The following is a 576,716-nucleotide window of genomic DNA, read 5'->3' as shown; positions in this document are numbered from 1 at the left end:
AGATCCACCTGCCTCTGCCTCCCGAGTGCTAGGGTTCTTGACAAAACAATCATGACTGTATTAGCTGCTTGCCTCAGTAATATGGCCAAACTGACTGACAAAAGCAGCTTAAGGAAGGAAATGTTTGCCTTTGTTCGGAGTTTGAGGCGTCACTGTAGGGAAGGTGTGTGGCAGGAGCCTGAGGCAGCTGGCCTCAGCATGCACAGCCAGAAGAAAAAGGCAATGAACTGACTGTACTCACCTGACTTCACACATCAGTTGACCTTTAACCCCCACAGCTGCACCCAGAGGTTTGTCTCACAGGTGGTGCTGGGTCCTTCAGGCTGACGCCCAACGTTAACCATCCAGTAACCTTCAGACGTAAGGCCCCACCTCCTCTCTGGACCGTTTGCCTATCTGCTCGGTGACAGTTGAGTAAGACTCACTAAGAGATAAGCCTCTGGGCGTGTCTGTGACGTCATTTCTACAGAGGTTTAACGGGAAGGAAAGAATCACGCTGAATGTGGGTGACACCATCCCATAATCTGGCGTCCTGAGCTGAACAAAGGGAGGGGAGGAGGTGGAGAAGGCAGAGGTGCGTACCCACATTCACCACTCCCGTTTCCTGACGGCACAGGCAACGTGGCCATCTGCCTCACACTGCTGCCACCGCCTCCTCCATGATAGGCTACGTTCTCAAATCAAACAAAACAACAAATTCTGGAGGAGAGCTTGTGGGAGGGATCAAGGGATTCTGTGCCTTCTCTTCTCTTCAATCCGGGTGGCCTCGGCCTTTTATTCTCTGTGGCCCTCCTTTAAGATGGACCACTGAAGCTGAGGCATTTCGTAGGCCATCACTGGACTCTTGAGTACCGATGACAGCTCCGTCGCTTCCTTCTGATGTCAGAAGCAGCTTAAGGACCTGTCCCTGAGAAGGCTTCCTCGTGGGGCTCTCAGAAGGCTTTGTGCCGGGCCCCTGATGGAAAGTTTCCAGCCTATAGCCATTGTCCCCTGACATCTAATTGAAGGTGTTTGGCTTACATTCCTTGTAGCCAAGTTAATGTCTTCCTTTCTAAGGTTAGGGGATCAAATGCATGCCAGTTATGAAGGGTGTATTTGACAGGTAAGTTAGTAAGAATCAAAGTGGAATTTGAATGATTGGGGGAGGGGGTCCCTCATTTGTTTAAGAGCCTGAGAATTGGGATTATCAAGTCGTACCCCATTCTAAAACCTCGGTCAGTGAAAGCCAAGTTTCCTGGATCATAAGGACCAAGGTCCAAACCCTGGCCTCCTCCCCGTGTGTGTGTATGTGTGTGTGTGTGTGTGTTCACCTGCACTTACACACATGTGTGCTGGTATGTGTGTACACATGTATGTGAAGGTCAGAGGTCAACCTCAGGTATGACCTGCAGCTCACCAAATAGGCTAGGGTGGCTGACCAGCAAGCCAAGTATTTACCTGAATCCACCTCCCCAGCTCAGAGAACACATGTGCACGCCACCATGCTAAGCTTTTCTATGTGGCTCTGGTGGGGGGGGGGGCGGTGAAGCAGGAGGGGTTGGGGGGGGCACGGATGCTGTCAAACTTGCATCCTCCTGCTTGCCCAGCCAGCACTTTACCAACTGACCCATCTCCCTAAGCCCCAACCGTCTCCCTGTGAAGTACTGCACTTAATACCTATGGTCCACATATCTTTTGATGGGCCCCAGCTCTGCTTCATACTGAGTTGTCCTGACATTTGTGCTGAAGCTGTGGGGGGTGAGGGGTGGGGGGAAGTCCTGGTTTTGCCCAAATAGAGGGCCACAAGGAAGAAGGGAACTCTTCAGGCTTCTGCAGGAAGGGGAGTGGAGCAGTGCCCTTACCCCTGCTGCCACAGATGACACCATCTGATGCCAGGGCTCTAATCAGCAGCAGCAGCAGCAGCAGCAGCTGTGGGGATAGGCACGCCCACCTGCAAGAAGTGAAGCCAAACAAACAAGCACCTCTGCTCTGTCCTTGGCTGTGACTACGCTGTTGCCAGAGTGTTGGCTCAGTTTATTAACAATTAAACTTTATTATACAACCCAACTAGCATATACAAGAAGGAAAAAAAAGGTTAAAGGGACAGAAGATTAAAACCTCCTGGAATCCGTTTGGCAGGACGGGTCCTTAGGTGTCTCAGTCCCACGAGCTGGTCCGGTCCCTTCCTCTCTCCGCGCCCTGCTCCTTCTCCCTCTCTACCTCTTGTTTTTCTCTCCCCCACCTTCCCAGTCATATGCAAAGGGCGGTCCCTTCTCCCTTCGAGGGTCAATTAGGAAAACAATAGCCACGGTGGGGTTCCTAGGTAGGCTTCCTGAATTCCAAGCCCAGGAAGGCTCCAAACAGTCTCTCACAAGGTATTCATGGTGTGCCCCAAGGGTAAAGCCCGCCAAGACTGCTTCCACCTGAGACAAAGCTTAATCTTTCCTACACCAGAGCATGCCTCCCACTCCTGGAGAGACTTCCCCTTCAGTAAACCTTTCCTGATATGTCCTCACTGACCAGACTGGCCCAGACGTATTATCTCTTAGTTAATAGCAGATTCAGCCAAGTTGAGCATCAGGATTAACTGTCATACATGGTCACTGCTCTCTTCCTTTCAGAAGATGAGCCTAAGTTTTACATTTGTTCATTTCTCACATTTGAAGTACTCTTTGATGACACCCTTGGCCTTAGGCTGCCACAGTCCTGAACTGCTATGCGAACTACAGACAACCATTTCACGGAGGGTCCTCACAGACAACCACTACACAGGGGCGGAGGGGGGGGGGTTCCTCACAGACAACCACTACACAGGGGGGGTCCTCACAGACAACCACTACACAGGGGGGTTCCTCACAGACAACCACTACACAGGGGGTCCTCACAGACAACCACTACACAGGGGGTCCTCACAGACAACCACTACACAGGGGGTCCTCACAGACAACCACTACACAGGGGGTCCTCACAGACAACCACTACACAGGGGGTCCTCACAGACAACCACTACACAGGGGGTCCTCACAGACAACCACTACACAGGGGGTCCTCACAGACAACCACTACACAGGGGGGTCTTCACAGACAACCACTACACAGGGGGTCCTCACAGACAACCACTACACAGGGGGGGTCTTCACAGACAACCACTACACAGGGGGGTCCTCACAGACAACCACTACACAGGGGGTCCTCACAGACAACCACTACACAGGGGGGGTCCTCACAGACAACCACTACACAGGGGGGGTCCTCACAGACAACCACTACACAGGGGGGTCCTCACAGACAACCACTACACAGGGGGTCCTCACAGACAACCACTACACAGGGGGTCCTCACAGACAACCACTACACAGGGGGTCCTCACAGACAACCACTACACAGGGGGGTCCTCACAGACAACCACTACACAGGGGGTCCTCACAGACAACCACTACACAGGGGGTCCTCACAGACAACCACTACACAGGGGGGGTCCTCACAGACAACCACTACACAGGGGGTCCTCACAGACAACCACTACACAGGGGGGGTCCTCACAGACAACCACTACACAGGGGGGGTCCTCACAGACAACCACTACACAGGGGGGTCCTCACAGACAACCACTACACAGGGGGTCCTCACAGACAACCACTACACAGGGGGTCCTCACAGACAACCACTACACAGGGGGTCCTCACAGACAACCACTACACAGGGGGGTCCTCACAGACAACCACTACACAGGGGGGTCCTCACAGACAACCACTACACAGGGGGTCCTCACAGACAACCACTACACAAGGGGTCCTCACAGACAACCACTACACAGGGGGCGTCTTCACAGACAACCACTACACAAGGGGTCCTCACAGACAACCACTACACAGGGGGTCCTCACAGACAACCACTACACAGGGGGTCCTCACAGACAACCACTACACAGGGGGTCCTCACAGACAACCACTACACAGGGGGTCCTCACAGACAACCACTACACAGGGGGTCCTCACAGACAACCACTACACAGGGGGGTCCTCACAGACAACCACTACACAGGGGGCGTCTTCACAGACAACCACTACACAGGGGGTCCTCACAGACAACCACTACACAGGGGGGGTCCTCACAGACAACCACTACACAGGGGGGGTCCTCACAGACAACCACTACACAGGGGGGTCCTCACAGACAACCACTACACAGGGGGTCCTCACAGACAACCACTACACAGGGGGTCCTCACAGACAACCACTACACAGGGGGCGTCTTCACAGACAACCACTACACAAGGGGTCCTCACAGACAACCACTACACAGGGGGTCCTCACAGACAACCACTACACAGGGGGCGTCTTCACAGACAACCACTACACAGGGGGTCCTCACAGACAACCACTACATAGGGGGTCCTCACAGACAACCACTACACAGGGGGTCCTCACAGACAACCACTACACAGGGAGTCCTCACAGACAACCACTACACAGGGGGTCCTCACAGACAACCACTACACAGGGGGTCCTCACAGACAACCACTACACAGGGGGTCCTCACAGACAACCACTACACAGGGGGTCCTCACAGACAACCACTACACAGGGGGCGTCTTCACAGACAACCACTACACAGGGGGCTTCTTCACAGACAACCACTACACAGGGGGTCCTCACAGACAACCACTACACAGGGCGTCCTCACAGACAACCACTACACAGGGGGTCCCCACAGACAACCACTTCATGGGGGGTCCTCTCTTGATCAGCTTTGCAGAGGCCTAGCCATTTCTTGGGGTTCTTGTTGTCATCAACCTTAATACAGATGTTCAGTACAAAGCACCCCACAAATGACATATGCAGTTGGATGCCACACAAAGGTAGGCTTGTGTTGTGAGGTGTTCACCTGACAAGACTGCTCAGACATTGGTTAAAACCAATAGAAATTCATTTTCTTTCTTTTTTAGTTTATTTAATTTATGTATATGAGTGCTCTGCTTTCATGCATACCAAAAGAGAGCGTCAGATTCCATTACAGAGGGTTGTGAGCCAACCAACCAACATGTGGTTGCTGGAAATTGAACTCAGGACCTCTGAAAGAGCAGCCAGTGCTCTTAACTGCTGAGCCATCTCTCCAGCCCAGAAAGTCTTTATGAGCTAGCTGGTGTTTGGGATCCTTGTGCAGCACTGGGCCTTTCTCAGGGTGAGCTTTTAAGCCCCAAAATCCATATTTTGGGCTGACATTCGTCAGTTAACAAGAACAGTTCGTCAGAAGCAGCACTACAGAAGCTAAAAGCAAGGTTAGTACATTTAGAGACTCTCTCAGAACTATGGACTTGGATGGATTAGGCCTTTGTTTTCGTTTTGGCTGGTGGTGCTGTCTACATGCTGAGTTTTCCAGCCTGAATGGTACGTCCATCAGGAAGTCAGCTGTGCTGAGGTTTGAGGGCCTGCTGAAGTTTCGGGCTCTGTTACAGAAGGCCTCGGCAACTCATAAATTGCATTACCAGGCCATCATGGATGCTAGCTTCTTTTGAAACAGCAGTAATAGCTATGACTGGTCCTGCAGCAGAGCCCCCCACCTGTCCTGCAGCAGAGCCCCCACCTGTCCTGCAGCAGAGCCCCCCACCTGTCCTGCAGCAGAGCCCCCACCTGTCCTGCAGCAGAGCCCCCCCCACTTGTCCTGCAGCAGAGCCCCCCCCACTTGTCCTGCAGCAGAGCCCCCCCCCACCTGTCCTGCAGCAGAGCCCCTCCCCACCTGTCCTGCAGCAGAGCCCCCCCACTGTCCTGCAGCAGAGCCCCCCCCCCATACACAATGGTGTGGGTTCTATGGGATGCATGGAGATCAACACCTCTCCTGAAGGGTAACACCGGCTTCTCCTCCTTCAGAGACGCCCCCTTCTGTCCTGGCAGTGAATTACAGGAAAAGCCGCATCCAGCCTCTGCCTCTGTGCAGCTTGACAGCAGCAGCAAAGTGCTAGTTTACTTTTTTTTTTTCTTAATTTCCTTCTGTAAATGGAGTCGTGAGGTGGCCCTATTGGGGTCTGTCCTTTAGATTTAACGATGACAGGAGTGTGCTAATTATGGTGAAAAGTCAAGGATATAAACATTCTAGCCCCCAAGAATATTTAAAAAAAAAAAAGGAATAAAGAATTAAAAGAACAAAATAACAAAAACGAATCTATTAAAAAGCAATAGCTCACAGAAGGACATGACCTTCTCTCCAGGAGACTCAGCAAAGCCCTGCTGCCTTCGCCTTCCTCCTGTTTGCCTAGCACAGCTTTCTTGTCACGCTGTAGTTTAAATCCTAAGGATGGACGGTTGTGATGTTTCCCCCTTCTTCTATATGGTGTTTCAGATGCCAAAGACAGACAATCGTTCGAGTGCATTTGTTTTAGTCTGCGGGGGTGGGGTTGGATTTGGAGAGGTGTTGTTGAGAGATAGTCTCACGTCTAAGGTATGAGTCACCTAAGATCCGCCCACATCCAGAACCAGGTCCTTCCCTGCCTTCGGTGACTCAGCACAGATGCCCCATCGCTACCGCCAATTTGACACTTCCTACTGTACTTGCCCTACACACATGCCCCCGCCGACTTATAAAGCCCACCATCACAACCTGGTCTCAGAGGCAACCTTTTTTTTTTTTTTTTTTTTTGGTCCTCTCTCTCCCCATCAAATCTCTTGCATGAGGCCTGTTGTGCAGTGAGATTGTTGTGACACTCCTCGGCCCCAATTGCTAAGATAGAACTCATTTACTGCAAAACTCTTTTGTTACTGCCAGGACTCAGATAAGCTCGCCTGATGTTTGCGCCACACCAGGACGCCCCCTCCTCTGCTCCACCAGCAACAGACTTAACTGACTGCTCCGCCCTCTGTCCATCACCAGCAATTGGTAAAGTGATCCCTCTAGACCAGTGTAACACTTGCCTGAGGGCAAGGAAGGAGCCGTTAAGCATCTAAGCATCGATCACCCCTTCTGGTAGTCTGGGAAATGGAGGTACCCCTAGCCACAGTCTTTTAAGGCCACGTGACCCTCCTCAACTGACCCCTTTTTCCCTTGGGTGAGGCTTTGTTCATGAGTTCCGTTTTTTCACCTTTTGGCTTCACTCAACAGTCTTGGTACCAGGCACCAAGCCTCCCCCGCTGCATGTGGTGACGACCCACTGAAAGGCTTTTCTTGGTTCACCCTGAGTCCTGGGAACCCCCACAGCTATAGGCCTAGGATGTTCCTCTCTTCCTCACCCATATCTCCTGGCTTCCCTCATCCTTGGGATGCCTTTTAGAAAATGGCCAGCCTCTCCACCTGGCCTGAAGGACCTCAGACTTACTCACTTTTCAAGTCAAATCTGGCCTTAAATAATCCCTTAAGTAACCAAGCCAAATTGCTATGGCACCTTACATCCCAATATTAGTCAGAGCCTTTATAAATACGGCAAGCAATCATAGAAGGCGACTCTCCAGTCCCTTTCTTTTTTTCTCAGCTCCAAGCCCTGTTTGTTTTTGTCTGGCCTTGCTCTGACACTGTATAAATGTCCTGTCTTTCAGTTCTCGTTGATGGATCTGTAAGTTTGTTGCAAAGTAGGAGCCAGAAGCCAAAGCAAACAGGAGCAGAGCTGGAGAAAAGCAAAGGACTAGGAGGCGGCAGTGCGCACCCTCCCCCACATACAAACCCTCCTCACTGTCCCAGCGACATCCTTCTGTCTGCTCTTCCTGTCCCCCTAGATGCTCTTCCCTATATAATCCAGATATTTTGGTTACCTGGCTCTTTTTCTGAATACCCTTTACTCTCCTGGCGCTCCGCCCACCCGCACCCTACGCCACCCCCCCCACCCCACCCCCCACCCCCCCCACCCCACCCCCCACCCCCACCCCACCCCACCCCCCGCCACACACACACCCTGACCCCCTCCCATGGCCTAGCTCAGGGTCATGTTCACTCTGGACTTTCCCCGGCTCTCCCTCCTCTGACTATGCTCGCCTTTTTATCTACAATAAAGCTTCTCCTCCACCTCACCTAGGAGCAGTCACATCCATCCTTTTTATTTCTTCCCCCCCACCACCATAGCATTGACAACCTGTGAGTTCCCTTCCAAGGAACCCTGCCCATCTGAACCGCGACCTGCTGCTGACTCACCTCTTCTAAGGTTTGCACGGACTACTCGCTGCTGCCAGCCATCAACTTTGACCCCGACTTCTAGAAGCCACTATCTCATCTGTCTCTCCCCACCACCCGCTCTAGCCATTCCTTTTCTTGTCTATGCCACATGGGTCTCTCCAGCTCCTAGTGCCTTCCACAGCCTCCTAACGCACCCGCCTGGGCGCTAGGCATCTCTTGGCGGCTCTCCGTGGCTCTCGGCTCCGCTACCTGTGACTGGATCTCTCCACTAAAGGCTCCTTCCTTCCCTGCTGTTCTCTAACGTGCAGTCCAACAGCTTCCTTAAGCCTGGCCCAGCCTGTGCAGCCCTGCTCGCTGTCTCTAGGCTCCTGCCTCCAATCCCTAAGCCTCTGCTCTCAGCTCCCTCTTGGAGCTTATAAAAATTCCCTCCAGCAGAGTCGTGTCCCCGCCCCCCTCCTCCTTGGACTACAAACAGCTTGCACTCAGTACAGATCAATGGCCCAAAATTGGCACACTTGATTTCCAAATTCTCTCACAAAGCGTAACAACTGCCATTGTACATGTTTTGTTTTGTTTTTCGAGATGGGGTTTCTCTGTGTAGCCCCGGCTGTCCAGGACTCCCTTTGTAGACCAGGTTGGCCTCAAACTCACAGAGATCGGCTTGCCTCTGCCTCCCCGAGTGCTGGGATTACAGGTGTGTGCCACAACTCCCGGCTTCAATTTCCCAATCTTAAAAATCATTTATCTCGCTGGGTGTGGTGGCACACGCCTTTAATCCCAGCACTCAGGAGGCAGAGGCAGTGGAATCACTGTGACTTTGAGGCCAGCAAGTCCAGGACAGCCAAGGCTACACAGAGAGTCCCTGGCTGGAAAAACTGAAAAAGAAAAACTTTTAAAAAATAATTTCTCTCTAGAATTTCTCTACACTCTACTCTAAAAAAAACTCTTAAAATTATGTTGTAAACTCTGTCTCAAGATTTGTAAGTTTTGGGCTGGAGAGATGGCTCAGTGGTTAAAAGCACCACCCATTCTTCCAGAGGTCCTGAGTACAATTCCCAGCAACTACATGGTGGCTCACAACCATCTATAATGAGATCTGGTGCCCTCTTCTGCAGATAAAGCACTCATATGCAATAAATAAAATAAATAAATCTTTTTTTTAAAAGATTCGTAAGTTCATTGGGTACAACTTAAAAATTTGGCACACACCTTTAATCCCAGCACTCGGGAGGCAGAGGCAGGCAGATCTCTGTGAATTCGAGGCCAGCTGGGTCGACAAAGAGAGTCCAGACCAACCAAAGCTATACAGAGAAACCCTGTCTCAAAAAAAAAAAAGAAAAGAAAAGAAAAGAAAAGAAAAAAGAAAAAATATAAATATAATCTGCAGCAAAATTTAGCTTGAATTTGTAACCAAAGGTTGATAGTTTAATATCTATGCATATATATGCAACAGCATACTATATATGTGATTCAGCTCTTGTTTAGAATGTACTGTATATGTCACTCTTATTTTTAAAAAGATCTAAAAAAAATAAATATTTTAACTAGCAACCACATGATTGGCAGCCATCTTTACTAAAGAGTACACGCCACGTGACTGCAGCATCTTAAGATGACCATGTTAGTATAAAGCAAAACTTATAAACCTTCTCAGTCCTGCTCAGCCTGTAGCTTATCACCGTATCTCTTTTTAGACTAAGGAAGCAACAAGTCTCCGAAATATTTTGAATTGGGATGGATTTTTGTACAATAAGGTTATAGAGCTACCCTCAGGTCAGCAGAACGTAACTGAGAGGTATTTGTCTAACTACTTATTGCTCATTGTTTAACAGCAAGCTCCTAAAAAACAAAACAAAGCCCTTAACCTTAAATAAGCAACAACGGAGGTTTGATGAACAAGGTTTATAAATTCCTAAGGTCTACTCAAATCAGCAGTAACTGCTTTAAGCATTAGCTATTTGGATAAACTGAGTCATATAAGAAGAGGTGATGCCAGGCAGTGGTGGCGCAGGACTGTGATCCCAGCACTGAGGAGGCAGAGGCAGGCGGAGATCTGTGAGTTCGAGGCCAGCCTGGTCTACAAAGAGAGCCCAGGACAGCCAAGGCGACCCAGAGAAGCCATGTCTTTAAATAAATAAATAAATAAATAAATAAATAATACTAAGAAGAAGAACAGGAGGAGGAGGAGAGGAAAAGGAAGAAGGAGGAGGGAAGGGAGGGAGAGAGGGAGGGAAGGAGAGAGAGAGAGAAAGAGAGAGAGAGTGATTCTGTAATGGTGAACTATACAAAGGATCAGGAAAGTTCCCAGTCTCCCCATGGATTGTATTTATGGCTTAAAGAATCCTTTCCAAGAGAAAAGGGGACGTGGCCTCAGGCTGTCCCCATTATCTGTTACAGAGGCAGGTTTGTTCTTTGTTTTGGGGGGGGGTGGTTCTAAATTTTAAGTTGTATGTATGTGTATGTCTGTGTGTGGGTATGTGCACTTGAATAGGGGTGCCTTGGAGGGAAGACAAGGGTGTCAGCTCCCCTGGAACCGGAGTCACAGGCGCTGGTGAGCTACTCAGTGAGTACTGGGGGCCACACTCGCGCCCTGAGCACACGCAGTCCGTGCTCTCAGCCTCTGAGCCTTCTCTCCAGCCCCCACAGGCAGTTCTGTTCTCAGTCCCAGCTGAGGAAACTGAGGTGTTACAGATCCCACCTTTGGAACAAGATAAGAACAGGTTCTGTGGGATCTACCACTTCCATGCATTCAGAGGCCGGGTGGAGTCTTGGTCCACTCCTCTGATGGGTGTTGCGTGCCGTCTCTGGAATCTTTTCTTTGCGGGTCAGCCTCAGCTCCCACGCCCGCGTTCCTGCTCAGGCTGCCCGCTGATTTGGAAGGGACAGAACCCCCATAATCTGATAGTCAAAAGAAGAGACGCAGTGTCTCTGCAGAATGTTTTCTCTGGCTAGAGCTTCAGGATGGCGTCACGTTACTGTATTCGTGCTCCACACAATTCGTCCGCTTAAAGTGCACAGTGACATTTTTTTTTTTACTGATTTTTTTTTTTAAACAGAGTGTTACATGACGCAGGCTGGCCTGATTACGTAGCCGTGGGTGACTTTGAGCTCCTGGCTCTCCTGCCTCACCTTTCAAGTGCAGAGATTGTAAGCAGGCACCAGCGTGTCCAGACAACCTCAATGGGTTTTGAAGACCGTTACGTATCTTTTCACTCATCTAAACTGTTTGGGATCAGAAGTGTTTGGGATCTGAAATATTCTGGACTTGGTAGTGGGATATCTTGGGGATGATACCCAGGTCCAAACATAAGATTCACGTATGTTTCCTTTACAGCTTACACAGTAGCCGAGAGGTAATCTTATCCAATATTTCCACCCGTGCCAGTGTTTAGACTGTGATGCATCACATTAAGTCACATCGGCTGCTGTGTGACCTTTCACCCTATAACCATATTGAGAGGAATGATGATATTCTAAAGAGACATTTGTCCTCCCCCTTTTGGCCATCAGACTATTGAAATGAACCCCCAAGAACTTGGAATTTCCCCCTAAGAGTCTCGAGCTGGGAGAAGAAAAGGGCTGAAGCGTGGTTCCAGCCTTACGGGGAGCATCTCTTCCTGAAAGAGATTTCACACAGCTCTGACATGTCAGCCCACCAGCAGGAGAGGCCGCAGCCCAAACAGTGACGACAGGCAGGACTGAGCTTACCTAGGATACCTTAAACCTTACACTAGGACCACAGCATGGGCTATTGGGAGGTGGGCTTGGTCACTGATTCTCTCTCTTCCTTTTTTCAGCATTGCCACATTGAATGTGCGTACATATGTGTGCACGTGTGTGCATGTGCGTGTGTGCATGTGCGTGTGTGCATGGGTGTGCATGGGTGTGCATGGGTGTGCATGGGTGTGTGTGTGTGTGTGTGTGCGCGCACATGTGTGTATTGCTTTGTACTATTTGTTAATTTTTCTGGTCTATTGAGGACAAGTCGCTGAGCTTGGTTTGTTAGGGGCTCTTCCAGGGTCAAGGCTGTGACCTCAGCAACTCAACAGTACCAGACAGAGAACACGGACAGACAAACAGGAGATTTCATCCAAATCTAGCTTTCAGTCATATAGGTTTACTGGGGATACTTACCGGAGCATGCCATTCGGAGGTTGCACAACTGGGAAGGTCTGACGGTTGACTCATAAGCAGATGCACACGGAGGAATCCCACCCTCTTGCTGTGAGCTTGAATCCTCCCTGGTACCCAAGCGCATGTACAGCTGAGGCAGGAGGTAGTGACTGGAATCTCACGTGAGGCTCTTACAACTGTCCTTCCAGGAGGGAGATGCTAGCACGCGCATTCCCGTTGCCATAAATTAGCTACCAGCAATAGCCTTCGGCTCATTTCCCCACTGTGACTGAGGCCAAGGTCAAGCAATTCTGCTTTGTGACAGCGATGGTCAAGCCATGCATGAAGGAAATAGTTACATCACATCAGCATCCAGAAGATTGGTTTTGGACCATTTTGCAGTTGGGATGCTCAATCTGTTCACTTAGCTTTCCAACCTTCGTCACAATCAATTTTAGAGCATTCTTAGTACCTGTAAAGGCATGCCACACCCATTAAATTCGTTAGCACTTAATTCCTATGTGCCCGAAGCCCTGTGCAACTGCTCATGTGTTTTTTGTCTTATTTAGTTGTCTACTGCAAACATATAATATAAACAGAGCATTTCCCATGTCATTTATCTGCATACGTTTTGGTTGGTCTTAATTTTCTTTTCTTTATTCCCATTGCATTTGTTTATTTGTGGGGTGTATTAACATGTATGGGGGACACACATGACTTGTGGGTGTCAGAGGGGGTCACACATGACTTGTGGGGTGCTCCCTGACAGCACGGCTGGGAAAGGGTGGGACTGTTCCTTACACAGGCTCAAGGCTCTAAATGCAAGGTCCAGAGGAAGCAGAGAAGGAAGACAGTAAAATTATAGTCATGTGGGAAGGAAAATGGCTCCTCACCCCGGAGCCTGGTTGAAACTTCTCACCAGCTAAGCAAGACTTGGACCACAATTTACATTAGCAATGAAGGTTGTTGCCATAGAGATGATAGTCCTTTACGTGCAGGTGGTTTATGATACAATAGCAAAGAACCAGGCTTAAGGCATGAATGTGTGTGACCTTGGGTCAGGCCTCACTCCCCTCACAGACACATTTTCTTAGGAATCTTAATCAAGACTATGTGTTACCAGTGAAGCCACTTTCCTGCCCTGTGTTCTGGGCTGTCACTTACCAACCATCATCCTGCCAAGCTTCACTTAGGGACCACCCTGTGATGTCACTCATTTCCCTAGCATCCTTTAAAGAGGAGAGTGCCTAAATATGAATTCAGCATATTCATGTGTGGGCAGCAATTCCTGCATTTGGACACCATCCAGCACGTGTGGTTCATGTGGGGCAGTGGTTGTGAAGGTCAGCTGTTGGAGTAATAGGAAGCAGGCAGGGTGAGCCACGGCACCTATGGCATACACGTGTACATAGGCATGTTGGTCTAGTTAGAAAAATGTGAATTTATAAATCTTGTTCTGAGGAGAGGACTTCTGTAACAGTGAATATTTTTTTTTCTTTCTTCTTCTGTTTAAAACTATATCAAGGGCCGGGCAGTGGTGGCGCACGCCTTTAATCCCAGCACTCGGGAGGCAGAGGCAGGAGGATCGCTGTGAGTTCGAGGCCAGCCTGGTCTACAAAGTGAGTCCAGGACAGCCAAGGCTACACAGAGAGACTCTGTCTCGAAAAACCAAAAAAAAAAAAAAAAAAAAAAAAACTATATCAAGTCTGTCAGGCATGGTGGCACACACCTTTGATCCCAGCGCTCAGGAGGCAGAGGCAGGGGGATCGCTGTGAGCTCAAGGCCAGCCTCATCTACAAAGTGAGTCCAGGACAGCCAAGGTTACCACAGAGACAGCCTATCTCAAGAAACAAACAAAAAAACAAACAACAGCAAAACTACATCAAGTCATTCTAGAACAGTGTTATTTAACATATAAATCGCATTGCTATACATAAAATGAAGTATGGTTTTTGAAATACTGCATAAAGATAATAGTTTCAAACAAGATGGTATCATGGTGACATTCTTAGTGATGCCCACACTGTGCTCTTGGTGACACACTTTCTTCTAGTTCTTCCTTGTATCCCTGATGCAGAAAAATGTATATTAAAAACGTGTTTTAAAACTGAGTAAAGTGGCACTTTGCCTTTTAATCCCAGCAGTCAGAAGGTGGAGGCCGGTGAGCACCAGGCCATCCAACTCTGCACAGTGAGTTCCTGCAGCCAGGGCTACAGGGTGAGAGCCTGGCTCAGTAAGTAAATTCAAAGAGTAAATTCTACCTCAGCTTCATATTAGATTCTCCAAAACTTGTGTTCTGTGTCTGTTTTCACCTGAGTTGAAATCGCTAAGAGATTAAGGGAACCCCTCGGGCAGCCAAGTGACAGCACATGTCTCCACCTCTGCTGCCACTGACACAGACCACCAGGGACGGTCGGTGTGCCTTAGGCTGGAGAGTTGCGGAGCATGGCTTCTGGCATAATCCAGCTGGTCAACTAGTCGATTTGATCTTGCCCAGCTTCTAAGAATGAAGCCACAAGCCGGGCGTGGTGGCGCACGCCTTTAATCCCAGCACTCAGGAGGCAGAGGCAGGCAGATCGCTGTGAGTTCGAGGCCAGCCTGGTCTTCAAAGTGAGTCTAGGACAGCCAAGGCTACACAGAGAAACCCTGTCTCGAAAAAAAACAAAAAAAGAAGAAGAAAAGGAATGAAGCCACAAAATTCTCCTCTTCATGGGAGAATGTTCAAGGAAGTGGCAGAAATATTTTTAAATTGCCTCTACCTCTGCTGACGGCATTCATTGGTACATGTGATTATTACTCTGTTGTAGACATCTTTCTCCCTCTCCTTGCCTCCTTATTTCTTCCCACTCCCGTGATCCCCTTTTCATGTTTGAGGATATAAGATTTCAGCTGTAAGTGCTTCATTTGGTTCTTAGGTATTCTCACACTAGGCCTAAATGTTTCGGGCTGTTCTGTGCTGCTCTGCCTTACTTCCTGTTTGGTTAACTTTTATTTCCTGTACTCTGTCAAAAGGCTTGGTCAAAGTGGTAAACTTCCATTATGACGTAGGAACTTTGTTCTATATTCAAATCTTCCAGAGTCTTGGGCAAAAGTAGGAGTATAGTAACCGTTAAACGTAATACAGGAAATGAAATTTTAAATTCTGTCCTTTTGTTGGCATTGCTTTGTTTTGCTTTGCTTTTTGGTTTGGTTTTGTTGACACTTGGTCTCACTCTGTAGGTCAGATTGCCCTGGAGTATCATGTAACCCATCCTAGCCTTGAACTCACAGCAATTCTCCTGCTTCAGCCTCCCAAGTTCTGGAATTACAGGTGTTAGACACCACACTGGGTCTGTCTTCATACTGATAGGATTTGTCATGTATGGTGGATGGCATGTGCCTACAGTCCCAGCCCTTGGGATGTGGAGGCATGGGACTCAGGAGTTCAAGGCTAGTCTTAGCTACATAGCAAGTCTGAACCAGCTTGTGCTGAGATTCTTTTGTTGTTGTTGTTGTTGTTTTTGTTTTTTCAAGACAGGGTTTCTCTGTGTAGCCCTGGCTGTCCTGGAACTCACTTTGTAGACGAGGCTGGCCTTGAACTCACAGAGATCTGCCTGCCTTTGCCTCCTGAGTGCTGGGCCGCCACCACCTGACCCTGAGATTCTACTTTAAAAAAATAATAATTTAATCGGCAGTTTAAAGAAATACAAGCTTTAGAGAAGACCACTTCCTGAAAGTGCAGGCCTCAGTCAGTTCACCTGCTGAGCAAGACCACTGAAGAGCCAGCCCAAAGGCTGTTCTTCGACCTCCACACATGCCAACACACACACATATGTGCAAAACATAATAAACTAAATTTAAATATAAAACCCCTCAGGGTCCTCCCAGACTTTTTCTCTTCCAAAGTCTCAGGCATGTTGGTTTTATTTTCAACTAGTGATCTTAGGATGATGTTTACAGTTTGTCATATCAAGTATAGTAAAGTCTAATGAATTACTCAGTGTCAGTTTTTTTAGGAGTGGAAAAAAAAATAAACAACCTCTTAGTCTATGCTGTTATAACAGAATATATGATGGTAGAAATTTTTTAAAAAGAACAAAAGCTTGTTTTCTCCCAGATCTGTCCTCTGTGGAGGGTCGTGCCGCTGTGTCATCACACGATGCAGAAAGTGGAACAGAGCCTAAGAGAACCCACACGTTACCCTCCAGCATCCTGAAAGGGCCTCAACCCCACCTTTCAAGACCTCAACTTGTCTTATTTTCACTGCTGTGCCATGGGATGGGAAAGAGCCACTCAGGCCAGGAAGAGGAATGCTGAAATTCCGCATGGAAAGGAAGTGGCCCAGATGGAAAACATAAGCAAGTATTTGGGGATTATGGATGGGAAATAGCCCAGATGGAAGTGATTAAAGCAGCCTGGTGTGGTGGCACATGCCCTTAGTCCCAGCACTCGGAAGGCAGAGGCAGGTGGATCTCTGTGAGTTTGAGGCCAGCCTGGTCTACAGAGTGAGTCCAGGACAGTGAAGGCTACACAGAGAAATCTTGTCTCAGAAAAGCAAAAATAAAATAAAATAAAGCAAATCTGGTATGATGGTGCACGCCTGTAATTCCAGCACTCAGGAGGCAGAGGCAGGTGGATCGCTGTGAGTTCAGGGCCAGCCTGGTCTACAAGTGAGTCCAGGACAGCCAAGGCTGCACAGAGAAACCCTGTTTCAAAAAGAAACAAAAAGAAAAAAGAAAAGAAAAGAGGCAGAGAAGAACGGATGGATAGACAAGAGTCTTCTCATCTTTGGATTTCATTCCAATACGCAGGCAGAGCTTTCCCTCTCCCAGGATTCCCAGAGAGCACCACAGTCAATAAAATTTCTCAAAGAAACCCAGAAGTTCTCTTTACCACGTCTCTAAACAACAATCTTAGCTCAAGAGCTTAGCATCCCTCCCCTCTGCTGTTCACTTCCTTTTCTAGTTGCACTGCCTCCGGCCTTACAGTCTCTGGTCCACACTAAACATGGCTGGAAAAGAGGAGCTTCTTTCAGGACTCATCAGAGCGCTTTCCCTGGAGTCAGAGCCTGAACACATGACTTGTATGCCACCAGTGCTGCCCACTTCCTCCAGCATGGTGGACTCCGCCTACAGCCCTGTCCAGGAGCTCTGGTACTAAGAGGCACAAAGGGAAGGCGAGAACACTAGGAGAGACGCAGTGGTGTGTGTACAAGCAGCAGCCTGATGCTCTGAGCTGCAGTGGCGGAAGGTGAGCCACAGTCTCCAGCAACTGAAGTCATGGAGGATTTAGGAAGACTGAGCACAAACAGTGTCATACACTGTTCAACCAAGGGGAGACCTTCCATGCTAAAGAAAGCAGCCGAGATGACTCCATGCTCTGCAGCCTTGTGTCCTTTTCAGTACTCCCCATCTTAATTGGAACGACATATCTGTAATCCTACTAGACACTGAGACACTTAATTATGCTGGAATGTAATTTCTCTTCATGCTTAGCATGGTGTTTGGCATGCAGGGTGTACTCAGTCATGGGTTAATTCAACAAGCATTTATGTTTATTGTGAAAACACTATCTGTAACAGGAAAAATAATTTTATTGTTTGAAAGTTATGCTTGTCTTCAATTTTAGTTACATTAGATATCTAAATACAAGCTTTTCTCTTTTAGCCAATAATTTAGAATGCCCAACCTCCAGTCTGTAATTTTCCATTCTTCCGATCTTTTATTTCATGGTCGTTCAAAATCTTTAACCTGAGAGGACACTGCAGCCTCAGAATATTTGCAATTTCCTAGAAAAGCTGCTTTCCATCCAACCTCCCACCTAGAGCTCAGGGTGAATTCTCCGCAGCAAAATGCAAAACATAAAAGCGGTATACACAGCACATTCGTGATATGATTCTATAGAATAAAAACTGGGTACATACCACATTCACGGTTGTGGTTCTACAGAATATGCAAGTGAAATTATGTTAGAATGCATTATAATTATTGCTCTGAAAACTGTGACACAGGAGCGGGAGTGAGGTTGCCTCATTTTCTCTGCTTTAATGTTTGACTTGGATCTGGGATCTGAGTTGTATCCGTGGCCCTGGGTGGAAACAGGACATTTAGCACTGCCCAAAAGATGATTACAAAGAGATAAATACACTAGTGTACCCTCTTCTCATTGTCTCTTTATTTTCTTTTTATTTATGTGTGTTACTGTTTTGTCTGATTGCATCTGTGTATGAGCACCATGAGGCCAGAAGACGCTGCCAGATACCCTGAACTGGAGGTACAGATGTGAGGCACCACGTGGGCGTTAAGGATGGAACCCAGATCCTTTGGGAAAGCAGCCAGTGTTCTAACTGCTGAACCATCTCTCAGGACCACTGCCACCACCGCCTTTTCTTCTGTTTGTTATACAGCCTTGGCTGACCTAGGATATCACCACGTAGATCAGGCTTGCCTCGCCTTGTAATAATAAACCTGTCTCAGCCTCCCACGTGCTGAGATTATACGCTACCAAGCCAGGCTGTTTGCTCCCTCCCTTAGGAGTCAATCCAAACGGGACTAGCAGTCATCTGGAAGGAAAAAGCTCCTAAAACAGCTGTCTGGGTCACTGAGATGCCTCGGCGGGTGAAAGGGCATGGGGTTTACCCTGATGGTCTGAGCTCCATCCACGCTGTAGGAGAGCTGGCTCCCGAAAGCTGTCCTCTGGCCTCTGCACGCAAGCTGCAGCATTCGTGTGCAACTCCCCGCTACTCCCCCCCCATGCCTACAAAACAAATGAACGCAATAAAATATTTTTACGTTGTCTGCTCTAGAAACTTCAAGAAGCGTGACACTAAGGCTTGAGAGATGGCTTCATATACAAAAACTAAGTAAATCTTAAAAAATAAATAAATAAATGTGACACACCCTACATGTTAGGAAAATAGAAATAACTATCCCCTCAATGAGATACATACGTATATGCCCAGAAACCCCCTTGCTTGATGCTCCAAATCCCCGCTGCTAAGGTTGTAAGCTTTATGAATGCTCAGAAAGTACAAACCCTTTCCCTGTACACTGGAGGTCCCATAAAAAAAGAAAAGCCAAATTTGTGTTAATGATTCTATGTCCAGTTAGGGTGTTACAGAAAAGAGCCAAGTTATCTTGGTCTATTTTTGGTCATCTTAAAATATATATATATTAGTCTCCTTAAAAACACATTAAAATGCCAGGTATGGTGGCACACGCTTTTAATCCCAGCACTTGGGAGGCAGAGGCAGGCAGATCTCTGTGAGTTCGAGGCCAGCCTGGTCTACAGAGGGAGTCCAGGACAGCCAAGGATACACAGAGAAATCCTGTCTCAAAACTAATAATAATAATAATAATAATAATAATAATAATAATAACAATAATAATATACATAATTCATTTTCCTCACCTGTGTCCAACCTAAGACCATTGCAACTTTCAAAAACTTTAAAATGCATTGTTAGCAGACTTCTAGCTTCTGTCAATCCAAAAGCTAAACACTTCTTCAGATGGTCCCTGAGACCTGCAGCTCCCACTCTGCAATCAATGGACAAAATAAATGCTTAAGGAACATCACGCAGCCTCACTGGTGAAACAAGAGCTGGGCTGACGGGAGCAGGCATTCGGGTGTGGTGGCACATCCTGCACCACAAGTTCAAGGTCAGCTTGGGCCACAGCGAGTTCAACGCTGGTGGTGACAGCAACACCCTGTCCAGGGAGGGGTTGTGGGGAGAGAGCCTCAGTGACTAAATGTTATTTCCAACCTTCACATTCAATTCTCCTCTGTTGACAAATACCAGAGACATCGTTTGACTTTATTGCCACCAGTTCTGAAAACTCTGAATTCTAAATGTGGACAGGTGACTGGATTTCCTGCTACCTCAGATGTTTTCCTGCTACAGGGATCAGGTTAGCAGCCCATGTCATACTTGCGGGCAGTACTAAATACACAAAACTGGCGTAATCCTTAGGCTCACCTAAGGTAAACATACAGACTGAGACTGTACAAGTTTCTGGATGGCTTATGACTGCGTTTAGGAGTCTCGTGTACTCAAATTTCATTTCTCTGGGACTTCACTAACCCAGTGTTTCAGTTCCTTTTAACTTGGGTAGTGGGGGAGCTTCCTCAGAGCTGTCTCTTACCTTGGGGGACTGTTCCCCCTCCATTCCTCCTCCCAACAAATTACTTTACAATGGTACTGGGCAGGAGAAATCACAGACAGAATTGGCATCGGGGTTTGAGTGATGCTGCCCTCTGAGTTATCCATTAAATTTTTTGAAGCAATCGTACATATTTCCTGCTGCACCCAAAAATGTTCCAGACTAGAAACCCTGTGCTTGTGTTCAGTTCCTGCTCCCTAATCTCTAAATCCATCTGGTCACCAAGGTAGACAACTTCTCCTTAGAACCTTTTTCAGATGTTTTCATTCCATTTAACTTTGACTTGATCCCTGGGCTGCCTGAGTCGCACTTTGTTTTACTACAGTCATGTCTAATGAAAGCACTATCTGCTGCCAATCCGGCTTTCCTCAGACACAGACTCCGTTCCACCAGTCCCCAGTTTAAGAACTTGTCACACAACTTGAACTGCGGGGCCTCGGTCCCATAAAACTAAAGGGATGGGTCACATAAATTTGGCACCAGTAAAACGTTTCTGAACGTGCAACTCCATAAAATTAATTCAAAACAAAACTCACAGAGACTGCTATGTTCCTGGGCCACCTGATCTCGCAGCAGCCTTGTCCCTGGAACATGTGTGTGCTGGTTCACTGTGCTGTCCTCTCTCACCACATCAGGCCGATGTGTGAACCCCGAAAATGACCAGCTCAGGCCTGAGATGATTGTATTTTATAAATTGTGTGATTTTAACTGTATGAATGAGCTTCGCTGTCTTTATAGAAACATAACAGAATCAAGGACTTTTCATATCTCTCTGATAACATGCCTCAGTGTCTGTGTCGAGTTAGTATATATTTGGATTTTATCGTGCTAGAATGTTTGATTTTTTTTTCCCTCTTTTTTAGGTTCTGCTGCTAGATTCTCGATGTTGAGGGACGCAGCTGACCTGTAGGCGGAAGGGGGGTGGGAGAGGGGAGCATCTGAAACGTACATGCCTCCTTTGATCAAGGGAATTTGTCACTGTACAAAGAATGTTTGACTTTTAAGAACCATTGCTTAGCTAGATACGCTGGCATGTGCCTGTAACTGCAGTCTCTTTAAGAGGTGGAGGCAGGAAGATCAGTCGTTAAGGTCACTTTCTGCTTGTTTGAGTCTGAGGCTAGCCTGGGGTACACAAAACTCTCTTGGCTTTTTTTTTTTTTGCAGGGGGGGGCTACATGAAACTCTGTTATTTTATTTATTTGTTTATTGACTGATTGATTGATGTCTGAGCTGCTAACTTGAGTTTCGTTTGGAAAAGACTGAGCTCTGGCCAGCTCACTTCAGTTACATATGCAAACATACACAAGGTTAACTGAGGCCGGGAAGAGGCTCCAACTACCAACGTTACTGTGCCCTTGCTGCCCATGAGCGCTGACAACCCATGCGAATCTCAGTGCCTTTGGCCATGGTAAGAACTCCGGGTTTGCCAGGAGTGTCTTAGGATCACGGTTAGTGCAGCGGCAAGCTCTCGCGCAGCACCAAGTGCAGATTCTCCAGGAAGACAACGTCCCTTCAAGGTTCAAACTGCCTAGAACAGTTTCTCAGCCTCTACTGATTGACCCGCACATAGCGAACGCTTTGCTGAAACACTTCACTCAAAGCCAGACACAAAGGCGTCCCTGTCCATTTCACTACATCTCCCCCCTTTTTGGTTTAAGCGGATTTGATAGCGATAACAATTATGCTGGAGATTAAGACGTTGTACAGCAACTACGGCCTTTTGTCGATCTAGCTGTCTGGCAGTTTTATGCAAATACATCAGCATATGTTTCAAAGCCAGTAAAGCTGTCATGACAAATAGAATTATAAAAAAAAATCACAAGAGCAAGAAAATGAAACCGCAGCATCTATAACATCCACCCATTACACCCGGCAGCTTCTTTGAAAATGTTTTTTTTTTATAACTTCTTGCTGCAGACCACAAGTCACTTGAGAAGAATCAGGATGACCCAAGAAACGCGTCTTAGCTTTTCCCGACCATCTGTGCTGTCGCTGAGTCTTCAAGGCACACTGCAGTAGGAAGCAGCACTCCATCAGAGCTCAGTTACGTTTCCTCTCTCAGCAGTTCTCACTGGTCTCCACCGAGCGCTACAGCTTGCCCCAATTCAGCTAGTTCACCAACTTTCCCGATCCATCTTATTTTGTGTTTTGAGAAAAAGCTCTTGTCGTTTTATTTCATTCAGAGACAGAGTCTAACACTGCAGCGGAGATGGTACAGAATTCACTATGTGGCCTCAAATTTGTGGCAACCCTGTCTCAGGCTCTGCAGTGCTGGGATTACACCTGGGAGCCACCACACTTGGATAAGACAGAGTTTTACGAGGCACATACTGACCTCCCTGTGTAGACAAGGATGACTTTCAACTCCTGACTGCCCCCACCTCCCACCCCACCCCCGCCTTTACCTCCCAAAGGCTGAGTATGTGACACCACAACAAGCCTCAAGCTTTGACTTCTTATGTAAAATTTTATCTGATATCTCAATAGTATGCAAATTTATTTTAATCTTTAATAAATGGTAAATTTACATGCATACCAAAAATTGGTTTATTTGTTTTAGTTTTCTAAAGACAAGATCTTATGTAGCCCAAAAAATTTCAAATTCTTCTCTTTTTTTTGTTTTTGTTTTTGTTTTTGTTTTTTTTTTTTTTTTGAGATAGACTTTCTCTATGTAGCCTTGGCTGTCCTGGAACTCGCTCTCTAGACCAGGCTGGCCTTGAACTCACAGAGATCCGCCTGCCTCAGCCTCCCGAGTGCTGGGACTAAATACAGGCACCACCAATGCCCAGCTTCAAATTCTTTAAGTAGCCAAGGATGACCTTGGACTCCTGAATCTCCTGCCTCTAACCTCAACCTCCCAACAGATAAGATTACAGGCTCCGGCCAACACAGCATTAAGCATTATTTTAAAACAAGTTTGACTTGTTAACTCCTTTGTATACCAATACACAATAAGATCTTGTCTCAAAAAAAAAAAAAAGCAGCTCTCTCCCCGACAAGACAAAGTACTCTATTGTTTTGTTTTGTTTTTTGTTTTTTCGAGACAGGGTTTCTCTGTGTAGCCTTGACTATCCTGGACTCGCTTTGTAGACTAGGCTGGCCTCGAACTCACAGCGATCTGTCTGCCTCTGCCTCCCGAGTGCTGGGATTAAAGGCGTGCGCCACCACGCCTGGCCAAAGTACTCTATTGTTTATGGATTTTATTCTTATTTCCCTCTTTTTCCTAATATATACCTGTATTAGTCAATATCAGCTACTTTGTCAACTGTGGCAGTTCACAAAAGGTAGGAATGTATTTTGAATCGTGTGCTCTGTGCAATCACTTAGGCTCCTTCTATCCAGTTGCTTAACCGTCCGCCCCAGAACCCAGCCTCCGCAGAGGAGTTGGAGCTACAATTTAGCAGCTCTACATCTGTCCATCCACAACTGCAGCAGGACGTACAGCTTAGCTTAGTGGAAGGCAACACAGAAGCCCCTGCCTGAGCACAGGGGAAACACACCGCTGCTGAAGGAAAGTTGGGTGTTTACCTGGCAGAAGAGAGACTGTGATGGCCAAGGTAGCTTTCCCAGCGTGGGGCTTAACCATCGCACCCCAGAGGTGCTGATCCTGTGACTGCCCCAGACTGTCATAGTGAGCAACTGGATCCAAACTCTCCCCCTGCTAAATAAAACCAAAAGAAAAGAAGAAGAAGAAGAAGAAGAAGAAGAAGAAGAAGAAGAAGAAGAAGAAGAAGAAGAAGAAGAAGAAGAAAAGGCGAGAGACAGAATACAGCAGAGCACCTATCTATCAAGTCACAAGTAGAAATTTGGGAGGACACAGGGATTGAGAGCAGGTGACACTCACTGTGTAGCCCCATCTGACCTCAGTCAGTGCTGCCTCACAGACATGTGCCACCGCGTCTGGCTTTGAAAACGCACAACACCCCCACCCCCAGCGTGCCGAGCACATTACATTAGAGCTCTCATTCAGGTCTTATGGTGAGCCTGTGGAGCAGCCATTGCATTGGAGCCCACTTTACAGATGAGCAAGCGGAGGTAAAGTGCCACCCTTACTGGCCCACAGTGAATTTCTCTCAATCTCAGGCTGATTCAAAGCCAGGTCTGTGTGCTTGCAAAGCCCAGGCCTTCAGTAGAAGACAAAGGGGACTCAACAGACTCTTCCGCACATACACACAGTGCCCATTGTGTGAATTAAAGATGCTCACTTTGCCTGACTTCTCACTCACTCAGGGGTCTTGCAACTTCCTTGGAAAACAACCAGGGCCCAGGAAGGAGTGACCGGGGCAGGAACTGCCACCATGCCCGGCTAGATATATATATATATATATATTTTTTTTTTTTTTTCAAGACAGGGTTTCTCTGTGTAGCCTTGGCTGTCCTAGAACTGGCTTTGTAGACCAGGCTGGCCTTGAACTCACAGAGATCTGCCTGCCTCTGCCTCCCAGAGTACTGAGATTATAGGCATGCACCATCTCACCTGGCTTTGAATAGAATTTTAAAGGAGACAGAAGTTAAAAACACATAGAACATGCCAGTAGTTCAGAAGACATACAACAAACACTTCCCAACGACAGTGGCAGTTAAATTGGAGAAGAGGGCTACTGGCCCAGCCAGCTCAGTGACAGACTTAGCATGCTTAGCGTGTTTCCAGGTGGGTCTGACCTGCAGTGCACATGCCATATGGCCCGACCCATCACAAAATCATGAACTCTTAAAGCAGCATAAGATATTTTTGCAAGTTTTTTTTCCCCCAACTTAACTATGATCTTCTCAAGTGTGAACTTTATAGGTGACAATGTATCGTAACAATGTTCAAGGACAGGACATTCTTCCAAGCCTTAAATTTAATCCCTAGCAACAGAATAAGAAAAATATCCCTCATAATAGGCTATATGGAGAACAGGTGCTACAGGGCAGGCTGGAGGTCACAGGAGAATCAAACATGGCTCCTAGGCTGGAGCACCATCTCAGTCAGTAAGGTGCTTGCCATAGACGTACAAGGAGCTGAGTTCAGACACCAAGAAGTCACGTGAAAGCCAGATGCAGTGATGCAAGTCTGTAATCCCAGCGCTCCTGAGTGACTCATCCCTGTGCCTTCAGCCAGAGGAAAGACCCTAAGAGGCAGGTCTTCAGCCTATCTTAGCAGTGGTTCTCAGCCTGTGGGTCGCGACCCCAAGGGGGGGTCAAATGACCTGTTCACAAGGGATCGCACATCAGATACCAGCTATTTACATTATGACTCATAACTAGCAAACTACAGTTATAAAGTAGCAATGAAAATAATTCTATGGTTGCGGGGGAGGGGGTCACTACAATACTAGGAACTGTATTAAGGGGCTGCAGTTTTAGGAAGGTTGAAAACCACCTCTTTAAAAGTCTTGTAGAATCAAGTAAGTAGTCAATGGTTTTTAGCACTCTCTGTGCTCTAAAGGCACCCCTCCCCCCATCATCATCAACCTCCCTTGCCGCCTAGTCTCCCCTTTATACGTTGGTCACCTGGGAACAAAATATGTCCATGCCAGAGACTGGCAGTGCTTACTCACGTTTGTTTGTTTGTCACCCCCCCACCACCTTCAGTCTTACTCTGCAGCCCAGGTTGGCCTGAAACTCATAACAATCCTGCTTCAGTCTCCTGAGTGACTACAGCTATGAGCCAATATGCCTGGTTATCATCTTCCTCTAACCGGTTTCTATTTCCTGATCTCTTTGGAAACTAAGGCAGTGTGTGCTGTCCTACTGTGCACTGACAGGAAGTCAGACTGTGTCTGGCCCGCATAAACCGTTCAGTTGTCATCCTTTTCTCTCCCCTGGTGAGGCAGCCTTGAAGGCGTTATATATCTGTCATGTGCATGTATGTCATAAACATGGATCGTCATGTTTGTGGTCTTTAATGTCAGAATGTACTGAGTAAAAATAAATTCACAATATACTTCAGTTTTGCTGGCTACAGTTTCCCAAGTCTCCAGCTGTCCGTTGGACATCGGAAATTCTTTTCATCTTAGTTATCAGCATTGAATCTCAGCTAACACAGTGCATACATGTATGTGTGCTGCTTCTGATGGCCATGTGATAGATTTAGTTCTTGGCCTGCGTCTCATGGTGTGCTGGCAGATAGTGGTTGCTGACCTGGGTGAGCAAGATGTAGACTCATTCTTTCTTGGCATTTATACTCAAAACACAGTAAGGTCATGGTTGTTGCTTTATAAAATGAAATAAATTCAAGACTGGTGTGTAGTGGTTTCCCATAGGTTGCCATAGGCTCCTATATTTTAACTTGGTCCAAAGTTGATGAAACTATTTGGGAAGGATTAGGAGGTGTGTCACTGAGGGGCGGGGGTGTGGGCACTGCCAGAGAGGTCAAAGTCTGGCGTGTCCAGATAGCCAACTGAGCTCAGTCTATTACGACTGACTCCCTTTCTCTGCAGGGCTTTCTCTTTGCCCGATCTGGGCATCCCCAGACCCTCTAAGGAACATCACGTAGCCCTCAGGGAAGATCACAGGCCCAAACCTTTCCTGATAGAATCTGTTCAGCAAGCACCTGGGGATCCCTGGAAGCACCTGACCCTAGCTAAGGAGATCCTAGCCTTCAGCAAACGACCTTTAATCGTACCTGGAAGTTCTTCCCCCACCCATAGGATAATTAAGTGCTGTGTTTTCCTTCTTGTGATAGGACCCCGCCGCACTGTAAATGAGGTACTGTACTACTGCATGTAAATCAAGTATCCTAGCAACCCTAGCCCAGTGAATCGGAAACATTCACCCTCAAACCCCTGCGTACTGCCCAAGGTTAATGAAAATAAAGGTTGTTGGCTGGCTTGCCCTCTCACTCCATGCCTCTATCATGACCATCTGAGCCTCATCATTTATTCTGGGGGAAGAACCGCTGCCGGCCAAGGCAGTCAAGGAAGTGATGGCAGAGCTGCCTTGACAGCCACCGGAGCCTGTTCCATCACCTACAGCTCGGTGATGACTGCTGGTGAAGTGCTGCCTGGCCTGCATCTCACCAGACCTGCCTGCCTGCTGGGAGGTTTCATGCATCCTCAGCACAGCAGCTTAACCAAGGGGCTGTGACACTTTTGGTACCATCACTAGATTGTGGAGCTTCTGAGTCTCCAACCGCCATCTGACGCCAGCAATTTCATTCTGAAAGAGCTAAACAGTAACGCCGTGGAAAACTCCTTCCACACCACAGCCTAGCACATGGGCCTCGCCCTAAAGCATTCTAGCAGTTCCCAAGAGAAATGGGACCTTAGATCTTGAGGTCAGTCTGCTCTCGTCCAGAGGCAAGCACCATCTGGACCAGCGCGCTAGAAACAGAACCCAGGCCTCACCAGATGCTGAACAACAGGGCAGCGGTTTGATGTGTTTCAAAAGCCCACACCATTCCCAGTTAGCTCTTTCTCTCTGTCCCATCGTTGTAGTCTCAAGACCCAAGCTCTCAGCTACTGCTCCAGCGCCATAGCTTTCACGTTTCCTACCATAACACCCACGGACTCTAACCCTCTGAAACCAGGAGCCCTCAGAGTAAGTCCTTTCTTCTACAGATTGCCTTGGACGTTCCTCTGTTTCGTCACTGTGGTAGAAAAGCAACTGAGGTAACCAGGCATAGCCTGAAAGGCGATGTTCCACATCACAGAGTAAGTCAGAGCAGGCCAACCCTGTTCTCTCAGTATTAGTACTGAGATACGGAGGGCACCCGGGTCAGTCCTGGAGGAGACCCACTCTGCTGGAGGGGCACTGTGCTAACTTGTTGAGACTGAGGTTGTTAGTGAGAGCCCTGAGCATAGCATGAGTCCCCACTGTGCACCAGCTCTCTCGTCAACGTGGTGCTGGTCACTGTCTCTACAGCACAGGTCTCCAGTCACAAGTGACCTCCGAGAGAGGGTTATCCCAATATAGCCTAGGCTAGCCCTGAACTTCATATTCTCTGACATCAGCCCACCCTGTCCTGGGATTACCCAGTTTAATTGCCTCCATTTTGCCAAACTAAGGTTCATTAAAATTAAAAAAAAAAAATGCTCAGCGGTTTCAGCTTTACCAGCTGGCCCTGCCGTCAAACTCCTGACCCCCGTTCGCCATCTCCTCCTCACAAACGCTAGTCCAAATCTCGGCTCTCAGTCCCATCACTGTCACAGTTTAACTGCCCCGCCTTCGCTGCTAGGTAGCATATGCTAACAGTGTGGTGTACCAGCCAGGCAACGCCTCGGAATGTACTCATACCTCAATGGCACAGCTAAAGGTTTCCAGTAGCCATCACCGACCCAGCTCAAACATCGCCTCCACAGAGTATCCCTTCTAGAGAACCCAGTCAGTTTTCTGCTACTCCCACCATTTTCTTTATAGAAAACAGTAACAAGGCCGGGCAGTGGTGGCGCACGCTTTTAATCCCAGCACTCGGGAGGCAGAGGCAGGTGGATCCCTGTGAGTTGGAGGCCAGCCTGGTCTACAATGTGAGTCCAGGATAGCCGAGGCTACACAGAGAAACCCTGTCTCGAAAAAAAACAAAAAAACAAAAAATAAAAATAAAAAATAAATCAGTAACAAAAATATTTATGTACGCTTGGCTTTTGAGACAGGCTCTCCCATGGCACAGGCTGGCTTTGTAAACTCATTAAATACTGGAGTAGGACCTTGAGCCCCTGATGCTCCTACCTCCAACCAGTAAATGTGGGGCTACAGACATGCCACCCTGTACTAAAACTACCACTCGCTAGTCTCCGTAAGCCCCAGTAACTAGCAGCCTTATCAGCTGTAGAATGGCATCTTCCGAACAGCACAAGGTCTAAAACTCCCCCTTGAGAATTTAAATCTCTCTAGGCTTCAAGATGTAGCTTCTTACTTACTTTTTATTTGGGGTAAAGACAGTACATAGAAAATATATCATATGAATCAGGCTACACTAAAGGCTGGTGTGTGTGTGTGTGTGTGTGTGTGTGTGTGTGTGTGTGTCCGTGTCCTTTCAAGTGCATGCATTTTGGCATATGTAGAAGAGGACTTTTGGAAGTTGGTTCTCTCCTTCCATGGATTAAACTCAGGTTGTCAGGCTTGGTGACAAGCGCAGTTACCAAACCATCTTGTTGGCCCTACAGGATAATATTCTTTCCCTCCCCCCCCCCCCTTATGTTGCTGTTTTGTGAGATACAAGCCCTGGTTGTCCTGGAACTTGCTCTGACTGGCCTGGAACTCAGAGATCCACCTGCCTCTGCCTCTCCAGTGCTGGGATTAAAGTGTGCGCCACCACGCCCCGGCAAGGATGATATTCTTGATTTCCCTTCCATTACTTGTTTTAGTCATTAAGCGATAGGAGAAGGCAGGAGGCGGAGCTAGATAACTCGGGGTTATTTTTCTTGTTGAGACAGTCCTCAGTCTCTCCCGTGCTGGGAGTGCGTTAAACTGGGCTGGGCAACCTGAAACTTAACTCCCGCTTTTCCTTACTAGAGCTTATGTACCGACAAGCTACTAAACTGCTCCAAACCCCAGTCAACTCGAGTATACAATGAAGATGATTATTCACCACGGACCAAGAGAACAGGTGCGTATTAATAACTAAGGGGAAACAGGATTCTGCCAGCCCCGTCAAGCCACTCAAAGTTCTGTCCTTGCCTTAGGGCTGGGCTATCTCGGTCAAATCTCTGGACGTCGCGTTCACTTAAGACAGCTTGGGGCAGCGGCCTCGCAGCGCAGCCGAAAGCGTTTGTTAAGTAAAAGACGTAATGTCGAATTTAGGGGGAAAAAAAATCAGACTGCGGGGGTCCCCGTATGCAAATCCGCGCCTCCCAGCCGAACGCGGGCGCCGGCGCTTCCGCACTTCCCCTCGAGAGCGCCCGCACGGCCGCGCGCTCCAGCGCGGGGGCGGAGATTTGCATGTGCGAAATCGGGAAGACGGGGAACCACCGCTCGAAAACCCCGGGCGGGCCTCCCGCGGCGGAGGTGCGCGCCCGCCGCACCGCCCCGGCCCGGCCCGCCCCCGGCCGCTCGGCGACGTCACGGGCACGCCCCTCGGCTCCCCGGCTCGAAGCCGCGTCCCGAGGACACCGGAGGAGGGGGATTTCTCCGGCGCCGGCGGCTTCGCACGCGCCGAGCCGTCACCGCGCGCCCCAGGGAGTTTGCCCGCGCGATCTCACGACGGAGCGCGCGGGCCGCTTGCAGCTCCCGTGGGACGGCGGCCGGCGCGCGCCCGCCGCGAGGCTCCGCCCTCTCCCCCGCCCCGGGTGGGCGGTGGCGCGAGTGACGTAAGCAGCGGGAAATCCCCGTTCCGCCGGGCGGTCCGCCCCGCCCCCTGCCCCTGCAGCGGCATCCTGGCAGGGCGACGCCAGGGACACTAGTGGCCCGCGCGTGAAGATTCAGGGGTGGGAAGGTGTGAGCCGCAAACCCGGAGAGGCCGGGAAAGAAGAGGAGGCCCGGGGGTGGTCAGAGCACTGGGGTCCCGGCTGCAGCGGCTGCTCGGCCTCCCGGCTGCCTGGCTGCCTGGCTGACGGACTGGCGGCGGACGGACAGACGGACGGACGGACGGACGGACTGGCTGGCTTTGCCGCCTCTGGCCGATGCTGGAAGCTGCAGCAGGCGGCGCGCGGAGCCGAGCCATGGCCTCCGGTGAGTACCCGGGTGAGCACCTGCGGGTCCCGGGAAGGAGCTGTCTGTCGGGGAGTCGGTTTGGGGTTGGGACATTTCTGCCTTTCAAGTCGTCTCACCTGGCAAATTGTCAGCCGTTTAAAAAGTTAACCCGCTTCGGGGTTTGCGTGTGAAATCAAAGCGGCGCACTGTAATCTGATCTCCTCCTCCTAATAGCCAGAACCTTCGAACTTCCCGACAGCATGATTTTAGGATTTGAGGGGGGTAATCTCAATAAAGGAGAGCTGAGACGGCTCGCGGTTAAAGACTCAGTGGTATTGAGACGCTTTTTACATTTTCGAGCAAAAAAAAAAAAAGAGGAACCTCAGGCGAACTTTCTTTTTTAAAAGTCCAACGGTGCCAGTAACTAATGGCTCTGGGGCTGACAGAGTACAGAATGTGGCGTGGCTGTAAAAATCCTCGGTGGCGTTTTAACTAGTTCCAAGTGAAAACGCTAGCTTTCCCCCCCACCCTGCGAGTTAAAGGGGTTACTTGTCTAGATTACCGTGTAGAGACGTCATCGACTTTCAACCCTCAACCCTGTACGAACATTTTGTTAGCAGCAAGAGGGCGAGGCGGGTTTTTTTTTTTGTTTTTGTTTTTTTTGTTTTGTTTTGGGGACTGCTTTAAAGTAGTTGGTAGGAATAAAATGTGATCACTTAATGTCAGTGTTTATTTGCCACTAGTAACTACTAGATCACCTGCTTTGAGGGGAACACAGCAGTTAAGAAACCGTTTACAGGACGGGGAGGGAGTCTAGCGTGACAGCCCTGCTCTGTTGTAAAGCAAGCGAGTACACCTAGCCGCCCCAGGCGGTGGTGAGCGCTTTCCTGGCCCTGGGAAGCTAAAAAAAAAAAAAAAAAAAAAAGACACCTTCAGTCTGTAGCAGGATGCTGACCCTGATCTTCCCAATGACCCTCAGTAAAAGGCGTCTAGCCGAGAAGAGGAAGTGTAGAAAGCTTAATGAACTCCTTTAAGAGTTGAGCAGAACAATAACCATAACTCCCGCTGTAGGCCCTCAAAGAAACTGGGGTGTTTCACATGACACTTGACTTCAGTTTGTCTGTGGTTTTTCATGAGAAAACAAGTGTAGTTTAAAATATTTCAGCTTTCTCTTTACCCGTTTGAGTGAACCCAGACTTTCAGATAATCTAGTAAACTGGTAAATTTACTCTATGTTCAGATTAAAAGGCACAAAGAGACTTGACATATTTAATTAATTCACTGGTAATCAGAAAGAGATTTTGTATGAAAGTTGTAAAGAGTGGCAAGCTTTGTTAAATAAAACAGTTCTGCCTTGTGTACTTAATTGTATTTTATATCAATATGAATGTAATACTTGAAGATTTTTCGAGAAAAAAATTATTTATTACATAAGGTACTGTAAGACAGCTGATTTTAAAATGTGATACAATTGTAGTTTGTCTAACGACACATATTTTGTGCTGTTATAGAAAGGATTCCCCAAAATTAAAGAGGGGGAATTTATAAAAGAAATGGCAAGTTTTAAGGATTTAGAAGTCCGGTTGGGTTTGTAGCTCTTGGGTTGCTCAGTACTGTCAGGGAAAAAAACCCTAACAAACAAAAGAAAATAAACCTTGTAAGTTGTAATGTCAGTATTCTTGCATTTTGATCTTTTATCAAGGGTTGTACCAAATGATACCATTTAAAATACATTGTGTCATTTAAATTGTAATTCAGTAATTTCTTCTAGGCAAAAATATAGTTTAAAGGAGTCTGTGGGTACACTGTCAGTTATAAAGACCATAGAGAGAAAAAATTATGAAATACATTTAAAATACCTTTCCATTTGAAATAGTAATTTAAGAGTAACAAAAATTGCTTAATTTATCACTATATAATTTAGATTCTTTTTTGTAATATGGTATTGAAACCTTGAAAAGAATTCCTATTGATTACCAAGCATTGAAGATCATTTGTTCATTTCTCTCCGGATGTCGTATGTAAATAAGTATGTGTAATTGAATAGGTGGTGCCTATGTAAATATCACAGATCATAATCTCCTGAGCAGAATTATATAAATGCCACGAGTAGACAGGATTTTATATGGTGATTTCTAATTATTGTTCAGGTAAATTAGCAAATTATGTCTTCCTAGGTAGCCATTAAGCTGTTTTTCATTGCCTTTTAAAAAGTACTGAGCTTTGATTCTAGACTTTTGATAAGATTAATTACAACAGGCAAAGTGGAGGAAAATGTTCCCAATTCAAAGGTCTGCATATCCAGACAGTCACTGTGCATGGGGTTTTGCCATTTGTTCTAAGTTAGACACGTTATGTCCATAGTTAAAACTTTTCTTTTCTTTTCTTTTCTTTTTTTTTAACTTTTCATTATTTCCTAAAAAGAACAAAGGGAGCCACAATTGCTTTGTGAGGCACATACGGTGGCTTTGGTGAAATGCGCTTTAAAATGTAGAAAGTTTGCATTCAATCACATTCTTCCCTTCAGTATGATTCCTCTGTGCCACATGACAGGAAGTACAGGAAGAAATTATTTTTGTAGCCCATACTACTCACCAACTTTTTCTATGTGAATTTCAAGATAACCCTTTTTTCCCCCCTAATAAAAGTGAATATAACTGTGAGACAGCTTACCTAAACTTTAATAATAGAGCTGGAAGTTAGGAGTGGTTAGCTAAAGCAAATGACTTCCTTTTTTTTTTTTTTTTTTAAGTAAGACTGCTCACAAATGCAGATATATTTCAGAAACAAAACACATGGAAAAGAGATAGAAGTGTTATAAAATTAGTAATGTGTAATAAAGAGAAAGAGTGGAGGAAATGGCGGTGGGTAGGGTCATAATTAGGAACACAGGGTACCTTAAGGAACTCAGCATAGGTTGCTTGTTTCAGTTTTCTCCCATCTGTGTTCTCTTCATGATGGTGTTTATGAGAACGTGACCTGAGTGTTGAGGAGGATGTATTTATCCAAAACAAAAGTTTTGTGTGAAAATTGTATTTAACTGGATCTCTTGTGTTTTTAAGACAGATTTGTTTTGTTTGGTTTTTGGTTTATGGTTTTGGTTTTTCCAAGACAGGGTTTTTCTGTGTAGCCGTGGCTGTCCTGGACTTGCTTTGTAGACCAGGCTGGCCTCCAACTCACAGTGATCCACCTGCCTCTGCCTCCCAGAGTGCTGAGATCAAAGGGGCGCACCACCATGCCTGGCTGTTTGAAATCTTAGTAGAGATGATTTGGCCCTGCCCTGCATTTTTTATTCTAGGAAAGGCTTTGAACATTACTTTCTCATTCTAGCGGATAAAAATCTCCTTAGGACTTGGTTTTGGTTTTTGTTTTTCCCCCCCTGTGCCCACAGCAGTGAAATCTTACTGCAAAGCATTTACATCTCTTTGATTTACCTGTGGTCCATACATCAGTTGAATACTCGTTTGAAAATTCTGTTACTTAGGTTTTTTTCTTCTGTTTGAAAGTCAGCTGGTTATACTGACATTTTAATATATATGTGTACAAAATACACACACAGAGAGAGATACACAGACACACACACACAGACACACACACACAGACACACACACACACACACACACTTTGGCTTTGTTTTTTCATATAGGGTCTCATGTAACCCGAGGCTGTGAAGCTGTGATGAGCTTAAACTCCTGATTCTCCTGCCTCAGCCTCCTGGAGTGCTAGCATTTCAGGTGTGAGTGACAGGCTCTGGCTTGACTTAGGCTTTGATAGACCTGTCTGTTGGAAGAAGATTAGCTCTTTATTATTTCTTCTCCAGAGTGGATAGAGATGATGGTTGGGAGCGTGTGGTTATTGGCTGCTTGCTCGTTGGTTACCTAGGATTTCTGAGGGAAAGATGCTCTAGTCAGCTGATCTCAACTGCGGTTAGTATGATGCTCATTGTATTGTAAATAATAAGGCACCGAGAGGTTCAAAATCATATTTTATATAAAAAAATCAAAGGCTGTATTTTCTTTGTTCAGTTGAATAAGGCATCTTTCTTCCTTCTTTTTCTTTCTCTCTTTGGTGGGCGGGAGAATGACGCTGGCCAGAGTGCTTTTTGGGTGGCTTCCCTGAATGATTTGCATTGTTGTTTTTACTTCTTCACGTTTTGGGCCAGTTGGTCCACAGGGTATTTAGACTAATTTGGAAGCTTCTTCAGAAATCTATGTGGGCTTTTTTTCTTGAAGAGTTATATTTCTCCTTAGATCTCTTTGAGGTTAGGATATGGTTTTGGAAAGCTACCTACATCGTTTCTGATGTACAGCCTCAGAACAAACTTCCTTCTTGGGACTAGTTTGAATGTAAACATTTGCCTTGTATTCTTAAGATATTTGCATTTATTTTAGATTATAGTTATTGCCATATCTGTTGAGGTTTTGTGCTTAACTGCTTTTTTTCTTGTTACATAAATAAAATACAAATGAAACAACTGATTTTATTTCAAAATTTGGTTGTAATTACATCTCTCCAGTTTGATGACACCTGTGACTTTTGTTCTTTCAGCAAAAAAAAAAAAAAAAAAAAAAAAATCTCATGGAACACTATCTTTTGTTTATGTTATAGAGGAGTTTATTAAATGAGCATGGGGGAGAAGGAAAGTGGGGAGGGGTACCCCAGAGAGATAGAGACAGACAGAGAAAGAGATGGGCAGAGAGGAGGGGGGGAGAGAAAGGGGGAATAGAGAGGTCATTCTTTTCCTATCTCTTCTGTGTTCATAGACCCAGAAGATATCCATTTGGTAATCAGATTTGTTAGTTTCTTGGATTATAAGTTCCTCACTGCTATATTACTTAAAATTGTTAGTGTGTGTGTATGTGTGTCTATGACATACATAGAAGTGTATACCTTTAATCCCAGCACTCAGAGGCAGAGGTGAGTGGTGGATCTCTGAATTCAAGGCTAATCTGATCTATAAAGCAAGTTGCAGGCCAGCCAGACTACACAGTGAGACAGCCTCAAAAAAAAAAAATCATCATCGTCGTCAACTTTTTCCTCAAATTTTCATGTTATTTTGATATTTAGTTTTATCATCTTTAAGATGAGATAACACCAATTCTCTTTATGAAAATTAAAGAGAACCAGTGAGAAATACCTGTGTGTGTGTTCTAATTGGTATTATAATTAATATTTGTAGTTAACAAATTCTCATTGTCCACTTACTTATGGCTTCTAGTTCTAGCAATTGTATTTTAGTAGGTATGCCTATTTTATACATAATTCCAAAAATTTATCTATTTCTAATATTTCAGTGTAATTTCCTCTTAATCTTAAAATCCCATACTTGAGATTTTAAATAGGCTCAATGTTTTCAAAGAACAGCTTTTTTACCTAGTGCACATGAGATCATAAGTATTTCACAAACATTTTAGTTATAATCCAAAGGTTATTCTAGTCAATATTAGCATTTTACGGTGCAACTCAAACTGTAGGGACCGGTCCTTACCTTACACTTGTCCTGGTTAAAGAAAAATACTGTAATTAAATTGTTTAGAAAGAATTTTGAAAACATGTCTGTGCTTTTAAAAACAACAGTGATTTTAAGTAAATTTAGTTAAGAGTATTTATTTTCCCTAAGTTTCCCTGATTTATAATTTTCTCTTCTTGCTCTCCGTAGAGGGCACAGTTTTTCATTGTTCATCTTCAAGAGGAATGGCATTGCAAACAGCACCAGGAGGAAGATGATTGGCCCGTTGTGCTGACTCATGGTGCAGACAATTGCATAGCCAGGAGGGTCTTAAAAGTCACAGATGAGGCTGGAGAGATGGCTCAGAGGTTAAGAGCACTTGGCTGCTCTTCCAAAGGTCCTGAATTCAATCCCCAGCAACCACACGGTGGCTCACAACCATCTATAATGAGATCTGGTGTGCAGGTGTACATGCAGGCAGAGCACTGTATACATAATAATAAATAAATCTTTTTTTAAGTCACAGATATAGTTAAATAAAAATATGAACAGACACAAGGAAGCAATACTACAAAGCAGTATTTTTCCATTACAAAGGAATCCAATAAGGAGGAATTGATTGGTCATTAATCTAGTCCTTCAAATTTTGAATAACTGACACAAAAGAGCTTTGGAACTTTAATTTCCCCACAGGTGCTAATTTAAGGCATTAATGAGTAATAAAATTTCTGTCGTTCAGTAGCTTGAAGAAGTAAAACACATGGCTTTATTTAACAACAAAGCTAAGTGGTGGCAGAAGTCTTAACCCTGATACTTGGAAGGTAGAGTCTGGAAGATCAGAAGTTCAAGGACAGCCTCCAGCTGCGCAGTGAGGGGGAGGCCAGCCTAGGCTACTGGAGACCCTGTCTCAAGAAGAGAAAGATGTACATCAATTGGTAGAGTAGCTGCCCAGCTCAATGAAGAATTTCTACAAGAGGAAAAGTAATATAAATGCATGGCATTACGCGACAATACTCAGGCAATTCTTACTACTTTGAATTTTTAAAAAAATAATCTTATTAACAATTTTATGTACTTCATAATTTCATAAATACACTTAACTTGTTTAAAGAACTATGCAACTTGCTTTAAATGACCCTACCATGTTTTTTTTTAACTTCTTCAAAAAGTTAACCAGCTACCATTAATGATGTCATCCTCTATCAGTTTCCCACCAGAACACTCTTAAGTAGCAGGCTGGGTTTTATTGACCTTTTCATCCAACCACATAAATTCTTTAAGATGCCACTGGAAAATACCACGCTGAGTTTAACACAATTGAAAAAAGAATGTACATTGTCTTAAAGAGTCCTACAAGAACACACAGGCTGTGAAATACTTAAAATTGAGATGTAAATTCCACATATACAATGATACATAAATTGTGAAATGGTCGTTTGCTTTACATTTTCAGTCATTATTATGAACTTGGTTGGATTAAAATTGTTTCCTCTCTCTTTTTGTGTTTTTGTTTGTTTGTTTGGGTTCTTTTGCTTAGTTTTTGGTGAGACTAAGATTGAACCCGGGAGGTCCTTGGGCCTGCTTTCTGTCCTTTGAAAAAGCAAATGAGTAATAGATTCAAATCAAGAGAGTTCTGGATCAAAATGAATAAAATTAAAGGTAGCAACAGTAAGTTATTGAGCAACTTAAAGTAGAAACCACATGTCCTGTGTGTGTGTGTGTGTGTGTGTGTGTGTGTGTGTGTGTGTGTGTCTGTCTGTCTGTCTGTCTGTCTGTCTGTCTGTCTGTCTGTCTCACTGGGACCTAGTTCCTACCCATCGGGCTATGCTCCTCCAAGCTTCCTGTGTATGCTCTCTCTCCAGCACTGGGCTTCCAGGCTGTGGATGTTGGGGACCGAACTCAGGATCATGTACTTGAATGAAAACCACTTTTCTGACTCAGCTGTCTCCCTAGCCCCTAGACACCAGTGATTAACTTGTCTTTGATGGTTAGGTACCAAAATACTGTCAGGTTGTTTTGGGGGAGGGGAGGGTTTCGAGACAGGTTCCTCTGTGAAGCCTTGGCTGTCCTGGACTCATTTCCCTCAGTTCATTTAGTTATAATCAACTGGTAGTACAAAAATATTAAAAAAGAAAATTTCATAAAGTTTTAAGTAACTTGTTATAATAGTTTGTTATAGTTGTGTTAGTTTATTGTTGTTGCTAATTTCTTCTATGTATATGTTTATAGGAGAAAAATCAGATACGTGTGTGTGTAAGTAATCTTTAAACTGAGTATTTTCTTTCTTTCTTCAGTCTTCAGAATTATTACTCTAGAATGCTAGTCTCATCTTGTGATATCCCTGAATAAAAGCATTGATTTTTTTCACATACAGAAAGAAATCCATATTACTGAATGTGCTTGGACTTTTGGTTCTAAGAGTGCGATTGTACTCCGTACATAGATGGCTAATGTACCTTATATGGACAATTACTTCCCTTTTTCTAGAATGTCTTTTCACTCTTGTTTTGTTACATTTTCCCTCTCTTAAGCCCTTAGATTCCGCTTTTGTTCTTATTATAATTTTCTGCAGAATTTTGTTAGTACTTCCCCCCTTTTCGTACACTAATAATTGCAATGTATACTAATAACTGTGATGTACACTAATATTTCCCTCACGGTTGGATGTGAGGTCCTTTAGGATAGCAGTTGTGATAGTGATGGTGTCACTGTGCCATTGTCTTCAAGAAAGCATCTGAAGTAATATACCATTTACTGACTACCTCTTGTATGTGTGGTACTTGGTAAGAATTTAATGCATATGTTTTACAGAGGATATTAATAATAAGATATAATTAGCACAGGGTCTTGCGTTTCATCATTTCTGAAGATTGATCACATCCTAACAGGATAAGCCTTAGTGAAATGGATTTGTGGTTTGGGGAATTTACACTCTTAAAGTAAGCCCTATGGTTACCTGCCCTAACTTGAAAGCGGAGTTGTCCTTATTGAACTTTTATTTCCATGACTCGACTAATTAAAAAAAGGTGAAGATGCTTATGTTTTTAAAGTTGTGTTGACATATAATTAATGAATTCTAATAAGTATACATAAACTTTACAATTTTTAAAAAGTTTTTTATGAAGTGTACAGTGTTTTGCCTGCAGGCCAAAAGAGGGCACCAGATCTCACTACAAATGGTTGTGAGCCACCATGTGGTTGCTGGGAATTGAACTCAGGACCTTTGGAAGAGCAGTCAGTACTCTTAACCTCTGAGCCATCTCTCCAGCCCTTGTTTTTTAGTTTTTAAGGCAGGATCTCATTATGTAGCCCTGACTGGCCTGAAACTTCCTATGCACATCAGGCTGGCCTTGAGTCACAGAGATCAGCCAAACTCTGCTTTTGAGACTGCTAAGATTAAAGGCCTGGCCTACCGCCCTTGGAAATACAGCATAATATACAAATACATGTATTTATACATATATGTGTGTGTGCTTACATATACATTTTTTTCTTGGTCTTTCAAGACAGGGTTTCTCTGTGTAGCCTTGGCTGTCCTGGACTAACTTTGTAGACCAGGCTGACCTTGAACTCACAGTGATCCACCTGCCTCTGCCTCCTGAGTGCTGAGATTGCAGATGTGCGCCACCACACCCGGCCATGTATGTATGTGTGTGTGTGTGTGTATCTACTAGTTTTAGACAAATAGTGATCACCTTTCTTTCACTTACATGTCCTAGAGTTTCATGTAAATGGATCATGTAGTATGTACTTGTTTTAGATTAGCTTATTTCACTCATCACACTTACTTTGATATTTGTATTAACGCTATTTTATCCTAAGGGTACATATTTTGAATTGCATTTGTTACGAAAAGTAAATTATTTTATTGTCTCCATAGTATGCATTACATTCTGGAGGAGGTTTAAGTAGAACTGATTTGAAATTTTAGTTGAGCCTAAAGTCAATATACTGTTTTTAGTATTTTTTTTTTTTGATATTCCATACTTGTATCTGCAAGGACAAAGTGCATTTTACATTTCAGTGGGTGTCCCTTCACGCAGCGAGGGTCTGATTTAAAGCAGCTAAGTACATTTGACTCAGTTTCGGAGTATAATGCACTCCTGAATACTATTTTCTTCACCCTTCTTGGGAAATAGTGGGAGAAAACCCCTTCGACGTGGCCGTATGCAGACAGGTAACTTTAACGGAGTTATCTCAGAACTCAGTGCTGTGGCTCTTAAGCAATAAAGCACCAATCGGTTGTGTGTTCGTTGTACTGCGTAGGAGCTGAGTTTGAGTGAGGGAAAAGGTATCTTCCCCATCAGATCTTTTTTATGATTACATTATAACTGTGTTCTTTGATGTTGGGAAGGGAAAAGATCTTAGTGTTGGTGTATTGTTTTTTTTTTTTAAGCTGCGTCATTAAAACTGATCATATTGCTAGTCTAATCTCATTGCCCTGTCTCTTTTAAAAATTTCAGGTGGATATAATCCTTATGTAGAAATAATTGAGCAGCCAAGGCAGAGGGGAATGCGGTTTAGATACAAATGTGAAGGGCGCTCAGCCGGCAGCATTCCGGGGGAGCACAGCACAGACAACAACCGAACGTACCCGTCCATCCAGGTAACGGGCCTCTCCCCAGGGTCTGGCTTTTAGTGCTTCATAATTCACTGTGGCGATTATGGTAAAGGCTCCACTTCCTTCCCTCCCTCCCTCCCACCCCCCTAAACCCTTGTGTATCCTTGACTGTCCTGGGCTCACTTTGTAGACCAGGCTGACCTCAAACTCAGAGATCCACCTGCCTCTGCCTCCCGAGTGCTGGGATTCCAGGCGTGGCCACCACGCCCAGCAAAAGGCTCTGTGTCTTAACCGTCTTTTGCCCCCTCCTCTGTTTTCTTTTCCTTTTCTTTTCTTTTCTTTTCTTTTCTGTGCACTTGCTCTGCACTAGCCAGATGTATAGGGGCATCTCTTAGACTGTGGAGTCTTTCCTGCTCTGTGGTCCATGTAGTAATGTAACTGCAGAGACTCACAGTGCTTATGTACATGACAGCGTTGGATCTGATCCCTTTTGTCACTACAAAGCATTTAATGAGGAAAGGGCATTCTCTCCAGGCAGTGCTGAGGGGAACTGTTGTGTATGGTAAACATAGGCTTGGAAACTAATTTTTTTCAATCTTTTCCTCTATTTTGGGGTTTTGGTTTGGTTTGGTTTGGTTTTTCAAGACAGTGTTTCTCTGTGTATCCTTGGCTGTCCTGGAACTCTCTTAGTAGACCAGGATGGCCTCGAACTCACAGAGATCCCCCTGCCTCTGCCTCCAGTGCTGGAATTAAGGCTGTGTAACACATGCCTGGCTATAGGGGATACTGATAGGAACTTTTCCCCTCCGTTTTTCATCCTTTTCTTGCTTATCTCTAATACTCTGAGGTTTTTTTTTTTTACAGCATTTAAAGCACCCCCCCCCTCTCTCTCTCTCTGTGTGTGTGTGTGTGTGTGTGTGTGTGTGTGTGTGTGTATGCAGACACTCATGTGCCTCAGTGCTCATGTGCAAATCAGGACAGCCTTGGGTGAGTTGCTGTTTCTTTTTGAGACAGGGTATCTTTGTTGTTTTCCTACGTCATACACCAGCCTCCCTGGTCCACCAGCTTCCAGAGGTCTCTTGTCTCTGCTTCCCCTCTCCCGAGAGGAGTGCTGCCGTTACAGATGCTTAAGCTACTGGTCTCTTTATCTGTGTTGACGGACAGTACTGGGGATTGAACCTAGAATCTTCGGAATGCTAGGCAAGGGTTCCCCCACTGAGATCTTATCCCTGGCCTGTGAAGATAGTTTCTGATTGAGAATGAATTTAGCAAATGTACATTTATATTTTATATTTATAAATTATATCTACTTGGCTCTTAATTTTTATAACTTAATTTTTCATTTACTCACATGTGGTGTTTTGAAACAAAATTTCACTAGACTAGGCTAACCCCAAACTTGTAGTGACCCTGCCTTGTGCCCCTGCTTCCTTCATAAGGAATTACAGACATGTGCAGTCATGCCTCATTAGTTTTTATCGTTTAAATGCCAATTTAAAAGCTTAATAGTGAGTTGCTGTGGTGGCACATGACTGTAATCCAAGCCTTTGGGAGGCAAAAGGGGTAGATCTTGAGTTTGAGGACTACCTGGGCTACATAAGAAGTTCTAGGCCAATCTGTACTGTTTAAGCAAGACCTTGTCTCTACAAACAAAGACAAAGTTAATAACCAGTCAGGAGGCTGTGGTAGGAAGAGTACCAGGATCTAGAGACTGGATGGATAAAAGTAAGATACCATCTCAAGATGGATTTTGAAAAATGGTTCTTCCTATGGCATCAATAGATCTGAAATCATTGTTTTATAACTAGCTTACTTATAGTTTATATCATTGAACCTAAGGAGAATTACAAGATAAAAAAAAATTAGTCAATTGTCAAGTTATATATTGGCTTCCAAGTTTGTTTTTATACAGTTTTAACTGATAGGTAGATGCTTAAATTATACATTTTAATTGGGTGCCATGTAATACTTGATACATATATATACATCATGTAATGCTTCAAGCAGGTTAACATACTTAGCTCCTCAAACATGTGTTACTCCTTGTGGAAACATTCAAAGTCCTTCTAGTTTTTTTATTTGTACATAGTCACCATATTGTACCATAGTGTGCCTGAAACTTTTTGTCCTGTGGATTGTACAAATTTATTTTTTTAATGTATATATATATATGTATCTGTGAATATACGGGTGAACAGAATGTGTGTCTGTCTGTCTGTCTGTCTGTCTGTGTGTGTGTGTGTGTGTGTGTCTGTCTGTCTGTCTGTGTCTGTCTGTGTGTGTGTGTGTGTGTGTCTGTCCGTCTGTCTGTGTGTGTGTGTCTGTCTGTCTGTGTGTGTCTGTGTGTGTGTGTGTCTATCTGTCTGTCCATCTGTGTGTCTGTCTGTCTGTGTGTGTCTGTCTGTGTGTGTGTGTGTCTGTCTGTCTGTCTGTCTGTGTGTCTGAAGAGGGTGTCAGGTCCCTTGAAGCTGTGGTTCCAGGCAATTGTGAACTGCCTGACGTGGGAGCTGGGTTGTGAACTCTGGTTCTATAGAAGATTAGTAAGCGCTTTTAGCCTGATAACTTCATGTTTTTAAATCACATTTTTGTGATTTTTCTTCCAATTTTGTGAATCAATTTTGGCTCCTCTTTTTAAAAAAAAAACGTGTTCCTAAATTGTACTTATGAATCCATTCGAAGCATTTCAGACCAATGTGTTTTAATCCTCACTCCCTGCTCCCCTCATCCTGGTTAACCTGGAAGGAGCACAGGCAGCTCAAGCTCAATCTCATGGTGTCCTGTCAACCTGCCACAGTCTCAGAGATTCCCTCTTCAGGTAGTCTTTGAGGAGACATTCCCAGTACCTTTTGGAAGAAGGTGCCTCGGAAGAGGCAGTAATTTGCTCTTGCTCCTTTTGGTGGTCACAGCCCCTCCACCAGGACGCCCAGCTTTCTCCTTCACCTTGGATCGCCCTGAAGGAACTGCTCAAAACTAGTAGCATCCACAGATCTGTCTTGTATAGTGTGGGTGCAGTCAACGGTAGATTTCAAACCCTCCTTTTTCTCTCCTTCTGTCTCGGTCTCTCAGTCTCTCCCTCTCTCTCTCTCTCTCTCTCTCTCTCTCTCTCTCTCTCTCTCTCTGTGTGTGTGTGTGTGTGTGTGTGTGTGTGTGTGTGTGTGTGTGTGTACACATGTGTACAGGTCAGAGGACAACTCGCAGGACAGTTCTCTCTCCTTGTGCTATGTGGGATCCTGAGTTTGAAGCTGGTGGCAGGTGCCTTTACCTGCAGCACTGTCTCACCACCCTTTGTTCTTCTTAAATCATCCTACTTTATGCATCAAAATTATATGTAAGATTTGTATCTTTTCGGTTCCAACAGGTCCTAAACACTTTATATCTTGAATTCTTTCTCCATCAGCCTATTTTGTAGTCTTGAAAAATTATCTTCTCTTTCATCTAGAAAGGCAGTAAATATTTTTTGGTTATATTCTGTTTTTAAAAAGAGGGAATTAGTGATGGATGGATATGCTCAGTATAGACTATATAATTAACTATAGTCTATAGTCTATAGTCAGTATAGACTATATATGAAAAATTCAAAGAATAGAAAATAAAATGTTCAGGCACAATGGCACATGTCTTTAATCCTAAAACTTGGGAGGCAAAGGCATAAATATGCCTCAAAAATATATTCAAGCCACACTGGAAATAACAGCAAACAAATATAATCATCTTATTTAATATATAATATTTTCACAAAAATATTAATTAGCAAATAAGTATATCCCCAGCATTCACTGTATAGAGAGCAGTAAATCAAGTTAAGTTTAACAAGATGAAATTTTACACAGAATGTATATCTATGGTGGGGCACCCCTTTAATCCTAAAAAGTCAGGAGCCAGTGGCAAGTAGATCTCTTGTGAGTTTGAGATCAGTTTGGTCTACATATCTAGTTCCAGGACAGTCAGGGCTACATAATCAGATCTCATCTCAAAAAACAAAAAAACAAATGATTCTTTTAAAGAAAGTACATCTAATTTAGGATGAGAAAGGAGGGGAGATACTCCCAGACAGGAAATATTAATGTTTATTTTTTAAGTTGGCAAATTTGCAAGAATAAACAGAATATGAAGCCTCCTTGCATAACACAAAGGAAGAGTTGTTTACTAGGTAGAGAGCATTAAAATGCCTATTTTTGTTTTATTTTCATGTTTGTTTGTTTGTTTTGGATTTTTGAGACAGGGTCTCCTATGTAGCCCTGGCTGTACTGGAACTCACTATGTAGACCAGGCTGGCCTTGAACTCACAGACTTCCTCTTGCCTCTGCCTCAAGTCCTGGGATTAAAGGTGTGCACCACAATGCCTGACCTGCCTACCTGTTTTAAAGGGAAATAAACAGTCAGATGATAAAGCTAGATAAAATTAAGGCAGAAAGAAACATTTCATAAGTTGAAAGATAAATTTTCCCTGTTGGTATATTCTATGGAAACTTTAATCTCAAGTAAGCAGCTGAATATTTGAACATTATTCCTCGTCAACTACATTATATAAATTGAACTTAAATTAGTGGATCAGTTCATTATATTTGTTTGCTTTTAAAATAGAGTATTATTGGGGCTGGAGAGATGGCTCAGAGGTTAAGAGCACTGACTGCTCTTCCATGGGTCCTGAGTTCAATTCCCAGCAACCACATGGTACTCACAACCATCTATAGTGAGATTTGGTGCCCTCTTCTGGCCTGCTGGCTCACCTGCAGGCAAAACATTGTCTACACAATAAATAAATAAATAAATGTTTGTTTGTTTGTTTGTTAAAGAGTATTATTGCATGTAGCCGTGGCTGGACTTGAACTTGTGCCAGTCCTGCTTCAGTCTTCCAAGTGCTGGGGTTACAGGTCTGTGCCACAGTACCCATATAGTAGATCTGTTCTTAACAAGATACACTTACACACTGTATATTGAATCTCCCTTTTCAGATTATGAACTACTATGGAAAAGGAAAAGTAAGAATTACTTTAGTGACCAAGAACGACCCATACAAGCCTCATCCCCATGATTTAGTGGGAAAAGACTGCAGAGACGGCTACTATGAAGCAGAATTCGGACCAGAGCGCAGGCCTTTGTTGTAAGTATACAGCTGTAGGGAGAAGTCTGGAGTTTTGTTTTCTTTTTAAAAAAACACAGAAATGGCTGTGTGCAGTGGCTGGGTGTGGTGGCACACATCTGTAATTCCAGCGCTCAGGAAGCAGAGGCAGGTGGATCTCTGTGAGTTTGAGGCCAGCGTGGTCTACAAAGTGAGCCCAGGATAGCCAGGGCTACACAGAGAAACCCTATCTGAAAACAAAAAAACAAAAACAAAATAAAACACAGTAATAGTATAAGAGTATGTTTCCGTTTTAACCCCAGGTGTGGGCTATGGGGCTGCTTCTCAGCATCTGACTGTGATTTGCCTCGGGCTCTAGCAGAGGCGTGGTTTTGCCAGCTGCAGATAGTTTCTGTGATTATGTGACATTTGGAATTCTGGGAAGTTTTCGGAGGGTATATAAATGCTAGAGTCCCAATAGATCATGCATGGGGGTTAGCTGTGGTTTGTTAGTAGTCATGCTCAAATAGGGTCAGGTCTCTCTCTCTCTCTCTCTCTCTCTCTCTCTCTCTCTCTCTTTCTGTCCTTTATCCTTCTCTCTCTCCTATGTAGTGATAGACAGTGAAACAGGGAGGGGAAAAGAAAAACCCACAAAGTAGCAAAGACAAACTACATTCAGCAACAGTAAGATTACATTTTATTTTTCATCTAGGGGCACACCTGTGCTACAGGGTGCATGTGGCGGTCAGAGTTGGTTCAGCTTGTGGCATTGTTTCTTCCTTCACCATGTGGTCCCCGAGGATTGAGCTCAGGTCACCTGCTGTGGTGGCAGTGCCTTTACCCACTGAGCCATCTCACCAACCTAATACTAAAACTTTTGCTTTCATCATTTGCATTAGAACTTCTCCTTCGTTCTTTGTTAGTAGACATGATAGTGAATGGAAGTGCTTCCTTGAGAGTTGAAGGTCTGAACAGACACGTAGCCGAGCCGAGGCTGCCATCAAACTTGCTGCGTAGAACGGCTTTGAACTTATCTTCTGCCTCTACCTCCCGAGCCCTGAGGTTACAAGTACCACTACCCTATCTGGACCAGCAGGATTTTTTTTTTATGTTATTACTTTTGTTTTCTTTTCCTTTTTTGTATTGTTTTTCAAGACAGAGTTTCTCTGTGTAGCTGTCCTGGAACTCAGTCTGTACACCAGGCTGGCCTCAATCTCAGAGACCTGCCTGCCTCTGCCTCCCTGGGCTGGAGCTAAGGGCGTGCGCCATAACCACCTGACTATTATTTTTTTCTTAAGACAGAGTTTCACGAAGGCTAGGGAGGTCCTCCCGAGAACTCAGACACTGAAATTACAGGTTGAGATTATAGCCATAAGGCACCCCCGCCAGTTTATGCAGCGTGAACTCAGACCGCATATTAGGCTAGCAGCCTGCCAACTGAGCTACCTTATTTTTAAAGTTTTGCCTGTTTTGAGACAGAGTCTCACTGTATAGCTCAGGCTAGCTTCCAACTTGTAGCGATTCTCTTTCCCCTTCCTCCAGAGTCCTGGGATTATAAGTAAGCAGACATTTCCACAGTTGAGGCCAGCCTAGCGTACACAGTAAGGCAGTTGTCTCCAGAGAAGTTCTTATCAATAGCAGTGACACAAAACACAAAAAGCCCTAGGAATGCACTATTTTAGGAAATATCAAGCCAGGCGGTGGTGGCTCACGCCTTTAATCCCAGCACTTGGGAGGTAGAGGCAGGCAGATCTCTTTGAGTTGGGGGCCAGCCTAGTCTACAAAGTGAGTCTAGGACAGCCAGGGCTGTTACACAGAGAAACCCTGTCTCGAAAAACCAAAAGCCAACAACAATAAAAATAAAACAAAAAAAACTTTTTTGTTGTTGGAGGTGGAGGAAGGAAAGGCAGGGCTATTTTAGGTGTTAATGAGGTCACAGGTGTGAGGGCCAGGCACGAACATGGACTTAGCGCCGCATGAACATGGGTAAGGTGAGCCAGGTAACCTCTGGCCACAAGTGCCCAGTGGGATGTGAACAAATGATGATGTTCTTATCGATGAGTTTTGCTTCCTTATTCACACCCACCCATCTCAAATGATGTCATGGTTTTTCCATGTGGGAACAAGTATGACTGGGTGGTGGAAGGGGAGTTCCCCGCCATCATCTGATCACACATATGCAAATGAGTAATATTTGTAGCTATTGAGAAGTTTTCCATAAATGACCTTTTGAAGCTGTTGCTAAATAGTGTTAGTATTAAACTTCTCTAATAAAAAACACTTCACTCCTCTTATTGTAATCCTATAACGTGGCATAAAGTGTATCCTGTGGTCTGTGAAAAGTTTGAGGCCAGCCCCAAATACAGCTGTACAAGACGCTGTATGGCTGCTAGCTGTGTTTCGTGTATTTGATGACACATGTTTCAGTGATGAGCAAGGCAGGCAGCATAAATGAGCAGAGGGAGTGAATATAAGAAAGCTCACCAGAGGCCGGGCGTGGTGGCGCGCGCCTTTAATCCCAGCACTCGGGAGGTAGAGGCAGGTGGATCGCTGTGAGTTCGAGGCCAGCCTGGCCTACAAAGCGAGTCTAGGACAGCCAGGGCTGTTACACAGAGAAACCCTGTATCAAAAAAACCTAAAGGGGAAAAAAAGAGAAAAGAAAAGTTAGCCAGGTCTGTCATAGAAGTAGAGAATTGTACATAAATGGGGCCACAGGCACTTAGCTCTGACCAATCGTCTCTGGGCCCAAGTAGTGCTCTCAAGCCTCCAAAATGTTCATGAAGCCAGAAATATTGATGCTCATCTTTAATTACTTGACTTTTAAGTTTGGTAATGTATACAGATATGTTTTCATACAGTAACCACTTGTATACAATTTTTTTTAATACATAGGTTAACATTGCTACAGGTTCAGTAAAACATGCTGCATATTTCAGGGTCTTTGCATCTCAGTCTTGTTGTTGTTCTGTTTTTCAACAACAGGGTTTCTCTGTGTAGCCTTGGCTGTCCTGGACTCTTTTTGTGGACCAGGCTTGGCCTCGAACCCACAGAGATCCGCCTGCTTCTGCCTCCCGAGTGCTGGGGTTACAGACGTGCATCGCTGCACCCGGCTTTCTTTGCATCTCTTGATACACCAATTTTACTAAATCGATCATGAATTTGTTTGGAAGGTGAAGTTTTACTTTTTGGTGTGTTTGTTTGCTTGTTTTTCTTGTATTGTTAATCTACCTTGGTATATTTGACTAAGCATGTTGGCAAAATGTAACTATAAAATAGTATCTTTGAAAGCTATATAATACTGTCTGTACTTTTTTAGTTTGGTCTTTTGAGACACGGTTTCCCGTAGTCCAGGCTAGCCTCAAACTCTCGAGGTGACTGAGGTGATCCATGCGCTGGCCTCCCCCTCCGCAGTGCTGGGGTCAAAGGCGCGTCAGCACGCGCTGCTTTTGTGTTCACAGGTCTCAGAGACTGTTGTCACCCCTGCATGCTGTGATCACAGTCAGAAACAGGGTCCATGACCTGGCAGCAGGGTGTGAGAGGAAAGTGACTTCTCAGGCTTGGATAGGCTTGATTTCTGTCATATTTTTGTTTAGCTATGATGTAATTTTGAAAGTTTCGTTTTTTGCTTTTAGTTTTCAAAATTTGGGTATTCGATGTGTAAAGAAAAAAGAAGTGAAAGAAGCTATTATTTTAAGAATAAGTGCAGGAATCAATCCTTTCAATGGTAAGTAATTTGTTGTAATTTCTACTGTTTGCGTATCAAGGGACTGTGACTTCTATTGATATTGTAATTCTACTTGTAGATTAAGTGGACAGTGTTTTCTTTGAGGATGCCTCCGCATCCCCTTCCTTATTGTTTACTTTGACATAAGGTCTTTATACATAGTTCTAGCTGGTCTGTTACTACATATCCCAGGCTGGCCTTGAACTCCCAGCAGCTCTGCCTTAGCAGCTCCCCCAGTGCTGAGATTGTAGGTGTGAGCCGCCATGCTTAGCTAGAACAAACAAACAGCTAAAACCTCGCGGTGTTTCGATTCTTCCTTCCGAACATATTCTTCCTTGTGCCTCTCCTCCTCTTTCCGAGAGCTGGGTAGGCGCTGTGGTACAGAAGCTACATCGTTGTTGTTGTTGTTGTTGTTCCTGGCTTTGCTTTTGAGACGGGGTCTCATGTATTCAGGACTGGTTTCAAACTCACTCTGTAGCCAAGAATGACCTTGAATTTTCCGGCCCCTCAGTACTGGGTCATTCATACCCATTATAAGAGTTGGTTTATGCATTCCTGGAGAGTGAACTCAGGGTTCTGTGTGCTAGCCAGCCCCCGCTTCTCTGGCCCTAAGCAGTTCTCCTTACAACATTATTTGGTACCGCTTCTGGTGTCTTTTAGCATTCTGCATTGTCAAATAGATAAGTGAAGTGGACACAGTTATGCTATACTTAAAAAGTCCTACATAGCTACTTAAATAGTCTTGTTTGTCTAGCATGGTAGAGTACACATGTAATTAAAGCTATCCGAGATCGCATCCTCAGACTCACTGTGTAGCTGAGGGCAACCTCGAATTCCTTTTGAGCCTTTAGTCACTCATTAACTGAAGAAGTGTCATAAATACCTCTTCTATGTAAACCTCTGTCTTCAATGTTTAGTGAAAACACAGGGGCTCAACACACACGTTCTGAGTTCACAAACCTTGGCTTAGTAGGACAGAAGCGACTCTTGTAGGTGATGATCCTGTGAGATAAGAAACTAAGTGCAGATCTAGTGCTGCACTGATTCAGAGAGACGGGTGTCTCTTGTAGTCCAACTCGGTCCAGGGCTGGGATGCGGCTCAGCAGGTAATGTGCATGATACTGGCTGCAGTCCCAGCACCGGTCTGCAGAGAGCTGGCTGTTCCCAGCACTGGGGAGGGGACGCAGGAGGGCTTCTGCGGCTGGCAAGGTTCAGTGAGAGCCCCTGTCTCAAAAATAAGGTGAGGGCAAATACGCCAGACATGCAGCACTGATCCCTGCCCTCACGTGCGCGCTTAGCCATACACGCCTGCGCACTCACAACCTAGTTATTACATGGGTTTCCAGTCTTTACTCTGAATCCAGGTACCACTCACGATTCCTGGTTGTCAGTAGTTTTAACCGTGTTGTACAGAGACGGGAGTAATACTTATGCAGGGAAAACTGTTTTTCCACATACTGAGAAAATTCAAAGTAGAATCCCTCAAACAACAATCTTTTGTGAAAAAAAAATATATGTTTTGCCTTCGATAGAATCATGTGGCTAAATACATTTATATTATAGTTTATTGGCTATTTTATATTTATATATTATTTTAATAAATTAAACTCTAATTGGCAAATAAATCCACCCGGACACAATCTTTCATGTAACCTCAAGGCAAAGAAACATTCCCCACCCCCAGGACCCCTTCAGTCTCCCTCAGTCCGTTGGCCCCTTCCCTCTCTTCCCCTAGTCAACACCTCATCTCCTTTCCGTCACCACATCTAGTATTTTCTAGGATTTGATGTAAATGGAAGGATATCCTTTTATATTCTGTAGTCTTTCCTGTCTGGCTCCATTTGGTCATAGTGTTTGTATTTTTTTTTTTTCAGTGTATCATGTTGGAGTGTACAGCCATAGCTTGCAATTTGTTCTTTATGCTGAGTTTTAGTCCATTGCATGACTAAACCACAGTTTGTTACCACTAATATAAATTTATTTGTAAACTGTCAGGAGCACCTAGCTATTTGTTACTTTGTCTGTTTTTGTTCTGTTTCATCTTAATATCCATTACTCACCTTTGAAATGAAGACATTGGAATCCTGAACTCTTAAGTTTACAGTGCTATCAGTGTGACTTTCAGGAGTCACGCCCTCTTCCTGCCTCTGTAACGGCTCCAGGAGAGTGTTGCTAGGACACAGGTGTGGGCATCTTAGCATTTTGAACCCCACTTTTTTTTTTCTTAAACATGGTTTGAGGGTGCACGGATATCAAGGCTAGATGGTGCTCCTCAGGCACTGTCTGCCTTCCTCGCACTGAGGATATAAGCCTCGCTGCTGCTCCTGGCTTTATGGCATGGATTTGGGGCGTTGAACTTGTGCTTGCAGAGCAAGCACTTTATCACCTGAGTCATCTCGTTAGCCCCACTTTGACCTTCCTAGCTGAACAGGTATGTTTTTGTAGACTCAAATGGTAGGCTTAAGACTACTGATAACTGCAACAAATGTCAATCTCAGATAACTCCTGAGACTGTTTGACTGCACTAAAATGTGATGTTTTACTTCCTGTAAGACTAGGGAATGTGGCTAATTGTTTTTCATATTTAGTATTTTAATTTTAATACTAATGTACTTTTCAAGTAAACTTTTCATGCAATGAATTTCATGCTTTTAAAATATGACATATATTAGTAACAAGTGATTGCTTGCTATAGGCTTAAAATATCATTTCAAAAGGCAGCAATATTTTGTTTTTGAAATGGGTTTCTTTTCAAACATCAGTGTAAACAGACTGCCCTTGTACTATTTTCTATGGCAAGCTTTTTTTTTTCCCCAGAGCTATAAAAATGCCCTGATGTGCAGTTTGTTTTTAAAGCAAACCTGACTTACACATAAAGTCACACCATCTGGTACCTTCCTCGCCTTTCCTCTCTAAAATGTTCATGTACATAATGACCCTCTGGTTCAAATTTCCATTTTACCATTTTAGCTGGGAAACTTTGGACAAATAATTTCATGCCCTTAAAACCAGTGTCTTATCTGTAAAGCCAGGGATGGCGGTGATTCCTGGGAAGTTTGGAAGGTGACTGCAGACTGGCCCAACCACTGTGTTAAATGAAGGATGCCCATCTCCTTTTGTGTGAAACGTGTATTCACATTTCCTGGGTTTGATCTGTGGTTGTCAGTTTGTGGTTCTACCCTTATGCTCCAGGTCCCTGGTATAGCTCCTCCCGGAACGTGGCTACTGTAGTTTATCATCCGCTGAGAGGTGGTGCCTCTGCGATATAAAAACCGTTCTTGAGACCGTACACTCTCTCAGTTGTGTGCAGACCTGGGTGCTATGTGACTGGCTGCCACAGGCAGAGAGAAAGGCCGCAGGGCTTTAGTATTCTCAGCTATTCGGACTGTGTTCTACGCTCTAAAACTCGCCTTGTACTGTTCAGTCCCCGAGCAGCAGCTGCTGGACTTTGACGACTGTGACCTAAATGTGGTGAGGCTGTGCTTCCAAGTTTTCCTTCTTGATGAGCATGGAAACCTGACGACTGCCCTTCCTCCCATTGTCTCTAACCCAATTTATGACAACCGTAAGTCCTTTGATTTTTTTATCTCTGTACTCTTAGTTTCTTTTATTTCCTTAATGGTTAAACCATTTAAAGTATTTTCATAATTAGAAAAGAAGCGTGCTAAGCGGGCTTGGTGGCTCATGCATGTAATTCTAGCAACCAGAAGGCTGAGGCGGGCGGATAAAGTTTGAAGGCATTATGGGCTACACGTTGAGACCTTGTCTCAAGAAACAAAAAGAAGCCGTGTGTGGCGGCGCGCGCCTTTAATCCCAGCACTCAGAAGGCAGAGAGAGGCGGCTCTCTGTGAGTTTGAGGCCGGCCTGGTCTACATTGTGAGTTCCAGGGCTACATAGAGAGACCCTGGCTCAAGCAAACAATAACAAAGTGCAGTGTTCATTACAGAACAAATTCAGGCTTATGTGCATACATAACTAATAAGAGCAAAACACTGCTGATCTCCCAAAACGGCCATTGTCCCCAAGCCCGCACTGCAGTTCCCTTGTACTAACACACACCCCATCTTTCTCATCACCACCGTTCATGCGCTAATTTTGGCAACTTGGGGGGAAAAAAGGGTTCAATGATCTTTTTAAAAATCCAGTAGTGCTAGTGCATGCCTATAAAAATCATGGCACTTGGGAAGGAGAGGCAGGAAGCTCAGGAGTTCAAAGTTATCCTTAGCTGTGTTTAAGAACAGTGAGTTCAAGACCACTGTGTTTTATGACAAAGGAAAAAAAAATCCCCAAACTTTGCTCTCACTAATGTACCTTGAACTTTTTTCGATCACATTTTTCTTTTCCTTTTAAACAGTGCTGGCATTGGACCCAGCGCATTGTACGTGAGCTACACCACCGAGCCCCACTGCGGTTTCCAGTGGCTGCTTATTTTCTTTTTTCCTCCTCCTCCTCTTCTTCTTTGTTTGTTTTTTTAAGACAAGGTTTCTCTGTGTATCAGTCCTGGTTGTCTTAAATTCACTTTGTAGACCAGGCTGGCCTTGAACTCACAGAGATCCCTCTGCCTCTGCCTCTGCCTCTCAAGCACTAGGATTAAAGCTCTGTACCACCTTGCCTGACAGCATATTTTTATACAGCTATATATTAATTTTAAAAAGTGATTATGCAATTAAAGGATATTGGGTTGGTTTCTTTTTGGAAACAAATTATACTGAGATAAATATATTTATGTGTCTGTTTTAAAGACGTGTGTGTGTGTGTGTGTGTGTGTGTGTGTGTGTGTGTGTTCGTGTGTATGTGGAGGGAGAAGACAACTTACAGGGCTTGGTTCTGTCCTTCCACCGTGTGTTTCCCTGGGATCAAACTCAAGTCATCAATCAGGCTTGCAGCAGGCACCGTTATCTACTTAACTATCTCGCTGGCTCCTGGATGTTCAGATCTTATGCAAATATTTCTGGCATTTATTTTCAGAAGCATACATTTTGACAAATAATACATCAGAGGATATAGAAGTTCATTTGAAAAGATTGTAAAACTTTCCTCCAAATTATTTTGCATGCGCGCGCGCGCGCGCGCGCACACACACACACACACACACACACACACACTCAGCAGTGCTGTACCTGTTTTGCATGTAGAATCCTGAGCCCTAGGCATTTAGAGGTAGGTTATTCTCATCAGAGGGCCTTGGGTCCTTGGTGAAGCATCATAGTAAATGCGAACTGCACTGCCCTGGGGTTCAGGCAATGGTATAAAGTGACTAATGCGCTCCGTGCGCCCTTACCAAGAAATAGAGGGAAGAGACAGGAGGATGCTCAGAGTCAAAGGCCAGCTCACCTGGTGCGCGTAGCTGCACACACCAGGGACTCTGTCTCGAAAGAGGAGGAAATCAAGGATTAGCAAGCAACCAACATTGTCCTCTGACTTCTACATACGTGCGATGGCACACGCTCACCTGTACTCACACATACCTACACTCAGACACACCTCAACACACATAAAGTACACACAAAAACATTTCGTTTCCTTTATCTGTACATTAAAATTGCTATCTGTTCTCTAAATTAGTTTCCTCAAATTCTTCCCCTCGTTACATAATAAAATACAATATTTGTGCTGGCTAGTTTTATGTCAGCTTGAGACAAGCTAGAGTCGTCAGCGAGGGAGCCTCCATTGAGAAACTGTCTCTGTAAGAGCTGGCCCTAGGCAAGCCTGTGTGCTCTGGATTGCTGATTCCTGGGGGAGGGTCAAGGCCATTGTGGGTGAGGCCAACCCTAGGTAGTTCTGGGTTCTACAGGAAAGCAGGCTGGGCACCCCGCTAAGCAGCACCCCTCCATGGCCTCTGCATCAGCTCCTGCCTGCTGGTTCCTGCCCTCACGCGCTGGATGGTGAACTGTTTGTATGGACTGTGAGTGACAGCAACCCTCTCCTCCGCAAGCTGCTTTTGGCCACGGCAACAGTATTCATTACAGCAATACTGAGACCTATTTTTTTTTTAATCCTTTATATTTAGGCGCCCCAAATACTGCAGAATTAAGGATTTGTCGTGTGAACAAGAACTGTGGAAGTGTCAGAGGAGGAGATGAAATATTTCTACTTTGTGACAAAGTACAGAAAGGTATCTATCAGTTCTGCTTAATTGAATTAGTAATATATATATTTGATTAATATATGTATTTTACTTTATTGCCTCGTTCTTATTATTCCTTGGCATCTTATTCACTAGACGATATAGAAGTTCGTTTTGTGTTGAATGACTGGGAAGCCAAAGGTATTTTTTCCCAAGCGGACGTACACCGCCAAGTAGCCATTGTTTTCAAGACTCCTCCGTATTGCAAAGCTATCTTGGAGCCCGTGACAGTGAAAATGCAGCTGCGGAGGCCTTCTGACCAGGAAGTCAGTGAATCCATGGATTTCAGATACCTGCCAGATGAAAAAGGTGTGACAGATTGGTAGTAATGTATATACAAACATACATAAGTGTGTGTGTGTGTGTGTGTGTGTGTGTGTGTGACAGAGAGAGAGAGAGAGAGAGAGAGAGAGAGAGAGAGAGAGAGAGAGAGAAAGAGAGAGAAAGAGAGAGAGAGAGAGAGAGAGAGAATTGGAAGCAGACTCTCATGTATCCCTTGCTGTCTTTGAGCTCCTGTGCAGCTAAGGGTGAGCGATCTTCCTCTTCCACCTTCTGAGTGTTGGGATTTCAGCAGTGTGTCACTGTGCTGCCCCTGCTGCCTTCTCACATGCCGTGCTAGGAACTGACCTCGGGGCTCTGTGCACATTAGCAAGGGCTGACCCAACTGAGCAACATGCTCAGCTCAAGCAAAGATCACTTTCTTAGGCTGGTCAGTGCAAGTAATATTGTAAAATAAACATTTGAGTACAGCTTTATATATTCAGATTCTATATTTCTTTTCCTAGAAGTTTTCAGTTGTGTGTCTTTTGTTTTTTGGCTTTTTGTTTCAAGACAGGGTTTCTCTGTGTAGCCTTGGCTGCCCTGGACTCGCTTTGTAGACCAGGCTGGCCTCGAACTCACAGTGATCCGCCTGCCTCTGCCTCTCTGAGTGCTGGGGTCACAGATGTGCACCACTGCTCCCGGCTTGTTTTTTGCTTTTGTTTTTCATGCTCCTTGCATGTCTTAGGAGGGTCTGAATAATTTCAGAGTTCTTGAACTTTTAGATCATATTTTATTTCTATATATGCATTTTTAATTTATTTTTTGTACTTATCGTGCCCTTTTATAGGTAGGAAATTTGTTAATCAGAAAGTGATATCTGCTTTGGTCTATATCTTATCAGACTTATTTCATCAGTTTATTTTGACTTATAGGTGTTCTTAGGGTGAAAAAAATGATATTTTAAACTTTTTTTAAACTTAAAAGTCTGAGAAGTCCTTTATAACTGATGTAGGATATATTGCACAATAATGTGCTTACCAGTCTGTGCTACTCACATGTGTTTGCAGTGTTTCTGCATGTTGATAAAGCATCTGTCCATGGTGGAGGGAGGCAGAATCAATCCCATGATTCACTGCTCTCCTGCTTTCTTTTTTAATCAGATGCATATGGCAATAAGTCAAAGAAACAAAAAACAACTCTACTTTTTCAGAAATTGCTGCAGGATTGCGGTAAGAATATTTTAAATTGATTCATATGTAAATAAATTTGTTTTCTTTATTGTTTTTAAACTTTTTAAAATGATAAACTATTTTTCAAGTTATATTTAATAATACAAAAACTTTATCATAGCAGCTAACTTTCCTGAGAGACCAAGAACTGTCCCTTCCGGGTCAATTGGAGAAGGAAGATTCATCAAAAAAGGTATTTTATCCCTGAAAAAATACTGTTATTCTACTTTTTAGGAATAAATGCTTTTAAAATATTTTTCTTTCCTTCAGATTTTCTCATACTTTCAATATTGAATTGAGCTGTACTGAGCCTCTGAAGGTTGTATAGGAAACTGATTATATTTGGAGGATTTTATTGTTCAAGAAATTACATTTTATTTAAACACTGGTAATTTTACAATTCCACTGTGTATATGGCAGGCATCTATTTATAGCAATTTTTACTTGATCACAGTTATGTGCCTTTGGTTGCTTAGGGTCTCTCACTGTGTTTTAAAATGGTGCTAGGGTAGGTAGGACCTTGGGCATTCTGAGTCCTTGCTGTCATACCCAGCCCCGGGCCATACCTAGGTTCCCTTTTTACTTCCACTACAATAAAGTTGAATAGTTCCAACAGAGGTTATTGCCCCAGAAATCTAAAACTATCTGACCTTTTATAGAAGATATTTCCTGAGCTCCTAACAAGTTCCCCATCTTGTGTCCTTAAATTGGTACTTTATCTTGGTTTGTACAGTACTTGTGTAATATGTAAATAAATATAGAAAATTTACCTCAAGTTTTTTGTGATGGGGAATTTTGTAGGACCTTAGGGTCATATCTTAATGAGTCGTAAAAACTGTCTGTAGGGCCAGGCGTGGTGGCGCACACCTTTAGTCCCAGCACTCGGGAGCCACAGACAGGGGATCATGTGAGTTCAAGGCCAGCCTGGTCTACAAAGAGAGTCCAGGACAGCCAAGGCTACACAGAGAAACCCTGTCTTGAAAAAAACCAAAATCAAAATAAAAACAAAAAAAAACTATCTCTAGTTTTCAGTCTTCCTGAATGGATGTCTTTTCCATTTTCTCCCAAAAGTGGAAACCATAGGATGATTCTGGCTCTTGTACATCTGTTAATTGAAATTCTAGTATTTATCTTGTACATTTTTAAAATGTACCTATCTGAAAAGGCCGGGCATGGTGGCGCACGCCTTTAATCCCAGCACTCAGGAGCAGAGGCAGGCGATCACTGTGAGTTCGAGGCCAGCCTGGTCTACAAAGTGAGTCGAGGACAGTAAAGGCTACACAGAGAGACCCTGTCTTGAAACACCGAAACACCCCCCCAAAAATAAAAATAAAGTAAAAATGTACCTATCTGGAACAAGAAGCTGGATTTTCATATTTAACTGGAAGAAACTTACATATGCCAAAATAACTTAAAAAATCATTTTTATGTATTTATGAAGCAGTTTACATGTTATAGAATTTAGCTTCGAATTCATGTAATGTTTTTTGTGTTTTAATTTTTTTATTTGACATATATCAGTATCCTGGAAATTTTTTAGTATGTTTTTATAATTTCAATTCAGAGATAATGCTTTATACCAATGTGTTCATCTTACTCTGTACATTTTTCTTCTACAGAATCAAACTTGTTTTCTCATGGTGCTGTTTTACCAGAAATGACCAGGTCTTCAGGAGTCCCGAGTCAAGGCGAACCCTACTACTCTACATCGGCTTCCATCTCAAGTGGATTGGCGCATCACCCTGCAGCCATACCCTCAGTGGTCCATCAGCCTACAAGCTGGTCCTCAGTGACCCAGCCCACCTCACGCCCAGTCAGTACAAACACACTGGGTAGTTTCCCCACGGGGCCACTTTCCTCTAACTCGCAAGGTATGCTTCCGTTCCTCGAAGGGCCCGGTGTGAGCGATCTCAGTGCTGCCAATGCGTGCCTCTACAGTGCCGATGACATAGCTAGGATGGAGACGCCGTCCATGGCTCCAGTTGACTTATACGGTATTTCCGATGTCAACATGCTATCTAATCGCTCTGTGAATGTGATGGCGTCCAGCAGTGATAGCATGGGGGACACTGATAACCCAAGGCTTGTGAGCATCAACTTCGAAAACTCCTCATGCAACTCAAGGTTAGACCCGAGAGACCTGAGGCAGCTGCACCCGCTGTCGTCCGCCAGTGTGCCCGCAGGCACCAGTTCCAACTCTGCTTTTGTTTCACAGTCAGATGCGTTTGATAGATCAGACTTCAGTTGTGTAGACAATGGCCTGGTAAGCGAGCCCGAGCCACCGAATGACGCGAGCAGTCATAACTTTGTCCAGAGTATTCAGTATGCAGGGATTGACACTCTACAGAGTGAGCAGCTGAGCGATTCCTTTGCTTATGGTTTCTTTAAAATATAAATTGTAGGACTTAAGTCTAGAGAACTGTAAAACTTTAGGTGTATAGAGTATAAAGAGAAATCTCAGGAGCAGGAACTTTAAAGGCTCCGCTGTTCCTTACTTTGAAAGATAAGCCTGAAGCACATGTGTTGGGTGTGAATTGTTTTCCCGTGTTTCCACAAGCCAAGCTGTGTGTCTTTCATAGTATATTAATGTATTAGTTAAATGAACTGATATTTGCTTTCAAGCAGATTTAAGGTAAAACATGTAATGGCTATGCCATTGGAAAATAAATTCATTATTACTGTTGAGGCCCATAGGCCAAAGTGACCCCTAAGGGGCTTTCTGAGATTTCTTTTTTTGGTATTTTAGGGTGTGTGTGTGTGTGTATGTGTGTGTGTGTGTATGTTTCTGTGTGTGTGTATGCGTGTGCAGAAATGAGCTTTCAGGGCATAGAAGGTTTTATTTTTTCCATTTTATACTATTTAGACACTTATCTTTAAAGTTACTTACGAAATTAGCTTTATGTCCGTATTTTCAAGAAAAAGTTTTCTTGAGTCTTTTCTTAATTAGATGCCCTCACTCCTTTGACCTCATAAAGCCTGCCTGATTCTCTGTAAGAATTAGTCAGATATTCTGGCTCATGTCTGTCATCTCCCTACTTGAGGCTGAAAATTCAAGGCCTTGCCTGGACTATGACGCAGTAAGTTCAGTACCAACCTGGGCAGCTATGGAAATTTTGCCTCCAAAAAGGAAAGGCTTAGGGTGTGACTCAGTGGTAGGGCTTGCCTAGCACTCACAAGACCCTGTGCTCAGCACACACACGCCCCCCAGCAGAAGAGCAAGGAAACATAACACCTGAGTTTCAGCTCAGTACATCCATACCTGAGTTCTGGACGTTTCTCCAAGACTTGCTTCCCCTTCAGCCTTTGCTCTCTGTAGATCACCATGCCACGCTTCCATTTGCTAAGGCAAAAAGCCTTGGTGTCACCTTGGATTCTTCTTTGATCTCCTAAATCTTTCCAATAAGGAAACCCAGCCAGCCATTTCCCCAGCATACATCCAAAGCTGCTGCCGCTTCTAAACTTTTGTTTGCGACAGGCTGGCCTCACACCTGCTCGGTAGCCGAAAGTGGCCTTGCCTTTCGGATCCTCCTGCTCTGCCTGGGAGTGCTGGGATTACCTGTGTGCTCAGCCACACCACGTTCATGGTGCTGGGGATACAGGGCAGGGCTTTGCTGGGAGGTGAGGATGTGCCCAGCTCAGGGTAATTACAGTCGTTTTGAATGAGCTGGCACCCATGACCTCAGACACAGCTACTAGAGCTCAGCAGATGTCGCTCGCACAGTGACTTGTCAGAGTTTCTCTCGGTTGAGTGAAGAAACTTTTTGTCTGGTTAGAGTGTTTTCGTTGTTTGGGTTTTGGTTTTTTCGTTTTTTCGTTTTTTTCAAGACAGGGTTTCTCTCTGTGGCCTTGGCTGTCCTGGACTCACACTTGTAGACCAGGCTGGCCTCAAACTCACAGTGTTCCACCAGCCTCTGCCTCCTGAGTGCTGGGATTAAAGGTGTGCACCACGCCGGGCTTGTTTAGTGTTTTCAGTTGATGGTTTCCTCTCAGGGGCTACTTGCTGATCACAGAGCTCATCTTACGACTTACAGAGCATTTACTACGTGTTTCTCCCTTCTCCCTAGCTGCATTTGTAATTTTACCTGGTTTTGAGGGCATGGGCCTTCTTTTCCCAGTTCTCCTTGTGCACTGCGTCTTTCCTCCTGTCCCCCCCAAATCCTCATGTCACCATTTAGTTCTTGTTTTCTTTGTATAAATATCTTCTTGAGCTTAAAAGGAAAGGCTGAAAAATAATGCCCCAAAGTACCAAAAAGCCACATTGTGCCCTCCCTTCCACGTTTTTTTTCCTTTTACCAGAGACTGCCTCTGCCTCCCCAGTGGTGGGATTAAAGGCGTGCGCTACCACATCTTAACCTTTAAAGTGCTGTGCCTCCTTCGCCTGTCCATCTGTCTTTGGTTCACCCCATTCCTCATCAAATCCCAATTCTTCTTTCAGCTGTTACCCTCCTCATGTGTCCTGTCCTGTTGCTGGACAGGCTCCCCTGGGGGTGCTCTCCTGTGCACTCTCATCACCCGCACCTTCAGCTCGCTCTCCTGCTGTCTGATGCTCGTGGGAACTGCCTTCTCTTACACTGTACTTTCCCAGTGGCATTACTGGTGTACCAGAAATATTTAACACATTGTCCTCAATTCATACATAGCCCTTTCCAGTCTTCCTACTTGATAGCCGTTGCCCACCAACCTTCCATTCCTGGAAAAGGCTTCGTTCTTTTTCTCTAATGAGTATCTTTCCCACGAGTTTAAGTTTGTTTGTTTGTTTGTCTTAATTTGTTTGTTTTTTAAACACCCTATTCCTCTTATACTTTGTAATTGGAACATGGTGGGTTTTCTGCAGTCTCCTCTGTATATGCCGCCTGTTCTGCCTCTGTTCCTGTTGCCTTTTAACACAAGGCTTCTCTGCGAGGCTGGGTCCTGCTGCCACAGCTGAGGTGCATTTATGCACTGTGCTCCCGTATTACAGACCTTCAGTTAGGTGTGTGCCTTGCTCATTTCTGGGACTCAGGCACTTGACACCGACTCTGGCATAATTGGTGCTGAGTAAATGGTAACTAGTTGTTAGACGGGGGAGGATGATTATAAAATAATATTTGAGGATATGGTTTTTTTTTTGAAGATTTATTTATTTATTATATATAGTGTTCTGCCTGCACACCAGAAAAGGGCATCAGATCTCATTAGAGATGGTTGGGAGCCACCATGTGGTTGCTGGGAATTGAACTCAGGACCTCTGGAAGAGCAGCCAGTGCTCTTAACCTCTGAGCCATCTCTCCAGCCTGAGGTTTTTAATGGGAAAAGTACTTCACCCTGCATGGAAGAGACATACCTTCTCTGCTGGCCAACTGCCTTCCTCTTCTTAAAACAAATATGCAAAGACTGGTACATATAGCTTCACGGTAGAGCATGGCTGTGTGTTTGCTACCTAGAGTTACAACAACAAAAGTATAAAACTACCCTGAGCCAGAGTGGATGTGCATGCCTGTGATCCCAGCACTCTGGGAGGCAGAGGCAGGCAGGTATCTGCTCTACAGAGTCCAGGACTGCCAAGGCTACACAGAGAAACCTGGTCTCCAAAAACCAAAACCAACCAACCAACCAAAGGGTTTCTTGGTAGAAACCCTGCTTGTATGTGAAAGGTTATATCTCAAGTACCCATGAAGTACCCCTCATGACCATGCATGAGCATGTCAGTGGCCAGTATTCATATAATAAGTCATATGACATTTTTATAACTGTGTATTTTACAGTGTAATATACTTGTGTAGAAAATAAGAGGTGAAGGACATTCTCAAAGAATATTTCTTCTTAGGAGGAATCACACATAAGCATCGAAAACTTTAAGGTGTAGTTTGAAGACTTTTTGCTTATGTAAAAACAATGTAGCCACCATGTTTGGGTGGTTGACCCAGAGGTTGACATCAGCACCTGTGAGCTATTGTTCTGATGCCTGCCATTTAAAAACCTGAGTGTAGAGTGACTGGCTTGCTAATTTGTCTCACAGTGCTCTGGTGTGTTTCCACAGCCTCAGAAAAACTGTATCTTCCATGGTGAGACCTAGAATTGGTGATTCAAGCTGTCTAATTGTACCATATCATTTTAATCATAAACGATATACTGAAAAATTACCATAAGCTATCAGGCAGCATGAAAAAATATAAAGAGAGGCTGGTTTTAGGCTCTTAGCCTAGATGGGCCTGCTGGTATTGGCCTGTGATCCTGATGCTCAGGCAGAAAGATCACAAGTTCAAGGCCAGACTGTAGAGTGAGTTCAAGGGAACAACTTTGTGAGCTCCTATCTCCAAATTTAAAGTGAAAAAAAAAGGGGCCTTTTCTGAGGTATAGTTCAGTGGTATAGCACGGGCAGGAAGAGCCCTAGATTCCCTGCTCACTCCCAGGAAAACAAAACCCTGGCCTTCGAGCTTTCCAAGGTATACTTTGTAGTAAGTTATGTCTGAAAAGAAACATTGTAAGTTACAAGGTATGAGTCAGAGATAGCAAACCAACAGCTGTGTTTCTCCTGTGGTCCGGATTAGTCGACTGTCCAAACACTGGAGTCACTCAGTAGCTGGGAGAGAGACATCACAGGGAGTAAACACTTCCTGAGAACTGTGATGCCTGCTTCTCTCAGGCGAGTGCGTCAGTTGCTGGGTGTGTGTGGAGCTTTGGGGGCCTTACTCCTCCAGAGTATGCTTCCTTCTTAAGGGAAGCATCAGTCAAGAGTTTGTGACTGGATTTCTTTGTAAAAGTTGAGTTTTTCATTGGGAGTACTTTGACATCTATGAAGCTGCCACTGCGAGGTTTCAGGTTTGTTTTCAGAGGGTGCATGTGCAAAGAGGCTAAAATGCTTTGGTACCTTCTGTGTAGAAAGCCCAGCAGTGGGCTGTGAGGGATGGATGAAGGCTTCACTCAAGTTTATCCAATTTCACCCCTTTACATAAATATGTTAACTAAACTTTGTGGCAGAATTTAAAGTGTGGCGTCAACAGCAGATAACATCAAATCTCAAAAGTAATCACAGCTAATATTTTCATGTACGCAAAAAGACCAAAAACCCACTCATGTCCTCACCATGGTTGGTTTTGTGTGGGAGTGGGAGGTGGGGGTAGGGAGTTGTTTTGTTTTGCAAACAGGATTTCTCTGTGTTGCCCTGGCTGTCCTGGGCTCACTCTCTACATCAGGCTGGCCTTGACCTCAGAAGTGCGCCTGCCTCAGCCTCCCCAGTCTGAGATGGATGGTACTCTGCATTGTGCCCCACCATCTTTTTTAATAGACAAGATACAGCATTTTAACAAGTAAACACACTTTTCAAGCATGGCTCTAGGGCAGTTATTTAAGTGAATCAGCTTGTTTCTATGGCTGCACATGGTCTTTTGTTTGTTTGAGGCAGGGTTCCCTGTTGTACCCCTGATAGGCCTGGAACTCACAGAAGTCTGCCTCGCAACAACTTCATGCATTTTTGTTGTTGTTATTCTTTTTTAAGTTTTTGGAACTTTAAAGAATGGAGGCTGGACGTCCCCTTGATGGGGAGGCCCGATGGCACTCGGGGGAAGGATAGCAGACTACCAAGAAGAAACTTGATACCCTAGCATCATATTCAAGGGGAGGAGGTCCCCATCAGTCACAGTCATAGGGAAGGGGAATGGGGTGAAAGTGGGAGGGAGGGAGGAATGGGAGGATGCACGGGATGGGATAGCAATTGAGATGTAATATGAATGATTTTATTTTTCAATTAAAAAATGTGAGGAAAAAAAAAAAAGAACGGAGGCTGGAGAGATGGCTCAAAGTATAAGAGCACTGCCTGCTCTTCCAGAGGTCATGAGTTCAATTCCCAGCTCACAACCATCTATAATGAGATCTGGTGCCCTCTTCTAGCATGCAGGCAGAACACTGTATACATAACAAATAACTACATCTTTTTTTTTTTAAGCCAAAAAAACCAGAATTATAAACAAGCCAGGTGGTGGTGGCGCCGACACCTTTAATCCCAGCACTCTCAAAGCAGAGGCAGGTAGATTTCTGAGTTCAAGGGCCAGCCTGGTCCTCAAAGCGAGTTCCAGAATTAGCCAGGGCTGCATGGAGCAACTTTGTCTTGGGGGGGGGAGGGGGAGTCACAAACAAAATTAATTGAATACTTTTGAGTTCACAATATTTTAAAAAATGATGATTCGCCAGGCATGGTGGTACACACCTTTAATCCCAACACTCGGGAGGCAAAGGCAGGTGGATCTCTATGAGTTTGAGGCCAGCCTGGTCTACAAAACAAGTCCAGGACAGCCAAGGCTACACAGAGAAACGCTGTCTGGAAAAACAAACAAAAAAAATATTCTTCAACAAATTGACTTTTTAGGGCTATTAGCAGATATATAATTTTTTTGGTAAAATACCAAATTCATTTTGTGTAATTTTCTTTTTAAATTTTTTTAACCAAAATGTAACATCCCATGAGATGGCGTAAGATAGGCTGGGGGCAGTTAGCTTGGGATGGTTGTGTGCCCTTCGGTCTTCACTGGACTTCACCATGGTGACACATGCCTGTAGTTTCAGCGCTTAGAAGGCTGAGGAGGAGGGACAAGATGCAATAAGAATTTAGCTTCAGCCTGGGCAACCCTGGAGACCTCAGTCAGTCATCAGTCAAGGAATCTTAAAGTATCGTTGGCCATGCTTAACAGGTCACACAAAACAGTGCAATCTTTTGTTGTTGTTTTGACCTTAAATTCAATACCTCCTATGTCTCCCTCCTGGGCACTGGGATTGTAGGCATATGTCACCACACTGCACCTGGTTCTGAGCACTGAGACTGTAGGCGTATGTCACCACAGTGCACCTGGTTTAAAATATTTAGATTTTGGAGAGAAAGAGAGGCGAGCACCATACTGGAGTTGACCCCAGCGTCTCACACGTGTTAGGTTAGTGCTCTACCACTGAGCTGTCTGCACTGATTTTATATGCTTGATGAATGAATTTAAGTTCTCAGATACTGTTACCTAAGAATTTATCCTTTGTATCAAGATGAAATGTTTTTTTAAGTGTCAAGGTACCTTTTGTTATATTGAATATTGTTACTTTTATAATATCTTTGTATAGTGATTTTTTTCTTGTGATGTAACAAATAAACCATTTTCTAAAAATGTTTGCTATTTGCTTACAAAATGTCAATGAAATTTTTGTTATTTCATTGTTGTATTGTTGTATTAACATTTTGTTAATAAGGGGTAGCTGTTTGAGGTTGTTTGGAAACATTAGGCATTTTTATAAAGTGTTCTTAGGATGTGCTTCTGTCCATAACTATACTTTGCAATGGTAGTCTCAGAAGAGACCAAGAAATGCCTTTTTCAAAGATTTTTGTTTGTTTGTTTGAGACAGGGCCTCACTATGTAGCTCAGCCTGTCCTGGAACTCACTATGTAGACCAGGCTAGCCTCAGACTCACGGACAAGTGCTTCTACTTCCTGAGTGCTGAGATTAAAGTCATACTTCAGCACAGCTGTGCCCCTCCCCTACCCCAGCTCCTACAGACTCATGTCCACAGACTAAGAGGTGGCAGTGTGGTCAGTTTCTTTGAGACTTCTCTTCATGGCTTGCAGGTGACTGCCTCAGTGTCCTCACATGGGGTGAGGAGGGCGAGGACATGAAAGACAGCAGAGGCTGAGAGCGAGCACCACGTTGTGTGTTCTCTCTCTCACACAGTTTTATTTAAAATGTTTTCATTAAATTTTACTCACGTGCCGAGCACATCGGTGGAAGGCAGCCAACAACTTGCAAGGGTTAGTTTTCTCCTTCCGTCATGTGGGTTCCATGAGTCAAACTCAGATCGTTGGATTTGAGGCCGGTCCCTCTACTCACTGGGCCACCAAGCCAGTCCCAATGTATTTCTTTAAAGATGACTTCCCCCCCCCCAATTGTGTCCCTTGACTAGTCACTTCCCCAATTCCTCTCAAGTACATCCCAATCTTCCATTCTATGACTGCAGCAGTTTTAGGTGTCATGTAGACATTGTCTTTCTGTGCCTCATGTATTTTATTCTATGTTTATCTACTTTGTTATGATACAATTTCATTGTTTATTTATACTATATTTTCTTAATTCATCCATTGATGGACGCCCAGATTGACTTACCTTGGTTATTATAAATAATGTCATGGGCATGAGAGCGTAGGTATTAACATACTGATTTCTTTTACTTGGGCTATAGATACAGACCCAGTCATGGGACGGCTAGATTACATAGTAGTTCTGTTTGTTTTGGTTTGTTTTTTTGAGGAGCTCCCATAATAGCTGAACCAACACACACTCTGACCAGCACTGCCGGTTTCTCCTTACTCCGTCTTCTTACCAGCTTGTTATCCGTGCGCGTGGATGCTGGGACCTGAAGTGGGGTCCTCTGCAAGATCAGCAGGTGTCCTCACCGCTGAGCCACACCTCTCCGGCCCCTCTCACCCCTCCCATTGATAACAGCCATTCTCCTGAGTATGGGGTGGCATCTCACATGATTTCCTTCATGGTTATCAGGATCTTTTTCATCCGCTTGTTGGCCCTTTTTCTTTTGAAAATGTTTGTAGTGGTTCTTGGCCCACTTTACCAACTACGTCAGTTTGTTTTGTTTTGTTAAACATGGTGTTACTACTTCTTAAGTAGATCAAGCTGGCCTCGAACTCAGAGCTCTGCCTGCTCCTGCTCCCACAGTGCTGGGATTAACGGTGTGTCACCACACCAATGCAGCCTTTGTTTTCTTGCTATTGGATTGGGTTTTGGATAGCAACCTGTTCCAGATGTATACTTTTAAAATATTTTCTCCCATTCTACAAGCTGTTTTTCCACTTTTTCTTTTTTTTTCCTTTCCTTAGCTGTGCCAATGGAGCCTTTTGTTTTAGTAATCCTATTTGCCTAGTTTTGCTTTTGGTGGCAAGTACAAAAGCAGAATTGCCTAGACCACAGTCAGGGTGCTTTTCCCTCCCCATACATTTTTTTTTTCTAGTTTTAGTTTCAACTCTGAAAATTTGAGGTGATTTTCGGGTGACCTATAACATGGTGTGACTCAAGGAGCTCATGGCGTGTACATATGCAGGTAGACCCAGTTCCCAACACCTTTTACTGTTCTTTCCCTGGTGTGTGTTCATACTACTTCTGTCACTATCAGCTGTATCACTTCTGGACTGGAGTATGTGGTAGCCTTGGGCAAATGCACACTGCTTTTTTAGGTGTATTTGAAGCTGAATATTGTAGTCTAGGCCAGCTTCAATTTTCCCGTGTCACTGAGGATGAACTTGAACTTTTGGTTACCGCCCTCCTACCCTGCAAGTGCTAGGGTTCCAGGCATGAACCACCACAGACCAGTTTAACAAGGTCCTGAGCATGGCGTCCAGAGCCCGCATCCCCAGGCCTTGCTCTTCATGACTGCGAAGCGGGGCCAGGCTGGCCTGGACCTTGCTGCATCCCGCAAGCGCATGCTCTTCCCAACCCTGCCACCTGAGTCACCTTTCCTCTCGCCAACTTTGGTCTTTGATTGCTTGATGTCTCTTGTGGCTTCATACATATCTTAGGGCGACTCTGCTAAAAATGACAGTGGAATTATGACCGCTTTTGTCATGCTGAGCCATCCTTGAGGCAATCCCACACGGTCAGAGTGAGCTAGCTAGCTTGTGAGTATGCTGTAGAATTTGTCTTGCTAGCATCTTACTTTTTCGTGGATGCTCATCAGGGATACTGGCCTTAGTGGTATCTTTGTTGGGTTTTGCCATGAGAGTCAGGAAGCATTTCCTGACTTGCTGGCAAACCTGATGACCCAAGTGCGATCCCCAGGACCCACATGGTAGCCAAGAACTGAACTGACCCATAGCCACAGGTGTGCTGTATCATACATGGGCATACATATAATAAATGAATGTATGAAACTTATTTAGAAAAATGCCGTTTTCCACAAGTGGAACCAGTTCTTCTTAGAGGAATTGCCTGTTACGTGGCTAGTGCAGAGGAAATACAGAGATAAGCATGGAGTAGCTTTGCTTTATAGTAAGAATATGTTCATGACAGAGATAATGTCGAAAGGACGTAGAGACAAACTTGACACCTCCCACTGTCACACCAATACGTAGAAATAGTAACAAATTACCACCTCATGGGAAAAAAACGAGAATCTACAAATGGGGCTTTCAGCCTAGTGACCGAGCGCTGCTTTGTCTTGGTTCAATCCCCAACACCACAAAAAACAAAGCCAAGGCTGCCACCCACACTGATGCAGTGGATGATGACACGGGAGAAGGCGAGGCCCTGCCTTCCAGTGGGATGACAGAATCTGGCAGCTAGTACTTAGCTGAGTCAAGTGGAGCTAGCTCCTCGGGGGATGCAAAAGCTACAAGGCACGGACTGCAGCGGGACAGCGGGGAACTCTGCCACTGGAATGCTGTGACATACACGACCTTCCCAGTTGCCAACACCCGCCCATCCGGAACTGAGAAACTTGGAACTGAGAGTTGGGAAGATACAGGAAGAAAGCGTTTCTTCACACGCCTAAACCTAGCACCAGGCACACCAGGGCTGAGGGAGTGGCCTACTAAGTAACTCTTAAAACTACCTCACGAGTGTCAACAAACCCACTGGCTACAAAGGTGATGACTCCATCATGAAGCCTGTGACAGATGGCCACCTGAGTGAGCCTTCGCGGTGGATGATGGTAGTCTGTCAGGGCTAACTTCCTGTGTGCTGGCTATCCCGAGATTGACCTGGTATCTTCTTGGAATTAGACACTAATGTATTTGACATGGTGAAGTGCTGCTAGCTCATCAATCCAGCGGAAAAGTTCCTTTGTACTTTCCTTAGTACTTTTAGGAATTACTTTGAAATGAAAAAAATTAAAGATATGAAAGTAATTATTTTTTTCATAATAAAAAAAAGAGGTACTCCGCTAGCTAATTTTTATGTTAACTGCATATGCTAGGCTATCTGAGAAGAGGGAATCTCAGATAAGAAAATGCTTCCACAGGATCGGCCGTGGGCAAGCCTGTGGTACAATCCTGATTCCTGACAGTGGGGAGAGCCACCCAGAGCTTGTGGTCCCGTGCTATACAGAAGCCGACTGAGCGCACCAAAGAGCATGCTGGGAAACGCTGGCCCTCCTTGGTTTCCGCTTCACTTCCTGTCCTGCCTCGAGTGTCTGCCCTGACTTCCGCTAATGATGGAAGTGTAAGGGAAATAAACCCTTTCTTCCCTTACTTGCTTTTGGTCATGGTGTTTCAACACAGCAACAGAGCCCCTAACTAGGCCAGTACCGTTTTAAAACTGGTTCGGAAAATCTTACCCCTGGACTTGGGGGTTGTGGCTCAGGAGTATAATCCAAACGCTCTGAGACGCAGAGGAAGGAGGGTCATCCGTTCAAGCCCAGTCCAAGCTCGAAATGGAGGCCCTATCTCCAGTGACCTCCCTCACAAAGCTTACCTCGCCCAGTCTGCTCTCCCGTGTGGACTAAGGAGAAGGAATAGTAGATGAGCTGGCTGAGGAATGCTGAGGCAGTGTTGACAAGGTAATGTAATGGTAGCGATCCTGAGCTTGCACCTGCAGACGCCTGCATGGGCTGGGGCGTGGGTCCTGGGTCCGGTCCCTCCCCGAGGAACTGTGACTGCTGAGGGATGCTTGAAGGGGCACTGTCTTAGATGGTGCAGCTATGTACGAGTGCGCTGTCTTCCACATCCATGCCAGTGAGTTAATCCCACTGGGTCAGAAACAAAAACATGAAGCAGGAAGCGTCTTGGAGGGAGGAGGGTTTGCTGGGGTGGGGCGGGGTCATTCCAGCACCCTGCGGGGAGAGGCAGGCAGGAACCTGTGAGTTCCAGGACAGCCAGGGCTACACAGAGAAAAGCAAAACACAAAAGAAAGGCTGGGGATAAGTGTGACCACTGGGTATTATGTTCATGCCTGCAACTGTCCAAGAATATACTTGATTTTAAAAACAAAGAATAAAGCTCCAAATTGGAAAAAAAAAAATGTTCTGTTTTTCTCTTAGGAATGGAAGTATTAAGTTGCTTGATTTAACTCGCATAGGTAACCGTTGGTGACCTTATTAGGAAAATTCTCACTTACTGGTTCTGCTTTATTCCTGAGTTCTCCAGTTCTTCAGAGTTGATTTTTTCCCTAAAATAAACTACAGATTACATATGCAACAGAGATAAGAACAAAGAGCTCATCCCACAAATGCCATAAACATTGCTTCTAGTTTAAACCTACAAGACCCTGCGTCCCCGAGCCCCTGCGCCCGTGCGCCCCCGAGCCCCTGCGCCAGAGCCCCAAGGACGTTTGCAATAAATATCTGTAGCTCCTGCTTATCCTTCGACAGGAAACACTTAAACAGTTTTCTGGAAGTTCCTGACTCCTCCCATGTTTTGGGTCCACTGGGTTGGAACTGAGCTTAAAAGGAGTACCTAAATTATTTAAATTTCTTGTAGCAACATTTCATCAGAAGCTGAGAAATATTCACCAAATGTTTTTCACTTTTAACTTTGTCTTAGTTGAGTTCTGTTATCCCCTTTGCAGTTTTCTGACAATGAAATGATCCTTCACTGTTAATTCGCATAGATGAGAAATGGTTAGAGGAGCAGGCTTATCTTTTCATCGCAATCAGAAACATTTCCTGATATCTAAAATATACTTAAGGATCTGTGAATTATGTGCAGAGATGAGAAACATGAATAATCAAATACTACTCAAATCAATGTATCAACAAAATAAGTCAAGAAGTTGTACTAGCTGATGAAAATTATACTTAAAATCTCCATTTTATTGAGCTTCCCTTCTGGACATTTTCATCATCTTCTGGTTCAATATGTTTAAGATTTCTCTTCATTACGCCATTACAAATGGTAGTTATATGGTATCATAGAAAACATACATTAGCCATTTCTTGGGGAGTACTTGATACCCAAATTTCACGAGTCCACCTCCCTGGCTCTGGTGTCCTGGAGGGCACTGTCATCCACACGAGCGACAGGTGCACGTGACAAGGGTTTACAGGCAGGACCCTGGGAACACAACTTTAATCCACACCTAGTTACAAGAGTAACTAATACTTTAGGGGTCGTTTAACTTTTGTTTCCTTGTTTATGAAATTAGATGGAATTCTAGATATCTTATTAAAAATGTTTGGAGTTACAAAGGAACTGAAACACTGAAATAACAGTCTCACTGTGTAGCAATCTTCAGTGTTCAAACCTGTGAGCGGGCAAAGAAGCTGCTGAAGGCACTTGTTTCTATTAAAGGGTGCAGGAAGTGTCCAGGCATGCCTCCAGTGTCACTTACCTTCTACAAAGGACACGTACTGACAATTTTAGACTGTCAAACTAGTACCTTGAGGTCACGGGGACTATGACCAATCACACCTTAAAGTACTTCCACTGATGGCAGCGTGTGTGAGGGGAGCTGGGAGAAATATCACCATCGAATTTGCGTCTGGCATATCAGAATGTCACGAGACACTCCGACATGAGTCTAGCTGTAGCATTTGTTCAGATGATCGAGGATTAGCGCCTGACTTTAAAGGTATCGTCTCCTATAGGAGAGGGCGCTGGAAGAAGTCACAGCTCCCCAGATCGACAGTACCTCAAACTGCACACCTCTCTGAGGAGCAGAATTTATAAGGAAAAGGGTTTGAGTCTTCCTACTTTGGTTTTGTGGTCATGAGACAGGAAGGAGAAAACACAGGATGTTCTCAGAACAACAGAACACAAAGCACACACACATGTAGACCCTGAGATGGCACAGTGAACTTCAGGAGCAGATCACATGATCCAAGTGGCTCTGAAGACGCCGCTGTGGTGTAAACAGCCATTCGCCGGGATACGCCGCCTGTGTGTCCACATCATGCTAGGAAAAGCCTCTGTTCAGATGTGACAGCTAGTCCTCCAAAGCGGGTGGCCAGTCAACATCCACAGACTAAAAGGAAGAAGACAGGTTATTGAAACACAACTTCTGGCAAGCATTTCTGGGGACACTTTTACTGTCATGCAAAACAAAAACAAAAACAAAAATAAACCAAAACTACATCTGATAAGAGCAGTGACACTGATGGTCCATTTCTGAACTAATGGAGACACAATTACTATTTCCTCTCTTGACTCCTAAGAGAAAAAACTGAAAAATTGTAATGTCAGTATAAAAATATAAAGTATAAAAAATATTCAAATTTGAGTAGCTATTTCCGCCCAGAAGTCTCAAGAATTGTTGTCCTGGTCATCTTTCATTCTATCATTTTATATTTAATAAAATGTAGTTATGTATCACACTCTGAGAAATGTGTCATTAGGCGACTCCATCACTGGGCAAACACTGTAGTAGCGTGCTTACTGACACTACGGTATGGTGTCACGAGGTGAGATGGGCTAGTGGGACCACTGTGGACTAGAACGGCACATGGCTCAAGCAGTCTGTAACTAAATGTGAGGGGAATTAATACCCAAGATCACTGGAACCACAAAAGCATCAAGAATCTTCTCATTTCAGAATTTGTGTTTCTTTTACAATCCAGTTCAAGCCAGGTGTCATGAGACAATGCCTATAATCTTAGCACGTCAGAGGTGGAGGCAGAGGATAAGAGCTCATAGCCTACCTGGGCTACATAAGACCCCATCCCACAACACCGAAAATAACTAAATAAATCCAATTAGTCGCTATTGCTACCCAGCCTTCACTGACGTGCTCTTCTAGATCAAAACCACAGTAAGCAATCCATTCCAGGCCACACGGTCACACTCCAGACACAGCAGGACACACCTTATCTTGGCTTCTCTGTGGGGCCTGAGAGAAAGCATAGCCTGGTGCAGTGGTGACCCTCTGGAGTGACAGTGGCCAGGAGCCTGCCTGCGTTAGCACAGAGCAGTAGATACTATCCTGCACCCGAGGCAAGTTCCAAGCCAGCCTGGGCCACAGTAAAGGACCAAACCCAACCCAAAGCTTGCAGCAGCTTACTGAAACTATGCATTCCTTAGCCTACGGGTCACAAAAAATACCCACCGCACAGGTACACACTGCTCAAAGGTTTTTTATGAATCCCACGATGGTATTGTGATAGTGTTTTAGATACAGCCATGTGCCAAATAATCATATTTAAGTTAATGAGCAGTTTCTCAGGCTAAGAGATAAAACACAAGGGTTGCAGCTGTGTGTGCGGAGGGCAGGGAAGGGGGCATCTTACTGTGGGCCAGGCTGACCTGGGGCAGGCTCTCCTAAGCTGTCTAAGAATGTGGACTCGGGAGTATGGCTCCTGTAGAGTCTTGCCTAACATTCTAGAAGAAAGTGCTTTAAATTATTTGTGATTATAATTACATCATTTTCCCCCACCTTTCCTCTTTCCAAATCTTCCCACATACATTCCTTGCTCTCTTTTGTCATTAACTGTTGTTACATCTACACACACACACACACACACACACACACACACACACACACACACACACCTATATACATATATAATTATTAAATACAACCTTGCTCAATCTGTGTAATGTTATTTGTATGTATGTTTTCAGGGCTGACTAATTGGTATTGGAGAGTATTATATTATATTAAATATATATATAAAGCAAGTGTGGTCAGCATCTTCTCTAACACTATGTTGGCTCCTTGCAGTGGCCTCATTAGGCTCCTGCAGTCTGGACAGTAGATCCTGGCACCCCACAGGAGCCATATACCATCTAATGGCTTGAGAAACGACAGCACATGAAGTCGATGTGATTATGTGACTGCCATGGCTGTTCCCGCATCAGGCACATGTGCACTTCGTGGACCTTTGTAGAATGCTGGCCTTCTTTAGGATCTCTGGTGAGGTTATGCAGGAACTCAATTTCTGGTCACATTTCCCTTAAGGAGCACCATTTGTGACACAGCCTGGAAAAGACATTCTTCTTTAGAATGTTTTGCTTTGCTTTTCAAGACCGGGTCTCTCTGTGTAGCCTTGGCTGTCCTGAATGCTCTGTAGACCAGGCTGGCCTCGAACTCAGAGATCTGCCTGCCTCTGCCTCCCAAATGCTGGGATTAAAGATGTGCACCGCCACCACCAGGTGTCTTCTTTTGAGTTTAACCCTGTTTCTGTTCACTACAAGAGCAGAGCAACGCATGGCAGGGCTCCGTGGCTGCTCTGGATCTTTTTTTTTTTTTAATGATTTATTTATACAAATTTCATTATAGATGGTTTTGAGCCACCATGTGGTTGCTGGGAATTGAACTCATGACCTCTGGAAGAGCAGTCAGTGCTCTTACCCTCTGAGCCATCTCTCTAGCCCTGCTCTGGATCTTTGTAGGGATCCCAGAGACAATCGAATCGTGTGTTCTGCTGTGTCTGAGTCAGGGTCTCACTGGACTCTGCCTCCTGAGGGCTGGGATTACAGATGTGCCACTATGCCTGGCTTGAGAAACCCAATTTACTTTATCCAATGTTCTGCCCATAGCAATCTTAAATCCCTTTTTAAACACTTACTTATTCTGCAGCATGTGTGCACACACTCATACATGTATATATGTGCCCATGCCAGAACACATGATGGGACGACAGTGGGTTCTCTGCTTCTGGGTGGAGCCCAGGGACTGAACTTAGTGGTGCCCGGCAGCAGCTGCCATTACTGAGATGAGCCAAGCCCAGCCCTAAAATCCACCACCCCACTCCCTTTTTGAGAGAGGGTATCTCTGTATTGCCCTGGGTGTCCTGGAACTATGTTGACCAGGGTGGCATTGGGCTCTACTTTCTACCGGCCCCTGCTTCTCAAGTGTTGGGATTAAAGGTGTGCAGCCAGGGCCAGGTTTTATAAACAAAATGCCACCATTCAGAAGGATGCATGACGCACGGTTACAAATTTATTTCCTTGTTTTCTTTAAGGATTTAATCTGATACCATAAGTAAATTAGTAAATGACAGTACCTGATGCCAATCAGTGAATGAACTATATATGAACCATATAACCCGCAAGTGTCACGAATAGGATCCTGGTTACTGCTAGGGCTTTTGGTTTTTGTGTTAATAAGAATTCCAAAGATAATTCTTCCTGTGGAGGGCTGGAGAGATGCTCAATGGTTAAGAATATCAGCTGCTCTTCCAGAGGACCTGGGTTCCATTCCCAGGGGACCCAGTACCCTCTTCTCAACTCCAGGAGCAACCAGGTACATATGTGGCACACAGACACATGCAGGCAAAATACAGACATAAAATAAGTCTTAAAAGCAAAACAAAAAACCCTTCACATAAAAAATGCCCACGAGACCTAATTTGACTGAACGTGGCCTGCAGGTGTGTACTCCCCATCTGCAGGTGTGCACTCCCCATCTGCAGGTGTGCACACCCCATCTGCAGGTATGAACTCCCCGTCTGCAGGTGTGTACTCCCCATCTGCAAGTGTATACTCCCCATCTGCAGGTGTGCACACCCCATCTGCAGGTATGAACTCCCCATCTGCAGGTGTGTACTCCCCATCTGCAAGTGTATACTCCCCATCTGCAGGTGTGCACTCCCCATCTGCAGGTATGAACTCCCCGTCTGCAGGTGTGCACTCCCCATCTGCAGGTGTGCACTCCCCATCTGCAGGTGTGCACTCCCCATCTGCAGGTGTGCACTCCCCATCTGCAGGTATGAACTCCCCGTCTGCAGGTGTGCACTCCCCATCTGCAGGTGTGCACTCCCCATCTGCAGGTATGAACTCCCCATCTGCAGGTGTGCACTCCCCATGAAATACTTTACCTCCACATCTAGCTCAAGAATGTCTGCCGTCACATTCATCAGAGAGCCAATGTTCGGCTTGGTTCTCCCAAAGTCTCCGTGTACAAATTCTTTAATGTAGCTAAGTCTCTTTAAGGAAAAGATCATGCAATACCAACGACTTTGTCAAGTAGAAGGGAAAAATAAATAGAATAAAGATGTTACCAAAGAGAGGCCGTTTCCTAACTCTGACTTGAGATGTACACCTCAGAAAATAAGCTATGGCAAACTGTGCATTAGCTCAGATACCAATATCGGAACCAGGCCCTTGTTTACAGCAGACTCACCAAAGGCCATGGCTTGGCTTTGTTTGAGTCAGGGCACCATGTAGCCCAGGCTACATGAACGTGACCTGGACCCTGGACGAGACTGGAGGCTTTGGCAGTCCCGCACCCCACCCCAGGTGACAAGACTGGAGGCTTTGGCAGTCCCGCACCCCACCCCAGGCATCTCAAAATGCCAACGTTTAGTACACATTAAATCAGCTATACAGTTCCATTTTCTTTTGTTTGTTTGTTTTGTTTTGGGTTTTTTTTTTTTTTTTTTTTGACATCTCACTATGTAGACCAGGCTCACCTCAAACTCCAGAGATTCGCCTGCCTCTGCCTCCTGAATGCTAGGGTTAAAGGTGTGAACTACCATGACCAACCCAATGTTTTCCTTTTTAACCTTTTTTTTTTTTTGTCATCACCATTTCTATTTTGTTATCTGGTCTCATTTTTCAATAATGGTAATTGACATCTACAAAATGGTAAGTTTCCACAGGACTACACAAAACGTGATTTCAGTGATGGGGTTCATTATAATATATTAGCACTAAGATGGAAGAGAAAATTAAAATATTCATTTAGTCTTCTTTAAAAATAATTTTGTTGAGCCACGCGCGGTGGCACATGCCTTTAATCCCAGCACTCGGGAGGCAAAGGCAGGCGGATCACTGTGAGTTCAAGGCCAGCCTGGCCTACAAAATGAGTCCAGGACAGCCAAGGCTACACAGAGAAACCCTGTTTCAAAAAAAGAAAGAAAGAAAGAAAGAAGATTAACATCCCACAGGACTCTACTGTACCCCTATCTGAAAAAGACATAGTACCCGTTGTTCACTAAAAAACAGTAACTGAAAAGCAGCATTGCAATGCTTTGGTAAAAGCACAGTGCAGTGGGAAGTAGTAATGTTAGCTACTAGTTAACCCAGGGAAGTGGATGCGCCCTCAGGGACAGCTAAGAAGCAGCATTACAAGTTTCCTCACCGCCCCCACACTGCATGTCTTGACTCAAACAGAAGACATACACTGACCTAATAGCTCTTTTCCCCTGAATTCCTCATTTTTCCTCAGCTGCCATTCTTTTTCTCTGATTTTCGTTAGAAGAAGCTAGTATCAATACAGAAAGAAGCAGAGCAAAAGGCCCCAGAGAACACAATGGAAAGGTCTGGAGCTCATTCGTGCGGGAGCGTAACGCTGAAGGCACATGGCCCTGGCGCAGGGCGCTCAGCCACGAGCCTGAGCCGGCACAGGTGAGCGCAGCAGACTCCAGACTCTAGACCTCTGTGGCATCACCACGAGGCAGCCATAGCTTACCAGCTTTTCTTGGCTAACATATTAAGTACATGTATGTGGCTGCTTCCAAGCATGTCTTAACAGGGTTGAAAAGGTATTGGTTTCCTCCAAAGACACAGCAGTTCTTCTTGGCATGGTAAAGTAAAGACAGGATTGACTTACTGTGGCTTGTAATTGGAGGTAGGACGTGAAGACGTTAGGTGGGTACGTACTCAGTGTGAGGAGTCCTGGGCTCAACCCCAATGGCAAAATCAAAATAAATTTCAACTTATGATTTCTTTGAATTCCATCCACAATAGCCAGATATGCTCCAAACAGTAAAAATAAAACAACCCGCTCACCAGAATCTACACAACCCATTCTTGATTCAAACTGCACAATTTAAAAGCTGTCTGGAGCAGATAAGTACATGTCCAGTTCAGCTAGGTCAATCCAGGCCACTCTAGGGTAGTACAAAGGAAGGGGAGCAGGAGTTTATGAGGCGGAGAGGCACATTAGTGGGCTCAGGATGGAGATAAGATCATCTGGCGACTAGCCCTGACTCCTCCCACTTTGGAGAGGCTTGTGTTGTATACAGAATTATGTCATTACCTCCATACCAATTAGAAGAGATTTATCATTTCATGCTACTGGGTCTCTGTCTCTCTCTCTGTCTCTCTGTCTGTCTCCCCCCGCCCCACACACACACACACACACATACACACACTCAGACTCGCACCCCTCCCCCACTGGCAACGTTGAGAGGGGCACTAGGAGACCCAGGCATGGTGAGACATGCCTATAATCCCACCGCTTGGAAGGCAGACTCTTGAGATCAGGGTCAGCCCAGGACTCACAGTGAGATGCAGTCTTGTGAGAAAGTAAATATTAAACTCCGCCTAAGATGACAGGAGCTTCCTGACATACTTGAGTTGGAACCCTCTGACCCCAGGTCACAGTATCAGCTTTGGCACATAGCCATTTAGAACCTCCAGTGCTGATCTTTTCTACTTAAAATACAGTCAAATGCTGGAGTTTTGGAATGCTGTCTTCACACAGATATTTTATTGCTTAAGTGATATATAGTGTGGTGGTTTTGTCCACACAAGGCCTATAGGCCAAGAAGCACTGGACACGGTCATGTGTTTGGTTTTCTAGGAGGCAGAGAGAGACAGCTTAAATGTCTATGATGAGCCTGCCCAGGCAACATGGGGAGCTTGTCTCAAACTTTAAAGAAAGTAACATACCACGGTTTCCTTTTATCACCTGCTTAACCAGTTGAGCAAACACTTGGAATACTCAGAGGACCAAACAGGGCTATGAACATGTGACTTGTAAAACATGTAAGGACAGCAAGTGAATCAACTGAAAGTACTTCAGGGTATTAAATGCTAACCGCTGGGTAAGGCGCTGTGACAGAACTGTACACTTTAAAGCTGGCATGGAACTGATAGACACTTCATGGTTCAAAACACTGTTTTGAAACACAAATGAGAAAACAGACGTCAAACAAAAAAAGTATTGATTCTACTCCTAAATACTGAATTAATACATTCAAGTCCTTTTCAAAACATCCCAGACCATCTGAGGTAGCACAGGCCTGTAATCCCAGCACTTGGGAAGTGGAGGCAGGAGAATCAGGAGTTCACGGCCAGCCCGGAGTATATGAGCTCTGGGTACGTGAGAACACGTTTCAAATAAGTAAGCAAGTAAATAAGTAAGTAAACAGACCTCCCACATCAATTGACCCTGTTTGTTTTCTAGGGCAGCATTAGCTATCGTGATCCCGCTCTGATTAGCGCTCTGAGGTGCAGAGGCAGAAGGATACGTTCCTGCCTGGGTCTTCAAATGCAGACGAAAATGATGCTCATCCAGGTAGTGCGTCTCCATGCAGTGAATGGCGCGAGTCCTCACGGCCAACGGCCTCCGGTGAAGCACCCGGAGAGGGGTTTTCTGGTCAATCTTTAGGTCCTAGAGAAGGGTAGGATGCAATCAGAGTCTGAGGTGGCCCTGAGCTCGCCTCAGCTCACCACACACGCTGCCCGTTGCTGCCAGGGCAGGACGGGGGCATCTGACGTCAGAACAGCAGTGCCTCCTGAGGTTCTGCCTCACTGGGGCTTCTCATAGCCTAGTTCAGAATTACTTGTTTTTTTCTGAATACTACAACTACCCCTGCCTGCCACAAGAGGGGCATTCAGAAGGAAATGTCCCAAGGGCGTGACCCATCAGTCAGGGTTCTGGCACAGAACTTTGTTAGAAGACAGCATCGGTGCGTTTATTTTCTACAGCCACAAAGCGGCTGACATGAAAGTGGGGACTTCAGGCTGGGAGGGAGGCGGGAGGCAGGAGGAGGGACCCGAGTGTCGCTTGTGCATATGACAAGTGTGCACATGTATACTCCTATTTGGGGGGTTGTTGTACAACAGACCGTATCTGGAAAGGTGCACCCTTGTTTAGCAAAATGTTTCAGTTCAGAGAGAAGAGATATGTCTGTACGGTGACTCCGAGTCTTCCAGTACTTCTCAGCACATATTTATAAATACAACATCTGCATATATTTTAATGATTCAGTGACACAGGCTACTTTTTTTTCTTTCTGGTGGTTTTTTTTTTTTTTTTTTTTTTTTTTTTTTTTTGGCTTTTTGAGACAGGGTTTTTCTATATTAGCCTTGGCTGTCCTGGACTCACTTTGTAGACCAGGCTAACCTCCAACTCACAGAGATCCTCCTGCCTCTGCCTCCCAAGTGCTGGGATCACAGGTGTGTGCCACTGCATCTGGCTCTGCTTTTTCAGTCAAATTAGAGTTTTCCCCTTATGCTAGAAGATATAAATTAAGAAATAGGGATTAATACTATAACAAGTCAATGACCTCAAACTTTTAAAAATAGATTCTAGGCAAACCAGAAAAGTCGGTTCTCAGGAACTCTGAAGTCTGTGCAGTTTCCTGCTGGAACAGCTCCTCCTGATTTGCATGAGGAGTGAGCAATGCTGCTGTGCTAAGAAAGGAAAGCCTTCCCGACACCCAGGAGGATGAAGAGCAGGTTCCAGCAAAGCCCACACTGCAAGGGCACGGCGATCCACAGCAGCAGGAGCCAGCAGCCCCTCCCCACTGTGCCTTTCAGGGCTGTAATTCTTGTGAGATGAGCTGTCTCTGTAAGGCTTGACTCTTCTCTAGCCAAAAGGCCAATGTGCCCGAGACTGAGCTGTGCCACAGTTAGAAGGATGTATATCCCAATATTCAGAGAGCAGACACAGCCAGCCTTTACATTAGCAACTACTGCGCGGCACATCCTTTAATCATGGCACCCTGGAGGCAGTGGATAGATCTCTGGGAGTTTTGTCAGCCTGGTCTGTACTATGAGCTCTGGGACAGCTAGGGCTACATGGTGAGACCCTGTCCAAAAACTAATAATAATGATAAATAAAAATTTAAAAAATATAAGCAACTATGTAGTGAGAACTCCTCTCCCGCCTTCTCCTACTTCAAGGCAGGGCTGACTGAGCTGGCCACCAGAGCCACCAGAGCCACCAGAGCCACCAGAGCTGTTCCCAACAGCACTCACTCATCAGTGCGCAGGCCCGGCCCTGTGCCCTTTTTAGTCTGCTTTTTAGACCACAAAAGGAAACCATTACACCTACTTTTAGCACTGTTCTGTTATCCCACACTGAATTTTCAGATACACACACCACGACACACATGCGCGCACGCGCGTGTGCACACACACACACACACACACACACACACACAGTGTGGTTTTTCCTTAGAAGTAGGCTACCCTTTAAAAAGAGGAGACCAGCAGTGAACCTGCAGTGTTGCAGTGGTCCTTTTCTCAGAATAGAGAACTAGCTCAGCTTTATCTTTACCCCAATGGGAATTTTATAAATCTTAAAAGTGTTACTAGAAACCAGTCATGCCCAGCAGTGTACCTGGGAGTGGCCTCTGACTACTTACAATGTCTCTATAAAATCACCGTTCTGTGTTGTTTTTTAATTAGATCTATGGTAACGCTCAAAATACTCTTTTTTTTGTTTTGTTTTTTTTCACAGTGCTGGGAATCATCTCCAGGGCCTTGCACCAAATAGGCAAACTGTCACTGAGCTTTAATCTATTTTTAATGGATTTATTTTTCAGTGAGCCTCAATGCCAGCCCCTAAATCTGTTGTTTTTAATGATTTAAAAAAAAAAACAGCATTCTAAATGATTCATACATCTACATTTTTTGGTGGGTTTTTGGTTTGGTTATTTTGTTTTGTTTTTGATTTTGTTTTATACACTTTGTTTTTGTTTTATACACAGGAACTCACTCTATAAAGCAGGCTGGCCTAGAACTCAGAGATCTGTCTGCCTCTGCCTCCTGAGTGCTGTGATTAAAGGTGTGCCCCATTATACCCATGTGGTTTATAGTCTATGAAGGACTATATGACTTTATGTCTGTATTGTATCTACTTATCTGGAGCCACGGCTCATTTAACACAGTGCTTGCAAAGCATGTGTGATGCCCCTGGGCTCAATCTCCAACACAGCATAAAAACCAGGCATGGTGACACAGACCTGTAAGCCAGCACCCGGGAGGTGGATGTAGGAAGATTGAGAAGTTCAGCACCCGTGTTGGCTACACAGTCAGTCTGGGCAATGAGACAACCTGGCTCAGTTATAAAGGAACAAAAACAAAAAGTCCCCATCTCTCTGACAGCCTAGGCGGCAAGAGCCAAGCACAAAGCCTGTGAAGGCGGCAGGCGGCTCTAGGTGGACAAAGGCTGTGTGCTTTCCCTGGAGCACTTAAGGCCGTCGCTTTGCTTTTGTCTCATGAGTCGGACTCAGACACCATATGTTTTTCTCCAGCATTTTTGATATGTACAGACACACAGCAACCCACAGTAAGTGAAATCATACCTTGCTTCTCATTTTCTTTTTTTTCTTTTTCTTTCTTTTTTTTTTTTTTTTTTTTTTTTGGTTTTTCGAGACAGGGTTTCTCTGTGTAGCCTTGGCTGTCCTGGACTCACTTTATAGACCATGCTGGCCTCAAACTCACAACGATCCACCTGCCTCTGCCTCCCAAGTGCTGGGATTAAAGGTGTGCGCCACCATGGCTGGCCTGATTTTATTTTTAACAGCTACAAGATGCTTGTTCACTCTGCCACTAGTTTTTGTTTGCTTGCTTCGTCTCTGTAGCCCAGATTGGTCCTGAACCCACACCCTTTATGTGCTGTCCAGCGAATGTCACTTTCTCTCCAGCCTTGATGCTGTTGATCATGCCACTGTGAGCAAAGCCAGTAAGCCATCTCCCATGCACATCGTACACAGGAGTCCTGCCCTGCCCTGCCCTGTCACAGAGGGTGCACTGGGCACGCCAGTGCGGCTCTTCCTGCTTACAGTCACTGCCCTGTTGCCTTCCAAGTCTGAAGCCCTCAATATCTGCTGCCAGTGCCCGTCACCCCCTCCTCCTCCAGCTAGACCCACTGTCTGCTCTGCTGGCTTAAGAGGGTAGAGTGAGGTCATATATTACTTTGTCCTGAAGGTGGAGAAGCATTCCAAGTGATTCTTGGACATTTGGAGTTGTTCTTTTTTCAGACAACTCTTCAGACCCTTTATCCATTTTTTAAAATCTATTGGATATTACACTTTTCATGACTAACTATAAATCCTATTTATGGAAACTTTTGCCATATGATTTCTTTTCTCCATAGTCCCCCCCACACACACACACGTATGTGCGCACAGTACATCTAAATGTGCTGAAATCACAAGGTGTCACCCTCTAGTTATTCTTCCTGCTTTCCCCTTAGCACTTAGGACAACATTTTCCCTATGCCGGTAAATATCACTCTAAATATTTTGGCTCTTTGAGATAGGGTTTTGCTGTACAGCCTAGGCTGCCTCACACTTGTGATCTTCTTGCCTTGATCTTCTGAGCCACCAAACCCAGCTCTGCCACAAAACTGGAAAAGTATGGGTAGTAAAACTCCATTATACAGGTAAACCCTCTCTCTCTCCCTCTCCTTCCCTCTCTCCCCCCCCCCCTTCTCTCTGTGTATGAAACTAGTGTCCTTTGGTAGGCCAGCTGCACTGCTACAAAATCCTGCCCATTTAAATAGCATCAATAACTTACATACATTTTTGTGTTCATTTATGCTCATTCAATCCTTGCATTTGAAGTAAATTCGCATTCTCTCCCTCTTCCCCCTCTCTCACTCTCTTCCCCCCTAAACCCCCATCTCTCTCCCTCTACCCGCTTCTCCCTCCCTCCATCCCCACCCCGTATGCACAGGACAATAGGACAGAAGGTGCACGGGTGTCCTGCTCTAGCGCTCTCTGACTCACTCCCTTCAGACAGGGCAGCCAGCAAGTCTCAGTGCTCCTCCGCCGCCGCTGCCGCCGCCTCCCACAGCCCTAGGGTTACAGGCATGCATGCCCATGCCTCATTCTAACATGGGAGCTGAGATCAGACTCAGGCTCTCATGGTGCACAGTAAAGGTGCTCTCACCCACTGTGACTATCTTTACAGCAGAGAGATGAGGCCTATTCTACAGAACAGGCAGGTCCTCTACAGAGCCATGCTCACAAAGTACATTTGCTTCATACCATTATTGCATTTTACCAATTCATATATGTAATCTTAGTATCAACTCTGTTAAATGTTTGATTTTATATTTAAGTTTTACAGATAACTAACTGTAAGAGCATTACTGAGTATTTTCTATGTAGTTGATAACATCAGAAATGCTTTGTATAACTGAACTAATTTAGTCTTTCTAAACTAATTTTACAGATGAAGCACACAGAAGTTAAGGAACTTGTCCAAAGTTGCACAATTAAGAAGTGCAGACCCAAAGCCGGGCATGGTGGCACACGCCTGTAATCCCAGCACTCGGGAGGCAGAGACAGGTGGATTGCTGTGAGTTCAAGGCCAGCCTGGTCTACAAAGTGACTCCAGGACAGCCAAGGCTAATACAGAGAGAGCTTGTCTCAAAAACAAAAACAAAAACAAAAAATAAAAAAATAAGAAGTGCAGACCCCAGGCGTCTGTTTTCAGAGCCAGCAATACTGGTTCTCCAGAGCTGGACAGACATCCAATCACTGGGCTAGTGAGCAGGAAAGCCCGGATTTGAACACAGGTCACACCGACCTCAAAGCCTAGGCTCTACGGCTTGCCGGGAATAAACTAGAAGACAAAGAGCTTTTCCACATGCAGAAGAAAAGTGAAACAACCCAAAAGCCGCATGAGAAGCACCTTCAGGTCGTTGAGGAAGCCAATGTCTTCCTTCTGTATGGCTTTATTGGTCCATATCAAGGCACTGTAGGTCTTGGTCTTTTCTTCTTCACCTTCCTTCATGTGCCCTATTGCCTCTCTAAACGAAAGTAACCAAAGAGAGGTTGAGTGAACACATAAAATACACATGAACCCTGCCCCAAATCTGATGCTTACAACAGCTCGGCTGAGGTCTAGCCTGCATACACTTCCCCATTTAAAGGGCACACCCTGTGACTTTCACTGCTTACGGAGCTGCGCATCTGGCATAGTCTACCCCATGGCACTCCTCCTGCCCCAGGAAGGCTCTCCATGCCTTCCCCCAAGCCCACGCCGATCTGTCACTATTTGACTTTCTGTCATTACCATTTCCCTCAACAGTCAGGTCCAGCCACACGCCAGGAACCGAACCCGTGTCCTCTGCAAGAGCAGCAGGTGCTCTCTTGGTTTTTTAACCTGTGCTCTTTTTTTTTTTTAGTCAAACTTTTTTCATACTATTTATAGAATTCACTACTATTTGCAGTCTCAGGTGTCCACTACAAGTCCTGCGACACCCAAAGATAGGAAGGGACAACGATTTCACACAGTGATTTTCTACAGACAGACAAGTAGCATCTACCACTTCCTGTCTTGGCCCAGCAGCTAGTAGAATTACAGGGCTGCGCTACCACTGGCTACTTCTGCTTTGTGAAAGCACTGCTCTGTCCATACACGTGTGACCTTCGGTTGATGTATCCGTTCATTTCTATTGTTATGTCATATCTGGAAGTAGAAGTGCGAGGTCACTGGTCGTCTCACACGTGAGTTTTTGAGAGACCGTCACTGTGCCATTCAAAGCGGCCATGCCGAGGCGGTTCCTCAGTGTCCTCGCCAGCACTTGTGACTTCCTTTTTCTGCTAACAGCCATCCAGAAAGGGCTCGCTGTGGCTCTCTGACTTGCACAGTCCTAGTGTAAGGTGCTGGGCTCTGTTTCGTGTTCATGGACTACTCACGCCTGCATCCTCCTTGGAGAATGCCTGCTTAATCGTTTCCTGTTTTATTAGTTGTTAGATATTTTTTTCTTTTTAATGTAACTCTGTATGCAATTCCCTTACCAAATACATGATCTATGGCGACTTCCCTTTTGAAATCTCTCCAGCACATCCATCCTTACCTGGTAACAAGCTGCAAGTCCCGTACTTGGATTTTGTCCGACGATTTATTAATTTTCTGCAGTAACAGAGAAAGAAAAACAATGATCAACTCTAGCGCAGTCATGGTGCTGCAGGAACACAACACTTCTGTGCCACAGGCGTGGCGGGGCTGTGTCGCGGGTGTGGTGGGGCTGTGGCACGGGCGTGGCGGGGCTGTGTCGCGGGCGTGGTGGGGCTGTGGCACGGGCGTGACGGGGCTGTGGCGCGGGCATGGCGGGGCTGTGGCGCGGGCGTGGCGGGGCTGTGTCGCGGGCGTGGCGGGGCTGTGGCACGGGCGTGGTGGGGCTGTGTCGCGGGCGTGGCGGGGCTGTGGCACGGGCGTGGTGGGGCTGTGGCGCGGGCGTGGCGGGGCTGTGGCGCGGGCGTGGCGGGGCTGTGGCGCGGGCGTGGCTGTGCCACAGGCGTGGCGGGGCTGTGGCGCGGGCGTGGTGGGACTGTGTCGCGGGCGTGGCGGGGCTGTGTCGCGGGCGTGGCGGGGCTGTGTCGCGGGCGTGGCGGGGCTGTGTCGCGGGCGTGGCGGGGCTGTGGCGCGGGCGTGGTGGGGCTGTGGCGCGGGCGTGGCTGTGGCGTGGGCGTGGCAGGGCTGTGGCGCGGGCGTGGTGGGGCTGTGGCGCGGGCGTGGCGTGGCTGTGGCGCGGGCGTGGCGGGGCTGTGGCGCCGTTACCTGCTGGAGCTCCTTGATTTCTTGCGGAGTGAACCGCACTCTGTGAGGATTCAGCAGCTCCACCGCAAAGGGCCTTCCTAGCAGCGCGCGCCCCGTCAGGAAACAGACGAGTTGAGAGAGTTAGCATTTGGGCTTAGGAGGTGTGAGACACCGGGTGAACTCTAGAGGGCTGACGGTTTACTGACATGACTACATCGGGCGGGGAGGGACGAACGTGCGAAAAGAATAAAGGGGCTTCTGGGGGCCTAGAGCAGGAAGGCTGCTGAGCCCCATATCGGCAGTGTGTGAAAAAGACTGCGATCCCAGAGGTCCTCGCACAGGCCTGTGCTAATTACAAATAAAACTTAAATAGCCACTAAGTTGGTTACACTAATGGACCTGTCACCGTGAGCAGTGGCCAGACATAATGAAGGTGAGATGCACTCTCCCAGTTAATCTTCTAGTGACATGGAAAAACTGTGACCCACAGGAGGAACCAGGAACATCTGACAGCTCAGGACTAACTTTCCTCCTCCTCCTCCCTATACCTCAACAACATAAAATAAGAGAGCGATGAAGGCTAAACGAGCAGAATCACTTTCAAATAAAGAAACCGGTAACCTCTGCGATGCTCTTTGTTTGTTTTCTGAAACAGGCTCCATCTCCACTGCCCTGGCCATCCCGGGACGCACAGAGATCCGCCTGCCTCTGCCTCCCTCGTCCACTGCCCTGCCCGGCCCTGAGAAGCTCTTAAATGGAGTGACTAATAAACCTGGAGGGGTGCACATACAAGACATCACAACTTGCAGGCTGTGGTAAGGAAGCCTTGGAGGAAGGGGCCCTGTTCACACAACTCATAGTCTGCAAAGGCAGCTGCGTACTGCACAAGGCGCCCTCCGGGGCGGGAGGAGCCTGGTCCTCCCTTGCCTCTAAGTGGCTGCGGTAAGCAAGCCGGTTCTCATCAGCTGGTGCCGACGCCGTCTTACCATTCCCTAATGTTCTCACATCGACATCTTCTCTTCCAGAGGATGAGAAATTAAAACCTGCAAGGAACGGAACAAGAGAAAAAGATGAAAGACAGCAGCCTGGTGTTCTTTGTTCCAATCCCTGACAGAAACCCCACTGAAGGCCTGCATCACGGGAGGGGCCTCACTGGCTAACAAGCACCACATCTCTAATCACCATCTTGGCTAAAAGTAGTAACGGTGGTAATAAATACTACCCATTATTATCACGTGCTGGGGTAAAACTATATACACATCACTAATTCTTATTATAGGTTCATGAAGCATTAAATATGAACATTAAGCTCTATAAATCTAAGTAATATTCTGAGGGTCAAACAATCCAATAGCAGAGCTATGTATTTCTGACATGAAAGCCAAGTTTATGCAGCATCTGTATTCCATCTCATGGAAAGCCAAGGCTGGAAGGAAGGCCCCACCTCCCTGGCCACTGGCTTAGGGAAAACTTTGTCTTTTTTTCCTTCAAGAAAGCAAGCACAGCCAGGTGAGGTGGTGCACACCTTTAATCTCAGCACTCGAGAGGCACAGGCAGGTGGATCACTGTGATTTTGAGGCCAGCCTGAGCTACAAAGAGAGTTCCAGGACAGCCAGGGCAATTACACAGAGAACCCCTGTCTCAAAAAACCAAAACAACAACAACCCTTCCCCCCCCCACACAAAAAAAAACAAAAAAGAAAGCAAGCACAATACCAAGAGCCATCATGTTAAAATTAAACTCTATGGAGAAAACATGACCTTGAAATAGCAAATTAATTATGTAACCAAACCCGATATGGAGCCATGTTAAAACCAATGAACAATCCAAAATGAGTTTATTATCACAGACCAAACGCTGGAAATGTGAGACAGGGAAAAGGGTTTAACAGGTCTATATAATACGGCTCATAGGTACAGATCAAATGGAAAACTTCATCACCACAGCCAACACCACCTCGGCAGGCGTTACTCCAGATTGCCACTGGCACTATCTCCACTTTCCTTGTAAGGAAGGTGAGACAGGCAGGATGAATGCCTTGCCAAAAGTCACATCAGATTAAGAAACACATCTGGTAGTAAGGCGCTCTGACACCGGAACCAATTTCACTTAACCACCAGGCTACACTGGAGCACTGAGACACACAAGCACAGGGGCTCCGCCAGGCTGAGAAGGGCTGGCAGGCCTTGGGAAGCCTCAGCAGTCTCTACAATGATGAAATTTAAGGGCTCTGAACAAAGGGGTGGAAGACCAGCTGAGACTGGTTCACACAGGCACTGGCATAGTCATTCGGGATGTCTACCACAGCACCGCACCGCAGCGCACCACACCGTGCTTGACGTTAGAGACAAAGGCAACCTCACCCTCAGTTACCACTTATGGAGAATTACACACTGTAATGTAGACACAGGGCAGGAAACAAATGCAAGAACATCCTTGCACACATATTCCCACGAGCAATATTTACTATTGTGTTCCTGCGTATATGTGTGTGCTGCGTGCGTGCGTATGGGTATGTGCCATGGTGTACGTGCGGAGGTCAGAGGACAATCTGTAGAGTCTTCTCCTTCTACCGTGTGGAACCTGGGAATTAAACTCAGGCCGTCAATCTTAGCAGCAAATGCCTTTAGCCTCTGAGCTGTGTCATCAACTCCTTTTTAGAAAATGTTTCAAACCTGAAATCTCAGAAAACAGCTTGAACCCTAGAGTAAATCATTTATAGGAAAAAAAATAAACCTTAAAACTTTAAACCTTTCTTAAGTATATAATAAAGAATAAATAGCTGGGCGGGGGGATTCTTTAGTACTAGAAATATATACTTAAAACCTACTTTTCTAAACTTGAATTGTGCCTTGCCTTGTCCCCTAAATCTATAGGTTTTTAAAGCATCTCCTCAAAGGACAGGATATGTCAAAAACAAAATGAAGAGCAAGGGTCGTCAGCTATGCAGTAGCTCGCAGACCCAGGTCAGACGCAGATCATTGAAGGCTTGAATGGCCCCAGGATGCCACAACCCATGGCTTGGACTCTACCCTGAACCTGATCATGCTCACAGGGAACTGGCGCAACAAACACTCTATTCAGTAAATAAAGTAGTAAATGTAGTATTAGGGGGAAACTTCTAAAATTCATTGATCTTGAGAGTGCGTCAAAACCTACTAGTCATGAATTACAGAACTAGCTAATACGTAGCAGGGTGGGCCAGTTCAAAGCAACTGAGAGACAAGTTTTCTCTTTCTTCCCTAGGAGGTAGAACAGCTGGGTTTGAAACAAGGCCGCTCCCATCCAACACTGGTTTGTTTCATACAGCTGGCAACCTCATCTTCCCAGAGCCCTCAGATATGAACGACTGGTGGGAAACAACAAGTCGCCCCCTGAGAAACACGGCTGGAAAATGATGCTATCAGTCAGGGATTCTGAACAAGCTTGCATTCCCCCTCCCGCCTCCCTCCCCTACCTTCCTCCCACACTCCCCCCACTTCCTCACCCCCCAACCTCCCAAACACACACACACACACACACACACACACACACACACACACATACACACACACAGGAACAGGACTGCTGTTTCTCAGCTAGCTTTTAATCAATTTCTCAGTGAGCACATTGAACATAAATGTTTTTTTGTTGTTTTGAGACCGGGTCTCACTGTGTAGCTCTGGCTGTCGTGGAACTTGCTATGTCGACCGGGCTGTCCTGGAACGCGTAGAGATCGGACTGCCGTTGCCTCCTGAGTATTGGGGTGAAGTTATGTGCCACCCACCACATTTGGCCAGTTTTTGTTTGTTTGTTTGTTTGTTTGTTTGTTTGTTCTTTGAGACAGAGCCCAGACTGGCCTCAAACTCATTATTTAGTAAAAGTGATCTTAAACTTCTGGGTCTCCTGTCTCCACCATCCAAGTACTGGGGTTGCAGGCCTGTGCCGCCATGCACAACTTACTGGTGCCGGAATTGATCCCAAGGCAACTGAGCTACAGCCTCAACCTCACGGTTCAATTTCTTTTCAGCTAAGGGACAATATTGTCCTTGTCAAGTGGAAAATGACAAAATAAATAAATTACCTTTATGAAAACCTTAAGGGGGAGTTTCTGAGCCTCCAACAACCATGGAACCCTGAAGAAGCTAGGGGCTTCTTTGGGACCTAAACAGTCCAAAACGAAGATCCCAGAATCCCTATAGAAAGGAAGTCAGGCTCTACCCCCTCCCAAATTTTTGAGCAAGACTTCTTTACTTTTTTTGCTGTTGTTGATGCAGCGCTGTGAACCAAAGCCAGAACCTAGTGTACAGAGTGACATCATTAGTCCAAGAGATGTTTTTATGCTGAGCTTATTTTCAAGTCTTCAGAACCCATGTCTTATGAAAAAAATAGCAGTTTGTAAATATTAAGTAAGTAAAAGTTCATAACAATACCACAAAGTCTTTTTTCCAAAAAAAGAAAGAAAGAAAAGGAAAATACTAGTGTTCTAGATTCCTTTTTTCTCCATTCAGAAATAATCTATGGCCTCTAGGGAAACAGCTGAGTCACCAAGTGTCTCCTGCGTAAATAAGCAGGAGGCCCCTACTTCCCAGACTCAGCACCTCTGGGAGTACCAGGAGCCCAGGCGGGAGTTTGGTTGCTAGCACTCACATCAGGTGGCTCACCAACACCCAGAACTCCAGCTCCAGGAGACCCAACACTCCTCAGCTATGGTCACAGTGCTCATGTGCACATACCCACACTCACACACACACACACACACACATATACACACACACAAACGTGTGTATATATATACACATATACACATATATAATACACACACACATATACACACACACATATATATACACAGACACACACTCACATACATACATACACACATATATATAACCACACACACACACACATACATAATTTTAAAAATGAAAGTGTGACAACAGACACCTGTAATCTCATACTTGGTAGGTATGGTGAGTGTGGGCAGATGCCTGGAGTTCACTAGCCAATCTGGTGAGCACCAGGTTCACCAGATTTGCCAGTCTCAAAGTGAGGTGTAAAGCAATTGAGGGAGACGCCTGTACTGGCTGTTTTTGTGTGTCATCTTGACACAGGCTAGAGTCATCAGAGAGGAAGAAGCCTCGGTTGAGGTCCAGATGTAAGGCATTTTCTCAATTAGTGATCAATGGGGGAAGGCCCGGCCCACTGTGTGTGGTGCCACACCTGAGCTGGTGTCCTGGGTTCCATAAGAAAGCAGGCTGATAGCCAGGCGTGGTGGCGCACGCCTTTAATCCCAGCACTCAGGAGGCAGAGGCAGGCGGATCATTGTGAGTTCAAGGCCAGCCTGGTCTATACATCGAGTCCAGGACAGCCAAGACTACACAGAGAAACCCTGTCTGGGGTGGAAAAAAGCCAAAAAAAAAAGATTTACTAGCCGGGTGGTGGTGGTACACGCCTTCAATCCCAGCACTTGGGAAGCAGAGGCAGGCGGATTGATGTGAGTTCGAGGCCAGCCTGGTCTACAGGGAGTTCAGGACAGCCAAGGCTAAACAGAGAAACCCTGTCTCAAAAAACCAGAAAAAGAAAGAAGAAGAAGGAGGAGGAGGAGGAGGAGGAGGAGGAGGAGGAGGAGGAGGGGGAAAAGAAAAGAAGAAAGCAGGCTGTGCAAGCCAGTGAGCAGCACCCTCCGTGGCCTCTGCATCAGCTCCTGCCTCCAGGTTCCTGCCCTGTTTGAGTTCCTGTCCTGACTTCCTCCAGTGGTGGATATGAAGTTGTTTTGGTCATGACGTTTTCATTGCAGCAATAGAATCCCTAACTAGGACAACACCCAACACTGACCTCTGGCCTCTACATGCACACATACACAGAAGAAAACCATCTGTATAAGCTTTAAAGAGCAGGCGGGGTACTGAAGAGCGGGGTGCACTGCTCTTGCAGAGGACCTGAGCCCAGTTCTCAGCACCCACAGCCCTGTGACTCAGCCCCAGGGGAGCCACTGCCACCTACACGCATGTGCAAGTGCCAACACGTAAGAGCAAAGATACTAGAACACATAATAAAGGCGGAGCCTACCCATACGGCAGGCAATCATCATGAGAGAGATGTGGTCCCAAGTGTTTCTTCCTAAGAAGTCAGAGGGCTAGAAGGACAGCCATTGCTCACCTAGACCTCCACCTGACTTTGCAGCATGTCCCCAAAGCTTCTCAGAGGGAAAGGCGGTGCCTGGCTGATCCACAAGCGGACCCCACTCCCAACACTGCATTGCCCACCACCTTCGTTTTTTCTTTACGGTTGAGGCCTTTCCTTCGTATCTATTCCTATGTAAAATCACAAGACTGTCCACTGCCTTCGACTTACAGGCCTGCTGAGACCAGGGAAACATACGCTTCCCCAGACCTGACTCATCCCACAAGCCTGCCTCATTAGCGCCTGGAAAATGAAACCGCAGCACACTCCAAAAACCTCCGTAAGGTGGCTGCTCTTGGCCTCCTTTCTCTAGACCTGAGCTTCATCCCGCGGCACTCTGTAGCTTCAGTGGCTAACTAGCCCTGAGCAAGCACTGACAGAAGAGCTCCCCAAGATGCTTAGCCGAGGCTTGCCAAGGGTAGGGCTTAGTGCAGCCTTGGTTGTTTCTGAGTTTCCCAGGAAAGCAGTCACTGAGAAAGCGGCCATGCTTCGCTATTGCACTGCAATCTAGCCCTCTGCATGCTATCAGTGCCTGTTCTGGGGAAGCCAGGAGCCAAGGAGCCCAGGCTGGGTGTGACTAACAGAAGAGAGAAATGGTCCCAGAGCCTCTAGGAGTCTGCTCCTCAGACATGCGGTTTGTGAAACACTTACTCTCTGCTTGGAATTCTGCCAACAGATGATCCGAAATCAACTCCTCCACTGAAGAGTCCATCTTCCTCTCTCCATCAATTATCCAAGGAGTTTGGGGGAGGTTTCTGGAGTACTTATTGTATCTGCCTGCCAAGGGAATATCAGGTAGGTGGATGGCTGCTGTGCTCAGTGTATGAGGATAGGAGGGAAGTAACAACTACTTAGTACGTTTGATAGTCTATTGGGTAGAAAAGGAGGCCTAGCCTTTAACTGAGAAACAGTCTAACTGGGGAAGCCATCACATAAACATGGAGACAATTAAGTAAGATTTAAAGTTACAATAGAATAGACAGCTTAGAAACAGTGTATCAGGTGACTGGAATGATTTGATCATTTGACTTACAGGATATTGTGAAACAAAACAAAGGTCATTTTTTAAAAAACTTGTTTTTACAGATAATTAATAATAACTTAAATATAATGGTCATTAGTGATGATGTATCATTATAGAGAACTAAATTTGTGAGAATTTGTAAGTTAAAATAACAAACACCCCCTGCCTTATGAATAAAGCTTCCAAAAAGAAAAAGAAAAAAGAAAGAAAGAAAGAAAGAAAGAAAGAAAGAAAAAGGAAAAAGAAAAAAGCAGCTGCTGACACCTGAGGAGTCAAGACTAAAGAGCAACTTCATTTAAGCTTTTACTATGAAGCAACTACAACTTTTTTTAAAAAGATTTATTTATTTGTGTACGTATATGAGTGCTCTATCTTCATGTACACCTGCAGGCCAGAAGAGGGCATCAGATCTCATTATAGATGGTTGTGAGCCACATGTGGTTGCTGGGAATTGAACTCAGGACCTCTGCAAGAGCAGGCAATGCTCTTAACCTCTGAGACATCTCTCCAGCCCCCACAACTACAACTTTTAAAACAAAACAAAAACCTGCTGGCTCTATGCCAATTAGGGAAGCCAGTACAACATTTTCTTTTTCTCTGGATAAATAAAGCCGAGTGTTTAGTCACAGAGAGGACAGTGAAATTAGTTTTTAACTTTGTTCTCCATGTTACTGAACACCCTCTGCATCACGGGCTTTCTCTTGCTCAGCTTCAGGCCTCCTTACACCTGCCCACAGGAAGAGAGGGAAGTTCAGGAAGGGTCCCTGTGTGTATGTTCTGGAGGAGATATTTACCAGCAACGAAAACAGCACCATGAGTACATTCGATTTCAGAGACAGTGCATACAGTCTTCGGTGAGTTTGGAGGACAAGGAAATAGCCTGCAAATCAAAAAGGATGCTATGGACACTAATATTTGAGACAGGTATTGCACAGCTTAGCTGAGTCACCACTGCCTGACAACTCAGAACTCGAGCCTCAAGGACTATACTTGAAGTTCTGCAGCAAAAGGGTTCTTCCGGCCATTACTATTCAAATTTTACTGTTTTGTTTTAAAGGTTTACTTATTCTTATTTTATGTGAATGGATATTTTGCCTGCATGTGTGCAATGCCTATGAAGGCCCGAAATGGTCACGGGGTCTTGGGAATTGAACCTGGGTCCTCTGAAAGGTCAGCCTGTGCTGCTAATCACGAAGCCATCTCTCAGTCCCTATGTTCTGCTTATTTTGAGTCCCACCTGCATCCCAGGTTGGTCTGGAACTCACTATGTTGCACAGTCTGGCCATAATGCATTTACCCCAGCCTCTCGGGGACTAGGATTACAGGCCTAAACTACCATATCTATCAGCTGGAGAGCACCACTTCTCTTTAAGATTTACTTTTATTTTTATTAGTTTATGTGTATACCTCTTTTGCCTGCAAGTACATCTGTGCACCAGATGTGTGCCTGCTGCTGAGGAGGCAGTGAATTTCCAACATAGGTGCTGGGAATCGAACCCACATCCTCTGCAACAACATGTACTCTTAACCACTGAGACAACACTCCAGCCCTAAACACTTCTAACACAGAGAAATGGCACTAAGCCAAGTGGGGCTTTGATGTTGCCCTTCACAGTCAGGGGACCTGTCTTGCCCAGTGCTAACTTCTAACAGCCTTCAGGTTTCTGGGGGAAACCCACAGACACAAAGCAGAAGCCCCTCCGGGCTCTTCAGCCATTTTGCTGTACCTGGTCACTTGCTGCTGGCTTCATTACCCCTAAGTTGCTTGAATAAAACTGTAGTGGGTAACTGCTCCCGCTAAGTTACTTACTTACTTATCTGGAAGTAAGTAAAATCTGTAAGTGGCCAGGGGCCACTTATCTGTAAGTAAGTAAATTCTGATTTAACCCCACACAGGTGGCTTGGAATTTTTCTATGATTTCCTAAGATGCCTTAACAATGAAACCATTTAGAAACCTGGGAACTGGTATGTATCTGAAGTATCCTTTTTAGCTCTAACTTTCTGTGTATGAGCGTCTCACCTGCATGTACCTGCCTAGTGTCTGCAAAGGCCAGAAGAGAGCATCAGATTCCCTGGGTTAGAGCTGGTTTGTGAACTGCTGTGTGGGTGCTGGAACCGGGCACAGTCCACTTCTCAAGCCTCTAGATAAAGTACTCTTTACTTTTTAAAGTATAATGAAAATATATCCAACATGAGACTCTTTTTTTTTTTAGTCCACAAACAATAAGAAACCCTCATTATAATATCTGTTTGATATTTAGTCAAGGATCTTCTAGAAGTAAAACTACGGTAATTAGGTTTTTTTTTAAAGCACTGATAATTAAAATTAAAGTTTATTGCATTTCTACATATTTTAACAATTTATATTTTTGAAAATAGCACTGATGCCAAAAGAAACTAATACAGCTAAGATCCCAACCGTGGACTAGAGAACAGCTATGAAGCCAGGCTCCCTTGCTCCCTAGCCAGTGCTTTTTCTGTCCTAGTGAGGGCACCCCCAAGACACCCCCAAGCCTCCTGGTTTCTTTAGAGATGGCCACACTAGAAAGTATCAGGTTTGGAGTGTAACAGGAATAGCGCTAGGGCCAGGGGCCACTAAATTTCTCAGTTGAGAACTTAATTCCTTTTTTGGAAATCAATATCCTCTTCTCAAAATCAAAAGTTTGGGTTTTGACCGTAGAGACTGAACCCAGGCCTCAACTCCACCAGGTAAAAGCTATACCATGGAGTCACACTCCGGCCCCCTCTTCTATAAGGCTGGGAAGTTAGTCGACTCAGATGTTAATTTGATAAATGTTTCTAAATGCTACACATGTCAAGTCCTGTACCAGGGACAGGTTAGGAGAGGGACTAAGATGCGTACAGCCTGAGCGAGAGCCAGGCTAGCACCTCCAACCGCCTCATGTTTCTAAACATGCACTTCGCCTCCTTACCTCTATACTTACGTAAGGAAATCTTCTTCTTTTATTTTATTCAAAGCTTTCAAAACTGCCATTCTGGTGAAAACTGACTAGATAGGGTGAAATGAAAAGACATTTTATCAAGACAAGAACTGAAACACAGTTCATTAGAGGAATGGTATCATCCCACATATTTAATATCAAGAAATACTTCATAGTCCCAAGAAAGCAAGTCAAGCTGAAGTGCTCCTGGTCAGTGTGTGACTGGCGTGCCTCTCCAGGCCTTCCCTTCAGGCTGTCCTTAATGAAAGCAGCGGGGCAGGTCAGGGCGTGAGGAAGGCAGAAGCCATAGTGCCTGTGTTCACCTCACTCTCTCCCTTGTACAAGACGCCACGCCAGATCTTCCTTCCCAAAATCTTTTGTTAGGGTCTGTTTTCCCAGCACGGGGGGAAGTGACCAAGGTATCACCAAGAAGCTGGACCACTGCTGTGATGGGCCTCGTCACGTGGTTAATTGTGGGCTGGGCCACTGCTGTGATGGGCCTCGTCACGTGGTTAATTGTGGGCTGGGCCACTGCTGTGATGGGCCTCGTCACGTGGTTAATTGTGGGCGGAAGGCAGAAGTTTAGGGGTTAGAGCGCTTTTGACTGATGGGCCATTCCCATGGAAGCTTAAAGGGCAAGACTGCTGAGGAAATGTGGTAAGTACAGGCCGGGCTCGGGAGGTGTCGGGGTCCCAGGGCAGCAACGCTGACTGTGGGCCACTCGGGATAATTCCTCAAGAGAGATAGACAAGCTTCCTGCCTAGCACTGGGACAACAGGAAAGGCATCTTGAGGGCAAAATCCCACCCACTGGAGGTTCCATCAAATTCTGAAGGAAGTAAGCCTAAATCAATGGGGTTCTTGGCTCCTTGAAAGTAACTGCCAACGGAAGTGCTTCCCCAGGGTCGGCACACAGAAGCTGATACAAGCGTGGGCTGCGGAGCCAGGCTGCACCCTGGGCTAGCAGCACATCCACAGGGTACTGTTTTTGTGGGTACCGAAGATGCACGGTTAGAGGTCATGGAGGGCTGCTGGGCAGAGGCTGGGCAATGTGTGGCAGTATTGGAATCCCACAGAGGACCCTGGTGGCTACAAGCTCCAGGCCATCTCAGAAACCCAGAAGGCAAAAATAAATACATAAGATAACAATACATTGACCAAATGGAAATATTTAAAGATCATCTCTTGCCACATTCCCAGTGTATATTCACTTTGTTGATAATGTCAGAAGTAAATATACTTGCCTGTTTGTTTTTGGCAGGTTTGAAACAATCTGGGCAAACTTCACCTCTGAAATAAAATTCAAGTTAAGATAATAGTTTAGCCAGGCGGTGGCACACACCTTTAATCCCAGCACTTGGGAGGCAGAGGCAAGTGGATCACTGAGTTCAAGGCCAGCCTAGTCTACATAGTGAGTTCTGGCTAAAGAGTGAGACCTTGTCTCAAAATAAAAAGAAGAAGAAAAATGTTAAATTAGTTTATATTAGGTGAACATAATTCAAATATATTTTATATACTTATATTTACACATCTTATATATTATATATAAGTGTGTGTACATTTGTGAGCTGTATAAATTCCCCTCAGGAGTCTCTATAAAAGAACACCTTTTAAATCTAAGACATGACAACTTCTAAAATAGTTACAAGAAAGAGAAAATACTATCTTCATGAAAAAGAAAAGCACTAAAAAATTTACATGATTGACACTTTGTTACCAGGCGACTTACAGGAAGTGGCAGTCCTCAACTGTTTCCGGGTGGGCAAAAACCACACTCACTTCAAACAAGCTCTAAAAAGGACAAAGACAGTTTTTAAATGAGCAAGAAGAAACTAACAGCTAGGAGCTTATGATGGAAACAGGTCAACTCCCGAAGGCTGGCTCAGAAAAGCTGCAAGGACACTAGGAATTCCAGGGCTCTGAGACCTGCCTGTCTGCTCCGGAAGAGACGAGCTTCTTCCATAGTAACCAATGAGACCACGGAACTCTTAAAATAAGGGTGTTGGGGTTTTTGTTTTTTTGTTTTGTTTTGTTTTCTTATAAGATTGTAATGTAATTCAACATTTTTAAAAAAATCTTATTTTTCTTCCATCCAAACCTCCCCAGATACCCCTCCCCTAAAATAAGTTTTAAATCAACTTGTGTCAGTGCTGGACCAATGCACACATTAGAAAGAAAGTGAATAAGAAATCAGGAAGCTGGAAACAGATAACTCAAAGGCCAAAGAACTTTGTGCCCCTATTGACCAATTATTAGCAGGACAAAAACATTTTGTTCAAATCTTTAAGAATTCTGGATGAAGCTCTCTTCAACCCCCCCCCCCCCCGTGTGTGTGTGTGTGTGTGTGTGTGTGTGTGTGTGTGTGTGTGTGTGTGATTGTGTACATGCGGGTGCATGTACATGTGTGGATGTGTACGTGGAGGCTAGAGGGTAACCTCGGATATCTTTTTCAGTTCCTCACCACCTTACTTTCTGAGATGGGGACCTCTCACTGAAACAGTCCCTCAGCAGTTAGCCGAGGTTGGCCAGCCAGCCAGCTCTGGAGAGGGGCCTCTGCTTGGCTCTTCTGTGCTATTGGCCATCCTCACTCAGATGCAAACGTTTGTGCAGCAAACACCAAATGCACCATGTCCCCAGCTTTCAAACTTCATCATAAAGTATCCAAATTTAAAATTTTTAAAAAAACGTTCTTAAATTTTTGTTTTTCAAAAGTGATACTTCCAAATTATGAAATAAATCAAATACAAGACGGTTTTCCAATCCCATCCCACCAGCGTGGAGCCATAAGCTGTTCAGTATGTTTCTCACTCGCCATTTCTATTAGAACTTTTGGAAAGCTGTCTTGTTACACTTACTTCACGTGGACATTAAGTTATAGAAAATAGTCCTGTTATTTAAAAAATGGCTGCAACAAGCATTTTTGTATGTGACTAATTCCATGCTCTCCATATCCACCACTAGCCTCTGCAGAGAATATCCAAGATTTGATCCTGAGGAAAAAGTTACAGCTGCCACATGCCACCTGTCCTTTCAGAGTTCTCACTACACTAAGCTCACCAGGTCTTTACCAAGCGCAGTTTGCGAAAGTCACAGTAACAAATGGCTTCAGTTCTGCTCCATCCTAATCTACATTATAAAAATAAAATGAACCAAGTATTTTCTATTAAAGAAAACCCGCTGAAATCTACTCACATCATTAGGTCTTTTGTTTCTCACTTTCTGTTCTCTGACTCAGTATGTAAATTTTAAACTTCAAAACTGAACTCTGAGTTAAGAACCATTTACATTAATGACTTCTCTAAATTCCAAAGTACTTTCATTACCTCGTTTCCTTTTCAGGCCATCTGTGAGGTAGTTTTATTCTACCTCACAGCAGTCTCAGTGTTCAGTTTAGAGGGCTTACCCTGCGGTTGTAGCACTTAGGAGAGGGGCAAACCACACTACACATAAGTTAATTTAAAGGGCCTGTTTTTTACCGGAATATAGAGTATGTGATTTAGAATTATTTAAAAACCTAATTAGCTTTAGAAGATAGAGCTGGGATTTTACTTGTAGGGATGTATCTAACTCTCGGGGACCCTCCCTCAGGCAATAAGCCATGAGCCTACATTACTGAAGTCTAGTTTCTGATAAGCTGGGTGCCTGCCCTGTGTTTACTCAGGGACACTGGGTGAGCTCTCCCCGGATATTCAGCCCACTCCCAGGACTGAGGCCAGATCATCTCTAGAATTGGAAAAGTGTCCAGATGCCCCAGTTTCAAAAGCAGTCTCTGCCTAGAAACAGACCTCAAATACTTCCAGAATTAAGTCAATTTTCTGTCTATGTATGTGGCTTTTTTTATTAATTTTTTTATTTTTTACATATGTCTATGTATTTGAAAGCAAGATTAACCACAGATAAAGCAAAATTAAATAGCCCAGTGTTGAATCAATACTTGCTTAACTTAAAAAAAAAAAAGTAAGTGAGTTAGAGAGATGGCTCAGCGGTTAAAAGCACTGACTGCTCTTCTAGAGGTACTGAGTTGATGCCCTCTTTTGGCCTGCAGGTGTACATGCAGGCAGAGCTCTGTATACATAATAAATACATAAATCTAAAAAAAAAAGTATGTGTGTCTGTGTGCCTATGTGTTTGTGTGTCTGTGTCTGTGTGTGTGTGTGTGTGTGTGTGTGTGTGTAAGAGAGAGAGAGAGAGAGAGAGAGAGAGAGAGAGAGAGAGAGAGAGAGATGGAGGGAGGGAGAGTGGGGACAACCAGTGCTAACAGGTGGGTGTCAATGATTAAACTCAAGTGATGAGGTTTTGTGACAAGCACCTTTATCACTGAGCCATCTTGCTGGCTCCTTGCCCAGTTTTTAATACACTGCTTTGTCTTTCCAGCTAAACTACAAATACATCAGGTAGAGTTACTTCTAGCCTTTTAAGAGCAATATGGTCACATTATTTCTTATCTTCCTCAGTGTCTTGGATCACAAAGGAAAAAACAAACACATAAAAGGCCTTAACATCAATGTAGATCCAATGAACATTTAAAACCTTCAGAGGCCCGCATAAACGGGGTGCTTTTGGCTAACCACGTCTCAAGCATAGAACCAAGTGAAACTGGTGCTAACCCGGAGATCAAGAGTGCGTTGTCTGATACCTTTCCATCAGTGGGAACTCCCAGTTCCTCTGAAAATAGGGGCTGAGTTATCCACTTGTAGGCTTCTTTCAGCTGGATGACATCACTTCTTCCTAGAGACAGGCTCTGCTTCCTGAATAACACAAGAACTAACTCAGGGACATGAAAGACTTTACTGTTCATGTCCAAGAAAAGAATGTATGCAATTATTTTAACACAACGAGTGCCTACTATGTGTCAGGCACTATTTTAACACAGTGAGTGCCCACTATGTGTCAGGGGCTATTTTAACACAATGAGTGCCCACTATGTGTCAGGGGCTATTTTAACACAGTGAGTGCCCACTATGTGTCAGGCTCTATTTTATATAGTGGACAGAGCATCAGATAACCCAGACAAAAATCTCTCACCTATATTCTAGACCTATATTCTACTGAGCAAAGAACTAGCGTTTTTAGTGGCATGTGAGCCGATTTTTGAAGATTCGATGACAAAAGCACATTAATTTATTTCCCTGAGTTGGAACAGCCAGATTACAAGATTCATACATTCTGGAAAAGTCAAGAAAGATGAAGGTTTATTGCTTGGAAATGACAAAACTCTCTATTACAGTATTGTATCCATGTTACAAATGTTTCTATCTCTTCTCTTGCTGAAAGTGGGGCTTACTGATAGGAAATCAAAGTAAAAGCTGTACTCTCCCCGCCCCCTTACTGCTTAAGAGGAAACATTAAGTCCTGAACTATCAACATCCTAAATTGTTCACTTGTGTGCTATTAGTTAAATAAAAACCTCACATTCCCCTAAACCCCACTCATGAGCCAACATACTGGTCTTGATAAATGTCCATTATGAGAGCTAGCTTTACCATGTAGCCTACAATTGTAGTAAAAGGAACTGAGGAAATAATGCATAGCACAGTGTTACAAAAATCTGTTCTACTTTGCTGAGAATTCCTCCAAGATATTACTATAAAACTAACAGTCTGCATCATCCAAGTAATTAAAATAGCAAACACCCTGACGGCAGTTATAGGGCTGCTTGAAACAACAAACAGACAAATCCAATCTTGAGTCATCCCTTCTGTTTGTTTTTATTGTTGGTTTTCTGAGGCAGGGTTTCTCTGTGTAGCCCTGGCTGTCCTGGAACTCATCGTGAAGACCAGGCTAGCCTCGAACTCAGAGATCTGCCGGCCTCTGCCTCCCCGGGGGCTGGGATTCAAGGGGAGCACTACCACTGCCCAGCTCTGAGTGATTTCTCTTAATGTCTAATTTTCACCGATAGAGTTATTACCTACAAACAATATTCCTTATAATCTGCAGACCAATAGAAACTATCTACTGCAGGCAAGAAACAAAAAGTCATTTAGTTAATAGTTACAATTAACTGATCTGGGAGAGAAAAAATAAAAACTGCTGTTTTGGCATAGCCACCGCTAAGTTGCCCATGATCTGAGAAGTAAACCCACACCCCTGCAAAAGAAAAAAATATTTAGAAACAGTGTCTAATAAATATTATATATAAAACTACTGTTCCTCTAAAATGCAAATTTTAAAACCTAGTTATCTATGAATTCTATATCCAGTTGAGACCATGACTTCTATAGTTAAAGATGCTGTGGGGTTACAGTTTAACAAGGAAATACAGATACATTTATATTCGATAGATTAGCACATTAACTTGACTACATTCAAGAGCTTATTCAAACATTAAGTTTCATGAACTGTTTCTACTTCTGTGAATATCAGAAACATTTAGATATATATTAGATTTATTTACTTTATGTGTATGGGTGTTTTTGCTTGGAAACTGCGAAACTCTATGTCACTGGGCCTTGGCAATCTGCGCCTTTAATCCCAGCACTCAGGAGGCAGAGGCAGGCGATCTCTCTGAGTTCAAGGGCAGCTTAGCCTACATCTCGAGTTGCGGGACAGCCAGTACTACAAAGAGAGACCCTGTCCCAAAGTACAAAACAAAACTGCATGTCTGCGCACCATGTGCACGCCTGGTGCCCAAGGTCAGAAGAGGGTACCACGTGCCCGGAGACTGGCGCCACTGACGGCTGTGAGCCTCAGTGTGGGCGCTCAGAACGAGTGTTCTTAACCGCGGGATCAACTCTTCCGCTCACATTCAGATACTGTAGAAGACTATTAAGATACTGTGTCAACAGTGTAATGACACTTGCATAAACCAGCCTCAGAGTGGAAAGTGTATAATAAGATGTGAGAGGATGCGCTGCTCTCGCAGAGTCCAAGTTCCGCTCCTCCCCCCCCCCCCCGCCCCGCCCCTGTATTAGGGGGATCACAACTGCCTGCAGGGGATCTGATGCTCTCTTCTGGCCTCCAAGGCTACCTGCATTCATGTGTACATGCGCATGCACACACACACACACACACACACACACACACACACACACACTGAATCTTTTAAAAATGCATTAAACAGTATTTATGTGTGTATTTTGTCTGCATGCATGTATGTGCACATATGAGTGCCAGTGCCCGAGTAGGCCATAAGTGGAGTTATAGATGATCATGAATTGCTGTGCAGGTGCTGGAAAGCAAACTTGGATCCTCTGGAAGAGCAGCAAGTGTTCTTAACTGCTGAACCATCTCTCCAGCCCCAAGAAAATATATTTTAAAGGATAAATAGTAGAAACAGAAAAATAGACTATTTTAAAATTGTTTATAGACCCTAGAATCTAAAGAGCTACAGCAAAAGCTAATCCTGGGTTTTTTTTAATTGTTCATTATACATTAAAAAAAAAAGTCAGGCGGTGGTGGCTCACACCTCTAATCCCAGCACTCGGGAGGCAGAGGCAGGTGGTTCGCTGCGAGTTCAAGGCCAGCCTGGTCTACAAAGTAAGTCCAGGACACCCAAGGCTACACAGAGAAACCCTGTCTCAAACAAACAAACAAACCAAAATAGCCCTGCCAGCCATGACAATGCATGCCTTTAATCCCAGCAAAGGCAGAAGGATCTCTGTGATTGAGTTCCAGCCAGAGCTATACCGTGAGACCTTAGCTCAAACATTTTAAAAAGCCAGAAAAGAAAACTGGCTTATATAACGGATTTAGAAATTGGCAATTCAGCCAAAGACTTCCAACTGAAGGTACTTTCTCCTCCAGATTACAAAGACAGAGTACAGGGTTGAAGGATGACTTGAAAACCGAATTCACACATAGTCACAGAAATAGACTATTTAAGGTGAATCCTAACATGTGAATGTGGCTAATAGCGTTTCCAGGATGATTTTGGATGTGCATCCCCACAGAGGCCCTCGGCCTGTATCCGACTGTCCCCCTCGGAGGGATTAGTGCTTATGAAGGGGAAGGCAGCCAGCCCTTGGCACCCTAACTGCACTTCCCTCCGCTGTCAGGTACCCCTGATGACAATGCACACTAGTCAGCTCCCCCAGACACAGCACAGCCAGCATTCTAAAGAGCAGGGCGACCAAAATGGCCAAGCAATTATTTTGAGTTCAATTCCCTCGGTCAGTTCCCCAGTGGAATTCGCTGTGATGTGCTCCACATGAAAAGCACTGAGGACGCTGAAGGGCAAGCTGCACACGGAGCTGCTGCCCAGGACTCCCATCTGGAAACACAGCATGCTGCAGAACCTTCTGATGGGGCTGGAGAGATAGCGCAGGGGTTAAGGGCACTGACTGCTCCTCCAGAGGTCCTGAGTTCAAGTCCCAGCAACCACATGGTGGCTCACAGCATCTATAATGTGATCTGATGCCCTCTTCTGGCCTGCAGGTGTATGTGTAGGCAGAACAATGTATACATAATAATAAATAAATAAATCTTAAAAAAAAAAACTTCTGATGGGGAACGAAAGCAGTAACTCGCCAGCACATGCACATGGAAAATAAAAGCATTTAGAAAGTTGTCCTTTTTGCATTCGTTTTCTAAAAATATCAGACGAAAATCTGTTACACCTAAATCTTAAGGCTTTGAGACTGAGAAACCAAAACCTCCCTGAGCCTGCAACCTCTGATAAGCATGTGGTTAGTTCTCCTTTGAAAAGGGAAGGTGCAGACATAAAATACAAAACAAACAAAAACCAACATAACTATTTTTCTATAAATCTTAGAACCTCAGATGAGCTTCTAATATAGAAAGGTATGGTTTTTTTCTGGGTTTTTCTCACCATAGTACATAGGAACCTCCAATAATCACATGACCCCCTTTTAAAAATAAAATAAATATAACTGAAGATTTAACAGTTTAAAATAAAAAATGCTGTTGGCATCAAGCCCTGATTTGCACACATGAAACTGTTTACCTAACTGATGCGCCTGTTTTCTTCAGTACAGAAACAGCTCACTTCACTACACAGTGCCGCCCAAGAGAAAGGTGCACATTATGTGTGGTATTTAATACCACATTACATTGCTAAAAGCCAACGATCTAAATGCCAAACCTACTTCTCTTCAAGAGACTCAGGTAAGATATTGCCAACTTTTGTTTGCAGGTGTTACCTGTAAACTCACCGGTGCTGTGATTTAACTAGAACTTCACTTTTCATGGCTTATCATCTAGTTTTGTAATATTTTTTATAATTAGTACAAATCTAAAATTTATTATCTTAAGTTGACTTCCAAAACTACATTCAATAAATGCATAATGTTTGTAAATATCTACAATCATGTTAAACGGGTCCATCTTAGCAGGCTGAAAGCAAACTGGACATGGTACACAATAAGAATTTGCTGTGCCAACTTCTCTAGTAGCTACTGAATTTACTCTAAAAAAGGAGGTAGCGGGAGTGAGCGGGGGTCAGGCAGCTTGTATTGAAATGATGGCAAAAACTCCCTCTCCCATCACTTACCCCATTTCCTGCTTTACCAGCAACCATGCAGCATGCTGTAGGTAATTTAGTCACGCCCAGAAAAAAGAAAAAAAAAAAAGGAAAAGTGTTCAGTAAAATGACATCATTATCAAAGTACTTCAGTAATTTGCTGGTCAGACGCCTCTGATTAGAAGTCAGTATTCAACGCAGTGACCACAGGCTCCTTTACGATGAAACAGGGGGAGAGTTCATGTTGCAGTACTACTTGCTGTGGTCCAAGAAATCAAAGTGGCAAGGTCCTTGGTATACACTAACAAACCTAGCACTTGGGAGGGAGAGGCAGGAAGATCAGGGGTTCAAGGCCAGCCCTGGCTATCTAGGAAGTTTGAGGCCAACTTTGGCGACATAAGACCCTGTCTCAAAAACAAACAGCCCGAAGTGATTGAGTGAACACACAGCTTCTAAAATATAGAACTGAAAGCTCTGGGTTTTTGTTTGTCTGTTTTATTTGGTTCGGTTCTATAGCCCTGGCTGTCCTGGACTCACTTTGTAGACCAGGAATCAACAGGTGGCGGCCTCCGCCTCCTGAGTGCTGGAATTAAAGGTGTGCGTCACCAGACATAGCTGGTTAATATTGCACTTCTTCCTGCTCCTCTCTGAAACACAACGAAACCAAGATAGATTGCTGAATGGGTAAATGAAAGAATAATTATATAATAAGACTAATATAGTAAAATGGTAATAACTACAGAATCTAATGTAAGTTGACATTTCTTTCAACTTTTTTGAGTATTTAAAGATCCTATGTTAGGGAAAACATTCTGGGAAAGAATAGTAAACTTGCAAACCATTGGGGGCTGAAGAGGTGGCCCAGAGACTGAGCACAGGCTGCTCTTGCAGAGGACCCGAGTTCGGATCCCAGCACCCACACGGTGGCTCACAACCTCACTTACTCCAGTCCCAAGGGATCCCAAGCCCTCCAGGCATGCACATACATACACACGCATGCAGGCAAACACTCATATACATAAAAACTTTTTAAATCTTTTTTAAATTCAAAATTCCTAAAGCAGAGATAACATTCTGTTATGAGGAGTAAATGATAGTAATGTAAAATGCTTTGCATTGTAAATGCGTGACACAACACAACACACTTCTCCAGCTTATAAACAATGAATGCCCTGTCCTGCCACAGCACATGACATCTTGTGACCATGACAAGAACATATGTGGATCACAAAGACACCTCCAGTCTCTGCTCTTACCAGGTACAAAAATGGCCCGTCGTGACCATTCACATCCTCTTCAGACAGTTACACCTGCGCCATGTATGCAGAGCGCTGCCCTTCCTAAAAAGACACTAGAGACTTCTAAAACTCAGGACCACTCAGACACATTACATGCTCCAACTTAGCCAAGTGCCCTAAAGCCATCACTAGCTAAGAGAAGTGCTCAGCTTGCCGGCTCCATCTCCTAGTACCATCTGAGGGACTATACGACTCCTCCTCCATTTCTTCCACCTATCCAAACCCTATTCCACAGTGGACAGGCACGGGTCTAACAGGTGAAGGGAGAGAACGCACTAGGAGTATTGCAGTTTAGACTGCAGGACTTCCAGATTATAGAAATAATGATGATTTCCCAAAGCTGAAATGTCCTTGGTTACAGTGCTGTCCTACCCTTTTTTTTCTTTTTTTTAAACACATTTTTATTGAAAAATAAAACAATTCATATCCCATCTCATTTGCTATCCCATCCCGTGCATCCTCCCATTCCTCCCTCCCTCCCACTTTCACCCCATTCCCCTTCCCTATGACTGTGACTGAGGGGGACCTCCTCCCCCTGAATATGGTGCTAGCGTATCAAGTCTCTTCTGCTATCCTTCCTCTGAGTGCCACCAGGCCTCCCTATTCAGGGGACATGGCCAAAATGGGACACAAGAGATCGTGTGAAAGTCAGTCCCCAGGCTCCACTTAACTGTGGAGAATGTTCTGTCCCTTGGCTAGGTCTGGGTAGGGGTTTGATGCTGACTGCACGTATTGTCCTTGGTTGGTGCCTTAGATTGAGCAGAACCCCTGGGCTCAGATCCGCCCATCATAGTGTTCTTCTTTGTCCTACCCTTCTTTAGACTATAAGAGACCAATGCTCTTACTTATGTATATAGCATGTTCATATTTACCCTGCAGGAATATTGTGAGAATTTATGAAAAATACATATATGAACCAGGTAAGACTCCTGGCATATACTTGGTAAGTATTAGGTATTACTATTATGCTGGGAGTGCTGAATTCTAAGTGGCTACTGAGGAGAGGTGGGTGTTGTCCCCTGGAGAGCTCATCTGCCTTTTACAAACAATACAACCGAGAGTCCCCTTACACCTGCAGGGTCTGATCTGTTCCTCACGTCCCCAGACTGCTGCTATGGTAACTCTGGAGTCCCCCTCACTGGTCGAATCTGAGCTATAGAAAACTGCATCTGACACAACCTGAGACTCCTTACTCTGCGCTTGCGTCACTTTGAGACAGGTTCTAGCTCTCATCTCTACCCGGTCTGGAGCCACGTAGGCGAGGCCAGCCTTGAACTCAATAGATCTGTCCGCTTCTTCCTCCACAGTGCTGGCACTAAGGGTGTGCGCCACCATGCCTGGCTCCTCTGGACTTTTTAGTGATCTTGTTTGCTCTTCTTTTGGGTCACTTCCAGGTGATGTCACAGGTGGAAAAGTATCCTTCCGTACTGCGATGATAAAGCAGAAAACCGGAGGTCGCCAGGGGAAAGCAGATAACTATGTGCAAAGTAAATCACAAGTCCTCAGCACTGGCGAGTTGCTAACGGGCTTTCCTTCCTAATCCTCTGCAGGCTTCCTGCTCAAGCATGCTGCGGGTTATACATAGCAAGAGATAAAAGGTGGATGGAACCCAAAGAAGTCAATATTGCTCAATTTTCCATTTTTCACCATGTACTAACAATGCCCTGAACTTGATCCTGACTAGGAAAAAGAAGCGCATCTCTCCCTTTCAGGTCACCAAGATAACTTTAATAAATGTTCTGGTCTTTAGTCAGGGGGAAATCCATCCTCTAGATAATCAATAAGCTTATCAAATGGCATTGAAGTTAACAAGTTTAATCAAACTTGACACCAGAGGCAACGTGCCCCCTCCTGAAAGTTCAGGAGCCGCACAATTTACTCCTAGACTCAGTTAAAACCTTTAGCTGGGTTGGAGAGATGGCTCAGTGGTTAAGAGCACTGTCTGCTCTTCCAGAGGTCCTGAGTTCAATTCCCAGCAACCACATGGTGGCTCACAACCATCTATAATATGACCTGATGTGCACTGTTAATAAACAAATCTTAAAAAAAAAAAAAAAAAACTTTAGCTGAAGCCAGGTGTGATGGCACACGCCTGTAATCCCCACACTCAGGGAGGCAGAGGCAGGCCTGTGAGTTCAAGGCCAGCCTGGTCTACAAGGTGAGTCCGGGACAGCCAAAGCTAATACAGACAAACCCTATCTCGAAAAACCAAAACGCCTATAGCTGAGAATTCTAGCTAGGCAAATCCTACCTAGGGAAGTTGAGCAACAGCGTGCTGAGGGGTCGTGTTCTCTGGCAACACGCCCTACGTGGCACTGAGCATTCCAAAGCAGAGTGGGTTGGGCGCCAGCACCTCTGCCAGCCTCCTGACTGGTGCCACATTACCGCACCTGCTGTGCCTGCTCCCGCATCCTGCTGGCCCTGCCCCTCCTGGGACTCTGGGACAAAACACACTCTTCCTCTTTTGAGTTGCTTTTGTCACTTATTCTTCTGTGCCAGCACCAAGACCAGTGACTAAGAAAAAGTAGAATGTTCCGAGTGTCGGGTCAGACCGTGAAGCCCTGGGCTAAAACAACCATAACAAGAGAACTTCCGCATTTACACACGGTCCACCTCACAAAAATGCACAGGAGGTATGCTTGAGCCCTGAGGCCATTTTCATACCGTCACTTTTCTTAGGTGGTAGTGTAGGAAGGAGCTGAAGAATTGCTTGTTCTAGAACATTTATCACACGTGGGGAAATTCAGCACAAAAAAAAGTCCTAAGTTCCAGGGGTCTTGGGACGTGGAATGGGAGGTTTGGCTCGGATATATGTCAAGATACACTGTAGACGGGTATGACATTGACAAGGAACAAATAAAAATATTCTAAAAAAGAAAGTCATATACCCCAGAAAAATGAAGAGAGTATGACCAGCCCACCTTCGTTTCTTCCTTCCTATCGTCAGTAACTGCGGGCAGAGAAGGAGGCAGGCGCATAAGGCAGGCCCTGCACCTCCAGGCTACGGCTTGCAAGGTGGCTGACGTCATTGTCCCTGGGTATCTCAGCCATCAGTAAAGGAGTTCACCACTTCATTACTCCTGTGTAGTAAACTCTCACTGATGCAGAAAGAAAGACGAGGCTCTGTCCATGAGCAAACCCTGACATTAAAGGGAACAGAGGGCAAGTGAGGAAGTGCCATTTGCATGTCCTGTTAGCGTGTCCTGTTACATATCCTGCAGCGTCAAAATAACAGCCAAGAACACACTTTTTGAAAGCCGGAAAGTACAATACTTACGTGTCATCCCAACCACTTTCTTTACTCCAGGTTCCCCACTACATTGGCAATAAAAACAGAGTGGTAGAAGAAGGCTAGGCTCTGTCTATGTTGGACAAGGCAAGGACAGACCAGACCAGACAGATTAAGTCTGCAGGATCAAATTAGGTTACAGGCTTATTTACCCAGCTCCCAGAATGGCTATTTTACACTGAGTTTTAAGGCTTTCCTTTGTGCCTTCCATAACTGCTGGTTCCTTAGCTCTAAAAGACTTGACTGGGAACAACACCACTAAGAAACGCCAGGAATGAAGTGGGAGAAGAGGCAGGGAAGGCACCTGGCACACGCACCTGTGAAGAGGTAGGGAAGGCACCTGGCACACGCACCTGTGAAGAGGCAGGGAAGGCACCTGGCACACGCCCCTGTGAAGAGGCAGGGAAGGCACCTGGCACACGCACCTGTGAAGAGGCAGGGAAGGCACCTGGCACACGCACCTGTGAAGAGGCAGGGAAGGCACCTGGCTCAGGCACCTGTGAAGAAGGCTGCTGGTGAGCTGTACCTGGCAACTGGATTCAGGGAATTCTGCAGTTAAGGCCCTAAGTGAAGTGAGGAACATCTGCTGCCAACAGGTGTGGCCGGGACGTACAAATGCATTTCCCTTTGAATCTGAGGCTGGAACACTCCCCTACAAAGCACAGCAACTAAAACTTTGTCTAGAGGCCTCTGGGTCCCTTCCCAGGGCACAGGACTACTTGAAGAACCCTCACACGACCAAAGACAGACTGCAACTTCCATGGAGTTGCCTGTCATCCAAACACATAAACAAGGATGACACCAGCGGGCATGCCAACAACATGGAAGGAGAAATCTCATGGGCCCCCAGCCCTAGACGTAGAACTACAGGTCACCAAGGAGGGCTGAGAGCAGGAGAAAATTGTCTTCCCAGGGAAGAGCCTCCCAATTGGTTAACCTAATACCACGTTAGTGGTCCACCCTAAATCGCATGCACATAAACCATATTCTACATACAGGTTAACAACTAGAGAAAGGGGCCAGAGGCTGTGAACGGAGAGATAGCAAGGTGGGGAGGGGGGATGTGAGGGAAGAGTTGGAGAAGGGAAGGGACCGTGATATGATCATATGTCCAGTGAATACTGGCTCATTTAAAGCACCTCTGCAACAGGACTAAACCAGCCACAGGAAGGAAGCAAGCCATGTCGGCCAGGACTTCCAACTGCAGCTCAGCTCACGAGCATGCATGGCCACACAATAAATGAGTAAAAATAAAGATGACTGTATTCGCATATGCAAATGAAAGCAAGGTACAATAGGACACTCTGTTAAAAGAAGACTGAAAGACATCAGAAGATGAATATGTGCACCTGCAAAAAAGTTAGGATGTTCCACTGTCCTTTCTAATTTTACGTCCACTTGACACAAGCAAAAGTCATCAGAAAGGAGGGAACCTCAGTTGAGAGAAATGCCTCATAAGATCCAGCTTTAGCAGCTGTCAGTGGTGGCACACACCTTTACTCCCAAGCACTTGGGAGACAGGCAGGATCTCTCTGAGTTCGAGGCCAACCTGGTCTACACACAAACATACACACAACTTTCCTAATACCCAGATAAAAAACATTACAGCCAAGATTTAAAATATATACATTCACAATTACCTAAGATCAAATTTTACATAATTGAGATGTAAACAAATTGAAAAATATATAAATTTTTCCTAGACAAAAGTTTTATAAAAACTATAATCTCACACTTGTTGAATTAACCATAAACAAAAAAAAAATGGCAAATAATAGACTAGAAGAAATAAAACAGGCAAAACCTTAATAGCCATTACATCCCAGACAACTTTTTTTATTTTTTAAAAGATTTACTTCTTTAGTATTTATACAGTGCTCTGCCTGCATATACACCTGCAGGCTAGAAGAGGGCATCATATCCCATTATAGATGGTTGTGAGCCACCATGTGGCTGCTGGCACTTGAACTTGGGACCTCTAGAAGAGCAGCCAGTGCTATTAACCTCTGAGCCATCACTCTAGCCCCCAGACAACTGTTCTTACTCATATTTTTAAAAATCAGATGAAAAGATTAAAATGTGAGAAAACAAAACCAAATAGTTCTGTGTACTTGGGAGGGAGAGTGAGACAGATCAGGAGTTCAAGGCCAGTCTTGGCTGTGTAACAAGTTCAAGGGTAGCATGGGTTACATGAGAACCTGTCTAAAAAATTAAAACTGGCTCAGCAGTCAAGAGCAATTGTTTGTTCTTACAAAGGCTTAATTCCCAGAACCCACATAGTAGCTCACAACCATTAGAAACTCCACTCCCAGGGGACCCAAAGCCCTTTTTCTACCTTCTCAGGCACACACAAACATTTGGTGTACAGAAACACATAAGGGCAAGGCATTCACTCACATACAACACTAAAATAAATATGATTTTTTTTTTTTTGGTTTTTTGAGACAGGGTTTCTCTGTATAACAGCTCTGGCTGTCCTGGAACTCCCTCTGTAGTCCAGGCTGGCCTTGAACTCACAGAGATCCACCTGCCTCTGCCTCCCAAGTGCTGGGATTAAAGGCGTGCGCCACCACCACCCGGCCATAAATACGATTTTAAAGATAAAATAAAATAGCTGGTAAAAATACAAAAAGATTTTGGTTGAAAATCAAGTAAAAATAAATTAAAAGAAGATAACTTCTACAAGCTGGTTATAAAGTATTTTACACTATGACACTCCCAGGTTGGTGAAGGTGTAAGGCCGCAACATACAGTTGTAAACCGTTCCCCCTTCTTGGGAGATCAGTTTGTAAGCATTTACCATAGTGTAAAATGTCTGTTTCCTTTCATCCAACATTTCTCCATGTAAAAAAATTTTCAGACAAAAACAGAGATACATTAGCTCTTTGTGATGTTCACTGAAATATTCATTTGAGACAAAAACTGACGGCAATCTAACTACTAGTTAGTTTGGTTAAATAAACTGACTTAAGGCGGTATAATTTAACCATACATGAGCTCTGTATTGAAGAGTATCAGTTACATGTTATTGTTGCACTTTTAAAGAGCATGAATGTTCCATTAGAACCTGACCGAAAAGACAGCACATGCATTTGCTTTATGCAGACAGCTGCCGCACTAGCAGTGTAGGCAGTACACTGAGCTGCCGCACTAGCAGTGCAGGCAACACACTGAGCTGCCGCACTAGCACTGCCGCACTAGCACTGTAGGCAATACACTGAGCTGCCGCACTAGCACTGCAGGCAGTACACTGAGCTGCCGCACTAGCACTGCAGGCAGTACACTGAGCTGCCGCACTAGCAGTGCAGGCAATACACTGAGCTGCCGCACTAGCACTGCCGCACTAGCACTGCCGCACTAGCACTGTAGGCAATACACTGAGCTGCCGCACTAGCACTGCAGGCAGTACACTGAGCTGCCGCACTAGCACTGCAGGCAGTACACTGAGCTGCCGCACTAGCACTGCAGGCAACACACTGAGCTGCCGCGCTAGCACTGCAGGCAATACACTGAGCTGCCGCACTAGCACTGTAGGCAATACACTGAGCTGCCGCACTAGCACTGCAGGCAGTACACTGAGCTGCCGCACTAGCACTGCAGGCAGTACACTGAGCTGCCGCACTAGCACTGCAGGCAGTACACTGAGCTGCCGCACTAGCACTGCAGGCAGTACACTGAGCTGCCGCACTAGCACTGCAGGCAGTACACTGAGCTGCCGCACTAGCACTGCAGGCAGTACACTGAGCTGCCGCACTAGCACTGCAGGCAACACACTGAGCTGCCGCACTAGCACTGCAGGCAACACACTGAGCTGCCGCACTAGCACTGCCGCACTAGCACTGTAGGCAATACACTGAGCTGCCGCACTAGCACTGCAGGCAGTACACTGAGCTGCCGCACTAGCACTGCAGGCAGTACACTGAGCTGCCGCACTAGCACTGCAGGCAATACACTGAGCTGCCGCACTAGCACTGCCGCACTAGCACTGTAGGCAGTACACTGAGCTGCCGCACTAGCACTGCAGGCAACACACTGAGCTGCCGCGCTAGCACTGCAGGCAATACACTGAGCTGCCGCACTAGCACTGCCGCACTAGCACTGTAGGCAATACACTGAGCTGCCGCACTAGCAGTGCAGGCAGTACACTGAGCTGCCGCACTAGCACTGCAGGCAATACACTGAGCTGCCGCACTAGCACTGCAGGCAGTACACTGAGCTGCCGCACTAGCACTGCAGGCAGTACACTGAGCTGCCGCACTAGCACTGCAGGCAGTACACTGAGCTGCCGCACTAGCACTGCCGCACTAGCACTGTAGGCAATACACTGAGCTGCCGCACTAGCAGTGCAGGCAGTACACTGAGCTGCCGCACTAGCACTGCCGCACTAGCACTGTAGGCAATACACTGAGCTGCCGCACTAGCAGTGCAGGCAGTACACTGAGCTGCCGCACTAGCACTGCAGGCAATACACTGAGCTGCCGCACTAGCACTGCAGGCAGTACACTGAGCTGCCGCACTAGCACTGCAGGCAGTACACTGAGCTGCCGCACTAGCACTGCAGGCAACACACTGAGCTGCCGCGCTAGCACTGCAGGCAACACACTGAGCTGCCGCACTAGCACTGCCGCACTAGCACTGTAGGCAATACACTGAGCTGCCGCACTAGCAGTGCAGGCAGTACACTGAGCTGCCGCACTAGCACTGCAGGCAATACACTGAGCTGCCGCACTAGCACTGCAGGCAGTACACTGAGCTGCCGCACTAGCACTGCAGGCAGTACACTGAGCTGCCGCACTAGCACTGCAGGCAGTACACTGAGCTGCCGCACTAGCACTGCCGCACTAGCACTGTAGGCAATACACTGAGCTGCCGCACTAGCAGTGCAGGCAGTACACTGAGCTGCCGCACTAGCACTGCAGGCAATACACTGAGCTGCCGCACTAGCACTGCAGGCAGTACACTGAGCTGCCGCACTAGCACTGCAGGCAGTACACTGAGCTGCCGCACTAGCACTGCAGGCAGTACACTGAGCTGCCGCACTAGCACTGCAGGCAGTACACTGAGCTGCCGCACTAGCACTGCAGGCAGTACACTGAGCTGCCGCACTAGCACTGCAGGCAGTACACTGAGCTGCCGCACTAGCACTGCAGGCAGTACACTGAGCTGCCGCACTAGCACTGCAGGCAGTACACTGAGCTGCCGCACTAGCACTGCAGGCAACACACTGAGCTGCCGCACTAGCACTGCCGCACTAGCACTGTAGGCAGTACACTGAGCTGCCGCACTAGCACTGCCGCACTAGCACTGCAGGCAGTACACTGAGCTGCCGCACTAGCACTGCAGGCAATACACTGAGCTGCCGCACTAGCAGTGCAGGCAGTACACTGAGCTGCCGCACTAGCACTGCAGGCAATACACTGAGCTGCCGCACTAGAAGTCGGGAGGTAGGAAGGCAGAGCTGACCTCACACATGTGTGTGTCATTTCACTTTCCCAACAAGCCTGTGCTACCTCCTTGACCTTACAAAGAAAAAAAACTTCATGTCATCTTGTGAATCGTTTTAGAAACTTAAGTAATTTCATGAACTCATAATAATTTGTTATCTTGTACAACAGCAAATTTCAGCTCACCATCAAATTCATTTATTAAACAGAGATTAAACATACTAGATCATAACACTATACAGTATATTTGCTAGCATACTACTAAAAGAACCCTAATACTGATTTGACTAAAGCAGAAAGAATATTTGCTTTACTTTTCTTTTTAAAAATTTATTACAGGTGGCTCACACGTGTAATCTAAGTACTTGGGGAGGCAGAGGCAGGTGGATCTCTGTGAGTTTGAGGCCAGCCTGGTCTACAAAGCGAGTCCAGGACAGCCAAGGCTACACAGAGAAACCTGTCTCAAACAAAACAGACCAAAAAGCTTTAGTGTGTATTCATTGTACAAAGTGATGTCTCATAAGTTTTGTTCAACTATTAGAAGAATCTTTACTTATCTATTTGTTTATGTATTTATGTATTTATTTATAGACAGGGTCTCTCTCTGTAACCATGGCTGTCCTAGAACTTGTTATACAAACCAAGCTGGTCCTTTCACGTCTTCTACCCTCTGCCAAAGTTGTTTAGCTCTCTTTAGCATATCTTCTCTTTCAAGAAACAAACTAGATTCAGAGGAAGGTTTTACATGTTAAAAAAAAAAAGGGGGTGGTGGGCGCTGGAGAGAAGGCTCGGGTGGGTGAGAGTGCACCTGCTCTTCCAGAGGTCCTGAGTTCAATTCCCAACAACCACATGGTGGTTGACAACTAACTATAACGTGATCTCATGCCCACTTCTGTCATGCAGGTATACATGCAGCTAAAATACTCATATTCACTAAGTAAATAAATACCTTTTTTTAATGGAGTTGAGAGTTGGGTGGGAATATAGCGTGCTGATTGTTTGCGTAGCTTGCAGGAGCTCTGGGTTAAATCAGGCATGGTAGCACATGTCTGTGCACCTGTAATCCCAGCACCTGGGAGGTGGAGGAAAACAGGAGCATCAGTGGTTCTAGGCTATCCTCGGCTACCTAACATGCTCAAGGTCAACCTGGGCTACAAAAGACCCTGACTCTAAAGAAATACATCAGCAGCTTTAAGAGGACTCTCAAAAACAACAGGCTCTCAAGATACACACACACACACACACACACACACACACACACACACACACACAGTTATTGTTTTGTTTTTCAAAACAGGGTTTCTCTGTGTAGCCCTGGCTATCCTGGACTTGCTTTGTAGGCCAGGCTGGCCTTGAACTCACAGAGATCCACCTGCCTCTGCCTCCTGAGTGCTGGGATTAACAGTGTACACTACCACACCCAGCTACAAGATATTTTTTAAAAATTAGTTTATTTATTTTTATTTTATGTGCATTGTTGGTTTGTCTGTGTGTATGTCTGTGTGAGGATGTCCAATCTTGGAGTTCCAGACAGTTGTGAGCTGCCATGTGGGTGCTGAGACTTGCACTCGGGTCCTTTGGAAGAGCAGTCAGTGCTTCTGCCCGCTGAGCCATCTCTCCAGCCTCCCCTCAATATATTAAGGATCATACAATTAACATGTTAAGTACAAATTTGTTTTTATCTGTTCATTAAAAGATACCGCCAATCACACTTTCAAGGCAAAATTTGAATAAAAAAATGGAGTAAGGCAATGCATGAACTTATTACATGTATTTAAAGACAGTAAGTTCTACTATTTAAAAATAATCTGTTTTACCTTCTTCAGTTCAAAAGAGAACAATTCCCCAATCCTTTGTAAACCTCATCCCCATCTGCACTGGTCCTGACTGGCCTGAAACTTGCTACATAGGCCTGGCTGGCAGGTAACTTGCTGGGCATCGATCTCTGTAGGGACAAGCCTCCTGATAAGTTATCCAGTTTCAAGTGGTCAGGCCTAAACACATGTACATATGAAAAACACAGATGGGCTCTTTCCCGTTCCCTCTCCCCACTCCCCATCCGGGGTGGTATGTGTGTGTGTGTGTGTGTGTGTGTGTGTGTGTGTGTGTGTGTAAGTTAGTTCTCTCCTTCCACCATAGACTCTGGGAAATCATACATGAATGGAAGAGGAGGAGGAAGAGGAGGGGGAGGAGGGGGAGGGGGGAGGGGGAGGAGGGGGAGGAGGAGGAGGGGGAGGGGGAGGGGGAGGAGGGGGAGGGGGAGGGGGAGGAGGAGGAAATCATAATTTGAAAAAGAGGCAGAGAAGAAGCTGAAAGGGTAGAAGGGAGAACAGAAATGATATAACTACTGTACATATGTATGAAATTCTCAAAAAAAAAAAAAACCCTTTTTAAGTGATGCTAGAGAGAAAAGGCAGGACTCTCAAGTTCTCTTCAATATCTTTATTAGGACACTTTGACATAACATGTGCAAAAAAGTAAAAGGAGGCAGGGAAGGGAGAAGCAGACAGAATTCCAAAAACAAGCGAGAAAAGGAAGAAGAAAAACGCCCCACAGATTGCTAAGAATAACGAGGTGAAGATCTGTCCAAAAGCTGAGTCTACTGAAGGAGTGTGCTGTGCGGGAAATTGCCCTCGAGTTTCTGAAGAACGGCCATGTGATGAGGTGTTCATATGTCAGCGTTACTTTGTGTAATATGATGTAAGAATAGAAAGCAAAATAATTAAACAAAAACATCTAGGGGGTACAGAAAAGATGACTCAGAGGTTAAGAGTTTTTGCTGCTCTTGCAAAGGGCCTGAGTTCAACTCCCAGCACCCACAAGGTGCCTCACATCACCTGTAACTCCAGCTCCAGGGAACCTGGCGCCCTCTTCTGACTGCTGCAGGCACTGCACACAGGTGGTGCATATGCACACAGTCTCAGGCACATACACACAAAACCAAATATTTTTTAGCAATCTGTAAGACTTTAGGACTGTAGTGGCCAGTGGGTGAAGGCGCCTGCCATACAAACCCAGGACCTGAGCTCAGGCTCTGAAACCCGCACAGAGCTGGAAGGGAAGAGTCAACTCCACAGAGCTGTCTTTTCTTTTCACATCACGCCAGGGCACACATGTTCGAACATTCTTTCTCCCACATACAAAACAAATAAAAACTTCAAACTCTTAAATTTTTGTTTGTTTGTTTTTGGAGACAGGGTTTCTCTGTGTAGCCTTGGCTGTCCTTGACTCACATTGTAAACCAGGCTGGCCTCGAACTCACAGGGATCCGCCTGCCTCTGCCTCCCGCGTGCTGGGATTAAAGGTGTGCGCCACCACAACCTGGCTCAAACTCTTATTTTTAAAGGGGAAATGAGGAAAGAAGAAAGAGTAGCAAAGATGAGCAAAAATACAATGATGCATGTATGACAACACACCCAATTAGTCTGTATCCTGGCATAGTGAAAAAGGCCTGTTCTTTGGGGTTTCAAAACTGACCGTTCAGGGGCCGGGAGTGCAGCTGAAGTGTAAAGTGCTTGCCTAGCATACGTGAGGCACGCAGGAGGCGGAAGCAGACGACCAGGAGGTGAAGGCCATCGTGGGCTGTAGACATGGTTTGAGGCTAGCCTCAGCTACATGAGACTGTCTCAGAAAAAAATTTTGTGAGTCTAATTGATAATGAATTTTCCCCTCACTTTTCTTCTACCTAGCACTTTTCCATTATATAACCTTAATATACATTAACATTCTAAGCATCTAGATTGGACATAAATTCCTTTAACTCTAACCCCCCCAAAAAGAAAAATAAACTCTAAATATTAATTTGTCACACCTTTTTAAATATTACTCATAAGGTTAACTGTAAAACAAACAAACAAAAAGAACCAACTAGAGTTGATGCAACAGTACAGAATAAGACAGTGGTTGACAGAGGTAGGGAAGGCTGGTGGCAGAAGGGCCCAGGGAGGCTGGTCAGTGGGTACCAAGTCTCTGTCAGTAGGAATGGTTCTGAACCATCTGACAATGGGACAACTATGGTTAAAAATATATATATATATTCAAAATAGCTAAGCAGGGACATTTTAAACATGTTTGTACCACAAATAAGTAATAAATATTTGAAGCTATATACTAATTATCCTGATTTGATTATTATACAATGTAGACACACATAAAAAAATCACATTCTGCCCCATAAGTATATATAAGTATGTGTCAAATAAAGATAAATTTAAACAAGGAAATTTATAACCACAGCAACTCATATCAATATTCTTAGAAAGAAAAGATTGTATCTGTCGAACAAGACAACAGTCTTATTTTCCTAAAACATATACTCAAAAGTGGGCAAAAAATAGAAAAAAAATTAAGCACTATCTATTTTTAAAAGGCTCTGAAAATTATGTTAAGTGAAAGACATGCACGTGTGGTGTTATGGCCAAGTTTTATACAAAGCTTAGATCAAGCTCCAAATGCTAACCAGCCTCCCAGCACCCACGAGGGCAGTGCAGGCAGCTGCTGCAGCAAATACAACCTGTGCAGCAGGCTGCAACTAAAGGGCTCGCATCAAGCAGCCCGTGTTTTCTTCCTACACGGCGATCACTTAAAATGGAAGGAAAATGAGAGGACTCAGTGGCTAAGCGACTGCTTGTGCAGAGCACCCAAATTTGATTCCTGGCTCCCAGTACCCACCTCAGACAGACCATAACTGCTGGTAACTCCAGCTCCAGGGGACCTGACCTCTACAGAGACCTTGTGTGCACATATGCGTGATTAACAAAATAAGAAGCGGGCCGATCATAGTGGCGTAGGCCTTTAATCCCAGGAAGCAAGAGGCAGTTCCAGGCCAGCCAGGGCTACAAAGTGAGGCCCTGTGTCAAGATCATAAACATGTGAGCAAAGGGCCTGAAGAGAAGACTCAGTGGTCAAGAGCACTGGATGCTCTTCCAGAGACCCTGCCATCAATTCCCAGTGGTGGCTCACAACAGTCTGCAGCCTGGGTCTCAGTGGGTCTGACGCCCTCTTCTGGCTTCCAGGGGCATTGCACATGATACACGTACATGGAGGCAAAACAACCACACACGTGAAACTTTTCAAATTCTTTTAAGAACTTTCTTTTAATGTGGGGGGTCTAGCCAGTAGGAGCAGAGTTTACCTTGTAAGCTATCCAAGAGTCAGACTAAACCAAATCTCTGATGGATATGCGCTACTAGAGAGCTGCTTGGGAGCTGAACACAGGCCCTCGCTAGTACATGTAAAGACAAGCATTCTACCAACCCAGCTATCCCCAGGCACCTGCACTGTGTATCGGACACTCGAGCCCATGGTAGTGTCCACAGGAGAGGTATTTAAACCTCTCCAGCAGTGTACCTGGCGCATCTATTTGCAAAACAATCTGAGCTACATCACAAGGTAAGATGGTACCAAAGACAAGATCCTTTGGATACATCATTGCACTAGAACCTTCTAGGATGTCAAGTTAGCATTCATAGCTGGCTACTGCTTTGTGTGCTCACGGCTCAAATGTGCACGCCTATTTATTTAAGTAAGTGATGATTTCTGTGATACTTTCAAAAATGAAAGTCGCAGAAAATCACCAAGTTGTGGCTCCTAATATGAATTTTTAGTAGCTACCCGAAAGGAAAATCATATAATAGCCGGGCGTGGTGGCGCACGCCTTTAATCCCAGCACTCGGGAGGCAGAGTTGGGCGGATCGCTGTGAGTTCGAGGCCAGCCTGGTCTACAAAGTGAGTCCAGAACAGCCAAGGCTACAAAGAGACCCTGACTCGAAAAACCAAAAAAAAAAAAAAAGAAAATCATATAATAAACAGTATATCTATGCTAGCTTTCCAGGAAAGTTAAACGCTGATGTGAACTCAGTTCTAACTGAAACTCACTTCACATGAGCACACGTGTAGCAATTAGAACGCTATCCATGCCGGCCTTCAGATCCACTTCATTTTATTTTCTTTTGTACACTACATGACCATATTCAAATTTAAAATGGTTCTTTTCCCCCACCCAATTGATAAAAGTGCCCCTCATGTCTCTGCCCAGCTGCTCACAATAATACTTAGCCCTCACTTCAGAAATAAACTGAAATTTCACCTTGGTAAAGCACTAAGGGAATTAAGGCTTTCAACTCTGCTCAACACTGCACCAGTTACTAACTTGGATAACGTTAAAAACCATGATTTGACGAAAATACTGTTTAATATTTACTAAATGCACACATTTAAAGTTGTTCTCTCCCTCAGCATCTGCTCTGGCTGTCCCTGGGAAGACCGCTACCCCCGCAGCTCAGCTCTCACCACGGACCATTCAACCGCCACTTCCAAGCAGTGACAAGGACAGAAGCACGCATGCCTGCACTCCTGCGCTCGGCTTCGGAAGCTCCAGCAAGGAGGAGCCAAAGTTGGAGACAAGCTGCGGCTTCAGAGCCAGGGCTCGGGAAGCTGGGGTTAGAGCCGAACACAGACTGACTGTAAAATGAAAGGTGCAGGCAGCGTTGGACTACGGTCCCGCCGGCTAAACTTTCTATTTGGGGCTCTGAACGGTGCCAACATAGAAAACGCACACTAGTGCAGATCTTCCGTCAGTATTAGCCAGGGGTGCTAAATGTTAAAGGAGTTAGACACGGCAAGTCGTCAGCACTTCCTGACAAACCTGCCTGAAGCTGGCTGGCTGGCTGGCCCTCCTCCTCCTCCTAGGGAAAGAGGTGGCGCCCAGCAGTGAGAGAGCCTCGACAGTCACACAGTGGGTGCGCCCCACTTGCCTCCAGCCCCTTTTCTTGGACATACAGACATATTAGTGACAAAAAGCTATGACTGAAGCTTTATTGGCACTGCTAACCCCAATGAAGAGAGTTGACGTCATAATTCCTCATCACAGACATGCACCAATCAAAAAGCAAAGGAAAATCAAAAGCAGCACATCAAAGAAATGACTAGAGGTTTTTTATGCAAAAGTTATGTGCTAGGTAGGAGCCAGCAAGCTGAGAGGGCTCAGCAGGTAGAAGGCATGGAAGTCTAAAAGCCTGACTCTATCCCCAGAACCCACTCCCATGACCGCCACAAACACACCACAGCATGTGTGTACGTACACATGTACACACTCGGTTACATACCATGCATACATACATATACACGCATGCACACACACAATAGCACTACATAAAGAATTTAATATATCTCCTCTGAAAATCTCTTTGTACAAATTCTAGTCATCTATTAACAAAACTTGAGCTCTTTTTTTTAAAGCTTTATTTATTATGTATACAATGTTGTATCTTCATGTACACCTGCTCACCAGAAGAGGGCACCAGATCTTATTATAGATGCCTGTGAGCCACCAAGTGGTTGCTGGGAATTTAAGAGCATCCAGTTTTCTTAACCTCTGAGCCATCTCTCCAGCCCCGGCTTTTCAAGAGAGGGTTTCTCTGTGTAGCCTTGGCTGTCCTGAACTTGCTTTGTAGACCAGGCTGGCCTCAAACTCACAGAGATCCACCTGCCTCTGCCTCCTGAGTGCTGGAATCAAAGGCATGTGCCACCATGCTCGGCTAAAGCTTGAGTTCTTAATGTTTATCTTTTTACAAAACTTGAGTTATTAAGAACTGGTAACTTATTGCTCACTATAGCATCTGTTGGTGTGCTGGTGCTGCAGGTGTATGCGTGCACACATGCGTGTCAAAAGTCAGATGGGGGTGCTGCTCCTCAGAAGTTCCCCACCATGGTTGTCTGAGACAAGATATTCCATAGGGGGCCTGGGCCTCACTAATTGGCCCACATTGACTGGCCACCTCCCCAGTGTGGGGACCAAAGACACACTTCATCCACTGGGTACAAGGGTGTGGGGACTGAACTCGTGTCCTCAAGCTTGTGTGGTGAGACCAAGCCATCTCCCTCCACCTTCAAATTATTTCTCTTGTTGAAATATTCCAAGAACGCTAGCAGTATTTAAAGCAAAAACAAATACAAAAATAAAGGATTCTAGCTCTAACTTTGAAGCTCTCACAGCAACTGGAGAAAATACCAAAGAAGCTTCGAAAATGCAAGCTGTGTTTGGAGTCACAGTGTAGGCAGTATCGCAAGCAATAAGTAAAAGCATTCTCTTTGGAGCTGGCAAGCTCAAAGTTCAAATCCTACCTCTGCTATTTATCAGCAATGTCACCTTGAGCTTCGATTTCATCACAGTAAAATAGATAAGAACACCAGCCTTCTTCAGGGGGCTGTGATGATGGCAGAAGACTGCACTATATACTCAATAAATGGTGGTGCTTATTTTAAGAAAGGAGTTTTATCTTGCTGCTCCTAAAAAAATACAGCGCTCATATAACTGTTTTATATGTGACCTATCACTTTATAAACTCATATAAGTATAAATGATATGGAATTTACTATCATTATTATACATGACTTTTCAGAAGCAATCATAAAAGAATTACTAAATCTAAATCAAAGTGATTTTATCAATCAAAATAAAATAAGATAAAATAATTAAAAGATGGCTGACATGACTTCTCTGTGTGATGTGAAAACTGAAACCAAAAATAGGAAGAGCCCAAATTAGAAGTTCCCTTTTTGAAACTCAGTGCACTAGGTCACAGTCCTAAAAATGTATGCACCCAAAAAAGCATCTCATCGGGATCTCCACAGCTGTAAGTGGTCACTCAGAGAGAAACACTTTTAAGTGATTTGCTTTATCCTGTTTTCTGCTCTACTGCCAATCTTACTATAAACTCTAAAAGTGCTGTGATAATTCACACGTATAGGAGCATGCAAATTAAAACAGGAAACGTCACATGTTGAAGGGCTGTCCATGTTCTTAAGCCAGCCTGCACATCCACATGGGAGAAACCATAGCAACCTCATCCTTATTGCTCTTCCTCCACCTATCCTAGCTGGCAACAGGCCAAGAGTAAAAGGCAAAACTATAAAGTAAATACATGCCTTTAAGCATTTAAAACACATGCTTGGCTATGCTCTCAATTGCATTCCCGGATCCAGTACATTTCCATGGTGGTCCAGCACTACTTGACCACGGCTGGGACTAGACAAAAGACCATGAAGACACCTTGATGAAGCCTATTATTTTGTGTATTTAAATAATAAAAACAACATGAGTAGTTTTTTCAAAAGGTCTTTTCGTGAAGCCAAGATGATCAGGTAAAATAAAATACGCATAAATTCACAAGACAAAGAGATAATGTGGCTTTTAAAAATGTCTTTAAAGGAACAGGAAAACACATTCAAACTCCAACAAACATGACACAGGCTGTCACATGAATACATTAAGCTTGAAGAGGGCCATGAGATGGCGCCACAAGAAGGGTACCTGCCTCCACCAAGGATGACCAGAATTTCATCCCCACAGCCCATCTGACTCCCACAAGCTGCCTTCTGACCAGCACAATGCACTGTGCCATGCACACATGCACACACACACACGTACACTCGTAGCCAACTACTACTAATGGCATACTATTTTGCAACAATTGGCAAGATAGCCTGGCAGGCAAAGGTGCCTGCTGTGCAAGTGCAGCCAAGGGAGATGGGTCTCCCACATAAAGGGGAAGAAAACGCATTTACAAGGTGTCCTCAGACCTCAACACACCCACTGTGGCGTGGGCGCCCTCCCTCAGACCTCCACACATCCACTGTGGCGTGGGTGCCTCCCTCAGACCTCCACACATCCACTGTGGCGTGGGTGCCTCCCTCAGACCTCCACACACCCACTGTGGCGTGGGTGCCCTCCCTCAGACCTCCACACACCCACTGTGGCATGGGCATCCTCCCTCAGACCTCCACACACCCACTGTGGCGTGGGTGCTCTCCCTCAGACCTCCACACACCCACTGTGGCATGAGTGCCTCCCTCAGACCTCCACACACCCACTGGGGCATGAGTGCCTCCCTCAGACCTCCACACACCCATTGGGGTGTGGGTGCCCTCCCTCAGACCTCCACACACCCATTGGGGTGTGGGTGCCCTCCCTCAGACCTCCACACACCCACTGGGGCGTGGGCGCCCTCCCCCAGTATAGCACACACAGGCATATTAACAATGACAACTTTTAAATGGCTAAAGGCTGATCACCAGCTCCGACTCTCTGCCAGACATTCTCGAAAGGTATGAGTGGGTTTGCACCTGGAGAGGAGGTCTAGACAGGGCTGTGATAAATCGCAAGAACGCACACAATTATAATCTTTTAAAATAAATGCCGGGAAAAGCCAGGGAGCCCTGGTTTACATGAGTGGCACGGTGTCCTAAAGATCTGTGACCCCCGTGACTCTTTTACTATTATGGCATTCCTATTCGTGTGTATATGTGTGTGTCCTCGGGCATTTGTGCACACCCTTGTGTGCATGCTGAGGTCAGAGAGCAATTTGTGAGCACCGGCTCAATCCCTTCCACCATATGGGACTGAGCTCAGGGCTTCTGGCTTCCGGACAGGTGTTGACTTGCTAAGTTACCTCACTGGCTTCTCTGTGACCCTCAACGGCACAAACTGCGTGTGCTGGGACCCATGGGACAAGCTTCTGGAGAGGATGGATGTGGATGGTTGCGTGAACTTACCTGTGTGTGCTATGAAGGCTTTTAAAGGTGTGTCCTAGGGAATGGAAAGACGGTCCAGTGGGCAAAGAACACTTGCTACTCAAGCAGGAGAAGGTCCAATCCCCTGCCCCTCCCTACTTAAGCGGCCAACTGTGGCCGCACACAAATGAGTGACACTAGGATGGGGGGCATGTGGAGCCAGGAGGCTTGCTGCCTGTCGCCCAGCTTCAGGGTCGCTGAGAGGCTGTCCCAAGGCAACAGGGTAGGCAGTGACAGAGTTGACACCCCGAGTCCTGCTCTGGCGTACACTCATGGGCTGTGTGCAGTGGCACACCACACGTACAGTCGCAGCCTGGAAGGCTGAGGACGTGGCTGTCAGTGAAGCGCTTGGTTCCAAAGCATCAGGACTTGAGCTTGGTCCCCAGAACCGTGTGAAGAAGCCAAAGGTGGCAAGTGCATGACTGAAGCTCAGGCTGGCCAGCCAGCTTAGTCACATTCCCAAGTGCCAGGTCAGCGAGAGACCTCAGTCTCAAGCTCCTAGACAACTCCAAGGTTGACCTCTGGCCTCTGCATACACACACACACACACACACACACACACACACACACACACACACACATACAGGCATGCTCGAATGCTCACAGCCTGTGTACCTAAAACCTCTGGACCACAGAACTTGCAGAGATTGAAGGAAGTTCTAACTAACTAATCAGGGGCCGCTGATGCTAAAACAAACTTTAAACCCACCTCTCTAAGCTCAGAAAAGGCAGCGGAATAAAGCCGACCTTTGGTGTGTCGTGTATCTAGAAGGGGGTGTCTGCCAAACAAACTAAGTTGAAAAGCATGGGAAACAGAAAGGGAAAAAACCTAACTGCTGAATCAGAAGACAGCCAGCTCAGGCCCCCACACACGTTACGATCTTAAATGAGTGTCTCTCTGTATTTGCTGTTGGATCTGTGGGCTTAACATAATTAGAAAGAACACTGGCCTTTCAAATAAGAAAGGACATTAGCAAAAAGGGGGGATTTTATTGAAGAATCCAATTCAGAAAAACCCTAGGGTCTGTAAATACATGCAGGACTATGAGTGTGTGCATTCTACTTTGTTCTTTGTTTGTTTTAATATAGGGTATCACTATCCAGCCCTGGATAGCCTTGAACTCACAACCCTGTCAGCCTCCTGGGGGCTGGATTATAAGAACTGCACTATACCAGGCAAGACTGTACATTCCTAGGGCAAAGGAATTCACCATTTTCTTCAGGTCTTAAATGAGATCTACAGGTCCAAACTGGTAAGAAGCCCACTAATTTAAATAAAACCAATTTTTTAAAACATTAACTTATAACTTCCTTCCTTCCTTTACTTTAAATCCTGGTTGTAGCCCCTCCCAGTCCCACCCCCCTTCCTCCACCCCTTTCCCCTATAACTTATAAAATTTTAAGAAAAGATCATTCTAAATTAAAAAGTGCTGGCACAGAGTGAGTATTTTTTCCTAACTAATTTGGAGTTTTAATGCAAAGAATGGAGACAAGAAATACATTTTGATTTGGCAAACAAAGCATCCTACAGGTTGAGAAGCGAGTGTTTCATATGATCAGAGTAACATTTAGGTGACAATGTAACTCATTTAAAATCGCTGGGGGGGAGGGGTTGTTGGGTGGCAGTGCACACCTTTAATCCCAGCACTCGGGAGGCAGAGGCAAGTGGAGCACTGTGAGCTCAAGGCCAGCCTGGTCTACAAAGTGAGTCCAGGACAGCCAAGGCTACACAGAGAAACCTTGTCTGGGGGCGGGGAGGCGGGGAGAAGATCACTAAAAAGATCACTAGGGCAAGCAAAGGGGCCGCCTTACACTAGCCACATGTGGGAAATAACCAAGCTGGTGATACAATATCGCCCTCTGCTGGCAGATGGTAAAGCTAAACCTCAGAGAGTTGGGAAGACTAAGGGCTTAGTGGACTGCTCTTTTCTAGTCTGAGGCATCAGTTAGCAGTTTCTGGGTAGTGCTATGCTGTGGCTTTACAGAAGCCACTGTGAACACAGGGCAACAGCAGCAGCAGGAGTCCAACTGGCTTAAGGAAGGGACAAATGCTGTGACTGATGAGGTCAGAGGCTACAGTGGGGAGCTGCTACTGTTTCATTAAGCAGATGTGATATGGCTGTCAAACTCACTTCCAAACATCTGCGTTTACTCTCATCCTCCTGCTCTCAGCCTCAGTAACAGAAGGAAACTTTTCTTTGACAATGGGCGATCGCTAGTGCAGCAACTCATCAGTCAAAGTTCTGAAAGTTTATTGCTGTGGCCCCCCAAGGCCTGGAACCTCCAGCAGGGCAGGAGAGTGTAAAAGCCAGCAGACGGGGCAGAATATTGTACAGGCGGTTTCTCTGGGCTGAAACATTCTCTCATAAAAGGGACAGAGACACTCACAAGGCTCATGGCAAAATGCCTCAGCGGCTAAAGGTTTCTGCGGCCAAGCCTGACGACCATATTTGACCTGTAGGACTCCCAAATTTTAGGGAAAGAACCAATTCCTACAAGTTGTCCTGACTTCTACAGGTACACTGTGACATATGCTACACACACACACATACACACACACACACACACACACACACACACACACACACTCATACACACACGTACACAGACATATACACATACTCACATACACACAATATACTCACATGTGCAGACACACACAGAGATACATACACACACAAATAAAACAAAAATAAAATGTAAAAAAAAAAAACCTTAAGGTTTTCTCAAAGTGTAGTCTTTGTAACAACAACACAGGTGAGTTTGTCTAGAATGCAAATTCCTTGGCCCTACCTGACTGAAGACACACATCTCACTGGCATGGTACATAGAAAACTCTCCCTGTTGGGCTCAAACACCAGGCAACCATTCTGCCCACCCCCCACCCCCCACTCCACCAACTCCCCCCACCCCCCATCACCCTCCCGCCCGCTCCACCCCCCCACTCCCCCACTTCCTGAGTACCAGGATCCCAGGCAGGAGCTACCACACCTACTTATGGATAAATCTTAGACATCTTAAAAGTTAAGAAGCCAAGTACAGAGTACAGTGATGCACACCTATAATCCCAGCACTCGGGAGGCAGAGGCAGGCGGATCGCTGTGAGTTCGAGGCCAGCCTGGTCTACAAAGCAAGCCCAGGAAAGCCAAGGCTACACAGAGAAATCCTGTCTCAGAAAACCTAAGTATATAAATAAATGCTTAAGAGAAAAAAAACTTCAAATTCAAAAGTTCTCAAATTACATCCTTTTAGCTAAATGTGATATCTGTCAATGTGACTTTTTAGACTGTGGGTGGCAACCACACCTGGACTCCTGACTGAGCGTGGAGGGGTTGCAAGAAAAAGCTGACAACAGTAAAACGTATCTGAATATGCAACAACATTGATTCAAATCAACTCTGTAACGGATCCAAGGCATGTCTGGCCACACTTGCTCATATCCCATCATGCAACTGCACTATAACCTTGGTTCTGCACACACAGCACTCCCCACCATCCTGTTCCCATACCCAGTGCTGAGGTGACAAGTGTGAGCATCCACACCCAGCTTAAATTCCCACTCTTTTTGTTTTTTTTTTTTTTAGACAAAACAAACTCTTTGCAGCCTTGGCTGTCCTGGATTCACTTTGTAGACCAGGCTGGCCTCAAACTCACAGAGATCCACCTGCCTCTGCCTCCTGAGTGCTGGGATTACAGGCATGGCCACCACGCTCAGGACATTTCCACTCTTGTTTGTTTGTGTTTTAGGAATCAGGAGTTCCTAGCATACATTCCCTGTGTGCTCTGAAGCATGCAAACGGCCTTACCTCTCGGACAGAGAGCTGCGGTGGGAAGGAGACGGATAAAACCACACTGCTGAACTCAAACGCTGAGGCCGCAACCTTCTGGCACACCTACAAGAGTATCACAGATATGGAAAGTCCCAAGAATCGCTGAAAATGTGGCTCTAATGACAACACTTCTCCCAGGAGATGACACTGCACAACTTCCCAACGTTCACTTTGGAGCTGGGGGCAAAGGCTCAGAGATACTGTGCTGGCCTAGTGTGTGCCTGGCACTGCCCAAAACAGAGGCAAACAGTCCAAAATGCCCACAGTTGAGTGGGGGAGCTCCTCCTAAACATCATAGATTAGTATTTGTTAACTCTGACCTACACAACTGGTAGTTTCAGGACAATACGTTGAGTGTCAGACAGCTCTTACTAATTTGGCACTATGTTGACACAGTCTCAGAATAGTTGGACTCTTTTTTTTTTTTTAAGATTTATTTTATTTATTGCATGAGTGCTTTATCTACAGAAAAGGGTATCCGATTACATTATAGATGGTTGTGAGCCACCATGTGGTTTCTGGGAATTGAACTCAGGACCTCTGGAAGAGCAGGCGGCACTCTTAATCACTGAGCCATCTCTCCAGCCCCCAATAGTTGGACTCTTTTAATTAAAAAGAGCCTTTAGCATCGGGGTGGCAGAGACAGGTGGATTGCTGTGAGTTTGAGGCTAGTGTGGTCTACAAAGTAAGTCCAGAACAGCTAAGGCTACACAGAGAAACCTTATATGGGGGGGGGGGGGAAGAAGGAGGAAGAGGAGGAGGAGGAGGAGGAGGAGGAGGAGGAGGAGGAGGAGGAGGAAGAAGAAGAAGAAGAAGAAGAAGAAGAAGAAGAAGAAGAAGAAGAAGAAGAAGAAGAAGAAGAAGAAGAAGAAGAGACATTAGTGACCACCTGGACTAACCCAAGTTACCATGACTGGTTTCTTCTTCAGGAAAGCTATGTTTAAGAATTCTAAGCTATAAGGCTCACACTGTCGGTCCTCATGAGGAGTGGAGGTTTACCTTTGTAACAAACTCTTTTTCACAGAATCCCTGAAGAACTCCTAAGCAAATGTTGCACACGCTCAGGTTGGAAGGCGCCAAGGCAAGGTTTTCGTCTTCGGACACAGAGACCCCCTCCTTGCCGTTTCCACTCAATTCAGCAAGCCCATCTTCTTGGAGACGGATTTTCTTGTACGGTGGGTTTGGAACTTCCAAAATTAACTCATCTTTTTCAAGTTCTAGAAATTTTCGTAGATCAATGGACAACTCCTGAAAAGTTAATAACAGAAAAAGCAATAACATTTTCAAGTGGCTTTTTTTGGGGGGGGGGTGTCCCAGACAGGGCTTCTCTGTGTAGCCTTGGCTGTCCTGGACTCACTCTGTAGACCAGGCTGGCCTCAAACTCACAAAGATCCGCCTGCCTCTGCCTCCCGAGTGCTGGGATTAAAAGGCGTGCGCCACCACTGCCCAGCTTTTCAAGTGGCTTTGAGGGTCCTATGATGAAGCCTAAAAGTCAGCAGGGTGTGATGGCACCTCATCTTTTGTTCCTTAGTTTTGCTTTGTTATTTTAATTAGGCGTAAATGACCTTCCGAATAGAACTACACATCAGGTTTGTAAATTTGTTGATGGAGCCTTTCTACTTAAGGTTGGGGTTTTTAGCTTCATTGATTTGTGAAATTCTTCTGGAAAAACATTCACATGTATAATAGGTGTCTGGTTAGCAGTAAGAGCATTAATAATAAATTCATAGTCACCAGTAAGGCATGGGTGTCACACAAGAGATCTGCCCGCCTCTGAGCACTGGGATTTAAGGCACATAGGAGCAACTCTGGTCATGAAGACTAGCAGCCATTTAGAGCCCACTAGAACACTCAGAGGCAGAGGCAGCAGATCTCTTATGAGTTTAAGCCACCCAGGACCACATAATGAAACACTGTCTCCAAATAAGATGTAGAGAAGACTGTAACAGAGGAACTCATACAATGCTGGTTTGTATCAATCCCAGAGTAACCAACTTACTACAGCATTGGCTTTCCAGGGAGTCTAAGATGCTAAGATGCTACCCTGTACCACACATTATGACAGAAGTATCTCTTACATTCTAAGGGACTGTTACTTTTGCGGGACCCCACAGCCAGTAAGCACTGCACCCAGAAGTCACTTACAACTGTTATCCTACTGGCCTTTAAAAGAACAACGTAACAACCAACCTTGCTTGCCTTGAATTTCCCAAGCTAATGTATGGCTATAATTTTAAGTCATGTATTCTCCCATGCCCCTGACCCACGAGTAACGCATGTGTGTTTGTGTGTGTGTTATGATAATCATTTGCTGGAAACAGCAAATAGGCTAAAAGCAGCCTTCTATTTACCATTAATATTTCTGCATTCTTCACTCCTTGTGATGATTTCTATGCTGTGATGATTTCTATTAAAGAGACAGGGCTAGAGGGATGGCTCAGTAGTTAAGGGCATGGCTTGTTCTTTAAGAGGATCACATCAGTTAGCTCACAACTGTCTGTTTCTCCAGCTCCAGGGGCTCAGATGCCTCTGGCCTCTGTAGTCACCCCCACATGGCACCCATCACACAGGTACACTCATGACTAAAAATAAAATGTTTAAATATATTAAAAAAGAGAAAAAAAGCTCTTTGTTAGGGACAGTCAGACACATAAGGACGGACACACACACACACACACACACACACACACACGCACGCACGCACGCACGCGTAATTTTATAAGGCAGCCTTCAAGCAGGCACAGTTTCAGACTCACATGCCAAGGAGACAGAGAATGACAAAAGCACAAAGAGAAGTCAAATCCAGGCTCCCTCTTGGTTAAATGGCATCAAGGGGAAGTGTTTTGATTTCTGTCCTTAACACAACACTCATGCATTACTGGTGACTCTGAATTTATTAAGGCATTTAAAGTATACACTAATTAAACATCTATTATTCATGTGAATGTTTTTCCAGAAGAATTTTACAAATTGGTGAAGTTTAAACCCCAATATTTATTTATTTGTTTGTTTGTTTGTCTTTGTGGTTTTGTTTTTTGAAATAGGGTCTCTTTGTAGCCTTGGCTGTCCTGGACTCACTTTGTAAACCAGGCTGGCCTGGAACTCACAGCCATCTGCCTGCCTCTGCCTCCCACAAATTCACAAGCCTGGCTTGTAGTTCCATTGGGAAAGTCATTCACTATAGCTTAAGACAAAATTCAATTTCAATTACTAAGACAAAAATATAAACTAGGATGGAGATGTAGTTCAGTGGTAAAATACCTGCTTAGCATGCGTGAGGCCCTGGATTCCATTCCAAGTCCAACAGCAAAGAGTCAGAGACAGACAGACACACAGACATACAGACATGCAGACACACACACACACACACACACACACACACACACACACACACACACACACCCTGAGGAAAGTGAAAGCTGATTTTTACTCTTGCTAAGTTAATTAACAACCTCAGAAGCACAGTGTTAGTTAAGTGCAATCTCATTTAAAGGTTGAGCAAGGGAAGATTGAGAAAATTTACCAAAATACATAGATTTGGCAGTGCTAAAATTTGGTGCCATAATTATAATCCATTTATAAGCATTAATCGAAAGAAGTCCTCTTCTACATATTTTGTCTCGTTTCTGTCACCCCTTGTTTTAGAATGTTAAAAACAAGCCTCCACTTGAAAAGGCCGACACGTCTGCCCTCTAAATGCTCAGTTTCCTTTGTGTTTCTTCTACATCCGGCCGGTCTGGCTCTTCACTCGCTGGCTAAATTGTTTGAATTCAGTTAGATTGCACTAACTCAAGACAGTTTTTTTTTTTTCATTCAAACATTAAATTTTGTTGATGCATTAGCACTCCGATTTTCACAAATAATTCACACATACACACGTAGTGGTATATTATGACCCACACAAATGTTGATTGCTACCTGGCATCTCTAACATGGGTATAGCATAGCATGAACATGTGTGTGCTCGTGCATAGCATATGGCTGGAACAAAACAAAGCTTAAAACACTTCAAGACAGCCTTCAAAAATTTTGTTTATATTTATTCACAAAGAATATTACAAGTCAAAGTTGCTGACAGTTTCTTTATATAAAATGTATTTTGAATAAAATGTATAAAATAAAACATATATGTGTGTGTATGTGACATGTATGGAAAAGTATATAAGGACGATTACACAAAGCTGGGTATAAGCTGAGATTTACACACATAGCAACTACCACTGCCTATGTGCCATTTCTGGTTTCCAGCTGCTTTCACATACTTAATAGATAATGTCCCTTAAAGTCCCATGAAGTAGAAGTTATCACCATTCCCATGTACAGAGACGTAAGCTGAAGCAAACAGCAGGGAACTGAGATTCAAATCCACGTCTTCTATCTCCAAATTCTAGGCTTTGGATTCAGAAAAACTGTTCAATTCCTAGCTTGCTCATTAGCTGTTTAACTTTGGGCAGGCTGCTTAACCTCTCTGTGTTTCAGTAGCTTCATCTGAAAATAGAGACGATCATAGCATGGACTTACTACAGATCACATGAAAGCCTGACTTGCAGTAACAGCAGACAAACACTGGGCACTATTATTATTTCTAACATAGAAACAATATAATGATAGAGAAAATGACAGCAAGCCAGGTATCGTGGCGCACGCCTTTAATCCCACCACTCGGGAGGCAGAGGCAAGCAGATCACTGTGAGTTCGAGGCCAGCCTGGTCTACCAAGCGAGTCCAGGACAGCCAAGGCTACACAGAGAAACCCTGTCTCGAAAAACTAAAAAAATATATATAAATAAATTAATTAATTAATTAAAAAACTCTGACTGTATAAATAATAAATAAATAAATCTTTTTTAAAAATGTCTACACAAATATTAAATATAGCAAAAAAAAAAAAATTCCACCCAAGATTCCTTGGAACTAGAGTTACAGAGTGTTGTACGCTGTCATGTGGATGCTGGGAATTGAACCCAGGTCCTTTGGAAGAGTAGACCATGCTCTCAACCACTGAGCCATCTCTCTAGCCCCCAGGAGTAGTTTTATTAAGTTTCCTTCTTCAGTGGCGTTAGGGACCACTTGCTGTACTCAAAGCTAGTGCCATTCATTCCAAACTACAAAAGCATCCTTTAAGGGAAAAAGAAAATACCTGGGATGGGCGTTTGTAAGGTGCATGAAGATCCACCGCGCAGAATCTGAAGATACATCTTGGGCAGGTACCAGAACTGAACAACAACTGCGCCACGGGCTTGTTTTCCTCAGTCAGGGGAAACATGCTGAATAATTATAACTAGAAGAAAGAAAGGAAAAACGAAGTGAGCAGTGTCAGTCTTTTACTGGTACAAATATGCCCTTAAGAAGAAAAGCTTGCTTTCATTTGAAAATTTTGTGATGCACACTTATAATCGCAGCACTCAGGGAGGCAGAGGCAGGCAGATCTCTGAGTTCGAGGCCAGCCTGTTCTACAAGTCGAGTACAGGCCAGCCAAAGCTACACAGAGAAACGCTGTCTTGAAAAACAAAAACAAGACAGAAAAAAAAAAAAGAAAAGAAAAAGAAAAGGAAAGCCAAGCTTGTTCTGGACTTGACATTAAGAACGTTCAGATACCAGGGCTGCGGGTCACTCAGGATCGCCCACGTAAACCTTTCAAGAAAGTACGTAAAATATAGGGTTGTGCTCTATTAAAAAAAAAAAATCACAAAACTCTGTGTGGTCAATTGTTTACATCAGTATCCGAATCCTTTCTACCAGCTATGTAAATAACTCTGTAAAATGCATCCTCTTGCCAGGGATTGTGGCTCACGACTTTAGTTTCAGGACACAAGAGGCTGGGGCAAGAGGATCACCTTGAGTTCAAGGCCAACCTGAGCTAAACGGAGTCAAAGCAAGCCTGGGCTACATACGGAGTTGAGAGTTTAGAGAAGGGAGGGATCCTTACAGTCTCATAACAGAGAAACTTTACTAGTTATTTTATTTTTTCCTGTTTCGTTAACTTCAAGCATTTGATTCAATACAGAATTAATCTTTAAGTCAAAAAAAAAAAAAAAAAGCTCTTTAAAAGGACACTTCAGGCCAGGTGTGGTGGCGCACGCCTTTAATCCCAGCACTCGGGAGGCAGAGGCAGAGGCAGAGGCAGGTGGATCCTTGTGAGTTCAAGGCCAGCCTGGTCTACAAAGTGAGTCCAGGACAGCCAAGGCTACACAGAGAGACCCTGCCTCAAAACAACAACAACAACAAAAAAGCCTTCCCTCTGGAGTTAACTGACAACATTCAAATTTAGGCTCCTCCGTTGGCTTCAAGGATGAACGCTATTTCTCCATAGTTCACGAGAACAAAGGTATCATGCAAAGCCAATAAACACACGCCACAATCTGCAGGCTCTGAAAAGTCCCCAAACCTGTTAAGAATTGCCAAATCACACCAGGCACGGTGGCGCACGCACTCGGGGAGGCAGAAGCAAGCGTACCTCAGTGAGTTCGAGGCCAGCCTGGTCTACAAAGGGAGTCCAAGACAGCCAAAGCTACATAGAGAAAGCCTGTCTCGAAAAACAAAACAAAACAAAAACAAAAAGGAGGGGGCAAATCTCCTGTGCTGAGTGATTTGATGAGGTCTCAAATAATTCAAACAAACCCTCAAGCGTTTTGTTAATAAAGTACAGAGTTGTAAAACAACTCAATACCATTTTTACCTGGTAGTAATCCAACAGCTCCTCAATCAGGTCACCATTAAAAGAAACGGCATATACCTTGAAGACGGTTATTTCATCCCGATGTGATGAAATTGTAGGATTTCTTTCGTAAACAGAAATGGGTTGCGATCTGATACTGGACTTACCTCTGAAACAAGCCCTGAGAAATACCTCTAACACTGAGTTTTCCAGTGTGGGTCTCCGCTGGTAAGAGTTTTGCTGTTTGTTTCTTTTAGAGAAAGAACTGAAAAGTTGCAACAAAAGCCCCTCCCAGGTGTCAGGATCTCTAAAGGTACTGAGTCCCTTCTCCACGCGCCATATAACTAGCCCAGTCTTATCAAATGGAGAAGGACATATATATATATATATATATATTTTTTTTTTTTAAATCATCGAAAAGGGAAGAAAGACTAAAGCGGAGACCGGGGGCGGGGGGTGCTGAAATAGTCTGGGTTTCACTCCATAAGATCGCTTTCAATTCATTACCACATGCACAGGCGTGGTTCGTCCCCTGGCATGTGTGGGTTGGGAAATCTGGCCGAACAAGCCCTTAACTCTCTTAGCTAAGGCTCTAGAAACGTCCCACTCCGCCCGGCTAACAACACAGAAAGAACTCCAGCCGCACGTCTTTGGCACCCAGTCCCCTAAACCCCACACATAACCCCCGTGGTCTTACCTTCCTCTCCCAGGATGCTGGCGCCGAGATTTAACCCTTCTCAGCCCTGGGTGGGAACGGGGAAGACTAAAGACTGCGCACCTACTGCGCCCGACGGTTATGTTCCCCCAAGGAAACGAGAGCTTCAGAAGGAAAGTACCAGGCCTGTCACGAGAGGGGAGGCGTGAACGAACCCCCTCTTGTTACAGGGTGATCTGTGAGGCCGTCGTCGGACTCGCAGCCTCCGACCCCCGCTATAGCCCCGGGAAGGCCAGACCGCGAGGGCTACACTGCTAACCCTAGGGGTGGGACCCGCAAAGGGGCCTCGGAGGGACTCCGCATCTAGGTCCTACTAGCTGCTGCCAGAAATGTCGATGAGCCCCTAACTCAAATTGGAAGCCCGAATTAGGGAAAAAAAAAGGAAGGTACGCCCCGCCCCCTCTCCCATCCCCCACGAATGAGCCGTTCCCTTCCTCCCCGGGGACCTCAGCTGACGTCAGGCGTGGGCGGGGCTGAGGGTTCGGTGCTCTGCCCGTCGTGCCTGGCAAACGGGGCGGAGGGGGGGGGCGGAGGGGGGGGGCGGGGCGCCCGCTCCTTCACCGGGCGGCCTTCGCAGTCGATGCCCTGAGCCGGAGCGGAGCAGGCGGGAAGAGATGGCGTCCCAGCCGCCGCCGCCCCCCAAACCCTGGGAGACCCGCCGGATTCCCGGGGCCGGCCCCGGCCCCACTTTCCAGTGAGTGTGAGGTCTTCGGGCTGGGTGGTTTGGAGGCCGGAGCGGGGAACCGGGCAAGGGGCGGGCGGTTGTAGCCGTTTTTTTTGTTTTTTGTTTTTGTTTTTGTTTTTGTTTTCCGGGGAGGCTGCGGGCCCCGGGGGCGAGTTCGGAGCGGGTGTCCTCCGAAGTCTGACGTCCGCTGGCGGTGGCAGCCCGGGTTCTCAAACCCCGGGCGCCCGGGATGCCGGCTCTAGAAAGAACGGCGGCTGCTCCCCCATTCGGCGTTTATTTGCGGGACACGGGGGGACGGGAGGGTCGCGACCGCCAGAGCCGCTCCAAGGCATCGAGCTTGGGTCTGCCCCGGAGCCTGACGTCGGCCCTGCACGGGCAAGAATAGAGAGCAAAAGTCATTGGAAAAGCTATTTACAGCCTCTCCAGAAGTTAGTTGAACGCCCCAAAGGTCACTTTTACGCAACCTGGAACCCAGGCTTATACTCTCGGCTTTCTTTTCCAGCATAACTTAGCTAACGTTTAGGGTTAAGAATTGAAAAAACAATTGTAAAACTACAATTCTAAACCTGTGGGTTGCCTTTGTGTACAAAATGTGTGTGTGAGTGTGTGTGTGTGTGTGTCCGTCCTCTGCCTAAGGCCTATAAAGGTTTTATTTGTTTTGATTTAAATCAGTAACAAATGGGTCTGCAACTTTTTAAAAGTTTAAAAGAGAATTAGAGTTTCATAAACCTGTGTTTTTCTTTTGGGTAACTAGACCTCTTAATCCAGGCGATGTGATTCCAGTACACATTTGTATGTATTCGTGGCACGTCAGAATCTCAATATATTGGAGCTGTTGGGAAATCTGGTGATCTTTTAAAGTTAAAACACTGGACACAATAACTGATAGATAAAGTGATAGACTGCGTATACCATGTTAAGCCCCAGCCACACTCGGACCATCATTAGAATTCTAAGTATAATTCTTTGCTTTTGATACTTATCCCGTCTCTACCTTAGTTTTTTGTTTTGTTTGTTTGTTTGTCGGGGGGGGGGGGTTAGTGCCCGCATGCACTCTCCCCTCTTTTAATTTTATGATTGGCTTCTGCATTGTTTATATTTGTTTTACTTTTAGTATCCATAAATGTTGAACTAATCTTGCATTTTTAAATGAATCTACTTAGCTTTCTTTTTAATGTACTGTCCTGGATTCTGTGTTTTAAAGATTATACTTTTTTGACTTTACATCTTTTATAATGAGAAATTTTGCATTGAAAATTTTTTCAATTGAAAACTTTCAATTTTCTTTTATAGGTAATGGTTTTCTCTTTAAGGTTTTATATGATACCTAGATCCTCTAACATAATTATACACATATATCTTTATTTTTTCCATCCATGTCAGAGCTACAGTATTCGGTACCCAAAGTATTTAAGAATTCATTCCTTTCTTCTTTCTGTCTTTCTGTCTGTCTTTCTTTTCTCTCTTCTCAGGCAAATGTCTTGCTATGGAGCTCAGGCTGGCCTTGAACTCCCTGTGGTCTTCCTGCTTAAACTTCCCTAGCATTGAGATTTACAGATAATCACCTTGTTCTGTATTTTTCTTTAACTCAGCAAAGTCTTTGCAACAGTTAAACCTTTAAATATTGTTTGAACACTCTCCCACTTTAAACCAGTGGTTCTCGACCTTCCTAATTCTGTGATCCTTTAATACAGTTCCTTATGTTTTGGTGACCCCCCAATCATAAAATTATTTTTGTTGCTACTTCAAGTTAGGGATCATATGTAAATATTTTTAAAGATAGACGGTTGCCAAGGGGCGCGACCCAGGGATTGAGAACCTCTGTATTAAATATTGTATCAAATATTTTCTGATACAAAAAGCATTATCTAATGTGCTTTGAACTGTAAAAATACCTGCTGCTTGATTAGGAAATCTAGAGGTCTGTCGTAACATCAAGAGACTTAATTTTTTCTTGGCTTATTATCTGGTAGCCTTTTGATAATTTCAGTCATCTTTGTCTTTTTTGTTTTGTTTTGTTTTTTGTTTTTGTTTTTGTTGGTTTTTCGAGACAGGGTCTCTCTGTAGCTGTTTTTGTTTTTTGAGACAGGGTTTCTCTGTGTAGCCTTGGATGTCCTGGACTCACTTTGTAGACCTGGCTGGCCTCGAACTCACAGAGATCCACCTGCCTCTGCCTCCTGAGTGCTGGGATTAAAGGCGTGCGCCACCATGCCCAGCCAGCCATTGTCTTATTCTTGCCTGAGAATATCTCTCCTCACCTGCTGCTGCTGCTTTCACTATTGTTGTGATTGTTGAATCATTGTTTGTTTGTTTTCAGCAGTCAACTATTTTAGGTCTCCATACATTCCTCTTTGTATTAGTCAGAGAGGGGGTCATAGGAGTATTTAAGTCTGGCTTGGGTACCTTTCGTGAATTTCAGAAGTTTTTCAGCCTTTTTCCCCCCTTCAAATATTGCTTCTGCTTGTTGTCTCTTTATATACTCTCCCTTTCTAAAATTTTTGTTCTGTTTGTCTTTTTGACTCAGTCTTGGTAAACTGTCCAGGTTGACTTCAAACTCAAGATCCTCTTGCCTCAGCCTCCCAAGTACTGGATCACAGGCACTACACCCCACCTGGCTAACGTGCAGTGCAAGCGCACGCGCGCATCCACCTGTTCTTTGAGACAGGGTCTCTCACTGAACCTGGATCTTGCCCTTTAGGCTGGACCGTATCCCGGGAGCCCCGGGAGCCTCCTGGTTCTCTGTCCTTGGGATTATTGGAACATGTCTCCATGCAGCTTTTTATATAAGAGCTAAGAATCCAAACTCAGGTCCTCCTGCCGTCACAGCAAGGACTTCACCTGCTCAGCATCTCCCTGGTCTCGGCCTTTATTTCTTTATGTACCCTGTATCCTTCTAAACCATTCATTGAGTTCATAGATTAAAAGACTTTGTTGTGTTTATAATTTCCTTGGTCTGGTTTTTTGATTTCTTGTTTGTTTTTTGTCTTCTATAATCTGCCAAGAAATCCTTGTCTCTTATTTTTAATATGCTAAGCATAGTTTAAGTTTAAAATTTGTTCTATTTTCTGGATTCCTGTATAGATATGGACCTCTTTGTATTGTCTGATGGTGCTCTCTTTAAAAAGGTGTATAATATTGCCATCATATAGGCCCAGTAATTTTTTAAATGAGAGCTGAACCTTATGTAGAGATATTTAAGACGATTCAGGACTTAGGAACTGTACCTTGCTCCAGACACTGACTTCTCACCCACTGTCAGAGCATAGCCATCTAGGATGACTTTAAACTAGGCGAGGACTAGGCTGATTGGAAGCATGTTTGTGTTTGTTCTTAGGCTAAGGCTGGTCTCTTACTTCTCCATCTTTTCTCCCTTACTCCTAGCATGTAATCCCTCAAGGTCCCCGCCTGCAATTGCTCCAGGCATTGTGTTAGACGGCACTAAGCTGTTGGACCCGCAACCATCACTGGGCTTGCTGCTGGTGTTAGAAACACATCTGAAAACGTTGGACTCTGGATTTCTTCTTCTTCTTCTTCTTCTTCTTCTTCTTCTTCTTCTTCTTCTTCTTCTTCTTCTTCTTCTTCCTCCTCCTCTTCCTCCTCCTCCTCTTCCTCCTCTTCCTCCTCCTCCTCTTCCTCCTCCTCCTCCTCCTCCTCTTCTTCCTCTTCCTCCTCCTCCTCTTCCTTTTCCTCTTCCTCTTCCTCTTCTTCCTCCTTCTCTCTTGACTTTAAATTTTTCGGTACCTTGTTCTCTAATGCTTTAGGCAAGCTACTCTTGTTCTGTGAAGGCCCCAGCAGCTTTTCTGGAGAGCTGGTCTGATGATGAAGCCTACCCTGGCATACAGCTCTTAGGCCCCGCTCTCCTCATGTACAGCGTGTGGTTGTCTTCTGTCACACCTACAAGGAGTTCCCTAAAACTGCGGCAGCATGTCTAAGATTCCTAATACAATTCTTCACAATTACATGTTTTTATTTCATTTGTTTGCTTTGCTTTTTTGAGAAAGGGTCTTACTATGTATATGTGGCCTTGGCAGACTTGGAACTTGCTGTGCAGTCTCAGCAAGCCTCAAACTCAGAGAGGCACCACAATGCCCAGTTCACTTGACTTTTTTTAAAAAATGATAATACCACTATCTAATTTAAAAACAGATAATATCACTGATCATTTTAAATATCTAGAATCTTTTTGTTTTGTTTTGTTTTTTCTTTGGTTTTTCTTTTTTAAATATTTATTTATTAGTTATACAGTATTCTACATGCATGTGCCTTACACACTAGATCTCATTACAGACGGTTGTGAGCCACCATGTGGTTGCTGGGAATTGAACTCAGGACCTTTTAGAACAGCCAGTGCTTGTAACGTCTGAGCCATCTCTCCAGCCCCCTTCTTTGGTTTTTCAAGACAGAGTTTCTCTGTGTAGCCTTGGCTATCCTGGACTCACTTTATAGATCAGGCTGGCCTTGAACTCACACTGATCCACCTGCCTCTGCTGGGATTAAAGGCCTGCACCACCACACCCAGCCCAATATCTAGAATCTTTATATTGGCCTATTAAATTTTCTTTTTAATTTTTATTAGTGATTTTTGTTAACCTGGTGTTTACTTTTTCTGTTTTCTTCATGTTTATGGCTTTTATAAAATTAGGAAATTTAGAATTTTGCTTTCTTCTGCATTTTTCTCTCTCTGCATAGTAGTCTCCTTGCTTCTACCTGTGTACACCCCTACCTCCCAATCCCACATATACATCTGATTCTTATCAGATGTAAAACCAGTGGATTAGACCAAAGACTTTACACATTGTGGAAGTTAGTTTGTTTCCTGAGCTTGAGGTGTTCAACCCCTTTCGTAGGTTGGTCACTTTCTCTATAAAATTTTAAATATAATATCTTATGTTTATTCTGTGAAATTTTCATACATATAAACAACGTGTCTTGATCATACACACCTCGTACTCCCCCAAGGCACCTCCAAGCGTACCTCGCCCCACAGTTCCTCTTCACACCCTTGTGTAGTCCACTGAGTAATTGCCTATTGGAAGGTTGACTTATGGTACAGTTGGCTTGATCTTCTGCAGGTTTTATGCAGGTTGCCATAGCTGCAGCGAGCTCATGGCTTGTGATGGCCACATCGTTCCAGAAGACAGCATTTCATGCCTCCTCCCTAACCTTTGGCTCTCACAATTTTATCTGCCTCCTCCTTCCCAGTGTTTCCTAAGTTTGTAGAGCAAGGGTTGATCGAGATGTCCCAGTAGGGCTAAGCAGTCAATAGTCCCTTACTCTCACTTTGACCAGTCAGCGTCTCGGCTCTTAACTGCGGAGACAAGCTTAAGCTTCTCTGCCCAAGGCTGAGGATAACCCTGTGTGTATAAACACAGATACTTAGAAGATAGTTTACACGTCCATTTAGCAAAACCAACAGGATCAGATGTGTGTCGTCGTGTGTGTCCATCCTCCACCCCACCACGCCCCAAAGCCTGCGACTAGTCACGGGGGTTTGACCAGATTTATAGTGCCACACATGAATTCCTTCCATGGAGTGGGCCTCAGATCCAATCCGAACGTGCTAGGTTACTCTTTGCCATCATTGGGTGCATCTCGCCTAGCAGGTCGGTGTTGTAGCACGCAGGGTTCGCTGCTGGGTAATGCCCCTGTGGCCTGCGCAACACCTGGCACGGAGGAAGCTTCTGAGTCAGTTCCAGCTTGATTTCTATATATTCTGCAACCAAAATATGCTGCTCTTAGCAGTAGAGTTTTATACTGTCTGGTTCTGGAAGACAGCCAGGAATAAGGCAGCAATTTGTTTTGTGAAAGTCTGTAACTTTCTTTTTAAAAAAGCAGGACAAAAACCAGTTTGCAGCAAATTTTGTCATAGGCACAGAGGTGCCGACTCCTAGCCTCAATGACCTAGCGCCATCTGAGCGGAGCACTTCTTTTTTGCTGCCTCTAGTTTGCTGACATGCAAGTCAGTGGGCGTGCAGCATCAGCCTTCATCACAGCGTGTGTCTGTTTGTGTTTTATTCCCTAAGTGTATTTGTCCTGTATCAAATCTAAATATACTAGCTTTTCTCCAGTCTTTCTCTCTGGAGTAGGGCTGCTTTGTAAGAGCATGAGTGTGCTATTTGCTAGTTGGCCCTTTTCAAGTTTTGCCTCCTCTTTTAAATATTGGATTCAGTTATTTGTTTTTTAAGTAAGAGTTGTAGTGACTTGTTGATAATGTTAAGTTAAAGCCTTATCCTGGGCTCAGATATTATCCTTTTGCAGTTATACATGAAATATTTGATATAATCAAGGATCATGTGTGACTGACTAAGCCACATGTGTGGAGATTGAGAACTACTTTTGGGAGTCAGTTTTCTTCTCCCACTGGCTCTAGGGATCAAACTGACGTCATCAGACTTGCAAGACAACAGTTTTTATGCACTGAGCTCTCTTGTCAGCCCCGATTGTCCTACTTAAGAATCAATATACTGCTGGGCATGGTGGCGCATGCCTTTAGTCCTAGCACTCAGGAGGCAGAGGCCAGCTGTCCAGGACAACCAACGCTACACAGAGAGTTCTGTATTGAAAAAACCAAAGACAAACATAGAATCAATATACTAGGAAGGAAAAGCTAAATGGGATGTGTAAAGTAATTAAATCTTTTATTTAAAACCAGTTTTTAAAGACATTTTGAGGGAGCTGCTGTTGCAGAGGCCCAGGCTTGGTTCCCAGCACCCACGTTGCAGTTCATAACTCTTCTGTAACTCTAGTTTCAGAGGATCCAGCACCCTCTCCTGGCCTCCACAGTTACTGATGCATGTGATGCACACACATACACGCAGATAAAACGTTCATCCACAGAAAGTAAAAAAAAAAAAAAAAAATTTAAAGAGACATTTGACTCTTCCAACTCAACAATAAAGATACATACTACAAAGTCAGTGATAAAAAGCTCATTTCATTGTGAGGAAAGTAAGCCGGTGAGGTAGCTTAGTGGGTAAAAACACCTGATGACACCCTGGGGCCCACATAGGGGAAAGAGAACCCCACGCTGTCCTCTGACCTTCATATGCACACACAGAACAAGTAAATTAAAAAAACTTAAGTGAGGAAAGTATGTAGCAGATTCTTCTGATCAGGTTGTAAGTAGCCAAAAAAGCATAAAAAGATACAATATTATTACTCTTCAGAGAAATGCCAATCAAAACTCACAGTGACACTGGATGGGGGCAAATGCCGCAATCCCAGCATGTAGGCGGTGGAAGCAGGAAGATCAGAAGTTCAAAGTCACCCTTGGTTTTGTACCAAGTTTGATGCTGGTGGAAATATTCGAAAAGTGCTATGGTTGCTTCGGAAACTAGTCTGGCAGTTTCTTCAAAGGTTAAATATAATATTTAGTTTACATCCCAGCAATTCACTATAGGACTAGACCTGAGAAATACACAAATGTCTATACGAATCTCAAGTCTCCATTAGTGGCATTACTCAAAACAGCCAGAGCATGGAAACAGCCTAGTGTCTCCTAACTGACACACATACACACACTCACATACAGCCCAATTACTCCTGGTACACACACACCCCTAATGTCTCCTAAATGACACACTCATACACACACACTTGGGCTGTAAAGAGTAACAAATGTTCCAAAATCTGAAAGGCCTTGAGTACTGACATAACGCCACGGCCTGTGGTGCTAAATAGTCTGTTTGGTTCTGGGCTTTTCACATTGATTTAACAAATTGATTTCACTGTTTAAAATGGCTCCCTAAGTAGAGTTATGCCTAATAGTCCAAAGTAAAGAAAACGAAAGTGTATTAGATTTGACCATGAGTAATTAATATATTAGCAATATATCTTTAATAGAAATGTACATAAGGCAAGCATATATATATTAAATGGCTGATGAAAATATGACTTGAAAGCCAGGCATGGTGGCACATGTATTTAATCCCTATACTAGAAAGGCCAGCCACGCAATGAGTTATAGGCCAGAGTGGGCGATCTCAAACAAACCAAGTGAGCTGACGCCCACGGGACCTTAAATCTTTGTACTACTCCCAGGAGTAATCACTAGGTATTGGTATACTCTATAGATGTTTTAAGGATATAACTACCTCAATAACTAGAACCAACTACATATGAAATATTGGAATAGACAAGGTCATAGAGACAAAGTAAGTGTGTGTTTACCAAAGTTAGAAGTGGGAAAGAAAAGGAAGTGACTGCTGCTGAATACAGGATATCTTAAAGCTAATTAATGTAGCATGGCCAGCAATGGGTTTCATTATGGTATTTTAACATGTCATTATGCTGTTACGATTTATCCTCACTCTCGTTGCCCTCCCTGTGAATTCAGCGTATCTTTCAGGAGTAATGAAAGTGCTGCAGAACAAATGTGATAGTACAACTAGGAATATTAACAATTTATATTAAATGGCTGAACTGGTAGTAACTAATTTTTACTTCAAAGCCATTTATAAAACATTTCTGGGAGCTGGGTGTGGTGGTACATGCCTTTAATCCCAGCACTTGGGAGGCAGAAGCAGTCAGATCTCTCTGAGTTCGAGGCCAGCCTGGTCTACAAAGTGAGTCCAGGACAGGCAAGGCTACACAGAGAAACCTGTCTTGGGGGAAATAAATCTGGGAAATGGATTAGTTTTTAAATTAATTGAATTTTTTATTTATGAAATTTCTAGTTTTCAATGATAGGGTAGTGGAATTATTTGATCTAAACTATTTTCTCTTAGGAAATGCATTCTGGGGTATTTAAGGGGTAATGTATCAAGTATAGAAGTTAACTTCAGATATTCCATGAATTTTTGTACGAAAGCGAGGTAAAAAGTATATATGATATGTTCATGGTAGTTATTGAAGCTACATAAAAAAACATGTACGCATTCTGCCAAGGTTTTTTTTTTTTTCCTGTTTAAAATTTTTCAAAAGAAGAAGTTGCGTGGAGGAAAGTAAGCACAGCATTGAGGACGTGTCTTTCGTCCTTCTGCCACAGGCTTGCTTAGTTTTCTTTACTATGCTAGTTGTAATAAAAAGCAAGAACTGTGCTCTGGACACTAGATGCTCTGAAACATGACACAGTAGGAAAGCACCGAAGCCTGCTGCCGTGGCTGTCAGAAGAGGGGGGTCGAGTCCCTGGTACTCCAGTTTTTGGAGTTACAAATGGTTGTGAGCTGCCACGTGGGTGCTGGAAACCAAACCACCATCTCTCCAGCGCCTACCATACAGACTTTTAAAGTCATAAGCTTAATATATGAGAGACAGTTTTTAATTTTAAAAAAGTTTTTAAAAAAGGAATTTTCACAGCAAGTTATATACTTTAAAGAGAAATGGGAAGTCTAAAACAAACAACAACAAAGATGCAGTAGCCATAATTAAAACTTACTTATTGGTCAAAAGATTTATTTTGTGCTTAAGTAATTCAGATTTTTGTGTGTTTCAGATCTGCTGATTTGGGCCCTACTATATTGACAAGACCCGGACAACCCGCACTCACCAGAGTGCCCCCACCTATCCTTCCCAGGCCGTCCCAGCAGACTGGGGGCAACAGCGTAAACACCTTCAGGCCTGCTTACAGTTCCTTTTCTTCTGGGTACGGAGCCTATGGGAATTCATTTTATGGAAGCTACAGCCCTTACAGTTATGGATATAATGGTTTGGGCTTCAACCGCCTGCGCATGGACGACCTCCCACCCAGCAGGTTTGTTCAGCAGGCCGAGGAAAGCAGCAGAGGTGCGTTCCAGTCCATCGAGAGCATCGTGCACGCCTTCGCCTCCGTCAGCATGATGATGGACGCCACCTTCTCAGCCGTCTACAACAGCTTCCGGGCTGTGCTGGATGTAGCCAATCACTTCTCCCGCTTAAAAATACACTTCACAAAGGTTTTCTCAGCCTTTGCGTTAGTTAGAACTATAAGATACCTTTATAGACGGTTGCAGTGGATGCTGGGCTTACGAAGAGGCTCTGAGAATGAGGACCTGTGGGCAGAAAGTGAAGGAACTGTGGCCTGCCTCGGTGCTGAGGACCAAGCAGCTAACTCAGCAAAATCTTGGCCAATATTCCTATTCTTTGCTGTTATCCTTGGTGGTCCTTATCTCATCTGGAAACTTCTCTCTACACACAGTGATGAGGTGACAGGTAAGAGTAATTAAACTACTTCAAACCCATGTAACAACCTCAGAGTTAAAGAGTAGACTTGTTAAATTAGCAATCCTTATATTCAGTTGCATTTTCTATTTTAACACAATTATACTTTTATTTAAAAGCTTTAAAACTAGAAGAGAATATTTATGTAATAGAGGCAGACTCACTGATTAATTTATTCAATTTAATAGTACACATTAACCTAACTCGTTTACAAAGTACTGAACTTAGTGCTGTGGGGATGTGTAAAGATCTAAAGAACACTGAGGAGAGTTCATTACGGCGAGATCCAGGCCCTTCCATAATCTGGGGCTAACTAGCTGACCGCTAAACCATCTCTGTCAGCTGGTAAAGAATTGTAGAAGAGTGAAGCCACCGTTTTTGGCCATGGTCACTAGGAAGAAATAGTACTGAGTCAGCTCTTTATAGCTCACTAGTATGCACGAAGCCTGGGGGTCAAGCCCTAGTACCACTAAGAAGGAGAAAAAGGAAGAATCATCAGGCAGTCCTGCTAGGGTGGCGCACGCCTGTGATCCAGGCAGTCTGCAGGCAGGCAGATCTCTGTGAGTTTGAGGCCAGCCTGGTGTACAAGGCAGGTCCAGGACAGCCAAGGCTGCAGAGAAACCTGTCTCAAAAAACAAAAAGAATCACCATGCAGTTACAGGTAGGCAGGGCAGCTTGAACAGAACTACGTGGGCGGAAAATGTGGGCCCGGCAACAGGTGTCTTTGTGCGCAGAGTAAAGGAGTAGTGAGGCTTTGATTGACAGCTAACGGTGAGGGAACGATCTCAGGCGCTGGTGCGAAGCGCACGTTTCATTTAGTAAGCAAGTGGAAGGTTTGGGCTTTTTTTTATTTTTTTGTAGTTTTTTATGTCAATCATTTTTAATACAAATAGTTCTCTAAAGAATTGAGGCTGGAGATTGGAGCTATAACTTCTGGGTGAGGTGTTTGCTTGCTTACCATGTGTGTGTAAGACCCTGTGTCTGAGGCCCAGCTTATGAGAGCGAGAGCAATAACAGTTTGTCCAAAATGTTCGAGATAGATCCAGATGGAGGCAAATTGCAGTTAAATAAATAGTAAAAGTCATAGAGGTTGGATTAGGTTCATGATTTAATAACCTGTTTGACACATTTTTTTAAAAAAAGTCTAACCACTTGTAAGGTGAGGAGTTCAGCTGGACTTGATGGAAGAGACTGCAGAGCTGACTGGGGTATGTGAGGAGCAGGACGAATACATTCGCTGTGGCTTATAAGAGCAAAGAAGGAATCAAAATGCTGTGTGCTTTTAAATGAGTTATTACGGATATTTTACTAATTAAACAAGTGTTTACTGGATGCCTAAATACAGAAGGTCAGTTGTAGTTCTAGAAGACGGGATTATAAAGCACATCTGGGCAGCAGTCGGGTGGGAGGCAGTAAACAACAGAAAATAGTAAGTACTGTAGGAAAGAGAAAATAACGAGGAAGATTGTTATGGCTTCCTAGAGGAAGGAGAGGTGTGGAGTTACAGTGCTACGAATATTCAAGGAAGCTTCCTGAAAGAGGTGAGTGAGCCCAAAGCTATTGGAGAAGAGTTTGAAACACTGAACTTCAAATGTCCTTGAGTAGCAATAGGGTTACATCCCTACAGTAATGAAAAACTCTCAAAAGCTAACTCTGATGCCTGACAGACAGTCAGCAAGGAGGCAGCGCGGTGATGCCTGACAGACAGTCAGCAAGGAGACAGTGCGGTGATGCCTGACAGACAGTCAGCAAGGAGACAGTGCGGTGATGTGTGACAGACAGCAAGGAGGCAGTGCGGTGATGTGTAACAGACAGTCAGCAAGGAGACAGTGCGGTGATGCCTGACAGACAGTCAGCAAGGAGACAGTGCGGTGATGTGTGACAGACAGTCAGCAAGGAGGCAGCGCGGTGATGCCTGACAGACAGTCAGCAAGGAGACAGTGCGGTGATGTGTGACAGACAGCAAGGAGGCAGTGCGGTGATGTGTAACAGACAGTCAGCAAGGAGACAGTGCGGTGATGCCTGACAGACAGTCAGCAAGGAGACAGTGCGGTGATGTGTGACAGACAGTCAGCAAGGAGACAGTGCGGTGATGTGTGACAGACAGTCAGCAAGGAGACAGTGCAGTAATGCGTGACAGACAGTCAGCAAGGAGACAGTGCAGTAATGCGTGACAGACAGTCAGCAAGGAGACAGCGCGGTGATGCGTGACAGTCAGCAAGGAGGCAGTGCGGTGTGGCATGGTAAGAGTAGCAGGAAATGAGGAGGAAGAAAGCAGTGCTCGGGCTTCTGTTGAGTAGTTGTACCATTGGGATGTTTGGAAAGGGTGTATGTGGTGGCGGGGAGGTGACTCTCATCCTGTACTCAGGCTGACTTTAAACTTGGAAGAGTCCTCCTTCGTCAGCCTGCCAAGTGCTTGGGTTACAGATATGTGTTGGGCTGTAGAAAGCACTTTTAAAAGCACGTGGGGCTGGGTGGCCAGGGACACACACATACACACACTTTGAGAAAGAGAGAGAGATCCCTTTCAGATGGTTCAACACGGAAAAGTTCTTGCCACCAAGCTTGACAACCCCACATTGATCTCTTGAGCCTACCTACATGGTAGAAGGAGACCCAAGTTCTGCAAGTTCTGTGACCGCAACACTCAATACATGTTTTGTGGCAGGCACATAACTAGGAACCGTAAAAGAAAAAGGACAGGGCAAGATCTTAGGAAGTAAATACGATTCGTGAGTCATTCACAGAGAGTGATAGTTAAAATAGTTATTGGGTGTCAGTGTGATAGAGAAACCAAGAAGAGAAGACAGGCTAGAAATCACCTAAATCAGAATTAGAAGTAGCCACGCTATTGCTGCAGTAGAGAAGCAAAGGTGGAGAGAGAACCTTCTAGACGGTCCTGAGTGCTGTTCTGTAGGAAGATGACAGACCATGTAAAGATTAGATTTGGCAATTAGAGCATCTCAAGCTCAGAAAATACTTCTGGGAAAGTGGGAAAGAAATTTCTGAGGTGGGTAAGGGGTAAATTAAGTCAGAAAATGGGGTGGGAGAACAATTAATAGGAGAGGGGAATCTAACAGGATCCGTGGGTTCTTTCTTGGTTCTCACACATGCGGGCTGAACTGAGGGCCTTCATGCACTTGCAGTAGTCTTCCACGGAGCTGCACTCTAGCCCGCTTGGTCTTTTAAGGAATTAGGTCTCTGGGGGGCGGCAGTGGCATACACCTTTAATCCAGCACTCTGGACATAGAGGTGGGCAGATGTGTTCAAAGTCAGCCAGGGATACATGTTAAGATTCTGTCTAGCAGGGCGTGGTGGCACTGCCTGTAATCCCAGCACTTGGGAGGCAGAGGCAGGTAGATCATTGTGAGTTCTAGGCCAGCCTGGTCTACAAAGCGAGTCCAGGGCAGCCAGGGTGACACAGAGAAACCCTGTCTCGAAAAAACAAAACAAAAAGATTCTGTCTAAAAGGGGAGAAATTAAAGCTCATAGTATTTTTAGGCCAAAGAAAAGAAGGAAAACGACATGGTGACGCACGTGCCATGTGCTCTCAGCCTCCCAGTGCTGAGGAAATACGGTCCCTCTAACTCAGTTCCTTGTTGCTTAGGGCAGACTTCCATAAACAGGCCTGTGCTGACGCTGCACAGCCCCGCTGCTGTTGGCATGCAGGGTAACTCCACTGTTTATGCTTTTCAGTAATCAGAAAAAAAGAATATTTTTAAAATCAGAAGAGAGGCTGGACAGGTGGCTCAGTCAGTAAAGTGCCCTCTGCACAAACAGGAAGACTTGCTTGAGTCTGGGTGTGTGGCTCCAGCACGGGGAGGGGCGGAGGACGGCTGGATCCCGGGACTAACCCCAAGCAGCCTAACCAGTGTGTGAGCTCCAAGTTCAGTAAGAACCTGTGTCTAAAACAAGGCAGGCGGTGACAGAGGGAGATACCAGCATCACCCTGTCACACACGCGCACACGCACTCGTGCGCACACACTTAAATGAACACATAGACCCCACACATTTTTTTAAAAGAATAATTTTGGCATATGAAGATTATAGGAAATTCAGATGTGTATACAGTTTTATTGAGACAGCCATGTACACAGTGCTGTGGTTGGCTTTGTGCTGAAGCTGCAGAGTCGCTGTGATGGCTTCACACGACTGGACTACACACTACAGACCTCCAAAGCTCAGTTACAGCTTGGCAGCGTATAGACTGCCACATGTGCTTTTTACACTGCTGTGGTGGTTTCAGTGAGAATGTCCCCACAGGGAGTCACCAGGGAGGGGCACTATGTAAACAGAGCGGGAAGTGTGGCTTGTTGAAGGAGTTGTGTCCAGGGGATAGGCTTTGAGGTTTCAGAAGCCCGGGCCCGCCCCAGTGGCGCCCTCTTCCTGCTGCCTTCGGGTCTGGTGCCGCCATGCTTCCCACCGTGAGGATGATGGCTTGAACCTCGGAAACTGTAAACCAGACCTAGTCAAATGCTTTCCTTTGTGAGAGTTGTTGTGACCATGGTGTCTCCTCGAAGTAATAGAGTACTGACTAAAGCAGTAGTTTTTGTTGTTTGTGGTGGTGGTGCTCGGAATTAAACCGAGACCCGTAAGCATGCTAGGCTAGTGCTCTGCTTCTGAGCAACCTCACATACCACAGTTCACGAGCACGTTATATATAGCACATAAGAACTGGAAAGGAAGTGTAAACCTTGAGAGTTAGACTTGAAAGACACAGTACTGTGAGCTTTAGTTAAATACTATGTCCATTATGCAATGGCACAACAGCTGTGTCAAATGAATACAACTGCCAGACTGTACAGTACTCACAGAAACCAAAACTTAGAAAACTTTTTTTTTTCCGAGACAGGGCTTCTCTGTGTAGCTCTGACTGTCCTGGACTCACTTTGTAGACCAAGTTGACCTCAAACTCACAGCAATCCCCCTGCCTCTGCCTCCCTGAGTGCTGGGATTACAGGCGTGTGCCACCACACCTGGCAACTCTTAGAAAATGTAAGATGTGCTGGACGGTGGTGAGCACACCTGTAACCCCAGCACTCAGGAGGCAGAGGCAGGCGGATCTCTGAGTTTGAAGCCAGCCTGGTCTACAAAGCTAGTCTTGAAAAACAATGAACAAACAAACAAAAACTTAAGATGGAACTTGACCAGAAATTTTTCCTGCCTCCTCCCCCCCAAAAAAAGGGAAATAGAAGCCACGACCAAAGTTTCATTTGCTAACCAGTGGAGGAGATCTTTACTGATGATAATTATTGCAACAGCCAAATTTATCCTCAGCCACTGAGTCTTTTAAGACTATTAGCCTATCAGTGAGGACAGTTTCTTAGCTTTCACAATGACATCACCAACTGAAGACAAATGAAGGGCGATGCTGTACTTAGGTATCAGAGCATGGGTTTAGCGTGCACAAGGACCTGGTGTCAGACCTCACCGCCCCCAAAACAAGAAAAAGGGGCAGCTTATTTGAGCAGCTTTCTCTGGCTCATGGTAACCCAGTAGATGCTGATACATCTCAGTCGCTTGAGGAGGCAATGGTAAGTTTGAGGTGATGATATATATAGTTTGCCACTGTAAATAACTAACTATACAATTGACTGTATTTACATTTAGAAGCACTGGGCTGGAGAAATGGCTCAGAGGTTAAGAGCCAGTGGGTTCCTCTTCCAAAGGTCCTGAGTCCATTTCCTGGCAACCACATGGTGGCTCACAACCATCTAGAGATCTGGTGCCCCCTTCTGGCAAGTGGGCAACATGGAGGCAGAATATTGTATACATAATAAATAAATAAATCTTTTTTTTTCTTTTTCTTTTTTAGGTTTTTCGAGACAGGGTTTCTCTGTGTAGCCTTAGCTGTCCTGAACTTGCTTTTGTAGACCAGGCTGTCCTCAAACTCGCAGTGATCCTCCTGCCTCTACCTCTGCCTCTCAAGTGCTGGGATTAAAGGTGTACATCATCATGCCTGCATAAATCTTAAAAAAATAAATAAAATTGAAAGCACTAATTTATTACAGCCTGAAGTAGAATCTACTAAGCTATATTGCAACTGATGATAAAAATATAAGGGAAGTCTAAAAAGGGTTTAGTTGAACGAAATTTACAAATCTTTCAAAATCAAGTTTTTAAAGTATGATTATTCATTGTTTTATTTAGCAGCAGATCACACTTATTAGATATTACTGAACCAGTAGTTTCAAAGGTAAACTTTCATTTACTCTTACGATATATAACTATTGTCAGTTATATTAAGTTGTGTCAAATGTTGAAGTGGGGGCTGGAAAGATGGTGCAGCAGCTATGAGCACGCTGCTCTTCCAGAGACTGAATTCACTCCCAGCAGCCGCACTGGCTCCCTCACAGGGGATCTCTCCTGGTCTCTGCTGCCACCACAGACGTGTGGCACCACAGAAACAGATATACATACATACTAATAAAAAAATCTTTTAATAGAAATTGGAGATACTTTGTGTTGTTGGCTCTGCTTTACTATTTGACAAGGTCTCATGCACATATTGAAAGGAAAAGACAGATTAGTTGGGAAGAACGAGAGGGTGAGCAGGAGTAAGAAGGGGCCAGCGGTGAGGTGGGGGGTCACCAGATGCGTTGTGTTCACTTATTAAAGGGTCGTAATTAAATCTGTTATTAATTAGGGACTAATATATCCTAATTATTGTTACCCTCATTAATATATGCTAATAAAATGTTAAAATAAGTGATATTTTTCACTCCCATACAGGTTTCCAGATTCAAACTAAACAAGAGAAGCAGTTAGAATCCCAGATGTAAAGGAGGTGCCCACACTGGAGCATCTCCTGAGCTGTGTAACTGAAGAGCCTGCTTGTCTGTGGCTTGGAAGTGCTTAGTCATCAGTCTGTTAACACAGCACACCCAGGAGATAGTCTAGTTAGTCTGTTACTCTTCCAAGTATTGAATACGCTTAATCAAATCGGCTGCCCACGAACTGCACCTCAAATCTTACTACCAATTAGCATTCAGAAATAGATATTTGCTACTGAATCCAAAATAAACAATATATTATCCTCCCCCTCCCAAAAACATTTTTTTCTTCTTGTTAGATGTGTACTAATTTTTTAAAAAACTATTTTGAATTTTTCCAAAAAACATGAAACTTCTATTTCTTGTTATATAAATAGTCATATAATAAATATCAAGAAACGTTCCTCCGACCTTGAAGATCTAAATGTATATCTACTACTGACCCTCTATAGGGAAAAGGGAAAAAACCTGTCAGCCTCTGACTGAAAGTAAGAGTTTAAGAAGCGGGGAAAGCGTAAGAGACAGGACTGGAGCCACTTTCTCAGCTCAGGGCTCGCTCACTGTGGGATTTACTTAGGAACGGAGGTGTGCAGCTTACAAGACATGCCAGTGAGGACCTGCGTTTTGCACGTTTATTAACCTAACTTTATAATTTTGTTTCTAGACAATATCAACTGGGCAAGTGGCGAGGACGACCATGTAGTTGCTAGAGCAGAATACGATTTTGCTGCTCTGTCTGATGAAGAAATTTCCTTCCGTGCTGGTGATATGTTAAATTTAGCCCTCAAAGGTAACAAGTCATAAGTAAGCTATGAAAGTGTTTACTGTTTGCAAAGGCAGTGTTTGAAACTGACACAAAGAACCTTACCCACTAGTTAACTTACAAATGGTTACAGTTTTGCTTTTGTTTGGTTTTTGTGTTTGTGTTTTGGTTGATTGATTGATTCCCCCCACCCCAGGGAAGAGATTGAGACAGGGTCTCCCAGGGTCTCCCGCTGTGTAGCCAGGCTGGCTTCAGACTCAGGCACCCTCCTCCCTCAGCCTTCCAAGTGCAAGGGTCACAGGTGTTAGCCTCCAGGGTCCACGCTACCTCCCCTCCCCGCCTGCTGCTGCTCACCCCCTTGCTCTTCCCAACTACTCCTGCTACTAAGTACAGGAGACCCTGTGTCACAAAGCAGCAGTCAGAGAAAATACCCATAGTGTTTTCCCAACAACACTGCACTATTTATTCGCTTCTAAATTTAAAACACCTGAGATCCAGACTGCTAATCCCTATACAGTATACAATACTTAGAGTATTAATTTCTCAGATTCTCATTTAAAATTTGAAAGACATTGATTGGTTTTTGTTGATTTATTTGTTTGTTTTAAGCAAAGTCTGAGTCCAGGCTGCCTCAATCTTGTCATCCTCCTGCCTTGTCCTCCTGAGTCCTCACAGTACTTTATTTTTTACCATTTACTATATTTTATTACTTTATTATACTATGAATTGAAGACTGGAGCTGAAGTTTGGCACGTGCCTGTCGTCCCTGCCACCCAGGAGGCTAAGGCAGGAGGATTGCCAGCTTGGGCAACTGTGAGAATTCCCTCTCTTCGTTTAAAAGAAAAGTGACTCCAGAAGGGTTAAGTGTGCTTTTGAGTGTGTGCACACACCCCGCTTGTCTACATGCCTCACTGGGAGACGCTGATTTGCTTAGCACACTTTATTATTAGTGTTCTCTTATAGCCCAGTGAGTAGTTACAGCGCTGTTCTCTCTCTCTCTCCAGAACAACAGCCCAAAGTGCGTGGCTGGCTGCTCGCAAGTCTGGATGGTCAAACAACAGGACTTATACCTGCAAATTATGTCAAAATTCTTGGTAAAAGAAGAGGCAGAAGGACGGTAGGGTCGAGCGCAGTGCCCAAGCAGCAGCAGGCTTTTAGCAGCCCAGCCGTAGCCAAGGGAGTCACTGCTGCCGATGCTTTGGACGAACAGGAAGCTGCCTTTGAGTCTGTTTTTGTTGAAACGAATAAAGTTGCGGGTACACCTGATTCTACAGGGAAAAATGGAGACAAACAAGACCTTTGATGTCGTTCATGTTTGCGTGCAGGTGAACAGTACTCTAGAGTACTTTTTGAAATTATTTCTTACAGAGAAAATAATTTGCAGTTAAATGAAAGCATTTGCTGGCGGCTGTGCCAGGCGTTTTGCTGGTAGCAGCTAATTAGTCACACACTGGTGTGCTAGCTAGTGATCTGGCGACGCTGACCATTTGCTGGACCATGAGGACTGTCGTCTCACCTAGCTTTTAAGATTATGGAGATTGTTGTTGTTAGCTTCATCTTATCTAAACCCCTCAGCTTATAGAACAATAAATTTGACAAACAGTAGGATACACAAGTTGCCTCAGAAGGGATTATTAATGCTCAAAATGTTTTAATTGTATTGTCAGCTCAGAGGAAAATATATAAGGACTGTTAACACATGTGCATGCTCTCACATCCTTTCCAGTACATGGCCAGTTACAGTTGCTCATTACCTGAATACAGCTGCTCCTTACTTTGTGCTTTCTTTAATGGAAAAGGAACAAATTACAGTTAATATTATTTTTCCAGACATTGTTTCTCTGTGTAGCTTTGGTTGTCCTAGACTCGCTCTGTAGCCCAGGCTGGCCTCAAACTCAGAGATCTGCCTGCCTCTGCCTCCTGAGTGCTGGGATTAAAGGCGTGCACCACCATGCCCGGCTTAAATTTTTATTTTTAATAGATTGTGAAAATACTTTTACTGGAGAATTAAAAATATTTTAAACTTGATTTCTTTTTTCAAGATAAATGTTAACTTGCAAATCAGAGTCAACAGAGTCTGTTTTCCTCCCCCAGAACACTGTGTATATGTTACTACAAAGCAAAGGGTCTTGTTCTATTTCTTTTCCCTTTTTTTCAGAACCAGGTGTGTCTGTGAGCGCTGACTGTCCTGGTACTCACTCTGTAGCCTATTGAGCACACAGATCCTCCTGACTCAGCCCCTGCTCCCAGCGCTGGGATTGAAGGCGTCCCCACCACCACCTGGCTGTTTCTTTTTGATTAAAAAAAAATACACTTGTAGAAAAATTATCTACAGGTGAGTTAAATAAAAATACCTCAAATTTAGATTTTGGGAGACCTGGGCCAGTGAGACGGTCAGTAGGTAAAGCATACTCCCCACCAAGCTGGACTTCCAGAGTTCAATCCCCAGACCCGTGTGGTAGGAGAGAACTGTCATCCGACCTCACAGTTGACACACTAGTAAAGATGGATTTGATTTTGAAGACCTGGATTCCAGACTGAACACTATGACTCGCTGTAAGTTTTAAGTTTCAATGTTTATTTTTTTAGTTTCTTTATTGGTAACACTGAGGATAGTTGTTGCATCTGCCTCTTAATGGAGGCTTTTTAAAGCATATTAAGAAGTAAAATGGCAGCTTTGTTAAGTTTTTCCTTACACACTTCAACATCTTAAATCCTCTGTAAGAGTCACAGAGTGTACCAGCCTCAGCACAGGCTCCTGTGTGCGCAGTGAGGGCTTACAGTTAGGGTGTAGGAAGACGGCGGGCAGTCAGGCGCTCGCTCACTGCTCCTGCAGACACTCTGGGCTCAGCTCCTGATGCCCACATCCCTCTGTGATCAGCTCCAGGGGATCCAGCGCCCTCTGCTGGCCCCCACAGCATCTGCATGCATGCGGTGCACATAAGCTCATGCAGGCACATGTACATACACAGAAATAGCACATTAAAATATTAAAATTAGTGCTGAGCATGGTAATGCAAAATGTAACTTTTTTTAACAAGCAGAAGCTGGGCATGGTGGTACACACCTTTAATCCCAGAGAGGCAGGTATGTCTCTGTGCGTTCAAGGCCAACCTGGACTACTTAATGAGCTCCCAGACAGCTAGGACTACACAGAGAGCCCCGACTAAAAAAGAAAAACAAGTGGAATGGTTATCAAACTCAAAACATTTTCTTTTCTTGGTGCTCCCTTTCTGTATTGTGTAGCGTTGGGGAGAATAAAGTTTTGTTTAAAGCCAGTTAGCTACTTAAAAATCATGTGGCAACTTAGAATATTTTGTATTGTACATCAAGAGAGAGTCTTTAACCGAGTCTTAAAAGTGTTTCTGCTCACATAAAATAAATTCTGTTTTTTGCCCATTTATTAATTCTGTTTGTCATTGGTGACACCAGTCTCATCCCACACTTTTCTCCTTCCTGCCTGCTTAGTGTTTGTCTCTCCCAGACAGCAAGTGCCCATCCTTTGGCTACAGTTCCTTAAGAAACTAAAAAGGCTCACATAAGTTATACTGGATGTGAATTTTATTCTGCTTGTTTTATCTTTATAAAATTGGGTTTTCAAACCTACTGGTGTGCTTTTTGGCGCTCAGTGCTCCTATTCTGTGTCCGCCTTTCGTGGCGCCCCTTGCTGTCTAGTCATAAGTGCTGTCGCCCGTCCCGCCAGCTTCTGCAGACCTGTCTTCCTGTGAGTGTGCCTGGTCACTTCTTGGGTTTACTTGTCTCAGAGTAAATGATGTAGGTTTTCCACATGAGCATAGTTAATGTAGAAGCTACGCTAAGCCTGGATTCTCTGGGAAGGTTGTCCGGTTTCCCATCCACCAGCAAAATACGAGCATTTCTGTCTCTTAACATTTTCTTAGCACTTCATCTTTTTATTTTGTTAATATGATGCATGTAAATCGTTAATCTGCATTGTCTGATGACTGAGAATAGGTATTAGTTAACTTCCTCACTGTGACCACCTGACAGAAACAACCTAGTGCAAATGTTTGCTTGGGTCCCAGCAAGCATCACAGCTGGCATGAGGTTAAGAATGAAACATGAAAAATAAAAAAAAAAAAATTTAATTTAAAAAAAGAATGAAACTTGAAGCCGGAATGGTGATGCATACCTTTAATCGCTGAGAGTTCAAGGCCATCCTGGTCTACAAAGTGAGTCCAGGATAGCCAAGGCTACACAGAGAAACCCTGTCTCACAAAAAAGAATGAAACTTGAGTCAGCACAACTTTAGCCTGTGCTGGCTCAAAAATGTCTAGAGTCTGCCAAGCTTTATACAGTAAGACTTTCTTTTTTATTATTATTATTATTTTTTTATCTGTATTGTTGTTTTGCCTGCATGTATGTCTGTGGGTGTCGGATCTTGGAGTTACAGACAGTTGTGACCTGACACATGGGTACTGGGAATTGAACCCGTGTCCTCTAGAACAGCAGTGAGTGCTCTCAACCGCTGAGCCATCTCTCCAGCCCAGTAAGACTTTCAGAAGAGCTTTCCATGAGAGAGTTATCATAACAAAGCTTTAGACACATCTACATCGAACTCCTTTGTGCCTGTGACCTTTACCAAAAGGATGGCTTTGGTTGTTTTTTGTTTGTTTATTTTTGGTTTGTTTGATTGGTTGTTTTTGTTGTTGTTGTTTTTGGTTTTTGTTTGTTTGTGTGTTTGTTTGTTTGGCTTTGGTTTTTGGTTTTTGGTGTGTGGGTTTTTGTTTTTTTGTTTTGAGACAAGAAGGTGTGCGCCACCATGCCCAGCTAAAGCCGGGACAAGGGCCTGAGGAGGAGGGGTTTGTAATAAGCATAAAGATGGGTTCTGTGAACTGCGAGTGTAAAGTACACAGGACCTCTTTCAGAAGGATTGGTTCTAGTCACTGAGAGACAAAGCTCAGGAGCTCAGGATTGGCGCCTAAACAGTGCTCAGAATTTTAGCAAAAGACCACCAAGTTGTTATACAGCATCCACTCCAGCCCTCGGGGTGAACAGCCACCAGTCACTTTCTTCTGAAGAAAAGGCCTGCATGTTTAACAATTCTTTGTTTTTTTTAATGTTTTCTGAAAGCTGTGCCCCCTCCAGGTTCAGTGTTTGGAAAGTGTCAGTTCATCGTGGCAACAGAGCAGGTCCCATCCAGAAAGCAGGGAGACCACAGGACAGGGCAAACAAACAGCCCAAGGACATGCAGTTACCTGCTGCTCTAAATACTCCGCCACCTGCCTGCACCTGCTCACGCTGATACTGCCCGTCACAGGATTAACCCACTTACTCGATCAGAGAGCTCAAAATATAATCATCTGGAGTTGTCATCTCCAAACGCAGAGTGTGCTTTCCCAACCCAGGCATTTATCAGTCCAGTTGCTAACAATATTATCCATCCAGGGGAAAATATACTGTTTTCAGCCATTCCAGCTTTCCATTTGTGGGCTGTACTTACGGTTTGCTCACTTTTCAGTATAAGGTACTGTGTATATTTTAATATCATTTGCCTGTCAAGTTGAGAAGTTGAAGATAACTTAGTCTTGTCATTGTCATTAATTCTTATCTTTGGTATTTTTAATACAATGGAAATTCACCCTAGTTGTTTTTTCACATCTTCCTTTTTTTGTTATTTTATATGCATACACACACACACACACACACATACACACACACACACACACACACACACACACACGTCTTTAATGGAATTGAATTTCTTAGCTGTAGTGTGAGGTTTGAATCCAACTTAAGTCCTCTGCTCATTAACAAAAAGAGTTAGCCAAACCCTTTCTTTCTCCTTCTATTTATAAGAGAAGAAGAAGAAAAAAAAAAAGAGGCATAGTGGTACAACGCTGTAATCCTAGCACTTGGAAGGTAGAGTTGGGAGGATCAAGAGTTCGAAAGCATCCTCTGCTACAGAGTGAGTTGGAGGACAGTCTGGCCTGCATGAGTCCCTGTTTCAAAAGGCAACTGTATCAGCACACATGTTACTTTGAGGGAAGTTAGAACTTAACCCCATTGAGATACTTGAATAATAGATTATTATTTCCATTTTACATAGTGAATCTTTTTTTAACTGGATGCTCTCTTTTTAATTGTTTATTTACATTGGTGTTCGGCCTCCATGTTTGTGTAAGAGGGTATCAGATCAGCTGGGGCTGGAATTACAGGTGTGAGCTGCCATGTGGGTGTTGGGATTTGAACCCGAGTCCTTTGGAAAGCAGCCAGTGCTCTTCACCATTGAGCCATATCTCTAGCCGCAATTTGTTTTAACTTCATGTGTGCTGTAGCGAGGAGGCTTACCTAAAGGGTGATCCCTCTGTCGTGCCGTTTTCTAAAGCGCTGTACCTTTCTGTAAGCCTAAATGCCCTTGTGCCTATTGTATTGTGTTTTCTTGGTATACTGAGTAGAATTGTAACAGCTTCCCTAACACTGTCTACTAAACAACACAGTTTCCTCATTTCGCTATGGACCAAATCCTCTTCTATGTGAAAATACTCTATCAGTGTATGTGGCTCCTCCCCACCCAGGACAGTGCTTTTTTGTCTGTACACACACTGTATATGCAAGGCCATGCACACGTGGTCAGAAAACAACCTCAGTGTGCTCCTCAGCCTCCTCCTCACTTTCCCACTGTGTATGCCAGGCTACTAGCCTGCAAGCTTCCGGGGGATTCTTCTGTCTTCCTCCTCCATCTCCCTGAAGGAATGCTGGGTTACAGGGACATATACACCCAGCTCTCCATGGGCCCTGGGGATGCAAACTTAGGTTCTCAACTTGCGTGGCAAGCACATTACCCATTGAGCTATTTCCCCAGCTGACAAAATTGTCTTAACACAACTTTATAACATGTCTTCTTGTCTAGTAGAGGAATAACTCATCCGTGAATTACTGTTAGAAATAACTACTTGGAGAGTTTTATTCTTGTGTATCAGTTTAAGCATCAGTTTACCAATTCCCTAAAACAAACTGATGGGACTCCTATTGGAATTGCATTGAATCTGTAGATGGATTTAGAAAGAATTGACATACTTATCTTCAGTCCTTACCCTGCTTACCCCCTTTGTTGGTCTGGGCAGGTTTGTTAGTCTCTGTTTCATAGTAATTGTACTAAGCAGGCCTTGTTATCATCTTCCTACTCGGGAGTCTAAAGCTGCTCAATGAAATGCCATGCTTGCCATGAGCTTTTTAGTAGTTAGTCTTTGTCAGAAATCCCCCCTTAAATTGCTAATTTAAATCTTTGTTTCCTTAGGTGGTCTAGTTTTCCACATTTGATAACAATAATATAATGAATGATAGTTATTTACTGATACTAGCCAGCAGCTATGGTGCATGCTTGAAATCCCAGGACTCAAGAAGATGAGGTAGGCGGAGCCCTGTGCTCAAAGCCAGCCTCCACCTAATAATAAGAACGTCTCAAAAGCCAAAGCAAATGGATAGACATTGATACTAACCATTTTTGCATTGTTATTTGATAACATTTTTAAGTGAAATGATTTAATCAGATATGTATAATATAAATGAGTGTGCAATGACAAAGTGAGCCACAAGGAAGCCTGGCCACATACAGAAAGTCCAGTGTCGGCACTGCCCGGAGGAAACACCAGGCATGAAGCACTAGGTCATAACTTGCAAGTACCTTTTCTGGGAAAGTGTTTGGCACGCCCTTGAGCAAATCTTGAGAAACAGAGGACCGTCCATTATAAGTGCCCTTTGAAAAAGACTTCTGGCCGCTAGGAGTGGCTGCTGCCTGTAATAGAGAGGAACACTGCAAGGGGGACTGGGGTCCCAGGCTGGGACAACCGAACCATCCTTCAGACAGGATTTATCAGAGCCGGACAGGGTCTGATTTTGAAGTAAAGGGCTTCAGCCACCCAGGTCCCTAAGGTCCCTAGTGAGAGAGTAAATTGCAAGGAGGTAGTTGCTGTGTGGAAACGGGTCCGTGGTCAGCTGACATGACCTAGCTAGACTAAGAGACACTGTTTGCTTGTACTTTTGGCTGCCGCAGGGACATTCTAGATAAGGAGAGCCTGGAACAGTGAGCCTACTTAGTGACAAAGATCACTTGTCCTGCCTGTAGCCTTTCCCTTTAGGGCCTTGCCATCAGGAAGAGCCTGTTTCAGATAGGAGGCGAGAGGTGCTGGCTATGTGACATGACAGGCTGTTAAGTCAACTTTTCTCCTTTTAAGCTCTCTGTAGCATGCACTAGGAGTAGATCAAAGAGGGATACTTGCGAGTTCCCAAATGGTCCATGGGGTGGTGCTTGAAGGAGACAGCATGGACTTTGAGCCTCACATGCTCCTGCAAACCACAGACAGGAACATGAGGCTCACCCGAGCTCTGCAGGCTAAGGTGCAGCACAGCAGAGGGCGGCGAGTCGGGACCGTCCTCATACGCCCGTGTCGTCTGCGCGGGCTCCAGCGGCTTACTCTGATGCACGGCTAGCCTGGCTCTGAGCCATTCACTCCAAGGTCCTCTGATCGCTCCTCTTTCTGTACTCCAGGCTTGCCTCCTTGAGTTTCTCCCTGCTGTCCTGACCAGACAAAACATGCTTTCTAGAAGAGCTGGAAGCTTGCTGCGTGGTGTGAAGTGAGACCTTGACCTTGAGTGTCTTCAGATGGCTGTGATTCTGCTCTCACTATTGACTTGCACGTTGAGTTTGCTACGTTGGAACGCTGAAGGAGCTTCTCCGTTTCCTCCAGCTCCTGCTGTGCTCACTGAGTGCTCTGTCTGAAGCTGTCCTGATGTAAAAGCATGCAGGGTCGTCTTTGGCTGCATCATTTGTAAAGTTTGCAGTGTCCCTCTAATTAGAAGTTGATATCCTTCAGATCTGGAAACTCATTTCTCCCCTCTGAGCATCTTTTCCTTTTTCTTTTTCTTTTTTTTCTTTTCTTTTTTTTTTTTTTTTGTTGTTGTTGTTTTGTTGTTGTTTTTTGTTTTGTTTTAGTTTTTCAAGACAGGGTTTCTCTGTGTGGCCTTGGCTGTCCTGGACTCACTTTGTAGACCAGGCTGGCCTCGAACTCACAACGATCTGCCTGCCTCTGCCTCCCGAGTGCTGGGAGCCCAGCACTTTTTTTTTCTTATAACACCTTTTGCTAGTCTAGTCTATCCTCTTTTGTCTGTCTAGGGCTATTAATAATTGTGAATTATTTTGCTCAGTTTTTATTTCCCTAAATGTCATTTTTCCCCTGTAAGTTATTTGTGGGTGTTCTATGTGACTTTCACAGTGAGTGATATATCCTGCTGACCCTAATTCCTGCTTAAGTTTAAGAGACTGGGCAGCTGGTTGAAAGCTTTTTGCATACAGGTAGAACATGCTGGCTATGAACTTAATGCTTAATCTAATTTGAAAGGCATAGTGTAGAGCTTGCTAATATTTCCTTTAATTTATCTATCCCGCCTCAGACAGTGACCTACCAGACTTACATGTAGACCAACCAGGACATCAGGCCAGAAAACCTTTTTGTTTTGTTTTGTTTTTGTTTTTGTTTTTTTGTTTGTTTGTATGTTTTTCAAGACAAGGTTTCTCTATATAGCCTTGGCTGTCCTGACCAATTGGCTTTATTGATGCTGGTGCTACAAAGGGTTTCCAGCAGTCACAGCACAAAGACTCCTGCAGAGTCACCACCCAGCAGGCCTCTTCTGTGGAGACCCTGACCTTTGACCTCTGCTCTCACTAGCTCCTGGGACCTGGGCTCAGCAGGACTTCAAAGCATAGCCACCAGTTTGAAGGTGCCCTCAGGCTTGGCAGGAACCACGTGGATGAAAGTCTTGTAGAGTACAGCGCCCTGGGCAGACTGGTGACCAGATCCACAGCCTCCGAGTTCTGAGATTGGGCACGTAGACCGCTTTGGTATAGCAGACTATTCCCCTTGTTCTTCCCAAGTCCCACATGGGCACCTGGGTACCATCTAAACTGATGCTGAGTCCCAAGGATGCTGCCAGCGTGAATGTAGTGACCTTCTATTTTCTGATGCCGTAGCATTTGCCTCATGATTTCCCACCAAGAGCTGTCGCCGTCTTCTTGGATGCACATCTGACAGTGAGAGCTGCAGGTGCTGTGGGGGCTCAGCAGGGCTGCTGCCTGCGTAATCAGCGGAAGAACAGCCAGCCAGTGCCATGTTTGCTTCCCAGGAAGTCCTTTACGTACCGATAGGCAGCTGCTCTTCGTAAGAAGAAGGAAGCACTAGAAAATACTAATATGCGGAAACATGGAAGAACTGGTTTAGGCTGAGTCATGGTGGCTTGGACTTAAGCTTTTCGGTTTGTCTTTATAGTTGCTTGTGGCTTTGGTTTTGTTTTGTCAATTTACTGTTGCAAAAAGGAATCCCAGAGTGCTGGGATTCCAGGCGTGCGCCACCATGCCCAGCTTATTCTGGATAATTTTCAAATGTGTGTTTTCCTGCTTGCACAGCTGTGTCTTATCTACCATTCCTTCGCTGAAGTTTTTTTAATTTCCATAATTTTTATTTTTAATAATTAAATTTTACTCATTATATCTAGAATTTGTCCTTTTAGCCTCCCATTCATTCCTGGTAGTTTATTACCCCCTTTACTTAGCACACCATGAAGGACCCCAGTACCTGCAACTCTCAGGAGGAAGATTGTGTTTTTTCACTGACTCGCAGGGTCCACCTCTATATGAGCTTGCAGCGATCTGTATGAGCACCCTGATGTTAATTTATGTGAATTCTGCGCTGTGTGAAACTGAACCCCACACAGGCCTTACTTCACCTCTGTTGGTAGGTAGGTATTAATAGTATTGGGGCACTGCCGTTTTGAAACTCCTCTATGAAGGTCTTATACAGGAGTGGGAACCCAGAATGCCCTTCTCCCTCGCTCTGCTCACAGCCCATAGCCCAGCCCCGATGGTGAGGCCACTTTGAAGGGTGTCTACCCTCACTGCCTCCTCCCAGCCTCCCAGTCTCCCAGTCTCCACCCAGGGTCCTGATTGCCTGTGCTCCCCTCTCCCCTCTCCTGTAAGGCCGTCAGGTCTCTTAGTGTGTGTCAGCCAGAAGCAGAACTTCCTTCCAATTTCCAGGCTTTAATATGCAATAACTTTTAAGTTTTACCTTGTGGGAAATCATTTATAGTGGGTTTGCTTCTTTGGGTTGTTTAAGGTTTTTAAGTAATAGAAATATTTAGTTTCCAAAAATTAGTCCTTAGAAACTGAGAAACGTGCTCTTAGGATACGAGGAAAAACAGGGACTAAAAGATACTAATGCTAGAAAATAGGGATATAATTTTAGGGAAAAATGGTGTTAGCAAACACATTTTTGTCACAAATCTTACATAGCCTTAAATGGAAATTAGCATTTGAAAATGTGTGCCTTAAGACCTGGGAGACTTAATCTGCCTTGCAGGTCCCCAAACACCTGCCAAGGCAGAAAATCCCACATTCCAAATACACCCTAATTCTCACCCCCCCAAAAAAAAAGACCTGGGAGACTTCCTAAATACTTTATAACTCATCAGAGAAAAGGGAAATACTTTTATAATGTGTGGCTCATGTATATTTTGAATTTATAGTAATGTTCTTCGAAAACTAGTCAGCCATGTATGATACACGAGAACTAAATCATAAGTTCATTGGAAAAACACACCTCAACCATTGTATTAAATAGTTTTGTATGTTTTTCCACTTGTAGTTCCGTGTGTTTTTCCATAGAACCCTTGAATAACCAACAAGCAGTTGGCAGTAGTGAGATAGTGCAGAAGTTAGGAGGCTTTCAGTACACACCAGGTGTCCTGAGTTCAGTCCCCAGAACCTGTGTGAAGCTGACAGCCACACACACACACTTAACAAAAAGAATAGCACTGGATATGTGGCTCAGTCACAAAGCCCAGGCTCAACATGGAGCACTGTGTAAACAGGTGAGGTGGCACATCTGTCTGTAATTGCAGCACTGGGAATTGGAGGCAGAAGAATTAGAAGTTCAAGATCATCCTTATGTGCACAGTACATTGTTAATTCAAATGGCCAAAAAGTTTTCCTTCCCCAAGTTTTTAAGTACTATAAATATTTACTTTCTAATACCTAATCCTTAATTTGAAATTGACATTATTCCATATGTTGAAAATGGATCAAGATCTTTGGGGTTTGTTGGTTTGTTTGTTTGTTTGTTTGTTTGAATGGAAGATGAGAAGATTAAGGTGTTTGGTAAATTAATAAAAGTTACTGTATGAGACCTGATAGGCTGTGGTCAGACAGTGGGGGAAGAGGACCCTACCTATCAGAGGTCTAGGGGAGGGGAATAGGGCAGAAAAGGGAGGGAGGGTGAGAACAGGGTTTACATTTGGGCTGTAATGTGAATTAAATTATAATAAAGTTACCGTAAACATCCAATTGAGTCTTGTTTTTTTACCTTGAATAATTACATTTTCAAGCGTAGAATATTTCACTTCTGATTGTTTTTTTTTTCTTTTTATGCTTCAAAAAATAAAAATAAGATAAAATGCTTCATCAAGAGAGGGGTATGATGGTGCATGCCTTTGATCTCATCACTCGGGAGACAGAGGCAGGCAGGTCGCTGTGAGTTCAAGGCCAGCCTGGTCTACCAAAGTGAGTCCAAGACCAGCCAAGGCTACACAGAGAAACCCTGCCTCAAAAAACCAAAGGAAAAAAAAAAGAAAGAAAAATGCTATGTCAAGCCTCAGTTTGGATTCCAGCTTTGCTGTTTTACCCGTTAACCCCACTTTCCTCATCTATAAAGTAGGGATAAGAATCCTACTTCATGGGTTGTTGAGAAGACTAAAGGCTTCTTTGTATTATGTGCTTAGCCAAGCACTGAGCATAAGCTTTTCCAGCTTATTTTTTACATTTTATTTTATGTGCATGCTTAGTGCCCACCAAGGTCAGAAGAGGACAGCAGAGCACCTGGAGTTTCGGATGGTTGTGAACCACTTACATGGGCTGGGGATCAAACCCACAGCTAGTGCTCATGACCACGCAGCCATGTCCCCAGCTCTGGGGCAGGGCCAGGACCAGTGAAGTTCCTTGTTAGTCTCACAGTTCTCTGTAGTTTACAGAGATTGCAGAGACTCCACCCAGAGAAGCAGGTAGGCTAACCGCAGCTCTTCAGCTCTGCCTCAGCTCTGCCTCAGCTCCTCCAAAGCCAGTCCCCCAGTCTTATCCCCAGCTCTAGCAGACCACCTGGCGTGGCCTTGCTTCACTCTCTGCTCCCATTCCTGGGGCACTAAACAAATCTTGGTGGAGTACCCTACTTTCTTCTCTCCTGTGGACCTTCCGTAGTCCCTCTCCAGCCCATCCCTACCCCTAAGTGTAGCTCCCAATTCCTAGAAACACACTTTACCTGGAACCCCCAGTAGCCAACCTATCAGGATCCCAGAAGACTTTCTTACCAGGAAACACAGTCACCACACTCTCCTAAGAACCAGAGGGTAACAAACACCAAGGAAAAAAACATACACCCAACAAAGACACAAAGCACCTAGAAGTACAGTCTTCCTAAAACCACATGTCCAGACTCCAGGGTTAGAAACACAATTAACAGCCAGGACAGAATGTCTCCAGCAATCCCACCACAGCCACCCTGAGCATTGTAACATGGCTGAAACACAAGAAAAAGACCTTAAAATAGCCTCATGACTATGTCTGAGGTCCTTAAAGAGGAAATCAATAAATACCTTAAAGATACCTATGAAAACACAAACAGGTAAAGAATAAAACAGTTCAAGACCTGAAAGTGGAAATCGAATCAATTTAGAAAACCAAACTGACAGAAATCTGGAAATGAAAATTTTAGGAACTTAAAACAGGAACCTCACAGGTAAGCCTCCGCAACAGTACACAGGATGTGGGCAGGAGAATCTCAGACACTGAAGTCATGATGGAAGAGCTGGATAACCTTAGTCATGGCAAATGTTAAGTCTGAAATCATGGCACAAAACATCCCAGGAAATGTGAGACATTATGCGAAGACCAAAGCTAAGAAGAACCCAAATAGAGGAAGGGAAAGAGTCCCAGGTCAATGGCACAGAAAACATTTTCAACAAACTCATGGAATAAAATTCTCCTAACCTAGAGAAGATGTCCATTAAGGTACAAGAAGCAGACAGAACACCAAATATACTGCATTAGAAAAAAAGATTTTACTCACCACATATTAATCAAAAGAGTAAATGTGAGCCAGGCATGGTGGCACACGCTTTTAATCCCAGCACTCAGAGGCAGAGGCAGGTGGATCAGTGTGAGTTCGACGCCAACCTGGTCTACAGAGTGAGTTCCAGGACAGCCAGAGCTGTTATACAGAGAAACCCTGTCTCAAAAAAAAAAAAAAAATCAGCAGATACAAGAAACTTGGAATAACACCCTGCATCCTCTCTGACCTCTGTCACTGCTCTAGAGGCCGTGGGACCTGGGAGAAAGGAGCCAATTAATGAGGCAGACTAAAGTCTCACGCAATAGCCAACTTTATTCAGAGCCTCAGACAATCTATACTCCTAAGGTTAAGAAAGGTCACATGAGCTGGGCAGTGGCGGCACACGTCTTTAATCCCAGGATTCAGGAGGCAGCGGCAGGTGGGTCTCTGAGTTTGAGGCCAGCCTGACCTATAGAGCAAGTTATAGGACAGCCAGGGCTACATAGAGAAACCTCATCTTGAAGAGGGGGAAAAAGAAGTGGGAAAAGAGTAAGACAGTTTTTTAAAGTCACATAACTGAAGTTCTCGTGAGTCGAATCTATATGCAATCACATGATAAGCTGCGCATGGCAAAAACATGTTTTCCATAGAGGCATTTAAGGGATAGGTTAAGCATTTGGCTGAATAGCAATGGCAAGCAATAATAAATAATCTGACACAAACCCCTATCCGTATACCTGGGAGGAGCGCAAAGACACGTCCCAAGAACAAATTTTTGTTTTGAAGAAACTGAGGCCACAAGACTTACAAATGTTAGGTCCACACCGTATAGCAAGTAGGGACCTACATCAAACACTCAGAATTCTAAAGATTTAAAAAAAAAAAAAAGACTTATGTATACAGTATTCTGCCTGCATGTGTGCTTGAACACCAGAAGAGAGCACCAGATTTCATTGTAGATGGTTGTGAGCCACCATGTGGTTGCTGGGAATTGAACTCAGGACCTCTGGAAGAGCAGTCAGTGCTCTTAACCTCTGAGCCATCTCTCCAGCCACTAAACATCAACACTGCAGGCACTAAGATCGACAATTAATGAATGGGACCTCAAAACTGAAAAGCTTCTGCATGGCAAAGGACACCATCTTTTAGACAAAACAGCAGCCTATAAAATGGGAAACGATTTTTACCAAATCTATGTCCAATAGAGGACTAATATCGAAATATATAAAGAACTTAAAAAACTAGATGCCAAGAAAACTAATAACCCAATTAAAAGTAGGGTACATATCTAGCCGGGAGGTGGTGGCACACGCCTTTAATCCCAGCACTCGGGAGGCAGAGACCCGTAGATCGCTGTGAGTTCGAGGCCAGCCTGGTCTACAAAGTGAGTCCAGGACAGCCAAGGCTATACAAGAAACCCTGTCTTGAAAAACCAAATAAATAAAATAAATAAGTAAATAAATAAAAGGATACATATCTAAACAAAAATATTAAAAAGATGAACTTCATATGGTCAAGGAACACTTGAAGTGTTCCACATCCTTAGCCATCAGGGATATGTAAATCAAAACGACTTTGAGATTTCATCTTAGAGCATCAAAATGTCTCAGACCAATAAAACCAGTAACAGCTCAAGCTAGCAAGGATATAGAGTAAGGGGAACTCTCGGCCATTGCTTGCGGAAGCGCAAACCTTTCAGCCACTATGGAAGTCACTGGGGGTTGCTTCTCAGGGTCATGGATTGATTATAATATCAAGATCCAGATATTTCACTCTTCGGCATTGTATTAGTCAGGGTTCAGAGTAACAGAACTTAAAGAGTGAATCTATGTAGACATATATAGAAAGGGGATTTGTTGTTGTTGTTGTTGTTGTTGTTGTTGTTGTTTTTCGAGACAGGGTTTCTCTGTGTAGACTCGGCTATCCTGGAATCACAGTGATCTACAGGTCTCTGCCTCCCGAGTGCTAGGATTAAAGGCGTGCACCACCACGCCTGGCTGAAAGGTGATTTCTTAAAATGATGTACAAGCTGCAGTCTAAGTGATTCAACAATGGCTGGTTGTGAGCGGAAAGTCCAAGAACCCTGTAGTTGCTCAGTCCACGAGGTTGGCTGTCCCAGCTGGTCCTCAGTATACACTGGAATCCCAAAGAAGTCGGCTCTAATGCCAGGGAAGGGATGGGTTGCTAGAAAGGCGAGGGCAAGCAGGCAGAGAGCAAAAGCTCCCTCGTTCCATGCTTCCTGCTCAGCGTGGGGCTCAGGTTAACGGTGTGGCTTCCCACCTCAACATCTGAACTAAAGGCGTGTCATCCAACTTGAAAGGTCCAGATTAGAAGTGGATTTTCCTACTTCAAATTAAGCAGAAAGCCCCTCACAGGTGTACCCTCCGTTTGGGGTTTAGTTCCAAATGCAGTCCAGTTGACAACCAACAACAGCCACCACAGGCATTGTCTTAGTTAGGGTTCCTTTCGTTGTCTTAAGAGTTCCTTTCTTAAAGAACCGAAAGGGTGGCTATATCCACAATGTGCTGGGGCCATCCCACACCGCTTACTAATTAGGAAAATACTAAGTCTGGCAGTGGTAGCACTCACCTTTAGTCCCAGCATTCATAGTAAATCCCATGAGGCATGAATGGCTGGGCCTTGCCCCCCCTCCCCTAGACTTCTCTAATGATGGTGAGGTCTGTTTCCAGCCTCTCAAGGCAGGAGAGTGGCCAGGTTCCACCCCACAGGGGAGGGGAAAAGCCCGTGATCAAGCCACAAAGTCCCGCCAATCCCAGGCCATCCTGGTCAGCTATACACACACACACACACACACACACACACACACACACACACACACACACACACACACACACAAAAGCCCCAAGAAAGCCTGCCTCCTGCTCAGTTCTTTGCTGCTTCTCACCCAAGCAGAGGCAGCCATCCTCCTGTGGCTTTCCCAAAAAATCTCTTGTGTGCCGTTTGCTGTGCGGTGTGACTTTGTGGTACTTCTTGGCTCCTGACTGCCAGGATACTTTGCCTTCAAAGTTGTAACACTTGCATTGGGAAAACCTTATCCCTCAGAACTGCAAAACCTCCACTTGAGACTCCTTTCCCCTCAGAGCTGGAACACTTACACTCAGAAGGCAGAGGCAAGCAGACCTCTGAGTTCAAGGCCAACCCGGTCTACAAAGCAACTTCCAGGACAGCCAGGGCTATGCGGAAAATCCCTGTCTCAAAACTAAAATGGAAAATGGAGGGATGGAGGGAGGAAAGAAAGAAAGAAAGAAAAATAAAAAATACCCTAGAGGCCTGCTTATAGCCTGATGTATTTGTTCATTTGTTTGTTTTTCTGGTTTTTCGAGACAGGGTTTCTCTTTGTAGCCCTGGCTATCCTGGAACTCACTTGTAGACCAGGCTGGCCTCGAACTCACATAGATCTGCCTGCCTCTACCTCCCTAGTGATGGGACTAAAGGTGTGCATGCCCTGATCTTATGGAGGTGTTTTCTCAATTGAGGCTCCCTCCTCTCCAGTGACTCCAGCTTGTGTCGAGTTGACATAAAACTAGCCAGCACTGGCACATACCCAGAGGACACTTCATCCTACCACACAGACACTTGCTCATTGCTGCTCTACTCATACTAGCCAGAAACTGGAAACAACCTAGATGTCCCCCAACAAAAGAAATGGTTTTAAAAAAAAAGTGGTAGATTTACACAATGGAGTATTACTCAGCAGTTAAAAAAAAAATGAAAATTTCAGCAAATGGGTGGGACTAGGGGGGAAAAAATCATCCTGAGTGAGTATCCCAGATCCAAAAAGACAAAAGATATGTATCCACTTATATGTGGATATTAGCTGTTAAGGCAGTGACAACCCAGCTACAATCCTATACAGGCTAGGTATAGAGTAAGGCTCAGGAGGAATATGTAGATCTCCTTAGGAAGGGACATAAAAGAGACAGTTATGGATGGATGATGTGGGCTGGGCTGGGAGGATCTAGTGGGGAAGGGAAGGGGAGGGGAGGACAAGGGAGAAAGGCAAAATTAAGGGCCATTTGATGGTATGTTAATCTAATATAGGAGAACTTGGTAAAAACATGCACAGACATGAAGGCGATCTAAATGAACTCCCTAGATTGGGGAGCCAAAGCCCCACCTGACCATCCCTTGTCGACAAATCAAGCTTCCAGTCCTGACTTGAGTTTCATCTAATTGAGTTGCTGGATAAACAGGTCTCATAGGGCTCCCCCAAACAACCCAGGCTGTTGCCCAGACTATAGACTTCTCTCCACAAACTGACAGCAGGGCCTCGTTGCTGAAAACACCCACACAACTCACTGAACATGGGAAAGTCCAGCTGGGTACACAGAGCCTTCACCCCTGGCTTCTACGGTTTTGGTACAAGAAGGTACTCTGCAGGCTTTAAAAAAAAAAAAAGCAACAAAAACACCAAGCCAGCCACAAACCCTCTGGTTGACAATGGTGTCCTGCCCAAAAGATATGCTATTTTAGTGGTGGCACAAAGCTTGTCATCAGCGAGCCTCTGATTTGATTTAAAGCCCACTTCACAAGCTAGAACCCGTACCTATCACTGCTTGGTTAATCAAGAACCTGAGACTATAGCCCAGGGACCTAGGGTAAAAGCTACTACTGTTCTTAAAAAAAAGAAAGTTTTTAAAAAATTTATTTTAAAGAACTATTGTGGGAGCTGGAGAGATGGCTCAGTGGTTAAGAGCGCCACCTGCTCTTCCAAAGGTCCTGAGTTCAATTCCCAGCAACCACACGGTGGCTCATAACCATCTGTAATGTGATATGGCGCCCACTTCTGGCTTGCAGGAGTACATGCAAGCAGAGCAATGTATACATAATAATAAATAAATAAATTATAAAAAAAGAACTATTGTGGGGATTGTTTGTTTGTTTGTTTTTTAAGTCACAATCAAAGGGCTTCTAATGCCATTCTGCTATTTTCATAGAACAGTATCTTGCTCAGCCATCAGAGATGCTTGCTCCTGCAGTAGATAGGAAAAAATGCAGAAAACACAGCCAGACATTATGTGGGAGGAGGTGGGGGGTGACACTCAGCCCTAATGGGATGTATCCACCAAATCTCTCCCCTCAGGGCTCAAGGTAGCTATGGAAGAGGAAGTAGAAAGAGTGTAAGCTCCAGCAGGCACAGAAGACACCCAGAAAACAAGGCCCTTTTATAGCATCATGATCAAAGCACATAAGGACTGGCAGAGACTGAAGCTGCACGCACAGAGCCTGCACCGGGTCCTCCGCGCATACGTCATGGCTGCCAGGTCAGTGTTTTTATGGTGTGTGAACGTGTGGGTCTCTGTTTCCTGTGTCTTCCTCGTTTCCTTCTGTCTGTTTGTTTGTTTTGTCCAATTCTAAAGCGTTAGTTTTGTTTTATATTTTATTAAAAAAGAATAACTGTATAAACCGCATAGTGCTACAAGGGTGACTAAGCTAGGTAGTAGATGCACACCTGGCACATATTTTTAAATGCTCCATAGATGCTTGGCTTCCTTTACTTCGTGCATTAACTTGATAAATGGGCCCTTCGCAAGCCTGGTTGTTAAAACCTGGGTGTCACAAAGCCTTCATAAGCCAGGAACAGTAGGTACTTGACATAGGTAGCAGCATCCGTCTGTCAGCAGCTCCCCACCTCGACTGTCCTAAAGCAGAGCTGTTCCTAGAAGGTGTGCTTGATTGTCTTTTGGCGTCTGTGAGGATGCTGAGTTCCTCTGTAAGGGATTGCCAGCAAGGATGCTAGCGTGATCCAAATGTTGGAGTGGCTTACGTGGCTTCAGGTGACTTGGACGCTTGGAGATGGGCAGCCACTCGCCTAAGAATGAGACCAGGACCATCAGCTCCCAGCAGAAAGCCTATGAGTCTCTGCAAAATGAGCACAGTGCTTCCTTTATGCTGCTCAGAGCTGCTCTCTCTGCTCGCACACTGGTTTACTAGTGGACACTGTTTTGGTCGAATCATGCCAAAACCAAGGCGGGATGGGCAACACCAACTCACATGCCGGCCTCTAATCCAATCCACTTCCTTCACTTCTCTAAGATTGACATTTCCCACAACGTATCTGAGAGGTCACTGGCTTTCCAGTTTACAGTATGTTTTTAACTGCCAGCCAACTGCCAGCATATAATTTTTCTGCTCTATACCAAAATGACAAAGATCTACTCCATCCTTTTCATTCGAATTCCCAGTATCTCCCACATATCCCACTCTCGCACAACGCGTTGGTCATCTAAGATCAAGCCCCGGGGATCTAGTTGCTAAGAGACAGGACGCTGAGAGGGTAGGGACGCTGCACTGCGACAGGCCTGGGGACGAAAAGCCAGAGGGGACAGGGTGAGGAGCAAGGCGTGGCGGAGAGGTGGGCAGCGCTCCGGAGCGGCCCGCACCCGCCCACCCGCGGGAGCTCGTCGCTCATTGGGTCGTCCTCTACGGTGCTAGCCTGCGATTGGCCGGGCAGGCCGGCGCTCCGCCCCTCGGCACCAGTGCGGGGCGGCCAGCTAGCGGGCGCGGGCGGGAGCCGCGGCCTCAGCCGGGCTCGTGCGCGGGGAGGAGCGCGGGCGGTGCGGCCCGCTGCAGGTGACACGGGCGCCGTGAGGGCCGCCGCGGGCCTGTGGAGGTGAGAGAGACGCGGGGGCGCCTACCCGGGAGTCGGAAGTGGGCGAGGGCCGGGAGCGCCGCCGCCCTATCCGTCCGTCCCGGCGGGCGGGCCGTGCGGGGCCCCGGAAGCCCGCGGATGCCCGGGCGCAGCCGTCCGCTCCGTCCCGCCCGCGCGCCTGGCGACAGAGCGCAGCCTCGGCCGCCGGACTCCGGCCCTCGCTGTCCCCCGCCGTCCCCGCCGGGCTCCTTCCCGACGCCTTTGTCTGCCCCTCCCCAGCCCGCGCCCCGCGTCGGCGCCCACGCCGCGGGATCCGGGCCCCGTGGATGCGCCGCGCAGGGAGCCTCGCACCCGGGGTTGGACCGACTGGCTTACCCGGGTGGGCAGCGATGTTACTTCCTTCAGAACCAGGGCTAACCGCCTAGTTCTCCTTGTGGGCGAGGGTCTGGAAGTCTGTTGTAGTTGAGGATGAGTCAGTGGTAACAGCCTCCCTCTCTGGTGTCAGAGGCCTTCCACCTGTCCCGTTGTCCCCAACTCCTGCCTCTGCCTAAGGGGGGGAGGGGGAAATCAAGAGCCCCCTTTTCATTGAATATTGAAAAAGCAGATACTTGTGCATATGAGTAAGCCAGAATAAGAAAATAAATTCTTTTAAAGTGTAATATGTTAAACAATGGGATTTCTAATTTTTGGTAAATAATGTTATGCTTTAAACGCTTTTAAAATACAGTGTTTTAGCATGCATGAGCCGATAATTTTGAGCTTCAGATATTTTCTTTTGGTCATAGTTTTTTTTTATATACGTTTATACCTTTTCCAAGAATGACATGCATGCACCAGCTGTTCTGAGAGACTGCATGTTTTAGTGAAGATTACTTGTCAGTGCCTTACTTATCATACCTGTAGTCAGACCGTAAAGGAAACGTGCCTTAATTTAACTAGAGTACAGAATAGTTTTTCTCTTGATTGGAAAAATTCAGTTGTGTCAAAAGAAAAAAAAAATCACAGCTAAATTATTTAAATCATCCATAAACATGAATAAATGAGTATCATATTTGAAATATACAAATTTTAAGAACTTGATGGAGACAGCGTTCTTGACATTTTAATTAAGAGCTGGGGATTTAACCGTGCGTCATGGCAGAGGCAGGTGGGTCTCTGAGTTCGAGGCCAGCCTGGTCTACAAAGCAAGTCCAGGACAGCCAAAGCTACACAGAGAAACTCCGTCTCAAAGAGAGGGGGGCAGGGAGTAGGTAGGTCTGGAAGTTAAAAGCAACATTCAAGGGGCCTTTGTCTTGAATTCTACTGTAGCCTGCGTTCTTGCTTTTTTTCCTTCTTGGTGCTAGCTGCCCAATTCAGGGCCTCGAACCCACTCATCCACATTCCCAGGTTCTAAATGTCTATTAAGGTCCACACAGAGTATAATTAAACACCCCTTTCCAAATCATGTGTGAAGAAAAGGGATGCATATATTACCCATGTACATACAGAAAGTGTTTTATGCACTGAAAATTGAGTTTCCACATTTATTTTGTATAGTGTAAATACTTACGTATCCACATAAGTTGCGAATCTTCAACTTAGAATAGGTTCCAGAATTAAAGATAAAAGCTGAGTGCATCAGTACACACCTGTAATGGCTGTGCTCTGAGGCAGGAGGATCATGAGTTAGAGGCCCCTACCCGAGGTGGATGAAAATTAAGTTCTGTGCTGGGCAGTGCCCTCTAAGTGATTGAACTAATTCTTGAAGAAGAAGAAGAAAAGTACATCGATAACGGGGAAAGTAGGATAAGGAAAAACAATCGGCGCAGTAAGTTGCGGCACGCGTTTTGCATGGCAGGCCCCGTGCTGGGTGCTTTGTGGTATTTAGTTCTCACAGTAGTCTCAAAGGCAGTTACCATTTTCCTTCAAGGCTGAAACAACTGAAGTCCCTGGTTGCACTGCGGGGGATGGAGAGGCTGGATTAAGTATTCACAGGCCACGTTATACCTTGCATTGGCAGCATGCTTCATTTTACGTTTTTGTTGCTTTATGCATCTCTTTAAGGATCTTAGAAACGCTACTAGTACTGCTACAAACACCCAGCCCTCACACCGCCAGGTGCCACTTCCTGTCCAGAGTATCCCCGTCCCAGAAATACGGAAGCTACCTCCTGTTTTACCTTTGTTTTTCAGATGAGGAAATTGAAACACAGATTACTTGAACTAGATGATGCCTGAATGGTAGAACCAGGGTGCAGAATTGCACAGTTTGACTTGAGAATTTATACTTGTAACTGCTGCACTGGACTGGTCCTGCAATAAGGTACATCTCTCTGGAAGCTATGATTTTTAGTGTGCGTTTCTTTTGTGGTTTATATTTATTCATTTTTATTTTAGGTGTGTGTATGTTTGCTGGCTTGCATTTATCTGTGTGCACCATATATGTGTCTAGTGCCCATGAAGGTCAGACGGGGGCATCATAGCCCCGTGATGAGTTATTTATGGGCAGCTGTAAGAACCACTAGGTGCTGGGATCCAAACCCAGGGTCTTACCCAGTAACAGTGAATTATCTTAACTGTTGCTTTGTTGTTGTTGTTTGGTTGTTTGTTTGGCTTTTTCGAGACAAGGTTTCTCTGTGTAGCCTTGGCTGTCCTGGACTTGCTTTCTAGACCAGGCTGGCCTGGAACTCACAGCAATCCACCTGCCTCTGCCTCCCGAGTGCTGGGACTAAAGGCGTGCGCCACCACTACTCGGCAACTGTTGCTTTTTAATGTTTATGCAAACAAATAGGATTATGTTATTGTGGCTGCCGTTTGCTGTCCTGTGGCAATATTTTATTTAAACAGCTACCTAGTCCTAGTGACTGCTTGTGCATTTCCACTCCAGTGTGGCACTGTAAATGTCACAGCCCTAGGAAGTACCTCTTGTCTTTACATGTTGCAAAGTGTCACATGTGAAGCGCTTCCTCATCTTCAGAGCACTTCACAAAGTGGTCTCTTTCACTCTCTGCACTGTCGGGCTTCAGGCTTTTAGTCTGCAAGAGATGACACCAAAACTCAAACAGACCTGAGTGGCCTTTGCCCTACATTATGCCATGGTTTTCCCCAGCACGGCTTATGGTTTGAAGAGGTATTTCTAACCCAGAACCTAATGACAGTTAAACTATAATCATGAAGCCATAAGCCTTCACCAGTGTGTTCTCCTATAATTGTAGCTTCCAACTTGATCTGTAATGCCTGACACCTAGCTGGGTACTCACAAATGCTTGAGAAAAGTAGTGTGTCTTAAATCCACTGACATAGAGGGCTTCCTAAAATATTTTAGCTTGGGATGGATAGTTTCTTCCTTCCTTTTTGTAATATCCCCAGCTCACCTCAGGAGCCAGAGCTTTCACAGTTGTCTCATTGGAACATAACTGGCATTACAGTCTCTTGGAGACTGCCCTTTCCTATCCTAAACCCTCACCTCCACCTCACTACCTCTGCGTGCCGTGCCCTTATATAGAATGGAAAGAGCTTGGATTTAGATTGTCGTGGGACCCCTTAGTCTGTATCTTATTAGGTCTATGGCATTGAATACATTACTTAACTCCTCCAAATGTGTTTCCTTATGTTGTAAAATTAGGAGGAGCTCCTCTTTCAGAGCTAGCACAGGCTCCTCTGCCTCTCCATGGTGTGACTCCATCTTGGCTCCTCTGCCTCTCTATGGTGTGACTCCATCTTGGCTCCTCTGCCTCTCGATGGTGTGACTCCATCTTGGCTCCTCTGCCTCTCCATGGTGTGACTCCATCTTGGCTCCTCTGCCTCTCCATAGTGTGACTCCATCTTGGCTCCTCTGCCTCTCCGTGGTGTGACTCCATCTTGGCTCCTCTGCCTCTCCATGGTGTGACTCCATCTTGGCTCTTGGTTTTTCTGCCATTCTATCAATCAGGTTAGTTTCATTGCTTCCGAAGATAAGGGCTGAAAAAGAACTTTCCAAAGAAAAACTGTTTCAAACATAAAAATAACACTACTTGGGCCAGACATGGTGGCGCACACCTTTAATCCCAGTGCTTGGGAGGCAGAGGCAAAGTTAGAGGCCAGTTTGTTCTACAGAGTAAGTTCCAGAACACACACAGAGAACTCCTGTTTCAAAAAATAAAACACACACACACACACACACACACAGCTTAATAGCCACAGACACATTAGCTGTTATGCTAAGTTGCCAGGCGGTTTCATTTTATTATGTCTGTAAAAGTTCAGTATGCTCAGCTGTGGTGCCATGAACGTTCATTCAGGGAAAAACAGGAGGGAATGACTTAGGCACAGAATGAATTTATAATTCTTTTTTTTTCTTTTTTCTTTTTTGAGTCAGGACTTCTCTGTGTAGCCTTGGCTGTCCTGGACTCACTTTGTAGACCAGGCTGGCCTCGAACTCACAGAGATCTGCCTCCCTCTGCCTCCTGAGTGCTGTGACTGAAGGTGTGCACCACCTGAAGTTATAATTCTTTGAGCAAGCTACATGTTTTGATTTCTTCACAATTTGATTACATTATCTATGAATAGTCAGTCTATAAACCAGGCATGCTTAGTGAGTTTTTTAGAAAAGAAAGTATATCCAACTTTTCCTACACATTTTATTTGGAAAAAATTTAACATAGCAGAGACAAAACACCCAAATGTTTGCTACTTGGAGTCTGCCACTAAGGCTCTGCCAGCTGGCAGTGGTAGCACACACCTTTAAACCCAGCACTGGAGAGGCAGAGGCAGGCAGATCTCTGAGAGTTCAAGGCTGGCCTGGTCCACAAAGTGAGTCCAGGACAGCCAGGGCTACTCGGAGAAACCCTGTCTCAAAACAAAGTCGAAACTCAATTCTTTGTTTTATTGCATATTTAATCCATCTGTTCATTCTTATACGTAGCCATCTTTCAAGTCATAATAGCCAAAGCTTTTATGTTTTAAGAGATTTTGGATGGATATTCTGTGTTTGTTTTAGGTCAGTTGTATTTTTTTTTTCTTTATATAGTGGCAGGTCATTTTCAGGAATGGACTATAACTAGTCTGCAATGTTCTGGGGATATCTGAATTTCAGATGTAAATTTGACTATGTTTTCCCTGTTTCTAGCTCTAAAAGATGAGTCGTGGATATCCAGAAAACAACAATTTCCTGAACAATAATAACCAAATGGTATTGGACATGATCCTTTATCCATTAATTGGAATCCCTCAGACCATCAACTGGGAAACTGTGGCAAGGCTTATGCCTGGATTAACACCTAAGGAGGTGAGTAACGATTCCCAGATACCTCCTAAGAAACAAAAGATGACAACAGCAGCACTTTAAAAACAGGATACACACACACACACACACACACACACACAAACACACACCACACGCACACACACCACACGCACACACATACCCGTGTCCTGTGGCTCATGATCTTTAAATGTGAGCTTTAAAGAAACATCTAAGTGAAAAAAAAATTCTTTTTATATTTATTTTGTTTTGTGTGTATGAATGTTTTGAATTTCTGTGCACTGCATGCGAACAGTGCCAAGGAGACCAGAAGAAGGCATCAGATCCTCTGGAACTTTAATTTAATCCAACACTTGATAGTCAGAGGCAAGTGGATCTCTGAGTTTGAGGCCAGCTTGGTCTACAGAGCAAGTTCCAGGACAGCCAGTGCTACCCTGTCTCAATAAATAAATAGGATTCTTAAAATGTCCATCACTAAGGGAAAAAGATAGAAATAAAAAGAGAACTTAGTAGAGGAAAAATGCACTAGTGCTAAGAGAAGGCAAATAATGTAAGAACACAGGCTGGCCTTCAACGCAGGTCTACCTTCCTCTGCCTCCCAAGTGCCGGTATTCAGGGCCTGCAGCACCACCATCCTGCTGTGATGAACGCTTAAAGTATTTCTTGGTAAAAATTAAATTATAAAGAGTTTGGGCTCTGAAATACTGATAGCCTAGTCATCTTGACAACATAGTTGACTTTATTAATTTTATACTCAGAATCAAACTTACGTTTAAGAATTCTTATAGGGAAAGCATAGAGCCTTGGAATTCATTCACAGACACTAGTTAGAGAATCACAGACTTTAGCCTCTCTTTGTCTGTCTGTCTCTCCTCTGTGTCTGTGTCTGTCTGTGTGTGTGTGTCTCTGTCTCTGTCTCTGTCTCTCTCTGTCCGTGTGTGTGTGTGTGTGTGTGTGTGTGTGTGTGTGTGTGTGTGTGTTACAACATAACCCAGGCTGGACTGTCTTCTGCCTTAACCTCCAAAATGTTGGGATTATAAGATTGTGCCACCATGTCTGGAACTCACTGTGTAGCCCAGGCTGGCCTGGCACTCATGAAGATCCCCCTGCCTCAGCTTCTGGAGAACTGGGATTACAATATCTAATAGTTCCACCGATTGTTTTATTTGACTTATTTAATTTCAGTGTTGGGTCTTCTTGTTTTGTTTTGTTACTTGAATTTAGGACTTCTAATTTGTCTTAATGTCACTGAAGTAAAAATCATGGTAAAACATCCCATCTTTTACAAAATACTAGGTTGACACAAAAAAACAACAAAAACTATTTGAGTAAAAAATGTTGTTATTGTCTTTTGTCTTTGTTTTTTTGTTTTGGTTTTTTGAGACAGGGTTTCTCTGTGTGGCCTAAAAAATGGTTTTGTACGTGAGATAAAAACAAAGAATTCAAATATAACTCAAAACTTAAGAACAGCCATCTCTATCCTTTATTTCCTTAAAAAGTATATATGAATATCAAGTCAAACCCAGCAGGGTAGATCTGCCTTAAAATGTTACCTACATGGACTCCAAGTAGACCACAGGACCACAGTATCCAAACGGCCTTAGGAGGCTCTGCCGTCAAGTGGGCGACAGTGAAAACATTTCTCTCAAATGGCAAAGAGTAAGACAAGGACAGAATGAAGGGGGAAAGGGTTCAAACTTATCTTCTTTCTTTGTAGCTTGTCACCCCTACTTTCTAGGAAAACTCCTTGGCCTCCCCTGTGACCATGATGTCATCTTTACCATTAGGTGTGGCCTAGTCTGAGATAAGTTTATTTCCATCAGTTCTGCTACCTTCTGTGGCCTCCTTGGCACTTTGGCATCTTTATATGTAGAGAGCTTTCCTAGTACGTGGAGGCCCTGGGATAATCCTCAGCACATAATAACAAAAGCCCGAGATACTCAGTGGAAGAGAAGAAAAAGAAAGTGTAATGTCACAAATCAGATCCTCCATGAGTTTCTTCCCTCTAAAGGGTGGAACTGGTCTCACCAGGGCGAGGGCTGCTGTGTAGTGACTTTCCTGGAACTATCAGACCTTGGCCTCATCCCCAGTTCCAGGCTAGGGTGAGTGTATGGCCGTAGCACCCATAACATACCCAGTCTCATTTGATCTCCAAAGAAACGTCAGACCTGATTAATACTTACAGATGAGAGAATTAGGTGTTATTCCTAGTGGAAACACAGTACAAAAGAAAAGCCAAGGATTTTCCTTGCTAATATTGTCACCTGATAACAGATGCCTGCAAAAGGAAAATGTGGCTGATGAAAACAATCTCCAGTCTTCTTCAAGAGAATATACTCATGGTTCCTTTGAGTTAAGCATCTTTTGCCTTGTTTATTTAAGTATTTTATGGGCTGGAGAGATGGCTCAGAGGTTAAGAGCACTGTCTGCTCTTCCAAAGGTCCTGAGTTCAATTCCCGGCAATCACATGGTGGCTCACAACCATCTATAATGAGATATGGGGCCCTCTTCTGGCATGCAGCTGTATGTGCAAATAGGGTGCTCATATACATAAATTAATAAATAAATCTTTTTTAAAAAAGTATTTTATGTCTGTGCATGTTTTGTCTGCTTGTGTGTATGCACCGTGTACCTGGTGCCTTGGAGGCCCTGCATGTGTGTATGCACCGTGTACCTGGTGCCTTGGAGGCCCTGCATGTGTGTGTGCACTGTGTACCTGGTGCCTTGGAGGCCCTGCATGTGTGTATGCACCGTGTACCTGGTGCCTTGGAGGCCCTGCATGTGTGTGTGCACCGTGTACCTGGTGCCTTGGAGGCCCTGCATGTGTGTATGCACCGTGTACCTGGTGCCTTGGAGGCCCTGCATGTGTGTGTGCACTGTGTACCTGGTGCCTTGGAGGCCCTGCATGTGTGTGTGCACCATGTACCTGGTGCCTTGGAGGCCCTGCATGTGTGTATGCACCGTGTACCTGGTGCCTTGGAGGCCCTGCATGTGTGTGTGCACCGTGTACCTGGTGCCTTGGAGGCCCTGCATGTGTGTGTGCACCGTGTACCTGGTGCCTTGGAGGCCCTGCATGTGTGTGTGCACCGTGTACCTGGTGCCTTGGAGGCCCTGCATGTGTGTGTGCACCGTGTACCTGGTGCCTTGGAGGCCCTGCATGTGTGTGTGCACCGTGTACCTGGTGCCTTGGAGGCCCTGCATGTGTGTGTGCACCGTGTACCTGGTGCCTTGGAGGCCCTGCATGTGTGTGTGCACTGTGTACCTGGTGCCTTGGAGGCCCTGGCACTAGAATTAACAGATGACTGTGACCTGCTGTGGGTGATGGGAACTGAACCTGGCTTCTTTGAAGGAGCAGCCAATGATCTTAACCACTGAGCTGTCTCTCCAGCCCTGAATTAAACACATTAAAAAAAAAATTCTACTCTTTTAAAGGAGAAAAAAAATTAAGTTGCAGGCTTTTACATATAGAAATACAAATTTTGTTTGTGTTTCCCCAACAAATTAATAATCACAAAAAAAGCATAGAAAAGTATCTTTAAGGACTGGAGAGATGGTTCATGGTTAAGAGCACTTGCTGTTTTTACAAAGGACCAGGTTCTGTTACAGCACTCAGGCAGAGGCTCACAGCCACCTATAACCCCACCCCAGGGACAGAACACCCTCTCCTGGCTTCTGTGGGCATTAAGCACTCACATGGTATACATACATGCAGTGGGCAAAACACTTATACACACTAAGTAAAATAAATAAATCATCTTCAAAGAGAAGGCAAGAAAATATGTTTTTCCATTAATTGTTTTCATTTTGCCTTATACATAGTTATATAACCTTAATTATTGAAGTTGACTACTCAAAACTATAAATAAATACCTCTTCTCTCTTATAAGTTAGAGCACTCAACAATATACATTAAATTTTATTGACTGAAGATTATCATTCATGGTTATTCTTATATTACTCAATGATAATATGTATTAAGATAGTAAGCAGGTATAAAATCAGTATGTACTTTAAAATCTTTTTTGATTAGCACAGGGAGTACCACTCTAGCGTTTTTGACAGAGTGGTTTTGTTTGGTTGGATTTTTGTTTTGTTCTGTTTGTCTTTACCTCAGTTTTTACCGTTTTATGTCACTGCAGTGTGCGAAAAGGTTTGACGAGCTGAAGAGCAGTGGGAGCTCACCTGTGGACAATCAGTACAGCCCCTTACTGGCTGCTGGAGAGGGCCCTGTCCAGACGCTAGCCACCTACATAAAGTCTTCCCTTCTGGACACGCAAGGAGACTGCCAGGAGACAGTGGATCAAGATGCAGTCTCCAAAGCAGGTAAGGCTGTGACATGAAAGGTAGTTCTTGTCCTTACGGAAAGTCTACATTTTGGGCCAGGCGTGGTGGCGCACGCCTTTAATCCCAGCACTTGCGAGGCAGAGGCAGGCAGATCACTGTGAGTTCGAGGCCAGCCTGGTCTACAAAGTGAGTCCAGGACAGCCAAGGCTACACAGAGAAACCCTGTTTCGAAAAAACAAAAACAAAAAACAAAACAAAACAAAAAAAGTCTACATTTTGTACATTGTAGTCAACCTTCCTTTCTTAATTTAAAGCTAATACAGACACTTGTGTAAAGCTCTTAGTATTTTTATCTTCGTCAATGTTAAAAAATTCCATCGTCTTTGTTGTTTCTCAAAAAACTGTAAATGTATAGGTTAGGTAATATTTCATAACAAAATGTTGACTATACCTTATTTACTTCAGTTTGTCAACCTAGTTTTTCACGTACTGTTTATTTGTTGTTTGTTTTGTTTTGTTGGAGAAAGGGTGTCATGTGCCCTAGGCTGGACTTGAACTCACTGTGTACTTGAGAATGACCTTGAGCTTCTGAGTTTCCTGCCTCCCGGCTCCAGGGGCTGAGAGGTGCTTGCATCCTCACACCCAGCTGTCGCAGGGCCGGCGGATGAGCCACTCGTGCTTGACAAGCCCTCTACCAGCTGCACTAGATGTCTAGTCTTCACTACGTATCTTAAACGAATTTAACATAGTTGCTTTGTAGCAAATTTATATTTCATTTTCTCTCTTGTTTTCATAGTTTATTTGTAGATTTCCCACTTAAAGAGTAACAGATTGTTCTTCTCCCAGAACTACATCAAAGTCAAGTTGTAAGTCCAGCTGTGCTCTGACCTATGAATTTTACATTTACTTTCTTTTTTTGGAGACAAAGTTTCATGTGCCCCAGGCTGGCCTCAGACTTGTGGCGTAGCTGAGGATGACCTTGAACTCCTGATCTTCCCAAGTGCTAGGACAAAGGAATACACCACCATGTTTGGCCACTTTTAAATTTTATTTTGTTTGTTCATTTGTATGTTTTGAGATAGGATCTCTCTATGTAGCCTTAGTTGTCCTGGAACTTACTATATAATAAACCAAGCTGGTCTAGAACTCACTGAGATCCACCTACCACTGCCTCCCAACTGCTAGGATTATAGGCATGTGCTACCATGCCAGGCTACATAAAAAATTTTTTTAGAGAATCCTGCTCACATCTTACATCATCTTTTTTTTTTTTTTTACAGACAGTCTTTACTGCAGTTAACAGAAATTCAATTAACACAGTGACAAAGTTGAAAAGATGTTTTCTGGAATTACGTTTGAAAATCGCAGGCTTTAGAAGCCCTCAGAACCAGTTACTTTCATTTCAGCAGCAGTCAGAATATTAAAACAGAAATTTCCTTTGGGAAGAAAAGCCTATGCTGTGCTGTTGAACCCATGACTTAGTTTGGAGTACTACATCACAGTCTTTTGAAAATGTTCACTGTAACTTTAGCAGTTTATGATTCATTTTCTACCTGTTTCTTCCATATGTCTTTAAAATATGAATATTAAGGTGAGAGATGCCACCTGATAAATACCATCTTTTTTTTATTTGTTTGATTTTCAAGACAGAGTTTCTCTATGTATCCTTGGTTGTCCTGAACTCCATTTGTAGACCAGGCTGGCCTGGAACTCATGGTGATCCGCCTGCCTCTGCCTCCCGAGTGCTGGGATTAAAGGTGTGCGCCACTTTGCCTGGTCCCGACAGATACCATCTTAACTGCCTTGGAAACCATGTGTCTACCGTGTAACCATCCATCTCAGCTAGAAATGCTAACCCACCCCTCTTTCTGTGTATGTCTGTTTCTGTATTTAAGGAAGACATAGTATAGCTTCCACAAGGAATTGCTCTTCAGAAACTGAAAACTGTACTGCTCGGAATGCTGGAGAGGAGCCCGGAGAATCTGCAGGGTAGGAGGCTGGTTGTTTGCTAGGAGAGACTTAATGCTGACGCTGCCTCTAGCCATGAGAGGGTGGTTGCTGGTCATGTCTATCAGTTACCATACGTTAGAGGGGTGCATCACACAATAATTGCTTAAACCCTGGAGTCAGAGTCATCTATGCATGAATAACAAAATACCTAATATATGACTTGCTTGTGTTATTTATAAGTTTTGGAGAGTTTTTTTCATTCTTAAAAATTAATTGGCATATTTTTTAAAAGTTAGAACTAATATCTTTTTTTTTTTTTTTTTTTTTTTGGTTTTTCGAGACAGGGTTTCTCTGTGTAGCCTTGGCTGTCCTGGACTCACTTTGTACACCAGGCTGGCCTCGAACTCACAGCGATCCGCCTGCCTCTGCCTCCCGAGTGCTGGGATTAAAGGCGTGTGCCACCACACCCAGCTAGAACTAACATCTATTAACATAAAACATTGGAAAGTAAATTTCAGTGCCCAAAGTTCTCAAACTTTATTAATGAGATTACAGGTGTATTTTAGAACTATTTGAATATAATTGCTATATAAATATTTAAAAATCAGAATATATCTCAGTATGCTTCAGGTTGACAATTTGTATTGTTCTGTGTGTTCCTTATACAGTAAATTGCATGCATAGTAAATGTTTACTTGTTTTGACAAACAGTGTACCATATAACTATCACCTGATGAATATACAAAACATTTTTGTCATCTCTGAGGTTTTCTTCCTGCACCTCTAGCTTTGGTAGATAACAGCTCTATTAATCTAAGGTTCACACACCACAGCATTCATCCGCCCCGCCAGCTTTCTTCCCCACTGTCTCCCTGCTGGGGAGGGCTGGACCTAGGGCACCTACCATACCACACATGCCAGGGAGCACTCAACCGCTGAGCTTGTTTGCAGCCCTTTTAGAAGTTATCTTGAGTCAGACTAAGCGGTTTCCAGGCTAGCCCTGAGCCTGCGCTGTCCCTCTCCATGAGCAGGAGTGTGCCAGGTGAGCATGTGCCACATCAACGAGTATGGCCACCAAAGGATGATTGGTAGGAACCGGTTTCAGGCTTGGCACCAAGCACCCTTCCCACTGAGCCGTCTTCTTGGCCTTTTTACAAATTTTGATACAACATTGATTATATTACTTTTTTCATAGTCCAACTTTATATAAAATACTTATTTTATATTTAGAATTTTAAAAATTGAATTAAGCACAAAGCAATTCACATTTATAGTATACTACTTTTTCCTGTTTATTCCCTTTTTGTTATGACATGAAGACAGTGCATCGCACTGTTTTAGGTTTCTTCTTTTTTGTTTGTCTGTTTGTTTTTGTGTATTCTATTTGTGTGTGTGTGAAGGTGCCTGTATGGAAGCCAGAAGACAGCTTTGGGTGTTATTCCTTTGTTATCATCTACCTTTTTTCTTTTAAGATATATCTATTTACTTATATGTAGATGAGTGCCCTATCTGCATGTACACCTACAGGCCAGAAGAGGGCACCAGATCCCACTATAGATGGTTGTGAGCCACCAGGTGGTTGCTTGGAATTGAACTCAGGACCTCTGGAAGAGCAGACAGTGCTCTTCACCTCTGAGCCATCTCTCCAGCCCTAATTTTTTTTTTTTTTTGAGTCAGGTTCTTTGTGTCCTGGAACTTTCCAGGTTGCTAGACTCTGGAGTTACAGATCATGTTAGCACATTGAGTTTTTAAAAATGGCTTCTGGGTATTCAGCTCCATGGACTTTACCAACTGAACTCTCTTCTACCCCTACTTTTTCTTTTTTAGTTGACTTTCATATTTTTGACCCACTCGATAGCCCAGGATGGCCTAGTAAAGACTGGCCTCCGACTCACGGCAGTCTTACCACTGCAGGTTCCCCGCCCTAGGGTCACACACAGGAGCTGCCGTACCTAGCAAAATATATCACTTACAAAGAAGGTAAATTCAAGGAGTATGTGATTTTTGGAGCAAACTTTCAGATGCATTAACTAAACTTACTAAATCATTTTAAGTATGTAAATAAGCTCATAGTCTTAAGAACTCTTGTAGCTGTGAGCATTAGTATATATATTTCATAAATGCCTGGGCCCAAACTTTGTTGATGCTAAAATTAGCTAAGTAAGTGATACTGTTTTTTATTTTGATTTTTTTGTTTGTTTGTTTGCTTGTTTTGTTTTGTTGTTGGTGTTTTTTTTTTTTCTTTTTTTTCGAGAAAGGGTTTCTTTGTGTAGCCTTGGCTGTCCTGGACTCACTTTGTAGACCAGGCTGGCCTCGAACTCACAGCGATCCTCCTGCCTCTGCCTCCCCACCCCCCAAGTGCTGGGATTAAAGGTGTGCGCCACCATGCCCGGCTTTTATTTTGATTCTTCAAGGAACCATTTTAGATATGTTTTCTTTTTCAAGTGTATAAAGATGTTAGTCATTAGTCAAGAATCAAAGTCTATTATTAACTTGTTCTTTGGGAGTTGAAACTTGAACAATCAAATTGAAGTTGTGTAAAGTAGTAGTTCTTTAATAACAAGATTTAAGAATTTTTTTTATTAAGTAGGTAGCTTACTAAAAGTAATGATAATCTGAGGTAGAATCAGATAGACAAGGCACGAGGAATTCTGAGTGTCAAACCCTGTAACACAGGCCTTTGTAGTCCAAGCCTTCAGAAGTAGCTGTTTCCTAACGTGCATTAACTGTCAGCGCTTTTGCCCCCTCCTCTCACACGCTAACACTCTCGTTTCTGTGTCACGCTCTCTTACAAAGGCCAAACATGGTGATCCATGTGTGTGATGAAGCCAAAAACCTCAAAGAGGACTTTATCTGTCCACGGGATCTTCTGATATCAGAAATGAAGTACTTTGCTGAGTATTTATCCATGGATGCCCAGCGCTGGGAGGAGGTGGACATTTCAGTTCACTGTGACGTTCACATTTTCAACTGGTTGATAAGATATGTTAAAAGGAACACTCAGGAGAATAGAGACTGTGAAATCCCAGCTTTAGGTAAAAAAACAAGCTGTTGCTTATTTTGTAGTGAATTTTATGTGTCATCCAGTAGCTCTTTAAGGTGTAAACAGATACAGGAGTGTATTGAATGTTAGTGTTCATGCTCATATTACATACACTGATGTTTTACACACCCAGGAAAGGGTCCTAGAGACCGTCTAAAAGGACGTCAAGGTCAACAAAGTTCACACAAGGTTGGGTCAGAGCGTGCAAAGGCAATGGTGTGCAAGACTGTTGAGCTTTATAGCGCAAATCAAAGCAGGGACAGCAAGTGGATCATCGTTTTCTCCAATACCGTGCGCTCATAGTTACGGAAGGGGAGGGGATGTAGGCTCGCTTGTTCTTGATGAAGCAGTAAAAATGTCTTCATTAGTCCCAGCCGTTGGGCGTCCATTCTTTTGGAATCTCGTGATGGTCCTCGTCACTGCTGATGCTCGGCAGTGTGTGGCACCGTGAGGGAAAGGGTTTAGACAGCTGAGACCAGATGGCTTGGAAAAGTAGAAAAACATGCTGAGACAAGAGTATTGCCATGAGTTCAAGAACAGCCTGGGCTACAGAGTGAGATTGCTTCTCAGAAAGAAAAAAAGAATCAGATCATGTGAATTCTGCAGTCTTCGCTTAGACACTGAGGGGATTTGCAGAAAATGTCAATGAGTGCCACTCACTATTATTTTTCATTTTGAAGATATTTTTCACAAAAATATGTTTATATGTAATAGGGTTTTATATTTTAAAACTGACTTCAAACTTAAAAAAAAAATTATTTATATAGTATTCTGCCTGCATGTGTGCCTGCACACCAGAAGAAAGCAACCAGATCTCATTATAGATGGTTGTGAGCCACCATGTGGTTGCTGGGAATTGAACTCAGGACCCTTTGGAAGAGCAGAAATCTCTCCAGCCCCTAAAACTGACTTTTAAAGATTGCTGTTTACATAATTTCCAGCATGGTAAATACTGACACATGAATAAAAGCTGCTTAGGAGTCTCAGTTTTTAAGATTGGAAAGGAGTCTAGAGACTGAAAATTTGAGATCAGTGTCTTAATGGTGATAAAACAACTGCAATGGATGTGCACGTATGAAATGCCGTAGTGAAACCCATTATTTTACACGTTAAGATACTAACTGAAAGGGGAATAACTAATAAGCAGACTTTCAATGGGCATAGATTTATATAAGAAATAATAAAATCTATGTGCTAGGATAGCAATATCAGGGAATTTCCAAACACATAGTAGAGGTTGGGAGTATGGCTCAGTGGTAGAGTGCTCACCTCGCATCCATGAAGACGTGGGTTCAATTCTCAGCACTGCAATCAAATGAAACTACTATTAATATGCTTACAGTATTAAAAAGATGTATAAAGTTTAACCTTTATTATATTATAGTGACCAGGCTAATAGGAAAGATTTCTAAATTAAAATGCTTTAAATGAAAATTCAAATGCTGTGATTGTTAATTCCAACTTGCAGCCAGGCTGGAGAGATGGCTGTGACTAAGGGCGGTGTTTGCTCTTCCAGGGAGCACAGGTTGGCTTCCCAGTACGGCGGCTCATGACCGTCTATAACTCAGTCTTAGGAGATCCTGTGCTCTTTCCTGTCTTCTCAGGTACTGCGTGCACACAGTGCAGACATACGTGCAGGCAAAACACCCATACACATTAAATAAATGTTTACAAAAATTTTAAATGTCTTTTTAAAAGTTCAAGCCAAAGACCAGATTTCAGATTATCTAGCTATGAATACATGCACACATATTTATATGTGTGTGTGTATATGTATACCACCTCTTTTATGGCAAGTAGTATATATATGGAAATTGTTTACTGCAGCATATTCATGTGCATATAGTAAGAGCGAAAGAAATAGAGAAAAAACTGCTTATCTTTGGTTTAAGTCATTGCTATAAATATAAAGGTTTTTTTTTTAAAGAAGCAGTCTTTATCTGACCCAAGAAAATACAAGGATGCTTAATTAAATCTCCTATAATTATGGTTCTTAATTGAATGGTGTGTCCTCAGGTACAGTTTTCCAATAAGCTTTTCTACCAGCTTGAGAACCTTTAACTAGAATTGATATTTGGGAAAGATTGGAATTACTTACCCATTGTTCTCCTATAAGGGTTTAGGATGATTGGCAGTACCAGAATGGTAGGAAATGGCTGGGTTTTCTTCTTAAATATATTTCATAGAGATAATAGACTTACCTCCTTCCCCTGTCTGTGTGCCTAGAGACTCACTTAGTGCGGCAGTAGTGTATAATTTCAGCATCTGTCAATAGTTAATTTTTATTACATTTCAGATTTTTTTTTTAGATTTTTTTTTTTAAATGTATTAATTTTATGTATATGAGTGCTGTATCTGCGTGTACACCTGCAGGCCAGAAGAGGGCACCAGATCTCATTCTAGATGGTTGTGAGCCACCATGTGGTTACTGGGAATTGAACTCAGGACCTGTGGAAGAGCAGACAGTGCTCTCAACCGCTGAGCCATCTCTCTAGCCCTAATTTTTCTCACTGTGACTTTTTACATGCCATTGTGTTTAGCTAGAGTCTTTGCACTCAACATGAATCTAGTTCAAGGCCAGTTTACTATGTTTATCTGTATCCTATGATTTAATGTTAAATTTTTTTTCTTTTGTATATCCAATCTAAGTGATAAAGGTAAGTGATAAATCAACTATTTGATTTTACCAAAGAAGGCTCAGGAGTCAGATGCCAGGTTAAAGCCTGCTAGCTCAGAGAGGCAGAGAAATACCCAGCTGACCTTCCTACTCAGCTCACGCCCCAATGGAAAAGGCCCACAAGGCTCACTAGCTCAGCCCAGGAGGAAAAGGCCAAAAAACCCCAAGGCCAAAGGCTTGCTAGCTCAAAGCTCAAAAAGCCCGAAGCTTGGTAGCTCAAAGCTCAAAAGCCTAAAAGCTCCCTTCCTATCCACAGTCTTTTTTGTTGTTGTTTTTTGAGATAGGATTTCTCTGTGTGATAGCCCTGGCTGTTTTGGACTCACTTTGTAGACCAGGCTGGCCTCCAGCTCACAGCGATTTGCTGCTGAGTCTGGGATTAAGGCCTGCACCACCACTCCCAGTTTATCCATGCTGTCTTAAATACCCTTCAGCTCAAACTCCCCCTACTCTTTCGTCCTTGTCAGCGGTTACTTGCTCTGACTCCTGACCTAGGGTTGACTTTATTAGATCCTGTGCGCAGAAGCTCTTTGACTAAAGGTGTATGCTAGGGCCAAACCATGGCAAACAAGAAACAGGGTTTTTAGCTCACCATCTTCGGGTTTACAAAACCCACAACAATCAGGTTTTTTGTTTTGTTTTGTTTTTTAATTAAAGTAACATACTCTTTTAATATGAAAAGGGAAGATTGAGTTAAAAATGAAAAGGAAATTTCATGTTTTTTTTTCTTTTTATTAGAACCAGGAAATGTCATTTCAATCCTTATTTCTTCAGAGTTCTTGAAGATGGATTCATTAGTAAGTATTCATTTTAAAAATCTAAGCCCTGCTGGGCGTCGTGGCACACGCCTTTAATCCCAGCACTTGGGAGGCAGAGGCAGGTGGATTGCTGTGAGTTTGTGGCCAGCCTGGTCTACAAAGCGAGTCCAGGACAGCCAAGGCTACACAGAGAAACCCTGTCTCAAAGAACCAAAAATAAATAAATAAAAATAAAAATATCTAAGCCCCTTTATTGACCTAAAGCTTTTCCCTCTTTGCATGTATAGAAAGCAAAAATAGTATAATTTTTAACAATAATTTGTTCTCTTGAGAAGGAGTTAAAACTACTGGGTATCATTTGTATGTTATTTCTGTAATTGGAGCAACCACTGTATAATTTGACACTAAGCAGAATAAATTTTATTTCAAAAGATTTTTGTCGTATAACTAACAAAAGGAAAATTAATTGGAATATATTTTGTTTTACTATTTAAATCATTTTAAGTGTGTTTTACTCTGTGTCTCTCATTTTTAGTTCAATGAGCAAAATCTAAATATCCAGCTACTAAACAATGTGGTTTTGTGTTTACATCATAGTGCACATCTGTTGCTTAAGAATGGCTGATCAAATATAAAGCTATAACTTATACATATCTGCTCCAAGCTATAATATTAAAATGTTTATTTTCTTATTTATTTAATAAATAAATACCTGGGCCAGCCTAGGATATATAGACTTGATCTCACAAAATCAAAACCAAAAAAATCTGTAATTCAAATGGTTTCTTATGCCTTCATGGTTGACATTTTGTAGTTATTATTTAAATAAATACTTGAGGTTTGCTCCTGATAAAACTATATAGTAGTATACAGAGTAGAATACTACTTTGCTGTGGTCAGATGAGCTTATTGGTTTGTTTGGAGTTTACTAGGTACTGTATTCCTCGTACTCCCCAGCCAGCTGGTTTTATTGGTTTCAAGCAAAGGCTACAGAAAAGAAGAAGAAGAAGAAAAAAGCCAGAGGTTGGAAACCTAAGCCCTGAAAAGATTAATTTTGTGCCATCAGTACAGTATTTGGAAAAAATATGAGATGACCCTCTCTTTACTGTGACACTAAATAAATCCACCTCAGGTTAGAATCAGAGGGATGTGAGAGAGCAAATTAAATGGGACTGAGAAAATCCTTAAATGGCTGAAATTTGGTTTCTCTTACCTACAAGAATGAGACTTAGTAACTAAATTTAACTGTAAGAAGTCATTTGAATATGCACGGTAGTATGCAGAGTAAGATTTATACCTGCTACGGCCATTTAAAATATGCTATTGCTTTAAATAAAGGGAATTGGAAATAATTTAGCTATGTGTGTTTATAGTATTTACCTATTAACAGTGTAGATCAACACAGTTGGCAAAACCCAGTTACTGGCTGTGCATATGTGGGTTAGACTTTTTGTCACTTTTATGTTTGAAAGGTATTACTCTGACAATATCATTTGTATTATTATTTTTAACATTAATTTTCTATTCTGTGTTTTTCAGGTTGAACAATGTATTCAGTATTGCCACAAAAATATGAATGCCATAGTAGCTGCTCCATGCAACATGAACTGTATCAATGCAAACCTTCTCACCCGCATAGCTGATCTGTTCACACACAATGAAATCGACGACTTAAAGGACAAAAAAGATAAGTTCAGGAGGTAATTCTTTAAACTTCAATTTTAAACCTAATACACTTTGTTAAATATATTTCTATTTAATTTTAGTGAAATTTCTATTTTAAAATCTATATAAAATATACTCCTATTTTATTTTTAACTAAAAAGCCAGTAGCTTATGGTAAATCTTAATGATCTAAACGTTTTTATTACATTTGGTTTTAGTATGTCTGTAGGGTATGCGTGTGTGTGGGCGCATGTGCGCACGCACAGTGCACCAGAGCACATGTGATCAGGGGACCACTTACCAGAAGAAGTCTTTTCCTTCTACAATATGGATTCTGGGGATTATATTTAGGTAATCAGGGTTGATAGCAGATACCTTTATAGGCTGAACCATCTTGCTATCTCTTTTGTATAATGAATATATGGTGATAAAATTAGGGCTTCATTTTAAGGTGACAAAGTGGTATGAGATGAGACCAGCAGTGCCCATACCTTCCAAGGGCCATTGAGCTCAGAGCAAAATTATACCTAGCAAGGCGCGGTGGTGCCCGTCAATTTTAGAATCTTTTTTTAAAATTTATTTTATGTATATGAGTGTTCTATCAACATGTATGCCTGCAGGCCAGAAGAGGGCATTAGAGGGTATAGATGGTTGTGAGCCACCATGTGGGTGCTGGGAATTGAACTCAGAACCTCGGGAAGAGCAGACAGTGCTCTTAACTGCTGAGCCATCTCTCCAGCCCCAATTTTAGAATCTTAATACCAATCTTATTGTTGGCAAACACAATATAACTTTCTACATACTTATTTAATTTCTCATTGCTGTTATAAATAACATTCTAATTTATTTTCTCTTAGCAAGGGAGTATTAATATTAACAAAGGCTACCCAATACCTAAAGGTTTGACAGAAACAGAGCAGACAGGGGACTTTAAAAGGCCGGTGAAGTAGAAAAGAAGGTAAAATCAAAGGGGCAGCGAATGGCCACTACTCATGTACACAGGGAGGCAGAGTGGGGCCCTGGACCTAGGAAGTTTTCCAGATGTTAGTTCTCAGTGATTGCTTAGGAAAATAAAAGAGCAGCAGTGTGTTAGGGTAAGTGGGCTCAAGAGAAGATTGTTTAAAGGTGATTTTTTTAATGTGCTAACCCAGATGGTCCATTAAAACAAAGAGAAATTGATAATGAAGAGGATTGCCCAAGAGATCAGCCCTCAGGGGTAATATGTGATGAAATTACTTAAGAGCACATCTGAGAGTGCGAATGAAATCCAGAACTCCAGCAAGTGTTATGTTAAGGAAGATGGTGGTGGGAGACTTCAAGTTCTGTTATATTGTACTTAATAAGCACTTAACATTTATTTATTAACACTGTACCTGGCATTATTTTAAAACATACAATTTAATCCTCATAAACCTTATTAGCTTGTAATTATTATACTTTTGTTTGATTTACTATTAGAGTGCCTATGGGCATCTGGCACTGTGTGCCAATGAAAGTCAGAGCATAACCTTTGGGAATCAGTTATTTTCTTCTTTTTATATATATATATATTTTTTTTTTCTTCTTTTGCTTTTAGCCACCTGCTGGCCCCATTAGCCAGATGTTATAGATGAGCAAAGTAAAAATGAAAAAAAGCAGGTGGCTAACAATCATATATGCCCAGTTAGGTTGTTAAATTCTCAAGATTTTAGTCCTGCACCAGTGTCCAGCAGCTCCAACTGCCCGGAACTGCAGCTCCAGGGCGTCTGAAGCCCTCTGTGGGCACCAGCACTGGCTCATACTTACACACACACACACACACACACACACACACACACACACACACACACACACTCACACACACACTCACACACACACACTCACACACACACACTCACACACACACACACACACACACACACACACACACACACACCTTGAAAAGCAGGAGGTGGGAGGGAGGAAGACAGACCACTAACTTTAAGATACTAAATACAGACATTTAATTTCTTGGTCATTTGTTTTAATAGTAAACTGTTTTGTAAGAAGATTGAAAGACTGTTTGATCCTGAATACTTCAACCCAGATTCTCGAAACAATGCAGCAACATTGTATAGGTAACTTGCTTTTCTCAGAATGCTGTATGACATAGCCATAATATTATTACAGTAGATTCTTTTCTTGAATGTTTTTGGCATTTCCTTTTTGCTACAGATGCTGTCTGTGTAAGAAACTTTTAACCAGAGAAACGGAAAGAAGAATTCCTTGCATCCCTGGGAAAATCAATGTGGACCGACATGGAAATATTATCTACATCCACATAAGGTGCAGTGACGATAAAATACAGTTTTGTGTGTGAAGTTCAAGAGCACTTAGAGAAACATAACAATTTTCTGGCCTTTTAAGACAAAGTCTTGTTTGTAAACTAACAAGGTTAGTCTAAGCTAACGTTGAAGTTAATGTCTTCCTCCCGCCTCAGCTCCCAAGGGCCAGAATTACACGCAGGCAGCACCGTGCCATCCTGGGCAGCTACCTCTGTAACACGAGGACAGCACCTGAGCGCATTTCTAACTTGACTAAGAAAAATGCTGCTTTCAAATCAAAGTTACTATAAAAGTTGTATTGTATTCTAAGTGAGTTCCATACTGTGCCAAAACTTAAAAATGTTATGGATTATTATATATTAGTCTTGAAAGACTCTGGTCGGTGCCATTAAAGTGATTTATCGCTAAAATATTTTTTTGTTTTCTGTGTAAATATTATATTGAATTTTACAAAAGAACTAAATTTATTTTCAGTTCTTTCTTGATGACTGAGAAACTGCAGTTATAAGGTTGGAGTTTCTATAATCTCTCATATATTTGTCATACTTTACTAGCATATAATCCATGCCATGTTATATTTAACACAAATTTCATTCTGAGTTGGTGAAATGTCTCAGGAGGACAGAGACGTTCAGGACACACATGTTCTTTGACAACATCCTGCTGCTAGGAATTTTTACAAAGGGGCATCGCTGAGTCTGTGAAAGCATTAGCAAGGGTCCTCATGGCTGTAGTAAGTATATTAATTAGCTTCCCTCCTTCCAAGAAACCAGATGACTAGACAAGCTAAAATACAGCAGTATTGCTGTGTAAAACACAGCAAATCAATATATATATTTTTTGTTGTTGTTGTTTTGTTTTTTGTTGTTTTTTGAGACAGGGTTTCTCTGTGTAGCCTTGGCTGTCCTGGACTCACTTTGTAGACCAGGTTTGCCTCAAACTCATAGCGATCCGCCTGCCTCTGCCTCCTGAGTGCTGGGATTAAAGGCGTGCGCCACCATGCTTAGCCTGCAAATCAATTTTTTAAAAATACACTTTTAATTATCTGAATGGGAGGTCATGCGTACACATTGGCACTACACTGGTTGACAGCTGTCTGATGTGAGTACTGGGGACCAAACTTGAGTCCTCTCGAAGAACAGCACACACTCTTAACCCTGAGCTGTCAGCCCAGCCCCTCAAGTCACTTCTTAGTTTCTCAGTGTCTTCTCCTTAGTGCACTCCCAGCAGTGTTTCAGACTGGGTCTGATGCTGTAGCCCTGTAATCCCAGTGCGCAGGAGATGGAGAGTTGGGGGTTAGCCTGTATCATATAACACATTTGAGGCCAGCTTGAGCCACATGTTGAGTTTCAGTGAACTCTTGGCCGGCGCTGGAGAGATGGTTCAGCGGTTAAGAGCATTGGCTGCTTATCCAGAGAACCGGAGTTCAATTCCCAGCACACACATGGCCTCTCACAACTGTCTGTACTCCCCAGGTCTAGGGAATCTGCCACCCTTACACAGACATACATGCAGGCAAAACACCAGTGCATATAAAAATTAAAATAAGTTATTAAAAATAATAAATAAGAAGATATAATTTTTAAAAACCAGAAATACAAAGCAGTCCTTAATTTGATGTTAGTATTAGTAACACAGTCAACTTTAAAATGTTTCATTTTTCTCTCAATAAATAATTGGAGAATTTTCACTACTTATAGGCACATGGAATCTTAAGTATATTTTTTGACTTGAGACTTTATTTGCTTTTTGAAAATTACTTCAATGACAGCAATAACTATTATTAGTAGTACGTGGAAAAGGTAATTGGTATTAACTTCAACATCCATTTTTGGTACTTTACTTAATCTTCTGCAAGGCAACAGTTGATACATATATTTTTTTTTTCTGAGACAGGGTTTCTCTGTGTAGACTTGGCTGTCCTGGACTCGCTTTGTAGACCAGTCTGGCCTCGAACTCACAGCAATCTGCCTGCCTCTGCTTCCCTGAGTCCTGGGATTACAGGCGTGCGCCACTGTTCCCAGCTTGATACATGCATTTCAAAAACTGTCTTTAGGGGCTCATCAGTTAAGAGCACTGACTGCTCTTTAGAGGAGCCATGTTCAATTCCTAGTGTCCACATGGCAGCTCACAACCCTCTGTATTTCTAGTTCTCGGGCACCTGATGTCCTCTTCTGGCCTCCGAGGGCACTGTACACACCTGGTACACAGACACACATGAAGACAAAACACTCATAGGCATAAAATAAAAAGTAAAAGAAACAATATTTTTTAAATAAACAAATTGCTTTTTTGTTTTGTTTTTTGAGACAGGGTTTCTCTGTGTAGCGCTGGCTGTCCTGGACTCGCTTTGTAGACCAGGCTGGCCTCGAACTCACAGCGATCGCCTGCTTCTGCCTCTCGAGTGCTGGGATTAAAAGTGTGTGCCACCACGCCCGGCAACAAATTGTCTTTAAAGCCAGATCTGGTTTTCTCAATGCCTATAATCACAGCCTTAGGAAGGGTGCTATAGGAGACGCACTGCAGGTTCAAGACTAAACTGGGTTACAGAGTGCAATCCTGTCTTAACTTTTATTTTATTTTATTTTATTTATTTATTTATTTATTTATTTATTTATTTTTGGTTTTTCGAGGCAGGGTTTCTCTGTGGTAGCTTTGGCTGTCCTAGACTCACTTTATAGACCAAGCTGGCCTCAAAAGATCCACCTGCCTCTGCCTCCCTAGTGCTGAGATAAAAGGCATATGCCACCACGTCTTAACTTTTAAAAATTGTCCTTAAATAATTTTTAAGAAAGCTGTGCCTGTGTGATTTGTAATGACATAGTTTTTCAGGTTATTTGCTCAACTAAGCACCAAAATAAAGTTTAAAAAGTTTTCAATGGAGCCTTAGAAAGAAGCTGATATCGTAACCCACCCCTGTGGCCCCAGCATTCCAGAGGCGCAGGCAGTGAGCTCTCAAGTTTTGAGGGCCCACTGAGCTATGTAACAAGTTCCGGGCCAGCCTGGCCTACCTAGTAAGGACCTGACTCAAATAAATAAATAAGCGAACACCACAGTTACATATGTCCATAGTAAATACGGTTTATGCCTTTGCTGGATGCTAAAATATATAAAGTGAAGACTTGGATTATAATACTATATTGCTCAAGTACTAAAAATGCTGTTTAAAATAATATAAGGAGCCATCACATTACTGGAGCACTTAGAAGCACTAATGACTAACAGCAGCACACCTGACGACACGGACAGACTCATGAGATGGCTTGGTAGGCAAAGGTGCCTGTCGCCAAGCCTAGGGACACGAAACCCCTGTAGTGAAAGAGCAAATTGACTCCCAGAGATCGTCCTGTGACCTACACACACAGTGTGGCACGTGCATGCATGCCAGCTCACATACACAATAAATGAAAATTTTTTAAGTAAAAAATAAAGATCGTCTTTAACAATCATTGAATGATTCTTAACTACTGACTTCTTCAAACTGTTTAATTAATAATATTTTAGCTCATCAAAATAAGTTTGTATTCAGCATCTTCATCCTGTCTTCTGTTGTCCACAGAACACATGTCCAAATGAAATGTGCCACTTTTCAGTGTAATCCATTCCACATCAATCATGTGAAGAGGATTCGTGGAATCCAGGCACAAATGCCAAACATTTGGTTAAAGTAAATCATATTTCTCACCTAGAGTAACTGAGGCTTTCTCTGCAGAGATAGAACCTGGGATGTACATGAGTATTTGAATAGTCTTTTTGAAGAGTTGAAGTCTTGGAGAGACGTATATTGGCGCTTGTGGGGAACGGTCAACTGGCTGACTTGTTCAAGGTGTTACCAGGTGAGGCTTTAAAGGAAGCGGTGGTGCAAATGGTGGTGGCTCTGAATGTCTGCATCTGCCTTTATGCCTTCTGCCGTTTTGCCCTTCCTTCTTACTCCTTATGCTTCCTGCTGAAACGATTCTTGTCAGACTTTCAGATAAGCAACAGGTTCTTTGTGATCTAATCCAGTTTTTCGACGTAAAATATATATTTTTTAAATAGTTTCTTTATTTTTATTTTATGTGCCTTGGTGTTTTACCTGCATGTACGTGTGGTGAGGGGGTCAGATCTTGGAGTTACAGACAGTTGTGAGCTGCCATGTAGGTGCTGGGAACTGAACTCCGGTCCTCTTGAAGAGCAGTCAGTGCTCTCAACCGCTGAGCCATCTTCTCCAGTTACAAAAATATAACATCTTTATTGCTCTTATTTTCATCCAAACTATTTCTTCATTGGGCCATAAAGTTCCTTAGAGATTCTGAGTCACCTTCTGACCTTGTGCTGTTGTGATTTGTGAGTAGCCTATGCTGGCCTTGAGCTTGTGGTCCTGCGTCAGCCTCCCTAGTGTTTCTGTTGCTTCACGAACCCTGGCTGCTTCTTAGTGATGAGTGCATTTTCCAAAATATTTTCTTCTCTCCCTGACCCCCATACTAGGGCTCCAAAGTTGGACCTCAAGCCTAACATTCGAGTTGTATTCCCAGCCTTGTTTATGGTTTTAATAATTTAAATTTATAGAAAAACCACAAGTAGTTCCTGAAGATACTTAAAAACAGTTTCTGCACTCCCTAAAATGAACCAGTGGACAGCGCAGTCTCCACAGGTGTGTGGAGAGCGGGGACTGACTCTGACGTGAACTCTGGTGCCCCATATTTGACCACCTCCCTACCTCCCCCTTGAAGGGGAGGGAGGCCTGGTGGCACTCAGAGGAAGGGTAAACAGGCTACCCGGATGAGACCTGATAGTCTGTGATCACATGGTGGGGGAAGAGGTCCCCTTCTATCAGAGGTCTAGGGGAGGGGAATATGGTGAAAGAGGGAGAGAGGTGGGGAAGATAAAAGTGAGGGGATAACAACTGAGATGTAATCTGAATAAATTATTTAAATAATGAAAGAAAAGGGAAAAAAACAACTTTTGCAGTCACACTCATTCCTAAGGAAATTGCATTTCCTTGTGCAAATATAAACTTTTCTACATAAAATTTCGTAATGTATGGGGCTGGAGAGATGGCTCAGAGGTTAAAAGCACTGGCTGCTCTTCCAGAGGTCCTGAGTTCAATTCCCAGCAACCACATGGTGGCTCACAACCATCTATAATGAGATCTGGTGCCCTCTTCTGGTGGTCAGGCAGAACACTGTATACTAAAAAAACAAATAAATAAACATTTATTTAAAAAAAAAAAAAGCCGGGCGGTGGTCACTTGGGAGGCAGAGGCAGGTAGATTGCTGTGAGTTCAAGGCCAGCCTGGTCTACAAAGTGAGTCTAGGACAGCCAAGGCTACACAGAGAGACCTTGTCTCGAAAAACAAAAACAAAAAAAAAAATTCGTAATGCATGCCCTTCCTTTAGGTTTTTCCCTCACTTGGTTTTCAGGAGAAGGAAGGAAGAACAGTTTATCAAAACTGTCAGAGTTTAGAACGCCAGACAGTGTATAAGGCCTACTCAAAGGGCTCCCTGCGTTCCAAAGTTCTGTAACCCAGGCTTTGATGACGTGTGTCTGGTAGAGTCCTGGTCATCGTTTTGTGAGGTTGATACATACAGTGATGTGGCTGCCATCGGGGCATAGAACATATGCACGGTTATCCCCTGTCCTCCTCCTCATGGGTGGCAATCACTGTTAAACCTGTCTGTCTATAGTTTCTCCTTTTCCAGAATGTCATATAACTACTTGAGTGGAGATTCTTTCATTCAATAGAATGAATTTGAAATTTAACCATGTTACTGCATGTATCTATTTGTTTTCTTTTATTGCTTAAGTAGCCCTTTGTCATATGAATTACGTAGGATAGTGATTTTAGTCTGGAGCCATTGTGAAGACAGCGCTGTAAATACCTCCATGCAGGTTTTCATATAGACATGGGCTTTTAGATCTCTTAAGTGATTACGTAGAATTAGAACTGCAGTGGGATAACGTAAGCTGCCTTTCCCCAAATTTCCTGAATCCTTATGCGCACACAGTCGGTCCGTGTCTTGTTAACAGGCTTTGCTATTTGTCTGTTGTTAAGGTAATTGTTAATTTTGTTTTTACCTTTAGGTTTTTTTCTGAACTTAGGTGTCTGTTTGAAACCTATTTCATAATCATTCCGTGGCAGATTATTTTCTTTAGTGACAGGAAGCTAGGCCGCAGTTTTCATTAATATTGATCCTAAGTAGTTACCATCAGGTCAAGGAGTAACCAAGTGAAGCGAAATTATTTTGTATTTCACCAGTATTCTTAAAAATTATTGGTCAGCTTTAAAATGAAGTGTATATACCAAGATCAGTTTTACTCATCTGGACTTACAGTAAAGCAGCTTTGGTTTTGCTCTGTAGAAACTTCTTTGGGGTGTAAGTGCACACTATAAAATTCATCAATTTTCAGTGAACCCCACAGTTGGTACTTTCCCATCAGTCAGAAAGAGCCTCATGCACATCTGCTTTCACTCAGTGCAGTTGCCTCAAGTCCCACAAGTGCTCACCTACTTTGAGCCTCTATAGATGGACTTTTTCTCTACAGGGCATATAATTGAGACATGCAATACATGGTCTTCAGAAAAGTTTTTTTGAGACATTTCATTGTGGGGAAATCCATTTTTTTTTTTATGCAGGCTTTCCTCTGTATTGAATTCTCTCATTGTCAGTATCACTCAGAAGTGGTGGTTTATTCTACCACAGCAAATGCACTGAGCACTGTGGGCACTGGAATTTACCCCTGCTGTAACCAGAAGGTTCTTCGCTTTGATCCCACTCAGCTCATAAGGGTAAGGTTGCTTTGTTTTCATCTCTGATTCTTTGAAAGTCTCCTGTGTCTATACATTGTGTATTGGTCACTCCCATCCGCCACCATCCCCTCAGCTCTCCCTCTGACCCCATCCCATCTCCCCCTCCCGCCTTTGTGGTTTCGTTGTTAATAACAACCCTCTGAACCCACTTATTTCTGTCAGGGGAACTAAAGGTAAGTTCTGAATATTTCTTTTTATAGGTCAGCAGCCCCTAACATTTTTATGTAAAATCTTTTTCCCTTTTAAGTGTAAATATATATATAAACCTTCACAAGCTGGGCTTGATGGCACACGTCTGTAACCCCAGCACTCTGGGAGGCAGAGGCAGGCAGATCTCTGTGAGTTGAAGGCCAGCCTGTTCTACAAAGCGAGTCCAGGAGAGCCAGGGGTACACAGAGAAACCCTGTCTAAAAAAACAAAAACCCTTCAAAGAATGCATACAGAAATAGAGAAAGGCTGAGGTCTCTCTGAAATCTCTCTTCCCACCACTTCCCAGTCTCTTAGAAGTGACAACAGTTAACACTTGGCTTTCAGATCACTTTTTATCTGATTACTTGGACAGTTTCACATGTGGATAATATATCTGGACACACTCATCCCCCGACTCTCTTACCTTCTCCTATCTCTCCTGTCTCCCCACCCTTCCTGCCAGGAAGTCCCCATCACACTTTCCTGTCTTTTTGTGCTGTTTCTGTTTGTGACACACTGGGCACAGCCAGGCTCACTCACATAGGCTTTGTTTTGAAACTGTCTACTGAAGCTTGGATCACTCACAAGTGACTGCATCACTGAGGACAATGGCTTCCTTTCCTCCAGCAGCCCTCAGCTGCCATCAGCTCCTCTGGGTAGGGTCAGGCCCCTTAGCCCCTCCCTATCCACGACAGAATGTTTACTACCAGGCCTGTCAGACAGCCACAGCTGCTGTGAGCTCAGGAGTACCATGGCCATGTTACACCACACAGCAGGATTTCCCAGTCCTCCCTCGGCATCACCCAGCTCTTACACTCTTCCTCTTTCCTCTTTGATGTTCCCTGCCTGTTAGAAGACAGTATATGTTTACCATTCTTGAGGTGGTTGGACCTTGGAGAGTGGAGCCTAAAACTAAGGCCATCTAGTCTCATACGGTAGGCAACGTTTTTCAAAAGCCTCAGACAAGAAACATATCTGAATAAGTTCTCATGAGTTAAGATGTACATAATCACAAGGACAAGCTGCACGTGGCAAAAACATAGAGGCATATAAACAAATAACAACAGCTGTCATGTGTGATCAGAAGAAAACTCACTGCTGTCTGCCACATCTGGAGGACACTCCGAGAACAAGTCCATGTTTTTGAAGAGACTGGGGTCACAGGACTTTCATCTTGCTTTCTTGGGGTTTCTCATAAATACTCAGAATTCCTCTCTCATGATTCCATTCTTGGGTCTTGTTCTGACAGTATGGATCTTCTAGCTAAGGGCAATCACACAGCAGTCACATGTTCTCTGCACCCTGACCAGCGAGTCTCCACATTAACCTTAGCGTGTGACAAAGAGAAGCTAAAGGCAACATAGTCCTGAGGCAACTCCAGCACGCTCCCTACTTCCATGGTCTCTGCTAGCGTGTGGCCTGGCTACCCTAGGCTCGCTCTGTAGACCAGGCTGGCCTCAAACTCAAGCAGTCAGCCTGCCTCTGCCTCTGCTCTGCCTCCCTGGCTTTGGTCACACTTTTAGTCCCAGAACTCTAGAGGCAGAAACAGGCAGGTCTCTCAGCTTGATAGGCCAGCCTAGTCTACATAGTGAGTCCCAGGACAGCCAGGTCTGTATAGAGAGACCCTGTCTCAGAGAGAGAATGGAAGGGTGGGGAGAAGATACAGTGGAATACTATACATTAAAGCAGATATTACAGTTACATGTAGTAGCATGGTTTGGTTATAAAAACAAAGTTAAAGAAAACAAGACAAAACTAAACTCTAGGGTCTGTGCATATACCTACAAGAGGCAAAAGGATAAAGGAAAGAAGAGACTGTCAGACTTGTGGTGCAGGACAGAGGGTTGTCTTTGAGAGGAAGGAGACAGTTACATAAGATGGAATGGGAGCAGGAAGAACTACCCAAGTGTTCTGTTCCTTTTTTAATGATTATTACATTTGGGAGGCACATACGTGTGGAGATCAGACAACTCTTACAGGAGTGGATTCTCTCCTTCCAGCATGTGTTCCCAAGGGTCAAAGTCAGGCCCCTTTGTTCCTCCCCAGTGTTCTTCTTGTTGTTATTGTTGTTGTTTTTTGTTTTGTTTTGTTTTTTCTGTTTTGTTTTTTGTTTGTTTGTTTTTAAGGAGAGGGAGAGAGAAAGAAAGATGTGTTTTCTTTTTAATTATGTGCCTGTGCCTGAGTCTGGGTATGTACCTGTGAGTGCAGGTGCCACCGAAGCCAGAGCTGTTGGGTCACCTGGAGCTGGAGGTGCAGATGGCTGTGCGCTTCCTGATGTGGGTGCTGAGAGCTCTGCAAGAGCAGCGCATGCCTTAACCACCAGCCTCCAGACTTGTTTCTTAATGTTAGTGGTGATCATCTCAGCTGTTTGTCCAGATGCACGTTTATGTTTTGATTCCTTTTCTGCATTTTTATAAATATTTTATTTATTTACTGTTTATCCAGTACTGTGCTCCCATGTACCCCTGCAGGCCAGAAGAGGGCGCCAGATGTCATTCTAGATGCTGTGAGCCACCATGTGGCTGCTGGGAATGGAACTCAGGACCTTTGGAAGAGCAAACAGTGCTCTTAACCTCTGAGCCATCTCTCCAGCCCTTGCATTTTTTTCTTAAGGGAAAAAGTGTAAAATATGATGACTTGACTTAAAAGGGATTAGTGTGATCTGTAAAGTATTTTTCCTTTATTCCTGAGATTTTAATATAGGTATAAAAATATGACCCTATCAACCTTCACATCTCCCTCCTAAGTTCATACTTTTTATTCTTTCTCTTTTTGATAAATCTCTAAGTTCAGTTAGTGCTACATGTATGTGCATGCATGGGTGTGTCCAGTGGGACGTGGGACCCTGCCAGCGGCCACATTGTCCAGGATGAGTGCTACCCCTCCTCTAGTAATGACCAGCTCCCTTCAGTAAGGCCTGGAGCCTGAGGTCATCTGCCCTGTCTGTGCCACAACTCAGGTTGCCTTGCTCTTACACTGGCATCTTAGTCGTCATGGTGTTGCTGTGAAGAGACACCGTGACCGAGGTGACGCTTATAAAGGGAAGCATCTAATTGGACTGGCCTACAGTTCCAGGGGTTTAGTCCATTGTTATCACAGCAGGTGTGGCGGCGCACGGGCGAACATGGTGTTAGAGAAGCAACTGAGAGCTCTACATCTGCATCCTTAGACAGCAGGAAGAGAGGGACACTAGACCTGGCTTGGGCATTTGAAACCTCAAAGCCCACGCCCAGACACACTTCCTCAAACAAGGCCACACCCACTTCAGCAAGACCACGCCTCCTAATCCTTCCCAGGTAGTGCCATTCCCTGATGACTAAGCATTCAAATCCATGAGCCAATGGAAGCCTTTCTTATTGAACCACCACACACAGGTAACTCCATGGGCGGTGAGTTCTGGAGTGCAGGATTCATGCCATGCCCAGAAGCCAGCGTCTCACAGCACTGCTCCCTATCTTAGATTTTCCCCCTCCTTTTCTATAATGTTCCCTGAGCTCTGGTGGTGTATATGTGGCATATTAATGTAGGTGTCCCATTTATGGCTGACCACTACATCTCTTAAAGGATGGTTTTTATAATGAACCTGCCTCTAACAGTGTCTCTTGTGCCTGACAGGGCTGTAAAGTGAGGGACCACATGGTTATTCTTCATGATCAAGGAGAACATGATGATGTGCTTTCTTGTCCAGCCACTAGAATACTGGAGGATCTGCACATGCACAAGGATGTCGTTGTTGTGCCTTTTTCTAAAGATGCAGTTAGGTGAGGAAAAAGAGCACTAGCTCTCAACTTTATTCCGTGGCTTCCATGTCATAGTCTACTGTCCCCAAGTGTTTTACATATCAGTATTGTCAGTTCTCAGATAGGTATGATTCAGAGCGCTAACTGAAGGGCTGAGGATATGGTTTGGCGCTACAACAGCTCTTTACCCTATACAAGGACGTGGTTTGCTCCTGACATTAGTTACTGTTCCTATTGCTTCGGTGCAACACCATGACCAAAAGCAAGCTGGGGAGGAAAGGGTTTATTTGGCTTACACTTCCATAGTGTAGTCCAGGCTGAAGGAAGACAGGACAGCAGCCTGCAGGCAGGAGCTGATGCAGAGGCCATGGAGGGGTGCTGCTTATTGGCTTGTTCTTACGGTTTGCTCAGCCTGCTTTTATAGACCTAGGGACCACAGCCCAGGGATCACTCCCCATCACTCACCGAGAACACGTCCTACATTGGCTGCCACATGATCTTTTTTTTCCCCAAGATATATATTATTTTATTAACTTGTTCTTGTTACATCTCAATGGTTATCCCATCCCTTGTCTCCTCCCATTCTTCCCTCCCTCCCATTTTCCTCTTATTCCCCTCCCCTATGACTGTTCCTGAGGGGGATTTCCTCCTCCTGTATATGCTCATAGGGTATCAAGTCTCTTCTTGTTAACCTGCTGTCCTTGCTCTGAGTGCCACCAGGTCTCCCCCTCCAGGGAAAATGGTCAAATATGAGGCACCAGAGTATGTGAGAAAGTCATATCCAACTCTCCACTCTACTGTGGAGAATGTTCTGACCATTGGCTAGACCTGGGTAGGGGTTTAAAGTTTACAGCCTGTATTGTCCTTGGCTGGTGCCTTAGTGTGAGCGGGACCCCTGGGCCCTGCCGCATGATCTTATGGAGGCGTTTTCTCAGCTGAGGTTCCCTCCTCTCAGCTGGTCTCAAGTTGACATAAAAAGTAGCCAGCACAGGGGCGAGGGAGAGAGGGAAAGAAAGCTGCACTGAAATTAAGATGCTTTATACCAAGAACAAACAGATTTGACAAATAAAACAGAAAAACACACAAAGCCCAAGGGGAGGAAAGGCTAACAAAAAGAATTTGGCAACTAAAAATGTTGAGATCCTAAACCTGAGTTTTGGAATTTTTGAGTTCTTTCCCCACATTTCTTAGCCCACCCCCAGCCTGGTCTCACCCTATCATCCTGGGCACTAACCCTGAGCCCCAAGCATGCTGAACAAGCCTTCCACCGCTGAGCCACCCCGTGCTGAGACCTTCTTACATACTGATTGGCACAACTGGGGAAGAAGTTGGCAGTCAAAATTGTCCTTCTGTAGCTTTGAACTCTTAAATTCAGTCGTTTTTGCCATTTGTTCTGCTGTTTTGTAACTGCAGCAGGCTGTCAGTTGGGCTAGAGGACTCTGAAAGAGGCTTTTTAGAGAGAAGACAACACCGCACCCTTTGTTACCACCTGGCAGATAGGATTTGCTAGTGTAGCAGTGTGCTTCTTGCTTCTTCTGCCAGAGTAAGTAATTACTAAACGTTAAAAGTATAACTATCACCAGGCATAGTGGTGTGTGCGTTGAATCCCAGTACTTGGTAGGCAGAGCCAAATGATCTCTGAATTTGAGGCCAGCCTGGTGTACAGACTGAGTTCCAGGATAGGCAGGGCTACACAGAGAGATCCTGTTCCCCCCCACCCCGCCAACCCCAAAAAAGAAGTAAATATTTAAGTGTCATCCTTATAGCCAAGAATGAAAATTCTGTTTCTTTTTTAAGATTTATTTATTTATTTATTTATTTATTTATTTATTTATTTATTATACATAGTCTTCTGCCTGCATGTACACCTGCAGGCCAGAAGAGGGCACCAGATCTCATTCTAGATGGTTGTGAGCTACCATGTGGTTGCTGGGAATTGATCTCAGGACCTTTGGAAGAGCAGCCAGTGCTCTTAACCTCTGAGCCATCTCTCCAGCCCTGAAAATTCTGTTTTTTGTGGTGGTAAGGATCAAGACTGGGACCACTTGCAAGGACCTGTATTTCTTAAGCTATAAGACACATTGGCAATAACAAGGTGGTTTGCATATATATATGAGCACCGTGAGGTGCCTAGGGAAGCCAGAAAGGGTGTCACATTCGCCTGAGCTGGAGTGACAGGTGGTTGTAAGGTACAGTGCGAGTGATGCAAACCAAACCAGGTTTCTCCACAGTAGTAGTGAGTGCTAAGCCCTCTCTCCAGCCCCTCCTGTAAAGTGTTAAGAAATTGAATGTTTCTCTGTAAAAATGTCTTTGTCATTTAAGTGATCCTGGGGTTGGCTCCAATGATGAAAAAGGCCTGGAATGTGATGTTTTCCTGGACCCAAATGCACCATGGGGCCCCAAAATCGGGGAGCTCAATGCTGTGAGTAACTTTTCTGTTGAATGTATGTATAAAAAACTATTGATGATAGTTGTCTCTGACAGGAAAGTAGTATACTTAAATTGAAATGAATGGATTATCCAATTATAATATGATCATATGCTGAGCGAATAAAACTTTTAACAGTGATAAGTAATATATTATTTGATTTCAAAGAATTGATAACTGATAAAATTTTAGAAAAAAATCTTATGTTTAGGCTTTCTGTTATGGATAAATAATGAATTGAAAATGAAGAAAATGTAAGTGCATGTTTTGTTCCCTTATTCGATAATATTTTGGTATGGCTATTTTGTTGAGGAATGTGTTTCATTTTTTAAAAACTTCAAAATTGAAAAATTTGAAAAGTGACCAGAATGGCTTTGATTCCTCTTGATTCAGTTGGTTTTTGTTACAAAGGCCCAGGGATTCTGTTAACATGCTGTTTTTGATAGTTGAGGTAGAATTTACTTGAGAAAGTGAAAAAAAATCCAGAAAGCTATATAAAAACTAGATGATGCATAGTTACTCAGAAATTACGTATACACTATGTAATTAAATGGTTCCTTAATTTACAATAAACAAAACCATGTTACAGAAATAAGTTTAGAGAAGAGACAGACAGTAGAGGGAGAGGTACAAGAGAGAACAAAGGGAAGAGACTGAAAAGACAGAGAGCAGAGAAGGAGAGGAAGTGAGGAGGGGAGAGGAAGTGAGGAGAGGAGGGGGACAGAGATGAACCGGGGAGCGGTAGGAGAGAGAACAAAGCACGTCCACTGTTGTATGCCCTAATGTAAGAGCAGGGTATCTCTCAGAAGACGCATTCTCAGCCAGGCAGGAGAGAGGGGTAGAGAGGTGAAATAATACAGAAAGGGGAGAGAGACAGTGAGCGGAGAGAGGAGGTGCATAGGAGAGAGCAGCAGGGAGACGGGCACACTGGCCATTTGTGCACTACTGTAAGCACACAGGCAGCTCCCGGGAATGCAAGCTGAAAGGCAGCACTGCCCTCGGGGCAGAAGGAGAATAAGAGAAAGATATATAGAAAGAAAAAGAAGGAAGAAAGAGAATAGGCAAAGAGTGAGACGGAGGAGAGAAGGAAAAGAAGGATAGATGAGAGAGAGAGAGAGAGAGAGAGAGAGAGAGAGAGAGAGAGAGAGAGAGAGAGAGAGACACTAAGTGGGGAGATCTGGGAGGAGAGAAGCATCCTCCATTTTGTGCACAAGTGTGCAGAGCCCAGGAGAGGAGCAGGAAATAGTATTGTTCTCAGGTCAGGTGCATTCTCAGTGGCCCCAGGGCAGGAGGAAAGAGCGAAGTGAGCTAAAGATAAATGAGGAGTGGAGAGAGACCGTGAGAAAAGAGCGTGAGGGGAGAAGGGGGAGTGTGAGAAAGGCAGGGAGAGCACAGAGTGGGGGGAGAGAGCAGGAAAGAGTGTTAGGAGAGAGGTGTGAGAGGGTAGAGAAAGAACAGAAGAGGAAAAAGGAAGCAGAGAGAGAAGGACAACAGAGGAGATAGAGAGGAGACCGCAGCAGAGATAGGAGAGAGGGCATAAAAAGAGACAGGAGACTCTGAGAGTGCGGAAGGCAAGAAGAGAGAGTGCAGACAGTTGAAGGGGAGAGACAGTGAGGAGATGGAACGGAGGACTGTAGGCAAGAGGACAAAGTGAGAGATGCAGTCCACCGATCATACACTAATGTGAGAGCACAGAAACCAGGTCCCAGTTAAAGGAAAAAGCAGGATGTTTTTTTTTTTTTTTTAAGATTTATTTACTATTGTGTACACAGTACACATACACCTGCAGGCCTGAAGAGGGCATCAGATCACATTACAGATGGCTGTGAGCCACCATGTGGTTGCTGGGAATTGAACTTAGGACCTCTGGAAGAGCAGTCAGTGCCCTTAACCTCTGAGCCATCTCTCCAGCCCAAGGATGTTTCATAGGAAGCACACTCTCCACCCTTAACCAGGCAGGAGAGAAAGACAGAAGAGATGACAGAGAGAGGAGAGACACAGAAGAGGGACAGATGGCTGAGAGAGGACAAGACAGGGCAGTGATTAAAGCGGAGTGAGACAGACAGGAGAGACAGGGAAGAGAAAGGAGAAAGGCATGTCCTCCATTTCATATACTAATGCAAAACACCGAATCCAGGTCCCAGTGAGAGCTGCAGGACAAGCAGGTGTCTCCCCAGACGACACATTCTCAGCCATGGTGCCATGTCCAGCTCTGTGACCTACAAACACCCATGTAAATGCATACGTTTATGTACATTTATACATATATATATCTGTATATAAGGTGAAACCTAGGTTTTACATATACAATAAAACAGGCAATATTTGTCTTTCTAATTTTGATTTATTTTACTTAATACAGTGATTTCCAGGTTGCATCCATTTTCCTGCAGGTGTCATTTTTTTTTTTCATTTTTCTTATAGCTACATAAAATTCACTGTGTATATATACTATATTTTATTTATCCATCCTTTGTTGATAGATATCTACTCTGGGTCTATTTCCTGGCTTTTGTGAACAGTACAACAATAAACATGAATATGTGAATATCTCTGTCATACATTGAGTTGGGGATGTAGACAAGAGTGTTGTTGCTGGGTCATATGGCAGCTCAAGTTTCAGTTTGTTTAGAAACCTACAAAAAAGCTCCTGCTAGCAGTGAGGAAGGGCTGCTTCTCCTGCATTCTCACTGGTGGTGTTGTTTGTTTTCTTGATGCCAGCCATTCTGGGCAAGAGGTTTTAAAACTGACATATCATTAGACTAAGATACTATTTTTTTAGCCCAAGTTTTAAATTATTTAAACCTGAGAATGAACCATACTTGTAGCCATGTGAAAATAAGGAGCTGCCACGGAGGGCTGCTAACCTACTGTCCCTCTGCCTTGCAGTTCTTGTCACTGAAAAACTGGACCCTGCAGTTGGTAAGTGAGCCACTGGGCTCAATTTCTTTGGACTTCTTGCTCCTGTATTGACGTTTGATAATGATGTCTTACAATCTCTTTTTACAAATGTTGGTTTAATGTTTGTCTTCTTGTCAGCCTTTCCAGTTTTACACTTATGAGTAAAATACCATAGATTATTTAAGAAAAAATTATACCCTGCTGTGGTGACTTAGGCCTATAGTCCCACCATTTGGGAGGCTGAGGCAAGATTCTTGTTTGTTTGTTTGTTTGTTTGTTTGTTTTGAGGCAGGGTTTCTCTGTGTAGCCTTGGCTGACCTAGATTCACTTTGTAGACCAGACTGGCCTCAAACTCACAGCAATCCGCCTGCCTCTGCCTCCCAAATGCTGGGATTATAGGCATGCACCACCATGCCCAGTGCAAGATTCTTGTTAAAAGACATTTTTATTTTAAATGTGTGTTTGCCACCAATGTCAGGGTGCCCTGGGGGCCAGAAGTGGGTATCAGAACCCTTGGAGTTAGAGTTCCCAGCAACTGCGAGCCACCTGGCCTGAGTCCTGCCAGCTGAACTGTAGTCCTTTGCAAGAGCAGCAAATGTTCTTAACCACTGAGCCATCTCTCCAGACCAGGGTTTAAAGATTTAAAAAGTCACCTTTAATCACAGTTAGGGGCTTGTGACGTGGCACAGCAGTGAAGGGTGCTTGCCACCAAGCCTGGCCACCTGAGTTTTATCCCTAGGGCCCACAAGGTGGAGGGAGAGAATTGGCTCCTGCAGCTTTTCTTCCAGCCTCTGCACATGGCCACATGCAAATAATTAGATAATTAGATAAGTGCGACTCAGTCACATGAGGAGGTTATGAAGTCTAATAAGTTCTTTTTTTGTTGGACATTTTGTTTTGTTTTCCGGTTTGGCTGCTCAGATAATTTCATGTTGCCCAGGCTGGCCAGGGATTCACTGTACAGCTGAGAGTGACTGTGAGGTCTTATCCTCCTGCCTCCCCCTTCCCAGCGCTGGGGCTCTGGCATGTATAACTAGATGGTGTGTGTTTGTTCACTTGTTTGTTTTCCTGAGACATAGTCTCCATGTGTAGAGCAGGCTAGCCTCAAATTTGCCGTACTTCTGCCTTGGCCTCACAAGTGCTGACATTACTATACCTAGTATTTTATTAGTCCATTTTAAAAAATGTTTATTTTAAGTTGTACGTGTGTGTGTATGCGCGCCCATGCATGTGAGTGCCCACAGTGGCCAGAGGCATTGCATACTGTGGCTCTCGGGCTGTACGCGTCAGTGAGGCACCTGATGGAAGTGATGGCATCCAGCTGTGTCAGTCAGCGAGCAGACATGCTCATCACTGCTGAGCCGTCACTCCGGCCCCGTTTTATTAGTTCTCACTTGACTCTCCGTTAACTAGGTAAATGTGACATGTCTCTCCCCCCACTTAGAAACAGCAGTCGTTGTTCTCAGAAGAGGAAGAGTACACCACTGGGTCTGAGGTCACTGAAGATGAAGTCGGTGATGAAGAAGAAGTGTCCAAGAAACAAAGTAATGGCTCCTAATTACAGTCAACCTTCACTGTTTATGGACAGTTATATTCTGGGTATTTTAATGCAAGCATGGTCTGTTGGCTTTACATGTCTACATGTCAGATGACACTGAGAAATAGAAACAAAAAGGAAGTTCCATTAAGATTCCCTGACCCACCGGGCTGGACTGCTGGCTCATCACATAAAGGTGCTGGCTGCCAAGCCTACCTGGGACCCACACCTACATTTGTCCCTCTGGCCTCCCCATTTGCACGTGTACCATGGTGCTCACACGTTCACACAAACACAGAGAAAATAAGTAAGTAAATAAACCCTGGTCCTCTGTGTATGTTATCTTTACTCTTTAGAGAGAGGGGAGGGGAGAAACTGAGCAGTTAAGAAAGTAATCCCAGCACTCAGGAGGCAGAGGCAGGAGGATCTCTGTGAGTTTGAAGCCAGCCTGGTCTACAAAGAGAATTCCAGGACAGCCAGGGCTACATGAGAAACCGTATCTCAAAAAAGAAAAAAGAAAAAAAAAAAAAGGAAAGAAAGCAAGCAAGAAAGAAAGAAAGGAAGAAAGAACAAAAGAAAGAAAGAAAAAGAAAGCATGCTGCTTTTCCAGAAGACTTGAGTTTGATTCCCCGTAACCACATCAGGTAGCTTATAATGTCCTGTAGTTAGCCACTAATTTTAACAATAATTAGTGGCTTCCATGAGTGCTTTTCTCAGTTGAAAAGATCATTTCTATTTCTGCATTGCTAGGTTTTTATAGTGGATGAATTTTGTAGTTTATCAAATGTTTTTTTTTGTTTTTGATTAAGATCATACAAATTTTTTCCTTCATGATGCTAGTATAGTACTGACTGACTTTCAAGTACTACATTACTCTTCTGAGGTCAGTTCCACTTGTTAAAGAGATACTATGTTTTACGCCATTTGACCTACTAATATATTACTGAGAAATTTTTGTTGGTGTTCATTGGAATATTCAGTTCTCTTAGGAATCTATTTTGAGTTTTTATATCAAATGTGTCATAACTCCCTAAATTACAAAGTGTACTACTCACTTTTTTTGGTAGGGGTAGGAGGTGGGTTGGGGGCTGCTAAGCAAGCCTGCCACTACTGAGCAGCAGCCCATACCATACCATAGGTGACTATGGACACAGGTGGGGAAGCTACCAGGCCTGGGATTTTCCCCGTAGGGGGTTTAATTATGGATTTAACTTCTTTATTGTAATGCTGCCCACGTGTTCAATTTCTTATCTGCTTTAGTAATATAAATCACATCTTGCCCAGTGCACTGGCAGTGTATCGGGAGGCTGTCTAACGCTGGCGTCTCTGCCTGTGGTGTTAGGAATTTGTTTCTTTTTTTGTCTTGCTAGTTTGCTGGAATTTTAATTACTATTAACATTTTCAGAGAAGCAGATTTGGGTATATTTTTCTGTAGTTTGTTTTGGCATTTGCTCTCAAAGTATTTCATTCTTTATAATTATTTGGAACTGAGTGTGTTTTCATATCCAAAATGTGCTTCTTGGGGTGGTCCCCCTCATCTTGAATTGGGGTGCTTTCAGGGCTGCTTCATCCTGAAGGAGAATCCTCCTGTCAGCCGTGCTCTCCGTGTGGGCTGACAGGAGAGTGGAGCAGCCAACACGCGGACTGCTGTTTGTGCGTGGGTAGTGATGGCGGCAGGTTATGTGACCTGAGCATGTCACATCCGAGACACGGAATGCAGCAGGCACTCTTCTCGTCTTTGCTCTCCTCTCCTGGATGGGGCAAAGGCGAGTTTTTCTAAAGCGCATGGTCTCTCTGGGAGGTCACTGTCAGAGATGTTTTTAATTCTTAAAGTAGAAGCCTGGATCATTGGTGTGCCTGAGGTGGGAAGGGCAGTTCCGTTTCTGCTGTTTTCAGACGGGGTCTCTTGTAGCCCAGGGTGGCCTTGACTCGCTGATCCTCCTGCCTCCACCTCTGGACTGCCCAGGTTACGGGTGGGCACCATCACATCCAACTAGATTTTTGGTTTCTTTTTACGTTTAAAGAAAGCAGGGGATATTTAAAACTGTTTTACCAGCCAGATCTCTGAGTTTGAGGCCAGCCTGGTCTACAGAGCAAGTTCCAGGACAGCCAGGGCTGGGGGGGGGGGGGGGGAGTAGCAATGACATTGTGGAAGAACGGGACTCATGTTCCTAATGTTGTCCTTTGTTTGCCAGGGAAAAGGGAGAAGCCAAAGAAGTTTAATAAGCAACCAAAGAAGCAGCTGTCCTCACCCTGTTCCCAAAAGAAAGAAAAGGCGCTGGAGAAGGTAAATGGAAGACGCAGTGCAGTTTTAACGTCCGTATAAGAAGTAAACAAGCAGGGCCAGGCGTGGTGGCGCACACCTGAAAGCCCAGCCCTCCGGCGGCAGAGATGGGCAGATCTTTGTGGGTTCGAGGCCAGCCTGGTCCACAGAGTGAGTCCCGGACAGCCGGAGATAGGGATCCAGAAGATACAGGAGCACTGGAAAAGGACGGTGCAAAACACTGCATAGGCACGACACATCATCCTCTGTAAGAGAGGGATACGCGTGATTCCCTTCCACTCACACAAGCACTTGGCGAGATTAACTACATGTGGAAAGGACCACTAAAGATAATTTTTATTATATGTGCTGTTTAAACTTTTTAATATTTTTACCAGTAGTATGGATTTATAAAAAGTAAATAGACTTTTAAAATTGACATAAATTCTGTTTCATGACCTAGAAAATTCACTTTATTTTCCTGACAAAACAGTAGTAGCTTCAGGTGACTGAACAGAATCCCTGAATCCCAACATGTATTAAAGGCTATTTCTAAGATAAGATCCACACAGGAGCTGGAGAAATGGCTCAGTGGTTAAGAGCACTGGCTTTTCTTCACAAGGACCTGGGTTCAATTCCTACCACGTGCATGGCAGCTCACAACTACCTGGAATTCCAGTTCCAGGGCATCCAGCACTTCACACGCACACACATGCAAGCAAAACACCTGCACATAAAATATTTAAAAAGAAAAAAAGCAAAAGGTAAGACCCAGTTACATTGAATCTTAGTTAATTAAGTACTACAGATGTATGAATGTGTTTTTTCAATATTGCATAAGCTTAGCATGAGTTCAACAGGTAGACATTCAAAGTCTATATTTTTTTCTCTCTGATAAACTTTCTTCTCTGAACCTGTTTACCATGAAGGTCATAATAAGCTTTTTTTCACTACTATAGACGTTTTTGCTGCAGGGCTTTGTTTGTTTTTGTTTGTTTGTTTGTTTGAACAGGGTCTTACTATATAGCCCTGGCTGGCCTGAAACTCACTATGTTGACCAGACTGGCCTGAAACTCATGGAACCCTGCCTGCCTCTGCTGGGATTAACGTGGGCACCACCACTCTTGCAGCTGTTGTTGCAAGGTTTAAATAAATCACAGTTTCAGATGTTCTTGGTATAGTGTCTTGAACTCAAATAAATGTAAATTGCTCTTATAATTAATTGGAGCCCTAACTAATAAATATGCTCGGATTAGACATTGTTATCTTTTCTTTTTTTCCAGTCAACGTCTAGAGATGTTTCTCCTTTCATGTGAGTATCTGTTCTGTGTCCAGTTGGAAATCCGTCCCTTGTTCGGTTTGGGCACGGGCTGTGTGGCAGTCCCCTCTGACAGCAGCACCAGTGCTCTTGCCTGTCCCATTTCTCCAACAGCGTGAGTGCGCAGAAGAATAAGTGGGATGCCACCAGGTCCCTGAGGTTCAACCAAGATGCACAAAGAGAAGATGGTAAATTTTATTATCTGAGTAACATACAAGCTAGGTATAAACAACAGTGTTTTTATTATTGTGTGTATTTGTAGGGGTGGTAAGTGCAGGTACCATTAGAAGCCAGAAGAGGGTGTCACCTATCCTGCGGCTGGAGTCACAGGCAGCGGGGAGCTGTCTGAGATGGGCCTAATGTGGGTGCTGGGAACCAAACTTGGGCCCCTTTGAGAAGAGTTTGTGCTCTTAACCACTAACCCATCTCTCCAGCCCCATGAATTATATGCTGAATAGTCTTGAAGGTTCCAAAATAAGGCCCCACGTGTGCACATTCTCTTTGTACCAATCAGAGTTTCATTACTAGACCATGCAGTGGGTAATACGTTGTTTATGCATCTGTGACTTTAAGATCTCTTACACTTGTTTTTACATATTTTACTGTAAAAAATTACTAAATATGTTTTAGGCTGTTTCTTGACATTGTGCTTTTATAACAAAATACTCAAAGCTGGGTGTTTTATAAAGAAAAGACGTTTATTCCGCTTACAGTTTTGCAGTGCTGTAAGTGTCTCCTTGGCTCTGGTGAACACCTTCTGGCTACAGTGCTAACATGGTAGATGTCATCCTAAGGAGCATGTATAGGAGGAAACAGTCACGTGGCAAAAAAGCAAACAAAAGCCTCGAACTCACAGCAATCCTTCTGCCTCTGCCTCCCGAGTGCTGAGATTAAAGGTGTGTGCCACCACGCCCAGCAAGAGATTCTTTTTATAACAACCTGCCCTTACAGGAATTAAACAGGTCACAAGTAACTCCCTTGATCCCTTCTAGGACTGGTGGCCCCAGTGAGCTAACCACTTTCCACCAGGCCCCAGCTCCTCAAGGTTCCTGCACCCCTCAACATTACCACAGTAGGGATCAGACTGCAGCACACGATGCTTGGGAGAGCCTCACACCGCCTCACGTGCGGCCATCTGAAAGGCAGTGCAGCTGTCATGTGTTAGCCGTTTGCTCCATGCTACCTTACACTCTTCACAGATAGATTGAAGTATGCACCTGAAAAGAACAGCAACAGGCATTTTTATATGCCTTTGTTGATTATAGTCTTTCTTTGAAAATGACACCTGTTATTCTTAGGAAAAGCAATTTTCTGTTTTTTACTTTCAGATCAGCGACGGATGTCTGAAATTACAGGGCATCTGATAAAAATGAGATTGGGCGATCTGGACCGAGTCAAGTCAAAGGAATCAAAAGAAGTAAGAATATGCACCAGGGTGCTACGCTTATATTCCTTCCTGCATTTATTTCATCACGAAAAGTAACTGTTGTCTTGGTTAGGGTTTCTACTGTTTATAGAGACACATGACCAAGGCAACTCTTACAAAGGAAAACATTTGAGTGAGGCTGGCAGGTTAGAAGTGTGGTCCGTTGTCATCATGGGGGGAAGCACGGCAGCATGCAGGCAGACAAGGTGCTGGAGGAGGAGCTGAAGTTCTGCATCTGGATCCACAGGCAGCAGGAAGTGAGAGAGAGGGGGGAGAGAGGAGAAAGAGAGGGAGAGAGAGGGAGAGAGAGAGACAGACAGACAGACACAGACACGGACACAGTAGGCCTGGCTTAAGCATCTGAAACCTTAAAGCCCGTCTCTAGTGACACCCTTCCTCCACAAGGCCACACCTCCTGATAGTGCCCCTCCCTATGGGCTTGTTGGAGACATTTTCATTCAAACCACCAAAGCCATTATACTGTACTTGAGCATGGAAAATATTTTTCAAATTTTTAAAAAGGATGTTAAAAGAGCATCTTAGATATTTTTATATTCAATGTCAGTTAACCAAAATTCACATACAAGTTTTCTGTCATCTCTCATTATATATGGTCCATAAGTTCTCTTCTCATACTTGATAAAGCATGTTATCCTTAAAGCATAATGTCACACCAAGAGTAGATTAGCTGTGTACTGTTGGCCAAGTGAAGAGAGTAAGTGCTGCATTTAGTCATCTTTCTTGCCTAGATGTCACTCTGAGGTAAAATGCTGTCTTGCTGAGACTCGGGGCTGAACTCTACTTGTACTCCCAGAAGATGTATATGTACTAGCATTGTGTGTTATGCACATTTGTATCATAAGTGCACCGCAGCTCCTGCCCTAGTCCTTACTGGGATGTAGCTCATTGGTGCAGTGCATGCCTAGAATGCACAGGACCCTGAAGTCAGCCCCCAAGAGCAAAAGTAGAAATAAATGGGGCAACAGCTATTTGCTTACCCATAAAATTTACAAAGGAAAACAAACTGATCCTCAGTTAGATAAAACTTCCTTAGCTAAAAGACCTGTAAACTTGTGCAATACACACACACACACACACACACACACACACACACACTTAATTATTAAAAATGTTTTAGTTTCTTAACTTCAACACTAAAGCGTTAGCCACAAAAGAAAAATTAATCAGCTGGGCGCAGTGGCACACCTGTAATCCCAGCTCTCAGGGAGGCAGAAGCAAGCAGATCTCTGTAAATTCAAGGCCAGCCTGGCTTACAGGGTGAGTGAGTCTAGGACAGCCAGGGCTGTTACACAGAGAAACCTTGTCTCGAAAAACCAAAAGAGAGGGAGAGGATTAAAAGTTCATATAAAATAATAAACTATGTGTAAAATTTTGTCTGATAAAGAATTTCTGGAAAAGAAAGGGAGAATATTATAATTAAATTATAATCTCAAAGAGCTCAATAATAAAATAATCCAGTAGAAATAAATAGGCAAACTGGGTGTGGTGGTATATGCCTTTAATCCCAGCACTCAGGGAGGCAGAGGCAGTTGAATCTCTTTGAGTGCCAGGCCTACCTGACCTATATAGTAAGTCCCAAGTCAACCAGGGTAGCCTGTCTCAAAATAATAGAGTCTGGAGAGGTGGCAGAGCACTTACAAGCACTGGCCGCTCTTGCAGAGGATCTGTGTTCAGTTCCCACCACCCACACGGCTGCTCACAACCCTTCCCAACTGCTCCAGCCGCAGGGGTTCCAAGGCCCTCCTTGTCTCCAAGGGCACTACATAGCTGATACACAGCTGTGCAGGCAAAACACCTATACACACAAAATAATTTAAAATAACAATGAGTAAATAAACCAGGCTTAGGATTAGCCAAACATCTTGAAGAAGGAGATGCAGGTAGCAAGTAAACACACACAAAAAAAGCATTAGTAGTCATTGGAGAAATACAAATTAACATCCCTTGGTGCGTGCAGTGGAGCTCTGTTCACTCTGCTCCCATCCTGACTCAGCGCTGCTCACTCCTGCTGAGGAACAAGTCAGGAAGCCTTGGCCTTTAAAGATGCTGGAAAGACGCCCGTGGAACCCGAGGTGGCCATTCACCGAATTCGAATCACGCTCACCAGCCGCAACGTGAAGCCGCTGGAGAAGGTGTGTGCCAACTTGATCAGAGGCGCAAAGGAGAAGAATCTGAGCGTGAAGGGACCGGTGCGCGTGCCTACCAAGACACTGAGACTCACTACAAGAAAACCCTGTGGTGAAGGTTCCAAGACTTGGGATGGTTTCCAGATGACAATCCACAAGCGACTCGTTGACTTACACAGTCCTTCTGAGATTGTTAAGGAGATTACTTCCATCAGTATTGAGCCAGGAGTAGAGGTTGAAGTCACCATTACAGATGCCTAAGTCAACTATTTTAATAAATTGGTTTAATCGGTTGTTAAAAAGAAAACAACAAAAAACATCTCAGTGCTATACTGCTTCTGCAAGCTCTGAAAATTTTAAGTGCTTGTGAGGATGTGAATGAAGCAAATGAAATTCTGTACAGGTTGTAGGGATGCAAAAGGGAATGGAAAATTGTTTGGCAGCTTTTCATAATGCCATGCATTTATAGCAACATTGTTCATAATTGTGAAAAACCTGAAAGACTTCAAAAATGATGTCTTAGCCGGGCGTGGTGGCGCACCCCTTTAATCCCAGCACTCGGGAGGCAGAGGCAGGCGGATCGCTGTGAGTTCAAGGCCAGCCTGGTCTACAAAGCGAGTCCAGGACAGCCAAGGCTACACAGAGAAACCCTGTCTCAAAAAAAACAAAAAAAAAAAAAAAAAAAAAAACAAAAAAAAAATGATGTCTTTACCTAACAAATATGACAAGAAAAATTCTGAGGTTGCTTCAATTTAAAAGGGTAGAAACAAGACAGCGGAAGCCTAACTGAAAACAAGGTATAAGCTGCTCACCTGTAGCCTCAGCACTCAGCAGGAGGAGCGTGGGCAACAGCTGCAATTGAGTGCTTGCAGTCCCCAGGCCTAGGGGCATCGTCCCTGTGGGGCTGTGCCAGGGTCTGCCCTTCCTTTTCCTCTGATTTCTATAGCAGCTCGATAACCCTTCTCTCTCAAAGAGCCCTCAGGCTCACGAGTATTTGGTTGCTGGGGATGTAGTTGAGTTTGTAGAATGCTCGCCCAGCATGCCAAAGGCCCTGGCTTGGATGCCCAGCAGCACATAAAGCAGATGCGGTGGTGCAGTCCCTGCACGTGAAAGGTGGAGGCAGGAGGATCAGAAGTTCAAGGTCATCTTTGGCTACATAGTTAAGTTCAAACCCAGCCTAGTCTACATGAGACCCTCCCTAAGGGGAGAGGGGAGTTTGGGGTTTTGCAAATAAACTACACGTTTAAAAATAAAGACAGACAGACTCGGGGCCAGAGAAGTCACCTGGTGGCTAAGAGCGGCATGGGAGCAGGAGCTGGGATTCCAGCCCCAGACAAGAGGCAGCTGTGCTGGAGCCAGGGCCTAGGGCAGAGGAGACAGAAGGGCGCGCTGGCTCAGCCAGAGGCCCTGCTCAGAGGCACAAGGTGCTAGAGGATTACTGATACCTTTCTCCAGCCTCCACAGGAGCACACACACACAATAAAATCCTCCTATGGATAAATCTGTACATTATACTAAGTCAAGGAAATTAAAAGATTGAAAATGCTACATACGGGGCTGGAGAGATGGCTCAGAGGCTAAGAGCACTGTCTGCTCTTCCAGAGGTCCTGAGTTCAATTCCCAGCAGCCACACGGTGGCTCACAGCCATCTAGAATGAGATCTGGCACCCTCTTCTGGCCTGCAGGTGTACACTATATGCATAATAAGAAAAGGCTACATGCTGCATGACTCCTAATGCAGCGTGTTCTGGAAAATGCTAACCTGTACAAACAGACCAGCAGGTTGGTGGTTGATGGGTGTGCTACATGGATCGGCTTCAGGAAGGGGGATTTTTTTAGGGATGATAAGACAGGTCTGTGTCTTCATCGTTGAAGGGTTTTACATTTGTCAACAACCCAGAAAGTGGTAAGTTTTACTGTACGTAATACTTCAAAAGCCTGAGTTTTATAGCTCAAAAATGAAATTCCTTTCTAAAATTGAAAGTGTGTCATGTTGTGGGTCAGGCTTTATTTCCTTGACGGTAACTCGACTTTGTCTCTTTATTTACAGTTTGCAGGGGGTATTTATTCTAGGCTTGAAGCACAAGTCAAAGCCTCGGTGCCTACCAGTGCCCGACAAAACAGCTCGGACAAGAATCCAAGGTAAATGAGCAGGGAGTGAGCAGGATGCCTCTAGCTCTGCAGAGGCTAAAACACTAGAAGCATGCAGTAAGCTTTCAGTTTTTATCTCATCAAAGTCGGAACTGATTTTAACTTAAAAATATTTTTAAAGGTCATAAACATAAAAGGTTTAGTGTTTTTTTAATTTAAGTTTTCGGTTTATTTGGCCAAGTCCATTTGAGTCAGCTGGTAAAAATGAACTCGGCAGGGGTTGTTGTGTACAGCCTAGAGGTAAGCAGCTTCCCTGGCACACTCAAGGCCTTAGGTTTGACCTCTAGCACACCGTCCTCCTCATCGTCATGTGCTAGTCATAATAGTAGTGTGCAACTATGAATTGGCAGGATTGTCCAACTGTGTACGTCATGTGTTAGTATTTATGGTAATCCCTGAATCTTCCCTGTCGCTTGTTTATTCTTTCTCGTCCCCTGCCGGCTCCTCTGTCTGCTCTCGCTCAGACAGACTGTTGGAGATAGAGGGCGGCATTTTCTCTCTCTCCCTCCCTCCCTACACTCCCCTCCCCTCCCCTCCCCTCCCACTCCTCCCCCCCACCTCTCTCTGTGTGTAGCCTTGGCTGTCCTGGACTCATTTTGTAGACCAGGCTGGCCTCAAACTCAGAGATCTGCCTGCCTCTGCCTCCCCGAGTGCTGGGATTACAGGCGTGCCCTACCAAGTAGTTGACAGACCTGGTTACTTCCTCTTACAGAGAAGGCAATGGGATGTCCTATTCTTTTATGAGAGAGCCTCCTGAGTCTATAGCAGCTCACTTCTCTTCATAAAGCTAACTGGCAAGTCTGTGCCCTTCATCACAGATGTTCTGTTGAACTTAAGTTCCTGAGGTGTGGGCACTAGTACTAGCAATGCTAAGGTGACCAGCTTGTAATTCTGACACCTACAAAGCTCAGAAATCAAAAGCCTTGTCAAACGTTTGTGGTAAGTTCATCCTGAACTGCTGCGGTTTTACTCTTCTCACAGTCTGAGTGACGGTTTGTTTCCCTGAGGAAACATTAGTGTGCTTCACTAGACTGGCCCTGGCCTATGCTATGCAATACACATACTACATTCTCTCTAAAAATATTGTTAGCGGCCGGCCATGGTGGCGCACGCCTCTAATCCTAGCACTGTGGAGGCGGAGACAGGCGGATCTCTGTGAGTTTGAGCCTAGCCTGGTCTACAAAGAGAGTTCAGGACAGCCAGGGCTCTGTGTAGCAGAGAAACCCTATCTTGAAAAACCAAAAGTAATTAAAAAATAAATATGTATATATGTATATATATAATTTTTTTAAGGAAATCTGAATTCCAAACTGCAGCTCACTCCAGGGGTTGTAGAAGATTCTCAATGAGCGACACTGTTCACTGAATGTAGATGTTGTCAGGCACAAAGACTGAGGCAGCTACAACATCCTGCTGCCCTAGAAGCAAGTCTGACTTTGTTTTCTGTTTAAAAAACCTAGGTCTAAAAGTCGTTTTGGTCAAGGGCGTCCTGCATAAAGCACCCTAAGTATAAAAAGAGAGAAGGCACACTTCCTGGACATCTGAAATTGCTCTTTCTTGAAGATCTTCAAAACAATGACTTCTAGGTGTCTTATTAGTTATTCCACAAACCACATAAATCATGCTGAGATAAATACATAGTTAGGGGTCACTAAAATCTAATTGTAAATATAAATTTTCTTATATAAATATCTGTATAATTCTAGGCTGTGTAGAAAATAACTGCACTCTTTACATAGTTAAAATCCCTAGAGTTTGTTTCTCTTTATTTATTTGAAAGAGAAGAGGCCTCAGTTGTCAGATGCCTGCGTTTTGGTAAGAAATTAGGGGATGTGCTTGTACCGTTCCTGTGCACGTGCACTGAGGATTATGTTTTGGTAAGAAAGACCATAAGAAATTAGGGGACGTGCTTGTACCGTTCCTGTGCATGTACACTGATGATTACGTTTTGGTAAGAAAGACCATAAGAAATTAGGGGACATGATTGTACCGTTCCTGTGCACGTACACTGATGATTATGTTTTGGAACCATTAAGTCTCAGGCGTAGCGTTGGTAAGTGGATGTTATACGGTGAACTGTCCCGTGATGCTGAGGTTAGTTTGTATGAACACTAAGGAGCGACAGATCAAGAAGCTGAATTCATGGGGTCTCAAGGTGAAGTTATTTCAATACCATGTTGGGCCAGAAGGATTACTCTTTTCAGTATTATTATGTGGAAAGTACAATATTAATCCCACTTTTGTTTCTTTCAGTTTTACATGCTTATCTGTAAGTCATCTGAGCCTGAACTGGTTGTTGCCTCTCTCCTCTGTGACTCTGGTGACATTCTGAATTTCCTAATGCAGCCTGTGATGGTTTAGGTAGCAAGTCATTGCAGTCCTGTGTCACAGTCACTTCCATGGTTTTCAGACCAATCTACTCACTGAATCAATTTCAACAGACCCTCAAAAGTTATGATTGCTAGTTACTTAGAGGTATCTTAAAATTTCATACATTCAAGAAAAATAAAACTATTTTATAGATCATGTTTTAATTTTTCCTAACCAGGTAGATAACATACTCAGGGAAATTTTGTTCCAGACTGTAAACATGTACTAAATTATGTGTTTGGAAATTATTTATAGGTCTCTGAAGACCATAAGATGCATGCTATTTTTGTTTGTTTGTTTATTTGTTTGTTTGTTTTTTGAGCAGGGTTTCTCTGTGTAGCCTTGGCTGTCCTGGACTCGCTTTGCAGACCAGGCTGTCCTCGAACTCACAGTGACCCGCCTGCCTCTGCCTCCCAAGTGCTGGGATTAAAGGCGTGCGCCACTGCACCCTGCTGATGCACACTATTTCTGTTTTTTGTTTTCCTTTGCCTTGTGCTTCACACCTTCAAATTATTTGGAGAATAACCCATGATAATATGTAACAGAATAGCAGTTCTAAAAGAAAATTTCAAGTCTTTTTTGTTCCTTTTTTATTTTTATTTTTTACATATACATATATATTATTACACATATGTCAAATAAATTACATACAGCAAAAAGAGCCACACAACAATCAGGAATTATATTAATGTTACATTCATAGTTTTTTTGCTATTTGTATTTGGCAACCTTGAAAGAAAACATCTTTCCTATCTTGGTGCAAGTAGAATTCTGAATGTAAATCAGTGTCTATCATATAAAAGCCAAGCCTTACCCTCAGTTCACACAAAAAGAAATTATAGCTTTTAGTGTACCCTTTAAATGCTATATGAGGCTCATAATTGTTTGACAATTATGTTTTTAATATGTTTGCAAGTTTTGGTCTAGACTATAATTGCTTTTCAGTTGTCTGATACTTTGAAATAACTTATACTATATTTATTTTGAAGAGAGTGTTTGTTAGTGCATGATGTGGGCCCCGTTAGCTACCAGCTGTGTACTGGCTCCTGGATTCCCTAGTAGAAGGATCTGGATTTATATGTGTAAGCAGGCCGTGGTCACTGTACTTAGAAGGGAATATGCTCTTTTGATTTTTACAGATGATAAAAGTGCACACTGCTTCTCCCTGAGGGGCCTGAACTACTGATTGATGTTAACAAACCAGACTTTATTGCAATCTGATTTTATACAGAATGTGCTTTTTATTTTGTGTCTGTCTGTGGTACACAGACAGGCGTTCCTTCTGCCAAGACCTTGAAGGTTTTCCTCACATTAACTCTGAGCTCATAGTTCTTTAATTGAAATAAATGACAATGACAAAAATCATGGAGAACGTCCCGTGATCCGACTCCGTCGCTGTGTGAGAAGTCCGGAGTGCTCTGTGTTCTGCACACTTCCCTGGAAAGTCAGCTGTGGCGCAGGTGAAAGCCTTAGGCTTTAAGATTATGTGTTGAGTGTGGTGGCGCACTCCATCACTCTGGAAACCAAGGTAGGAAAATCTCACATTCAGCTCTGTCTCAGAACGCTTAGCACAACATTCAAGGGTTGGAATGCTACAGAGGATCTGGGTGGAACTCGGTCGTAGAACCAATACTTGCCTGGATGCAGGGGAGCCTGGGTTTGATCCCCCCCGAACACAGGTGTGGGCAGACATGCTGCAGGAAGGGGATCAGGTCACAGTGCTGGGTGCACAGTTTCTCACCGTGTGTGTTACCTTTCTTTGGAATGCTCAGTCGGGAATTGTTTTGGAAGCTGAGGCTTCCGATGAGGCTGATGCTGTCTTTTTTTTTTTTTTTTTTTTTTTGATGATGGCAAATTTAAATAAACATTAAAAAGCCTTTTGTCTCCAAACCTGGCAGCAATTTTTCAGCCAGTCTCTAGCTATGCTTGAGCAACTATTACGCATCTCCCAGGCCAGAGGCACTGGGGTACCAAGCCAGTCCAATTCTAATGGGTTAGCTCTCCCATCCCCCTAAAATCTGGTCTATATGGGAAGCTAATCCTGGGATAATGTTATAGAATTGCTGGGAGTGAGTAAATTAATAGGTGTAGATAATTAGTACAGTACTTGCTGGCTTATAGCAATCTCTCCATAAATATCATGTATTTTTTAAAAGATTAATTTATTTATTATTATGTATACAGAGCTCTGGAATCTGAAGGCCAGAGGAGGGCATCAGATCACATTATAGATGGCTGTGAGCTACCATGTGGTTGCTGGGAATTGAACTCATGACCTCTGGAAGAGCAGTCAGTGCTCTTAACCTCTGAGCCATCTCTCCAGCCCAAATATCATATATTGTTGCAGTGATATCATTATTTGTTTGGAAGGTAGCTTCAAAATCTTTTGGGTGAAAGTTTATTGTACCTCTTCCTATAATTTGAGTTTCTAAGGTAGGGTGTGTGTGTGTGTGTGTGTTTTCAGGAAGGGCATTGCTTAGCCAGAGCCATCCCCTAGCCCATCCACTAAGTTAGTTTGGTAGGAATGCCCACCATCTGATGATCCCCATGGGTGATCAGGGTCCATCTTCTGCAGGTGATGTCTGACCACCTGGCTTGTCCTCGGCAAGATTCTGATTCCATCTCTTTAGCCAGAGTTAGCCTCTCCAAATATTTCCTCTTGTCCGTTCCCTGACCCCACAACTTCCTACAGAGTTGAGCCCATTGCATTGGTCCCTGTCACTGTGGTCCTCAGTAGTGTCTTCCTGTTATGACTTAACAAGTGCCATTGGATGTTTTTCTTTGACAGTGTGTATGTGTTTGGGCCTAGAAAGGATCACCTGGGGGCTGGAGAGATGGCTCAGTGGCTAAGAGCATTGGCTGCCCTTCCAGAGGAGCCAGGTCACACCTGTCTGTGACTCAAGTTCCAGTGGATCTGACTCCCTCACACAGACATATATGCAGGCCAAACACCAAATGCACAAAAAAATTTTAAATGAACAAATAAATTATTTTAAGAAAGAAAGGCCCACCTGACCCTGTTCCTCTCCACCTCCCCAGCCTCCCCTGTCTGTCTTTACAGGAGTGCTGCAAGCACTCTCTCTCCCCTGACGGTCGTGCTGCAAGCACTCTCACTCCCCTGACGGTCGTGCCAACTTCCTGCTAACTTGAAGTTCCCACACACAGCAGCCTCTCTTCTCACAGACCACATTCCAGTGCCTGCCCCTCCCAGTAAGTGAGCACATGGTCACTTCACATGAGCTATGCCCCTTGTCCACAAGGCTCTTCCTTGTAAACCACGTGCGAATCCTTTCCACTGCCCGGTTGCATCTCATCATGGTTTGTTTCGGTAGGTTTCTGGCATTACCACTCGTATAATGCTTACTTGTTGGCTTGCAATGTCTCCCATTCTAAAATGTGAGCCGCACAAGAACAGGCCCAATCTAAGAAGACCAGCTAGGTGTCCCAGACCATACAGTGATTAGAGGCGATGACGCCGAGCTGTGTCCCCCTGCTGGCCACCTCTCGGGCCCAGACTGTCGCAGCATGGCAGCATGGTCACTGGCATCTGCTGGATTCTCATCACCTCATGACGGCTTCTCAAGATGGATCTGCCTGTCGCTCAGAGACAGACAGACCAGTCCAGCTCCCTTTAGACAGACACCAAGTGCGTGCTGTTGAAGCCTGGCCAGCTTAAATTATAAGCAGAGAGCCATGGCCACGTGATCTCTCAGTGACATACTAAGCACTGGATGCCTGAATAACGAATAGGCACTGTAGCATTTCATAGGGAGATACAGTGAAATTATAGGCGTCTGTCAATGGTTGTCTTTGGAATCTTCCTCTTTAATCATTCTCCATCTTATCCTTTTGAGGCGGAGTCTCTCACCTGGAGCCTGCTATTGTTCTGCTGGGCTGATGGCTAGAGAGCCGCTCACTAGGGCTGCAGAGTACACACAACACTCTCAGACTTTTGTGTGAGTGCTGGAGATCCAAATGTGGGTCTTTTTGGTCGCTGAGCAGGCATTCCTACCCACTCAGCCATCTTGCTAGCCCACCAGAGTAGGCCTGTGCAATTATTTTCCATCCTTATATTTCATCCACTGTTTTCCTCAGCTTTTTCTGCATAAAAATATTACAGAATTTTGGGGATGGCTCCATGGGTGCTTGGTGCACAATCAAGAAGGCCAAAGTGTCCCCAGAATCCAGGTAATAATCTGGGTACAAACATGTGTTTATAATCTCAGCAGCTGGGGGACAGAGAAAGGCAAACCCTGAGACTCCACAGCAGTCAGGCTAGCCTTCCAGTGAGAAACGTTGTCTTGAAAAACAAGGTAGATGGAGCCTAGGTTCTATGTGTGCTGCCATGCACCTGTGCAACATGCAATGCACTCATTTAAAATAGTACAGAGCCAGGCACCTGTGCAACATGCAATGCACTCATTTAAAATAGTACAGAGCCAGGCACCTGTGCAACATGCAGTGCACTCATTTAAAATAGTACAGAGCCAGGCACCTGTGCGACATGTAATGCACTCATTTAAAATAGTACAGAGCCAGGCACCTGTGCAACATGTAGTACACTCATTTAAAATAGTACAGAGCCATGCACCTGTGCGACATGCAGTGCACTCATTTAAAATAGTACAGAGCCATGCACCTGTGCGACATGCAGTGCACTCATTTAAAATAGTACAGAGCCAGGCACCTGTGCGACATGCAGTGCACTCATTTAAAATAGTACAGAGCCAGGCACCTGTGCAACATGTAGTACACTCATTTAAAATAGTACAGAGCCAGGCACCTGTGCAACATGTAGTACACTCATTTAAAATAGTACTAGGTGCACGTAATGAACGTGGGAAAGGTCAGATGGGGAAAGCAGAAGAAAACTTAGCACATCTGAGAAGTTCCATGGACATCAAGCGTTTACATGCATTCACAAACACATACCTGTAGTGACAGGGCTGAAGGACATCGTCTTGAGAAAGGTGACTCGTCACAAGGAATCCCACTAAGACCCACTTACCAGAAGCAGAGGAGGGCTGGGGCAGTGCTCAGAGAGGACCCTGCAGCCACGACGCATTGAACAAGTGTCTCTGAAAAGTGGAACTAGACTAAGTGAATGTGTGTGTGTGTGGCAAGCTCGTTGACATATGTGCATCACCATTGTGCACAGGACAGTATTCTTACCTACTTGTGGATAAACAGCCACACAGATGGCAGCTCATCTAAGGGAATGACACACACAAAGTGATTTGCTAGCGTACTCCATTGGTACCTGCATGTAGCACACTTGGATGTACTGCCTCACACATAGTAAGCACTCAGAGAAGCATCTGTAATCAGTCTATGTGAAGGTTGGCTCGCCCACCTAGACTGCAGTGCTTTGCTCAAGGCCTGGCTGACTTCCCCCCCCTGCCCTCACCCCTACCCCGCCCCCACTCCCCCCCCCAATCTGCCTACTGAGTTGCTCTGCACCCAAGATACTCACATGGGCCAGCAGACTGCAGCTTTGTTGGACCTGTTCTGTACCTGTAAGGAACATCTGAAACATGGCAGTGTACATGTTAGTTAATTTTGAGGGAGGTTGTTTGAAACTTCCTTCTTACCTCTGATTAATATATTTTCTCAATTAAAAAATTAACAAAGTTGCTGGGCAGCAGTGGCACACGCCTTTAATCCCACCACTCGGGAGGCAGAAGCAGACAGATCTCTGCGAGTTCGCCCAGCCTGGTCTACAAAATGAGTCCAGGACAGGCAAGGCTACATACAGAGAAACCCTGTCTTGAAAAACTTATTCTAAAAAAATTAACCAAGCCGGGCGTGGTGGCACATGCCTATAATCCCAGCACGCGGGAGGCAGAGGCAGGTGGATCGCTGTGAGTTCGAGACCAGCCTGGTCTACAAAGTGGGTCCAGGACAACCAAGGCTACACAGAGAAACCCTGTCTCGAAAAAAAAAAATCCAGCTGGGTGTGGTGGCACACGCTTGTAATCCCAGTACTCGGGGAGGCAGAGGCAGGTGGAGTTTAAGGCCAGCCAGATCTACAAAGCAAGCCCAGGACAGCCAAGGCTACACAGTGAAACGCTGTCTTGAAAAACAACAACAACAAAAATTAACAAAATTAAACTCTCCCGTAAGAAGTGTAGTCACCTGGCAGAATTATCTTATATCAGGAGTAAATATGTCAGAGAGATCTTTAGTGTGTGTCACTCTAGCCATAGTCATTAATAACAGGTGGAGTCACATCCTTAGGGGAGAAAGCTGACTCCTATGTTGGTATTGGAACTAAGTTGATTTTGTTGGTTTTTTAATGATGCCTCATTGTGTCTGACAAGTAAGGACTGATAGTCCTCTAATAGTGGCTCTGGAGCCAGGGGTGGCACTGAGTGACTCTTGTGCAAGTGGATTAAAAAGTGTGTTGCTGTTTGACCCAGTAATCTTTGACCAGCACAAACCCTCCACCACAAACCTGCTCAGGAGCATGAAGGAACCAGGAAAGCATTGGCTCTGATGGCAGAGCGTCACCATAGGGGACTGTGGGTTGGGCTGTGCACATACTGTTTTACATAAGTGCACATGTGTGAGCTGTGTAGATGGAAACAGAAAACTGTTGAAAGAAAGAGCTGATGGGCTGGGGGGAGAGGGGCACTGAGGGTGGGGGCAGAGGCAGGGGGATCTCTGTGAGTTAGAGACCAGCCTGTTCTACAAAGAGAGTCCAGGACAGCAAAGGCTACGAGAAGCCCTGACTCTAAAACAAACAAAAAATTTAAAGAAAGAGCTGATGACAGAAAAATTGCTAAAACAGAGAAATCTAGAAGGAAACGAGAAATAGAGCAAAGAAGACTACTTACAAGATTAATTTTAAATTTTATGTCCTTCTGTTATGGGTTCAAGAATAGCCACACACTGACCACTCAAACACCAGAAAGTTTTTTTTTGATGAAAGTTTATTTGAACAATGAGCAAAAACTGAGCAGCCAGGCACATAATCTGGGCTCAAAAGCCAGTCTGTCTTTATTGTAGGCTTTTTATACAAAAAAAAAAACCATAACCAGGTAACCAGCAAGGAGCAGGGCAGCATTACATTGTTTGGATTAGGTAAGCACAAGAGTCGATTTTGTTCTGAGCACAGTGTATCCAGGAGGCTAGACAAAGCTGATTGGTTGGGATTTGGGGTAGGGGAGCTCTTGGGGGCTTTCCAGCTCTCTGGGAATGAGGAACATAGCAGGGGGCTGGAGAGACAGCTCAGAGGTTAAGAGCATTGGCTGCTCTTCCAGAGGTCCTGAGTTCAATTCCCAGCACCCACATGGTGACTCACAACCATCTATACTGGGATCTGGTGCCCTCTTCTGGTGTGCATGAAGACAGAGTACTCATATACATAAAATAAATAAATCTTTTTTTTTTTTAAGGGAACATAGCAGGATGTTGAGGTCTTAACTCCTAACAGAACATACATTTATGATCATTGTTTTATTCTAAGCAGCAAGCATTGAACCTTCCTGGTTTCAGGCACATAGGGCCTGAGAACTTGAACTTAATTTCACCTTATAATCAAAACAAAGATGGGAGTAAAATGGCTTCTGATATGCCAAGAGCGAAGCTGGTATAAACAGAAGAGCCGGGCGTGGTGGCGCACGCCTTTAATCCCAGCACTCGGGAGGCAGAGGCGGGCGGATCGCTGTGAGTTCGAGGCCAGCCTGGTCTACAAAGTGAGTCCAGGACAGCCAAGGTTATACAGAGAGACTCTGTCTCGAAAAACAAAAAAAAAAAAAAAAAAAAAAAAACAAACCAGAAGAGCCACAGTTGTGCTAGGAACTAAAGTAGCTCTCAACAGAGGGGCTATAGAGTTTAAGCAGGTTACACTTCAAAAGCCAGAATTGCCCATTAATAAATCTGTGGATTGGCATATGTATTTATTCTATGGGTTCTATAAACATTTAGTCTCTAATTGTCCTGAAAACATAAAAGGGTAAAAATGTTTAAATGGTCTGAATGAATCAAAGTAAGTCATAGCAGACTGATCAGTGCATACACTTTAAAAATCAAATATTTCTACTTCAGTAAATATTGTTATTAACTTAGCAAGACACCACCTCTGATGTATAAACATTGCAGGTTACTTAGCTTGCTAAACTCTGCGCGCTGACCTGGGTGCTCACTTGACCTGCCATCCTCATTGAGAGACACAGATGTGGGAAACCAGGGCAGATTTACACCATATGTCAGTAGCCGCTGGCTGAGAGATGGGACAGAGGGGCGAGGTACACAGGAGAGCACAGCATCCAGTTACCCACCTAGGACCCAACAGGACAGTATTAGACACTTATTAGAAATAAAGTGCCCCACACCCATTCTATGCCAGATAATATTTTACCGCTTCTTTTCCCAGAAGTGAACATTCCATTGAACATTCCATTTACTGTGCATGTCAATATGTATCTTTGTACTTTGACCCACAACATAATGTGGTGTGCAAACTCCGTGTCGTGGCCGCATACTGCACACGCCCTTCTGTAGGTTTTAGATCCTAAATTACACCTTGTAGAGAAGAACACTTTCATGAGGTACTGAAACTCACAGATCCTCAGCAGTGTTCTAGGGTGTGAATCTCCTAAAATACACTCACCTAGTTCTTGTCGGTGTGTGTTAGCATTATGGTGTGGCCCAAGCTGGTCTCAAGCTTGTTATGCAACCCAGGTTGGCTTCTCGCTCCTGATCCTTCAGCCTCAGCTCTGGAGTGCTGCGATCGCAGACACCCAGCTCCGACCTTTCCCTGAAAGCCTCTGAACATTGCCTGTGTGTGTGTGTCGTTAGTGGACATGTACATCACCAGTCTGTCAAGTTCTCCTCCAGAATTGTTCCAACGTGGGCTCCCACCAGCAGCACCCGAGACTCCCCGTTCTGCTCGGCCACCAGCGGTTACCTCAGTCAGCACAGTCCTGTTACAGTAATAGCCAGAAAACCGCAGCAGCAGCAGCTCAGAGGTTGCTCCTTGTTCATGAAGTGCTGCTCAACATGTCCCTGTGGACGAGGCTGCTGGAGGCTGCATCTGACACTTGACTATGTGAGGGGGCAGGGAAAGACGTAGCACGCTCAGCTGCAGCCAGTAAAGCTCCTGCATAGAAATGATAAGCCACGGCTGGAGAGATGGCTCAGAGGTTAAGAGGACTGGCTGCTCTTCCAAAGGTGGGCAGGCAGGACATTGTATACATAATAAATAAATCTTAAAAGAAAGAAAATGGAATATAAGTAGATAAAGCTTCTTCCAGAAGCCTTGGGTTCCTAAATGAAAATTCCAGGGCCGGGAGTAGGCTACCTCCCTATGCGCTGTTGGTCAAGGTCTCTTACCCATCCCGAACAATACAGGGCACTGCTGTTGGTTCCAGAACTGCCTGCTAAGACCATGGACAATGTCATACGCTTTGGTCATAGGACATAGAGAACCTGGAACCAAACCAGAAGCTTCCTCTCTGCTGGCTAGCCCTCATGGTACCAAAAAGTCCCTATGCAGGGTGCCTGGGAGAACTGTCAGCACCAGTCAGCAGTCGCACTCAGCTGTAGACCTGTGTGCACCAATACTGACCAGCAGCCCAGGTGGGCCCACTGCAATAGCATGGTGTTGGGGGAGTAAACTACTGCTTTTTGGTTGGCATTACAAAAAAAAAAAATTGGAGGGGCACAACAGTTAAGAGCACTGGCTGCTTTTGCAGAGAGCCCTGGTTCAATTCCCAGCATCTACATGGTGGCTCACAATCTTTTGTAACTCTATTTCCAGGGAATCTGATGTTCTCTCGGGCTCTACTGGTACCAAGCACACATGTGATACACAGGCATATGTGCAGGCAAAACACATAGAATAAAAATAAAGGAAAATATTTGACAATTAAAATATGGGAAAACTATACCTTGAGCGTAAAAGGCACGAATGTCAAAAAACACTGTCCCTACAACCTACCTCCCCAACACACACACACACACACACACACACACACACACACACACACACACACACGAGCCTAGAAGAGGTCTTTTAAAACTTTTTCATATTTGTTATTTTTGACAATACAAATAGTAATTGCGCCAGTGGCAAAGATTAGCATGGCATCTGTGCCATAAGAGTACACAAATGGTGCCAGGCATGGTGGTACACGCCTTTAATCCCAGCACTCAGGAGGCAAAGACAAGAGGATCGCTGTGAGTTCGAGGCCAGCCTGGTCTACAAAGGGAGTACAGGACGGCCGAGGCTACAAAGAGAGACCCTGTCTCGAAAACAAAAAAAGTACACAAATGTGTGTGATTTTTATACATATTTTACCATGATAAAAATACAGTAAGATACATGCTGTACCATACAATTTAATGGAATTCTAAAGTACCCCAAACTATTTATAGGCACAGCAAGTCCATCTCTGGTTGCTTGAGGCGGGGGGGGGGGGGGGGGGGGGCAGGGAGTCGATGCAGAAGAAAAAGAACCGTGGTGGGAATGGAACCCATCCCATCTGGGGGTGATGAGAATGCGCCATAACTTACACATGGACGCATTTGATTTGTCCAAGCTGCACGTCGGTGTCTTGTTTTGTTTTTCCAATATGGAAGCAATTCCAGAGACCTGGGGAGGACCACAGTGATTCTTTGGTTTTGTTTTCCGAGGCGTACATTGAGGTGCAGAGAGGCCAAAGGCGGCAGCAGCTGGCTGCGAAACTGCCACAGACTTGAGTGTCACACCTCCACAAGTTCAGTGTCTCTTCGTTCACAGACAGCGAGCTTAAAAATCAACTTTCTCCTCAGAGCTGGGCGTGGTGGCGCACGCCTGTAATCCCAGCACTCGGGAGGCAGAGGCAGGCTGTCGCTGTGATTTCGAAGCCAGCCTGGTCTACAAAGTGAATCCAGGACAGCCAAGGCTAACACAGAGAGACCTTGTCTCGAAAAACCAAAAAAAAAAAAAAAAAAAAAAAAAAAATCAACTTCCTCCTCAACGAAGATGGGAAGTAAAACACCTGGTTTAGATGCAGGTTGGAACTGGTCCTCTACCGGGGTCAGCGCCAGCTGTTCTCTGTAGCAGGAGGTCAAGGTGGGGCTCCTGCTCTCCAGCAGGGACACGCCCACCTGCAGTTCTTCGTGGCCGGCCCTTGGAGAAGGCAGAGTTGTGAGCATGCGCAACACGCATCCAATAGTCCGGATGCCATGTATTCTAGGCAGACCTCCAAGTCCTATGTAGCTGAGGCTGGGGAGGCTAGCGTGAGACCCTCACCTGAGTATCTGCTCACTCACTACCACCTGTGGTATTGGGACTGGGAAACACTGGGACGGGGCGGGGCTTTCATCCCTGATGGGTCAAGGCCTTCCAGGTGGGGTCTGTTGATGGAGCAGCACAGCATCCCGGTGAGTAGGCCCTCACCTACGCTCTGTAAGGAAGCCCTGCTGTTGTTTGTTTCGGGCGTTGTGTGGGTAGTGTGGCCTGCCTTTCGAGACAGCTGGAAGGGTGTCACATCCCTGAGGTGGGACAGTGTCCCAAGGGTACCCTGACGCACCTAGCCCAGGAACCTCACAGCTCTGAGAAGAGGCCTCAACAGAGACGATGCAGCGTCCAGGGAAGGGTTGCCCCAAACCCTGAGGAGCTGAGGAGCCTTGGAGCCCGAGTCCTGCTCCTTCTCCAGCCCATGCGGCTCCCATCCATGGGGAACACGGCACAAAGACAAACTGGAGAAAGAGTTGAGAGTTCTACGTCTGTATCTGCGGGCAGCAGGAGGAGAGACTGTGCCTGGCATGGACTTTTGAAACCTCAAAGCCCACACCCAGTGACACACTTCCTCCAACAAGGCCTCAGCTCCTAATCCTTTGAAGTAGTGCTACTCTCCGGTGACCGAATATTCAAATCTTCGAGCCTAGGGAAGCCATTTTTTTAAAATTGAAACTACCACATTCATCCCTGGCCTCCATGGGCTTGTAGCCATATCATAATAGAGAAATGCATTCAGTCCAATTTCAAAAGTCCCCATAGTCTCAACACTGCTTAAAAATCAAAAATTCAAGTCTCTTCTGAGACTCATGGCAACACACACACACACATACAACCACCTCTCTGGTTTATTGTTTTGCTTTTGTTTTTCGAGACAGGGTTTCTCTGTGTAGCCTTGGCTGTCCTGGACTCACTTTGTAGACCAGGCTGGTCTCGAACTCACAGAGATCCACCTGCCTCTGTCTCTCAAGTGCTGGGATTAACGGAATGCACCACCACACATGGATCATGGCAATCTCTTAACTGTACTGTCTATAAAATAAAAACCAAAAAGCAAATCACACTTTGAGCATAAGACGGCACAGGATATGTGTTGCCATTCCAAAAGAGAGCATATTGAGAAAATACTGGACCAAAGCAAGACCAAAAACTGCCTTGACCCGCTGGGGTTCAACTAAAGCTCAGGAGGAAATTCACCTGTATGAGGGACAAAATACAGACACGAAGAAAGGGAGCAAGTCTGAACATTGATCAAGCTCTCAAATTTTATTTTTCTTTTTTAATATATTTTATTCATTTATTCATATTACATCTCAATTGTTATCCCATCCATTGTATCCTCCCATTCCTCCCTCCCTCCCGTTTCCCCCTTACTCTCAAAATTTATTTTTCAAGCAGCAGTTTTTATAAGGCAGGAGACAGGGAAGCCTATTGCTATGGCAACCCAGCTGCAGGCTATCTCAAGACATGGGGAATTCCAAGCAGGTCATAACATTCTGCCACACCGAATATTTTTGCTCTACCTTTATCTAGTCTAACTGATAAACCACAACAGGGTGGCTGCATCTTAATCTTATCTTTAGTCTAACTGCCGAACCACAACAGGGTCAGCTGGTTTCTGGTAAATGACAGACTGCTGGAGAAATAGAAACCTAAAGGTGCAGGCTCTGACAAGATGGCTGAACACCGGCCATATGGCCTACTGTCCCCAACAAAAACCCAGCTGGACAAACTCCAGACTCCGCACCTCCATGTCTGATGTGAAAGTGCTCTTCAGATCCTCTCAGCGTTGTAGACTGCAACACACTTCCCTCTCCTGGGCTGGTTCCACTTCCTGTTAGCAGCTTTTTCCTTGGCAGGCATCCCATGACTCTGGCATCTCCAACATCTTGGGGTCTCCAAGGCAACCCAGGCTTTACCTCTACAGCTCCACACAGTGGCTTCTCTGGGCCTCCATGCAGGAACACCCCTGACACATGCCTGGCCTCAGCAGCTTTCCTTAGCTGCAGAGGGAGATTCCACAGCCCCTTTCTTGTATCCTTGACTCTAAAGCCAGAGTCACATGGCCGAAGCTGCCCAAGTTCTGCTGCTTGCTGGGGGGTGGATAGAATATGGCCTGACTACACCTGCATCAACTTCCTGTTTCTGATGTTTCCTTCACTGCTGAAACTTTAATTCCTTTCTAAAAGTTGGGAACTCAGCTGGGTGTGGTCTTGCCCCGACGTCACCGCTGCCTTTACTCCATCCAAAAAGTTCTTTGAACTTTTTATCTCTTCCAGCACCATACTTAGCTCCATTGCACTTTCTGGTGCTCCTTTTCTCCTCAGACTGTACCTTTGTATTTTTCCTTACTGAGCTTGCTCCTTTTCCTTATAGATCCTCCTAAGCCTGACCACTAATAACCACACGACACAGTCAATATTAGGCTGTATTAAGATATCCAAAACTCTTCAATTTAGCTTCAGGTAGATTTTTTTTTATTTTTTAATACATTTTTATTAATTTATACATATTACATCTCAGTTGTTAGCCCATCCCATGTATCCTCCCATTCCTCCCTTCCTCCCACTTCCCCCCTACTCCCCTCCCCTCCCCTAAGTCTGTGTCTGAGGGGGACCTCCTCCCCCTGAATATGCTCATACGGTATCAAGTCTCTCCTTGGTGACCTATTATCTTTCCTCTGAGTGCCACCAGGCATCTCCGTCCAAGGGACATGTTCAAATATGGGGCACCAGAGTTTGTGTGAAAGTTAGATCTCCTTCTCCACTCAACAGTGGAGAATGTCCATCGGCTAGTCCGGGTAGGGGTTCAAGGTTTTTACTGCCTATTTTTTCCTTGGCTGTCGCCACAGTTTGCAGAGGACCCCAGGGCCCAGACTCGCCTATAGTTTTCCAGGACCCACTGGATCCTTCCATTTCCTCTTTCTCCCAGGCTTCTCACACCTAAAGTTTCAATAGGATGTCCTCCCCTCTTACCCACTATTCTGGTAAGTACAGTTTTTCATGGGGACGTACACCTTGGACTAGTGTCTCGATATAAGTGAGTATATACCATTTATAGATTTTTTTTTAAACAAAGGCAGAAATCAGCCATATTCTTTGCCAAAATATTCCAAGAGTGGTCTCTAGGCCACATTTGTCCCCTCTGAAGCTTCTTAAGCTGGTCCATCACCATCTGCATGGCTCTCAGCACTGCTGTCGTTCATGGCCCAATTAAGCGCCACTTAAAAACATTCACCTGCTTTCCTAATCCAAAGTTCCCGAGTCCACATTCTGCCCACAAGCAGCACAGTCAGGCTGTCACAGCAAGACCCCACTCCTGGTACCAAGTTCTGTCTTAGTCAGTGTTCTGTTGCTGTGAAGAGAGACCATGACAGGACAGGAACTCAAACAGGACAGGAACCTAGAGGCAGGAGCTGATGCAGAGAGGCCTTGCAGGTGTGGCTGCCGTGTCACGTGTGTGTTAGTAGGTGGCGGGGAAAAGAGAGGCTGTGCCTATGCTCAGTGTTCTGACCTGTCAGCATGAGAATGGTTAGTAGCCTAACAGTCCCTGGAAAGAGCCTGAGAGGACCACCAGACTGGTGCTGTGGGGCCAAGACAGAGATGACCCTTGCCTGGCGCCATGATGTAGGAGTGGGGCATAGCACTCCTGAGACACCCCAGACACCCAGAAGCCCCAGGCCCCACTAAGATGACCAAGTAAGTGGTGGAGAGATGGAAGAGAAAGAGAAGCAGACAGACGTGTGCACAATGAAGAGAGGCAGAGCTAGACTGGGGGGTCGTGAGGAACAACAGCCTGGTGTGAGCAGCAGGTGATGCCACCTGGGACCATGGTGGATGCTGGCCTGGACTGCCACAGGAGGCCACATCTGGGTCTGTGGCCTAGCAGCAGCAGGGGTCTGTTACCACCAAAGGTCTAGTGGATGTCTCTGGGCTGGGCTGCTGCCCGGGGACATAATATCTGAGGGCTGTGCAGAACTGGCCCCACCCCTCACCTAGGCATCTTGGGAGAGCTGGCCCTGTCCCTCACCAGTAGGCCCTGTACCTCACTTGGACAGCACAGTAAAGCTGACCCTGGTGGGAGGACTGGGGGGGGGCAGGGAGCAGCCAGCCCTGAGAGTGTGAGCATGGGAGAGTTGGCCACACTGTTTGTTTGCCCTTCGGTGACATGGGCAAGGGAGAGATGCCTCCTCACCCCTTCCCACCTATGGCAGGCAGGAGAGTTGGCCTTGAGGTCAGAGCAGGAGAGCTGGTCCTGTCCTTCACCTGCTGCAGTATTTGGGAGAGCAGGTTCTGTACCTTGTGTGGGCAGCACAGCAGAGCTGGCCCTGGATGTGGGGGTTGCAGGGCATGAGCACAGGAAGACCTGCCCTGCCTCTTGTCAGCTGATCAGTGGTGAGAATGGGGGAAAGATGCCCTCCTCCCCTCTCTCATCCCTTGCTTTCTACGGCAGGCAGGAGCGCCGGCCTTGGGGTCATGAGTGGATGAACTGGCCATGTCCCTCACCAGCTTCCTCTGGTTGCAGCTTTGTTGGTGAGCCACCTGAGGGCTTGAAAGCAGAAAAGCCAGCAGACTGACTGGCTCAGATATTTCTTAGACCCAAATCCAGGGCTTTGAATTGGCCCACCCCAACATCTGCATGGGAGAGTTGGCCCTGCCATTTGTCTGCCCTTTGGTGACATGGGCTGTAGGAGTGCACTAAGGGGCTAGTCCAACACATCCAAAACTACAGGATCTCCATGACACAGGGCAACAACATGATATCCGGGAGGAGACCCATTGAGGTCTCAGTATTTATAGAGTAACAGAAGCCAGAGACCTTGTGCCAGATCAACTGCAGTGAACATTTGCAAACAGAGTGTGGACAGAAGGGTATGCTGTAGGACACGCTGTGAGACATTAAGCTTCCACAAGGGGGGAGCGTGGGTATGAGAGGACAAGGGGATGAGTGGGATTGGGGTACATAATGTGGAATTCACAAAGAACCAACAAAAAGTTAAATAAAGAAGAAGGAGAAGAAAAGAGAAGAGGAGGAGGAGAAAAGAAGAAGAAGAAGAAGAAGAAGAAGAAGAAGAAGAAGAAGAAGAAGAAGAAGAAGAAGAAGAAGAAGAAGAAGAAGAAGAAGAAGAAGAAGAAGAAGAAGAAGAAGAAGAAGAAGAAGAAGAAGAAGAAGAAGAAGAAGAAGAAGAAGCTTGTAGGAACCAGGCCCGACTGGGCTGCCTGCCTGTCTTGCTGTTTCATGTCCTGTTTCTAGCAGCTTCCACGTCTGTGTTTATCTTGGTTAGCTAGTCATGTTTACTGCTCTGAGAACGCGCCCCTCCATTCCTCAAGACTTTTCCTCCTGTGTGTGATTACCTCTTGAGGGATTTCACCTGGGAGGGGGAATTCCTGTTTGGCTGCCTATAAGAAGGCTCTTTGGAACTCTGAAGGGAACGAGAATAAACCGCTGCTGCTGTGGCTGCTGCTTTCTTAGCAGGAAGGGCCCGCTGTGTTAGTGTGTGTGTGTGTGTGTGTGTGTGTGTGCGTGTGTGTGCGTGTGTGTGCATGAGTTAAATCCGCAGTCCCTTGCCCTCAACTCCGTACTGCGGTGGCGTGGGCGCCACAAGTGGAGGTTCCACGGAGATCAGGGAAAGAAGGGAGGAAGCTGACGGATCGCCCGGGGAAGCTGGCCAGCGCCTCAGGGAGGTAGGAAATGGGTGTATTGGAAATAGGTGCCGAGGTTCGTCCATGGTTCTGGTGGGCTAGTGATTAAGGCGCCAGGAAAATGGGTGCCACAGGTTCGTCCACAGTTCTGGTGGATCAAGTAGTGAGATTGTTAGAGGATCAAGGCACCGGGTTTAAGCGTGAGAGTGTTAAAGATTTTATAAAAACAATAGAATTGAGTAGTCCTTGGTTTATGGTATCGGGAGAGCTAAAAATCCAAGATTGGGATCAGGTGAAGTCTGATCTCCAGAGGACTTTACGAAATGGAGGGTCCAACAGTGTTCCTATTGCTACCTTTTCGTTATGGCGTCTTGTTAGAGATGCGCTTAGGAGCGAGGATGAGAAAATAAGAGAGCAGCTAGGAAGTTTGGAACTTGCCCTAAATGAAGTGCAGGAGGAGCGATCTGTAAAGTCTTTGGCCCCATCTGAGATTGCCTCTGATTTATCTTCTTCTAATTCTGAGGAGGAAGAGGCAACTTTAGCCTCTGAGATACGGGCCCTAAAGAAGAAGTTGAGGGGGAGTGTAAGACTGAAGGAAAAGAAACTAGAGGAGAGCGGCCCCCGGTGTATAACCCAGATTATCAAAGTCAATTATCTTTGGCAAAGCCTTCTGCTCCCCCTCGGGGAGTAGTCTTTCCAGTAGTGGAAGTGCCTCACCCAACTAACCCAGGGCAAGAGCAGAGACAGCATGAAGCCCTCCAGTTTAAAGACATAAAACAGCATAAGGAGGCAGTTATGGCCTATGGTCCGCATGCCCCTTTTACTATTGCCATTTTTTAATCCTTCACAGGACAATTCTTAACACCTAGTGATTGGCAACAAATGTGTAGGGCAGTCCTCAGTGGGGGGGATTATTTGCTTTGGCTCAGTGATTATCAAGAACAGTGTATTCAGACTGCCACACATAATGCGGCAGCTGGGGTTCCACAGAGAAACGTGGATATGCTAGCAGGCATGGGTTTGTATACTGAACTTAGTGCCCAGATACAACATGACCCAGCTGTGCATGCTCAGATTGCAACTTGTGCCACGAGGGCTTGGAAGTCCTTGCCTAATAAGGGGGCAGGAGAACAGCTGTCTAAAGTGGTTCAGGGAGCCTCAGAGCCCTTCCAGGAATTTGTTGATCACCTTATGCAATTGGCAGGAAGGATTTCTGGAGATGTGGAAGGAGCCATGCCTATTATTAAACAATTGGTCTTTGAAAATGCTAATAAGTATTGTCAGGAAGCCCTTCGGCCTTATAAATATAAAAGTGTGAATGACTATCTGGAAATTTGCCGAAGTATAGATACTACTCACATAATGGGACAAGTATTAGCTTCTGCTGTTCAGGGATGGTCACCTTCTGGGGGAGTCTGGCCGAAAACATGTTCCAGATGTGGCCAGATAGGACACCTTAAGAGAGAATGTACTCGAAGGGAGACTGGACAAGCTCGAGATAGAGTTGATCATACTAAGCCAGGTTTGTGTCCTTGTTGCCAAGGAGGGTATCATTGGGGGAATGAGCGCCTCTCAAAGGCAGATAGGCAAGGGAGGCCATTGCAGGGAAATGGGCTCCGGGGTCAGCTCCGGGCCCCGTCAAGACAGGTGTGCGGAGCATTGCAGACACCTGCCCTTCAAATGATTCAACCTGTGCGTTCTATCCCCCAAAGAAACCCATCTTTATCTGAGATCTCACCCGGGGGACAGCAGGCAGCGCAGGATTGGACCTCTGTACCTCCACCAGAGTCACATTAACACCTCAGATGGCCCCCACGCCACTGGGACAGGAATTTTTGGTCCGTTATCTGATGGCTCGTTGGGACTGTTGCTGGGTCGAAGTAGTGCCCTTATGAGAGGTCTTAAAGTTATTCCTGGAGTTATTGATGCTGGTACAAGGGGAGGAATAGAAATTATGGTGGAAACTACTAAGGGTATCCTAGTGATTCCCCAGGGAGCCTATATAGCTCAAATAATCCTAGTACCTCAATTCCAAACAACCAACCCATTTTAAAGGAAAAGAGAGATGAGGGAGGGTTCGGCTCTACTGGGCCAGTGGCTTATTGGAGAGCAAGCCTTAATGACCGCCCTATGCTTACACTGAATATTGATAGCAGAGACTTTAAAGGCCTACTGGACATGGGAGCGGACACCTCTGCCCTTTCTCTCTCCTATTGGCCTACAGCCTGGCCACTGCTACAAACAAATACCCAATTGCAAGGAGTGGGAACAGCCAACACTCCTTTTCGCAGTACTAAGATGTTGACTTGGAAGGATGAGGAGGGACATCAGGGAATATTTCAGCCATATGTCCTCCCTCATATTCCTGTTAATTTATGGGGAAGGGATATACTGGAAGGAATGGGGGCTGTATTGACCACACAGCCAGTACAAAGAATGTTAAATCAACAAGGATTTTGTCCAGGACAAGGTTCAGGCAAAAACCTACAGGGCAATAACTGTCCTGTCTCAGACCAAGAGATAATTCTCCACCATCCTTCTGATAAACAGGGGCTAGGGTATTTTCCATAGGGGCCATTGTTGAACAGCCTCCAATTCCTGCTACTCCTATTAACTAGAAAAATGATACCCCAATTTGGGTTGAACAATGGCCCCTGTCTAAAGAGAAGCTGGAGGCTGCCAATATGCTTGTACAAGAGCAGCTCGCTCTAGGTCATATTATACATTCTACATCCCCTTGGAACACACCTATTTTTGTTATAAAAAAGAAATCAGGAAAATGGAGATTGGTACAGGACCTTAGAGCTGTCAATGCTACGATGGTAGTTATGGGGGCCACTCAGCCTGGCCTCCCTGTTCCAGTAGCCCTTCCTAAGCACTGGCATATGATTGTAATTGACTTGAAAGATTGTTTCTTTACTATTCCCCTACATCCCAATGACTCACAACGGTTTGCCTTTAGTGTTTCCTCTGTTAATTTGCGAGAACCTTATAAAAGACATCAATGGGTAGTATTGCCTCAGGGTATGGCTAATAGTCCCACCATTTGTCAGAATTATGTGGCATCTGCCGTAGAGCCTGTCAGGATGCGTTTCCCTGCTGTATATATTATTCATTATATGGATGATATTTTGATGGCTGCAAGACAGAGGAGGTATTATCTGCTTTAACTGACTTACAGGAGATGCTGAAACGGGCTAATTTACAGATCTCACCTGAGAAAATTCAAAAGCAATTTCCTTATCAATATTTAGGTCATCAGTTGTTGCAGAGTGGTGTTAAATCTCAAAAGAGTACTTTAAGATTGGATTCCCTTTCCGCTCTCAATGATTTTCAGAAGCTTCTGGGAGATATTAATTGGATTCGTCCCAGCTTAGGAATTACTTCCAGCCAATTAAAACTGATGTTTGATATTTTGCAAAGAGATCCTGATCCTACTTCTGCCCGACATTTAACACCGGAGGGTCGTACTTGCAGAGAACTTCTGAAAAAGGCCCTATCTCAGGTCCATGTTAATTATATAGATTATAACCAACCGTTATTGCTATTGATATTCTGCACAGCCCATGCTCCTACTGGAGTCTTTTGGCAGACTGGGCCTATCTTGTGGGTGCACTCCCAGGCCTCGCCTGCTAGAGTAGTAATTTCTTATCCTTAAGCTGTAATAACGCTATTATTTAAAGCCCAGAAATCCAGCCTGCACATTTTTGGAAAAGAGCCTGATATAGTAATCTCTCCTTTTTCTTCGGCCCAAGTAACACGGCTTCAAAATAATAACGATGATTGGGCAATTTTTATGTCTTTTACTCTCAGCAAATTTGACAATCATTATCCTCCAAATAAGTTAGTTGAATTTTTTAAAATGCACCCTGTTGTTTTTCCTAAAATTATACAGAAGCAGCCTATTCCTCATGCTAGGGTGGTCTTTACTGACGGGACTTCTAAAGGTATTGCAGCGGTCTTTTCCCGGGAGGTAATCAAACAAATTACGGTTGCCACCCTTTCTGCAGGTGGCAGAATTGCAGGCTGTTCTTTTGGCTCTGCAGTTATTTCCTAATTCACCTATAAACATTTATTCTGATAGTAAATATGTAACTCAAATTCTCCCTCCCCTGGAAACATCTGCCTATGTAGCTCCTATTTCTTCGGTACATGGCCTTCTCTTACAGATTCAGGGATTGATTTGGCTGAGACAAAATCCTCTTTTTATTGGACACTTAAGAGCGCACACATCCCTGCCTGGACCCTTGAGTGAGGGAAACAGGATGGTGGATGCCCTTACTCAAGAGCCCATAGCTCTGACAGCAATCACAGGCGTGGATAAAGCTCAGCAATTACACCATAAATTCCACCTCAATGCCAAGTCCTTACATTATCATACTGGTGTTGCCAAAGATCAAGCTACCCAAATAGTTACAGATTGTCCATCTTGTGCAGAGTTCCTTCCAGTTCTGCAAACTGGGGTCAATCCTAAAGGGCCCCTGCCGAATCACATTTGGCAAATGGATGTAACTCACTTTCCCAGCTTTGGTAAATTACAATATGTTCATGTGTCTATAGACACACACTCAGGTTTACTTTTTGCTTCAGCTCACTCAGGGGAAAAAATATGAAATGTTAAGGAACATCTGCTCTTGGCTTTCACCCAAGCAAATAAAAACTGATAATGGCCCAGCATATATTAGTGCTGGTCTTGCCAAGTTTCTAGATGACCACGAGATCATTCATAAAACCGGGATCCCATATAATCCCCAGGGACAAGCATTGGTAGAACGTGCACATCGCACCATTAAGGCTTCTCTTGCTAAAATAAAGAAGGGGGACTATGGAGGAAAATCCTCCCCGCATTCTCAATTAGCTTATATTTTGTATATTCTCAGTTTTTTAACTGTGGACGATTCAGGCTTATCTGCTGCGGGTAGACATTGGAGACCTCCCAAGTCACATAAAGGACTGGTTAAATAGAAAGATCTTTCCACTGGTCAGTGGAAGGGTCTGGATCCTATACTGGTGTGGGCCCGAGGGTCTGCTTGTGTCTTTCCACAGGACAATGAAGTACTAATCTGGGTTCCTGGGTGTTATGTGCGTCCTGTTGGTCCACATGGGTCAGCCCAGCCTACAGGAGACCGTTTGGGCTCTGGTGAAGAGCCCTCCCCCATCCTGATGCCAGTAGGTCTGAGCAGACCAGGATGGCCATATTTGACTAATTGCAGCCTGGGCAGGGCTGCTATGCCTGAGGATCTGGAAAGGAGTAAAAATATCATCATAATTTCAGCTATCTGTGCTGTAGTACCTTTCTTTTTGTTGTTACTAATGACTCTCTTGAGCGGGAGACTTTAAATTGTTCCCTGCAGGTTTGCTATCTAAGAAGTTGCTGGAATGATGAGAAGACTGCCGTGGTGGCACAGACATCTGGACTGGTTCCCTTTCCTGTGACGCATGACGGCTGGCAAGGCCTGGTGATCTATCGTGAAAGGAGAGATTTCGGAACTACTGCCGCTGTTATTGTCGCCATTGCTGTAGCAGCTGCTGCCGCAACACAGCAGTCTGTTAACTAGTGTGCACACGATGGATAAACTCTCAGGTGAGGTGGCCAGTGCATTGGTTACTCAGAATGCTCTAAATTCTATCATACAATTGGCTATCTAAAATCTTAATCAGCGAACAGCCTTATTACAGGAGACTAGAGTCCCACCCATTACGGAGGATGCCTTGATAAAGGGCTACAGATGTTGGGAAACTTGCTAAAAGGCTGAAGTGATGCTATCGCACTAGGCATCCTGCTATGTGGCTTAGGAGGTTTTCTGTTCTGGAGCCTTTGCCGCATGACAAAGCAACAGGCATTTCAACAGTTCCATGCACAACAGGTCCCTCGTGCCTTTTGCAGGGGATAACCCCACTGCCCTGGCTTGGCTGAGCCTTGATAAATGAGTATCCAATGATGCATAAGACCATGGAGGTACCTATTGACCTAAGACAGGAGGGTTTTGAAGTACAAAGCCTTTCCAATGACAGGTAAGATAGGAAACTGTCCTGGCAACCTAAGACAGGAGCTCATTTGTATTTTATATAAAGGGGAAACCTGTAGGAACCAGGCCCGACTGGGCTGCCTGCCTGTCTTGCTGTTTCATATCCTGTTTCTAGCAGCTTCCATGTCTGTGTTTATCTTGGTTAGCTAGTCACGTTTACTGCTCTGAGAACGCGCCCCTCCCTTCCTCAAGACTTGTCCTCCTGTGTGCAATCACCTCTTGAGGGATTTTACCTGGGAGGGGGATTCCTGTTTGGCTGCCTATAAGAAGGCTCTTTGGAACTCTGGAAGGGAGATAATAAACCCCTGCTGCGGCTGCTGCTGTGGCTGCTGCTCTCTTAGCACGAAGGACCCCCTGTGTTATTATGTGTGTGTGTGCGCGCGCGCGTGTGCGCATGAGTTAAATCCACAGTCCCTCACACTGGACTCGGTAGGGCAGAATACAATGCTATCACACTAGGCACACTAGGCATATTCCATGGATAAATTATCATGTGCTACTTTAAGCTTGCCAAAACGGGGACTTCGGGACTGAAAAAGGCACACTTACCCCAGACTCAGCATGTTTACTTTAAGTATTCCCCAAGATGTCCTGTCCTGGCCGAGTTAGGCCACTAACTCTGTGGCAAAGAGAAAGAAAACTAGCTAAGGGTAGTAAAGCCATCGTCACGGCCTTGCAAACAGCTAGAAGGAAAATTGTTTTCACAGGCATTTTTTATCTCCTGTTATTAAGATGTCAGTATGAGAACAGGAAGCCAGGTTTCCTTGGAAAAAACTCTGCTCTGCCTAGGGCTCCAGTAGACTAACTGCAGCCATCCCCAGCCATTCCAGCCCATGCTGTAAGCGCCCGATGATGTCATTCCAGCAGATGCTGTAAGCGCCCGATGATGTCATTCCAGCGGATGCTGTAAGCGCCCATGTTGATGATGTCATTCCAGCGGATGCTGTAAGCGCCCATGTTGATGATGTCATTCCAGTGGATGCTGTAAGCGCCCATGTTGATGATGTCTTAGGGATGAACTACCTTTTCTATCTGATACTTTTACTTGCTGTACAATTGATAAACTCAGTCATTCAACATAGAAAGTATGACTATTGTACACCATCCTCTACACGGACCACATGGCAACATCAGCCTCACGTCACAGGGGTGCGCTCAGCCTCACATCACAGTGGGTGTGCTCAGCCTCACTTCACAGTGGGTGTGCTCAGCCTCACATCACAGTGGGTGTGCTCAGCCTCACATCACAGTGGGTGTGCTCAGCCTCACATCACAGTGGGTGTGCTCAGCCTCACGTCACAGTGGGTGTGCTCAGCCTCACATCACAGTGGGTGTGCTCAGCCTCACATCACAGTGGGTGTGCTCAGCCTCACATCACAGTGGGTGTGCTCAGCCTCACATCACAGTGGGTGCGCTCAGCCTCACATCACAGTGGGTGCGCTCAGCCTCACATCACAGTGGGTGCGCTCAGCCTCACATCACAGTGGGTGCGCTCAGCCTCACATCACAGTGGGTGTGCTCAGCCTCACATCACAGTGGGTGTGCTCAGCCTCACGTCACAGTAGGTGTGCTCAGCCTCACGTCTCAGTGGGTGTGCTCAGCCTCACATCACAGTGGGTGTGCCCTCTCCAATCCTTACAGAATTGTTTGAAGAGGATTTGGTAGAATCCCAAGTGAAGCAAAGTCACTTGTGGAGACATTTTCTATGGCTGATTTAGTCTCATTGTGGATTCAGTTTCATTCCAGGTTTTCTGATTTTTCACAATTTTGTGTTCTTGGAGTATTATTTCATCTAAGTCTGTTTTGTAACATAAAGTTTATGGTATTCCCTTTTTAAAAATTCTATTTTATTATCTTAAGTGTATGTGTGCTTTGTGTGTGTTTCCCTTGTACGTGTGTGCTTGTGTGTGTGTGTGTGTGTGTGTGTGTGTGTGTGTGTGTGTGTGTGCACGCGCATGGGTGCATGTGTGAAGAGGCAATGGATTCCCTGGACCTGGAGTTATGGGTGGGTGTGAGCTGCCTGACATGATGTGGGTGCCGGAAACCGATTTCCAGTCCTCTGAAAGGACCACCCATGCTCTCAGCACTGCGTCTCACAGCCTAGCATCTCTTACAGTCCCTTGGTATTTCTGCTGAGTTGCCTGCACTACCCTGCCCTGAATAATTTCTGAAGGAGGCATATGTGGTTAGGCTCTGGAGAGCCATTTGTGAGTAACTGGACAGCCTCACCAAGCATACAGTCTGATGCATTTGAATATGATTTAAAGACCAAGTTTTGGGGCTACAGAGATGGCTGAGCATTTAAGAGCACTGTTTGCTCTTCCAGAGGTCATGAGTTCAATTCTCAGCAACCACATGGTGGCTCACAACCATCTATAATGTGATCTGATGCCCTCCTCTGGCCTGCAGGTGGACACGCAGGCAGAGCACTGTATGCATAATAATAAAATAAATGATTAAGAAAAAAACCCAAGTTTTGTCCTGTGGTTATTAGTATTTAATAATGATTCATATAATTAAGGCAGCAGTTATTCCTTGACCCACTGTTATATAAGTAAAAGGCACAGAAAGCTGTTAGAATTTTGATAAGCATTAATGCACTGGGGCTGGGCAGTTATTAACCCTTTGAGCTATCGTTTCTACTTCCTAATCCAAAACCCCTATAAACACTTGCACATGTTTCCCATTTAGGCTGCTTCTTTCTATGCCAATCCTCAGAGCAAGCTAGTCTCTGCCACGTGCCTCTAGTTCACGCTAATGCATGGCGATCTGCTCCTTACACGCTTTCTCTCTTTCCCTTGTGGTCCTCCTGTCCGGCAAGCCCATGAACCTTGCCTCCGCCTACCTCTCTCCTGCCCTGCCCAGGTGTAGGCAACTTTATTTGCCAATCAGGGATGATTTGGGAGGCAAGGTTCACACCACATCATTTTGGATGCATGAGAATTTGCTCATAAGGATCTTGGGGAGCAAGCAATTAACATTTGAATACATAGTAGCTCCAGATGAACCCTAACAAAATTTGGCTATCTTTCTAATTCCCAGAATTATATTAATTCTGGACATGGTGGCGCACGCCTTTAATCCCAGCACTCAGGAGACAGAGGCAGGCGGATCTCTATGAGTTCAAGCCAGCCTGGTCTACAAAGTGAGTCCAGGACAGCTGAGGCTACACAGAGAAACCTAGTCTCAGGGAAAAAAAAAAGGGCACAAGCAAATGTACACTATCCATCTCCACATTGAATGCAGGGGACAGGCTTATCTCTCAGGCGTGATTGTACTCTGTCTGCCTCAGGTCTCCTGTGTCATCTGTGTCATCTGTGGTGACGATCCTGGAGACAGAAACAGCTCAGCACTGCTCTCTGCCTCACTCTGCCACTCAGGCCTGGAAATGGCCCACTTCCCTTCATATTGAGGAGTAACGGCCACACAACAGAGGGCACAGAGTGTACCGGTGTTAGGTACACAGTTTGGGGTTTGCATAACCGTTACTAGATTTTTTTTTAAAAAATCATTTCTATCTCCTTGGAAGCAGCCTTCATGTGTATAAAGAAGACAGGAGTGGATTGGAGAGATGGCTCAGAGGTTAAGGGCACTGTCTGTTCTTTCAAAGGTCCTGAGCTCAATTCCCAGCAACTACATGGTGGCTCACAACTATCTATAATGTGATCTAATGCCCTTTTCTGGCCTGCAAATGTACATGCAGACAGAGCATTGTATACATAATAAATAATGTTAGAAGAAGAAAAAGAAGAAGAAAGAAGAAGAAGAAGAAGAAGAAGAAGAAGAAGAAGAAGAAGGAGAAGAAGAAGGCAGGAACAGATTCCAGGCCTCACAGCCGCATGGAGCAGAAGTGTGGTAGAAGCTATGCGCCTTCATCCAGGAGGATTGGCTAGTGGAGTCCTCCAAGGAGCATCTTGATGCTGCTAAGAGCAGCACCAATGTCCTCAGGTTGTGCAAAAGTTGGCCTCCAGGGCTGGAGAGATGGCTCTGTGGTTAAGAGCGTTGGCTGTTCTTCCAGAGGTCCTGAGTTCAGTTCCCAGCAACCACATGGTGGCTCACAACCATCTATAATGTAATCTGATACCTTCTTCTGCAGATAAAGCACTCATATACAATAAATAAAATGAATAAATCTTTTTTTAAAAAGTTGGCCTCCAATCTGCCTCTGAAAGATCCCCGAAGGGAGACCTTCACTCAAGCCTCAGGATGGCGTGCACCCAAAGACACACAAACAACTGTCTTGCTGTAAACACATGAGGCAGTTTATTTGCGGAGTTCCGGGTCCACACGTATCTCATGCAGGAGACAGAGGGGTCGACCCAGAAGCCCAGGGGTTAGGAGTTTATATGGGCAAGGGTCGGGGGGAGTGGGAAGTTTTGGCGCGGCCACACACGATTGGTTGTTTCAAACATTTGAACATCAGCAAATTGCGTAGGCAGATCTGGGGTAAGCTCAGACTTAATCACATGGGAACAGTCCTTGGTTCCTGTCTTTCTTGGAACCCGAGGGTAGATGTTTTATCTGAGCTGACGACACATCTGGTTAAACTCAAACCTGGAACTTTGTGTGCGGGCCTCAAGGGGGATTAAGCAAACACCATAAGATTGGATGAGGGGTCTTGGCTCATTACTCACTTGATCATGTCCGGTACCTGTTTCTCTCAGGAATTTGTCCTTGTGTATCCTCCCTATCTTTTATGGCCAGCTGGTCCCTAGAATACTCAATAGGTCTTTGTTTCCTAGCTCCGCATTCTTTGTGACTTATCATCTGGGGCCTTGGGCTAGCATACCTGCCGACCTGCACTCTCAACTATTTGGGCTTATGAGTTAGAGAGCTAATTAAAAATTCTCTCTCTCACCTCCTCCCCGCCCCCCCCCCATACACACACACAATCCAAAGATGAAGAGGTTAACATTTCTCCTTTTTGAATGACACTGTTGATCTGTGTCCTCTTCTGAGATATGAAGGTGACTCTCCAACCTTCACCTTTGGCACTCAGTCCCCAGAGTGACACTGTTGGGGCCACCGGGTGGTGTTTGGCAGAGTTCTGTGGACAGTCATGATAAACAGGGGCGTTGGAGGAGTTTGTGCTGTGCCACACAGATGTGGAGCACACCGCAGGGAACACTCCTTCCTTAGGGAGGATGGCTAGCAGGCCCCTTGCTCTGAGGCTTTCACCCTCCAGAGCTGTGTGGAATACATTTCTGGGCGGTACAATTACCCACCTGTGGTCCTCTGAAGCAACGACACAAAGTGTTCTGAGCGCCCTGACCAGGCAACCCCTTTAGATATAGAGTTGGTGGAACCTGCAGTCTGTCTTGTTTTGAAACAGGATTTTGATATGTGATATTTTATACACAATCCTCCTGCCAGAGCACCCCCCCAACCAACAAACCCCCCAAGCCCCCACCCCCATCCACCTCCCCCCTCCCCCCCACCCCCAACCCCCCATCCCCCACCCCCAACCCCCCCATCCCCCACCCCCAACCCCCCCCATCATCCCATTCACAGGCCTCTGCCACCACGCCCAGTATTGTTACATCCTTTCTTAGATTGCATCCATCCAGGGAGACACGGTTCTCCCCTTTCTGCCATAAGCATCGCTCGCTCTTACCTGGTTAGGGCAGGCCTGCATCCATCTTCTGACTTATCATCTTGCTCTGTTCCTGCTTCCTTGAGCTGTGGCCTTCGCAGCACCTGGTTGTGAGTGTAGGACACCACCACAGCGAGAGGGGCTAAAGAGTGTAGGCCATTCCTCCTGGAGAGCGGTGCTTAGATGCCCTGACCCAGGCCTATCGATGGGGATTTTCTTAAGAAAGTGCATCAGTCAGTCACGTCTGTGAGAAGAGCAGTCGGTGAGGTGTCAGCCAGGAGAAGGAAGCTAGAATCTGGAAAGTCCTGATGTAAAACCTGGCCAAGCCAGCCCCAGATGACCTCCATCTCACACCTCTGAGAACGCCATGGTCCACGGCCCACAGAGAGGTTAGTGACCTTCCTGCCTCCAGACCATGGTCAGTAGCTCAGCAGTTCCATGGCTCTGTGACGTCACTGGAGAGAGAAGGATGAGTCGGGCTCCAGCGGCCCCAGCTGCTCCTTTGGGTTTTGGCAATTTGGGGGGTGAGGGGGGGTGAGCTGAGCCAGCAGCGTGTCCCAGCTCAGTCTCCCCTCTGGCCACCGCAGCCCCTGACTGCCTTTATGAAGAGAAGTTAGGCAGCGTGAGTCACTCCCCCAGGGCGAGCAGGGACTCCTCCCCAGTGGGTGGGCCACCAACAGCCTTTTGTCCTTCTGCCTCTAGAAACCAGAAAGAACAAGATTCTGCATTCAAACTGGGCTGGAATAGAATGTTTGGACAAGATGAGACTGAGACTGAGGAGGAGGTGTCCAAATCGAGCCCTCTGGCCTTTGAGATCACGGCGATCACGTTCTTCATCCTCCTCCTCGTCTGCTTCATTTGTATTCTCCTTTTATTGGCAATTTTTCTATACAAATGGTATAAGCCCATGTTGATGATTTGGGATTAGATTTCAAAACTACAGTATAAAGTGTAACTAGAAAGAATATGAAGTAATTGTAAATAGAACCAGGAAGAGCCAAGCTGGTGGTACACACCAGTAATCCCAGAGTTTGTGAGGCGGGAGGCGGAGGGTTAGTAATTCAGGGCCATTCTTTATTACAGAGACTTCAAAGTCAACCTAAGCTATGAGGGACCCTGTCTCAAAGCCCCAAGTAAAATAGAACAAGCACTGTAGTTGCCAGCTACCTTTTCCATCTCAGGGTTTTAAAAGTGCCAACTTCCTGTTCAAAACTCCGGCACCATACCTTAGAGTCTTCTTTTGTTAAGTTTTGCTTGTTTCTAGTTTCAAAGGTAAGATCGATGAAGAGCCAGTGAAGGCCCCTTGCACAGACGAAAATGAAGGGGAGCACTGTTTAGCTGCTAACGCAGAGAGGGACAAATCTGAAGATCCAGACAAGTGAGTCTAGGTGCTGGGGAGGGGAGGGGCGAGGGAGAGGGGAGGGTGCGGGAGGGGTGGGAGGGGTGGGGCAGGGGAGAGGTTGGGGTGGGGGAGGGGTGGGGTAGGGGAGAGGGTGGGGTGGGGGAGGGGTGGGGCAGGGGAGAGGGTGGGGGGAGGGGATAGGGTGGGGGAGGGGTGGGAGGGATGGGGCAGGGGAGAGGGTGGGATGGGGGACCAGTGGAGAGAGCTTGCTGCTGAGGCATGACATCCCCAGTTTGGCTCCCAGCACCCACATAAGAAGCTAAATATGACAGCAACACCTGTAACCCTAACTGGGGACAAAGACAGGTAGATCCCAGCCAGCTCAGCTCAGAGGAGCTGTGAGCTTCGGGTTCACTGACTGACCCTGTCCCCAAAATACAAGGTGAAAAAGTGACTTCAAGATGACAACAACCCAGCCAGATAAGAGAGTATATACACACAGCACACCCATACACACATAACACATAACACACAGCACACACGTACACACATAACACATAACACACAACACCACAAACACACACATACACACATAACACACAACACACACATACACATACATACACACATAACACAACATACACATACATACACACAGCACACACATAACACAACACACGCATAACACACAACACACACTTAAACACATAACACACACATACACACATAATATACAACACACACATACACACATAATGCACAACACACACACTCACTCACACAACATACAATACACACATACACACACATGCCAAAATAAAGTGAGTCTGAGTGTGCTGGCCATTTTTATGTGTGGTAATGCTGACTAAGATGTATGAAGTTTTGACAGCTGTTGATGGTTTTCCCAGGGTCGTACTGCACTTCGTAAACATGGACATGCCAGTGAGGCCTGGCATTCTCGTACAAAGACAGAGTAAGGAAGCGATGGCCACACACTTAGAAGATAACAAGAAGGTAGAAGAGGACAGGAATAGAAAGACACCAGACCCTGCGAGAGACGCCACCCAGGAGGTGACATGCTCTGCTCTCGGGGTGGGGGTGGGGGGAGTGTTGATGAGGAGGAGGGTCACCATGGAGGAATAACTAGGTACAGCACTGCCAAGCCGGAGGCCTTGATGTCTTTCACTCTTATATTCCTGTTTTTCTTAATATTTCCCCTTCCTTTTGGTTTTCTTACACTCCTGGGATCGTAGAACTACAAAAGTCTCTGTGAGTTCGAGGCCACCCTGGCCTACAAAGTGAGTCCAGGACAGCCAAGGCTACACAGAAACCCTGTCTCAAAAAATAAGAAAGAAAGAAAGAAAGAAAGAAAGAAAGAAAGAAAGAAAGAAAGAAAGAAAGAAGAAAAAGTGAAATGAGTTGTCTGCTTTGCCATTGCTGCTGAGCGCAGGACAAGCCATGTCCTTGCTCCAGTCCTGGGAGTCTTCTGAGTCAACACACACACACATCCAGAACCTTCGTGAGCACGCACCATGCCTCCATACCATGTCTAAGACAGGATGCTGGCCCATGCTGCTCTCAGCTTTGATTAAGAACCATCAGGGAATGTTAGGCCCAGTCACTGCAGGTGGCCATCACAGTGGAATAACCTGGATGTCTGTGGCTTTTGGAAATTGTTTTTCTTTTTTTGTTTTTGAAATTTTTTTTTTTTGTGTGTGTGTGTGTATGTGTGTATGTGTGTGTGCTTGTTGTTTTTTTGTTTGTTTTTGTTTTTGAGACAGGGTTTCTCTGTGTTAGCCTTGGCTATCCTGGACTCACTTTGTAGACTCAAACTCACAGCAATCCACTTGCCTCTGCCTCCCGAGTGCTGGGATTAAAGGCGGGTGCCACCATATCCGGCTGGAAATTCTTTTTATATTTCTTCTTCACATATAACAATGCTTTAAGGGGCTGGAGAGATGGCTCAGAGGTTAAGAGCACTGTCTGCTCTTCCAAAGGTCCTGAGTTCAATTCCCAGCAACCGCATGGTGGCTCACAACTGTCTATAATGAGATCTGGTGCCCTCTTCTGGCAAGTGGGTAACATGCAGGCAGGACATTGTATACATAGTAAATACCTCTTAAAACAATGTGTTCATAGGTTGGTCACTTATATCGCCTGTCCCATTCATTCTCTTTGCAGGGTGAGCGTGCTGAAAACACACCCACACGTGTCCACAGAACTACTTCTATTGCTGATGTGCCAAAAAGACCTCTGAAAGGGGTGACGTTTTCTAAAGAGGTCATTGTTGTGGATCTCGGAAATGAGTACCCCACAGCTCGGAGCTACACTCGAGACCACAAGGAGAGGAAGTGAAGCACAGGGAAGGCTGGCGGCGAGGGCAACGTGACCTTTGACGAGCACTGATTGGCCGAGGGTACTGGGGCGTGCAAAGGCAGCAGAAGGGTGGGAAATGAGCAAAGGCAGACAGTATTTTACCTTTGTGTGGAAAGAAAAAAAAAGTGAACTGTGCAAAATTCTGTACGTAAAATACTGAGCTCGAATATAGTTTTTGAGAAGCAAATCTGAGATTGGTAAGTTGACTTTAATAAATGCCCTTGAGAGTCTTGTGTAGTACAGCAGCGGGCATCGCGGCTGCGCGGCTGCCCTGGGAAGGCCACCCTTTGACGTCACAGGCAGTCACAGGCAGATTACGCCGCAGCTGCTGTGAAGGGCACCCGATAAAATCCAAAGTTGTCCATGTACTGACCATTGGCTCAAAAAACAAAACAAAAAACAAAAACCTGCTACCATCAAAACATGCTCCTAAATTTGGCAACCCTTAGGATGAAGCCGTTCTTTATTTCTGTCATTTAAAATTCCTGTCGAAGGCGGGAACAGTGATACCCACCTGTAATAGCCGCTACTTGGGAGGCCAATGTCAGGAGACATTGAAGAATGTGAGACCAGCCTAGGCAACACAGCAAGACTTCATCTCTACTAAACGGTGAGAGCAGAGCGCGCTGTCCAAACGCGGACCACAGCGGCGGCGCAGAGCAGAGCGAGCACCTTCGGAGGAGCAAGCTGTGTCAGGTGGAGCAGATAAAACCAGAGTGCAGACCCGGCTCCGGGGCTCCGTGCGTCCTGACGGCCCGTGAGAACGAAACAGTGATGAAAGCGGGCAGGGCTGCTGTGTAACCCCCGCGAAGTGGGTCCTGAGCAGCGTGCGATGCAAGGACAGGAACCACAAGGCAGACACGTGTGGGTGTGGAAAGTCTGCTGGTTAAGAGCTCACGGCTCCTGTCAGGAGAGCCGAGGGGTGATTCACATGAACTGAGCAGCCAGGCGCCTGTCAGGGTCCAAAGCGCGGTAGAAGCGCGGTAGGAGAATACATTAAATTGGGCTGGGAGGAGAAATGTGCAAAAATATTCAGAATCTCAAGAAGCACTTTAACTTGTTTGTTTGGTTGGTTTTGTTTTTCGAGATAGGGTTTCTCCGTCCTGGCTGCCCTGGACTCACCTGAATAGATTTTAACATTTTTACCTAAATGACATTAAAACTTTGACTTGTTAAGGTAAAACACACATATCACTTATTGTTCAGTGGTGGTAAATTCACCCGCATTGTAGCGGCCACTCGCAAGAATCATCTCATAAAACCGGAAGCCTGAACTTCAGTGTTGACTAACCAGTCCCTGGCGCCAGGACTCCGTCCCTGCGATCTGACTACTTCACACACCCCTCTGCAAGTAGAATGCGCGCGTGTTTCCTTTCCTGGCTGGCTTGTGTCATTTAGCACAGTGTTCTCACAGCTGACGGGGCCGCCACCTTCATACCTTTGAAGCCAAAAAGCGTTTACATTTGTATGTACACCGTGCTGAGCTCACTGCCTTCCATCTGTAGGAGTGTAGACTGCTGAGCTTTGCAAGGACAAGGTTGGCAAGTCCTTCAAAACACCTGCCTCACCGAAAAGTCTGTCAGACACTCTGAGCCAGAAGGCTGAAGATGATGCTCCAGTGTTAAATCTTGGGTGACTGTCCAGGAGGCTTTCTGTCAGATGTCTCCTGCTTCTGCAGTGTTTGTGGTGCTGCCTTCTTTCTTCTCCTCCTCCTCCTCCTCCTCCTTTTCTTCAATCATGTTGACTTTTCTTACCAACTCACAGTGAACATTATATGTAATAGGATCTTTTATTCGCCTGTTTCAACTGTCTCAGATGTTTGTTGTAGGGTAAACCCAGGCCTAGTCCTGGAAGCTTGTAGCCTCCGTACAATCTATCCTAGGCCTAGAATGCTTTTAGTCTCTGAGGCTTATTGCTTCATAAGCTCACCTTTTTCTGCTCTTACTGAGCTCTGGGCTGGCTGGTCCAACTCAGCTGTTTTGGCCTCAAACTCCTTTCCAAGCTGACAAATTCCACCTGGCTTTTTTCACGGCCTCTGGATTGCTCTGCTTGGCCTAAAACTAACTCCAGCAATCTGCTCTAATCTTCTGGCTCCTTCCGTCTTCACCTGTGTCTTGTGTCTCCTCTCGTTTCCACTGTCTTTGTAAAACTCCCCCGACACTGGAAAGATTTGGCAACAGCAATATTGGAACCTGGTCCACAGTTACAACGGCAACCATGGATGAAAGAGGCAGTCTTCCAACAACAAAAACCTCTCAGGTGCACTAAAATATTTCAGGGCTGGCTTGGTGATGATGCACACCTTTAATCCCAGCACTTGGAAGGCAGAGGCAGGCTGATCTCTGAGTTCAGTGTCAGCCTGGTCAACATCGTGAGTTCCAGGCCAGCCAGGGCTAATCAGTGTGACCCTTTCTCAAATAAAACAAACCAACAATAATGATCAAACAACAAAAGGCCCATTTCAACCAAAGGAGTAAGAAAAAGATGAATCAGGGGCTGGAGAGATGGCTCAGAGGTTAAGAGCACCACCTGCTCTTCCAAAGGTCCTGAGTTCAATTCCCAGCAACCACATGGTGGCTCATAACCATCTGTAATGTGATATGGCACCCTCTTCTGGCATGCAGGAGTACATGCAAGCAGAGCACTGTATACATAATAATAAATAAATCTTAAAAAATAATAAAAAGAAAAAGATGAATCAGTTATTTTTAAAGGGGCAAATGGATAGAAGGAAAAGTAAAAGGTTAAGAACATCTGGGGGCTGGTGTGGCTAGTGGGTACCATGCATGCGTGCATCCTGGGTTTTGTGCCATTGTCTTGTTTTTAGGTGACGCGACCTCCTGCCAGCAGGAAAAACGCTCGACACCAGGATCCTTCTCAGTCACGTTTTATTGGGAGCGCCCTTGAAGCTGAAGCGAAAGACCCCGAACCCCCCTAGAGCTTGAACTTAAATACCATCTAAAGCGGCCTGTTAACACCTCACAGGTTCAGGCAGAATGCCTAATTAACATATGAATGCAGATAGGTCAACAGCTTACACAAGCGTAGTTACAATTAGCATAGTCCCCCTGACGGGAGGGGCAACTGGAGATAGCTCTAGCAAACGCATGCGTACTGGCAATTGTTTACAGGTAGCAGCACACAGACCAGCGCCATTATTGGGTGCGGCTGGCACGATCGTGGCTGGCTCCTTACATTTAGGGTTTAGTCTTTAGTTTAACTTTAGTCTAACTTGAGAGGTTAGGGTTTCTTTCTTTTTCTTTTTCTTTCTTTTTTTTTTTGAGATGTATGTATTTATGATGTATATACAACATTATGCCTGCATGTATGCCTGCCCATCAGAAGAGGGAGGTGGTGGTGCACGCTTTTTAATCCCAGCGTTTTGGGAGGCAGAGGCAAGCATATCTCTGTGAGTTCGAGGCCAGCCTGGTCTATAAAGCGAGTTCAAGACAGCCAAGGCTACACAGAGAAACCCTGTCTTGAAAACCAAACCAAATCCAAACGAAACAAAATCTATTGCTGTGGAAAAAAAAAAACCCACCATGACCAAGGAAACTTGGGAAGGACAGTGTTTATTGATCTTACCCTCCACGCTTTTTAGTGATCATCTCATGGCGCTGGCATCTCCAAAACTATTGGAGGCCCTGCTGCAACTGAGCTGAGTTCTCATGGGCAGCCTCTCCCGGGCTCTCTCCAGGGACTCCAGCGCTGTCACACAGCACCAGGCCTCAGCTGCTCTCCATGACCCCTTCATGCCTTCAAAACCAGCACCGCCTGGGTGACTCTTAACACCACCAAGTTCAGCTGCCAGCACGAGATACAATCTTGGTCACTTCTGGAACACAGCTTCTGTGTGCTGACGCCGAGGAAAGACATTCCTGAAGACTTTACCTCAGGGATGCTCATCTCTTCTGAATCCCGGCCAACTTGCTAGCTCCCGCTAAGCAGCATCAGTTGTCCCAGTGACACAAAAGTTTCACTTCAGTGATGCTGGGCACTTGTTGATCGTGACTGTCCCTTCCCCAGCTGGTCAGATAGCAGAACCTTAATTCAAAATAGCAGACAGCCCGGAGAGAGTCTTTAATGTGCCCTTGAAACCTCCTCAAGCCAGGCCGCCATCTTCTGTGCTTCTCTCAACGTCCTTATCTTCTTCCATGATATCTCCCACAGGACGCCCCACTGAGCTTCAACACTCAATGGCTTTTCCAGCCTGAAGTTCCAGAGTCCTCCCACAATCCTCCTCCCAAAAACATGGACAAGTCTGTCCCAGCGACACCCCACTATGTCTCAGCTAGGGTCACTATTGCTGTGATGAAGCATCATGACCAAAGCAAGCTGGGGAGGAAAGGGTTTATTCAGCTCACACTTCCACGTGCCGTTCACCATCAAAGGAGGCCAGGACAGGAACTCAAGCAGGGCAGGAAGCCGGAGGCAGGAACTGACGCAGAGGCCATGGAGGGGCGCTGCTCACTGGCCTGCTCTCATGGTTTGCTTGGCCTGCTTGCCTAAGATTTATTTATTATGTATATAGTGCTCTGCCTGCATGTACACCTTCAGGCCAGAAGAGGGCACCAGATCTCATAGGTGGTTGTGAGCCACCCTGTGGTTGCTGGGACTTGAACTCAGGACCTCTGGAAGAGCAGCCATTGTTCTTACCCTCTGAGCCATCTCTCCAGCCCCTCCGCCTGCTTTCTGAGTCTTTAGTCTATAGACTAGGACACCAGCCCAGGGACAGCCCACTCTCAATAGGCTGGGTTCTCGCCCCATCCATCACTAATGAGAAAATGGCCTACAGCCGGATCTCACAACGGCATCTCCTCAGCTGAGGCACCCTCCTCTCAGATGACTCCACCCCGTGTCAAACTGACACAAAACCAGCCAGCGCGCACACAGCATCACAGAACAAACCGGAACACGCCTTAGCGCTCTGTTGCTGTGACGAGATCACATGACCACAGCAACTCTCGTGGAGGAAAGCATTTAAGTGGGCTTGCTGACAGCGTCAGAGGGTTAGTTTGTTATTATCAAGGCAGGAAGCATTGTGGTGCTCATGGCATTGGCGCTGTAACAGCTTACGTCCCGATCCAAAGGCAAGAAAGAGAGACTGGGTGGGGGTGGGGATGGGGGGACGACGACGGAGAGAGGGAGGGAGGGAGCGAGGAGGGAGGGAGAGAGCGGGGGAGAGAGAGGCTTTTGAAATTATCAGAGACCCCCTCCAGAGACACACTTCCTCCAACAAGGCCACACCTCTTTTTTTTTTTTATTACTATACAGTATTTTGCCTGCATGTACTCCTGCCCTCCTGAAGGGGGCACCAGATCTCATTATAGATGGTTGTGAGCCACCGTATGGTTGCTGGGAATTGAACTCAGGACCTTTGGAAGAGCAGGCTCTTAACCTCTGAGCCATCTCTCCAGCCCAAGGCCACACCTCTTAATCCTTCTAATCCAATCAGAGTTCCACTGCCTGGTGACAAAGCATTCAAATATATGAGCCTGTGGGGGACATTTTCAAACCAGCACACCAAACAACCCAACAAAGAGTAGGCTTAGCCAGAGCATGGTGGCGCATGCCCTTTAATCCCAGCACTTGGGAGGCAGAGACAGGCAGATCACTGTGAGTTCGAGACCAGCATGGTCTACAAAGCGAGTCCAGGACAGTCAAGGCTACACAGAGAAACCCTGTCTCCACCCCACCCCACCCCACCCCCGCAAAAAATGTAGGCTGACTATGTTGGCTGGGCTCAACTCCTGCTTGGGCTGGTGGGACCCTATCTCCAAATAAATAAAACACGTTCACACGGGAAACAAAGGAAGAAAGGAAAGGGTTAATTGCTCGTTTTGGCGTGCTTAAACCAATCTAACACCAAGACAGGATTTTTCACGTATGAATCTGTAAAATATTGGGAAGTGAAATGCTATTGATAATGGGATGAAAAGGTGAGTAAAGGGTTTCATGATATAGCAGGACTGATTGGAAGATAATTGGGCAGTCTGTAGCCCTGGCTGTGCAGGACTTGACTGTGTAGACCAGGCTGGCCTTGGACTTGCAAAGATCTGTGAGCCTTTGCTTCCCAAGTTCTGATCAATGTCTGCCTTAGGTTTGTTTGTTTGTTTTAGGGTTTTATTTATTATTATTTTGCTTTTTAAAAAAAAGTATGCGTACTTTAGGACCAGAAACCCTTCTGCATGGACTTTATCTTGTAAATATTTATAAAACTTTATAAATTGTTTGTTTTTTCCACAGCCAGGCTTAGGGGAGGAGAGTAGGTGTGGAGCATGGGCAGGCTTCGCTTGGTGCTCCATCCAGGAAGCCCCATCCCTTTGCAGCTGACCTGCTCCCCTCATTGGAGCAAGTCGGGTATCTCTTCACTCTCAGGAGACGGTTCACAAATGCTATGATATGATGCGAGGAGAGGGAAGGCTGCCTACCACAGCCCCTGCGACTTGAGAGAAGCGTGTTTGCTTCTCTGGGGACGCTTGGCTTCAGGCTAGGTCAGGAAAGGATGTAAGACACCCGTCCTTCTGGGTTTTCTCGATCCCAGAGGGTTTGGGATTGTGGTGGGGGCGGAGTGGACGTACAAGGCAGAGATCAGGTGTCATTTCTCAGAGGTACGGCACCTGGTCTTTTCAACCAAGGACCTGGGGATCAGCCCACTTGCCCCCACAGCACAGGGATTCCAGGCATGGCTTTTGACGTAGGTGCTAGGATCAGAAGCAGGTGGTCCTTTTGGCAGGGCAAGCCATTTCCCTAGCCTGTGTTCCAGAGTGTTTAAAGTATCTCGCAATTGCCAGCAGGGGGCGGGGCGGGGCGGGGCGGGGCGGGGCTTTGAGAGGTGATTGAGATACTGGGGAAGTTTCCCAACACCCATTCATGTTTAAAGTTTTGGAGAGATCAGGTATACAAGGCACATACCTCAACATAATAAAGGCTATATACAGCAAGCCAATAGCCAACATCAAATTAAATGGAGAGATACTCAAGGAAATTCCTCTAAAATTGGGAACAAGGCAAGGCTGCCCACTCTCTCCTTATCTCTTCAATATAGTACTCGAAGTTCTAGCCAGAGCAATAAAACAACAAAAGGAGATCAAGGGGATCCAAATGGGAAAGGAGGAAGTCAAATTATCCCTATTTACAGATGATATGCTAGTGTACATAAGTGACCCTCAAAATTCCACCAGAGAACTCCTACAGCTGATAAACACCTTCCGCAAATTGGCTGGATACAACATTAATTAAAAAAAAAGTCAGTAGCCTTCCTATATACAAATGATAATCATGCAGAGGAAGAAATTAGGAAATCTACACCCTTCATGTTAGCCACATGCAATATAAAATATCTAGAGTTACTCTAACCAAGCAAGTGAAGGACTTGTTTGAAAAAAATTTTCAAAATTCTGAAGAAAGAGATTGAAGATGGCATGAGGGGAGAATTAAGATGGTAAAAATGGCCATCTTACCAAAAGCAACTTACAGATTTAATGCAATCCCTATCAAAATACCTACACGATTTTTTAAAAAGACATTGAAAGTTCAATTCTCAACTTCATATGGAAAAACAAAAAACCCAGAATAGCTAAAACAATCCTGTACAATAAAGATCATCCAGAGGAATTTCCATACCTGGTCTCGGGCTGTACTACAAAGCAACAGTAATTAAAACAGCATGGTACTGGCACAGCAACAGGCTGGTTGATCAGTGGAATCGAATCAAAGACCCAGATATGACTCCACACATATGGTCACTTGATTTTTGACAAAGAAGCCAAATCCATTCAATGGAAAAAAGATAGCATCTTCAACAAATGGTGCTGGTCTAACTGGATGTCTATGTGTAAAAAAAAATGCAATTAGACCCATATTTGTCACCATGCACAAAATTCAAGTCCAAGTGGATCAAAGATCTCAACATAAAACCAGAGAAACTACATTGGTTAGAAGAAAAAGTGGGGAAGAGCCTGGAACACATTGGCACGAAGACAACTTCCTGAACAGAACACCAACAGCCCAGGCCTTAAGGTCAACAATTAATAAATGGGACCTCATGAGGCTGAGAAGCTTCTGTAAGGCAGGAGATACTGTCAACAGAACAAAACGACAGCCTACAGACTGGGAAAAGATCTTCACCAACCTTACATCTGATAAAGGTCTAATATCCAAAATATATAAAGAACTCAAGAAATTAAACACCACCAAATCAAATAACCCAATTGAGAAATGAGGCTCAGAACTAAACAGAGAATTCTCAACAGAGGAATATCGAATGGCTGAGAAACACTTAAAGAAATCCTAGTCATCAGGGAAATGCAAATCAAAACAACTCTGAGATTTCATCTTACACCCATCAGAATGGCTAAGATAAAAAATTCAAGTGACACCACATGCTGGTGAGGATGTGGAGAGAGAGGAACACTCCTTCATTGCTGATGGGAATGCAAACTTGTGCAACCACTTTGGAAATCTATCTGACGCTATCTCAGAAAACTGGGAATAGGGCTTCCTCAAGACCCAGCTATTCTACTCCTTGGAATATACCCAGAAGATGCTCCAGCACACAACAAGGACATATACTCAACCGTGTTCATAGCAGTTTTATTCATAATAGCCAGAACATGGAAACAGCCTAAATGTCCCTCAGTAGAAGAATGGATAAAGAAACTGTGGTACATTTACACTATGGAATACTACTCAGCTATTAAAAACAAGGAATTCCCAAAATTTGTTGCCAAATGGATTGAACTAGAAATGATCATAATGAGTGAGTTAACCCAGAAGCAGAAAGAGTCAAATGGTATATACTCATTTATATCTGGACACTAGCCCAAGGGCATGTCCCATGAAACTCTTCACTTTACAGGAAAGTGGGACAGAGGGGAGGACATCCTATTGGGACTCTAGGTGAGAGAAGCATGAGAGAATGGGGAAATAGAAGGATCCAGAGGGTCCTAGAAAACTACAAGAAGAACATGATGTAACCTTTGAACCCCTACCCAGATCTAGCCAATGGACAGGACATTCTCCACAGCTGAGTGGAGAGTGGGGTCTGACTTTCACACGTACTCTGGTGCCCCATATTTGACCACGTCCCCTGAATGGGGAGACCTGGTGGCACTCAGAGGAAGGATAGCAGGCTACCAAGAAGAGACTTGATACCCTATGAGCATATACAGGGGGAAGGGGTCCCCTCAGTCATAGTCATAGGGGAGGGGAGTAGGGGGAAAATGGGAGGGAGGGAGGAATGGGAGGATACAAGGGATGGCATAACAATTGAGATATAATATGAATAATATATATAAATAAATAAAAACAAGAATAAAACAGAAAAAGAAATACAAAAAAAGAGGTAAGCATAGAAACAATGGCCTATTAATAAAATTCTTGTTTGTTGCGTATCAGTGTTTTGCTTGAATATATGTCTGTGCAACATATATGCCCCTGGTGTCTGTTCAGACAAGAAGGTGGACTGGACTTACAGATGGTTGTGAGGTGCCACGTAGGTGCTTGGAATCAAACCTCTCAGTCTTCTGGAAAAGCAGCCAGTGCTCTTCATTGCTGGGCCATCTCTCTAGCCCCAAGAAGGAAGAAATAATTGCAAAGTCTTGCTGAAGGAGGCGTGGGTGAAGAGTGCCCACCAGGCAGAGAGAGGTTCCAGTACCTGGAAGGAACTGCCCTGTTCGAGCGCTCCAGAGCCCAGAGCTGGGGAGAGGGCAGAGTGCAAACACTGGGGTAGCTCCAGATGTGGGCTGCAAAGGCTGGGCCAGGCCTTGAGTGAGCCTTGCTGAGTAGCAATTGTGTCTGCAAGATGCACAGACCAGTGAAGTCTGCACTGCACTGAGGAGAACTCTGCTGTCTAGGTGCTGGGATCAAACATGTGCACCACTTATACCAGCATCACTACGCCAGCACCACCACACTGGCACCAGCACACCGGCACCAGCACACCAACACCACCACACCAACACCATCACACCGGCACCACCACACCGACACCACCACACCAACACCACCACACCGGCACCACCACACCGGCACCATCACACCGGCACCACCACACCAACACCACCACACCAACACCACCACACCGGCACCACCACACCAACACCACCACACCGGCACCACCACACCGGCACCATCACACCAACACCACACCGGCACCACCACACCGGCACCATCACACCGGCACCATCACACCGGCACCACCACCACCGGCACCATCACACCGACACCACCACACCGGCACCATCACACCAACACCACCACACCGGCACCACCACACCAACACCATCACACCGGCACCACCACACCAACACCACCACACCGGCACCACCACACCGGCACCATCACACCGGCACCACCACACCAACACCACCACACCAACACCACCACACCGGCACCACCACACCAACACCACCACACCGGCACCACCACACCGGCACCATCACACCAACACCACACCGGCACCACCACACCGGCACCATCACACCGGCACCATCACACCGGCACCACCACACCGGCACCACCACACCGACACCACCACACCGGCACCATCACACCAACACCACCACACCGGCACCACCACACCAACACCATCACACCAACACCACCACACCGGCACCATCACACCAACACCACCACACCGGCACCACCACACCGGCACCACCACACCGACACCACCACACCAACACCACCACACCGGCACCACCACACCGGCACCACCACACCGGCACCACCACACCAACACCACCACACCGGCACCACCACACCGGCACCATCACACCGGCACCACCACACCAACACCACCACACCGGCACCACATTGGCACCACTACATTGGCACCAGCACACCAGCACCAGCACACCAGCATCAGGCCTTACAATTTGAAGCAGAGTCATTCCTGAACCTAGAGCTTAAAGATTCTTCTAGGCTGGCAGGCCATGGAGCCTGGGACCTGCCTGGCTCTGCCTCCCCAGCACTGAAGCCACAGACAGGCGCTGCCATGTGCTGCATTTTGTGGGGATGCTGGGATCTGGATGGGGGGGGCCCAGGGGGGCCTCATGCTCACCCAGCAAGCGCTTGACCATCTCCTCACCTCAATGAGCCATCTCTCCAGCCCCCGAGCCACCCTTTAAAATACCTCAAAAATGGTAGGGCAACAGCATTGAGTTTCTGAGAACACAAATAGGCCTGGGCCACTAGCCTGGCTTGCCAAAAAAAAAAAAAAAAAAAAAAAAAAAAAAAGAATTTCCAGCTTGCTTAGGAGGCTGGTTGAAACGCGGGCTTCTTGTAACAGAAATCTCAACTGCATCCTGTCAGAAGCAGTAATGTAAACGGTGGGGTGGGTGGCGTGGAAGAGGAGGCATATCTCTCCATTCTGCAGGCAGAGGCGTGGCTGCCCACCATGCGGCACCTGGCACCTGCTGCTGACTTGGTGGCGGAGGCCACGCCCAGGGTTTTCTTACTCAGTTACTGATCCTAACTAGAATGCCTGAGCGGACCCGTTCCTGCAGACTGTGGGACTCCGCTGACAGGAAGCCACATCCCTTGGCCTGGCTGCATCATCTAGGTTACAATGGTCAATTTAGGGGCCTGGAGAGATGGCTTGGTGGTTAAAAGCACTGACTGCTCTTCTAGAAGACCTGGGTTCAATTCCCAGCACCCACATGGCATCTCACAACTGTCTGTAACCCAAGATATGACAACCTTACACAGACAGACATGCAGGCAAAAGACCAATGCACTAAAAAAAAAAAATTATTAAAAAACAAAGCAAAGCAAAACAAAAACAATTTAGGAAACAGTTTGACGAGGGTAAGAGAGACAGCGGTGGGCATAAGACAGCATCCAGTAAGCACTTCCTACATGCCTGGAGGCATCTAAGGTCTTTACTGTAGCAACTACTCCAATTTCACACTGCAGGCGTGGCTGGGCGTCAAATAGTGTTATTCCAAATGGCCACTATTCTCCGTGACAGAATCCCCGAATGCCAGCCCTTCGCGTGGCTGGCGTGCAGCATCACGTGGCACGATGGCCAGATCTGTGCAGAGGCGCTAGGCTGTGTCTGGTGGGCCGTAGGTGTACGGTTTTGTTTTTTAAAGATATATTTATTATTATGTATACAGTGCTATTTGCACATACACCTGCAGGCCAGAAGAGGGCACCAGATCCCATTATAGATGGTTGTGAGCCACCATGTGGTTGCTGGGAATTGAACTCAGGACCTCTGGAAGAGCAGTCAGTGCTCTTAACCGCTGAGCCATCTCTCCAGCCCAGGTGTATGGTTTTTTTTAATCCTTCCTTCTGTCTGTGGATGGGAATGTGGACACGCTGGCTGAAGTCCACAGCTACCCCCGCCTCAGCACTGCCTTGGCTGCTAAAGCACTGTGTAGCAGCCTGGTCACTGCAGCCTGCTGTACACTCACGCCCCTGCGCTGGCAGCTACAGTGGCTAGACGTGGCAGCCTGGTAACAGTTTAAAATCTGCCTGTCACTGGTCACTTGCCACACGTGACAGTCACCATGTTGGTTCAGGATCGAGGAGGCGGAGAGTTTGCCCTCTGCCATCTTTAAGGGCAGCCACATGATTAACCACCATCTTTGTTTTCCAGATATGCTCATCAACCATGTTCAAATCCTTACTAAACTCCAAACAGTGTCTGTGTTTTACAATGGTTACCTAATTTTGACTTTCACTTTTTTTTTTTTTTTTTTTTTGGTTTTTTGAGACAGGGTTTCTCTGTGTAGCCCCCCGGCTGTCCTGGACTCCCTTTGTAGACCAGGCTGGCCTTTGAACTCACAGCAATCAGCCTGCCTCTGCCTCCCGAGTGCTGGGAATAAAGGCGTGCACCACCACCACCCAGCTTGACTTTCACTTTTTTCTTTTTTAAAAATATATTTTATGAATTTATCCCTATTACATCTCAATTGTTATCCCATCCCTTGTATCTTCCCATTCCTCCCTGCCTCCCATTTTCCCCTTACTCCCCTCCCCTATGACTCTGACTGAGGGGGACCCACCTCCCCTATGCCTCTGACTGAGGGGGACCCACCTAACTTTCACATTTTTAAGGTTATGCTTTCCCCCAGATCCGAAATGTTTCAGTTTCTAACTTCTCTATCTTTACTAATTCCTAGACAAATAAATAAATGCTGTTTCTCCTGTCACCAGCTGCCCCGGATTCAACTACAGGCTCCCTGGCTGATGGGTTTGACATGGTCTTTAAATTATTCTACAACGTTCTGCTGTGTTAACATTCATTTGTTTATGGTGTTAACACTTAAATCACTGCCTTATAAATACATTTAGCCTTATTTTCTAAATGTGGTGTTGTTGATCATACAAAAATTGCTCTGCTCTCTTTTTGGACTCTGCTTATGTTTTTTTGTTTTTGTTTTTGGTTTTGGTTTTTTGGTTTTTCAAGACAGGGGCTCTCTGCGTAGCCTTGGCTGTCCTGGACTCGCTTTGTAGACCAGGCGTGTGCCACCACGCCCAGCTGTGCTTATGTTTTTAACACTCCAACTTATCAGGGATAAAACCTAAAGTCTTAGTCTTCAAGTATTAAGATAAACTTTAAACTGGTCCCACAGCCTTGACTGCTGGCAAACTGGCCTATGAATGTCAGAATTCTCACACGCAGGCTTGTCCTCTGTGCCCAGTCACTGGAGGCTCAACTAGCACAAGAGCTTTAGAGACTTTGAGCCTTCAAGCTCCTTGACCCGGCGGAGGACAGCTGGCTCTTAGATTCATCAGCCTCGCCTAACCCAGGGTAACGCTGCAGGTCTGTTTTAACCTCATGCTTGGGCTACGCAGTCACATGGCCAGCTTCTGTCATGGGGGGCTTCAGGTACCTTCCCAGCCCTCTCCATGCACAAAAGACCAAACTTTTAACTGTCAGGTCTAGGTACAGTCTGCCTTGTTATGAGACTTCTTCTTCTTCTTCTTCTTTTTTTTTTTTTAAAGGCGTGCGCTGCCACCACCACCTGGCTTGTCTTTTTCTTAAAATGTTTCTCATTGTGCTTAAATTATATACATCTAGTCCTCTGGTCAGACATCTTTCATGATGTTCTGATGCTGAAAATCAAGAGCAAGTGAGCCTTTCTGCTCTACAGGAGATTTCTGTCCTCCCCTTGCTACTGGTCCACACATGTCAGAAAGGCTTCTGCCGTTCCTAAGCTCACCTCACTGCCTTTTCCTACAATGTGTACATGCCTAACAATGTATATTTCACTGCAGATTACAAACAGTGATAATGCTAATGTGTCTAAAATTTATCTCCCTTTATTAACTTAAAAGAAGTCTTGAAAGCTACAGAAATCCACCTCTCAGGTCAATGGAATCCAGACAAGTCCTGCCAATCAACAGCCTAAATTTCTTACTTACCTCCTATCTCTTAGGGTGGGATTCCTCCCCCTTTCCCTGGGGTTGGGACTCCCCTAACTACCTGGTTGCCACTTTTCTGCACCCAGCACCAGCTGAATTCTCCCTTCTTAGTCACATAAAGGCTTCCTTCCTCTGGTCGGAGAGATAGTCGGCCCTCTCCTTATGGAGAGTGGAGGGGACCCAGCCCCAGTCTTAATGACTGAGGCTGGTCCTCCTCGCTGACCTACAACAAGAACAGTCCCCACTGGGTGAGAAGTGACACAGTTGCCCCCACCCCACCCCACCCGACCCCTGCTGCCCTTTGGCCTCCGAAAATTCCTAGTGCACTAGGTAGGTAAGTGACTGTGTCCTTGGGCCAGCTCAGCCTGAGAGCTGCACTCTTGGTCGCTGTCCAGTGCTGACGAGTTGATGGACCAGTGTGTGCACCTGTTTTTTTTGAGTCACTATCCCTTTCTGGGGACACCCTAATGGACTCCTGGCTTCACCTCCCCATGGGAAGTGTTAGTCGCCTGTTCCTCCTAGCACACCTTTGGGATGCTTTCTGGAGAATTTTAAATCCGTACACCCACATTTAGGGCTTCTCAGCACACGGACCTCTGCAACCAAACTTGGACAGATCCCAAAATAACCATTTTAATTATTGCCAGCAATCAGGTAAAACGGAAGGAAGTTCCCATGGTCAGACCTTCTCTTTGTTTCTCCAACATTTTCAAGCACTGCCAGCATTGTCTCTTTCCTTATTTTCAAGCTCTTTCAAAATTTCCAATTTTGTCTTCTGCCCACATATATGTTCCGGTATCCTGCCAGACTTCACCCAGGACATCGTCAAAGCAGCTACCCACAGGTGTTCTTGTCCAACCTCATGGATTGGGCCAGATGGACCTGCACCGCCCCTCCTAGCTGGGCCTGCACCGCCCCTCCTAGCTGGGCCGGCACCGCCCCTCCTAGCTGGGCCGGCACCGCCCCTCCTAGCTGGGCCGGCACCGCCCCTCCTAGCTGGGCCGGCACCGCCCCTCCTAGCTGGGCCGGCACCGCCCCTCCTAGCTGGGCCTGCACCGCCCCTCCTAGCTGGGCCTGCGCCGCCCCTCCTAGCTGGGCCGGCACCGCCCCTCCTAGCTGGGCCTGCACCGCCCCTCCTAGCTGCAGATGTTCTCAGGCCCTGGGCAGCCTGTTCCTCCAGAACCTGGCCAACATTTCAGCCTTTTAAACCCACTATCGCCGCGCCAGTGTCAGCAGGAAATAGTTAAGATGATTGCTTCCCCCCTTATCCATTTACAAAAGGCTGAACCGCTGTGCTCCAGACCCGGGACAGACAGCTCCAGGTTCCCCCAGCGCTCCTCGGTCCCTATCTGCTGCAGGATATGGCTGACGTCCCCTGCCCTCCACCCTCAACTTTCAGGACAGAGTTTTTCCTTCCCCTTCCCTACAGCATCTGGACATTTTGTTGCTATTGCTTTTCCTCTGTCCTTTCTCCCTTACCTCCATTTATATACTTTAACTTACCTTATATAAAAACAATCCAATGCTGGGCATGGTGGTGGCGCACGCCTTTAATCCCAGCACTTGGGAGGCAGAGGCAGGCAGATCACTGTGAGTTCGAAGCCAGCCTGGTCTACAGAGTAAGTCCAGGACAGCCGAGGCTACACAGAGAGACCCTGTCTCGAAAAAAAAAAAAAAAACAACAAACAAATAAACAATCCAATGTCCTCATCTTTAATTACAGGAAATGGTAGGAATGTTAGGATTCTGCTTAGTCCATCTACCTGTGACGTCACTGCTTACCTGTCACGGGGGTGTGGCCTTGCCCCGTATATAAAAGGACAGACCTTCCTCCCGCCTCCCCCTGTTCCCCGCCCCTGACTCTCCCTGACTCTGTCCCTGTCTGTCTTTCTGTCTCTCTGTCTCTGAGGTACCCCTCCCCCCTTTCCTTCTCCCCCCCCCCCCCATGCTCACTTAATGTACTTCCTATAATCTAATATCTGTTGCCTGGCATCTCATTCTCTTATTCGCTTTTTATTAAACATAAAAGCATTCCTACATGGTCCCTGCTTCCAGGCTCTGGCCTCCAGTTTCAGCCTTGGCTTCCTTTTATGAGGGCTTGTAAGTGGCACGGCCAACAGCTGGCCTGAGCACGGCAAACATGGCTCTTAAAGGCCTTGCCCTTCTCCCCCATCCCCTCTGCCTCGCTAAAAACTGCATTCTGAAAGCTAGCCGCCAAGGTCGATCCCCAATATTTGGCCACGTCCTGTTTGTTGGAAGGGCCCTGCTGTTGAGGTTGCAGCCTTCTCCATTAGGATAGCTATTCTGAGCTCCTTTCCCCCAGCACGGCCTCTGGCTCTCTGCCTGACTCCATGTCTGTAGACATAGATGCCCCTAACCACGCTTGATATATGGCCCTCGGCACAGCTCCCTGCTAGCTCCCCGCTCCCTGCGCCCGTGGGATAATCACTGTGTTCCCATCCATATGATAAGAGCGCGCTGCCAAAAGCAAAACAAGCATCCTAAAGGTGTCCGATTCCAACCAATTATGAACACCTAACCTGGAGGCCCCAAACCTACTCCCTGAGGGCTGTGTAGCCTTTGCTCTCCCTAAGCTGAACTAGCTCCTGGACTGGTTCTCAGAGCGACTGCTCTCTGTCGTGCTTATGGGGTCCAGGCCGTCAGCGCCCAGGGAAGAGGAGAACCACAGCGTGCTCCTGAGGCTGACTACCGAGGTCCAGCTATCAAAGTACTCACGTCCAGCAATGCAAAGTCCCCTTTGGCTGCCCTCATTAACATGCCCAATCAAAATTAGACACCTCATCCTAACACGAGGTTACCCATTTTGCCTTTATAAACTGCCATTTGCCTATGGGCCACATCTGTCTCCTCTCTATCCAGAAGTAGGCCTTTGGTCATTCTCCCACGCCCAACCCCTACCCTGACAAACATCCCTCCTCCCTCTCTTGTTTTTTGTTTTTGTTGTTTGTTTGTTTGGATTTATGATTTATTTTTATTACGTTTGTGTGTGTGTGTATGCCTGCCCACCAGAAGAGGGCACCAGATCTCATTATAGATGGCTGTGAGCCACCATGTGGTTGCTGGGAATTGAACTCTGGACCTCTGGAAGAGCAGACAGTGCTCTTAACCTCTGAGCCATCTCTCCAGCTCCCTTCCTCCCTCTCTTTTGTGCCCTTTCCCCTCTCCCTCATCTTTTATCTCCTGTCTTTGTTTCTTATTCCCTACGCTTGGTCCCTCCAGGGCAAATAAATCTCCTTTGTATTGAAAACTTGGTCCCGGGGTATCTTGTGCTGATGATTCCTGTCTCTTCACAAACTGTAAGCCAAAGAAATGTCCTCCTTCCTAAGCTGGTGTAGTGTCCATCACAGCAGAGAGCAGGCCGGTCTGTGTTGGTTTTAAACTGTTTCACTTTGTCTTTTCTTTCTTTCTTTCTTTCTTTCTTTCTTTCTTTCTTTCTTTCTTTCTTTTCCAGGACAGGGTCTCTCTGTGTAGGCCTGACTGTCCGGGAACTCATACTATAGACCAAGCTGGCCTCAAACTCAAGAGGTCTGCCTCCCAAATGCAAGGCATGCGCCACCATGTCTGGCTTTACTTTGTGTTTTTTACAAGTGATGCAATCAGTATTGTCTGAGACTCCATTTATTCTGGGGGGTGGGGGGATGCTGCTGGAGGCCCGGTGGTCAGGTAGCAATGGTAGAACTGCCTTTACAGCTGGCTGGGGCCTCCTCCATCTCTGCTGATCTCTGCTGACCACCCAGCAGCACTGCACCTGCATCTTCCCAGGCCCACCTACCAGCGGGTTTCGGATGTCTGCCAGTCTCTGCTGCTGTGCTTTGCACAGGGGCTCAAACAAGGAGCTGTAACACTTGGTACCATCCTTGGCTTGTGGAGCTCCTGAGGCCCCACTGCCATCTGAGATCTGCAGTCTCACTGCTAAGCCATGACACCCTGTGGAAAACTCAGTTTCCACCCCACACCCTCGAGGGGCCAGGAACCTAACCTACACCCTTGGCCTTGGGCCTCACGCTAAATTGCCCTAGCCACCCCTGAGCTGAGCCCCTGGACCAGCCCGCAAGACATGGGACCCAGGACACCCATCTGGCCGGACGCAGAGCGACAATGGCTCGGTGGTAAAGAGCACTGGCTGCTCCTCCAGAGGACTCAGGTTCAATTCCCAGCATGCATATGGTGGCTCACAAACATCTGTAACTCCAGTTTCAGGGGGATTTGATGCCCTCTGAGTGCACCAAGTTTGCATCTAGTGCATAGACATACACGCAGGAAAACAACCACCTATATAAATCGGGGGGGAGGGGGAGGCAGGAGATTCATGGCCAGTGAGTTACTCAGCTCATAAAGAGGGATGCTTGCTCCAAAACCTGACAAGTTTCAGCTCCAGAACCCACATCCTAGAAGCGAGGGTTGACCTGGCAATCTGTCTCCTGCTCATCACACTGACACAAGTCCAACGATGGTATAAAAACAAAAACAAAAACAAAAAACCCGATGCTTCCTAACCTCCTAGGCAGACTTCATAGTTTATTGAAAGGTTGAAATACACAAATGTTGAGAAATATTCATCCAGTCACACTAAACCTCCTTACATTCTAAGGTGCGTACAACTATTAGTCACCTTTATTTACAGAAAGGGAAGCAACATAGTTGGCTAACATTTTGATACCACGGCAATTTTTTCTTCTTCTTCTTCTTTAGCCCAAATACCGGAAAGACTGATTGAGGAGTGACTTGATGCAGGGAAGACGTATAGCTTTGTTCACTCGTTTCTGTCAGTAGACGCTAACTTGCCAATACCTCTAACTGCACGGCTGCATGTGGGGACATGCCACCTTAGATGTTGCAGGAGCTGTGACCTGTCAGTGTGCAATCTCCAGGCTTCTGGACAGGAGTGGCTCATCAAAGGAGCCTCTAGATGGCAAAACATCGATGCACATACAATAAAAATCTTTTAAAAAGAAACAACAACAACAACAAAAATCAAACCACATTTGTCTGGCTTTCCAGGTTGTGGGGGTTGTAGAGACTGGTAGTGAGGTGGCTCAGTGGATGAAGGTGCTTGACACCCAACCTGGTACTCTGAGCTCTGCCTCTGGGACCCACATGTTAGAAGGTGAGGACAGATGCCAGAGGACTGTTTTCTGACCTCTACACTCATGACCTTGAATGTAAATGATACATGTTTTTATTTTATTTTATTTATTTATTTATTTAATTTATTTTTTTTTTTTTTTTGGTTTTTCAAGACAGGGTCTCTCTGTAGCCTTGGCTGTCCTGGACTCACTTTGTCGACCAGGCTGGCCTCGAACTCACAGTGATCCGCCCGCCTCTGCCTCCTGAGTGCTGGGATTAAAGGCATGCGCCACCACGCCCGGCTATGTTTTTATTTTAAAATCATGTTATGTGTGTGGGTGTCTTGTTTGCATGTAGGTCTGCACACCCCGTGCATGCCTGGTACCCAAGGAGGACAGAAGCGGTTTTGGGTTCTCTGGGACTGAAGCTCCAGACTGTTGTGAGCTGCCATGTGGATGCAGGAATCCAGGCCCTCTGGAAGAGCATCGAGGTAACCACTGAGCCTAAAAAAAAATTAATAAACACTGTTTTTAAAAAGGGAATGGGCTGGGCCAGGTGGTGCACACCTGTAATCCCAGCACTTGGAAGGCAGAGGCAGGCGGATCTTCGTTGGTTCGAGGCCAGCCTGGTTTACAAAGTGAGTCCCCGATAGCCAAGGCTATAAAGAGAAACTCTGTCCTTGGACCTGCTCCCCTACCCCAAAAAACCAACAACCAACCAAACAAAAACAAATAAAAAGGGAATGGAAGAGAAAGACGCCTGGCATTCTGCTCTTGTCTCTGCACTCATAGGCACAGGCACTTACTGGGACTGCACACTTACCTGCACACACATGTAGAAAACTCATATGACCTGTCATTATTTTCAAAACAACAGATCAAATTCACTCTCTTCTCAGAAAGGTAGTTACTCTTTTCACACCAGTAATTAAAAAACAACTCTAGCTTATATACAGTATACACATATAAGCCTAATGACGTTATTCCATCCCTAGGGTCGACAGGGAACTGAGGCTGAGAAGCTGCCCTCTGAGCTCCACACCTGAGCTGTGGCCTGTGGGTGAGTGTGAGCAAGCACACGAACATAAGCATGAGAAGATCTAAATCAAGCTCACCGTCTGCATAAGAACAGCAAGAACGCCACAACAGTCCGCTTACACAAAACCATTACAGTTTGAGGACACTTCTTCCTCCTTGCATCGGGTCATCTCCGCTCTCCGTGTCAAGAAAACATCCTCCTCATTGCAGTCTGCAGTCCAGCGGGGCTGCACCTCCTCGCTTTGATCCATGGTCTTCAGGCTCACTGCCACGTAAGGATTTTCTTTTTCTTTTCTTTATTTCAGTTTTTGTTGTTTTTTGTTTTGTTTTGTTTTGTTTTTCGAGACAGGGTCTCTCTGTGTACCCTTGGCTGTCCTGGACTCACTTTGTAGACCAGGCTGGCCTCGAACTCACAGCGATCCACCTGCCTCTGCCTCCCGAGTGCCGGGACTAAAGGTGTGCGCCACCATCCCCTGCCCAAGGATTTTCTTTTTGCATCATTTTACCAGTTTCTTGAAAATTAAGGAAAGCTTCAATGAACTCTGAACGATCGCTTTGTACACTAGCTATTAGCCCTGTGCATTTTCCACTACAATTCTCTCCAGGTCTGCCTTTCCCACTTTTTACTCTTTCCGCTACTTTGCAATGTAGTTTTTTTGGGGGGAGGGATGGGGTGAGGGGGCTTCAAGACAGGGTTTCTCTATGTAATAGTTTTGTCTGTCCTGGAACTCTCTCTAGACCAGGCTGTCCTGGAACTCACAGCCATCCACCTGCCTCTGTCTCCCGAGTGTGGGATTACAGGTGTGTGCTGGCTGGCTTCTTCTTTTTCTCCTTCGTCTTCTTCTTCTTCTTCTTCTTCTTCTTCTTCTTCTTCTTCTTCTTCCATTCCTCCTTCTCCTCCTTTTTTTGGGGGAGGGGTTAGTGGGGGTGGGGGTGGGGGGGACAGGTTTCCCTGACTGGGAATTCAATGTAGTTTTATTGGAGGCTATTTTTTTGTTTTAAAAAGAGAGATTTATTTATTATGTATACAGTGCCCTGGCTGCATATACAAAGGGCACCAGATCTCATTACAGATAGTTGTGAGTCACCATGTAGTTGCTGGGAATTGAACTCAGGACCTCTGGAAAAATAGTCAGTGTTCTTAACCTCTGAGCCATCTCTCTAGCGCAACTGGAGGCCATTTTTTTTTTAATGGCAGATCTGAAGAGAGCCTTAGGGTCGCCCAACGGTCTCTGTACCTCCAGCTAGTCACAATTGAGGGCCTACATTTACGTTCTAGTAAATTTTTTTCCGCCGGGATCAGTTCTTGTACAGTTTTTTTTTTTTCATTTTAGAGATTGTAGCAGCTTCTACCCTCAGAAATCTTATTTTCTGTCGGGTTCAAATCATATATAAATCTTTGTTGCTAATGTTTTCTGAGACAAGGTTTCTCTGTGTAGCCCGAGCTATTCCAGAATTCACTCTGTAACCAGGCTGGCCTCAAAGTTGTCTGCCTCTGCCTCCCGAGTGCTGGCACTAAAGGAGTGTTTTATCAGCTGTGCCTTTGGTAGGATCGTTGAACTCACAATGCCACTTTGGTTTGGGGGTCATACTGAAATGCAGTCTCTCCAATAAGTACCAACGGCTTGTTTAGCAGACAAGGAGACCACTGATGGGCGTGGGCACAGAACAGCCAGGTCCTCCCCGACCTTTTTTTTTTTTTTTGTCCTAAACAAATCGCCTAAGTAACGTTTCCAGATGGTTGTTTCAGTTTTTGCTAGAAAGTGAAAAACGGTGAAAAGAATTAATAAACCCTTATTGTAACTGTATCAATCCCACACGCTTGCAAGCTCAACCTTTGGGTGTCTCTACAGCAGGACTGTGTGAATAAAGTATCCTTCCAGTAACCCGGCGCTGGGGCTCGTGTTGCTTTGCTCAGAGACGAGGCTAGCTCGCGGGCCTTTTCAGCAGAGGGAAACCGGCGCTAGAGCGAGCCCTGGGCGTAGTCCGGGACCTTCGCGCAGGCCAGGAGCCCGACCGGGCTGCAGACCCAGCAGCGAGCGAGCCGGTGCAGGGAGGAGGGTGAGGCCGGGCGGGGCGAAGGGGGAGGAGCCGGCAGCAGGAGGCGTGGCATGTCGGAGAAGTAACAGGGTCTGGGGCGGGGTCTTAGGGCCGAGGGGCGGGGCGAAGGGAGGAGCCGGGGCTAGGAGGCGGAGCCACGGGCGTGGCCTGAGTGGGACGGGCATCGGGGGCGGGGCGGGCCGCTGCCGGAGGGCCCGGGGCGGGGACTTCTGGCACTTTCTGGGAGCTGCGGGCGCCTGACAGACCTTCAGGCCGGAAGCCCGCGCTCACCCGCTTCCAGGGCCCTCGTCGTCTGCGCCGCCATGGCCAAATGGGGCCAGGGGGACCCGCGCTGGATCGTGGAGGAGCGGGAGGACGGGACCAACGTGAACAACTGGCACTGGTGCGGCGGGCGGGGCGGCAGGCGGGCTCCTGGGAGGGCCGCGCGGCGCCGCAGCACGTCGGCCCGTGGCGGGAGACGGTTCCTAACTGCCCTAGCCTTCCGGCTGCAGGCTCCTCCTGAAAGTTGGACCGAGCCCCGTGAGGGACTTCTTTCTGCCTCACCCGCTACCCGGCCGCCCCTCACCGGGCCCTCCTCGGGCTTGAGCTGCGTAGTGCGCGTGCGTGTGCCGAGCGTGTGCAGTTGAAAGGGCAGGGACTTGGATCTCACTCTCTTTGCTTTGTCCCAGTTTGCACTAGTTACCCACCCCCTTTGTGTCTCTGGAATACCGGGAGACGTCTGCCTCTCCGGTGGGCGTTGGGGGAAGCTGAGGCATTCCCAGGACGAGCCCAGTCCGCACCCGTGAGATGACTTGGTGGTCCTGAAAGGATGATCTCCAGTGTTCTAGGCTGGGTTCCGTGGCTAGGACACTGATTTCTCAAGCCGTTCTCTGTCCCCTCACGCGGGAACATTAGGAAGAGTGCTTAAGATAAGTCAAAATGGAAATGCTCAATAGTCGACCTTGTGATTAAGGTTATTTAATGACTACCACCATTACAGATGGCCTCAGCTTAGCCCATCCATTTCCTGTGGTCGAGATTGTTGGACCCTCCTCCCCGGGGCCATTGTTTTTTTAGTTACCCATTATTATATGGTGAATAATAGTTTCTTAAACTGGGCATCAGGCTTAGACTATACCTAGTTGAAACCAAGCACATTTGCGAGTACCAGGGCTCACTTGGTCTGAATCTAGATGGCACCCTGCCTGGCAGATGGAGACCGGCTGGGCCGTTCACCTGTGCTTTCTGTTATCTGGCAGGACAGAGCGGGATGCCACCATTTGGTCCAAGGGGAAGCTCCGCGAGCTCCTGGTTGGCATTGCTGTGGAGAATGAGGCTGGCCGAGGTGAGATCAGTGAGTTGAAGCAGGTGGAAGGCGAGGCTTCTTGTAGCAGCCGCAAAGGGAAGCTCATTTTCTTCTATGAGTGGAGCATCAAGCTGGCCTGGAAAGGTACCGGGTTTCCTGGCAGGAGGCAGGTTGGGGACACTCTTGGGTATATAGTCTTTCCATTTAGTTAGTCAGCAGTCGTAGTAGTAGTTGGTGTTTGGTGCACTTGGAGTGGATTCTGAGGCTGCACTTCTGCCCAGCACCCTAGATGCTTGAAGGACAGCGTTCTATCAGCTGAACCCTTTATTACCAGCATCTGTGACTAGGGCCTTGCGGAGCTGCTGCCTGGAGTGCCCTTCTCCAGATGCCTGCTTCCCTCAAATTATTTAAGATCTTACATAAATCATGTGCACGCACTCGCATCCCACAGCACGTGTAGAAGCCAGAGGCAGCGTACAGGACTCAGTTCACCATGTGGTAGCAAGCGTTTTTACACTTTGCACCACCTTGCTGGCTCACCCTTGGGCCTTTTTGTTTTTTGAGACTGGGTTTCCCTGTGTGGCCCTAGCTGTCCTGGACTCGCTTTGTAGATCAGGCTGGCCATAAACTCACTGCAATCCACCTTCGGTCTTTTAAAAAATTTATGTATGTGTATGATGTGTGTGTCATGGTGGGTTTGTGAGGTTCAAGGACACAGGAATTGGATTCAAGTCCCTAGGTATCTAGCAGGCTTACCCATTGAGCTATCTTGCCAGCCCTCCCTTGGAGTCTTCATCCAAAGTTTTGGTTCTGTGGGTTTACTTTGGACAGTTCATATATAGAATCCTATCATATGTAAAGTTCTCTGACTGCTTTCATTTTATGTTTTCATTCCATGCCGTACCATGTCTTAATTTTATATGCTTTTAAAATATGCATTATCTAAGTTTTCTTGTCTTTGCAAAATCCTCCTGTGGCTTGGTTCTTGTTGACATGACCAAGGCTCAGACACAGGGAAATAGAGAGGGCAAGAAGAGAGAGAACTGGTTATGGAAGACTGTATTGTGGTAAAATTTGGGTCCCTGCCCTTGAGTTGGCTGCTTTCTGAGTAGTTTGTGTTAGAGAGAAGCTCACTAAGCTGGCTTTGGCCTTTGAATCATGGAGGTATTCAGACATCAAAGCAGTCCCATAAAATTCCCTGCAAGTTAAGGCTAGCCTGAGCTACATAAAAAGCTCCTGCTCCCCCCCTGCCCCCCCAAAAAGCCAAGAGCTTGGGATGTAGCTCAGCATGCAAATGTTTGCCTAGTGTGTAGAAAGCTCCAGGTTAGCTTTTAAGCTACATGCATGCATTTGTACGCTTGCTCACTTGCACACACACATGCACACTCACTCCTCACCCCTGACTATGAACAGGCCCCTCCAGTTGGAAGTTGACCTCACTAGCTTTCTTTGTGGTTGCTGCTGGCTAGATTGTAGCAGGACTCCGGAGTCCTGAGGAACCTGTGGCCTGTGTCTCTTTATTTCCCTTGGTGCAAACAACACTCCAGACCCAGAAGGTATGGATTCTGAATGGTCACTTTTACCAACCAACAAGCGAGAACAAAAGCTCCAGGCATTTGAAGCTGTTCCATGTATGGTCTGGCGTCAAGAAATCAGTCACTCCCAATGTCCATGTGACATAAACTCCACTCATAAGGGGTTTGGAGGGCAGACTGCTGTGGGTGGTGGAACCCTTTCTAACCGTATTTTATGGCAATGAAATAAATGCCTTTAGACCATGCCCGAGTGTCTCAGTGTGGATGCTTCTGTGCATTGTTCCAGTGGCATGGCCCTGCCTATAAGCAGAACTGTATGAAGTACTCGCCTGACCTCCGATGAGTATAACAAAAGAATGATGTGCCATGAAAACAGCAGGACAGCTCTAGGTAGGACCAGGAGTTGGCTGCAAGGGCTTTTGCCCCACTGTGTCCTTGAGGACATTGAAGCTTTACGCTGGGAAGAAATCCAACTTTTCCAACTCCACACAGACTTTGCCAAGCCACAGCTTTCGAGGCTTTCCATGGTCAGAGCTCATGGTCCCTCCCGTGCCTTCTCCCGAGATAGCCCTTCTGCTTTGGCCAGGTGAAGAGCACTGGGAGACAAGAGGAATGGCTGACAGCTTGTGTCCCATGGATGTGGTGCACGTTGTCTTGGTTGTTGACTAATGTGGCCACAACCCTGTAAGGGGAGTGGAGCCACATATGGGCTATTCATTTAGACAGAGGACTTTTGCATAAAACCAGTGACTAACTGCACCCATTTTGCTCATTTTAGGTACAGTTAAAGAATCTGGTGCAAAGCACAAGGGACTGATTGAAATACCCAGCCTTTCTGAAGAAAGTGAAGCTAGTGACACTGAGGTATCTGCTGGCGCTCTCCTTTTCTCTAGTCAAACTTTGCCTAATAGGTGTTGCGCATTTGCAAACTGTTCATTAGGTGGTAGTTGTGAATTGTGGGGGCTGTTGGCCACTCTACTATGGGGTGTGAGAGGTGGAGGGAAAGGAGAAAGCCTGAGGAGGCTTTAGACTTCCAGGACCAGGTGTGGTACTGGACAGGGACTGAAAGTAGCATAGGTCTTTAGTCTGTGCTGTTCAGTCTTCAGGGGTGTAGAGGTTGAACATGTCAAGGCATGTGCTGTTAAGTGCTCAGGCCATTTGCATGGTTTGCCAAGTGTGACTTGTTTCCCTTAATAGATAGGGACAGTTCTCAGCCAGTACTGTTCAGTATAAATACCACATAATGCAATTTAAATTTCTCTAGTAGCCGCATTAAAAGCCAGATAAAATAATGGAAAATTTCTAATTCATGTGAGAGTAAATATGACTTTAACATATAATTAAGAAATTATTGATGAGGTATTTTTACTTTTTTATTGGTATTAAGACTTTGGAATCTTGTGTGTTTACAGCATAGCTTAGCTCAGACCATGTACCCCATAAATGCTCAGCCACAGGTGAGTAGTGGCTGCCATACCAGAAAGTTACAAGCAATTTAACTTCTGCACTTAAAACAATTTCAAAGGCAAATTAAATGCTTCATCTTCTGTTCAGTCCACTCACAACATGGCGACCAGCACTGGCATCAGAAAAGACTTAGGCCGGGCAGTGGTGGCGCACACCTTTAATCCCAGCACTCAGGAGGCAGAGGCAGGCGGATCTCTGTGAGTTCGAGGCCAGCCTGGTCTACAAAGTGAATCCAGGACAGCCAAGGCTACACAGAGAAACCCTGTCTCAAAAAACCAAACCAAACGAACAAACCCAAACAACAACAACAGAAGACTTAGCTCCTCTACAACTGTGAAGCAGGCCTACATTTCTTATACCACTTCCTCTGCCATCCAGTTAGGTTCTTATTTTTATTTGTAGGTGAACGTGAGTAAGAAGAAAGGAGATGGGGACACACTGAAGGATCTTATGAGGACTACAGGCACCGCCAAGGTCAGGGAGGCCCTTGGAGAGTACCTGAAGGCACTTAAGACGGGTAAAGAAAGCATCCCTTGTGAGCCACGGGGTCCCTTGGTATATTACCCCAGTTACACTCCACAGGGCGGATTCCCAAGTAAGGCTCCTAAAACACCTTCAGACTGCAGAAGTTGTAGTCTGGGTGTGAAAAGCTAGTTGTGGGTAAGACCAGTTTGCCAGTTGTCAGTAGTTTCCTGAGCCTAGGTGTGGTGGCACACTTAACAGTCCCAGGACTTGGGAAGCCTGTTTGAGGCTAGCCTGGGTTACATAGTGAGCCCCTGCTCAAAACAAAACCACAAAAAAACCAACAAAAACCACATACCCTCACCCCTAGAACGGAAAAGTTTTTGTGTAATTACTTGTTTAATGTCTGTCTTCCCTGCTAGACTAAATGTTCCATGAGGGCATGGAAGGTGTCTCTCTTGTTCACTGCTGTATCTCCAGCATCTAGCACAATGCCTGACACATAGTAGGTGCTTAATAAATATTTGCTGAGTGAGTGAATGTATGGATGAAAGTGACCACAGATTTTACAGGTATTGAGAACACCTAGATAACCTATATACTCTATGGAAGTGAATCTATTGTCATTATCCCAAATTAGAGGTGACAGCTGGGTGGCGTGGCCAACAGAGCTTTTTCTGCACCTTCTCCTTAAAACTGGCTTATGGAGTGTCCAGGTATTGGCATGCCAGGCGTGGGGCCACCACTCTTTCTGTAAGTCCTCCTCGCCATGAATGAGAGTAAGCTTTGTGAGGGTGGTGAAGCAGAGACAGGAGAGGAGTGTCATGGCTTTTAGTAGTTAATCATGTACAACACAACTATTTAGAAAAGAACTTGTGAAAATTTGCATTTTAGAGGAGTGTGGTTAAAGCAAGGGATTAGAAAAAAAAAGGTTTTTGCTAATAAGCATCCAGCAATATATGTAAAAAGTTATCTTATAAATGCCACGTTAAATAAAAGGAAGTATATTAATAAAATCTTGCTATTTCCTTATAGAATTTACAACAGGAATGATTTTACCAACAAAAGCTGTAGCAACCAAGGAACTGACTGTTCAGAGGAAACTGACTGAAAACACATTGCAGGTATGAACCTGGGTGGAAGAAGTGAGGGAGGACATCCTTAATTAGTTTCCACACCTTTTGATGAACTTGGGTTGGGTTTTATGCATTTTTTGCTTTCTGGGCTGGTGCCTGTTGGGCATTCTCCCTACCAGACCTCACCTCTAGCCTGAGGTTTAATTCTTGATGGGTGAGAACACTGAACAGGCCTTGCTGAAATACTGCACTTCACCAGTTGTTCTACAGTCATTGGTTGATGATAGGACTAGCCTTAGACTCATGGTGATCCTCCTGCCTCCTTAGACTTCTGACTGCTGGGAGTAGAGCCATTATACCTAGCAAAAGCCAGCAACTTGGAGGGACACATATTGTGATGCATATGTGTAATTAACACCCATTAGTCTTAGGTTTAGGTCATGTTCTGGGTCCCTATGTACAGGCCCAACTGCGATCAGAGGTATTTAGCTATAGACAGGAAGGGGATGGAGGTAAAGTGCTCATAGGAACAAGCTGTTTCCACAGTAAAGGCCAGTGGCCAGTGGTGGTGGAGCCATGCTGCTCTCATCCTGTCAGTGTCTGTCGGTCTGCTCGGCATCCTCTTGAGTGTCTCTCATCTTAAGATGCAGGCTTCCCCAGTGGCCCTGGGTGTGAGGATTCCCACAGTGGCTTTGCACTTGACGGAGCTGTTTGACGCGACAGTGGAGCAGTTGTACAGCATCTTCACTGTGAAAGAAGTAAGCAATGCCCTTGGCTGCTCCAGCAGACACGGTTTGGCGATCCGTCGCAGACAACAGAGGCTGCTTTTCATGGAAGGGCTTCAAGGATTCTGGTGCTACTTGTGAGCCATTTGAAGGGACGAGGGGCACATTTGGTGGCCTGTGTCCGCAGTTGGGGCACATTGTAGCTTTCCCTCTTCTATAGAGAAGAGAGCTTTGTGTTTTAGTTCTTGTTCACAAAGCTATCATGTCCAACAAAATTAAACCAAAACCCAACATCATTGCCATGTAAGCTCCTGGTGTGCTCCTCACCACACACAGGGTGACGCATGTACTGGAATAACGTGTGTGTTTTGTTTGGCTAGTTGGTGCAAAAATTTTCCAAATCTGCTGCTGTATTAGAAGCTGAAAAGGGAGGTAAATTCCAGATGTTTGATGGGAATATCACTGGAGAATATGTGGAGCTGGTAAGTACAAGGCTACAGTGGTGAGCTGGGAACTTATTTTAGAGGTTTTGATTACTTCAGTCTCAAATTCTTCAATAAGGCTCATTGTAGAACAAAAGAAAATGTTACATACAGTGTTTTAATTGGTAAAGGCTAAGCCTTAATAGTAATTGTGCAGAAAGCAGCAGCTTAACTTTTCCTGTATGCCTCAAGCTCTGCTGGCTCCATCATCAGGATCCAAGCTGCCAGATAGCAGTAGCCTCCAGGTCAGTCCTGTCCTTGGCAGTAATGCTGTCAAGGATGTCAGAGCCCTGGTGTGTGAGCTAGATGACAGGATGGTATGCTGCTCACTGGTTCCAGTACTTACTTAGTTTACCTTGGAGAGGGTTAGTTTCTTCTGTTGTAAACCGTTTTCAGTGAAATGTCTTTGTTTTCAGTTAACAAACAGGAAGATCATCATGAAGTGGAGATGTAGGAACTGGCCAGAAGGTATGTTATCGTTATATGCAGTTTATATATGGAAGCCAACAAACTAAAGCTGGCATAAACAGGTTCCTGATGTCAAAATAAAACTCTTGTGTTTTTTGTTTGTTTGTGCCCCCCCCCACACCGTCAGAACACTATGCAACAGTTGCATTGAATTTTGTGCCTGCTCCAGGGCAAACGGAATTAAAATTGGACTGTAAAGGAGTTCCTGTCTGTAAAGAAGAGAACATGAAAATCTGTTGGCAGAAGCAGCACTTTGAAGAAATAAAAGGTTTACTTCAGCTCACCACCGAGAATGCTTGAATGAGTTAGGTTTTATAAGGACTTTTCTTTTTTCTTTTCCAAGACAGAGTTTCTCTGTTACACAAAGCCCTGGCTGTCCTAGAACTCACAGAAATCTGCCTGCCTCTGCCTCTGTGCTGGGAGCACCACTGCCCGGCAAGGACATTTCTTTTGTAAGCAGAAACCTGTCCCATTTACTTACCTCTTCCTTAGGAAGTCCCCTCCCAAGGCCCTTAATTTATTTCATATTGGCTGAAAATCATGAAAGTACTTAATTGTAAAGCTTCGCTTGAAGCATTCTAAACTTGGCATTGAGTGAAATCAGGTGTCATCTCACCTTCCATGGGGAAGAAGGTGAGGTCCAGATCCCCACGCTAAGAGTGGTCGTAGCACACTTTCATTGCTACAGTTGATTTAAGCTTAAGACAATAAATGGCATGTTACACCTTCATTCTATGCCAGTTTTCAAGGTGTAGTTCTTAGGAGTGTTGTTGAGGGCTAGCTGGCTGCACTGTGACACTTCTCTGGCTCTCCTTGCTGGCTTCCTGCTGTCAGACACTGGGATGGAGGGGCGAGGCATCTGTATGGTAAGTTACTCTTCTCAAACAGTAGAATGTCTCCTGACTGCAGTCATCCGAGGAAACTGAAACAACTTACGTAACAAAGGGAAAGTCATCACAGTCAGTTTAATTCAGTACACAGGACAGTAGTCAGTCATGACAATAAAAATAAAACAGTTATTTTTACATCAAGTGTGCTTTATTTCCTCCACAGGTATTCTGTTAAATAAAGCACCATTTATATACTGCCAGGCCACAGCTAAAGAGGATTCTTTACAGAATCAAATTTCTTGTGGTTGTTCCGTATACAAGTAAACTTAATTTTGATAATAAAAACCACAGCGATCAGAGGCAATCTGCCTCTCTTATTTTAAGGTACAAAACTGGCACAGAGGACACCATATTATACACAGTAAAAATGCTGTAAGTTTAAATTACATTGTACAGGGTCAGAGCCCTGTCTCTCCCAGAAAGCCATATTAAATGAAAGCCACTACAGTGAACTCTTAATTACATAAAACATACCCATTATCTGATTGCCCTTTAGAAAGTATACAGAAGATGCAAGTTTTTCATCTGGGGTTCTGCCTGACCAAGAATTAAGCCTATAAATCTATCTTGCCATTCAAGCAGAGAGCACTGCACAAACTGAAGCACAAAACAAAGAAGCAAAACCTCGACAAACGGCATGGGGGAGGGGCACTTGAAAAGCAGACATGCCACATCTAATGTCAAGAAGCAGCTTGGTTTCCTTTGCCAGATATCCTTGTGACCACATGGATTGTTGATTCAATGGTCCTACACAGGGTGTCCAAAAGATCGTGCTGCTGCACGTGACTGACGAGGCCTCTGGAATGGCCACAGCTGAGTGACGCAGCAGCCTCAGGGTCCTGGGAGGACAAAGCTTGACCATCACAGCTTCTCAAGTCAGCTAAGTCAGACAGAACTGCGGAGATGGAAGTAGAAGGGAATTCGGATTCATCTTCAGCTAGTGTGCTATCCTTGGAACAGTGGTCTTTAAACTCTGTACAGTCTTCAAATCTGCCATTGTTCGACTGTTCCTCTGCATGCTGTGACCGGATATGTGACCCCTCTTCTGAAAACGAAGATGGGCCTTCCATTTGATATTCTTTGACAGAGCAATTTTCAGGGGAAGGAAGATCTTGCTCTGTCCCTGGATCAATAATCAGTGAGTCTCTTGTCTCATTGTCTGAGGTGCTAGTGGGGGTCAGGACCTCCCTGGTGTCTGTTTTTACTTCGCCAATGCAGCTCTCTACAGTGTGCTCCTCCTCACTGCTTACTCGCCTTCTTTTAACAGGAGTTGCCCCTTCATCATCTGTGGGGAGGAAAACACATTAAAATACAATCTTCTTCCAAAGAGGCCATTAAGATGCTACTAGGAGCAATTACAAGGAAAACCAATTTTGCTTTTAGCTTTTTTCCCCTATAGTGCTGGAAGTCAAAGCCTTGCAGTGCCAGGCAAGAGGAAACCACTTAACCTCGCCTCCAGCTTGGCTTCATCCTTCCAGCCCCAACCCCAGCCAATGACTTAGTTGACAAAGCTAACCTTTAGTTTTTCTTTCTTTGGCTTCTTGCTCTTGGAGTGAGTTTCTCTGCTGCAGACAAGTCCTACACTTGCTTAAAAGCTCTTGCAGAGTTGGGATCAGAGCTGGGTTTAATTGTTTAGGAGTGTGTACTGACAGGAGCAAAGCAAGTGCCCTCAGGTCCTACAAAAACCCAGATAGGAAGAGTTCAAATCCTGAAGGCAACATTTGGACAAAACTTCAGTTGAATGAATATGTTTTACTTCCTAGGAATGTATTCTGGTGCCTCTGGCAATGTGGAATAATACTGACACCAGCATGAGGACATTAGAGCATTCTACCAGTTGTGTCACTCAGACCATTGCTTTGTGCCCACATCAAGTAGGCCAGTGGGAAGACTCAAACCAAGCAATACAACTTAGACCTACATAGTGATTGCAAAACAAAACCTCCCTTGGTATACCAGAAATGTGGGTTTTATTTCATAGAAACCAGTTTCTCAACCTCACTCTGGCATATGTCTCAGTAAGGCATCCCCTGCTTAGTTTGGTCATTTGTTTTGGCTTATAAGCACTGACATTTGCTTGTTAGGCTGCTGCTGCTGAATGACAGTCTGCTTGTTTCCAGTATGCTCCATTCTATGGCTGTTACAGAATGGATAGAAGTCAAACTAGTTTAAGCTGCTTTTATAATAGAAAGCAATATAATTATATAAACAGAGATAAAGGACCTATTCTGTTTTTGATAGACTAGCTGGCTAGGAACTCCGGTACCAAGCTAGTCTTGAATTTGCCAATGATCTTCCAGTTTCTGCCTCTCAAGTGCTAGGATTACAGGTGTACGCCTACTGGTTCTTACTGGTCTCATTGCCCTTAACATACTGAGTTTTGAACTTGTTGGCACAGTTCTTACCCCATTTAAAGAAGCACTTGCTTTTGAAATTTCAACTCGGTTACTGAAATCTGATTGTAGGTTTTGATATTGATTTATCAAGTTTGTGATAAGGGTGCTGATCAAACTGGCACAGTTTGCTTCTGAAAACACTTGACTTTGAACCTGGGAAAGAGCACATGCTTGTGAATGTGCACATACACAAAACAAGTCTTAAAATTCAAGATCAACATAATAAGCACACACTAAGCAGAAACATCAGAAAAACTAAAGACATACCTTTAGAAGGAAATGTGTCATGAATGTGTAGACAATATTGTTGTTTAGAAAAGTTCTTTCATCCATTAGAATACATTTAATATACTCTGCAAAAACAGGATCTTCACACAGAAGCTTGATGCAGTTTTTCGACATTGCCGACTGAAGGGGGAAAGTGGCACTGCGGTTAGCAGCTGGGACTCTGTACAATGTTCAGTTACAGGCAGAACTATCAATTTGCTAGAGGAAGACGATGGCAATACTCAATACATGTGGGAGGGTTGGGAGAAGGGGTGTTTGTCTGCATACATGTTTGCCTGTGCCCTGTGCGCACAGAACCAAGAGGGTGTCAGATTCCCCATTAAGTACAGTTACAGACAGTTGTTAGCTGCCACGTGGGTGCTGGGAATCAAACTTGGGTCCTCTAGAAAAACAGCCAGTTCCCTAAATACTAGCCATCCCTCTAGCCCATCAACACACTTTAAAAGAAATATAGCTTTATCACCCAATACAGAGTTAACAAGAATTTAAAACAAGTCTTAAAGGATATGAATATTTTAAGGGGACAATCAATGGATAAACTACATACCAAGGAAAGAGACAAATTTTAAGAATTAAAATACATTTGCTAAAATTAAGCTTTACTTTGTGAATTTTTCTATTTGTCTCACATAATTCAGAGGTCCCAATGTTTGAAATTCTTACTAAAATTTGGTTTTTCTGTTTCATATGGGTAACGCAAATACAAGTAATAGGTTTTTCAACAGATTTTTCCATCTAGATTACCTACATGGGTGTTTATATTACATAAACAAGATTTTAGATACCATGCACTTATCAACATACTTTAATGAGTAAGTTGTTCGAGGTCACACAAGAATTTAGAAATAGAAAAGGGCGGGCTCTTTTTAGATCCTTAGTGCTGAGGGCCAGAGTTGGCAGTTAAAAGAACTAACTGGCTGCTTTGCCAGAGGACTGGAGTTTAATGTCAAGAACCCACAACCACCCATCTAGAACTCTGCAGTCTCAGAGGATACAATGCCCTCTTCTGGTCACTGATAGCACTACATGCACTTCGAATGCAGATAAAACACACATTCATATAAAAATTTAGATCCTTGGTATCACTACAAAAAGAGTAGTGGCAGAAAGGGGAAGGTAGAAATCTGCTCCAATATATTAAAGAGACTGTTCAGTTCCAAGTCATGCCCTTAATCCCAGCATTCCGGTAGCAGAAGCAGGAGGAGCCATGTGAGTTTGAGGCCAGCCTGGTCTATATACTGAGTTCCAGACAGCCAGAGGTACAGAGAGAGACCCTGTCTCAAAAATAAAGCAAACAAATCATTTTCCGAATGCCAATCACATTAGCTAAGTGGGATCAATGCCTTCCAAAGACTCCTATTACACTTCCCTGTAATAACACTCTTTGTAGTAGTAATCACTCAGAGGCTTTTGTTTAGTAGTAAGTACTACTATAAAGAAACTAACATTCTTCAGAGAACAGACGATGCTATATACAGTCCTATAGTTTGGGGCAGTAATGGTACATCATGGTGAACATGTAAAGAAATGGCTCTACCATCGCTTCATAGCAGAATGAGATATTTAGAAGTACTTCTTTTACTACAATACTCTATAGAGTTTTACCTAAGAAAGGTTCACACTCTTTCCTCTGGCAGAGGGAAATGCAACCAGGAATAGTCAAATAGTTCATCTTTGTGGAGCTCCCTTAGACCAGATTCAAGGAACGAGACAAACTTTAGATTAGACTAATCAGATTCTTCACAACTCTCCAATACCCTTACAAACATTACTTTGTGCCTGCCAGCTTTAAGAACCATATCCCCTCCTTTCTGTTTTTCCCCAAGGCAGGGTCCTGTTGTATAGCTCAGGCTGACTCTGAATCTGTGGCTATCCCCTTGCTCCGCCATGTGCTGGGGTTGCAGCTACAGGCATGCATCACCATACCTAGGCAGGAGTTGACTCTCTGAAACAAACAAGTGGGTAAGGTAGCTTTTCCTGTTTTATTTAGTTTTAGCTAAAACTTTCCCACTCTCATTGACAATAGTAAGAAAACAAAGGCATGAGGACCTTGAAAATCTACAGGCAGGCAGAATTAACAGCCAAGCAACATGGTTTCTGCTGGAGATTTTAGTGGTGGAGAGAAGAGACACTGGAGTGGAGGGGGTGGGGTGGGGTGGGCTAGGAGCTTGCTTTCTCCGGTGTCTCTGGGTCTTAAGACTTTTCCAGAAACTGCTGCTACTGAGCTATGGATGAGAAATCCAACACAAACAGCTTATTTGAAATATTCAGTACAAAGCTTAAGTTGGAATAAAATTCTAGCAAGTAGAATTTGCCTTTAATTCTAAAACTTTACCAATTTCTAGCAAATTCGTTTTCAACTAGGAGTTCTAAAGACTCCTGGCTATTAGGTTGGATGACTTAATTAGAGACCACTCATCTAAAAAAATAATTTGCTTTACCTGAGTCTGGCATAGCTCAGTCCAAAGTTTGGGGAACAGTGCAAGATGAAGTGGCAAGCCTTCATAGGCAACCAGGACACCTAAAATTTGAAGAAAAAAAAAACCAGAATAGGTTATAAGTTATACTGCTGAGTTACTAAACTGCAGGTATAATACTGTTAACTATCTCTGTATCTCTGGTTTCAACTGCATCTTGCCTGCATTCTTAGAGATATACAAAACAATATTAACAGGAGAACTCATTTCAATGTTTTAAGCAGTGTAACAATTTAGAATGTGGAACTGTGCATTGCTTATATACCCTGACCCCTCATCCCCAGAAGGATCTAAGATGACAACTTCAGCCAACTGTTTGTAATTTATCAGGGAAGTATTAAAGTAACCTCAAGTAGTTTCCAATCTGTATTAGAAAATTTTTGAGGCTTGCTACATTTCAGAAGGGTGGGAGAGAGCAGTCCATTTCTTCCTCTTGTTTTCTGTGTGCGCTGAAATAACTGCTGCCCTGAGACTACTACTGTCTTCTTGCCTTGTCCTTAGGATACTCTGGGTACATCAGACTTATGACTGTCGATGATGCTGTTTAGGAACCTCCTGTGTGTGCGTGCTTTCCTGGGGCTTTAAACCAGGGGCTCAACGCACAAGCCAGGTAAGCACTTTACCACTAAGCTACTGCCCAAGTCCTCCTCTGGATGTCAGACAGGTTTTCAATATGGTCCTCCTTCCCTCTACCCTCTTGTCTCTCCTACAAAAGCTGCAATGTCAGTTCCCTCCACAACAGTCCCACTTCTCCATCTCGTCTCCATCAGGAAAAACATAACCATAGAGGAGAAATAGAACATAAGTTATCTTTCAGTTAAACAGAATGTATGAGCTGGATCAGGAGTTGACAAGGTTTTTAGTGGAGTGCCAACATATGTTGAGGCCATATGCTGCCTACTATGGCTACTCCAGTCTATGAAGGCAGTGCCACAGCAGCAAAGTGACCAAGTACGGCTGGCTCCAAGGAAACTATATTAAAATTTGAGTCTCAACTTTCATGTATCATATTCTATTTTAATGTTTAAAATATGTAATATAAAACCTACTCTTAGTAGGTAGCTGGTAGCTTTTTAAGAACTACTAGTAGATGGGTTGTAGTTTGCCAGTTCTTGGCTTAGACCAAGGCTCTGAAATCTTTAAACAGCAAACCACACATTTAGGGATCTCTTTCAGAACTAAGCCTATTTCTTGCCCACCGTAAAGACACAACACTTCTCCTCCTTCCTTTATCCTAACCTAATGTGGATGAGGCTAAAGGGTTAATCCACCACAGCACATGTAAATGAGCCATCAAACTAGTGGATACAGGGAGCAGTTTCTATAGTCACATATTCTTTAGTTGTAAATGGCCGTAAAATAACGATTGGAAAATATATGACCCTCAGGTCAAGTCTGACAGCACCTGTTTCATGGCTGGGGGAGTTAGAATAGCTTTTACTTATTTAAATCTTGACAACATGGTCTCTTGACACATAGCCCAATCTGGTTTTGGAACCCACAATCTTCTTGTCTCTGCCTCAGAGGTGCTGGGATTACAAGCATTGAACTTCTAGACCTGGGAATTTTTACACTTTTAAGGACTGATAAAGATAAAAACATTAAAACAGCAACAAAAAGCCAAAGAACATGTGACCTAGACCATGTGGCCTGTTTCCAGCTCTTCAGTTGCCAGTCAGTTCCCAGATTGTTTTTGGATATAGACTTTCATGGTAAGTCCACATTACCATTCAAGATTTATTAACTTTTTCTTTCTTCAACAATTATTCCTCTAAGTAAAACAATCCTTATTCTTACTTTTCAACAATTACAAGAAGCCATCATTAATTACCACAACAAACAAACCCCGAAGACGTCTTTTATGATCTAAACCCACCTCTTTTTTAAGTATTTATTTTATATATATGAGTGCTCTATCTGCATGTACACCTCAATGCCAGAAGAGGCTGTTGAGCCACCAAGTGGTTGCTGGGAATTGCACTCAAGACCTCTGGAAGAATAGACAGTGCTCTTAAGCACCGAGCCTTCTGTCCAGCCCTACTAAAATCATCTCTTTAAAATAAGCAAAGAACAATTTTGGCACCTACTGTATTAGGCAGGTCAGATAAATACATTAAAATCTCACAGCTTTGAAAAGTATTACTTTAGTCCTCATTTACTTCGTTTTATTGTTTGTTTTTTGGTTTTTCGAGACAGGGTTCCTCTGTGTAGCCTTGGCTGTCCTGGACTCCCTTTGTAGAACAGGCTGGCCTCGAACCCACAGCGATCCACCTGCCTCTGCCTCCCGAGTGCTGGGATTAAAGGCGTGCGCCACCACCGCCTGGCCTGATTTTCACCCCCCAAGGAGAGGGAAAAGGATGATTTTTGCTCTTTTTCCTGAGACAGGTTCTTGTCAATCAAAATTGGCCGTAACTGCCTGATCATCTTGCCTCTAATTCCTAAGGATTACAGACGTTCACCACGTTTAGTTTGTTTCCTTTTCTTGAAGATACTAGTCTCAAGATTCATCTAACTGGGCACAGTGGCGCACGCCTTTAATCCCAGCAATCGGGAGGCAGAGCCTGGTGAATCTCTGTGAGTTCAAGGCTGGCCTGGTCTACAAAGAGAGTCCAGGACAGCTAGGGCTATTACATAGAGAAACCCTGTCTTGAAAAACCAACAAAACAACTCATCTCAAAGATTGTTAATTATATCTATTAATATATTTTCAATAATCTACATTTACTCAAACTCCCATCCTCTGGTACCACTGTTGACTTAATACCTTCCCTACCACACTTTGTACAGGGAATTAAACTCAGGGCTTTGGGCATGCTAAGTGGAATGTTCTTCCACTGAGCTCCTTGATACTTTTCTTTAGATTCGCTAAGGCACCTTAGCTTTATTTTAGGCAGTGCTGCACTGAGCAAATTAGTTTGATATACCATGTAAGACAGCAACAAACCATACGTATTTACCAATGTGAGAATGACAGTTGGCTAAGCCAGCTCATACAGTGAACTGGACAGTATGATGTCAGCCAGGGGGACCTCAAGTCACTTTCCAGCCTTCCCATTCCCTCAAAAGCTGCTTCCTCTGCAAAGACAGATATTCCTTCAAAGCAACAGAATTTCTCAATTTTCACAAAGGTCTGGAGATGAGTGAGAGGGCAATATTCTCTTAATTCTGCACATTCCTCAGTACCTGTCTCATTCACTGGGTACAAAGCACATGGAGCAGAGTCACCAAACTCTCAGGTTTACTTCCTTATTTCTTACATTGTGTGTGTGCGCACGCATGTGCCCAGAGTACACAAGTGGGCATCAGATCTCCTGGGACAGCAGTTAGAGGTGGTTGTGAGCTGCCCAATGTCATGAGCAGTGGGAACCAACCCCAGTCCTCTGCAAGAACAGTATTCACTCTAGGCTTTCCTTCAGTAAATAGAATGGCACATCTAAAATATACTGGATTCTGTATAACTTCTCTTTCTTTATCCTCTGACTTTGGGCCTTCTTGAGCCAGATCTATACTGTGCCCCATTCCTCACCGAAAAACATGTATCTATATATAGGGAAAACGGTATTTGAGACTATTTGGTGCTTCCATGGTTGCTGTGAGGATAAAATAGTTCATATGTACATTTAATAGTCACAATTTCTTCTGAGTTCCTACGATTCTGACTGGCTCCCCAACCACCGTCTTAGGGAAGTAGTGGAATCAGCTAATGGATAAAAGCCCATGGGCAGCATTCTACTGTGAAACACTCTAGGCTAAGAATACCAATTATCTGATCAAATCTGTCTTCTAATTTCTTACCCACTAAGTAAGCCACTGCAGCTCTCTCCCCTTGTAGGCTATTGAGAGGGCGATGGCCCGACTCTGAGATGTTCAGACACCCACCAACTGGCAAGCAGTTAAGCTTGATTCACACGTGGTCACTTTGTGTAGCATACATGGATTTGCTCCTGTTGCACTGGGAAAACTAGCTCTGGTTCTACACTACATGTCAGGGGTAGTCTGAAGCTCTATGAAACCTTTAGTAAAACTAGCCATTTTCAAGTCAGTAACACTACACCTTAAAGAGAAGCCAGAATCAGAGCGTGCTTTCTGTATCATGGAAGGGAGGGACAGGAGGAGAGAGGTGGGAGGATGGGGGGGGGGCAGGGGGGAGGAAAGACTGAGTGTGTATGTTCACACACATGTAGATGTTTAGTCAGTTTAGGGAAGAGATGGCTCAGAAGTTCAGAGCACTTGCTGTTCTTACCAAGAACCAGGGTTTGAGTCCCAGTACAAACATGGTGGCTCACGCGTACCTGTAACTCTAGTCCCAGGGATGTCTTCTTGCTCCCACAGGCATCAGAAACACAAGTGGTACACAAGATATATATGCTGACAAACACAATACATAAAACTTTAAAAACAAACAAGTTTTAGCTGGGTGTGATGGCACACACCTATAATGCCAGCATTACAGCAGCAGTGGCAGGTACATCTCTCGAGATGCCAGCCTGGTCTACACTGTGACAGTCAAAGCTATACAGTGAGACCCTATCTAAAAAACATTTTGTTTTGCTGGGTGTGGTGGCGCATGCTTTTAATCCCAGCACTCGGGAGGCAGAGGCAGGCAGATCTCTGTGAGTTCAAGGCCAGCCTGGTCTACACAAAGTGAGTCCAAGATAGCCAAGGCTGCACAGAGAAACCCTGTCTCGAAAAACCAAACCAAACTAAACCAACCAACCAACCAAACACAAACCCTGTAATCACAAGACGAACATGGCCAAGGACACAAAGGAAGCATGGATCTCTGTGTCAGAAGCCACTCTGGTCTACAGTGCTAAAGCAGACACAGTGCATGGTCATTACAAGTAATTCAACCCTTACAGGATTATATTTAACTTAGAAATTAAAAGCAGCCCATGATTTCACCCTTATGCAACGGTAGTATTTTTCTCTTGGCTTTTTGTTTGTTTTGAACTCCTCGAGATCAGCCTGTTTCCCAAATTTGGGGATTAATGGTGTGCACAAGCACAGCTGCCTCCCACCCCTCTGTAAGAATGTGGTTATACTCTGTGCTGCTTCCTTACCCTTCAGAGCTGTGGACTGAACCCAAGCCCTGCTGGTCACTGAGCTACAGGCCTTCAAGTCTGTTTTCTAGTTGTTTTCTTCCCCATATAGCTCAAGAGACACTATCTTGTTTGTTTTGAAAACTATATAATACAAATGATAGGTCTTATTAAGACTTGGTCTTAGCGCTGGACATTTTTGTTTTCAATTACATACACAATGCCAAATTGCCCCCAAAACTGATAGTCTTCCACTCATTAGATGCTTTTTCAACCTCTGAAGAATGGATGTAGCCAAAATGTGTTCTCCGCCGATCTCCTCTTGCCAAGTTAAACCACTGTTTACTTTCTAATGAGCGAGTGCAGGCAACTTCTCGTTGGCTAATGGCCACTGTGTGGGGAGGACATACCTAGTCATGTTCTGATTTCAGTTAGTTCTCATTTTACCAAATCCTAAGAACATTTGTGTACCGGTAGCTATTTATTTGTTATGTCTGCCAACACTTTCCCATTAGCTAATTTGTGAATTTGTTTTGTTTCAGACAGGGCCTCACTATGTAGTTCGGGTTGGCTTTGAACTCACAGAGATCTGCTGAGATTAAAAGCATGTGCCACCACACTAGGCCACTAGTTCATATTTTATGATGTTGTCACAATTTGATTTCAATTTTATATAACTAAAACTTTCTGATTTTTTAAATGACCTGTTGAATGAGGTCTCTCTGTGTCTCTCGTGTGTGTGGAGGCTGCTGAGCGTCACCTCTCCCATCCCTGGGATGGGGACAAGGTCCCAAGCAGCCCAGGCTGGCCTTACACTCACTCTGGAGTCAACAACTATCATGAGTTCTTAACTGTTTGCCTCCCTCCCAGTATATGGCTGTCATTCGGCTACCACCACCTCTGCTGGCCTTAAACTCACAGCGATCCGCCCACCTCTGCCTTATAAGTGCTGAGATAGTGTCGTGTGTGTGTGTGTTGTGTGTGTGTGTGTATGTGTGTGTTCTTCTCCTCCACCACTGCCATGGTTTGAGTCATTTTAGTTTACTTTTGTGAAGAGAAAGAAAATAGATTTACAAAAACAAAAGTAAAAGAACAAAAAGATGAATGAAATTCTGGTGGCATACAGGAATGCGACTAATAACTTTTTTTGTTGCTGGATTCCTATGTAGCCCTAGCTGGCAGGGGACACCTAATTCTCTTGCCTTAACAAGAGTTCTGGGAGCACCAGCATGAGCAAAGCCATGTTTTGTTCAGTTGCCCATATATAAAAACAACAAAGACCTTTCCTCAAAACTGGCAACACTTGCAATCCAACAGAGGATTTGAGCTACCTAAGGCTCAAAGAGTAATTATCAGTTTAAACTTACCCCTTTCCACTTTTTCCTGAAAGAGTCACACAAATCAAAACTCTGCATTACCACCACTCCTCACCACGGTGTCATTAGTGTGAGTTTTGGTTTCTTAAGCACTTTCCTAGGTCCCTTTCCTTGGAAATAGTTGTCTCAGCTAGAAGAATAATTAATGTCAAACTGTGGGGTATCATTTCCATATATGGTGGGATACCACTGTCTAAACTCCTAAGAGGATCCAGTTTTCCATGTGAGCCAGGAATGGACCAGAAACTTTAATGTTTGTGGCTTAGGTTTGTTGTTTTGTTTTGTTTTTTTGAGGCAGGGCTTCTCTGTGTAGCCTTGACTATTCTGGACTCTCTTTGTAGACCAGGCTGGCCTTAACTCACAGCGATCCTCCTGCCTCTACCTCGTAAGTGCTGGGCTTAAGGGTGTGAGCCACCCCCGCCCGCTAATGTTCTATCCTAATAGCTGTCATTTGGCTATTTAAATTTAGATTGGTATTTCATAAAATAGTTCCTTTTGTCAAACTTATTTCCGTCTTTCCTTTTCTTTTTTTCTTGGTTTTCTGAGCCAGGGTTTCTCTGTGTAGCCTTGGCTGTCCTCGAACTCAGAGATCTGCCTGGCTCTGCCTTCTGAGTATTGGGATTAAAAGTGTGCACTACCATGCTTGGCCCAAATTTCAAAATTTTAACCTAACTTGGCTACCATATTGTGGATGACAACACAGCTGAGAACATGTGCATCACTGAAGAACACTGACAAGACTGTGTAGCTAAATGATGTACTCAATAGTGCTCACAGTTACAAGAGGGACACTGAGTATAAAGTATCATCAAAGCTGATTTGGCATGCGACAGTTTCACACTGCAGCCAAGTAGTCCTCAAACTCAAGGCCATCTTCTCACCACAGCCTCCTGAGTGCTGGGATTACAGGTGTGGAGATTCCAGCATGCAGACCATATCCAGCTTTCCCCTCTCCATTTTTAATTTCCATAAAAGTATGTATTTGTATTGATTAAAGAGATAGTCTAAAGTGGTAGAACATTCATTACTTGGTCAACCGCTCTTGACAAACTTGTGAATCGCATAAGCACAATCACCTGGAAGTTCTCCAAAGGCATCTTTGGGAACACCTCCTGTCTGAGCACAGAGGCTGTACTATCAGACTCCTGAGGATTCTCTTACACATGATCATTGCTATTGCTAAAGTTTCAGATTTTTACCAAATGGTACAGCCCAGACGCATAACTCTAAAACAACCAATCTACGGGGCTCCTTACCTCCCCACATCTTGGCACCAGCCATAGATATGTAGGCACGACCAGCTAATGGAATACATAGAAGAACAGCCCTTGAAACTTGAAGATGCTCTAATCACTTACCAATAAGATGATTTTCTGAAGAGGAGTTATCCCTGACAGCTGTAACCACTTCCTTCTTCCTGGATAATGAATCTATGATTGGATCGTATCTTTTGCCCTACGTGGAATGGGCCAAAATCTTTCCCAAAGGACAAGAGGGAGCTGTGGCTGAGGTGGAGCACAAGGAGCACTTCTGGGGCAGGCTAACAGTCTATTTCTTGATCTAAGTAGTTTCAAAAGTATCACTCCCCACACACCTTGAAATCAAACTATAGAAACAGAGAGGAACCTGGCCCATCCCTGATAACATTAGAAGGCGAGACACACAGAGCCTCAGAACTTGTAGTGCTGACCTTGGAGAGAGATATTAGACTTTCTGCCCACGTAAGACCCTGAAGGGCTTGTGATAGCTCTGCTCCTTTACATCTGTCTTCTTGGTTCATGAGACTTACCTCCTAGTTACTCACATGTGCACCTCTGCTTCACACTGCCCAGCCCACTCTGCTTTCCTGGCACCACCAGCTCCAGAGGACAGCCGGCACTAAAGATCTGAACTCACCCTGAGATAAGGGCCAGGGAAGTCTATCTCTAGGCGTTCCCCTAAGCAAGGCAGATCTGTTTGTAATTCTGTTGTGATGATGGTGGACTTAGGCCACCGTGTACAAAGCACTGACCAGCCCTGCTCCACACTCCTTCAAAGGCCAGCGAAAACTCTGGGCAGAACTAGTCAATGGAAACCAGTAAGTTGGTGTTTTCTTAATAAAAAGTAAAATATTCCCAAGAATACTAATTAATATTTTTAAACATTCACTTTAAAAAAAGAAAAATTAAAGGGATTGTCATATATTTTTCCCCTTCCTGAATGGCTAGGGGCTTAAAATAATTCAGTGGAGTTTACTGCTCATCTTTTATACTTACTCAGCTTAACTAATGTTTCAGTAAATTTTTCACAGTTGATTGCAACTCGGCATAATAGATGGATGAACTGATGATAAGAAAAGAAGTAGTCTAGCAGCATACGATCATAAACGTCATCTTTGCCCTGAAGGTTAAAGATGATAAAATGGTTGCACTTAAATTGTATAATAAAGAGCATATTTTGTGCAAATGTAATAAGACTAAGTAAAAAGCTAATTAAATCTTTAAGTTCTATAAGAATCTAGTTTTAAATTCCAAATTTCTAGTGTTATTAAGATCATAATTGCCCTAGGTTTATTTTCAGTGTGCAAATGCTATCAATTATAATTACCCATCATTTCTATATACTTTAATAGAGTAAAATTACTGAGATTTTAGCATGTGACACTTTAGCTCTATAAACATATCATCAAGAAGAATGAGTTATGTTTGATTTTTGAAAGATTTGAGGCTATTTCTGTAAGGGTAACTATAATGTTAATTATTTTTAATATTTTATCCTAGGAGAACTGCTCAAATATACTTAAGTTCCAAAGGTAGTAAGCAAAAGAGAGTGTGAATGAAGGTGTGGGTAAAGGAAGCTGAAGGGGAAAAGGCTTTTTTAAAAAACATTAAAACTAAGGTAAGTTGTCTTGTGTTGCCACAGCTTGTCTCTGGTTTAGAATTGGCACTATTTTAGAATAAGCATTAGAGAACAGGAACCAGATGATATGTCTGTCAGTCAGTGACATTATGGGTCGGTTAAGAAGAATATGATTATAGGGACAGTAAAAGAGGTCTTGATTATATGGCCAGACTGAAAACATTTCAAGTACCTAACTTAGCTTTGTAGATTTAGGTGCAGGACACAGCTACACTGTAGCCTAGTAACAAACTAAGGTTTACTATTGAGCTATTGTTTTAGAAGAAGAAAAAAATCTTAACAACTAGTGCTTACTGTTGATTTTGCAAATATCAATCAACATTTCAGAGCACTTAAAGGAAAAAGTCCAAATGAATCAAATATTAGCCTTCATAAACGTTCACATTATCTACTGGAGTCAACCGCCAGGGCAGGCAAACCTCACGATTACCTTGTACTATAGGAATGCGGTTCTCCTGGCATCCCAACATACCTTACTGGTTTCCACCATTGTGGGCAAGAGGCACATATTGAGTTCAGGGCGCGGAGGCCGAATATTGCTTTTCCCTCCTATTAGCTTGATATTTTCTCGACAAGGGAAATAAGGTCCAAGAGACACTAAGACATTAAAAGTGTACAGTAAGAATAAATGGAAAAGATAAATCTCCAAGCGTCAGTGCGCAGAATGATTACATGCTAACCATATTCAAGTATGACGCTAAGTGAATACATACTTGGAATATTGCTGTGATGGTAAGTACAATGGTTGTGCTGGAGGAAGGGAACCAGAGTATGAAGAAAATCATGGGGGCTCAAAAGGACAAGTTCCTTGAGGACATCTGAAAATTAAAACAATTTGAGTATTAAAACACCGGGTTAGATTTACCCACTACTTTTGAACTCAAAAATCCTGATGAGTACTACAAACTGTCTGCGCTCCTAATGTAGGGAGAGATTACCTGACACCTAACTCTGGCCCAAGAGATGTGATAGCCACAGCAGAGCGCCATCACTTAGAACAAAAACTAAAAACACCATCACTATTCTCTCCATTTTCCTTGCCTCCTTGTGGACACAGTCTAGTTAAATAGCAATGTACCATGATGATTTATCTTCATAAAGTCCATCTTAACAGCTTGGGTGTGAGAGATACCTGATAGTCTACAATCCACTATTAAAGTTGTATGATGTTGGCTGGGCTGATTCTCACCCATTAAATACAGAAGATTAAACCTCATGATGGGCAACTAGTTGTTTAGGCTATTTTGAGAGATTACTAATAGCCAGTAGTCTATAATGCTCACTACTTCAAGTGGTGCTGAAGGCAGTAAAATCTTCACTCTCTATTTAGAATGATGATTCTTTTAACAGCTATACATTATCACTCTATAAGTAAGTACACAGTCACAAAGGCATTACAAATGTAAGAGTATATAAAAAGTTACTGAGTAATGTTTTTAAGACCAATGACCCAGTGAAGGAAATAACTTCATCCTTTACAATTTGAGTCCACTTTGTAAATACTGACATAATTCTACCATTTTCATATAGAATCAGAATATTAGAGTTACAGGAAACCTACAGACAACTGGAAGAGTCTCCATATGCTCTGCACACAAACACATTAACACTAGCACATTAGGACACAACTTGTTTTTCTTGGGACCTATTAATCTCTGTGCCATTACACATTGTTGTTTTCCCAACACTATAAATCTAACATCACAACCTACAAAACCAAAACAAGCCAAACAAGCAAAAAAAAAAAAAAACCCAAAAAAACAAACAAAAAACAAAAAAACCAAACAACAACAACAAAAAAACAAAAAACAAAAAAAAACCCAAACAAACCCAGAAATATTTGTCTGCAGTTTTTATTTTTTAAGTAACTTACCTATACAAGCATTTCTTAGCTCTGGAGGGCTATAGGAATTAAGAAGGGTTAGAAGTTTATGGGCAAATTCAATTCTTTCCTGCCACTGGATTAATGCTTGCTTCACATCTGCAAATATAAAAACATATGTAAATGGGCTTTTGAATGATCACAATTTCTCATAGTTTTTCTTCTTCTGTTGTGATACTAACACCAAGAATCTCAAATTAATTACATTTTAAAATGTTTGGTGAAAGCTAAGCGTGTGTGTGTGTGTGTGTGTGTATACACACACACATACGTACAACCCGGGTCTTGCTATATATATAGCCCAGCCTGACATGGAACTTTCACTTCTCCTATGTCATCCTGACAGTGAAGATAATAGGGGCGTGCTAAACATGTTACATCTTTTCTTTTTTAAAAGATTTATTATGTATATAGTATTCTGCCTGCATGTATTGCCGCGAGTCCAAAAAAGGGCATCAGATCTCATTACAGATGGTTGTGAGCCACCATGTGGTTGCTGGGAATTAAACTCAGGACCTCTGGAAGAGCTGTCAGTGCTCTTCACCGCTGAATCATCTCTCTAGGCCCCACATCTTCTCTATTAAAAATAAATTACTACCATTTATGTACACATAGCGAGGGGTGGTAAGGGACTGGAAGACATTTTACACATGCCCCATGAAAGTGTGAAAGAGTCAAGGGACATTTTTGTGGAATTGGTTCTCTCCTTTTACCGTTTTTGTGGGTTTCAGAAATCAGATTTTTTTTGTTTTTCGAAACAGGGTAGCTCTGTGTAACAACCCTGGCTGTCCTGGACTCGCTTTGTAGACCAGGCTGGCCTTGAACTCAAAGTGATCCACCTTCCTCTGCCTCCCAAGTGCTGGGATTAAAGGTGTGTCCCACCACTGCCCAGCTCTTTTTTCCTTTTCTAATTCATCAGGATTGGGTGGAAAGTACTTTTTATCCACTAGTCCATGTCAACCCCCCTAAACATGCTAGACTTCCTGAGGTACTTAGTTTTGTGACAATTATTTTCATTTTTAAAAAGATGAAGTCATGTGATCTTCTCCAAGTTTGTGTTAAATTCTGAAGCTCAAGGGATCCTCAGCTTTTCAAGTTACCAAGACTGCAGGTGGCATTTAAGGGAGTGATATTTTGTACTTTCTGGAAGCATAAAGTTCAGTGTTCATAGACAAGGATATTAAGAATGTTTTTCCCCTCAATATAGGGTTTCTCTGTGTAAAAGAGCACTGGCTGAGCTGGGCGGTGGTGGCGCACGCCTTTAATCCCAGCACTCGGGAGGGAGAGGCAGGTGGATCGCTGTGAGTTCGAGGCCAGCCTGGTCTACAAAGTGAGTCCAGGATGGCCAAGGCTACACAGAGAAACCCTGTCTCGAAAAACCAAAAAAAAAAAAAAAAAAAAAAAAAGAGCACTGGCTGTCCTGGACTCGCTTTGTAGACCAGGTTGGCCTCAAACACAGAGATTTGCCTACCCCTGCCTCCCTGAGTGCTGGGATTAAAGGTGTGTGCTACCATGCCCAGCATTAAGAAATATTTTTATACTTATTTCTACTGAAATTAAAAATGACCCAATCTGAGCTATGAGGGTTAAAAAAAAAAAATCCAAGTTATTACTCTGTGTGGAAGTGTTTTTAATCTCCCAAATCTTACACAATGCTTGCCTATTGTTTTCAAGTAGGGTTAACTACAACAGATAACAGTGCCCTTTCCATTATGAGATAATGATGAACACTAACTAGTGCAGGAACCATTACAACAGAAACTAAGAAGACACTTTTCTGAGACCTCTCATTTGAAAAACAAACCCCAAAAAAACCCTCTCTTAAATGACAGAAAAATGGTGAAGAAATAAACAGCAAAAATGACCAAACCTTTTCTCTGAAGATATGGGCGTGTAGACTTCAAAACAGAAAGGACTATTGACAGAAGTTCTACTAAGTCTCCAGTCACATGGCAAGCTGTAGCTTCATGATACATCATATGCAATGTGTTGAAAGACTACAATTGATTCAGAGAATACAAATTTTAAAACCTTTTTTACTTTATACACAAATAAAATCCTTATCTTCTGAAGAAAAGTCTATGGGTATACATATGTATACTAAGTAAATGTTACTTGTTTTCTAAGTTAGATTTCCCATTCAGCGACTTTGTATGTGTGGTCCAAGTATGTGTAGGTGCATGGCAGGCGGTGCATGTTGAGTGTTATCCTCAATCGTTCTCCACGTTCATAAAGAAAGCACTTTTGTATCTGCGTGTCTGTGTGTGTATGCACGTGTGGGTGCCGGGTGGAGGACAATCTGCAGAGCATGGCTTTCTCTCTCCACTGTCCTTAGTGATTGAATCCAGAGTGTCAGGGCTGTGGGAAGCACCTTCACCATCTGAGCATCCTCACAGCCCTGTACTTGTATTTTATTTTTGGCAAAGTTTCTTACTGAACCTGATGCTTCTCTGTTCAGCTACACTGGCTAAATAGCGAATTGTCTCCACCTCCCCAGTGCTGGGGTTAAGGTGTGACTGCCTGGTTTCTTACGTGGGAGGGAGGAATCAGTTCCTCATGCTTGCAGAGCAGTACTTTGACTGAACCGTTTCCTTAGACTCCAGTCCTTTTAAAATAAGGGTACAGTCCTTACCTTGAGCTATACTTTATATAAATATTTTAGTGTCTAGAAATAACTAATTTAATCATATTTTACAAAAACTCCAATTCTGACCAGGCACGGTGGTGCATACTTGTAATCCCAGCACTCTGGGAGGCAGAGGCAAGCGGATCTTTGTGAGTTCTAGGCTAGCCTGGTCTACAAAGCAGGTCCAGGGCAGCCAAGTCTCCATAGAGAAACCCTGTCTAAAAATTCCAATCTGTTCTAAGCCTTAAAAATTAGAAGCATGCAATGGCCAAAAGACTGGGAAGATTAGATAGCTAACTTTTCAGGGTCTGTGTAGAAACAAAGTGGTAAACTAGAGAGCTTTTAGCCACAGCCAAAATATAGCATGCCTGAAAAGGGCTAAAGAGCTCCCAGAGTTAGGGATTAACTATACGAAGCTAGTTAAATTTTTAATTCTATTCATCGTATAAGAAAGCATTCCTTCTTCTAATCCTCAAGTCAATTTTTTATTATTTACACATTATTCAAAACCCAAATTCTAGATTCTGTGGCAGTCCATAATATGAAGGCTATATTGTACATATTTAAGCTGTAAACTGGTAGAATAGGATTGTGCCTGTTTGTTAACTGCTATATTCCTTTGCCTAGTGCTGCACGTAGCAAGGACTAGACATTTCAATTAGAGCCAAAACTTCCTTGCCTCTGGGCTCAGAAAACCATTTATTTGAATGTTTCCCACTTACTACTGCAAAGTCCAAATTCTTCCAAGTGTAGTTTTTTATTCTGCTTCTACTCTTTAACACTATTAACTAAAAACTCAACGGTACATCTTAAATTACGCAGTGCTTCCCAAGTGTAAGATATCAGCTTATCTCCAGCATGAGAGTAAAGAGTAGGATGCACTTTTGGGGGCTTTAGCCCACCTCTCCCTGGTAAGCTAAGGATCATGGAGAGGATGACTGCAGAGGTCCGTCCTGTGCCACTGTCTCAGGGCCTGCTGACTTTATTCCGCCAAATAAGCAAGTTTTTGGGAAGTAGCTGTACTCTCTCTCTCTCTCTCTTTTTTTTTTTTTTTTGGTTTTTCGAGACAGGGTCTCTCTGTGTAGCCTTGGCTGTCCTGGACTCACTTTGTAGACCAGGCTGGCCTCAAACTCACAGCGATCCGCCCGCCCCTGCCTCCCGAGTGCTGGGATTAAAGGCGTGCGCCATCACGCCCGTCAGTAGCTGTACTCTTAATTGGAAATCACATAAATTTCATTTTTATTTCCTAAGTGAATAAATAAAATTAAATATAAAATAAGGAGTAACCTATGTAATTAAAAACCTTCAACCTGTGAGACAGTTCAGTATAAATTCTTTATATACATGCAGGAGGAAGTCTCAGAACGAGTATTCAAATGAGATGCATTCACAGTAAAAGGCAATATAATAGTTACCTCAGTCATCAGGATTAACCCTCGATTAAATACCACAAGAAGTCTGTCTTCATCAGATTCTAATAGTATTCTGAAGGCACTAGAAGAAGAGAGAAAATATTTTGGAACCAAACAATTGGGTGGTGACAAACATAAGTAAAACTGACATGATTTGACTTTCCTACTCAAATAAAAGAAACTGCCTGCATTTATTGCTTGTTTTTAATTTTTAAGGGATTTTGTTATGTAGCTCAGACTAGCTATTTTGTGGCAATCCTCCTGCCTCAAGCTTTCCACCATGGGATTACAGGAATGTACGCTACTTCTTAGTAATGTACAATAGAATGAGCATCTAAAGGGGCTGGAGAGACGGCTCAGAGGCTCAGGGCACTGACTGCTGTTGCGGAGCTCCTGATTCAATGCCCAACAGCCACATGGTGGCTCACAGCCCTCTGTAATGGTGCCCTCTACTGGCCTGCAGGTGTACATGCAGACAGAACATTGTATACATAATAATAAATAAATCTTAAAAAAAAGTGAGCAGCTAAAATCTGAAATCTAAAACAGTCTGAAATCTCAAGATTACTGACTCATCAGTTGGCACTCAGAAGCATTTCTATTTCTAAGTACCCTGGGTATACTAAGGGATACTAGGCCAGAAAAAGTCAATTGTAAAGACTTGCCATGTGCTTTGGAGAACATGTGTCTATCGGGGTCTAATCCACTCTTTATCCACAATGAAAAGAAAAAGGCATGATGAGAATAATCTTACATTTCAGGTAACAATGCTATTTCATCTTGTTGGTTCTTTTTAAGTAGCAAGGTTACGATCTCAACGGTTCTGCATAACAGTAAACTACACTATACTCCACAGGCGTTGGAAGAAAGGGCAACACAAGGCATCAAACAAACAAGCCTGAAAACCTTAAGTTACTGCTGCGCTCAGAACTCATTTTGTTAGATACAGCTGCAACCCTTTTACTCTAGTACTTTAATGGAAAGAGCTGCAACCTTGCAAAAACAATGTATTCAAACTGAACGCCAAACATTTAAGAGAGTGCCTTTAAACATATTTGGCAAGTGCTTATTTCATTCTGTAGACTACTGAAGGTACAAACAGGGAGGCGCTCTTCTCTGGGGTCCATTAGCTTAGTCTATAATGAAGCACCTTGAAAGCACACACACAACGGTTAGGAAGGACTTTATTTCTATGGGCGAGGAGAACAGAATGTATCTTGTAGCAGTTCTAAGTCACAGTCAATTCTACAGCTCAGAGCGATTTATTGCATAATGCTCTATTGTTTTTGCTAATTCATGTAAAGCCATACAGGTCTAATAAAAATAAAAAAGATATTAATAATCAGGCACATCTTAAGATGCAAAAGCTGTTCCCTGGGTCCTCTAGACTGGAACTACCCAACTGTAAGCACTGTCACAGAAAGGACCATCCAACTTCAGCAGACAATATACATTAAGATCCCTTTCAACCTTCAGGCCTGATTCTAATAAAAGATACACGAATATAAAACAAACCAAGAGAAAAAAAAAACTTTAAAGTAGGAAAAATTCTTCCTAAGTACAGAAATGTTTCACCAATAACCTCAGAAAATTTGTAAATTGGAGGGAGGGCTGAAGATGTGGCTCAGCTGGTACAGTGCCTTCTAATATTCATCTCACTTGGAAAACAAACTGAAGAAACTATCACAAAGCATCTTTTTTACCTTATTAAAGTAGTCCAACAAGAGCGGCCATCTAAGCAACGTAAGTAACAGCTTATGGTTGTTTTCTTAAACTGTTTAATATCTTCTAATTCTTCTTCTCGCATATCTGGCCTCTGAGCTATAAACAGCTGCATTAAGTTAAACAGTTCTTCCACAGCCTAAAAGAGACAATGAGCAAAATGGTGATCTTTCAACCTTTTAGCATCCCACTCGCTTTGTCTTAAGGACTTTGAATACTTACAATTAAGCCTGAATCAATATTGTTTCTGAGACACACCTTTGTACCAACATTTAGAACAGCATTCTAGACTGATGTTTAGTGATGAAATATAGGAAATAGTATTTAGTGAAAGCATTAGCTGTGATTTTACAAATGTATTTACTTATATAAATGTGAAGTAAAAGTTGAGCTTCTAACATACTTATTAGTGAATTAAACTGTATAGCTTTATGCTTTTCTTGACAAAATTTTACAACACAATTTTCATGAAAATTCCTAATAGCTGATTTCTAAAAAAAAAAAAAAGGGGGGGGGGGAATGATTACATCTGACTGATGTCAAGAAGAAAAAGCAACTCAAAAAGAGAGGCATTTTAACCTAGCCAACTCTTACCGCTGGTTTATGAAACTAAGTTAAATGTTATTTCCATGAGCCTTGACAGAAACAAAGTAAATACCATCATGAACCCTTCCGCCTATGACAGACGCACTCAGCCTTCCTCTTCACTTCCTAGCCTTAACTTTCAAATTCCTGGTCCTGAATGAACCTAAGCATTCTAATTTTCTGAATTAGAAATTATGCTCTTCTTTCTGGGTACGAGAGTCTAAACTCACTATACCATCAACAAAGAGCCGTTTAGCCTAATAAAGAACAGTTTACAACAGGAAGAAACAAAAGTGAAATGTAACAAATTTAAAGCAAGAACTATAATATTACACAGAGGGAAAATTTAAGATGAAACTTAGAAATATTCTGGAAAAAAAAAAAAAGGAACCAGATTAGAACTGAATGTAAGCTCAGATCCTCCATCTAAGACAGGGAAGAACAACACTATGGAATACTACTACTATAAAATACCATGCAGCTCACACCTTAGCAAAGTATGCAGACCTTGATAATGACTATCTAATTAAAAGTCTAAATTATTTTTATTTACGTATATACGTATGTGTTTCTGTATGTATATGTGTATGGGTTCCTTTAGAGACCAGAGGTATTGGATCCCCTGGAGCTGGAGTTCCTGTGGACCCATATCGTTAGCCCCTAAATACCTAATTAGAAAAATAACACTCCTTAAAGCTGTCTTGATCTTTTCAGTAGGTGTACATTAAAGATGTATTTTCAGAACATAAATTTACACTAGAGTATTTGCTTAGCACGGCCAAGGCCCTGAGTCTGTTCCCTAGCACTGCCAAAGAAGTTGACAACAATAAAAAAATTAAAAAAAAAAAAAATCACATATTTAAAAAGGCATATGCCAGTGGAAACAAAATAACATCAGCACAAGAAAACAATGAGTTATTTATAGATTAATGCTGCGTTATATGAGAGTATTTACAAAAGCAAATATTCAAGTCCTTAAGATGGGGCTGCAGAGATGGCTATGGTTTAATTCCCAGAATCCGTATGGCAGTTTGCAAGCATCTACGACTCCAGCACCAGGGAACTCTGCCCCCTCTTCTGGTCTCGACAGGCATCAGGCTTGTATCTGGTACACAGAACACCCATGCACATAAAATAAAATTTAAAAATATATTAAGAAAAAAAAAAAAAAGATGAGAGGAGGATGTAGCTCAGTTGCCAAGCACATGAGTAGCATGAACATGAGTCTGGGTCTAAATCCCAGCACTGAAAGACAAAAATGGGTCAATGACTAAAGTTAGACTCTTCTATATTTTGTCATTTCTTTTCCTTTTTTTTTTTTTTTTTTGGTTTTTCGAGACAGGGTTTCTCTATGTAGCCTTGGCCATCCTGGACTCACTCTGTAGACCAGGCTGGCCTCGAACTCACAGCGATCCGCCTGCCTCTGCCTCCCGAGTGCTGGGATTAAAGGCATGCGCCACCACGCCCGGCTATTTTGTCATTTCTTAAATGGAAGAAAAATGTATTCCTAACCAAGATCAGGAAACAGATAAAAAGTATTAACTGTACTCACTCCAGGGTATTGGCTGGCATGTGGTGTAAGATTCTTAAAGGCCCACTGGATGTTCTGGTGAGAAGCTAGTTGTCGAGTGAATGCAGGTGATTGCTCACAGCAGAGCCTCAGAATGCCGTAGTAGGCAGGCAGCATCCCACGGTTAAAAAGCACCACATCCTGATCATCATGGTCAGCAAGGATGTAATTGAAGGCAATGTTCTTGGTTACCACTGGGTTTTGAACAATAAGGCGGATATTCTCTGGACAGTCAGCACACACATTGTACCAAAATGAAAGCAAAGCCTGTTTATTGTGATTTGTAGCTATTGCTGGCTCAGAAAGTTTAGGCTGGAAAAGGTTCCACAAATCCATGAAATATGTGGAAAACATCAGCTTCTCAGTTTTGGAAATTAAACAGTAAGTCATAAAGCTAAAATAGGGCACTAGCTTTGTAGTGCCATGAACAGCAGCATCAACATAAAGTTTGGCTCTTGAGAGCAAACCAAGGAGCACGTTGTAGACCTGGTGTAGGACTACTGTTGTGTCTGCACTGAGTGGAAGGTCACGGGTTGGGATGTGCAAAGACCTTGTTGACCGGAACATCTGGCGGAATGAATTGCTTGGTATAAGGGACACCAGAAGATAAGCTGCAGCTATAAAATGTAAAACAAAACTGTCAGATCCTTGTAAGATTTAAGTAGACCGAAGAGCAGTTATCAAACACAAAACTACTCTTCCCTTTATTAATAAAAATGAATAAAAATTAAGGGACATGACACCTTTTAAATATCCTTCTGATTTACCTTTAGTCCAGAAGAAAGATTCCCACAGGGTAATAGAGGTAGAACTGTATTTTAGGTGGCAACAATAATCACCATTACAGAAACTGCTTTTCTTTTTTTGGAGACAGATGTTCATGCTACGCAGACTAGCCTTGAACCCCTGGTTCTCTTCCTCCATCTCCCAAGCCCTGGCTGGCTATCAGAACTATTTTCAAACCTATATTTTTTATTTTTTCCATAATATAAATATTTCCCACCTTATAATTTATTTTTTTTCTGATTAATAATAAAACAAAAAACCGAAAACTCAGCATTTAGAACAAAAACACCTACCAAAATGAACTTGACACCATTGAGTCATTTAATGTTTCAGCCTTTAGTTCGGTGTTAGTTTAAAAACATCTTCATAAATTGTTTTGTAATAATTTAAAGATAATGCCACATAACATACTTAAGCTATGAAGATAAAAATAAATGCTTTTGAGACTCCCTTCCCAGTGTTTTGAGAAGAGAGACAGGCTGCACTGTGTCGCCACATCTTCGCGCACGGCTTCGGTATGTCAAGTCCTGGGTTAAACGCACTACGGAAGGAAAGCCTTTCGGAAGTCTGCTAAGTCAACTTGGTTTCAAGGCTCCTTCCTGCTTTGGGAACTGTTCCTCAATAAAACTGTCCGCCCGCTTTTCCTTGCCAAAACCTTCAGAGAACCCCCTTCAGCATGCCATTTTCTGTATCTGTATAAGCTAAGAGCTGAGCTGGACACCAGGTCTATGAGATGTGGAAGAACTCTACTTCCACTGCAACAGAGCTAAGTATTCAACTTTTAGGAGATTTTGCTTTTCGAGACAAGGTTTTCTCTCTGTAGCCCTGGCTGCCCTGGAACTCATTCTGTAAAACCAGGCTGGCCTTGAGCTTAGAGATCCACCTGCCTCTGCCTCTCAAGTGCTGGGATTAAAGGCACAAACCCACCACACCTGGCTAAAATATATCTAAGTGCTTTTAAATTTTTTTGCCTATTTATATATGAGTGCTCTGTCTGCATGTATGCCTGCATGCCACAAGGGCTCTGGGGACTGAACTCAGGAACTCTAGGAGAACCAGCAGTGCTCTTAAACACGGAGCCATCTCTCTAGCCGCTTTTGTGGTGCTTTGTTTTGAGACAAGGTCTCACTATGGAGCTTTGGCTGGCCTGAAGCCACCATGTAGATCAAGCTGGCCTTGAATTCAGACATCTGCCTGCCTCTGCTTCCGAAATGCTAATACTCAGAATGTGCCTGCACTGACTTGGCCAAGTCTTTAACTACTTTAATACTTGGTGACTCAAGTTTTCATTTCTCAACATTCAGCTATCTGCTAGTGGTATTTTAGAGCTTTTATCAGTTCTTTAGTTTTCATGTTATTTAAAGTGCTAAAATATATCCATGCCCTAATATTTAAATTTTTTTTTCAGTTTTCACTAATATTTTAAAAATGGCATCTAAAAACTTGTTTCCTAACTAAAGGTTTTTTTGTTTAGTTAAAGAGCCGTGATTTTGCTAAGCTGTTCAACTGGTATTTTGAGAATAACCCTACTCCAGTCATTGAGACTACAGGACTATAGGTGCATCCACCATGTCAGAATCCTTACTGAGCAGGTTTAAAAGGACTGTCACTGGACATGCATATTGTGGATAAATGAGTTATATACAAGCCCTGAAATGGCATTACAAAAATTTGAGAGAGGGAACACTTTTTTTTTTTAAGAAGCTTGGCACAAACTGCTTTGGCCTTTTATGAGAATAATATTATAATATCACTACACTACTATGTAAAAGAATTAATTTTCCACAGTACTATCATGAACATCAGTGTTAACAAACTTGAAAGGGATTGTGGTTTAAATAAAGTATGTACAGGGAAGCAACACTCTGGGCTGAGTCATCATGTCAGTCCACAGGTACCTGCCACTAAAAGGTTTTCCTCTCAAGGACACCTCTGATTTCAGACAGAACACATAGTCCCATATAACACTCACCAAGTTTCTACCACCATTAATATCTATTATTGTTATGCTAAATTGTTGTGATTAAGGAACTAACAAATTAACATTACTTAAATTAATATTTATTTCATATTTTAGATCTCACTAGCTTTGCCTCATGGTGCTTTTGTTTGTTTCTGCACTTGGGAAGAAGATTGTAGAGACTGTAACATGTCTGGAGTACATTTTTCAAGTGGACTTTTGATATTAACCTTGCCCACTTGCCTGACAGACACGTTTCCTCATTCTCATGCTACTTCTGCCTTTCCTCACTTCTCCTCCACAACTCCATCATTCAGCACCTACCAAGCAAGAGTAAAGGCCCACCTCCTGGGAGCACACACAAACCATTCAGTAGTCTCCTTTGTGGATTTTTATCTTCACTTGTTGGGCTGTGCGTTGCTTGTGTTTATGTCTATGCAGCAGTTGGTGCCTAGTGCCAGCTGGGGCCACACAAGGGCCTAGGGCCTCCCAGAGCTGGAGTCACAGGGGTTGAGTTACCCTAAGAGTACTGGGAGTCAGTATAAACTTGTAAGTCTATTTCATACTTTGGACTAGAACACAGAATATTATATTTTTCTTATTGAAATTGCTGTGGCTTTAGCAACTGGACGTTCTCTGAGGTGTTCTGTGTGCCTGTGACATAGCAACATAATTTAGCAGTGTTTCTTCACTTTAAGCACCAGCTTATTCTGCTTACTGCCTGTCCTAAAATCTTATCTTATTGGGGACAGTCTTAGAAAACAGCATCTGGACACTAGATATGCTTAGTCACCAATTTAAGGCCCTCCGAGCTGGGAAACAGCATTTCAATGACTAAAGAAATTCCAAAATAAATTTTGATTTTTCATTTGTTTGGACTATAAAAAAAAGTAAATGCATTGTGTTTATTAACAAACACTTTTCTGTCTTGTGAAATGTCTCTTTTTGCTACATGTCCATATGTCTTCTAAGAAATTTTTTGTTATTGTTTATTTGTTTTTGTTTTTTGAGACAGGGTTTCTCTGTGTAGCCTTGGCTGTCCTGGACTCGCAGTGTAGACTAGGCTAGCCTCGAACTCAGGTCGATCCGCCTGCCTCTGTCCTGGGATTAAAGGTGTGCGCCACCCCAATGGCTTGTACACAAAAAATATGTATAACTTCACTGTTATAATTACATCCATGATTTGTCTTAATTAGCATTTTAATCTTAGCCTTCTCAAGATTTACTTTGTTTTCTAAGACAAAGTCGCCATTATGCAGCTCTGCCTGTCCTGGAATCAAGAGTTACTTTAAAAAACTGTTTCCTCATCTTTTACTTTCTTCAGTAACATTTAAAAATACTCACAGTGTCACAATTTTCAAACAGTAAACAAACAAAACCCTGGCCTTTTATGACACATCTCAGAGATTTACATTATATAAGGCATTATAATTAGTTTAGCCCCACCACTCAAAACCCTAAAAATTGAACCAACAATCAATAAAGCCAACCTAAAATTAGAACAATTAACAATTGGCTGAATTTTAAACATTTGACTTACAAGTCCTGACTCTAGGATAATTGTGAGCCAAAAGAAATCGCTCGACCCAATTTTCCATATTCTGGAGGACCCAGCTGTGTGCCAGCTTATTTCGGGGTGTCTGCACTGCCAACCAGTCCAAACACTGAGAAGGATTGTATTCAATAACCTATAAATGAAATAACAAAAAGAGGACATAAGGTAAATTGAAGAAACAAATGATTTTTACTTTCTTTTGGTATATGCTATTAAGTATTTAGTTACCCTTTTCTTTTTAGATTATATTTGTGTAGTAGTGTTTTGCCTACATGTAAAGTGTGCACCACAATACATGCCTGTTCATGAAGAAGTTAGGAGAGGGTATTAGGTCCTCTGAAACTAGAGTTATGTGAGTGGCTGTAGGTCACCATGTGGTCTGTGGATGCTGCGAATTGATGCTAGGTCCTCTGTGAGAGCAACAAGTGCTCTTAACTCTTGGGCTACTTCTCTGGTCCTTTTTCTTTTCCTTTAAACTGGAGTCTTTTTTTTTTAGAGACAGGGTTCCCCTCTGTATCCTTGGCTGTCCTGGACTCGCTTTTGTAGTCCAGGCTGGCCTCGAACTCACAGCGATTGCCTGCCTCTGCCTCCCAAGTGCTGGGATTAAGGAGATGCGCCACCACCACCTGGCTAAACTAGAGTCTTTACAAATGTTTTACCCATTATTGGTTATGTATTTGGTTCTGTGATACACTTGCATAGCATAAACTAAGAACCCAGCATGGACAGGGAGGAGAAGACCCTTTCAATTTTCTAGAGCTTCTCACCTGTCCCTTTCCTACTCCATGGCCATGTTATTACTATCACATATGAATGTTCGTGAATTGCTGTGAAGATTCTGTCCATGGGAATGGGAATTTTAGCAATCTAGGGCAGCGGTTGGCAACCTGTAGTCTGTAAGCTAAATTCTGTGGCTTTTTATTGTTATTTTATTTGGACACTGCCAACTTACTACTTTTTTTTTTTTTAAAGGTTACAACAGCACAGTTGAGTAGTTTCAACAGAAATGGATACATGCATTTGGTATGTGGCCCTTTAGAAAAAAGGTTTCTGGCTTAGAGCTTTTCCAGTCATCACCAAGAAATCTATCCCACAGCAAGTCTCTCTAAAGTGGTTTGAACGCTGCTTCTATCTTTGCCAACTGCTAAACCAGGCCTTCTAATTGCTTTATGACATTTTTCTTGAGGATAATTATTCTTAGTGACTTCATACTGTCTGACGCCACTTGGTCCAAGTAAGAAGAGAAATGCAAAATCCAAGACTTTGTGGGTTCCTCCCTCTTTCAACAGCTGCCATGCCATCTAGACTGAGGAAGACCCGGAAAGTCTGGAGCCACATAAGCGTCAGTCACAGGGCTGCATCGGCAAGCACCACAAGTACCCTGGGGGCTGTGGGAATGCTGGAGGCATTTGTCAGATCAACTTCGACAACTATCATCCAGTTTACTATTGGAAAGTTGGTATGAGGCATTATCACTTACAGGAACAAAAGCTTCTGCCCAACTGTCAACCTACATAAGCTGTAGGCACTGGGCAGTGAGCAGACACTGGAATTGCTCTCATCGGGTTACTACAGAGTTCCGGGGAATGGCTGTTCCCTAAGCAGCCAGTCATCATGAAGGCCAAATTCTTTAGCAGAAGAGCCTAAGAGAAGATTAAGGGTGTTGGAGGTGCCTATGTCCTGGGGGCTTAATGCCACATGGGGAAGCTAATGAAACAATAACATTAAAAAACAAACAAACAAGCCAGGCGTGGTGGCGCACGCCTTTAATCCCAGCACTCGGGAGGCAGAGGCAGGCAGGCAGATCGCTGTGAGTTCGAGGCCAGCCTGGTCTACAAAGTGAGTCTAGGACAGCCAAGGCTAACACAGAGACCCTGTCTCGAAAACCCAAAAAACAAACAAAAAACAAAAAAGCCCAAAAAACAAACAAACAAACAAACAAACAACAACAAAAATCCCCAACTCCCACGAAGGTAGGGTACCTTCTACTACTCAATATTGCTAAACTTTGTTTTACTACAAGTAAAATTACTCTGAAAAAAAAAAAATTAAACAAAGGAAAATAAATCTCTGGGAAGATAAGATCAGTGATATATACTTCAAGACTTACCTCCCATATCCTCTGCAGAATGTAAGATGCAAAGGGAGGCATTCCTGGAGGCCCACCAGCAAATTCCATTAACATGGTCAACAATTTAAAGAAAGGATTGGCCGCCTGTAAGATATACATATCTTTATTGAGATACGTACTCCTTTAGCCTCAATTAAATCTGTTGAGCTGGCAGAGCTTAGACAGCACTCCTGCATACAGACTACCATAGAATGTCAGATCAGTTAGAAAATACGTCCAATTACATAGCAGCAACATTGAATAGGTTTTTTCTAGATGTCAAATGTACTTAGTAAAAAAGGAACTCAACATTTCTGCTTATAAATTAACTACTAAATGTAAATATTTATGGTAAAGGTGATATTTTGATACACACACACAGTTAATTAAGGTATGTGCTATCTCACATATTTATCTTGTTTTGTAGTAAAAATACTTAAATCTATTCAACATTTTTTCAAGTACACATTATACATTATACATTACAGCTCAATGCTGTAAAAGCAATTACTAGAGTTTCTTCTGTCTAGTCGACACAATGTTGGCAATGAAACAAGCATGTTTTTTGTTTTTCCGGTTTTCAAGATAAGGTTTCTATGTGTGTAGACTTGGCTGTCCTGGACTCACTGTGTAGACTACGCTGGCCTAGAACTCACAGTGATCAGCCTGCCTCTGCCTCCAAAGTCCTGGGATTAAAGGTGTGTGCTACCATGCCTGGCTGAAAGGAACATTAAGTTATTGAAAACTTTTTATTGTTTCCTGTAGCAATTTCTGATCCCTAAGAAATTGATTACATTGATTTTTAACATGCACTAAAAAGTAGTTAAATGCTTCTTATAAAAAAATGATTTTTCGTCCCACATGGGCATGGTAGCACATGCCTTAATCTCAGCACTCAGGAGGCAGAGGCAGGCAATCTCTCTGAGTTCAAGACCAGCCTGGTCTACAAAGAAGAGTTTCAGACTAGCCAAGGCTACACAGAGAAACCTTGTCTTGAAAAACCAAAGACTTCCTTCCTTCCTTCCTTCCTTCCTTTCATTTGGTGGGGGAGGTGGTGAGTGGTAGGAGGAGAGGTTGAGATATGGTCTCTCTATGTAGCCCTGGTTGTCCTGAAACTCAACTACAAAGAGCAGACTGGCCTGGCCTTCATGGAGCTCCGCCTTCCTCTGCCTCCCGAGTACTAGGATAGCTAAATGCTTCTATTTAATGAAAACACTTGTGACACTGCACTCCATATATTCCTCCATACACACCGAGTTCTTATGATATATGCTTTAAGCCATACAATTTGGAAGCTTGACACATAATTAGCACTCTAATATACAGGATTTATATGTATATATCCATATTTAGTTGGAAAACAATTATTTGCAATAAAAAATTAAGTATTACTTCAAACTATATAGTTATTAGCAAACCCTTACATACCTCAGGTGTTAACTTTGCTATTGAAGTAAACAGCATAGATACAATCTGAAATATAAAAAGTAGGATTTCAGAATGTTATTTTTACAATTATCAAAAAGTTGAAGACTGTTTTCAGTACTTACATGTTCTGCAAGTCGATTATTGTACCGACACAGGCTAAAAATTAGATTACACGTTTGTCTTATATTGATGCCATCACGAATATGTTGAAATAAGAAGGGAAATCCCTGTCAAAAACAAAAGTTGTTCATTCAACAACTATCACATTTTTTTTATAATGAATAAATTGCTTAATATTAGTCAAGGTATTACCTTTCCTCCTGTTAATGCAGCCATGTCAGTCTGTGACAATGTCAAATGCCTAAAAGAAAATATTAGTGGAAATAAATCTTTTCCATGTGTACTACTTTGTAGCTATTAACAGCATGACATGCATGAACCCTGTCAATTCTATTATCTTCAAGATTAACCTGCCATCATACAATTTGGGGAAGTGTTTGATGGCTACACTTGCTGGCTAAGCATCTCAGGCAATTTTCCAAGATTAGAATATGAACACCACATCTACTTTATTTCCATTTCATTAACTCCATAAATATATTAAATTGCTAGGATGGGTCTAGTTTTACTTTGACAGCTATTCTTTTGACATGAGTCTTAAAATAAAAATTTAAGAAGTATTAGTATTACCATATAATTTAAAGTTAATACATTGAACTTACATAAAAAATTCAGATATATATATTTTTAAAGTAGGATAGTGTCAAGTAACTTTTCACTCAGGTTCAAATTTACCCAAATCATAGCCAATCCTGTTTCACTTTTACCACCAGTCATTCAATATGCATTATTCTGAAGCAAATTCCAGGTATTTTTTTTTTAATCACTTAATCCATAAATCTCAATACATATCTCAGGTAAATTTCAAAAAAACATAAACACAGTACCATTATTCATGCCTATGGTAAGGCAACAAGTCTTCACTATCTTACATTATCAATGTACAAATTTCCTAAAGTGTCTAAAATATAGTTTATAGTTAATTTGTCTCAATCTGGATCTGAATGAAAGTCTTTTGTTGCAAATAGTTTTAATGTCTTTAAAATTTTTAATCTATTGGTTTCCCTTCGGACTTTTACTGCAATTTATCCACTGAAGAAAGCAGCTTGTTTGTCCTGTAGCGATTCCAATATTATGTTTTGCTAATTGACTCCTGACGGTGTTGTGTTAGCACATCCTCTGCTCCTGTGAAATGGTAGGCAGATCTAAGACTTGATCAGCTCTAGGCTTCACTTTTTAATCAAGAGTGTTTGTAGGTGGTGATGTGGACTGTCCTCGGGGAGACACATAAAGAAGGGGTTAGTCTTTATGACATATTCCACCAGAGATGACCTTGGCAGCATTATTTCACTTAGGGACAGAAAGTGATTTCTAATTCCAACACACCTTGCTCATTTATTAGTTGAAACATCTGTATTGATGAACTTTCCCTCATTCATGAACATGGTTGACATACTTTTATTTCTTGCAGATAAGATAAACATATTCTTTACACCATTTCCTTTTATCAGTTTTCAAAATAAAGATTTGATTTCTTAGTATATTTCAAAAGTTGCCAACAAGTATTTCAAATGTTCTCTTATGGTATCATTCTGAGATTATCAATGTAAACATCTTGATGTGTCTTAACATCCCATCACAGTGAGTCTTACTTTTGATGTGTACCTTGTCCAACATAAAAGCAACAGAAACCCCTGAAGTACACTGTTGAGTCCTTTAAGCATGAACCCAGAATAGTCTACTTGATCTCTGTGCTTCTCAAGTAAAAAAGCACTCCAAGATTCTCACTCACTTCTCGCCCAGTACCTGGGCACGTTATAATTCCAGAATAATTCTTATTATATTAGAAACAACACGATTATTAAGAAAGTTTAAGATAATTTTGCAATTACTTCTTGTCCTTCATGAACGTCCTGTTAGAAACTGATAGTTAACATGTTCTTCAGGTCCTATGTATGCAGTGGCTATATCACCTCCACTTTTGATTTTAAAATACTGCTTTTTATATACTTACTCATAATTGTACAAAGCATTTACAGGATTCGAAAGCTAAAGCTTGGTTTTGTTAAGCTTCCATTTCTGCACCCTTCACCTTGTTTTCTCTCAAAATCATGTTATTAACTGATGATTTGATTTCTCGTTAATTCTTGATATTTGCGTAGTCACATCCAACGAAATGGTACAATGAATTACCAAAAACCAAATCATCGTTGCTATGGAAAGAACACACAGAACTAGGTCCCTGTGAACATGTGGTCACATATTTATCAAGTGAGAAATACATTGCCATATTTTACAGGTGTTTCTGTTTAATGACACCTTATTTGATATGTAGGATTACTTCACAGTGAACTTAAAACCAAACAGCATTGGAACTCATGGCTAAATGAAACTTATGTACTGTATTCATTTCCCACTGAGGGACATCACAGCCTTCCTTAAGCTCAGGAGCACTAAACAGCATTTCAGTATTATTCTTGGGAACCATTTAAACAGTGACATAACCAAAGGAAGAGCACAAATATTTTTAAAATGTGGCATACATTATAAAAAGTACATTTGTTTACAACATGGAAAGCGAAACAAGACAGGCCACTGCCTTGTTTGACCTTAGCTGGGAAAGCATGTGCCAGGACACTCCCATTTTTGACCACTCTGAATACACAGGTGTCTGTGGATAACTGTGAACGTTCCTCAAGTAACGACTTTTTGGCATTACAGACAAATTTAGCAGGTATGTGACTTTGTAATTGGAAATGCACGAATAAGGACTGGCCACACACACACACACACATTCTCTTAGCTCCCCTTTTCCTAAAGGTAGCGTAACACATACACAACCTCCCCTACTTTGTCTTTTGAAGGGAGATGAGGGAAAGGAAGGCCGTGTGTGCACAATGACGGTTACTACACGGTACCACAGATGGATTCCACATTCCATAAAAGACAAAACAAAACCAACCAAACCAAACAAAAAAACCAACCAAACAAAAAACTATGAAGGACTTGAATGGATCCCTTGATTTTTTCATGGCTAGTTCCCTTCTGATGAACAGTTGGCTGTCTCCAACTTTTTGAAACTAGAAATGGTATTTTAATAAATACTTCTCCATAAATATGTTTCTGTGTTGGGGCAAATCCCTGGAAGTATAGTTGCTGAGATAAAGAATGAAAATCCATTTAATTTTGCCAGATATTTTACTTAGGTTTCTTCAATAACTTTTTCTAGCACGACTCAGACGAGTTAGATAGAAAGGACTGAAATTCGTGAGCCACAAGAGTTGAAGTGATATTATTATTTTAAAAGATTTATGTAATAAAAATCAAATAGATAGAACAATTATGTATAAAGAATAAAACCAAACACGCTGTAAGCATTTTGAATGTTGAAACATTTCACCTTTCTGAGCGAGACTGTTCAACCAAAAGAGCAACTAAAGCTATCATCTTTTCAAGGGCAGCAGGTCTGTATTTTTCTTCTGCCAGAGAGAGGATGTCTTCTTCTTCCTCCTCTTCTTCTCCTTCTTCCTCTGACAATACTTCAACTTGAGGCTAATCAGAACAAAATTCAATGTTAATGTGTAGTTAGTTTTAATATCATATTTGAAACCGCTGATATGTTTTAATTTAAGTATGAGGAAGACATGGCAGGAACATGTAAAATCATTATATACAAATCATTAGATGAAGTCATCCAAAGGTCAGACCCTAACCTAACATAGCCTTAATGACAATCAGGACACTTTTAGCTAAATTGGAGGAACTATTCACAAAGTTCCCAAAACTATTTATCCTAGATAAACCTTTTTGTTTTATTGGAATCAAGTAATCTGGATTAATAACCACGATAAAAAAATTATGAGTATAATAAAACAGTAATTTCTATTAATAAAAATCCAGCCACACATACAAAAGACATCTTAGTATTTAGTTTCTAGATAATCTAAGTAGTAGATTTTTCCAGAGATATTCATATGGGCTCTGAAACTCAAGAGCCTGTTAGGAATGGTGGCACTCAGTTGGCTAAGGCAGGGGATAATTAAGTCTAAGGTTAGTCTAAGGTACATAACAAGATCCAGTCTCAGTAAGAAAGAAAATAAAGAATAAGGAGGAGGAACAGGAGGAGGAAGGGGGGAGGGGAAGAGGAGGAATAAGAAGAGGGAAGCAGTAGCTGCTGCCACCGCCGCCAACAAAACAGGTAGCCATACAGATTAATTAGCTGGAATTAGATTAAAACCAACTCATATACTTTAGTACACAGCATAATGTTTTTAAAGAGAAACTTCACTCAGCAGTCTGACCATGGATCTAAAGCAAGTGAAATTCTATAAGCTTCAACTGCCTCATCTGTATTATGGACATAAAAATTATACTTCTCTCATAAGGATATGAGAAGCTACACATAGGCCATGAAATTCAATGTCATCCGTATGCCAATATTAATAAATTGACGAGCTACTGAAGCTTTCAGAAGACTTGGGAAATTCAATAGTGAAGAGCTTAAAAACACCACCACCACCACCACAGATATAAACAAGGTAAGACTTAGTAGACTCTATAGTTAAACTGTGGCTAGTAGGATGAAAATAAAATTGGCTTTGTTCCAGACTTACAAAAGAAAGACTTAACACTCAGTTTCTTTTCCTGCTTGGAATATACACTGAAATAACAGTAGCAAGACCACTTAATCTAGGACTTGTAATATTAAGAAACACAAAGAGACAAAGGAACTGTACAGGTCTCTAGAGTCTTAACGATGCTGCCTGATGTGAACTGCTAGGAGCACGGCCCTGTGGCATTGATACGTAACAGGAGCATGGCCCTGTGGCACGGATACATAACAGAGCTGCACTTACATTTTCAGGTCCTTTGGTTCCCATGTAGAAATGTACCATTGTAGATATGGCTTGCAATGAAAGCAGAAACTGACTCTAAAAGTAAGCAATTTAAAATGTTAAATAAAAAACAAACTAAAAATGCTAAATAGACACATAATTCAAAACAAAGAAACAAGAATTGCCCTTACCTCTTCTTCACCCATTTTGGCAAATTCATAAAGGAAAGCAAAATACTCCGTAAGATGTTTGCTGTGAGGCTTCACACCGTGCTCCATAATTAACAACAGAGTTCTAACGAACCGAGTGACACACGAACGACCGCCAATATCTTCCACTGAGGCATCCATATCATCTGACCTGGAAAGGCAAATGTACCTCAGAGAACACGATAAAGCGGCAGACAGACATTGCCTTAGATGAAAACTGCTTTTTTGTTTTGTTTTCTGAGACAGAGTCTGGCTGTGTGGCCCTGGCTGGCCTGGACCTTGCTTTATAGACGAGGCTAGCCTGGAACTCGCGAGGATTACCCTGCTTCTGCCTCCTAAATGCTGAGATTAAAGGCATGTGCCACCAAGCTAGGAGAACAACTTTCAAAACTCCAATCTTTCATCTTCTAAGATAGTATTTGGTCAAGCAAATACCAACTTCAATAATGTAAGTAATTATAGTACTGCTGGAACTAAATCTATCCAAACAAAAAGTTACATCTTAAGATGTACTTAATTAAAGCATTCAAAAAGTCTTCCTTTCTTGCGATGTATTATTAGAGACAAATTCTTACATCACAGTCCAAGTATCCTTAAAGATACTTAAAAAAATCTTGGTTTTAAAAGGACTTCTTACCCGTCTTCCATTCCTGGCTGTAGATAGAGATGAGCGTGCACAGGTCTGAGTCTCTGAATCACATGGATACATAAGCGCTGAAACATCTTTAAAGGAGAAACTCACATCAGGTAACAGACACTACAGATTTGGCGTGTCTAGGAGGGCTTGGCAGGCCGCTGTACTATCAGTACACAGGAGGTACAAGCATGAGGGCCACATAGTTGATGGCATTCTGGGACAGCGTCACACAGAGTTAAGACCAGATTTGAAAAGCAACAGTCAGGGATGGCAGGTGCAGCTGAACAGTGGGGTCAATCTCAGTATGCACCAAGGTGTGAGTCTAACCTCCCAGAAACATAAAATTATTTTTAAAAATTCAGCTTTAAGAGAATAAAAAAACCTCAAGCTACTGGCTTCAGTAACACAGATATCAAACTCAAAAGCCGGTGCATATGTGTTGGAGAAGGTACAATGAAACTGAAACACATATATATTCATTTAGAGAAATGTAGTGGTGCGGACTCTGTTGTAGAAGGGAAAACAAACATGACGATGTAAGCAGGAATTCCACTTTTAAGTACATACCAAAATTAAAATATGATCAAAATAAAATCTTTTCACGAATGGCCATATCTGCACAGAAAATAGTCAGGAAGTAGCAATAAAGCTGAATGTGGTGCCACACCCTAGAACACTGGCATTCTGCAGGCTGAGACAGGAGGACTGTGGCAAGTTCCAAGCCAGCCTGGTCTACCTAAGTGAGTTCCAGGCCAGGAAGCAATTCAGACTACATCATAAAACAAACAAAAAGTAGAAACCTCAAATGTTCAACTAATGAAAAGATAGACAAAATATGTTAATACAGTCGCTGGAATATTAGCTGGTAGAGAATGAGGAGATGAAGTATGGACAGGATGCGTTTTTCTGTTTGTTAAGAACACTTATCAGCCAGGCATGGCGGTGCACGTCTTTAATCCCAGCACTCAGGAGGCAGAGGCAGGCAATCTCTGAGTTTGAGGGCAGCAGGACCTACAGTGTGAGTTTCAGGACAGCCCAGGTTACAAAGAGAAACCCTGTCACAAAAACAAACAAACAAACAAACAAACAAAAAGAACAGGACTCACTGTTGTAGCCCACGTTGCTCTCAAACTCACGGTAATCCTAACTAAGCCTCCTGAATGCTCGGATCACATAACTCAACGCACTCATCTCCAAACACACAATTTAACATGGACAAATCTTAGAAATAAGAAGTCAAAGTAGCCATTCACAAAAGACATCATGATGACTGTATAAAACGTTGACAACAACCCATAGAGACAATATAGAGCAGAACAGAAGTTAAGAGGGGCTAAAATAAAAGCAAGAGGATAAAAAGGAAAACCACTAGATATTCTTTAGGAGGTACTGGATGTTTTCAGGTTATACATTTACTGTTAAGTTCATGAAAATACTACAAAAAAAATTAAAGTTTATAATCAGAAAGTTGTGGGTGAATTTACAGTGTAAGACCCTACTCTTCCTTTGGATTTTTTTCTAGACAAAGTTTCTCGGTGGTCTTGACTGTTCTGGGCTTGCTTTGTAGACCAGGCTGGCCTTGAGCTCAGAGCAATCCACCTGCCTCTACTTCTCTAAGTGCTGCTAAGACTTCTCTTTAGACTATACTTTCTATACCTCATTACTAGAAAAGTCTTTTGCTATGTAAAATAATGCTAGTACCTCAACAAAGCAACTGTCCTTCCATGACAACTGGCAAATGGCATCATACAGATCAAGTTTTTGATACAAGAACAACAACTATAAAACAATGTTTTTAAGGGGCCGGGCATGGCCAGCTTGGGTCTGGCCAGCCAGGGTTGTAAGAGAAACCCTGTCGGGAAAAACAAAAAACAATGTTCAAGTATTCACTGGATAAATTCCCTAACGATTTAAGGAAAACAAAATGATCCATTTGGCAATTTAGACATTTGGCACAAAATGAATTTACCCTATTCACATAATGTAGGACTGCAATACTCTAGGTGCACTCTGTTAAGGATGGAAAATGAACTGGCAGTAACAGCTGGTCTTACTATATATAAAGAAAAAGGTTCCTGTCACTTCAAAGTGACAGGTGGTGCTAAAAGAGCTAATAAAAAACAAAAGCAAATGACTTTTATGAATCAAGACAGAACTTTGCAAATTACTTTTTATAGGCCAATTTAGAATAAACTGAAAACCATTTCTCTTGTTAAAGATATCTTTCCTTACCTGTCTCACAATTTGATTAGGACACTTAATTAGTATCTGCATTGGCCACCAGTCATCATCAGCCATGCGGTCTAAAAACCACTGTAAAGAAAAATAGAACATGATTTAATACTCAAATAATACTTAAGTTAAATGAGATAACAAGCTACACAAGGATATGTAAATGTCACGAACTATTAAATACTGAGGATCACTTCATTATAGGACTCCACAGATGTCATTTCTATGCTTTAAAAAAAGGCAATCTGACATACTTAAAGAAAAGGAATAGCAAGGGGCATGGAGGGAAAAAAAGGCAACTGATAGATAAAAAGAAATTTAAGAGAAATGTGATATGTACACCTCATCTGAACATTAATTCAAACCAACTGAAAACAGCTTACTAGCATCAGAGAAAACTAGACACAGTGTAAGTATTTGCTGAAAGTAAACAGAATGTTCAATGCTATTTATAAAAATTAAATTGTGGTTATATATTTTTCAAGTTCTCATCTGTTAGATATGTATATACTGACTAGTTATTATTAAATATATGAAGTGCATGCCTGTAATCCTCGAACTTGGGAAGCAGAGGCAGGAGGATCAAGGACAGCCAAGGCTACCCAGAAAAACTCTCTCTTGAAAAACCAAAACACATCAGAAGAGATGACTCCTGAGTTTGCAATGTAAGCATATCTACTGAAAGAAAGTGGCAGAGAAGAACATGGGAATGAAAAAATTACTCTTTCAGATATACGTATTTCCCATATTTAAAAATTTTATACAACTTCTGTTGATCAGATTTTCTTTTTACAACACTTCAAGGTAAAGTAACAGTATAAGAAAGCAAAGCCTTCAACTAATTTTATCTTTTTTGTACTATACCACTATCTCCCCTGTCTGAAAAAAATCTAGAACTTGCATTACTAGGTTTATACTTCCTTGGTTGTTAACCAATGACTGCGTTAAAATAGTACTTCAGTTATCATTACCTATTAGTAAATTATCTCTAGAGACACAGGGTTTCTTTGTGTAGCCTTGGCTGCCTGGTCTCAACCAGGCTGGCCCAGAACTCAGAGAACCACCTCCCAAGTGCTAGGATTAAGGACATGAGCCACCACGCTCAGCAATTATACCTCCAAGATGGAGGGCAAATATTGATCTAATACAAAAAAGGGTAAAGGAACATCTGCAGATGCGAGTTTAGCTCAGTGGTATAATATTTGTATAATATGTAAAGCCTTGGATTCAAAACACAAGGCATAGCGCGCACCTGTAATCCCAGTACTGCAGGGGCAGAGAAAGGCATCTCTCTGTAAGGGAGGCAGGGGGCAGGGAGCAGGGGATGGGATCTCTAAATGTATATGAAATATCACCAGCCTTTTTGTTTGTGCATTTTGGGGTTTTGTTTGTTAATGTTTTGAGACAGGCTTTCTCTGTGGAGACCTGGCTGTCCTGGACTCACTCGGTAGACCAGGCTGGCCTTGAACTCACAAAGGTCCGCCTACCTCTGCTTCCCCAAGCACTGGGATTATAGGAGGGCGCCACTGCACCGGCTCAACAGCCTAAACTAAACACAAAACATATACATTTTTGACATATATATATCTATTCTGTTCCAGACTGGCCTTAACTCATGATTATTCTGTTTCTCCCACCTGTGTGCTAGGATTACAGCTCTGCAGGATTATGTCAGACTGAAATGTTTTTCATACTTGTGTAATGCTGGAGGGTAACTAGAAGACTATGAAAATGAGTTAATACTCAATGTCCATTACGGACCTGAAATATAAGCTGTGACTTTCTAAGTGATAAAACATAAGAAAAATTTACACAAGATCTTACGACTCATGATAAATAAAGACAATTTTTCCCATCATCTAGGATTTAAAAGAAAACAAAAACAAAAACAAAACAACCCTTCATATTGGAGAACTTAAGCTGTGCAGTACCTGTTGTCACCTTACCTCACAGGCTGCTTGACTATTATTAAATTGTTTCGTCAGTAGCTCAATCCACTGAAGCATTGTTGGCTAAAAAGAGAAATGAAAAAATGTGACTCAAGACACAGACTTTAAGTCAATAATAACAAACACCAAAACATAATTAAAACTTAATTATGATTAAGTAAAACTTAAAGACATACCTTCTCTTTTGAATGAATGAATGTCTCTAAAACAAAGGAAGTACTTAACTGTTAAAAAAAAAAAGATACAATTAAACAGGAAAGATTCCATTACTAGAAAGCAGTAACTATGGCAAAGCTATCTAAGCCTCTCCTCACCTTTGCTGTCATTAGGGACACAGCCTTAGGGTCTGGTAATGTACTTGGAATACAGCTGCACAGCTGCCACATAAACCTGGAGTTCAAAAAGGGTTAATGTAATTCTTACAGAAGACTTTCTTTGGGAAAAAAAGGAAAAAGACTAAATTTATACAAACTTACCCGAAATATGTGTGTTCAAAAATGTTTTTGTCTTGCAGAAATTGCATGTTGTCATGCCAAATCCACTGGAGAAAAGAAAGTTAGCATTTATCAGAAAGCAGTTTATTTAATATATTTTAACAATATTTTTATTTACACCAAGAAAACGCATAGCATAAAACCTACAAAAACAACAAACCAAAAAATATGCATTTAAACTCATTTTGACTTTCTATCCAAGTATAAGAAATATAAAAGTAGTTACTAGGGACTGAGACTGTCTCAGCCACTGAGAACATGTGTTATTCTTGCAAGGAGCTGGTCAGGTCTCAGCAATCCACAGGAAGCCAGTGCCCTCTTCTTACCTCTGTAGGCACTAAGCAAATACATGGCGCAATACACAAATACAGGCAAAGCACACAGAGGAAAACAAACAAACAAACAAAAAAAAACACCCTCTTAATTTTAAAAGAAAGTTGGTTACTAACTGTACCCTTTTTACAAGTTTTTATTTGATGTGGACGTGCGTACTTGCATGGACATGTATGTATAAACACTAGAGTTACAGGGGGCTATGAGCCACCATGAGGGTGTTGGGAGCCAAACCCAGGTCCTCTGTTGGAGCAACAAGTACTCTTAACTACTGAGCCATTGTTCCAGCCCCACAACCTTTTAAAAATTGTTATTTATCTGACTATCTCAGTGATCACGGGGTTTTTTCCCTTTCTTCTTTCTTCTTCTTCAATCACGGGTTTTTAACATTAGTTAAGAATAAATTAATAAATAAACAAAAAATTAAAAAAAGATTTTGAAGTATAAGCTCTGAAATCATGTCTAAAGAGCAAATGTGTAAGATAAGAAAATGTGGGGCTGGAGAGATAGCTTAGCAGTTAAGAGCACTAACTGCTCTTCTAGAGGGCATGAGTTCAATTCCCAGCAACCACACGGTGACTCACAACCATCTATACTGTGATCTGATACTCTCTTCTGGCCTACAGGTGTACATGTAGACAGCACTGTATACATAATAATAAATAAATCTTAAAAAAAAAAAGAAAAGAAAATATAGTCATACTCCATTTTGGTAAAGACAGGTTTTAAAAGCAGAAATGTATATTCAAATATAAAAATAAAAATTCTGTAACACATATTATTTAGACATTAAACAACAACAATTTCTGATTAGGCCAAATAGAACAATGATGCTATTTTTGCGTCCTCTTATTCCTTAGAAAATTCTAACAATTCTTCCAGCCTTTGTCAGAAAGCTCTATAGTAACGGTATCTTTTGGTACTGGGGGCCTTGTGTAGCCTAAACATTTGGCCCCAGCCTTTTAACTTTGTTTTATTTTCCTTTCCTAAATTTTGAAATAGTATCTAACACTGTAACTGCCTTAACATCACAGCAATCCTCTGTATGTCCTCCTTAGTGCTGGTATAGCAGACATGTACCACCATATTTAGTAGGCGGGCTCATTCTCAGTTGATGGTGCTGATACAATTCTGCACTGAAAGTATTCCTCTATCTCTACCTGCCTTCCTAGCCGGCTGTTTTAGGGCTACAGTTCAAAGTAACTGGGAACTTACATGCTTAGTCAGTGAATGCCTCGTGCCCACAGCTTTTGAGTATTTGTAGCCCCTGGATGTCTACAATGCTAAGAAGTCATAACAGCATTCAGCTTATCTTATTAGAAACCTTGACAGCAAGAAAGCCCCATGTCAAGTTTCTTTTATTGTTTTGTTTTTGCAAGTGTAGCCTTGGCTGTCCTGGCCTTATTTGTAGACCAAGCTGGCCTTGAACTCAGAAACCCGCCTGCCTCTGCCTCCCCAAGTGCTATGACTAAAGCTATGTGCCACCACCACACCCAACTCAATTTCCTAAGTCTAGTTCTGATCTGACTTCTAGATCCATGTTTATCTCTGGTAATCTAGTGAAAGTCGGGCTCGTAGTTGTAAGTTTCTCGGCCTACCTAAGCACTGCATGTCTCACAGGTAAGAATCAATGGCGGTGTTCTACTTGTTTCTCTGATGGTCCTTTTTGTACTTTATCAATACAGTGTGTTTAAAGTAAAATGGGTGTATGTTTAAATGTTAAACTACTATGCTGTATTTTTAAATCTTCCCTAATCATTGTTTAACCTCATGTTCTGGCTTTCTTCCTCAACTCACTAATCATTACAGCACTTACAAAATACACTAATAAGCACTGTTTTGCTTAAGGAATTTAAGGTGTGTGTGTGTGTGTGTGTGTGGAGAGAGAGAGAGAGAGAGAGAGAGAGAGAGAGAGAGAGAGAGAGAGAGAGAGAAGGATAAGTGTACATGCAAGTACAGGCACTTTCAAAGCCCAGGAGTGGGATACCATGGAGCTGAAATCACTGGTGGCTGTGAGCGCCCAGGCAGGTCCTGGGAACTGAGGCTGGGTCCTCTCCAGGAGCAGCAGCACTCTTCCCTGCTGAGCCATATCTCCACAGCGCCCCACATGTATTTTCATTCACATATTGTAAGTTAGTACTTACATGATTTTTTTGGTAACTATGCTAAGATACAAATGGATTACAGATATTAATGCTGCTCTGCTTGTTTTTATATTGAAGTATTTCGTACACAAACACCTAACATAATTTAAACAATTTCTAAAATCAAATTGATTTTTACCTCTAGTAACTCTGATGAAACATCAAATTTGTACTCTCTGCCATTTTCTTCTTCTGGTTCCATGCGTTTATAAAACAGCATATATGCACTATGAGTCTTTACAAAGCAAGAAGAAAAATACTTAAAATTTTGACAAAGTATAATTTAAAATAAATAATAAAAACCTTAAATTATTACATATGAAAAAAGATCACCTTTTCAAAGGAGAAATCCATGAATTTATCTGTAACCGAATCATAGGTTTTTGTCTATAGAAAAAAAATTACTCAGTAAGATTTATATATACATTATTTCATAAATGCTTATGTAAAACTTTAAAGTAACCTTGTAGATAACTTTAAAATAACAATGCATTCATAAAATTTCAACACAGATACTGGAAATGTATTTCAGTGGTAGATACAGCACTTGTCTCTTGATACACACACACACACACACACACACACACACACACAAATAATAATAGTACTAAGTGTCCAACAGAGCTTCGAATATGTATCACAGTATTAAAGCGGCTGCCCAGCACGTATAAAACCATGGATTGAGCTACAACAGCTATGAAGGGAAAAAAAAAAAAAAAGTCCTATACATTTCACAAATTTGGCTAATATATCCTAACATCATTGTGCAAATCTTTTACGATGCCGAATACTAGAAATTGCGATAAAAAATGTTATATTAACAATAAAAAACAAACAAAATAAGTAAGAGCACAGCAAGGATAGTTAGTATGGGCCTTATTTTTCTGAATATGGTTAAATGGAAACAAGTACTAAATATAATATGTATTATAGATAACTGAAATAATTCATATTTTTAACTAAAAGAAAACCACTTTAGTTATTAGCCAAAATGTTAAAACTGCTTGCCCTGGCAGTTTTCTCTGAATATTCCCCACTCCCTGCTCCCATAAGTGTTTGCAGACCTCTACTGCTGACCCTGATTCAAAAGTCATGACTGTCTTCAATTTCCCTCTTGAAGCTGCCAAGACTTACAGCTTGCCTACTGTGTAGCTGTGTAATTTCTCAGAACTGAATGTAATGATGCTCAAGGCTAAAAATATTTTTCTCTAAGTACTTAGCCATTTACATCTTTGAAAATAAAAAATGTGAGTCTCAGAGCTACACCTTTTTGCAGATGACATGGACATGTGCGAATACAGATGAAGAATGTAACTCAAGGCTGGCAGGAAAAGGGAGAGAGAGGAAGAAGCCGACAGGGATAGCCTAGACTGGAGTGGTACAAGACAGACTCTGAGACATAAAGAGGCTATCCGTTTCACATAAAGCCAACCACGCACGAAATAAATGCAGAGAGCACTGGAAGGCTTCTGAGACTACTAAAGGCTGCCTATAAATGCCCAGGGAAAAGAAGAGTCTATTAATAGTTCTGGGTAACTGGAAGTGTGAAACAAGAAATGAAAGCTTCTAAGAATACAATACATTAATGATGATAATAAAAGTCAGAGGCAAAAATTCTTGAGAACAAAGACTCAAAATGTTCAAGGTACTAGGACCAGAAATTTGCAAAACTATTGGATAAAAGAAGAAATCTGACTGGGCATGGTGGCGCACACCTGTAATCCCAGCACTCAGGGAGGCAGAGGCAGGCGGATCACTGTGAATTGGAGCCCAGCCTGATCTACAAAGTGAGTCCAGGACAGCCAAGGCTACACAGAGAAACCATGTCTCAGAAAACGAACAAACAAACAAATAATGTTTTCTAGGAATAACGTCTAGAGATGCATCTGGTTTAGACATAGAAGACTACTCAAATGGTTTTTTAAAAAACACACTAAAAAAAAAACAAAAACAAACAAACAAAAAAACAAAACACATTTCCAAATTGTAAGCCTACTATTGCATTCAGACTGCAGATAAGAAGGAATGAGAAAGCCTTTTGTTAAAAAGTGTCTATCTAGAAAATTTTTAAAATAACCACTGTTTTTAATTTTAAAAATCGTATTGCTTATTTATGAAATGGAACTGACATCTAATAATTGAATAATAAAACTCCATGGTTTTATTTTTGTCTTTTTTGTTATTTTGTTTCTATTTTATGCATATTATCTCACTATGTAGGTAGCCCTAGCTGTTCCGGAACTTTCATTATAGACAGGCTTTGAACTCACAGAGATCAAACTCCCTCTGCCTAGGATTAAATGTGTGTACCATCACTTTCAACCCCAAGAATGAACTCTAACTCTATGTCAGGTTGAGTCTTCCTTTGGGAGCACTGAGCTCAAACCTCAAGTCCTCCAACACCCTAGGCAGCTGTACCACCACTGTGCTGCACTTAGGGGAGCAGCCAGAGACAGAACACTGTTCTTTTGCTACATTACTGGTGTGGCCCAGGTTGCTGGCTATAAAGAAACAATTATTTCACATTATTGGAAATCAACTTCCTTGTGTTAAGATTTTCCAGATTATGCTCTAATCCCATATGCTTTTAAAATAACTAGTATGTTTAATCATAATTACACAACCACTACAATTCAATTTCTATCTTATGATTTAATTTTTTTATCTTGCTTTCTTTACCAAACTATGGTTAAAGGCAGAAATAACAATTTTTAAACATTTTTAGTACCTGGTATACACTGCAAACACATAAAAAAATAAATCTTAGATTGAATAACAGCAGATGTAAGGATGTTAAATGAGTATATTAATGAATTTTGTGATAACTAGAAAACCACAAATCAGTTATAATTACTAAAGCATACTTACTGTCATCTCACCACCAAAGCATTCAGAGGCAAGCTGAGCAGAATCAAAAGGTTTTACCTCAGCATCATTAAACAGATACCTAAAACAGAGTACACGGCACTGGTCAATGTGTGTACTGGGCATCTCCAGGAAAGAATTAGTCAAATATCTACGAAGGGCAATTCTAGTAAGTTCTTGTTTTTCTAACTATAATCTAGAAACTAGGAGTGTAATTTTATAACAGTCAAAACCACCTTCAAAATCTGACCCACTGGGAACTGTAGCTCAATGACAAAACATTTGCCTCACATATGTGAGACAATGGGATCTACACACAATCTGACAGGTTCATTAACTATTCGACATTAACAAGAATAAAAATAATGTACTTAAAATCTAACGTATAAAGTAATTAGGTAGGGGCTTGGAGAGATGGCTCAGAGGTTAAGTGCACTGGCTACTCTTCCAAAGGTCCTGAGTTCAATTCCCAGCAACCACATGGTGGCTCACAGCCATCTGTAATGAGATCTGGTATCCTCTCCTGGTGTGTAGACAGAACACTGTACACATAATAAATAAATAAAAATTAAAAAAAAAAGTAATTAGGTAGGAAAGATTAAGCAATGTGATAAGATAACAGACATAACATTTTAAAATATATGAGCAAAACAATGTGATATATTCATGGAAATATATCCAAGTGGATAAAAAAAAATATATAGAAGAGGTGGGATGAAGAAAAATAGTTAAGTGAAATAATATAATTAGTTTTGGTTTTGTTCTGGTTTTTCAAGACAAGGTTTCTCTGTGCAGCCTTGGCTGTGCTGGACTCGCTTTGTAGACCAAGTTGGCCTTGAACAGTGATCCACCTGCCTCTGCCTCCCGAGTGCTGGGATTAAAGGTGTGTGCCACCACTGCCCAGCTAATAATATACTTATTATAATTACTCTGGCCATGATGTCTGAAACAATCAGAAATAATAGCTAAATGTACTTATTCTGCTAACTGCCTGCAGATCAATGATAGGAGCTATGCATGTTGTCCAAAGCAGTATTTTCAACGATTATAAGAAAAGCCTAAGCATGCACACAGCATCTACACATGGATACTTCCTAAGGACACAGAAAGACTGAAAAATAGTCATTATTTGTGGTGGATCCTAACTTGATTAAAAACTAAATGTATAGAAGTAATAAGTTAAGAGGAACACAAAAGTGTATAAATGTCAGTAACTAACTTCTAAATAACACAGAGAAAACATTGTAACCACTGAACAAGAGGCAGAGCTTCAGAAAAAAATAAACAAAGGAGTAAGATTTGGTGGGTACTGCCTAATGGTAGTGGTGTACACTTTTAACTCCAGTACTAAGGAGGCAGACGCAGGCAGATTTCTGTGAGTTCAAGGCCAGCATCATCTACAAAGCGAAGTCCATGATAGCAAGAGCTGTTTCACAGGTAAATTCTGCCATGGAAACAAATAAACCCAAACAAACAAATCATATTGGTGGGTACAATTTTATCTATGAACTACTTAGATTGTTAATAAAAAGCTCATTTTTGAAAGGAAAGCATTTATCAAATTCTCTAAATTTTAAGAGCACTGGCTGCTCTTCCAAAGGTCCTGAGTTCAATTCCCAGCAAGCACATGGTGGCTCACAACCACCTATAATGAGATCTGGTGTAGGAAGAACACTGTATACATAATCAATCAATCAATCAATCAATCAATCATTAAAAAATAAAGAAAGTTGCCTGCAATTAAACATTTTATTTTTCTGGACCACCAAGATGGCTCAGAAGGTACAGGCACTTGCTGCTACGTACAACAACCTGAACTGGATCCCTCGGACAACACAGCAGTCTGACTTGGATGCATCCACCTATCTCCCTACTATACGGACAAAACACACATACACAAAGAATAACTGCAGTTAACATTTTCTTTTCCTAATTTCATAGAAGTTTTCAGAAAACTAAAGAACTCATCAGGCACTACCGTAAGCACATATGCTTAGAAAGCGGGAAACGGGCTTTAGGAAGGCGCTCGTAACTCACCACTTGTTGCTCTTGTAAGCATGTGGGTTGACTATATCTCTGATGAAGCTGTAGTAGTGCCCACCGTCTGCTGTTCCTGTGTGAACAGTCACCCCGATCAAGTCGTATTCATAGCTCTCTGTGTCTTTCGAATGATCACTGACGTCTTTAAAACCTGAACACACGAGATATTAATGTTAGTCATTTTGAAAACACCTAAAAATATCATTTTAAGGTTACTTTCTATAGCCAGGAACAGTGGCACACGCCTGTAATCCCAGAACTGGGGAGGCAGAGGCAGGAGGATCTCTGTGAGTTCGAGGCCAGCCTGGTCTACAAGGTTAAGTCCAGGGCAGTGAAGGCTACACAGAGAAACTCTGTCTTGAAAAAACAAGCAGACAAACAAAAGATTACTTTTTATAAGGTTTTATGTACAAAAAAGAGATAAAAACCTTTATATATAAGATAGTTATATAAAGACTATTTGTTAGGCCATAACCTGATACAAGAAACATACAATTAACAGAAAAATTAACCATGCTTCATCTCAAGAAAATCTTAATTCCTCAAGACCTGTGACACATTCGTTGTATCTGGCAATGCATTACAGTTTCAGGTTCAATGTAAGACTTACTACCTAGACCTCAGTTTTTCAAGGGCATAAAGGCACTGGAAATAAATAAATAGCTAGAACATGGTCCTAGAAAAGTCTAAATATTTATTAAGTAAGTGAGTAAATATATTAACATTGTTAATTTCCCTTCTGGAATGGAGAGATGGATCAGCATTTAAGAACACGGCCTGATTTTCCAGAGGACTGGGCTGGGTTACAACACCCCAATGGCGGGCCACAACCATCTCTACCTCTAGTTGCCTCTGTGGTATTGTATGTATGTGGTGCACAGAGCACAGAAACAACTCTTTGTTTATATTTTTCATTTCCCATTTTGTGAGGCTAAGCATATACATATTAAAAATACATTTTAATAAAAAATTCTTTTCTAAGATTTTATTTAATTGTGTGACCCATGTAATTGCCATTAACTTTTGTCCCTCCATCCCATTTCCTTATTAACAGAGATTTAAACAGAGAACTGAGAAAAACAAATTTACCTTCTTTCCTGTCATTCTTCCCCATTAGGAAATCTTCTGTATAGGGTGTCATATCCAAACGTAAAGGGAAGGAAAAGTGTGTATTCACTTTCTCTTTCATCATTGTGACCATATTAAATGTATATCTCATAGTATTGAAACTCAGAATACGAGGTAATTTCTTAAAACAAGCCCTGAGAGGTAGGGGAAGATAAAAATTTGTTAAATACCTTATTTTAAATATACCTTAGCTCTATTTATAGTTGTGCTATACCTACCTGAATAATCAACTAAAACTAGTGATTCTAAGCCCCAAAATGTTGTAGTGTGTGTGACTGAGGTGTGGGGGTGTGCACTTACCCATTGAGTTGGTTATGTTAGGAGTCATCTATTGTTCTTCATTTTATTTCTTTAGTAGTTAAAATATTTTACTCACTTTTATGACTGTGTGCGTATATATGTGTAACTCTTGTGTCTGTGTGTAGGAGGAAAGCATGTGCCACGGATCAGGTCAGAGGACCATCTGCAGAAGCTGGTCCTCTTTTCACAATGTGTGTCCTTCCAATCATCAAACATAGGTCGCAGGTCTTGGCAAAAACTGCCTTCACTCACTGAGTCATCTTAGCGGCATTTTACCTTTTTGTTTTGTTTTGTTAAAGAAAAGGTCTTTCAATGAACCTAGAACTTGCCATTTTCACTGTTGGCATCTTCCTCTTTTAGCTCTACAGCACTAAGGCAGGAGACGCCCATGCCCATGCTGGTTTTCACATGGGTGCTCAAAGTCCAAACTTAGGTGCCCTTGCTTACACAGCAAATATTTGTACTCTTTGAGCTAGCTTCCCAGCTCAGTTTTAAAAGCTCTTAAAAATATATTTATTTGTACTCTTATGTATGTACATGTATGTGAAAATCAGGAGACAACTTTCAGGAGTCTGTTTTCTCCTCTCACTCTGCTGAGGCATGGCCTCTTGTTTCTGCTGCACTGTGTATGATAACAGATGGCCTGTAAGCTACCAAGTGATTTGCCTCAACCTCCTATCTTGTGTCAGGAGTGCTGAGATGAGAGATGCACACACCACCACATTCAGAGTTCTTATGTGGGTTTAGTGGGTGAACCCAGGTCTTTAGGCTTGCACCATACTTTTATCTGCTGATCCATTTTATTGGCCCCTCTAGCATTTGAACAGTCAAGGAAAGGGCTAGGAAGATTGCACGGTTGGTGAGGCACCTGCTATGGAACGTGAAACACTGAGTTCAGATGCCTAACATTCACACAAAAGCCTAGTGCAGTGGCATGTGCCTATAACCCCAGCACTGGGGCGAAAGAAAAAGGAGGATCCATGTTCAGTAAGAGACCTTGTCTTAAAAAACAAACAAACAAACAAACAGGATGGAAATACCCAACACTGACCTCTGGTTTCCACATACACATGTATATTACTACACGCATGTACACTCACATCATACAAATACAAATTAATATAAATTGTGAATTATAAAGGACTAGAAATACATAAAAGTGAAAGACTATAAAATTATATAACTTGATAAAGGCAGTTGAGTTTTATTATGGTTTTTCTGTATGTGTTTTTCCAAGAGAGGTTTCTGTGTTTAGCCTTAGCTGATCTAGAACTCATTCTGTGGACCAGGCTAGCCTTAGATTTAATTTAAGGTTCATGTTATCTATATGTATATCAGTGTGACTGTCTATAGGCAAGCCATATGTGGAGGTATTCAGAGGGCCAGAAGGGCCTTGGATAAACTGAAGATGAAATTACATTTTTGGGTTTGTTTTGTTTGTTTTGAGACAGGGTCTGAGTATCTAGCCCTGGGTGTCCTGGAACTCAGTATGTAGACAAGGCTGGGTCTCAAACTCACAGAGATCTGACCACCTCAGCTTCCTAAACACTGAGATCACTCAGCCACGGTAACACATAGGTAGTTATGAGCCATGGGGTGTGGGTACAAGGAAATGAACTCAGTCTCCTGAAGAAGAAAAAACACTATCATCTACAGAGCTATCTCTCCAGCCCCTATTTTTCTTGTGCGTGTATGTGTGGCAGGGCGCTCTGAGTCAGTGTAGATGGACACAAATACTTAGTCTTTTTATCTCTCATGTGTCTATCCTAAGAAAACCAGACTTCTGTAAAGTTTAGAGAGTCTCACTTTCTACCCTACTGTATGTGTTAAAGTTCACCGAATAATAAATGTTACTGAGTGATATTTAGCTAGTATTACCTGAATCCCTCTATTTTACTATTTTTCACATTTACACACAGTTGTCATGAAAGGCCAGTATTGGCTTATCCTAGCTTTAGTTTTTCTTTTAATTCCACTAAGTAGTTTATTAATATAGTAGCAATTATACTTCAAAAAGCATACCTTTTTTCAGCTCGGACTTTCTTTCCACAATGAGAGCAAGTGTACATATTGTCCCCTTCTAAGGTGTCTTTAATAGTGACTTCATCAAGAGATTCCTGCATATAAACCCACATTTGGAAGTTGACATGACATATAACATGCAATATGGTCAGAATGTACAAAGGAATATCAATATAATTATTTAAAAATATTTATTTATTTATTATGTATACAGTGTACACCTGAGCACCAGAAGGGGGCATCAGATCACATTATAGATGGTTGTGAGCCACCATGTGGCTGCTGGGAATTGAACTCAGGACCTCTGAAAGAGCAGACAGTGCTCTTAACCTCTGAGCCATCTCTAGGGCCCTTAAATTTCATTTTTTTACGAAAAGCAAATTCAAATTAAATTGTTTTCTCATGCGTTAAAAAGATATCGACATTTTGACTGGGAATTAGCCAGTTATATGGGCTATCTTTAATACTAAGTAGCAAAAACATGAAAGAAAATACATGAAAACAGCGTGCGCGCATGTGTGTGTATGTAAAGAATAAACAACCTCAGATTATGTACGGTATCACTCACATAAATATTCTTCATATCTGCCACCTGGCACCTCACAGTATAAAACTCTTCAGCAGTCTGACTAACATGTTCACAATCCTGGATGAATCAAAAAGTGAAAATTAGCAATTTATTATAAGCCCCCCCCCCAAAAAACCTATAAAGCAACAACAGATGTACTTACCAAGGATACAACATTGTTTGTAATTACACCTCCAAACAGGCTTTTGACGGTATTTTTCTTTAGTATAAAACAAATCAAAGTCAGTGATTAAAATTTAAATCTGTATAAATCTCAAGCAAATGTTTCCATATTCTGGTACTAACCAGCTCTGGAGACATCTCTTCAACTTTAGTTATCAGGTCTGTAAAGAACTCCGTCATATCCTTCTGCTCCCCGGTATTAAGAGGCTGCTTATCCATTGTGTAAGTTTTACAAAAAGGTCTAGGGTTATATGCTTTGCACTCACTCTCCTGCAAGAGAAAAGGGGCAGGAGGAAGAAATATCAAGTAAGAAGTTGCCAAAACAAAATTCTTGAATGAACAACAAAAAATTCACACAGAGTAGAACATACCATGATGCCACTACCTGGACGGTTGAGGCAGGATCATCACAAATCCAAGGTTAGCTTTGGATATACAGAATCAGAACCTCCTGGGTACACAGAACCAAACTATCGAAAACCATAAATGTGTGTGTGGGTGCGTGTGTACACACACACACACACACACACACCTACCTCTGCCCTCACACAAAATAAGGTAAGAACAAAACTCAAAACAGCAATGCAGGTGATAAGCATATGAAGGGTGCCCCGCCACCACCACCACTAGGTTTCCTGCAGCCTGCACTTCTGTTTCAGAGCCGCACATGTTAGGACTGAAGAAGCATACTCCACAAGACCCAGCTGAAGAGGGCTTTCCAGACATCCCTTCACTTCATTTGTCTGAGCTGAATGGTGTTTTCAGTGTGATGGTCCTAATACTGAGATCTTAAGTTCACCTAATGAAATTACTATTGCAACTCAAAGAACTCTCAGACTTTAATTTTAAAGGATAACATAAACTTTTGCAAGCTGATTATGTTTTATGTAGACTGAACTTTAAGAAATGTTATTTAAAGCACCTCAGATTAGAACTGGGCGGGGCAGTGCATTCCATTTGATCCCAGCACGAGGGCGGCAGAGGCAGGAGTGCTATTGAGTGCTAAGTCAACCTAGTCTACAGAGTGAGTTCCAAGATAGCCAAGGCTCTACAAGGAAACCTTATTTGTGGGGGTGAGGCAGCGTCTGGTTTTGTCACTTCAAACGTGTCCTATCTCTCTTAAAAGGAAAATTTAAAAACCAGGGCATAGTAGTGAGGTGCCTATATTACCAACATTCATATAGCTGGGACAGGATTTTATTTTTTGCTTCCCTGCCCCCACCCCAGAGACAGGATTTCTCTGTTTAGCTCTGTACACCAGGTTGGCTTTGAACTCACAGAGATCTGCCTGCCTCTCCTCCTTGAGTGCTGGGATTACAGGCGTATACAACTGCACCCTGCTGGGACAGTATTTTAAGTACAAGGCAACACTGTATCCCCAAAACAAAACATTAAAATTCAGCATCAAACAAATGTATTTTCTATTTTGTTTGAAAAAAAGAAAAGAAACACATATATCCAGTCTTAAAATACAGGAATACTTATGACATTATCTCTCCTGAAGATTATAACAGGTAAAACTTTGTCTCAGAGGTAGAAGAGAAACATGGAAAATTGAGAAATATTTTATTGAATCTAAGATCTCTAGTTGGTTAAACAATAAGAAGAAAACGAAAAGACGTCCTGAAGGAAGAGTGGTAAAGGCAGGAGGGATAGATTAATAACCAAACAAGTGGAAAAGCAGCTAGGCAATGGGCTTACGGTGGACAGGGCAAAGCTGGGGAGGCGGCATGAGTAAGACCCTTAATACTACCCCTAACAAACACCCAATGTTTAAAGCAGGTTCTACCATCAGTGTATATGCTAAGTGGTCAGCCCTGAAAATATATAGATACTGTATGTACTAATATTTAGGAATGTATATGTATAGATATACACATATATGCACGTAATAACAATTGGTTTCTTTTAAAAAAAAAAAAAGGACACATTTTAGAAAGAGAACAGGGATGGATATATGGAAGGGTTTAGAGGGAGAAAAGGGAAGGGAGAAATGTAGTTAAATTATATTACAATCTCAAAAGTGACTTAAAATAACTACTATTAAAAATATTTGTATTTTAAACTGTATGTGTGTGCGCACGTACCATGTGTATATCTAAGGAAGCCAGAACTGCATCTACAAGCTGTGAAATGACTGATGGGAGTGCTAGGAGCAAAACTCAACATACTTATAAGAAAAACTAAACAGTTTTAAGTGAAGCATATCCATTACTTTTATACCTGTGGAGATAAGACTTAAGAGGGACAGAGAAGACCAGTAAGAAAGCTGGCATAAAAGAGGTAAACCATTGTGTTGGCTAGTTTTATGTCAACTTGACACACCTAAACTCCTCTGAGAGGGGGGGCCTCAATTGAGAAAATGCCTCCGTAAAATCTGGCTGTATGCAAACCTGCAGGGCACTTTCTTTCTTTTTCTTCTTCTTTTTGTTTTTTTTGGTTTTTCGAGACAGGGTTTCTCTGTGTATCCTTGGCTGTCCTAGACTCGCTTTGTAGTCCAGGCTGGCCTCGAACTCACAGCGATCCTCCTGCCTCTGCCTCCCGAGTGCTGGGATTAAAGGTGTGTGCCACCATGCCCAGCCAGGGCACTTTCTTAATTAGTGATTGATGCAGGAGGACCCTGTACATCAGGGTGGGACCACCCCGCTGATGGTCCTGGGCTCTTTAAGAAAGCAGGCTGAGCAAGTCATGAAAAGTAAGCCAGTGAGCAGCAAGCCTCCATGGTCTGCATCAGCTCTTGCCTCTAGGCTGCTGCACTGTTTGAGTTCCTGCCCTGACTTCCTTTGATAATGAACAGCAATGTGGAAGTGTAAGCTAAATAGATCTTTTCCTCCCCACGTTGTTTGTAGTCATGGGGGTTTCACTGTAACATAGAAACCATAACTAAGACAACCAATGATAAGAAAAAGACTAGAAACGAACGACAAGTTAACAGGACAAAAGCAACTCGGATGTGATTGCTAAAAGTCTTTAGAAAAAGCAGGAGCATCTGGACACAGAGGGTCTGCTCAAACTACTGTACCAACCAAGGACAGTGCACGCAGTAAACCTACACTCCCTATTCAGATCTAATCAATGGACAGCGCAGTCTCCACAGGTGTGTGGAGAGCGGGGAATGACTCTGACGTGAACTCGGGTGCCCCCTATTTGGCCACTTCCTCTTGGTGGGGAGGGAGGCCTGGTGGCACTCAGTGGAAGGGAAGCAGGCTATCCAGATGAGATCGGATATGCTGTGGTCACATGGTGGGGAGGAGGTCCCCTTCTGTCACAGACCTAGGGGAGGGAAATAGGGTGAAAGCAGGAGGAAGGGGAACAGAAAGATACAAGTGAGGGGATAATAATTGAGATGTAATCTGAAAAAAATTATTTAAATAAAAAAAAAGAAAGAAAAAAGAAAAAAAAACAAGAGGTAACTTAAAAAAAGAAAAAAGAAAGAAAGAAAGAAAGAAAGAAAAGGAAAAAAAATTCAATTTGAAAACAAGTCTTAACAAAACCAGTACAAAATTTAAGGTTTTTAGGTTTTGTTAAAGAATAATCATTACTTTTTATCCACATTTTTCAAACATACCATTAAATATGTAAACATTTTTTGAAGTTCCAAGAGAGTGGTTTTGTGCTTCATATCTTCCGAATACTGAAAGTCAAGAGAAAACTTGGTCAACACACTAACGGTGGCAAGCAGACCATCCTAGCAGACGCACACTATGCTGACTACCTCACCCCGTCATCCTTTCAGCTGTACCCAAGAAAACACCTCACAGCTCACTCATTCATTTACCATTATATCTTAGAAAATCATCCAGTGACAGCCATTATTATGAGAAATTGAATATAAAGAGGATCCTTTTTCTGTATTGTTGTTTTTTGTTTCTTTATTTGTTTTCAAAACAGGGCTTCTCTGTGTGTAGCCCTGGCTCTACTGGACTCACTCTGTAGACCAGGCTGGCCTTGAACTCACAGAGATCCCTGCCTCTGCCTACGGAGTGCTGGGATTACAGGTGTGCACCACCACAGCAGGCTTGATACTTGGCTTTTTACATGGCTGCTGGGGGTCAGATTCAGAATCTTGTGGCTTCCCTGGCCAAGTGCTTTGCCGCACCAAGTCATCCTTCCCTTATAAGACAGACAAGGTCTCCAGTTGCTTATGATTGTGTGGTGGTTTGAGTAAGGCTGTCCCCCATAGGGTCATATAGGTGCTCAGGCAGTGGCACGACTTAAAAAAAAAAAACTGGGAGGTTCAAATTTGCTGGTGGAAGTGTGTCCTGAAGGGTTTCAAAAGCCCAAGCCAGGACCAATGGCTCTCTATTCCTACTGCCTTGCGGATTCAGATGTGTAACTCTCTTAACTACTAGGTTTGCCTGGGTGCCACTAAGCTCCCTGCCTTGAGGATAATGAAATAAATCTCTGAAATGTTAAGCAAGCTCCAATTAAATGCTTACGTTTATAAAAGCTGAGTTGGTAATGGTGTCTCTTCATATTAATAGAGCACTGACTGAAACAGCCTAACCCTTGAAATCCTCCTCCCCTACTTCTCAAGTGGTGGATTTACAGTGTGTGCCATCATGCTGGGGTTAAGAGTTAGTTCTGAATACAGGCCTTTTAGGAAAGATCCAAACACATGTCAAACACTGAGCAGATGAAACTAGATTTCAATTCTAGTATTACACTAACCCTGTAAGGTAGGAATTACTACCATTACAAATTAGCTAGTTCTGAAGCTCCTGAGAGTGTCATGGCATATTAAAACTCTACCATTTGTTCAGAATGATACATCAGAGATTTGTGCCAATCTTGTGAGAAATAAAATCGATAATTTTGCTGTTTAAGAGCTTGTTAAGGTTACAAAGTAAGGATTAAAAGAGAAAAATCTGTCCAGCATACATTAAAATTGTATGACAGGTTTGAATAAAAGGATTAACATATTGGCAAAAAACAAAACAAAAAACCCCACCTATAGTATATATACTTTCAAAGACAGGCCTGATTATCTTATGAGATTATGAGAAATTGTTTAAAATGTAAACTTATAAAATATAACATATCTAATATATGCAGAAAGCAATTCCAGAACCTGGGAGGTAAGAGCAGTTCAATTTATCCTCAACTATACAGTGAGTCCGAGCCAGCCCAGGACACAAGAGAACTTTTCATAATGATGAAATAAATCAGTGTTTTCTATTTTGAAACATCCCCCTCTCTCCCCCTCCCCCTTCCTTTTCCCCTTTCCCCCTCCCCCATAGCCATGGCTGTTCTAGAACTCACCATGTATACTAGGCTGAGTCCAAACTCAGAGACCTGCCCATGTCAGCCTCCCTAGTGGCTGAGCTTAATAGGTCAAAATTCAATTTAAGAAAGATTTATGTCATTTTTGATTCTGGTGTGTGTGTGTGTGTGTGTGTGTGTGTGTGTGTGTGAGAGAGAGAGAGAGAGAGAGAGAGAGAGAGAGAGAGAGAGAGAGCGAGCAAGCAAGCGAGCGCGCGCATGGGGTGAACACACGTGCCTGTGGGGGCCAGAAGTAGGTATTGGATCCCTTGGAGCTGGAATTACAGATGGCTATAATTTAGCCTGATATGGGTGCTGGGAACTGAGCACTTGTCCCTTCAAATAACGGAAAGTGTTAGCTATTTCTGCAAATGTTACGTAGAAGATCTCATCAAAATAAGCCCATCTTCCTGTTTTTTTCTTCCATTGATGTTATTTATTGATAATGTTAAAAATTTAAGGTATTCCAAAGCATGAACACGAAGCACCAAAAAGTATAAACAAGTCACTATCTAGAAGGGAGCTAAAAATCACTGAAAAAAGGACACTTTGATAACTATTGTTTGTTGATGTTTTGGTTTGGTTTGGTTTTTTGAGACAGGGTTTCTCTGTTTAGTCTAGAATATTCTGGACTTATTTTGTAGACCAGGCTGGCCTCGAACTCACATCGATTGACCTATCTCTGCCTCCCAAGTACTGAGATTAAAAGTGTGAGCCACCTCGCCGTGCAACTGGTTTTATAAAAGAAAAAATACAAGCCTGGTGGTGGTGGCCCATGCCTTTGATCCCAGTACTCATGAGCCAGAGAATCTGTGAGCTCAAAACCAGCCTGGCCTACAAAACTAGTTCCAAGCCAGCCAGGGTTACATAAGCAGACCATCTCAAAAAAAACAAAAACAAAAAAAACAAAAAACAAAACAAAAAAAAAACCCCAAAACCAGAAAAGACCAAAACCAACAACAATACAGATGAGTCCACTCATTTTAGTTTCCAGACTTTCTATAAATAAACACAGTCATTATGGAACTATTTTCAGTTATCATCAAAACACTGCAGTTTGAAATCCAACACAATCATCAGTTATCATCAAAACACTAAAGTTTTAAATCCAACATAATGAAAAACAAAAACCTAAACTTATTTGAGTATAATATAAATTCAAAAACTAAAAAAGCAACTAAAACAAATTAAAGGATTCAAACAAGGTCTACAGCATATTACAGAAAAAAAGAGAAAGCAAAAAAAGCATAAGAGGCCTTTCGTCAAGAAATTATAAAAAACTTAAAAAACAAAGACAGTTAAATAAGGTTAAAAAAAAGAAACCAAATGGCAAAAACAAACAACATGCAACTGTGAAGATGTTACTTATAGGCTCATTTACTTTAAGTAAGAAACTCAAATATTACTCTACTTGATTACTCTACATGATTAAAGCTGTATTTATTTTTCCTGAAATACAATATCAGCTATGCACACTAAACAAATGATGTTGTCCTTTGAAAATTAAATTATACCACATAAGGAACCTCCAAATAAATGTAAACAAAACTAAAATCCACTAAATAGTTAGTCAGGATATAACAAAAACTACATTTTTCATGTTTTTGGCAATAAGCAATATATTATTACATTTGATATTTATATATCAAATACACTAACTAAATAAATATTTAAAATTTGGTTTACACTTTGAAAACTCTACCTTAGCAGTGAAGACAGCTTGCCTTGCCTCAGGTATCATATAAAGCTGTTGAATAGTGGAAGCCAGATAGCAAGTAGCTCCAAGATTAGTCAGGCCAACAAATCGGCATTCTGCCCGCACATCTTCATGAGGCCAGTAGTCCCATTTATAAGGTGCATGGGCTGCTGAGAAAAGAGGGAGGAGAAGATGCCCCCAAACAAACTTAAACATATCTTGCTTTGATTGGCAGCTACTACCTCCATTGATTGCCTAATTAATATGTATAGATTATAATTTAAAATATATTAAAAACATTTTAAAGCATATTAATCCTAAAAATTCAGATACATCATGGCTTTATTTTACTTGGTATTGGCTAACTTTATGGAAAGAAACCTCAATTTTTAAAATATCTAAAGGTTTCCTACATTTTTCTATTAAAGACAAATGCTGAATATTCTACTAACAATGTATGTGAAAAAGTATATTAAAGTGGGTTCTTCCTTTAACCTTTTTTTTTTTTTAAAGATTTATTTATTAAGTATACAGTGTTTTGCCAGCATATACACGAAAGGAGGGCACCAGATCTCATTATAGATGGTTGTGAGCCACCATGTGGTTGCTGGGAATTGAACTCAGGACCTTAGGAAGAGCAAGCCGTGCTCTTAACCTCTGAGCCATCTCTCCAGCCCCCTCCTTTAACTTTTCACTGAGTTCAATTAATAAGGATCAAGGAAAGAGTGCTTACACTGCATGTGCTGTGCCATAACCCAGTTGTGCATTAGCCTGTAGTTCTCAACAGACCCTTTCACCATCTCTACTAGTAAGTCATAAGCGGCAGCTCGTGAGGAGTGTGACTTGCACTTGGGCTGCCGTCGGTCCTTTAGACTGGGCAACAAAAACAGAAGATTGAAGATATCTCTTAGAAATTCCTAGGAGGTAAGAAGAAAGCAAGCATGTTATCTAAACTTGGATATCAATTATATTCCAAATATAGTTAACATACAAAATAAACTGGACAATGGACTAACTTACAATTTACTAAAATAATTAGCCAAAGGTTTACAGTAGTATCATAAATCATGTGACTGTTCTTTTTTTTTTTTCCAAAGAAAATGGTATAGAAGGGACCTAGCTTTTACTTTTCCCCTCTTCAAATTTCCCACCTACCCTTATAGATTCTTCATGCACAGCATTATTATTGTCTTTTGTAAATTACCAAGATATTCTATCCAGGCCCCGTTATTCCTTATTTGCCAAGTCCATCTGGTTACCAGTAAGAACAGCAGCACCTCATGCCAGTGAGTGCCAGTCATGCTTCAAAGTCCACAGTACAAAGCACAAGCATTAAGAACTTCACTAGTAGCCAGGCAGTGGTGGTGGCGCACGTCTTTAATTCCAGCACACGGGAGGCAGAGGCAGAGGCAGCCAGATCTCTGTGAGTTCAGGGCCAACCTGGTCTACAGCGCGAGTTAAAGGACAGACAAGGCTACACAGAGAAACTCTGACGAAGAAGAAAGAAGAAAGAAAGAAGAAGAAGAAGGAAAAATAAGGAAGAAGGAGGAAGAAGAGGAAGAGGAGGAGGAGAAAAAAGGAGGAGGAAAAGGAGGAAAAAGAAGGAAGAGAAAGAAGGAAGGAGGAGGAAGAAGAAGAAAAAGAAAAGGAGGAGGAGGAAGAAGGAAGGAGGAAGAGGAGAAGAACAAGAAGAAGAAGAAGAACAAGTAGACGAAGAACAAGAAAAACTTCACTAGTGGCAGACATCAGTTAGGGTAGAAGCTGTGAACCATTTTCCCACTACCTGCTTAAGATTTACCATAAGACAGACCCAAAATTTCAGATCCTTATTTACAACAGACTTTACTCCCAAATTGAATCTGTGTAATACCTTTTTGATTATAAAGCAGAGATGAAGATTTCATTACACACATTTTAATACAGACTTAAGCACAATTAGAAACAGAGTTGCTTGGAAGAATGTGAGGCACAACCCAGAGCATGAGCGTAGGCAGATGAGCTTACCCAGTTCATCTTTTCCACTTTTCCTTCTAAAAAACGTTTTTAACTCACTGACTGAGAACTCCATAACTGCACAGCTGTATTGTGACTATGTCTACCCCTTATGTCCCTCTCTACTCTACCCACCTAATGTTTACTCATCTTGCAACAGGTGTTTTCCCAATTTCATGTCCCGTTCCCCCTCCCTCTCTCCACACAACCCCCCCCCTCCTCTCTCCAATGTCTCTCCCTTCCTCCCTTCCCCATGCTTGGTTTTTCCAAGACAGGGATTCTCTGTGCAACCATGGCTGTACTGGAACTCACTCTGCAAACCAGGCTGGCCTTGAACTCAGAGATCCCCCGCCTCTGCCTGGGATTGGATCCCACAGACATGGGTGAAGGCCCATCCTCACTGGAAGCAACTATTAACTGGCATGTTCACTTACTGCTTTCTAATTATTTTTCCTTTGTTCTTCACCATACCTCATAGGATAGTGGACTAGATTAAGATTCAAACACCATCACTCGTTAGTAAGACTGACATTTGGCTGCAGTCTGAAACATGACTTGTAAATAGCTCCCTACATGAATATCAGACTTTCTTTCCTTAAGAGAGAGAAATGGCTCACTGTACCTAACTGCATGTAGTTCACATGAAATATGTTTTCCTTTTAGAAATCTTGAATTTAAGTAACAGGAAATATAGGACATTATACTTTGTCACATTAAGCACTGAGAGAATTAACCATGTTCAATGCCACTATAACAAAAACTAGCCATGAGTCCATTGAGTCCTGTGAGTCCTAATGAATCACTACACCTGGGGTGGTATTGGGAACTCAGCACATAGGAATCAAAACACAAAACACTTAAAAAAAAAAAAGTTTGCTACTGGGATGCTTTCTTCTTATGTCTTACTACCAACAAACAATATAAATCATACTTTCCAAATTTGCAAAGAAAAAAAGAGATTGGCTAAAAAATATGCAAAGTAATTTGAGTTTAATTTCATATAAATGATCCAAAGATGATATGATTTTATCTATTTTAGGATTCAGAAGTGAGATTACGGTCATGAAGAAACAAAGCAGCATGTTTACCTGCACTGGCAAACAAACATTTCATAAGCAAGTTGAATTGACTAATAAAAACCTTAACAATAAACTCCGTTTGGCAGTCAGCTTAAATGTAAAAAGAAAATGAGCTCTCTTGCTATACTGATTTTGAAAAAGTATACTCAAAAAAAGATTTATTTATTTATTTATTTATTTATTTATTTATTTATTACGTATACAGTGTTCTGTATGTATGTAATACCAGCAGGCCAGAAGAGGGCACTAGACCTCATTATAGATGGTTGTGAGCCGCCATATGGTCGCTGGTAAATGAACTCAGAACCTTTGGGAGAACAGCCACTGTTCTTAACCTCTGAGCCCTCTCTCCAGTGCTCCACCTCCCACCATATACTTAAAGCCTGTGATGAAATTATTTGCCAGAAATGCTGAGCCACTAAATAATTAAATGAACATTTTTGTTTTCTTTTTTTCTGAGCCTACCAAGAAAGTAGGTAACTAAACAAAAGAGATATATTAACACACTCATTTAATAGTAAAATTAAGGCAATTTCAGTAAACTTCCCAAACAAAGAACTTACTCAAACCTGAGAGAATTTATTTTGTTGTCTGTTTATTGAAACAGGTCTGTCCCTCTAGGTAGATCAGGATGACCTTGAAGTCCTAAAGATCCACCTGTCTCTACTCCTGAGTGTGGGGATTAAAGGTGTTCGCTCACCATCACACATATGCCTTACCGTAAATGTGCCCGTATACATTCACAGGAACACACTAACAAAATGTAGACGACTACCCATATTCCCAAGGCAAGAGGACTAGAACTCAAGGCCAGCCTTGGTTCCAAATCAATCATGCTCAAGACCAGCTTAGGCTTCATAAAACCTTGTCTCAAAATCAAACAAAATAACCTCGGTGAGGGGGAGGTAGTCAGCATGAAGAGATCCTTCCTGTAATAGCTAATTTGTTTTCTTTTGTACTTTTCTGCACAATGTTATAAATAAAAATCAACTTAGTGTGTTTATATTATTGGGTAAAACTTTACATAACATTTCAACAACACATTTATACATCTATAATTCCCATAGAAGGGAATGGTGGGAAAACGTTAAGAGGGCGTTGAGAAAATAGAATACAGCATAAAACCTTTGTTTTGTTTTGTTTTGGTTTTCGAGAAAGGGTTTTTCTGTGTAGTTTTTGCTGTCTTGGACTCTGTTTGTAGACCAGGCTGGCCTCAAACTCACACTTACCTGCCTTGCCTCTGCCTCCCTGAGTGCACTACCTCACCCAGCTACAGCAAAATAAATATTGATTTCAATGTGTATTAAGAGAGCGAACACAAAAGGCAGTATGGTGATTTCTAGGGAAAAACAAAAAAACAAAGTACCTAAAAGTGGCACATGGCTCAAGTCCCTCCAAGCCTACTACTCACATAAAAAGAATCAAATAAATACTGGTAACAAAATACAATATGGGTAGTGGGCTTTGTTATATAGAGTCTTAGAACAAACAAATTTTAGCTACACAGATACACACGTAAGTCGTGGCATTATTTTGCTTATTGTTTATAACAAAATAAGTAACCTCAAGATAACAGCTCTCAAAGTCAGAACTAATTTCTTCACTGTGGGAGATGAGCAAAGTGCCAATGACATAGTAGTAATTAGGAGTTGCAAATACTCGATACACACTTCATGGAATGCTTTCAAATATGAAAGCAGGGGCAAAACCAGTACAGACCAAATGATCATCACTAATTGACTCTTCTATGTGAGGGCCGTAGTCCACAACAGAAAACACATGTAAGAACATTTTCTTTTCTTTTTTAAAACATTTTCATATAGGAAAGATTAAAGCAGACATTCCCCTAAGGAGCATGAATTAAATGTTTTTACATTCTAAATATGCTTTCTATGTTCAATGTTAATTTATTCGGACTCCATCATCAAATTCCAGCAAACTTTGTTTGGAAATATTAAAAAAAACAAAAAAACAAAAAAACCATACAATGTAAAAAAGAAGCTTCAGTTGTATTTCATACACATGTTTTAAGACATACCTGTCCTTCTCTTGAGAACTTGAAGGGTGGTTTGTGTTTAATAACACTGGTTGCAAGCCTTAAGAGCCCGGAAAGCCCATCATCTTCGATATTACCATCAAGGTGATCAAGGATCTCCCTACTATTAAAAAAAGGAAACACAAACGGGGAAAAAAAAAAAGCAAAGATAAAATAAACATATTCTTTTATCTCTGTTCAATAATGTAATTATTAATTCAGCATCAGATTTTACCTGCGAATACAATCAGCCAAATGTCTTGCCAAGGCATCTAAATCAAGGAGTGTTGTCTTAAAGCAAAAAGAAAATACAAAATTAAAATATAGTATTTTTATGTTTGGTATTTCAAAGGTTAGAAAATATGAATTATTTTGGTATATATGGCTTGTACAAATTAAGCTATAAACTCAATGTATCTCTTCTGCTACATGGTATCACAAACAAACAAAACTCCCATAAGTTATAGATTTAAATGCATCACTAAAAGACCATTATGATAAGCTGGACAGTGGTGGCAACTCAGAACTCAAAACGCAAAAAAAAAAAAAAAAAAAGATAGCCACAGTAGTAAATTAAGGTACAACAGTAAAAAGAGGTTTTTTTGACCACATTTATCACAATATAATTTACACATAGGCTGGTGATGTACAGTACACTGTTCCACTTCTAACCTCCATTTCTACATTTGACCTAAACTTTAATAAACTAAAAATTACAGCCAATTTCTGCCACTTTGAATTTTATAACTGAAGAAACGAAGTAAAACCAGACTTCATAAATTCAACTCAGTATAACATGATGTTTTAAAAACCTAGAATTCTAAAAGGGAAATTACTTTGACTAGAATTAAATCTTGTTTATTAGCACACATAAGCAGGTAATGGCTGATTTTTAAAAATTGTTTATGTAGTTTATCTACTACTAAAAAGTAGTAATTAAGTAACTTGATCAATATAAATTTTGTAATTACACCCCAAATTAAAAGGCTTTCCCAAGTTGCTTATAAAACTAAGCAGCACAGAGCACAAGCACCAAGGCTGGGTCTCAGGAGGACACACTGCTAGACTTTAACTTGTACGTGCGCAGAAGTTGAGGAAGCATCCCAAATGTTGAAATAGATTCTCTTTATGTTATTCTCACTTATTTAGAATTAACAAAGATACATTTCTAGCTTAACTAAACTTATATATGGAGGAAAATAGAAAGTCTATGTGGCAAGTTTATTTATTTGTTTTCAATATTTATTTGTAGCTGGAGGTAGTAGGGAACACTTTTAATATCAGAGCTTATTTGTTCAAAAGAAAATGTTATTTTTATTTTAGGTTTTGGGTTTTTTTTTTGTTTCTATTTTTTAGCTTAAAATAAATTCAATTGAAACTTTATTTTTTCATATGTTTTGAATTGTTACATATTTTACAAATGTTGAAATTTATTTTACACATTCAGGAATTTAAGTCCACCTACTAAAAAATGATACATATATGCCTTAAAAATACAAATTTATGGGCTGGAGAAATGGCTCTGAGTTAAGTGCACCTGACCCACAGGGCCCACAATAAGGACAGCCTGAATCTCCAGCCTTCCTAACCCTATAACCCTTCAATACAGTTCCTTATAGTATACTGACCTCCACTAATAAAATTATTTTGTTACTATTATGATTCAAAATATAACTAATATGAAAGGTATTTGATATGACCCTAAGGGACTCATGCCCCACAGGTGGAGAACCACTGTTTCAGGGTTAAGACGCCCTCTCCTGGTCTATACTGGCACTGCGTTTATGCTAGCATGCACAATTTAAGTGTTTACATATTTCACTTCTAATTAAGGTTTTACAAATCTAAGATTTGTTAGGAGTACTTAAGGTGCTTATAAATAAATACATACTTTAACAGTTGAAGTGAAAATAAAAATAAGAAAAAACTAAAGCAGAAGAAAAGGGTACTAGTGTAACAGACAAGTTAGGGCAGTACCTGCTACTTATAGATTAACACATTTACAAGTCAAACAATGTACATCTGTGTGCTTAACTTGGATCTATTAAAAAAAATTAATAGGTACTTTTCTGAACATACCTGACTGGCATCCTTTATATGTATGTTGTCCACTAATTTGCATAACAACCAAAAATACTCTTTACATCCAGGTTTTAACATTGGCTCTTCTTCATACTCATCTATCTATTAAAACAAATTTTACGTTGTAAAATCACTTTTAAAATCATAATGTACTTAAGCAAGTACAGACTTCATGAAGTTAAATGTCTACATAATTAAATAGTATTCAAACACTAAGAAGAGATGAGTGAATTCCTGGTGAATTCTATAAAATCCTAAAATCAGGAGATAAAGGAAAACCAGAATACCAAGGCACCCACAAGAGTAGGCAAGTGTTAGAAAGACAATGTCCAGACAGGCATGGTGGCACATGGCTTTACTCGCAGCGCTGTGCCACAGTCCGGAAGACATCCTGTAGCTCAGGATCAGTATGTCGTACAGAGTGAAGTCCGGTCGCAGAAATCAACCAAACAAAAACAAAAAAAGAAAAAAAATCCCCAATTTTTTGGAAAAGGTATAGTTGGGAAAATATGCAAATGCTATAGTATATATTTATATAAATTATTTAAAACTACTTCACTAATAAACCTCTAAGTTTATTATATGTTAAAAGCTTTTTTACAAAGTTAGTATCACACTAGGCCAAAAAAAGAATTTGAAATTTTCATGAGAAATTTTTTAAAAATCAAAACTGTTACTGAGGAAAGGAGCTACATCGTAATTTTTCAACTTTGGAACAGCAACACACAGTATCTCCAAAATACATTTTCACAACACTAACTGATATGATTAAACCGGCATCCCAGCACTCCAAACATGGAGGGGAGAATCAAAATTTCATGACATAACTACAAGGGAGCAGCACAGAATCAAGATATGCGTAGCAAAGTAAAATCTCACCCTTTGAGGTTTGAGGGCTTGAGCATCAGGAAGGAATTTCAACAACGTTGAAGCAGCCAAAAGAAGAAAAGATCGATGGATTGAGTCTCCTCCATCCAGGCCTGACAGAGATAGCTTATAGAGACCGCTGCAAGACTCATGGCGAACTGCAGTCTAAACAAAGAACACGGCAGTCAGAGCGTTACAACACTATTCCCAGACTCGGTACACAGCTCCGTGGGAAAGGTTTAGTCCCAGTTTCAATTCCTAGTGTTGTAACAGTGAAACACACTGTAATCCCAGCACTGGAATATTATGCTCAGCTACTCAACGTGTTATAGGCCCAAAATTTAAGCTTTGACAATAAACTGGGCTACATGAGACCTTGTCTTTAAAAAATGTATATAGCCATCCCTGGGAATGTAGTGCTGCCTTAGGGTACTTATAAAGTATTTAAGTCAGAACACTTCACAGATTCCAAGTAAACTGGCCAGCTGTGGCCACCCAGCTATGACTACAACAGAAAACAATTTAAAAGTATCAAATATAAATGACACGGTGGGGACTGGAGAGATGGCTCAGAGGTTAAGAGCACTGTCTGCTCTTCCAGAGGTCCTGAGTTCAATTCCCAGCAACTACCTGGTGGCTCACAACCATCTGTAGCGAGATCTGGTGCCCTCTTCTCACAGGTGGGCACACATACAGGCAGAACATTGTATACATAATAAATAAATCTTTAAAAAAATCTTTAAAAAAAATAAATGACACAGTGTATATTTACTCTTTTTAAATTATAAAATTCTATATTTAAAGAGGTAAATAATATAATGAACAGAATGACTGTTCCTTCACCATAAATAGATCTCATTTAATTAACAATGCTAATAATACAAAAAGCTGTAAAAAGCAAAGCACCAAGCTTCCACTTGTATCTTACCTCAGGAATAAGTAGGGTCAATTTCTTTAGCCAATCTTGTAAATGATCACTATCAGCAAGGCTAGATTTCACTAACGAGCAGCAATGAGCCCAGCTCACCAAGAGCCACATTGAATAATGTGAAACTAAAAGGAAATAAAGGCATTGTGTAAGTTGGTATTATAAAGACACAATCCCCATTACTAAATACAAAATGTTTCACCGCATCTATTATACACTTTACTTATAAAAATTACAGTAAAAATGGACTTTGTTGAGCTCTTACCTTCATGCCTAGATCTGTGATCAGACTGAGCTTTCAAAACTCTGTAAATCAAAAATATGTCATCACTACTAATTAAATTTGGCAATGATGTAAAAGTAATTATATACTCTTTAAAGTTTATAGCTTCAAATAGATTTTTTTAAATGCACACTTAGACTATGGTCACCACTTATTTTAAAACTCACGATAAGTGAAATTCTTGGGAAAACAGCAAGATGGTGTTCAGGAGAGGACAGGATAGGATACAAGAGGGGCTGTTGTCAGAGAGTAAGAAGCTTCAGAGAGGAGCACTAAGGTTTAAGATCTATTCAATAGCAAAACAATTACATGTCAATAAAAACACAGTGACTGGGCTAAGCAGTGGTGGTGCACACCTTTGATCCCAGCACTTTGGAGAGAGAGACAGGCAAAGTTTGAGGCCAGCCTGGTCTACAGATTGAGTTCCAGGACAGCCAGAGCTACAAAGAGAAACTCTCCTCCCCAAAAAACAAAAAGCCAACTGAACAAAAATAATCTGAGGTATGGCTCATTGACAGATGTTAAGAACAAACAACAAGGGCTGGAGACAAAGAAAAAGAAAAGAAAAGAAAAGAAAAGTGAAGTAGTACTGCAAAGATTGCAAGGAACTCTTATGTTTCTTTAGTTTTTCAAGTTTCTCTGTTATCTCGGCTGTCCTGGAACCTCTGCCTTCCAAGTGCTGGGATTACAGGCATGCGCCACTACGCCCAGCTTTCTTTTATGTAATCCCCCGCCCTCGGTTTTTCACGGTAGGGTTTCTCTGCGTAGCCTTGGGCATCCTAGGACTTGCTCTGTAGACCAGGCTGGCCTTGAACTCACAGAGACCCTCCTGCCTCTGCCTCCAGAGTGCTGGGATTAAAGGGGTGCGTCACCACACCCGGCCTCTTTTATGTTTCTAAAAGAATGATTACACTAACTTTATTTGTACCCTTTGTATACAAGAGACATTCAGTCCAATAGGACATGCTCTGAAATACTTAAAATTAAATTTACATTCTAATATAGTTTATATGAGTATATGAGACATACAACGAGGTATCAGTACATTAACCAACCCATTTCCTTTTCTTACCTTTTTTTTTGGGGGGGGGGGATTTTTGGAGACAGGGTTTCTGTGTAGCCCAGGCTGTCCTGAAACTCACAGAGATCCATGTGCCTTTGCCTCAAAAGTGCTGGGATTAAAGACATATACCCCAACTACCAAGCCCAAACTATTTCTCTATTTGAAATTCTGTATTAAAATGATTAAAGAGTTTCTAAAGTAGTCCAAATAAACAGGCTGTTGTTGCTTATTAAAACTATACAGAGAATTTATTTATGCATTTATTTGTGTAAAATTCTGTGTGTGTGTGGGGGGGTGGTTGAGAGAGACAAAGACAGTCAAAATGTATGTACAGGTATGATGCATGTTCATTCAGATATAGAGGCGAAAAGGATGTGAGGTATTCACCACTTTGCACATATTACTTTAAGGTGGGATCTATCCAAGAACACGGGGTTCAGATATTTGGGAATAAGCTAGAAGCCAAGAAGCTCCAGAGGCCTTCCCATCTCTCTGACTCAGTGCTTACGCAACACAAGTGTGTGGGATGCCCGAGTAAGTGGGCGCCGAGGTCACAACTCTGTCCCAATGGTAAACAGCACGCACTCTAACTGACAGCCGCCTCCCTAGCTTCTTTCGGCTTTGCAAGCTTATTTCTAGCTCCACCCATAGAAAAACCAAACACAATGGAAACACCAAACATCTACAATTTCAAGATTTCTGACAAATAGAAATAGAACATCTTTCAAACATGACTGAACTGTCTCCACAGCTCTCAAGTCAGTCACTCAGACACACACACACACACACACACTCTCTCTCTCTCTCTCTCTCTCTCTCTCTCTCTCTCTCTCTCTCTCTTACATGTATGTAAAACTTGCAAAACTCGCGGATGAGGTGGAGTGGGGAAAGCCTGACATCAGGACTAAGAGAGGGAAGAGGTAAGACAGACACACAATATACCATAAGAATCTTCTTTAAAGAAGGAGCCCATACACTCAAATGGCAGGCAGGGCACCAATAAAAGGCAGTAAGAGCAAGTCTCAAGTGATTTCTGTAAGGCAGTTTATGTAATTTGAGAATGAAAATAATGACAAAAAAATTTTACATAAATATTTCAAATCTATGAATCCAAATTAATACTAAATAGATGAGTAACATAAAAAATGCATCCTTACACAATGGGTTGCCCAACTATAGATACTGAAGAAATACCAATAATTAGGGAAAAAAAATCAACATTTAGCAGAGATTATGCTAATATTTATCCAAGGAAAAAAATTGATAAAATCTCAAGCCAACTGAGGTTTTATGGGAAGCAATAAACTTGTAATTTCAGAAAGTCTACACAGCTTAATAAAAAGGAAGGTTTTAAGAGAGAGAATAGGAATATGCCAAATTAACTCTCTCTCTCTCTCTCTCTCTCTCTCTCTCTCTCTCTCTCTCTCTCTCTCTTTTGGAGACAGGGTTTCTCTGTGTAGCCTTGGCTGTCCTGGACTCACTTTGTTGACCAGGCTGGCCTCAAACTCACAGTGATCTGCCTGCCACTAAGCCACTGCACCCAGCCACCATATTAACTCTTAAGATTAGTGTCATCAGTAGCAAATGCCATTATCAGAATTTACTAGGAAAAACACATGTCACTTTTGGATATTACTACTAAAAATATAAGACCCAAACTGACAAAACTTTTTCATTTTTCTTGCCCAAAATGGGCATAATGGGCTAATGTCTGGACTCCCAGCACTCTAGAGGCCAAGGCAGGAAAACTGACAGGCAGACCTCAATGATCATGTCTCAAAGGAAAAAACCGGAATACTCTGTACTACTAAAATGTCAATATCGTGAAGCAAACATTGGGAACGTATCTATTTATGAAAAAAGGAAGAATTATGACAACTAATGGCATAAAATGATGCTAACCCAAAAACAAATTATCACAAATATTAAGGGACTGGGAAGATGGCTCACTGGGTAACAGCCACTTCTCTGCAGCATGAATATCTAAGTTTGACTCCCAAGCACCCAAGTAAAATGCAAGGTAAGGCTGTATTTGTCTACAATCCCACCACTGGAGGGCAGAGACTGGGGGCCGGGGAAGGAGTGCTCCAAAATATGAAGGCAAACCAGCCTGACCAAAAAGGTGAATTTTTATTTCAGTAAGACATCCTGTCTCAAAGCAGTATGGTGGAAAACAATAAAGACATCCACAATTTGCTCTAGCTTCTGTATGAATTTACTCAGGGGCTTGAATCTAGCCTGTCTGGTGTCTAGCACTATCTTTAAAAAATAAAAAAAAATCAAAGTACTGAGACAATCTAGCATGGACCATTAATTGAAAATAAAATATATATATATATATATATATATATATATATATATATATATATATATATAAATTGTTTAGAGGTTTATCTAGAGAGAGAAGAGAGGAGGAGGACAGAGGGAGGGAGGAAGGAAGAGAGGAAAATAGGGAGGGAGGGAGTGCGAGAGTGAGCACAAACTAATGGAGAGCAGAAGAGGTTACAAATCCCCTGAACCTAGTTTTACAGGCTGTTGTGGGATCCAGGCATGGATGCTGGAACCAAATCCCAGCCTTCCACAACAACAGTACACACTCTTAATCAATTAATCTGTTTTCACTCAGGGCTAGAGCACTTGCTGCTCCTCTAGAGGACCCAAATTCAGCACAGCTTACAACCACCTGTAATTCTAGCTCCAGGAAACTAAAACCCTCTTCAAATCTCTGCTGATACCAACACTCTCTTATAAATACACATCATTTTTTAAAACAGACTTGTTATTAATAACCTTTATTTTAAGAGACAAACTGTTTCTAGATATCCATAATGTCTAGAACATAAATTTATAAAATTCCACAGTATTTATAAACACAGAAATACTCATGAATACGTTAAATTTGTAAAATATTGACAAGATACATAAGTCTATGTGAAAAGTAGGGCAATACATAATAAAATCCTAGTAATTTTTGTGTTAATTGCTTTTCAAAATGAAGTGGTTATTTACTGTTTTAATGTATATAGTGTACATGCAAGCATAGTCAGGGGCTGATGTCAAGTGTCTTCTATTATTCTCTTTACAAACAGTGGGTCTTGCTGGCTGAGCTCTGGGGACTTGTATCCACCTTAGCTCAACTCTAGGTGTGCCTCAGCACCTGACATTTGCAAGGGTGCTTGGTAGTGGAGCTCAGGTTCTCAGGGTTGCAAAAGCAAGCACTTATCCACTTAGCCATTTCCCCAGCCACCAAATGAGGAACTTTTATTTTTATTTTTTCCTTTTTTCCCCCACACAATAAACTCACTATATAGACTAGACTGACCTGACAACTCAGAGGGATCTGATTGCCTCTGCCTCCACAATACTAAGATTAAAGGTGAGTGCTACCCACACCCAGTTCAAAATGTAGTTTAGTAACTGTATATACATACAAATAGAACACGTAAAAATGCATACCTAGGGGCCAGATTATCATATGTATAAGCAACAGACATAAGTCGTTGAATCAAACTGGTTCCTTGGACAAGCACAAGAAATACCTTTAAAAAACAAAGACATCAAGGGAGAAAAAAAAAAATCTTTGAATAGAGCAAAATACAAATGTACGCTCACTCCCCCACCTCCCCTAAATTCATGCAACAGCAAGTTTTCTTTCTCATGTGCTTTGATATGCATACTGAGCTGCACTTGTTTGGTAAATGAATTCCTAACTGCATAACCCCTAATGGAAAATCTCTGAAGAAAGAAGCACGTACAGATATAAATGCCTGTTTGACAGTATGCCAGGTTCATTTGAATACTCTAAATTATTTTCAATAGCCATGTAGTTACTATATTTTAAAAGTAAATCTCCCAAAAAACTCCGTAAGTATATTGCATATCAACACTTGTAAATTTCTATAGCATTCAAGTATCAAAAAGTAAACCACTAATAAATATCAACAAACATAACAATTATTTAGTGAGAGGCTAAAGAGATTGCTCGGCATTAAGAGCACTTGCTGTTTTTGAAGAGGACCCAGGTTTGATTTGCAGAACCAACATGGAGGCTTACAACTATATGTAATGCCTTTTCTGGCCTCCTTGGTTACCAGGCATATATGCGGTGCACATACAAGCTGGCAAAACACTTAATACATATAAAAGTAAATAAATTTTTAAAGGAAAAAATTTCAGGAGTTAATAGAAAGAATCACAACTTGATTATATTTATATTACAATGTAGAAGGCTGTATCTCCTAGTAAAAACATAATAGTAGTTTCTCCCACTATTTAAGACTTTGGAATGCATTTAAAAATTACCGAACATTTCCTATTTAAGAGACATAAATAATTTACAATAATGGCAGGTGTGGTGGTGCATACCTTTAAACCCAGTACTTGGGAGACAGAGGCAGGCGATTGCTTTGAGTTTGAGGCCAGTCTGGTCTACAAAGCCAGTCCATGACAGTCAGGGCTACACAGAGAAACCTTGTTTCAAAAAACCAAAAAACAAAAACAAAACAACAACAAAAAAATTTACAATAATCAATTTTTCTAATATAACTATGTTTACTAAAGTAAAGTATATGTTAGGTTCCCAGTTACACCAATGGTTTCCAAATCTTATGTTTACCACCAAATTCCTCTACCTGTACCAAGTCATTACTCTTGTGTTGTTGGGCAGGTGTGAGATGAGGTGTGCTTCTCAAGGGGTAACAAATGAGGAAGAGATTTCAGTCAAAACTCATCTTGGTCTCTTTCCACTTACCCCATCGTGAACAGAGAACCTCAAGGGTATACGCTTGACTATCTGAACAAAGAATACAGAGTCTAATGACACCCTGGACCCCTGGCCAGAAGACAGGATCTCTCTATTAACTCTGGCTGGGCTGAATTCTCAGAGCTCTGCCTGCCTCTGCCTCTGCAAAGCTGGATCTTAGATGGGTGTTACCATACCCAGCCTGGGGTCTATCTAGGCTGAAGGATGTGATAGTTTTTTAAAAAAAGACTTATTTGACTATCATGTATACAATGTACACCTGCATGCCAGAAGAGGGCACCAGATCTCATTATAGATGGTTGTGAACCACCATGTGGTTGCTGAGAATTGAACTCAGGACCTTTGGAAGAGCAGACAACGCTCTTAACCTCTGAGCCATCTCTCCAGCCTAGATGTGATATTTTTAATAATACTGTTTTTCTACATTTTCTATACTTTCTCTAAAAGACTAGGACATTATAAGCAAGATTCTTCTGCTGCAAGCTGGATTCCTATTATAACCTGTAACACTAGATAGTGTCCTTCCTGTTTTTCTTGTGAGTATTGCTCCAGAGGCGCTGCCCAGAAAAGATAGGCTTCGCTTTTTTCCTTAATTTTATTTTGTGTATGCTGTGAGCAAGTACAGAGAGAGGCCGGAGTAGAGAACTGGATCTCTCTGCAGCCAGAGTTATGAGCTTTGTGGCGGGACCGTGCAAACAAAGTCTTCTGGAAAAGGAGTAAGCGCTCTTAGAAATGAGGTATCTCTCCAGCCCCAGTCTTCAGTTTTCTAAAGGACTCCTTTTATTAACTTTTATCTGGTATCCTCTGAGAATCAAGCTTCTGACTCCTTCATAAATCTAACGATCATCTTCATGCAGCTGACTTGAGTTAGGAGTCTCTTTTAGATTTATTTATTTTTTTTGAGACAGTGTTTCTCTGTGTAGCCTTGGCTGTCCTGGACTCACTTTGTAGACCAGGCTGGCCTCAAATTCCTAGACATTCACCTTGCCTCTGCCTCCCGAGTGCTGGAATTATAAGCGTGCGCCACTGAGCCTGGCAAATTCATTTTTTACTGTATTTCCTGTGTTAAAATACCTACTCTCATTTCCTTACTTTTTTGAGTAGACGCTGACCCTCCCAGAATATACATTATAAAGTCCTAATAATACATGTAAATGTAAGGTTAGCTAACATTAAAATGGCATATCATACATTCCTGCTAAATGAACTGTAACTTATTACCAATACATCATTACAGCTTTAAATTGTGACATCGCTGTGGTTGGTTGGTAGTGATCTAAAACTGTATTTATTTGAGTATATTTCTTCACTTCATAAAAATCAAACAATATGCTTTCTCAAAATTTAAGCAGAATTCATTAGAGCGATTTAACATAATTTTCAAATGTTACCTCTGTCAATCGTGGTATATGAAGACTCTTGGCATGATCACCAGCAGCTTTTCTTGACTTTCCAGGCCAGGCTCTTTTCCTATGGCTTTCAGCTATGCCAGACCAGGCAAAGACATCATGATAAGCTAAATCCAAATCAGATGGGTCTACTGCAAACTGGCAGATTAATTTCAGCAAGCAAGCAAGACAATCTAGCTGCCACTGTAAATGAGAAAACAATGTCAGGTTTCTATTTTCACTTGTGTAATAGGTATGTCCACTATACAACTTTGAAATTAAAAGACAAAAACAAATAGCTAGATTTTCATCAATGTGCTCCGTGATTTGTTAAAATTGTGAAACTAAGAAAACGCCCCATTACAAACTTGAACTCTCAGGAAACTTCTTCCCATAAATATGGACAGCAAAGAAAGTTTTCCATTTAAAATGGTAATTATTGAATACATTAAACATACTTTTCATAGGAACTTATTTCAACCACCAAGAGGCTCCTTCACTCACTCCTCTGGTAGCCACAGTATCATTGCCTCTCTATGTAAAATGTATAACTCAATGCCTAAGCTTAATTGAGGAGTAAATTATATATTGCCCAATAGGGAGAAAGCTACTCATTTGAATATAGCATAATAACGGCAAATGGTAATTGGTACCTAAGTTCATTAGTTCATAAATAAACAACTTTCAGCTGATCAAACCCAATGGCACACTTTCAATTTCAATTCTGTAGGAATAAAAAGTGATGCCAGGTGGTGGCGGCACACGCCCTTAATTGCATCACTCAGAGACAGACAAGCAGATCTGAGTTCAGGGCCAGCTTGGTCTACAGAGCTAGTTCTAGGAAAGCCAGGGCTACACAAAGAGATCCTGTCACAAATCCCCCATGCCCTCAAAAGAGAATAAAGAGTAAAAAAAGGAACAAAACATCCCCCAACAATCTTCTCATCAAAGGCAGCTAACTCCTACATGCAAGTCATAAATGACGGTATCTTTTTCATTCCCCTCTGCAACCAGTTTTCACTCAAGGTTCTAGACTCTTACCATGGACTTAACAGGAAATAAAGTGGTCACTACAGGAAGTTTTGCATTATAAAACTATGACTATTATTTTTAAAATATAAATTGTAAAATAAATAAATAAATAAATAAATTGTAAGGTGATATATACAATAAATTAGAAATGACAGATTTGTTTCCTATGCAATTATTATAAAATGTACTTAACAGATGCTCACAGGATTTGGGGAAAAATAGGCTACAAAAAAGTGTATTTTTCAAAATCGCAAGAAATAGTAACAGAGAGCAGGCATCGTCATGCATGCCCTTAAACCCTCCACCTGGAAGGCAGAGGCAAAGGGATCTCTTCAGTTCAAAGCCCGCTTAATCTACAAAAGTGAGTTCTAGGCCAAGGAAAAGGGTCATTTAAAAGCTACAAAAACAATAAAACACAAACAAAAAAGTAAAACTAAAAGACAGGCCGCTGCCCATGCAGTTAATCTTATAAGATGGTTACTCTACACCAGTGAACATTTTTTTTAAAAAGATTCGGACTACACAGATCTGACTGGCCTGAATTTGCTATGTAGACCACGCTTAAAATTTTCACACCATAGGGATTACAACTACTCAAAAAAATATTTCAACTAAAAATCTTACATTATGTATTTAAAGATACTTACTTTGTAAAATAATTAGCATGAAAAATAAAATTTATAATGAATGTTAAGCTCTAATAACTCAAGCTTTCTTCAAGCAATTAAATTGGAATATCACTAAGAGAAGATTTTCAGAAATTTCACTACAACAACCCTTGGCCTCCCTTTCTCCTGGTTCCAGTGCTAAGTGCTACAGTTACATCTATCTATCAGAAAAAAGGTGTCGCTCCCTCAGGAATAGCAATACCATGTTACTAAACTGAAGATTTTCATCAATATAACGCTAATCAGAAGAAAAACAGTTTCTGCAAATGTTGTTTAGTAAAATTCGATAGCTATACAAGAAGTTAATGAACCAATTTAACTTTATCTTTCACATACAGAAGATAATTCAAAATGCAGTATTACAAATACTATACATATCAAAGAGAACTACATAACAGGATAGAGGGCTGGGAAGAAGCCCAAGTGAGTGAAGAGCAAACAAGAAAAAGCCTGGACGCACTAACACCTGCGTAAGAGTCAAGTGAGATGGCATGTTACTAGCGAAGCCAGGTGGAGTTGGCTCACTGTCCAGCCAACTAGATCAAACGGTGAGCTCAGGATTCAGGGAGTAACCCTGACTCAAACACTAAGAAGGACAGCAACAATCTCCTTTGGCCTCCACATACAGGTGCATTAAAGCCCATCAGCAAACACACATGCATGTAACATACACATCTCCACCACACACACAAGAAAAAACATAAAAGGAAAACTCATTGTGATCCCAGAATAAACATTTCTTAAACCAAAAACAAATTTCAGTGCAATTAAAAACACCCCTTAAAAGATACTGTTGGGTTGGTGGAGAGGCCAAGTGCATAAAAGGTGCTTGCCACTAAGCCCGATGAGCCACAGAGCAGATGGAGAGAGAACCAACAGGCAATTAATTTGTCCTCTGACCTCCATGAGCATGCCAAGGCACAAGCACAACTGTGTAACATACACAAAGTAAATAAGGAATAAATAAATGGGGGGGGGGGATTGTTTAGAATTCAGTGTGTAGCTCAGTAAGCAGAGTGCTTGCTTAGCATACAACAAAAACCAGAGTTAAATTCCCAATACAGCAGAAAGAAGGTATGGTGGTGCACACCCACAATCTCAGCACTAGTGAGGTAAAACCAAGAATTTACAATCATCCTCCGTTATATAGGGAGTTGAAAGCCAGTTCGGGAATTTACAACACCTTCCTGTCTCAAAAAAAGATACTGTCAAGCCAGGAATGGAGGCTCCCCAACCATTGGAGGCTGAACCAACAGAATGAAACTGGAAGGTCAGCCTCAACTACAAAACAAGACCATGTCTCAGAAAAACAAACAGCAGAAACCTTCACTATATGTACAGCTGGGGAAAAAAGGAAAAACAAAAAGTCTCTGAAGGTCTTTGCAGTTCTGGAGATGAATCCCCAGGCTTCATACACAATAAGCAAACACTCTACAAGCAAATAGCCTATAGTCGGATTTTGGAATGCTCAAATTTTAAACTCTTGATCAGAAGCAACTACTGGTAAAAATGTAGAGTACGAGATTCCGTTGTGTTCTATAGTAGATTTTCACTGAAAAACAGTACATTTAAATTTTCACTTCCAGTATTACTTTGTGATTTCCTTTCCTGGAATTTATTCAAAATTATGTGTACCTTGAAAAACTTATGTAAAAATGTCCATAGCTAAAACTGTAGGTTCCTAGGTTCATCAACAAGTGGATAAGGAAACTGTGGTATGTCAAATAAAATAAGCACACTACCAACAACAAAACTCACTGAATGTATAGTCAACATCAAAACACTGAAATAAAGACAACTGTATAAGGATACATAAGCACTGCTCCAATTACATGAATTTATATGAACTGAAATGTTAATCTACAGTCCAAGTGTCCTTGAGCTGCTTTGTTGCAAGAGGGAGAGAAACTGTTTAGAAAACAGGCAGAACTTCAGGTCATGAAAAGTATTCTGTATATTAGTGTGCTTGAGCAGTATGCAAGTGCAGGAACTTGAGTAACTACCATAGTCTTTAAAATGACTTCATTATCACTTGCATGAATGAAACTTCACTAAAAAACCAATGAAAGCCTTAAGTACAGTAAAAACGAGAAACCTTAGAGGAAAACAACTGTCACTCTTCACCACAAAAACCCAAGTGCCAAAGAGACACAAGACTTGATCAAAATTAACAGTACACTGGACATACAAGAGTTAGAAAAGTTACGTATTTACTGGCAGAAAAGTACTTTATGTTTGGCAAGAAATCAGCACCCAAAGAAATCAATGGACATTTAAAACTCAATAGTAAAAATGTACAATGGCTTGAATTGACATGTATGCCAAAGAGATACAAGATGACCAATAAGCACACAGAGAGATCTTTAATCACACTGCTTATCAGGAAAACATTAATCAAAACCATGAGGGCATACAACTTTACTGGCCCTAGGCTGGCTAAAATCTAAAAGACAGTAAATAACCTTCGTGTGCAAACTAGGATAGACAATGCTGGTTGGAATGTAAATGGCACACTTACTTGGCTGGTTCCTAAAATAGTGACCATAACTACTACAGAACTCAGCACTTGCACCCCAAATAGTAAACTGAAAGATAAATAAAATTTAATTTTTTCAGTGTTAATGATCTCTTGAGTATTTTTCTTCTATGGTTTTAGCCATGTCCTTGTGCTTTCGTTTGTGATTGTACTTGTATATATTTTTATACCTTTTCAGATACTTTTTCAGTTACGCAGGAAGAAAGCATTTGTAGTGCTTCCAGTTACGGCTGCTATCAGTATGCTGGTGTGACTGTTGCTTGGCTTGGGCAGTAGTGGCACAAGCCTTCAGTCCCAGCACCTGGAAGCAAAGGCAGACAGATCTCCTGTGTTCAAGGCCAGCCTGGTCTATAGAGTGAATTCTAGAACACCGAAGGCAAGAAACTGTCTTGAAAAACAAAACAAAACAAAAACCACATAGTTTCTTTTAAACTATATTAACAATATTAAAGGGGGAGTGGGAGTCTTGTAGGGACAGATCTGGGCAAACGTGTGGAGGGCGAAAGGCAGCTTTGTGGAGATGAGTTCTTCCTTCCACTTCTTACACAGACTCCAGGGACTGAACAGTTCCATCAGGCTTGCACGGCAAGTACTTTTAGCAACTAAGCCATCTGCCCACACCAAAAGTAACTTTCCCCCTTTACTTTACTCAGTAACATAATTTTAATCCATATCAATTTATCAAATATCTTACTTTCTACTATGTCTCGATCAACTCAATAATTTATGTAATAAGTTACTATGACAATGAAACAGAAGTGACTGAAATAAAATAATAACTATAATTAGTTGGAAAAAATGACTTTACTTACCACAGTCCATGATTCCTGCTCCTTTGGCTCTAGAATAGCAGAATTAAAAATTTCTAGTAACTGTTGGAGTCCACCAGCAGCAACAAACTGTAAGCAATTGTGAGAGTAAAGATAAAAGAAAAATAAGCTACACAGAATAATGATGTTTTGTTGAATTAGTAAGCAACCATCTATAGAAATCTTGTTTTATAGAAATCACTGTCCATAAATAATAAAAATAATTTTGGGGAATGTTGAAACAAGGCTTTTCTGTGTAGCCCTGACTTTCCTGGAACTCGCACTGTAGACCAGGCTAGCTTCTAAACCAGAGACCATCGGCCTTTACCTCCCAAGTGCTGGGATTAAAGGTATGTGCCACCCCTACCTGGCTAGAAATAGTTACTATATAAAATACTTTTAGAAATGTTTTAAAGTCTTTTTAGAAGTATATAAACACGACCTCAAATGGTAGCGATTTAACCTCAGATACTAGGGTGCTCTAATACAGTAGTTCCCTGTGTGCTGGAGGAACAGGAGACAGTAATGACAGGGAATGAACACTGCAGCAAAAATCAAGAGAAATAAAGCATTAAATAATCTCCCTTTATATTACTATGATTAGGATAAAATATAGTTTTCAAGTACACTTTAAAAGTACATTAGACAGTGCTAAAGACAAAAAATAGCCTGCTTATTAAAAGACTTATGTTGTGGGCACAGGACTAAATCCAATGCCCAGAACCCACCTACAAACATGGTGGTGTGCACTTATGACAAAGACAAGAACAGCTAGGGGTTATTGGCCAGTGAGTGAACCTAATCTAATGGAGGAGTTCAAAACCAAGAAAAGAGATCCTGCCTCAAGGAAGGTGCAAGACTGACACTAAAGGATAGCCTTTGGCTTCTATGAATATTCATATATTCTTTCTGTCCTCTCCCTTCCCCCCCCCCACAACCCTGCCCTCTCAAACAGAACCACGCCACTAACTCTCCCCCTCCCTTTGAGCTGGAGGGATGGCTCAGTGCTTAGGAGCACTTACTGCACTTGCAAAGGACCCAGGCTCCTATGGAAAGGATTACAATCATCTGTAACTCGAGTTCAAGGGGATCTGGGGAGCTCTCAATTAGCCCTCACAAGAACCACATGAAAATTGTTGCACACACATATATGCAGGCAAGCAATCAAAAACACAAAAATTTAAAACAACCTTATACAATAATTTATAGAACCAAAAAGTTCTTTTTTCAATCTTTTACAAGACAAATTATGATCAAACCTTGCAACTCCAAGAATTTTTACTATTTTCCACTTGATCTTCACTTGAGTCATCAGAATCTGGATAAAGATCACTATAACTTCCCTGTGGGGAAGGCAAAAAGGAGGTTATTAGGAGAAAAAAAGTTACTCTAGAATGAAATAATACAATTTGGAATTCTGCTAAAGCATGCCTTTAATGATAATAATAAAACTGTAATTACCGTTGACTCTCTTCTTATTCTTCTATTAGGTTTTCCTAATGCTTCAATGATCTCAAGAGCATATAACAATTTATGAGCACTCTTTATTTTGAGAAGTTCCTTCCAATTAAATCCGTCATTGCTCTTAAATTACAAAAAAAGTGGGAGTTATCAAGATAACTCACAAAAATGAACATCAAAATAAAACACAAACAATGCATATACTCTAACACATTAAAATATAATTCAAAGAGCAGAAAAGATACTGACAGCATGTTTAAAGCACAAGGTATTCGTTAAATATTGATTGTTAAAATAAAAAACTTTACTAAAAAAGCATAGGAAAAAGAGCATTGCCGTTTCTCTCAATATATGAACTAATGTTGTCTGAATAATATGCAGCTGTGAAATATTATTACTAAAGTGATCATTAATCACATCCTAGAGCCAATCCTATTTTCAAATTTTATTACTTTTTATGTGCATTGGTGTTCTGCCTGCATGTCTGTCTGTGTCTGTGTGAGGGTGTCAGATCCCCTGGAACAGGAGTTACAAGCAGTTGTGAGCTGGCATGTGCGTGCTGGGAACTGAAGCAGGGTCCTTTGGAAGAGCAGCCTCTGCTCTTACCTGCTGAGCCATTATCTCCTAAGCCCAACCCAATCCTTTTCTAGTCAAGTAATTTGAGCTGTCCAATGTATGAACTCATGAAGGTGTACAAATCAGACAGTTAATGGCATGTAACAATAAGCCATTTATTTTTGCATTCATTACATGTGAGTCTTACAGTAGATCTGGAGAAATTCCTTGTTCCCAGGACCAACGCAGAGTGGCTAAAAGATCACTTGTAACTCCAGCTACGGGGATCTGACACCTCTTCTGTCTCCACAGCACCTAACTCTTGTTTATACACCCACACACAAGAATACATCATTTCAAGTAATAACCATCAATCTGTGAGTTAATATGGTGCATAACTTTAAAAACAGATGGATATTTAACAGACTTTTTTTTTCCTAGTAAGTTATCAAAAGAGGGGTTGGTGAGATGGCTATGTCAGTAACATGTTTGCCATACAAGCATGAAGACTTGGGTCTGGATGCGAAGCAGCCTTTGAAGACGTGGCCCCCGCTGTCACACATCTGTACCACTAACATGACAGGGCTCCATAGTCCACACAGCCTAATCAGCTGCTGTGGGGATGCTGAGAGCCCCGTGGCCTCTGGCCTGCATATGCATGCGCACACAAAGGCACTCACCTGTTCATCTGAAATGTTCTGGAATGCCATCAACATGTTTGGACAAGTAGGAAGAAGCATCAGCAACTCCCAGACACGCCTTGACAGATTTTCTGCATGAAGATGAAGTTCTTCACATTTTAAACTCTACATAAATAAGAACAACTATTTTATCAAGATAGATTTTTTAAATGTAAATTTTAACCTCAGTTTAAACAATCAACCATTTCACCAAATTTTCCTACCGTCAATTTTGAAAAAGTCTAAAATTTCAATACTATGCTTCTCATGGTAAATGTACTGAAGACATTCTTCAATCAACTTTTGAAACAGAAGTTTAGCCACTTGTTTTCATTATTTTCTAGTCTCTATCCTAGTCTTTGCAGAAAGGATGTTTCCAAAAGCACATTTAAAAAAGCAAGTTTTCATCCATTGCCCAATTAAGGTACCACTGCAGAAGGAAATTTACAGCAAAAGACAAATCTTACTGCCCTGGTATGTTCATAGAGTATAAGTCTACTTATTACTATGCCACTACTACTGCAACCATAAGGATTCCTTAGGTTAATAAGGTGCATGGAATACCAGAGAAATATTCTATGTATAGTACCAACTAAGATCTGTGGGCATAATCACTTTACTAAGAAAGTGTGGAGCGGTCATCTGTGTGTGTGGGGTTTTGAGTCTTGGATAAAACAAACCATCATCCGCGTCTGTGTAAGTACTTTCTATAAAAGGTACGTCAGAGCTCTGCATGCTCTGGGGTGTGCCTGTATAATCCCTGCTGCTAGGAACCTGAAAGAAAAGGAACTCCAGTTTAAGGTCAAACTGGGTTATCTAGGAATATCCTTACAGGTGTGGGGGTAGGGTGGGTTATGCAGAAGGATAAGGAGTTCAAGGCCAGCCTCAGCTAAATAGCGAATTTGAAAGCAGTCTGGTCCACAGGAGATCCAGTCTCAAAAATCTAAAGAGCCAGCAAAAACGTCTCAGCAGATAAAAATGCTTGCTACACAAGACTGAGTTCCAGCTTAATATTGTTTCAATTATTTCTTGGTTAATTTCTTAACATGGAAAATATAAATACAATGACTATATGATCTTTATTTAGAAGACAAATAAATTTTATAACTGAGAATCTATAGTAAACATGGCCTTTTCATAGCCTTGATGATGAAACTAAGGCAATCCCAGAGAATTCTTCTCAATCTGTGGGTAGAATGTCACTGAAATTCCATAATCAAACTGAATGCAGAACTGGTGAGATAGTGCAGTAGGTAAAAGGTACTTGACACCAAGCTTGACTTGAGCTTCATGCACCGGACCTACACAGTGGAAACACAGAACCAACTCTTGCAAATTGTTCTCTGACAACCACATTTGTGTTCTAACACATCAACGCAACACACACACACACACACACACACACACACACACACACACACACACGGATGGAAGGAAGGAAGGAAGGAACAAAGGAAATTGAATGAGCTTTCTTCACAACCTCTTTTTTTTTTTTTTAAGGTTGGTGACACAGGTGGTAAAATGACTGGCAAAGGCACTTGTCACCAACCCTAATGACCTGAATTAGAAGCTCAAGACATACATGATAAGAGAACTGATTTCCACAAGTTATTCTCTGACGTTGGTGAATGTAAGCAAAAAAGCAGAGACACACAAACAAATATATTTTGAAAAGTATTAAAGACGCTGGTCACGGCGGGGCACGCCTATAATCCCAGTACTCAGGAGGCAGAGGCAGGTAGATCTCTGTGAGTTCAAGGCCAGCCCAGTCAACAAAGCCAGTCCAGGACAGCCAAGGGCTACACAGAGAAACCCTGTCTCAAAAAACAAAACAAAACAAACAAACAAACAAAAAAAAACCAACCAAATCAAAACAAAACTATTAAAGATACACACAGAGAGACTTATTTCTGAATTTAAAAAATAGGGATTTGAAGAAAAAAAAACTCAAAATTTTATAACTAGGGTTCTGTTACAAATTTAAAGGACCTTTAAGATACAGTGAATGTGGCCTAAAGCAGAAAGAACACATTTTACTGATTTAACAAAAATGTCCTTGGGGATTCTTAGCAGTAGGTACATTCTGTGGTTGATATTGTAAACAACACTAGTTTAACCCTGATGAAGGTTCCCAAGAAAAATATAAAAAGACTTTTACTGTGTATGTCTTATGTAGTAAAGAATATTCCATGGTATCACCAAAGCATTGTTATAAACTACCCAGAGTAAGACTAAATACTTTGTCACGGTACTAATGCATTTTCTGAATATAATAAAGACTATATCCTCCCCTTCTATCCTTACAATTTGAACTCTTCTATGCTGACATTCTTTCAAATGTGGTGTTCACATTTTAGAAAATTCATAATGCCTTTCCTCATCCCTATCAGCAGGAGTTTAAAAACAAAAGAAAAAATATCTATCAGCGCATGATAATTTTGAGGTGGGGGGTGGGGGGGATTGTATATTTTTGCTTTCTTTTGTGGTTTTTTGAGACAGGGTTTTCTGTAGCCTTGGTTGTCCTGTACACCAGTCTGGCCTCTGTTGTGCTGGGATTACAGGTGTGCCACCACACCCGGGCCACATGACAAATTTTGTTCCACCCTTTTTGCTCTTGATAAACACTGTACAGAAGCCAGACATAGTTACCAATGTCTTTAATCCCAACACTTGCCCTTGGGAGACAGAGGCAGGCAGATCTCTGTGAGACTAGACCAGCCTAGTCTACCTACTGTGTTCTAGAACATCAGAAATGTATAAAGAAACCCTAGCAAGGAAAGGGAAAACAAACAAAAACCAAACATATAATAAGAAAAGCATGAGTTTACTACCATTTTTTGACAGTCTGACATGTGACAATTTGCACGAATACTGAAGACCTTAAGATAGTCATTATCAAAAACTATTGGATTAAAAACAAACTTCAAGGCCAAGTGGTGGTGGTGCACACCTTTAATCCCACTCAGGAGGTAGAGGCAGGCAGATCACTGTGAGTTTGAGGCCAGCCTGGTCTACAAAGCCAATCCAGGACAGCCAAGGCTACCCAGAGAAACCCTGTCTCAAAAAACCAAAAAAAAAAAAACAAACAAACAAACAAACAAAGCAAAACCCAAAGCTTCAGGCAGGCATAGTGGAGAGTGTTGTAATCTCCTCTTTCAGTAGGCAAAGCTGGGGAGGCTGAGCTGGGAGGCAGCTGAGGCAACAAAGCACAGTGAGGAAGCAGAGAAGCACATTGTTTTAAGTTCTTTCCTTAGGATTTTCAATTGATCTCTCTCAAACATCCATTCTTTATTTCAAATAGAATCAAATTAATTGCTCAAGCCAGAAACCAGATGCCATTGCTATCCTCCCTAAGCCTTCAAATCTACTGAGGTGATTTTGTTTCTAACTTCATCACCTTTTGTCATACCAGGACCATTCTAGTCTAGGGCACTACCAAGGCCTACCTGGAAATTCCTACCTTACTATCTTTGACACTTGCCAAGCAAACACACCTCATGTAAGAAACTAAAATATATGCATCGGCCTCTACTTAAGACCCTTCCATATTATTCACCAAACTTTCAATAATACGAAAACTGCGCTCATGGCCAGAAGACTTACACTATCACCTTCCACGTACTACCCATCAGTTCTAAGTTTGTCTTGAATGAGTGTTTCTAAGAAAAGACGTACATGTAGGATTGCTAATCTTTAGGGGATCGCCACAAGGTTGAGTTGTGAAGCTGTGCCTTAAAACCAACCACCACGCGAGTTAACAAACCACAAGCAAGAGTAAGACTGCCACTAGACGTGGCACACTGATGAACACCTGCAAGGGAGCACTCGACTGGCTCCTGAGTTCAAGTACAGACTGAGCGACACAAGTGAGGCTTTAAAAATCACAAAAGACAAAACAGCAATAACAAGAGCAGTGAGACTGCTATATCCAGATCATTTTTCATCCTCATAACTAGGTCCTTTCTCGTTCAACTAATTCAGATTTTAGATGATCTCACAGAAACCATCCTAAACCAAGAAATATCCACGTAGTTTTCTTCCACTTAAGTTCCCCTTATAATTAACTGCATGGCAGCTTTTAGCCTTAAAACTTATTTTATGTGAAAAACATTTATCTGTTATCTCACTATAAGGTATGTCAGCTGTCACTCACAACTGATTCAATGAAGCCTCAGACTATTTTGATCATCCTTGTAAACAATACTTTTATTACTGTATGCCTAGGTCATATTAAGCACTTAAAGACTTAACAAACCCATTAATTAATTAACTAGTTAATTAAGTAATTTGGGTGAGTGATAGTGGTACATGCCTTTAATCCCAGTACTAGGGAGACAGAGAGGACTTCTCTGAGTTCAAGGCCAGCATAATCTACAAAACCAGTTCCAGGACAGCCAGGGCTACACAGGGAAACCTTATCTCAAGAAACACAACAAAACTAAATAAAACAAACAAATGAAAAGGCTCTTAGGCTTTACTGTTAATAGATTTAAAAAGTATTTAATATCTCAAGATAAAGATAAAATATATAGGGTTCAGAAATCTGATCATTACCTCACTGTCATCCACAGCCACTTTTCCTGAGGGTGGCTTAAACGAAGCAAGCATCTCTAATAAATCAAACAGAGTAGTTAGATGAGGTTCCTGTAACAGCAAAAGCATGGGGATGTTGTCCTTCTGAGGTGGTGGGAGGCAAGATGCAGGCAGTTGAACACCTTCGCCTTTTCGTTCTCTCCTCGGTGCGCCCAAAGACACAAATACCATCTACAAAAAAAGAGAAGTATGAGGAGAAAGAGGAGAGAAGAAAATACATAGAAAGGAATCAGAATATTAACAAAATATTAACTTTTAAAACAAAAATAGGAAAGTTTTCTTATTTAATAAAACTGAGGCACAATGGAACTCCACTGATAATTTTATAGTAAAAACTATTTAACTAGACTTCATCCAACTATTCAATTACTAACTTTCTGGGTGTACAGATAACTAAAACTCAAAGCACAACTTAAGAATGTACCTGCATGTCTTTAAAACCAAGTTCATGAAGCGCTTTTTCATCATAGTCAGTTGTTAATTCATGTCCAGATGAGATCATCCTAACAGGTCCCATGAGGCCGCCTTAAAAACAGAGGAAGAGGGAATTAAATTATCAATGTCATTTGCCAACACAATGGAGCAAAAAACTTAAATAGAGCTGGTGTGGTGGTACACGGTCTATAATCCCAGCACTCAGGGAGGCAGAGGCAGGTGGATCTTAGAGACTTAGATGCCAGTGTGGTCTAGAAAGCAATTCCCGGACAACAAGGGCTACACAGAGAAACCCTGTCTCGACAAACAAAGAACCAAAAACAAAACTTAGAGCTACTGAACAGCAGAGACAATAAGTGTGCTTCCTGCATGTGTTTAAAATTTTTTTCCTGTATGCTTTTTATTGTCTTAAATTAGCAAAGTCGTACAAATTATCTTTTTAAACACTAGTATAATTAGATGAATCCCTGTATTTTAATAATATAACACTATTATAAAGACAACAAGGACCTTCTCGGAACTTACTGCATTTCCTGCTGCACAAGGAACCAGTAAGAAGTTGTCAACTGAGCACTCTCTCCTACTATTCTACAACAAGAACTAACAAAAATACCAAACATTTTATATTTGGAACATATATAAATGTTATAAACATATAAAAAATTATATAAATGGAAAATCATTCTATTATGTGGAGAAAGAAGATACAGTCATTCAGATCTATCAGTTAATTCAATAAACTAATATTTATTTAAAAGACCAGTGAGAGACAGGTATGTTGGCGCACACCTTTAAGCCTAGCACTCAGAGAAGCAGAGGCAGGCGGATCTCTGTGAATTCCGGGCTAGCCTGGTCTACAAAGAGAGTCCAGGACAGCCAAGGCTACACAGAGAAGTCGTGTCTGGGGGGGGGGGGGGGGAGTGCCTATCTCTCTTTTATTTTAAAGTCACAGACAGTTTACTGTTCTGTAATTAGATAAGGAGAAAAACGAAGAACCCTTGTGTAGCAGGAGTAGCAAGAGTCTTCCAGTTCCATTACTGTGAGGCTCCACTATTTCTCCAGGCAGAACTTAGGGCAGAGACTTGGGAACTCGCACGCCTAAAGCCAGGTTACTCTTACATTCCATAATTATGCTGTCTGCAGGACTGTTGTTGCCACAGAAACTGCCTGTGCCCCAGACAAACGGGGTGCTACTTTGTTCCCACAGATCTTTATCCCAGTCTTCATCACAAAGAGGACACGGCCATGCACTCTCAGCCAGAGTCTCTTGTACAAAGTTCCTGGTTTGGTTGACCACATGCTGCTCAATACAGCTCATCACAGCTTGAGATGTGACCAATTTCAGCCCACGGAACCTGGTGACAAGCATTGAAGGGACAAGCAGCCAATTTGTTTGCTGCACTTGCTAAGATAATAAGGAAACCTGCAGGCCCTGGTCTGGTAGCTTTTATCATAGGGGCAGAGTAATAACTATCCATGGTCCATGTGTCTTCATACTGACAGCAAAGGAGTTCTTTTCAAGTGTTCAATTCAGACCCTCTTCCCCACTGCCAACTTCACCTTCTCATCCCGACTTCAATTCTTACCACCTGCCTCTAACTGACAACCTGTGTTTCAGCTACCAAGCTCCATACACTTTTCTTGGTTTGAAACAGCATTTCACTGTGTAGCACTCTGCAAAGGCTGACCTTCCACTCAAGAGATAAGCCTACCTCTCTCTCCCACGTGATAGGATAAAGGTGAGGTGTGTTGCTGCCTTGCTCAATTCCTTGCCCTTTCTGTAAAATGTGCTATCACCGAAAGAAATAAAATATGTACCCCAGGAATTCACAGGGCATGTACATTTTCTTCAAGGCCCTGAAAAGGAGACTTTCTCTCTGAGCATAAATGTTGGAGTGCCCACCTCATAATTTCCCTTTCAGTCTATTTTTCATTAAAGCATTTTTTTCAACAACAACAAAACTTCAGTTCCAACAGGTGCACATTTCTTTTTTTATACTTATTTGTAGATTCCAGCCACTAAAACATAGTAGACACTCAAAGTAATTACTATACAGTGAGTAATTCAATAGTAAGAATAACAATAGCAGCTGGGCGTGGTGGCGCACGCCTTTAAGCACTCAGGAGGCAGAGGCAGGCGGATCGCTGTGAGTTCAAGGCCAGCCCGGTTTAAAAAGCAAGTACAGGACAGACAAGACTATGCACGTTGAGTCCCTGTCTTGAGAAAACAAAAACCAAACAAACAAAAATAAGAACAACAACAACAGAAATGCTTAACTGGGAAATGGAACAAAATTAAATGTCAACTAATTTAATCAAACATTAAAGTGTTGGTTTTTTATTTGTTTTTAAGTTAAATAGGACCTCACTATGAAGCCAGGGAACCTGCCATTTTCTTACACATGAGGATTATAATCATGTGCCACCACAAACCGCTGGCAGCATCTATTTTTATCTGAGTGAGTGACTGACTGATTATACTTCCAGCATCCATCCAAGAGCCTTTCACATGTGAAACATGGATTCTACCAGTGAGTGAACCCCAACCTTGAATCTTGTCTTGTTTTGTTTCAAGACAGGGTTTCTCTGTCTTGGCTTAGCTGTCCTGGACTCTCTTTGTAGACCAGGCGAGCCTCAAACTCACAGAAACCCCCCTGCCTCTTCTTCCCTAGTGCTGTAAGGGCGTACAACACTGCACCTGGCTACAAGCTTGAAACTTATAAATACAGAAAACTCTATTTCATAAGTATAAAGCACTATTTTCAAGAGTAACAAGTAAAGCAGGACAAATCACTTACATAGCAACATATAACATTTCTATTTTGGTTGTGGTAGCAAGGCTGGGGACTCAACTTGGGCCCTTGCACATTCTGGGCAAATGCCACTCCAATCAGCTAAATCAAAATACATAAAAGCTCTAATTTACTTTTCCATTTTATACCAAGAAACTTTAATACAAGATAACAAATAATTTCTAACAATGAACTTAAATCAGGCAGTTTTCTTTCTTAAAATATAACTGTCAAATAGTTAAACTAACATGTAGCCTTTTCTAGGTTTCAGAAGATTTCTTTTGAGGTGGTCATCCTGGGCATTGAACTAGGGTCTCAAGAACTAGAACCCCAATCTCTAAGAGAGATTTTTTATCCTAAGAATTACTTAACAACTGTGGCAAGATTTCTTGCCTTAAAACAACAACAACAACAACAACAACAACACAAGGGCTGGAGAGATGGCTCAGAGGTTAAGAGCACTGGCTGCCCTTCCAAAGGTCCTGAGTTCAATTCCCAGCAACCACATGATGGCTCACAACCATCTGTAATGAGATCTGGTGCCCTCTTCTGGCCTGCAGGTGTACATGCAGGCAGAGCACTGTATGCAAAATAAACAAACTAATCTTTTAAAAAACAACAACAAAAAAAACCCCTACCAAAACACGGATACTCATACCTATAGTACCAGAACCTGTGACACTGAGACAGAAACTGTTCCATGTTTTGAGTTTAGCAGTAATACAGGCAGGCAGGAAAAATAAAAGCCTTTAACAATATTATTTTGATGCAAAAAGAAATAAACCTTCAATAAAACTGCTACGTTATAGGATCAGTAAGTAAAAGGTGCTTGCTATTAAGCATGACATTCTAATTTCAATCTCAGGGGCAAACATGGTTGAAAGAACAGATTTTCTCAAGTTTTCTGACCTCCACAGTATGCTTTGGTATGTGCCTCCACAGTATATACATAAATAAGCATAATAAAAAATATAAAATAACTTTTAAGGCCTGTTGATATGGTGTACACCTTCAATTCCATTACTCAGAAAGCAGAGGTAGATAGATCAACTTCTCTAAGTCTGTGGCCAGCCTGGTCTACACAGTGAATACCAAGGCTATATAGTAACATTCAGTCTCAAAACAAACAAACCAAAATACAAGCAAACAAAAATGTTTAATTAGTACATATTCTGGATGTAAAACCATTAAAAATATCCAGAGTAATGGATCTAAAAGGTAAGCCAGTATTGGAAGGCACTAGACAGTCCTTTATTAGGGACAAACAAAAAGCTTCAAGAAATGTTCTCGTTCTTAACCTGGGCAGCATAAGTTTCCATCTTGTTATTGATCTCACAGTATTATTTACTTATAACTCATTTAAGTGTCTACATGAGTGTGTGTAGAAGTGTCCCTATTCCTATGCACACGTGCTTGTGTGTGCCTCAGAGGGCAGAGGTCCAACTATGTATCATCTTCTATCATTCTCCACATTATTTTTAGAGACAGAGTCTCTCACTGAATACAGAACTCTGCTTTTCAGTCAGCTTAGCTAGAAAGTAAGTCTTGAGACCCTCTTCTGGGACGAGGGGCTGTCCTCCCGCTCCCCTAGTGCTGGAGTTATACTTAAGACTGACAATGCTTAGCTTTTTCCATGGGGATCCAAGCTCAGGTGCTTATCTATGCTTCATGCAGTGAGCCATTTCCCCAGTCTCTGTATGGAACATATTTTACCATAATAAAAGCAGTTAATTCTTGGGTCAGAAATTCAGTTTCTACATACTTACTCAAAATATATGAAAATACAGTACACACAAGGATAGCCTCTGTGACACTATTTACAATAACCACACACTTGTAATTTCAATTATATGGGAAAGGACGGCAAGTCAACCTTGAATTTGAGGCCGGCCTGAGTAATTTGGCAAGTAACATCCATCTAAGAATAAGAATTACAAAGAGCTGAGGTATACTCAGTAACAGTGATGAGGCAGAAGGCCCTGGGTCTAGTTATCTCTAGGAGAAAGAGGGAGAAAGTGAAATGAATGGAAAGGATCTAAGTTTTCGTTACTGAAAAAGAGGTCAAATAAACCAAGGTTCTGTCTTGTAGCAAAATCACATCTAAAAACAATTTTCTGTATATACGAATATGAAATGTTTTCTAAGATGACAGCAAGGCACAAATATAACCCTGCTGATTATGATTATGTATGTGTACTCACTCACACTAGTATGGCGTTTCCTGAAGGCTATCTATGGACCAGTTAACTGTCACAGAAGAAAGTGAGTAGTAAAGAAAAAAGTGATGCACGAGAGACTTGGACACATTGACTAACGTCTGTTGTCTTCTCCCAGCGACTCTGGTTCTTCAAAACCTGGTCTAAGGTTTCTTATTACACTTACAGCCTGTGTGTGTGTGTGTGTGTGCGCGCGTGCGCGTGCGTGTGTAGGGAAGCAAGTATTCCATGGTACATGTGTGTGGGAGTAAGAAGGTACTTTTGGGAACTGGTGCCACTCTAGTTGCTCCATGTAGGCCGCAGTAATCAAACTGAGGTCATCAGGTGTTAATGAACACCTTCATCCACTAAGCCATCTTACCGCCCCAAATCTGATACTTTAAAAGATAGAAATGTGTTTCGTCTTCAACATACTGTGTTCTTTTGCTTCTCAGTTACAGATACAATATATTCCTTACTTTAACAAATGAAAGGTGCATAAACACAATTTAAGATCCAAGAATCAAGCCGGATGACATCCATAATCCCAGTTCTCAGGGAGACTGAGGCAGGGGGATCGCTGTGAGTTCCAGGCCAGCCTGGTCTGCAAAGCAAGTCCACAGATAAGGCTACACAGAGAAACCCTGTCTTGATAAATAAATAAATAAATAAATAAATAAATAAATAAATAAATAAATAAAATATAATATTTTAAAGATCCAAGATTCAGCTTTTTGGTCATTGTTTTAAATCTACACCAATACTCCTATCTAAACATACACAAAAAAGAACCCCTGGGCTAAATTTAGATAAATGTGCGCTTTCTTATCTACCCATACACAGGACAACACTTATATTCAATTTGTCTCAGACTTCAAAATCTCCCTGTTTTGAAGCACGTGCACACTTTAATTACTGAGCATCCCTAATCCAAACCTTCTAGATAAAACACCTCACTGGATAAAACTAGACAATCTGAAGGACTGGACATGGAAAGTCATCAATAATTACAAGTTGTTTATCACATGATTCTTACATCATTTTTATGGTCACATCAAAAAGCTTCAGGAGAGAGACCACAGAGGAAGTATAGCACAGAACTGCACTATGGCCAGCCGGATGAACTATGTTTGATGACTGCACACGTGATAGAACTGGGTCCCACAACTTGTCTCTAGACCTCCACATGCACTCTGTGGCATGCACACACTCACATACACAATAAATAAATTAATACAAACTTATTTTTAGGACATCTACAAAGAATCCTGAGGAAAACAAATGATGTCTGCAAACAATACCCAGAGCCACTGTTACACTAATACCTAACATGAATAATACCAAGGAACAAGGGAAGTAGCTGTTGAGACCTTTAAAGGCTTAAAATTAATTATGATGGTCTCATTGTTTTTGTTCCCAAACAAAAATGTTACTGGAATTTATTCCTTTATGCAATGGTGTTTGGAGATGAGATTTGTTGAGTTCAGGACATGAAGGCAAGGCAATTACAAACGCATTAGCACCTATGGAAACCCTGGACACAGTCGGCTTCTTTCCTTTTCACCTTCTACTTCCTGCAGTGTTAAGGAGTAACATTCAAGGCACTATATTGAAAGGAGAAAGATGCCCTCACCCGATTCTTACACTTTATACCCTGATTTTATACTTTGCAGGACAGTGAGAAACACATTTCAGTGGCTTACACTGTCTGGCTCAAAATCCCAGCTCTTTGGAAGAGCAGCTGGAGAATTTCTGAGAATCTGAGTCCGACTTGGGACTAGGCCAGTTAAGACTCCAGAGTTAAGATCCTATTTTCAAAATTAAAACAAACAAACAAACAAACAAACAAAAAAAACCAACACACAACACCCTAGTGTTTAAGCAAATGTTAGAGCCACACAAGATAGACGAAAAAACTGCTATACAATGAAGCCTGAAACTTTCTTAAACATGTTCAGTGTTAAACTTACCAGGAAACTCTCCCTTTCTGCTGCTTTGACCAAACTCCTGAAGTTGAGCTTGCTGACTTATTTGTTCTTTCTGTAAGTTTTCATACCAATGAGTCACCTCAGCCCTAAGGTCTGCTACCTGGTCGCTGGGATACATTTCAATAGTCATCTGAAACATGAAAAGCAACCAATTAAAAAGTACAAGCTATCAAACCCAAACAACCAACCAAAGAAAAATGAGAATGTAAAGAAAAATGTTACCAAATTTGGGGATTAAGCCCTATGTCTACCTTGTCAGGAAGTCCAGCAGGTTGACACACAACCCTTAGAGGCAAAGACTGCTTGTCACTCAGTGCTTTCAAATGACTACTAATACCAGTGCCCTCAATTTGCCACTGTCTGAGATGATATGCAAACCTAAAACAACACAAACACAGAGAGACCATTTTGACATTTTAATGTTACAGGAGTTTTTACAAGATGGGAAAGCCCATAAAAAGTTAGACAAAATTTATATTCATCATTGTCACTTGAGAAATAAAGACACCAAAGAATTCTTAATTTAACCACACTCCCAGAAAATTACTGAAGGAAAAATCTCTCATTATATAAACAGTTATTTAAAGGCTAGAGAAGTAAAAGCAAAATAAACAGAAGTCAACACTAATCGAATACTGAAATCTCAAGCTATCATTTATACAGTTAAAAGGGGGGGGGGGGGAGGTTTTAAGAAACACTGTCAGAGAGAGAGAAAAAAAAAGAAATACTGTCAGAGAAAGATATATATATATAAAAAATTTTTAAGAAGCAATGTCTAAGACTAACCAGGAGTTCTGAAATAAGAGGATGGAAGTTTATTCCCTACAAATGAAGTAAATATCCGGGGCTATGAGCGAGCAAGAGCTCTACTATGTAATTCGTGGTTTTACGTTTCCACCTCGGTGCTACCGACTTTTCCCCAAGGCAGGGTTTCTCTGTGTAGCCCTGACTGTCTTGGACTCGCTTTGTAGACTTCCGCTGACATTTTTCGTTCCCTAGTTTATATTGTTCTTGGAGACAATTGGCAAGTATCGTTCACACATCAAGTGTTCACCAGGATCCCTGGTCTCTATGCAGTCAAAGCCAACACAACTGTCTCCCCCCAACTATGACAACAATAACATCAAAAACTGTTTCCAGATATTGTCTACTGCTCCTGAAAAACAAAGTCACTTCCAAAGGCACTGCTGAGATTAAACCTTTTCTAAAAGGTAAGTTCCTTAAAATATTATTGTAACTCACTTTTATACAAACGTCTTTTCAAATTTTTGCCTACACGTTACATTTAAATGAGACACTGAGCACGCTGAACACTTGACAGACAAGGGTACAAGGTAAGATCTATTGGGCAATGTGTAAGCTTTAAGCTACTGCTTTGGCTATTTTTATTCAACTTGGTGCAATTCTTAGTTCACCAGTTGCTCACAAATATTTATATAACTTACAAGCAAAATTGACATTAGCATGAAATAAACCAAGACACATATGAAGGACATAGCACCTTTCTCCACAGCAGGACAAAAATAGTATCTATGAGATGGGATACCAGGATGCAAAACCCATGAAAAATATGACTCAACCTTTGGAAACAAAATTAAGTACTGTTGTGCTTAATGATACGTACTAAAAAAAAAAAGAAATACAGTGTGTAAGACCTAAAGATTTGTGCTAACAAGGCAGTTTGCTGCTCTTCACAGCACAGCATTTGTTTATAAATAACTTAGTCTATCATTAATAGCAAGCATGTCTAATAAGAAACAGAGCAACTGCAGGAGACTTTTGTTTCCCATGTTAACAGCTTAGTACACTGAATGAGTCACACAAGTTTGTATTGACTTTTTAACTAATTTGAACGAAACCACATTTGCCTATTTTAATTTTCTCATGTAGTAAAGGTTCTGAGGTGCAGATGTTTCTATGCAAATGTCCCAGAGTTCTCTTATATATTCTTTAAAACACAAGAACTAAATAAACTTCTACAAACTATAATCATAAAAGAATCTTGTACCACGTGGATGTTTCAAATCATGTATACATGTCATAAGGAATGCGTAGGACTCTTTCTTGCTCAGCGTTTCCTTACAGTTCAAAAAGTCAAAAATGTAAATTGTATGTGATTTTATATCAAACTAAGATCTGAAGTTGAAAGATGTTGTACTTTTAACAAATTTTCAACACAGTTCTTAGTACTTTTATATTTATACTCATTAAATGACATAAACAGAATTTTGTAGTTAAAACTATCTACTCACCTTTCATTTCATTTCAGTTCATAAATGTTAATTTGATTTGTTTCTGTATGACACAGAGTATGTCTAAATTAATTATACAGATATTCATTTAACACAGAAATTTTTGGCCATGTTTCCATGGTAAATGGAAATTCAAAATTAAAATACTCTCTCCTAGTCCAGAAAGGAAAAAAACAAAACAAACAAACAAACAGCAAATGAAATAAATGATTCAACTTGATAAAATATGATGATGATATGATGCTGCTGGGAGAGTTGTGCTGTGGCTTGTTTCATTGTCGGTGCTCCTGCCTTTCAAGTCATAACTGAAATGGCAGTGAAATGGAATTCTGTCCAGAGTTTCTTATTCATGCATGACTGCTGAGACCCTAAAGACTTTAAAATCTGTTTACTTATGAGGAAATTATATTGTCTACTCAAAGGCAAAATGATACTTGTTTCTATAGCAACTATTTCTACTACTACCAATTCAGTTCGGTAACGCATGTTTCCTAGATGCTCACAGTAAGAAACTTAAGAACACATTTAGACATGGTAACAAATGAAATCCTGAAAATCATTCATATAGTGCCACGTAACAGAATTACCTTCTCCTAAATGCTTCCAGATGCGTCTTCAGCATAAGCAATCCTCTTTCTATAACCGTGAGGCTTGAGTGTGACTCTTGCTCCAGACTGCTAGAGGCTATCGTCAGACTCTCCATGCACTTACTAATAAATTCTTGCTCCTTTTCCAAACCTGTTTTACCTGAAATCCAGATATATACTCATTACACTTTTACATTTTTATTTACCTATATTAAAGAAAATGAAGCAAACTGAAGCTTAATCAAGTCTCAGAAAAAGAAACACAGACTCATACAGATACATACAAGCAAACACTCATATACATTATCAAAAAAATTGAAGAACCAAACATAAAAGGAAATCTTGAATTTTTAGTTTTTAAACAGTATTTCAAATTACTTACCATTAATATAGTAGGAGTTAATATACTGAATAGCTGCCCGACTGACATCACCTGATTGTGCTCTTAATGCAATGCCCCAAAATTGGTCCATACCACACAACTAAGGAATAAAGATCAGACATTTTTAAGTTTTGTTTGTTACATAACAGGTTATTAGATTAAATTATCAGAAGTGGAATTACACATTAAATTTAGTATTTTACAAAGTAGTAAGAGAAAAAATTACAGTAGAGACATGTAATAATTATGATAATCAGCAAAAGCTTACAAATCTTCTCAGTTACTGAAGAACTTTCAAAGCCAACTGTATTTCTTTATAAAGCAGGAAACCAATACAGTTGGCTTTAAAAGTTCTTCATTAACTATATAAAACATACCTTGAAAGCCTAAAACCAAAAAATTATGCAGAATGATTTAATGCTTTTCATTGAAGTTAAAGTGATAAAACTACCGCTTTCATATAGTCACAACTGATTTATTCAACACAGTACCCAAATTCTTGTTCAAATTAGGGACATTAAATATGAGATACCAAAAGAAAAGTTCCTGCTAAATGCTGCACAGAAACAGTTGAAGTAAAAGTTCTCAAAATATGGACAGAGATAGTCTTCCAATGGATGACCTAACTCCCAGCTAGCAGAACATAGTTATTAATTAGGTAAATCAAACCTATCTGATTATCTTGAAATTATCAAACTGAAACTTACTAATGCTGGTGTTAAGATTAACACTAACACAACAAGCCCAACATCACTGTACAAATAAAAGCAACAGTAGAAAGATAGAAAAGAACATATTGATACAAGCAAAATTATTATTCTGTGAGACAACATCTCATGTAGTCCAGGATAGCCTAGACCTGAGCATGGAGTCAACGATGATCCTTCAGCTTCCCCCTTCCAAAGGCTGAAATTACAGGTATGTACCTGCACCATCTTGCCTGCTTGGCTTATGTGGTCCTGATAATGAAACCCAGGGCTTTTGTGGCTGCAGAGAAACCATTTCACCAACTAAGCTTTATGACTGGCTCTAAAACTATTCTTGACACCACAGAGAATCTTAAAAATTTTCTCCTCCAGATTTTCAACAAAATTAAGTGAAATAAAAGGTTGTTAATTAACCAACTAGAAGACCTTTGAATAATGGCTTATTTTAAAACAGTATAATGACGCTCATTCAAATATATTGCAGCCATCAAATATGGGGAGGGGGAACATTTTAAAGCCAAAGATTAGAAATTTGTAGGAGTGTACAGTTAAGTTAATCATAATTATTGATCGATATGGATTATTAAAGAAGAAAAATCACTATAAAGTAGATATATATTAAATATTAGTATATACTGCTATAAAGAGGAGCTGAAAGTTTAACAAACAGCAACTTGAGAGCCAGTGAAATGGCTCAGCATAAGAAGTGCCTGCCGCCAAGTCAGCTAGCTGATTTGAATGCCCAAGGACACACGCAGGGTAGAAGCAAGGTGACAGCTGTTCTGACTTCCACATGAGCAAATTATTATTTTACACCAGTTACACCAGTCTTTCATAAAATACTGCTATCTTTCCCAGGAGCTGCAAGGAGAGTAACAGGTGTCTCTCCTAAACAAACCACAGAGCATGAAAGAAGGCTTTTTGACACAAAATCAGTTTTCGTTAGCAATCAGAATACAATAAGACCACAGCAAAACTGCTTCAACAGTCAAAATGTGCTTTTAAAACTTGAAATAAAATTAAACTTCATAATATACTCAAAGTTTATAGAAAGATAACTTGGTAATTTCATTTGAAAACAAAACCAAAAAAAAATCTCACAAGTTGACCTGACAAAACAGTAAGTCTAAAGCCTTACCTCAGAGTTTGAGCCACCATCATAGGCACTGGTAGCCAATCGAGCCAAGTTACATAGGTGCTGAAACAGGTTTAAGCCAGTCATGCTGATTGTTTCAGGTTTTAACTGGGGCATCTTAAGAAAAAGATGTTAATAAATTTTATTTTCTTAGAAGATTATTAATTTTACTAAAGACAATATGGGAGGAAAATTGCCACATTAGATTTGGCAAAAATATAAACATTTAAGTAACTTAATAAAATTCTGTTCATGCAAAGCCTGAAGAGATATATATTTCAAATAAACACACCTGTCTGATGTATGCTTCAATTTTCAATATATACGTAAATTCATATATATGAATGAATATATAAATCCAATATATATAACCCACATACATAGTGAAATTTGAATATGTATTTACACATAAACATATCAGAGGAAGTAAAAAAAAATTTGTCATCTATTAAATATTACGACTTTATACATTTATGAGGTATCTAGCTAAATGTAGTTTGCATTGAAGAGAATAATGATAAATGAAATTCTATTTGTGCTTTGCCCCAAAATTCATTTGTACATATTCACAGAGACACCATGAGTTTGCAGGGAACCTTCCTAATGTTAAGGAAGAAAGGAAGGAGGGAGGGAGGGAGGGACGGAGGGAGAGAGGGAGGGAGGGACGGGAGAGAAGGAGGCAAGCAAGCAGACAGAGCTGGGAGTGGCTGTGCACTCCTGTAATACCAGCACTTGGAAAGCTGAGACAGGAAGGTCTCTGTGAGTTTGAGCCCAGCATGGTCTACAAAGCCAAGTTCCAGGACAGCCAGGGCTGTTACATAGAGAAACCTTGTCTTGAAAAACAAACAAAAAGCATTAAGGAAATGGGAGGAAAGAATTTATTTTTGCTTTGTATTTTGTTTTTTTGAGGAAGGGCTTCTCTGTGTAGCCTCTGCTGTCCTGGACTCACATTGTAGACCAAGCTGGCCTCGAATCCACAACAATCCACCTGCCTCTGCCTCCTGGTGCTGGGATTAAAGGCGTGAGCCACATCTGTTCCAGAAAACTGACTTTTCAATCAGTCTCACGGAGACAGACCGACTTCCAGCTCGTTACGTTTGGAAGTTTGAACAACTCATCCTCTTTCCTCCAACTCTCAAATGCTGAGATTATAGAATGCACTGGCACACCCATCACACACCTGCTTTATCATTGATGTTTATCTTATAACTTATAAAATACATGACTACCTACAACATCTCATATGGTGAAAAGAAATATAGATCGTTACTATCACCACTATACTTCATAAAATGCCTTTCCAAGCAGGGAACAAATACAGCTATTAGCTTATGGTTGGCCAAAAGACAGACTGAAGTTACATAAATTTAACAGAAGAAAACCCCATAGACTTAGATTTATTCTAATCACTCTAAATTCAATAGATAATAGATCATCATATATGATAGGAAAATCTGAATTGGAAAACTTATATAAAGGTTACCAAAGACTGATGCATTTGTCCAACTTAAAATCTATGCAGAAAGCCGGGTGTGGTGGAGCACGCCTTTAATCCCAGCACTGGGAGGCAGAGGCAGGGGGATCAAGGTGAATTAAAGGCCAGCTACAAATTAAGTCCAAGACAACCAAGGTATCACTCAAGGAAACCCTGTCTTAAAAAACCAAAAGCAAGGGGGCGGGCAGGCAATGAAAAAGAGAGGAAAAACAAGACAAAGAATGTTATAGACATCACGTTTCCAGAGATTAAAATGCACACAGGAAAATATGCAAATAAGCCGTCTGAGATGTGAAGTCACCTTCTCCAGGAACAGGTGCTTGTAGGTCTCCATGCCCATTGCATGTTGGTCTTTACTTCGAACTTGATTTAAAAACCAGTGAAGGGCATCATCATAGCATTCAGAATCCTCTACTAAACAGTGCCATAAGATGTCAACTTGCTCCAAACTTAATCCTGAACAAAATGAGACATTTTGCACATTATTAATTTTGGATGGAAGGTGTGAATGACACATCTTGCTACGTAGCTCACTCTGGTCTATAACTTATCCCACCTGACTGAGTCTTCCAAGTCATACAATATTGGTGAGTTACCCTATCTATTTTATAAATTATGTAAATATGTGTACAAACACACACTCCCTTTGGACATTAAAAATAAATGTCAGTTTGTTTTCATAAAATTCATATAATTACTAGCTCAGTAATTTTTTATGGTTTCCTATCGGGAAAAAATTTTTTGTAAGTTTACTTTTAATTTATTCACTTGTAGTCCCTCTCCCTGGCCTAAAAACATGGAGCACTTCACAAATTTGTGTGTCATCCTTGACCCAGGGGCCAAGCTAATCTTCTCTGTATCGTTCCTATTTTAGTATGCGTGCTGCCGTTGCAAGCACCTACCTGGAAAATTTTAATTAGGATTATACAAAACATTTTTGCCCTAATACACTGTACTAAAAGCAGCTAGAGGCAAAAATGTAAAGGAGCTATAGCTGACAGCATCTTGTATAAAGTATTTTAAAAGAAATTCCACTAACTTATATTATCAACAAATAGCATAGCTGATGATATGGCTCGGGAGCTTAAGAGCCTGTACTGCTACTCTTCTAAGCAAAGTGAACCCATCACCCACACTAGGTGCTTACAACTGTCTCTAACTCCAACTCCACAAGACCTAACACCTCTGTCTCTGTTGAGTGCCCAACATGTGCACACACACCCCCCACAGACGTGTATATATAATTAAAAATAAAATAAAAAGGAATTATTACACATGCACAATCACGCATAATTAAGAACTGTTGTACGGCTGGAGATGTAGTTCATCTGCACAGTGGTTTTCCTAGCCTGTGGAGGCCCTGAGTTCAACCTTCAGCAACACCAAAAAATGGGAAAATATTCTAGAAAAGTCATCCAATAATAGGTCTAAAAGAGTATAGAAGATTCAGAAAATGTGAATACATACTATATTATGAGAACAATAATTGCAGACAAATAATCACAAAAACTATTAGGGATTCAAATCTAAAATTGAGAATTACAAGAGTAGAAAGCATCCAGTGAGATAAAGAATAACAACTACTATTTTTATAAACTATGAGAAAGAGATCTTTATAAAGAAAAAAGTAAAAGTACAGGAAATGATAAAAGACAAAGTATTTACTTAGTTCTCATTACAGATTCAGATGAAATATACATAGTATTCTAACCAAAACCAAAACAAAAAAAACAAAAAACAAACAAACAAACAAAAAAAAAAAAAAAAAAAAAACCAAAGAAAAACAGATAAAGACCTCTGTAGAATGAAACAGAAAACATTACAAGGCAATGACAAGTCTGAATATGAATTTAAAAAAAGAAAAAGAAAAAAAGAACAGACAATTCAAAGACTATTCAACTTGTTGAACTCATTCCAAAGTCAACTGTGGCTTCCTACAGTTGGAGGAATGGAGGGCTAGCTAGATGGCTCCGAGGTTAAGAACAATGCCTACTCTTCCAAACGTCCTGGGTTCAATTCCGAGCAACCACATGACGGCTTACCACTGTCTAGAGTGGGATCTGGTGCCTTCTGGTCTGCAGGTGTACATGCAAGCAGAATACTATACACATAATAAACAAATACATCTTAAAAAAAATTATAGGAATACCCAAAACCTCTGCTTACTAAGAGAGCAAATTGGCATTCCACAATATCAGAAAACACTCAGGTAAGTGGCAATATGCTCTAAAAGGACTTATGCCTTCATTAACAGTAATCCCAGGACAGAGGAGCTTTAAGGTCAAAGTCAATTAATACTAGTTTAGGACCATCAGAGCAATATAGTGAGACCCTCTCTCCAAAGTTGTGGGAAGCCATGCTAAATTTTGCCATGTCAGAAATCCCGTGCTTCGGCTGCACGCTGTGACCTTCCAGCTGCTGAGCTCTGCCACATAAAGTCGTTGTGTTCCAGGCCAGCCTTGGACTATTCACCTTTGAAAGAAGCAGGGAAGTCCCTATTGAGAGACACCTGGAGGGTTAAGGAAATTCAGAGAGCTACTCAAAAATAGGAAGTTCTTACAGAGAGCTATTCAGGCTATTGTGTTCTTCTTGCCTTGGGAGCTAGGGAGACAGGGATCAGACTAGATCCCATTGACCTTGCTATATAAGGTCTTACTCGCCTGCACTAAACAGAGTCTTGATCAGAAATTTCCTTACTTGACTTGTTATTTCTCATGCCTCTGTACCCTACTTTCAATCCCCACTCCCTCTTTCAGGTGAACCCTGATTCGATTTTCCCCACAGGCTGGGACATATCACAAAGTAACATAAGATGGTGGAGATTATTTTCTAAGAACATGTGTTGCTAAGAAGCAAAGGAGGCCTGAAAGGCCTTCTCAATGATTAAGACTGCTTGCCACTCTTAGAGGAACGAAGTTCAGTTCCAACAACTTTCAGCAGTTCAGAACTGCCTCTAATTCCACCTCAAGAGATCTAATGTTTTCTTCTAGCCTTGTTAGGCACCAGGGCACTTGTCTGTGCCCCTCCCCCACCCTCTCTCTACACAGACAGACACACAGAGACACGCACCTGCGTGCCACACAATATGAATCTGAAAAGGTAAGGCAACATACACTAGAAGTAATGTTTAGTATATGTTATTATATATTACACATCTTAGGTTATTAGAAAGAGAATATAAAGTTAGTCTTCAAAATAAAAAGTGTGTTTTAGTGTGTCAGTGAATTTTTGCAAACCTTGTATAGGTAAAGTACTTGACACCAGACCTGGTAACTTGAATCAAACTGATCTCATGTACCTCTAACAGACACACGCATGCACAAACACAGAAACAAATATAAGAGAAACTCCGATCTTACTGAAGTGATCAGGGGATCCCAGGGTTGAAAACACACAGGTCAGGAACTGAAGTCGAACTTGAACTTCAGCGCTATGGCTGTACCTACAAAGGCCATCAAATGATTAACACAAGACCTATTCTTTCTTCTTTTGTGCCTCCATATTGCAGATAACAAACGGCCCTGACCTCAAGGCCCTCGTCTTGCGTCACCACCCCAATCTACGGACCATACTCTTCAGGATCCTATATCTTATAATAAGGTATTCAGTATTCCTAATCATAGCATACACCAAAAATGCAAAAATCCCATACAGTTCACAATGTCCCCCTGCCTTAATTATACACTGCATGCATTAAGTTCATGAAAATTGAGACTGTAGTAAAACGTACTTTCAAGTTAGCATTTTTGAGCCTTAAAAAACTTTAAGATTTATTTTATGTGTATGAATGTTTTGCCTGTGCCCACAAAAATTAGAAGAGAGCATCAGATCCCTTCAACCTGATCATACAGATATTTATAAGCTACCAAGAAGCAAGTCTTCTGGAAGAGCAACCAGTACTCTGAACCATGGAGCCATCTCTTCAGACTCCAAATTAGTTTCTTTTAAAATATGTAAATAAAAAACTAAAAGAAAACCAAAAAAGTATGTAAGAAATCATCAATTTAAAAAAACTGTCATTTTTAAATTATATTATATTAACAAACTGTAAGATTAAGGCCAGCCTGGTCTACAGAGGGAGTTCCAGGTCAGCTAGAGCTGTTGCACAGAGAAACCCTGTCTCAAAAGAAACAAAAACAAAAACTCAAATTGTATGACTATTAAACTAACAAAGGAATGACTGCACGTTCATCAGTACTTCACATATTGTTATCACTATCCAGATATATATTATTTAACACAGTACAAGTCTAGTTCATAAAAAATATGCTATGCAACTAATAACTGATTCAACAAAACCTCACAGAAATATAAGCGTTGCTGTGAGTTCATATAGCTTTGAAAGAATTGAATCTATAGGCATCTGCCAAGCTCCACATTCTAAGGAAAGGAAAGGTTCTGAAAGTCAGACAACAACCGGAGCGTAACCATCTGAATACAGAAAGAAGAGCTCTGTGTGTTATACAGAGAAAAGGACTTCCTGAGAGGTCAGGGACAGGACGGGGAGTGGGAGCAGCAGCTGCACTTGCATTTCAAGATCTCTTTAGCAACTAAGTGAACAGAGTTCTGAAAAATCAGAGACTAAACCACTAATCCCTATCTCTGTGACAGAACTAAAGACACACTTGATTGGAAACTGCTCAAATTGCTTTGTCAATATTCTAAAATCTACATCCAAGTTAACAGATAATTATGACAACCACGTAACAGAAATGCTTGTGATTTTCTACTAAGCGCAAAATTTCAAAAACTTTCACAAACTTACACTGTTTATTATTAAAGATTCAAAAGTCAAAAGTTTTAGTCTAAAGCAGTGGTTCTCTAGTTCCTCATGCTGTGGTGACCCCTAACTATAAAATTAGTCTCACCAGCCAGGCACAGTGGGTGCACGCCTTTAATCCCAGCACTCTGGGAGACAGAGGCTGGCAGATCACTGTGAGGGAAGTTTGGTTTATAAAGCGAGTCCAGGACAGCCAAGGTTACACAGAGAAACCCTGTCTCGAGAAAAACCAAACCAAACAAACAGCACCTCTTTCTTCATTGTGTACATATGTAAGGTGTGTTCACACCATAAATGTAGCTGTGAAAGGACAGATGACAATAAAAGGCATATTCATAGATCATTCTCTACCTTACTTCTTAGACAGGGTCTCTTAGGCAAGAGAGACAGCTCAAGGGTTAAGGGTACCTACTCTCTTACAGAAAACCTGGATTCAATTCCCAGCAAGCACACTGACAGCTCACAACTGTCAGCAACTGCAGTCTCTGTAACTCCTACGCCCACACTTGGGCTTTTTACAGCCATCAGGCACTAAAGTGATGCAGACAAATATCATGGCTATATATGAAGGCAAAACACACATACACATAAAGTAAAATAAATAACATAAGATATATTTACAATTTTAAAATAAAAGTCCAAGTACATTTAAAAAATACTTAATGATTTCAGGAAAACGTTTACTTTTTTTTTGAGGTTTAAAATAGGGTTTTCTGTGTAGCCCTGCCCATCTTGGATTCCCTTTGCAAACGAGGCTGTCCTCCAACTCACAGAGATCTGCCTGCCTCTGCCTCTGCCTCTGCCTCTGCCTCTGCCTGAGTGCTGGGATTAAAGTGATGGGCCATCACCTCGTGGTAAAAATGCTTACTTGTAACTCTTATCAACAATAACTTGCACTAAACTTCAGTAGTGAAAGTTAACCAAGCCCCGAGTTAAACCACCTAACTTTACTAAGAACTACACAAGTAACAGCGTGAAAAATCTTGTTAACATATTATCTTTACTTTTATCTTACAATTATACATTAAAAATGTTATACTTTTTACATATTAATGAAAGGAAAGCAGAAAATTATCTGTCAAAGGACAAGAAACCATTTAACTTGTTCAACAATGTACTTACAGTGCGTGCCTTTGTCTTCCCTCCCTTACGCCTTGAATGTAATACACCAGATTGTCAAAGAACAGCTTCATCATGCTCAGCTCTTTTTCTGCCCACCTGGCCCAGTTGAAAGAAAACAGTAACTTTATGAAAGAGTCAAAGAACAAAAGACATGCCTGTAAAGGAGAAAGTTTTTAAAAAATCTTCACACGTATAACTTTTTGGCTTGGTTTAGCTGTTTTTCGAGACAGATTTCTCTGTGTAGTTGTGGCTGTCCTGGGACTTTTTGCTCTGTAGATCAGACAGGCCTCAAAATTCTGGGACTGAAGACGTGCATCAGCACGCCTAGCTAACGGAACCCACCTTTAGTGTCAGCACACAGGAGGCAGGTGGATCTCTCAACTCAAGGCCAGCCTGGCCTACTTAGCAAAAGCTTTATGAGACCCTGTCCTTTTTTGTTTTAATTATTTGGCTTAGTAGTTAAATGGCACTGGCTGCTCTCCTAAAGAACCCCAGGTTCAATTTCCAGCATCCACACAGCAGCTGACCACTCCCTATTACTTCAGTTCCTGAGAATAAGACGCCTTCTTTTGATCTCCATAGACACTAGGCCCATATGATGCACAAACACTATGCAGGCAAAGCACCATACACATAAATTTTAATTAAACAAATAATTTTAAGGGGCAGATGTTATTATAATTTTCTTTTTCATGTGTATGAGTATTTTGCTCAAGTGTTCTTCTGTACACCATTTGCATGCCGTGCCAGAAAGAAGCCAGAAGAGGCTGCCAACTCAATGCAGTCGGCTGCTTTAAGTTGCCTTGTGGATGCTGAGAATCAAGTCCTGGAAAAGGAGTCAATGCTCTTAATGGCTGAGTCATCACACCAGCACCCTTAGTTGGTGTTTTTAATTAAAAATTCAACATCTGGAAAGGGACAAAAATGGTAACTCAGTTATGCTTTGTTTTTCAGTCAACCTCATGTATACAATATATAATAAGCACCAAGTAAGACAACAAAGTGTGACCCAAAATCAAACCAAACAAAAAAAGCCTATGAGATTTGAGAGTGAACTATACATAATACACCAAAGTGCAGAATAACTGTTAACAGCTTAGGGCTAGAACTTTTTCCTACTAGAGTATATCCTTGGATTACTTTAACATTCATTAGTTATAGCTTTTGCATAAGTGTAAAATTAAGATTATCACTATTAGCCAAATGGTGGTGATCCACGCCTTTAATCCCAGCACTTGGCAGGCAGAGATAGGCAAATTTCTTTGAGTTTGAGGCCAGCCTGGACTATAAAACCAGGCGAGGACAGCCAGGGTGACAGAGAAACCCTGTCTCGGAAAAACCAAACCAACCACCAAACAAGCAAGCAAGCAAGCAAACAAAGCAAGCATATCACTATTAAAGGATAGTTTCACCCCACAGGAGTTCTCTGTAGTGGTCTTATATAAGAAAAGCATTCTTCCTAGAGCTACAGCATGAACTTTGTTTTGCTAACTACAAAGAAAACAAGGCCTACATAATGTCCACATGGTTAAAAGACAGAAAAGGGTAGCAAAATTAAATTATGAATCCCAACTTTTCCTTAGGCACAGTAAAAGCTACCACAAAGCCTGATAATAATTTTCAAAAAAATCTTAAGTATTTTGCATCTTTTATTCACTTACATTGTAATCCAATGTGTATCATAACTGCTACCAAACTGCTGAAAAGTACCAAATAGTTTTGGAAGAAGGCGAAGTGAAATCACTACTGATCTGAAACAGGAAAAGCACAGATTCATAGAATAAAACAAGTGACTCTATAGATTATCAGAAAAAAAAAATTCAGTTCTTCAGAATCTTAAGTGTAAAAGTTCTTAATGAACTTTGAATATAAGTATATCCATATAAAAATAATTGTTTCTAATGTCTAATTTATATATGTAAGCATAAACTCAAGTTTCAAAACTTTCAAACCAAGATTTAAGATACAAGTACAGTACACATCTTTAATTCCAACACTCAGGAAGCTGTGAGTTCAAAACAAGCCTGATCTACAAAGTGAGTTGCAGGCTAGTCAGGGCCACACAGTGAGAACCTGTCTCAAACAAACAAAAAAACCCAACTAAATAAAACAAAGCAAAAATATCTGGTTTAGATCCAAAGTGAAAGGGCCCTTTAAAGTTTGTATTTCTTTCTTTCAAATAAAGTTTATGATAATTATCACTTTTCCCAAATTATTATACTATTTATACTAAAACTGATGGTCACTGCCCTATACACTGTATTTCTAGTAAAATTACACTTTATATTCCAAAGAAGAACAGTAAAGGAAAAAGAATCACTCTAAAATTTAAAGAAAAGTGCTGAGGAGGCAGCTGTCTGTAAAAGACTGACATTTAGGTTGGGATACAGCACAAAGTACCAACTGGCTAACATCTATAAGGTTCCAGGTACATTGAGTGAGAGAGTGAGAGAGTGAGAGAGTGAGAGAGAGAGAGAGAGAGAGAGAGAGAGAGAGAGAGAGAGAGCGCGCGCGTGAGCATGTGTACGCACGCGCGCGCGTGAGAGAGACAGAGAGACAGAGAGACAGAGAGATATGCCACAATACACCAGTAGAGGTCAGAGGATAACTTTTCTAAAATCTGACCTTTTTTCCACTGTGTAGGCCAAAAGGACTCTGGTTTTAGTATTGAGAGGAGCACCTTTACCCTATGATCCTTTATTTCCAAATAAACCTTGTGTGGAGAGGTGATGTTCCAAAGACTGCAACGAGCATGCTAGCCTGCTACATATGAGACCTTACCCAGGAGCAGGTCCTCTATGACTGGTTTAATGCCAGGTGCCACAGAAACATGCAACACATGTCAGAGAATAGATCTCTTTCTAATCTCACTCTTTACCCTGCAGAGTCTCACTATGTAGTTCAGAATGGCCTCAAATTTACAACGTCCTGTAATAGCCTCTCAAGACCAGGGACGACACGTGCGGGTGAACATACACAGTATGTTCTACTTTGTAAAGCTCTATTCTACTGGAGGATAACATGTACCTTTTTTTATTTTTTTTAATTTTATGTACACAACTCTATGAGTACCTGACCTCATTCTTTTAAATACTGTAAAAGTTGAGACCAAAAAAATGGAAACGGGAAAAAACTAATTTCCTTAAAATAAGGTTTTAAGTTAATTTTGTTTTTCATTTAACTTCTTTATATACAACATGAGAAAGTTCAACATTTAATGCAATTTGAAAATAACCACAAATATGTTGCTAGTATTAAAGAAAATATAATTTACATATGAAAATATCATAATGAATCCGATTACTTTGAAAATACACTCTACTGAGAGAACAATCACCTTTTTACAGTATTACTAATCCTTTGCTTATGTTAGAGAGAAGATAAGCTAATCTGAATGCTGAATAAGAACAAGAACTACACTAAGAGATAAAACGCTGACTTTGTAAGAAAACCATCCCTCAACAGAACGTGGAAACCACAACAGCTGAACAGGCCATTGCTATGTACCATTAAATACTAAGAAAGGACTACATTCTGTACAAAGGCATAAAAAGAATTGCTCATCAGCAAGAAAACAATTATAATTCTACTTTACCTGTTGTTCCCTAAATTTTCAAGGCAGCCTTCAATGAATCTCATTCGAATCTGTCTATCCGTAAACCAACAAACCAAAGAACAGAGAAGTTTCTCTGCTTCATTTATTAATCCCTCAGAAAGATTAACCTAAAAAATATATATATATACATACATAGTTATTACTTATCTAGATTGCATTTTACTATAAATTTTTATGTCCTTTTGGGTTATTATACAACTTACCGCATCATCATCTTGCACTATATCCCATAATAAAGTATTTCCTTTCTTGCAAACATTATCCAAATTAATGTCTGTAACAGCATTACTATTAAATTGATGTTTATGAACTGCAGGTCCTAAAGGGGAAGAAGACAGTTGAGTAAAATCAGAAATTTCAGATTTCATACATCAGTAATTCAAATAAAAGTTTAACAAAAAATTCTGAGATTATAAAAATAGTAGAATGATTATTTCAACAATGAATGAACATCAATGTCTATTTATAGTTAGAAGCTACAGTAAAAATAAGTTTTTATTCTATTGTCACTATTTTTAATGACTATTAATGTATCATAAATAGAGAACTATATAAATATCCGAAACTCATATGAAGCATTTAGAGAACTACTCTGAAATAAAATCCTCAGCTTTCTTTTATTGAAAGAGAAGGAGGCTGGAGTGATGGCTCAGGGGTTAAGAGCACTGGCTGCTCTTTCAGAGGTCCTGAGTTCAATTCCCAGCAACCACATGGTGGCTCCAACCATCTATAATGAGATCTGAATCCCTCTTCTGGTGCGCACGAAGACAGAGCACTCATGTACACAAATAAATAAATCTTTAAAAAAAAAGAGAGAGAGAAGGGTAAGCATGGTGGTGTATCACATGCCTTTAATTCCAGCACTTAGAAGCAACGGCAGGAGGATCTCTGTGAGTTACCTGGTGAGACCCTGCCACTACCAAGCCCAGCACACCCTAGGAAAAGGAAAGAGGGTGAGAAGCACTGGTTTAAGTCCCAGCACCCACATGGTGGTGGTTCATAACTACTTTAATTCCATTCCCTAGGAATCTGACAACCTCCTTATGGCTTCCACTGTCAACGAATACACATTGTGCACAGACATACATGCAGGTAAAATACCCGTGCACACAAAAAATTGAAGTAAAAATAAATCTTTTCTGGAAAAAAAAACAAACCTAATTGGATGGTATACTCCAAATAGCAATTTAATCAAGATTCTAACGTAACAAATCAGACTTTGTAATAAAACAATTCCCAAAGCGACTGTTATTTTATAATCCAACCATTATACATTCTTTTATTTTTAAGATTATTTAACCAGGGTGCAGGCCTTTAATTCCAGCACTAAGAAAGCAGAGGTAGGAGGATCTTTATGAGTTCAAGGCCATCCTGGTCTACAAAGAGAGTCCAGACCAAGCAAACCTACACAGAGAAACCCTGTTTCCAAAAAAGAAAGAAAAAAAGAAAAGGATTTAATTATTTTTATTTTATGTGCAGTGGCAATTTGCCTCCATGAGTGCCTGAGAGTGTACCAAATCCCCTGGAATTGGAGTTTCAGACTTTTGTGAACTCCACGTGAGTGCTAGGAACTGAACCCGAGGCCTCGGGAAGAGGCACAGGCCCTCTTACCTCAGCCTTCTCCAGCCCCATTGTTAGAGACTCTTATGTCAATTTTTAATTTTACTCATTCTGATATGAGTATTGCACTAACTCAGGTAAAATACACTATTAACTCTTTCTAAGTATCTTCTTTTATAAAGTAATGCTACAAATCTTTTGTCCAGGTTGCCTGTTGCTGTTTGGAGAGTGTTTTACTATGCTGTCCTTGCTAACCTCAGCTTACTCAGCTATGGAGATACTTGTACATGGACAATCTGAGAGCCTGAGAGTGTAAGAACATGTCACACCTGGGTCAAGTTAACGGCCTGTCTCAATGTGTTCATTACAGCACTAAAGCTTTTGTAATATGACTTGAAAGCATAACCATTGTTTAATTTCCAACTTCTCATAGTTAAAAAATGTGTAAAGTACTAAACTAAGTTAAGTTTTACATTTTAAAAAAGCGATAAAAGAATGGTAACAATTTGTGCTGGGCATGGTGGCCTTTAATCCCAGCACTGGGAGGCTGTGGCAGGCAGATTGTTGTAAGTGCAAAGCCAGCCTGGTCTACAAAAAAAGTTCCAGGACAGCCAGGGCTACATAGAGAAACCCTGTAATAAAAAAAACAAAAAATGAATACCCTCTCAAAAACAAAAAACAAACAAACAAACAAACAGAAACACCACCAAAAAAAAAAAAAAAGATAACAACTTGAAAACATGAAACCAAATTCAGTCTCGTGGGCCCACATTACTTTCAAGCAGCCACCCACAATAATATTATTAACAGGAATATGGACCAATTTCACAAAGAAGCCAATGAATCCCAAGACAGCAAAAGCTTCTATCTGTTTGGTGCATCCTTTAGCCAGCAGAATCCAGTCCTTCACATACTGCTGGCTTGGCTCAGGAAACTATTACATGATCCTTGTCTGTCTGGTGGTTTGAGAGACACGTAGCATAGGAGATCAGTGGTTTCTTTTTCTTTTTCTTTTTTTCTTTTCAGTTTCATGTTCCATGTGTGGGAAGCTGGTCGCAGCCATCTGGTTTACTTTTCTTTAACCGTACTCTCCATTCCCCCAAATTTGGTCAGGTCCTATTACTTTCTTAAATTAAATTTAGAGTATTCTAACTAACCATTTCAGAAACATTTTGATTACCAGATAAATAAAAACCTTGCTTTCTTATTTTCCCAACCTTCTCTAACTCCAAGCAGTCTGTACCTCTGTCTCTATAAATCTGTTCACTCTAGACATTTTATATGAATGGAATCATACACTTTATGTTGTATTTATCTGTAAGTCACAAATTTCCGAAAATAAAATCCACCATTATCACATTTTCCAAAATATGTATGTTTGCCAGGTGGTGGTGGCATAGGCCTTTAATCCCAGCATGTGGGAGGCAGAGGATGGTAGACCACTATGAGTTCGAGGCCAGCCTGGTCTACAGAGTCCAGGACAGCTCAGGCTACAGAGAGACCTTTTCTCGAAAAACAAAAAACAAACAAACAAAAAGCCAAATAGGTGTTTTACTTTTCATTAATATGCATCATCTTTCCCAGTTGGACATTGCTTGATAAAAATATAGACCAAATAGCAGAATAATTGCTAACAATGCAAAATAAACCTTTGCTTCTGTGACCACAGTACCTGAAACAAAAAGGCCTCATTTATACTCATGATGGAGTGTGTAGAATGATTTTATTGTCTTGACAAAAAAGCTATTGTTTAAATTATTTTGGCAAAAGCATTTGAACAGTAACAATTTACTCTTAACCATGCAATTAAATTAGTCCTGCTGTGAACAAGGCAGTTAGTATTCACTTACTACAGAATCTTACCTTGACTAAGATGCTCGTGATAGATAGATGCTAAATTGGGGAGATGGTGTTGGAGATGAGATGTTAGTTCTGCATGGGAATTTATCTGAACTAGTTCCTCTTCACATCCAGACTCTTCACCATCAAAATCAGCCATGTTTTTTTCTGATTTTGCACTGACCTGCGAGCTACTGCAACTGACATCATCTGCACTTAGCATATCATCAACCATATGTCTACAACACACAGAAAACCACAAACTTATTAATTATGAACATTTTTGAGGGAAAGAGGGTGCTAGGATTTAGACCCAGGTCCTATTGCAAGCTCCACATGCACTCTTACACTGAGCTGTATATCCTAGTCCTTCAAACTATAAACTTAGTCACATGCAATAAACAATTTTCCCCCCAAAACTGGATGTCACTATGTAGCTCTGGGCGTCCTGGAACTCACTATGTAGACCAGGCTAGACTCAAACTCACAGAGATCGACAGGCGACAGTCTTCTAAGAACTAGGATCAAAAAAAGTTTGAGTTGCTACGCCTTGCTATATATAATACATGCAGTAACATTGGGCACAAATTATTACATCATCAGAAACTAAGCTGTGTAGTGTAATAAAAACTATAAATATGTCATTATATGAACTAGTTAATTTTATAACATACACCCATCATATTCTATAATATACCTCACTAAAACCAGTTTAAGCAATATTGATACTTGTAAGTATTATATGAACAAATTCATAGTGAATGTTTACATTTGTTCATGCAAGTGCAGTAGAGAATAGGAAATACTCCAATTTAAGGCAGCCAACTAGAGTAAGTATTAATTGAGGAGGACTCAAAGTATGGCTCAATAGTGCACCAGAACCTGAACATGGCCACGCCCTGCAATTAATCCTCAGCACCACCAAAAACTTCAACGGTGATACGTATTTCTAAATACCACCATATTGGGTAATTTTCAAGATATCAAAGACAAAATGATTAAAAATTATGGAAAAGTTCAGATCAGTGCATGGTGCACCCTTGTAATCCCAGTACTCCGAGACTCTTCATGGCCAGGTGTGGTGGGACATTCCTTTAATGCCAGCACTCGGAAGCAGAGGCAGGTGCATCTCTGTGAGTTCGAGACCAGGCTGGTCTACAAAGCAAGTAGAGGACAGCAAAGGCTACACAGAGAAACCCAAAACAAAACAAAAAGTTCAGGATTGATTCAGAGACAGAATATGGAAAATACTTAAGGAAAAATTCAATTATTTGAGTTTGGCGGTGGGGCAGTATTATAAAAAACATGCAATCTTTAAAACTCAATGTCCTTACTGTACCTTCATTTTATCACATCTACCCCCATTGTCATCATCATGAGTTCTGCTAGGGTGTGATGTGTGCGTCTACATGAGGTACTAACCAAATGTTCCAGTCAGTGGTGATTTGGCTCCCACAGAGATATATAACAACATGTATATATTTTTTATTATGTTACTGTTACAAATGAGGAAAAACTCATATACACACACAGATCTGAGGATGTTGCAAAACCATAAGCAAGCCAGGCACACGCCTGTAATCTCAGCACTCAGGAGGCAGAGAGGCACGTGGACCTCAGTGAGTTCTAGACCAGCCTGGTCTACAGAGTGAGCCTAGGACAGCCAAGGCTACACAGAGAGACTCTTTCTCGAAAACCAAAAAACAAAAACTGCATTTATGGTGAGAATTTTAAAAAGTAAAATAAAACCGGGTGTGGTGGTACACACGTTTAATTCCAGCACTCAGGAGGCAGAGGCAGACGGCTCACTGTGAGTTTGAGGCCAGCCTGGTCTACAAAGCAAGTACAGGACAGCCAGGGCTGTTACACAGAGAAGCCCTGTCTCGAAAAATCAAAAAGTAAAATAACATGTATACATATAATTCACTTAATTGAGCTGGATTTTGAAAATTCAGGCAAAATAACAAGTCTTTCTTAGAAAATATATCCTGATAAGCCAAACACTTATCGCTCACCATCAACTCAAAATATAAGTAGTTATACTGAAAATAGCAAGTCAAAAGTTATTTACACAGCCGTGGGTGGTGGCGCATGCCTTTAATCCCAGCACTCGGGAAGCAGAGGCATGTAGATCTTTGTGAGTTCAAGGACAGACTGGTCTACAAGAGTCCAGGAAAGCCAAGACTGCATAAAGAAACTCTGTCTCAAAAAACTATAAATAAATAAATAAATAAATAAATAAATAAATAAATAGTTATTTACACATTTGTGGCAAACACAGTAGCCCATAAAATTCTCACAATAAAACCATAGTGTTTCTAAACAAAGAGAAGTATTCAGGCATGGCGCCCCCAATAGTTTGTTTGGTTTTTAAAAAGTTTTCAGGCCCGCTGTCTCAAACCTGTAACCCCAACAGAGGCAGGTGGGTCTCTTGCAAGTTTTGAGGACAACCTGTTCTACAATGAGACGCTATCTCAAAAAAAGAAATTAAGAAAAAAAGTAAAGCCTTAGTCCTACTTAATTCCACAGTAACAGAATCACTCACTGTTCAATACAAGATATATATTTCACAAATATAAAAACCTTATATCACAACCATTCTTATTAATATCCTAAAATTAGAAGATCCATGTTTATCATCAACACCTAATCCATCTAAAACACATGTGATCCTTACATGTGCTTTCAAGGAATTACTATGAGGACCTCAATATCTAAATTTATACTGCCTAGTACAAAATTTGTTGTGTAAATGTGGCCATTACACCGGGGGAAAAAAATAGCCATTTTAAAGAGCTATATTGTGACTCTAGGATGTGAACTGAGATGGTCAGAAACCAAGCTAGGTCAGTGTTCACATAGCAGGTGCAAAGCATCAGAAGTCATTCCCAGCTTTGCAAAAAACAAACATACATGTAATATTGAATAATTTCAGTTTTTATACTGCTTAAGAGATTACTTATATAAAATATGCAATTAAAATGAACCTTACTTTTTTTCAGTTTTGTAGACTGAACCACAAACCTATGGGATACTAACAGCAGTAACATTTTTGCCCTTTATTTTGCATTTTTAAATTCAACAACAATAAAATTTAATATTACCTATTTGAAAACTGCATTTGTATTTTGTATTATACTACCCATGAATAGTATTCAAGTAAAATCAAATAATTACTAACATTATTTCTCTATATAAAATACACACTAAGCATTTATTTTTAAGCATGCTTACCCATCATGGTGGTGGTGGTGGTGGTGGTGGTGATGGTGGTGGTGAGGGTGGTGGTGGTGGTGGTGGTGATGCTGTGGACCAATAAACTGCCGACAATTAAACAATTCATTCCCAATAGTCTCCCCAAGGAAGTCCCCACTTCGTGTGATACAAGACTCCTGAGAACCTTGTGCTATGTGGGCAGAACTCATTTCCCCTGAAATATGCTCTGGGTCTTCAGAGTGAGCACAGGCATCTAGCATTCGTATTCGATTATCTACAGACGGCAATGACTCAGTGTTAAAGACCAGGTCCTTTCCTGTTCCACTACTTGTCCCATTTCTTTCAGATGTGCCTTGGGATTCCCCCAAGCCAATGCCAGCTTGGTTTTCTAACGTTCTGTTTCGAAGTTCTGTACCACAACTATTTTTGGGAGGATTATGACCATGATCATCATCTTCTTCTTCTTCTTTAAGGGCTTCAATGTCTGCAATGTCTTCTGACTGCACCTCACTCCCAGGGCTCCCAGCTGACTGGCTTGCATGGCTTGAATTGACTTCATTGCTTGATCCATCACTATGCCCACTGCTGCTACCAGGACCACTGCTTCCATCTTCACCACTGTTCGCAGTTTCATCAGAACTTCCTTGCATGGATTCCTATATTTATAAACAAACACATTTAAAAATTCAGACCAGCTGGAAAGAAAGAAGCTGGCATGTACATAGTGTGCTGATTTTTCTTAAACGTTACATGTATTTATTCTGAGTGTCTGCATGCATGTGCAATGGCATACTTGTGGAGGTCACAGGGCAGGAGTTGGTTCTCCTCTTCTACTGTGGATCACAGGGATGCCAGGTCTGACAGTCTTGATGTCAAGCGCTCTTACCTATCTTCTGAGCCCCATAACATGCTTTTTTGATCATGTTTTTTGAGACAGGGTTTCTCTGTGTAGCCTTGGCTGTCCTGGACTCACTTTGGAGACCAGGCAGGCCTCAAATTCACAGAGATCCACCGGCCTCTGCCTCCTTCAGTATTTACTTACTTCTGTGTCAGAAAGTCGCTGTTGCACATGTTTGGTTCTATTAATAAGCTGCTCATCCATTTCAATGTCACTGGCTCCACTCTGATGTGTATCACTGTTATCACTACTTTGAGGACTCGCTGCAGGAGACCCTAAAATAGAATTTTATACTTTTATTTCTGATTTGAATTAACATATATCTGATAGGACACTTGAAGTATTCTTGATTTCTTGAAGTATTCATCAAAGTTTATACTAAGCAGCCAAAAATACCACCTCTAAATTTGTTATTTCTGAAGAAGATAAAGGAAATCTCAATTCAAATATAAATACCAAATGATTTCAATTAAACAAAATTTGTAAGACGAGGGGTGGGGCCATATAGCTCAGTGGTATGCTCATTTGGTGTCTAACAGGCTTAGGACTACCACAAGAGTTTTTAAAAAAAAAAAAAGTCAATGAATAGTTCAATAGTTTAAAAAACCTCTCTTTTTCTCAAAATAAAAGCTGTGACTGTAGCATACACTGCATAAACATATACACTCCATAAAACCAATGAGCTCAGAAGTCACAGGAACTCCCAGTCACACTGCCATGCATTTCTAAGGCTGGACTTACAAGGTGAAGGAGCTGCTCTTCTAAGCTCTTCTTCCTCTGAAGGAAAAGGAAACAGGAGGAAAAATTCTAAGTGACTGAGCTTCTCTGCGATAGCACAGATGCTTATGTATGTAAGACACAGACAGGGAAACCTGCCTGTTATTGTGGGAGCCTGCACAGGAAAGTCTAAAACAAGTATATAATGTCAAAAGAAAACGGGGAGTAAATACATAATTTTAGAAACTCAGTCAAAACTGCCCATGCATGCAACCAACAAGTTATAAAATCTCTCATGTACAACAGCAAAAAACTATGAAGCATTTAAAAAAAAAAAAAAAAGAATTTTTATGGTCTAATCTTAAAATTACTTCTAACAAAGCATTTTGTTCCTTTTCCATAAGAAAAATTAAATATAAACTTACTAACATCTGAAAACATGTACACTGCTTGAAGGTTAAGGAAAAAACGGTGACCAAAAACACTTTATAAATCACCTAAAGCTGAGCCTTAAAAAAAAAAAAAAGAGCCTACATCTCACTCCAAATAGTATTCCTATCTCAAATTTCACTTAAAATTGAGATAAACTTGTGAGTACACATTCTACCTTTTATCTGAAACACATAGGATTTTAACATGTATCAGAGTGTTTATTCTTAATTTTATACAATAAACACAACATTCATTTTTTATTCATATACTTGATTGATAGCCTAAATATAATTTTACCTATTATTTGTAGTGCACTCATGACTAGGCAGTGACCAGTGACGTAGGTAAAGATGTAGATTGTCTATGTGTGACAGCAGTGTATGGTCTGGAGAATTCTCAATGCTCAGATTAGGAGTGTTCACACTGTGCTAGCACATAATACTAGACACCACAATAATAAACTCAAAATCTGGTACAACTTACTTCAAATTACAATATAACTGACTGACCTTTCTTATTTCCAATGGGCATATTAGTGTTCAGTAATGACGCAAAGGAACTCTGTTTGGACAGCTGAGCCTTGGCTGCAAGTGCATTGTTCCACAAAGCTTTGATCAGCATGGACGCCAAGTACAGCGTCTAAGAGAGAGGCATTAAGGTTAGAGGCTGTGGGCAGACATATAAGAAATTTAATACTTTAAAATTGGAATGAAATTAAAACAATACATAAATTACAAGTGAAATGATCTGGACAACTAAGCAAAATTCTAATCTTGCAGAAAATGAAACAGACCTATATATTCACAAAGTATTTACCTGTTCAGTATGAACACTTGGCTCAAGAGCTGAGACAAGATTAAGTAAATGTCTAAGTGGCACAGGATCCAGATTCTTGATCAGTGAAGGGAATAAGTCATGAATATATCGACTACAGTGTTTGAGCTATAAAATAAAGAGACAACAGTTTAAGCTGCTCTAAGTAATTTAATTTATTGATACAAAAAGCTTGTAAAGTCAACATCAATTATTAAACACTGGTAAAAGACTAATTACAGAATCGCATAAATGGCACCATTTAAACAAACAAACAAAAAACCAAAATTTAACTGACTTATCTTAGCCAAAGAATATAAATTAATTTCTAGTCAGAAAAGGGAAGCAAACATTTTTTATATTTAATTAAAATTTTAATATACGTATGTTTTTGAGGTCATTAACAGAAAAACAACCCAAAAGGGCTTGAGAAGAACTAGGAGTAGAGCCACATGCCTGTAATTCCAGCACTTAGGAAGGGAGAGGCAGGCGGAACTCAGTGAGCTCGCGGCTAGCCTGGTATACATACTGAGTTCAGGACAGCCAGGACAACAGAGAAACCCTGTCTCAAAAAAATATACATACATACATACATACATACATACATACATACATACATACATGGGTGGGCTTGAGGAAATAGTTCAGAGATAGAGTACATGCCTGCATTGTGAAACCCTAGGTTTGATCCCCAATACTAAAAATAATGGCTATAACATAGGCAACTAAAACCAAAAAAAAAGGGCTGCAGAAATGGCTCAGCAGTTACGACAGTTAAGAGCACTGGTTGCTATTTCAGAGTTCCAGGGTTCAATTCCCAGCACCCACATGGCAGTTCAAAACTATGTATCTCTAGTTCCACGGGAATCCCATGCCCCCTTCTGGCCTCTGCTGTGCACTGCGCACATATGATGCATAGACAGACAGACAGACAGACAGACAGACAGACAGACAGACAGGCAAAACATCCATACACATAAAAATAATAAATAAAATGTTATAAAATTATTTTTAAAGAAAAGGAAAAACTTAAAACAGGAAACCTGTTTTCAAGTGGATTACATTCTGATTGTAGACAGAGAAACCCAGCCTTAAAAAAACAAAAACAAAAGCAAAAGAACTCTTCTAAGCTTCCTTTGAAGGCAAAGGAACCAGGAAAAATTCTAAGTGCTGGTTATTGTGGGAGCATGCACAAAAAAATCTAAAACAAAGTATATAATGTCAACAAGTTATAGAAACTCTGATGAACAAAACCCAAAAAGGGAATTTTTATGTTCTATCTTAAAATTTCTTCTAACATTGTGTTCCTTTATCATAAGAAAAATTAAACATTACAAGACCAAAACCACTTTATTAACCATTTAAAGCAGAGCCTATTTTTCTTGTTTGTTTTTTTATGAGCCTATATTTCACTCCAAATAGTATTCCTATCTCAAATTTCACTTAAAATTAAGGTGAACTTGTGAGTACATGTTGAATCTTTTACCTGTCTTAGAAAAAAACAAAAACAAAAGAAAAGTAAAAGTTCAGGATTGATTCAGAGACTAACAAGTAATACATAGATACAGAATGAATCTCTGTCATTTTCGAGGCTAGCCTGGTCTACAGAGCAACCTCCAAACCAGCCAAGGTTACATCATTAACCTATGCATACACAGAGACTAGAGGCAGCTTTCTATAACTCCATTTCCAGTCAGCCCAATGCCCTTGGCTATCTGCAACACCAGCAAGTATGTGGAACATACCACATACAAGAGACACACATACACATATACTTAACTAAAATAATAAACGTGAATTTTTTAAAAATTAAAATAAAATGATCATCATTTTAGCAAACACTTGTCTAGGTTTAAAAGGTGCTGGGTTTGAATATGAACAACACACATACAAATACATACACATGATACCAAAAATGAATAAAAGTGGACACTAAGATGATTCAGTGGACATCTGCCACCAAGTCTAAGCTGACTTTGATTCCTGAGACTCAGCTGGTGAAAAGAACCAACTTCCACAAGCTGTCCTCTGACTTCACATGTGTGCTACTGGCACGTGTGCCCCCTCAAATAATGTTTTTTAAAAAGCAAAAAAGAAAACCAAAACAAACAAAAACAACTCTTAACACCAAAGAATATACATATTCCTAGAAAAGAAATGAAAACTATCAATTTCATCATTCAATAAATAATAGCTTGTATCATTCATCAAATTCACACACACACACACACACACACACACACACAAAGTCAAACTTAACGACAGGACACAAAGGAAACTAAAGAAAAAGTGGCACTATCCTATTAGTATACAAGAAGCACAGACCTGCTTTAACCTAACAATTCTACTTCAATAGGCATTAACCCTATATAAAAGTTTTGTGCGAATAAGGAATAACTCTATAGGATACCACCATAATACCCTTTCTACTAGAATGACTGGAGAGAGCACATCCATGAATGGAAACTCATTATTTTGCATCTAAATCATGACACAGCATATATTTAAAAGGAGTGCTAACTAGGCTAGAAAGAGTGCTCCCTGAGGAGCAGCACACACTCCTCTTGCAGAGTAACTGGGTTCAGTTCCCAAAAGCAACACAAGAGCTCACAAATGCCTTAGAACCCTGGTGTCCGGAGATCTGACACTATTACTTTTTGGTTTGTTTGTTTGTTTTCCTGCCTCGACAGGCTTCTCCACACACATGGTACACACATATATTCATACAGGCTCACACATATATGCTAAAAATAAATCTTCTGAAAAATATATGTTAGACAGACTGACTGACAGATTCCTGGACTTCAGAGGTTAGCTTATGCCTGCAATCACAGAACTCAGGAAACCAGAGAATGCTTAGTTCCAAGGTAGCCTAACTATATAGCCATGTTTTCAGAAAAATTGAACAAAGCACAACAAAAGTAAAACAGATTGTTGGTATGTATTATTTACAGAAACCAAAAAGAGGGAAAAAATGAGCTATGTATCTATGTCTGACTTAGCAATGAAGATAAAAAAGCTGCTTCAGAGACTAAGGTTAAAATTTTTTTTATTCATAGGGATTCTGGGCCTAATATCATGTAGAAACTAAGGGGTAACTGTTAGGTTTGTTTTGGTTTGGTTATTTACATGCGCATGTAGATTTATATTTGAGCGAATGCCATGTGTGAGTGCTTCCAGACCACAAGACCATGTCAGATCCACTGAAATGGGAATTACAAACATTTGTGAGCCATTTGACCTGGGTTGGGGACCAATACCTGAGCCATCTCTCCAGCCATATTTAATATATACTTTTACATTTTAGATTTTGGAATCATGCAGATGGATATAGAGTTACTCAAAAAGTTAAAGAAAAAAAGAATAGTACATATTCAGGCATATTGCTGAAAGTGTTTAATCCCAATACTTAGGAAAATACTACTTAATACTTAATTTCAATACTTACTACGTAGCTCTGGTGTGGAAGAAAGGAAAGGAGGGAGAGAGGGAGGGAGGGAGAGTGGGCGGGCAAGCTACCACAGAAAAGAAATATATAACAATCATGGTATCATGATATAATAGTGGACTTTTTATAAATGGGAATAACATTTTAATGATTCTAATATTCTGTATTCTATCAGATATGTAGTAACACAGACTCAATCAAGCCCTCAGAGGCTCCCGTACATCTTCCGCAGTAGCATTTGGAGTACTATAAAAAAAGCTTTAATTATGACGTCTTTGCATTACCTGTGCTGCAGCCCAAATGCAGTCAATATGCTGAGTACTCAGTCGTCCTTCTGCTGCCAAGAAATTCAAAATCACTTGGCACTGCTTAATAATCTAGAAAACAAAAACTTGGTGTACTTACTTAAAAAAAAAAAACGCATCTCTCTATAATATATAGCCAATATAATTGCCTACAAACCTCGATATGCAAATTTGGTCCAAATATATGCTCCACTACATTGTTGCTAATAAGCCAGTCGGCAAGTTCTTTTGCAATGGACCTAGGATCAAATAATTGGAAAAAAAAAATCTTAAAGCATTTTCCCATGTGTAAAAAGGGAAGACATAGTAAAAAACCTACATTTACTTTGATACAGTACAAAGAATTATAAAATATTATTCACAATATTACATAGCATAACTGAACTGAAACATAAAAAATGTCATATTCCCTGAATCTATAAACAATTAGCACTAAAAAGGTAGCAATACCAACTACCCAGGTGAGAACACAGTCCTTAGACTTTGTTTCCACATTTCCCACTATCACTTTTATACTGAATTAAGCAAAGTATAAAGAGATGAACACAAAGAATTTTACTCAAGAACGAAGTGCAAGTCTCCTTCCTAATACTAATGAAGAATTTATTAATGAATAAAGAGGTAAGTCATACATATATAATTATAAAATAGAAAGGAAAAAGAAATCAAAACAATACTGATATATTTCAACTATTTCCATGTAGTTCTACTAAAGATATAATCTGTAAAAGAGTGAGCTTTGAGAACTGATATGAGACACTCATCAAAATAAAATAAAGCTCAGCCTAGTGCTGAGGGGCAGAAGCAGGAGGAGCACCTTACATTGGAGGCCCTCATCCATCCTTACCAGGAAATCAGTTCTGTGTTACCCAGAGCTACACAATGACTTGTCTCAAGAAAAACAAAAACTTGTTTTTTTGCCAAGGTGAGTCATTTTTAGAAAGAACATTTATATTAAATTTTAAGGACTAGTACATAAAGATAGTTCAAAGTGGTATGAACCAGGCGCACACCTTTAATCCCAGCACTTGGAAGGCAGAGGCAGGTGGATCGCTGTGAGTTCGAGGCCATCCTGGTCTATAAAGTGAACTCCAGAACAGCCTAGGGTACACAGAGAAACCCTGTCTCGAAAAAGGGGAAAAAGGAAATCTTAAACAGTGAGAAAAACCAGAACAAATAAAAAGGATGTGGGAGACCAAATTGAGTATGTTTTTTCAAACTTTAAGATATACATACTACACATACAAATCAGCCTATTTTAAATGAAATGTTTTAAGTGCATTTTACTAAATATTTCCATCACTTCAGAAAAATCCCACTTGCTATCCCACTTTAAATAAATCAATCCTTATTCCCATTTCCAGTCTTATTAATCTACATTCTGCCTCCATAATTACTAATTTAAAACATTTCAGGGAAGTGTGATTGTATAATTAACACTACTTTTCAGTGAGCTTTGAGAAATGCAGGCATATGTGGTTGTTGGGATTCCTGGGGTTGAAATTATGGCCTCCGTACATGCTGTATCCAAAGCTTTTATCTGGCATCTTCTGCACCTGTGCTGCACTGTTTTCCGTTTGTATTTAGGTAGGTGGTGTAGGGCTTTCTGCATGCATATATACAGGTGCACACATGTGTGGAGACAGAGGTTTATGCAGAGTGTCTTCCCTAGCTGCTCTCTATCTCATATACTGACCCAAGAGCCTCCAGCAGCTTCATTCTCTTTTAATTCTCTCATTACTGTTTCATGATGTAGATCAATCACACTTTTTGTTTTGTTTCAAGACGGGGTTTCTCTGTGTAGCCTTGGCTGGCCTAAACTCTCTCTGTAGACCAGGCTGGCCTCCAACTCACAGAGATCCCCCTGCCTGTGCCTCCCAAGTGCTGGGATTAAAGGTGTTCACCACCATGCCTGGCTTTAACAAACTCTTGATTTTTATTATAAATCTGTGGGGGTGTCTGTGTAGACAATGCACTGTCTGGTACCTACAGAGACCAGGAGAAGGTGTTGGATTCTCTGGGGCTGGAGTTGCAAGTGGCTGTGAGCCCTCCCATGTGGGAGCTGAAGTTAGAAGTGGTTGAAAACACGAAAGAGGGGTACTGGGAATTGAACACTGATCCTTTGGAAGCAAGTAGTCTTAGCCACTGAGCCATCTCTCCAACCCCTAGTACATGCTTTTTTTCCTTAAAGAAAATTTTACATATATTCATGTGTCTGGGTGTGTGCATGAGCACATTCATACTGCTGCTCATGGAGTCCCCAGAATTACAGTTGCAGGGGGCTCAGAGTCATCTGATATGAGTCACCTGGAAGAGGAGGAGCTGCTCTCAACCACTAAGCCATCTCCTTGGCACTGAAGTATATATATTTTTTTAAAGTATATTTTTTAAAGAGTAAGTTTCAACATATTGCTCTATAGAAACTGAAGCCACAAGGTAACGATTTCCAATAAACACTTCAAATCAAATAAAGTCACAACTATATTTGCTATATTAACAGTAACAAATTGGCATACTTCAGCCAGGCATAGTGTCACACATCTTTAATCCCAGCATTTAGGAGACAGAGGAAGACAGATCTGAGGCCAGCCTGGTCTATACTGTGAATTCCAGGACAGCCAAGGGTAGTCTACTTAAAAAAAAAAAAAAAATAAAGTGTAACTCTGTACAAACTAATGTTCCTACTTACGTTTCTGTGTCTGATACCAATGATTCATTATTGCACACATCATTGAAAGTATGAAGCTGATTCTAAAATTAAAGAAAACAAATTAAGGCTTGTCATTTTTAACAATACTGCGAGCAAGAGGCAAGAAACAAAAATAAAACTATTACATATATAGTTCACAACTGACAAGATAGCAACTATAAAACAGAAGACAAAAAACCATTAGTGTACTATTTTATCACTAAAATACTAAAATTCTTCACAAAAGGAACATTTATTCTTTATTTCATTGAACACAATCGAGAAAATATAATTGAGTAAGGAAAAAGAAGGAAAAGGTTCTTAGGTAAAATTGACTTGAGACTGATTTCAGAAAACGTCAATAGGCATTTTCTATATTTACAAAACTAAACACCTAAGTAAACTAGATCACTTTAGATTTTCAGTGTGCTGACATTACAAAAACTACACAAGAAATGGAAAGAGGTGAAGTTAGTGGCCAGCAAACATCCACTCTAAAGGAGGCAACTGCTTGTCTGCAGCCAACTGCTCATGCCACACTCAGTCTTCCCTACCCCCACTCTTCAGAGACTCGTGTGTGTTTGAACACATATGTTGTTATATGATTTACACCCCTTTTAAATAGTACTTGATAATGTAGTTAAATGTGCCATGCTGCTCAGTAAACTGTGGCTTCTGCCTGATAATTAACATTGATAATGGCTGGCAATTATTTTTCTTTCTGAAAACACCATCTAAGCGCAGAATATTGAACACACCATGGTTGTACACCAGGTCCTCTGCAATGGCAAAACATGCTCTGAACCCTGAGCCAGCTCCCTAGTTCTCACGGGTCTAAATTTTAAAACAAGGGAAATAGAAGTATTTATTTGTGAAGGCAATACAAAATAACCCATGTAAAACAGCATTAAGCATAAACTCTTTCACTAATATCATTATTACATTTGACCAGCAAGCAAACAGAAGAGTTAGCAAAAACAAAGAATCATTGCTTACTGTTATCTGACTCAATCCAGCCAACCTCATGGTCAAAGTTGGTGACATAAAGTACTTAAACGCAAGGTCTAGGCTTTCTTTATCAAAGCATAGCGCTGTGTCCAGCGGTTCTTTCACTGTACTCCACATTAAGTCAGCCATGTTACGAGCTGCACTCTGTCGTAGCTCCTGATCAGAGAGCTTGCATAAATATCTGAATGGTTCAAAAACAGAAAACATAAAAATTCACCAAATACTTCTGTAATCCCAAAAGAAAGTCACCAACATCCCTTTTCTCTGGATGTCCATTTTATATATTAGAACCCTGGAAATCTTTCCATTTATTTTTACATAAAATTTACCAGCACTCAAGAGAGGCAAGGGTAGGAGGATCTCTGTGAGTTTGAGGCCAGCGTGGTCTATAAAGCGAACCCAGGACAGCGAAAGCTGCAGAGAAACCCTGACTTGAGAAACCAAAAACAAACAAACAAACAAACAAAAAACCAACTAGGTTTCATTTGTTTAATGCCTTCGTGTCCCCAATGTAAAAGTAAATTCCAATATTCACAGTGGCCTACAGAGATGTGAGTAATCTGCCCTTGCTAAGCACTCCACTCCTGTATCACAACTACATCCATCCTTTAAGCACTAGGCCCACACCACTCCACTTCCAGATCTTACCATACTCTTACTAAATCTATGTCTATTTTTTTCTAGAAAATATCCCTGACACCACATAATTAGCTGGTCACATCCTGTAAGTTTTCCTATTTTCTCTCTATCATATTGCTTTGCTTACACTGCACTCAGCCCATTCAAACTATCCTGACACTAATATTCTGCAATACCTCTAACAATACCAGGAAAAACAGTAAACACTCAAAACTTTACATGTCAATAAGAAAAAATTAGAAAGCACTCCAAGCTAGGACATGTGGCTAGTGAGGGTCCAGGTACCATTCTCCAATTACCATCTCACCCACAAACATTTGCAGTCATGCCCACGTCTTTATGTGAACTCACATCCTTACCCTTGTATAAGTGCTTTTCCAACTGAGCCATTTCCTCAGCCCAGTACTTAAAAATATAGTCTACATACTCTTACTCTTAACAATGTATTTTCCTAATATTTATCCTGTAGTACTTGTGATTTCTTATATACTCTAACAAGGTACTTTCCAAATACGCTGTTCGATAATATTTAAAATTACTTACTGAATAAACTCAATAAAATCATAATAAATCTACTTAATTCTTCCTAAACTCACATGTAAAAAAACAAGTCTAATTATTTTGGCAAAATGTAAATATCAAATATAAACTCATACACATTCATAAAAATACTGTGTAATTATTTATAAATTCAAATCTTCTCTAAAGGTTAGATCTGCAAGGGTCTTTCATAAGCACCAAAATTGTTAGAAATTTATTGAATTAGTAGATGAGGAAAGAAATTTTTAAAACTTACCTGATAACATACGTTCTAAAAGGTATAATATGCTGCATGACAGCAGGGATATGTAGCCATATCCTAATCTATAAGTAAATATAAAGAAAACAACGTATAATAAAAACGTGTAACATTTTACTGTTTTTTTACTTAATTTAAAACAAGAGCAATTAATATTTGACTGCCTCTTAAACCCAACACATTTTATATATGAATTTTGAATAGAATATGCTTTAAAAAGTTATAATTCCACTGATCTGATTTACATACAATAATATAAAGTTGACTTGAATATTACTAAAAAACCATGCTTTCCCATCTTTGTATGACAGCAACTATAACTCAGAATATTGTACTAGATTTACAATAAAACCATCTCATTCTTCATTTCAAAAATAGTAAGTATTTTGATTTATAGTCATTTCAATATCCATGTGAGGCAAATATATTTCTCAGTTGCATGCTCATTACAGTATTAGGAACATAGAAATGGGCTATCTGGCTGCAACATGAACCACTCCACAAATCAACAGGGTAGATTTGCCCGATAGAGCTGAGGTGTATGTGGCCTTCTTTCCTCACCATTCAGTACATGTCTTACAAAAAGTTCCAGAGATTAGGACAAAAACCAAACAAACTGAGCTGGAGCGATGGCTCAATGGTTAAGAGCACCATCTGCTCTTCCAAAGGTTCTGAGTTCAATTCCCAGCAACCACATGGTTCACAACCATCTGTAATGTGATCTGATGCCCTCTCTTCTGGCATACAGGTATACATGCAGGCAGAACACTGTATACATAATAAAAAATAAATAAATCTTTTAAAAAAACTAACTACAGGATGACAGTATATGTAAACATGCTTTTCTGGTTTACCTTTGCCTACTCTTTGTGCTGCTACAATTCCAGCCCTTTAATCCCAGCACTCGGGAGGCAGAGGCAGAGGCAGAGGCAGGTGAGTTCAAGGCCAGCATGGCCTACAAAGCAAGCCCAGGATAGTCAAGGCTACACAGAGAAGCCCTGTCTCAAAAAAAACAAAACAACAACAACAACAACAACAAATTCTAGCAAACCTCTAATCATATATTGATAGGGAGAAAAATGTTCTGTTCCCTATTGCTTAATCAAAGTTATTTCTGATAAAGTAGGAAAATAAAATTGTTTTTAAAAACTGTCAACCTACTGTCTGATCTGGCATGAAGATATTGAAAATATATGATCCTAAACTAATTTCTTATATTCACTCACTGTCTCTGTTCACCCACTTGTTAAAAACAGTCCATTTTTTAGGATCTCATTATGTATCTTTAGCTGTCCTGGAACTCTCTGTAGACTAGGCTGCCCTCCAACTCAGCGATCCACCTACCTACCAAGTTCTATAATTAAAGGACACACCACCGCACCTAGGAAGAGCAGTATTAAGATAGGTCAAGTTAATCTGTTCACTAAAGTAAAAACCCACTACAGCAAGTATGCATCTGATTATATTTTTACTTAATAAAATAAGCTATATTCTTTTTGTTGTTGTTTGTTTGTTTTTCAAGACAAGGTTTCTCTGTGTAGCCCTGGCTGGCCTTTAACTCACATCGATCCACCTGCCTCTGTCTCCTAGAGTGCTGGGATTAAAGTCTTGTGCAACAGACACCAGCTGGCTACAATCTTTTTGAAAACAAATTTTTAAGGTTTATTTATTAAATTTTCTTTGTATGTCTTTTCCCCAAGCCCATTACTTTTTTAATTCTATATGCATATTTGACATACTATTAATAAAAAATAATTCCAGAAAAGAGCTAAGTGTTAAGGAAAACTACTGTACCTAGAGCCACATTTAACCTAACAAAGAGAAGATAAACTACCATATGTGCTGATGTTGGTAAGCTTCCTTTCCTAAAAGACTTACAGGTACACAAGCCACAACAACAACAGTAATAAATATTTCTTTCTGTGGCTTCTAAGAATGAATACGTAACAAGCGTATTAACAATCAGACCAAGAACTGAAGCTACCCCTTTAAATCCAGCACCTGGGAAAGAGAGAAAGGTGATCTCTGAGTTGGGGGGTGGCCTGCTGTGGATAATGAGTTGCAGGAGCCAGGACTACATAGAGAAACTCAGGCACCAAAAAGGAAAAAAAAAAAGGGGGGGGGGTGGATTCTCAGTTTTCTTTCTGGGTTAATAAGTAAAACTCCAGTTTTATTGTTATACAAACTTAGCATTATAGGTTTAAAGCCTAAGAGATTAAACTAACCATTCATAAAGCTATTTTTCCTCAAAAACTGAAGTACTCTATCCGGGCCTAGTGGAACACACCTGTGAATTCCAGGCCAGTCAGAGCTACACAGTGAAACTATGTCACAAGCACCCCACCCCTGCCCTAAAAGTGAACTACTCTAAAACAGCCATAATAACCTAGTTCCTGGGACATATAACTATTCTTTGATGGGATGTGTGACTTACACTGTAAAAAACATACGGATTCACTACGGCCAGTCTACTCATGCTAGATCATATATTAGAATTTTTGAGGTTTTCTTTTTCCTTATAAGCAAAGAGTTCTTTGGCCCTCATTCATTCTCTTTGAAAGTCCATGTAAATTTACAGGTTCCCAATAGGGAAAATAATGGGCATAGAAGCAGTAAGAATAGATAGATAGGAGTGAGGCAGTGGTGGCGCACGCCTTTAATCCCAGCACTCAGGGCGGCAGAGGGAGGTGGATCGCTGTGAGTTTGACGCCAGTCTGGTCTACAAAGTGAGTCCAGGACAATCAGAGCTACACAGAGAAACCCTGTCTTGGTAAGACAAGAAAGAGGGGAAAAAGAGGACAGGAATGATTCACATAAGCCAGAGGCACTGTAAGTTTGAGGTCAGACTGGGTTAAATGACAATTTCAAACAAAAAACAAAGCAAACAACAAATTATAGTTTATGTATTGACCTAATCAAGGAAACTACTGTGTTCCAGCTAGACATGATATAGCAGCAAAAGCTAAAATGTCCATTAAATTCAACTGAAGCCTCTCTGTTGCACTCAGGATTTCACTATGTAGGCCATGTTATCCTTGAACTCAGGGAAATCCACACCTTTGCAGTGCCAGGATTAAACATACACATCTCTACGACCAGCACCACTTCCTGTTTGTTCATAAACTTCAGGAAGGGTGGGCTCAAAGCATCAAAAGCAGCATTTTTTTAAAAGTCAAAATTTCTAATGCTTTTTTTTTTTTTAATTTTTAATAATTTATTGTGTTTTATTATATGCGCAACAGTGTTTTGCCTGTATTCATGTCTGTGTGAGAACATAAGATCCCCTGGGACAATTGTGAGCTGCCATGTGGGTGCTGGGAACTGAACTTGGGTCCTCTGGAAGAGCAGCCTGTGCTATTATCCACTGAGCCATCTCTCCAGTCCTTGTGTTCACAGTTTTGACAGTGCAAAGGGAAAACATTACATCTTCAAATGTAATGCAGAGAGAAGTCAGACATACTGACTTACACAATGAAGTAGATAACCATCATCTAAATAACACAAAATAGTAAGAAGCAGAAAGTTTTCTGAGGACAAAAGCTTAGTCAAAGAAGGTTTACTTTCTTGTTTTTTTGTTTCTGTTTTTGTTTCTGTCTTGCTTTGTTTTTCTCCAAGACAGGGTTTCTCTGTGTAGTTTTGACTATCCTGGACTTCCTTTGTAGACCAGGCTGGCCTGGAACTCACAGAGATCCACCTGCCTCTGCCGCCCAAGTGCTGGGATGACAGGTGTGCACCCGGCTAAAGAAGGGGAATTTCAATACAAGCCATTGATTTTTTACTTTACATAAACCAGGTAAGGGCAAGCTTTATTTTAAATTTTAAAATTTGATGCATAATATATTACCTTTTTAAAATAGGCCTGCATATTCAGTTTTTAAATTACGTAAAAGTAATTACAAAAAAGTTTTCATGGCATTGAAATGCAAAATACTGCACTAAAAATTTCAAGACTAAGTCCAAACAGTACTTACATTAGAAACAACTGTAATAAACGCATGTGCTATAAGAAATGGGAAAGTTTCAGGAGTCCCATATTCAAAGCAATCCTTCATGAGAGAAAGGCCATTTTTCCCACAGAACAGACAGACATAGCGAAGCAAATGCAAGGGTACTTCTACATCCTATAAAAACAAAAAGTGTATCATTTTTAAACTTATCAGAAATCATTTTCAATTCATGAGCAACATTCAAATGTAATGATCAAATATAAACTCTCAAAAAAAAAGCAACATATCCCATAAACCTTAGAATGAAAAATACTTACATTCATATCACAGAATGCCCCTAATATGTTACTTTCTTGTGTCGATATATCCTAATTAAAAAAAAAAAAATATTAGGTCATTATTAACTGACAGTCTAAACTACATAAAATTCTGAAAGTGATCTTCCAAATTCTCAGGAAGTATATTTTATAGCCATCAACAGCACCACCCCCACTAAAGGTACAGTAGTAGCCCAGTTCTGAAGTGGCCTGAAAGCCTCCTGGAGAAAACCTTTGCTGTAACACACATGGCACACTTTCCTCCTGCCTAGTTTTCTTTCACAGACCCGGCTAATGTCAAGCAAGTGTTCTACAACTGAGCCACACCCCTAAGCTTTGGTAATTCTCAGAAATATAGCCTCACTGAGGAAGCCTAGAATGGCCTTGAATTCATGGCTTTCCTGTCTCCATGTTCACTGAGCTGACGTTATAGTTGTGCACAACCACTTCAACAATATAAACGTCCCTTTAAAATTAGGATAACTCTAGGCTGGGTAAGATGTTGTTTAGGGGTAGGGCACCATTTCAGCATGAGTAACACCCTGGGTTAGATATTCACCAGCTGGGGGACACACTTCAAAAGAGTCAGGGTGATTCTTATGAGTACAACTTAGATGATTGTCAAATGGTGCTCTGGAATTCTCCAGAAGAGTATGTGCTCCATATGTAAGATTTAAACTGCCCAAAGCATACGCAAACATTGTTGGTGACCATATAAGGAAATGTGGTGTTTATGGAAGAGTAAACAGTATTTATCAATATTTAAAATATGTACTGCTTTATACCTGCACATCACCTTTTGAATATTTTAGCCTGAAAAAGTAACAAGAGAACTACTGGAAAATATATGTGTAATCATGGTCACTGACACTAACAACAACACTAAATACAACTAATACTCATTGATTGTGTAAGCAAATGCTAGAAAAAACACTCAAAACTAGAGAATTTATCAAAAAGAAAAATACTCTAAAAACTGAGATATGCTAAAGTTTGTTTGGCTAAACTGCAGGTTTATAATATATAGGTTACACCTTTAAAACTGTGCTGAAAGCTGTGAGATGGTGACCCATGCCCGTAACAACAGCCCTCAGGAGGCAGAGGCAGACAGGATCTCTGAAAATTTGAAACCAGCCTGATCTACAAAGGGCTATGACACAGAGAAACCCTGCCTCAGGAAGCAAAAAGAAAGAAACTAATAATACTCTGTATTATATTAATTTAAGAACAAATTATGATCAGGATCTCGTTATCAAAACTATCTGAAACCTGGTTCATACTATTAGACAGCACAGGCTGTCTAGAATTTACAATCCTCTTGGCTTGGTTATAGTGCTAGGATTTCAAGTGGGCAGCATGGCCGGGCATGGTGGCCCTCACCTGTAATCCCAGCACTCGGGAGGCAGAGGCAGGCGGATCGCTGTGAGTTCGAGGCCAGCCTGGTCTACATGTGAGTCCAGGACAGCCAGGGCTACACAGAGAGACCCTGTCTCAAAACAAACAAGCCAACAAAGTAAGTGTGCAGTACGATACCTGGCTGATCACAATTTTGGGGGAGAATGAAGTGAGATTTGAAACAGACTCTCATAAAGCCTAGCTCGCTTTGAACTCCCAAAGCAGCCAAGGATGGCCACTAATCCTACCCTCACCCACTAAGAGCAGACAGAGTAGGTGTGCACCAGTATATGCTTCTTTTTAAAGTATTGAAAGATTTCCCCCTCCCCAGACAGGGTTTCTCTGTGTAGCTTTGGCTGTCCTAGACTCTTTGTAGACCAGGCTGGCCTCGAACTCACAGTGATCCACCTGCCTCTGCCTCCCTGAGTGCTGGGATCAGAGACAACTACTACCACACCTGTCCCAGAAAAGCTGTGTTTTGTCATTAAGAACACCTGCAGGCCAGAAGAAGGCATTAGATCACATTATAGATCCTTGTGAGCCACCACGTGGTTGCTGGGAATTGAACTATGTATTTCTAAACATGTTTAACTTTCAAAAGAGCATGACAACATAAGAGGCAGGACACTTGAGACCCACAAGTTCAAGACCAGCTGTGAGTAACACAAGACACAAAAATAGCTAACAATTTAGGACTAAGGGCTGTGTCTCATTGAGAACACTGGCTTATCAATAAGGTCTTAAATTCAAACCCTATTCCTACCCCTCCCGCCCATACTTATGTTCATGTTCAAATATGTGTATACATAGGTAACAATACACACACTACTCATCATTTAGAGGGATGGTAAGGAAGAAAACAGGGGAGGTGCATAGAGTCTCTATCCTACTGAGTATTTGCTGTTCAAATTATCAATAAGCTGTGTTGTACATATAACACTGACTTGCCAGGCCACAGGGGAAAAGGACACACTGATGAGCTAGGATAGATTGGGGGGGGGGGGCTCTTTTCTGAGGAAGAGGGGAGTTGGGAGGGGAGCGGGAGAGGGAGGGCCGACTGGGAGGAGTAGAGGGAATGGGGCTATGACCAGGAGGCAAAGTGATTAAACAAATAATAAAGGGGGAAAAAAGAAGGAAAACAAAAAAGAAATTATGTTGCACATTCTAAGACCTGATTCTAGGACTTAATAGCGATACACAGCAGAAAGCTGGCCAGATCATTTAATGTCTATAAACCAAGTAAATGCTTACTTTTAACAAGAAGGATACTGGCTGGGCGGGGTGGTGCACGCCTTTAATCTCAGCACTAGGGTGGAAGAGGCAGGCAGATCACCGTGAATTCGAGGCCAGCCTGGTCTACAAAGTGAGTCCAAGACAGTCAAAGCTGCACAGAGAAACCCTGCCTCGAAAAACAAAACCCAAACCACACCACCACCCAAAAAAAAAAAAAAGGACGCTGGCTTGGTGTCCCAGACCTTTAATCCCAGCACTCTGGAGGTAGAGGCAGAGACAAGTGGATCTCTGTGTTCAAGACCAGCCTAGACTTCCAAGCAGGTCTACGACAGCCAAGACTGTTAAACAGAGAAACCCCATCTCAGAAAATAATTAAGTGCCACCTGCACTACACTATTTATTAAACACTGGCCTTGAAACAATTATTGGTGCATACAACACATTTATAAATACATGTAGGCTAACTCTACACTATAGTAAACACCAAGAATGTGTACTTTCTGAACCAACCAATGACTAAGTTAATTACATGATCACTAGGATAGAAACCACAAATTACAGGGTTTTTTGGGTTTTGTTTTTTGTTTTCCTTTTGTTTTTTGTTTTTTAAGACAAGGTTTCTCTGTGTAGCTGTCCTAGATTCACTCTGTAGACCAGGCTGGCCTCAAACTCACAGAGATCCCCCTGCCTCTGCCTCCAGAGTGCTGGGATTAAAGGTGTGCACCACCATACCCGGCATTTTTAAACAATATATAAGAATAGACTATTTGGGGCTGGAGAGATGGCCCAGAGGTTATAAACACTGGCTGTTCTTCCAAGGTCCTGGGTTCAACTCCCAGCAACCACATACACGGTGGCTCACACCATCATCTATAGTAAGAGCTGGTGCTTTCTTTGGCCTGCTGGCCCACATGCAGTACAGAATACTGTATAAATAAATAAATCTTTTTAAAAAAGACTAGAATAGAATACTTAAGAACATATGTCTATGGAAAATTCAATATCAAAAAGTCTTTTATGGTTGGTTTTTAAGTAAACCAATTTTAGCCAAATTTTTATTAAAATTTTAATAAAACCTCAATAAAGCAATTTTATTTCAAACAGTTTATGAAACCATTACTTTAACAAAGTAACCACATGGAAGTTTCTTGAGAACCAGTAATGGCAAGGCATTTTGCTCCAAAACAAAAAGTATTAAGCACTATAACATTAACACGTTATCATTTTTAAATACAAAGGGAAAAAAATCACTGATTAAACTAACATTAACAAAATATCAGATTTAGTTATTAGTTATAGTGCTCTTAGAATTTCTTTTAGGTTTCTGTGTTTGAGCCAAGGTCTTAACTCTGAAGCCCAAGCTGCTCTAGAATTTACTACAGTTTACCCAAGCTCACCTCAAACTTTGATCCCCCTGCCTCAATCTCTTGAGAGCTGCGATTCAAGACATGAGTAACCACATCCAGTGTAATTAAGAAAATTTTAACTAGCAGTGTATAGAGGGAGAGCAAGGTGGGTCTCTGTGACTTCCAGGCTAGCCTGGTCTATAATTCAAGACCCAGGACAGCCAAGTAGCTACAAAGTGAAGTTCTGTCCCAAAAAACTAATAATGAGTTGCATTAAAAAAACTTAATAAAATTGGTATCTACATGTTAATATCTTTCAATACCAGTTTGAGACTGAAAAAATTTACACTGTATTCTAAAGATTACATTTTTAAATTTTTTAGATTTTTATTTCATGTGCATCAGTGTTTTGCCTGCATGTAAATCTGTGCACCATATTCAAAAGTGCCTTCAAAGCCAGAAGAGAGCACTGAATCCCTTGGAACAGACAAGCTATTAGCTGTCACAAGAGTGATGGAAATTCAATCTGAGTCCACTGGAAGAACAGCCAGTGTTCTTAACTACTGAACAATCTCTCCAGACCCTAAAGATTAAAATTAAGTAAATTTTTGTTTTAAAAAATTCTGACATTTTTTGGTATGTTTTATGTATCATTTTGTATAATATTCTTTACAAAGTTGCTACACAGAAACAACACACTACATTCTAGAAGAAACCTTTTCTCAATATATTATAAAAAATATTCCAATAAAGGATCATTATTTTTCAGGTGAAGAAAAGTTACTAAGTATGAAGGTTACAGATCATGCACACTGAAAAAGAGACTTGGGAACAGGGACAATAAAGGTGGATGGTGGTGGCATACATCTCCAATCTCAGCATTGGAGACGCAGGGGCAGGTGTACCTCTAACTAAGTTCAAGGCTGGATCTAGAAGAAGCCCAGTTTCAAAAAGCAAAAAGGAAGAAAGAGGAAGAAGAAGGAGGAGGAGGAAGAAGAAAGAAGAAAAATGAAGAATGAAGAAGAGGAAGAAAAAAACAAAGAGGAAGAAGAGGAGGAGGAGAAAGAGAGAGAACAAAGGAAAGAAAAGTAAAACGGGGTGGGGGAAACACAATAAATCCCAGCACTCAGGAAACAGCAGGCAGCAGATCTCTGTGGGCTTGATGCCAGTTTGGCCTACACAGCTCATTTCAGACCAGGCTTCATAGTGAAACCCTGTACATAGATTAGATTAGATTAATAGATAGACTGATAGACAGACAGACAGATAAAGTCATTTGAGTAACTGGCAGACTCACCTCTCAGCATTATAAGCAGATTGCCCAGGATATAAATGAGGACTAGGGATATAGCTTACTTGACAGAGCACTTCCTAGCAAGCACAAAGCCCTGTATATGATGCTCAGCCCCATAAGCGGATATGGTAGTTTATGATTGTAATCCCAGCACCCAGGATAGAGGAGTTGTTCAGGGTGTCTTGTACTACATAGGAGTCTGGGGCCAACTGAACCCAGTTTATAATGACAACTACCACGTCAGCTTCCTTCCCCACCTAGAGATGGAATTATAATTTTCTTCACCATCCTTTGCATGAAATGTGACAAAATCCATTCTCTGCCACTTCTAAGGAACCCAAAATGCCTAACAGCTTCTACTTCTGCCTTCCTTGAACACACCTAAAACAACAGTGTAAGAAAGCTAGAGTAGAAACAGTAGCCATGGAAGAAAATACAAGGGATCATACACAGAGCAGCTGAATTGCTTAGGCTTTGACTTTAGCCCACCCAAACCCCAAATACAAGGTATAAGCTGGGTGTGGTGGCCCATGCCTTTAATCCCAACATTCTGGAGGCAGAGGCAGGAGGATGGCTGTGAGTTTGAGAGCGAATCTAGAACACCCAAGGGTACACAGAGAAACCCTGTCTCAAAAAACAAAAATACAAAAAAATAAACAAAAAAAGAGCAAGGTATAAATGAGACACCTGGCAAGTACTCCTCATTCTCATAGAAGGAAAAGCAATACATCATTGCACTGAGACAAATACATCACCACATAATTATCTCAATTCTTTCTTTCTATAAATACAATTCTCTTCACAAATCTTAAATTACTAAATTTCTGAAATGCTCTTAAAAATAACTCATAGAGAATTAAGTAGTTAGACTTACAAAAGAAAATACTCATATATATGTATATATATGCACATGTGTGTATATATATGCACGTGTGTGTGTGTGTATATATATATATACACACACACACACACACACAATTTGCTAAGCTACTTATTAATGAAAAATCTAGTCTGACATCTAAGAATGAAATTGTGTGTTCTTTTTTAGATTATTTATTTATTTTATGTATATGCTTGCTCTGTCTTCATGCACACCAGAAAAGGGATTCAGATTCTACTACAGATGGTTGTGAGCCACCATGTGGTTGCTGTGAATTGAACTCAGGATCTCTGAAAGAGCAGTGTTCTTAATGCCTGAGCCATCTCTCCAGCCCCACTATATGTGGTTCTTTTACCACAACCATTTTTTAGTTTTGTGTGTATGTGTGTGCTTAAGTACATGTTTTCCCAGCACATGCATGTAGGGGCTGGAAGAGATCAGAAGCAGGGTCAGACCCCCAGGAACCAGAGCTACAGTTGTGCATCACTGCATGGGTGTTGGGAACAGAATCTGGACTCTGTGACGGTGTTGAGGCCTGCAGTTAAGACCTCATATAAATATTAGGCAAGTACTCCACCGCTGAACTATATATACCCAGCCATTATATTTTTAAGTCATAATGAATAGAACATAAAATACTTAAATCATTTAAGATTTAAGTTCCTGTGATTCAATTATAAATATATTGTGCAAATTTTCAGCAAACTATTATAGAAAGGTATGGAGAAAACAATTTTGGCAAAATCAGTAATTGTTAGAAAATTTCCCATCAAGCTAGGACATGACTGTGCACACCTGTAATCCAAGTACTCAGGCTGAGGCAAGTGACTCAAACCTCAAGGCCAGTCCTAGGATACACAGAAAGGTTCAAAGCCAGACTACAGGACTATACAGTGCGACCTTGTCTCAAAGAAAAGAAAAGAAAAGAAAAGAAAAGAAAAGAAAAGAAAAGAAAAGAAAAGAAAGAAAGAAAAAAAGAGGAGAGAGAGAGGGACAAGGTAGGCAGAAATAAAGTTTTCCATCAAAAAATAACGATTTTCAGTCATTCACAGATAAGGAGTAGACTAACAAGCTTAGCAGGACTTGATAATATAAAGTCATAGTACCTATTTTTACATACCTCTATAGTAGGATGAGTATTATGCTTGTAAGCAGTATATAAGGGAAACTGAATTTGAAAAATTTTTGCTACACATAGTAATAGTTTTTCCTTCTCATCTGTACTCCATAAACTAAAAAGATCAGAACTCTTTGAAGATTCCTCTTCTGTAAGATTACAAATTCTCGTAGAGTTTGATTTCTTCTCTATTGATTTTTGTCTTTCTGTATTTCCTTCATTACATTCTCTATCTATACTCAGTGGTTCTTCCGCTTGATTACTCTCGTCTTGCCACGTGGAATCTATGTTAATGGTAGTACAATGTTTACAAAGCTGGTCCCGGAGCACTTGAACTTGGGCAATCACTAAGTTAATAAGTGCACATACTACTTGGTTAAAAATCTCCAAATGTTTATATTCCTTGAAGCAGCACAGACATTGCCTATAAGAGAAAATAAAACGCAATAAATAAACGTTTCCCAGAGAAGGAACAATATACATTTTAATAAGTAACACAAGAAGCAAATACTAAAATACTTTTAACATAAATTTTATCTTTTCTGCTAGAGTAGCACTGTATGAATTTTTAAGAATAGAATCATAGGCTGGATATGGTGGTGCATGACTTAAATCCCAGCATTTGGGAAGCAGAAAGGTAAGTGGATCTCTGTAAGTTCAAGGGTTATATAGAGACCCTGGTCTCAGAAAATCAAAACTTTGTTGTTGTTGTTGTTGTTGTTGTTGTTGTTGTTGTTGTTGTAACAGTAGTGGTAGTGTTAATAATAGTAGTAGTTAATACTTTATTAAGACAGCTTTAAGTTAATTCAACATATTTTATTATCTAACAAAATATATTATTTAGCTACATTTTTAAATAAACAATTCTCTTGAAGACTACATGGGATGGGTATTCTGACCCTATCTGGAAGACCAGACACTGTCAGAAACACAAAACTCTCTTATCAATGTCAGTAAAAAAAAACAAAGACCCAGGAAATGTCAGGTAAGTATAACACATAAATCTACTTACTTTAGACAAGTTCTATTAATAGCACAACCCCTGGCATACTTCAGGTAAGTAAAAATCTTGTGAATCACTAAGTAAATGATACATCCAGAAGTACCTAATTCTGATATTAGAATCCAAAGAAAGACTGGTGACAGATAATCAGCTATTACTCATAACTTACACCTTGATGTACTAGCAAAACAAAGCAAAAACATCTCTACCATAATCAAAATAGATTACCAACAGTCTGTATTACCACACAGAAAAAGTAATCTCACTTTTTTAGGTATGATAAACTTGAAAGTATGGCCACAAAACCCTGACACTTTCATTTAAAAGGTAAACTCTAACTTTCCTCCCCTTAAGAACAGAAGGGAAAGCCAGATGTGGTGGCTCCCAGCCTCAGGAGGCAGAGGCAGGTGGATCACTGTGAGTTCAAGGCCAGCCTGGTCTACAAAGTGAGTCCAGGACAGCCAAGGCTAGACAGAGAAACCCTGTCTGGAAAAACAAACAAACAAAAGAATAGACGGGACGCATTTCCAGTGAGTAGAATGTGGTAGAAATTAGAGGATGTGACATAAAAGGCTAAGTCATAAAAGACACTGCAACCATGATGTCATTAGTAACACGCAAGCTGCCTACAACTAAGGTCTCCCTAGCACTTAATCTGACAGCAGATGCTCTAGCCCCACTTACACCTCCGCATAATTATAACATGAGCAATACCTTGGCAAAACCCTTATGATAAACCCAACACAGAGTTCTAAAATTCCAATCCCACTATGATACTGTCTCTTTAATTAGTTAATTACTATTTTTGGAGTTTGTTGTTAAAATAATGAAATAAAAGGCATCTTACTTTAAAGGTCTCTTCCAGCTATAAGATTCAATATTACTGCCAAGCATGGTGACACACGCCTGCAATCCCAGCACTCAGGAGGCAGAGGCAGGCAGATCACTGTGAGTTGGAGGCCAGCCTGGTCTACAAAGCCCAGGACAGGCAAGGTTTAAAAAAAAAAAAAAGATGTGCATTACCATTATACAAAAATTATAGGGCTAGAGAGATGGCTGAGGTTAAGGACACTGACTGGCCCTCCAGAGGTCCTGAGTTCAATTCCCAGCAACCACATGGTGGATCACAACCATCTATAACAAGATCTGGTGCCCTCTTTTGATATGCAGGCATACATGTGGGCAGAATAATGTAGAAATAATAATAAATAAATCTAATAATAGTAATAATGATGATGGGCTTGGGGGTTTTTTGCTGTTGTTGTTGAGGTTTTTTTTTTTTTGTTTTTGAGATAAGGTCTCACTATGTGGCTCTAGAACTCACTGTGTAGACCAGGTTGGCTTCAAACTCAGAGATACTCTCGCCTTTGACACCCAAATGTTAGGATTAGAGGTATGCGCCACAACACCCAGAACAACCCCCTTCTTTTTTTTGGTGTGTGTGTGTGTGTGTTTATATGTGCACCTTCCTATGAAGGCCACAACAGTGCATCAAATCCTCTGGATCTATAGTTATAGGCAGCTGTGAGCTACCAAACAAGGATGTTAGGAATTGAAGATGAATCCTCTTAATCAATGAACTATCTCTGCAGCCCCAAACCCCAGCCCATATTACAATCTCTAATGAGAAAAAACAAATACAATGTCTTTAATCCCAGCATCCAGAGACAGGTAGATCTCTGAGTTGAGGGCAGAGTGATTCCAAGTGAGCCAGGACTACAAAGTGATACACCATACCCTCAATATAAAACAAACAAACAAAATAGCCTGCCTACCTCATATCTCTTGCCCCTCCCCCCCTTTTTTTTTCTTTCCAATACTTGGAACCAAATCCAGGAATTCACACATACTAGAAAAAGCCCTCTTAACTGCTGGGCCCATCTTTACATTGACAAGGTCTCCCTTTTAAGTTCAGGCTAGCCAGGATGCTCTTGCCGTTGATTCCAAAATTTGAAGACTACAGGCATGTACCACCACACTAGACTCAGTTTCTTCCTATAATGCTAACACATAATTTCCTTAAAGTGAGAAGTTACAGAGTTAGGCATTTTTCTTAGTAAAGCTAGAATCTGAGTTCTTAAAGTATCTTGGCTAAGACTTAAAAATAGGAAAGACGGCCAGGCGGTGGTGGCTCACACCTTTAATCCCAGCACTTGGGAGGCAGAGGCAGGTGGATCTCCATGAGTTCGAGGCCCTCTCTGGACTACAGATTTAGTTTCAGGACAGCCAGAGCGGTTATACAAAGAAACCCTGCCTCAAAAAACCAAAGGAAAAAAAAAAACACCAAAAAATAAAATAAAATAAAATAAAAAAGGAAAGACAATTCACTTTTAACATTAGTTGTCAGATATTGGGAATTGGAGCTTGAAAGATGTCTCAGTGGTTAAAAACACTGGTTGCTTTTCCAGAGGACCCAAGGTGGGTCACAACTGTCTCTAACTCCAGTTCTAGAGGAACTAACAACCTCTTCTGTCCTCTGCAGGCACTACATGCATGTGAAACAAAGAGATACATGTGGACAAAACAAAACAGAAAAAGAAAAATGAAACAGGAATCAAGATGGGTGGTAGTGCATGCCTTTAATCCTACAATCAGGAAAGCAGAGGCAGCTGGAGCTGTGGATTCCAGAGCAGCCAGCCAGAGCTACACAGAGACACCCTGTGCCAAAACCAACAACAAAAGAAAAACCTCTGGAAAAGCTCATGTCCCAGGCAAAGATGAAGCAGAAGACAGAAAAAGAGGATTCAATGAAAGACATCAAGTAACCTCCCCTACCCAGCATCTAATCAGAGCCAAAGAATGAGGATACGTATCTCTTCAAAAATATCAGTCCAAACGACAGCCAGGCACAGTGGCACACCCCTGTAATCCCAGCACTTGGGGACACAGAGGCATCTCTGTGACTTCTAGGCCAGCCTGGTCTACAAAGTGAATCCAGGACAGCCAGAGCTACAGAGAAGCCCTGTCAAACAAATGGGTCCAAAAGACATTTCCTTGATAAGGAAGCCTACTCTGAGGCCAGCCTGGTATGCAAAGTAAGTTCTATGCCAGCCAAACTACACAGTGAAAAACCCTGTCTCAAACAAACAAAGCAAACAAAAAAGTCTGCTCACCATTTTATACCTATCATACAGTACAGACTTCCATTTTAAGCGCCCCACCCACAGCTAGCCAACTCACTTTATTGTGCCATTTTCTTAACCAAGAAGTACAGCCAAGAGTAAGTCTTTGTAAGAGAAAAGGAACAAAATAAGCAAAACATTAAAAACTTTTATCATGCCGGGCGTGGTGGCGCACGCCTTTAATTCCAGCACTCGGGAGGCAGAGGCAGGTGGATCGCTGTGAGTTCGAGGCCAGCCTGGTCTATAAAGTGAGTCCAGAGCAGCCAAGGCTACACAGAGAGACCCTGTCTCAAAAAACCAAAAAAAAAAAAAAAAAAAAACTTTTATCACTAAACATGACAGAAACAGTAAAAAGATTCGGCCTAGCTTGGGGGTACAGACCTTTCATCCCTGAATCGAAGGTAGACCTGGTCTACATAGCAACACTCTCTCAAAAGAGAAACAACTCGGTTTGTTTTATGGTAGAACTCAGGGCTGCCTGGCATAGTCTGGGCCCTCCACATCAATCATTCATCAATAGAATGCCTGTCGGCCTGGCGTCTCTGGAATGCGGGGTCTCCACTGCAGCTGAGGCAGCACCTTCACCAATGGCCTCTCCTCAGGGATTCCCACTATACCATGGTGCCAAAGCCTCAGTTTCTCTCCATGACTCCTTCAACCCTGGGGTGTCCTCTGCAACTGAGGCCATACTTTAACCAATGACCTTTTCTGGCCTTTCACAACACCAAGCATCCGGTGCTAACCATGATTCCGTTAAAAAGAAGCTTCCATGGGCCTGCACTCAGGAGGCAGGAACAGGAGGAACTCTCTGAGTTCCAGACCAGCCAGGTCTACATAGCAAATTCCAGGACTGCCAGGGCTACAACCCTCTATAATATGATCTGATGCCTTCTTCTGGCCTGCAGGTGAACACGCAGACAGAGCATTGTATACATAATAATAAATACATAAATAAATCATTTTTAATCTTAATTTTATTAATTTATTCAGATTACAACTCAATTCTTATCCCATCAGTTGTATCCTCCCATTCCTCCCTCTCTCCCGCTTTCACCAAGGGGGACCTCCTCCCCCACTATATGGTCATAGGCTATCAAGTCTCATCTTGGTTAGTGCAATAGTTTGAGCAGACCCCCGCTGGGCCCCGATCTACCCATCGCGATGGTCTTCTTGTAGGTTTCTAGGACCCTCTGAGTTCTTCTATTTCCCATCTCCTATATTTCTCTTACCTAGAGTCTCAGTAGAATGTCCTCCCATCTATCCCAATCTTTCATGGGACATGCCTTTTGGGCTAGTGCCCAATTATAAGTGAGTATATACCATGTGAGTCTTTCTGCTTCTGGGTTAACTTACTCATTATGATCATTTCTAGTTCCACCCATTTGTCCACTAGTCAAAAGTAACTGGAGAAGATTGTATTTGGCTTACACTGGCTGGTCCACATTACATCACTGAGAGAAGCTAATAAAAGTCGACCATGACAAGAATCTAAAGGCAGAAGCTAAACAGATACATGAAGAATGCTGCTTACCAGCTTGCCCGTTAGGGCTTGCTCCTGCTTCAGGACCCCTGGGGTAGCACTGCGTAGCCTGGGCTGGACCCTCCCACATCAATTATTAATCAAGAAATGCTCCAAGATCTGAGGGAAGCAATTTCTGAGTTAAGGTTACCCCTTCCCAGAAGACCACAGACTGTTTCAAGTGGACAAAAATCAAATTAAAGTAAAAAAAATACTAACTAGGGCTAGAGAGACAGCTCAGAGGTTAAGGACACTGACTGCTCCTCCAGAGGTCCTGAGTTCAATTCCCAGCACCACATGGTGGCTCACAACCATCTATAATGTGATCTGACTCCTTCTGGCCTTCAGGTGTACATGCAGGCAGAGCACTGTATACATAATAAATAAATCTTTTTTTAAAAATTACCTAGCACAGTCACATGATAGAAAAAAATTAACTCTTCGATATAACACTTAGAGCAATATGAGGTTACGGAAAGAATGAATGTTACAAAAACCTAAATAGGGATTATAAAAGTGAGCCCTGTGAAGCTGGGCATGGTTTAAATGTATGAGCCTCTGGGCTCCACCCTAACCACCATTTAAAATTTTTTAAAAACACTTTAATTATACATAGACTATTTGTATGCCTTTTAAATACACACAACATGTATCACTTAAAAACTCAATTAAAATTTTAGCAGCTTTAGTGAAACTAAAGCAATCTCCCAGAGAGGAAGACAAAAAATGATATTGGGGAGAAAAAGGAAAGTACATAACCAATCAAGACTAGTAATAGATCTACAAGTCAGATGGAAGTAAGGAAATAATGAAATAAAAATTCAAGGATTTTCTGTATTTTTATTTCTACTTATTGGAAGATTTAAACTTATGTTAAAGAACTAATCAAAGATAAAAGGCTTTAAAAACAAAACGAAACTATGTCAATGTGTAAAATATGCAAAAATGAAATTACTAATCAGAAGAGGGAATACATCTGAAGTCTATTTAAACACTAGTTCTAGCAAAGCATAATTGGGAATTTAGGGGTTTTTTTTGTTGTTGTTTTGTTTTGTGCTTGAATTAAAGGCATGTGCCACCACTTCCGGCCCAAGAGTTTTTTATAAAAGGTCATATGCTAATCTAATCAACCACAGCTTTTAGAGGTTATTTTATTTTATTTATTTTATTTTATTTTATTTTATTTTATTATTTGTTTATCGAGACAGGTTTTCTCTGTGTTAGCCTTGGCTGTCCTGGAGTTGCTCTGTAGACCAGGCAGGCTTTGTATGTTCAGCGAGTGCTGAGTTTAAAAGGCATGCACCATCACACCTGGCTCTTTTAGAGGTTCTTAAATATAACTAGGGTATCAGCTACTAAGACTTAATTATAGAGTAATTTTCTGCTGGAAGTAATATTCTCCCTCTCATAAGCCCCTTTCTAGTTTCTTGGCATCTTCTCTATCTCTCACATGTATATGTATATACAAAAAGCTGTGAGACTCAGATGAGATATATTGTTTGCCTTTACGAATCTGGGTCAGCTCAACTTAATAAAATATTTCCAAGTTCAATACACTTCCCTAGAAATAGTGCAACTATTCTTCTTAACAAATGAATTAAATTCCAGTGTGTGTATATGTTGTACACTTCCATTATCCAATCTTCTAGGTTTATTGTACTTCCCTGCTATTATGAAAACAGTAATAAACATAGATAAATATCTGTAATAGCATATAGTCTTTTGGATAAATGTCCAGGAATGGTATAAATTAATCATATGAAAGTTCTGGTTGGTAGGCCTGGTAGCAAACACCTTTAATCCAGCACTTGAGAGACAGGTGTATCTCTGTGAATTCCAGGCCAGCCTGGACTAGAAGTCAAGTTCCAGAATAGCGAGGCTACACAGAAAAATGTTGTTTGGGTATAGGGTGTGGGGAGAGAGTTCTATTTGTAGTTTACTGAGAAACAACCACTCTGGTTTTCATAATGGCTGTTCCAATTTATATTTCCACCAACATTTAAACCCTCTCCAGCTTTTGTTGTCAGTTGTGTTCTTTATGATGCTAATTTTTCAGAATGGACAGGCTTGCTGGGAGGTGGTGGTGCACGCCTTTAATCCCAGCACTTGGGAGGTAGAGGCAGGCGGGTCTCTGTATTTTTGAGGCCAGCCTGGACTACAAAGTGAGTGCAGGACAGTCAGGGCCATTACAGAGACACCCTGTCTCAAAAAAAAAAAAGAAAGAAAAGAAAAAAGAAAAAGAAAAAGAAAGAAAGAAAGAAACACACACACACACACACACAATGGACAAGCTTATCCAAATATATATCACTTACGGCCTGGAAAGATGGCTCAGTGGTTAAGAGTACTGACTGCTCTTTCAAAGGTCCTGAGCTCAATTCCCAGCAACCACATGGTGGCTAATGGCCATCTATAATGAGATCTGGTGCCCTCTTCTGGCATGCATGCACACATGTGATAAGAATATTGTACAAATAATTCATAAATCTATTTTTTTAATCTTTAAAAAAATACACCACCTACAATTTTTGAAATACAGGAGAAAAATACCCTAAAGCTTTCAAGCAGGGAATTAAGGGAAAACTAAGGAATAGGAACTGCTAAAACTGCTGGGTGCCATGACATACACTCTATAGAAGGCTGAGGTAGGAAATCCCAAGTTTTAGCCCAAGTTTTAGGGTTTCTCTGTGTAGCCCTGGCTCTCCTGGACTCACTTTGTAGACCAGGCTGGCCTTCAACTCACAGCGATCCACCTGCCTCTGCCTCCCAAGTGCTGGCATTACAGGTGAGCACACCACACCTGGCTACACATAGTTATTTCTAAAGGAGGAAAAAAGCCAATACTTCAGAAGAGCAACACTGGATTCCTGGAATACAATGAAGCACTGTTTATACAATTCGGGGGGGGGGGGGGGGGCTTTCTACCCAGAATCCTGTTTTCAACAAAAGTAGATAGAACAAAAGTACACACGAAGATTAAACACTTTAGCCATGCCAAGTCTAAAACTCATGTTACCATGTAACATTTTTCAGAAAAGGTCCTAATGAAACAATAAAGCAATAAGCACAAAAAAATACAATTCTGGAAAACATGGGCAGGAAAATAGTAAAAGCTTAGGGATGAAATTTGAGGGGAACCTAACTTAAGAGCAAACAATACAAACTGAAACTCAAGATTAAAGTCTGACAAGACTGGGGGAAAAACTAAAAATAACAGATCATCACTAAAAAGGTTTTTAGAGTTTAGGAAGAAACTGTGACTCATATGTAGAAAATTACTCAAATGAAAAACAAGTCAGTAGAGACCCAGGAAACAAAGAATGCATCAGATATGAATTGATCCACTTAACAATTTGGCAAGGCCTGGAGAGATGGCTCAGCAGTTAAGGGCGCTGACGGCTCTTCCAGAGGACCTGAGGCAAATCCCAGCACCAACATGGCAGCAAGATATTTGTAACTCCAAGATCTGACACTCACAAAGACAGCCAGGCAGGCAAAACGGCAAAGTACATAAAATAAGGCTAAACAATGTATTTACAAGAAAAACTGTTTTGGCACAACTATGAACAGCATTTTTACTTTTACAAGTATGCTAAGAATTGACAGCAACTACATTGAAAGGATGTGGTAAAAAGTAAAATGCTATGTGTCATAAAAGGAAGGGTACAATTATACCTAAAACTGACAGGTGAAGCAACAGCTACATAATGAAACAATTTCAGAAGTCAGAATATTAAACCATTAGCTGAAAATAGAAACAGGGTTAAGAAGGACAATTTTTTAAAAAACTGTATGCTTTCTCTTTCGGTTGCATTTTGGGGCAGGGAGAGACAGTCTCACTGTGTAGACTTGGTTGGCCTAAAACACGCTCCACTGACCTACCTCTGCTGATGTAAATGTGCCCCGTACCTGCATCTTTTAAAACTTGTATGGATTTTTTATATTTATTATTCTGCATCATGTATATCTTTCCTAACATTCTATATCTTTTATTTCCAGCTTGATTATGATCTTATTACCCAAGTAAAATGATATGCTTCTCGTCTGAATTTAAATTTACATATTAAAGCCCATGTCATGAGGGCTGGTGAGATGTCTTAGTGGCTAAAAGCACTTGCTATGCAAGATTAACAACCTGAGTTCAATACCTGGAACCCACAGAAAGGGGGGGGGAAAAGCTACAAACTTGTACAGTCTTACACACACAGGTTATACACACATGCTAATAAGCTTTTTGTTTTGTTTTGTTTTTTGTTTTTCAAGACAGGGTTTCTCTGTGTGTCCTTGGCTGTCCTGTACTCACTTTGTAGTCCAGGCTGGCCTCGAACTCACAGCAATCCGCCTGCCTCTGCCTCCCAAGTGCTGGGATTAAAGGCGTGCGCCACCACTGCCCGGCCCGCTAATAAACTTTTAAAATGCAATGATAGTATAAAACATGAAGCTTCAATAAATTTTAGTAGTAAATTAATTCTCATGAAGGCCCATAAGACAAGTAAAATTTCTTAGAATTTTATTTGACAACACATACCTGTACCATCCTTTTCCCTACCCTGCTCTTGTTGAAAGCACTAAAGAACTATTCAAGAAGCTGGAGAGATGGCTGGCTCTGTGGGGACCAACACTGGCTGCTCTTCCAGAGGGGCCCAGGTTCAGCTCCCAGAATCCACACAGAGGCCCCCAACCTTCAGTAACTCCAGTTCTAAGGGATCCAAAGCTCTCTTCTCACTTCCTAGAGCACAGTCATACTTATGGTACAAAATACATGCAGGCAGCCAAAACATTCATACATGTAAATAAATAAATGTAAAAAAAAAAAAAATTAAAGAACTCTTACAACTCAGTATTCAACATCTGAATAGAAAAATAATCCTTTCTTACAAGCTGCCTACTCACAGCAGAACAAAACCTGTTGAATGTGGTGAGTGCCACAGCAGCCGCCAGGGGTTGGCTAGCTCACCCCACAGCAGGTGCTCAAACTTGAGACCCTCAGCAGTACTAAAAAGAACTGGTTACACGGTAAACCTTTGCTGAGGGCTTCCAGTTCTCCACCTAATTACTCACAGGGAAACCTGGTTCTGTCTCATCAATGATGTTCATTTGATTTATTTGGGTTTCTTTTCTTTCTTTCTTTCTTTCTTTCTTTTTTTGGTTCTCTGAGACAGGGTTTCTCTGTGTAGCCTTGGCTGTCCTGGACTTGCTGTGTAGACCAGGCTGGCCTCAAACTCACAGTGATCCACCTGCCTCTGCCACCTGAGTGCTAGGATTAAAAGCGTGCGCCCCCAGGCTTGGCAATGATTTAATTTTAAATGTGATCATTGATAGTTTCCCCAGATAGTTTATTGAAAACTTAACTCTAATTGTTCTGGAATTCTTATTATACGGAAGATTATCAGACACTTTAATACTGGCCATGTGTGGGCATAATAAGACTCAGGAGGATCTCTGTGAGCTGAAGGGCAGCCTGGTCAAAATAGTGAGCTCCAGGACAGCTAGGGTTAGAGAAACCTGTCTTAGGGAAGGGGACAGGGGAAGGGACAAGGAAAAAGAAAAATGTTAAAGGAACAGTAAGACACTGCCAAGTCTGTAAATTAGCTTCATCAGCTTAGTGTTTCATGTTTTCACTGCACATATTTTGTTTACTAAGAGAAGGTCTGACTACACAGCCAAGAAGAGCTAGGAACTTGGGAGCCTCCCGCCCTGTCTTCCACGGCTGGGATTACAGACATGAACCAAGTTGACTCCATCTCAAGCTTTCGCCTTGGATCTCAAACACTGTTTTATATGAGTTAAATTCTGGGGGGGAAATTACTTTAAACAATAGCATCAATATCATTTTCCTTTCTTTTGGATTTTTGAGACAGAGTTTCTCTGTGCAGCCTTGGCTGTCCTAGAACTCACCTCTGTAGACCAGGCCGGCCTAGAAATCACAGTACCAGGATTAAAGGAGTACACGACCACCAACCTTTTTCTTTTCTTTTCTTTTTTAAAGGCAGGGTCTCACCATGTAGCTATGGCTGGCCAGGTTTGTTTGGAATTCACAAAGACCTGCCTGTCTGTGTCTCCTATGAGCTAGGATTAAAGTATGTTCTACCACATCCAACTCAACAAATTCTTTTTATTTTGTGTGTGTGAGAATGCATGTAAGTGCACCACACCTGTGCAGAAGCCTTCACAGATCAGAATATTGGATTCTCTAGAACTGGAGTTAGAGAGAGCTATGAGCTCTCATGTGGGTGCAGAGAACCAAGCAGGAGTCCTCTGCAAGAACAGTAAATTCTTTTAACCACTGAGCCATCTCCCTAGTAAACCGAACACATTATTTCTATTTTTTTCTTGTTGAGACAGTCTTTCTACATAACCCTGGCTGTCCTGGAACTTACTACATAGCCACTGCTGCTGACTCTTCTCTGAGTGCTGGGGTTAAAAGTGTGGGCCACCACACCCAGCAACCACATTATTTCTTAAATGAACATTGTCAATACATTACAAAAGCAAATCCTGACCACTGATAACATTACATTGATTTGATCATCTTTCTGTAAATTTTATCTAGTGATAGGAATCAAATCCAGAGTTCTCACAAATGCTAAACACACACAATTATGTCCATCCCATTCTACTGATAATGTGAAAGCTATAAACACTTCCCTCCAAGAAAGATAACCCATTTATGGGCTTCAACCTAATCTTTCTTCTAGAGTAACTGTTAATAGCTATGTACCTCCTAGGAGAAGCACACTCTTAAACTTAGGCAACAGTATTTGTTGAAATATAAGAAAATAACACAAGCCTGAAGCGGTGGCGCACGCCTATAATCCTAGCACTCGGGAGGCAGAGGCCTTCCTCTGTGAGTTCTAGGCCAGCCTGGTCTACAAAGTGAGTCCAGGACAGCTAGGGCTATCACACAGAGAAACCCTGTCTCAAAAACAAACAAACAGGGGCTGGAGAGATGGCTCAGAGGTTAAGAGCACTGGCTGCTCTTCCAAAGGTCCTGAGTTCAATTCCCAGCAGCCACATGGTGGCTCACAGCCATCTATATTGAGATCTGCTACCCTCTTCTGACATGCAGGCATATATGAAGGTGAAGCACTGTATATTTAAATGAATAAATATTAAAAAAAAATAATAAAATGAAATAGAAACAAAAAAATCATACTTAATTCACCTGTAAACAGAATTATATAAGGTTCAGCTTATATACCCACACTTCAATTTATATTTTCTTTCCAAAACAAAGCTTAGCAGGGTTGTTTGTTTGTTTTTTGAGACAGGGTTTCTCTATGTAACAACCTGAGCTGTCTTGGACTCCCTCTGTAGACCAGGCTGGCCGCAAACTCACAGCAATCCGCCTGCCTCTGCCTCCCAGGTGCTGGGTTAAAGGCGTGCGCCCCCTCCCCTGGCCCCAGCAGTTTTAACTAAGCGAATGTTCACTAAGTTAGGTGTGTCACAACTAGAAATGTAGGTCAACACTGGTGCTTGTCTACCACACGAGAGGCCTCGAGTTCAACACACACAAAAGCACAAACAATTTCTTCTCAAAAAGGTTGCTGAAGAGATGTCTCAGCAATAAGAGCATGGCTGCTCCTCAAGAGAACCCCAGACCCCACACGGTAGCTAACAGCCAACCATGAGTAACTTCAGCCACAGTGAGTCAAACACCTTCTTCTGTTCGGTACAGATGCTGCAAACTCATGTTGCACAGTCACACATGCAGTTTTTGGAGACAGGGTCTCTCTGTGTAGCCTTGGCTGTCCTGGAGTCGCTTTGTAGACCAGGCTGGCCTCGATCTCACAGGGATCCGCCTGCCTCTGCCTCTGAGTGCTAGCATTAAAGATTTGCCACCACTGCCCAGCCTATAATTAATTCTTAAATAGAATGCTAAGTTAGTATTTTGTGTTTTGTTTTTCATTAAGCTACAGCATCACTGTAATTCATGAAGAAGTGAAGACTTATAGAGGAGAAAAGAATTTGTCTGCATGATCAAGGTCATGGATGATGAAGCATAACTTTAATCCATGTCTATCTGGTTCCAATGCCAGCCTCAAACTATTTCAGGAAGTAATTGATCAAGCAGAGGTTCTCATCAATTTAAGGACAAATTCTGGTATTCTGATAAAGCCTATTAATTATTGCCTACAACTGTACATATCAAGATCTCCTTTATAATTTCACTGCATTTTTTCATTTTTTATTATTTCTTTATAATTTCATTCATAGACTCTACATTAAAAAACACTAATAGAGGGATTATAAATATTTAACTAGTATAACATTAAAACTCAAAATCAGAGATATGGCTGCAGCTCCACTAGTAATGACAAGTAAAGTAGTAAGAATTGTGCTGACTCTACAACTCTCACTTTGCTCAGGCACACCTAGTACATCCTGAAGTCACAAGCACTGAGTTTTTCCTAGTACATTATGCTGCCATCTAGCTGTAGCTACAATAATTTAAAAACTATGATTCATGTAACTTTTCTCAGTACATCACTTAAGTTATTAAAGTTAATTTTAATTAACTGTTTTTGGGTTTTTTTGTTTTTGTTTTTGATTTTGGGTAGCCTTGGCTGTCCTAGACTTGCTTTGTAGTCAAGGCTGGCCTCGACTCACAGCAATCTGTCTGCCTCTGCCTCCCCAGTACTGGGACCCCAGGCTTAAATTAGCATTTTAATATATGAAACATATTTTCGTCTAGTCTACTCATAATGGCAGCAATAGTAACTCAGTCCAAAGCAATCCACAGGGCTGATTTTTAGAAGAGATGTCAACATCAAGATTGTAGTAAACTTTTTCTTTAATTTTTTTAAAGATTTATCTATTTATTTTATGTAGGTGAGTGCTCTGTCTTCAGGCACACAAGAAGAGGGATTCAGATTCCATTACAGATGGTTGTGAGCCAGCATGTGATTGCTGCGAATTGAACTTAAGACCTCTGGAAGAGGAGCCAGTGCTCCTAGCTGCTAAGCCATCTCTCTAGCCCATATGCAAGTTTTCAGTACTTCTAACTTTTCCTAAAATCAAGAGAAAAATACTGTAGAAGAGATGAGATTCAGCTGGTCTGTAGTGACACATGCCTTTAATCCCAGCACTTGGGAGGCAGAGGCAGGCGGATATGAGTTCAATCGTCGTCTGTAGAGTTTTCAGTTCTACAACAGCCGAAACTACGCAGAAAAACCGTGTCTCAAAATACCAAAAACAAACAAAAAAACAAAACAACAACAACAAAAATTTTTGCTAAGCTGGGTGTGGTGGCACATGCCTTTAATCCGAGCTCGGGGAAGCAGAGGCAGGCTATGAGTTCAAGGCCCACTCTGGTCTACAAAGTGATTCCAGGATAGCCAGGACAACACAAAGAAACTGTCTCCCAGATAGGGGTTTAAGGAGGTTTGTGGGATGAAGGAGAGAAAGAATAGCTGAAATTTGAAACTAAAAATTTTTCTCTGTGTAGCCAGTCTCTAAATGAAAAAGAGACAAGTAACAAATGGCTTCAAAATATGTTACTATGGGCTGGAGAGATGGCTCAGAGGTTAAGAGCACCACCTGCTCTTTTAGAGGTGCCCGCTTCTGCAGATAAATCACTCATATACAATAAATAAACCTTTTTCTAAAATGTTACCACAATAAAGATATTTTTAAGAGAGTAAGTTTGCTATAAGCTTTTGGCTATTCCATAAAAATTCTCTCATCTTGTGAGCGGCTGGTAGACAAAAGCAGACAGAGTCTGAGGCTAGGTTGGTCTACAGAATGAGTTCCAGGACTGCCAGGGCTGCACAGATAAACCCTGTCCAGGAAAAAAAAAAAAAAAAAAAAAAAAAGCAAAATAATCTCTTAATTCTCAACTACTTCTCAAAATTTTAGTCACTGATTCCTAAAGAATGAGGGAAAGGTAAAAGGAAAAAAAAATCAATTGTTGTGACACACACCTTTAATCCCAGCACTCAGGAGACAGAGGCAGGTGGGTCTCTGGGAGTTCAAGGCCAGCCTATTCTACAAAGTGAGTCAACGACAACCAAGGCTACACAGAGAAGCCTGAGGGGGGGGGGGGGACGACGACACACAATGTCATGGGCTGGAGAGATGACTCAGGCTAAAAGCACTGTCTGCTCTTCCAGAGGTCCTGAATTCAATTCCCAGCAACCACATGGTGGCTCACAACCATCTATAATAAGATGTGGTATCTTCTTCTGGCGTGAAGGTGTAATGCAGGCAGAACACTGTATACGTAATCACTAAATAAATACATAAAATGCATGATCAAGCCCATGATTAAGAAAAAGGGGACGTGACTAATATTGATACACTTATTATTTAATACAAAAAACATGTAATACAACATCCTGAAAGAAAATCTAATGATAGATAATTGCAATTTATACAATCTACCAAGTTAATCTTCAATATATCTACAACTGCATACCTCTGAGTCCAGGAATTGATATAAGCAAATATTTTGAGAGTATGTTCCTTTCTGAGCTGCAGTCCATCACCACCTTCTATATCTGATACTGAAATAGAAGGATAAAAGTATGAATAAATATTAAGGCCAATACTTCAAGAATAAAGCTTAGATACACAAATGCCACAAATGCAAACATCAATTCTTTTACTTTAAGTACTAACATAAAATCTGTGATTACTGACTGTATTCGTTTGTTTGTTTCTGTGAAGACCATAACCAAAAATAACCTGGAGAAGATAGGGTTCATTTTCCATCCTCAGAGGAAAACACAAAATGATAGAGAAACCCAACTTACTGGCTTGCTCAGCCTGCTTTCATGGTTTTTGTTTGTTTTGGGATTTTGGATTTTTTTTCTTCTTCTTCTTTTTCTGGAGGCGGGGAACGTGTTTTTGAAGATAGGGCCTCCCTACATTCTAGGCCTGCCATGGATACATACTGAGATTCCGCCTCAAAAAAATAAAGAAAGGCAGCTGGGCGTGGTGCTGAATGCCTCTAATCTTATCTCTCAGGAGGCAGAGGCAGATGGATCTCTGTGAGTTCAAGGCCAGCCTAGTCTAGGACAACCAGAGCTGTTACACAGAAAAACCCTGCTTTGAAAACCTAAAAGAGAAAGGCTCAGCTTTAATAACAGCACTTTTAGAAATGGTTGGATGTTTTATTTATGTGTATGTGTGTCGCCCTGTGTGAGTGTGTGTCCATCATGTGCCAGCAGGGTCCTCTAGATCTAGAAGTACAGGCAGTGTGAGCCAGCTCGTGGGTGCAGGGAACGGAACCCAGGTCCTCTGCAAGAGTACACTACACACTCTACACCACCGGTCCATCTCTCCAACGCAAAGGAAATACTTAAAAAGCCAGGTGTGGTGGTACATGCCTGTAATCCCAACACTGGTCTGCAGAGGCAACCCAGAATAGCCACGGCAACACAGAGAAACCCTGTCTCAAACAAAAACCAAAAAACGCAAACAGAAACTAAATTCTAGTCCTAATCCTCCTACCTGTAAACTGCCTCGTGGCTCCTGCGGTTATGTAACACCGTAATGTTGAAAAGGCTCTACAAGTACAATAGCCTGAGGTCATCTTTCCCTTTGCCACTCCATACTTTTGATTTCAATCTTTCCCCAAACTATAGATGTATTCTAAGAAGCTCTTGTGATCCATGCCATATGCTCATGATGGTCATGATCATACATACATACAAAAAAGGTGATAAAACATCCTAATAGAAAATCTAATGACAAATAATGGCAATTTATACAATCCTCCAAGCTCGTCTTCAAAATACCTACAACTGCATACCTCTGAGTCCAGGAATTAATATAAGCAAGTCATCAGAAAGTACAGTATATAGCTGATAAATTTTTTTTGGCAGGTTAAATGTACTGAATGCATTTCCCACTTACATTTCAAATTTGCAGTGTGTATTGTTGTTGTTGGGTTTGTGTTTATTTGCTCTTTCCAGACAAGTTTTCTCTGGCTGTGAACTCAATTTATAAAACAGGCAAGCTTGCAAGCTTCAAACTAACAGAGATGATATCCTCCTGCCTCTGCCTCCTGGTGCTGGGATTAAAGGCGTGTACTATGATGCCTAGCTGAGGCTTTTGGGGTTTGGTTTGTTTCCTGATGGTGGACTGTGTCGGTTTCTGTTGTTTTAGGGAGGTTGCATTTAGTGTTTGTGTGTGTGTATGTGTGTGTGTTTTGATTTTTGGTTTTTTGAGGTAGGGTTTCTCTGTGTAACAGCCCTGGCTGGCCTGGACTCACTTTGTCAACCAAGCTGCCTCTGCCTCTTCGAATGCTGGGATTACAGGCCTGCACCATCACACCAGGCTTTGTGGATATGTTTTAAGTTGTCAGGAAAAAAAAAAAAAAACACTTGTAGAAATTTGTTTTCTTGGCCTACTATGTGGGTTCCAGAAACCAAAATTAGGTTATCAGGTTTAACAGCAGGTGTCTTGTCCAGCTGAACCATCTCCCCAGCATTAACATTTCTTCTTCCTTTGGAAGAGCAGGCAGCACTCTTAACCACTGAGCCATCTCTCCAGCCCAACATTTCTTCTTTAATAGTCAATTTTCTCTTATAGTTCCCAAAATGGAAGAGAAGAACAGCAATCTAAAACAATGTTTGTCAACTGATACTATTTCAGAAACATCATCAACTAAGCTTCAAATTCAAAGGAGTATCTTCCTAATGCTGCAACCTTTTAATTCAGCTTCTCATGTTGTAGTTACCCCGAGCATAAAATTATTTCCCTACTACTTTGTAATTACAGCAGGACATGGTGGTGCACGCGTTTAATCCCAGCACACAGGAGGCAGAGGCAGGAGGATCGCTGTGAGTTCCAGGCCAGCCTGGTCTAGAAACAGAGTCCAGGACAGCCAGGGCTACACAGAGAAACCCTGTCTCAAAAAACCAAAAACAAACAAAACAAAACTAACTACTTCATAACTAATTCTGCTACTGTTATAAATCATAATATAAATGTCTGCCATGCAGGATATCTGCTATGCAACACCCCCTCCAAGGGGTTGCAACCCACAGGCTGAGAAATGGGACAGAGAGATGGCAAAGCAGTTGAGAACCCTGTCTGCTCCTCCAGAGAACCAGGGTTCAACTCCCAACACCCACATGACAGCTCACAACTGTCCCTATTTCAGTCCCAGGTGATCCAAAGTACTATTTCAACCCCCACAGGCACTGCATGCAAGTGGTACTCTTACACACAAGCAAAAACAGCCACACACATAAAGTAATAAAATCAAATTAAAAAGTTTGAAAGCTTCCCTGGTGGTCCTCAGAGAAAGGATAGCAGGCTACCAAGAAGAGACTTGATACCCTATGAGCATATACAGGGGGAGGAGGTCCCCCTCAGTCACAGTCACAGGGGAGGGGAGTAAGGGGAAAATGGGAGGGAGGGAAGAATGGGAGGATACAGGGGATGAGATAACAATTGAAATATAATATGAATAAATTAATAAAATATTTTTTTTAAAAAGTTTGAAAGCTTCACAACCACGTAACTACCAGCTCAGTATTCTTCATTACTCCCAAGACTAAAGGTTTAAGTTTGAACAGCATTAACATTCTCTCACATCAGTAACAGGTTCAGTATTCTGTATCTGAAATGATAATTTTTTGAGGTTTTAAAATAATGGTGCAAACTTTTACTGGCTAAACATGCCATAAAAATAAATAAAGCTGCCAGGCATGGTGGCACATGCCTTTAATCCCAGCAGACAGGTGGATCACTGTGAGTTCAAGGCCAACTTGGACTACAAAGCAAGCCCAGGACAGCCGAGGCTAACACAGAGAGACCTTGTCTCGAAAAACCAAAAAAAAAATTTTAAATAAATAAATAAAACTGGGAATAGGGGGGTGGATGCTAGAGAAATGGCACAGTGGCTAAAAACACCTGCTGCTCTTCCAGATGAATAGAATTTGGCTTATACCATCCATGTCAGGCAGTTCACAACCACCTTCAACTTCAGGGGGATCGGACACCCTCTTGTGGCCTCCATGGGCACCAGCACAAAATTTTATACACATATATACATGTAGGCCTACATACCAGCAGAAAGCATTTGATCACATTATAGATGGTTGTGAGCCACCATGTGGTTGCTGGGAATTGAACTCAGGATCTCTGAAGAACAGTCAGTGCTCTTAACCACTGAGCCATCTTTTCAGCTCACAAGCAGAATTTTTTAATGGAGCAGGCAAGAGGCCACCAACCCCTGAAACCTGAATTCAATCTTCAGAATCCACATGGTAGGAGAGAAATATCCTGCAAGTTGTCAGCTGCCCTCCACATATGCTCCATGGTATGCACAGGTACTTACACACACACTTACACACACACTTACACACACACACACACACCAATAAATTTAATTTTTGAATTGTATTGATTATTTTTAAAATCAGAATTTAAATTCTAGCCTCACACTGACTAGAAAACTTCAAGTTTTGGGTTTAGTAATAGCCAACCTCTATTTCTTCACCAAACTGTAAGTTAGTATCTCACTTAATGCATGATTTAATCTTGCTATTGGGGAAACTCACCATGGAAGGGAAGATAGAAACAAAGCAGCATGACAATACACAATCTGTTGGCCACACTGTACTGCTTTGCCAAGCAGTGGTAAACAGTGTCCCATTGTTTTCTTACTTTGAATGCAACTCCTAAGGCCCTACTGCCGTCATTTCCCAGTGGTTCAGGCCTATAATCTCAACACTTGGGTGGCTGAGGCTGTAGGATCTTGCCACATAGCAAGACACTACCTTTTAAAGCAGGGCCTGGTGTCACACGCCTTTTAATTCCAGCACTCGGGAGGCAGAGGCAGGCAGGTCACTTTGAGTCTGAGGCTAGCCTGGTCTACAAAGCAAGTCCAGGACAGCCAGGGCTACATAGAGAAGCCCTGCCTTTTAAAGAGGACTAGGGAATCAGAGGTTGGAAGGCAGCATGGAGAGATGGCTCAGTGGTTAAGAACACTGGTTGCTCTTCCAGAGGTCCTGAGTTCAATCTTCAGCAACCACATGGTGGCTCACAACCATCTATATTGGTATCAGATGCCCTCTTCTGGCATACAGGAGTACATGTAGATGGAGCACTCATACATAAAATCAATAAAATCTTTAAAAAAAAATAAAATAAAATAAAATAAATTTTTTAAAAAACAGCCTGGTAAAGAGCAAGTTTCAGATAAAGAAAAATAAAGACCCAGGTGTAGTGGAGCATCACCCTTTAATCCCAGCACAGAGGCATGCAAACCTCTAAATTCTAGTCAATACTGCTCAGGCAGTTTGGTTGAGAGTGAGGAGAGCAGTGCCCTGGAGTTGAGTTGTGGGCTTCAGGGGCAGTTTTTTACCAGGAGAGTTTTACAGAGACAGGTAGAAGAGAACAAACTAGACAAGAGTGAAGACAGTGAGCCACAGAAAGAGAAGAAGCCAGAAGATTAGAATATACTGCCAAAGCTAGTATGAGGCCAAGCTGTGCAACAAGAAACTGAGAGAAGCCAGAGTGAATCTGTCAGCTAGAGAGGAGTTTGAGCCAGAGCAGCTGAGTTGAACCAGCCAGCCAGAGTTCAGAAAGAACTAGAAAGCATGAGCTTACTCGGCAGTAAGTTTCAGAGGCTGAAAACATTCTAAGCCTAGGTTAGAGTATACAGAGAACAGAAGCTTCCAGGACTAGGCCTAGGTTAGCAGACGGAAGCACTAAGCCTCCAAGATGGCAATTACCACAGGAGAATAAAAGTTACTTTTACACTATTTAAGTTATAGTATGACCAAATAATGGAAAACTATATTAAGACTATAAATTGGGCAATGTAGTAGTAAATTCCTTTAATCCCAGCACTCAGGAGGCAGAGGCAGGCGGATCTCTGTGAGTCTACAAATCTAGTCCAGGACAGCCAAAGCTACAGAGAAACCTTGGGGGCAGGGGGAGGGTGCAAGACTATAAAAGGGACTGGACTTAGGGGCTGGAGAGATGGCTCAGAGGTTAAGAGCACTGTCTTGCTCTTCCAGAGGTCTTGAGTTCAATTCCCAGCAACCACATGGTGGCTCACAACCATCTATAATGTGATCTGATGCCTTCTCCTGGTATGCAGGCAGCTCACTGTAAACATAATAAATGTAAGTATTTTTAAAGGTATTGTGTAGTCCAGGCTAGCCTTGAACTCACACTTGTTGCAGATTCCCTAGTTTTCTGTGGCACAGTAAATTTTAGGCTAGTTTGGGTTACAAGAGACACTGTCTAGAAAGAGAGAGCGAAAGGGGGAGAGGGAGCACCAGCAGGCTGGGGAGATGATTCGGCGGACAAGAACATTTGATGTGGGGCCTGGAGAGATGGCTCAGAGGTTAAGGGCACTGTCTGCTCTTACAGAGGTCCTGAGTTCAATTCCCAGCAACCACATGGTGGCTCACAACCATCTATACTAGCGTCTGATGCCCTCTTCTGAGATGAGGTGTACATGCAGATAGTGCACTCATGTATATAAAATAAGTTAACAAATCTAAAAAAAAAAAACAAAAAGAACAACATTTGATGTGGATGACTGGGTGTGGTGGCAGCAGCGGTGCACGCCTTTAATCCCAGCACTTGGGAGACAAAGGCAGGCGGATCTCTGTGAGTTTGAGGCCAGCTTGGTCTACAAAATGAGTCCAGGACAGCCAACACTACAGAGAGAAACCCTGTATCCCCCCCCCCCAAAAAAAGAATTAAGAAATGACTCAGCTCACTGAGTACAACTGCTTGCTGCCAATTCTAACTACCAGAGTCCAATTCCTGAATGGATGCAGAAGCAAAGAGCCAAACACTGAAAGTTGTCCTTTGACTTCCTCACATATGGTCACATGGACATATGCGCACACGTGTGTACATATACACACACACAACACAGGAAGTTAATAAATGCAAAGAAAACAATTTTTGCTGGGCAGTGATGGCGCACTCCTGTAATCTCAGCACTGGGGAGTCAGAAGCAGGCGGATCGCTGTGAGTTCGTGGTGGGCCTGGTCTAGAGAATGATTCCAGGACAGCAGGGCTGCATGTCTCAAACTAAAAAGTTAAAAATAAAATTAAAAAAAAAAAAAAAGCAAAATCTGGAGAGGAAACAGAAAAAAGGAACCCAACCCATTTTTTACTGCTATTGAATAGTGCAAGTACAGAAATCAGTATAGAAATTCATGCGAGATTCAAAATACATATAGCCCATATACTATTCCCGGGAACACACATAACCAAAGGCTTCATATCCTGCCACAGACATACCTGCACATCTTTTTTTGGACAGGGCCTCACTACGTAGCACTGGCTGTCCTGGAATTAGAAATGCAGAGCAGCCTCAAATATACAGACTGTCCTGCCCCTGCCTCGTAAGTGCTAGTAAGCAGCACGCCTGGCTGTACTCACACTGCTGTTCTCTTTCACAAGAAATGGAACGAAGCTGGGTGAGGTGTCACATGCCTGTGACCCCCAGCACTCGGGGGGGGGGGGGGGGCAGGTAAAGGCTCTGTGAGTTCAAGTCCAGCCTGGTCTACAAAGCAAGTCCAGGACATCCAGAGCTACACAGAGACCTTGTCTCAAAGAAGAAAAAGAAAATGGAATTAATCTACTTATCCATCAACAAGTGAATAGATAATGAAAATGTGATCACACACATACATATGCACACACACAAATGGAATTTTAGTCAACCATAAAGAAAAATTAAATATGCAGAAAAATGGATAGGGGCTGGAAAAATGGTTCGGTGGTTAAGAGCACTTTCTTGCAAAGGACCTGAGTTCTCTTGGTGCCCAGCAGCAGCATGCTGGCTCCCACCACCTCTAACTCCAGTTACAGGGGATCCAATACCTTCTTGTGATCTCTGCGGGTACTAAGCATGCACTCTACACGTGCATACACATGTAAGCAAAATACTTACACATGTAAAGTGAAATAAATCTTTAAAAATGGATAGATCTGGAAATTATATTAAGTAATCAGACACACAAAAGACAAAACTACATGTTCTCTCTCACATATGGATTCTAGCTTTTATTTTATATGTGTGTGCTTCTGGTTGTGCCTGCATACATGTATGCATGTAAGTTTATTATGAGTATAGTTCATTAAATTACAAAGGAGCATCAAAAATGAGATATAGGTTTAGAAGACACCGTAAAGGTAAGAGAACACAGTTGGCATGAAAGTAGAAAAGAAATTAACAAAAAGCAAATTATATACAAAAACGCCATAATGAAACCGATTTGTTTGTTAATTTTTAAAAATTAGGGGCTGGAAAGATGGCTCAAGTCAACAGCACTGGCTGCTCTTCCCAGCACATACGTAACAGTTACCACCGTCTATCTATAACTCCAGTTCCAAAAATCCCATACTTTCTCTGTGCCTTGGGCACTGTACACACATGGTGCACAGACATACATCTAGGCAAAATACCCATTACACTATTTTTAAAAAGAGTAAAAACAAAAAAGCAGTTGTCGGAGGCTAGAGAGATGGCTCAGCGGTTAAGAGCACTCACTACCTGTTCTTCCAAAGGACCCAGGTTCAATTTCCAGCACCCACACACCAGCTCACACCTGTTTGTCACTCCAAGGTCTGAGACCCTCACACAGACATACACGCAGGCAAAGCACCAATGCACATAAATAAAAAAATTTTTAATTATTTTTAAAAAGCAGCTGGCAATGTTAAATTAAACTAGCCAAATCTTACACTGTTTAACTTTGTTCTCAGTGCAACAGTCCTTGGGAAAAAAATTTTTCAGAGCCACTTCAGGAGTCAGCAGTAACAATTTTTTTTGGTTTGGATTTTCTCCCCCTGCCTCCCATAGGTTTTAATTTTATTGTTTTGCCTCATCAAAGACAAAATAAAAATAAAAATCGTGTAATCCTAGGCTATATTTAGCTAATAGCACAGAATATGAAACCTGAGTTAAAAAGGTAGGGCTAGAGAGACAGCTCAGTGGATAAAGGCACCTGTAACCAGGCCTGACATCAGTTCAGTTCCCAGGACCCACGTGGTAGAAAGCTGTCCTTTGACTGCCACACTAGTGCCATGGCTCATCTATATGGGTTGTGGACACACATACACTAAATAGATGGAATAAAGAAATTTTAGCAAGGCAGTGGTGGTGCACGCCTTTAATCCCAGTATTCAAAAGGCAGAGGCAGGTGGACTGCTCTGAGTTCGAGGCCAGGCTGGTCTACAAAAGGAATCCAGGACAGCCAGGGCTACACAAAGAGACCCTGGCTCATACCCACCACCTCATAAAAAGCTCCTTTCCTTTTCTAAAATATGCTAATGCAGCTCTGGCAATTCATGCCTATAAATCCCAGAACACAGGCACCTAAAGCAGAGGGGCTGTCCTGGAAATCTGAAGCTGCCTGAGATATCTAACTAATACCAGTGTCAAAACAAAAATAATTTAAAACGTAATCAGGCAGATTCAGTAGCACACACCTGTAATCCCAGCACTCTGGGAGGTAGAGGCAGGCAGATCTCTGCAGTTTACAAAGTGAGTTCAGGACAGCCAAAGCTATACAGAAAATCTTGTCTCCAAAAATAAATAAATCCACTTTAAAAAAACAAACAAACCTATAAACATATACATATAACTTCTTTGAAAGATAAACTTTTATTTACATTCCAATGAGAAACTCAGTGTTTACCTAAGACTGCTGAAACAGTATTTCCATGGTGAAGGTGTTTAATTTACTATAAACTTTTTTAAAAGCTTCAAGTAAGTTCAATGTCCTCCTCATGTACTGTCAAGTTTGAGCTAGCCTGAGTTACACAAGACCTTGTTTCTAAACAAACAAACAAACAAGCCAGCCAGCCAGGTATGGTGGCCAAGGCCACACAGAGAAACCCTGTCTCGAAAAATCAAAAATTAAAATAAAAAAAAAAATTTAATGAATGTATGAATGAATTTATGTTTCAAAAGTGAAATTAAAATTTTTAAACTCAGGCTGGAGAGATGGCTCAGAGGTTTAAGAGCACTGGTTGTCCTTCCAAAGGTCCTGAGTTCAACTCCCAGCAACCACATGGTGGCTCACAACATCTAGAATGAGACCTGGTGCCCTCTTCTGGCCTGCTCACATGCAGGATGAATACAATATAAACAATAAATTAATCAATAAATCTTTTTTTTAAATGTTTACACTCTTTGAGTAACATAGAAATACATAAAACTTTGTGATTAATGTTCATAGCACTAGAACTATAGTTTAAAAATCAGCAACCTAGCCAGCATGGTAACATACATCTTTAATTGCAGCACTTGGGAGGCAGAGGAAAGCATTATGGGGCCAGCCCAGTCTACAACTAGTCATGGCTACATAATGAGCAATCTTCAAGCCAGCAACATAATTCAACAAGTAAAAACGATCACCACCAAGCCTGACAACTGGAATCCACTGCCTAGTACCTACAGAGAATACCCTGTCTCATACACAAAAAAACACCAGTCACCTAGGAACCCTAACTGTATTTACTTGCACATATTAATAATCACTATACTTTATATATCAAGCTTTCATAAACAACTGTAAGAAGTATTGTCTTGTATAACTGTAAAAATATTATCTGGGGCTAAAGAGATGACTCAGCAATTAAGAACACTTGCTCTTGCAGAGGCTCCACGGCAGTTCCAAACATCCACATGGCAGCTCACAACAGCCTGGAACTCCAGCTCCCGTGGACCCAAACCTGACTTCTGCTGCAGCACATCTGTAGTCCCACATCCAACAACGGCTATTTTCCTTTTGCTATTTTGGCAGAGAAAGGGTCTCATGCAGTCCTGGCTCCCCTCAAATTCCCTATGTAGCTGACGATGACCTTGCACTTGTGAACCTACTGCATCCACCACCATCCCAGGTGCTGGGATACAGGTGTGTACCACTAAGATAGATTTTATGGGGTGCTGGGATCAAACATAGATTTCAACATGTTCCTGAAAGAACTATATCCCCAGCCCGTGACAATTTTTTTTCTTACTTTTTGGTAGTGGTGGTGGTGTTTTGGTTGGTTGGTTGATTTTTGCGTTTTGGGGTTCAGTTTGGTTTGGTTTGGTTTGGTTTTTCGAGACAGGGTTTCTCTGTAGCCTTGGCTGTCCTAGACTCACTTTGTAGACCAGGCTGGCCTCGAACTCACAGGGATCCACCTGCCTCTGCCTCCTGAGTGCTGGGATTAAAGGCGTGCGCCACCACGCTGGCTGATTTTTGGTTTTTCAAGACAAGGTTTCTCTGTGTAACCTTGCCTTTAACTGGAATTTGCTCTGTAGACCAGGTTGGCCTCAAACTCATAGATCCTCCTGCCTGTATGTGTAACAGCACCAGCCAGCAAGAGAGCAGTTTTGAAAGACACTGCCTCACCCATGGCCCCCCGTATCTCTTCATGGCCTGGAAGATGACTCAATAACCATGCTGGCAACGGCAAGTGTTCCCCAAAGCTTCCCATGCCCACCTGCTCTAGGACCTCACATCATGAGAGAGATACTGCTGCTACATCAGGTTTGCTTGAAAACCACTTAACACTTTAGAAACATATACTTGGCATCCAAAAATACACCCAGAGAAAGCTGCATATCCTACCTTCAGATAATTTCCTTGAAGGCCATAAAAGTAAATAAAGGCTGGGCCTCTTGCAGCAAATACAGCAAAGCAAGAAACAGTCTGTAACCTGGTGACAGACCATCATCATCATTGTTGCAAAGTGGAAGGATAAAGAGACAAAGGGGTTCCAACCTGGGACCCTCGAAGACTGAACAACCAACAGGCACTGTTTCAACCATAAAGTGCTCAGTGTCGAGGAGAGCCTAGGTTATTCTCTTGATTGGTTAGGGTCATCATTTTCTGACTAACCCAAGAGCACATGAATATTATATTATAGTTGTTTGGCGGGGCAACTTTTTGTCATAATATTTGCATACAGATGTGAAGATAAATGGATCCCACATTATACCAAACTCAGCTGAAAGGGATTAGAATTGTCAGAATAAGTCTGACAATTGTTATTAGAAATAGCCCATAAGCAGCTGGGCGTAGTGGCACACACCTTTAATCCCAGGCAGAGGCAGGTGGATCTCTGAGTTCAAGGCCAACCTGGTCTTCAAAGCAAGTCTAGGACAGCCAGGGGTGTTAAATAAACTGTCTCGAAAAAGAACTTTAAAAAGAAAGAGGGGGCTGAAGAGATGGCTCAGAGGTTAAGAGCACTGGCTATTCTTCCGGAGGTCCTGAGTTCAATTCCCAGCAACCAGAGGGTGGCTCATAACCATCTATAATAAGATCCGGTGCCCTCTTCTGGTCTGCTGACTCACATGCAGGTAGAATACTGTATAAATAATAAATATTTATTTAAAGAAAGAAAGCCAGCCAACTAGGAGGTCAGGCAGTGGTGGCTAGTCCCAGCACTCAGAAGGCAGAGACACGCAATCTCTGAGTTCGAGACCAGCCTGCTCTACAGAGTAAGTCCACGAAAACCAGGGCTACACAGAAAAACCCTGTCTCGGGAGAAAAAATTAAAAAGAAAGAGTAAGCCCCTAAATAAAATCTATCTGACAGGGCTGGAGAGATGGCTCAGAGGTTAAGAGCACTGTCTGCTCTTCCAAAGGTCCTAAGTTCAATTCCCAGCAACCACATGGTGGCTCACAATCATCTATAGTGAGATCTGGTGCCCTCTTCTGGCCTGCAGGTGTACATGCAGGCAGAACACTGTATGACTAATAAATCTTTAATAAATAAATAAATAAATAAATAAATAAATAAATAAAAATCTGACAATTGTAGCTCTGGCCTATGAACAGCCTACAATTTCATCAAATGCAGCTACTCTTCTTGAAATTCCCATAAAATGGATTTTAAAATGTTCCTACATTTCTAGCACAGCATCCTCAATGACATAGAATCTAGCCAGTTCATCCATTTCTTCTTTGATAACTGCAACTTCAATAAAGGCACACTGATCCAGTACACAAGGAGGAGAGCATATCCCTCAAAGTTTTCTCATTTTCCCACTACTTGCTTCCTAGGAGAGGATGTTCTCTTTCTGTTCCTTTGCTGAATGAAAATAAACATAAAAGTTCTCACATTTTTTTTAAAGTAAAGAGACAGGGATTCTGCAAGCGCTCACATTGTTCTTGGTTCCTGAGTGGCAAGCCCCTGCCACAGTTAACTTTCCAGCAGCCAGGGGGTCCAAAGCTGGTTCAATATTCAGGTACAAAGTACAAAGGGAAGTTACCTGCACACGGGAGAAAAGCTTTTACCAAACATTTGCTTGGTATCTGCTGATGTCCAAGGTGACTTTAAATAGGTTCCACAAGGGCTTCTCAACTCTGCAAGCGGCCTTAGCTGACATCACCATTACCTACTACAGGGTCTCCCTCGCCCAGGCTGCTCTCAACGCACTGCGCGTACCCCTCATCTCCCACTTCCACTCACCAAGTTCTGGGACTATGGAAGTGCATCATAAAGCCAATTTATGTGGTACCAAGGACCAAGCTCAGGACTTCACATGTGTCAGGCAAACATTCTACCAACTGAGCAACATTCACAGCCCTAATACTACCTTTTTTATAACTATTTACATTTGTATCTATGTGTCTGTGCACACTGGCTCCCCTAGGAATTCAATTACAAACGTCTGTGAGGGGCTGGAGAGATGGCTCAGTGGTTAAGAGCACTGTCTGATCTTCCAAAGGACCCAGGTCCAATTCCCAGCATCCACGTGGCAGCTCACAACTGTCTGTAACTCCAAGACTTGACTCCCTCACACCAATGCACATAAATTAAAGTTAAATAAAATACTGAAAAAGAAAACAGACAACAACAAATGTCTGTGAGCTGTACAATGTACACTATATATCCCAGAATCCCACCTTTAATCCCAGCACTCAGGAGACAGAGGCCGATGGATCTCTGTGAGTCTGAGGCCAGCCTGGTCTACAAAGCTTTTATATGTGGAGGAGCTGTAGCTCCAAGACTTAAGACCCTGAGACAAGAGGACCAACCAGGAAGGAGTTCAAGGCCAGCCTTGAACTATCAAAAAACAGGTTGAGCGGGGGTTGTGACACACACCTGTAATCCCAGCACTTAGGTAGACAGAGGCAGGCTGATCTCTTTGAGTTCAAGGCCAGCCTGGTCAAGACATCCAAAGCTACATAGAGAAACCCTGTCTTAAAACATCAAAAGGAAAAAAAAAAAGCTGATTCTCCTTGTTCTTTTGGAGGTGGGGGATGGGGAGAATGGTCCAATCCTGGAGGTTGAAGCCAGGGCCTCAGCCACACTAGGAAAACACCACTACTCCTTATTTTGAGACAATGTCTCACTAAATTACCCAAACTGGCCTTGAAATCATCTTGTAGTCCAGGAAGATCCTTGACTATGATTCCCCTGTCTCAGCTTCCTGAGTAGCTGGGATTAGGAACAAGCCTGTGCCACCAGGCCAGGCTAATTCAACAAGCTTTAGTCAAAGTTCAACCAGCATGCTCACCATGAAGCTCCATCCATCATGTACATTGGCAACCATTTCCACAGTGAGATACAGTATGTCCTGTTCCCCGAGAATTTAATATTATACTTGGGATACAAGAACAGCACAAATGAAATATTGTTTTGAGCCAGGCATGTGATGCCAGCACTCAGGAGACAGAGGCAGGCACACTGCTGGAGGCCAGCCTGGTCTAAGACAGCCAAGACTACACAGAGGAACCCTGTCTCAAAAAAAAAAAAAGAAAAAACAGGAAAGAAAATATCATTTTGAGATAGGGTCTCACTATACATGAAAACATTTAAGACAACTACAATGCTTTAAAAAAAAAAAAAAAGTACATTGGGGCCAGGCGGTGGTGGTACACACCTTTAATCCCAGCACTTGGGAGGCAGAACCAGGCGGATTGCTGTGGTCTACAAAGTGAGTTCAGGACAGCCAAGGCTACACAGAGAAACCGTGTCTAGAAAATCAAAAAAGAAAAAAAAAAGTATCTCATGAGATAATGATTAAAGACATTTTTTTTCAAATCAGCCTTAAAGAAAACATTAAAGCTGGGCGGTGGTGGCGCACACCTTTAATTCGAGCACTCCAGAGGCAGAGGCAGGCTGATCACTGCAAGTTCCAGGCCAGCCTGGTCTACAAAGCGAGTCCAGGACAGCCAAGGCTAACACAGAGAAACCCTGTCGCAAAATACCAGAAGAAAAAAAAGAAAGAAAGAAAAAGAAAACATTTAAAAGAGGTAAGTACCTTTGGAGACCACTGACTTACACAAAGTTTCAAGAGTTTCACAGATAATCTTAAATGATGCCTTTTATCTTTTTACTGTTAACTTACATGCACGTGTGAACAAGTGTGGGCTGAGAATAAACTCTTTCAAATCAACTGGCATATAGAATAAAGCACCTTTACCAGCTGAGCAATCTTTCCCGCCCTTAAAAACAGTATCTTTCTTTATCGTGCAGATGCCATCTCTTTTCAAATAAACTTTCTTGAGCTATTATGTTTACAACATTCCTAATTAGACTTAAAACAATGCTTAAATCACCCCAAGGGGGCTGGAGGACAAGGGCACTTGGTGCTTTCAGAGGGACTGGGTTCAGTTCTCTGCACCCCATGGGGCAGCTCACAACTGTAACTCTAGCTCCAAGGGATTTGCTATCTGTGGCCTTATTGGGCCACTGTACTCACATGAATATACCCCACATCAACACACACACATACCTACAAACAACTAAAAAATAATAAAAACTAAGTGGGCAGTGCTGGCCCCACGCCTTTAATCTCAGCACTCAAGAGGCAGAGGCAGGCAGATGGCTGTGAGTTCGAGGCCATCCTGGTCTACAACGCCGAGTCCAGGACAGCAAAGGCTACATAGAGAAACCCTGTCTCGAAAAATAATAAAAATTAATCTTTTCCTTAAGCATACTGAACAATAAAACTACTTCCAAGCTTGAGAGCAAAGTCAGAATCATCAATATCTATCTAAGATACGAAATGTTTTACTGAAATTAGTACTAAGGACTTGTGCTTATCAGATCAATTGTACCAAAAATGAAGTTTCTATCAAAATAGGAATAACCATAAAATGGAAAAGTTAAGATGACACAGATAATGGAAGATGCAGTACGAATATAGGCAAACACCTACTTTCATCCGTCAGGAAGTAAATACACAGCTGAAAATAAATTACCTACCTTTAAGTCACTAAAGAGAAAATCGAGCACATAATAAAGTAAAATTTAAACACAAAAATGATGTTACAGTCTTAAACCAACTATTTAAATGAATGTATTAAAAATGTCGCCGGACGGTGGTGGCGCACGCCTTTAATCCCAGCACTAGGGAGGCGCAGAGGCAGGTGGATCGCTGTGAGTTTCAGGCCAGCCTGGTCTACAAAGCAAGTCCAGGGCAGCCAAGGCTACACAGAGAGACTTTGTCTTAAAAAAACAAAAAAATATACAGGGGGAGGGTAATCCCCCTCAGGAACAGTCATAGGGGAGGGGAATAAGGGGAAAATGGGAGGGAGGGAAGAATTGGAGGATGCAAGGGATGGGATAACCATTGAGATGTAATATGAATAAATTAATAAAAAAAGGAAAAAAACAAAAACAAAAAAATTTTAAAAAATGAAAAGAATGTTAAGTTTGGAAATCTGCTGAATGTAAGTTTCAGTACCTCAAATGAATATTTTATCACAATGAGCAAATTGTGTAAATTGTCTTTTCATGTAAATCACCTCTTCCAACCTAGGCCTCTGGGCCCGTAAGTGGCTGACTTGCAATACACCTTGATCCTTTAAGCAGAAATGCAATCTTGCATGGGCCAAAAATAAAATAAAATATGTAATATAGAATAAGGCCTTTCATTTCCAGAGCCAGACCATGACTAGTCGGAGTGGCTGTCTCCGGTACAGACATCTCCTCCTAATAGATTTTACTATTTCAACGACGAATGGTACACTAAAGAAATACTATCGCCTTTTATTTTTAATTAAGGTAAGACGGCTCCAGTCATCACTACCGCAGTTCATTTTCTGCTATTTAAGGGCTGGCAGATGGATTTAATACACCCACACACCCTCAAGGGAAGGGGGGGAAAAAATCACCACCCTTCTCCCAGGGACTTTAATGAAAATTAGCAGGTAAGCGAGGCCTCCCCGGCACGCTGGAAATCAAAGAGGGCGGCCCTGGGGCTCGACTGCGGAGCAGAACCTGGCGCTCCGACCCCACCTCCCACACCGTCTCCGCCGGGGGAGGGAGGGTGGAGGGGGGGGGAGCGGGGCGGATGGGCTCGCCAGGGCCCTTCATTAATTGACACCTGTAATGAGGAAACTTTGCCGGGAGCGCCCAGGCCTGACTGGGCCGGAGCTGCGCCGCGGCCTCTCGGGCGCCCAGGTAAGGCGGCGGGGCCTGGGCCCGAGGCGCCGCGACCGCCGGGCCACCGCGCACCTTCCGGGGCCCACAGGCCCGCACGCCGTCCGTGCGTCCGTGCGTCCGTCCCGCAGGCCGCGGAAGCCGGGCTCCCCCACCCCCCCACACCCCGCGAGCCGTGCACCCCGACAGGTCTCCCCCCCCGCCCAGCCCCGGCTACTTACTCTCATTTAACACCTCCACCAGGTCTGCGCAGTTCTCGCACATCGTTCGGCCGCCGCCGCCGCCGCCCCCCCCTCCCCCGCTTCGGATCACACTGACTGATCCCGACCGGCGGGGGGGAGGGGACGGAGGCAGGGGAGGGGGCCGGCCTGCCGGCGGGGCGGGGAGGGAGGGCGGGAGGGAGAGCGAGCGGGCGGGCGGGCGGGCGGCGGCGAGGACGGGGCGGGGAGCGGAGGGTGGGGGAGGGGGCCGGCGGGCCCGGGAGCGGGCGGGGGCGAGGAGGAGGAGGGGGGGCGAGGGCGGCGCAGGCCTCAGGGGCGCCGAGGCGCGGGCGGCGGCGGCGATGGCGGGGGGGAAGGACTGGGGAGGGAGGAGGAGGAGGAGGAGGAGGAAGGGGCGGGCGGGGAGAGAAGCAGCAGAGTCACTTCAGCACCGACCAGACGCCGCGGCCACCGCCGCCGCTGCCGCCGCCGCCATTTTAGTGGAGCGCTCGGGCTGCGCTCGGCTCTTTCCGCCCAGGCGAGGGAGCCGAGGAGAGGCGCCTCGCGCTCGCATTCCTCCGCCCTCCCTGCTGCTCCCCGCCCTGCTCCGCCTCCCTCCGCACGCCGCACGCCGCACGCCCCGCGGGAGCCGCTCGCTGGCCGCCCTCCCTTTCCTCTTCCGCCCACCCCCACCGCCCCCCTCCGCGCGCGCGCTCGCTCGCCCGCCCGCCCCGCCCAGCCCGGATCTCTGTCAGCGGCCGGAAGGGAAGCGCGCCGCCCGCTGCCGCGGGGTGGGGGGAGTCGGGTGAGTGGAAGATGGCGGAGGCTGCGGGCGGGTCGCGGCTCCGCGTGCTCTCCCGCCCCGGCGGGCTCCGCGCTGCCTCGCTCGCTCGCTCCCTCCCTCCGGGGAGGCTCCACCGGAGCCCGGACCGGTGCGCCGCTCGCCCCGCGCCTCCCCGCCTCGCCCTCTCGCCGCCCGGTCCCCCCTCCCAGGGGACGCGCTGCGAAGTTTGGCCGCCGCCCGGGCTCTTAGGGGCGGAGACCGCGGTGGGTCAGCGGGTTCCGGCGCGCGGCTGTCTTCCCCACCTGGCTTCGTGCGAATGGAACAGCCCAGGGCGCGTCCCAACCTGAATCCCTGTTTATCGCCGTCGTGCGATTGATTCTGGGAGGCTCATCCGTCCCTCAGCAGTGAGACACCTTGATGGGACTAGAAATGGCGCGGAGGGAAAACCATGTCGTCTCGTGTTTTTACGCACGAGGTCTCCTCATAATGTGCCTCCCCGTTCTTCATCGGAAATGGTACATTAGGCTTTCTCATCAGAGACACACACAGCAAGAGCTACTGCCGTGAGGAACGAGGCCTGCCATGATGGTTTGCGGCAGTAAACATAAACGCAGGCAGGAGCATTGCTCCGAGTTGGAAGGCAACCTGAGAGACTTTGACACACACACACACACACACACTCAGGTGTCAAAAGAAATAGGGCTGGAGAGAGGGCTCAGAGGTTAAGAGCACTGGCTGCTCTTCCAAAGGTCCTGAGTTCAATTCCCAGCAACCACATGGTGGCTCACAACCATCTAGAATGAGATCTAGTCCGTGTCTGTCCCCCCACCCCCACCCCGGGTCTGTCCTGCAGTTGTTATATGTAGAATACTGTATACATAATAAATAAGTATTTTTAAAAAGAAAATAGGAAGGAGAAATGAGTGAAAGAGTCACCCAGCTTAAGTTTGGTATTGCAATTAAGAATGAGCTAGAAGCTCAAAAGAGGTGTCTCAGCAGTTAGGAGCACTTGCAGGGGGGCCCAGGGTTCAATTCCCAGCACCCACATGGTGACTCACAGCCGTCTAGAGCCAGTCCCAGAGATAGATGCCCTCTTCAGACCTGTGCTGTCACCCAGACATTCCTGGCACACATACATACAGCCAAAACATGAGTAAAAGCAACGGGTCTTTTTTTTTTTCCTTTGAGACAAGGTTTCTCTGTAACAGCCTTGGCTGTCCTAGAACTTGCTCTGTAGACCAGGCTGGCCTCCAATGCACAGGGATCCGCCTGCCGCTACCTCCCACGTGCTGGGATTAAAGGTGTGTGCCACCACGCCTGGCTTTAAAATTATTTTTAAATTTTTTTTTTTTTTTTTTTTTTTTGGTTTTTCGAGACAGGGTTTCTCCGTGTAGCCTTGACTGTCCTGGACTCGCTTTGTAGACCAGGCTGGCCTCTAACTCACAGCGATCCGCCTGCCTCTGCCTCCCGAGTGCTGGGATTAAAGGCGTGTGCCACCACGCCCGGCTTTTTTAAAATTTTAAACATTCTAACATTTACATAGTGACCACAAAGTCTGAAAGGTCATGTACATAATTCCCAAACTGCAAGCATACCACATAAGGAAGGCCCTATAGTAAATTTTGGTTGTCAGGGTCACTCTGTATACCCCTGACTGTCCTGTACTCGCTTTGTAGGCCAAGCTGGCCTTAAACTCACAGAGATCCACTTGCCTCTTCCTCCCTGAGTACTGGGAGCACCACCATTTCCCAGCCCTATAGTAATTTTTTGTTTGTTTGTTTTTGTTTTTCGAGACAGGGTTTCTCTTGTAGTCCTGGCTGTCCTGGACTTGCTTTGTAGACCAGGCTGGCCACAAACTTAGAGATCACCTACCTCTGCCACCACGCCCGGCCCCCCTATAGTAATTTTTTAAGATATCTTGTCGAGGTGTGTCACTCTTTCTCTATGTAGTGGAACTGCTATAAAGTTTCACTCCAACCTATTTTGTTTTATATGAGCTTTATATGTTGTACAGCTATTTTGCTTTTATCCTCCCCCTCCCCCACTTAACATGTTAATATCCCTGATTATTGTTTCAGTAGGTCATGTTCCAGCCAATCTTTGTCTACCCTTTTCTTTTTTAAGATTTATTTATCATTTATATAGTATTCTGCCTACATGTGTGCCTGCCTGTACAAGAAGGAACCAGATTTCATTTTACAGATGGTCATGAGCCACCGTGTGGTTGCTGGGAATTGAACTCGGGACCTTTGGAAGAGCAGACAGTGCTCTTAACCTTTGAACCATCTCTTCAACCCATTGTCCACCCTCATAACAACTTTTTTTTCCCTCCCAGCAGGTCCCAGTTTTTTTCACATGGCATCAGTGAACCTCCCACCCTTACCAAAGGAATTTTTTTTAAGATGTTTTTATTTGTGTCAGGCTTGGTGGTGCATGTCTTTGATCCCAGCACTTGGGAGGCAGAGGCAGGCAGATCTCTGTGAGTTCGAGGCCAGCCTGGTCTACAAAGCGAGTCCAGGACAGCCAAGGCCAAGGCTAACACAGAGAGACCCTGTCTCAAAAAACCAATAATAATAATAATAAAATTTAAAAAGATTTATTTTTTATAGTGTTCTACCTGAACGTCCAAGGGCACCAGATCTCATAGATGGCTGTGAGCCACCATGTGGTTGCTGGGAATTGAACTCAGGACTTCTGGAAGAGCAGACAGTGCTCTAACCACTGAGCCATCTCTCCAGCCTCCAAAGGAATATTTTTAATTTGTTTTAAACTAGCAGTCTTAATAACCCAGTTTCTCTAAGGCTGGTCATACCTTTTAAGCTTTTGCCTATGATATTGACATGTCTGTAGAGTATTGAGTCTTTGGGGAAGAATTACCCTTCCTCATAAATGGGTTATTTCAACCAATAAAATGCATTTTAACCCTTCTCTTTGCCTGAAACTGATTTAAATAAACATGGAAATTAATTTAAAAAATAAGTAAGCCAGGCATGGTAGCACATGCCTTTGATTCCAGCACTTGAGAGGCAGAGGCAGGCACATCTCTGTGAGTTCAAGGCCAGCCTGGTCTACAAAGTGAGTTCCTGGATAGCCAGAGCTACACAGAGGAACCCTGTCTCAGAAAAAACAAAACAAAATAATAATAAATAGGGCCTGGAGAGATGGCTCAGCCAATAAGAGCACTGGCTACTCTTCCAGGGGACCTGGATTCAATTCCCAGCACCCATAGGCAGCTAATAACTATCTGTAGGTCCAGTTCCTACAGAAAAACATACAGGCAAACCTCGAATGCACATAAGAAAAATAAAATGTAATAAGTAAAATAAACATTTTGTAGGGTTGATACAGTACTTTTGCCAGACCGGGGTTCCTCTGTGTTAGCCCAGGCTAACATTGAATTCAAATTCCTCATGCTTCTGCCTTCTGAGAACTGGGGTTACAGGTGCGTGTCACTATGTACAGCTATCCTTCACCCATCAACCCCCCTAACATTGGAGTTACAAACAGGATAAGAACTAACTTAAAATTGATATACAGTAATAAAATCTGGGTCCCTGACAGGTAGTCCTGCACGCCTTTAATCCCAGTACTGCAGAGTCAGAGGCATGTGGATCTCTGAGGTAGAAGCCAGCCATGTCTACAGAGTGAATTCCAGGATAGCCAAGGCTACACAGAGAAACCCTATTTTTTTTCTTTCTTTTTGAGAAAGGGTTTCTCTGTGTATCTCTGGATGTCCTGGACTCTTTGTTGACCAGGCTGGACTCAAACTCACAGAGATCCGCCAGCCTCTACCTCCCAAGTACTGGGATTAAAGGAGTGTGCTACCACTGCCCAGCTATTTATTTATTTTCAAGATATATTTCTCATACAGGCATGGTACGGTGGTACACACCCTTAATCCCAACCCTTGGGAGGCAAAGGCAGGCAGATCTCTGTGAGTTCGAGGCCAGCTTGGTCTACAAAAAGAGTCCAGAACAGCTAGGGTTACACAGAGAAACCCTGTCTTGAAAAACCGAAAAATAAAAAATAAGTAAAAAAATAATCTGGGTTCCTCCTGTGTCTATCCTTAGATTGCTTATGTGAAAAATAAAAAATAAAAAAACTTTGTGATGAGTCTGGCAGCACATGCATGTGTAGGGAAAAGAAATGTGCACAGCATATAGTAGCAGATGGGATACAGTACTGCACAGGGGATACAGCTGCACACGGGATGTAGCACCACACAGGATAGAGTACACACATGGGATAGAGCACCACACAGGATAGAGCACCACACAGGATAGAGCACCACACATGGGATAGAGCACCACACATGGGATAGAGCACCACACAGGATAGAGCACCACACACAGGATAGAGCACCACACATGGGATAGAGCACCACACAGGATAGAGCACCACACAGGATAGAGCACCACACAGGATAGAGCACCACACAGGATAGAGCACCACACAGGATAGAGTACACACATGGGATAGAGCACCACACGGGATAGAGCACCACACGGGATAGAGCACCACACAGGATAGAGCACCACACATGGGATAGAGCACCACACAGGATAGAGCACCACACAGGATAGAGCACCACACAGGATAGAGCACCACACAGGATAGAGTACACACATGGGATAGAGCACCACACAGGATAGAGCACCACACAGGATAGAGCACCACACAGGATAGAGCACCACACATGGGATAGAGCACCACACACAGGATAGAGCACCACACAGGATAGAGCACCACACATGGGATAGAGCACCACACAGGATAGAGCACCACACAGGATAGAGCACCACACACAGGATAGAGCACCACACAGGATAGAGCACCACACGGGATAGAGCACCACACACAGGATAGAGCACCACACGGGATAGAGCACCACACACAGGATAGAGCACCACACAGGATAGAGCACCACACATGGGATAGAGCACCACGCAGGATAGAGCATCACACACGGGATAGAGCACCACACACGGGATAGAGCATCACACATGGGATAGAGCACCACACAGGATAGAGCACCACGCAGGATAGAGCACCACGCGGGGTATATAGTAGTGCACAGAGTATATAGCCGCACAAGTTATAATTCCAATACTTGGGAAGCAGAGGCAGGACTGCCACACATTTGAGACTCATCTGGGTTACATAGTGAGTTCAGAGCTGGAGATGTAACTTGGTGTTAGGCAGCTTGTATACATACATACATACATACATACATACATACATGCATGTATGTGTCTCAGTTCAGTTCCCACAGATAGACAGACAGACACAAATGCTCTGAGAATCCAGAGAAGTATTGTTAGAAGAAAACAAACCTTTTCTAGGGCTGGGTGCAGTGGCTCACACCTTTAATCCCAGCACTTGGGAGGCAAAGGCAGGTGGATCTCTGTGAGTTTGAGGCCAGCCTGGTGTACAGAGTTCCAGGACAGCCAAGGCTACACATAGAAACCTTGTCTGGAAAAAAAAAATTTTTTTTCTAGTAGGTGCAAATAGTACATGTTTTAGACATTATAGAAACTAGGGCCCCTAGTGATTACAACCCTTTCTAAATGGAGCAGTGTGAAGGCTGAATATAATGGCACTTTCACAAAGTAGACAGGGACTGAGGAGATGGCTCACTGACTGACATGCCTGCTGTACAAACACGAACTTCATTTGGAACCCCAGTGCCCATATAAATGTTAAGTGTGACAGTGGATACCTGTAACTCTAGCCAGGTTGGGGGCAGTGGGGAAAAGCCTTGGAAGTCAGTCAGTACCCAGCCAGAGAACTATCTAGAATGCTAAGCTGTAGATTCAGTAAGAAGCCCTGTCTCAAAAAAAAAATAATATATATATATATATATATATATATATATATATATATATATATATATATATATATACATGATGTGTGGACTGGAGACGTACCCTGTGGCTAAAAGCACTTATACCTCTTGCGGAGGACCTGGGTTCAGTTTCTAGCACCTACATGGCAGCTCACAACTGCATGTAACTCCAGTTCCGGGGGATCTGATGCTATCTTCTGACCTGTACTTACAGACATGTAGGCAAACATTCATCCATGGAAAATAAAACAAAATTTTTTTATTTACCTTTATTTTATGTGCATTGGTGTTTTGCCTGCATGTATGTCTATGTGAGTGTGTCAGATCTTGGAGTTACAGACAGTTGTGAGCTGCCATGTGGGTGCTGGGATTTGAACCTGGGACCTCCGGAAGAGTAGTCATTGCCCTTAACCACTGAGCCATCTCTCCAGCCCCAATAAAACAAATTTTAATCCAGGTGTAGCACACACCTTTAATCCCAGCATTCAGGAGCCAGAGCCTAGTAGATCTCTGAGTTCGAGGCCAGCCTGGTCTACAAAGTCACTACAAGACAGCCAGGGATACACAAAACAACAAACAAAAAAACACAAGATACCACATATTGGAGTCATGGAAACGTCTGCCAAGCAGTGGCGGTGCATGCTTCGAATCTCAGCATTCCAAGGCAGAGGCAGGAGGATCTCTGTGAGTTTGAGGCCAGCATGGACTAGAAAGTGAGTCCAGGACAGCCAGGGCTGCACAGAGTCACTCACAAGCAACAACAACAAACGAACAAAGAAAACATTGAAAAATCAAGCTGGTGCCCGCCTGGAAGATTCTCCTCTACCGACCTGGAAAATGTTATGAATACTGAAAGAGGAAAGTGATCATCTTCAAATCTCACCTAGCTGTAAAGCCTGCAAACTGCAAAGTCTGTCACATGGCACAAACCACTTTCTGATTAGACGTAAGGCCTGCTTCGTGATCTGGAGCCCGTCCCTAGCACTGTTAAAGGGCCAAGAACGTGTGGTGAAAACCCAATACTATTGCCTCCTAAATGGACATAATAGTAAACAGTTCCTTAGTGGCTTACAGCCATTTGCATCCATCCGAGCGTTTCTCGGGCCTCATCAGAGAAAGTCGTCCTTACAGAACCTCCACTCCTCAACGGGAAGAGAGTGACACAGCCCTAAATGGGATGTACATATCACACCCCTTGCCCCAGGGCTCTGGGGTCTGTATGAAAGAAGGGACAGAAAGATTGTTAGAGCCAGAGGGATGACAAGGAAACCTTGTTTTCCAGAAAAACAGGGCGTTTGCACAAGTGAGCTCACAAAGAATTGACAGGACGGGAGCCAGGTGGCGATGGTGGTGCTCACCTGTTGCCCTGGCCTGCGGGGTTCGACTAAAACGCGGGAGGAAGTTCACCTGTTGAAAATGCAAGGCACAAAGAAGGAGAGCAAGTCTGATTGATCAAACTCTTATTAGTCAGGCAGCAGCTTTTATAGTTCAGAAAGGCAGGGAAGCATATTGCTATAGCAACCCAGCTGCAGGCTTTTCTCAAAACACAGGGAATTCCAGGCAGGGTCATAATGTCCTGCCACACAGGGTATCTGGCTCCCTCTTTGTCTAGTCTAACTGCTAAACCATAACAGGGTTGCTCCATCTCTATCTGTCTTTAGTCTAACTGCTGACCCACAACAGGGTCAGCTAGTTTCTGGTGAAAGGCAATTTCTGGGAAAAACAGAGACTGTAGCCCACCCCAGAGGATCTGCATTTGTTTGTTTGTTTGTTTTTTCAAGACAGGGTTTCTCTGTGTAGCCTTGACTATCCTGGACTCACTTTGTAGACCAGGCTGGCCTCGAACTCACAGCAATCGTCTTGCCTCCTCCTCCCAAGTGCTGAGATTAAAGGCTTGCACCACCACCACCCGGCAAAAGGACCATTCTTTATCCTAGACTTCCTGTCACTGTTCAGGGCAATCTGTGACTGGACAGCTTGTTCAAGGCTGAGTGTGAGCACTGGATGTTGTACACCATCATGCAGACCCCAGTGGGTCAGGGCCTGCTCCTCTGATCAACCACAGCCTTTTCTCACACCCGTCACAGCTGTCCCATCCCCAGTTCTGCTGTGCACTCACTGCTCCTCTCCTCTGCCAAAACACCAATGCACAGAACATAAAAATAAATAAATGTTTTTTTAAAAGCAAGTCCAGGATAGCCAGAGCTGTTACACAGAGAAACCCTGTCTTGATAAACAAACAAACAAAAAACCCCAACCCCAAAATACAAAACAACAACAACAGCAACCAAAACAGGCTTGTCAAGCCTATGTAGAGAAACCCTGTCTTGAAAAGAAAAGAAAAAAAAAAAAAAGCCATAGATTCAATCCCAAGTACCATGCATCCTTAGCAAGTTCAAAGCCAGCCTGGGCTACATGACACACTGTCTCAAAAGGCTTCCTGCTAGGCAAAGTGACCAAGGCCTGTAATCTCATTACTTACAAGGCAGGGACAGCACTACAAAATAAGACCCCACTTTTTGTTTGTTTTGAGGCAAGTTCTCTCTAAATAACCCTGGCTGGCTGTCACTCACTGTGTAAACCAAGCTAGCCTCAAAAATCACACAGATCCACCTACCTCTGCTGCATTTGCCACCATGCCTGCAGGCTTGTTCTCACGTGGGACCCAGGTTTGATTCCGAGCACCCAAATGGTGGTTAACAAACAGCCATGACTCCAAGGCCAGGAGATCTGATGTCCTGACCTACTGAGCACCAGGCATGGCATGTGGGATGCATACACACAGGCCAACACTCACACACACACACACTTAAACAGGGGGCTCCCTGCTCCCGTTCTCAGCACTCATTTTAAAGGAGATAGGGTGCTGAAGAGATGACAAGAGTGTTTGCTGCTCTTGCGGAGGATTTAGGTTTAATTCATGTGCGAGCGCGTGCGCGCGCACGCGCACACACACACACACACACACACACACACACACACAGGCAGTGAGCATAAGTGCACAGACATACATGCAGGCAAAATACTAGTACTAGCCACGGTGGCGCATTCCTTTAATGCCAGCACTTGAGAAGCAGAGGCAGGTGGATCACTGTGAGTTCGAAGCCAGCCTGGTCTACGAAGTGAGTCCAGGACAGCCAGGGCTACACAGAGAAACCCTGCCCCCAAAAAACAAACCAAAACAAACAAACCCCATCCAAATAAAATAAGAGAGAGAAGCAGTTCACTTTTGCCAGGCATAATGATGGCGCACACCTGTAAACCCAGGACTCAGGAGGCTGGGGGAAGAGAATTTGAAGAATTCAAGGCCTGTCTGGTAGCTAGATCCTGTCACACACACAAAAAAAGCAAACCCAAACTAACAAATTTTTTTGTTTGTTTTTCAAGACAGGCTTTCTCTGTGTAGCCCCGACTATCTTGGACTTGCTCTGTAGACCATGCTGGCCTTGAACTCACAGTAGTCGGCTTGCCTCTGCCTCTTGAGTGAGGGGATTAAAGGCATGCACCTCCACACTCGGCTCCAAGATAACAAATCTGATTACATTGTAAGACATCCACAGTGTGCAGGAGACAGGCCAGAAGCTAGTTTAAACTATGTAGGAAAGCCCTGTCTCAGAACACACTCAAGAATGGCTTTAGAAAGCTAGGATGGAGCCGGGTGTAGTGCCGCACACCTTTAATCCTAGCACTTGGGAGGCAGAGGCAGGCAGATTGCTGTGAGTTCGAGGCCAGCCTGGTCTACAAAGTGAGTCCAGGACAGCCAGGGCTACACAGAGAAACCCTGTCTCAAAAAACCAAAAACGTTGGAGGCCATCCTGGCCTACAGAGCAAGTTCCAGGACAGCTAGAGCTGTTACACAAAGAAAGCTAGGATAGCACTCAGGGTTAGTAAGCTTGGAAGGCCCTGGGTTAAATCAACAATCTGAGAATATAGGTCTTTGGTACAATTATTAAGACTCTGGCTTCCGGAGCTGGAGAGATGGCTCAGATGTTAAGAGCGCTGTCTGTTCTTCCAAAGGTCCTGAGTTCAATTCCCAGTAGCCACATGATGGTTCACAGCCATCTATAATGAGATCTGGTGCCCTCTTCTGACATGCAGGCAGGATACTATATAAATAATAAATCTTAAAAAAGAGAGAGAGAGAGAGCCGGGCAGTGGTGGCGCACGCCTTTAATCCCAGCTCGGATCGCTGTGAGTTCGAGGCCAGCCTGGTCTACAAAGTGAGTCCAGGGCAGCCAAGGCTACACAGAGAGACTCTGTCTCGAAAAACCAAAAAAAAAAAAAAAAAAAAAAAAGACTCTCTGGCTTCCTCTCTAATACCAGAAAGGGAGGCTAAAACAAATGGAGTTTGTTTTTCTTAAGTTAGAGCAATAGACTCCCAAGACTGGCCACGGGAGAGGATCAAAGAGAAAATCCCAGGGTCTTTCACTTTTACCATCCTTAACACAATAGTTTCCACCTCCTAACTTGCAGGATAGCCATTTTGTTTCTTTCTTTGTTTGTTTGTTTAACCAATTTTCTATTGGTTGATTTTTACCAGTGAAGATTCAGGAGCCAGATGCTGGGGTGAAAGCCTAGTAGCTCAGAGAGGCAGAGAACGCACCCAGCTGACCTTGCTCCTCAGCTGTCCTGCACAAGGAGAGCCTCCTTCCAGCCAAGGTCCGACCTTCTACTTCTTGTGTGTCTCCCTGCCTCAGTCTTCCTGACTCCCTCTTGCCATCTATAGCTTCCTTCCTTCCTTCCTCTCTTCCTTCCTTTCTTTCTTTATTGGTTTTTTTCAAGACAGGGTTTCTCTGTGTAATAGCCCTGGCTGTCCTAGACTCACTTTGTAGACCAGGCTGTCCAGTTTTTCTAAATAATGCTATGTTCACTTCCTGTCAACTGATTGTTTGCTCTGCCTCCTGACCTATGGTTGACTTTATTTAATCCTGTTTACAATATTCAAGAAGAAAGCTCTTGTGGTCTACAAAGTGAGTCCAGGACAGCCAGGGCTACACAGAGAAACCCTGTCTTAAAAATACAACAAACAAAAGAAAGAAAGAGAGAAAGAAAGAAAAAGGAAAAGAAGAAAGCTCTTGGATTAAAGGTATATGCCTGGGCTGAGCCACATCACAACTGGAAACAGGTTTTTCAAGTAAGTGACACAATCCTGGGGTTCACAGTGTGACCAAATAACTGCAACATTTCCCCCCTTTTGTCTAAATAAAAAGGAAAGATTTGAATTCTAACACAGTAAAACCACTTACAATACTGAAGCTATTTCTGCCAAGCTTTCCACACTGTCCAGCTTGGTTGTACTTGGCCGTCCTAGGGTTGAGCATCTTTGAGTTCAAAGTTCTGTAGAATGATGTCCATCTCCTGTGAACTCAGCAATTTGAATGTCCTGAGCAGTTTGTCGTCGGAAGCTGACCTTTGGGTGTGTTTGTCACCTCAGTAGCAATGCAGGCTAGGTAGAACACGACAGTCAACCCAAAGGGTTCTGCTGTTGGCCCAGAACCTGGAGGCAGAAGCGGCCTGGGGCAGTTGTTCCCAATGGTTAGCGTGACCACAGTCCAGGTGGATGAGTTGTTTCAGGGCCCCATCATCTTCTTGGAGACCTCAAAGGTTACTGTTAGGAATGGTCACGTGTTATTGTAGAAAACTTACACATTTTAAATGTTTAAATTCAGCAGATCTCCAAAAGGATGAAGAACCAAAATCTATTTAGTACATCCAAGGCACACAAACTTTGCTCCCGGGCTACCTGCTTCAGACTCAAGCCTGAAAGCAGGTGCAGGATGCTATAAGAAGCTCATTTCTAGAATTATATTCCGTATGACTACTAGTATCATGACAGAAAGATGTATGCATAATAATTTTATAGATTTTGAGATAATATTTACACCTTAAGAAAAGTTTTAGAAGTCAGGCATGGTGGTACACATACATACCTATAATCCCAGCATTCTGGGAGGCAGAAGCAGGCTGATCTCTGTGAGTTCAAACCCATCCTGGTCTATAAAGTGAGTCCAGGACAGCCAGAGATACACAGAGAAACCCTGTCTCCAAAAACAAAAACAAAAAATGAAAATAAAAAAAGCGAGGGGTTGTGGTGGGGAGGAGAGAAAGAGTGAGTGTTTGTGTCAAATGAAAAGATTAAGAGATTTGTGTTTTTTTTGTTTTGTTTTGTTTTTGGTTTTTCAAGACAGGGTCTCTCTCTGTAGCCTTGTCTGTCCTGAACTCGCTTTGTAGACCAAGTTGGCCTCAAACTCACAGCGATCTGCCTGCCTCTGCCTCCCCGTGCTGGGATTAAAGGCGTGCGCCACCACGCCTGGCAGATTAAGAGATTTGTGGCAACAGAATGGTCCCTTATTTTTTGTTTTCCTCTGTCCCATACCAGGTGACTAGTCTTTTTTTTTTTTTTTTTTTTTTTTTTGGAGACAGGGTTTCTCTGTGTAGCCTTGGTTATCCTGGACTTGCTTTGTAGACCAGGCTGGTCTCAAACTCACAGCTATCTGCCTCTTCCTCCCGAGTGCTGGAGTTAAAGGCGTGTGCTACCACGCCCGGCAGACTCTTCTAATAAGAGACGAAGATTTTGGGTTTTCTTTTAACAAGCATGTGTGGTTTTAGAGAAGCAGAGAGCCCACCACACTCCAATCCCAAAGCCAGCCTTAATTTTTAATTGAATTGGGACCCATATAAAGGCCATTTGCCGCTTGTGTCTGTAGAGGGCAGCAGAGACAAGCATTTGGGAATCCGCCATGGGCGGGTCAGCGGCGTAAAGGGAAGAAAAAAAGGAGAGCCAGCCAGGGCCTGTCCTGCGCCTGCCCCGCATCAGGTTGCTGTCCAGTGGAAGGGGCAAGATGGTGGCACTAATCTAGGCCTCTGAGCCAGGATTTTAGGCTGGTCAGATGAGGGGCATTATACAACTTAGCCAAGGTACTCTTTTTCTTGGGACATTTTCTCTTGATGATCCATCCTTTTCCTTCAGATGTCTCACTTGTCCATTGGTCTCCAGATTCCTTAATTGGATGTTTTTATTCTATCGGAAAGATAAAAATAAAACCCTGCTCCAACCCTAACTCTAAAGGGTTTCTTTCATTTTTTTCTTTTTCCTTTTTTTTTGGGGGGGGGGTTTGTTTTTCAAAACAGGGTTTCTCTGTAAAGCCTTTACTGTTCTGGACCCACTTTGTTTCTTTCTTTTTCTTTTCCTTTTTAAAATTTTTTTTTAATTTTTTGGCCACTTTATATCTTTCCTAGGGAAAAATGGTTTTTGGCAAAATTATATTTCAATTGAAAACTTAAAAATAATTTTGAAATTCTGAAGAGAAATATATCTTAGTATCTGTAGATAAATATACCCATATCCCCTTTCTCTTTATATATAAATTCAATGTTTAAGTGTATTTACTTCTAGATCACAAAGGACAGTTACTGTAAATTTCAGCCTGCCTTTTGCAAGCAGCTTTCAAATTTAAATCCTTTATTATTTATTTATTTGTTCTATCAGTCAGGGTCTCTCTGTGTGGCCCTGGTTGTCCTAGAATTCTCTGTAGACCAAGCTGGCCTTGAACTCATAAAGTTCCACTTGCCTCTGCCTTCCTAGGGCTGGGATTAAAGATGCGAACCACAGCCTGCCTATGGATTCCTTATCATAGTTATTCTCATAGGATTGTCCTGGTTTAATTTGGTTTTCAATTTCCCCTCATTTTTGTAGTGATAGTAATGATTTATTCTATATTTGTTCCCTGGGCTTTTGTCTGTTTTTGAAGCCGCGTTTCTCTGGGTAGCCCGGGCTGTCCTGGAATTAGCTCTGTAGACCAGGCTGTCCTTGAACTCACAGAGATCTGCCTGCCTCTGACTACAGGTGTGCACCACTGCTGGGTGTGGTGGCAAACGCCTGCAAACCCAGCACTCGGGAGGCAGAGGCAGGTGGTTCTCTTCTGAGTTTGAGACCAGGGCTATTATACAGAGAAACCTTGTCTCATAAACAAACAAAAAAGAAAAACATGATGCCAATGTGTCCACTATGTCATTATTTTCAAACTTTTTTTTTTTTTTTTGTCTTGCCTGTATGAGCTAGCTGTTGCCCTTTCCATTCATGCCGTGTGCCTGCCAGGTGTGGTTTTCCCTTTTGATGACTACCAGCTATACCATTGTACACGCACCATGAACTAGAGACGATAAGAGATTTTCCTTTTGCTTTCCTAGTGGTTTGTCTTACAGCCAGTAGTGCTGCGCTGACTCTGTGGTCCTTCCTCAGTGTTGACTGCTCCATCCCCCTGCCACGGTCCCTTAGTTCTGGTTCAATCAGTCATTGATGAACCATCAGAACCATGTGTTAGCCAAATGCTGTGACCGTCCCACTGGTCCCCACAGTTCAATAGGTGCCTCTCTTGGGGGAGGACTGAGCAATTTAGGCAACTGAGCTACTTCCTCAGTGCAGAAAGACACAGATCCTGCCTGGCCTGGTGGTGCACGCCTTTAATCCCAGCACTCGGGAGGCAGAGGCAGGCGAGGCCAGCCTGGTTTACAAAGAAAGTCCAGGACAGCCAAGGATAAACAGAGAGACCTGTCTCGAAAAACCAAACAAACAAACAAAACACAAAGGTCCAGATTTGTTTTCAATGAGAGAATATCTATTTTTTGTATGTGGAAAGTGTTTACAATAGAAACCAACAGGCAAATGTTGGTGGATTTTTTTTTTGCTTTATGAAGAGTCCCCAGTTGCCAATTAACCAATAAATAGGGTATCAACTGGTTGAATATTGGTCAGGGTTGTGTCCACAGAGATGAGCTTACCGCAGCCACACACACAAACACACACACACACACACACAAAACTGTTTTTTGTTCCTGTCCCCATTGGAAATTAGCTGCCCTTTTAGTAACCCTGGAGAGGGTTTTATAATTATCTGTAAATATGGTCCTCAAACTCCCTGTCTCCCTCTGCCTCTCAAGTGCTGTACATTAAAAGCATGCATCACCATGTGCAACCAGCGCTTGCTACTCTTAAGTAGCCTCTTGCCTCTCTGTTCTCCTGAGTTGGGCATACACTGTCAAATCTTTCAACTGAAGATCACTTTCAAATATGGGTGCTTCTTTCTGCAAACTAACTTTATCTTCATTGCTTGGCATTAAACATGTACTAAGGGCGTGTCTGTATTCCAGCTGGATCACAAAGACCTAGGTCTTTGGATGTGATCAGAGGGGTCATGTTGCTGGATTAAAATCCCTCTACAAGGAGCTGGAGAGATGGCTCAGGGGTTAAGAGCACTCACTGTCTGCTCTTCCCAAGGTCCTGAGATCAGTTCCCAGCAACCACATGGTGGCTCACAACCATCTATAATGAGATCAGGTGCCCTCTTCTGGCCTGCAGGTGTACATGCAAACAGAACACTGCACACATAATAAAAAAAAAAAACCCTCTACAATAACTCTATTATTTATTATGTATATATTATGTATTACGTATTATCTGCCGAATTCCTTTTATTATGTGTACTGCACCACTGCAGGCAAGAGGGCATTAGATCATATTTATTATAGATGGTTGTGAACCACCATAAAGTGCTGGAATTGAACTCAGGACCTCTTAGCTTCTGAACCATCTCTCCAGCCCTAAGTGTTAAATTCTTAAGAGAATCTGCCAAAATGGGTAATCATGGGTCTATCATACAAAAATATAGGTGGTCAGTGGTGGTGCACACCTTTAGTCTCAACACTTAAGGCAGGTCACGTGGATCCCTGTGAGTGCAAGGTCAGTCTGGTCTACAGAGCTAGTCCAGGACATCCAAGGCTACCCAGGAAAAACCCTGTCTTAAAAGAACTGGGAAAAAGAAAAAACAGATTAGTGAAAGAGTGAAAAAGAGTTCCTCATGGGTCAGGCACGGTGGTGCATACCTTTAATACCTGCACTCTAGGAGCCAGAGGCAGGCGATCTTTGTGAGTTGGAGGCCAGCCAGGGCTACACCTTTTCTCAAACTTTCCTTCAAGAATATGTGCCTAAAAAAATAAAAACCAAAACAAACAAAAAAGCTTGAACTAGGGCTTAGGTTGAGAGAGATGACTTGCCTAGTATGTGCCAAGTCTTACATCTGAGCCCCACCACCGCTGAAAACAAACAACTTTAGGGGTTTGAGCAATTCTGAGGGTGGTGTTGGGCTCCTCACTCCAAACTTCCCTCTCAACTTGCTTAACTAGAGCCAGCATGGGTGTGGGAGCTCTAGATTCATTGTCTTAGGTAGGATCTTGCTAAGTAACCCAGTAACTTGCTATAGTGTGCGTCACTTTTTTTTTTTTTTTTTGGTTAAAACACAGGATTTTTTTTCCCCTCAGAGATCCACCTAGTTTAAGTTAGAACTGTGTTCCCAAAATTGTGAGAACCTAGTAAGCAGGGAGATAACCTTGGCCAGGTAGGTAAAGCACCTTGCTTTAAGGATCCCTGCACTTCAACTCCCAGAGCCACCATGCTTGTTATTTCTTGGTTCATCAACTGTCCCCGTTTCCAGAGCTCTGCTGCCTGGGATTTAAATGTCCATCTTTCCCTCTCACACCGTCTGTCATCACACCACTCGGGACTTCAGGTAAGACCCTCGGTTCTCACACCGTCTGTCATCACACCACTCGGGACTTCAGGTGAGACCCTCGGTTCTCACACTGTCTGTCATCACACCACTCGGGACTTCAGGTGAGACCCTCGGTTCTGGTTAGAACGACATCAACTGGAGAAGTTAGCTACTAACAGATCCTAAGGGTTGATTTCAGTAGTACTTATCCACCATTTTCCTGAACTTTCCTTCAAGAAGAATACCAAGAACAAATGCTATTCTTATGGCTCAAGGCTGCAGCTAGCAGTACACTAACCCACTTCTGGAAAAACAGCATGACAGCCAACTTCTAACCCATTGGGAATGTCACCAACACTCAAGTTACAATTTCCTAAAACATTCAGTGTTCTCACATGTCGGGTGGTATACACGGCACATCTTGGAAGTCAAACAAAGCTTACGTGGGTTGGTCCAGGGATCAAACTCTTACAAACAAGTAACTCTACCCACTGGGTGATCTGGCTGGGCCTATAAAGTCACCTAACCACTCAATTACTAGTAGGATACTAGGGAAAAGTATCGCCAAAACATACAGCATTTGAAAGCCACCAAGCAGAGGTACACAGAGGTATTCCTTAAACCCCAGATTTGAAATGTTATTGGAATATTCACCTGTAATTTTTGTTTTTTTGAGATAGTTTCTCTGTACAGCCTTGGCTGTCCTCAAACTTAGATATGCCTGCTTGCCTCTGCCTCCCTTGAGTACTGAGATTAAAGGCCTGCACCACCACACCTGGCTTTTGTTTTCAGACAAGCCCTTTCTACATAGTGGCTGTCCTGGAACTTGTCATGTGGACCAGGCTGGCCTAAAACTCCACCTGCCTCCCCTGAGATTGGAAGACTCAATGCCCTGCCTCACTGCCACCTCTTACCAATAACCTTAATTTTTGTTGTAATTTTTGAGACAGGGTCTCTATTATGTAGCCCTGGATATTCTGAAGTCACTATGTAGACCATGGTAACTGCCAAATCATCTGTCCCTGCTTCCCCAGTGGTGGGGTTAAAGGCATGCATCACGACTCCCAGCTAGGAATCTTGTTTATAAGAACCAAGATAAAAATATTACAATCCTTAAATAAAATCACCTTCATTAGTGTAGGAATAATTTTAAGTCAGTGAAGGGAAAATAAATGTAAACCAAGTTTATTTTGCCTTTTAAGTAGTGTTCTTAAAGCACTACAGCTTGGTAAACAATGTAAATTAGTATAAGTCATCTCAAAAGCCAGAGTTTTGTTTTCTTTGTTTTTTTTTTAATGAGTTGTTAAAAAGATGCAGCCTATTCTAACAGGATAAATATTTTTAACCATTTCACTTTGAGTTAATGAAGGCTCACAAATGAGCAACACTCCTCATTGAGGAAAACAAAAAGCTGTTGTCGACAAGCGACAGCACACACACACAAAAACAAAAAGAACTGTGTAAAAATAACTAACTGTTCCCATATTTTTGAAGTTGCTTTACAATGGGATGATATGCACATGATCTTGCTGCAAACATGACACACAGACTCTGATACATGTAGTCTAGAGACAGACGATTCAGCTCAAGAGGTGCCGACTCCAGACACTGCAGCTAGAACCAACCCCCTGAACGCAATTGGTTTTACTCATTACTTTTCTTCTAGACCGAGATTCAGGCTAGAAAAAAAATGCTCCCTAATTAAAATTGGTATTGTTTACAAGAAAATTTTTTTTATAATTTTGCATTAGAATTTACAAGTATATTTTCAAATCAAATTTACTTCCTCCCCCAGCATTGCCACAAAATGGGCATGAAGTAAAAGTTAAAAAAAAAAAAGCCTTAATTTTCAACTTCATGCAAACTAAATAAAGATGACCAAAACAAAAGCTTAAACAATGGAAGGATATTTCACAGAAAATTTCTTATACAAAAAACACATAAGAAAAAGGGCCACTAGGTGACATTTTAATTTACAAATTGGCATCATTTTGGTCGACAAGTAATCCATATGCTGTTTTCTTCTGTGAACAAATGTTGCAGAGAGAAAAGACCCTAGCGCGGGACTTCAGATTTTAATCACACATTTCTTCTGGAATTTCATGTGGATTAAGAATTCCAGGTACAGACATTTGAAGTTTATGTTTTTCCTCCTGAGCCTGTCGAAGGGCTGTTTCTCTTTCTTCCAAAAACAGATCAGATGTATCTTCACCTGCGAACTCCTGTGGACACAGATGTCAAATAAAATAAAACTTTAAGTTGCCTCTAGGACTAGGGGCAGAATATAGGTTTTTTGCCATTTACAATAGAAATATAAATTATCTGTCACTTGGATTTATAACTTAAGTGTATGAGTAGAATCATAGACTAAATTAAAAACAAAACTTGGGAGTAGAATCCAGAATAGTACAGTGTTATTCCATAGTAAATATATATAAAAATATATCATATTGTGGGGGATTCTGAGACAGGTTGTTGCCCTAACACCCAACAAGGCTTCTCTGTATAGGCCTAGCTGGCTTGAAACTCAGGAGACCCACCTGCCTCTGCCTCCCAAGTGCTGGGATTAAAGGTGTGCCCACAACCAGCTTAAATATTAATATGCCTCACGATCACTGAAATTGTAGCTCAGTCAAATATTCACACAGTTCACAGTCTTGAAAGTATTCTCATATTCTCTGCATTCAGAACTCAATGATTTGTTATTTGTTGTACATGATCTGACATAAATTCTCATTAAACTATCTTGAGTAAGTTAACTCAGGATAGTTTGTGTATACACCACAAAGCCCTGGGATTGTTTACCAGCACAACATTCATTTCAAGCACTGTACACAAAGACATTCAGAGTATTCAGGAGAATGCCGTGGGCGGACTGTTTAAACTCACAGGTTTGTATGTACCAAGCATAGGGAACACACCCAGATCCTGTCTCAGAAACAAGATAGGGCTGGAGAAATGGCTCACAACCAAAAGCAAAATATTTCCCCCAAAGGGGAACGGACATTGCATTGAATGTAACAGAATCCGGATTGGAGAGATTAAGTTAAGGATACTGCTCTTCCAGAGGTCCTGAGTTCAATTCCCAGCAATCACATTGTGGCTCACAACCATCTATAGAGACCTGATGTGCACACACACACGCAGGTAGCACACTATATATAAACAAACAACAACAAAACACCAGTTTAAAAAAAAAAAAAAAAGGTAATGGAATCAAAAGGTGAGTGTAAAATCATTAAAAGAGGCTATCAATAATGTGTTTGTTAGTCTTATTAGATCTGTGCCACATACAATGGTGCACACCTGTGACCTCAGAACTTGGGTGGCGGAGGCAGAGGCAGGCAGAAAGGCCATGCAGAGAAACTTGGTCTCAAAACAAGAAAAAAAGAAAAGTGGGCAGTGGGGACAATCAACCAGGATGTAGCTCAGTAGTAGAATGCTTGCCTCTTATGCAGACACACAAAAAATAATCTAAAGTATCTCACAATATTGCAAAATCCATTCAAATACCCTAAAATTATGCGTACTTATAAAAACCACTGAAGACAGACACCCCCGATCTTGCTGGGTAATCCATCTGCCTTAGTAAGTCCCACTCAGAGCAGGCAGCATCCCCGCAGGACGACCTCCTAGGTCCTCCTCCGCCTCCACAGATGAACACACACAATAAAAAAAGAAATGCTTAATAGCTGGGTGTGGTGGCATGCACCTTTAATCCCAGCACTTGTGAGGCAGAGGCAGGGGGATCTCTGTGACTGTGAGGCCAGCCTGGTCTACAAAGAGAGTCCAGATCAACCAAAGGTACAGAGTGCTTGCGGGAGAGGGGGGCAGGCAAATAAAGAAATGAAACCTTAAAAGAATATGTACCTTTATTTGTACCAAGAAGTCCCTTAGATGTTCTTTGAAAGCAGGAATATCTTGATTTAAGCTGAAAAGTCCTGTTACAAAGAGCTTTACTTGAGCACTGCAAATCAGAACAAAAATTAATCTTGTTAAAAACTAAACATCTACAGTACTGTTTTAAAGACAATTTGTTTATCCCCAGCATATGTACTAAATTAGAAACTTAAAAGATTAAATAGTGCAGAACCAGAGTGAAGAGGGCTGGTTCAGCTTGTTAAGGCGCTTGCACTAAATCCTGGCAGCCTAGGATTCCTTACTGGAAACCACAGAGTAGAGGAAAAGAACTAACCCCCATGGTGCCCTCTGAGCTGCACAATGTACAGAGGCACACACCCACACGTGCTACATCTAAACAAGTATAAAAAATTAACATGTGCCAGAGACATGACTTAGTGGATAAGAGCTCATACTGTTCTTCCCAAGGATCCAAGTTCAAATCCCAGCACCCATGTCAGATGGTTCCCAACTGTCTGTAACTCCAGGGAGATGGATCTCACCCCTGGCCCTGCACATACCCACCCATGCACACCCCATATAGTAACGGTAATAATTTACTCTTGTAGATGAGGGAATGCAGACTTAAGAAGATTAGCCACATATTCTTGAATAAACATTTGGTTGTTAACTGGATTTCCAGGATTTAGCGGTGTACTTATTTTTCCTTCTTCAACCAAATTAAACATATATGCAAGAATTGATGCATGCATTGTTAGACCTGTTGAATGGAAGAAACTTATTAAACCAAAGACGAAACACTAACAAGAGAACAGGGTAAATCCAGTGGGTTCCAGTTCTTACCTGCAGTGTGTGAGGTGTCTGTCACAACAGAAAAGATATGCTGAAGAATATCACAAAAATAAGTCTGATAAAAACTCTGTGCTGCAGCTTCCTCTTGTGCGACATTTTGTAGAAGTGTAAAAAGTATCTGTAAGCCTAGAGTTAATAGAAAATCATTACAGACTGATACACATTTTTTCAAAAGTATGATTGCTGGTATTCTTCAAATATTCTACAAGGTGCCTTGGTGGTGTTGGGCATTTCTTTCTGAGCTGCTCGATCTGAATTGTGATCCTAAGGACTGAGGGAGTAGTAAGTGTTCTTAATTCCAGAGCACTCTCCAGACCCCCAAACAGATACTGTAATTTTCAGTAATTGAAAACTGCTTAAAGCACATTCTTCCTTATTGATGATAATATATACTTACATATATTTAAATACGGGGCACCTCACTATATGTATGGTTAATGCTAGGATAGACTTGTTCCAAGTTCTTCCTCGGCACATAAAAGGGCTATGGCTGCAGGGCTGGCTACCACCACCACCACACGTTCCAAATTAGTCTTTTTGGTTTTTGAGTCAGGGTTTCTCTGTAGCCCTGGCTGTCTCAGAACTTGCGTCTATCGCACCAAGCTAGCCTCAAACTCAAACTTTGCCCCTGCAGTGCAAATATTAAAGGCAGGTATACACACCCTGTCCAACTGAGCCCTCCCTGCCCCAATTTCTTTTTGCACTTGTTTATTTATCTTAAACTACTAATGGAGCTCACAGCCCCCAGAATATGCCACAAGCACCACACTATCCTTCTACTATCAGAACCCACTGAGATATGAAAACTAAGGAGAGATATGCCTTGTTTTAGTTACAGACAGGGTTTTACCCTGCAAACTAGATTGGTCTTAAAGGCATAAAACCACCAAATCTGATGCTTGTTTGGGTTATTTTAAACCACTTATTACTTAAAAATAAAGAGGAAAGATTTATAGGATCCAAAGATAAGCCAAAGCACTGCTTACACTTAGGGGTATGTCCAAAGTCATGAGCACTTGCTGCTCTTCCAGATGACCCAGGCTGTATTCCTAGTGCTGACAAGGCCTCTGTGAGCACCAGAGACATACACGCAAACAAACAACTATATACACAAAACACCAGTGTCTAGGATACATCGTAGGTATTCCCTGCCAGCACACCCAGAACTCAGGAGGTAGAGATACTACTACTTAAGTTGGGAGACTAGCTTCAAATACATGAGATCCTGTATCAAAAAACACATGGGAGCTGGAGAGGGGGTCCTTCAGAGGACCCAGCACCCACATACATTATGTCTCACAACTCTGATTCAATGGCATCCAACACCTTCTCCTGGCCTTCACACCCTCCAGGCATGTGTGTGTAGGGTACAGACACACATACACATACAGGCAACAATGAGGCTGCCTGAGACCACCAGAAAACACATATACTTACATTATGATTAATAACAGTAGTAAAATGACAATGAAAATAATTATGGTTGGTGATCTACAACATGAAGATCACAAATAAACCTAAATAAGATAAAACAGCTATGGAACTGCTTTCTCTTAAGTGATTTCTCCCAATGTCACATCACACTGCTTTACATAACTTACTCTTAGACATGCAAACATCCCATTGATTAAGAAAATCAACAGTCCTAATGCCAAACTAATTGCCATGAGACAGTTACTAAGAGCTAATGGACAGAGTATACACAAATGCATGAAGAAGCATGCATTATGTAAGATGAGACATGTCCTTTAAAAAGTAATAAACTTCTATTCCCTGCATTTATTCATTATTTTAGAAACTTGGCTGAACCCTGATAACTGAGATGACAGCAGTTAAACAGATACTGGGTGACTCCATGTACTTAGTTTCTGGTTTATCACACAAATGATTTAAACCATTTTTCTACATATTTACCTGTATCTGCAACATTCCTCATAGTATGTTTAAAAGCCCAAATAATAGAATCCAAAACAAGCTTAAACTGTGCCGGTGGAATAGCTAGGAACGCTGGGAAACAATGAGAATTGACGGCTTGTAGTAGTAAGAAAAAGTTCGTTCTGTGTTCTGGATATTCTTCAAAATCCTGAAAGTAAGAACACAGACCACAGCTCAGTGCCTGATTCACCATGAGACGAAGCTGTGAGCCTGCACGCACATGTGCATTTACATTTGCCTCAAAAGGAAATCCCAAACTTGAGGGTTTGCTTATTTTTTCCCTCTCCTTCATTCATGTCACAGGGTTTCTTTGTATAGCCATGGATGTCCTGGAACTTGCTCAGCAGATCACGCCGGCTTAGAACTCAGGGAGACAGCGCTGCCCTGCTTCTGGGGTTAAAGGCGTGTGCCACCACCTCCTGCTAGGGTTTGAACTTTAAAGTTGTAAATACTGTTGGGAGCATTGTGCTTGCCTGTAACCCCAGCACTAGGGAAGGAAGAGGCAGGCAGAACTCTGAGCTCCAAGCTAGCCTGGTTTACTAAGCAGGGCTACACAGATAAACCCTGTGTGTGGGGGTGGACAACAATAACAAGTGTGATCGTGGCCAGCTTTTGTCTTCTGGTTTTATGAGACAGGGTTTTCTCTGTGTGGCCTTGACTGCTTGACCAGTTTTCAATGTCAGGATTTTGTTATTACGATCTCCATTATTAGCCATGCATGGTGGCAGAGGCAGGTGGATTGCTGTGAGTCCCAGGCCACCTGGTCTACATTAACCCTTGTACTATACTCATGTAATTCTAGGGCTTTAAAATCATTCTTTAAAATGTCCTTTATGGACTGGAGATGGCTCAGCCATTAAAGGCTAGGTTCACAAACAAAGACGGCATTTATATACTCAAGTGTAGAACATACAACAAAATCTTCCACTATATAATAAAACCACGTCGCCTACCTTATTGATCATATTCAATGTGCACTCAAACACTGCATCAAATATCTGAGGTATTTCAGCTGTTATGTGTCCACCTAATTTGTTGACAATGATGGCCATAGTACTAAGCACTTCTGGTTCTCTAGCAGCTGGGACATTTCTCTGGTAATCAATGAGAACTGCATCCAACAAAGGAGGAACAAAGTTTTCAGCCACCTGTTGGGGTAAAAAGAAAGTTCTTACTATTGCCATCCTTCATAGGAAGGGGTTACAGTAACAAGTGTGCCCACACACCAGCTTCATACATATTCAGTAAGTCAGTCCTAAATTGGCTAGAAGCAAAATACTGTAAGACCAGACCTCTTGGTACACTGTAAAGTACAAGTGTATTCTGCTGACACTGCTCTGCAGAGGCAGATGCAGGGACACTGACTTGTATTAGTAGGCCAACTTTAGATATGGTGGCTGGTTCTTAGCATCCAGACCATCTGTAACTCTGCAATTAAGGTATCTGGCCTCTTCTATACACATGCAAATTCCAGACCAGCAAGTTCTATATAATGAGACCTGTGATTTGAACCTTATTAAAGTTAGGGCTGAAGATAGAATTCCTTACCATGTGCTAATCCCTAAATAAGATCCCCAGAACCACTGAACATAGGATATTTTGGCAACTTCCCCAAGCACAAGGCTTAAGGATTTCTGAAGATTAAAGGCCCTCAAATCTGGGAACCAGTAGTAGCAACTTCCCATTCTGACTTACCTTTGACAGTGTAGTAACTCATACTCAATTACTGTGCCCTAGTTACTTCCATTACCACAGGAACTGCTCTTTCATTTAGCTATGCTCAGCATAAAACACTTTGTCCTGGAACTTGCTCTGTGGATCTGCCTCCCCAGGAAGGCACATCCCACCCTAACCTCAACGCGTCACCCAGCTAGCCTCATATCGGTGATTCTCCTTCCTCTGCCTCCTTCAGCAAATCCTACCAGCAGGCAGCACAGCACAACTGCTGCAACAGTGCTCTTAAATGCACAAGTGAAGGTGATGAGACGCCACAGGGAAGAACTGGGGCCATTACGCAGATGCTGTTTACCCATGCCTGACCACTTAGACAGCATAGACTTCAGTCCTCTTAAGACTGAATGAAGTGTCAGGCCCTTCCTGTGTACACACACTTGCACATGCTCCTGAGAGTTGGTTCTCCTTCCATCACGTGGGTCCAAGCGATGGAATCCTGTGAGACTTGGTAGAAACATCTTCATCCCCTCAGCTGTCTGCTGGTCGCTCCACTATTCAGTTTTACTGGCTCACAAGCATTACTGCTATCACAAACTAATAGTGAAAAGGATTCTATTTTTTTGGGCTGATTTGAGAATTAGGCATAACAATCTGCTCAATGTGTTATGTAATTTTAAGTCTGAAGTAATGACATTTTCTTAATTGCTCAAGATCAAAGATGACTCAAAAGCCTTAATTTGCAATCCTAACTTCCTATCTCAAAGCCACCATAGTAGTAGGTACATGCCTGGACTTTCTTGTGACCCATGTATAACATGAATTCTACTCACCTTTTGTAGCTTAAGTTTTATCTTACCAACCTATAAATCTACCTCTGGACATAAATCTCCAACCCAAAACGACCCATTCTTATCCATTAGCATCTTATATGAAGCAAACAGAAATTTTTTCAGAAAGCTAAATTAGTATTACTTTACTGTAAAAGGAGACCAGCAAATAATGATATGACATTTAATTGCCCTTTAATTAAGCAAAAATACATGCAGACATGGCATATTTGAGAATGTACAACCGAAAGAAAACAACCCTTACCATCTGAGGATCATTGGAACGGCTCACCCAACCAGATATCAACTTTAAAGTCTCCCTCTTCACTGTCCGCATACTTCTAATCAATGGCTGCTTTGTAACCATCTCACCTAAAAACAACCAAATATGAGCTAGCTGACAGCCCACAACAGTGACAAGTCTACCTCTCAGATGTCATCATTACAGTGCCATAAAAAGTAACCCCCTTTTTTTTGGATGGAGGAAATGGACTAAAATTTAGAGAAAATAAAGCAACACAATAGCTTAGACAAACACCCAGCTTTGGGCATTTTGCAAGAGGCACTGTCAATAAACAACACTTGTAAGCAAGACTAATCTTAATTAGGTAAGCAACACTTGTTGAGAAAGGGTCTTGGACCGTCTGATAACCTCCGAGATGCAAAAAAGCATATTAAGCTAGTTGTGGTGGCACAGGACTTTAATCCTGGTACTTGGGAGGCAGAGGCAGGCGGATATCTCTGAGTTCAAGGCCAGCCTGATCTACAAAGTAAGTCAGTCCAGGACAGCCAAGGCTACAGAGAAACTCTGTCTTAAAAAACAAAAAAGAAAGCCTATCAAAGACAGTGGAAGCAGAATGTTTTTTACACAGCACTCTTTCTTTCCCCAAGAAGCCAGAATCACTTACCATTAGCTTGAATAGCTGCAGAAATATTTTCACTGAGGCACTTATATACATTAAGCATGTCTAAGTAAATTCTCCCAAGCTGAATTACAAAAGGATGTCCAACAGCTTTGCAGGCTCTCACGTTAGTTTTTAATATGCTACCCAGCTGCTTCACTGTTTCAGGATCTTTCAGGATATCCACATTCTGAAATGATCACATTAAAACACAATCACTGTTAATCTTATTTGTAATCTCAGAAGACAAATACAGGCCTGGGTTGTAGCTCAGTAGTAAGTGCTAGGCTTAATCCCTATCACCCAGTCAAACCTAAAACTCAAAAAGTAAGAGTGACATATTCTCGCCTTTCTCAGTTTTTGCTTTGCCTTGTTTTTGAGACAGGGTCACCTGGGTCTTAGCTAAGCACCAACTTGCTATGTTGCCACGGATGACTTTGGACTTCTAATCCTGCCTCTCATCTCACTCCCAGGGTTATACTTGTGCACTACTACCAGGCCTCGCTTCTGTGGTGTTTCAGTTGTTCAAAGTCCTATCAAAGCTCTCATGGACTAAGGAAAGGACTGACTGGGCCAAGGGCTTGCCATACTCCCTGAGAGCCTAAGCTCAGACCTCTAAGGAGCAATAGCAAAGCTGGGCTGTTCTCCCAGGGACCTTATGAGACCTAATTTTCAGAAAATGCAAGGCAAGGACCAAATACCTCAGGCTGTCTCCGCTTATTTCCATGTGTATAGTGGGCACACCCAGGAACACACATACTTTTAGTAAAACGGACATTTCCAAATTGCTGAGATTCGTCTAAACCTTATTAGAACTCAAAAGCAAAACAATCCCCAGCACTCCCTCCCAAACAACAGCAAAACATACACAAAAGACTTACTTTGGTTGCCTGCTGAATTATACTGTCCCAAACTTGATTAGGGAGTAGCATGTATTTTTCTATCAAATGCTCTTGAACTGTCTGGTCTGTCTGTGCACCAATCATGTATCCCACAGCTTCATAAAATGTATGAACCTATTTGTGAATGCAAACATTTTAAATGTCATATTCTCATGCCTTCAAATAATGGAAAACATACATAAGCAAATTACAAATACTCTCAGAATGTATTGATTATTGCTTACTTTTTTTAAACCAATTTTTAAATAGTATATTTTTGATTATGTGTATGTATGTAGGGGCATGGGATATGTGCTTCTAAGTATAGATGCCTGAAGAAGTCATAAGATAAAAATGGACTGGCCCTGGAACCGGAGTTACAGTGGAGTTATTAATTAGCATTCAATGTGGGTGATGGGAACCCAACTATAATCCTCTGCAAGAGCAGTGCTCACTCTGAACTGAGCTGCCTAGTCCTCCTCTGTGCATATCACTTTGTATAAACTATTAAGAGCTGGTCAGGTGACTCAACAGTTAAAGAGGACTGGCTCTACTTCCAGAGACTCAGGATCTAGCCCAAGCTCCCAGGCAGTGATCAACGTCGTAACTCTGGTTCCGTGGAATCTGATGTCCCCTTTCTGACTTCTTTAGGCACCAAGAACTCAGGAGGCGAACAAACATACAAAGACACACACACACACACACACACACACACACACACACACACACATATCTATACATACATACATGCAAAAAAACCCCTCATACACATTAATTGGCAGCGGCTTACATACCTGCTGAGGTTGAAGATCACAAATTATAGTATTTATGTTGTTTAAAATTTCATCAATAAATGGCATTACTTCTCCAACTTGAACCTGAACAAAATGCCTACGGCATTTCTGAGCTATTTTAATAAATGTATCACAAGCCATGTCCTGGACTCCATCATGGGTCTCTAACAAGATAAAAACATTTATTTATTGCTCAATATAACAAACAAAAAGTGAAATTAAATACACTGAGTTTATTAAATGAGATTTACCATGCATGAATTCAAATAGCTTGTTTACTACTGTCTTCAAGAACTTCCAATGTGCTCTCAAAAATCGTGGGTATTGACCTACTATGTACATGATATTCGATGCAATAATAGCTTTATTATCTTTGCCTCTTTTCTGCTCACATAATCCTAAAAGATCCTACAAAATAAGACAAATTTTGGTCATGTAACTTACAAAATGTACTTACTTATGGCTCTACTTCACCGAGTTGCGTCATACCTTGATAACAGTAACCAGAAACCTCTTCTCATCCTCTTCGTGCATCGCACCGCTAATGGAGCCTATTGCCCAACACAGTGTATTCAAATTCTTCCATGACCATTCTGTACCATTCACTTGATTCTGAAGTTTCTTAGTCATTATTATTTCTGTATCTACATAATCCAGATGAGTAAGATAAACTACAAAGAAAAAAATTGCAGGTGTTTCACAACAAAAACATAAAAGAAAAAAAATTTTTTTTTTTGCTAAAGTGTAACAGCATATTAATAAGTATATGGTCACTAAAAGCGTTTAAAAGTTAAGTGTAGAACTTTGACCAAACAGTACTTTCACAAATAGGACATAAAATGACAAAGAGCAAATTACTGTCACTTATGAACTTACCTAATGTTTCTCTCATATTCTTATACAAATTTATGGAATCAGTATCCTTCATGAACTCTCTTACAACTTCTCCCTGATCATTTTCTACAACCAGTACCTCCTCTGGTTTAGCCATACGACTAACCATCAATAAACGGACCTACATATCAATAAAGACACTGTTAAGACATTTGATATCCATGCCAAATATAAAATTGGTAAAAGACATTTAAAAGCATATACTTATTAACATGCCACACAAGTCAAAGTGATTCGACAAGAAAGCACAAATGGTAGCACAATCCTAAGACCAAGTGGATTCCTCCCTATTTAGAAGCAAATAAAAGGATAGTCATACATGATTGTAACTAAAACTTGAAAGCTGATCCATACGGACCAGAAGACTGATGAAAGTGACCTACAAAAGGCTTTATTCCCAGCACTGGGAAGGCTGGGTTCACTTAGGGCCAGCCTGGTCTATATAGTGAGTTACAACTAGGACACATACTCAAAAGGTCTTGTCTCCAATAGAAACTCTAAGAAGTAAAAAAATAACATAAACGTTAACGTTGTAACACTGAATTTCAGAACCCTGTTTTGATTAGTGCCTTTTCTTTTTCTTTCTCCTCTGGGTAGTTTTGGCTGTCCTGGACTCAAACTCACAGTGATCCGCCTGCCTCTGCCTCCCAAGTGCTGGGATTAAAGGCGCGCACCACCACTGCCTGGCGCAGATCACTGTTTTTTTGTTTGGTTTGGTTTTTCGAGTCAGAGTTTCTCCGTGTAGCTCCAGCTGTCTCTATGTAGACCAGGCTGACCTCAAACTCAGAGAGATCCGCTTGCCTCTGCAGTTGGTTGTTTTATGGTTAATCAGCGTTTTGCCTATATTTATGTCTGCATAAGTCCTCTGGAACTGGAGTACAGACAGCTGTAAGCTGCCATGTGGGCACTGGGAATTGAACCTGGGTCCTTGGGAAGAAGAGCCAGAGCTCTTAACCACTGAGCCATCTCTTCAGCCCTTGATCCATGTTTTTAAAAAATGGTTATCTATTTATTTATAATCATTTCCTGTGTCTTACTGATTGAACAAATTGAGGATAGCAAATGAACACACACTCTAATAAATATGGATAATACAACTTTAAGAACCATACTTATAAAAACTCCACTGGAAAGCCTCCCCTTTTTATATTCTACTCCAACAATTACTTAGCCATCAAATCTACAGTCAGAATGTGAGCACTCACCAACCATTTCATCATTACCTTTGATAACACAGTCAAGTACAGCTGTCTCCTAGGAGGAATATCAAAATGCTGACTCCCAGATAACAACGGAGAAGCAGATGTAGAAAATGGACTCTCTCTGTAGAGCTCGGCTGCCAAGTGATTCCAGTACTCAAGACAGATTTTAAAAATTTCAGTTTCTTCCACTTCTGATACCAACAACATATAATGAAGGGCCTACACAGTAAAACCAAGAGGATTAGAATATTACTACCACCAAATCTCCAAGCTGCTTCCCAACACTTGATCAGGATTAAAAATTAATATTCTGAAGCTAGGCTGTGGTGGTGCACGGTGAGAGTCCCAGCACTTAGGAGGCAGGCACAGGCTCTCACAGGTGGCCAGCCTGGTCTAGAGAATTTAGATCCAGGATAGGCTACAGAGAAAGCCTGTCTCGAAATAACAACAATCTGTTTGAAACACATCTAGAATTTCACTCCTCAAACAGACGGAAACCTGGCAACAAATATTTCTTCTGCCACGTCCAATAGTTTTTCTAGCGCACATATAACTGAGTTCCAATCCAGCTCTGTAAAAGGCCTTACAGCTGAACACCCCGCCCTGTGGCTCTAGTACAACAAGCACATGGGAATGCAGGAAGATCACGTTAACATGTCATCACAGTCAACCACAAGCTTGAGGTCAGTCTGGGTGACAGAACCCCCATATCATAAATGGGTCCTGGTAATGGGAAAACACACAATGCTAGCACTGTTGGTTGCAGAGATGAGATCCTCACAACGTTGAGGATGGGCTGTAAACCAGGACTAAAGGACTCAGCCTCAACAAAAAACAAAGGCTCTTATTATCTATCAGTGACACAAAGAGTTGCACATTCTAAAATTGTAGTATTACTTAACCATGAAGAAGGCACTAAGGTTCAGTCTCTCCATGCTAAAATATGTTTTTAAAAGATCGTGTACTGCTAGGTGGTGGTGGCGCACCCCTTTAATCCCAGCACTTGGGAGGCAAAGGTACGAAGATCTCTGTGAGTTCTAGGCCAGCGTGGTCTACAGAGCAACTTCCAGGACAGCCAGAGCTGTTACACAAGAGACACCCTGTCTGGGGGTGGGGGTAGGGTGGGGCAACTTAATGCATATAAAGTAACTAGATTAGATAAATCCAAAGTACAATAGTACTAGTTTCATGGCTACAAAGTTTGCTGTTTTATAGCTCATTCTTCATATGCTAAATTGACACTGTGAGACAGGGTTTCTCTGTGTAGCCTGGCTATTTTGGAATTTGCTTTGTAGACAGACCTGGCTAGCCCTGAACCCAGAGGTCAGGCTGCCTTTGTCTTCCCAGTTCTGAGATTAAAGGCTGGTGCTAGGGCTGGAGAGATGGTTCAGATGCTCTTCCAATGGCCCTGAACTCAATTCTCAGTAACCACATGGTGGCTCACAACCTACTATAATGAGATCTGGTGCCCTCTTTTGACTTGCAGGCACACATGCAGGCAGAACACTATATACAAATAAACACACATTTAAAGGCACATGCTACACCATGCCCAGCTCTCTGGCAATTGTGATACTTTTTTGGTAGACCAGGCTGGCCTTGAACTCACAGTGATCCACCTGCCTCTGCCTCCCTGTGTGCTGGGATTAAAGGCGTGCACCACCACGCATGGCAATTCTTATACTTTTAAATTGGATACCAGTTCAGACAGAAAAGCCAGACATAGTAATACTGTTCATCACAAGAACACATACAACAAATTAAAATGTCATATTGGGACAGCCTTTAGAAATCTAATAATTATCAAAATTATCTAAGCACCTGAGAAGGTGAGGGAATAGGCTACCCACGAGTTCAACACCAGTCTGCCCTACAGTATACTAAGCCGCCATAGGAAATAGTATGAGACCCTGTCTCAAAGAACAGAAATGCAGCCTGTGGCGCCTTTAATCCCATCATTCAGGGCGCAGAGGCTAGTAGATCTATGAATTTGAGGTCACTGTGCTTTACAACTGAGTTCAAGGACAGCCAAGACTACATACAGGACCATGTCTAAACCAACCATCCAACCAACAGGGGGGAGCAAACAAGGCTTCTCAAAACGCACATACACAAGAGACAAATGTCAGGGCCAAACATACCTCCATGAGTGCTTCCCTGAGATTCAGTCTTTTTTCTAAAAGTTGACCATGTTCCTTTAGAAAGGTGCAAAGAAATAAACTGAGGTTTTGAATAAAGTTCTGTTCATCATCTTTTCCGTTTGAGTATGCAAGTCGAATATTAGTATTTAAAGGAAGCATCTGCAAAGTTTAAAACCATTATCAATCTTGGTGTTATGAAACAAACAAGAAATTACAATACCCACTTGCTAATACAAAGAAGGGCTGTCTTGGATTTGTTTTTGGTCAATCAAGACTGATATATTCTTTTAATTGTTGTAAGTCTCTCTCTCAAAAGAAAAAAATTGGAACAGAACATTTATATGGCAAACAGTAACAAAATATCACGTTTAACTTCCTAGATAATCAAGTTGGAGCTTGAAATAATTCTTTCGCACTTGTAACAACATCTTAGATTGAGGAGAGGAGGTCGAGCCTATCAATTTCCTGTTTTGTGATCAGTTTCCACAATATTCAACCTTCAAACTTTCAGAACTATATTATCATGGCACCCCTAAAACCTTAAGGGGAAGAAACATAAAAATCTCTACTTAAGGTTGTATATACTGTACATATAATCACACTATGACTATTTAACTGTTCTATAGTTTAACTTAAATCCAACATTTTTTGTTATTTAGCAGTGTTGATTATCATTTAACCATTTCTAAAGCATAAACAAATCAGAAAGTTTTCAAGATAGTAGCATGTACCTGTTTTAGCTGCATCATTGTAAGTGTAAACAGAGTTTCAAATTGTTCCTCATATTGGCTTACACTCACACCAGCGATCTCAGTGAGGCACTTTAGAGACACATTTCGAAACATTGGGACATTCAGGAACTATTTTTTTAAAAGAGAAATAAAAATTAAACAAGAACTATTTTATTCAATAATGACAAAAGTGAGTGGGCTGGAGAGTTGATTGTGGTGAAAAGCATTTGGTGCTCTTTCAAATTCTTTTTTAAACACTCAATGGCAGATCACATGTACCAAGTCCCAGGGATGACCTCTATGCACGAGCACCAGGCACTTACTTATATGGATGGAAGGACGGACGGGGACGCACATGCACACACACACACTAAAACCCACTCCCACAAAATAATATTTTCCAGGTAAAATAAGCTTCATGGCCACAGTGTTGAAGCATGTGCATCCTCAGAACCTGAGGATCTGAGTCTGATCCTGGGGACAGGCAATCACAACGTAAATAAATGTAAACAACCCCCTTTTCAAATTATAGAAGTATCACCCACCTTCACTGTGGCTCAAGGAAAACAAAGCAACTGACTAACTGTACCCGCTTTTGACAGCACCAAGGACCTTGAACATGCTGGGCAACCTTATTCTCAGTCTTTTTTTTTTTTTTTTAAAGAATTATTTATTTATGAACTGAACTCAGGAAGAGCAGACACTGTTCTGAACCTCAGAGCCATCTCTCCAGGCCCGCTTTATCCCAGTCCTCACATTTATTTTTTGGTTTTTCTAGACAAGGTTTCTCTGTGTAGCCTTGCCTGTCCTGGGCTAACTTTGTAGACCAGGCTGGCCTTTATTTTTTGGTTTTTCAGGACAGGGTTTCTCTGTGTAGCCTTGGCTGTCCTGGACTTTGTAGACAGACCAGAACTCACAGCGACCCGCTGCCTCTGCCTCCTGAGTGTTGAGTGCCGGGATTAAAGGTGTGGGCCACCATGCCCAGCTCTCCCCCCCACCCCCGCCATTTTTCTGCCTTTTTTGAGAAATGGCATTACTACTTAGTCCTGAAGTACTGGACTAAATGGGTCTCAAGCTGAGATTAAAGCATTCAACTTATGTGTGGCCCATACAGGCCAGGCATTATCAACTACAACCATCTTGCTAGACTCTTAAACAACTGAGACTATAGGCATTAGACCTTGCTCTATAATTCAGGGCACCCTCAAGCTTGGAATCCTTATACCTCCACCTTTGAGATGGCCCAGCAGGTAAAGAAGCATCCGGTGTTCAATCCCCTAACCGGCACAGTAGAACAAACTATCAACCAAAGCTGTCCTTTGATAGCTCCACAAATCCATATACAAAATATTAACAAATAAAAAAGACCTAAGCCGGGCGTGGTGGCGCACGCCTATAATCCCAGCACTCGGGAGGCAGAGGCAGGTGGAGCTCTGTGAGTTTGAGGCCAGCCTGGTCTACAAAGCGGGTCCAGGACAGCCAAAGTTACACAGAGAAACCCTATCTCAAAAAACCAAAATAAATAAATAATAAAAAAAGGGACCTAACTCTGAGTCTACAATACTGGAATTACATCTACCACTATTCCTGAGCTAAAAACCAAAAAAGAAACACCCATGCAGGCTTTAAAGACTCCTATCAAATGACTACTAGTTTTATGCAAAAGATCTTGGAAGCAGTTCTTTCATTTCAGAAAATATAGTGGTTAGAGTGTCAGTGAAGAAAAGCTATGTGACACCTAGAATCAAAATTGAAGTATACTTGCTTTACCTTGTATATTAATGTGCTGATTAACTTGGTCTCAAAGATGTATCCCAGTGGAATCCAGTTCAGAAACCTCAGCAGTGTTTCTAGGGTAGCATGTACAAGGGGAGCATTTTGGGAATTTTCCTGGATACAGAAACATATTATAAGTACACTTTCCGCTAACTCTTATGTTTAAAGAAAGTAAGAAAATTAAAATCACTTACCATCACAAACTGACAAAGCTGAAATATTTGTGAGAACTCATTGCACATGCTAAGGGGGAAAAGAACCACAAGTTAGAAAATGGGGAAATGTAATTCCTGGCTTTGGGGGAGACCTGATGTGGTTAAAAGGAAGACACTTCACATCTCATTATGCACAAACACTCCCCACCCAAGTAATTTAAAACATTGTTGATCAAACATCATTAAAAAGCTTTTACACTTAGAGCTCCATATAGCATGAGAGAACTTAAAACAATTACTTGCCTGTCTTTTAAATGCTTTGCTTTCACTTGGGTTATCTGTCCACTAGAGAAATCAAATACTTCTTCACTCAAAAGTTTAAGAATCACCATATTATTTTGACATAGACTTTCACTGGTTCTACTTGCTCCAACAATGTCACTGATAAAAGTTGGCCAATGCTTGGGCCACTCTTGCTTAAGTATCTGAAATTAAAAACAACCATTTGACTTCATTTGACAAATATAAAAAAACTTCAAAGTCAAATATTACTCACTTCTCCCCATTTAATGAGGAACTCTGTCACTCTCTATACCATATGTAAATAGAAAACAAAGTGTTTTAGTACTCAAAGACACTGTTCAGTCACCTTGACTGTTACACATGGCCCCAATGTGTATGAGTATTTGCTTCATAGACATGTTTAACCTATCTATCCCACAGATCCTGAGATGTAATTCAGGGTGGCAGCAGGTTAAGAAGACAGAGTAGCTGGACGTGGTGGCGCACACCTTTAATCCCAGCACTCGGAAGGCAGAGGCAGGAGGATCGCTGTGAGTTCGAGGCCAGCCTGATCTACAAAGTGAGTCCAGGACAGCCAAGGCCACACAGAGAGGCCCTGTCTCGAAAAACCAAAAAGTGCGCAAATTTGAAGTTAAAATGTGAAACTCCAGTATGCAATCCAAGTCATAGTGGAGTCATTTAACAATCTTAAAATCCAGGGGTTTCCAACGCCCCTGGCCTTTGTGGGAACCTTCATTCACATGTATATATCCACCAGCAGAGAGACGTATCTACATTATTGAAAACACAAACAGTTTTAAGAGATATTTGTCTACTGGATAAAGTCTGCACAACAGGCCCAAATGTGAAGTGTAACAACCACTCAATTTTCTGAGGAAAAGGCTAACATAATGCTTACCTGAACAAGAATCATATTTAATTTCCCGATATACACCTTTTCTTTCTAGGGAAGTGAAAAGAGGAGTCAATTAAATAAGTGCCTAAGGAATGCAATGTAGACATGATCATATTAGAAGGGGCTGGCAGGGTGGCTCGAAACTTTAATTACAGCACTTGAGAGGCAGAGGCAGAGGCAGGTGGATCACTGTGTGTTTAAGGTCAGCCTGGTCTACAGGGTTCCAGGATAAGAAGGGTGACAGAGAAATCCTGTCTGGAAAAACCAAAAGAAAAAGATTCTAGGTATATTATAAAAATGTATGTTTACAGGATTATTAAAAGCAGAGTAACATTATCTGGGGACCAGTGAGGTGGCTCAGCATGCACGTAAAGCAATTGCCACCAAGCCTGACGACCTGAGTTCAAGTCTCTGGATCTACATGGCGTAAGGAAACTTCCAAAAGTTCTTCTTTAACCTCAAACACCCAGGTGTTTACATGTGCACACACAATAAATGAATGTAACTAATTAAAAAGCCACTAATCTCTGGGGCTTCTGAGATGGTTTATAGTGTAAACATGAGTTCAAACTCCAGCTCTGCGGGGGGTGAGAGGACTGACCTCTGACCTTGACATTCATGCACACACATAAAAATAAATTAAAAATTAATTTTCAAAGAATTTTCTTACCTCTACACAAGTCGGATCAGATGACGTCTTGATAATGAGGCCAACAACATATTTTTTTATTCCTATTATTAAAAAAAAAAACATACACAGTGTATAAAAAATTAAAACCTCTTCACAAGATAGGCAAGGAGGTCTGCAACACCAGCATATGTTGTCATAGCAGCCTGGATTAGAACATGATTAATTTTTTGTTGTTGCAATTCCCCCGAGCCAGGGTTTCTCTGTGTAGCCTTGGCTGTCCTCAACTCACTTTGTACAACAGGCTGGCATAGAACTCACAGATATGTGCTTGCCTCTATCTCCCTGAGTACTGGGACTACAACAGGTGTGCCTGGTCCACCATGCCCAGCTAAATGTGACTCTACTAATAAAACCACACTTTTACACTATACTAACAAATGGTGGAGGGCAGAATCAGTTTCAAACTCTAAAAGCTCCAGCAGTGCCAGCCAGTGCAAAGATTGCCAATTAGGACTTTGGCTGTAGTTCTGTAGTAAAGCACTAGCCTTACATGTAATTCCTGGGCTTGACGGTAAACACTTTAAAAAGTTACTGGATGTGTTTCCATACTTTTGAACGTAAGCTTGGCAAAATCAGGACCTATGTAGCCCAGGCTAGCCATGAACTAGCCACCCATCTTCCTCCTAAATTCCTTTTATTCCACTGTGATATTATAGGCAGACACTATTATAGTGAGAATTCTGAAATTTTTGGTTTCTTTAAAAACAGAGTGACATAGCTAGGCATAATGGTGCACGTCTTTCTCTTTTTTGTTTTTACACCCCGCCCCCCCAAGACAGGATTTCTCTGTGTAGCTTTGGCTTTCCTGGAGTCCCTTTGTAGACCAGGCTAGCCTTGAATTCAACATCAATCTGCCTGCCTCTCCCTCCCAAGTAGTGGTGCATGTCTCGAAAAACCAAACCAAACCAAACCAACAAAGAAACCACCAACATGTGAGGCTGTGGGGCTGCTTTGCAACAGCTAACCAACCCGCCTCATGCTCTTTCAGGGGAATAATTTTGCCAGATAGTTTCTGCAATTGTGTGACATTTGGAATTCAGGGGACTTTTCCTTACAGTGAAGACCAAACTCGACACAGGAACCTTGATGCCCTGATCAGCAGGAAGTAGTTTGCTCCTTTCCAACTCCTGACTTTCCTCAGGGATCCTTCAGTCTTTATCCTTTTTTTTTTTTTAAAATTACTTCTCACATCTAGTATTAGAGGTTCAAAGGGAAGGAGGAAAGGGTGACTAGCTAACATAGCTCATGCTGGCCACATACTACTATGCCCATCTAATGCCACATCAAAATCATTTTTTGTTTTTTAAAGACAGGTTTTTTCTCTGTGTAGCCTTGGCTGTTCTGGATGCCCTTTGTAGACCAGGCTGGCCTCGAACTGGCATTAATCCGCAGGGATCTGTTTACCTCTGTACCACCACTCCAGCAAAACCGCATCAATTTTAAAGGGATATACCAAATGATACTCATTCTTTGTTGAATAGCTACTCCTGACCTGGTTTGATAGCTGACCTCTATGTCAGTATCGGGGGGGGGGGGGGGGGGGACGGGGGGGGGGGACGGGGACGGGGGACGGACGGGACGGGACGGGACGGGACGGGGACGGGACGGGACGCGCGAGTGCGCAGGGGTGTGGCGCAGCTAACGCAGGACAGCTGTCTTAAGTTCTAGCCAGCCTGGCTAATACTGAGGCCAACGTTGACAATAGAACAAAACACTTAACTACATACACATTCTTAAACTCTTGGTCCTGCATCCAAGGTTCTGGGATTACAGGGGCATGAAGCATACCTAAATTACCTATTTTAAATCCTTTTCTCTGTAAGACAGGGTTTCTCTGTGTAGCCTTAGCTATGCTAACACCAGCTCTTTGGAGCACACTGAGGCATCTGCCTGCTTCTTCCTGAGTGTTGGGATTAAATGGCCATGTGCCACCACCATATGGCTATATTCCCCGCCCCCAGGGTTTCTCTGTGTAGCCTTGGCCTCCTGCCTTTGCTGGGATTAAAGGCCTGTGCTGCATACCCGGTGTGGCAACATATTTTGAACCTTTAAACTTTGTTATTTATGTGTCTGTGACTGTATGTTTATCTGTATGTGAACGCCCAGAGACCAGAAGATGAACAGTCACAGCTGTCAGGAGCAAGCAAGTGCTCTTAATTGCTAAATCATCTCCAATCCAGGACTTTTCCTTGTACAACTTGTATATTTCTTGTGTGTGTGTGTGTGTGTGGGGGGGGGGGGGGGGTCCCGATCAGTTTAAGACTTGAAGTAGATTTTCTTCAAAGGATTATTGTTTTTAGTACTTCAGATAGGGTTTGTTTGTTTGTTTTTTTTTCCTGGGGTGGGACGTCTGAAAGTAATCATTTTGTATTTCTAATTCCTTGTAGCCTGGCCTATACAAAACTCCTATATAGTAAGGGCAACCTTGAACGGCGCCTCCCGTTCTGCTCCACCTCCTAAGCCTTCTCTGAGGGAGTCTCTAACTAGCCTCAAACCCTGTGACAAGTGGGCCTTGAATTAGAGTTATCTCTCCATATCTCCTATCCAAATGCTAGGAAGGCTTACCTTCTTTTATCTTTGTCTCTAATCTTTGAAAACAGGGCTTAAGTTCAGGGTGGCTTCCAATGATGAGCCTGTAGCTGAAAATGGCCCTGTATTATGGGACTGGATTCTTTCTTTTTCTTTTCTTTCTTTTTCTTTCAAATTTAAAGCTGGGTTTCAGTGTGTAGTCCATGCTCTTCTGGAGCAGCTAGGATTAGGTGTGCACCACATGCCTTTAATCTCAAAACTTGGGAGGCAGAATAGGACGATCTGCTGAAGCTAGCCAAGTCTGAACAGTGAAACTTTCTCTCGTAAAAAGCAAGCAATGCCCTCTCAAACAGACAAACAAAAATAAATAATAAAAAAAAAAAGCATTTAAACGCAAAGCAGGCCTAGCTTCCTGTTTCCTGTTGCTCTTGTCCTCACCTTCACTTGTGTGCATACATTGATGTGGTGTACACACCTCAGCACCTACATGGTCAGGTGATTTCTGAGATTGGCATTTGCTGGCCTCCAACTTTGAGATCCACCTGTTCTGAGGACAAATGGCTTCTAGGAGTTAAGTTTTTTCATGGGCTGCAGGGACTGAAATTGAGGCATCAGGCTTGGCAGCAAGCATTTTAAACACCCTTGAGAAATCTCACTGTCTTCTGGGTCCAGTTTTAGGTTTTAAAACAAGAAAATTAGGGAGTTAAATGTACTTGCAAATTATACTTAATACCCAAACAATTCCATTAACAATACCCTCACTAGAAATTGTTTCTTATGTGTCCTCAGTCTCCATTATATCCAATTTAAAATTCTGGTAGTTTGCCCCGTGCCCTCTATACAGATAGAGTTAGTACTGAAGCTCCTGGGACTAAGACAGGCGCCCTCAACTGTCCGGGTAGACAGAGCGAGGCTGCGGGACAGCTCAGCTCCAAGGCTCCTGCTGCCAAGCCTGTGGGCTGGGATTTGATTCCAGTACCCACATGTTGGAAGGAGAGAACCAACTGGCAAACCATCCTCTGCCTTCCACATGTGCACATAGGCGGGCTGGAGAGATGGCTCAGAGGTTAAGAGCACCACCTGCTCTTTCAGAGATCCTGAGTTCAATTCCCAGCAACTACATGGTAGCTCACAGCCATCTGTAATGTGATCTGGTGCCCTCTTATGGGGTGTAGGCATACATGCAGGCAGAGCACTATATACATAATAAACCTTTAAAACAAAAGACACAGCCAGGCATGGTGAGTTCAAGGCCAGCCTGGTCTAGGACAGCCAAGGCTACACAGAGAAACCCTATCTCGAAAATCCAAAACCAAACCAAAAGACAACAATAACACTATAAGGAGGAACAAGTGTAGATCTTTGGAAGGTACTTGACTATTTCATTCAATGTGCTTGCTTCAAACCTTGGTACTACAAATATAAAAATCCCCTCCTACACCCAAACTAGGGTTAAAAAAAATAAAAATAAAATCACTCTAAAATCCTAATAAACGCCTTAAAAAAAAAAAAAAAAAGCAAAATATTATGGCCAGGCCGTAGCAGCACAATGTGGACTCATGGGGGGGGGGGGGCGCGCGCGCGCGCACGGAACATCTCAACTTCTGTATCAGTCTATATGAACTGTCATATTCCAGTATAGTTTTAATAGTACTTAATGATTACTATCATTATGGATGAGATTATGCTTCATAAAATCTTTCTAAATTCCACTTATATAATATGCTTACTTTCTATCTATTTATTTTTATATGTTTGCCTGAATATTACTTATGTGTACCATGTACCTTCAGAAGCCACAAGAGGGCACTGGATCCCCTATAACTGGAGGCAGAGGTCTGAGTAGCCCACTAGAAGCCAAACTTAGCAAGAGCTCACCATTAAGAGAAGGTCTTTGCAGGGCTGACTAACCTGGAAATCACTATGCACACCCAACTCTAATGAGACCCTCCTACCCTGCCCCACCCCTGCTGAGATTAAAGGTGTGAACTATTTTACTGCTTGTTCATATTACACTCATTGTTCTTTAAATTTCTGCTTTCATCATTAATTTCTTTTCATGAGTTCTTTGCATATTAAAATTACCCAAGTCTACAATAAAATTTGTGTACATAAACTTTTAAGTGTTAAACAGGTTGGTAGCACATGCCTTAACTCCAGAGGCATCTCTATGAGTTCAAGGCCAGCCTGGTTCACAGAGTAAGTTCTAAGATTGCCAGAGCTACACAGAGAAACCCTGTCTCAAACCATCTCCCTGCCCACAAAGTATTAAACAGTAAATTTAATTTTTTAAATAAAATTCTAAGAAATATTTTTTCCAAGATAAGATTTTTCTGTCTAACTTTGGCTGAGATTAAAGATGTGTGCCACCCCAACTCGGCAGAAATATTTCTTTTAAAACTTAAAGCTTTGCTGAGTGGTGTTGTCACATGCCTTTAATCTCAGCACTGAGGAGATAGAGGCAGAGACAGGAAGATCTCTGTGAGGCCAGCCTGGTCTACAGAGCAAGTTCCAGAACAGCTATAGTTACATAGAGAAACCCTGTCTTGAAAAACCACCAACCAAAATCAAACAAAACAAACCCCAAGACAAAAACCTTAGAACTTCAGGCAGGTATGATGATCTACACCTTCCATACTTACCTCCCCCCACCCCCCACCCCCGTGCATCTTAAAAGAAAAAAAGGAAAAGAGGAAAACAGAAGAACATTTACTGCTCTTCTAGAGAACCCAATTTGGTATCCAGCACCTACACGGTCAGTAACTCTAGTTCTAGGGAATCCAAACAAGCTCTGGCCTACAAAGGCACACGCACACACGGTACACACTGACTGTGCAGGCAGATACACATAAATAAATTTCATGACCTATACGGGGGCTGGTGGGATGGCTCAGTGAATAAAGTTACCTGCTGCACAAACTTGGTGACCAGAGTTCAATCCCACAAACCCCACATAAAGGCAGAAGGAGAAATCCAACATGAAATTGTCCTTCGGCCTCCAAATCTGCACCAAATACAGACTCTAAATTCAAGTCATTTAGGAGAGGAGTTTGTGCTCTTAACAACTAAGCCTCCCCTCAAGCCTTTATCCATGTTTGTGTGTTGAGTGTGGTGGTGGCACCATCACAGCACTTCTAAGTCAGGCTTAGACTCGGGCAGGAATGGTGACTGAGTGGTTAAGAGCATTTGCTCTTGCACAGGACTCGTTAGGTTCCCGCACCCAAATGGTAGCTCACTGCCGCCCTTAACTACAGTTCCAGGGGATCCAATACCCTCTCCTGACTGCCCCAGGTACCATGTACACATATGGTGCCTATGCATATACAGGGATGGCGCCCACACATCTAAGATAAAGCTGAGGACCTAGAGGTACAAAGGAAGACACCTGGTCTACCACTGAGCTACTGACCTGGCCTCAATAGTACCAAATGTTAAATGTCCTTTTGTTAAAACTATTACATGTATTTGTTTTATGTACATAGGTCTGTAGGCACACAGGTGTGGAGATAGGTGTGTCTGTTGCACAGTTTCTCCTATGCAGGCCCTGGTGACAGCACTGACATGGCTAATTTTGGTAAAGAGCGTACCTTTTACTCTTTATTGTGTGCTATGTCTGTGGAGCAGGGTATGTCTATTTGTACTGTGTACCGAATGGCACCAATGTAGAGGTCTAAGAAAAACTTGGTGTTTGTCCTCCCAGGATTGAATTCAGGCTTGGTGGCAGGTGCCTTCGCCTGCTACGTCATCATACCAGCGACCCTTTTTCTTTTCTTTTCTTTTCTTTTTTGAGATGGATCTCATGTAGCCCAGGACTTGAACTCCCAATCCTCCTCCCACTACGCCCAAGCAGAAGTATACTTTCATTTTCCGTGCAAGGATTAACAAAAGTGATAGTTGCCTCTTCCCTCTAAAAGGCAACTACTCCTTCCCAATACAAATAGATGTCATGCAACATAAATAAACTCAACTGTGGTAAGAGTACCAGGAAGTTGGGTATGCTGGCACAGGAGGGACCCTGAGCTGGAGGCCAACCTGGTCTACAGAGTGAGTTCCAGAACAGAGAAACCCTGACTCAGAAAACTAAGAGTATCAGGACCCCAAGTCTAAATTGCTTACTCTTAAGATAGTTTCCTACCTTCACACTGGTTCCTTGGAAGAATCTTCCACCTTGTTTTTATCACATTTTCCAAAATTTGTAGTCCATAATACTGAAAATTGGAGAATAAAACAATGTGAGTTTCCTGTCATAGGACGAGGACCTTTTAGGATTCACAAATGGACAAACATCCACACATTTACAGCTAACATTTTAAAACATTATGCTATCAAGTTTAATTACATCTATTAAACAAGGAACTATTCACCCATAAGCTGAGATTTCATGCATTTTCCTCATTTTACTGTTTGCTACTCTATGAAACGTCCTGCTGTTTATACATGCTCACACCAGGAGAAAGAACCAATAAAAAGCCCGTTAGCAGCCAAATGGCTTATCTGTTGAAAGAAAAATAACAGCCAAATATGGATTCACAGCGTAAGTGACTGCTCATAGGCTCGCACACTACTAACACAACCAGGCTCCTAAGAACTTAGTAGCTTGGTGCTATCAAGCTTCCTACCATCCTCTAGGAGTTACAAGCTTTCAGCCAATATCAAGTATTGTCATAGATACTTTCTATGCAAAGTGCTTAAGCATCACTGGTGTGTTACTTAAAGAGCAGCAAGACAAAGCCATGGGTTCATTTTCTAGTTCAGGCCCACCCTTATGCAGTTTCTATTTCTACTAATTTAAAGATAAACTTTTGTGCACAGTCAAAATACAAATACATGTTGCAATCTGTATGTACCTTTCAGGTATTCCTTCATAAACATGGAAGGTGTAACTGTACGTGTGAAAAGGTTAAATAACAGACACCACTTTCAATCCATTTTGTCCCTCCCGCTGCTTATGCACTCTAAACAGTCAACATTTAAGAATTTATAATGCTCCAAGATTCATCACCTTAAGTTATTTCTATGACCAATTAGCGTGATAGGCAGGAGGAAGAAAAGGAACCAAAACCTGGTTTGTTTCAAGTCAGGCTCAGGGACTCCAATAGCCAGCTGCAATACCTGAAAGGCACACCCACTCACAGACATGGCCTCAGATTGCAAGTTTTGGCTGAGAATAAGAGTTCATCTTTAAAACTGTTAGTCATTTACACAATAAAATAGGAGCATTAGTATTTCAACCAAAGGGATCATATAGTAAATGCTCATTTTAGCCAAAGCACAATATAGACTGTCCCAAACTACATTGTGCTCAAATGTTTTTGCTGTTTTCTTTCAGTATTCCATACTTTACAAAAAAAGGGGAAAAAAGGTTTTTTTGCTATCTTTAATTAAACTCTACATTTGCAGAACATTCCTTAAAGTCTTCTAAAATAAGAGTGTGGCCAAAACAAACTCTGAAGCTAAGAAGTAAATACACTGCAGCAGGGCATCGGCTGCCCTGGTCGCTGCACTACAATCTGGTGCTCAGAACGCAGAAAGGCAAAGCTCCTCTAAGCTTAAAACTTACTACCCTTTAAAAATCAATAAAGCAGAGCCCCACTGTGTTACCAAAAGCCAACTAAAAAGATCCATGAAGCACCAAGAATCAAACACTATAAATACATCAAACTAAAAAAAAGGTCTTTTAAGGCATTTATTTTACTTGACTTAATTTGCTTCTAAATTGAAAATTCCCCCTTCTGTTGCTACCGTATCCATCCTTTACTGATGACTATTCCTGTTGTTGTGTGTGCTCGTCGTTGCCATCTAACCCTAATCTCTCCTCCTCAAACAGACTCTAGAGATGAAACTTGAAAAGTGAATTCTTGTTCCTTAGGGAATATAATTTTCTCGATAAATGTGACGTGACAGCCAGTCTTAAAATAACAAAAAACAAGAACAAAACAAAAACCACTCTACTTCTACCTTAAATCTCAAAGCTTGAGTAATCCACTGCAGAGCTATGAAGATGAGGGACAGATAACAGCAAAGACTACATGAAAAACAAATGCATGAAATGATCCCTATGGCAGAAATTTGAGCCCTTAGAAATACTTATTTTATGCATTGAGCTCCCCCTTCCCCACCCACCACCCATGAAACAAAAACAATTGATGAACAGAATTCAGTTAAAGGGAATCAAAAGGGTAGACCTTGTGGAGGCCTGCCGTCAAAGCCTAGCTGTGTCAGTTGCACAGGAAGACACCCCTTTTCTTCCTATTACAAGCAATCAACATAATGGAACATTATGATTAATATCAGGTAGTGTTAACATCTTTAAAGAAAAAAAAAATGATTGCATAAAAGCCAAATGTCATAGTGCATAAATTTAGCACCAAATCATTTGTAATTTATGTAAATTGAAGAATTCTTTACCTGTTGCTTTCTTTCTGTTCCTCTAATCATCTCATTTTTCACAAGACAAATTTGAGTTTTTAAAAATACTGTTGATAAATCAACTTAAACATTAGTAATGTCTGTCAGTATAAAAAGCAAAATTTACCAGGCAAGCACACAGGCAACACTGTTATGTCACTTAAGGTTAGCACTTTGAGGAAGTTCTGGGCTGTATTTTTGCCTTAAATTTACAAGATGTCAAAACTAATTAATATTTTTAAACTGTTAACTAACACACTCTGATTTGATAAACAGATGTGCACATGGCTATTTTTCTGTTTTAACACAATTTATGTCAAGTAGAAACCTTTTGTGTATTAAACAGAATGCCATGGTATTTTATTACTTTAAAACGTTTAAAGAGAAGCGTGAATCATCAAGCATTAAACAGTCAAAACACATTTTGATCAACCCTTCTGTTCAAACTCAAGAGGGGGAAAAAAAAAAAAGCCCTGAGTTACAACATTTTCAATTGCAAATAAGAACTGAGTGCTGTCTCATTGAAAACACTGGTACAATGGAGTAGGGTTTTAAGTTGTTCACACTACTGGATGTTGTTGGCACTTAACCTGTATTATATTGATTACTTGCCCAAAAATAATTTGTTATGTCTCATCTCTGAATAAGGTCTACAACTTACACTACTAAGACCTATACACATGTTGTAAAAGGGGAAAAAAAAAACACCCACCCCATAAGGGAAAAATCAAAACAAAAACAAAACACCTTGCACGCTGGTCCCAATTGCAAAAACTTCATTAATAAGTCTTAGGACTATTTGCAAGAATTCTAAGCTTTAGAGTAATTTTGAAATAAGTTAGCAATATAAAGTGATTTGGTAACAAATGCTAATCCTAAAAATGAGATACCTTCCTCAAAGTTTATGACTGGAAGAAAAGAAAAACCGACTTTTAAACCACCACTTGCTTACTTTCGTGTTCATGTTCTGCGAAAACTCCAATATTGTGTCGACACGTGTCCAAGCATCAGGATGTTCCTTTAAATGTGTCAGTACTTCTTGAGCCATTCTTTGCTAAAAAGTTAACAGAAAAGGAATTAAGCTAATGTGTTCATTAGAATTCACTAAAATGTAAAGTACAGAGAAAGGCACACCCCTAACAACACAGTGATACTTGCACCTTCTGGAAACATTTGCAAAATGAACTCTTCCAGAAATAGAAACTCCTTAGGCTTGGTGCTGCAGGCTATAATCCCAACTACTCAGGAGGGCAGAGTTCCCAAGCACTTTAGTACCCACAAGCTCAAACGACTCCTCCCTCTTCACAAGACAAGGTTTCTCTGTGTAGCGTTGGCTGTCTTGGACTCACTTTTTAGACCCGACTGCGCCACTGGGGCCCTTGTGATTAGTGAGAGCACATTCTGGAGAGAGCTCAGTAGATGAAGGTACTCACCACCAAGCTTGACAGAGCATTCTCCATCACCAGAAAGTTCAAACACACAGACCTACACTTAAACAAAACAAAACAAAACATGGCGCGCGTCTATGAACGTAACACCAGGAATACTGAGATGCATGGTTTGAGTTCAAATGACAGCCACAGCCACATACAAAGAGACCTTTTAAGGAAAAGACGGAGAGGGCAAGAATTTAGAAAGGAGGGAGGCAAAAGGAAAGGTTTTATTTCTTTGAAATGCACCAACTATTGTTGCAAATCTGGTTTTATTAAACTGTTTGCATTCAATCCAGGGTTTGGTAGAGCTCTCTGACAGAACACAGGCTCAGACTAAACAAGGCCCTAGACTTAATGTTTATGTCATTACTAAATGGTAATACACACCTTTTTTCTAGTCTAGACAGGGTTTCTCTGTGTAGCCTTGGTTGTACTGGACTCACTGTGTAGACCAGGCTGGCCTCAAACTCAGAGATCTGCCTGCCTCTGCCTCCCGAGTGCTGGGATTAAAGGCATGCACCACCAGGCCTGGCTGGGAATACATGCTTTTAATCCCAGCAATGGGAAGGCAGAGGCAGGAGGATCTGTTCAGTTTTGAATCCAACCTTGTCTACATAGTGAGTTCTAGGCCAGCCAAAGCTACATGAGACTCAAATAAAAGACTCAAATATACTTAGGCTGGGAAACCTTAGACAGAGAAACCCTGTCTCGAAAAACCGAAAAACAAAAAACAAAAGATATATTTGGGCAAGTGCTTTGGCACACTTGGATCCAGAAGGTGGGTCTAAGAGCTCCAGGCCAGCCTGAGAATTGAGAACTAGGGCAGCCAGGGCTATCCAAATTATGTAATTTCTTCTGCAATTTGTCTTTTGGATTTAGTATAGTGGTTTCTTTTTTAAACTTTCTTTTATTTAAATGATGTATTCAAAGCCGGGCATGGTGGCTCACACCTTTAATTGCAGCACTCAGGGAGGCAGAGGCAGGCGGATCTCTGTGAGGTCGACAAAGTGAGTCTAGGACAGCCAACGCTACAGAGAATCCCAGTCTAAAAACAACAAAAATCAAATAACAAAAACAAACAAATAAAAAGGCCACTGTTGAATTTGAAAGAACTCAGTTACCTGTATCCTACTAGAAAGGTCTTGGTTAGAAATTAGATGATGGAGTAAGGGGCTTTTTGTTTTTTTGTTTTGGAAGACACGAGTGTCTGAGTGTTTCGCCTTCACCTATCAAAGTGTGCACAAGCATACTTTGTGGCACATGCACCATGTAAGCCTTGCTTCTGCTTCCTGAGATTACAGACACTGAGCACCACATCCAGAGCTGGGTAGTGTCTTAGCTTAGTGCTCCTCCTGAGAATAAATGTGGTGTGACCTTGTAGTAAAACAGAACATAGCCTAGTAAAACTTACTTGGCCCAAATGCAACTGTGACATTCCTTAGTCCAGACATGAGTGCTTTGAACTCAGGATTTACCTGCCTCAGCCTCCTAAGTACTAGGACCTCTTGGATGTTAATAGCAGAAGTTGTACCACAGCATCTTCTTTATTGTGTCCTATTTCCCACTCTTTTATTACCCCACAATCTCAAAAAGGGGTTGAAACAGCAAGATAGAAAAAAGAGGGAAAGTCTAGATTGTCCCATGTTATGAAATGAATGCAAAAGCATTTTTGTTGCTTAGCAATAGAAAGTTCAAAATATCTAACACAATGCTTAAAATTTAAAAATCACATCCATCTAACTTGTTTCCTTTTGGCTAACTAGCTAAAAATAGAAAAAGACCATATACATGTGTATGTGCATGCAAGGGAGGGGGCTGGGGAGTACCGAGTGTAGTGCCAGTGAAAACCAAAAGTTGGGTGTGGGATTTCCCAATGTGTTGGAGTTACAAGTGTATGTGATCTGCCTGAAGTGAATGCTTGGAACCAAACTCAGATCCTCTGGAAGAGCACCATACGTTCTTGACTGCTGGGCCATCTCTCCAGCCTCCAACCTTTTTTTTGTTGTTTTTGAAACAGGGTTTCTCTGTGTAACAGACTGGTTGTCCTCAAACTCAAGAGACCTACTTGCCTCTGGCTCCCCAATGTTGGGATTAAAGGTGTGCACCACTACACCTGGGTTAGTATTTCAAGTACCTTTACTGGCCATATAGGCAAAAACTCTGTCTGTAATTTAAAAGTGAAAATTCTAGTTATTTCATGCTCCAAAAAACTAGGTTCTTATCATTTATCTTAAACATTTATTTTTGCATAGCTGGGGCATACTGGCATACACCTTTAATGCCAGCACTCAGAAGCAGAGACGTGTTGATCTGAGTTTATGGTCTGAATAGCAAGTTCCAGGCCAGCCAGAACCACATAGTGAGACTGTGAGAGAAAAGAGAAAGAGGGAGACAGGCATAACTTCCTAGGCCTGGTCCCTAGTGACCTACTGGCCAGCTAAGACCCATACTCCAAAGTGCATAAATTTCACTTTACATTGTAACAACCTATTATGACATTAGTAAATCAAACCATGCTCTACTTTTTTTTGGTTTTTCGAGACAGTGTTTCTCTGTGCAATAGCTCTGGCTGTCCTAGAATTCACTCTGTAGTCCAAACTGGCCACAAATTCACAGAGATCTGCCTGCCTCTGCCTTCCAAGTGCTGGGATTAAAGGTGTGACCACCACAGACGGCTCATGTTCAATTTTTTTCCTGAGACCACACAACAAAACATACTTTTCCCTTTCCCTTTCTACAACACTGGAGTTTGACCCAAACATCTCATGCACACTAGGGAACCAGAATTACTATTTCTAGGCCTTTCTAAGCTTTGAGACCAACACCTTGCTAAATAAATTACACAGACATCCCCAACTGCCTGCATATATATGAACACCACACCCGTTGGACGCACAGGTCAGGTGGCATCAGATGCCCTAGAACTAGAGTTCAAGTTTGTTTTGAGCCACCATCTGGGTGTCGGGAACCAACTCTGGGTCCTCTGCAAATGCAACAAGTACTCCTAACTTTTGAGCCATCTGCCAGCCCTCCCTTAAGCTCTCCTTGTGTAGTTTAACCAGTATCATAGAATTTTATAAATGAATGAAAGTATCTGTGTGTAAATAGTTTCTCTCTCATTCATCTCATTCATTATAAACAATACCCACCTTTCAGGTTTCTAAAATGTATGATAGCACCCAAGGTCAAACAATAATGTTGTAACAAGTCAGAGTTGTTGCCAAATGCCTAGGGAAGCAGGGTACACGGACTAAGTTCAAGGCCAGCCTGATCTACATACTGAGTTCCAGGACAGCTAGGGCAATACAGTAAACCCCTATCTTAACCACCCCTCCATCACCTCACCCCCTAAAAACTACACAAAACTTCCAGCAGACAGTTATCCAAGGAACCTAATGTTGGCAACAATACTTGTGCTGTTAAATGACACCTCCTGTCTCTCCAGTGCTGGGAGAACAAAAGGCATGCTCCACCACAACCAATTTTATTAAAGGGTTTCTGCTCCAATTTCAGAACATTTTATTCTATTTCTCAACACATATTTACTTGTGTGTGCCCCAAGCCACACAATCAGTTCTCTCCTTCCACCAGGTGGGTCCCAGGGATTGAACTCAGCTTGTTACATATCAACCGGCCAACTGCACAAAAATTTTCTCAAAACTAGTTTTACAAATACTGCAGTTTGTGCCAGGCGATGGTGGCGCATGCCTTTAATCCCACCACTTGGGAGGCAGAGGCAGGCAAATCTCTGTGAGTTCGAGGCCAGCCTGGTCTACAAAGCGAGTCTAGGACAGCCCAGGCTACACAGGGAAACACTGTCACAGAAGAAAAAACAAAACAAAACAAAATTCCCTGGCTAGGGTAGGCTGGACTTACCCCAGACTTCTTCCTGCCTCCACCTCTCAGAATGCTGAAATTAAAGGAGCATACCACATGTGGCTCATATTGGGTTTTTAGATAAACACCTGAAAGACGTCTGCAATTTCCTTTTTTTTTTTTTTTTTTTTAAGACAAGGTTTCTCTGTGTAGCCTTGGCTGTCCCGGACTCACTTTGTAGACCAGGCTGGCCTCAAGCTCAGTGATCTACCTGCCTCTGCCTCCTGAGTGCTGGGATTAAAGGCGTGTGCCACTATGCCTGGCCTGACTTCTGCAATTTCAATATTTAAAAATTGGGAGTAAGAGGCCTAGTAGCCATACCTACTATGGCTAGTAGTGCAATCTGAGTCTCATCGCCAGAATCTGCATATAAGCAACTAGGTGGGTACAATGGAACCCACATGCACAAACCAAACAAATGTTAAAATCTATTAAAAAATAGGATATTAAGCTGGGCGGTGGTGGCACATGCCTTTAATCCTAGCACGTGGGAGGTCTACAAATGGAGTCCAGGACAGTCAAGGCTTGAAAAACAAAACAAAACAAAACAAAAAGGAAGATATTAAAAGCCTGGCAGTTGGAGCTGGAGAGATAGCTCAGTGGATAAGAGCACTGGCTGCTCTTCTAGAGGACCCTAGCTCCATTCTCAGCACCTACATGGCCCCTCACGACTGTCTGTAACTCCCAATTCTAGGGTATCTGACAGCCTCACACAGACATTCATGCAGGTAACACACCAGTATTAGTTAAAAAAGAAAAGTTGGAGGGCTGGAGAGATGGCTCAGTAGTTAAGAGCACCGCCTGCTCTTCTAGAGGTCCTGAGTTCAATTCCCAGCAACCACATGGTGGCTCACAACCATCTGTAATGTGATCTGGTTGTCATGGCACACACATATCATCCCAGCACTATGGAGGCAGAGGCAGGCAGATCTCTGAGTACCAGGCACAATATGACACACACACACCAGATAGACACTCATAAATATATGTAAAGGTATCAATAACCTTAGTGACAGTGGGTTCTATTTTAAGAAGATTAAGTATTTGGTACACGCCTTTAATCCCAGCACTTGGGAGGCCGAGGCAGGCTGATCTCTGTGATTTTGAAGCCAGCCTGGTCTACAGAGCCAGGACAACCACAGCTGTTACAGAGAAACCCTGTCTGGAAAAACAAAAACAAGCAAAAAAAGAACTGACAAATGGAGGCTGGAGATGGTTCCATAGTTCCAGAATTCAGTTCCTAGCATCCACAATCGGGCGCAGAACTGCCTAAAACTGCAGCTCCAGGATATTTGGCCTCCAAAGTACCACCTCCCCCAAAACACCAGGACTGTTGGTACATGCCCAGAAATGAGCAGATCTCTGTAAGTTGGGGCCAGCCTGGTCTACAGTTGAGTGTCTCAAAAGGAAAAATAACTAGAAAAAAGAAAAGCCAGACAATTATATTGCTAATTTTCACTCTTGACCATGTCCAACATTAATACTTTCCCCAGACTAATTATTAGTAAATAATTCCAGATTTATATAAACTATATATATTTTTAAAAACAGAGAAGTCTCAACTACTTTGTTATAGTTTAATAATTCTGTAAGGTTCTGGTCATCTACTTTACCTGGGCTCCTTCTCCATGGTATAAGCAATTCACCACATTGTCTAAAAGGTTGATATCCAGTTTTTGGCTGAAATCAAGCAGCTGACGAGCTGCATGGTCTGCTAACATTGTCATAATTGCTGGCATAGATTACTGAAAGAAAAAAAAATGAAGTTACTTAAGTTTGGATAGCAATAACACTCAAACTTTCTAAAGTAAGTTAACCTCAAAACATCGTTTATATACATACATGGATCATAGAAATTTTATTATGAAATAAGTAAAAGCAAAAGCAACATATTTCTAAGCTGGTCTACATATTACTGCAGTGTGATTGGGTTCCTACTTTCCTTGTATATTACTAGTCCACTTACATTTGTAATCTATCCACTATGGTTCCACAGCCCTGTAAGTTTTCTTCTGGGGGGGGGGGGAGGTAAGGTGTGATTGTGAGGGCAGAGACAGAAAGGGTTTCACTAAGTAAGCCACCAGTTTCCCAAGTGTGGGGACCATGGGAGTGTGACCTTGAGCAGGCTAGGCCTGGCTCACCTGGATCTCCAGGCAGCAAGAATGACCTTGCACTTCTGACCCTCCGGCCTTTCCTTCTCCAACCCCTGTGTATCTAGTCTAGAGTGCTGAGGACGGGTGCTAGGCAAGCACTCTACCACCATTATGCACAGCCCTCTTTACAAGTTATTTCAACATTTTAAATATGAGTTCAAGGATTAAAACAAAAACAAAAACTAAAACAAAAAACCTTCCAAGTGAATCTTGTGAATAGCTTAGTCTCTCACAGACAGGACAATGTGACATCGATTTTTGTATTGTACATGGTGGTGGCAAGAAACCAGTCTAGTGTATCTTGGTACCCAATACCCTTAACCGCTACAGAAGTTATTTTCTACATTCAAACCACTCAACTGCATTGCTTTCCACCCTCACTGTGGCTTAGCATTAAAATGGCATCCACACCAAGGGCATGGTATTACATGCATATCATCTCAGCACTTGGAAGGTTGAGACCAGTAGGTCCTTAATTTGAAGCCAACCTGGGCTACAGCTGATAAGTGCCACGCCAGACTGGGAGATACTCCATGCCGGGCGTGGTGGCACATGTCTGTAATCCCAGCACTAGGGAGGCAGAGGCAGGCTGATCTCTGTGAGTTCGAGGTGAGGCCTGGTCTACAAAGCAACTCCAGGATAGCCAAGGCTACACAGAGAAAACCATAAAAAGAGGGGGGAGGGAAGGAGGAGAGGAAGGAAGGAAAATATGCCATGACTTCAAAGTTAACGTGTACTATACCTATACAGTAAGGCTCTGTCTCAAAAGGCTAGGGGAGGGGAGGAATAAAGCTAAGGTGCTCCCCTGATTCTAAGGAACTCTGAACTCCCTCCCCCCAGAATGTGTAGCCCTACTGACTCAGCCAGGAAATCTTGACTATTAGCTTTGAGAAACCAGGAGAGAGGAACATGGCGGGCTCAGGCCTCTAATCCCAGCATTAAGGAGGTTTAGGTAAGAGGATCACACTTCCTGCACTGGAGGCCAGTCTGAGTTACACAGTAAGAACTTGTCTAAAACAAACAAACAAAAAACAAGAAAACAAGGCTGGGCTTGGCAGTGAACACTAAGGGGTCAGAGGCAGGTAAAGCTCTGCGAAGCCAGCCTGAGCTACACAATCAATTCCAGGACAGCTAGAGCTACGTAATAAAGAAGCTGCCCCAAACAAAACTAATAAAGCAATAGCAAAAGAAAAAATATTATATTCTAGACAACAGGGACCTGCAAGATGGCTCAGTAGCTAATGCACTTACAGCCAGCTCTCAACCCAAAAAGGACCCCGCCCCCCTGCAGAGACCTGACCCCACAAGTTGACCAGGTTATCTATCCAGAGTACACACAAGCCAAGAAATATTCTGCTAACTTTTCTTCTTTTTGTGGTACTGAGGGGCTGTGAATGCTAGGCACAGCAGCATTACTAAGCTCTTCTCCACCCCTCGGTTTTATTTTCAGATAGCACTCACTGTGTTGCTCACAGGCACTCTAGCCAGCCACCCTTGACCTTGCCATCCGTCTGTCCCAGCCTCACCACAGCTTGGGATTACAGGCCTGACTTGTACCAGTGCCTCTCTTACATGTACAGAGCTGCTCAGGTACATCACTTATGTGGCAAGTCTCCTGTCTCAACCTTCAGGCACTGTGAGCCACCACAGCTGGATTCTATCTCAAATTTAAACAATTTGCATACCATTTAAAGAGGATATCTTAAATGTATCCATGACACCTTTTACAGCGGCGTTATTTCCAGGATTGGGAAATAAGTAACATGTTTGATCACACAGTCTTTAAACAACCAGGCTGGTAAGATAAAGTTGCTTTTAAGACTTTATTTTTAAATTCTGTGTGTTTTTGTGTGCCTGCAGAGGCGAGAGCTGTGTCAGATCCCACCTGAGCTGGAGTCACAGTGATTATGGCAGAATGGGTACTGACCAGGTCCTCTCCAAGTGCAGGAGGGATTCTTAACTGCTGAGCCATTCAGTCCCACTTTTTTTAAGATAACAGTTTTGTACAAAGTGGAGGCTTGGTGGTTAAGGTCTAATATCCCAGCACCTAAAAGATGAAGCTAGAAGTGTGAATTTCAGGTTATCTTGGACTGCAGAGACCCTGACTCGAGTTTCTCCACTGTATTTCTGAGAGTGCTGCTGATAAACTTCAATTTAAATGCAAAGGCTTTATTAAGGAAGTCCAAGATATAAATTAGTCACAATAAACCACGAGTGAGGCTTGGCTCAGTTAGCAGAGCGCTCCACCATGCATGAAGCCCTGGGTCTGAAACCTGGGTGGTGACATGCATCCTTAATCCCAGGACTCTTGAGAATCAGAAGACCTCGGCCATCCTCGCCTACAGTGTGAGGCCAGCACAAGCTGTGCGGCCCAGCAACTGATAATCAGGCCAAGGCTAAACAAAGTCCCGAGGATAAACCCAGCATACTACAGTAATAGACAAAGGCAAGAGGATGACAACAAGGCCAAGGCCTGCCTATTAAAGTCCCCTTTCCAAGACTCTACACGTTCTGTCATATAGACAGAGGTATACTTACAAATAAATTAATGTGGCCTGGAGAGAAGGCTCAGAGGTTAAGAGCACTGTCTGCTCTTCCAGAGGTCCTGAGTTCAATTCCCAGCACCCACATGGTGGCTCACAGCCATCTATAGTGAGATCTGGCGCCCTCTTCTGGCTGCAGGTGTACATGCAGACCATTCTATACATAGTAAGTAAATAAATACATAAATAAAAAAATCTTTAAAAAACAATTAATGTAAAAACAAAGAAACTGGGCTGGAGAGATGGCTCAGAGGTTAAGAACACTGGTTGAGCTCTCAGAGGACCTCAGGTTCAATTGCCAGCACCCACATTAGCTCACACCTGTCTGTAACTCCAGTTTCAGAGTTTGACATCTCCACATAGACATACATGCAAGCAAAACACCAATGGACATAAAGTAAAAATAAACTATATATCTAGAAAATGGAGAAACTGCCTGGCATGATCATATACTAACTTATGTATTAAATAACTAAATAATACATTAAAATGCATATTTTTTTAAAAGCCTACAATCCAAGGAAGATTAACACCAAGGCCAGCAGCTTCATTTACATGAGGCTCAAAAAACAACAAAACCCCTTCAAGAATTCAAAGGGATAACATCTAAGAGGTGCAAGCACCCACTGGCTGGGACTCACAGTGAGGCCATGTCTGGAAAAGGAGAAAACAGATCTAAACATTATACAAGAGGAAATAAATTCCACAAACATGGCTATGCTTTCTGATACCTTCAAGTGCCATACTTTTTATAGATTAACAGAATTTCTGACTTTGTGGTTTAAGATTGCAATCAACTTTTCTCTGACACTATCACAATTTACAGCTTTAAAAAAAGCAACAAAATATTAGTCAGGTGGCCCTATCCCTAAAATTTCATTTTCATGTTGGTCTGACTTCTTTAATAAAAGTTCTGATGGGGGAGGGGTCCAATCTAAGAATACTGAAATATAGTTGTTGGTCTTTCTCGAACCAGAAGTTATCTTTCAAAATGACCTACCTATTCTTTAAGTGTATAGGTAATCCAGAAATGGCAGCTTTGTGGTCAATGCCAACCACATTTAGTAGCCCAGAGTAATATCCCAATATTCTTTCACTACCAGGCGTTGACACACAGGCTTAAGATACATAATCATGTTACCCTTTCTTGTTGGTATCCCCCAATCCCCAAATTCCACTTAGACTGTGAACAGTAGGGAGCCATCCTGCAATGCTGTGACTCTACAAGTGATCACCGATATACCTTCAATGCACCGCAAGCAGTGGACACACTACCTACCAGTTCCCATGCAAAAACCAGAGAATCCTAACTATGGCTTGGAGGTAACTTAACACTAGGTAAAAATACACGAGGATACAAAAGACTGCTACTTCGGTGTGTGGGCAATCGCCTGCTTCATTCAGTAAGAAACACACGCCTCACTTGGGAGGGCCCGCCCCGCCCTCCCCTGGCTTCCCACCCGAACGACTCTCAGCACTTCTAACTATAGCTCACAGGGGCACGCATTCACCCCGCCCATACTCGGAGGAGGCATTTAGACCCGGCGCCTTAAGTTCACCGCCCCATTCTCTATGCAGCATGTCCTCTGAGTGATCCGAGGTCCCGCCTCGGCGAGTATTTAGTGCATCCTCTACCACCACCACTTCCTCTCCTCCACCCCAAACTCAAGAGACTAAGGGACTCAAGGAGGGGACCATTCACTGTCCACGACCGGCGATAAATTATTCCACCAAGACACATAAGACCTGGGCGGAAAAAAAAAAACTAAAACCCTAAAACACGGAACTCCATTTACAGATCTCCGAAAAATAAAATTAATTCATCTTTCCTACTTCTTGTTCCCTACACACAAAACCACCACCAACAAACCACCCACAAGGCTTTCGAGTTTCCTCGCAGAAAAAGGGACTCGGTAGCCCCTCCCTCCCTCCCCCATCCCAAGCTCTCCACCGAAGGGGCCACGTGATGCAGGCGGACGTTTCAATGCTGCTGCACTAAATATTTCTGGAAACTTCCACTCCTAATAATTTACAGAGACGTTCCTGAGATCACCCCAACTCTCCCCAGCCCTTTGGACTGGGGAAGCCCTTCCACCCACGCGCAGGGGCTCAACCTCACTACCACGCTGCTCGCCTTCCTCCACCCGCACACGCCAATGACCCAGCAAGCGCTCCCCTCCCGCGGCCGCCTCCCCGCCTCCATCGCCGAACGACAGAAGCGCTTCCATTCAATCGCAGGCTCCGCCGAGGGCCCCGCGCCCGCCGCCCGCCTCGCCTCGCCTCGCCTCACGCCGGCCGCGCCGCCGCCCGACCCTCGGCCCCGAGCACACGACCGACTTACCCAGAAATTCAACCAACTGCTTCTTCCTTCCTTGTCCGGGCTTGGGGCGAGGGAAGGTGGAGAGGAGGGAAAGGAGGGAGGAGGGGGGGAAAATCAAGGTGGGTTTCACAGTTTTCCCACCTTAAAAAAAAAAAGAAATTAAAAAAGAGAAGGGCAAAAAAAAAAAAAAAAAGCTCAATATTTACTATTCCAGGGACAACTCCACCCAACACACACTCACGCACACACACGCGCGCACGCACACTCACACACCACACACACACACACACGCGCGCGCCCCACCAAAAAGGGGAATTAATCCGAGGAATAAATGCTCCCGCCCGGCTGGGGAGGGAAGAAAGGGGGAGGGGAGCGGGCCAGTCCGGGAGACGGAGCCCAGGACCCTCCAGCCACAGGCGGCGGCGGCGGCGGCGGCGGGAGCAGCAGCACGAGTCCGCACGGCCGGGGCCGCTCTGCCGCCAGTTGCAGTCCGGCTCCCCCTACCACTCGGGGTTCGCTCGCCCTCTCACGCCGCTCCGGCGCCGGGCCCCCCCAACCGGGCTCGCCTAAACTTTCCCCCCCCTTCGCGTGCTCCTCGGCGACTGGTGGCTCCCCCCTCCCCCTCGGGATGGTTGCACGGCTGCTGCAGCAAAGGCTGGAACAGGCACGGCCGCCGGGGCTGTAGCGACTGTCGCTGTTGCTGATGCTGAAGCTCCCGCTGCTCCTGCCGCGGCCGCTGCAGCCGCTTCTCCCCCTCCTCCTAGTGCCTCAAACTCGGAACCGGTTGAAACCGGTTCAGACTGGGAGATTCCATCTCGGTTGAGTTTTTCAGCCCATGGCGCCGCGGAGCGTTTGGAACCTGGGCCTCCGCCCCCAGGCCGCGCGCCCATTGGTCGGCCCCGGCCACAGCCGCGCCATCGGCCTCCCTCTTATTGGCCCGAGCGCCCGTCAGTTCTACCTCAAGGGCTCCACACGAGCCTGCCGCTTCGGCCCCCGCCTCTTTCCAGCAGTGATTTGCCCGCAGAGTGGGGGAGGGGAGGCGGGGCGGGACGCGAAGGAGGGAGCGGGAAGGTGGGGGGGAAGCCAGGAGTGGGGGGGGGAGTGGAGGTGGGACGTAGAACCGAGCCCAGCGAAGAAGCGAGCGGAGAAGCCTCACCGGGGATTGGCTGGAGCGAGCTGTCAGTCAGGCGCAGCCCGCCTTCGGCTTCCCCTCCCCCCTCTCGCGGCCCCCCCCCTCCTGGTCCCTCGCTTGCAAGCCCCGCCTTTCCGGCTCGCCCATTGGCTGGGCGCCTTTGGTGACGGAGAGGGTGGGGCTCGCCCGTGATCTGGAGGCGGCGGGAGTTTGAGCGCCGAGCGCGCGCCGCTCTTCTCTTCTCTCTGCTTTCCCGGTTCCCAGCCGGCCCGCCCTCTCGGGCTCCCGCCAACCTCGGGGGCCTCGGCCTGGGGCCCCAGCAGCCTCGTGTCGCGTGGGGTCTGAGCTCGGGAAAGGGAGGGCACACTCCCTGTTGTTTCTACATCTGCATAGGCGGAGGAGAAAGACCATAAGGAAGGCGTAGGGGCCGGATCGCAGGCCCTGGGCCTTGGATCCATTGTAGAGGCCTGGGTTTGGGACACTTGCAGTTGGGGACGGGGATACCACGAGCAGGGGTGAGCCTAAACTGTGTGGCGCCTCGTGATCTCAGAGTCCTGGGAACCGTGCCTAGCCAGCCTCATTAAAAATGTAAGTCTCCCAGCACTCGAGAGGTAAAGCCAGGTAGATCGCTGTGAGAGTTCGAGGCCATCCTGGTCTACACAGAGAAACCCTGTCTCCAAAAAAAAAAAAAAAAAGTCACAGAGGCAGGCGGGTTGATGTGAGTTCGAGGCCAGTCTGATCTACAAAGTGAGTCCAGGATGTCTCGAAGAAACAAAAATTTAAGTCTCTTCCTAGACTGCTTCAACAAGAAATTCCTTGTCCTAAAAGTTAAAACACTCGCCGGGCGATGGTGGCTCACGCCTTTAATCCCAGCACTCAGAAGGCAGAGGCAGGTGGATCGCTGTGAGTTTGAGGCCAGCCTGGTCTACAAAGTGAGTCAAGGACAGCCAAAGCTACACAGAGAAACCCTGTCTCTAAAAACAAAACAAAACAGCCAAGGTTACACAGAGAAACCCTGTCTTGAAAAAACAAAACAAAATAAAAAACCCAAAAGTTAAATCACTCAAACTCCTGTTACTAACTTAACAATGCATATAGGCTATTCTTGTGCCAACTTGCTTCAACTTGGTTCCCTTAATCTGCCACACTCAGTTTGTCTTAGGTTGTTTCCCTTTGCACACTTCATCTTCAGATAGAACAGTCTATGGAAAGTCTGGATCATGGCTCCCAAGTGCCAGATCAGTTGTGATCTCTGAGTTCAAGGCCAGCCTGGTCTACAGATCGAGTTCCAGGACAGCCAGAGCTACATAGAAGAAACCTTATCTTGGGGGATTGGGCACAGAGCCAGCAGCCCACCAAAATAGGCTGGCCTGCTGTGCCAGAAAGAGGTGGCTAAGTGATTTATTAAACAAACCTAGTTGGCCTGGCATGCTGGCACAGGCCCAAACTCCCAGCATTTAGGAGGAAGAGGCAGGAAGATTAGGAAGGCAAAGCCATCAGCTACAGAGTAAATTCAATGTCAGTTGGAGGCAGAAGATGCTATCTCTAAACACAAAAACAAATATTAAGGCTACAGATCTGATACCCTTCAATAGTTAGAATCAGCCCTACCCCAAGGATAGCGATATGGAAATGTAAATAAATCGAATACCTGTTATCCAATAGGTATGGAAAACATTTTATGGGATGCTTTATTGAATTCTTTATAGCACCATGAGGAAATTATTTTTGTAGAGCATCTCTGCCTGTGCCCCGCCCCCCAACACACACATACAACACACACTATCCCAGATTTTTTGTTTAATTGGGTCAGGGGCCACTTGGCACAACACAAGTGAGAAGATCAGAGAACTTTGCTGAGTTTATCTACTGTTTACTTTTTATTTTTCCTTTTTGAGACTTGGGTCTTGATGTATAGTCCTTGCTGGCCTAGAACTGGTGGTAATCATCCGGCCTCTGTCTCCCTAGTGCCACCATCCCTGCTAAATAATTGTCTTTCTTTTACACAGGGACTGGATAACGTGTACAGGCTGATCTTAAACTTGAGAATTTCTTGTCTTTGTCTCAAGTGCTGGCTGGGATTACAGCTATATGCTCTTCTGAAAAGTACTCTTTGTGGCAGGGCTTGGTGGCACACACTTTTAATGCCAGCACTAGGGAGGCAGAGGCAGGCGGATCACTGTGAGTTCAAGGCCATCTTGGTCTATATAGAGAGTTTCAGGGCAGGCAGAGCTATATTGTGAGACTCTGTCTTAAAAACAAACAAACAAGCCGGGTATAGTGGTGCATGCCTTTAATCCCAGCACTTAGAAGGCAAAGGCAAGCAGGTCACTGTGAGTTTGAGGCCAGGCTGGTCTACAAAGTGAATCCAGGATAACCAAGGCTACACAGAGAGACCTAAACCAAACAACAAACAAACAAACAAACAAGCCAGGCCCAGTGGCACACACCTGTAATCCCAGCACTCTGGGAGGCAAAGGCAGATGGTCACTGTGAATTCCAGGTCAGCCTGCTCTACATAGTGAGTCAAGGACAGCCAAGGCTACAAAGAGAAACCCTGTCTTGAAAAACAAAAAATAAATAAAAATAAATAGGACTATATGCACCACCTGCCTCTGCCTCCCAAGTGCTGGGCTTAAAGGCGTGGGCCACCACGCCTGGCATTAAATAGGACTATATTCTATCATGGTTAACAATTCTAACAATGGCAAAAGAAATAAAGTATAACTCCCTCTCCCATCCTTTTTCTTACCCAGAAGCACTTGTGTGAACTACAGCTTTTTAGCACACACCCCTCACCCCGTTTAACATGGTCTCCTGTAGCCCAGTCCTGTAGGCTGGTCTTGAACTTTTGATCTTTCTTCTTCCACTGCCTAGGGCTGGGATTATGGGTAAGGACCACAATACTCGCTCTCCCCATCTTTTCAATGTCATAAATGATTCAACAGTTTCCCTGCAATGGATAGTTAAGCTATTTCCTCTTTTGCTTGTGACAAACAAGGCTCCAGTTAGTAATTTCGTACACTTATCTTCTGGCACAAATGTGGACGTATCTCCAGGGTAAAGTCCCACACTCAGAATTACAGTGTCAAAGGCCATGCATATTTGTTTTGATAGATACTGCCAAAGTGTCCCCTAAGTGATTTTATTGGTTTAGACACAGGATCTCGCCTGGAAATGACCTTCTACTTTTTTGTTTTGGCTTTAGGTTTTTTGGTTTTTTGTTTGTTTGTTTTGATTTTTTAAGACAGGGTTTCTCTGTGTAGCTTTGGCTGTCTTGGATTTGCTTTGTAGACCAGGCTGGCCTCGAACTCATATCGATCCACCTGCCTCTGCCTCCCGAGTGCTGGGATTAAAGGTGTGTGCCACCACGTCCGGCTGAGAGGACCAACTCTTAAAGTTGTCCTCTAATCTTTATACACAGGTGTGGCATACCCTCCCCCAAGGGGTAGATGGATGGAAAGATGGCTAGGTGGATAGATGTAATTCAGAATACAAAATTTAAAAAAAAGATTTGTGTATTATTATGTATACAGTGCTCTGCCTGCACAGACACCTGCAGGCCAGAAGAAGGCATCAGATCACATTACAGATGGTTGTGAGCCACCGTGTGTTTGCTGGGAATTGAACTCAGGACCTCCGGAGAAAGCACTCAGTGCCCTCCACTTCAGAGCCGTCTCTCCAGCTCCAGAATACAAAATTTTAATTAAAAAAAAAAAAAAAGGCTGGCATGATGTTGACACTGTAATCCTAGCACTTGGAAGATTGAGGCAGGAAGATCAGGAGTTCAAAACCAGCTGTGGGGGCTAGAGAAATGGCTCAGAGGTTAGGAGCACTGGATATTCTTCCAAAGGTCCTGAGTTCAATTCCCAGCACAGTGCCTCCTAACCATTTGTCGTGAGATCTGGTGCCTTCTTCTAGTGTGCAGGTATATATGCGGGCAAAACACTGTGTACATAATAAATAAATCTTTTTAAAAAATGGTATGTAAAAAGGTTCAAGCTAGTAAAGTCCAGTGGCGAAACTCTTTAATAGAGAGGCAGAGGCAGGTGAACGTCTATGAGTTTCAAGGCTAGCCTGATCAACATAAAGAGTTTCAGACCAGCCAGGGCTAAATAGTAAGACCCTGTCCAAAAATAAATAAATAAATAAATAAATAAATAAATAAATAAATAAATAAATAAATGAGGCAGTCTTGCCAAGCCACATGAGGTCGGCCTGGGGCTGAGCATGAAAAGGGCAACTATTTCTTTTTCCTGTCTCTCCTATCTCTTTCTGATGCTGGTCAGTCCCCCCCCCTTTTTTTTTTTTTTAGATTTATTTTATTTATATGAATGGTCTATCTGCAGGTGCCAGAAGAGGGCATCAGATCACATTATAGGTACTTATGAACCACCGTGTGGTTGCTGGGAATTGAACTCAGGACCTCTGGAAGAGCAGACAGTGCTCTTAACTGTTGAGCCATCTCTCCAGCCCCCTATACTGGCCGGACTTAAGGGTTGCTTTCCTGGTACACCAAAGCTCCCTTCCCTAGTATGTAGTTGCTTGTCCTCTGAGTGTCTGATCTCTATCCCAGCTTAAATAGCATGGCGTTTACATTTCCCTTCACTCTCCCCCTGAGATGGGAGTAGGGAGGCAGGCAGGTGTGAGGTTTGCAGTTTCCATTGTAGGAGCTTCTTTTTTCTTTTTTTTCCATTATTATTTTATTATTTTATCATTATTTTGGTTTATCTAGACAGGATTCCTCTGTGTAATAGCCCTGGCTCTCCTGGACTTGCTTGGTAGACCAAGCTGGACTCAAAATCACAGACATCTCCCTGCCTCTGCCTCCCCGAGTGCTGGGATTACAGGCGTGCACCACCACACCCAGCCCAGAGCTTTTCTTTTTAGGTTATAATAAAATTGTCCTTGGAAGAAAAAATTGCCCTTGATCTTGAAAAAAATAAGAAAGAAAAGCCAGCCTAAGTTGGCCCTAAATATAAAACACACATAAATAAATTATTTATTTATTAATTTTAGAAAGGACTGAGACGGCCCGGTGGTAGTGGTGCATGCCTGTAATCCCAGTACTCAGGAGGCAGAGGCAGGCGGATCACTGTGAGTTCCAGGCCAGCCTGGTCTACAGAGTGAGTTCCAGGACAGCCAGGGCTACACAGAGAAACCCTGTCTGGGTATGGGGGGTGGGAAACACGGGACCGAAGCACGGACAGACTGAGGCTATGCGCCTATGTTTGGCAGGAGAGCATCTGCCTGTCTGGGTATGGGGGGTGGCGGGGTGGGAGACACAGGACCGAAGCATGGGCAGGTGAGGCTATGCTCCTACGCTCCGCAGGAGAGCATCTGCCTGTCATCACAATGCTCTAGGTTCAGTTCCTAGTACCAAAACCAAGCAGAACAAAAGTGCACAGTACTGTCTGCAGTGTTGGACTCAGAGCACATCACAGGTAGGGCAGACGTGAAGATAAGCAGTAAAAAGTGTAACAGTTCCAGGACAGCCAGTGCTCTGTAGAGAGACTCTGTCTCAAGCCCCACCCCATCCCCCCAAGAGAAAAAAATATGCTAATGAGGGGCTCGAGAGGTGCTCAGTGGTTAGGAGCATTTGCTCCTCATGCCTAGGGCCTGGCTTTGTTTCCCAGAACCCAAGAGGGGTTCACAATCGTGAATGACTCTAGTACCAGGGCAATCCAGTATCGCCTTCTGACCGTCACAGACACGCGTGGCGCATAGATATACATGCTGAAGAAACGCATAAAAATAATTGAATACATATTTTTAAAAAAAATCAAAAAATTTAAAAAGTATACAAACCAAGCGGCGGTGGTGCATGCGTTTAACCTCAGCACAGTGGAGGCAGAGGCAGGTGAGGCCAGCCTGGTCTACAGAGCTAGTTCCAAGACATCCAGAAACTGTGTCTCAAAAAACAAAGCCAAAAAAAAAAAAAACCAAACAAAAACAAACAAACAAAAAAAACAAAAACAAACCAAAATAACAACAACAAAGTATAATAATGACTTAACCGGGAGACTTAGAGAGTCGCCACTGGTCCAGGAGGAGATGCTAGTGGCCTCTAATAGAGGCCAGGGATGCTGCAAAGCAACACAAGTCAGCACTTACCTCAGCAACTGTTCACAGCCCTCCCCGGAAAATGCGAACAACAGCACGGGATTGAAAACAGACTGAAGTTGTTCCAGCCCACTGAGGGAAGGAGGAGACGGAGAGAAAGCTGCCAGCCAACTGGACCCACTCTCTTCAAACCTCACCATAAACAGGAAACACCCGGAAGGCCTGTGGATGTGCATCTCTAGGAAACTTTCAAGCAGTGCTGACAACAGTCCACCAGCTACCGTCTCAATAAAGAGACTTAGGTCACTCAGTGAGGTGCCCTGGGGTAGACTGAAGACAAAGACTATGATTTGAACTGAGCCGGGCACAGTGAAGCAAACCTTTAAACTCGGCACAGGAAAAGCAGAAGCGGGTGGATTTCCGTGGGTTCGAGGCCAGCCAGGTCTACATAATGAGACCCTGTCTCAAACAGACAACAAAACCAAAAAACCCAAAAAGAAAAGAAGAACAGAACAAAGAAAGAACTTGAGTGTGGAGTTGCTGCACATGGCAGCCGCCCCCAACCCCAGCATCCGGGCAGCGGAGGAATAAGGAGGTTCAAGGTGATCCTCGGCTACACAGAGAATTCAGGTGTGAGGGTACACGGGGGAGACTATCTCGTATAATAACGATAATGATGATGATCATTTGCTAGAAATCACATAACAGTGGTTATTGTTTCTAAGAAAATTGCCTGGGGGAGGGGAAATCCAAACTGTCAAAGCAATGTAAGGTATTGTCATAGTCCTTGGTCACCTCCCAGAACTTAAAGGTAAGACCCAGTTTTGAATACACTATACACTTCTTCTTCTTCTTCTTCTTCTTCTTCTTCTTCTTCTTCTTCTTCTTCTTCTTCTTCTTTATTTATTTATTTTTCTTTTTTTTCTTCTTCTTTTTTAATAAATTATTTTATTTTATTTTATGTGCATTGGTGTGGATGTGTCAGATTCCTTGGAACTGGAGTTTCAGACAGTTGTGAGCTGCCATGTGGGTGCTGGGAATTAAACCTGGGCCCTTTGGAAGAGCAGACAGTGCTTTTAACCACTAAGCCATCACTCCAGCCCACTATACACTTCTTGCCACAGGCCTTGAAGGAACCCAGCTACACTTGACCTGGAGACCCTGTCCCCAAGGACTAGCTCTCACAGTATTAGAAGACACTGTGCCTGGCATGTTAAACCTCAGAACCCATACAAGACAGAAGGGTTGAGGCCCTCCCAGGGGGAGAAGTAAGGCAGAAGAAAATCACTTTCAAACATGGCGCTTCCTTCTACAAACTAATTTTACCTTCATTGTTTGGGATTAAAGGCATGTGCCACCACGCCTGGACCTAAGCTTTTCTTTACCAGAAACTTGCTCTATATCAGGCTGGGCTTGAACTCAGATCCGGTTGCCTCTGTCTCTTAGATTAATGGTGTGTCAGTATTCCACAGAGACCTAGAAGATCCTTGGATGTGATCTCTTGCCAGAACAGCCATGTTCTGAGTTAACATTCTTCTACAATGACCAACCTGGCAAGACATCCCCAGCGGCTCCATAGCGGTACTGTTTTCTTGGGGCTAACCAACAGCTGTCTAATTGGATTTAAGGTCCACTCAGTGATGGAACTGGTGCGTGCATCTGATACAGCCAGTCTGGCTAGAGAAGTCATAGGCCCTAGCAGAGAACCTACTGCTGTCATTTTCCTAAATCACTGTAGCCCTGACAGTGTTCTAAAGCGCCACCCTTCCACTCACAGATGAGCGCAGCCCTCGCCTCTTTCCAAAGTGCTTCTTCCTACTGCAGCGACCCCAGCTGGCCAGAGTGCGGACACCAGGGCTCAGCCCCACCTAATCCATCCACAACCATGAGACACTGCAGAAGAGGGCGGGTACAGCGGACTCAGTGGGGTGTATACATACATAGAAGGGAGGAATGACAATTGTGTAAATGTGGCGCTCGTTTGAAATTCTGGCCTCCAAAGGCATGCATGGGTGCGGTGAGCAGACGTCCCTGCAGACAAAACACCCAAACACGTGAAGTAAAAATAAAGCTTAAAGTTATTGTATTCTTAGTTCAAGGCCAGCCTGGTCTACAAAGTGAGTCCAGGACAGCCAGGACTACACAGAGAAATCCTATCTGGGGGGGGGGGGGGAATTATTGTATTCTTTTCTTTAATTAAAAAAAAAAAACTCCAAACAAAACAAAACCAAGCAGGGCATAGTGGTGCACACCTATAATCCCAGCACTCGGGAGGCAGAGGCAGGCAGACCACTGTGAGTTCGAGGCCAGCCTGGTCTACAAAGTGAGTCCAGAACAGCCAAGGACACACAGAGAAACCCTGCCTCGAAAACAAACAAACAAACCCAAAAGTATAACAACAAAATAACTAACAGTGCCATGCGGTGGTGACGCAAGACTTTAATCCCAGCACTCAGGAGGCAGAGGCAGGTGGATCACTGTGAGTTCGAGGCCAGCTTGGTCTAAAAAGCGAGTCCAGGACAGCCAAGGCTACACAGAGAAACCCTGTCTTGAAAAACCAAAACCAAAAAAAGAAAGAAAGAAAGAAAGAAGGAAAGAAAGAAAGAAAATCATGACAGGGTTTCTGTGTAGCCCTGACGGTTCTGGAACTCACTCTGTAGACCAGGCTGATCCCAGTAAAACATAAAACCTGGTGTGATGGGGATGGCCCTGTCTCAAAATAAACCAAAAGTGAGGCTTGTACTTGGGTGGTGGTGGCACACACTTTTAACCCCAGTACTTGGGAGGCAGAGGCAGGTGGCTCTCTGTGAGTTCGAGGCCAGCCTGTTCTACAAAGTGAGTCCAGGACAGCCAAAGCTGCACAGAGAAACCCTGTCTCCAGAAAAACAACAATTACGATGACGATGACAAAAGAGTGAGACTTGTTACAACAAAGAACAAGAAACAAGGATGAGAATGTGGCTCCCTTGGTGGAGAGCTTGGCTGCCACCCACACAGCCCTGAGCTGGATTCCTGGGCCACTTGCATTGGATGCGGTGATACCTTAGGGGGCAGAGGAAGGAGTGTTGTAGTTCAAGGTCATCAGCTACAGAAGAAAACAAATGGGGGTGAGCTTGTGTGCAAGAGAAAAATCTTTATACAGTGCTGAGGGCACTGTGAGCTAGTCCAGTTTCTATGGAAGGCTATGGCATTTCTAAAAAAATAAAAACTAATAATAGATATTTCATATAACCCAGTCAAAGGGCACCCAGGCAACATACCACAGATAACTTGCGGACCCATGTCTGATGCAGCACCACTCACTACAGTTTAGCTATGGGGTCAAGCGAGGTGCCCAACACGAGAGGAATGAGTAAGGGCAATGTGGTTTATATCATGCAATAAAATTATAATAAATTTTATTATTTGCCTATTTGTGGCACGCGTGTGTGTGCATGTGTGTGTGTGCGTGTGTGTGTGTGTGTGTGTGTGTGTGTGTGCATGTGTGCATGTGTGTATGGGTTTGTGTGCACGTGCACACAGGAATACGACTGTGGAGGTCACAGGACAACTTGAGGAAGCTGGTTCTCTGCTTCCAGTATGTGGACCCTGGGGTTTGAACCAGGTTGACAGTCTTGGTGACAAACTCCTTTACTTGTTGAGCTTTCTCACTGGACCAAGAAATCACACTACTCCAGATGAAGTCTGGCTTTAGTCTGGTGTTCCTCACTTTCTGAGCTTTGTGCCTCTGCCAGACCTACACACTTGCTTACTGATGTGGTAAAGCTGTTGGAGGCATCTCTCTAGCCCTCTCTCTCTCTTTTTTTCTTTTAAAGATTTGTTTGGTTTGTTTGTTTTTAATTAGTATACAGTGTTCTGCCTGCCCACCAGAAGAGGGCACCAGATCTCATTATAGATGGTTGTGAGCCACCACATGGCTGATGGGAATTGCACTCGGGACCTTTGGAAGAGCAGCCAGAGCTCTTAACCTCTGAGCCACCTCTCCAGCCCGAGGCATCTCTTGAGTAGATTAAATTAAAGAATGATGTGCCCACCATGGTGTGCTGTGTGACCGGCAGTGGTGGCAGCCCCCAGGGAAGCAGAGATAAGCAAGATAGTGGTGTTTGCTTTCACAGGGACCAGACTTGCAGTGAAGCCTCTACCAAGAACACCAGGGCTGGAAGAGAGAGGCGCGCGCACCAGACTCTCAGAAACACAAAAGAGTGTTCTACTCAGCCCAGGCTGGGCCCAGGCTCTGATCCAAATCCTTTAGACATTGTCTCTCTTCATCAATCCTTGTGACAACTGCTTTTGGTTGGATAAGATACTTGCCCAAAGGGTTAGGGAGATGGCTCTCCTGTTAAGAGCTCTTTCTTTTCTTGCGGAGGACCTGGGCTTGGTTCACACACATAATCTGTAACTCCAATATCAGGAGGTCTGACACCTTCTTCTGATTTATGCAGCATTAGACCTGTGCATGATGCAATGCATATAGTCAGGCAAAGCCCTCAGATATATAAGTCCATATGAATAAATAAGCCTAGAAATCAAAGCCACCACTATATTTTTTTGCATCCTCTGTATCTGGTCCATCTGGGTCCAAAATAGGATCTCTCTCTCTCTCTCTCTCTCTCTCTCTCTCTCACACACACACACACACACACACACACACACACACACCAGCAATACCCTGCTGTGAGTCCTGTGTATTTGTGCATAGTCACCTCACTAGGCCCATGTGACTACTTCCAAAGGGGCCCCCAGTGACCCACTTAAACATATCTTTGCCACATTTCCTTTGAGTAGAGCATGTATTCTCATCATTTAAATATGTTAAAAGAGTTTCTGCTCTACCTGAGGAGGGGAGGCAGGAGGATCAGGAGTTCAAGGCTGGCCTGGGCTATATAGCAAATTTAACATAGAGCTGGTCTACAGCAGAACACTGGCTCAAGAAAACTAACATCAAGAGCCCGGTGTGGTGGCGCATGCCTGTAATCCCAGCACTCAAGAATCAGAGGCAGGCGAATCTCTGTGAGTTTGAGGCCAGCCTGGTCTACAAAGCGAATCCAGGACAGCCAGGGCTATACAGAAAACCCTGTCTCAGGGGAAAAACAACAAAATACTCCAAAAACTAAAACCAAAACATGCCCGATTCTTATCTGCCCACTGGTTTGGACTCAGATTAAAAAGTAGGCCTAGGGCTGGAGAGATGGCTCAGAGGTTAGGAGCACCGCCTGCTCTTCCAAAGGTCCTGAGTTCAATTCCCAGCAACCACATGGTGGCTTATAACCACCTACAATGTGATCTGATGTCTTCTTCTAGTGTGCCGGTGTACATGGAGGCAGAACACTGTATAATAATAAATAAATAAATCTTTAAAAAAAAAAAAAGTAGGCCTGTTAGCCAGGGCTTTACAGAGAAACCCTGTCTTGAAAAAAAAAAAAAGTAGGCCTATTGTAATTGCCTTGTAATGTAAGAAATGTCACTGCAGAATTGCCTCATGAATACACAAATGGTATTATATATTATTTTGCCAGTTTTTTTCCCCCTCAAAAATGGTAATATATCACAAACATTTTTCTAAACCTTGTTCATTTATTCAGTTAGTGGTTTGTTTTGGTTTTTTGTTTTTTCTTTCTTTCTTTCTTTCTTTCTTTCTTTCTTTCTTTTAGGTTTTTCAAGACAGGGTTTCTCTGTGTAGCCCTGGCTGTCTTGGACTCCCTTTGTAGACCAGGCTGGCCTCAAACTCACAGAGATCCACTTGCCTTTGCCTCCCAAGTGCTAGGATTAAAGATGTGCACCACCATGCCCGACTCAGTTAGTGATTTTTTAAAATAGTCATTTATTTATTGAGACTGGTCTTGATATCTAGTCCCAACTAACTTGATATTTGGGATGTAGCCCAGGCTAGGCTAGACTTGATGGCAATCTTCCTGCCTAAGCCTTTTGGCTCCTAGAGTTAGGGATTATCGGTGTGTGCTACCATTCCAGGCCTACTGAGCTATCCCAAAGATCTTTGTTTTAGTTTGGTATTTATTTATTCTAAGTGTGTGTGTGTGTGTGTGTGTGTGTGTGTGTGTGTGTGTGTGTTCTCCTTAGAACGTCAGAGGATGACTTTGGGGAGTTGGTTTTCTCTTTCTACCATATGTGTCCCAGGTGTTGAACTCAGGTTTTTAAGCTTTGCAGGTATCTTTCCCCACTGAGCTATGGTGCCAGCCCTTTGGTTTGATTTTTTTTTTTTTTGAGACAGGGTTTCTCTGTGTAGCCCTGGCTGTCCTGGACTCAATTTGTAGACCAGGCTGGCCTCGAACTCAGGGATCTGCCTGTCTCTGCCTCCTGAGTGCTGGGATTAAAGGTGTGTGCCACCACGCCTGGCTTGGTTTGAATTTTTTTTTTTTAAGAAGGTCTTGCTCTATATCACTAGCTGGTTTTGAACCTTGCCAGGCTGCCCCGGACAGTGTCAACTTTTTGCCTTGGGCTTCCAAGTGCTGGATTAAGAGTGTGGTTCCTCACATCAGGCTTCTAGACATCCCCTTCCCGCTCTGGCACAGCACATTGCTTTTTTGGTGGTGTAGTAGTCCGTCTAATGGGCAGACCAGCCTTTGCTCACCAACTCCTCTGGATTAGTTCCAAGGTTTTGCTTTTCGAGCACGGCTGTGATGAATAGCCTTGCTCTTAGATCAATTAGCACGTGTGGAACACATCTGAAGAAGAGATTCTTAGGAGTGGTATTCTTGGGTCAAAGGGTATATGCATTTGTAATTTTGACAGACTTTGCCAAATTGGCCTCTTTTGGGGATTAAATCAGTTTACACTCCCAGCAGCATTAGGGGAGAGCTCCTGTTTCCCATGGTGTCTCAGCAGTCTTAAGAAACTTCTGGTACCTTGCCAATCTGAAGGATAAAAATGGCACCACTACGTTTTTTTTGTTTTTTTTTTTTTCATGATAAGGGAGGTTGAGCATTTTGCCTTCAGTTCAAAAGGTTTTATTTTTGCTGGGCGGGGTGGTGCACACTTTTGATTACCACACTCAGGAGGCAGAGGCAGGCGGATCATTGTGAGTTCGAGACCAGCCTGGTCTACAAAGCAAGTTCAGGACAGCCAGGGCTACATGAGAAACCCTGTCTTGAAAAACTAAAAAAAAAACAAAAAAAAAACAAAAAACAAAAAAACGACGTTTTAATTCTCTTCTTCCTCTCACTGGTTTTAAATTTTTATTATTATTATTATTATTATTATTATTATTATTATTGTTGTTGTTGTTGTTGTTGTTGTTGTTGTTGTATTATTATTATTATTATTATTATTATTATTAGTAGTAGTAGTAGTAGTAGTAGTAGTAGTAGTAGCAGCAGCAGCAGTAGCAGTACTAATGAGACAGGGTCTCCTCATGTGGCCCTGGAACTCACTATATACACCAGGTTGGCCTTGAACTCATGGAGACCCACCTGTCTCTGCCTTCTGAATGCTGTGTGCCACTAGGCTCAGCTTGTTTTTATTTAATTCTGCTCATGTGTGGGTCTGTGTATGTGGTATACACACTGGAGTTCTGTGCTCAAGGAGGCCAGAGGCTCATATGCTCATAGAGCTGGCGTCACGGAGCGCTGTGAGCCTCCTGGTGCTGGTGCTCGGCATGAAACTCGTCCTGTGCAGGAGCAGCTCGTGCCCTTAGCTACTGAGAACCTGATAGGAAGACAAGACTGACCTTGGACTTCCTGTGACTCTCCTGCTTCTGCCTCTGAAGTCCTGAGATGCCAGGAGTGTGTCACCGGGCCTGACTCCTCTTTCTTTTCTGATACAGGAGGGAGACTTGAACTTGTTGTTATTGAAGCAAGGTGACCTTGAACTTCTCTTCTGTTTGCTCTGGTTTAGTGTGTGTTTGGAGGCAACCCTGGAGGATAGAGGTTGGCATCTGGGGCATTCCTCTGTTGGTCTGCGTGAGTGTGTGTGTGTGTGTGTGTGTGTGTGTGTGTGTGTGTGTGTGTCTGTCTGTCTGTCTGTCTGTCTGTCTGTCTTTCTTTATGGTTCTATGCCTTATTTCCTTGAAAGGTCTTTCACTGACCCTGAAACTTAACTTTTTGGCTAAGCTGGCTAGCTAACAAGCTGAGGATCTGACTGTCTCTTCTTCCCAGTGTTAGCCAATATATATAAATATATATCTATGTATATACATCTATATCAATATCTATCTATCTCCAACATCTACACACACACACACACACACACACACACACACACACACACACACACACACACACTGCCAACACTTCCAGCTTTGGGAGAAAGGTCTCAACACGTAGCGCTGGCTGGCCTGGACTTTGCTATGTTGTCCAGGTTGGTCTGGAACCCACAGAGATCTATGTGCCCTACCTCTTGGGTGCTAGGACTAAAGGCGCACACCACCATATACAATACTAGCTTTTTTTTTTCTTCTTAAGTGTGGGTGCTGGTATTAGAACTTAAATCTTCTCGCTCTGCTGATGGAACCCTCCAACCTGCTCCCGGTCTCCTGCCGCTCCTCCCGAGTGCTAGCGTCGCTGTGTGCGGCGTATTTACAGCAATTCAGTTAATTCTCACATCATTCCTATGAGGCTGATGCAACTTAACTGATAAGGAAACTGAGGCACAGTGCTAAGTCACCCATTCAGGGTCATACAAACACCTAGGGAATGATTAGTCTAAAACTTAGATAACCTGGTGAGAAACTAGAAGACTAGTTCAGTTGCTAGTTTGTAAAAATAGAAAAATGAATAAGTAAACCGTGCACGGGTTGGGGAGGTGGGGGGCGGGGCACTCAGCTCAGCTGGCAGCGCACTTGCCTAGAATGCTCAAAGCCTCCCTCTATTGGTATGCCCCAACCCAGCTCTGACATTTTCCTTCTAAGGCCACAGTCATTTCCTTGAAGATCCTCAGAGTCCTTTGGGATGCACGCTGGGTTCCCCTTGTTCCCCCTGCCCCCCAAATAGCTGTCACCCACGATCTCTGGCTGCACGGGTCTCCATCCACTACAGCCAACCTCAGGGCTCCTGCATATGCCATCCCTCCTCCTGAGCTCCTCCTGTCCTTTCACTCAAATGCCACCTCATCAGGAGGGCGCTTCTCTCAGCACACTGCTCTCCATCTTCTCTCACTTTTATTTTTCTTTCTTTTTTTCATTCTTTTTTTATTCCAGACAGGGTTTCTCTGTGTAGCCTTGGCTGTCCTGGACTCACTTTGTAGACCAGGCTGGCCTCGAACTCACAGCGATCCACCTGCCTCCGCCTCCCAAGTGCTGGGATTAAAGGCTTGCGCCACCACCCCCGGCTTCTCTCATTTTTCTTATTTCATTATTTTCTTCTGCCTTACTTCCCCCAGGAGGGTCTCAACCTCTCTGTCTTGTTTCCTGTTACAGTGCTAGGCCCTTGAACCCTGACTGGGACTCTGAGGATAGGAGGAGAAATGCTGCCATTCCAGCCGCCTGTCCCCTCTTCTTCTGCTTCTTCTTCTTCTTCTTCTTCTTCTTCTTCTTCTTCTTCTTCTTCTTCTTCTTCTTATTATTATTATTATTATTATTATTATTATTATTATTGGTTTTTTGAGACACAGTTTCTCTGTGTAGCCCTGGCTGTCCTGGGCTCATTTTGTAGACCAGGCTGGCCTCGAACTCACAGCCATCCACCAGCCTCTGCCTCCCGAGTGAGAGGATTAGCCTGGGTACCCACTTATCATTTTCTTCAGGGGGACACTGAGGATTGTATCAAGGGTCTCATGCTTGCAAGCACTCTGCCCCTGAGGTACTTGCTAGCTCTGTTCCACCTCACCCATCGGTAGCCATTTCGACTGCCAGGATGGCTTAGTTTGGCCTCACAATGCGTCCATTATCCTACCCTCTGGTCAGGTTGAGTCTTTTTTTTCTTTCTTTCTTTTTTTTTTTTTTTGGAGATAGGGTTTCTCTGTGTAGCCTTGACTGGCCTCGAACTCACAGCAATCCACCTGCCTCTGCCTCCAAGTTTTTTTTTTTTTCCCCAAGACAGGGTTTCTCTGTGCAGTCCTGGCTGTCCTGGTTTCACTCTGTACCAGGCTGGCCTCGAGTCACAGCTGGCTGCCTCCTGAGTGCTGGGATTAAAAACTCACCAGGTTGTCTTAATTGCTTGTTTTCTTTCTTGGTTTTCCCACTCTGTAGTAGTATCTTTTATAAGTCTAATTAAAGGTCACAGCCAATATTCCCTTGGGATTAAGAAATTATGCTCGAGGAGGCTGGAGAGAGGGCTCAGGGGCTAAGAGCACAGACTGCTCTTCCAAAGGTCCTGAGTTCAATTCCCAGCACCCGCATGGCAGCTCACAACTGTAACTCCAAGATCTGACTCCCTCACATAGACACACATGCAGACAAAACACCAATGCACATAAAATAAAAATAAATAAATTATAAAAAAAAAAAAGAAAGAAAGAAATTATGCTGGAGCTGGGGGTAGCAGTACACGCCTTTAACCCGGGATGATGGCTCCGAGTTTGAGGCCATGCGGAGTCACACAGCCAGTACTAGAGTGAAACTGTATCTGAAGAGGAAATGGGTGGTGGTGGGATGCCGGGCCTGGTCTGTTTGTAAAATCTCACGTAGCCCATGGTGTATTTAACCTTGTGATCATCCCTCCACTACACATCCCAAGTGCTGGAATTATAGGCCTGTACTCACACACCTAATTTCGAATTACCTGTTTATTTGGTTTTTGGTGGTTGTTTTGAGCCAGGGTCTGACTGTGCTGCCTTGAGTGGTATGCAGATAAGGCTGCCCTTGAACTCACAGGATTCCCTTGCCTTTTCCTCCTGGGACTGCCAACATGTGCCGTGACACCTAGCTAGAGCCATTTGCCTTAGTGGGTTGTTAAGGGTATAATATTTGATTCTTGCTGGACGTGGTGGCGCACGCCTGTAATCCCAGCACTCCGGAGGCAGAGGCAGACAGATCGCTATGAGTTCGAGGCCAGCCCAGTCCAAAAAGAGAGTCCAGGACAGCCAAGGCTACACGGAGAAACCCTGCCTTGAAAAACCACACACACACAAAGGGTAAGAAGAGTAGAATTTGATTCACATTAATTGAATACTACTATATCTAGAACTCAGGATAAAAGGTGCTAAGTTCAGTTCCCAGCAACTACATGGTGGCTCACAACCATCTATAAGGAGATCTCTCTTCTGGCCTTCAGGCAGAACACTGTAAACATAATAAATAAATAAATCTTTAAAGGAATAAAGTCTTGTTTCGGCAGGGTGATGGTAGTGGTGGTGGTGGCTCAGGTACAGGTGTTTGGGCTGGTGGGATGGCTCAGCTCAGGTACAGGCGTTTGGGCTGGTGGGATGGCTCAGGTACAGGTGTTTGGGCTGGTGGGATGGCTCAGGTACAGGTGTTTGGGCTGGTGGGATGGCTCAGGTACAGGTGTTTGGGCTGGTGGGATAGCTCAGGTACAGGTGTTTGGGCTGGTGGGATAGCTCAGGTACAGGTGTTTGGGCTGGTGGGATGGCTCAGGTACAGGTGTTTGGGCTGGTGGGATAGCTCAGGTACAGGTGTTTGGGCTGGTGGGATGGCTCAGCTCAGGTACAGGTGTTTGGGCTGGGGGGATGGCTCAGGTACAGGTGTTTGGGCTGGTGGGATGGCTCAGCTCAGGTACAGGTGTTTGGGCTGGTGGGATGGCTCAGGTACAGGTGTTTGGGCTGGTGGGATAGCTCAGGTACAGGTGTTTGGGCTGGTGGGATGGCTCAGGTACAGGTGTTTGGGCTGGTGGGATGACTCAGCTCAGGTGCGGGTGTTTGGGCTGGTGGGATAACTCAGGTACAGGTGTTTGGGCTGGTGGGATGGCTCAGGTACAGGTGTTTGGGCTGGTGGGATGGCTCAGGTACAGGTGTTTGGGCTGGTGGGATGGCTCAGGTACAGGTGTTTGGGCTGGTGGGATAGCTCAGGTACAGGTGTTTGGGCTGGTGGGATGGCTCAGGTACAGGTGTTTGGGCTGGTGGGATAGCTCAGGTACAGGTGTTTGGGCTGGTGGGATGGCTCAGCTCAGGTACAGGTGTTTGGGCTGGGGGGATGGCTCAGGTACAGGTGTTTGGGCTGGTGGGATGGCTCAGCTCAGGTACAGGTGTTTGGGCTGCTGGGATGGCTCAGGTACAGGTGTTTGGGCTGGTGGGATAGCTCAGGTACAGGTGTTTGGGCTGGTGGGATGGCTCAGGTACAGGTGTTTGGGCTGGTGGGATGACTCAGCTCAGGTGCGGGTGTTTGGGCTGGTGGGATAACTCAGGTACAGGTGTTTGGGCTGGTGGGATGGCTCAGGTACAGGTGTTTGGGCTGGTGGGATAGCTCAGGTGCAGGTGTTTGGGCTGGTGGGATGGCTCAGGTACAGGTGTTTGGGCTGGTGGGATGGCTCAGGTACAGGTGTTTGGGCTGGTGGGATGACTCAGGTACAGGTGTTTGGGCTGGGGGGATGGCTCAGGTACAGGTGTTTGGGCTGGTGGGATAGCTCAGGTACAGGTGTTTGGGCTGGTGGGATGACTCAGGTACAGGTGTTAGGGCTGGTGGGATGGCTCAGGTACAGGTGTTTTCCACCAAGCTTGACACCTGACCTGAGTCTTATCTTCAGAATCCAGAACCAGCTCCTGAAAGCCATCGTTTGATGTACACACACAGATGTGCATATAAACAAATGGTACAGAACTGTTTTAAAATCAATGATATAGACTACTGAGTGTGAAAATGTTCATAATGTATTCCTCTCTTTTCAATTGCCTTTGGTTTTCCTGATTGAAAAGGAAAAATATGTCAGGATTTGGTGTTGTTTTTTTGCATAAAGTAACCCGTTCCCCTCATGGCAATCCAACTCATAACCTCATATCCTAATCTCCAATCAGGGTGGGCCTGTTCTATCAAATGCGTTGTTCATTGCTGCCATATTTATCAATGACAGAAAAAACACTCTGAGCAGATGAATTCCTGACTTCTCTTTTTTTTTCTTTTTTTCCTTTTCTGACTTCTCTTTAATGTAAGCGTTTTCTTATGTGTCTGTTTTCCCTCACTCCTTTTTATTTTTATTTATTTATTTATTTATTTATTTATTTATTTATTTATTTATTTTCCCCAAGACCGGGTCTCTCTGTATAGCCTTGGCTGTCCTGGAGTCGCATTGCAGATCAGGCTGGCCTCGAACTCACAGCGATCGGACTGCCTTTCCTTCCCGAGTGCTGGGATTATAGGCATGCGCCACCACGCCCGGCTGGCCTTGAACTCTTGATCCTTCTGCGTTTATGTCCCATGAGCTGGGGTTATAGTGTGTGGCTGTCCTGGAACTCACTTTGTAAACCAGGCTGTCCTCAAACTCAAAGACTCACTGCCTGCCTCTGCCTCCACGCCCAGCGCTCTCTCTGTGTCTTTGTCTCTGTCTCTCTCTGTCTCTGTCTCTGTCTCTCTCTGTCTCTGTCTCTGTCTCTCTCTCCCCCTCCCTTCCTCCCTCCTCTCTCTCTCTTTCTGGAGACAAGGTCTTGCTCTGCAGATCTGGCCAGCCTGGACTGAGAGTGCATCATGCAGGCTTAAGAGCAGCTTTCTCAACGAAAAGATTTTATGACTTCTCTCATACATTTGATGCATATATAGCCGGCATGGTGGCGCATGCCTTTAACCCCAGCACTCAGGAGGCAGAGGCAGGCGGATCGGATTGCTGTGAGTTCAAGGCCAGCCTGGTCTACAAAGCGAGTCCAGTATAGCCAAGGCTACACAGAGAAACCCTGTCTTGAAAAACCAAAACCAAACCAAACAACAAAACAGATTGTCTGGAATCTCAGTGCTTAGGAGATAGCAGCAAAAGTATAAAAAGCAAAAAGGACCCAGGAAAATCAGGGTCATCCTCAGCTACGTAGCAAGCTTCAGCCCAGCCTGGCCTTCGTGAGATTCTAACAAAAAGTGAAAAAAATAATACGAAAGAAAAAGAAAGAGACTAACGGAAGGCCGCCATCTTCAGCGACCCCATCTCGTGGCAGCTCAGTTAGAAAATGGGGTCGGGAGAAGTGCCTGGTTTTGGGGCTGATCTACGTCTCTTCCCACAGCCACATTTAGAATCCAAGGAAAAGATCTGAAAGCTTCTCCGAGGTAATTTCTAATCCCTGTGCTCCACTGACGTGAGCCACTCCCGCCCTCGCGGCAGCAGCCCCTCCCAGAGCAGAGGTGGAGGGGCCGATTGTTCGGGGTTTCCTCTCATTGTCCGCGGGCAGCCTCTGGCTAACCACCTAAGTCTCCTCCTCTGCTTTGGGCGATCTAAAATGGGCCTGGGGTTTCCCCTGCTCCGCCGGCTAGTTAGCTCACAACATATACTGTTGTTGCATCCCTATTTTTTAAAACTTGCTGTTCCCCAAGAAGAGCTCTTCTGTAGTTCCCAAGGATTTTTCCAAGTAAGAAGAAACAAGTGAGGTTCAAGCACAGCAAAGGGGTCTAACAGGCGTGTTTATTTTGAGACAGGGTCTCACCTGCCGTTACCTATCTAGAGTTCTGGATTTATAGGTGTGTGCCACCACGCCCGACTAGAATATGTTTTTATCTGAGTCGCTGCAATACAAAATACAAAATACAAAATAAAGCAAGTAGACACACCGGTGTATTATTTCAGAGCTTAAAATCAAACCTCAAATGGCAGACGCGCGTATGAAATGTGAAGTCCTCCATTGTAAGGATTCTGATCAATGCATAATTGTAACCCTACACCGCTCAGCCCTCCTCTGGGAAAAGCAAAGTCGATATGCACAACCAAAACCTAAAGTTATTTTATTACTTATGTAAGGCGAGCCTTGGCACTAATCCCAAAGAAGTGAAGGAAGCAGCAGCGGTCACTGAAGAAGTTGTGTACAAATTTGTATAGAAGACTCCTTGCGGGTTGGAGAGATGGCTCTGAGGTTAAGAGCACTGGCTGCGTCTCCAAAAGTCCTGAGTTCAATTCCCAGCAACCACGTGGTGGCTCACAACCATCTATAATGAGATTTGGTGCCCTCCTCTGGCCTGCAGGTGTACATGCAAGCAGAACATAAGTAAATAAATCTTAAAGAAGACGACTCCTTGCACGCAAAAGCAGACAACTTTCTGCGCATGCTCAGTTAGAGACCGTGCGTCTTCCATAACACATTGCTTAAAAACAGGAGGATGGACTGGGTGGGTGGCGCACACCTTTAATCCCAGCATTTGGGAGGCTCAGGCACCTGGATCTTTATGAGTCTGAGGCCCGTCTGGTCTACACAGCCAGTTCCAGGTCAGCCAGAATAACTTGGTGAGATCCTGTCTCAAAAAAACCCACCGTCGGGCGTGGTGGCACACGCCTTTAATCCCAGCACTCCGGAGGCAGAGGCAGGTGGATCGCTGTGAGTTCGAGGCCAGTCTGGTCTACCAAGTGAGTCCAGGACAGCCAAGGCTACACAGAGAAACCCTGTCTCGAAAAAACAACAACTAAAAACCCAGCCTATAATCCCAGCACTCGGGAGGCAGAGGCAGGCTGATCTCTGTGAGTTAGGGACCAGCCTGGGCTACAAAGCAAGTCCAGGACAGCCAAAGCTACACAGAGAAACCATGTTTGGAAAACCAGCCCCTCTCCGGAAAGAAAACAAAACAAAACAAAACAAAACAGTGTTTGGCGCTCTTCCAGAGGAGGAGAGTACCCAGTGCTCACATCGGGTAGCTCACATTTGTATATAATCCGACATCTTCTTCTGGCCTCCATGAACACACGCACGTGCACACACACACACACACACATACTTACACACCAAGTGTTTAACGTATAAACAGTCCTGATCAGTAAACTGCATGATGCTGAGGAAAAGTGCCACTACATACAGTTCAAAGTGAAGTCAACCTTCACTTTGAATCAAGTTGGGAGTTGTGGGTAGAGTGAGCAGCGTTTAAGAGGGCTTACCTCACCACCCCAGGACAGCAGTTCAGATCCTGATTCCTGTATAAGAAGCTGCGTGCTCACCACACACCTGCAAACCCCAGCTCTGAGTGGAGCAGAGCTGGACGTCCCTGGGGGTTGCTGGCTTCCAGCCTAGCCCAGAAAACATGAGCTATAGCTTCAGGCGGATGCTCCGCCCCAGAAAGAGGAATGGGCCAAGAGGCTGGAGAGATGGCCCTGTGCTTAGGAGCACTGGCTGCGCTTCAAAGGGACCTAGGTTTGCATCTCAACACTCACATGTTGGTTCACAGCCATCTGTAACTCCAGGTCTCAGGAGTCCAACGCCCTCCTCTGACTCTGCAGACAGGAGGCACAGACACAGTGAACAGACACACATGAGGGAAAAAAAAAACCATTCCAAGCCGGGCCTGGTGGCACACGCCTTTAATCCCAGCACTCGGGAGGCAGAGGCAGGCGGATCCCTGTGAGTTTGAGGCCAGCCTGGTCTACAAAGTGAGTCCAGGACAGCCAAGGCTACACAGAGAGACCCCGTCTCAAAAAACAAGCCAAACGAAAACCTCAGTTCTGTTACGTGATCATGTGTTAGTTTTGATCCCAGGTGTGGGAGGAGCTGGGCCCCCCCCCCCCCTACGGGTTGAACACAACAGGAGAGACTATTTGCCTCCTGCTGGCTCTGAGAAGGGTGTGATCTTTGCCAGTTTAATTCTGAGGACTTCAAGAGGAAATAAATGCAAGAACCCAGAGAGGGGCCGGGGGTGGGGGTGGGGGTGAGAGAGGGGCCGGGGGTGGGGGTGGGGTGAGGGGCTCTGAAAAAGAAGGTTGCTGCTGCACCCCCCCCCCCCCCCCCCCCGCTGCTCCTGGTTGTTGCTGCTGCGGTTTAATGAGAAGATAAAGTTGGGGGAACACTTGGGGGGTTCCTTGCCCCAAGGAACCTGACCACCTTAACCAGCAAGAAGTAGTCAAAGAGAGCTATGCCCCTGAACCCCACTAACCTTTCTCTCTTACCTGGTATTGGGGTGTTGGAAGGGATTGGGGTGAAGAGAGGGAGAGGTATAAGAAACCCAAATAAAATAGATGAAAAAGTACGTGCCTACAAGTATTTATTTATTTATGTCTTTTGAGACAGGGTTTCTCTTTGTAGCCCTGGCTGGCCTGGAACTCACTCTGTAGACCAGGCTGGCCTCGAACTAAAAATACCTGCCTTGCCTCTGTCTCTTGAGTGCTAGGATTAAAAGTATGTGCCACCACCGCCTGGCATATTTTTGTTGGTGTTTGTTTGGGTTTGTTTTAGATATTTTCTTTTTGTGGAAACACATTTTCTTTCTTTCTTTTTCTTTTTTCTTCTTCTTTATTTTATTTTATTTATTTATTTATTTATTTTTTGGAGACAGGGTTTCTCTGTGTAGCCCTGGCTGCCCTGTAACTCACTCTGTAGACCAGGCTGGCCTCAAACTCAGAGATCCCTCTGTCTTTGCCTCAGGAGTCCTGGGATTAAAGGAGTGAGCTACCCTGTGCAGCACTTTTCCATTTTATAAGAAACCATCAGAGGTGGGCCCGGTGGCACTAGCCTGTAGTTCCAGCGTCCCAGGAGACTTAGATCATGGGATCATGAGTTCAAAGTCTGCCTTGCTAGCAAGTGTAGGGCAAACCTCGCTACACTGAGATATTCTTCCTCAAACACACACACACATATACACACACACACACACACACACATACACACATACACACACACACACACACACACACACACACACACACACACACACGAAACAGAAAGAAAGTAAAGAAGGGAGGAAGGAAACAAGAACTTCCAAATGGGAGTTTCTGCAAATCCTCATCTGCATTAGATACTGTGAGTGTTCTGGACTTTTTGCCCACCCTGACAGGTGTACAGTAGTATGGCACTATTGTTTTGTGTTTGTGGGTTTTCTTTCTTTTTTTTTTTTAATACTTTCTCTCATTTTGTGTGCATGAGTGTTTTGCCTGCATGTATGTCTCTGTACCATGTGTTCCTGGTGCCCACAGATGTCAGACCAGGTGTCAGATCCCCTCCAAGTGCAGTTGTGGGCGGCTGTGAGCCACCACGTGGGGACAGGGAATTGAACCCAGTACCTGTGCTACAGAAGCAAGCGTTCTTTCCTGCTGAGCCATCCCTCCAGCTCTTTTGTGGGTTTTGTGAGTGTTTGTTTTTGCATCCATGCACGCGTGTTCACCCACCGGTGGGAAGGATGGAAGTGGGCACCAGGTGCATCGAGGTCCACCTATTCCTTTGGAGCAGGGAGTCTTCCTGAACCCGGGCTTACATTGTCTGTGCTAGGAGCCAATGATTCTCCTATCTCTGCCCTCACTTGGAGCTGGGGTTAGAGGCACATGGAGGACACCTGGCTTGTTACATCAGTGGGTGCTGGGATCTAAACTTGATGGGGCAGCCAGCGCTCTTAACCACTAAGCTGAGCTGTCTCTCCAATGTGTACATGTGCATGCGTGTGAATGTGTGTCTGTGTGTGTGCGTACATGTGTGAGTGTGTGTGTCTGTTTGTTTTATTTTGTTTTTCGAGACAGGGTCTCTCTGTGTAGCCTTGGCTGTCCTGGGCTCACTTTGTAGATCAGGCTGGCCTCGAGCTCACAGCAAGCCACCTGCCTCTGCCTCCCAAGTGCTGGGATTAAAGGCGTGCGCCGCCATGCCGGAACTGAGTGTGTGTCTGTGTGTGCGCACATGTGTGAATGTGAGTGTGTGTTTGAGTCAGGTTTTCACTATGTAGTCTATGATGACATGAAACTCACTGTGCCGCCTAGGCTGACTTCAAATTTGCAGCAATCCTCCTGCCTCAGTCTTAGCTGCCTCTCTAGTGTTGAGGTTATAGGTATATGCCATAAAGTCCAGCTCAAAGCTTTTGTTTTTAGGCTAGTCCCCTCTATGCGTTCACTTCTGTAACAGGAAGTATGCTGACCTGTGGGTAAGGAAAACACACTGCAGAGGCATGAGGCAAGGGCCAGAAGAGAATTTTTATTTTGGGTTTTTGAGACAGGGTTTCTCTGTGTAGACCAGGTTGGCCTCAAACTTACAGAGATCTGCCTGCCTCTGCCTCCTGAACACTGGGATTACAGGGGTTCACCACCATAGCCAGCGAGGTTAAATTCTTAATATTCTTGTCAGGAACCCAAATTTGATCCCTAGCAAACATGAGAGCACAACTGCCTGTAATTCTAGCCCCAGGGGATCTGATGCCCTCTTCTGGACCCTAGGGGTACATGCATTCATGTATACATGCCTGGACACAGACACACACAGGAACGAGTGTAACACACACACACACACCAAACACATAATAAAAATATTAAAAACTCTATTGGGTGCTAAGACTATAGTCTTAGCAGTGTGGAGTCTGAGGCAGGTCTGAGGTCAGCCTATCCTACACAGAGAACTCCGGTCTCAGAAAACTAAAATAACAAAACTTCCATTGTTCCTGGGACATAGCTCACTGACAGAGCTCTAGTCTAGCTTGAGTGAGCTTGTGGCTTTAGTCCTTTACTAAAAATAAAATGAAATAAATAAATTCTTTATAAGTCAAGCAGTGGGCAGCTTGCGTCTGCGACCCCAGCACCTGACAGATGAGTGAAGATCATGGAGAGTTTGAGGCATGCCCAGACCACATAGTAAAATGCAGGCTAGCCTGGTCTACAGATTAAGACTCTGTCTCAACAGGGCTGGAGAGATGACTCAGAGGTTAAGAGCACTGTCTGCTCTTCCAGAGGTCCTGAGTTCAATTCCCAGCAATTACATGGTGGCTCACAGCCATCTTTAAGATGATCTGATGCCCTTTTCTGGCCTGCACATGTACATGTACACATAGTAAATAAATAAATAAACAAACAAATAAACAAATAAATAAATCTTAAAAAAAAAAAGATTCGGTCTCAAAAAACCAAAATGAAGCTGGGCATGGTGGTGCACATCTTTAATCCCAGCACCCAGGAGGCAGAGGCAGGCAGATCGCTGTGAGTTCGAGGCCAGCCTGGTCTACAAAGTGAGTCTAGGACAGCCAGGGCTACACAGAGAAACCCTGTCTCGAAAAACCAAAGAAACAAAAACCAAAAAGAAAAACAAAACGAAAGACACCCCCTGACACACCCACAAAAGGAAAAGGCCACTATGGTGGCTTGTCGCTGGCTGCTACTTTGTGAGTTCTTTTTTCCATCCTTCCCCACCCCTTTTCTTCCAGCTTTTCAATCCTCTAACACCACATAAAAGGGGGGAAAAGGAGCCGGGCGTGGTGGCGCACACCTTTAATCACAGCACTCGGGAGGCAGAGGCACGTGGACCGCTGTGAGTTCGAGGCCAGCCTGGTCTACAATGAGACTACAGGACAGCCAAGGCTACACAGAGAAACCCTGTCTAAAAAAAAAAGGGGGGGGGGGGAGGATAGAGGGATAGAGAGGAAAAGAAAGAGATCCTGAGTAAAGTCAGGGATCAGAAAGGAAATGTTACTACTTTTAGACTACTTCAGACTGATTAGGGCCTTCAAGTTCCTTGGGGCAAGTTCGATCTTTAAAAGCCAGGTTATCTACTTTCTACTTGTTTACTCTTTGCCCACGACTACTTAACAAACAGAGACCAACAACAACCAACAATCCACCACAACCCTCAGAGCCCTAGCATTTACATACCAGTAGCAGAGATAATAAACACGTTTTTTGTTTTGATTCCAAGTGTGGGATAGGTATCGGATGTAAACATGGTTTTGTTTTGATCCTAAGTGTGGGATGGGGAGCAGTTTTGTGAGAGAGCAGGTGATGTTTATCCACTAGAAGACAAACCACTTCTTGGGGGGGGGGCTTGGTTTTTGCCAGCTGAAAAACATCCTAGGACAGACTCTGAGAGGATATATATCTCCAAAACAGGAGGCTGGGCTTGTTATTGTTTGGCTTTTCGTTGTGTCATGACTGCTCTGCTCCAGGCTTCAAGGCGTTGGATTTCGGCTGAGGCTCTCTGGGTTTTGGTTAGGGGAATCGTTCCCAGGAACTGATACCCAGAAGGTTTCCTTCTGGTTTTCCTTAAACCCCTTTCCCTCCTGCTAGGGTAGTGGGGTCGTAAGGGAGGTACGCTCATTTAATAAGTTCATAATGAAGTATAGTTGTTAAGGAAACTGAGCCTACACATAACCTCTTAAAAGACGCCAGGATTCCCAACGTCACACAATCACAGAAACTATCTGCAGCTGGTAAACCACGCCCCTTCCAGAGCACTATCACAGAGCAAATCACAGTCAGCTACTGCAAAGCAGCCGCCTAGCCCCACACCTGGGATTAAAACAAAAACATACTCATATAATATTTCTGAGTTTTTGTTTTGTTTTGTTTTTAGAGAAATCAGAATTCCAGAATTCTCATTTCAGCGGCTCAAACTGCGATCTCAGTACGTAAGGGGTAGAGACAGGAAGGTTAGGAGCCCGGCGTCATCATCAACATCCTCAGCTATGCAGTGAGCTGGAGGCTAGCCTGGGCTATATGAGACCCTATTGCCCCCGCCCCCTTCTCTTGTGTGTTCATGGTCCGGAGCCCAGAGCTTTCCCTCCTTCATGTTTAGCAAGCTCTCCACCGCTCGGCTCCACCCTTAGCCCCAATAGAGTTCCTTTTCCCTAGGGCCCAGAGAGTCTGAGATCGCGGGAGAAGTGCTGACAGCCCCAGACAGAGGCCGCATCTGGCAGTACCGCAGGGTAGCCACGGGCGATGGGGCTCCTCATGCACAGTGCTGCTGCCCCTCTGGGGCCATGTGGACTTCAGCCATGGGCTCAGGGGACAGCAACAGAGGGTAAGATAACTTTAGGTGGATTTCCAGTTTCTGTGGAGGACATGAAGAGAGAGGAGGCCCGATGATGCCAGGCCCCAAAGGAAAAGAATCTAGCCGTGTGGTGGATGTTGTGGCGGCATGCGACAAGGACGGACACGGAGCAGAAAGTCCTCACTTTGGGGCCTCAGAGAGAAGGTACAGGAGCATGAAGCATGGATTCTCTGAGGCAAGTCGGTGAAAGACGAAGAGAAATGGCAATGGTGGCCCACGCCTTTAATCCCAGCACTCGGGAGGCAGAGGCAGGCGGATCTCTGAGTTCGAGGCCAGCCTGGTCTACAGAGCAAGTCCAGGACAGCCAAGGCTACACAGAGAAACCCTGTCTCGAAAAGCCAAAATATAAAAATTAAAAAAAAATAAAAATAAAATTTAATTGTGTCTATTATGTTTAATTGTGTTTAATTGTGCTAATGTATGTGAGAGCAGACTGGCTTGTGCCACAGTGACCGTGTGGGGGATAGAGAACAACTCCCACCTTTCCATGAGTCCCGACTCAGTTTTTTTTGTTAAAGATGGAGGACTTTTTTTAAAAATTATTTTTAAGATTTATTTATTTATTATGTATACAGTGCACATCAGATCACATTATAGATGGTTGTGAGCTACCATTTGGTTGCTGGGAATTGAACTCAGGACCTCTGGAAGAGCAGTCAGTGCTCTTAACCTCTAAGCCATCTCCCTAGCCCCCAGACTCAGTTTACAGGTCAGCACAACACAGCCAGCATGTTTATCCTCTGAGCCCCGCCCCCACCAGCCCGGGCTTTATCATTTTTTAAAGGACGGTGGCTTGTTTTTGAGCCCCGGCAACAATTTTCTCACTCTCCATAAATCTCACCTTCCTCACTACTAAATGGACTTTCTTCATGAGATCCCTTCCGTTTTGTTTTTCGAGACAGGCATTCTCCGTGTAGCCCTGGTTTGTTCTGGGGGGCCTCCAACTGACAGAGATCCATTTGCCTCCCGAGTACTGGGATCACAGGTGTGCCACATGAGACAATAGAAGCAGAGGACTATAAGTGTTCAACACTATGACGTCTTGGTGGCCTGCGCATTCACGGCGGTATGCTTATCTCAAGCCATTTCGGTGGGGGAGGGGCAGTGTTTTGAGATGGGGGTGGGGCTCTGACTACTTAGCTCTGGTTGGCCTGGAACTTGCTGCACAGACCAGGCTTGCCCTGGAATGCATAAACATCTTGCCTCTGTCTCCTGAGTGCTGGGATTAAAGCAGGCACTACCATGCCTGTTTTAAAGGCATGCTTTTATTACTAGTTTTAATCTGACTCCATTGAGAACTGAGGCCACTTTGCTTTTGTTTTTTGGCCAGGAATCACTTGATTCGGAAACTGTTGTGGGACTTGATGGCCGAGGAAGGCAGGCAAGGACACAGAGCACAGTGGCTGAGAAAGGGAGAAGAGGCTGGGCTGTGTGTCTGAGGATGGCCTTGAACTCCCGATGCCCCTGCCTCTGCGCTGAGTACCATGCTTGGCTTCTTATACATTGTATCCTCCTGGTTTTGGAGTCAGAGGCTCACCCTGTGTCATTGGCTACCCCAGAATTTCAGACATTCCTCCCATCTCAGCCTTCTGAGTATTGGAATTACAGGCCAGAACCAGGAAAGGCCATATCTTGAGCTGATGTACTGAGTTTAAAAACTGAAAGTCTCTTTTGCAGAATGAGCTGTCTGCTCTTCAGTGTAGTTTAAACATATGAATGAGTCATTCACAATTTTTAGGTAGGGCTGGGCGGTGGTGGCACATGCCTTTTAATCCCAGCAGGAGGATCTCTGTGAGTTCGAGGCCAGCCTGGTTTACAAAATGACTCCAGGACAGTCAAGGCTATACAGAGAAACCCTGTCTCGAAAAACCAAACCCAAACCAAATCTTAAGGTAATATACATTTTATTACAGCTGCTTCTTTTCCAAAGCAATATTTTGAAAAATAGAATACTGTATGGTGATGCATCTCTTGGTGGGTGGAGTCAGGAGAATATAGAATTCAAGGCCAGTTTGGACTAAGGAGAACTGAAAGAAAAAAAGGGTAAAATGTTTACTGTCATAGCACAGTAAGTGGTCTGTTAATATAATGCACTCTCCCTCTCTCTCTCTCTCTCTCTCTCTCTCTCTCTCTCTCTGTGTGTGTGTGTGTGTGTGTGTGTGTTCAGCCTATTTCTAATTTCTGATGTACTCAAGTTCTGTTACCTAGACACCTCTTAGAGAACCGGAGATCATTTTAGCTCGATACATTAATATTTAACAGACTTGTGACTGATGGGTTGAAGATAAGAAAATTAATTCAATCTCCCTAGGTTTTAATCTGTTGTTAGACCCGAGAGGCTGTGCCAGGGCTAGGCTGCTCCTGAAAGTAGCTTTGGCCTCTCGACTCTGGAATTGGAGCCAGCTCCTTCGTTGCTTTGCATTCATCTTTGTTCGCAGACAAGGGCCTCTTGATTGCTGTTGCTGCAAGATGCCTTTACCCTTCACCGGTTACTAAAATCTTGAGCTCTTAGCACGTAGCCTGGGTGAGAAAATCCTTCACTTAGGTAGTGCTGTCACTTAGAAAGCCAGCTTTAAACACGGTGTTCAGAATGAATTACAGATAATTAACCGCTCCATCAGACTTACATGTTGGCTGTATGTTCCACAGAACCGACGAGGTGGGTCAGTGTCAGTTCCCAGAGGCCCGCGGTCTCTGCTCATCTCTCAACTTTTCACTGACGGCGTCTGTTGAAGGAAGGTATCCTAGCAGCCGTATCTAAGCTACAGTTTGGCAGGTGTGTAATTGCAGGATCTCTCTTAAACACAGGGGGCAGAATCAGCTCTGCGTATGAAGCGTGGTGCACCCCTACAACCCCAGCTCTTAGAAGCAGAGCCAGCAGGACACCCACACATTGGAGGCCAGCCTTGTGTCCAAAACGAGTTCCGGGATGGCTAGGGCGACAGATTGGCATCTTGTCTCAGCAACACAGAATGGGTGGGGGGAGATGACTCAGTGGTCAAGAGCACTGGCTCCTCTTAGAGGGCTTGGGTTCAGTTCCCAGCACCCACATGGTGACTCGCAGCAACTGCGCGACTCCAGTTTCAGGGGACCTGGTGCTCTCTTCTGAATTCCTTGGGCACTAAGTATGCATATGGTACATATACATACATGTCGGCAAACACTCATGCATAGAAATAAAAATGAATTAAGTTACCAAGACAAACAAACAAGAACTAAAGTTACTGTATTAGTTACTGTTTTGCTGCTGTGATAAAGTATCAAGACCAAGGCAGCCTGGAGGAGAAAGCCTATTTTGGCTGATGGTTCTAGAGGGATCAGAGCCTATGGTGAGGGCCCTGGCAGCGGGGAAAGAGACACCTTGTCAGTGGTGTTCTTGTGCCAGTCAGGGGCAGAGCAGATGGCAGTCCTTTGTTCATCCTAGCTCGATGCCTGGCTTGGTGGCCCAAGCTGTCTTAAGTCTAGAATGCATAAAAATACAATCAAATCCAGGCAGAACAGCGCAGGAGGAGGACGATGGTGCGATCTCAGCGGTGGCACATTCCTTTAATCCCAGCCCTTGGGAAGCAGAGGCAGGCAATTTCCGTGAATACAAGGCCAGCCTGGTCTACAAAGAGAGACCCTGTCTCAACCAAACCAACCCAAACTAAAGAAAGACATTGCTAATTCTATTCAAAGTTGTATTTCCCTCCTCCTTCCCCTTAGTGAGTTTTCTTTCTCTCTCTCTCTCTCTGAATCTTTCTCATCTCCCTCCCTCCTCCCCCATGTAGCTCAGACTGGCCACTAACTTTCTATCCTCCTGTACTTTGCCCACGGAGCCTCGTCACCGGCCCTAGTTTTGGCTCTTCTGAATCACATCTTTTCGTGTAGCATCAGCTAGCCCCAAGCTGGAGGCAGGAGGTGCCTCGTACCTTTGCTTTCTTAGAGCTGGAGAGGCTGCCAGGGTTCAGATGCAGTTCTCTCCTCTAGAGGCTTGTGTGTCTGAACATTGGTCCCCACTTGGCCTGTTTGGCAAGGTTTATAGAACCTTTGGTATGTGAATCCTAACTGGCAGAAGTAGGCCCAGAGGGTGAGCCGAGAAGGTTGCACTTGTCTTAAGTTTTTTTTTTTTAAACTTTAATTATTGATTACACAGACCTTTTTTTCTTTCTTAAGATTTATTTATTACGTATACAGTGTTTTGCCTGCATGTATGCCTGCATGCCAGAAAAGAGAACCAGATCTCATTATAAATGGTTGTGAGCCACCATGTGGGTGCTGGGAATTGAACTCAAGACCTCTGGAAGAGCAGACAGTGCTCTTAACCTCTGAGCCATCTCTCCAGTCCCCTTGTCTTAAGTTTTATCCCTGGCTAATCTGGATATCTTTCTATAGTTCAGGGTGGTTTTGAACTCAGAGAGATCCCCCTGCTTCTGCCTCCTGAGTCCCCAGATTAAAGGCAGGTGCCACTGTGTCCTGCTCACTCTTTTTTGGGGGGAGGGGTTCAAGACAGGGTTTCTCTGTGTAGTCTTGGCTGTCCTGGACTCACTTTGTAGACCAGGCTGGCCTCGAACTCACAGTGATCCACCTGCCTCTGCCTCCCAAGTGCTGGGATTAAAGGTGTGTGTCACCATGCCTGGCTGCTCTCTTCTTCTTCTTCTCCTCTTCCTCCTCCTCCTTCTTCTTCTTCTCTTTTGGTTTTTCTTAGGTGGATGAGTGTTCTGCCTGCATGTATGTATGTGTACTGTGTGTGTGTCTGGTACCCACGGAGGTCATAAGCAGGCAGGGGCTTCCCTGGAACTGGACACAGTTGTGAGCTACCACACAGGTGCTAGGGATTAAACCAGGGTTCTCTGAAAGAACAGTGAGCCATTTCTCCATCCCCACATCTTTTTTCCCCTCTTTGAGACAGGGTTTCTCTATGTAGTCTTAGCTGTCCTGGACTTGGCTTTGTAGATCAGGCCTGCCTCAGCCTCCCAAGTGCTGGGATTATAGGTGTGTGCCACCATGCCTGGCTGGGACAGGGTTTTTTGGTTTTTTGGTTTTTGTTTTTTTTGTCATTGTTGTTGTGGTTTTTTCTTTTAGGTTTTTCAAGACAGGGTTTCTCTGTGTAACAGTCCTGGATGTCCTGGACATGCTTTTGTAGACCAGGCTGTCCTTGAACTCACAGAGATCCGCCTGCCTCTACCTCCTTAGTGCTGGGATTAAAGGCGTGAGCCATCACACCTGGCTGAGACAGGGTTTTTATGTAGTTCAAGCTGGCCTCAAATTCACTATGTAGCCAGCCTGGGCTACCTTGATCTTCCTGTTCCCATGACCCAAGTGCTAGGATTACAGGTTGTCCTACTAAGGGTTTCTATTGCTGTGAAAAGACACGGCAACCACAGCAGGTCTCACAGTTTCAGAGGTCTCATCCGTTATCATGGCCTGGGAAACATGGTGGCACGCCAGATTTGAACCCAGCAACTGTAAACTGTAAAAACCTGTTTCTAATTGTGGTATGGCTCAGTCTTTGACCCAAGAGCTTTCTGTTTATTGTAAACAAGTGCTTGTGGTGTGGCTCAGCCCTAGCACACACCTTTAATCCAAGAGCTTTCTGAGACAGGATTTATTTTGCTTTGTTTTTTTCCAGAGACAGGGTTTCTCTATGTAGCCTTGGCTGTCCTGGACTCACTTTGTAGACCAGGCTGGCCTCGAACTCACAAAGATCCGCCGGCCTCTGCCTCCCGAGTGCTGGGATTAAAGGCCAGCTTGGATGTCATGGTTTTGAATAGAGTGTACTCTTGGACAGATCTCCCACTAAGAGCTATGAGTCTGTTTCCTGCTCATGAAAAATTTCTAGGCCGGGTGGTGGTGGTGCATACCTTTAACCCCAGCATTTGGGGAGCAGAGAGGTGGGTGTGTTGGGGCTTGGTGTGGTGCTATGTGATGCTAAGTACTGGCTCCTGAGATCTGGTTGCTGCCAGAGAAGCACATTCTCACACACACCTGTCCACGTGGCATAAGCCTTGTCTACGAAATTATCCTTGTTTGACCAATAAAAAACTGATACCTGAGCAGGGCCGGAGGGAGGTGGGCATGGCGAAGGTTCCGGGGCTTGGGAAGAGAAGGATCTTGGGAAGGAACGAACAGGTATAGGTGGAGGAAGGAAGCCGAGAGGGCGTGATGGGTTAGCGTGGACAGAACACATGGCGGGATCAGTGTGGGCGGAGGAAAGTGGCCCAGAAGAAGAACATGGGACACATTTTGGAATAGTGGCTGGGAGGTACCCCGAATGGAAATGATTAGAGCTACACAGAGAAACCTTGTCTTGAAAACAAAAAACAAAAAAAACCCCAAATCAGTCAATCAGTCAATCAGTCAATCAGTCAGTCAATCCTGGCCTGGGACGATGGCTCAGTTGGTGAAGGGACCACACAGAAGCATGAGGACAGATATGAATCACTTCCAGACAGCTGGCGGGGTACGTGCGACGGCTCAGTAGGCTCAGGCCTTTGCGGCCAGGACCCACGGGAAGGAAGGAGAGACTGACTCACACACCTGTGCCCTGACCTCTATGTGCACACCTGTACGTTAATGAATGCAATGAAGGCAATAGGAAGAAATTCAAGCCAGGTATAGTGTCAGGAGATGGTAATCCCTGTACATACACACGCACGCACGCGCACACACACACACACACACCAGTGTGCAGGTCTGTCATCTTAGCTACTCTAAACACAGAAAATCCCAACTTCAAGGTCTTGTCTACAAAGTAAATCCAAAATCAAAGAGAGATGGAGGGGAGGCAGGGAGACAGGGGGTGTGGTTCATGCCTGTAATCTCATTCAGAAGGCTGAAACAGGAGCTTCTTCCTAAATTCAAGGCCAGCCTTCACCATATAGAGAATTCAAGGCCAACCTGGGTTACAGAGTAAGACTCTGTCTCAAAAGACTCCTATCACTCAAAAACAGAAAAGAAAGACATTAGTATTAGTACTTGGTAGCAGTGTGCATATGCGTGTGTGTGTGTGTGTGTGTGTGTGTGTGTGTGTGTGTGTTCGCACACACACGCATGAACGCTCAATGGTGGACTTACCTAGCAAGTGCAAGGCTCCGGGCTCAATCTCTACCACCAAAGTAAAGGGAGGAAGGATTCGACACCGTGTACCTTTTGTCTCTTGGTTGAACTCACCAGTGTTGGTGTTGACAAGACGTGGTGGCTTAAAACACCACGCCTGATGACATGAGTGCTGCCCCTGACCCACAGAGTTGAAGTGGAGACATAGTCCTGCAAGTTGCCCTATGGCCTCCACACATGCTGTGGCAAAGTGTGTGTGTGTGTGTGTTTGTGTTTGTGTGTGTGTGCACATGAAGGTGCCATGATCACTTTGCACACTGTCTTGGTTTTCCTGTTGCTGTGATGAGATAACCTAACGTAACAATGTAAAGGCGCATTTGCTGTATTAATTATTGCTGTTGTTGCCGCTGGTGTGTGAGAGGCGCGTGGAGGACAGGCCGCTGGAGTTGGTTCTCACCTTCCACCCTTGCGTGGCCCTCAGGCCTGAGCCATGTCCCTGCCCACAAAGTCTTTCACTCACAGTTCCGTGGCAAGGGAGCTGTGGCCACAGCAGGCTGAGGCAGCCGGTGACATCCTGTCAGTCAGGAGAAAGAGAGGAATGGGAAGATGAGCCTGGATGGTCCCTCCCAGTCCCGCCAGAGGCTGGCCTAAACCAGACAACCCCCTGCAGGCTTGGGTCCTCGCTGATTCTGGAGCTGGACAGACCCTCCCTCCAGGTTCTTGCCAGAATTCTGTGTTTCAGGTTAACCAACACACGGGCTAAGCTAAAAAAACAAAACAAAACAAAACAAAACAAAAAACCTAAAGTAAGCGTGGGAGCCGGAGAGGCAGCTCACAAGCTAAGAGCACACACTGCTCCTTCCGAGCCTGGCTCAGTTTCTGCCTCCCACATCTGGGGACTCACAATCGCTTACAGCTCCCGGGGATCCAATGCCCTCTCCTGGCCTCTGAGGGCACCCGTACTCTTGTGCATATAATCCCTACACACAATTAAAAAGAAAATCAGCTATACACACCTGTCACCCCAGCACTTGGGGCTTAGGAACGGAAAGTCATTCCAAGGCACTCTGGCCTATATGTGGCCTGGGTCAAAAAACCAAAGTGCATGTGGAAAAAACTGAGTAAGCGAGCTGGCCACAGAAATGTGAGGCGGGAAGCCCATTGGGAGAGACTGCACACCCTGAATATTAAATTCTGACACTGCAGTGATGAAAACCATGGCAACGGTGGCTGCACGACACATTCATTGGCGGGTAGAGATCAGTCAGGAGGAACAGATGCGCTTAGGTAGGAAGCCAGAATATGATGGTTGCAGCACCTCTCCCCTTCCCTCTGTCCTCTGACACTGGGTCTTGCTAGACAGCCCAGGCTGGGCTCAAAATCTTGCTTCTCTTGTGTCAGGTCCCCGAGGGTGGGATTTCAGGCGCGTGCCACCATGGTGGGGTGGGTAACTTTGGTGTGTGTGTGTGATGTTGGGGATGAGTCCCAGGACTTTGAGCACGCCTAGGAAGCACTCTACAACTGAGCCATTAAAAAAAACAAAAAACATTTATTGATTTATTTACTTAAGTGTGTGTGTGTGTGTGTGTGTGTGTGTGTGTGTGTGTGTGAGCGTGAGCGCATGCATGTGTTGTGAGCACCTGTATGCTATGGAGTTCATGTGGACATCACAGCAAAATGTGTGGGAATCTGTTCTTTTCTTCTACCATGAGGACTCCAGGGACTGATCGCCAGTCATTAGGCATGCAGGGTAAGCTCCTTTACCTGCTGAACCATCTCTCTGTCCTGCTTTATTTATTTATTTGTTGTTTTTGTTTTTGTTTTTTTATGAGACAGGGTTTCTCTGTGTAGCCATAGCTGTCCTGGATGCACTTTGTAGACCAGGCTGGCCTCGAACTCACAGAGATCCACCTGCCTCTGCCTCCCGACTTGCTGGGAGTACAGGCGTGCGCCACCACCACCCAGTCATTTTCTTTTCCTTTATTGGGAATCATGTTTTAATTGCAGAGACAACTTCTGCATTAACTATTAATCTATAGCAGTCAAAGCTTATAGCCCAGTGTGATGCTTGTACATACATACTGGGTACTATAGTTTAATTCCAGATGGTGTTTCAGGAAATTAAATCTGCATCGTGTGAAGGCCTCTGCGTTTATGAGGACAAACCCCGGAAGTTCAACATCGGTCCAGTCATTTTGTGTTTTTGAGAGCAAGTCTTGTTACCTGGTTGGGGCTCACAGTGAACTTAATCCTCCTGCCTCAGCCTCCCTGTGCTGGGTTTACAGTGATGTCCCCCTTCCCTGACCTTCCCACATTGCCCACGCAGGGCAGTTAAGGCCTTCTACTGTCCCCATCTGGCAAGTGGCTCCTCTATCCTCCTGCTCACCTTTGCAATTGTCCTGTGTTTCTCTACTGTCCTGGTTGGTATCTTTATAGTTGTCACTATGGAGAGCAGATGAGGGAATTAGAATATTTTGTGAGTCTGGGCAGGCTCCTCGTCTCTAGCCTCTCCCCCAGGCTTGTGGTGGCAGTGACGTGAATGTCTCCGGCCCTCAGCTGAAAGGCTCCAACATGTGTGCCTTGTCAGAAGAACAGCAGACAGGCTGCCAAGTTGCCTTTCTACTATTATTTTTTTATTTAATTATGCAGTGCTGGGAATTAAGCAAAGGCCGTGAACACGAGAGCCCAGCACCCTGCCCTTGCGCAGTGTCATGGCCTGCAGCACTTGAGTCTTGACACCACGCTTTGCCTACATGAGGTAGTGGAAACCATCTGTTGCACTGATTTGTTTGTTTGTATGATAGGAAAGCCACCTTCTATAGCCCTGGCTGGCCCGGAACTCACTGGAGCCTGGGAAGTTGTAGGCTAGGCTGGCCTCAGATTTTCAACCTTCTTTCTGCCTCACCGTCCACCAGGGCTGGGCCACTACACGAGGCTTTGTTTATTGCATTTTCAGGTTTGGAAGATGGTGAAACACAGAAGAAGAAGAGAAGAAATCACTTGCTGAGTAGTGAACTAACCAACTATGCTATAGTGGATATGACTGATCCATCCAAATCTCTGGCTGTTGTCTGAAAAAAAGAAACAGGACACCTCAGATGGGCACAGTGGCACACGCCTTTAGTCCCAGCACTTGGAGGCAGAGGCAGGTGGATCTCTCTGAGTACAAGGCCAGCCTGGTCTACATAGCAAGTTCCAGGAAAAGCAAAGCTACATAATAAAACCCTATCTCAAAAAACTAAAACCAAAACCACAAACTATTCAAAATAGAGGTTTTTCTCATGGCATGGGAGAAGCCATCTTTTCTTTCTTTGGTTTTTTGTTTGTTTTGTTTTGTTTTTGTTTTTGTTTTTGTTTTTTTTTTTTTTTTGAGACAGGGTTTCTCTGTGTAGTCTTGGCTGTCCTGGACTTGCTCTGTAGACCAGGCTGGCCTCAAACTCACAGCGATCTGCCTGCCTCTGCCTCCCAAGTGCTGGATTACAAGCATGGGCCACTGCGCCCGGCTGAAGCCATCTTTTCTTATGAACTGTCGCAGTTTCCAGCTCGCCTCCAATTTCCTGCCTTCACCAGAGATTCACATCAGCCAAAGCAGCCCTCATACTTACAATTTACAAACTGGGGCTGAGGAGATGGCCCAGTGAGTAAATGCCAGCGTGGGGAGCAGAATTCAGATGCCCAGCACCTTCATAAGTGCGGGGGTGGCGTGGTGACTCACTTGTAACCCTAGTTTATCAAGATTTGGAGTCAGCGTCCTCTCAAAGCTGGCTAGTGAGACTTGTCAAACTGGCCAGTACTGGGTTCAGGTGAGAGATTCATGGTTGGGGAAGATGCACAGTGTCACCCTCTGGCTTCCACACACATTCACACTTGTACACGAGAACACACATGTGTGCACATCATATACTCATGCAAAAACCATACATTAATGGGGCTGAGGATATAGCTCGGTTAACAGAGGGCTTGCCTAGCATATTCCCAGTGCCAGATTTGATCCCCAGCACGCCTGTCCTTTCATCGGGAGGGAGGTAGAGGCAGAAGTATCATGAACCCATGGCCATTTTCCACCACACAGCAAGTTCAAGGCCAGCTTGGGATACATTTAACTTTCTACAACAAACAAAGTTAAATAAAAGCAGTTACGTTTCTCCCTTAGCAAAGAGTCAGCATTGCAGGGGAGCCAGACGAGCCTCGAGCCTCGCAAATCTTGGCCTGCCTCCCCGCTCTGCTCTGGCCTCTCTCTTCCTTTCTAGCCCGAGGCTTCTGTAATTGCTGAAGAGCTTCCCCAGACTCTGAATGACTCTGGTAAATTCCGATCCTTAGAAAGGACTGTCCTGATACTGTCTCATGCTTTCTTAGGTTGTGTTATTTATTTACTTGACATCTGTTAGTCATAGGACCAAAGTAAAGGTCAGAATTATTATTATTATTGTTATTATTATTATTGTTATTATTGTTATTATTATTGTTATTATTATTATTATTATTATTATTATTATTATTATTATCGTCATCATCGTTTCTTTGATTTTTTTAGACAGGGTTTCTCTGTGCACTCTTGCCTGTCCTGGACTAACTTTGTAGACCAGGATGGCTTTGAACTCACAGAGATCCATCTGCCTCTGCCTCCTGAGTGCTGGGATTACAGGCGTGCGCCACCATTCCCGGCCCCAGAATTCTTATTCTTATTCTTATTATCTTAAAGATTTATTTATTTTATTTATTGCATATGAGTGCTTTATCTGCAGAAGAGGGCATCAGATTACGTTCTAGATGGTTGCGAGCCACCATGTGGTTGCTGGGAATTGAACTCAGGACCTCTGGAAGAGCAGGTGGCGCTCTTAACCACTGAGCCATCTCTCCAGTCCCAGAATCATTATTATTATGACAAGTTTTTACTATTTTTATTTGGGGGTGTGTGTTGGGAGGGGTGGGGCCAGAAGGAGTTGTCTCCCTAGGAACTAGAGTTAAAACAGTGCTGGGAACTGAACTCGGTTGCTCTGGGAGAGCACACGTGCACTTAAGTGCTGAGCCATCTCTCCCGCAACGCAAAATTATTTTTTGTCTCCTTTGTAGGCCATCATGAAGACCATCATAACAAAAATTATGTAACAAAGCCTTGAATTAACCCCAAATGTATAACCCCAACCGCTCCCTTTAGCACTCACGCATCAGGCTGTATCCTGGCACTGGATGGGTGCCCAGCACCTAAAGCCTGGAGCCCTACTGACATTACTAATTCCTTTGTGGTTGAGAGGATCTCATGCAGCCTGAAGGAGGCTCGAACCCACGATGCAGGCAAGGATGACCTTGAACTTCTGATCCTCTTAACTTTCTTAGTCCTTGGATTGTAGCATGGGCCCAGTTTTTGTGACAGGGACAGAATCTAGGCTTAATACATCCTAGGCAAGCTCTCTACCAACTAAGCTAATTTTTTAAACTAACTAACTAAGTAACTAACTACACACTTTTCTAACCATATACACACAGATTTTTCTAACCATTTTATATATTATAAGACAGAGTGCTGTTATGTAGCCAGGCCAGCCCCGGGCGTGTGACCTGACTGCCTCAGTCCCCTGCCATCTAGGATTCCAGATGTGTCCTGCCACGCCAGCTTCTCTTTCTCTTCCCTGCTTTGGTGGCAGGAATGGAACCCAGGGTCTCATGAGTGCTAGGTCAGCAGCCTTCCCCGAGCCGATGCCTCCTCACTGGTAGCGTTTCTGTTCTCCGCAGTGGCGGCCATCTCCCACGCCACCCAGCCCTGCCTTTCCCACAGGAAGTGCATGAAGGCTCTGGACCCTGCTTTCCCGTTCTCCATGCCTGCTTCCTGACTAAACCGAGTGCCTCTGCACCAGACCCTCCAGGGAGTGGGGTGTCGTCTCCCCTCTTCTCAGGAGCTGTATGGGTGCTCTCAGGGGCTTTAACCTCTATCCTGCTGCCACTGAGCCAGTTTTATAAGTTAAAAACCAGAGTAAACATACAACCACCTTAGTCACAGTGACTTCCTTTAGTGGAAATCACACCTGCTTATTTTCTTATTTTATTTTTTGGTTTTTCAAGACAGGGTTTCTTTGTGTAGTCCTGCCTGTCCTGGACTCACTTTGCAGAGTCCAGCAGCAACAGATTTATTAAAGGGAAATAAAACTCTTGGGATGCCAGGCAGTGGTGACACACGCCTATAATCCCAGCACTTGGGAGGCAGAGGCAGGCAAATCTCTGTGAGATCAAGGCCAGCCTGGTCTATGCAGCGAGTCTGGGACAGCCAAGAATCCACAGAAAAACCCTGTCTCAGAAAAAAGAAGAAGAAGAAGAAGAAGAAAAAAAAAAACAAACCTCTTGGGAGCATGAAGCCATTCATGGAAGGAAAAACGAGGTAGAATCTATAAAAAAAAGCTTTTCAAGACTTAAGATATTGGTAGGAAACCAGGGTATCATAAGAGAGCTTGGGTTTGACCCTCTGTACTGCAAAAAAGTAAAAGAGCAATACAGTCTTTACAATAAAAATCATCTTATATTAATATTCTCCCAGAATTTTGAAAAAATATTTTTCTCATTTATGTCTTTTCATTGTTAAATGGCTCCATGTAGTTCAAGTGGGGGTATAAACACAGTGATATTTACTTTGGAAATACAGCTTTGGAATTATATTTTACAGGTTCAAGGTAAAACATGACGGCTATGCAATACAAAATTTGTAATTAAGCTGAAAACGGACAAGATACTGGCATTCCCTTCTATTATAACTGGAAGGGAGCTTCAACCACCAGCTGAAAAAATAAACACGGGGTCAGCAGGCATCGCCTCAGAACATTCCAAAGCAGAGGCTTCACGTAAACGATCTAAAGTCCTGCTGTCTCCTGACTAGAATTCACAATTGCAAAACTCACGTGGAGTAGAAGGGTCCTGAAGATGAAGGCTTACTGTGGAGAACGGTTCAAGGAACAAGGAACTTAGATTTGGGCCCAAAGAAACGGAATAAAGTATCATAGTCTTAATTCCCCACAGTCAAACAAGCAGAGCTGCAGGCAGAGGGCTCTGCGGTGGGTGAGAAGGAGCAGTCCAGCCTCAGAGTCGGCTGTGCCCGCGTCCAGGGCACCGCAGGGGCAGGCGCGGGAAGCGGGGTGGAGGGCAGGCGTCTAGACCGGCTGGACCGCTGCTCTGGCTAGTGGGATTTACCCTGTGGCTCCATTTGGGTCCTACTTTGTAGGTTAAAAAGATTCCTTCTTCTGCTGGCCCTTGGGGACTGAAGGTCAGGATCACATGCACGTGGGACAAGCACTCCACTGCTGAGATGAGAAAGCAACTGTCAGCCGGATGGAGGTGGCGCACGCCTTTAGTCCCAGCGCTCGGGAGGGAGAGGCAGGTGGATCTCTGTGAGTTTGAGGCCAGTCTGGTCTACAGAGTGAGTCCAGGACAGCCAAGGCTACACAGAGAAACCCTGTCTGGAAAAACAAAACAACAACAACAACAACAAAAGTAACTGTCTGGGGCTCGAGAGATGGCTCTGGGTAAAGGGGCCCCGTAAACCCAGTGAGCTGAGTTCAATCCCCCGAATTTATGTCAAGGAAGAGGGAGGGAATTGACTCCAGGAAGTTGTGTTCTGATATCCACACATGTGGCTGCGGCACCACGCCTCCACACACATACTATGCACTCACACACATGCACACCCAATAATAAAAAACAGTTAAAAGTAACTGTCAGGGCTGTCAGTGGCTCTGTGGTCAACAGCACCTGGGTTTGGTTCCCAGCTCGCACACGATGGCGCTCAACCACATGTAATTCCAGTTCCAAGGGATCTGATGCCCTCTTCTGGCCTCTGTGGGCACTGCAGGCACCTTATGCATAAATAAACACGCAGACAAAACTACTTAAAAACACAAAAGTACACTGGCGTAGTGGTGCACACCTTTAATGCTAGCTCTTGGGAGGCAGAGGCAGGCGGATCACTGTGAGTTCCAGGCCAGCCCGGTCTACAAAGCAAGTCCGGGACAGCCAAGGCTCCACAGAGACCCTGTCTTGAAAAAGCAAACAAATATTTAAAAAAAAATTAAAAAACAACTCTCATTGTATTCCAACTCTGTGGATTAAGGCTCTGTGTATTGCATGGCGAAGATGTCTTTATGGCAGAGCTGTCGGGAGCTTGGCTGAGTGAAGATGACTTGGTAATCTCAGTGTTTCATGACACATGAGGTGCCTGAACTGCAGTCCACAGAGGCTGCCTCAGCGGGCACTGCTGACTGGGGCACCCACTCCTCATTGTCCCCAAGGTTTGGGCAGAGCTAGGGCTGTCTCTGGAGAGGGAGCCTCTTGAGGACTATCTTCCAGGAGAGCCAAATTAAAGCTGTGTGGTTTCCTCTGACCCGACAACAGCGCCTCTGCCTCTGCCGTGTTCTGTTCTTATGTTACAAGAGCTACAAGCTATCCCAGATGTGAAGGAAGGGGTTGCCCCTGCACCTCTAGTGGCGCTGAGTTTCACTTTTTAAAGCCACATGTGCTGTGTGGATGTGTTTGTGTAGAGGTCAGAGGACAACTTCCAGGGGTTGTCCTGGGGACTGTCACATAGGTCATCCGGCTTGGCAGCGAGCACCTTTCCCCACTGAGCCATCTTGCTGGCTAGTTCTTGTCATTTCTTAGAGTTTAGCACAATATTTTTCTTTATTATAACATAAACTACTTTTTGTTTTGTTTTGTTTCGTTTCGAGACAGGGTTTCTCTGTGTAGCCTTGGCTGTCCTGGACTCACTTTGTAGACCAGGCTGGCCTCGAACTCACAGCGATCTGCCTGCCTCTGCCTCCCGAGTGCTGGGATTACAGGCGTGTGCCAAGTTATCCTTGGCTACATTGTAAGTTTCAGCCCTGTTTTAAAAACCAAACAAAAGGACAGGCTTGATCATGCAGGCCTTTAATCCCAGCACTTGGGAGGCAGAGGCAGAGGCAGGTGGATCTCTGAGTTAAGGCCAGCCTGGTGTACAGAGTTCCAGGACAGTCAAGGCTACACAGAGAGAAACCCTGTCTCAAAAAAACCAAAGCAAACCCCCAAATAAAACAAATCCAATGCCAAAACAGTTTGCTGCTTACCCTGTAGATGGGCCACACACGGCCTTGTCTCTCCTGATTGCCTGCCTACTCCTCTTCTGCCAGGGGATTTGGTAGACATTCGGGATTTAGTGAGAGCACCTGGGCCAAAGTGAAGGAGGACTTCCACTCCCAAGTCAGAGCAGAAACCGCTGCAAGCCACCGGGAGAAAAGCTGAAGGTGAACGTTAATGCTGTTGATAACAGAATGAGTCAAGATATGTGAGGATTTTAAATGTGAGTGATAGGGCAGGAGAGATGGCTCAGAGGTTAAGAGCACTGGCTGCTCTTCCAGAGGTCCTGAGTTCAATTCCCAGCACCCACGTGGGTGGCAGCTTACCACTGTGTGTAACTCCAGTTTCAGGGCATCCAGAACCCTCATACAGACATGCATGCAGGCAAAACACCAATGCACATACATTAAGATAAATTAATTAAATTTGACAAAAGTTTAAAGACACAGAGAAGGCAGAGGGCAACCTTCCAATCTGGAAGAACTGTGGGTAATGTGACAAGACAGAGACATTAGTCTCAGGAACGGCTCCTCTTCACCCCCAGTCCCTGGCTTCCCCGATCCCAAGTCCGGTCAGTTACTCAGATTACAGGCATGCACCACCACACTCAGCCCACAGCTCTCTTTGGCCAAACAGTTACAATAACCTGTTCCCTAACCTTCCGGACCACAGCAGGGTTATCAGGGTGGTTTGTCAATTTCAAGTCTAACCAGTGACCTTTGCCTGTTACCTGGGTAGTGGAAGTTCTGCCAGTTGGAAGTGAATGGGCAGGGTGTGGCAGAAGGCCGCGTAGTTGTGTGTCCAAGTTGTGTGTCCATATCAGAGGAGAGTCATGGGTGGGGAAGCCCACAGGATCTGAGGAGGGTGCTTGCTTGTTTGTTGAGACAAGAGTTCTATGCTGTACCCTAGATTGGCCTTGAATTTACTATGTGGTCCTTGCTACAATCCTCCTGCCTCCACCTCCTGAGTGCTGGGATTCCGGGGGTTAGCCACCACACCTGACTTCTTCTTCAGGTTCCTGAGGGCACTGCAAATGCACATGGCACACACATACAGGCACACATACCCCCCACACAAAATAAGCAAATCTTTAGAAAATATTAATAGGCCATTCACCGAGAATCAGTGGTACGGACCTGACCGGTATCCACCATCATCATCCTGTCCAGCATTAATGAAGCTTGCTTCAAATTCGGCTTAAAAAAAAAAAGGCTGAGTGTGGTGGTGCACGCCTTTAATTCCAACACTCAGGAGGCAGAGGCAGGCAGATCTCTGAGTTCAAGGTCAGCCTAGTCCTCAAAAAGAGTTCCAGGACAGCCAGGGCTGTTACACAGAGAAACCCTGTCTCAAACAAACAAACAAACAAACAAACACAAACCATTAATAGCTGTAACATAATACAACATAGGTTTTTTAAAAAAATTTCTTTCCTTCCTTTTAATTTTAGTATGTAAAACATGCACACCAGGACTGCTATGTACAACTGTAGGTCACATACAGCGCAATGTCAGGGTCCACCTTACACGTTAGGATGCAAAGAGTTCACACTTGGGTTGTACAGTACGGCAGCCCTTTCCAGAACTTATTTATTTGTACAAGGTCTGCGGTAGCCTAGGCTGGCCTTGACTTCTAACGCAGCTGAGGGTAACTTAGAATTTCTGATCTTCCTGCCTCTCTTCTCGCTCTACAATGCTGGGATTACAGGTGTGTGCTACCCCTGGTTTATGTTGTCCTGAGGAACTGAACTCAGGGCATGCTGGGTGAGTATTGTACCAACAGAGACACACTCACTCCAGCACAGACACCATGCAATTAAATACCGCCAATAATAATTATAGCAACCAAGTTAGAGGCTACTTTTCCGCCATCTTAGCCACTAACATACTACTAGGCACCTTTGAGTGTCCTAGCCACCCATACACACACTTACATATGTGTTAACTTTTCCTGCAACACAAATAGTGATCGACTAAGGACACTGGGACTAGGGTGCCTGCAGTGGGAAAGCACGTACTTAGCACCAGTGAGCCCTGGGCTCCATCCTCAGAATGAGACCAACAAACGATGCCACCCTGGACTGTTCTTTGATTTTTTTTAAAAAACCCATTAAAATCTTGATGGGCTGAGGATGCAATTCAGTTAATAGACTGCTGATCAAGCATGCGCAAAGCCCTGGGTTCCTAATGTTTTATGCAGTTCCTAAACTTGTACAAAGCTGGCCTGAGGCACATGTCTGTAATCTCAGTACTGAGGACACGGAGGCAGGAGGATCAGATACTCAAGGTCAAGCCAAGTGTGGTGGCACGTGCCTTTAATTTCAGCATTTGGGAGGCAGAGGCAGGTGAGTTTGAGGCCAGCCTGGTCTACAAAGGACTGCTAAGATAACACAGAGAAACCCTGTCTTGAAAACCAGACAAAACAAAACAGATATTCAAGGTCACCCTGGCTGTGTGTGTGTGTGTGTGTGTGTGTGTGTGTGTGTGTGTGTGTAGTCTTTAAAAGAATTAAAGATCCCTTTCTTCCTTTCTTTTTTGGTTTTTAAGACAGGGTTTCTCTGTGTAGCCTTGGCTGTCCTAGACTCACTTGTAGACCAGGCTGGCTTCGAACTAACAGCGATCTGCCTGCCTCTGCCTCCGGAGTCCTGGGATTAAAGGCGTGTGCTACCACGGCTGGTTCCTCATGTGGTTCTTTTTTTTTTTTTTTAAGATTTATTTATTATGTTCACAGTATGCATCAGATCACATTCTAGATGGTTGCGAGCCACCATGTGATTGCTGGGAATTGAACTCAGGACCTCTGGAAGAGCAGCCAGTGCTCTTAACTGCTGAGCCATCTCTCCAGTCCCCCTCATGTGATTCTTAATAGAAATTTGTGGATAGTCGATGTCATGCTGCAATGTCAAAGGCTGGACAGGTACACTCCTCAATGGTGAGATGCCAGAAGCTCTGGAGGGGAATGTGGCTAGTGTTGAGGCCTAAGGAGGTCTCAGTGCGACATCAGACGACTGTACTCTTTGTCCAGCTTTCCCAGTCTTTGTCACCACCAGCAGGGTGTTCAGAGGCAAGAGAAGGTGAGGAATGGAGCGAGAGCTTGGCTTCTTTACAGAAGTGCACACTCAGAGTGGAGGTGTGGCCTTCTCGGAGGCTGGGGTTTCACAGAGCGCACCTAATGGCCAAGCTTAACGGTGGGGTGGGGGTGGATTTCCTAGAAAGGTTGGGGTATCCAGAGTAAATTCTATTCCCTTCTTCACGTCCCTACAAGGCATTTTGGGGTGTGTTTTGTTATATGAGTGACAGGACCAGCCAAAACTACAACGCTAATAACATAGAAATGTCATTATAAGGAAGCAGAGCACAGTTAGCGGGCGTGCCAGTCAGCCATGCTGGTCCTAGCGGTTCTGGAAAGGTCTAGTTTCCCCACCCCAACCCCCCAACCCCCCAACCCCCAATCCCCCACCCCCCACCCCCCCTGCCCCTTAACCCTGCACCCCCCCACCTCACCCCACCCCGCCCCGTCACTGTTTGCGTGGCCACATGACATCTGCTCTCCTGCTTCTCTGCTGTTGCCCTAGCCTTTAGCAACCACGCCGTGGCCTCTTCCTCTATCGAATCTAGTCAGCCTCATTCCCCCCCCCCCTCTCTACATAGCCCTGGCTGCCCTGGATCTTGCCGTGTAGACGGAGCAGCCCGGCCTTGAACTCTCAGAGATCTGCCTGCCTCTGCCTCCCAATCACTGGGATTAAAGGAGTATACCACTATACCTGGTGTTTATTTGTAATTAGTCGGTAACAGTTTTTCTTACAGAACTGTCATATATGTTTAGTTTTAGTTGCCCCCCCCCACTACTCTGTCATCTCCATGCCCCTGTGCCTGCTGTACTC

The 576,716-nt window shown here is 43.2% G+C and overlaps 9 protein-coding genes and 4 long non-coding RNA genes across 41 annotated transcripts; 7 read left to right on the top strand and 6 right to left on the bottom strand.

Moving 5' to 3' along the window:
• Window positions 1–29,715: 29,715 nt before the first annotated feature.
• REL (REL proto-oncogene, NF-kB subunit) lies at window positions 29,716–65,392 on the top strand. 5 transcript variants are annotated; one of them, XM_084799755.1, is made up of 10 exons: window positions 29,716–29,862; window positions 40,797–40,939; window positions 45,850–45,998; window positions 49,589–49,680; window positions 53,105–53,245; window positions 55,691–55,795; window positions 55,904–56,116; window positions 57,229–57,297; window positions 57,419–57,490; window positions 58,917–65,392. In XM_084799755.1, the coding sequence occupies exons 2-10, from the start codon at window positions 40,847–40,849 to the stop codon at window positions 59,690–59,692; spliced, it is 1,710 nt and encodes a 569-aa protein (XP_084655881.1). In that variant the 5' UTR covers window positions 29,716–29,862; window positions 40,797–40,846; the 3' UTR covers window positions 59,693–65,392. The 5 variants fall into 5 exon arrangements, with proteins under 5 accessions (XP_084655881.1, XP_084655879.1, XP_084655880.1 ...); XM_084799753.1 differs by lacking the exon at window positions 29,716–29,862 and adding an exon at window positions 30,229–30,923 and having other exon boundaries at window positions 58,953–65,392; XM_084799754.1 differs by lacking the exon at window positions 29,716–29,862 and adding an exon at window positions 30,230–30,923 and having other exon boundaries at window positions 57,422–57,490; window positions 58,953–65,392.
• A 3,890-nt stretch (window positions 65,393–69,282) lies between these two features.
• Window positions 69,283–71,482, bottom strand: LOC311607649. Its single transcript, XR_014782680.1, has 2 exons — window positions 71,367–71,482; window positions 69,283–71,082 (listed from the first exon to the last, which is right to left on the bottom strand). It is a non-coding gene; the product is annotated as an uncharacterized lncRNA (long non-coding RNA).
• A 557-nt stretch (window positions 71,483–72,039) lies between these two features.
• Window positions 72,040–139,413, bottom strand: PUS10 (pseudouridine synthase 10). 3 transcript variants are annotated; one of them, XM_084799558.1, is made up of 18 exons: window positions 138,977–139,413; window positions 136,762–136,902; window positions 132,622–132,870; window positions 131,599–131,685; window positions 107,220–107,254; window positions 102,408–102,519; window positions 99,501–99,562; window positions 99,012–99,061; window positions 97,776–97,836; window positions 95,624–95,709; window positions 94,457–94,582; window positions 88,627–88,683; window positions 87,662–87,738; window positions 86,958–87,013; window positions 85,787–85,904; window positions 80,383–80,525; window positions 77,002–77,101; window positions 72,040–73,211 (listed from the first exon to the last, which is right to left on the bottom strand). In XM_084799558.1, exons 2-18 carry the CDS (start codon window positions 136,885–136,887, stop codon window positions 73,173–73,175), a joined length of 1,584 nt encoding a protein of 527 aa, XP_084655684.1. In that variant the 5' UTR covers window positions 136,888–136,902; window positions 138,977–139,413; the 3' UTR covers window positions 72,040–73,172. The 3 variants fall into 3 exon arrangements, with proteins under 3 accessions (XP_084655684.1, XP_084655685.1, XP_084655686.1); XM_084799559.1 differs by lacking the exon at window positions 138,977–139,413 and adding an exon at window positions 138,301–138,942; XM_084799560.1 differs by lacking the exons at window positions 107,220–107,254; window positions 132,622–132,870; window positions 136,762–136,902; window positions 138,977–139,413.
• Window positions 139,414–139,520: 107 nt separating this feature from the next.
• Window positions 139,521–169,705, top strand: PEX13 (peroxisomal biogenesis factor 13). 5 transcript variants are annotated; one of them, XM_084799565.1, is made up of 5 exons: window positions 139,521–139,688; window positions 149,113–149,807; window positions 157,255–157,380; window positions 158,358–158,678; window positions 167,040–169,705. In XM_084799565.1, the coding sequence occupies exons 1-4, from the start codon at window positions 139,609–139,611 to the stop codon at window positions 158,654–158,656; spliced, it is 1,200 nt and encodes a 399-aa protein (XP_084655691.1). In that variant the 5' UTR covers window positions 139,521–139,608; the 3' UTR covers window positions 158,657–158,678; window positions 167,040–169,705. The 5 variants fall into 5 exon arrangements, 4 of the variants coding, with proteins under 4 accessions (XP_084655691.1, XP_084655689.1, XP_084655690.1 ...); XM_084799563.1 differs by lacking the exon at window positions 167,040–169,705 and adding an exon at window positions 166,765–167,033; XM_084799564.1 differs by lacking the exon at window positions 167,040–169,705 and adding an exon at window positions 165,863–166,249.
• Window positions 169,706–177,964: 8,259 nt separating this feature from the next.
• On the top strand, window positions 177,965–230,596 carry SANBR (SANT and BTB domain regulator of CSR). Of its 8 annotated transcripts, none has more exons than XM_084799748.1 (22): window positions 177,965–178,095; window positions 180,246–180,375; window positions 183,160–183,318; window positions 187,434–187,617; window positions 189,474–189,567; window positions 192,325–192,563; window positions 195,984–196,042; window positions 197,543–197,703; window positions 199,678–199,764; window positions 199,862–199,972; window positions 203,684–203,807; window positions 206,588–206,740; window positions 210,566–210,711; window positions 213,013–213,112; window positions 216,008–216,040; window positions 217,464–217,563; window positions 219,752–219,843; window positions 221,103–221,131; window positions 221,252–221,325; window positions 222,466–222,554; window positions 226,761–226,852; window positions 230,371–230,596. In XM_084799748.1, the coding sequence occupies exons 3-22, from the start codon at window positions 183,169–183,171 to the stop codon at window positions 230,372–230,374; spliced, it is 2,121 nt and encodes a 706-aa protein (XP_084655874.1). In that variant the 5' UTR covers window positions 177,965–178,095; window positions 180,246–180,375; window positions 183,160–183,168; the 3' UTR covers window positions 230,375–230,596. The 8 variants fall into 8 exon arrangements, with proteins under 8 accessions (XP_084655874.1, XP_084655869.1, XP_084655873.1 ...); XM_084799743.1 differs by having other exon boundaries at window positions 229,115–230,596; XM_084799747.1 differs by having other exon boundaries at window positions 228,322–230,596.
• LOC311606454 (small ribosomal subunit protein uS10-like) lies at window positions 223,491–225,404 on the top strand (the record flags this gene model as incomplete). Its single annotated transcript, XM_084797750.1, has 2 exons — window positions 223,491–223,527; window positions 224,598–225,404. 2 exons carry the CDS (start codon window positions 223,491–223,493, stop codon window positions 224,969–224,971), a joined length of 411 nt encoding a protein of 136 aa, XP_084653876.1. The 3' UTR covers window positions 224,972–225,404.
• Window positions 230,597–256,369: 25,773 nt separating the features above from the next.
• LOC311607834 lies at window positions 256,370–257,880 on the bottom strand. The gene is made up of 3 exons (XR_014782765.1): window positions 257,744–257,880; window positions 257,355–257,446; window positions 256,370–257,176 (listed from the first exon to the last, which is right to left on the bottom strand). It is a non-coding gene; the product is annotated as an uncharacterized lncRNA (long non-coding RNA).
• LOC311607833 (uncharacterized protein C2orf74 homolog) lies at window positions 257,772–261,736 on the top strand. 2 transcript variants are annotated; one of them, XM_084799916.1, is made up of 5 exons: window positions 257,772–258,111; window positions 258,425–258,619; window positions 258,987–259,100; window positions 259,973–260,135; window positions 261,246–261,736. In XM_084799916.1, the coding sequence occupies exons 2-5, from the start codon at window positions 258,471–258,473 to the stop codon at window positions 261,417–261,419; spliced, it is 600 nt and encodes a 199-aa protein (XP_084656042.1). In that variant the 5' UTR covers window positions 257,772–258,111; window positions 258,425–258,470; the 3' UTR covers window positions 261,420–261,736. The 2 variants fall into 2 exon arrangements, with proteins under 2 accessions (XP_084656042.1, XP_084656041.1); XM_084799915.1 differs by lacking the exon at window positions 257,772–258,111 and adding an exon at window positions 258,177–258,344 and having other exon boundaries at window positions 261,246–261,733.
• Window positions 261,737–284,159: 22,423 nt separating this feature from the next.
• On the top strand, window positions 284,160–292,240 carry LOC311606949 (activator of 90 kDa heat shock protein ATPase homolog 2). Of its 5 annotated transcripts, none has more exons than XM_084798398.1 (9): window positions 284,160–284,387; window positions 285,244–285,329; window positions 287,604–287,689; window positions 288,695–288,809; window positions 289,790–289,878; window positions 290,475–290,588; window positions 290,936–291,037; window positions 291,454–291,505; window positions 291,633–292,240. In XM_084798398.1, the coding sequence occupies exons 1-9, from the start codon at window positions 284,308–284,310 to the stop codon at window positions 291,803–291,805; spliced, it is 897 nt and encodes a 298-aa protein (XP_084654524.1). In that variant the 5' UTR covers window positions 284,160–284,307; the 3' UTR covers window positions 291,806–292,240. The 5 variants fall into 5 exon arrangements, with proteins under 5 accessions (XP_084654524.1, XP_084654523.1, XP_084654525.1 ...); XM_084798397.1 differs by having other exon boundaries at window positions 284,163–284,387; window positions 285,244–285,434; window positions 291,675–292,240; XM_084798395.1 differs by having other exon boundaries at window positions 284,166–284,387; window positions 285,244–285,434.
• A 213-nt stretch (window positions 292,241–292,453) lies between these two features.
• USP34 (ubiquitin specific peptidase 34) lies at window positions 292,454–469,051 on the bottom strand. 7 transcript variants are annotated; one of them, XM_084798364.1, is made up of 80 exons: window positions 468,845–469,040; window positions 451,718–451,805; window positions 435,660–436,080; window positions 428,392–428,442; window positions 428,099–428,248; window positions 424,125–424,192; window positions 422,678–422,870; window positions 421,682–421,743; window positions 419,150–419,231; window positions 418,972–419,064; window positions 415,243–415,368; window positions 414,936–415,065; window positions 414,019–414,054; window positions 413,422–413,552; window positions 412,398–413,035; window positions 409,188–409,402; window positions 405,968–406,083; window positions 405,744–405,871; window positions 403,810–403,899; window positions 402,149–402,244; window positions 399,606–399,688; window positions 396,548–396,702; window positions 394,755–394,868; window positions 392,910–393,009; window positions 392,528–392,687; window positions 389,940–390,066; window positions 389,671–389,818; window positions 382,703–382,803; window positions 382,240–382,449; window positions 377,686–377,811; window positions 376,451–376,573; window positions 376,249–376,332; window positions 374,993–375,079; window positions 369,948–370,148; window positions 367,251–367,333; window positions 362,714–362,754; window positions 362,449–362,573; window positions 361,533–361,685; window positions 360,651–360,755; window positions 358,807–358,862; window positions 358,575–358,695; window positions 354,199–354,382; window positions 353,472–353,632; window positions 350,076–350,141; window positions 346,631–346,777; window positions 346,488–346,544; window positions 346,325–346,402; window positions 345,757–345,851; window positions 343,396–343,568; window positions 342,304–342,457; window positions 340,270–340,348; window positions 337,735–337,788; window positions 337,541–337,636; window positions 334,907–334,971; window positions 334,745–334,820; window positions 334,607–334,654; window positions 334,428–334,493; window positions 332,482–332,562; window positions 330,250–330,335; window positions 329,595–329,763; window positions 329,425–329,499; window positions 327,969–328,120; window positions 324,821–324,869; window positions 324,631–324,735; window positions 324,509–324,553; window positions 323,081–323,185; window positions 320,956–321,103; window positions 316,652–317,286; window positions 314,496–314,653; window positions 312,796–312,874; window positions 310,625–310,751; window positions 308,746–308,853; window positions 307,586–307,690; window positions 307,345–307,469; window positions 306,230–306,353; window positions 297,521–297,600; window positions 295,059–295,199; window positions 294,801–294,944; window positions 293,912–294,071; window positions 292,454–293,680 (listed from the first exon to the last, which is right to left on the bottom strand). In XM_084798364.1, exons 1-80 carry the CDS (start codon window positions 468,885–468,887, stop codon window positions 293,076–293,078), a joined length of 10,665 nt encoding a protein of 3,554 aa, XP_084654490.1. In that variant the 5' UTR covers window positions 468,888–469,040; the 3' UTR covers window positions 292,454–293,075. The 7 variants fall into 7 exon arrangements, with proteins under 7 accessions (XP_084654490.1, XP_084654486.1, XP_084654484.1 ...); XM_084798360.1 differs by lacking the exon at window positions 414,019–414,054 and having other exon boundaries at window positions 353,472–353,635; window positions 358,575–358,692; window positions 468,845–469,041; XM_084798358.1 differs by lacking the exon at window positions 414,019–414,054 and having other exon boundaries at window positions 353,472–353,635.
• On the top strand, window positions 428,458–435,519 carry LOC311606957. The gene is made up of 2 exons (XR_014782476.1): window positions 428,458–432,531; window positions 434,167–435,519. It is a non-coding gene; the product is annotated as an uncharacterized lncRNA (long non-coding RNA).
• Window positions 469,052–487,269: 18,218 nt separating the features above from the next.
• XPO1 (exportin 1) lies at window positions 487,270–528,635 on the bottom strand. Its single transcript, XM_084798357.1, has 25 exons — window positions 527,797–528,635; window positions 522,373–522,504; window positions 516,403–516,504; window positions 513,178–513,250; window positions 506,493–506,554; window positions 505,826–505,870; window positions 504,928–505,109; window positions 504,664–504,712; window positions 504,464–504,583; window positions 502,694–502,822; window positions 501,963–502,121; window positions 499,843–500,040; window positions 498,602–498,740; window positions 498,215–498,396; window positions 497,977–498,133; window positions 497,726–497,889; window positions 496,932–497,066; window positions 496,057–496,240; window positions 495,414–495,520; window positions 493,601–493,795; window positions 492,627–492,795; window positions 490,704–490,838; window positions 490,461–490,620; window positions 489,870–489,966; window positions 487,270–488,221 (listed from the first exon to the last, which is right to left on the bottom strand). Exons 2-25 carry the CDS (start codon window positions 522,496–522,498, stop codon window positions 488,075–488,077), a joined length of 3,216 nt encoding a protein of 1,071 aa, XP_084654483.1. The 5' UTR covers window positions 522,499–522,504; window positions 527,797–528,635; the 3' UTR covers window positions 487,270–488,074.
• Window positions 528,636–558,626: 29,991 nt separating this feature from the next.
• Window positions 558,627–559,429, bottom strand: LOC311606956. The gene is made up of 3 exons (XR_014782475.1): window positions 559,336–559,429; window positions 558,913–559,228; window positions 558,627–558,735 (listed from the first exon to the last, which is right to left on the bottom strand). It is a non-coding gene; the product is annotated as an uncharacterized lncRNA (long non-coding RNA).
• Between the last annotated feature and the right edge of the window lie 17,287 nt (window positions 559,430–576,716).

Source organism: Acomys minous (assembly GCF_964271855.1).
Source record: "Acomys minous genome assembly, chromosome: 10".
Classification (NCBI taxonomy): domain Eukaryota; kingdom Metazoa; phylum Chordata; class Mammalia; order Rodentia; family Muridae; genus Acomys; species Acomys minous.
The sequence above is the reverse complement of the archived record's forward strand: the minus strand, read 5'-3'. Positions and strand labels throughout refer to the sequence as shown.

Coding starts and splice junctions, on each gene's coding strand:
- LOC311607833 (XM_084799916.1), top strand. CDS start 258,471: ATGTTTGGACAAGATGAGACTGAGACTGAGGAGGAGGTGTCCAAATCG. Junction 259,101..259,972: donor AAATCTGAAGATCCAGACAA/GTGAGTCTAGGT, acceptor TGGTTTTCCCAG/GGTCGTACTGCACTTCGTAA. Junction 260,136..261,245: donor CGAGAGACGCCACCCAGGAG/GTGACATGCTCT, acceptor TTCTCTTTGCAG/GGTGAGCGTGCTGAAAACAC.
- REL (XM_084799751.1), top strand. CDS start 30,875: ATGCTGGAAGCTGCAGCAGGCGGCGCGCGGAGCCGAGCCATGGCCTCC. Junction 53,246..55,690: donor TAACCCAATTTATGACAACC/GTAAGTCCTTTG, acceptor CTTTATATTTAG/GCGCCCCAAATACTGCAGAA. Junction 56,117..57,228: donor ATACCTGCCAGATGAAAAAG/GTGTGACAGATT, acceptor TTTTTTAATCAG/ATGCATATGGCAATAAGTCA.
- PUS10 (XM_084799558.1), bottom strand. CDS start 136,887: ATGTTTCCCCTGACTGAGGAAAACAAGCCCGTGGCGCAGTTGTTGTTC. Junction 99,563..102,407: donor GAGTTCCCACTGATGGAAAG/GTATCAGACAAC, acceptor TGTCCTTTTTAG/AGCTTGTTTGAAGTGAGTGT. Junction 80,526..85,786: donor GCTTCCTCAACGACCTGAAG/GTGCTTCTCATG, acceptor ACCCTTCTCTAG/GACCTAAAGATTGACCAGAA.
- USP34 (XM_084798364.1), bottom strand. CDS start 468,887: ATGTGCGAGAACTGCGCAGACCTGGTGGAGGTGTTAAATGAGA. Junction 361,686..362,448: donor TGACCCTACTTATTCCTGAG/GTAAGATACAAG, acceptor TTCTTTGTTTAG/ACTGCAGTTCGCCATGAGTC. Junction 334,494..334,606: donor TCATTCATTCAAAAGAGAAG/GTATGTCTTTAA, acceptor TTCTCTTTTTAG/CCAACAATGCTTCAGTGGAT.
- LOC311606949 (XM_084798395.1), top strand. CDS start 284,308: ATGGCCAAATGGGGCCAGGGGGACCCGCGCTGGATCGTGGAGGAGCGG. Junction 287,690..288,694: donor GTGAAGCTAGTGACACTGAG/GTATCTGCTGGC, acceptor TTTTATTTGTAG/GTGAACGTGAGTAAGAAGAA. Junction 291,506..291,632: donor ATGTAGGAACTGGCCAGAAG/GTATGTTATCGT, acceptor CCACACCGTCAG/AACACTATGCAACAGTTGCA.
- PEX13 (XM_084799565.1), top strand. CDS start 139,609: ATGGCGTCCCAGCCGCCGCCGCCCCCCAAACCCTGGGAGACCCGCCGG. Junction 149,808..157,254: donor ACACAGTGATGAGGTGACAG/GTAAGAGTAATT, acceptor TTTTGTTTCTAG/ACAATATCAACTGGGCAAGT. Junction 157,381..158,357: donor GTTAAATTTAGCCCTCAAAG/GTAACAAGTCAT, acceptor CTCTCTCTCCAG/AACAACAGCCCAAAGTGCGT.
- SANBR (XM_084799743.1), top strand. CDS start 183,169: ATGAGTCGTGGATATCCAGAAAACAACAATTTCCTGAACAATAATAAC. Junction 197,704..199,677: donor AAAAAAGATAAGTTCAGGAG/GTAATTCTTTAA, acceptor TTGTTTTAATAG/TAAACTGTTTTGTAAGAAGA. Junction 217,564..219,751: donor AGAAGTGTCCAAGAAACAAA/GTAATGGCTCCT, acceptor TTTGTTTGCCAG/GGAAAAGGGAGAAGCCAAAG.
- XPO1 (XM_084798357.1), bottom strand. CDS start 522,498: ATGCCAGCAATTATGACAATGTTAGCAGACCATGCAGCTCGTCAGCTG. Junction 497,890..497,976: donor GCTATTTGAATTCATGCATG/GTAAATCTCATT, acceptor TTATCTTGTTAG/AGACCCATGATGGAGTCCAG. Junction 493,796..495,413: donor GTTCCAATGATCCTCAGATG/GTAAGGGTTGTT, acceptor TTACCCCAACAG/GTGGCTGAAAACTTTGTTCC.